General features: G+C 48.5%; 19 protein-coding genes and 1 long non-coding RNA gene across 56 annotated transcripts; 5 read left to right on the top strand and 15 right to left on the bottom strand.

Moving 5' to 3' along the window:
• The first annotated feature begins 5,609 nt into the window (after window positions 1-5,609).
• On the top strand, window positions 5,610-81,015 carry RAPGEF1 (Rap guanine nucleotide exchange factor 1). Of its 8 annotated transcripts, XM_090121189.1 has the most exons (27): window positions 5,617-5,773; window positions 7,267-7,506; window positions 33,903-34,042; window positions 37,761-37,939; window positions 41,060-41,216; window positions 44,888-44,976; window positions 45,383-45,535; window positions 47,009-47,132; window positions 48,428-48,611; window positions 49,184-49,696; window positions 55,790-55,992; window positions 57,893-58,051; window positions 66,273-66,554; window positions 67,643-67,735; window positions 69,282-69,370; window positions 70,639-70,750; window positions 72,063-72,138; window positions 74,894-74,982; window positions 76,233-76,321; window positions 76,427-76,612; window positions 76,770-76,854; window positions 77,063-77,157; window positions 77,583-77,661; window positions 77,795-77,896; window positions 78,289-78,386; window positions 79,347-79,475; window positions 80,115-81,015. In XM_090121189.1, exons 2-27 carry the CDS (start codon window positions 7,488-7,490, stop codon window positions 80,263-80,265), a joined length of 3,675 nt encoding a protein of 1,224 aa, XP_089977315.1. In that variant the 5' UTR covers window positions 5,617-5,773; window positions 7,267-7,487; the 3' UTR covers window positions 80,266-81,015. The 8 variants fall into 8 exon arrangements, with proteins under 8 accessions (XP_089977314.1, XP_089977312.1, XP_089977318.1 ...); XM_090121188.1 differs by lacking the exon at window positions 7,267-7,506 and having other exon boundaries at window positions 5,610-5,773; window positions 57,896-58,051; XM_090121186.1 differs by lacking the exon at window positions 7,267-7,506 and having other exon boundaries at window positions 5,610-5,773.
• A 1,779-nt stretch (window positions 81,016-82,794) lies between these two features.
• PRRT1B (proline rich transmembrane protein 1B) lies at window positions 82,795-84,654 on the bottom strand. Of its 3 annotated transcripts, none has more exons than XM_090121197.1 (4): window positions 84,578-84,654; window positions 83,840-84,170; window positions 83,632-83,766; window positions 82,795-83,558 (listed from the first exon to the last, which is right to left on the bottom strand). In XM_090121197.1, exons 2-4 carry the CDS (start codon window positions 84,041-84,043, stop codon window positions 83,412-83,414), a joined length of 486 nt encoding a protein of 161 aa, XP_089977323.1. In that variant the 5' UTR covers window positions 84,044-84,170; window positions 84,578-84,654; the 3' UTR covers window positions 82,795-83,411. The 3 variants fall into 3 exon arrangements, with proteins under 3 accessions (XP_089977323.1, XP_089977324.1, XP_031457619.2); XM_090121198.1 differs by having other exon boundaries at window positions 84,574-84,642; XM_031601759.2 differs by having other exon boundaries at window positions 83,840-84,652.
• A 123-nt stretch (window positions 84,655-84,777) lies between these two features.
• UCK1 (uridine-cytidine kinase 1) lies at window positions 84,778-88,317 on the top strand. The gene is made up of 7 exons (XM_031601758.2): window positions 84,778-84,931; window positions 85,023-85,182; window positions 85,292-85,388; window positions 85,477-85,619; window positions 85,720-85,814; window positions 86,340-86,388; window positions 86,791-88,317. The coding sequence occupies exons 1-7, from the start codon at window positions 84,845-84,847 to the stop codon at window positions 86,976-86,978; spliced, it is 819 nt and encodes a 272-aa protein (XP_031457618.1). The 5' UTR covers window positions 84,778-84,844; the 3' UTR covers window positions 86,979-88,317.
• Window positions 88,318-88,644: 327 nt separating this feature from the next.
• Window positions 88,645-102,056, bottom strand: POMT1 (protein O-mannosyltransferase 1). 3 transcript variants are annotated; one of them, XM_090121195.1, is made up of 22 exons: window positions 101,925-102,056; window positions 101,272-101,394; window positions 100,312-100,455; window positions 99,951-100,057; window positions 99,323-99,373; window positions 98,853-98,999; window positions 98,306-98,417; window positions 97,561-97,626; window positions 96,903-96,996; window positions 96,283-96,438; window positions 95,251-95,381; window positions 94,917-95,012; window positions 93,509-93,601; window positions 92,669-92,765; window positions 92,482-92,574; window positions 91,878-91,998; window positions 91,424-91,521; window positions 90,794-90,925; window positions 90,271-90,397; window positions 89,706-89,883; window positions 89,312-89,503; window positions 88,645-89,077 (listed from the first exon to the last, which is right to left on the bottom strand). In XM_090121195.1, the coding sequence occupies exons 3-21, from the start codon at window positions 100,431-100,433 to the stop codon at window positions 89,326-89,328; spliced, it is 2,199 nt and encodes a 732-aa protein (XP_089977321.1). In that variant the 5' UTR covers window positions 100,434-100,455; window positions 101,272-101,394; window positions 101,925-102,056; the 3' UTR covers window positions 88,645-89,077; window positions 89,312-89,325. The 3 variants fall into 3 exon arrangements, with proteins under 3 accessions (XP_089977321.1, XP_031457617.2, XP_089977322.1); XM_031601757.2 differs by having other exon boundaries at window positions 90,812-90,925; XM_090121196.1 differs by lacking the exons at window positions 88,645-89,077; window positions 89,312-89,503; window positions 89,706-89,883; window positions 90,271-90,397 and adding an exon at window positions 90,425-90,626 and having other exon boundaries at window positions 90,706-90,925.
• A 165-nt stretch (window positions 102,057-102,221) lies between these two features.
• PRRC2B (proline rich coiled-coil 2B) lies at window positions 102,222-150,360 on the bottom strand. Of its 11 annotated transcripts, none has more exons than XM_031601742.2 (32): window positions 150,142-150,359; window positions 137,477-137,644; window positions 136,337-136,514; window positions 136,019-136,121; window positions 134,959-135,031; window positions 132,188-132,331; window positions 131,254-131,495; window positions 130,710-130,831; window positions 130,170-130,312; window positions 129,501-129,591; window positions 128,946-129,138; window positions 128,264-128,582; window positions 127,443-127,618; window positions 124,768-124,969; window positions 123,660-123,879; window positions 120,961-123,024; window positions 119,752-119,951; window positions 118,717-118,862; window positions 118,105-118,246; window positions 116,902-116,984; window positions 116,006-116,197; window positions 115,672-115,866; window positions 115,146-115,232; window positions 114,121-114,225; window positions 113,352-113,544; window positions 112,214-112,311; window positions 111,189-111,316; window positions 109,915-110,155; window positions 108,768-108,944; window positions 108,042-108,133; window positions 107,356-107,476; window positions 102,222-106,960 (listed from the first exon to the last, which is right to left on the bottom strand). In XM_031601742.2, exons 2-32 carry the CDS (start codon window positions 137,589-137,591, stop codon window positions 106,820-106,822), a joined length of 6,726 nt encoding a protein of 2,241 aa, XP_031457602.1. In that variant the 5' UTR covers window positions 137,592-137,644; window positions 150,142-150,359; the 3' UTR covers window positions 102,222-106,819. The 11 variants fall into 11 exon arrangements, 9 of the variants coding, with proteins under 9 accessions (XP_031457602.1, XP_031457607.1, XP_031457606.1 ...); XM_031601747.2 differs by having other exon boundaries at window positions 107,356-107,437; XM_031601746.2 differs by having other exon boundaries at window positions 128,264-128,579.
• An 8,835-nt stretch (window positions 150,361-159,195) lies between these two features.
• LOC116234262 (uncharacterized) lies at window positions 159,196-163,502 on the bottom strand. Of its 3 annotated transcripts, none has more exons than XR_016458814.1 (3): window positions 163,229-163,502; window positions 162,009-162,107; window positions 159,196-160,392 (listed from the first exon to the last, which is right to left on the bottom strand). It is a non-coding gene; the product is annotated as an uncharacterized LOC116234262 (long non-coding RNA). The 3 variants fall into 3 exon arrangements; XR_016458813.1 differs by lacking the exons at window positions 162,009-162,107; window positions 163,229-163,502 and adding exons at window positions 160,992-161,273; window positions 161,644-161,740; XR_004168090.2 differs by lacking the exons at window positions 162,009-162,107; window positions 163,229-163,502 and adding an exon at window positions 161,644-161,740.
• Window positions 163,503-164,627: 1,125 nt separating this feature from the next.
• On the bottom strand, window positions 164,628-174,241 carry PLPP7 (phospholipid phosphatase 7 (inactive)). The gene is made up of 2 exons (XM_031601741.2): window positions 173,240-174,241; window positions 164,628-165,456 (listed from the first exon to the last, which is right to left on the bottom strand). The coding sequence occupies exons 1-2, from the start codon at window positions 173,688-173,690 to the stop codon at window positions 165,092-165,094; spliced, it is 816 nt and encodes a 271-aa protein (XP_031457601.1). The 5' UTR covers window positions 173,691-174,241; the 3' UTR covers window positions 164,628-165,091.
• A 3,916-nt stretch (window positions 174,242-178,157) lies between these two features.
• Window positions 178,158-187,746, top strand: FAM78A (family with sequence similarity 78 member A). 2 transcript variants are annotated; one of them, XM_031601739.2, is made up of 3 exons: window positions 178,158-178,351; window positions 178,470-179,302; window positions 184,039-187,746. In XM_031601739.2, the coding sequence occupies exons 2-3, from the start codon at window positions 179,040-179,042 to the stop codon at window positions 184,565-184,567; spliced, it is 792 nt and encodes a 263-aa protein (XP_031457599.1). In that variant the 5' UTR covers window positions 178,158-178,351; window positions 178,470-179,039; the 3' UTR covers window positions 184,568-187,746. The 2 variants fall into 2 exon arrangements, with proteins under 2 accessions (XP_031457599.1, XP_031457598.1); XM_031601738.2 differs by lacking the exons at window positions 178,158-178,351; window positions 178,470-179,302 and adding an exon at window positions 179,311-182,057.
• A 3,438-nt stretch (window positions 187,747-191,184) lies between these two features.
• NUP214 (nucleoporin 214) lies at window positions 191,185-231,482 on the bottom strand. 3 transcript variants are annotated; one of them, XM_090121376.1, is made up of 37 exons: window positions 230,853-231,482; window positions 229,202-229,397; window positions 228,469-228,620; window positions 227,785-227,989; window positions 227,168-227,238; window positions 226,770-226,833; window positions 225,955-226,058; window positions 225,657-225,763; window positions 225,193-225,259; window positions 224,441-224,564; window positions 222,912-223,073; window positions 221,697-221,833; window positions 221,386-221,573; window positions 219,850-220,025; window positions 219,144-219,235; window positions 218,484-218,573; window positions 217,983-218,132; window positions 217,603-217,761; window positions 215,714-215,817; window positions 214,997-215,179; window positions 214,439-214,524; window positions 214,273-214,356; window positions 213,923-214,168; window positions 213,069-213,230; window positions 212,512-212,620; window positions 209,652-209,727; window positions 208,884-208,992; window positions 208,234-208,336; window positions 206,479-206,552; window positions 203,125-204,867; window positions 201,701-201,771; window positions 201,038-201,194; window positions 198,670-198,819; window positions 196,921-197,092; window positions 193,711-193,853; window positions 192,839-192,863; window positions 191,185-192,119 (listed from the first exon to the last, which is right to left on the bottom strand). In XM_090121376.1, the coding sequence occupies exons 1-37, from the start codon at window positions 230,892-230,894 to the stop codon at window positions 192,086-192,088; spliced, it is 6,117 nt and encodes a 2,038-aa protein (XP_089977502.1). In that variant the 5' UTR covers window positions 230,895-231,482; the 3' UTR covers window positions 191,185-192,085. The 3 variants fall into 3 exon arrangements, with proteins under 3 accessions (XP_089977502.1, XP_089977501.1, XP_031457594.2); XM_090121375.1 differs by having other exon boundaries at window positions 221,386-221,833; XM_031601734.2 differs by having other exon boundaries at window positions 201,038-201,191; window positions 221,386-221,833.
• Window positions 231,483-231,581: 99 nt separating this feature from the next.
• AIF1L (allograft inflammatory factor 1 like) lies at window positions 231,582-243,646 on the bottom strand. The gene is made up of 5 exons (XM_031601740.2): window positions 243,392-243,646; window positions 239,440-239,506; window positions 236,216-236,257; window positions 234,939-235,101; window positions 231,582-233,583 (listed from the first exon to the last, which is right to left on the bottom strand). The coding sequence occupies exons 1-5, from the start codon at window positions 243,467-243,469 to the stop codon at window positions 233,496-233,498; spliced, it is 438 nt and encodes a 145-aa protein (XP_031457600.1). The 5' UTR covers window positions 243,470-243,646; the 3' UTR covers window positions 231,582-233,495.
• Window positions 243,647-243,770: 124 nt separating this feature from the next.
• LAMC3 (laminin subunit gamma 3) lies at window positions 243,771-267,298 on the bottom strand. 2 transcript variants are annotated; one of them, XM_031601737.2, is made up of 30 exons: window positions 267,146-267,298; window positions 258,519-259,295; window positions 255,812-255,945; window positions 255,422-255,592; window positions 254,915-255,045; window positions 254,235-254,401; window positions 253,900-254,088; window positions 253,523-253,640; window positions 253,347-253,445; window positions 253,081-253,217; window positions 251,803-251,916; window positions 251,479-251,677; window positions 251,231-251,343; window positions 250,874-251,092; window positions 249,760-249,948; window positions 249,446-249,691; window positions 249,098-249,251; window positions 248,873-249,015; window positions 248,619-248,797; window positions 248,401-248,539; window positions 247,833-248,038; window positions 247,668-247,744; window positions 247,371-247,505; window positions 247,018-247,162; window positions 246,747-246,905; window positions 246,477-246,579; window positions 246,197-246,396; window positions 245,965-246,111; window positions 245,701-245,800; window positions 243,771-245,246 (listed from the first exon to the last, which is right to left on the bottom strand). In XM_031601737.2, the coding sequence occupies exons 2-30, from the start codon at window positions 258,925-258,927 to the stop codon at window positions 244,996-244,998; spliced, it is 4,773 nt and encodes a 1,590-aa protein (XP_031457597.2). In that variant the 5' UTR covers window positions 258,928-259,295; window positions 267,146-267,298; the 3' UTR covers window positions 243,771-244,995. The 2 variants fall into 2 exon arrangements, with proteins under 2 accessions (XP_031457597.2, XP_031457596.2); XM_031601736.2 differs by having other exon boundaries at window positions 246,747-246,908; window positions 267,146-267,297.
• A 151-nt stretch (window positions 267,299-267,449) lies between these two features.
• FIBCD1 (fibrinogen C domain containing 1) lies at window positions 267,450-280,072 on the top strand. Its single transcript, XM_031601733.2, has 7 exons — window positions 267,450-267,650; window positions 271,644-272,120; window positions 272,898-273,057; window positions 273,696-273,832; window positions 276,913-277,009; window positions 277,524-277,703; window positions 277,908-280,072. Exons 1-7 carry the CDS (start codon window positions 267,579-267,581, stop codon window positions 278,165-278,167), a joined length of 1,383 nt encoding a protein of 460 aa, XP_031457593.1. The 5' UTR covers window positions 267,450-267,578; the 3' UTR covers window positions 278,168-280,072.
• A 655-nt stretch (window positions 280,073-280,727) lies between these two features.
• Window positions 280,728-282,690, top strand: QRFP (pyroglutamylated RFamide peptide). The gene is made up of 2 exons (XM_031601409.2): window positions 280,728-280,764; window positions 281,670-282,690. The coding sequence occupies exon 2, from the start codon at window positions 281,670-281,672 to the stop codon at window positions 282,027-282,029; it is 360 nt and encodes a 119-aa protein (XP_031457269.2). The 5' UTR covers window positions 280,728-280,764; the 3' UTR covers window positions 282,030-282,690.
• A 2,108-nt stretch (window positions 282,691-284,798) lies between these two features.
• Window positions 284,799-350,672, bottom strand: ABL1 (ABL proto-oncogene 1, non-receptor tyrosine kinase). 3 transcript variants are annotated; one of them, XM_031601730.2, is made up of 12 exons: window positions 350,149-350,672; window positions 349,652-350,006; window positions 307,384-307,557; window positions 306,382-306,677; window positions 301,155-301,427; window positions 297,325-297,409; window positions 296,785-296,962; window positions 294,303-294,487; window positions 292,112-292,264; window positions 291,429-291,518; window positions 291,027-291,191; window positions 284,799-288,483 (listed from the first exon to the last, which is right to left on the bottom strand). In XM_031601730.2, exons 2-12 carry the CDS (start codon window positions 349,785-349,787, stop codon window positions 286,784-286,786), a joined length of 3,435 nt encoding a protein of 1,144 aa, XP_031457590.1. In that variant the 5' UTR covers window positions 349,788-350,006; window positions 350,149-350,672; the 3' UTR covers window positions 284,799-286,783. The 3 variants fall into 3 exon arrangements, with proteins under 3 accessions (XP_031457590.1, XP_031457589.1, XP_031457591.1); XM_031601729.2 differs by having other exon boundaries at window positions 349,652-350,672; XM_031601731.2 differs by lacking the exons at window positions 349,652-350,006; window positions 350,149-350,672 and adding an exon at window positions 314,378-315,162.
• A 3,867-nt stretch (window positions 350,673-354,539) lies between these two features.
• EXOSC2 (exosome component 2) lies at window positions 354,540-359,037 on the bottom strand. The gene is made up of 9 exons (XM_031601728.2): window positions 358,839-359,037; window positions 358,654-358,755; window positions 358,525-358,570; window positions 357,650-357,739; window positions 357,438-357,503; window positions 357,212-357,280; window positions 356,079-356,255; window positions 355,764-355,892; window positions 354,540-355,357 (listed from the first exon to the last, which is right to left on the bottom strand). The coding sequence occupies exons 1-9, from the start codon at window positions 358,997-358,999 to the stop codon at window positions 355,277-355,279; spliced, it is 921 nt and encodes a 306-aa protein (XP_031457588.2). The 5' UTR covers window positions 359,000-359,037; the 3' UTR covers window positions 354,540-355,276.
• A 552-nt stretch (window positions 359,038-359,589) lies between these two features.
• Window positions 359,590-366,389, bottom strand: PRDM12 (PR/SET domain 12). 2 transcript variants are annotated; one of them, XM_090121265.1, is made up of 6 exons: window positions 365,939-366,389; window positions 365,062-365,252; window positions 364,141-364,296; window positions 361,332-361,443; window positions 360,649-360,849; window positions 359,590-359,838 (listed from the first exon to the last, which is right to left on the bottom strand). In XM_090121265.1, exons 1-6 carry the CDS (start codon window positions 366,150-366,152, stop codon window positions 359,657-359,659), a joined length of 1,056 nt encoding a protein of 351 aa, XP_089977391.1. In that variant the 5' UTR covers window positions 366,153-366,389; the 3' UTR covers window positions 359,590-359,656. The 2 variants fall into 2 exon arrangements, with proteins under 2 accessions (XP_089977391.1, XP_031457268.1); XM_031601408.2 differs by having other exon boundaries at window positions 359,747-360,849.
• Window positions 366,390-373,609: 7,220 nt separating this feature from the next.
• Window positions 373,610-410,271, bottom strand: FUBP3 (far upstream element binding protein 3). Of its 5 annotated transcripts, none has more exons than XM_031601723.2 (19): window positions 410,106-410,271; window positions 404,301-404,406; window positions 398,762-398,812; window positions 398,250-398,283; window positions 396,822-396,871; window positions 395,055-395,126; window positions 394,177-394,234; window positions 391,478-391,640; window positions 390,505-390,603; window positions 388,456-388,560; window positions 387,982-388,084; window positions 387,233-387,333; window positions 385,850-385,991; window positions 381,685-381,845; window positions 380,794-380,867; window positions 380,265-380,341; window positions 376,532-376,603; window positions 375,922-376,049; window positions 373,610-375,167 (listed from the first exon to the last, which is right to left on the bottom strand). In XM_031601723.2, exons 1-19 carry the CDS (start codon window positions 410,190-410,192, stop codon window positions 375,159-375,161), a joined length of 1,692 nt encoding a protein of 563 aa, XP_031457583.1. In that variant the 5' UTR covers window positions 410,193-410,271; the 3' UTR covers window positions 373,610-375,158. The 5 variants fall into 5 exon arrangements, with proteins under 5 accessions (XP_031457583.1, XP_031457584.1, XP_031457586.1 ...); XM_031601724.2 differs by having other exon boundaries at window positions 398,250-398,280; XM_031601726.2 differs by lacking the exon at window positions 376,532-376,603.
• Window positions 410,272-419,203: 8,932 nt separating this feature from the next.
• ASS1 (argininosuccinate synthase 1) lies at window positions 419,204-443,272 on the bottom strand. Of its 2 annotated transcripts, none has more exons than XM_031601719.2 (15): window positions 443,172-443,272; window positions 438,132-438,259; window positions 437,752-437,820; window positions 437,352-437,540; window positions 435,646-435,702; window positions 435,233-435,307; window positions 433,605-433,675; window positions 433,090-433,120; window positions 430,262-430,352; window positions 428,566-428,650; window positions 427,827-427,891; window positions 424,560-424,691; window positions 421,604-421,760; window positions 419,867-419,932; window positions 419,204-419,429 (listed from the first exon to the last, which is right to left on the bottom strand). In XM_031601719.2, exons 1-15 carry the CDS (start codon window positions 443,224-443,226, stop codon window positions 419,375-419,377), a joined length of 1,326 nt encoding a protein of 441 aa, XP_031457579.1. In that variant the 5' UTR covers window positions 443,227-443,272; the 3' UTR covers window positions 419,204-419,374. The 2 variants fall into 2 exon arrangements, with proteins under 2 accessions (XP_031457579.1, XP_031457580.1); XM_031601720.2 differs by lacking the exon at window positions 443,172-443,272 and adding an exon at window positions 439,988-440,144.
• Window positions 443,273-447,559: 4,287 nt separating this feature from the next.
• Window positions 447,560-458,264, bottom strand: NCS1 (neuronal calcium sensor 1). Its single transcript, XM_031601721.2, has 8 exons — window positions 457,948-458,264; window positions 450,824-450,848; window positions 449,312-449,450; window positions 449,111-449,189; window positions 448,912-449,000; window positions 448,741-448,818; window positions 448,390-448,506; window positions 447,560-447,946 (listed from the first exon to the last, which is right to left on the bottom strand). The coding sequence occupies exons 1-7, from the start codon at window positions 458,009-458,011 to the stop codon at window positions 448,408-448,410; spliced, it is 573 nt and encodes a 190-aa protein (XP_031457581.1). The 5' UTR covers window positions 458,012-458,264; the 3' UTR covers window positions 447,560-447,946; window positions 448,390-448,407.
• A 5,739-nt stretch (window positions 458,265-464,003) lies between these two features.
• GPR107 (G protein-coupled receptor 107) lies at window positions 464,004-498,126 on the bottom strand. 2 transcript variants are annotated; one of them, XM_031601717.2, is made up of 18 exons: window positions 497,958-498,126; window positions 493,296-493,421; window positions 492,762-492,812; window positions 492,452-492,540; window positions 492,140-492,306; window positions 491,566-491,600; window positions 491,312-491,368; window positions 490,705-490,815; window positions 489,385-489,518; window positions 488,441-488,516; window positions 487,388-487,461; window positions 486,718-486,835; window positions 485,621-485,751; window positions 483,768-483,811; window positions 476,948-476,997; window positions 476,057-476,140; window positions 475,144-475,268; window positions 464,004-469,125 (listed from the first exon to the last, which is right to left on the bottom strand). In XM_031601717.2, the coding sequence occupies exons 1-18, from the start codon at window positions 498,054-498,056 to the stop codon at window positions 469,029-469,031; spliced, it is 1,668 nt and encodes a 555-aa protein (XP_031457577.1). In that variant the 5' UTR covers window positions 498,057-498,126; the 3' UTR covers window positions 464,004-469,028. The 2 variants fall into 2 exon arrangements, with proteins under 2 accessions (XP_031457577.1, XP_031457578.1); XM_031601718.2 differs by having other exon boundaries at window positions 497,953-498,099.
• Between the last annotated feature and the right edge of the window lie 2,516 nt (window positions 498,127-500,642).

Here is a 500,642-nt window from a genome sequence, read left to right as displayed (position 1 = left end):
AGGTGTGGATGTGGCCCTAAGGGACACAGTCACATCCTACAGCTGCTCTGTCCCCATACAGAGACACAGTGCCACCAGCCCCAGAGCTGTCACTCGCGTGGCACTGCAGGGGTCACATTGAGCCCTATGGCAGCAGTTGAGCTGTTGGCTGCCTCTGACAACTCATCCGTCACAGAGCGGGGCCAGCGGCTGCAAGACGCCGTGGAAGGGAGAGAATTAAAAGAGGGAGAGAGAAAGAGCAATCAATACATTATTTAACAGCAGGAATGCAAATGACAAAAAATTAATGAGGCCTCTCCCCCCCCCCTCACCCCCTCCCCCAACCCTCCTTTGCAGTGAGATTGCTGACAAATTCTCTGGAAAATATCAAAACAGCCGGAGGGTGTAACCTGCCAGAGTGATGCACCATTATCTATTATTGATGGAAACCTTGACACGTTCCCTTTAAAAAAGGAGAGGGAAAGGGAGGGAGAGAGGGGGAAAAAATTGCATCTAATCTTTGTTTTAAAGCTGCAGTCGCTCCTTTTCTCTCCCCCGAGGGTGGATGAGATGCTCAGGTCTGCGCACCCAGCAGCTATGGAGGCAGCACATGTGCTTCTCCCCCGTGGTGGTCCCATAGAGTCCATTGATTTCACTTAAGGATGAAGTAGGGCTGAGCTCATGGAGGCGGAACCAGGGATGGGGTCTGGGGGCCCTGGGGTAGGAGGGGAGCAGAGCATTAAAGCAGGGTGGCATAGGACAGGGGTGGGATTCCTCCTAGGAAAATCACCCAGCGAGTCCCTGGAGCGCATTGGCTGCACTGCTGAGTGGGGAGAGGCAGGAGCCAGCATGGAGCAGCTATCAAGCACACACTGCAGGGATTAATACTTTATAAATGTCATTGGCCTCCTGACAAGCTCCTGTATAATCCTTTTCTTTGGCCTCAGAGAGCAAAACCCTCCAAACCTCTCAGCTCCCTCCTCCCACCTGTGCCACCCTCCCTGCACTGTGTTGTCCCCACGCTGTCCCCATGCAGCAGGGATGTTTCTGGAGCCACTTCTCCTGGGTTTCTAATCTGATTTCCTTTATTTGCAGCTGGAGCTCCCGCTGTCACTTCACAAGGTGTTGTCCTCCAACCACACCAGTGCCTCCCATCCTGGCACTGCAAGGGCAGTCCGTGCTCCCAGGCATCTCCACTCATTGCTTTGTATGCCTCTGCCATGCCCTCCTTATTTTCCCCTCTCTCCCATCCCCTCTCAAACTAAACAGCCCTAAGTCTTTTTAATCTCTTCTCATGGATTATTGATACTATTTTGTTGCACTCCTTTGGATCTTTTCCATTTCTGCTGCATCTTTGCTGAAGGGGAGCGAGGAGCACTGACTCCTGCTGAAGGTGAAGTTGATAAAGTCATGATGTTTTTAGCTTTGCTTCCTCTTCCTCCACCCCAAACCCCTCTGGCTTATGGGGAAGGGGCTGTTCCTGCCCATTGCTTATCCCTGGGCTTGGGGGCAGCAAGCCCAGCTGCTTCCCTAAGGGCTCATTGCAGCTTAGACCCACTCACATGCAGCAAGAACTCTGCCATCCAGCCACCACCTGCAACCAGATTTATCAGAAATGGAGCTAAATAAACCCTGAAGGATTTGGAATTGAATGATTCCCTGGGCAGGCTGGATCAACAAGGACTGAAAAGAATAAAACTGGTAGCAATGACAGGAGAGGTGAGTGCTGGGATGGGGCCACTGCACAGCTGAGATGCTCCAGCCCCAGCAGCAGGGCATGCAGACACACCTTGGGCGAGGACATCAGCTATTCACAGAGCTGAAGGTCACCCCTGGACAGCTGCAGGGGGCAGAGAGCAGCCACTGCAGTGCTGGAAATGCCACATCCAGCCCAGAGCATTCTCTTCTGCTTTTCCATTGTCTGTCTGCTAAAGAAAGCTTTGTTGGCAAACAGACTTCATGGGATGTTTCTCTCTCTGTTGCTAATATGGTGAAAAAAAAAAAAAAAAAAAAAAAAACAAGAAAAGAAAAAAAAATAGAGAGACAGAGAGAGAATAAACAATAATAAAAAGAACCCAACATAAATTCCCAGCCAGAATCAGAGGTCAAGTCTAAGAATAAAAGAAACAAGAAAAAGAAAAGGAGGAGGGAAAACGGCACTAAATAACCCCTCGGTGCTGGCTTGACAAAGAGAAGCGCTCTGGGCTGAGAAATAATGGTTTGAAGTTTGCATCATTATCAGGGCTACGTGCCCCACATTGGCAATGCCTTCTGGAAGGTGCGCAGGCTGCGATTTGTAGCCTGATGGAGACAGTGTGGGGTCAGCCAGCCCTGCTCTGGGGATGGGACAGCATGCTCCTCACCTCACAGACATCACGGGGTCCTTCTCTCCATCCTCCCAGGTCTCTGTGCTCATTGTCTGTGCACAAACTGCTGCTGTAAGGTGGGCAGGTGGCACTGTGCCTTGGGAATGAGGTCTGCCCACCTGGGATCCAGGAGCAGGGCTGTCACCTCCAATTGCGTTTTTCTCCAGGTGACCTCTGTGTCCATAATGGGATTTTTACTATTTGACTTTGGAATATTGATTTTGATTTCTTTTTTTGATTCATTTTGGTTTTGCTCTTTCCAGCGGGGGGGAGGAGGAGGGGCACAGGGCACCTTCAGCTTCAGCTTGCTCCATAGGGTGAGGCAGGCAGGGTCACCTGGAAGCCCAGCTGAGTTTCGGGGAGCACTTTGCATGGGGCAGTGATGTGACTGTGAGATGGGTGGATCTTTTCTCTTCTAATTTTGCTGCCAGATCCTCGTGGGCTGCTGCAGCACAGGGCCAGTGGCACCCACTTCCTTGGGAACAGCAGTGGTGGATGATGGAAGAAAATTCTCCAAAATTCTCCTGACCTTATTGTTTTCCTTTCTTCATTTCCAGTTTTTTCCTCTAATCCAGCTGCAGTGCCTGTCAGTGGTCTCACTGATGCAGCTGAGGCAGCAGGGATGGCCTTGGGACCATGCATGACCCCAAGAAGATGCACTCAGGATCTACAAGTGGCAACGAGTGCCCAGGACAAGCTGAGAGCCAGGAGGGTTCCCTGCACTTTCCCCATCCCTACTGACAGCCCACAGCCTCAACTTGTAGGTGAGGACCAGCTCGATGGAGCTGCCAGAAGTTGTTCCTTATCCTGGAGCACCAAGTGTTTGGCATCCCCTCTGGTTTTGATGTCTCACTCCTTTGGGAGATTTGTCAGGGGAGGAAAAAAAGCAAAGGCAGTGAGGCAGCAGGGCAGGGAGCAGGACTGGGGTTGCTCCGGCACACAGGACCGGACCCGGCCCCCCTTCCCCGTTGGTGGGCTCCCAGCCAGGGCTCGGAGGTCGCTGTGCCCATCAGCCGGCATCTGCTGCCCTCTAGAGCCCGCAACCGAGCGGAGAAGGAAAAAAACCGGTGGGAAAATCGAGTCCCGGCAATGACGGGTCAGCAATGGGACATCTGCCAGGGCTGCAGGGCAGTCCCAGGGCCCGCACGGCTGCGGGTGGCAGCGGGACAGGCATCGCTGAATGGGGAAATCCCATCTTCGTCAGCCCCAACTGCGAGGTTGCCAGGCAGGTGCTCGTGTCTTGCTCATATCTGAATGCTGGATCGTCCTACAGCCAGCACCACCAGCTAGGTGCTGTCTGAGCACACAGAGTAAAACTGCAGGATGCTGAGGTTGACACTGGGGATGTGCTCTAAATGGAAGACTTGTTGCTCGGATGGTGTTTGATGCAGCCCATCTCACACACGTGTTTTTGCAGGGAACAGATGCAGATGCTCTGACCTCACCTGCTTCAGCTCCCAGCTCTGGCCCCCTCCTGCACCACTCCTCTGCATCCCTTATTAGCCCCACCTGCACTCCTTTCCTGAGCAGTTCCTCTCCATCTCACCACTATCTATCCTGCCACTGCACACCTCGGAGGAGCTGCATCCATTAACAGGTGGTGAGAATCTTGTCATTCGTTTGCTTCCACCAAAACGTTTTCATCTCTCCCCAGTTCAAGGGGAGGGGTTGTGTTGGTAGTGGCAATATCAGGCAGTGTGTCTGTCACTTGGGTTTGGTTGTGCTTAGAATCAGAACCATGGAAGTTGGAAAAGCCCTCTCAGATCCAGTGCCCAACCCCACTGTGCCCACTGCCACATCCCTCAGTGCCACATCCCTCAGTGCCACATCCCCCCGGCTCTGGGCAGGGGGAGGAGACGACGACGGGGGGACGGTGACAGCAGCACTTATTGAATGGGGCACTGAATTACCGAACCTCGGCACTGCTGCAGGCACCGCCCGGCTCTGCAAGCGGAGGGGAGCAGAACAAGGGACGGGGATGGGAGGGAACAGAACAAGGGATGTGGATGGGAGGGAACAGAACAAGGGACGTGGATGGGAGAGAGCAGCCGGGGAGAGGGGAAGGGCGCTAGAGGGCAGGAGCGCTCTGCTGTGATGGCACGGCTCGGAAATCGCGTTGGCACTTCTTGCACAACATCCCATCTCGGTGGCTCAGCTGCAGGACGTGACCCTGGGGTTGTAGCGTGTCTCAGTGCCGCCCGGCTGCTGTTGGCACGTTTGCTGCCGACTGTTTTCCCCCAGTAAAGAAATATCGGGGGCAGGAGCTCAGCTTGCTGCCCTTCTCCTGCTGCTGGGAGGACATCAGCACGCTGAACCTCAAAGACATTAACCTGCTAAAGTTTTAAGAGTTGTCATTTTCCAATTTTTTTCATGTTTTTCCAACATTGTCTTGTAGTTATCAGTTGGTAGCTGAGCTTCCAGCCTTGGGATATTTAATACAATAGTGCTGTACCAAGAAACGAATGCCAGTTCAGCGAGTGGGAGCGACGTCGAGTGTTTTGTGTAGTATTAAACAGGCAGGTTTGTGGCCCCGCACGTGGCAGGCGGTTGGAGATTCACCATCCTTGAGGTCCCTTCCAACCCTGGCCGTTCTGTGATTCATCTGGGCGCAAAGCAGCCCTGCAACACCGGCACCGCGGCTCTGTGCTCTCCTTCTCCCCTTGCCCAGCCCTCACAGCGCTCAGGTTTCTTCCTTCCCTGCTCGCTCCCTGCTCACAGCGGCACGACCTGCAGCTCAAAGCGGGCTGAACGAGAGAAGTCGGGGCGCTGCTGTCGATACAGCGACAGAAAAGTGCTCGTATTCCTGTGAGAAGATCCACGGCTCTTCTACAGCCGCTTCCCGCTAGAGGGAACCAGCTTCTGTCCGGCCGGACGGCGAGCAAATGACAGCGGGGCGCTGCCCGCAGGAGCGGGGCGTTCCAGAGCAGCGGGGACGCGGCGCCGAGGGACGCGTCGTCGTGCGCGGCGGGGCGGGGCCGGGGGTCTGAGAGGACGCCGCCGTGGTCCTGCGGGCTGGGAAAACGCGCGCTGCGATCCGCCGCCGGGGCGGAGCCGAGCGGCCATCCCCGCGGCGCGCGCCGCCCCCCTCACGGCCGGCCCCGCCCGTGGCTGCGCTTCTTGAGGCGGCCGGCAGGCGGCGCTGCGGCCCGGCGCGCGTGTGCGTGTGTGGCGGGAGCCCCCGGGCCGCCTCTTCCCCTCGCGGCCCGGCGGAGCTGGGCGGGGGGCGGGAGCGCTGCCTGCCTGCCTGCCTGCCTGCCTGCCTGCCGAGCCCCAGGGGCCGCCGCGGCGCCTTTCCCGGATCGCGGCCGGCCGGCGGCAGCGGGAGGAGGCGGCGGTGGCGGGGCCGCGGCCGCTCGCTGGCTCCTGGCGCGGCCGGGCCTGAGCGCCGAGCCCCGGCTCCGACATGTCCGGCAAGATCGAGAAAGCAGGTGAGCGGCGGGAGGCCCGGCGGGGCGGCGGCGCTTCTCCTCCCCGCCCTGCGCGATGCGGCCCGGAGCTGCTGCCGCTGCTGCTCGGCTCGGGCCCGGCGCGGCCCTGGGGCGGGGGGAGGCGGCGGGCCGGGCGGCTTCTGGGCCGGTTGGGGCTGCTGTCAGGCCGGGCGGCGGGGAGGGCTGCCGTGGCGAGCCGAGCCGAGCCGTGCCGAGCCGAGCCGTGCCGAGCCGAGCCGAGCCCCGCTGCTGTGCTGCGCTCCCTCGCTGGTTTCCTGCTGGATTTTCCTGGTGGATTTCTCTTTTTTTCTCCTTTTTCCTTTTTCTTTTATTTCCTCAGGCTTCGTGTCTTCTGGTCCGTTTCTCCTTTTTATTTCGTTTTTCTTCCTTTCCTTGCTCCATTTATTTGCCGTTGTTTTGTTTCCGTCTCCCCCCGCCTCCCTCCCCCCCTTTTCGCACCGGCCTTTCAGTCCAGCAGAGCATCGCAGCAGAGCTGCAGCGCTTCGGGCCCTGCACGCAGCGATTAATGGCAACTTCTCCAACTTCCCCGGTGTTTGTGCACGATCAGAACAGACTGATATGTGGGCAGACAGCACAGGGAACGGCTGGGCTGCAGCTGCCCCTTTTGGGGCTCTCCATGAGCCGGGGTGCTGCTTTGGAAGCACCCAGCACAGTGCAGTGGTTCTCAGCTGTCACTGGAGGTGCCCCCGTTCCTCCCATTGCAGTACAGTGAAAGCCTCAACGAACGCCTTTGCAAATCAAGCGCTGAAGTTATTTGGTTTAATTACGTCGCATTTAATTAGCAGAGAAAAAACAGAGCTTTTTGGTGGTTTCTTATTGTAAGATGAGCAGCTCGATGCTTTCCTAGCGGGGCCTTGCAGCAGTGTGAGTCAGATGTGTGAAGTGCAGCACTTGGGCTTCCCAAGGCAGTGCTTTAGGAAGATCCCTGCTTCAGAGGAGCAGGGCCCGCAGCAGCCCTTCATGGCTTTGATCACTCGATCCTGGTTTGTTCTGTGCTGCACTGTACAAGAAGGCATTCCCCTGTGCTACGGTTCTGGAGCAGCCTCCAGGGAGGAGCACCTCCAGGCAGTGCTGCACACAGGCGTGCTTCCAGCTCTCAGCACTCAGTCACTGTCTGACAAGTGTGCCTCGCATCGTGGGACAGATGCTGTTCCAGAAATATCAGAGGTTAATCTGATGCACCATCCCTTACATAGCATCGCAGTGTAACGCTTTGCTTGGGGGGTTCTGGCTCTTTCTTTTCCGTGCTTATTGGTGCATCACTGCCACTTTTCCTCCTGGAAGCGGGTTAACAATGCAAGGAAGGGGTGAGCAGCACCCGTAGAGCTGGGGCCAGCTCTGAACCAGTGGCCACTTCTTTCCATTAGAACTGAACTTGGCTTGGGGCTTTAGTAAACGCTGACATACAGTTCTATAGCCAGTAATTGCAGATGTGAAAAATAAGTGATCACATTTTGTTTATTCGCGTGCAGTAAATAACCCTGTGAGAATAGTAAATAGAGCTCCACCCCAGCGAAGCAGCGTGAAGAGTTCAAACGCTGGAAGATGACTCTGTAGACACACACAAACGCGGTGCGGTTCCGTGTACAATAGAACAGAAAGGCCAAAAATACCACACAAAACCCAAACGCTGCGCAGCGTAGAGACCCGGCCTTGCAACACACTGAACTCCCAGTGAAGAACTCAAGACATCATGCAGGATCCGTGCCCAGGTCAGTGTACAGTTTGGAAGATGCCGTGGGTGAAGTCTTAATGCGGAGGCGTGCTGTAGTGGGTGTGGAGCGTGGTGGTGATTTGCTGAATAAGAGAAAGTGTAAATTTGGGGAACTGTGCTCTTTCAACTGCTTGTGTTTGCATTTTTTTAAGGAGGGTGTTATTAAGAAAGGAAAAAAAAACGTAGTCTATGTATAAACTGGAGGAGAAGAGATGGGGAAGGGAGGGAAGGAGGGCTGGAAGGCAGCTGCTTTGGTACGGAGTGCTCTTGGTCACAGTTTGAGTGTTGGAACTTATGATTGATACAAAGAGTTTGGTGAATAGGGTCAGTGTATAAACACAGCCTGTAATACTGCAGTAATTCTGGCATAATATTTGTCCAAATGTATACAGTGGCAGAACAAAGGATGCGGAGTCATGGAACAAATGCTGTGAGATCTGAGATCTGCTTGTTTGTGTTTGTTTGTGTGTGGTTTTTTTTCTTATGGGAAAGGAAAGACAAGCAGGACCCACTGTGTTGTAAATAAAATAGGCTGTTGCCTGATAATGTGTCTTCTTGAATAGCTTCAGAATGGTCTGGGGCTTTGGTTTGACTATCTGCATATGCATACGGAATGAGAAAGCACTCATCTAGTCAGGCTGTGGGGCTACAACAATATTATTAGAGTTAGATCCCTAGAGATCTTATGTGCCTCCCTGGGTTTTTAAATGAAGCACGTTGTCAACACTTAATAAAATACAAAAATAAATGATGATACATAATAGCTCCTGTCCACCAGGGAGGAGAGGACGGGGCTCCCTCAGGAGCCTCTCAGTTCTGCTCTGTGCTCAACAGAAGGGCCACTGTGCAGTGATTCATAGCACTGCTTTGGAGTGAAGGGGATCCATCTGGTAGTGCAGAACAAGGCGGTATGTTTCAGTTTTAGCAGTTCTAGAGTCCCCGTTTTTCAAGCTCCAGCCAGACTTCCAAATACTTTCTGAAAACAGAACCCCTTTGACCCAAGGAGGAAGAACAGCATCCGGCCTTGGTTGTTCTTTGCTCTAGAACTGATGCGTCTGTAATTTTGGTCTTCACTTACAGAAGATACTTGTTCCTTCCAAAGCAGGGCTGCCAAGAAAGCAGAGGAGGCCACAGATTCTGCTTGGTTTTCCTGTTACCATGGCAATACGTGAATTCCTGTATTTATTTACCTGATGGATTACACGCTTCAGGGAGTTGAACAATTCTGCATCGTACAGAGGGAATGAGAGAGCAGTGAGACACCGTCAGGTCTGAAATACAGGCTTTTACACAGAGAGTATCTGTTCATTAATGCCCTTTATTAAAACCAAAGAACATACGGATGCTGTATCTTGAACATTTATTCTACTTGATGCTTTCCATCATAATCTTGTGACTTCTTGCTGGCTTTTTACAGCCCTTGTAAGCTTGCCTTTTCAGTAGCCATCTGCTAAGGGCTGTGTGAGACCACAGTTCCAAGCATTCAGCTGCCTGGAGTGCAGTCAGTTATCTCTGTTCAGCTCAGGACCCAACTGCAGGTATTCCCAGCAGACCAAAATGCTGTCTTCACCTTTTTCTGATACGTGTTTGCTTGATAAGCAAATTCATCTCTGAAGTGTCATCCAGTGTTTGTAATATAAACATCAAGGGAGGAATCTGCTTCTTAAGGAAAGTGAAGGAAAGTAGTACAATCCCAGGGACAGGTCATTCCCATCTTTAGGGGACCTTTACTGTTCGTGTGCAGCCTTGCATGCTGTTTTACTCTGTTCAGAATCATGCTTGACGTGTAGTTTACTGGGATCTTATTTCTGCAAAGGGTATTTTTTGGACTGCAGCCATCTCTTGGGTCAGTCTTAGGCCAGAAACAATCCTGTATATGTGGGGCTTTTTTACACCCATGCAATTCTCTGCAATGTCTGTTTTTACATTGAGGTTCAGGTGAGTTAATGGGCACAGTTCTGACTTGGTTTGGTTGTGCCCTCTCTGCTGCGCTGTATTTTTGAGTCTAAGTGAAGGCTTTCAATTTAGAACTTTAGCAGCTGACCAACAGAAGTGGTTTCTTTAGTGATGGTTTTCAAACCAAGTAAGAACACCCTATGGAGTGTTTTATCCTGGAGTCTGAGAATGAAACACTTCTGAGGAGTCAGTGCACAATCCTGAATGCAGTGTGGTTCCAATCCTTCCTCTTGCTGCAATTCCTGCTGCAGGCTGCTCAGATAGCAGCATCCCACTGTGTTTTATTGCAGCTTGTTTCGTAAGCATCAACGGTTCCATCTAATTCAATGTAGATGTGAAATATAAGGTGATTGCTATTTAGTGCTTCTTAGGAAATGGTACAGAGAATGGAATTTTGCACTTTTGGGTAAGTCAGTGTAGGTTTGACAGGTGTTGTGCTGCACAGCATCAGCACTGATGTGTGCAGAAATGCAGGAGGAGCGGTGCGAGGCTGAGATATTCATGGCAGTTGTAAGAAGGAAGTGGGCAAGGAGTGGGGAAGAAGGACAGCTGAAGTCTGCTGGAATGCACAGCAGCTGGGTTGTGCCTTAGTCAATGAAAGAGCAGAAACTGGAAACAATTGCTAAATTTATTTTCAGTGCAAGCAATGGTTTTCCTTGAACCGCAGTGACTAAATATATCTGTTTGTGTGGCTCTGTGTGGGGGTAACTCCTACTGGCTCTTGCTAACCTTCTGGCACACAGGGATGCGTGGAAGGTCACTGTCAGTCACAGTACTGTGCTGATGTCTCTCATAGAATGGCCTGGGTTGAAAAGGACCACAATGATCATGTAGTTCCAACCCCCTGCTATGTGCAGGTCGCCAACCAGCAGACCAGGCTGCCCAGAGCCACATCCAGCCTGGCCTTGAATGCCTGCAGGGATGGGGCATCCACTCTTGGTCCACAGTTTCACTTGCAGAGAGTGTTTCCTCATTTGCTATCCACCAGCATGGCTTTCATGGCTTTAGTTATTGCACAGCATTGTGTGAGTAGAGGAAACCTTGTGTTCCTTCCTAGGAAAGGGAGTCCATCTGTAAATGCTTTTTTAGCTGCTGCCTTAACAAATCTCTTTCTCAATGATGCAAAGTAATGGGTCTTATTTAAACATAAGTTAACCCTTGATTTGTTCCAAAATAAGGTGGACTGTATTGTGTGTCAATAGAGTGAATAGGGAAAAGGCAAAGAGAGGACAAGAGAAAAGGTGGCAAGGAGGAGGCAATTTGCAGCTGTTGTGGAAGGCTGTTGGAAGGCACAGAGGCAGAAGGTGAATTTCAGCTGCAGGTTGGGACGTGCTGCCAAAGGAATGCTCTGCACTTCTGCTATTCACATTGCTGCAGAGTGACAAATTGACAGCTCTGTTAGCTGGCGTGGAGCAGCTGTTCTTAAAAATGCATTTCTGATCTCTTCTTGTGGTGGCATTGATGGTCGTGGAGGGAATGATTTTGTCTCTGTGAAGAAGAAATGATGTCCCCACATAGGCAGAGATGCTTATGTGAAGCATCCCAAGAAGGCTGATGGATGAGGTTGTTGGTGCTCTTTTATTTGTGTTGCTTATTTCACTTAGAGGTCTTCAGTTCTCTGTTTGCTATTATGTTGATACTACAACTCATCTTCCTTGGAGTTTGTGAAACAGTGCTCTTGTGCTGAGAGCGAGGAAGAAGTGGATATACACAGGAACAGGAGAAGAGATGGTTTGTATTCTAAACAAACTTCTATTTCATGTCTCACGTGGACAAACAACATGGGATAATTCTGTTTTGAAAGAGAATAAATGACATTTTTCTTCATAGGTTTCTGGAAAAACAGGAGAAAGCATCAGTAGAGCTTTAAGGTTAAGGAAGAGTTATGAAGAGCTGGCAAACTTTGAGTAAAAAGGTGCTGCTGCTTGGTTGGTTGATTAAGCCTTGGCAGAATTTTACCAGTAGAGTAAATATGTAGTTGTAGGTCTGTTAAATGGCAGTTTGCAGGTAGTCCTCAATGGCTGGTAGCAAAGGAGTGTGTTTGCAATGCCTGTTGTTTCATCCCTCACCCTTTGGTGTGTTTGTTGTGCTTCCCAGTCTGCCAGTTTGTCCTGTCCTTCCTGACACAGAGGGGACAGAGCAGCCACAGGAGTTATTTCCATATTTAGAAAGTTTCCTTTACGAACCAAACATCATTTAATAAAGGGCATGCAGGGAAATCAATATTTTCATTCTGGATGTACAGTACATTGCAACCAATGCCAGACAGCTGTGTTTGGTGAATCCTTCTGCTGGTGGGCATCACATAACAGGACAGTACTGCTCAGAACAGCTTTTGCTGGATGATATGTTACCCTTTTCTTTTGTGTTCTGGCTTTATTAACATAAATTTGTTTGTTTGTGTGTGGGAAAATAAAACACAGATGGTTTCCCATCCACTTTTTGCCTGACTTTCCAACACAGCCTGGGTTTCATCACCAGGAGTGATGAGTGCTGAAACTTTCACAAGCAAAGAAATACCCATTTTTGGATATTTTTGACATTTAACTGATTTTTCTGTGTTTGTATGTACAGATTCTGCTTTTCTGATTAGAAGATGCCTTAAACTAAATGGCATGCAAACAAGAATAGTAAGTTTGAGGAACCAGCAAGGTTTACCAACAGTGTCAGTTGTGCTCACCTAAGAATTTGTGGGGACTTAAATAAAGAGCATTGTCCTGTCTGTATAAATACTCTTGGAAAAGGCAGATGGAATCTTAGGTTAAGCCTGAAGCCAGATGCAGGAGAGGCTTAATTGGTAGCATCTTTTCCTATGGAAACATGACTGCTCATCCATCCTTTCATATAACCCTTAGGCCTATGGCCAGACCAAGTCATTTTTCAGAGGACTTGCTGATCTGAAGTTCTGTATCTTTTCTGAAGAAGACTGAGCAGAAAGTAGAGACTGCAAATCATGCCTGTATTGTGGCAGAAGGGAAGATGCTGCCATCCTATATTCCACTTGGCCATCCAGCATCATTCCAGAAGTGCTAATTGGTGCTACTGGTTCATGTGTCATCTGGGAGTGGATCAGAGAGGCAGTCAGGGACAGGGAGGGATGGGTGAATGCTGAAGTATCACAGCTAAAGTGGCAAATGATCTCATGAGAACTGTGTGAAGAGAGTTTGGGGCTCCTGACTCTGCGTTTCCAGATAGACTTTAAACAAAGATGTTTTTGCTCCCGTCTGTCTCGGGTGAAAGCAGTTATACAAATGCTTTAAATATACATTGGCAGCTCTTACTCGTAGGTTTTCTCCTGAATTACAGCCTTGTTCAGCAGACCTCAAATCTTAGGTGTACATTTCACTGTAATACGGCTAGGGCTCCTCGGAGACATCAGGTGTACCGCAAGTGAGATGCATGAAATTCTCCCTTGGCTTTTGTTTGGCTGGCAGCCTGGGGAGTGCTGTGATGTGAGGGATCATGGCCATCCCTGCCCAGTGCAGGCATAGTGCTCAGCATTGCCTGGGGCTGCCTGGGTTCTTGGGGCTGTTCAGTGAACCAGCGACGTACCTGGCAGTTGCTCAGGGTTGTCTGTGTCCAGAGTTACCACCTGGATGGTGTTTTACACTTCTTGTCCTGGTCGAAGTTCTGGTGATGCAAGAAGAATGCCAGGGACCCAGGATGAAGGCTGGCAGGTCAGTTTGTCTGCAGATCCTAAGCAGCTCTGGCAGTAAGGTGTGTAATTGCACTAGCATCAATCATAGCCACATCTGAAGGTTGGTGAGTACTGATGTCATTGTTTTGATGCTTCTCAAGTTCAGCAAGTACTCATGGCTTGTGTAAATAATAACACGTGGGATGGCAGCTATGGATCACGTGGTCTTATGGAGCCCTGCTGGCAACAGCCAAAAAATTCCCCCATCATATGAAAGCACGACTGATTCCAGAGCCATTCTGTGCATGTTGTGTTAACGTGGCTGCTGATGGGGGTCTGGCTCTGAGTCTGGGATCCAGAGCTGGTAACTTATACAAATAGCTGCAAGGTTAGCAGTGTTGTGGTTTGCCCCATGGGGAGAGCTCACAGGCTGTGGGTGTTTTATTATTATTATTGTTATTGTTATTTTTTTTTTTTATCATTTAATTCTTGAGGTACTTCACATCTAGAAGCTTTGGCAACCCAGTATTGTGTTTCAAGCATTATCATAATGTGAAAACAAAGTAATACAAGAAATGATCGTTGCTCAATAGCATAAATTTAATGGAGCTGTTACTCAACCTTCTCATATCCAGAACAGGAGCACTGTGTTGATGCTGCATATTGTGGAGTTAGCTTTTGGGATGATAACATCACAGAATGGGTTCCTCTTTCTGTCCTCCGGTGCCCTTGAAGAGGTCATTTGGTTAAATTCCTCAATATTTTTGCAGCTGTGGTTGTGGTTTATTAACTGATGCTGCTTAAAGAGGGGTTTGTCTCTGCAGCAGAGTTTTCATTACTCATCTGTCAATACTTCCAGGGTAAAACAAATTGGTCTGGGTAGAGAGGCTTTGCTCTTCTGTGTAAATGCTCTGGCTTATTTTTCTTCCTCCCCCTATTTCACCAAAGGAGAGGATATGGAATAGTTTTTGATGCATTGTGTGGTTATGTTGCACTGGGTAGGAAGGCCTGGCTCGCTTTGTCCATCAGGATTATTTTAAGCTCTGATGTTTAGATTTTATTAAATGAACCAGAAAGAATTGAAAACATCTCTCTTTCCCAAAATATTCCAACTCATACAGCTGTAAAATGCCCTTTATCCTGAATCATACCAGAAGAATTGCCAGAGTTACTCTTTTGCAATGGGTAAAATGTGATTTCTGACTCAAATTTCAGTAATTTGCTTGTCAGGAGAACTCTAGTTGAGATTACAGTTGTTATTTTTTGTTCCATATTTTCCAAAACTGAAAACGCGATAAACCATAATCATTGTGTTGCTCTGTTTACTGCTGCAAGCTGCAGGTATTGCAGTAATTGTGCTGGCTGCTGGATGAAACCTGGGAGGCAATTTATCAGACACGTCTGATTTTGAAGCTCTGCAGAAAAAAAGGTATTTGCTCTGAGAGAGGAGAGTGGTTTTTGTGCTGTGCCCAGTGTGACAGAATGCAGGGCAGTGGTGACCTGGGCTGCAGGGATGCAGTGTGGCAGGGTGACTGGAGCAGGCAGCAGGGACAGGGAGGCAATGGCACTCATGGCACCAGGAGCACTGTCTCACTTTGCCACTCACCCCACCCCTGGCTGTGACAAATGTTTAACAGAATAGCAGCCAGGCTAGTGGGCAAGTGTAGTTTAGAGCCCAAAGTGCTGCTTGCTATCTGTGCATTTTGGGATAAATACTGGAGTCCTTATCCCTGTTCTCTGTTGTGTGTCCTGGTTTTGCTTTGCTTTCATCCTGCTTTGGGAAATTACATTGGAGAAGGAACCTGCACAGTGTTTTCCTGTGCAAGAAGGTACCAGGAACTGCAGCCCAGCCCGGGTAAGGAATTCCCAGCTGTAAGCCCAGTGTGTGCCTTTGGACCTTAATGGCTCGAGGTGTTTGCAGGTAAGCTGGTGCCAAGTGCCATCATGCAGACCTGTCCTTTGCTGTGGCGTTGTGATGGGAAATGTTTTAAAGCATGGCCTGCACAAGAGTGCTTTGTAACACCTCCAGTGAGGAGGAAAATAAAGCCTCTGCCTCGCTGAGCTCTTCCTTAGCTGCAAGTGTGAGTGAGCATCTCGTTGGAGATGAGAAGTGGTCAGTGGGTGATGCCATGTGCTCCTCCTGGGATGAATAACATCAGCTTTAAGAAGGTGAGCTGCAGGTGGTTTTGAATGAGGGAGAGATCAGTTTGGACGTACCATTCATTTTGGAAGCCTGGAGCTGCTGACCTCACGTGGAATGGCAGAAATGATTTCAGTTGAGAGTGAAAGGAAGGCTGTGTCCGTGTTGGGCTGATCCACCAGCACTGTGTTCCCCTGTTAGGCTGAAGGCTCTTTGTCTCCACAAGGTCAAGCAAAGCTTCCAAAAAGCAGAGGAGAGGTGCTGTAAACTCCTCAGTGAGAAGACTTAGCTTAAAAAGCAGTGTTGGACACTGTTGTCAGATTGCATTGCATCTTTACGCATCTTTCTTGTGCACACAGGTGGCAGTGCATGGGGTTTCCTCAGTTTTGGATGTAAAGTTTGCAAAAAAAAAAAAAAAAGAAGACTGGAATGAAAAATGAAGTTCAGGGATACATGAGCAAGCTTTGTCAGTAAAGTCCACTGTTTTGTGTAGCTGTGCAGCCTGTCAGATCACTGCAGTGAGACGCTCTTTACAAATGCTTTTGTGTTTTATCTGTTGACTCATCCATCTAACACTTATAGTAGCATTTCAGTACTGAATTATAAAGCCAGCAATTGAAAGAAGGCTGTTCTTGGGCTGCTTTAATCAACAGATGCAATTAATACAATAATGTTTGTACTGACACCCTGCCTCACTGCGGCTCATTGTGGGCAGCACTGCTAGACAAGGAGATCTGTGTGGCTGTACAAGAGCTCACAAACATTTGTGTTCAGCATAAGATCAGCACTGACAGAGTTTCAGACCTCTGCATGGTTGGCAATCAGCCCCACTGCTGCTACAAGCAACGTTATTGAGAGGTTAAAACCAAATCTGCAGCACTTCTAATTCAGTTTACAGTTTTGTGTGATGCTGGGATTTCTTGTTGCAGAACATGGGGAGTGTAACAGGAAAGCTCAGATGGGTTTTATTCATGTGTGAATCTGGGACGGTGTGGAAATATGGTTTGGACTCAGATATTTATTCTTGCATTAGAACAATGCAAGTCCCAGATTGATGCTTCTCAGGAGCTCTTTACCCTGGGAACTTGTATAAAACATCTTCCCTTTCAGCTGTATCATATGGAGCTGTGTGCTGGGTGTAACCATTGTTGAAGGGAGTGTCGGTGGTTGATATGTAAACCTTATCATGAATTGTTTTAAAGAGAGTCTGGGTTTCTGTACTGAGATATATTGATGGTATTTTTTTTTCATGGCAGGAAGTAATGCTGACTCCAGCAGTTGCCAGAGCAGCTGTTCATCGTGAGTGAGCTGTAAGAAAAAGCCTTGTGAAAGCCTTAAGATCAGTGGGAAGCAGCGTGAGCTCAAATGATCTGCTGTCAAATGATCTGCACTTAAATCTGGTTAAGCCCTATCAATAACTGCTTTCGTATTTTCACTGCCTTAGTATTTTTTATTGGAAAAAAGTTTCTGGTTCTTACGGTGTCAAAGTCTGGAGGAAAGTTTACAGAGAGGTATTTAACTTCAGGCTGGTTAATGTTTGTAAGGGCTTGTCTGGACACTCCCCAGACTCTTGCTCCAGGGTACAAATTTACTTCATTTATCCCATGCTGAGTTGATGCAGCAGCTTCTGTGGCTGTGAGCAGTGCTCTCCCCTGGCTCCATGGCTTTTAGGATTTCCTAGTGCTGATGTTCCTTGGCCTGGCTTTCAGCCAGTCTCAGTTACACAGCTTTCACCTGCAGTTGATCTCCTACACACTTAGACTCAGTGTCATGCTTCCCTAGCTCAGCTTTTGAGATATTTCCAGCCCACAGTTCAGTACTTCCTTCACGCTGCCACTGAGCTCTGTGTTTGAATTGCTTTTCTTTCTGCTGTCTTTGACACGAGGATGTCATTTCTGCTTTGTCACCTCTGACCACCTTTTGCTTCTCCTAGCTTTTAGTTTTCTCGCACATACACTCTTAATGTTTGTAACACATCCTGCCCAGATGTGTCATGAGGCTTTGACTCAGCAGTGTTGTTCTGGAGATGGGTAGAGATGTGTCCCCAAATAGTGGCACATGTTTCACAGCAAAGGGACCAGCAGTGGAGCTTCTCTTGGTGCTGAACGTGGCTCATGAGGGCGGCAGCAATGGGAAATGTGAGATGTCCAGGATTATTTTGAGAAACAAAGCTCAGTTTCCTTTCATGTAATAACTGCATGAATCAGAAAGGAAAGTGAGTAATAGTTTCTTTGAGTTTATCTAGAGCTTTATATTTTCAGAGCATTGTGCAAGCATTTACTCTGTCCTTTTTGCTCTGTGATGGGTGGTGGTGAAAAGTGCTGTATGCAGTGAGGCGAGAACAGTAAGTACAGCTTCCACCTTGTTTTCATTTAATGTTAGCATTTAAGTTGTTGCTTTGATCAGATGGTGTCTACTCCATGAGCTCCTTTTGGCTGCTCAGTTTCTTGCTAGAGCTGTGTATCCTTTCAGTCAGCTCTCGCATCACTTTTTTAAGGTGTTTGAGGTCTTGCTGGCTGGTGAGAGTGTCAGACACAGCACTGCATAGCACAGCATCACTTCGTTTGTAGGAAGGTGCAGGTATGTTGTGTGCACACAGCATGCCACCTAGAGGAGCGGAGCAGGCCAGCAAGGCTGTAGCTGGGATCTGCTGGCCAGACGTGGGTGGCTGTGCTAAGTACAGCTCCAAGCTGTGTATTCTGTGACCGTGCCTCTGGTACGCTCACCTGGTCGACTCTGAGAACATCCCTGGGCAGCCACTTCTCCATCAGCTCTTCCCGACAAAAGCTGCACAACTTTTTACATGATTTAGCACTCTAGTTATGCTGATCCTAATTTTTCACTGAGTCTTGAGAATCTGAAATGAAATTGAGGATCTCACCTCAAACGTTCTCTGGGAATTAGGGTGAGGAATCTAGCACAAGGTGTGTTTTGATGGGGTGATGCTCTCCAAGCTCTGTGCTTTTTTTGGCTTGTATGTTGTAATTTCTTTTGCAGAAGACTCATAAATTTCCCAGAAGATTATCCTAATTTCCAGAGTCTCAAAGTCTGAGTTGTAATTAAGCACTTAATTTGATGAGGGTTTTTAAATGTGTTGCTGGTCTACTGGCAGCTTGGGGAAACGCTTCCATCTGCAGCCCAGCTTCCCTTGTGTGGGTTCAAGCTCACAAAGCCAATGTATATTTAGAAGTGCCAGAACTTCAGCCTACCAGACAGGCTTCAGAAAATTGCTCCAAATTTATGCCTTCTGAGTAGGTTAGAGCCAAATTTGAAAGAAGCCCACCTTTCTGATGAGGTTGGAGTGGTTGTTAGGGAGATGGCAGATTTTCATTAACACATGGGCAACGGGCTATTTTAACAATGCATCTGATCACTGACAAATTGCATTTAGTTTCCCCCATTTCCACAAATTACAGCAATCAATGCGTCCAACAGGGAAGCTATTATTTTATTTCTTTGAAATGGAAAAGCATTTCTTTCTTAGTTCGTTTTTACTGTCCTCTGTACCTCAGGAGCAAAGCCTGTATCTTGCTTCTGTTAGCAAGGTAGGTTCCATGAGAGACCTGATGGTTGTTCCTTAGCAGTCTCCTAGCCTGAGCCAGGCCACCATCCAGAGCTAGAGAGCTGTCAGATAACAGCACAGTAGGTTTGACCAGACAATCTTTCCTCTTTAGGACAGAAATCTATTTTTGATCTGTGCTGGATTAATATGTGCCACGAGAAGGTCATAACCAATGACTTACATTCAGAGGGGTCTAATCCAGAAATGATAATCACTGGGTAGAGTTTTTCTTTTGTTATGCTGTTTCAGGCTACAGCTTGTAGTTGCCTCTGATTAAGTTTGTATTTTCAGCTAGGATTTCTTCCAGGCAAGTGGAACATCTCCCCCCAGCTCCCAGCATTTCAGCTCAGAACCTGCAGAGCAGACTTGAAGACTTATTTGAGTTGACCCCCATGTATTTCCATCAGGACATTAGGATGGCCTTCCCATTTCCTTCTATTCTCAGCTTAACTTTTCCTGTTACGGGAATACAAAAACAAAAAAAAAAAAGAAAGCTATTAGTCATATGTTAAAGCAACCAGCCCAAAGCCATTCAGAAGAGCATCCTCTTGGTGTCAGTGTATGGGGCCATGTGTCAGCATCTATTCTGGCTGTGGAATCCTATATGGACTGATCCTGGGCTCGCCATGCACAGCTCTCTCCCTAACACACATCTCTTTCTGCTGATAACTTTCTGGGCTCCGGGCTACTGACAGCTGTTGTCCACTTGCTGCTAATTAAGAAAGCAGCATGAGCAATGGCAGTGTGGATTGGAGAGATTGAACCCCCTCTCAGCAACAAACTGTTTCAGCCTGATTAAAAAGTCTGACTGACAGCTGGGCGGCCTTTTCTCCTTCCCTGTCTGTTGAGCCCCTCAGAAGAGAGCCTACTTGCTATCAAACTCTTAATGATGGGCTTTCTGTTATTTTTTAGATCCTGTAACAATAAGCAATGTCAGAACAGATTAACTATTGAAATAATGGGCACGTGTGAAATTTAAGCCTCAATAAAGCCACAAATTTAACATGCAAAGCACTGTGTGCATCTGTGCTCTTACATAGAAATTCAAATGTAGGTCGTATTTTTAAGATAAAATGACACATCTTGAAAATGTAGAACTAGCTCAGAAATGAAGATCATCATAAACAAGCTGCACTTAAGTGGATGGACTGAGTGGATTTCAAAGATGGTCTTTGTTTGTTTAAGGATTTTCCTTGTTTGTTTTCTTTCCTTCTTTGGTTTCCTTGTTTTGTTTTCTCTTGTTCCTCCTCGGGTCCCAGCAGGTGCTCTTTTGTGTAATATGGCTATGCTGTGATTTTTGTGATCCAGCAATAGCATGGGCCTGAACTCTGGAATTCTCTTTCTGGGCTCTGCTTCCATGGAGGTAGAATGGTAATGCTGACATGAAGGTAATAGGAAATTGTTAACAGTCAGCCAAAAGATGTAAATTGAGGTGATGGAAATTGTCCTGAAACAGCGGTGCTCTCTGAAGCTCTTCATGCCCTGGAATATCGTGATTGTATTTCAGATCTGTACAACTCAGTTTGAATTCTTATCTGCACTACGTGGACTCTGTACAGCCCCTGGCATGCTTTGGAAGCAGTGCAGTTTGCTCTCATCTCTGGTCTGTAATTTCTTCTTTTGTGGTTTTTCTTGGGCTTGGCTGTTACCTTTTATCCTGGAGATGGCTGTCTCTTTGTACAGTAATACAACACAATCAGATGTTGTGTGTTTGTAGCTACCTGCACTAGGCAGATTATCTGGGATATGAGAATGAAAGTGCTCTGATGTCCTTGGGAAGGGTTTTGGTTTCACGTGAAGAGAGCAGATGCTGGTGTGACAGAAACAGAAGAGAAATCCCATCAGTGAGACCCCAAGCTGTAATCTGTAAATAAAGTGATTTATGGGTGTTTTAGATGAAAATAGTTCAGTTTCTTTTTTTTTTTTCCCTCTAGATATTTTTTCCAAAATAGATATCTCATTGTTAGGCTCTGGTTTGGCTGCTATTTTTATGAAGTAAGCTTGGAAGACTTAATGTTGGAAAACAAATGGGGTTATGTCTCTACTGGGAGGAGCTTTGGAGCCTCCAGATCCCAATATATTTTGTGGTGGGAGCTAACGAAGAAGATGAGGCAGTGGTTTCTTAGTTTGAAAGGTTGAAAAAAAACCTGTAAGCATTCATCCTGTTACATCTGGAGAGCTTCTTGTAGATGGTGAGATTGACTCCACAGGCTCATTTGCTGAGAGCATTGGTTGCTTCTATCCCTGATCGAACCTGATTATTGCTTGGGCAGCTTTGCCCAACTCTTTACTGCCTGCCTTCTGCTGGCTGGCACTGTGTGGTTCCAACGGGTCATAGGAATGTTCCATTGGTTCAGGATCAGGGTTATTCCTTTTGTCCTTTATTGTCAGCCACAGTGACATCAAGAGTGGAGCTGCCATCATCCAGGCAGGTCTCCCACCAGCAGTGGTGTGTTTTTACATCTGCTCTGCATTAGCTTTTCATGTGATGGGTGGCAAGTGTCAAGTTGCTCTGACTGTGTACATCTTATCCTTTTATGCCACGAATTTTTGGATGTATAAAATGAAAAACCACCACGCAGTCATTGCAGAAGCACAAAGGTGGTGGATTTGACATTAAAGGACTGACAGATTCATTGCAAATTCCTATATAAAAACGGGATGCTCACTTGGTGATAAGCTAGGTTCAGGCTAACACCTAAATTTAAGCCTAGAGCTCTCCTGCTAGGTCAGCAGCTGACTTGTCTCCCACTGAATGCTTGAATTGCCAAGTGTTTCAGTGAAGCTGGCATTTCTTGGTCGGATTGTTTTGCAAATGCAGACATGGTTCTTAACAGGAGAGCACCAGACAGGATTTTCTGCTTTACAGTAGAATATGTTGTTTTTAAGTTGCTGGAGGAGCACGTTTAGTTCTTCAGGTTTCTTTATTCCTTATGGTAACACAAGAGCATCCTTTAAAGAAACAGAAAAGGATGAAAACATTCTTAAGAACTGCGATATCTTTGATAGGGAAGGGGGGAATAAATTAATGTGAGCAGTTTTGAGAGCAGACTGCAGGATGGCAGGGGGAGTGCCTGCAAGAGAGACCTCATAGGAGGCTTGGCAGAAGTGGCTTCTGTTCAGCAGAGCTGGACGTTATCTTTTCATCTTTGAGGAACAGTTTCCCGTAAATATGAGAATTATCCCAAGTATTTCCTTTCATTTCTAGTTTGGTTTCTGATTAGCTCAATCCACTTTGCAAGTGGACAGTCTTTTTCCAAAGTAAAACCATGTATTATTATACAAAGTCAGTTGGGAATATGGTGCTTGAGTTCCCAAGCTTCCCCTTGATTTCAGTCGACTTCCTTGAATGGAAAAGCCCTTTCATTTTGAAGTCTGAACTGTAAGGTTCTTAAGGTTCTTATGGCTTTGAACGTTAATACTCTTTATCATGATAAATTACGAGTATATTAGAGTTTCAAGTGATCTCCTGTGAAGTATGGATTCCTACAGCTGCCAGAAAACCAGCTCAGCTCTTCATCCGCTCTGTTCTCTGCAGTGAATGGCAAATTAACTTGAATGTGCTTGATGTATTGAAGTCAGGGAAGCATTTTCTATAGGTTTTTAGATGGGATTCTTCTTTCAGAGTTTCCATATGAATGGGATCAGCTCCATAATTTAATGTTGTGACTGCTATGTACAGTGCTGTGGGGTGGTTCTGTTTGTTTTTTGCAAAATGGCAATCAGGCAGTTTTGTTAGGAGCTTCTTGGATCTCTGGCTTGTGTTTATTATCAGGATGGACGTGGAAATGCAGCGTTTAAAGTCATAGAGGCTGTCAGGAATCTTCTGTGGAGGAACTTGGGGCTCTTTATATATTTTTATCACACAGGTTTTCCCAAGTCACGTGCCTCTTCCAACATTTCTTTGAGACATTTTCACGTTTTGCAGTCTCTGTAATAGGTGCATAGTTGTTTTTCAGGTTAATGAAGAATGATGGCACATTTAGTATGTTCAAAGACTTTCCCGACTGCAGCGTTGCCAGAAATGGAGCAGGAAAGATCCTTTCCATCTGTCATTCTCCTACAGACATCAGCAGTTCAGAAGTGGATGGAGCTGAGAGTTATTTGCGGAGCTTCAGAGCAGAGCTCATGCGTACACAGGGGATACATCCCCACCTAACTGGGGTAGGAAGCAAGTTCATTACGCTGGGTAAATCTGTGAATGGAGTAGAAAGGAAAGGGAAGATTTCCAAGCAAAAAGTTTGCAGAGCAGTGCCCCGTCTTCTTCTCTTCTGCTCTTTTTCTTCTTCTTCACGCACACACCGTGAGTTTTCAAGTAAGAACAGAGAAAGTCTGGCTTAAGAATAGAGAAAGTCTATGGACTGCCAGTGCCACATCCCCATTATTTTCCTTACTGCAGAGTCTCAGACCATCCTAGCCATAACTATTTTTTAGCTCTTGATACTGGATAGCAATTACAACGCTATGATATTTAACTAGGCAGCCGCTAGATGCTTCTTATACTGCAAGATGGCATTAATATACATGGGTCACATGTTGGCGGGCTGCTGATTGCCTGATGGATGGCTTGCAGCAGTTCTTGTCGCCGTACTGCAGCGTCGTTTTGTTGACTCATTGGCTGGGCCCAGCTGAAAGCTCTCAATTTCTGGCAAGGGCAAAGTAAAGTTTCCCTTGGAACAAAGCTGCAGCTTGTGCAGGGTAGGCATGCATTATCAGGTGGCAGCATTAAACACAGAAGGTCTGGGAGGTATTTACCCCATAACAATGGCACCAAGGATATTTTGCTAAACACGCCTTTGTCTTTTAGAAGCCAACTGCCATGACACGCTAAATCCGCTGCAGAAATCAGTAGGTTACTGAATGGGTTTGACATGTAAAAGCATGGAGTTAATCGTGCTAAAGCTCTGACAAAGCCCCAGGTTCACCCCAAGGAACAGCAGGCACCCTCAGGCCGTGCAGGCTGGGCTTTCTCCTCGCAGGCTGCTTGCTGTTTGCCAGATGGACCCAACAAGCTCCCAAATATTGCTCAATGCATCTCTGACTGCAGTCGGTATTGATTCACCTTTCAGGTCTGGGCAGCAGGATCGCCAGACGATTGCGTGTTGTTTTGCAGAGATTTAAATAGCTTTGGTCACTGTGGTTTATGCTGTTTTGTCAAAACCAAAATTAAATAGAAGTACTGTCGAAAATTATTTCTTATTTATAAATTCCTAAGTCTCTCTGCCACAGAATCTGGGCAGTAGGTTTGGAAATAGACTTTTTTGCATGCAGAGGATCATAGTCTTGGAATGCACTCAGCCTGTGCCTCCATGCAGGTCTGTGTGTGGGGCAGGATCTCACCTCTGAACCCCAGTGGCATTCTCTGCTCAGGATGCAATGGGGAAGGGGTTGGTAAGGTCTCACTCAGAGCTGATAGTTCACCAAGATTTATTTGGTGATAGAAGAATTGTTTCAGCATGGAGCGCAAAGAGATGCTGAGATAAGGCTCAACTTTGTTTTTGGTAAAATATAGGTCTTGGTTTACTTCCCTTCAGCTATCACCCATTTGCTGCGTGTTAGCATTGAAGGTGTTTCTGCTCGAAATGCAAGCTGACTTCCTGTATCACTACACTGGAAGCTCATTAAAAATTAGAAACTGATTCTTAGTAGGGCCAGTTCTGCTAATTCTCAGTGACTGCTTAAAAATAGCTAGCCAGGCTGATAGAAGAAATAACGTTGCACCTGAGCAAAGAATTGAGCTCTAGAGAGCTAAGGCTCAGCTGTCCCTTTGTTAAGTGGGTTTTCAGCCTTATCACCCTGAAATAACTGCTTTTTCTTCAGCACTGAATTAACAAGCGAAATTCTAGTGAGTGTTTCTGTGCTAGTGAGGCTTCCAGTCTTCAGAAGGCTGGGGTGTGTTGCAGTCAGCACGTATTTCTTCAGATTCCTGCAGTGCTTCTGCTGACGCTCGTACGGATCTGCGAGGGTTTGTCCAAACTGTACAAGTTTGCTGCTCTGTATCTTTTTTTTTTTCTTTTTCTTCTTTTTTTTTGTTTTGTTTTGTTTGTTTTAAAGTTTGGATTTGCTGAGAAGAGCAGGAAGAGCTGCAGGTCTTTGTAGCTGTATCTTTGAAACCTTTGTCTGTAGGAGAGGTGTAGCTGGGGGGATTTAATTCGGGCCAGCAGAGGTCGGATGAAATAGGGTTGACACAAATAATGGTTTACTGTGAATGCAACTTATGTTTGTGTGCAGTGGAGTGAAAGCTAGACATCTCACTTGGGCTCCTTAAGGTACCTTGTGCTTCCTGCCATATTGGTTGAGGTATGTGCTAATCCTACAACTGACAAAGACAAGGGCCACTATTTCCTCTTCCTCCTGCTCTGCTCCGTTCAGTTAACATCTTGGTTCCCCTTTACTGGAGGCACTGATGTTTCAAATTGTGCTTATAGAGGACTAAAATTTCCTACTGCCTGTGGGCAGGCAATAAAAATGGTGGTTTGTTTGCAGATCCTATCAGTTATAGAATAGGGTACAGAACCAAAGATATGGCCTGCAGCTTCTTAACTCTTTGTGTAAGCAGCACAGCACCAGTGTGCTGTCAGCAGCTTCTGACCTGATTACATCAGAAATTTCACACCTGCAGTGCTGCTGTATCACTGTGTGCACATGCCTGTACGTGGAGACAGAGAGCTGGCCCTCTGGGGCAAGAGCACAGGATGCTTCAAAGTTGAGTGATTTGCATAGCCCTCCTGTACTGCCTTGTTTTATTGAGTAAGCAATATTAGGGAAGTTTACACTGCTGTGGCAGTGCTGCTGGAGGAGATGGTGCTGGCCTGCTTCCTGAAATTCACATTTTTTTTCTTTTGCAGAAATGTGAGCCCCCAGCATGGTGCTCTGGAGTTGTGCAGACATGTTTCATCTTACAGAGCTGAGCGTCTGCTTTTCAGCAGCTGAGCCCTGGGGACACAGTGCTAGGCAGAGCAGTGAGGAATGAGGCTTCCTTTCAGAGAGGTTAGCTCATCTTTTAGCATCCATGGAAAAGAGCTTACCTCACATTCTCACCTGGACTGTTGCCCTTAATCTATGGCACTCAGTAAGGAGGAAAATAAAATTGAGCATGTTCAAGCAAATATTTTCCATGTTTTGATCTTATTCCTTGAGCTCAGCTCAGAGCAGCGTGGGAAGTGCCTTTTGGGCAGTGTATGTGATTACTCCCAGGCCTTCCAGAAAACAGAGGTTAGCTGTGCAATGGACTCTGAATGTGCAAAGAGTCTGCAATCAGAGGTCAAAAATAAAATGACTATAATTAGTAATGACCAAAGCAACTGGAAATGGTGTCAGTCAGAGCCAAGCCAGCTTCTTTTTTTTTCTATCACCTAATGAATGAGAGCTGAGGTTATTCTCCAAGGGTGAAAGAGGGCTGAATTTTTTTCCCATTCAAATCTGGTGCTGTGGGAGACGAATGCAAACTCAAGACTCATTTACTGCCTTGTTTTTCAGCTATGAACCTGCAGGCAGGTTGTGAGCAATTACGCTTTTCCCTAAAGCATCTAAAATGACACGGCTCTGCTCGCTGTCCTGGAGAGCGCCGCTGACGACATTCTGTCACCTTGGAGATGGATAAACAGCTCTGGCAACACTGGGTTATAATCTTTCAGGTCTGAGCTTCTAAGCTGACAGCCGTACAATTGAGACGTAAGTCTAGCAAAGATTTTTTATCGTGGAAAGAGACTAAATGTAAGATGAGAGGAGAGGAGGGGGAGAAAGAGCTTAAGCCAGGCTCAGTGACCAGGCTTTTTGCTTGGCTGCAGCAACAGTGAATGAAATGATTTAGCTGTGGCTCACGCTCCCTGCAGCATGGGGTGACTCAGGTAGCGTGCAGGCATACTTGAGCCTGCAGGACTTTATTTTTAGATGTCTGAATCACTGTCATGCCTGTATCCTCATCGAGCTGTTAGACGAGTGGGGATGCCCACGGACCCCATATTAAGTCATGTTTGGTGAGCACAGATTCCCTTGCAACCTTTGTGATTCCTGTGTTCTGAGCCGCTTACTGAAGTGATGCAGAATCTATGCCCTGTTTCTGGATTTGTTTTTTCAGTTGAAAATGAGACGTTTAGCTAGCAGCCTCAGTGGTTTTTAAGTATGGAGCAGGGTGAGCGTGGAGCACAGCGGTCCTGTTGATGTTGGAGGCTGTTTGACTCTTGTGTTGTTTTAGTGCTGTTGGCACAGGGGAGCTACGAGTCGTGTTACCAGTGTCGTAATCCCATTAGTTCTCTCGGGCTTGCAGGGCTGTGCAAAATCAGTACTTAAATAGGAAATTACCAGAGACTCACCAGATGCTGCACAAAGGTTTGCTCACGATTTGGTAAATGGCAGCATTTCTGCTTGTGGGTTGATAGGGAACCGAAGTGCTGGAGTGGCTCTTTCAGATAAAGCAGAGCAGAAGTCCTGATTGCTGCTTATCAATATGTTATGCTGTATTTTTCAAAAGAAGTCTCAAAGCTAGCTGTGGTCTGTTGGGAGAAACCGAACTTGGGTAGCAAAGTTCTGCTCCTCTAAGTACCCTCCTGCTTTGTTTAATTGTAGCTTTGTCCCCTTTTTTTGTTTTCCTCCTATAAATCTGTTGGGTAGCATTGCAGAAACATTTTCAGCAGGGATTCCAAGTTTGTCTGTATGCAAAGGGATTCCTCTGTTCTGAAATATTTGAGGCTAAAAGAGGGCCAGGAGGTCACCCTACTATCTGCTCTGACCATGCTGGTTTATGTAGTGCATCTTTTCTTCCTCACAACCCGAAAATTTGCTTCCAAAGATGAAACTGGAAGAAAGAAGAGCTGTACTACTAATGCACCATAAAATTAATGTTGTTGACTTATCCAACCCTCTATGCCACTGTTGGGAAATGTGGCTGTATCGATAAGTTGCCCTGTGTGCCTCCCAGTTGCCTTGCAAGCACTGTGAGCTCTTTCCACATGAGGTTGCTGCAGCTGGAGATGTCTCATTCATGGTTGCTTAAAAAAAAAAAAAAAAAAAATCTAAATAAAAATGTGCTCTCTGACAAATAAAAATGTTTTGCTTCCTCTGGAGGCCCCAGAGGGCGGCATAAAAAATAATGAAGCCTGTGAGTCACTGAGCAGAGCCTGGCCAGCTGAGAGCAAACTGAGCCTCCCTTCTCCATAGAAGTTTGTGTGCTGTCATTGCACATCATTAATGCTCGCTGGTTTATGCTCATTCACTGTAATGTTGCCAAAATAGAAAAAGGGCAGTCGGTCTTTCCGCTTCCAAATGCTGGCTGCTTCCAAGGTGACGTGATGTTAAAGGAAAAGTTTCCTCAGAGCTCAGGAACCATTGTTTGATCCTCAGCTGCCCCTCCTCTGCCGTTTTCCTCCGAAATCTGGCGGCTGTCCTGGCAAACGTTCCCTGGAGGGGGCCTTGGTGCTCAGAGCCAGCCCCACCTAAGGCACAAAGGTTAGGGTGGGCGAGCTTCCTGCTCGACGTGGGACCCTCCCTTTTCTTTCTTTCTGAATCCCCAGCCCAGTTTTTTTTTTTTGTTTATTTGTTTCTGGTTGAATTCTCGTTGCTTCAGTCTCTGTGGATGATGATAAGGTTGAGAAACGCAAACTTGCTCAGGTAGAAAAGTGGTAGGTCTGAGGCTTCTGCAGCATGCCCATAACACACTCAGGAGCCTGAAAGGAATATTCTCTTTGTCTTCTGTGTGTTCAGGACAGCAGCTCATCCTTCAGAGAGCGTGCAGCATCATGCGAGCATATCAGCGTCTTTAGATGCTAAACCATCCCTAGGGCTTCTGGAGAAAGAGGGCATGAAATGCAGCAGAAAGCCATGTCAGGGAGAGCTGAGTTGGGCATGGCAGGCGTGAAAGCCGAGAACGTAGATGGAGTTCTCCTTTTCTGTTCCTTTAATCCTCTGTGGATCTCCAGTAATACTCATGTAATATCTTGACAGATCTGTGCCTTGCCGAACGTTTTCTGATTGTCATCAGACGCCCTCCTGAACCCATCTGCCCGTTCTGATGTAACTATCCTCTCATTTTTCTGACAGCAGAATTGGGTCCAGAGGACCAAGAGCAGCAGCCCCATCGCTGTTCCTTCCTTTGCAGTGCATTGCAGCACCCAATGGGCAGGCTCAGCAGAAAGGTCCTTTTGAACTATATCTCATTATTTTCCCCTTTTGCTTCTGAACCCTTAAAGTCCCTGTCAGCAAGGGTTTAGTTGAAGCCTTGCAACTTGCCTTTTGTCTTCCACAAATGATCGAGCTATGCCCCGGGGAACAAATGCCATTTTAATGGGCATTGTTGTGTAATTCATTACATAAGTCACCTCTGTGTTCAAAGGACTCGTGGCACAAATGGCAGGAGCAGTTGATTAAAAATGTGCACCATAGCTTCATTATGACATGGGGAGAAATGTCTGTTATTTTTAATCCAGTAGCTTTTAAATGTCTGCATCCAGCAGAGACCCAAATGGCCTTTAAAAGGGGGCTGCTGGGTAAGATTTTAGACTTCTTCATTCTTTGTAACAAGCCTTGAGAATCAGTTCAAGCTGCAAAATGAACTTTAGCCCCCTTTTTTTTAAGGCTTTCTCTTTCTAAAGCTGCAGGGTTGCCGCATGTGAACATGTACAGAATGGGAGAGGACGGAGGGTTTCATTTTTCAGGTGTGGGATAGAAAAGATCCTGTATTCTGAAGCTTAAGAAAAAAAAAAAAAGTACATTTTCATTTTTGATGGGTATGATGCAAACGCTGGCCAAGCTGAACGGTCAAATAGTGCATTGCTGTGGCTGGAGCCTGCCTGTCACTGAGCAGCACGCAAACATCTCCACATGCCCAGAAGCAGACTTGGGGATTTCCTTCTCTCTCCGAAGGTTCCCTCAGCTGCGGGTGGGAGATGGCCTGCTCTCTGCTCTGAGCTCTGCACAGTGCTGAGCTTTCACTTTGACTTCAGAGCGAGCAGTATGCTGCCAGGCTGGGCTGCTGGAATTCACCAGCATGTGTGTTTTGACTTTAGTTTCTAGTGGTTTTTTGAACCTGAGAGGAAAACAACCATTTCTCTATGCTAGTAGTGCTGCAGACGCAGGGCTTTGACTTGCTGGCTTTCCCCTAAGCAGTCTAGTTTCTTCACACACAGGCACACAGACCAGTTATCAGCCTTTCTTTGTGCCTCTTATTCCCGTCTGGTTTGCAATCCTCATCACACCCAGCTTTGCCAGCGCACTGCGAGCAGCAGGGCCGTGTTGTGGGGCTGGGCTGTGGGGCTGCAGTGTGGCCAGCAGCAGGGCCATCAGTGCACACCCTAAAGGAGGTTCCTGAGGTCGGTGTGTGGTCAGAGCCCAGGCACGTGCTGACCTGGGGGAGATGGGCTTCAGAGCCATGCGAGGCCGTGACTCAACAGCTGGAGCGTGTTCAAACACAACAGCACAGGAGCCTTTTTAATAGGGGAATGGAACTAGCTGTGAAGCGGGTGATGTATGAAAGCTTCCAGTCAGGAATTGAGAAACTCGAATCCATAGTAAAGTAATTTTGAAGGGATTTTTTTCTTTTTCTGGTGCTGTGCAGCAGCAAGGCATCCAGACAGATGAAATAGGAGGGGATGGGAAGTTGCTTTGTGACAGAGGTGCTTTGATACAACAGGGTCTTTTTTCCCCATTCCAGTTGAAATCACTACATCCAGCTTCTTACCCTGCCTTTTCCCATTCATCTTATTCATATTTGGACTCTGTAGAAGTGTGGATACTGGGTACCCCATTCTGCCCTCAGAGTGAAGGAGAAGCTCAGGAGGCTGGTGCTGTTATTCAGTGAAACTCTGCCAATTCCTCATCAATAGGAGGAGGGAGTAATTTGATAGAACAGTCTCTGATGGGCAGATTCCCAGGCTCAGGAACAGCCTCAATGCTGCGTTAAGGAGTCTGGTTACAGCAGACAGGCAGGAAGGTGCAGAGGGACAGGATAAGTGTTTGGAGCTCTGTCGTGGCTCTGTTTTCTTCTCTGTGTACATTATCAAATTATTTGATCAGTGAAGGCATGCTGTGCCGTTTGAACTTTTAACTGGACAGGCATAGCATGCTGCATACTTGAATGAATACTGAATGAAGAAAGTGAGCTTTTAAAAGCAGAGGTAACCGACCTAGGCAGCCTTGCACAGCTGTGCTTTTTATAGGCAGGTTTTAGCCCTCCTCTGTAAAAGCTTTGGTCACTTGCAGCTTTGATCTAAAATACTTTCCTATCTCAGTGCAACTTCTTTGAGACCACTTCATCCAAATTCATTACTATGCAAACTCTGTTTATAACGCTTGCCTGCTAACCCTAAAGCCTATCATGCTAAATGTCTATTGGCATTCAGTGAATATCATAGAATCCTTAGAGTTGGAAGGGACCTTTAAAGGTCATCTAATCCAATATAATCACAGCTCTACAGCTTGACTCATGAATATGGGGAGGGGGACCGGGGTTTGCAGTGTGATTTTTATATTTGGAAATTGAGAGATTCTGCACCTGAATCATTGAGTGACTCTATGCTCTGTTTAGACAAGTTGTTTCACCTTCACAGATGTGCCAAACAAAGTTAAGACCCAACTGTTTAAGGATGATGGGCTTGCAACATGCTTGGAAAAAGATGAGACCTATTTTAAGTGCCAAGTGCAACTGAGTCTGAGAGAATGAGCTTGTGACTCATTTGGTTAACTACAGATGCATCAGAAACTTACGAGCAGATGAGATCTGGAAAATGCTTATTGTAGTTGTAAGGACAGTAATAAAAAGCTGCACAAATGTGTGGTTGTCAAAGTAGGTCTTAACGGGGTTGCTCAAACAATAACCTTTATTTCTGCATCTGGCAGCTGTTTTACTTTAGTTAGTACTATTTTAAGGAGTTCCCATTCTGCTTCCACTTGTTCCTTTCCTGGCTCTGCAAGCCTCTGTTCCCTCAGAGTGCTGCCATGCAAATGATTCAGCATTTGGTGTGATGGAAGGGGAAGAAAGTGCAGGGCAGTGGGTGGGCTGGTGGCAGTAGTGAAGGGGATCTGCTGTTGGCAGAAGAATAGATTTCCCCGTGGGCAACACATTGCTCTGAAGCTGCTGGCCATGCACCCGCTGCTGAGCAAAGTTGGGTAGAGATGGCTGATGGGAAGAGGAAATGGAAATTGCAGTCTTCTGAAACCTTCCTGCTTTCTTGCCTCTACAGGGCTAAATTATCAGTGTAAACAAGCAAGGAGCAAGGGTTTTTTCCCCCTCAGACAAACAGTTTGATCTTGCTGCTGCACGTGGAGGAGCCAGACTTAATTTGTTGCTGCTACCGTAATTTCTCTATAGATTAATTATTTTAACCGTTTGCCACTCCTTTCCAAAATGAAGTCTGAGCCATGACTTCTCATCCTGCATATCTACAATGTATGAAAGTTCTCCCATCATGTACCAAACAATTACTTTTTTACGGCGTATGAGGGCAGCCAGGCACTGTTTTCAGTGGTGACCTTCAACACTGTGGAGCCGGAGAGGTTTTAAAGGTTTGGAGATTCCCATGTGGATGTAAAGCAATGACGTAAATTGTTGCTAAGTTGGGGTGCCAGCTGCTACCAGTGATTCCTCAGAGTCCACCTGATACCTCTGGGTTTATCTGCAGTGACCAGCGTTCGTAGTGCCTCCCTCAGTGCGTAGAACAGGACTCTGTACTGCAAAGAGAGCTTCGAGAACCCTGTAAGCAGGGAACAAGTCTGCAGCCAGACAAGATGAGAACTGAAGCTTCCATTAATAGGGTGCCTGCAAAATTTTTGATCCAGAGGACCCAACTAAGTGGAGTTTTGGCTCCAGTGAGGGTGTTAATAGCAGGGTCTTAATGCCCTGCCTGGTAAAAGTTGAAGGGGAGACAGCCATAAGGGGGGACCAGCACAGGTTCTTTCCTTCGAGTTGTGGTTGGGTGATTTCTGGGTATTAGGAGTGGTGTTCACGCTGCAGTGTGGTATTCAGCTTCAGGGTGCTAGATTTGACTCAGCGGCATTTTCTAATTGCAGTCTGCATGCTAATGAGGTGGTGCAGTGCTGCACGTGGGGACTGGGTCGTTCTGACTCCCTGCAGCCAGTGCAGCCAATTCCCAAATAATGTAAAAAAAAAAAAGAAACGTACAGCAGAACTGCTTACTTTTCGTGGTGAGGTAGTTAAAGGTAAGTTCAGTGTCTTTGGCTGAAGTATTTTGGTCACTAGAGAGGCAGTTCAAACCTTCATTTATTAAAGTACTGCTTGCTTAAAATACATTCTAAATTGCTTTCAAGGCAGCATAGTTTTATCTAGCTTGCTGGATAAACAGAAAAAGACATCTTTCACCAGTAAGTTTGCGTGTGGCATGACTGCAAACCTTTGAGACTTCTTTTAGATGATCAGAAAACTTTGAAAAGACAAGCTTTTCAGAAGGACTGAGTGGTTCCGTAATAAACCTCCTTTGAGGATGCACCAATATTGAAGCTATCCCCTCTGTCCACGTGGTTTGTGTTGGTACATTTGGCGTGTAATCTGCTGTGAATGGCTGGGACTGGTACTTTCCTTCATATAGTTCATGCAGCCCCAACCAGAGGCAGTGCTGCCAAGTGAACAGAGCTAGGGACCAGCAGCCTGTGAAGGGCAGTAGGTCAGCCTGTGTTTTTCAGTCCTGGTACCTGCTTGGTGGCTCCTTGACCCCAGCAAGGCTCAGGAACCCAGGTTCCTTCCCTGCTCTAAGAACAAGCCACTTCATCCCCATGACTTTATTTCCTCGTGTGCAAGAGAGGGATGGTGGTTACCTCCTTCATAAAGTACTTTGGGATTTGCTTGGGCTGAGTGCTTTTGAGAGATGTGTTTTTCCTTTTCTCTACAAGGCACAGAGGAATAGGATCCTGCTGTTCCTGCCTTGGCACTTCAGTATTTCTGCCTCCATGGGGAAGCAGGAAATGGTGGTCATATTGCGGTTGCAAACATAATAGAGTCACAATTTTTTTTTTTTAATCCTGTTCCACTCAACAAATTAACATGGTTGCAATGTTTTTCATAGGCTGGTTTCCCAGATAATGCTGTAGCACAACTTTCCTGTTTTCAGCCAGTTTACCCTAACCTTGTAATGCTTTTCTGTGTCTTTCTAGATTCTGAGCGTTCCCATCTCTCCTCGTTCACCATGAAGTTGAAGGGCAAGTTTCATTCACCAAAAATAAAGAGAACTCCTTCCAAGAAGGGAAAGCAAGCTGACCTGACAGTGAAAACACCAGAGAAGTCAGTGAACAAAGTAAGCAAATGAAGAGCATCTTCTATTAGTCTTGCTGGTTTCTTGCTTTCTGTTACTCAGGTTTTTAAAATCTACAGTTCTGCTTTCAGTCTGTGACTTTGTCCTATGCAGAATTCTGCAGATATGTCAGGGAACATCAGGATGCTTTATGGTTTGTTTTAAACTGTGTTATGTAGTGTACAATGAGATGTATTTTCTTTTTGAGTTGCTGATGAGGCCTCCTTCCATCATTGTTTAAATATCTCATTACAGAATGTAGTTTAATGGTTGACATAGCTTCCCAACATGCACACCCTGTGATTATGCTTACAGCTTCCAGTTCACTGCCTGGTTTTGGGGTGTGATCTTCTTAAAAATCCAAAACCCTGGCGAGCAAATCCTTGAAGCTTGTCCAAAGATGTGCTCAATCTCTAATGACGTCAGCAGGGAGAGTCAAGCAGATGCCTTCAAGGAGCAGCTGATTCCAGCACACCATTCCTCACATCCAGTGCACTTCAGTCCCTGTAAGAGCTGAGCTCACCACTCCTTCCCACCACAAACACACATCAAAGTGTTATCTCTTCTGTTGTTATGGCCTGATTATGTAGAATAGAGGCTATCTCTCTAACAGTAATGTTGCAATACATTTTCAAGTACAAATTAAGCCAAAAGTTAAGAACAGCCGAGGTTATGTGTGATAATTCAGAGTCTTTCCCAGTTGTTATTGAAAGCCTCCAATATGCAGTGCCAGACGTGCAAACTCTTTGGATTATCTGCTCTGAGGACTGCTGTGCTGTTACTATGAGCAGTCAGCAATGTACAGCTGTCTTACACTGTGTGATGTGCTTAGCATCCAGGGAAGTGGCTGCGGAACTTCATGGTTCTGCCCTATCATACAGGAAAGGATGAGGCTGTAGTTTCTTTCTGTAGGAGGCAACAGATAGCTTTCCAGGGAGCTGAGCACATTGCATTGCCCCACATGCATACCAGACTGCTGCCAGAAGTCTGAGAGCACTCTCTGAAGGCTTTTAGTTCCAGCAGTGTTTGAAGATGGTATGTTAAGATCAATTCAGAGGCATATCTTGTAGAACGTACTTTTGCTCTAAAAATGCATTGGACCATTTTACTGGGAAGTTTTCTCCCAGTGTTATTTTTACTGATTGATTTACTAAAACGCATGTAGAAAATGCAGAAGTCTTTCCTTTAAAGTGATGTGTGACCACAAATGAAAGAAATTATAAAATGAAGAGCCATCTTCAAAATGCTGTTCTGTGGCAGATACATAGTAGCATTTTTTTATCTACAGAATGGGATTTTTTTTAATTGGAAATCAAAAGACTTGCAATCATTTTATTATTGTAGACAATTATTTCAGCTGTATACATTTTGTACTGTGAAATATTGATTTCTGGTGTTGTCCTTATGTAATTTAATAGCCACAGTCCAGCTAATCAATTAGTTGGAAATAGCTCATCATCAGCTTAGTGTGGAGGGGAGTGGAGAAGAGGATGTGCCTCAACTGTCACCAGGGTCCCTCACTGGAACACAGAGATGTCTTGACAAATAAGAGATTTTGTGTCAGAAGATGCACTTGCTATACTAAATAATCCTTTCCTTCCTCTCAAGTTCTGGGTGCTATTTTTATGCTCTTGAAGTAGATAATCACTCTACAGCAGAAATAGCAATACTAAAAATTAGTGCAAGATCGTTGCACAGAACCTGAAGGTTGTGCTCAATGTGCATGCTCCTCTTCTTCCCTTTTATACCTGGATGTGGCAAAAATATTTTTCAGAGCCTGTTTCTGTGCTGGGCCATCTTTGATTCTAATCCGAGGACGTACTGTAGTGTCCTTCAACACTGCTGTTGCACAGTTAGGATGGAATTTTTACTGGTAAACTGTGGGGAAAGAAGTGACTTGTTACTGCTTCTGTCAGTGGTTGCATGGCCCTCTGTAACCCATCTGCATTTCATATGTGATGCATTTGTAATGAAAGGGAAAACCTTTTAAATTCATGCAAAAATAAATATCTGTATGTGTCAAGTAGGCAGGAAGGTGGAGAGGAGATGCTGTGATGCTTGAATGATCTCCTCTACTGTCTATCTGGGACGTTGCTGAAGCAAGTGGTAGCACTGCTCTAGGAGCTCCTGCAGCCACAGATCTGCTCCATCACAGGGGGATACAGCCATGGGGGCAAGCTCACCTCTGCTGAGGAATTCAATGAGAGATTACTTCCAACTCTTCTCTCCAGCCCAGAAAGATTGCATCCTATGTTTACTTTGGCTTTAAGGACACACTGAAAAAAACCTTCAGCCTCGTAGCAACAAGTGACACTTATGTATTTGAGCTCTGTAACAGAACCTGCCATTCTTGCAGGACACGCAGGCTTTTTTTGTGTATGTCTGTGTGTCTGTTCTCTCACATGGATACAAGGTCTTTGGACCTGAGAAAGAGATGCATGAAAGGTGCTCTCCTAGGGTTCTTTCCCAATGAGCTAGCAGGGAAGTCATGGAAAAAAGGGCTGTGTCCCAAATAGACTGGTGGCTGATGTGCAGTGCCTTGGTGTGCTCAGTGGAAAGCTTTGTGTTTCCACGTGTCATTCCCAGCCCATCCCTCCTGTGTCCAGGAGAGTGTTTAAGCTATTAAGTCACAAGCCTTTCTACAGGAAACAGTTGTTGAATGAATATATAAACATTAATCAAAGCAGGAACTGCAATCTGCATTTTTTCACTTCTGTTTGAGGGCTCTGACCACAGGCCATAGGCATGCTGCTTGTGGGACGTCCAGCCTCTCTCATCCCTGAACTCTGTAATCGTTTTGCATGAAGTGCCTCTCCATAGCCTGGAGTGGGCTGTGCAGTGGTGAGGGTGCATGCCTAAAGAATGGGAAATGTGTTTTTTGAGATCACTGAGTTGCCGGGATGCTCCTCAGCAGTGAAGCTCAGTGACTGTGGGTGGGCTGTGAAGCAGGAATGGAAAGAGCCCAGCCAGCAGCTTTGTCAGAAGGGGAGGCAGCAGCAAGGCTTGGGACTTCCCGGACGAGATGGAAATGACAGAGTGGATTTGAACTCAGGCTTCAAAAGTCAGAGCTAGGTGGGACTTGGGACTCTTTTTATGGATCTGGCCCCTGGTTACTAACCGGTGCTGCCTGTAAATTGTTCTTCCTGAAGCCTTTTGGGCTGCTGGTCTGATTTTGTAAAAAAGCAGCAGTTCAACTGCTGACAAGAGTATGGGGAGCTCACAATGCCCATAGGTCATTAATTCTTGAAGCTGAATTTACTGAAGAGATAATGGATGAAACCTGACTCTGCTAAGCTCTCTGCTCCTTTCTAGCAATGTTCAGTAGTTAATTTAAATCTCACTTAGGAACTACTTGTGGCATTAAAAGTCCTCCAGGCATACTCTGTTAAACTTTTTTTTTTTTAAATAGCCCTGTCCAGAATGCCATTAGGATGTCATATATCACTTCTGAATTTCCTTTCCTCACTTTGATGATGGCATGGAAGTTGGTGGCAACAACTCAGCTGTGTGCCAACGAGTTGTTCCCTTCTGCAACATTCATTCCCTGATGCTAAAACTTAGCTTTCATGGTCTGTCCCTATGAAAGGCGTGTGGGTTCCCTTGACCCAGCACCATCACAGAATGAATTAGGTTGCAGACTCCTCTTTGGGTAAATAAAAGTAACTTTTCCCTTTAAAATCCTGATGTTATAACATTTCTCTCACTTTTTCCTCTTCTTCAGAACGTATCATGGCTAGAGGAGAAGGAGAAGGAGGTCGTCAGTGCGCTGCGCTACTTTAAGACGATTGTGGACAAAATGGCAATTGATAAGAAAGTATTAGAGATGCTGCCAGGCTCAGCAAGTAAAGTGCTGGAAGCCATCCTGCCCCTGGTGCAAACTGACCCACGCATCCAACAAAGGTAGCTTTCCTTCTTGGGTTTTGGAGCTATGGAAGACCAGCAGGCTCCTCAGCTTCTTTCTTTTTTTGTGTATTACGTGGCATGTGAGTTGGAAAACGGTATAGTAACAAATAGGTTGACTGCCATTTTTATGAAGTGGTGTATAATTTTCAAGCACAGCTTAAAAACAGACTCCATGCTGTGAAGAAGTCCATGCTATGGAAAGATAAAACAACTTAGAATGGTTTTAGAGAGGAGGAAGGAGTGATTCTTAGCATAAACATTTGTAATTTACTGATTCTCTTCAGATTCTTTACTATTTTTGAAGTCCACAACAGGATCCTAAAAGCTAACAAATTCCAGTAGTTTCTGCCTGAAAAGGAACTTGTCTTCGGGGTAATCTCTTTCTGCATTCAATTCATCCATACTGATAAAAGTCAGCCTACACTGTTAGTTTATTATTAGTTTTTTACTTTATTTTACTGGAGTAGATACAGAACAGAAATAAACAAATGTGCTTCAGTAGATCAGCCAGTCCAAGTTCATTCCTGTGTGCTCTCCACAGACTGATTATAGGTTTGCTCTGATGCCTGCTGTATTACATTTAAGCCAGTTAGACAACGAGTTTGAAGTCAGAAAAGATGTCAGAATTGGCCAAAGCAAAGCTCGACATCCATTGAAAGAATCTGTGGTGTCATCAAGCCACAGCGATCTGTCCGCCTGCTGTTTATAGGTGATAGAGAAATTGATTTAAAAGAAAAAATATATATATATAATTGAACAATAAGGAATAAGCAATACTACTACACATGCAAAATCAGGCAGAGAAATGCATATATATATATTTATAATTGTTTTTGCTGAATCCTGCTGGTTTTTGCTTGGTTCCTGTTTTCCCAGTAAGTATCTCCAAAACTTTTGTTTTTGAGATGTTCAGTACAATTGTGCTGCAAGAAAGTTTTGTGGTACGGTCAAGACAGCTGTAGGGTGCCAATATTTTATTAACAGAGATGTTTAGTGCTGCCTGGTCCCAGTACATAGGGCATGCTTTTATCTGATAGCACAAAAGGAAGGAGACAATGGGTGAGTACCAGAGCTGTGACTGAGACAGGGGGGCTGCAATTTAGGTTGGGTTTGTGGAAGTACAAAGAGCAATAGCTGTTAGAATTGGAGCATTCATCAGGCTTCTGGATTCAGGCACAAAAGTTTCTTCCGTTGCTATCAGGTTTCCTGCAGTCATTAAATTCCTGACAAGCACCTGCTTTCACTTAGTGAAAGAGAGAACAAACTTTCCTGTTACATCAGGAGAACATGTAAAATGTCAGCAAATATTTTTAGGATAGAAAATGTCATCTTTGTAGTCGCTTGCTTTGATTTGTGTATCCGCTGGGTGATCTTTCCTTCCAAGAATATATTGGAAATAAATATCAGCTAAGTGGTCTTCAGCAGCAGCAGTATTTCAAATGGCTCTATTCTTCAAATTCCTTGTACCTTTTCCCTTAGAAGTGAGGTAATATAACCTTGACAGTTGGATATCCACATTTAGCCTGTAAGCAGAATTTTTGTAGTCAGTAGAGTCTTCCTTACTTAGTGATGAATCTCTCATTCTGGACTGCAGCACAGATCCCTTGTGTATGTTCTGCCTTGTTTGGCTTTGCAGAGAAAAAGGGGATTTGTCATTCTCTAAAAGCCATGTCCTTTCATGACTACATATGCACTTTATTTATTTTGAGTAGTGGCAGGACACAAAGGGGTGCTTTTGATGGTAAATCCCCCTCAAGAAAAGAGAGCAAGACTTGTGTCACTGTGGAAGAAAGCCCTACAATTACTGTTGGACTCCTTTTTGCTTTAGGGGGAGGGTTTGCATCGAGGAAAAAAGTAATTAAATCTAGCACAAAATAGGCTTTCAATTACTGCCTCCTTAGAAGGAAGCAGACCGAAGATTAATCACAAAGAATCAAAGCCAGAGAAAGAGATGGAGGAGGACCCTATTTAGGAAATATCTCCTACTAAGTTAATTTCATTTAAAATTAGAACAAATGGCAAGCACTGTGCTTATAAAACAAACAAACGAAGAAGACCTTGCTGCTGTCTGTATCCCTCTGGCTGTAAGCTGGCAGTGGTTGTATCCCTGGTTCTGCAAACAGCTCTCACCTAAATAATCTCACTCAAGTTTGTGGGTTTGGTGCTCTTCTCACAGATAATGAAATGACTGGAGTTAAGCCAGTGTCAAATGGGTGCCAGAGAGAAATGGGATGATTCAGAACGCTGGTATCTGTGATGATGGCAAGATTGCACCTTCTCTTATCTCTTTATGGTTTTGATGCAGTTTGAAATTGATTTAATTTTACAAAGAATTGCCATCAGCAGTACTGTTAACACACCTTGTTTAGTAATGAAGTGTTTTCAGAGCAGCCAGGAAAGTGCCTCTGAGCGCTGCTGTTACGGTTAACTTTTATTTAGGGTTGTCGTCCTTCCAAATTTCACTTCTTTTCCTTCAGAACAATGGCTTGGATTCTGGTTCTCATTAAAAGCAAAACAAAACAACACCCTTCCTCTTCCAAACCTGAAATTCATTCAGCTCAGATTTTGTGAAGAAGCGGGTTTTAATTGCTTGTTTTCAGGCATTATAAGCAGTGGGAAAATTATTTGTAAAGGAATTATGCAGTCAGCTTGCAGTTATGTAAAACGTTTTCTGAGGGGAGTTAAGAAGGAAATCATAGATAGCACTGAAATAATATCAATTAGACATAAAGGCAGGATACGGTAGTTACCTTTGAAGTTGAGGCAAAGGATGGGGGTGTGGATTAAAAGGGAAAGAGCATTCTTCTTAGCTTTGCTATGTTAGCTTGCAGCTCAGATTATTAGCTGGTTGTACTTTCATGCTGTTTTTCCATTTGGCTCTAAAGAACAGGAGAGCAACTGCAACAGAGCTGGAAGCCCAGGCTTTGTCACCTGCTGAACACAAATCATGAATGTCAGAATGGAAAGGAGAACCACAACAGTGGATAGTGTCAAAATAATTTTAACAGGGTGAAATGCACTTTAGATCGTGCTCTCTCTAGTAGCATTTGATAGTATCTCCGTAATTGATTTTTTTTTTTTCCTTTTTTCTTGACTATTTCCTTCCCTGCCATCCAGTTCTGCCATCTCATCCTGCTACAGCCGTGTGTACCAGAGCCTGGCCAATCTCATTCGCTGGTCTGATCAAGTGATGCTAGAAGGTGTGAATTCTGAAGACAAAGAGATGGTGACAACTGTTAAAGATGTCATAAAAGCTGTTCTGGATGGAGTTAAGGTACGTGAGACAAGTTATAGAAGGCATACAAGCCTGTATTCTGGAAGAGATCTAGCTGAAAGTCGGAAGCTTTTAAGTGCTGGTAAGATCCTGCTCTTTCAGTAAGCTTATCTCTTACATCAACTGCTCTGGAAGTGAAATGGTCCTGCTTGGTATACTGGTTAAAGACCAGCATTAATGGTTTGGCTATTAGTGTGCACTTCTAAATGTTCACCCTGGCATTTGGATGGATTGCCCGAAGCAGTAAATCTTAATTGAGCATTGTATTGGATTTTCAGCAGGTAATTCCCATTCTCTTCATCTCCTATGCAGATTACAGGTCTGAGTTTGCATGTTTTTTTGTCTAGACAAAAATTAATGGAAATGCTTCCTGTCAATGCCCATAGAGAATCGAAGATTCCAGCTTCATCTTTTAGCATGAATGTCAAAGTGTTTGTCAGTGATACATCACTACTTTCAGCAATCAGTGAGAGTGTGGGACAGCTGATGAGCTAAGCTCAGTTTTCTGAAGATTAATTCTTTGTAACTAATGGAAACATTGAATGGAAACCTTTGTGTCCTTTGTGAGACACGCTTATACAGTTCCCTCCCTGCACCACCCAGGAAAAGCTGTTGGCTTTCCTTCTGTGTCCCAATAAGTTTTTGGTATTCATTATTTGTGACCGTTTTCCAGACTTGCCTCTCTGCTGAAGGCCACAGAAGCCGTGCATTCAGCTTCCCAGTACTGGAGTTACAAGTTTTCTTGATCTGGACAGAGAGACTGTCATATCTCCTAGGAATCTTATTTTGAATACTGTAGAGAAGGTTGAGCATCTTTAACAAGGGCTGAACTGGCAGAGCAGTGTTTAGTTCAAGTATAGCAGGTAATTCAGATTTTTAAGAGCTGCAGCAGGTTCTTCAACTGGAAGAGTGTGTCAGGAAAGGCACACTTTGAGACTGTACTCAAAGTCCATTTAGTTTTTATTATCTGGAATTGAATGTGAAAATCCAATGAATATCCCAAGCTTTGACTATCGTGCTTTCAGGAATCCTGATATATTATTTGTGTGCTCTGAATATCTGTAATGTTGCTCAAATACAGATACTAAACCCTAGTGTGACTTATCAATCCTTTAAAACAAATATCTTTGAAAGAAAACATTTCCATCACCTAAAGTGGACAGATTTTCTAGGATTATTCTGCACAATATGCCCTTTAACTTTAAGCTCCAGATTTGAGAAGTAAAGCGGGTATTAAGTTTGCACAGCAGGATGGAGAAGAGTTCAGCATTAAGTCTCAGCTTCTGTTAGCGTTGCAACTCAGCAGCCATTTGCAGTATATGAAAATCTGTACTCTTGACAGCTGAACAGAAGTAGCCTGATAAACAGTGCGAGAGTTCACCCTGTTATCACCTAATGAATCTACGGTCCCGTGTTATCACTAGATCCAGATTACAGTTGCATGAAATTTGGGACACCCACTGTCCTTTCACTTCAAGCAAGGTTTAAGTACCTGATACCAGTTGCTTCCCAAGCAAAGCAGTGTGCATTGGATGGATGGATGGATGAATAAGTGGATGGAAGGTCACAGATGTCTGCTGAGCCAGCCTAGGCTGGAAGCAGTGCAGTGCTAAGCCTGAGCTATTAACCTCACTGAGCTGTAGCATTCTCCTCTTGCTGCTAGACTGCAAGTTATTTTGGCCTTCCAGTTGGAGCTGGTTTATGTCTGGTCAGCTTGGAACACAATGAGAGCAGATGTGAGGCTGTCTGGGTAGAAGTGAACGTCTGCCCAACCAAGACTCAGTGTTTAGAAGTGCTTTGTACTCATCTCCTACTGCATAGCAAGGAAGGTTTATTTTAGAAGGGTCAAGCCAGCCTTCAGGTCTGGAAGCAGAACTGAGAAGCTGGACACTTCTCTGCTGTGGAGAGACTTTTTTGTTTTTCTGGCAGATCACACAAGATCCACTTCCACATTTGAGTGTTTACTTCCCCCTTTATTTTCAGAATCGAGCACAAATGACTTGCTTGTTCACTTGTGCTGTTTGCTGTTTTGATCACAGGTTTTAGTGCATTGCCAGCAATATATAACAGGGGAAAAAAAATCCTTGTTTTGATTACATAACTTCTTAAAAATCCATCTCATCTTGGAATTTCCAGTTTGCTGAAGTAATATAAGTTTGTGGAGAGGCTTTAATTATCTCTAATTACTGCTGCAGGAATCTCTTTACTTGCTGATAAGGAACAGCATAATGTGCATCTGGCTCAGTTGCATGCTGATTACCTCTGTGTGTACATTGAAGATCTTGGCTTGATTCTTAAACACTAGTTCTCATTCTGGGGTTAGTGGAGAGGAGAAAAAGCCAGGATTCAAGGAATCCAGTGCTTTTGTGCTTCTGCTAATCGAGGTGCTTCTCAGCAGGTGCCATGTCTCTTGTCTGTCTGTCCCAGACAGGAACATCTTCATAGTGATAGCCCAGATGGCCATCTGTATGTGCTGTGCTTGTGCACTCTTATCCTGTGCATTTTGTTGTGCGTTTGGTGGACTCTCTGCAAATTATTTTTGTGCCCAAAGTCATACCAAGAATGTAAGTACATACATAATGATATAATGGCCAAGTCAAAATTAGTTGTGCTGTGCACTTGGACATGTTGAAATGGGTTGTGGTTTCCATCCTTTACACATCCGGGGAGCTACTTTATTCTCTTTGTGATTATTGTATTGGAAGAGGAAATGACCATTTCTGACCTCAGCAGACACAGACGTGAAGATGATACTGGAATGATGACATTGTATTTCAAGCTGCTAATAAATAAAATTGATCCCATATAATTTCCTTTGCATAACATGCTGGGAAGTCAATAGTGTCAGGAAGCACTGCCAGTTATGCAGCCTAACTGTGAGAGGGCACGTGTTTGTATCTGTGAGCAGCAGATCTATTTGTTGGCCTCAGACACCCATGAAAAGTTCTCTCCATCCTTCTGGAATGAGTGATTATTGCTTTGACTGCTGGCAGACGTGGAGTTCAGGATTATCATGCACTTATCTCTTTATCTACCACCTTATCTGCCTACAGCAGATACGCTGTAATAGTTCCCTGAATGATGAAGACTTTCTTTGCTAACAAGTTAAAAGATGGCTCCGGGGGGAGCAGGCCTTTTAATAAAGGTGTTCACTATTTAATTTCTGGTTGGACGTCTTTCAGAAACCAGTCTTTTGAAACAAATACATGACACGCACTTGTTCGTGAACTATAAAGCAGTGACATAACTCTTTTACTGGCCAACTGAAATACTTCATGCAAAAAGCATTTATGTACTTGTATTTATGTATGTAAAGTCAACTTGATATTATCTAGGGCATTATGGGGACTGGAACATATTTGTGATGAAAGAGGAAGCACAGCAAAAAGAAATGTATGTGGGTTTGTTCAGAATCCCCATAGGGCTACAGTTTGTGAGTTTAGATATGGTTAAACTGCTGCTGGGTGCATGCTGTTCCCTTACCACCTCATTTGTGTGGCTCTCCACTGAGCTTACACTCAGCTCAGTTCACTGCCCATGTCAGCATTAACCCCTGAGTGGGTACCCAAAACTTTATTCCAGTAGAATCCTGTTCTGTTGTAGCATGTTTGGGTGCAACATTATGCATCTAATGATTCTTTTCTTTTTCTTCTCTCCCTTCCATCCACCAGGAGCTGGTCAAACTGACGATTGAAAAGCAGGAGCATCCCTCTCCCACAAGCCCTGTTAAACCCAGCTTACCAGCATGTAAATCTGATAGGTGGGTCTCTTACAAACATTTCTTGTGCATGCCAGTCCAGTATAGTAGCTTGATGTGAGGTAATTTCTGGTTACTGACTGATAGTTGGATTAAAGTACTGAGTTGTTTTCCACAGCAGACAGTGTTGTGTTCTTCATGTAGTCTTATGCATTACAGTGGCATTACTCCAAGAGAACTTTATGCAGTGATAGAGAAGATACCAAAATCTGGCAGTGAAACATCACTTGGCTGTGACATGTCCACATATTATTCTGTGTATGCTTCTAATTTTACTTGCAGATGTGAATTCTTCCTTCTGCTGTAGGTTTCTCTTATTGCCTATGATTTAAAAATATATATTAATCTGTCAGCATGCTGCATTCTGACTGCATTTTGTGATCTGCAATCTGTCTTTTGCTTGTTACAGCCCATCAGAACTTCCCCTTACAGACCGAGAAATGGAGATCCTGAGCAAAACAACTAATATGACTCAATCGAATGAGCTACTGACGGACTCCATGGATGAAGAGGTTGCACCTCCTAAACCCCCTCTGCCTTGCATTCGTGTGGCAGAAAACAGGTAATGCTGGCCAGCCAGCTGGCTGAAGAGTGGCAGTGGCTCTTAGCATCTTGTTTGTTATACGTTCTTGTCAAAATGGGTACATGAGATCACAGGGGTTAGTGATGCTTCTGAATTTCCAGTCCTCCTGAGTAGTTCTTCCCAGCTCCTGGAATCTGTTTATGATTTTATGTTCTTTCTGCCTTGTTCTGAGCACTACCCTTCATTGTCTGTGTTTTCCTTTCCTGTTTTTTTCCCCCATGAGGACGGTACAGTGCCTGAGACTTTCCTATGAGAGGCACTGCATAAATGCATGAAAGCTTTTATTGAAGACTATGTAAATACACACCATATTCTGTACAACTCTGCACAGCAGTATCCTGTGCTGCTTTAGTTGTGTGTGTACTATTGTATCCAAAGGAAAATGCTTTGTTAACCTCAGTTGGCAATTGTCAACCTGTTCTGCACATCCAGGTGGCTCTACATTGGTTGTCAAACTAAGAGTGAAAGGAGCTACTACTGTGTGAAAAAGCTCTTTTATTTAGTTGTACTTACCCAGTCCTGTGAGTAACCACATGAAAGTTTCTATGTTCTATTTTGGAAGGAAGAGAAAACCTCCAGTTTACAGCTTTTTGGTGTATGTATGGTGTTTTTCTCCTTTAGTACTGGTGCTAATAGATGGTGTGAAAATGCTTATCATGAGCTCATTTGAAAATGCAGCATCAGGGGGACTGTGGCTGGCAGAAAAACACCACATTTCTGGGTATTTTATGAATTCTCATGGGCTATATATATATAAAAAAATCCTGTTACGTTCCAGGAACAGAATATGTGTGCTATTGGGAACTTCACAAACTTGATTGCCAGAATTGTCAGTAGAAGCAAAACTTAAATACACAGTGGTTAAAATCTCAGTGGTTACTACTAATGGGTGTATGATAATGTATCTGCAACTGATGAATGCCACAACTTGGGCCCATGCAGCATGTATGTGTGGTGACACTGACTTTCCTGTTGCTTCAAGGAAAAGGGCACAGAGAATTTTCCTGTGCTGTAGGTTGCTACAGCTTTGAAACCCCTCTCAAACCTAAAAAAAGTTTGAAGAGGAGGAATGAAAAATTTCTGTGAACTGAAACCTTGTTCGGGTCAACCAAAACATTTAATTTGGACTTCCACCACTTTTATGTAAAAATAATTGCTGTGCTAATTAGCTTCATTAAAAATAATTTTTAAAACAGCAATTATTTTTGTTTCTGAAATACTGAGTCTTCTCCAAGCTTAAAAAAATACATCACTGAACAGGACCTTTCTTGTGAGAGTGTTGTTAACTCGGTATTTGTTAGGGTATACTCTTTGTTGGATACCTCCAGGTCAGCTTTGGATGTGAGCTTTTTCATCCTGGCAAGGCAGAGGCTATCTGAAAAACAAGCTCCTGAAGCCTCTGAAAGTCTTTTTGGTGGTAATGGAAGCATCAATACCTGTTGTGTCTTGCAGTCCTCCTCCAGCCTTGCCCCCTAAAAAACGGCAGTCGGCGCCTTCCCCAACCAGAGTGGCAGTTGTGGCCCCCATGAGTCGAGCCACCAGTGGATCTAGTTTGCCTGTTGGAATCAACAGACAGGTAATGGCATAAACACTTTGTGAAATCCAAAGGAAATGTCCTGCAGAAAAGCTCAGGGAAATGCTGTGCAGTGCAGTTCCTGCTTGTCCCAGGCAGCCCTATATGGAACAGTGCTGGGATGGGAATTCTAGCAGCAGGAACATCAATGAAGTGAATGATGCAAAGAGCTGATTTTTGTATTTTTTTTTTCATTTTGTTGTTGGATTAGAATAATGAATGAACTGCTACCAAACTTCGTTGCCTTGAGGTGTGCAGAATGTAAAAAATCAGAATGTAAAAAGGCTGAGTGTTGCAGTGTTAAATACATCAGGGTGTACAGTGGTTTGCTGTACTTAGAAGATCTTTACTTTACAAGATATTTACTTGCAGGCCAGGGATCATGTAGCAGGTTGACATCAGAAGCCTATATTTTTCCATTTCCAGTTTAACATGTCAATTAACCTAAGCAGTAGTTTAAGCATCTGCTCTGACTGCTGCTGGTACTTTGGGGAAATTTGTAAATTTTCTGGTAGAACTACAGAAAACTTGTGACAGTGTGTATTAGTCATACTCTATCACTTGTGCTAACGTGGAGTTTACAAGATTGTAAATAGTTTGTTTTGCTTTACACCTTCAGGAACTTACTGACTCAGCAGTGAGAACTTGAATTGTGTTAAAGTGCACCAAAATCAAATCTTGTTCTCAGTCCCCAGAGCTCTGACTTAAGGAGCCTCTGCTGTCAGTTGGCTGACCCAGATAAAGCTGTGGTGGTTTTGCAGTTACTGGTGCAATCTCGTTTAGATTGATTTGCAGGGATGGGAATACCTGTGAGGTTCACTTGCAGCTTGATGAGCTTGAGGTAATTTCTGAAATTGAAACGTAGCCAATAGGCACCAAAAGCTGACGTCAGCTGTATCCCATTATCACCTGTTTACCCTTTGCGTGCACAAAACTAACCAAATATTTAATAAAGACCCAATTATTTAATGACAGTTTTTGCCTTCTAGTTACCCAGTACAAATGTCAACAGCTGGTGACATCCGCTGTGGATCACAGCATGCCCTGGCCTCCAGCAGGTGCATGCAGGGCTCCTTTTGGGGGCTTCTCTGCTGTGCCCTTTACCCAGTGGGAAGCTTTCTGGCTTCCTAATGGGCTTGTCTAACTAGGGAGGGCTAGCAGCACTGATCTGCTCCCTTCCTAGTTTTCTTACAGTAGCTGCAAGTTGTATGTTCCTTGAGCTGTATCTTATTACTAGTAAGCTGCTGAGAATGATGGTAATTTGTTGTTTTGGTTGTTTGGGTTTTTTTTTGCTTCAGGATTTTGATGTTGACTGCTATGCCCAGAGAAGGTTGTCAGGTGGCAGCCACTCTTATGGGGGAGAATCTCCTCGCCTCTCACCGTGCAGCAGCATTGGCAAACTCAGCAAGTCTGATGAGCAGCTCTCTTCTCTGGACCGTGACAGTGGTCAGTGCTCCCGCAACACAAGCTGTGAAACATTAGGTGAGCTGGGCTGGGCCAGGACTCCTTCAAGAACCCTCACCACCCTCGTTTGGGAGCTGTCATAGCTGTGTTGCAGAAGTAAATGGATTGTGCTTGAGACTGTCAACTTGTAGTTACTGCAGGCAGTTTGATGCAAAATGATATCCTGTCAGATAGGAAAAAGCCCAGGGGAATATGTTTCCCTAGCTAGAGATGATTGTGTTCAAACTCAATTCAGGTCTCAAGTGGAATGTTTTGTTGGTTTCAGCCTTTTCTGCAGACATCAGTAGGAAATAACAGCACTGTTAGACTCAAGTGATGCTCCCAGGTACTAGAAAATAAAATTAAAATATAAATGTGAAATATTGCAATTAACTACCTATTGAATTTTTGTTTGCTAGTATAAAAATATGAGATTTAAGCATGGATTTTACAGAAAGTTGAGCAAGATAGTCCCTGCTGCAAGGAATTACCACTTTGATTACATGAACTTATTAGTTAACTGGTGGAATGAGATGGGCAGAACTGAGAAGGGCTGAACAGTAAAAGAGAGAAACTAACTGCTGACTCTTCTTTTCTCTCTTTTTAACCAGATCAATCAGATCACTATGACCCAGACTATGAATTCTTGCAGCAGGACCTCTCGAATGCTGATCAGATACCTCAACAGGTGCCAGGTATCCTCAGCCCCTTGCCAGAGTCCCTGGGTGAGTCTGGCTCCCCTTTCCATGGACATGCTTTCCAGCTCCCACAGGGCAGCTCTTCTCCACTGGAATTCTGCAGCCTCTCAGGAGCTGTGCAGCCAACAGAGACCCCTCCAGCTTTACCAGAAAAGAAGAGGAGAAGCGCAGCCTCTCAGACTTCAGACTCAGGCTGCAGGGTCTCATATGAGAGACACCCTTCACAATATGATAACATCTCAGAGGATGATATGCAGAACGCAGGGTCTCTCTCATCAGTACCCTGCACGCCATTTGCTCCTATTTTGCCCTTTCAACAAGGAAACTCTTCAGCACCAGTTGAATTCATTGCTGATTTTGCTGCTCCAGATTCTAACAGTGACCCAGAGAAACCACCACCTCTGCCAGAGAAGAAAAACAAACACAGTAAGCAAGATCTTGTGTTTGGGTTTTACTTTTGCCTTTTTTTCCATTTGCCATGCTTCTGACGACCACTAAGTTATGCTTAGTAATGGTAATGCCATTATTAAGCATTAGCCCAAAGGTAACACCTTTGGGCTAAGTATTGAAATTGCTCATGGTGAGTATCAGTTGTGAAAGGAAAGTGCCAGTCCTTTGGTGGACAGGGAGCCTGGAATGGTTCAGGTCCAAGGGAGGTGGCAACATTCAGCATCTTCATTACTATAGTTTGAACATTTTATTTCTGTTTGCACAAGTGTGAAGCTTTGAGCCACTCTTCTGAGTTTTCCTGGATCTTTTTCCCTTTTCATGTCCATTCTATCTCCCCCATGTTTATGAATATTTGCCCAGAAGTGGGGGTACTCTCCAAGAGCTCAGAGAAAAGGCTACTTTTCTGTCCAAAACTGAGAGTTGCCGGTGCAGTTATTTGACAACAGGAACATAGTCCCTAGCGTAGCTGTGCAGGACAGCACTATTAAGTGTCCAATACTGTTTTGCTACAGGATCTCACTTCCTGAGTGCCTGAGAATTTCCCACATCATTAAAATGACCAGCCTCTAAATGCAAAGACTCTACATTCCCAGCCACACTCCTGGCACACCAGTGCTGACTGCAATTCAAGCTCTCATGACCTTATTTTGATTTTCTTAATGTTCATGGCTGAAAATATCTGAAACCTCTTGCAAGAGGAGCAGACATACTGATCTGTCATGGAAGGCTGTAGATTACACAGTGGGATACGTTACTTTACCAGTCACTGGCTAGCTTTGCAGTTGCATGGGGAAGTAGTATATAAAAGGTCTGGGTGAGCAGCATTAAGCTGTATCGCTTGCAGCTCAAGTGAAGAGCTGATCTGAAGGTGCTGAGTTGACCTTCTGACTCATTGCCACAATTAATAGTGCTTTCACTGGGAAGAGGTGTGAGATTGGTGTCCTGTGCGGGGGGGATCTGTGCTCTGTCCATGCCTGTGTAGTTTACTATGTTAGACAATTTTTTAAGTGCATTGACGGAAATCATCTCCTCTATGCCACAGTGATGCCTCCAGGTTTGTAACCCTCCAAGATTTTAATCAGATTGCCTGAAAGCGAAGGTCAGGTTATAGCAGTCTCATTCAGCATCCCCATTCATAGAAAATCACTTGTCCCTCTCTGGTAAGCAAACAGTAAAATATACTGAAAGCAACAAAAAAGGAGCTCAGATGCTGATTTGCAGATGGCAGAATGGAAATAAATGCTGGCGTTTGCATAGGTTTGGTTTTTATGACTCCTGCTGTTCAGAATGCTTACATTCAGTCTCAACTGCAAGGGAATGAAATACAGCAAGGAGTTTCTGTAGGGTCAGGCCCCTGTGAGCTCTGCATCTGAATAGTGAGGGCTAGATACAGGTGATGTTAAGTCCTGCAGTCTGGGGTGGGTGTGGGGAAATGAACTTCTGTACATCTGGCACTATCAGAAGGTGTCAGAGGATTGATCAGATTGCATTGTTAGGAACGGGAGAAGGTGTTACCTGATGTGTTGACAGCTCCACGGGTTTGATTAAACATCCTTGATGCAAAGCTTGCAGTAGAGTACTTGGGCTAATACCTGACTGCTGCAAATCTGTAATGGCTTTTTTTTTGACACTAAGAACTTGTTTCACATGCTTTACTCCACAGTGTACCACACCACAGATCTGTGGTTGTTAGTTTTCCTTTTGTTTTCGACACAAAAAGGGCAGTGAAACACTGTGTGATAGTGCCCAGGATTTTTTGGCCCAGGGACTGACACATGCAGACCCTCATGTGTTACCACATAGATGAGGCAGAGCTGCTTCCACAGCCCCAGCACGCTTCTGTGACCCTGAAGAGATGCATGCATGTATTAGAAAAATCCAGAGCTGTTGCAGAGATGACTTGGCTGTAGTGCCTTTGTTGTGGGTCATCTTTTGGTAGCTGTCAGGAAATGTTGCAGCTGATACTTTGGTCTTTTATAAATAATATGAGTTAACTGTGTGTTTTGCTGTGATCTGTGCTCAGAGGGACCTCCAAGAGTTGATGTCTCTATAATTTAAACAGGGGAGTGATAAACCTTTTAAATGGGCGTGAGTTACTGTTGTTCTACTGTGCTAAAGGCAAATTACTCCAGACATCTGCTTGAGCACCAGCGTCGTACTCCTGCTGTACAAGACATGGGCAGGGAACAGCTTCTGCCATGAAGAGCCTGAAATCAGAAATAGCAAGATCCTGCCCCCAGCCAGCTTGCAAACCAGTGGTGAGGCACTTGCCTTTCCTTCCCTGTCAGTGCGAACAAAATGCAGCCTGGTGCCCTGTAAGTAGCCAGTATTCAACTGCAGGAACCATGCTGAGGGTAGTCTGGGCTTAGCCAGCATATAATGGGAGCTCTTTGAAAAACAGCTCTGCTCCCAGAGGTGACAGCAAAGACTGGCTTGTTCGACCTTGACTTCCCCAGTGAGTTGACATGTGGTGCAGCTTGAGAATTTCCATTACTTGGGCTCTTGCCTATGCACATGAATCCAGTGCTGTTGTGTGGGGCTGGCTGTAACACAGGCAGTACCAGCAGTTTGGCTCAGACCTGCAGTGTCTTTTCTTCATCAGATACTGCTGTGCCTTATTGACATTGCAGATATACCTTGTTGCTGATAATGTTCCAGGAATCCCTTGCAGACCCCAGGAACCGCTGGTCTGAGGCTGCAGGGCTCCCTCAGCACTGCTGCAGCGTGAGCAGCACCTGTGATTTTCATCATGTGGGCAGAGCTGATGTCTGCTAGAAATCCCTGAGCAGCTTCAGCTCCTTCAGAAATGACAGCCAGGGCGCTGCAAGCAGATTGCAGGGAAGGTGTTCCTTGCCGCAGACAGAGATTTTCTTATTTTTTGATTTTTTTCCTCTCCCTCCTTTCACATACTTTCTGCCTTGGTTCAGAGCTGACATAAGCTGTGCATGGTGCCGTGGTGGGAGAGGTTCTGTCTCACTCCTCCCTCCTCTCCCAAGGTGCTGTTTAGACGCTGTGTCACCCCACCCTGGCTGCTCACAGTGGAGGCTGCAGCCCCCATCCCTCCCTGTTTGCAGAATCGCTGCAGGGCACGCGGCCTGAGCTGAGCTGGTGATGTAATTTCCCATCTGCTTTTTAAATTTCTGCCTCATCTGAAACCACACTAGGGAGTGGGGGGGAAGAGGAGAGCCTTCGCAAACAGCCATCTCAGGAGTGGTCCTGCTGCCTTCCTCTCCTGCTGAAGATCGGCAGCGTTTTATTGATGCCTATTTAATTTGCGCTCTGCAATCTCTGCTGCTGCTGAGCCAGGTTTGTGTTTCACCATCCCAGCTGTTTTTTGCTTCACCTAAAAACAGATGAAGACAGAGTAGAGGCAGAGACACGCTCAGCAGCCCTGGACTAGTTGTAACAAGCGAGGCACAGGAGCTGCCATGCAGCGGGATGCATTAGCCTCATAAAGAGCAGAGATAAAAGAGCTCTTCATTATTCCCTTCCAGATTGAGTTAAGGCTCTCAACAGCATTCAGGCTCACTACCTTGAGTTGCAGTAATTCAGTTTTACACTGACATCTAATGCGCTTTTCACCAACACTTCCTGAGTCTGTAGTGCCAAACAAACTTCTGAACCCAGCAACTCCCAGCTATTGATCCTGAGATGTCTTCGGATCTGAGCAGTAAGTGCAGCACAGATTTTGTAGATAACTCTGCATGAAGACTTGGTCTGAAGCTAGCAGTGTCAGCTGTGTTATAGCAGCACTGCCAAGCCAGAATTCTTGGCTTTTGTCCTAATAAGTTGATGAGCTCTAAAAATGTGATCTTTTCCCTCAAGCTCTTGTCCTCCACGCTTCTCCAAGGACCTGTATCCTTAGTTCACTTTTGCCACTAGGGAAATACATTTCCTAAGATGTGTGCAGAACTTACCCTGCGAAGCAGCTGTGTGATACTAAGACATTTTTCAGGGCACAAGTATTAATGGGAATACTGGAGTCAACTGTAGATGCTTGAAAACTCATAGTGTTTTAGTAATTTTGTATTTTCTCACCAACACACCTTCAGAAAAGAAAGAAGAGAATATTGGCAAAGCATGCATCTTTTTACTGTTAGGTCTTAGAATTCATGTGATGCTGTATGAAAGTGGAGTAAGCTTGGACTTGGCTTATATGTGAGTGCTCATACCAGCAGGTGAGCAGACATCAGCACACACTGAGATGTGTGCATGCAGTTGGAGTTCTGTCAGTCCCCCCTCAAAAAGGAAGGGGTCGAGCACCAGGGATGGTGCCTGACATCTCTGTGTGATGCTGGGGGGGAGGCTGGGGGAGGAAGAGGAGCTGGGCTGGTGTAGCTGAAGGTCAGGAGTGCAGCAGCTTTGGCAGAGCTCTGCAGGAGCTGGCAGTGCTGTGGGACATGGGCAGCTCGTCCTCTGGCAGCACGGTGTGGGGTCATGGGATGGGGACAGCAGGTGTTACCGCTCGGGATCGAAGTGTACCAGCTGGGGTTTCCTGAGCTTTTTTCCTTCTTTATTTGGTTTTCTGGAGAAGGGATGTCATTGGGTGGGAAGGGGCAGCTGCTTTAGCTCCGTTTCTAAGCAAAGTTTAAAGCACTAGAGGAAATGTGAAAAAAGGTGCACATGGCAGGTGCAGAGCGGGTCCTTCCTGCCGGCACGCTGCACGGCTGCATCCTGTTTGCAATAGGCTGGCCTGCCTGGCAGGTGAACAGAGGGTTTTGCCTTGGAGCTAGTGTGGGAACCAGCTTCACAATGCCCAAATACTGCGCTGTGATGGCTGTATTTACAGCTCTCACTGAAATCATCCATTCATGTCAGCTGCGCAACTGAAATGCTAGCAGGAGCTGAATAATTGCTGCCTAATGACCAGAGTTACAAAGCCTGACAACTGCGTGTTTATCAGGAGGAGGGGATGGATGATCAGAGAGTAATTTGTACGTGACAGCGTATTTGCAAGTCCCTGGTTAGTTCTACTTATGACATTTAAATACAATTATTGTTCCAGTTCTCAGATCCATAGATGAAAGTTACGTATTTTTCATCTAAAGATATTTCTGTCCCTTAATAATTCTGGGGTTTTGTAGTAATCTTTCCATGATGCTGGATGTCTTTCTCCTTCCACACTGAAATAGTAAGCTAATCTTTTTGTCAGATCTACATAGGCAGACTTGTATGGGACTTTTTCAAGGATTTTTGGAGGATATTGTACAGATGTTAAGGTCCATGAAATAAGGCTTCATCCCATTCAATAGTTTCACAAAACCAAATCTCAGAAATGCTTTTAAACCAGCTGCATTCATTTGCAAATGTAAAGACGCTAAGATGCCTTGGAAAGGGAGAGAGCTGAGGATGCTGGATTTGAGCTGAGGAAGAAAGAAATCATGGTCAATGACTCTTCTAAGAGATCAGTCTGTTGTGCCAGCAGTGGCATAGAAATAGCTGAGAGAGGTGTGCCCACTGTTGCAGGTAGGTGTTCTCCATTGAATTTCATCAGCTTGGTAGGATAGAGAAAGCACAATCTCTAGAATGAGAGCTTGCAGTCTGTCTATAGATAGGAGACTTATTATAGGCACAAGAATTATCTGCTGTTGAGGTTGCATCGTTGTGCAAGACAATTTGTACCTCCTGCAAAGCAGGCTGCAGCCATTCTTTCTTTTGGTGAGTTTGAGCATTAGCTGCTGAGCAGTGTTCTCTGGATTGCCATGGGTTACATGAGGGAGGGGGCTTGGGCCAAGAATGGGTGAATCAGACTCCTTGGGTCGCTGTTAGGAGACCTCACTGGTTTAAGCCAATCTGTTGCCAAATGTGTTGTGCACTGTGACAGCTTCCATTGTGCACTGGCTTGCAGGACACGATTCACATTCACAAATTCATTCCTGTGAGGTGAATGGCAGCTTGCTGTGTGAGTTACTGCAGATACCTTGCTGCTCCTGGCCTGGAGCAAAGCCCAGCTGAGAGCAGCATGGTCTTACTCTTCTTTTATTTTGAGGGCAGGCACTCTGCCTGCTCGTGGCAGGATAGCTGCAGCACGCAGGCCAGGAGCACTGAGTGTGACTTTTTGTGTTGCAGTGATGGCGTACATGCAGTTTGTAGAGGACTACTCAGAGCCACAGCCATCCATGTTCTACCAGACCCCGCAGAACGAGCACATCTACCAGCAGAAGAACAAGCACCTCATGGAGGTCTATGGCTTCAACGACTCCTTTATCAGCTTAGACCCTTCTCAAGATCTGGCACCCCCTCCTGCTCTCCCACCGAAGCAGCGGCAGCTGGTGAGTGACACCACAGTGCCCTTCCCAGCCCCTCCTGGAGCAGCTCTGCGTTTGCTGCTCCTGTTTTTGACAGTCTGTGGTTGTGGGAGGGGGTCTCACTGATGTTGTTCACGTTGTGTTCCTTGCCATCTCAGTAACGTGTTTTTAGGCATTTTGCATCGTCTACTTTGAGCTGTTCTGTTCTTTTCTAACCCTACATTCAGACTTTTCCCCTAAAAATGAGATGTTCGTCTTCCACATGGCATAGCTGAATCTGTGCCAGACTAGAGACACATGTAATGTCTGTTACTTTGAAGATTTTGACACGCTGGGCAGCACAATTCTGAAGAGGTTGCTGCACTGTTGTTCCCAATGTTGTTTTGCAACTGTTGTCAAGGATGCCACTGGTAATAACCATTTAAACATAATCACTGCTTTTATGGCTCCATCTTTGCCAGAGCCACAGAACTTTGGTACAGCTATTATTTAACTCCTGCATGTTTTTCCTACGTTAGTCCATGTGTGTGATTCAGGACTACCTGTTTTTTTCGCTGCTACCTGACTTAGATTGGCCATGGCTGTAACAAAACAGGATGAAATACAGGAGCAGAGCCATGCTCTTGTCATCATGATGGCAACTGCCACAATGCATCCTCATGTTATCTGTGCTAAAATGCCCCAGTGTTACTTTTTAATCAAGTAGCAGAAGCTACACAGAGGTCTAATTTGGGAATTCAGTAAGTACGTGCCTGTGGCACAGGTAGGTGTCCTGACAAGATAAAGTAACGTTTCTGGTGAAGTAAACTGAGTATTATGCAGTTTGTCAATGGAAGCAAAGCATTTCTTTGCTGCCCTTTAATCATTATCTGGGCAGCCAAGATGTCACCATTCTGCTTGTCAGGTATCCTTCTAGTTTTGCAAGCTGATGCTATCAAGGTGTTGCTTGCAGTTCCCCTGAAATAGAGGTTTCTTAAAATGCAGCCTTGTGCCTCTGCCTTCATCTCCAGTTGGGAAGGTGATGCAAGCAGAGAATGGCTCATTCAGCAATCACTGGAAAAGCCATCAGGTTCTATTGTTCCTCTGCTCCCACTGCCCTGAGAGATTCTGAAGCAGCAAATCATGGGGACATCAGCTGCTCCAGCAGCGGGGAGGTCTGCTGGATGGACTCCTAAAATAATAATTAGGAAGTCTGTTCTTGCAGGCTTCATAGCTTGTATGTGAAATGTTTGTATGTTATATTCAACAGGTCAGAGCTGAGAAAGCCTGGATACAACTTGGCCTCCCTCAGGCCATTAGTGTAGTGGAATTCAGGAGAAATTCCTGATAGTATTTGTTATTTACAGAGTAATATCTCCCTCTTTTGCAAACGATCTGTCATTTAGAATTGGACTGAAAATTTGCTGGGTGTCCTGTTAAGCAGTATTCCAGCAGCACCTGTGAAGGCCTGCAGGCCACACTATGCAATCCCAAGTTTCCAATCTGCAAATGGGCCAAAAAAACAAGACCACAAAAAACTGCTCATCTGCAGGAGTCAGCTGCTGCCCAGCTGAAAGGGGCAGCTCCTTGCTGGGCAGCTGCTCCTACCCATACCTGCTCCTTTGGGCATCTGCCCCTGGTGCCATGGAGAAGAAGGGCAGTGAGGAGCAGCATGCTTCCCCCTGGCACAGCTGTCTTGGGCTGTTTATTTTTAAGGGATTTGTGAAACAAAGAAGATTTGAACTGTGATTTTTGACACGCCCCTTGAGTACAAGAAAGGCACGTTGGTGTGTCTGGCTCTGATGAACTGTATGAATAGCTGTTTGCTTAACAAGCCATTATATGCGTTGTTTTACAGTTAGCGTTTCTTACCCTTTATTCATAGCCTTTTCTGTGCTTTCTTTCTTTGTTTCTCCCGTCTCTTGCTTTCTCCCCCTCTGTTCAGCAGGCCTCCTATGCTGCCTCTTCTTTCCCTTCTGTCTCCTACTGTGTCCAGCAAACTAAAGTGCCCTTCACCCCCGAGGACACCGGTGCTGCTCAGGGCCTCACTATGTCAGTCTCTAACTCCTTTCTCAACCGGCACAGCTCCTTTCCTGTGCATTCGGTGAGTTGCTCTCCGTGCTTCTGTAACCTGTGTGTGTGTTTGTGCTGGTGATGAAATGCTCATCTGCAAACCCTGTGCTAATGCTGCCTGTTCTGGGTGAGGTTCTGCGGTGGGGGAGGGAGGGTTGAACTCAATTGTTGTAAGGCAGGTGATGAAAGCGCTGTGCAAATCTTGCTAACTGAAATACAGGGCAAATGTGGCTTTTGTGCTTGTGTCTGTGTTGGGACTGGGAGGAGATCTGGCCTGGGTGCTCAGGCACTCTGCTTTGACCTGCACACCCCCAGGCTGCCAGTGGCACTGCACAGTCTTTTTGTTCTGCTGCATAACGCCAGCCATGTGAATGAGCCTATTAAGTACTGCTGTGTGAGCCTGGCCTTCGGAGGAATAACGAGATGCCATCCTCGAAATAGATGGGTTTAGCCAAATGCATGGAACAGTGGATATGGCTCCTTAATTTATTTATTTTTTTCCTAGAAAATGGCCTCTGCCACATCATTCATGTCATATTTGCTTGTCTGCATCTCTTCGCATCTCTGTGGTCCCAAACAAGCTCAGATTTCTGAGTTGCACTGATGAGCAGTCAGAACCACAGGAGGAGCTGAAAATTATGTAAACTGAAATAAGAATAATCTTACAGCACTGCCTAAATCTATAATCAGCTGCTTAAATTAAATGGTAGCAACAACAGAGTGTTAATGTAATGAAATTAAATCTAACCATGGAATTCCAGTGGCTCAACAGTGTGGGAAGTGTTTGCATGTAGAACTGTCTGGTTGTGATCTGATTGCCTGCATGATGATAGCTGAGAACAGACTTTTTTAACAGCAACGTGGATGTTTCATAAATTACACTGATTTTGGAGAAGATGTTATCAGGCAAGAGCAGGGAAAACTCAGAAGTGCTTTAGTTTAATACTGAATATTTGAAAACTATCCTCCCACTCCATCACTGCTGTCTTCACATTTCAACATTTACTCATTCTCTAAAAATGAATGACAGTGATGCTGTGTGCTGGGCCTGAAGAAGGAAGTACTCAAGGACGAGTGTGTCAATTCACATGCAATGAATGAAAGCTTCTGGCTTCCTTTGGTGTGAGAGAGAGCAGTGTGGCATAACCTTGGGAGCAGGGAAGCTGAGGTGTGGTGAGGTTGGTGCTTGCATAAATATGTGGAAAACAGTTTTAAAATCTGAACTGAGGCAAAAGTTGTTAACTGTACAGTTCTTCATTACACAGAACTGTAATCCAGATAAAAGCATGTCACTGGTTTTGTTTTAATTGAGAGGCTATAAATAAGACACCGTAATGTTCTAAAAATACCTGGGCACTTCCACTTTTAGAAGTGTCCTGATTTAAGTGGTTACTGCATACTTAACAATTCTGAACTGTTCTGATCTTGATTCAGACTACATTATTCTGAATATGTTATTTGATGAAATGCTAAAATCACATTAGAAAATCCTTACTTCTGCAAGGATTTGGTGAAGGGAAAAGAAATGGTTGCAGTATGAGTAACAGTGAGAACAGTTGGGCAGTGCTCTGTCAGGTGCACAAAGAAAGTAAACTGAATTAAAAATGGTGACTTCTCTGTTAATGCCTTCAAATAACGGTAATCTCATGGTCTCCTTTCTGACAGGCTGAAATGCTATTTTCATTTGACAGCGTCTCTTTGTCTCTGAGCTGCAAAATACCAATGTCCTTACATACTTCATAGCTGACCCATATAATACTATAACCGTGGTTTATCCCATTTTCCCCATCTCTAATGAGACAGCAATGTGAAACAGCTGTTAAGGCTTGGATCTCTCCCAGGGTGACACCCTGTGTTCAGCACTCAGCCAGACCAGAACCCTTCCTGCATTCTGCTCCTGGGCATTGCCTGTAATGACTGTTTCATACAAGGGATGCTGTGATCTGCACTGCACTCCTGTCATTCTCATGTCTTCATTTTCCCCGCTCTGTCTCGAGCAAGTGCTGATGGTGAGCAGTAAATATGGTAAGAGCTGAGCAGTAGCTATCCACTGCTCCCAGCAGGGAGGTCAGTGCCAGAGTGGCACCTTTCCCCACCAGCCATCTGAGGAGCTGCCCTCCTGCATACCCAGATCATCAGTGGAGATGGACGGCAGGGGCAGCCCCACCTAGCTCTGTGCCAGTCTGTCCACGTGAAGGCAGCAGGAAGGCTTGAGCCTACGGCAGGGCTTGCATGTTAGCCCTATGTCTGTGCACAAAGGGCTAGCTCCTTTCTGTTGCTTCACAGGGCTTAAAACCATCGCTTTCAGACAGGGTTCTTTACTTTTAATTTGTAATTTATAAATTTATTTTCCAAAATCCTGACTTGTTTTTCTTTCCCATCAGAGCTGCAGCCACTGCTGCAGTCCAGAAGCCACCACTGTTCTGTCTGCCCGCTGATCATTCTTCTCCCTTCTTTGTGGGAAATTATCTCACAGGTAATAGCTTGCATTGGAGTGAGGCAGGTCTTGAGCGACTGGATCAGACCCTGTTGGTTTGGCAGGTTGGGTCTGGCATTCATCAGCTCTGATTCACATCTGGCTTCTGTGGCATCAAGGGTCACATTCATAGCATGGGCTGGTACTGTAAGGAAGTACAGCATCGTCTTCCCCTCTGTCACACCATCAGATCTTGCATTGCTGGGACAACTGGGTTTTACTGCCAGGAGTCATTGTAGGGATTCCCACCTTCCCACATCTTCTGAAAGCAACTTTATTTTGTTGGACGGTGGGGAAAGGGGTGTAGTAGGGAAGCATCCTTCTTTGTTACTGTCTGCAGTAATTTTTCTACAGCAGATCACCTCCCTCCCTTCTCAGCTCCTTGTGCTGTTGCCTGGAGGTGGCTGGGCAGATGTCCCAGTGGCAGGAATCAATTCTCTTGGCTTCCTGGCAGCAGGGGAACTACACTGACAGAAGAAATCAGTCAGGAACTGAGATACGTTGCTATCTGTCCATGTTTTCCACCAAAGACTTTCATTCACTTACAGCAGGGAAGTTTTCTTTGCTGAAACAAGGGGTGTACTTGTTCATCTGAGGCATGAAACCACCACTGGTGGAAAACTGGCTGTATCTTCCACTGTGGAGAAATATCTTACCTTTCTCAAAATGCTGTTTTGTCTTTTGTTTTCCTCTACATTAAGAACCATTTCCAGTAAACTTCTGGGGAGCCAAATTGGCCACCCAGTTCCAACAGAAGGTGCAAGTGATTTCCTTATGAAAACTCTTAATTCAACACTTCTGCTTTCACTTGTTCCCGCATATCTTCAGCAGATTGAGAAAATGCACAGAAAATTCACAGCAACTGCTTTTCTTTCTTGTGTGTGCATTAATGCCTGTTCAGGGAGAGGAGAGTCAGATAAGTGCTTAAAGATGCTCGCCATTCAGACATGTGCTCTGCATGCTTTCCCTGCCTTGCTTCTGTTTGGAGCTCGGTTCCATTTGCTGCCCAGACTGCAGCTCCAGTCTTCACCAGGGGCTGAGTTATTTTGGCTCATGTATTGGTTTGATGGTGGGAGCCACTATGAAGTCAGGACCATGAGAACACAGTGTGTTTATTCCTTTCTGTCCCAAGCAGGATTTGGCTCCTTAGTTTGGAGAAAAGAGAAGGAGAAAACAAGTTTTGCATCCATGCAACCAGCTCTTGAGTGTTAAGCATTGTTTTGCCTTTCCTGTTTTGTTTTCCTTCTGCATTTGTTTGTTCCCACTGCAGGTTGATGTGGGATAATAGTGCTGTTGTATGCCGGCATCACCAAATCCTGCTTCTGAAAGCCACTTCCCCCTGTGGTTTGTGTTTATCTTACACTGCCTGTCCCTGTGTAGGCCTCTGGAAGCAGTTCCCCTGGGGGGACCAGGCCATATATCACAGTTTCTGTATGGCTGACTTTTTAGGAGCCTTGCCTTCATCTCCGTGCTGCTCTGCCTTTGCAAGATCTGTCTGCTAGATATGGTGGTATTGCTTACAAGGTAAACAGGAGCTGAAGCTGTAGTTGTGATCAGATTGAGTTCTGATAATTTCAGGAGCGATGCACGATAGCGTGATCAGCAAGTTTTGCAAACCTTTTCATCCCCTCCACTCATTTTCACTGCATTCCAGTTAATTAGAAGTTTGGATTTTGTATTTTCTCATACAGAAGCCAGGAGGGCCTTTCCCAAGGGAACAGAAAACCTCGTCCATCCATCTGCTGTGCTGACCATTATTTAAAAATAGCAAGATCAGCCGTGTGACCAGGTCAGAGGCTGTGCTGAGAAGCATTCAAGCAGGAGGAGTTGCTGCCTTTCCTGTGGCAACGCTTGAAGCCGTTCTTTTGGCAGCTTGTGTTTCCACCCATTCATTGTAGGAGCACTTCCTTCCTCATTAGCAAAAGTACCTGGAAGCCCAGAATTGTGTCATGAGATAGGAAGTGTTTTCCAATAGTTGTCTGTGTAATTATATTCTTAGGTTGTAGCTTTATACAATGCCCAGTATTTTGTGCACATAGTTCTCTGCTGTTAGAATTCAGGCGCGCAGTTCTGGCACGCTGCCCACGCCTCTCTCTTAATAGTATTAGCAGAGGAAACCTAAAAGGTTGATTCCTTCCTCTGATAGCTTCGTGTTTTGGGAGTCGGATGCTCTATCTGATCTGGGAGTGTCTGGCAGGATCGCAGTTAATTTGGCAGGAGTCAGTAGGGTGACAGAGAAGGCTTTGCTTAGAAGGTAAGAACTGTGGCTGCTGATGCTGCAGATGCTCTGACAGCCGTTTGAGTTCAGCTCTGAATTTAGGATGCAGATTGCTGTTACAATCAGCAGCTCTCTATAGACACCCTTTCTCCCTGTTCCTTGATCCCAGTGCCGAGTAGATGTTGAGTAAGTTTTCTGTTAGAGTATTTATCTCCTGCCATCTAACCCAAATAAACGTTCCTAACGTCATTGACCTTTGGGGCATCCTGTAACGCCCCTGTTAATGATGGAAGGCTGTTCTGAAACAAACAATCAAAGGCAGCAAATTGAAGATGTTGAAAGATGCCATCTCTAGAAGGGCTGTGTGTGCCACGCTGCTTTCTGTGAGTGTAAACTGTCAGGTCTGGACCAGCTGCCTTCCTGCTGCTCCCAGGAGATTGCTCTGAGCTCAGAGCACTCCTTGTGGAAATGCTTCCCAAGTGATGGAGCTTTATATAAATCTGCTTCAGTGGAGAGAGGGGAGGGATCTCTCCCTGCTCTCTCTTCATCTCTGTGCTAGCCATTTGCTGTTGAAGGTCAGAATCCCTCATGTCGGGAAACCCAACAGCACTTGGAAAGAGGAAAATGTCCTTTCTCAAAGGATCTGGTTGCTTTCTAGCTTCTCAAAAATTATTTGGAAGTTCTTCACTGAAAGCAAAGTCATGGAGGTGGAAGTTGTGCAGCCGTAGCTGAGGCCATGCTGACCCTGCAAAAAAAAAAACAGAAAAACCAAGCACTGATTCGCTTCTAAGATAAACTGTTGCCTCTGATTTTGTTGAGGGCAGAGGACTGGTTTCATTCCAACAGTTGTCTTGAATGGACTCTCCCCTCCCAAAATAAGCCTGGCTTTTATGGGATGATAGGGCTTCTCAGGGCGGTGCACCTCCCAAACCCCATGGCAGCAATTCCTGCTGCAGCTGCTGGCTGGGCTGGGCTGGGTGGGCACAGCAGGAATGGTGCCATATGGACCTCATCTCCACCACAGGGTGTTTTTCCACTTTCAAAGTATGCTGCATTCTTGGCTCTTGTCCCAGCATGGCTGCATAGCTGGAATTCCTGGGCTGCTTGAGCAGGAGGAAGGAGGGGTCTTCCTGGCTGCTTTCTGCGAGATGCAAAAGTACAGAGAGACTGGAAGTTGAGAGCAGCTTGGCTAATTAATGCCAGCACACCAAAGGCTTCTCTGTGCTGTTCCCTTCGTTTAGCAGCGAGCTGAGAGGATGCCTGCATCACTTAATGATTGTTTGTGGGTCACACTGGATCTCATCTCTGGGGCAGCAGATTGCTGAACAACTTCTCGAGAGCCATTGCAGTGTGTTGGTGGGAGGTGCACGTGCTCCATCCACTTTGCTCCTGTTCTTTTTCTGGGGGATGAGCCTGGGACTCCGGGCATTAGTTGGCATATTAGCGCCAGTGAGATCATGAAATACCAGGGAGACAGGGCAGGCATAATGAATCTGCTGAGCCAAGATGATGTCATGAGCCCAGAGTCTTACGAGGGATTTAGTGTTTTGTGCCATGCAAGTGAAAATGAATAAATGTAGAGCATTTATCCAGGCAGAAAGTAAATACAGAGATTAGACTTGTCATTGTTACTGAGGCAGCTCCAAAAGCAGACAGTGTCCCTGGAGCCAGGGCTACTCAGCCATGAAGAAATGGGCAGGAAGGAAGAGGAACCTGCCCTAGCACCGGTCTCCTTTTAGCCACAGGCATGCAGTAGGGATTTGCATTTTGATTATTCTTCAGTAGTCTTTTAAGCTCTCTTTCCAAAGCATCTCCCTCTGCTCCTCTGTATTATGGCCCATGAGTTGCATTGGGTGCACAGGGAGCGCTGCCAGAGCTGCAGCACGACGGAGGGGAGCTGGAGGATTGAGCTGGTAGAAGGTAAAGTCTGGCCTCTGACCTTTGTTTCCTTTCCTGCTTGTAGTGGAGAAACTTCTGTTCCCAAGCCAGGAGCCTGAGGCAATTCTCAGTTCAGATTTTTAAGCTTATATATTGTAGAGAAGGGAAAAAAATACCACCGCCAAGCTGGGTGCTGCTGCAGGGTACAGGTGATGGACTGAGCTTTGGTTTTTATCAATTGAATTCAGTTCTCCTGAATTTTCCAATTCATGCTTTTGTTTCCCTTTCTCCTTTTACTCTGTCACTTTTCAGCAAGCTGAGCTGCTTGGGAGCTCTGTAGAGCAGGAGATTTTTCACTGAGGGTGGTGACACACTGGAACGGGTTGCCCAAGGAGGCTGTGGATGCCCCATCCCTGCAGCATTCAAGGCCAGGCTGGATGTGGCTCTGGGCAGCCTGGTCTGCTGGTTGGCAACCCTGCACATAGCAGGGGGCAGGGGATTGAAACTAGATGAGCATTGTGGTCCTTTTCAACTCAGGCCATTCTGTGATTCTCGGATTCTGTGATATTGCTCCAAGCAACCACCACAGCTGTATTTCAGCCTGGTTTGGGATGACGCGGTTATTCCTTCCTTCAGTCTGCAGGGCTACAATGCAGATCTTACTAGTGGCTGAGCTCTACAAGTCGCAAGATAAACTCCCCTCCAGCAGGTTAAGCATTGTTGTCTTTTCATTATTTATTTTTCTGGTGGGTGTCAGCTGTGTTCTGTTCTTGTTTTGTAGTCACCCTGATGGTAAATCTTACTAGCACCAGATGTTAAAAGGCAGAGGATTGCTCATGTTTTTCTTGGCACAGCATACTCCCACTGCACCCTGCTTAATATTATCTGAACAGTAATCTCATGATTAGGAGAGATGGTGAAATGAAGCTTTATGTAGATGATCTCCTTTCATCTCTTCAGCTGACTCTTGGAGGCACTGCATTAAAGGATTGGTTTGATAAGGAATTCAGGGCTCCTGAGGGCAATTATCATTTTTACTCCCAGTATTTCTCAGATGGAAAGGAGTAAAAGCATCTACTGCTGTAATCTCCTTTATCCTTCAGTGTAGCTCTGAAGGCACAATCCAGTCACCCCTCACTGTGAGCTGTGTATTCTGGAACAGACTTGACACAGTAGCTGTTAAATTACAGGGCTGGAGCAAACGGCATCTTAAATTGGGATCCAGTGGAAAATCCCAGCAAAGCAGTAAGCCCTCAGAGTGCTTTTCCCTGCTGAGATGCTTCCAGCACACTCACAGCCATGGTTTCTGTATACCTTCGCATCCCTTCAGCCAGCCTGGTGCTGTTAGCTGTGCTCTGTTGCTCACTGCTGCAGCACCAGGTGTCCCTCCGTGCTGACCACCCCATTGCCACCATTCATCCTGCCCTGGGCTGCTGTTTGTGGAAGGGCTCACCTCGCCATCAAACTTGCCTGCCCAGGTAACAATTCCTGCTCTAACACGTGGAGGAGAAAATAAGGCTGCCTCTGTTCAGGACTGCCTCTGGGCATAGAGGAGCCTTTGTTAGAATTACCTTGTGCTGTCACTGCTAAGCTACCGCTGATCTAATCACGTTTTCTCTTGTCTGTCTCCTTCCTTTTCCCATCTTTGTTTTTGTGTTGTTCATCTCTGCGTCCCCGTAGTACAAGTCTGTGTTTAGGTCCTACTCGCAGGACTTTGTGCCTCACAACCAAGTCTCCGTACCTCCTTTCCTGTCTTCTACCTCCTCCTCCTGCTCCACCGCACCCTTTCCGCCCGTCCACCCGTCTCCAAGCTCTGACCTCGCAGTGCCAGCCACAGCCAGCCCGTCTCCCAGCACTGGGGATGTGCCAAACTCCTCTTCACAGGAGAGCAGCTTTAACGGGAGTGCTCCTGTCTGCCTTCCTTCTGAAACCTCTCTCACTGATTCTCTGCAGACGCCTTCGGTGAGACTATCCAAAGAGGTGATCGTGTGCACCTTAACGCAAGGCCGGGCTTGTTTTTGTTTTAAAGAAATGTCACTTGTGTTTATAGCTGTGATTTGGTTTCCAAACTTGCGTGTGAATGCAGAGAGTACAAAAAAGATGGCTGCAAATCTGAGCAACCCCACAGGTTTGAGAGGTTGGAAACATAAAATGTCAAATGCTGGTGAAGGGGAGAGGAAGAGAAGTTGCTATAGCTTCCTGCAATTGTGATATGAATCAGAGGAAGGTAAAGGAGTGCTTGGAGAGGTTGGCTCCCAGCAGTGCTTCACATCTTGCAGGAGCTGCATCTCTGCTCTCCTGTTCCCTGAGTCCCTGGTGAGCCCCAGGAGCAGTGGCTTAGCTCAGCTCTGCACTTTCCTTACATAAGCCACTACTTTCTGTGGGCTCCTGCTGTCCCCAGCTGCCAGCACTGTTGGCACTCAGTGCAAAGTGTAACGCAGTGCTGAAACCTGTTCCCTCAGTTCAAGGTCCCTGGTTGGTTTAGCAGACCAGCAGGCAGGTTACTTCTTTAAGCACCTCATTTACAAGGCAATTTCTCATCTGTGTGTTGCAAAACCTAGGGTTGATGGGATCAGAGCCTCAACTCTGCCTCTTCACAATACTTAGAACAGGGACATACACCACAGAAATGAGTTTTTCACCTTTTAGACCTGACCTCGCTGTTGCATCTTTGTTGCCTCGGGTCCCTGTCAGCACCCAGCAGCCCTCAAGTCTGGCTCAGCCTGGCTCCTCGGGGCTGGCAGCAGCAGAACGGCGCTTGTGCTCAGGCTCTGAACGCTTCACAGCTGCACGCTGGATGTCCTCGTGTGCACTGTGCACCTGCACAGCTCCCATAGCAGCTCTCGCTATGCAGTGCCTGCTGCTGTCCTGCTGCAGCTCAGCGCCTTCAGGACAGTCCTTGACAACTCCGGTGTGGTCACCTCTGGGAATGTGCAGCTGGAGGACGGGCTGCCACCTCGGTGATGGCACCGCAAGGCACAAGTGCTTGCTACCAGCCAACGCTGCCCAGGGACACCGTCATGTATCTCCTTTCATCCTGTCTCCCCTAGAGTGAAAACGCCAGTGAGGAGGCTGGTGAGGGTGAATACGTCAATCTGTATTCCTCTGGCCAGAGCAACGGGGAACTCCCTCATTCTGGAGGAGTAAGTAACCGGGAGAGGCCACGCACTGGGAAGGGGCTGCCTGGTGCATGCTGAGCTCACACTGTGGCCCGGCCCCTGCACACCCCGGGGTGCCCGGTCCCCTTGCTGGTGGTCCCTTCGCTTGCCCTCTCCTGGCTTGCAGGCTTTGGTGGCCTCCTGTTGTGGTGCTGAGAGCCCCTGCAGGACGGAGGGATGGCTTTGCCTTCCTCCCTGGCCCGTTTGTGCTTTGCTGTTTGTTTGGAGCTGCTTGCGTAAGGTTCCCTTTTAGAGAGCTGCACTCTGACCAGCACGGTCTTCTGTCTGTGTTTACTCTTGTAATCGCTTTGGCTTTCCTATTTCAATAAATAAAGCCTTGTGCTCCCCTTTTTTAATTCTTATTTTTCCTTCTCCACTTGGCTACAGAATGATCAGCAGCACCGTAACCACGCACTGCTTCTTCCTTCACGCCAGCCTCCTGTCTGAGCTGTTCCCTTGAGATGGGGCATACCCCATGGCAGGGAGGTGCCACCTTCCTGCTGTATCACCTCAGAGCTCTGTGCTGCTCCTTTTGCCAGCCCTCACCTAGAGTGGCCCATCTGCAGGATGTTTCCAAAACCTGTTGGCACTAAATATCCAAGGAGACAGTGCTCCCATCATTCCCCTTCATGAGGCAGCCCTGGGCAATCACTAACTGATTCTTAACTTGGAAGCAAAGGACTTCACAGATAGATGCAGCCTGGAGAAATTCTAGAGACACTGACAGATCTCAGCTCCCTGGTGCACCTTCCCCACCAAAGCTGGGCAGGGTAGAGGTGCTTTCAGTCCTGTCAGTTCCGTAGATGGAATGTCCAAGGTCTGCTTTGCATGATGTCAAATAATCCTAAACTCCAGCACTGTTAGATTAATATCCCCATTTGCCATTCATGGCTGTTTCTCTCTTTAATAAATGGCTAATTTAAAGTGCTGCAACTCTATTTGCTCTGAGCTGTCCACCTGCTGTTCCATGCTGTGTTCAGGTGGTTCTGCTTGTTTGCATTAGATTCATTTCCACAGCCATGAATTGTGAAGTGGAAACGTTCCATCATTGTGTGATGGAGGAGAAGGGAGTAGGAAAGGCACATTGCATCCCCCCCTCCCCAGGGCAGTCTGGTCTTTTGGGGGCTGTAACTGAGAGGGGAACTGAAACTGGAGAGCTTGGAGCTGGCTGTGTCTGTTCTGATTAAAGCAGAAGGCAAACGTATTTCAACAGTAAGGGCTGAAAAAAAAAAAAAGCAGTGAGAGGGTTAAAATTCAAGACAACAGCTGACTTGTGTTGTAACTTTCAGCATCATTTCACAATGTTAAAGGCAAACAATACTAATTACAGTAGTCTCCAGAGATGGTCCCAAATTTCCTATCTAATTAACTTCTGTGTTTTCCTGGCATTTGGCATTAACTTGCATCAATCTTTAACTGCTCTGAAGGAATTTACAGTAAAGAGACATTTAGAGGCAGTAAGACTGAAAATGCAGGCTTGGCTGTGGTGCAGGATCCAGGACAATAATGAAAAACTTCCTTCTCTTTGCAGGAATCTCCCTCTCTCAAAGACGGCCATTCCAAAGACTCCACTTCAAACAGCAGTGCTATGGGGAAGGAAGGCAAAGATGGTGCTGAGAGGTGAGCCTGGCTCCCCTGTTACAGCTGCTTCCCTGCTGGAGGTGTGCAGAGCACCAGCAGTGTTCCTCTCTCCCTTTCCTCTGCCAGGGCTCCTTGTGGCCACCTCTTCTGTCCTCAGCCCTTCAGATTTTAAGCCCACTGGGTTTAAGCTGGGTTTTTTTGCACAGTGGCAGAGCAGTGAGATCCTACTGCAGAAGGAGGATGAAGGCAAGATGGCATTACTTAACTCAGCGAGCCAGTAGGGGTTAATGCAGCCTGTGTTCGTCACTGCAAGGCCATCTCATTGGCAGTCCTGTCATAGGCACTGGCTGCTCCCTCCTGCTTCCAGGGAAACGTGAAAAAAGTCTGTGTGTCACTGCTGGGAAATAGTCTTCGAGAAGGGAATTTCTTCCTAACCCTGCTAGTTAAAGGCTGGCAGAGGCCCCAGTGCAGGAGCCTTTATATCCCTTCTAATGCTCTTAGCTATCATTTGCCTATGTAAATGAAGAGGTGCGGGCTGTAACAGATGGGCTTCAGTAGGAGTGGAGTGAGTGCTTCCCTGCTGCTTGAGATTGCTCTTCAATTGCATTTCTAAGGCAAAAATAGAGAACAGCATTGTTTTGTGTGTGACTGTCAACTTCCCTCCTCCTTTTTTCTGCAGTTGGTTTGAGGGTTTTAATCCCTGCAGTGAAGGAGACAATACAGCAGTGCTCTGCAAAGCTCAATGCAGACTGTTGCACCAAATTCTGACCTGTGCCTGGGGAAAGCAGTAAGGGATGTGCAGTTATTTCATTTTCTTATGAATGCAGGCATAGAGAACGTGCCCAGGTGCAAAAGCAAAAAAGTGATCAGGATGCCAAATTTTCCTGCAGAAATAGTATATATATGTATGTATACATACATATATTTTGGTCAGCTCACAGCTGATAGCAGCATTTAGAGCATGTTTAGTCTCTGTACATTTGAGGGAGGGTTTAGATTTGTGTGCACTAATAATCTGGTGAATTGAGGAGATGTGAAAGTGTGTATTCATGCAGGGCATAGTAAAATCCTTTCTGCCAGAAATCCAGGCGAGTCCTAAAGCTTTGTCTGTTTTTCAAGAGGTGCACAAAGTAGCAGAATTACTGCTAGACATTTAGGCTTGTTTGCAAAAGCTTTACCTCCAGGCCTTCTGTGTACTTACTGCTACTTAGTGAGGATCTGTACACTGAGAGCTCAGGTGGACTCAGCATCCCTCGGTCATCAGATGGGCGATGACACTGATGGTTGTTTGCCTGTTTTTTTTACAGGCAGCAGCAGTCACCAGATGCTTTGGAATCGTCACAGTTGGAGGAAGAAGTGGATGAGCTCTCCCTTATTGACCACAGTGAAATTATGGCTAGGTTAACACTGAAGCAAGAGGTAAGTTCCTTCAGGGTATTGTTCATGTTCTTTGGTTTATATTATATTGAAAGCTGATTTTCTGAAGGCATGGTTAGCAGGTTTCCCAAGCAGGGCATTGCATTACTGATGGAGAAGTCAAAATAAGAAATGACTGTTTCTGGCTTGAGTGCATTCCCAGACACTGTTGCTTACTATGCTCTTCAACCAAGCTGTATTTTCATGCAGCTTGAGGGAATACACAAGCTTTTGAAGCTTTCAGATTTGTCAAGGGCTATCCTGAACAATAGAAAGAATTTGTCATTTACTGACACTGGGCCACTGAGAGAGAGAATGAGAATCTATTGCTGATTCCATAAGTATATTTTATGTGTCTTGCCAGAGAGTCACTTGAATTCACATTTTAGACATAGCTGCTTAGTGGCTGTAAGTCTGTGGGTTTTTTTTCCAGTGTTTTGCATATTAAACTAACAGGCTTAGATAAGGGAAGCCAGGCACAATTCCAGTCTGACCTGCAGGAATATTTCCATCAACTTTAAAAAAAACAGCACACGAGAACAACAGTGATTGCTGATCGTTTTGGAGTAGCAGATCTGCGTCAGCCCTTAACTTTTTTCTTCCTTTTTTCTTCCTTTATGGTCTGTGTGTTATAAACAATATAGTACTGCTCCTGCACGCCATTTCCTGCAGCGTGGGAACCACTGGCTGACTGATAGATCAGTTCTGCATATTTTCAGTTGTGAATAGCAGGAGCTAAAAGAGGGGTGTTCTCAGAGCGATAAGGCAGGGGTCAAGCAGTTAGCAGGGCTGTTCTTCTGCTCCTGGTTATTGGATTGCTTCAGGTGACCTCCAGCCAAATAGGTCCAGGTTAGGGAATTAACATGCTAGTTTTTTGATGTTCCAGGGGCATGCAAGTTGAATGCACGACCTCTCACCCCAGCAGCCAGTGTGGTACATGATCCTGCACTTTGAGACAGTTCACACAGAGCTGCTGCTCTGTTAATGGTCTTTTGGGAGCATTTGGGAATCTGGGATATTTCTCTTCATTCTTCTGTGGCCAGAAGGTTCAGCTTTCACTGTGTTTCACAGCCTGGTTTTAAGGAGTCAGAGGCCCTGAGTGGTGATCGACCCAGATCCTCATCTGCGACACCAAATGTTTGACTCAAATTCCAGGATTAGCCCAGCACTTTGAGATCATGTCCCAACTTGAGCTGCAAACAGTGCCAGGAACAGCGTGTGCTCTGCCAGTTAGTGCTGAGTTTGAGCCCCAGAGATGGTAAACCAGGCCGAAGGAGCTTGGATTGTGCGTAAAGCTCTTCTGTTCTCACTGCAGGGAGATGATGGGCCAGATGTCCGTGGTGGATCTGGAGATATTTTGTTGGTGCATGCAACGGAGACCGACAGGAAAGGTACAGGGGATGCCCCAAAACAAAGCTGGGGAGTATGACCTGATGTGGGCTTTTGCTGCTGGGCTTCTGCATCTCTCTGGTGTGAGCAGTGACGATGTGACTCTTGCTGCTGGACCAGGGTGGAGAACTCTGCATTAATCATCCCCTGAGTTGCAGGGAGGGGGGATTGTGCTTATCTTTGGTGAAACAGAGGTAAGCTGGATAAGCGCCTGGTCATTCCATTTAACAGCAGGGCTGGAATTAACTCCTCATGGCCCTGGAGCCTGCTGAGGGCAGGCAGATGCTGTCTTCTGAATGTGCAGAAGTGATGGGGGCTTTTGTACCCATGGCCATCAGGCACTGCTGCCACCACCTCCTCATATTGCCTTGCTTCCTCATCCAGCTCTGTACCACTACACCTAGACCAGGGCAGGGAGGGAATTTACTGCACGTGAAATGAGATGTGGAGGAGAGAGCCAGGGGTGGCAGCTCCTAGCTCTATTTGTTACAACCCCACTCTCAATCCAGCTCCAGTCACCACCCACGTGGAGCAGCTCCCTTCCAAGAGCTGTGACACACGCAGTCATTGCAGCATTTCCAGAGAGTGATTTTGAACCTGCCAAATGCATTTGTGCTGATGGCCTTTAACCAGAATTGATCTCCTTATCTCCTGGGATGCAAGGCGAAATGTTCTAACCCTCTGAACCACTCAGCTCTCATATTTTAGAGGTTTGATAGCCAAAGGGGAGATATCTTTCATGTGCATTTTTAAATGGCAGCTCTTATACTGTAGCATAAGGTGTTTCCAATTACTTATAGCACCATTCAGCTAGCAGGAAAATCCTTCCCTTGGCAGATATATTTCCCTATTTACGTCAGGCATCAAATCCAGGCACAGAGGACCAAAGCTAGGAACGTACTAGAGAGAATTCATTGCCCTGTGGTTAGATAAGTACATTAAAAAAAAAAAAATCTAAATGGAAATGCCCCGTGTAGAAAAGCCAAAACTGGAATAGAGAAGCTCTGATTTACTCTTGCTGTTCTCCAGAACATTGGAAGAACTTCCCCACCGTGTTTAAAGACCACCAGTTGACAAAGGGATGTGTGCTCAACCACCACTTCTGAATGGGGAGCTCAGAGGAGGCTGCAGGCAGTGAGGTGAAGGCTGAGGAGAACCTCTCGAGATGAGGAAAAAGCAGAGCAGGATTCTAAATGCACAGCAGGACAGGGAGAGAGGATGGGCAGAGGGGGAGCAGTGCATTTCTCAGGGCAGTCGCACAGCTCAGCCTTGCATGCTCTGCCAAGCTGCTGATCTGAATGGAGCACGGAGGAATTTGTGCTATGCTAACCCAGTGTTTGGGTGACTGAGAGGGTTAATGAATTAAGCTTACAATGAGAAGAATTCAGGGCTTGTAAATCAATCAGCCAAACAGCACAGAGGGGTATAGTTAAGAGGCTTTCCTTTAAAGATGAATTTCTTGGCAGCTTGGAGTGCCAAAGCAGACCAGCTGTATTACCTCACGTTGCCTTTTGGGCAGATGGGAACCCAGAATAAATGTAACTCCACGCCCTGTTGCATGATGCTTCTTGTCCATTTGAGTTTTCTAAAAGAGCTAAATGGAATAAGGGATGAAAGGAGACTTGTGGTCTTTGGGATCAAAATCCATGGTCAGTTAAGTGCTCGCAGCCGCGTGCGAGTGCAGGATTACAGCTGGAGCAAGCCTAGGGCTCACCCCTGACATGACCACCCAGCCTCCAGCTTTACAGCTTACATCTGATCTCTTTAGCCAAGAGCCAGCAGCACGCTCTGCTTTCACAGCACGAGGAAGAAGCATCTCTGTGAGGCTTCTGCCAAGAGAAACACTGCAGGTAGCGACACACGGCTCTCACGCTGTTCCTTGCTTTCCCACCCTTCCCTGCACAGTGGGCTCACGTTCTAGCATGTGGGTGTGGGTGTGGGGTGCTCCCTGTCCTGGTGGAACATGCACAGCCAAGCCTGGGCAGGCACAGCAGGAGCCTTCCCCTCTGGGTGCTGCTGAGCCTCTCCAGTGGTTGCAGCGGGGCAGGCAGGGCAGTGTGCCATCGCACTGCAGATGCTGACTGCAGCACAGCTTGATTTGATATCAGGCCTAATTAACTTCTGTTTTGACCACAAGGCAGTTTTTGTGTCGTGGCAGGGTCACACACGGGGCAGAATCAGTTTTTGCTGTGCAATTTACTCTTTTGGTTGAAAATAATCAGATATTTACACTGCCCTGGGGCAGACTTCCTGGAATACAGCAAGGGCAGAGGGGGCTGCAGCACCAAGCCATCACACTGAAATATGTGTGTTCCTGTTCAGGAGGGAAGTGCCTGTCTTCTGCAGGGCTCTGTGCTGCCTGAGCAGTAAAGGCAGAACAGGCACCCACCTCTCATTGTGTAGATCTTCTCTTTAAAGCATCCCCAGGGCTTTCAGCACATTTGAATTTGACCTATTTGACAGTCCCTGTCCCATAAACAGGTGTGTTTCATCAATCCCTTTGGTGGTCGCATAAGCTTGAAAGCAAATTGGAGTGCTGCAAATGGGAGTCAGCCTAAGGGACAGGGCAGCTCCTGCTCTTGTGCCTAAGGGTCCATCTGCTGGTGAGAAACAACAGCACAGCTTTTCAGTACATCTCATCCTTGTCAAGATGTGTCTGTCTCAGTGTCCTCTTCCTGTGAGGCTGGATTCAATCTTACATGAAGCTTCATTTTCTGCAGGCAGGGTTGACTGAGGCTTCCTTGTCTTTCTCCGTAGATCTGGTGCTGTACTGTGAAGCCTTCCTGACTACATACAGGACATTTATTACCCCTGAAGAACTCATCAAGAAGCTGCAGTACAGATATCCTTTTCCATGAAAGGCAGTTCGCCCCAGGGAGCAGAGCAGAGCAGTCGTCAAGGAGTGAGCTGATGGTGAACTGGCTGGTCACAAAGCTGCTGAGAACACTGTGCTGTGATCACCCTGGAGGTGCCCTGAGCAGCACTTCCTTCATCTCTGCTGCCTGCAAATAGGAAATGCCACAGGGCAGGTCTGTAGGGAGCAGAGTGCTGGACCTGTGTGGTGTCCTGGGGGCCCTGGCAGGACAGAAGAGCAGTTCAGATTTTCTGTACAGAACTGGGGAAGTGGTCATTTGTTTGTCCGTTGTGGTCTGTAGAATGGGGATCGTGTGTCCGTCCTTCCAGAGGAGCTGAGAGAATTGCTTGGGCAGATGTAGGTTAACACCAGCGATGGCTAAACTGTCAAGTCCTGTTCTCCCTCTTATTACAAGAAATGCAACACAGAAGATAACGTCCTCTTAGCCTCCAGCTCTGAGCTTGTATCTGCTAACGAGGCCAGGGCTGGACGCACAGTGTGAGTGTCAGTGCTCCTGGCAGCACAGAGCAGGCTGCTCGCTGAGCAGCTGCACGCAGTGCCTCCCTTGGCTCTGTCCTTGTCACTCCCAGAGCCTGGTGGGCTCTGCTCCTGCTCACACCCACAACAAAAGCAGCCTGATGTCACCCTGCCCTGAGCCACAGCTCATCACTGCCATCTGCAGCAGGGACAGCCTCTGTCTCTCCTGCTGGGATCAGTGCTGCCAAGGACACAGCAAAATCTCCTTGAAGAGTAACTGTCGGTGGAAGTATTGGCTGGGGCACTCCTGCAGGCCCTCTTTGATATTTGGCTTGCAGTTTCCCTCTCCATTTGTGCACCTGGTGGAAACGTGCTCAGCCTCTGCTGTCTCCTTCACTGCCACTCCCCATTTGGGCAGAGAGGAAGGTGGAGGTCTGAGATCTGTCTGATCTGAGATGTCTCGGTCTGGTGTGGGAGATGGCAGCAGAGGAATGTGGCTCATTAAATGCCACCTTAGAGACAATAGTCTGAGGGTCCACCTGTTCTGCTAGCATCAGTTCTGCAAGGCACAGGGACTCCCTCACACCCCTGCTGCATCCCTGGTGGCAGCTCAGTGCCATGTTAATTAGAGCCATAGCAGTGTCCTCCATCTCCTAGAAACTCAAGACCAGTTTTAATCAAGATGGAACAACACCCGTTCTGATGTTCCTCAGGGCAGCTGTTAATTGTTCTAGCGGTTGATTCTTTAATTTGCAACCAACATATGAGAAGTTTTGCCACTTCCCAGATACGTTTAAGAAGCGAGTCAGTAAGAACACCTTCTTCGTGCTGGTGAGAGTGGTGGATGAGCTGTGGTGAGTTGCCTTCATAGTTTTGGGGTGGGAGCTGCACAGTCTGTAACAATACCAGCATCCTGGAGTCACAGTCCTGATGCCTGCCCTGGCTTTGCCATCTTTCAGCTTAGTGGAGCTGACAGAGGAGATTCTCAAGCTGCTGATGGACCTGGTGTTCCGGCTGGTCTGCAACGGGGAGCTGAGCCTCGCCAGAGTGCTGCGCAAAAACATCCTGGACAAAGTGGATCAGAAGAAGATGCTGAGATACGCCAATTCCATCAAACCTCTTGCAGCCCGAGGGGTGGCAGCCAGGTGAGAAAGCACACGTGTGGCTATTTCTTGGTCCTTTCTCAGTAACAGGGCATCCTTTTTATTTGTACACCAGGCTTTTCTTAGTCCAAAATAGAAGAAAGGAAAGAAAACAAGTTACATTTTCATATTCTTTCTTCTTCTTCTTTTTTTCCTGCAGACCGGGGACCTTGCATGATTTCCACAGTCATGAAATAGCTGAGCAGCTGACCCTCCTGGATGCTGAACTCTTCTATAAAATCGAGGTACAGAGACAAGGACAGGAGGAGGGCAGAGGGAGAGATCTGCACACATCCCCTCTGCAATCTCTGGTATTCCCAGCACACTGCAGAAGACAGCTGAACTTGTGTCAGCAAAAGACTGTGACCACAGGCTGTGGCTGGGAATCCTAAGGCAGAAATCCCATGATAACGTGTGGTATTCTCCCACCCCTCTGTTTTTCTTCCTGGGCAGATACCAGAAGTTTTGCTTTGGGCAAAAGAGCAAAATGAAGAGAAGAGCCCCAACCTGACGCAGTTCACAGAGCACTTTAATAACATGTCCTACTGGTAAGGAGCTCACAGCACCCATGGCACTGAGCTGTGCCTAACCTCCCCTGTCTTAGAGCTCAGGATATTCCTTGCAGAGTTGGGTTCTTGTAAGTGGGATCACATGGGTGTTTTTGGGCAGGAAGTAGATACAAGTTTGGTGAAGCTCAAGAGAAATAAAATGATGAGTTCTGGAGGGCACTGTAACATGGAGGAATTATTGTCAGTACCACTGAGCCCTTCAAACAAACGTTCCCCTTGCAAATGAATGCACTCTGTGTATGATTGTTGTTCTCACCCTTGGAATTACTCCTCGCTCAGTTTAAGTTGGAGATATCAGAAACTCAGTGTTGTTGATCCATCCTCAATAGTTGTTTCATAAATGAAACGAGAGGAAATCTGAGATCTGCTTCAGTGAGTTTATCCTTCTCTCTCTGTTCTTCCAGGGTCCGTTCCATAATAATGCTGCAAGAGAAAGCCCAAGACCGAGAGAGGCTGCTCCTTAAGTTTATAAAGATTATGAAGGTATCAGCTCAGTGCTGTGAATCACCCATGCTGTTCTTTAGCAGCAGAGTGGGACATGCCAGATGGTAAAGCTGTTTTATGTTCTAAGGCATTACAGATCTCTGTGTAACTCATATATTTTCCCTCTTCACAGCACTTACGAAAGCTGAATAATTTTAATTCCTATCTGGCCATTCTTTCTGCACTGGATTCTGCACCCATCCGAAGGCTGGAGTGGCAGAAACAAACCTCGGAGGTGAGGAACAGTACAGGCTTTCATATGTAGGGGAAAAAGGATAACTGTGGTTGTGATGTGAAGCAGCAGGGTGAGTTACAACAGCTCAGCAGCATGACAGGGTGGAGGGATGGCGGATGAATGCTCTCCAGTGGGCGTAATGGCACAGTGCTGGCAGCCTGCAGTGCTGCAGGGCTTTCTGACAGCTGTGGAAGTGCCAGCACTGCCCCGGGCTGAGGGAACAGCTGCTTCCTCCCTGTGCAGTGAAGCTTTGGTGGAGCTGAAGGCAATGTGTGAACACAGCAAGGGTCAGACTGAGCAAACACACTGGTGGTGGTTGCAGGGTGGCATTAACTCCCTGGGAGAGAGGTTACAAAGATAAAGGGGTGACTGGGGGCTTTGTGTTCTGCCAGGGCCTGGCTGAGTACTGCACACTGATTGACAGCTCCTCATCCTTCCGCGCCTACCGAGCTGCCCTGGCTGATGTGGAACCTCCTTGCATCCCATACCTGTGAGTTGGTGCTTCCTTTTCTTCTGCCTTTACTTCTGTGCATTCCAACAGTTCCTTCAGAGGTTTCTCAGCAGTTTCAGCCCAGCTGAGCACTTAGCCTCTGCCCTACATCTAAAATGACACATCGTGCCACATCAGACCCACGTGCCCCCTCTGAGCAGTCTGTCCTGCAGCAGGGAGGCAGCCCTTGGCACAGCTCCCTTTTGTGACGCTGCATTCCCAGTACAGGATGACTGGATTTCTCCATCCACTGCCACCAGTGAGGATCTCATTCCCTTTTATAACTGTGGATCAGAGCTCAGACCACCTGCTGCTGCTGTTTCAGATGCTTTTTGTCTGGACTTTTTCTTTTAGTGAGGGTGACTGGCAAAGGAAAGACTCTGGCTGAATCTTCATCTGACACCTTTTAACTATACTTTCTTTGGGGTCTGTGCACTGCAGGACAAGTTTTCCATGAGCTGCAGTGGGTCCCACAGCTTCAAGCTGCTTCTTGCTCCTCTGCAACAGCTCAGATTCTTATGGCTGAGAAGAGCAGTTAAATTAAGAATCTCCCTTAGCAAATACAAGTGCTTCATCCTGTTGACTTGAAGCCCTTCCCTTCTTCTGCAAGGACTCTCTGATCGAGATAGCACATTTGCTCTGCTTTTGCACCAGTAGAACTTCTGGTCTCGCTTTCTTCCATTGCACAATTCCTGAAGGGAGGAATGTCACCTGGTGGGGGACTGGGGAGGGCTGCAGGGAATGCAGAGGGTGGGAATGAACACAGCTATTCTTGCTCTCGGCTGCACTTAACACCTGAGCACCTCCGTATCTGCTGCCGGGGAGACATTTCCCTCCAGTTTAAAACTGGAGCTGGTCAGGCTCTGTGTGGCTGCCCTTGGCTGGCTCTCCTGCCCATGTATGGCAAACCTCTATGCTTGTTTGCCTACTCTCTGGCTCTATGCCCTTTCTCTTTTTCAGAGGCCTAATTCTGCAGGACCTGACCTTTGTTCATTTGGGAAACCCAGACTACATCGACAGCAAGGTGAACTTCTCCAAGCGCTGGCAGCAGTTTAACATCCTGGACAGCATGAGGTGCTTCCAACAGGTGTAAGTGCAGCTGTGGGGGTCCGAGCCGGGCACTGTGGGGGCACAGGAGGGACAGCATCGAGGTGGAGATGTAAGGGGACCTGGCAGTGACACGGTTACAGTGCTTGTGGTCTGCTCCCCTCCCTGGGTTAGATAAGATTACTGAGTTGTGATGGTGTTTTTCCACTATTGCTTTTAAAATCCACTGTCTTTATGTTTTCCTACTCTTTCTTTCCATGGCAGATTTTGCTGTGGCTGAGAACAGAGGTTCTCAGGAAAACAAAGGGCTTTCCTCAGTGAATATAGAATGGCCTGGGTTGAAAAGGACCACAATGCTCATCCAGTTCCAACTCCCTGCTGTGTGCAGGGTCCCCAACCAGCAGACCAGGCTGCCCAGAGCCACATCCAGCCTGGCCTTGGATGCCTGCAGGGATGGGGCATCCACAGCCTCCTTGGGCAACCTGTTCCAGTGCCTCACCACCCTCTGGGTGAAAAACTTCCTCCAAATATCCAACCTAATGATGTTTTGTCCCCTCGGTGTCACAGCCCATCACAAGTGGGCTCAGGCGACACAGAACACAGCGCAGGATCTGTGTGGGGACGTAGCAGGGGGTCCCTCAGCCCCTCGTTTAACTGCAGCCCTTCTGTGTGGTTCTGCAGACATTACGACATCAAGAGGAACGACGACATCGTGTCATTCTTCAACGACTTCAGCGACCACCTGGCAGAGGAGGCCCTGTGGGAACTGTCCCTCAAAATCAAACCTCGGAACATTACAAGGCGGAAAACAGACCGGGAAGAGAAAACTTAGGAAGAGGGTTTGTGCGAGCGAGGAGAATTGCTCGGCAGGCGCACAGAGGGCAGCTATGAGACTGGAGTTCAGTATTTGTACCTGTTACGGGGTGACACAGCCTCTCTCCGGGCTGGCAGCGACTTCGGGGCTGTGAGCGTTGGCAGAGCGGTGGCCGCCGTGCGGACGGCAGCAGGCTGAGAGCGCGCAGCGCTCGCCTCCCTCCTCCTCCCATCCCTCTGTGCCATCGAGCAGCTTTTCCACCAGGGAGAGAGCTTTGTGGAAGGAGGGTCCCAGGCAAGTGTGTTACTGATGGTGTTTGGAAACACGCGGGCTTTTGTCTTCATCCAGGACAGAGGATGAGCAGAGCTCGGCGCCCACGGGCTCATCTCCGCCGTGGTGTTCAGCAGACAGTAGCTGAGGCTTTTCCCAGGAAGATGGGGCTGAAGGAGCCCCGCTGCCTGCCGGAGGGCTGGGCTTGTTTACAAGGGGCTTCAGTTTGCCCCAGATCTCTCTCGCCTTCTCAGTGGGGTGAAGGCACCGCTAATGGATACAGAAGAGGCACTGAATGGTGGGCAGGGAGCCGCCGTCTCCAGCCATCGTACCCCCTCCTCCTCTCAGATCTCACTATTTAAGCCACAGTGATCCCTCTGACCCCTGGAAATGTTGATAGCCGTGGTACCGCGCTCACCTGCCCTGTGGGCCCGTATCTTGTAGTGATGGTACTAGCTTTTGCACAGTAAATTCTGTAGTATATGACTGTAAATATTAGTACTTAGAATCCATTGGAGATTTTTCTTTTTGATGCATGTCTGAATACCGATGGGTTTATAGGAAAAAAAAAAAGTGCAAGACATGATGTGTATAAAACTCACAAGCAGTGACAGCATCGTTCCGAGTGCTGGAAGGAAGGAGGCTGAGGGCTGCCCAGGGGCACTGGAAGAGCCAGCAGCCCCTCCCTGGGGCTGGAAGGAGCCCAGTGCTCCTGGCCCCCTCCATTCCTCTCCTTGTTGCCAAATGGTTCTCATCCCAATGACCCGTGGTGCTGTGCTCAGAAGCCCCTTTATGCCCCATCCCCAGCACTGCCCGCACCCCGCGCTCCCCTCCTGTTCCGTGTGCCTTACTCAGCCCCACCATCCCCACTTTGTGTCCCCATCCCCTCTCCCAGGCTGTCCCCCCCGCTTCCTTTCTGGCCCCATTCAGTTGTTTACATCGTGGGTCGTGGTTCTGAGCACATGCTGTAGGTTTTACCCCCTCGCAAGGCCTTCTGCAGAGCCGTGTCCCAGGGTCGCAGGTTTTTCAGAGCTCCAACACAGTCCTGCAGCTCAGGGCAGTGGCTCACAGGGGATGTTTTGCAGAGCATCCTCGCTTTACTTCTCCATCGCAGGTCAATGTTTGCCAAGCCTCTGTTTGTTCTGGGTGGATCAGAGTGGCGAGCACTTCCTTCTGCAGATTGCAAAGCCTTGCCTGGCCATGCCTGCAGCACAGTGCTTTGCTCCGCTCATGAGGTTGCACCCAACATCATCACTTTCCCACTGGCACCGGGGCTGCAGGTGCAGGACAGCCTGGGGTGTGAGGTGAGCACTGTGCTCTGTGCTGCACAGCCCACAGCAGCAGGAGGAGAGGAGCCCTGGCTGTGCTGTGGCACCTGAGTCAGAACACTTCGAAACCTTTTATTTTTTTATGGCACTGTTAACTGCCAAAGCTTTGCAATCCCCAAACCAGGAAGTGATTCTTTTCCTTTGTAAATAAGATTTAAAGAAAGCAACACGATGAGATGGAAAAGGCAAACGCAGCCCACACCCGGTGCAGAGCTCTGCTGGCCCCATCACTGCTGTGTGCTGCAGGAGTGTCAGTGCAGGGACAGCACGAGGATGGCCCCATCACTCCAGGTCCCCATGTTCTGGAGATGAAGGGAGCAGCAGTGCTTTGCTCAGGGCTCAATGCAGAGGGATGGGGGTGGGGAGCACCTGGCCCTCAGCTCACCTCTCCCCTGGGGGGAGCCCTGGGGGTCTCTGTTCTCCCAGGGCAGGCAGGAGGGAAGCGATGTGCTTTGCTATCAGCGCTGTGCTGCTCCCCAGCCTCCCCCCAGCCCCAGCTGTTTGGCTGTATTATATATTTACCACTAACCCAGTCCCAACGGTGGCATCTTCCTGCAAACATTTCAAACCTGTAACTTTTATATTAAAGACAAATAAATACCAGTAACAAACCTGCCTAACGATCCTGTTTACAGTGCATGCAGCAGTCTGTGGATTAAAGTGACAATCGAATCCGCTCCTCAAGTTGGTGTGGCCTCGTGTTTTCTCACATCCCCATCCAGCTTTTCCTCTGCCATTGGCCCTTTTTGCTGTACATCACTTGCTCCCCTACTGTGGACCCCCCCCAAGCACAGCACAGGGCCCTGCAGGGAACATCTCCTCCTGTCCCCCCTCTGAGCACTGATGGGAATGGAGGGCTCTGAACCCTTTGCTGCAGCCCAGCCCGTGGCGTGGCCATAAATAACCCCTGAGCGGCTGCTGGTGCTATTTCAGTCCTGGATGGGGTTCAAAATTCCTCTGGAAATAATGGGCAGAGGAGGATGCTCAGACACTGAGCGAGCGCGCGACGCCGGCTGTGAGTGTGGGGGCTTTGGAGGAAGTCCCAGGTTGAATGAATGGAGGAGAATTTGCCCTAACGTTTGTGGTGGATGAAAGCCATGGGGGAAGAGGGACTGTGGTGTGCACAGAACACAAAGGCTTTGGCTGTGTGTATTTTATTTAGAACTGGAAGCAGCACTGAGGAGGCGATGCAGCACAGCTGTGCATGCAGAATTGCTATAGAAGCTAAAATACGTGGGGAATCTTTGCATGTTCCTAATTACCAGGGGGACTTCTCATGTGCTTGCACACCAGAGCAGCCCATGCAGAGCTGCTCGCTGTGGCCATGCACTATGGAGCCGTTCGCTCCATTCCCAGCCCCAGCCCTGCACAGTGCCATGCATCCCGCTGTGTCCCAGCGCTGTGCTGCTGCCCACAGTGTTGTGCAGCTCCCAGTGTCAGTCCCAACAGAGTCACTGAGCACCCCGGTGCAGGGCCGATGCTGCACACGGCTGCTGGGCTCGGTGCTGGCATCGCTGCTCCTCACCGATGGCACTCAGCTCTGCGCTCCGTGTCCCTGTGGCCCCGTCACCAGTACAGAGCCACCAGGACGTAGACGACCCAACTGAAGGAGACGAACAGCCCCAGGATGAGGCTGAACAGCACCAACGACTGCGCCTTCTTGGACGCCACCTGGGCCTGGGCCACGTCCCCGCGGCCGAGCGCAGCACGGGTCTGATGTGGGGAGAAGGGGAAAGGTCAGCGGGGTCACAGCACGGGGCAGGGGCTGAGCGGGGCCCATCCTTACCTCGTGCGAATAGAGGAGGGCGGCGAGCCCGGTCAGCAGGCAGCAGAACAACGTCACCAGCACCGACTCCACCAGGTAGTCCTTGGGCGGCTGCTGGGCGGCGGTTGGAGGCCCCGTGCCAGGAGGCCCCACGGACTGCAAGGACAGAGTGTGGGTCAGCGGCCGTGTGTGCCCGCGGAGGCAGAGGGGAGCAGGCATGGTTACGTACGGCGGTGCAGGGCAGCGGCTGCGGTATGAAGGGCGGCGGGTGGGGATGGGGCTGGGGGTGGAAAACCACCGGGAACAGCAGCTCCGCGCTCTTGGGGTCGGGCGGTGAGTAGGGCGGCGGGTCCTCCTCAAAGGCCGCATTGCTGACAGCCACCACCCGTCGCTCAGCCCCCACCCCGGCCTCCATCCTGCCGGCCTCCTCCATCCCTCCAGGCCTTGGGCGGCCCCGACCCCGCGTTAATCATTGACCGACGGCATCCGGCGGCGACAGGCAGGGATGGGGTGAGCAGGGCTGCGATTTGTCACAGTAAACACGGCTGTTGGGACAGAAACTGCATTCATAGCACGTGGATTAGCTACATACTTACATTAAAGACGTGCCACGTCTATTTAGCTATGAATACACATATCCTGTAGCCCCTAACTATACAGGGGCTGTATGGGGTGCGTATATGTATGCGAATATAAGCGATCGCTGTGCCTATTAGCATGTAACTTAAATAAGTGCACATACAGCTGTGTGTGAGCCTATGTGTGCGTGTGCTGTGTGTACATCATGAACACACACAGTCATGCATCCGCCTGTATGGCATTACACAGTCCTGCATATATCTGTGGTGTCCTTACATTGCACATTGTACATTGCACAGCATTTGGCTATAGACACACCCTTGCACGCACCCATATGAGATATATACATACATGTATAGACACATACGATGTAACCATACATACGCACGCGTGTAATGACGTACAGGTGCCCCTTGCAGCCCCACACGCCCTCAGGGCTGCCCCACGCCCCGCCCGCCCCGCTGCGGCCCCACGTGTCAGCGTCGCCCCGCCCCGCCGCCGAGCCGCGCCCACCGCTGACCACGCCCCCACCTAAGCCACGCCCCTCGGCGAGCCCCGCCCCGTCACGTGCTCTCCGCCGCCCCGCCCCCACGGACTACATTTCCCAGCGCTCCCCGCGGCGGCGCCGCTCCGCCCGGCTCACCCCGCGCCCGCCATGGCCTCCGCCGGCGGCGCCGAGCCCGAGCGGCCGCACCCGAAGCCGTTCCTCATCGGCGTCAGCGGCGGCACCGCCAGCGGCAAAGTGAGCGCGGCTCCGGGCGCGCGGTGGCCGGGGGCGACGGTGGGGGGGAGGGGTTCGGTTCGGTTCGGTTCTGCTGATCCGCCGCCCTCAGTCCACAGTGTGCGAGAAGATCATGGAGCTGCTGGGGCAGAACGAGGTGGAGCGGCGGCAGCGCAAAGTGCTGATCCTCAGCCAGGACAGCTTCTACAAGGTGCTGACGGCCGAGCAGCAGGGCAAGGCGCTGAAGGGGCAGTACAACTTCGACCACCCGGGTACGGCGCGTCCCGGCCCGGCTGCGTCCCGCTGCCACCGCCGTGCGTGCGGCTGTCGGCGGTCCGAGCCGCAGCGAACCCCCTCCTCTCGCTCCCATCCCTCTTGCAGACGCTTTTGATAACGATTTGATGCGCGCAACCCTAAAAAACATCGTGGAGGGGAAGACGGTGGAGGTGCCGACCTACGACTTCGTGACCCATTCGAGGTACGGCGGGGTTCGGCTCGGTTCGGTTCCGTTTGTCCGCGCGGAGCTGCTCAGCACAGCGCAGCACAGCGCCGTGCCGCTCCCGCAGGATGCCGGACACCACCGTGGTTTACCCGGCCGACGTGGTGCTGTTCGAGGGCATCCTGGTGTTCTACAACCAGGACATCCGCGACATGTTCCACCTGCGGCTCTTTGTGGACACGGACTCCGACGTGAGGCTGTCCCGTAGAGGTACGACCCGCCGGCCGTTCTGCTGCTGCCGGTCTTTATCCGCCCATCCCCGCGATGGAACTCAGGTTTGTTTGTTTGTTTGTTTATCTTCCCGTTCCAGTTCTGCGAGATATGAAGCGCGGGAGGGACCTGGAGCAGATCCTCACGCAGTACACCACGTTTGTGAAGCCCGCGTTCGAGGAGTTCTGCTTGCCGGTACCGAGCGTTCCTCCGCATTGAGTGCTGGGGACGGAAAGAGCGGGGCGGGCGCCTGGGAGGAGCCGTAGGTGCGGCGGTGCTGGGAGCTGCCCTTGGGAGCTGGATTTTGTGAGCGAGTCCCGTGCTTCACCTCTGCCTCTCCCACTGCAAGCCCTCATGAGCCAGAGATCCCTCCTGCACTGCAGAAACCTGTAGTGGAATGCACGCTGTTCTCATTGCTGTGGCTATAGCAGCATGGGTCCCTTGGAATGAAAACACCCCTCTCTACATTTATTCTTTGAGTCTTGCAGGAGAGACCAGGTTGCAGCCCACTCTGAACAGGGAGAGAACAGAGAAACTGAGAGGCAGAGGCAAGAGTAATTTAGGTGCTTGTATGATCGAGATGTTACCAGCACAGGCAGCTTTAACTCACACCACTAGAGCATAACACGGCGTCACTCTTTGCACTCAGATTTCTGATTTCGCTAAGAACAAGACAGGCTTTTCCTATTAACAGCCTCCACCACCATTGCTGTTTTGCAGACAAAGAAGTACGCAGACGTCATCATCCCCCGAGGAGTTGACAACATGGGTAAAAGGGAGTTCAGTTCTCTGCTTGATTTCTTTAGGGGGACCACCTCTGGGGCTGGGAAGGGAGAGCACGTGGCAACCAGTGCCTTGCTGGCACGCTTCTGAGCGTGCTGTGTTCTGGTGGGGCTGCAGGGGAGGGAGATGCTCAGAGCCTGACCAGGATTAGCAGCTGCTCAGTCTGGAACAAGTGATAAGCAATTGTAGATGCAAAACAGGACACTGAGTTCAAAGCTGATGTTGCTGGTCTCTGCTGAGGTCTGACCTCACTGCAGAGGGCTGGCATAGCTTCAGTTAAAGGCTTGTTAAAACTTGAGTGAGATGGGGCTGGATGCTCCATGTGTTCCAGGTAGCTCAGCAGAGGAAGCTTACACATGTTCTGTGTTTCCCACTCCTCTCTCTGCAGTGGCTATAAACCTCATTGTCCAGCACATTCAAGACATCCTAAATGGAGACATCTGCAAGTGGCAGCGAGGGGCAGTGAATGGACATGGTCGGACCTACAAGCGCCCGTTCTCTGAGCAAGCAGAGAGCAGCAGTGTGTTGGCATCTGGCAAGAGGTCCCATCTGGAGTCCAGCAGCCGTCCACACTAAGCAGAGGCTGAAGGATTTGCCTCTGGTCCAGACCAACACTGCAGACAACTTTGGGAAAGAAAGACTGCACCAAAATGCCCGGTGAAGTGCCCTTTAAATCATCATAGCAGCAGAGGTGATAGTGGTGCGAGGAGAAGGAGGAGTTGGACTATGGCCCCTCTCCCCTCCAAACCCCTCACCCTTCCTCCCTCAGGTGGCTGAATCTATTCTATTAATCAACTCTTTAAAGGCAGTTCTACTTGCCTTCCTAATTTTCAACATGGAATCTAATGCTGAAGTTTATCCTGAAAGTAAACCAGGTGTTTAGCAAGAGATCCCATTTCCCTGATGATGCTGTTTCTTAGCAGGAAGGTTAACAGCCCGAACAGTCTCTTTTTCCAAGAGGCTCACAGTCTATTAATTTCAACAAGCAGGTACAGTCCTTACTCTTCTCCTGCCTTGCTGTGACCCTTAAGTTCTCACACTTCTCTCCTGCTGGCCAACCTTGGCAACCTGTAGCAGCTTGTGGGGACAGGAACACAACTTCATGAGCACAACCACAGAGGAATCTCTCCCCCAAGTTAGAGAGAGGTCTGGAACAAAGGGAAACTTACTCTTCATTGAGGGACAGGCCCAAGAAGCAGCGTGGTTCTCGTTCCTACAAAGTGATACCTTTCTAAACTACTGCACCTTGCTGTGCTGTATGCAGAGAAGGCTTCTATTTTTGTACCCAAACAGTGTTTCCTTTACCACGGTTACCTGAACGTGTGAGCTCCAACTGGATTGAGTTGCTCAAGAGAACAGAAACCTGACCTTGTCAGTGTTAGTGTCTTTTAGGGCATTTCTGTACTGGTGGTTGCAGATTCTGCTGGGCAGAATCCATCCACTTCCAGAGCTGGGTGGTAAAACTGACAAGGGGAAAGCTGTGAAACGTAAGACCCTCCTTGTGATGCCACAAACAGCTATCTATCTAAACGTGGTTTTACCATCAATCAGAGCACAGTGACTAAATGAATGAATGTTCTGATTTTCTAACAAAAACAACCCACAACAACAAAACCTAACAGATTAGAGGCTGGAAGTACAAACAGTGACATCCCAATTTCTGCAATTTACCCTGTATAGCTTCAGCAACATAAAGTTTCTGGTAAAGAATGTGAAATGAAGTTGGGCCTTTGAGAATGTCTGTATTACATCCATCTCAAGTCTGTAATTACAGAGTAATTTTGAGAATGGGGTGGGGGGAAATGTTACTAAGAGGGACTTTTTGATATTTTATGATTGATTTTTTTTCTAAACTTAAATCTGGCTGTGTTGGTTATGGGTGTGTAACTTTGGCTAATAAACACATGAACAAACACGAACAGAAGTGACCATTTTATATAAAAGATTTTTGTGTTACTTCTACTACACCAGTACAAAGGTCTGAACAGAAATGCTCTTACAATCAGCAGTCCTTTCTCGCTCTGTTTAAATTAGTTTTAGTTCTGTAATGGCTGAGCTTTAGAGATAAAAAAAGCAAAACAAGAAATGCAGTCTGCATGTAATACTATTGTCAGCAGTGGATGTGAGTAAAGGTTTGCTATCTGCTAATGAGCACTATCCTTCAACATTACATTTCTGCAAGTCAGACAGACAGACTTAGGGTATGAGATACTGCATTGAAGCACTAGCTGTCAGTACAGCTTTAAGGAGGAACAACACAGTGACCAAATCCTACTTTGAATGACTGTAGTGTTTGATCATACCTTCTTCGTGGGGAGAAGATGAAGACAGCCTGGAATAGCATTTGTTAAGGCAGAAAGGAATGCTACAGTAAAAAGCATCCCAGCCTGTTTAGGACTGGAGTTCTTAAGTCAGCTCCTGGCTGCTGCAGACACTAAATCAATAAAATCAACTGTGGCAGAAATACTGTGTCCCTTAGGGACTGCATGTACAGAGCTATCAGACATTCCCAGTGAAAAACCCCAGTCCTTAACTCGTACCTTCTGCTACGCTGTGAATTTCCCTGCTGGTGCAAGTCAGGCTGAGTTACCCACAATGTTTTTAACCTGAACCAGCGTGCGCAGTTCAGAGCACACTTCCTTGTTCCCATGATTCCTTCAACTTGTGGTGCAGCTCTGTAAATACAATACAGCTGTTGTTGGTAGCAGGCCATGGCACAGTGCTCGTAACACCTACATTACTACTGAGAACTTTTCTGTAACAGTATAATAAAAGAATTTTAAATTTCTTTTTCTGTTACAGCTTGATCCAAATACCATCAATTATCTGATCAGACTTTAAAAAAAATTCAGTAACACTAACAATACAATAAACTCTTGACTTTGCATAAGAGATGTGTTGTCTTTTACCTGCAACAAGACTGTCAGTGTCCCTGTTTTCTGATGAGGATGTTCCAGCTGTCCTTCCAGCGCAGGTCCTTGAGCTCAGCAACAGACAGGGGCTCCCCATAGGTCACAGGGCTGAACGTGCGATAGGCAAAGCACACTGAGGAGAACCAGGCTACAGTCAGTGCACTGAACATGCTCTTGGAAAGCAGAGATCTGGGACAAGAGAGGGAAAGAGCAGGCAGATTACATCGATGCCAGCTAACGCCACCCAGAAGGAAGATGTAAATGTGGCTTATCCTTTCTAAAGGAAAATGAAACCGTTGGGAAATAACACTGCCTTCCTGCAGCAGCTTGCCAGGGTGCCAACCCTGGAGAAAACAACTGTGTCACTTTTCTATCTGTAAAAATTACATACCTGCAGAGATGATCGCTGAGATGCTGTAATACAACGGGAATCAGGAGAATCTGGAATGTGAGGGCAGGCAAGTAGTGGTATAGGAAAAGTGTCTTCTCCATCAGAAAGAAGGGCAGGTAATTCACAACCCAACCTCCAACACAGATCTGACCAGCTGATACCCACAGCTGCCATGCATCTGCAGGAGACAGGAGAAATCTCTGACTGATATCTCAGAGCACTGACCTTGTAAATTTATGTATCTCAGAGGTCAGGGTTTGTTTGAAATAAGCCTCTCTCCACACAAGCACTATCTCTCCTTTAAGTCTATCACAAAAGGTCTCAGTACAATCCAAATCTGCTGCCTGGAGGCATCTTAACACACAGGGAGTAACTCAGACACTGTGCTAGCTCCTATACAGTCTCAAGGGGCCATGGTCACATGGCAATGACCAAAATCTTTGTGTGCCACAGGCAAAAATGTCAGGGTGAAAAAGGTGCAAAAATAATCAAGCATACAAAAAAAAAAAGGCTTTGCGTCCTTTAAAGCATAATAGACTAAGAGACACCCCCAATGGAATCAAACCTTCAGGAATATCATAAATTTTTCTTCTTCGTCGTATCAAGTACCAGAGGGACAGACACGTGTAGACCACAGCAGCAACATTGGCTGAAGCCCAGGTGCAAACATTCCCAAGGAGATGGATCTGGGCCTGCCAAACAAAATATTGTATAAGCCAGAAGTAGGAATGCACTGCAGCTCTTTTAGGTAAGTTCAAATATTATCAATATTTCACATACTTGCTAAATTAAATTTCATAGCGTGCATGGCTAGTACTGTGATCTTTCTTTCCTTATCAGAAAGCTGATGAAGTTTGCTGCTTTAAGTCTCTTTTGTAACGTATAGCACTTAAAGGATGCTACTAGAGTTCAGCTCATCTTCTGAAACAGGAAAAAATTTCTCAAGAAAAAGCTGCTTGCTTTGAAGAACTAAAAATTTTTAACACAGTAAGAGCCCAACCTGTATCAACTCCTTGGACAGAACTGCAACCCTGCTGTCACTCAGACATGTCAGAACTGAAGCCTTCCTTCACCAGGTTCACACTTACTACCACTCTGCTACTCACACCAGAGGTTGGGTGTAGCCAGTATGCAATATTTGTGTCCATTGTGATCCAATCAAGAGCAGAGGAGCTGTACTTATGTTCTGTATCTTCATTTTTCAATGTGAGTATCTTCCACTGGAAAAAAAAAAAGTAAACTGAAGGCTTTCAGAATTAGAGCAATAGCTGAGATAACAGGCATAGATTAACAGCTTCAGATGTAAGATGTTATGTTCTCAACCTGCACGTGGAAAAAGACAGTTTGTAAGTCAGGCTTGATATTTATCAATAAAATGGTTTTATTTGTCCTTAGATAATGCACTTTTCTGAGTGAAGTTCTGAAATGTCAGCAAGGGGCATTGAGACTGCTGACAAAACAACACTGCAATTCAGTTTCAGAGAACTTCTGCATGCCCAGCTGCTCTTCCTTCTCTCTCTTTTTACAGGCACTTGGGTACTCATCATTCAATAGCACAGTTGCTATCTAATGCTTAAAGAGCATTCAGATTTTTTCCTCACTAAGGAAGCCAAATTACTCTATCAGCAAGGAAGAAATAATGAATTCTCAGTCTCAGAGTCTGCAGAAATGCTTTTGTTCCTGCCCTGCATCAGAAAGGATGAAAGAAATGCATTTACCTGCAATTCTGTGAACTTTGCCATGAAGCTTAGGTTTTTACTTATATCCATCCGTGTAGGAGAGTGGAGTTCCACTTCCCTCTCTTTTTGCTCTTGGCCTGGAAGAAGAAAAACACTGTTCAGAAACAACAACATAACAGCCAGAAACCCAGAAAGGGAGGGCCCACATGATATACCCCCGGCTCCTCAGGCTCCAGGCAGCCCTTCAGCATTGTGCAGTCCAACTGTATGAGCTCTCTGAGGAGATCTGTAAGGATTCTGACACTAGTAGAACTAGCTCACTGAAAAACTGCCCAAATCTACTACTCAGACTGAGTGTGGCTGAGACCTCACCATGTCAGTGACACTGGGAACACACCCACTCCATCCCAATTCCACTAGACTAAGTACATCTACGTACACTGCAGGAAGCTCCCCATCTGATCTATGCTCAGAGAACATGGCTGAGACATACTTTTCCCATATCTGTGCTCTTCCACGTTCCACACCATGCTCTGGTGGTAGCCTTTGGACAGCTTCTCTCCAACCACCTCCAGCTGCCGGTATCCCCACTCAGGTAAAGATGCTCCACTGAGCTGAAAGTGAAAGTGCAACTTACAGTCCTGTTACTTGGAACCTCAGGCTGGAAGTTCCTTGGCCTGGCTGTGCAGCCCATCACAGCAAGGGCCTGCTACAAAGTACAGGACGAGTCACCACACAGTACATCTGAACAGATGCTACAGCCATGAAGTCAGCGATTCTGGCAACCTTTGTGAAGAGATCCTTCACTATTCCATCTGCTGTCAAATACTACACACAGCCTCAGCATCTAAGGCTCACTTGTGTACAGTGGTCATAACTTTCTGAGAATCAGGAGAGCTGTGCATGCTGAGAAAGAACGAAGCAACTACCTGAAACACATGCCTCCCTTTTACCACGTTGAGCAAGTTCACTATTTCCCTGAATTAATTTATGTTTGTTTCACGTAGTTTAGGCATTTTAGAGAGATCAGTATTTTATGAAATTATCAGAGTTGGATGGAGGAAAAACTGTAGGAAAATAAACATAAATCCACTTACCTTTAGCACTGCAGAGGTATTCACGTGAACAAGCCTCACTTCTGACAGAATGGTTTTCCACACATCCGTGTCAGACTCACGATTTACAATTTCCTGCAATGGTGAGATGTCTTTTGATTGGCTTTTTATCTCAGCTACTTTTGGCAAAAAAAAATGATGAGCTCCTTTCCTCCCTTTGATCACTCACCACTCTCCAGAGGTTCTGTGCTGGCATGGAAATGTTATAATCAATATAGCAGGAAACTTCTTGGGAGTGGGGGCTAAGAGGGGCGGCAACATCGTGCCTGTAAGACAAAGTAAGCATCCTCAGATCCTCTAAGACCATTTCCCAAATTCATATAAAAACATACCCATAAAGGAACAAGATTGGCTTAGTTTAAAAGCAAATAATCCAAGTAATCCATTTAAAAAGACTACACTGTTTACTCTGAAAGAGAACACTACTCACTACCAAGAGCTGCCAGCAGCAGCCACAGAGGAAGCCAATACAGACAACTGCTACCCTGGGCTGAAGAACAAGCACTGATTGTGACAAACAGGGATGCTGTTCACTTGCTTTTCCAAAAATGAACAAATTGGGTTCAGAAGGAACATAGCAAAGACCCACAATTCAGAATGCCTCCCCCCTTCCCAAGCAGAGCAACATTCCAATGCCGACTGACTCCCTTTTGAAAGCAGCCAGGAGGCCACTTTCAAACTGCAGTCTTTGCAGAAGAGCCAAGAATCCGTGGCAATGAGCCATGGCACACTGAAGCCTCCAACACATTCTCCTAACTTTCTGAGTGCACCCTTCACACAGGTGAAGTCAGCAGAGGCAGCAGATGGCTTTAAGTTAACTGTCACTCACAACACTGCCTGAGTATTTTGGAGAGGGGGCAGGCAAGGAGGAAGGGTGAGGACTCACCAAGGGATCTATGTATTTAAGAATCTGAATTATCATGAATTGTCACTCCTACCCCCACCATTTTGGGCATCAATCAATGATGCCCAAAGTCGTGGCAGAGCAAAGGACAAGGAAAGGACTTACGTGTTGAGGTACCGAGTTGTGATGCCGTGGACCAGCTGCACGATGTGCCCATGCCTGACAGGACGGGGTGGGTTACTCACCACCAGCTGCTGCCTGGTGGAGTAACACATGAGAGGAAGTGGTCATATTCTTTTTTCTGACTTATGCAACCTTGTCATGAGCAAACTGTTAGGTCAAAATACTGCAGTAGGGACAGATACCTAGGCATTATGATAGGAAAACCAAGTAATCTAGAGAATACACTTGAATGGAAAGAAAGCTCATCAAGGTAGAGACAAATTAAGGGCAGAATGACTCAGGGGATTGGCAATGGGATACAAACACTCCAGCCACTAAGACAGTGGTCCTAATTTAGGTCAGTCAGGAACAAGTTCAGATTATTCCCACACTACAGCTGTTGGGTGCCTTCTGCGAAATGTAAGTGCTTCAAAAGTCTGGCAGGCGTTGTTACTACAACTGATGTCACTTTTGGCAGGACCACAACAGAGATCAATAGCTATCATTTCCACCACAGAGACCAAACTCTTATCCTCTGGACAGGGCTAACACATGTTTTGGCAAGGAGGAACTTTGTTGTTCACTCAACTGCTGCCTGTACTCCGTTGTTCTACAGCAGAACTTCACATCCTCCAGGGCAATTTGAGGAAATTTAAGTAGATACTGGCTATCTGTGGTTCTCACAAAGATTCTGTTAGAATCCCTACTTGAAAGCTTTGCACTATTGACAGGCTTCCCCAGTGTAGATATGATTTATAATGGCATACAATCCTTTGGGTAGAACCATTTATGCCGTTCCCAGAGCAACATTAGAAGCCTACAAAAGCAACTTTTTGATCAGTATGCAATGATATCACACAAGGGCTTTCAGAGGCAGAACTGCAAAAACAAAGAGTCCTGCTCTCCACTGACAATTAAAATGACAAAATGCTTTAGCACAAACCAAGCCCTTTCATGCTCAGACACCCACTTGGAACCCCTCCTAATGCAGCAGATTCTGAAGCTCATCCCACATTTTCAGTGCAAAGAAATACTCATTCTGCAGAAATGATTTTTAGTGTCTTCTGAGACCCATTCAAGATTGATAGAACTCATCAAAACACTCTAAATGCCACGGCTCACATACTTCAAAAAGCAGAACTCTGCTTTCACGCAAAGCACCTGAACAGTTCCCATCAATCTCATAACTCTTTAAAGTTCCCCTTGCGCACAGCACAAACCACAAATTGGGCAGATGCAGTTCATACAGAATTTCTAAGTCCTCACTAATGCTTCTACCATGTAGGAGCAGCATACAAACAGCCACCTTTACCAGCTCTGCAGCTGAAAGTGATTGCTCATGATCACATATGGCCTCTATATCAAAGTCATGCTTGAAACAGTTTAGTATTTAGATCTCTTGCATACTCACATTCCAGGATCTTTGACAATCCACCAGTTGTTCACATCCTTAAAGGGATAACAGGTCACCTGTTGCTGATGAGAACTACCTCGGCCATTCTCATACCTTTACAGAAGTACAAAAAAAAAAAAAAAAAAAGAACAGGTGTGTAACAGCACATTTCTGTGCTTCACAGTCACTGCACACAAACCAGCACCACATCACTGGCTCCACTCCTACAGACCACAGAGAAGCCATGCATTTGCAGTGTTCTCCAAAGGCTTAATGATTACCAGGACCTAAACTGACAGAGAACCAGGGCACACTTCGACCCTAACAATATAAAACCAACCAGATTTCTCACCTGATGGGATAAGTATTCGTGTGAGAATGGAGCCAACACTGCATGGGCTTGCCCAGCACGTTCCGCAGAGTAATCTGAGAGCCATAGGCCACCTCTAAGGGCTGGCCCTGAGTGATCCGAGCCAGCCCACCCTGAGAAGCATAATAACAGGATAAGTAGGAATAAAAAGAAACAACCTGGAGGCTGTTCAAACACTATTTAGAGTCACTTGTCACTTCAACACAGCAGTATCTTAGCACAGTGCTTTCTCATCTGATGTTATCTACAAAAATCAAATCTTGTATCATTTTCAGCAGAAAGTAAATACACCAAAGCCTGTACCAGCACTGCACAATCAATAGGTGCACAAAGGCTAGGCTTAGTAAGATTATCACGATGGATAATCAAAATAAATGGAAATGCTCACCGGTGTCATAGGCTCACAGCAAACTCCACAAGGAGCAATCTCCAGAAAGAGATCCTTCCTCAGTGGCAGTCAGCACTCCAATGGGATCTAGGAGAGGTGCAGCCAGGCACCACCCCTTCTGGTAGCACAGGAGAATTGCCTTCACCTGTGCTCCCACAGCTGACTCACTACTTGCCTCAGGTGGTCAATCAGAGGTCCAGGCTGTGATCTACAGTTCCCACACAAGGTCCTTAAGGAATATCCCTTGCTGTTTCATGCTATTTCAATAGACAAACTAAGTACTTATCTATAGAAGCTCAGACTATCTTGCATTTTAAACTTACACTTAGGACATGAACTCAATTAAGAGTTCAGCACTGTATCTACAACTGCAGTTTCCTGTAGGAAAGGACAGATCTTCAGCCTAGAGTGAAGCCTTGGCTGACTGGAAGAAAAGCTTTCATCTGCTATTAGGATTTCAGTCCTCATTTTTCAACTTAAAGCCATACCACAGCAGCAAAGTAATAAAATGACATAAAGGGAACAAATATGCAGGATCAAAGGAACAAGAACGCAGACCTTTCTCCTAACAATGAACACAAGAAACATTTCCTCCCCTTCTCCCCTAATAAATCTGTTTCCCTTACCTCTAAGCTGGCTTGGAAAGCGCTTGTCATAATCTGGTCGTGAGGCCCAGAGCGATACAGCAAAGTCAAGTGGACATAGAAGAAGGACAGGTACGTGGCCACTGGGATGATGAGGAGGGTCAGTCCCCTAGCTAGGAAATGGCACACCAAGGAAACCTAGAAGAACATAGAGAACTCACTGCTTTCATGCTCCAAGTATTAAAAATCCTAAAAATATCAGTGCAGAGCCTTGCTTTGTTTGTCTATTCTTGAGTTCCCCCAATCACCCCTTACTCATCTGTAACTTCGAGGACAGCTGGATAATCTCCACTGAGGATCTGAACTGGAGCCAACAGGAGTTCTGTGAAACACTACAGATTCTGAGCCACAAATCACCAAGGCACAGATAAGAGCAGAAAAGCCAGTCAGACATGCATGCTTTTCTTAAACTTAACTCCATATTCCTCAGCAACTGAGCTGAAAAACTGTTCTACGACATGAAGGTTTGCAGACTACAACAAGGAATGCTAGTGTAAAAAACAGCTACAGCCAGCATTGTTATCTGTGGGCTTGCAAGGCTCCCAGGTGGCTCCCGCTCTGCTAAGTTACACGTGGTTTATTTTGCATGTTGCACCACCTACATTTGACAAGTTCTGGTCTCCTAACATGTGCCAGAAGTGGAGTCCTGCAATGACCAGGAGCAGCATATAGGTAAATAGGCCCATGTATTTCACTCTGAAAAGAGAATGCACAAAAACTGAACAAGGTTAAGAACTACACAGATCTATGGCTATTATTCAATGCATGACGTAAATGTTCAAGCTTTCTCTTGAACCAGATGCATTTAAGTCCTAGGGCTTAGGTTTGTGACTAGTTTGGTACAAAAACATAAATAAGCTTCAAGGCTTTATAACAGTTGATGATGTCATTTGTTTGCTCGTTACATTAAATAACTGCAGTGACAAAGACAGTGAACCCTCCTGAAAACAAAGTGGCACATCAGCACTGAGTCCCTAAATTTGGACTTACTGAAGCTTGAGGTGATGAGGAGGGAGAGGTGAAACACTGCTGATATCATGTAACATAAGGCCATCTCCACAAAACACTTAGATAATACCCCTAATGCCTGGTTTTGCCTGCTGACAGCTGACCAGCAGTCTAACTCATAAAAAATCATGAGGATGTCTGCTCAGAACAGCACCAAGAACAGGCCTTGAAAATCTGAAGCACCGCCAATACCTCAGATGGCAGGCAGGAATGTCAGCTTACTGCAACACAGCCCAATGTGCCACCACTTACCCAACAGCACAAGAACAAGCTACTCCAGACAACAGAAGCCAAAACCACCACCTTCCGGAGAAGGAACTGAAATAAAAGGACAAAGGGAACAGTGTTATGGTGACATCTGAGCACACTCTTAAGATCCTGAATTCAGGTAGTTTGACTTCAAAAACAAATCTGCTATTCCTTATTCTACGCAGAGGTATCTCGTTCTGAACCTCCCAAACCACAAACTCAGATCTACAGGATGTTCTCAAATGTACCTCCCTGTTTCCTGAAAAGCAATACCAAACACTATCTCCCTTCTGATACCAAATATAAAAGAAATGCATTAAGCCACTTGCTAGGCTCAGTTTGCAGATGATTTTACTTTACTCCAGATTACATCAGTTTATCCTCTGCAAGGATCAGAGAATGTGTGAAGTCACAATAGAAGAGATACAGATACCCAGATTCAGTGGTATCAAAGGAGCACAAATGATGAATTTAACATCTGTGTTTCTGTGTATGGAAGGAAATATTAAAATTAAAAAAACAGGTGGATAAAGAAATGCTCCAAGGGGATTTTATGTTTATTATAAAATAAAGACAATCTTAGTATCAGTTAAAATAGTCTCCAACTCTGCTCAGAACAATAAACTCCTGGGGCAGTTGTACGAGGTGAGTTACAATAAAGTGAAATAACTTAAAGAAAAAAACAATAGAATCTATAACAGAGTCACCACAAGAATATCCAAAAGGATGAGAGACAATTCAGCTTTACCTGTGTCTCTGCAAATTGTAGAACTTCAGGTAGGACAAAACTGCAAGCAGGATAAAAAAAATCAATATGGATTCCAGAAGCATGAACCTTGACTGAGTGATCAGAGAGTTCTCTGCCAGAAAAGAGACAGACACAAAATCAGAAAAACACCTCAGACAATCACATTATTACCCAGCAGAAGGACCTGCCTGCCCCTTTCAGGACAGCCAATTCATACACAGTTCTACTGGCTGCAGTACAGAGGTGCTGGGGTGCTGGGCTTAAAGGAACAAAACCTTTCCAGCATGAGCAAAGTACATGGTCAGTGTCTCCAAAGACAAAGAAACAGACAATAAGCAGAGTCTGCCAAGAGGCAGAGAAAGCTGCTGTGTTTGCCTACAAGAGGCAAGGTGCTGGCAGACCTGGACAGATGCTTCTCAAGGTAACAAAAGTCAAGGCAGTGCTCCATTTATGTGCTCTACAGTTTCAAAGGGGAAAATTGACTGTTCTCTCCCTGTATGAAGGACTCACAGTTCTTTACAGTTTATTCCCCAGGAAATAAATTTACCTAAGAGAATCAGAAGAGCAGCTCCAAGCGCAGCACAGTGGGAGAACTGCAGTTCTACCAAAATCTGGTATGCCAAGGGGATGCAGAGAGCACCAGCCAGTGCTGGCAGGAACCGCAAGGAGCACACAGGAACGTTTGTGCTATATTCTGAAATCAGAGGGAAAAGAGACACACACAAATACGGAAGATGCTAATTGCAGATAAGCCAGATCAACACAACTACAACTACATTCAGTGAGTTGCTGAATTTAATTTCTGCTTTTAGTACTTTATTGGCAGGCTTGTATTGCTAAAACTGTTTTAACTGATTTTAAAAGTTTGTGCTATAGAAACATAATATCTTAAATTTCCATTAGTGACATGAAGGTGTCAGATAAAACATTTTTTCCACTAGGCAGGCAAAAGGAATGCCAGCTGCTGAAATACGACCTTTTTCCCAAAAGAATGAGACAGTGAAAAACAGTTTTTACCAGCTCCAATCCTGTTCCATAAGAAGTTTCCATCAAATCCTCCTAAGTAACCTACAACATAAGCAACAATTCAGAACTTCCAGTGTCAAAACAAGTATAAAAACACGTGCTAAACTCCTGGAACAATTTCTCAAACACACAGTTTGCCTATGCATGAAAGCCCTCTTTCCCAAAAGGATCCTCTTTTGTACTGTTCTGCCTGCAGCAGTGCTTGATAATGTGCAGAGGTACAAAGAATATAAAGTGGGAACAACAGATTCTCAGTGACAAAGTTATCTGCATATTTAATCTCTCCTTCCCATATAGACAGCTTTATGCTGTGCATTTCCAAACTACAGAATGGAACTTAGGCCTCAAAGTCTGCTTGCTGCCTACTATTTCTAGTCAGCAGCAGCACTCATTTTGCCTAAGAATGAGGTAATGGATACCTGTCTCCATCACTTTCCCAGTCCTCCTGCAGCAGTCCTGTACCAGTACTAAATAAAGGAAATACCAATTCTCTCCACATCAGAATCTCTCAGCTGCCTCGGGCTTTTCCCAATGAGAGGATCTGACAACTTCTAATCAGTACTTCTTTCTTCCAGAGCAACAGGCAATAGACACTGCTCAATTTCAGGAGGCATCTTACCTCCCAAAGCTAGCAGCATATGGCCAAGCGGCGGGCCGCTGTCATCCACAAAGAAGATTCTCTTCATGTAGAGGGAAACAAATTGGCCATAATAAACTTCATCAAAACTGAAACACAAGAGACACAGACACGTCAAGTCTAATTACAAGGACCCTGCTGGCTACAAAAAGAGCAGGAAAAGAAACACTGACACGTTGGCTAACGATACAACACAGTGTGGCAGCTTTGGCCCCCTTATCTTCACCTCCAGGGTTCTATTAGAGAGACATTCTCTGCTCTTTCATCCCCTTATGCTAACCCACAAATGCTTAAAAAATAAAAGTCCATGTTGCTCTAGTGGGAAGTAAACTATTCTACTCACACAACAGCACGTGGATAGGAAAGCCCCCATAGACGGCTCATTAATCCCACGACAGTCAGCGCCACAAGGCTGAGGTTTATCTCTGCAGTAACCACAACTGGCTTCTTCAGAAATCCCAACATCCTGTCAAAGGTCTGTCCAGGCCTTCAAGAACAGAGAAGCACAGCAATCACCATTTCACTCAAAATCTGGTTGAAGATCATTTGACAGCAAGCACACATTGCTACTTTCCATCATTGGCAGCTCATGGTAACTATCTTCTGCTCCCTTGTTTTCAATTTGTGTGTTTTCAGTTGTAGCTAGCTGCTGCTAGTTCAGAGAATGGAGTTACTGAACTACCCTCTGCCCACACACACTTAACTTTTCACTTGCCCTAATTCTACATGCATGTAGGTCTCTGTCCTCAGTAGTAAGCTGGAACCATAAAACAGCTTGGGTTGGAAGGGACATGAAAGATCATCTATTTCCAGCACCCCTGCTGTGGGCAGGGCTGCCACCCTCTAAATCTGGCACTAGATCAGTCTGCCCAGGGCCCCATCCAACCCAACCTTGAACACCCGCAGGGATGGAGCAGCCACAACTTCTCTGGGCAACCTGTGCCAGCACCTCACCCCCCTCACAGTGATTCCCCAACACCTAATCTAAATCTCCCCTCTTTGTGCTAAGCAAAGCTCCTAGCCTGAACTGATGCTGCTGATAGGCAAGTCACACACTCAAACACACACACACACAAGAAAAGAAGGGTTACTTCCTTGCAAACTGGGTGTATTTGCTGACAGGATGACCTACAAACACTCCCTAAAAGCTGGCTACTGGAAACCCGAAGGTGATGTAGGACTGCAGCGCAGCCTATTGGGGGAGTGCTGCAGAATGCAGGACTGAACTGTTCTCTAAGCAGAACCACTAGAAGCTAGGCGTGCTGTCTGGAAATACCAGGCAATCAGTGCTGCAGCTCCTCACCTCGATATCACCAAAAGCTACTGGAATAAATTCTTTTGCATGGCTTTCATCAGGGATGAGCAAAGCAGGATGCAGGCACATCACTGCACCAAATGCGGTGCCACCGTCCTTGTTTCTTGCTCCCTACAAAACAAAAGTGCTGCTCAGCTACATGCTGCCATGCAGAACAGACTTTGGTAAGAAGCCCCTTGCAAAGATAGGCTCTCCATCAGCACTGGGGACACCCTGCCACTGCCCCTCTGCCTCTGGATGAGTGCAAGCCCTGGGACCCCAAAGAGCGCTGTGACAGGGAAGCAAGTCCCAGGCCTCACAAAGCTCAGACAGGAGCACAGCATAGCCCCTCACACATCCCAGAGCCCTGTAGAAGTGAATGGAACACCGCACCTCAGCCTTGTACCCCGGCTGGGAGCCTTAGGGGATGCAGAACGTCCCTCACCACCCCATTCTCCTCCTGAGATTTACGGGGAGCAGCAGGCCCGCCGGCCCCACGCCCATCCTCCACTCCCAACCTTCCCTCCCCCGCTCCACCTGCAAGCGGCCTTATGTCCGCCCTGAGCGCTCCGAGGTGAGGTGGGACCACCACCCCCTCACCACCAGGCCTCGTAGCCCCGCTTCGAGGGAACCAGGCCTCGCCCCACTCCCTCGAGCCTTACGGAGGTGACGGGGGGAGGAAGGGCAGCAGGAGCACAGCTCCGCGCCGCAGGGGCAGCGGGCCCAGGACGACCCCGACCTGAGGAGACCGCAGCCGGAAGCGCCTCAGCCCGCCGCGTTACGCCGGAAGTGACGTCAGACGCACAGAGCGCGGAAGTGGAGGCGAGCGGGGCGTCACGTTGCCATAGCAACGCCGCCATAGCAACGCCACGTCGCCGCAGCAACACCGCCCCTGCGCTGACGCTGCTCCTCCCCCCGCTCTGCGCGCCTTTATCACCCACCAAAGAACCAAACAGGTCTGAGAAACTTTGAGAAAAGCATAATCTGCTTTATTTTTTTTTTTTTATTTAAATAAGGAGAATTCTTTCATATGGAAAGAGCTAATACAATCACATATTTGAAAGGAGAAACAATAGGTACTGAAATGAGGAAAAAGGGCAATAAAGAGTGTGCCGCAACTGGCCTGTGATGCCGTGATTCGAGTTCCGGTCCAAGTAAAAGTTCCCAAAAAATATTATCAGGTTGCACGTTACACAATTATCCATCGTCTGCCCTTTCAAATATCTGGTCTACATGGAAAGACAAAGAAAGGAAAGGCCAAAAAAATGTACTATACAGGTGATGAGGTTAGCAGGAAACAAAAGTACTCCACAAGCGATGAGGTTAAAAGCTCGGAGGAGTGCAATATCCCCTTGAGAAACAACAAATGCGATCCACAGAGAGCCAGAGGGGGGGTTCCAGCCTTGAGACATGCCAGGGGTGAGCGCCTCGCTGCTGAGACCATCCTGAACCCCAGCAGGTGCCTGCAGCCATGAGGAACGTCCGGTGTTCTCAGGGGGAAAAGAAGAAAAAACTCCAACCCAACCACCTGCTGCTGTCTCTTCACAGCCAGCAGCCCGCTTCAGCACAACGCTCGTGTCTGCTGGGCTGCCCAGCTATCCCGACGCCTGCTGTAAAGTGATCTTTGTTTACAGGTGTATCTTTCTTATAAACAAACTGGGCTGCTGCTGGACACTGAAAATAACCCACATTGCGAGGATTAATCTATGCCTAGCTAAGACAGAAGGGAAACAAAAAGTCAGCAACCAAATGAGATCTTAGCATGCAGTGAATACAGTAGCCTGCCAGAATGTGAGACATAGCGGAAAAAAAAAAAAAGCTAACCTCATTGTTTCCATATATATCCATAAACACACAGGAACCACGGGGCAGCATGTAGCTTTGCAGCATTCTTGTCAGGAAACTGTTAAACGTGTCTGCATGAAGACAAACACGTATGGAGTTCAATGGGCTGCAACACACTGAGTGGCTGACTACTGTATAGCTGTCACGTGGCAGAACCAAGAGTGAATCAGGACAGATAACAATACCTGTCTCACTGGTGCTTCCAGCTGTTATTTGAAAATACATTGGAGCATTATTTTTTCCCCTCATCTTTATTATTATTCTTCACTGTGGGCTAAAAGCAAGCTGAGCTGGAAAGGAAAGCAGCACGACATGCAGCTGGCTAGGCTGTGAATCACTGTGTGTAGAACTGTTTACACATGATTTAGACCTTCAGCTGTACAAAAAGCAGCAAAGTCAGCCTCCAAATACTTCTGCCTCACCCATTTTTGCTGAAAATACAGATCCCACCTCTCCCTCCCACTGCACACTGCATCTTTCCAGCAGAAGGCGCCTACTGTGTAGTAGCAGAATTCCAGTCAAAATGAAAGCAACTTGCAAAGAAATAAACCATTAGGGCAGTACCCTTCAGCAGTGGAGACAGTAAACCAAAGTATCCCCTTATAAACATCAGCATTAAACACTGCCACTTCTCTATTTCCCAAGCTGAATTGTTATCTGCAAACCAGCACCCCTGGCATTTCTGCACCTTGAGAATCAGAGAACTTCCTTCTGACTCCAGAGCACTACTTACTAACATCAGTAACCTCGTACTAGCTTTAAACAAACAAACAAAAATATATGCCGGAGAAACAGGATATTGCACCTTAGAAATCTGGGCTCTTTAACTTCGTTCCATCACACAAAATTCCATTAAGAGGAAGAGTGCCTTGCCAACTGCAGCTGACAGTCACGCAAAGGAGAGGAACGGAATGAAGCTCACATGCATTTCTTGGCCTTTCCTACACAGAATAATTCAGACATAATATATAAATAGAGCAGTGAAACAATTACTTTTTCACCTAGACCTACAACATCAAATATGTATAAATAAATTCTAGTGTTTTATTCTGTTCGGGGAGGGATGGGAGAGGTTAAAAGAGAAAGAAGGGTGACCTTTTTCAACAGGAAGTGTTGTAGTTCTGATGGCATTTACACCAGAGGGTCTGTGTGTAGCAATAACCCAATTTCTCCAACACATTTGACCCTTAAAGAGTCATAAAGGTAGGAGGAAAGAGGTCGGTTCTTTGTAAAGCTTAAGTAGTGTTATTAGGATAGGAAAGATGTAAGAAGAAGGGAGCCTGGGTTGAGTATCTTTAACCATTACAGTTAGGTTCTGGGCTGACATTAGTAGGGCCAGCTGGGCAGGAGGATAAAAAAATGAAAAAGACAATTCTGTTGTTCATGATATTCCACGGAAGAAAATAAGAAGTGCAGTGGGATGACTTTCTGGTGGAAAATCTTTGGAAAACGTTGGGAGCAGGACTAGCAAATGAGGAAGCAGATCTGGGCGTTGTCTGAAGCCTGGGGAAATATTTGTCACTTAATCTCAAACCCTGTACTGTAAAGGAGGATGCTAGAGATGCTGGCACACTCTGCTCTGAAGTTAAAAAAAAACACCATAAAACATGAGAAATAAAAGAGCTCTTATTTTTCTTAGAAGTACCATCCTATCCCCTTTCCCTTCACGTTCTCTGCCACGGTCAATGGGGAAACCTATGGAAAGGGCACATTACTATGTCTACGTTAGATTAGGTTTCTATGCTCTTTTTAAAGCTACTGTATAAAATTCTTATTTATACCTAGCTTAAAATTTCAAATGCATCCCTAGAAAGTTATGAAGGATATTTCCCAGAAAGGGGGAAAAAAAAAAAAAGCACACAAACAAGAACACCTTCCAGATCCCTTCCCAAATACATTCTTTGTTCAAAATATCTTCTTTGGAACCACCAAGAAATGATTTGCTGCCATCTAACAGAGGCAGACAGCACAACCAGTTAGCAAGCTATCATCTACTGTGGAAATGAAGTTTTTCTTTCCCTCACTTCAGAGTGACCAGCCTACTTTACATTTTCAAAGAGCTAAACAACACAAACCAAGTTAGCTGGAAGTAGCTGAATTTACTTATGACTACTGTCAGCTTAAGGACTCCAAGAACTTTCAGGAACTTGCAAGTCCATTCTAAAATCTACATACACACACACACACACGCACAGAAAAAAAAAAAAAAAACAACCAAAAAAATAAAAACCCAACCCACTCCCACTGGGACCCTCCTTTCATTTACCATCAAATAAATACTGGTGAGAAAGTGTTAGGTTGCAACACAGTATACACACTATATGCTATTACATCAAAACAAAGAACCATTTGCTGTTCACCTGTGGAAGGAGATCAAAAGGATGATTCCAAACTGACTCTGAATCCATGCGCTTCCAATAAAAAAAAAGGAGGTTCTAAGTGTGCTAAAAAGGCTGCCTTGCAGAGGAGCTCCCTTACTAATGTGTCTGTAAGCAAATATTACAAGAGGCCATGAGAGGAACAGAAAGACCTAGGGGAAAGGGAGGAGAACAAAGCTTAGGAGAGCAGCCCCAACGGATAAGCACAATATAGAACAAGTCTCAGGAGACAAGGAATTAAAGCAGCCAAAGTAGGGAGCATAAGAGAGCATCACAACTACAAAAAGTAGTCCAAACAAACTCGTTGGCTCTAGCCAACTCTTCTGACCCATGAGTGGTGAGGAGATTTCTCTTAAGATTTTACATTTTGCAAGTCCATGATTTACATTTTGCTGCGTGTTTGGCAGTCACTAAAGAAATCTCAAACCTACAAAAAACAAACAAAAAACCCTAGATCCAGAGGAGCTTGCAACAGAAGTTTGGTGCGTTTTTCCTTAAAACGAAAATGCCACATTTTGTTGTGCACAAGGCACCCCAAAGCTACAATTAACATGGTGCAACTTTCAAGATTAATGCACTGATCTACTATATACTTTAGTACACATTTATTCTAATGCAAGCACTGCTTCTAGCTTAAAACAAAAATACTGAAAAATTCATGAACGCTGTAAGTATATTGTGGTTGTTTGTTTTGCTTTTACTCAATCTGAAAGGCTAACTTATCTGGGGAAAATATACCCAATCCAACTCAATTTAGAAGAGTACAGATTATAAGCATTGCACAAAACTACATATAAAAATCAGGAGGAGTTCTGTCAGAACATTATTTTAGTCAATGGGACTTCTCTTCTGGAAGGAATGAGGAAAGCAGAAAGAAGGGGAAAAAAAGTGAGAGAACATATAAAAGTTCTGCTATAAACAAGGATATAGCTTTTTTTCTCTGTAAAAACCTCAGCTGCCTTTAAAATGAAAAACCTCTAAGTTAACACCCTCTCCTTCAGTTGCCACTCTGCTGAGACAGAAGTAGGGAAGGAGAAGGATGGGATTTGCCAAGTGAGCTATCACAGCTACCTGTGGATGGGGCATAGGGTGAAAAAAAAAAAAAGGCTTAAGCCACTTAAAAGTCACATGGTTTGTTTCAAAGCAAGCAGGTCAATGTCATATCCACTGTTTCAAACTGCTTTGCTAGGAGAGGAGGACTTGGATGATGTCACTGTAGTCAGTCAGTGTGGGGCAGGTGTAGGTCTGGTGAGATTTTCAGGAGATCCAGTGGGGTTCAGTCTCAGCTGTTGGGCCTGTCAGCCAGCAGGACCAGCTAGGCATCAGCTGTGCTCCTAGGCCTTGCTTTCCTCCACTTTTACAGCCTGAGGTTTGATCGCTCCTGTGCGCACTGGTTTCATCTGGCTTGTGGAGGCTGTTTCTTGCAGCTTTACTGCTCCCAGATTGGCTTTATTTTCATCCACCCGTTGCTTTGCCTTTCGACATACAGAAAAGGAAGCATTAGAAAAAACACCGGTGACCATCATTCATGCAAGACATCAAATTTGCTCCAAAATTCAACTCTCTTCTTTGTTCTGCCACCCTTTGCTACCCTAAAACACTTTATGCAAAGGATCTCAAATACCCCCACAAAAATTCAACATAAGCATTGCATATGACATGCAATCCTCTAACTTTTCCTGACCTCTCATTACTGAGCATTACTCATGGGCTCAGTACAGCATCCGCCCAGTCCACTCTCTTGCTTTCCCTGCAAGGAAAGTAACATCCACATATAGCTTAACTACACTGTCACCCTCTCAAGTACATGAACAAGGGTGATACTATAGGAGAGCAGACACTACTAGGTGAGAGTACTGACATACACTACCTGTTGCACATAGTGTCCTTGCACAGAGCCCATACTAACTGCTGGTCCAGATGGCTTCCCATTTGGGCTGGCAGAGCTAGGCCTGGAAATCGAAGAGTCGACAACATTCATGGAGTAAATTCTACAACGGAACAAGAACCTTATTCATGTGTGAAAGAAAAAAAAAAAGAGCAGAAAGCAACAGTACACAGAGCATGAGTCTGAACCCATGAACTTCCCAGCCCAAAAGAAAACACATGGATTGCTCAGAAGAAGAAAAAGTACTGAAAAGTCTCAGGGAATCTTAGCGACCTGAAGGTTCTGAACGTTCGCATATTACTGTCTCTCATCTTGAGAAGATGAGATCATGCTGGAACTAAGACATTTACTGAATGATTCCAATTTTCTACCTAAATGAGAAACACACAAAAACAGAACTCCAAATTGCTTTTACGATGCTGAAAACAAATAACTTTGCACAATTCCCACAAGCACCGATGACCACATCAGAGACACACTGGTCCCTAACCAAGAATTAAGCCATTAACATTTTCATGTAATATTTGGACTATACTAAGTGTATTTTACACATGAAAATCCAAGTGGATCTTACACAGGGATAATGTATATGCACCATGTCACCACATATGGGGAACACTACTTCTTCCTCATTCTGACTACAGAGGCCAAATTCTGTAAGTATTTACCTGTATGCATGTGGTGATGGTACAGACCCTCCGGAGGACATATTCTGTTTACCATCAGAAAAATGAAAGCCTTTCATTTCCATTTGGGAGGACTACAGAGGAAAACGAGCAAAAGCATATCATTTCTGTTTTCAGAGGAAGTCCATTACTTTATATGAACACTTAAACTAAACTTCTGCTCTTCTACCCATGTGCCCATTAAAAGTAGAAACATTTTCAGATGAAGAATACTAGGGTTTAAAGTGCAAAGATCTGCTTGTGTTAAACTAACAAGCCAGCAGCACAAGCAAATACTAAACCTGCAAGTTAACTGCTGTACTCTCTCAACCCTAGAATAGACAAACTTATGATACAAATCCATCAAACCAGACATGACATTAATATACCTACTCAAATGGACAAGCTTCACAACAGTGTGAAATATCTGGGCAGTATTCCAACTGTGTCTGGAGCTCACCACCCCTCAAGCACTCTGGGGAAACCTGTGTAAACACGTAATAAAACTGGAGACTCCAAACTGGATCAAGGCAGGACATGGCTCCCCGGAAACAGAATGATGACCAGCAGTAAAACTCGAAAGACTGCTGGCCTGTGCTTTGGAGATAAGAAGAAAAGGGCTCCTTCATTTTAACACTAGCAATTGCCTTTGACATTTAAGGATCCCCAAGAAGCTAGTCTCTCCATTCACAAGAAAGATCAAGGAGGAAAACTTCAGTTAATCCTCACCTCCCTGCTGGCAGCAAGAACTGAAGGCTGTGATCCAGGAGGAAGAATTCTTCGGGGAGCTCCTACAGACAGGTTTTGCCCCTGAGGAAGCTGGATGGACTGTGGCAGAATCAGGGGCTGCTGGCCAGAGCCGTAGCGGGGCAGCGGAAGCTGGGAGCCAGGCACAGGCATTGTTAGCTGTGTGATAAGGACATGTAGTTACTTAAAGGCAGTAGCAGTGTTTGTGTTGGGTTGAGATGCTCTCTCCTAATACCCTGAAAGCACAGTACTGCTACAAAGAATCTCAAAAATAGTGCAGTCTGGCACAGGGTAAATGCAAATTAATGTATCAGAGGAAATTTCACACTGAAAAGCATGTGCTGGTAGCATTGCTGACACCCTGCCAGCTGGGTTTTTAGCACAGCACCAGTTTAACATAACTGCACTTTCCCCCTTGCATAGAACCTTCATGCAGTTTTTCAATCTTCCTCCTCGTCTCTGCATGTGTGATTTTTCTCTTGATCCAACAGCAGTGTCAGACAGCTCTGACAGCATCAGACACTGTTTGCAGCTTTAATACTCAAGCCACGAAGTCTGTTCTACTTTCACACCAAAGCACTGCCAGAGAAAGCAATAGTTCTCTATCTTCTGCAATGAATTTCAAACTGATTATGGCAATAATTAAAGAGTACTTAAAAGAAGCAGCTCATGACTCAACAACCTCTTGTTTGTTCTGATTTATCTGGCAGTACTCACAGCTGCTGGATTTGGGAGGTACCATGACATCACCTTGGGATAAAAATAATAAAAATCTAAGGCTGAATTTAACCTGTTGGCGCTTGACAGTAGTACTTTTTGGGTAACTGTCACATCAGAGCCTTCTACTGGGAAGCACTGCAAGGTTTGATTCTGCACAAAATGTCTGTCTGGAGGGTGAGACATCCCTCAATGTAAAAGGTCATTGCAGTAGGGACATACAAGTAATTAGTAAGAAATTTCATTAAATAAGGTGCTATATTTTTGAAGCAACAGCTCACAGAAAAGTCTCATGGAAAAATCTTTTAACTTAGCTCACACAAACATGATTTAACACAACTATCAGTTTCAAGCCAGTCTCAGAAACAAGTGATACTTCACACAAGAGTGCCTTGCAAGCCCTGCTCCTAACCTGTGTAAGCTGGGAGTCCATCATCTGGGAGGCTCCCATACCAGCTGCTTGGTTTATCTGGCCTTCATAAACCAGCGTCTGGCTTCCATTCAAGGGCTGATAGGGAGATCCAGACTGGGTTTTCACCACCTCCAAGGGCTGCATGCCTGGGAAGGCGGAATACGGAGGCTTTAGAGCAGTGCCTCCTGTCAGGACCATGGTGCTGGGCTGAGATAGGCTAGGGTGCATATACACCTGAGACCTGGAGAAGAAAAAAGAGCTTAAGTTATGTAGGAAACCTTTGAAGACTACATACACATGCCTATCAAAAGGTATCTGGCTTCCAATCAGCAAGCAGTTCTCAGCAATTCTGTCCTTGTGTTGCAGGAGTCTACAACAAAATGACACTGTGTCCCATCCAAAGTTTGTGTTAATACTCTGCACAATACCCTCTGGATTAATAGTAAAGGAAGGACTAAATCTACCAGAAGCCTGTAGCAGTTTTGCAAAGCAGAAATAATGAATTCAAGATTCAACCAGCTCCAGTGCTAGCAATTTATTTATTTATATATATATTTTTAAACTTCATGTCTAGATTTTTGAGGCCTGGAAGTACCATCCTCATCACTTGCCCTCATTTAATGCAAAAAAAAAAAAAAAAAGAGTAGAGAATATGTTAATCCCATAGCCATCCCAACTCTGAAGTTGATGTCTCATTCCTTCAATTCAAATAAGCAGTTCTTGTGGCCAAATACTCTCACTGATCCATTTACATCTGATTTTTAAGTTGAATCTTACTATTTTTTTCCAACAAAGAGCAGGCATGTATTCTGTTCTTGCCTTGTAGCTTATATCTAATGACAATGTTATTTGATTTCCCCATGCAGCTACTCAGCTCTGATCAAACCAACTCTTTAACCTTCTCCCTAGAAAGAAGCCAAATCCAGTAAGCTGTTGGCTCTGAATTTCTCATTAAGAAATTTGCTTTTTACCCCACAAACTTCCTCCTTCTGCATACTTCCCAAGATACATCATATCCTTTAAGAATGCAGGCACTGCAACTGAATTTTTCAAGGACAGACTTTGCCACTGTCGTAGAAGCAGCACACTATACAAAGCCTCATGTACCATAATATGCTTGCTCTCGACTCCAATGCTCTCCAGCATTATTATCAAAGGAAAGAAAAAGGACAGAGAGGGAAGAGGAGACGAGTACAGAATATCTCATCAGTCAGCTTCACCACAGCAACGAAAGGCTAAGGTCACAAGGAAATGAAAAATTGCAAAGTAGTTACCTGAAGGGCTGTATGGAGCTGTACATCTCCTGGGATTGAGAAACAGGCAGACCACCCCTCAGGCCAAGCTGAGCTTGGGCCTGCAAGGATGTGTGGAGGGAAATGGGAATCTGTTGAGCAGCAGCCGCCTATGGAAGAAATTGAGATGACTGAGAGGTACAAGAGCAACCAAAAGCTTTCCCAGGCTATTATAAAGCCATCAGTTTCCTCAACAAGTTAATGTGCCATGACAATGACCTACACTGCAGCTTTGCACAGCCCCTCCTACAACGGAGAAGCACACTGGCAGGGAAAGAGGCTGCATAGGCACCTCAGAGAGGAGTGTTCCAACAGGCACCTGATGGATACATAAGGGGACCAATATGTTCCACACACAGAGTAGGCCCTTTATCAACACCAATAATCCAAGTTTGCATTTACCTGCACTCCTATCCTGAGGAGGCTGGCTCTCCTCAACCCTATCAACACCCTATTTACTCAGTCTAATGAAATCTCCCATCAATACTGATTGGCTGTAGAATATACAGCAAGTCACAGACACATCCTGCAGTGGAAAGGACCCACAAGGATCACTGAGTCCAACTCCCGGCTCCACACAGGATTGCCTAGAAAACAAACATGTCTGAGCATGTTGTCCCAATGCTTTTTAAACTCTGTGCTGTGACCATGCGACTGCGGAGCCCGTTCCAGGGCCCAAACACCCTCCTAGTGAAGGATCTTTCCCTAACACCCAATCTAAACTTCCCTGATACCTGATTTATGTCATTCTGTTCTGTTACTGGTCACTTCACCTCATGCAGATTTCTCACCATACGTTTCACTTAAATCCAGTCTTTTTAAAATAAACATAAATAAATAATCTCTCCCTTTAATTTCACTAACCTCTGAAACCCTACTGGGAAGCAGCATACAAGGAACGTTAATATCTATGCTCCCTTGGACCGTCATAGAGATAAACATTGTTTCTTACACATCACCCTGAAGACCGCTTGAAAAGCCATTAGCTAATTACATGCCTCCCTTACTTGTTGGTAGCTTTGCTGCTGAGGTATTGTCTGAGGAACCAGGCGAGGCTGACTTGCAAATACGTGGCCATCCAAATACAGGGGTGGAATATGGTTACCTAAATATCAGAGAAGAGAGGCTGTAATTCAAGGTACAGGCACAGCACCCTACAGAGACCCGCCAGCCCATCAAGACTAACAGCTTAGGAATTGGCAATCTGTGCTCCAAATCATTCCTATATGCCAGAAACTTGCTCTGCAAACACCTCACATTTGCAGCTAAGAGGGATAGAAAGGGCGAACAGGATATTTGAGACCTTCACACAAGCAATCTAAAAATCATTTTTACCCCAAGTGGCACCAAGAAGAACGCAATACGCCACTCCTGTGCCTGCATATCTGAACATAGGATATTCAAGCAAAATGAGGGAAGAATTTGTCAAGGTGGAAGTGGGTGGAAATAAATGACCTAACTTGAAAATAATGTGTTTTCTAAACAAATTAGCTACAGTGGCTGACTCATTATCCATTCTTGAATTGAGAAATGAAAAGGACATTCGCTGAATGCAGGAGAGGTCTTTTGTGAATCAGACTCCAGGTACATTTCTTTTTTCCATTCCAGGCACTCTCTTGCTAACTATACACATCACTGAACTTAATAGTGTTTTCCCTCCATAATTCAAGGATAGCAACACCTTCTCACCTACCAGAGTTATGCAAACTTTTGAACATATTTTTTTGTTACATACAATGAGCAGAATGTGCTCAGAACATGTGATATACACAGAAGTTACAAACAGCAAAATGAGTAGAACGGTTGATGCTGATACTGGGATTGTTGAGTATCTCAGTCATAGGTTTTTTTCCTTCCCTTCTCTTCAACTGAGTACATAGTGAAGGGGAAGCAAGATCTATTGATGCATTACAAAGAAGAGCCCCTACTCAGTTATAGCTAAGTCCAAAAGGAAAGTCAGCCTTGTGTTAAAATTATACTGGTAACACTCAAGAAATAGTCCCTCTTTCCTGAACTCTCCTTACAGATCTCTTAAATGTCAACCAGTCTTCCAATTTACATGGATGCTCTTCTCCACCAGAATCCATAGAGGATTCAGATTATCAACTAGACAATGCAAATACTGCTGCCACAGTTTGCAGATACCTGGAATAGATGCAGAAGGTGCTACGGACGCCACAGGCATAGGAGGCATAGAAACTCCACCAAAAGAGCTGTAGCTGACACCGTTGGAAGCTCCAACACTGGAAGGAGGCTGGATGCCTGAGCCTGCACCTCCTGGAGAGTTCTGTTCTGGTAAACTAGGAGAGTTTTCCCAAGCTTTACGAGCAGACTCCATCTACGGAAATGAAGGGCGATAACTGCAGACAATTCAAACGTGGAGGATAATACTGAGGTCTAGAGCTGCTCATCTATAAACTATTAGCTGAATCTAAATCCACTCTAGTCAGAGTAGAAAGCTAACAGGTCTCTGATCAAGGGGCTTCCATATCCATTCCCAGTGGGTATGTATCCCTCACACTCATCCCTTTGGGTATCCGACAAGTTGTTCTGGGGGTGGCAAGGTGAGGTGTTTCTTTTTGGCTGGCTTTTTTTGTTGATGTTTTTAAACATCAGGTGTCTAAGATCACTGATGAGTCACCTTACCCAGTTATCGAGACAGTCACTAGTCAGAAAGCTCTGCCACACATTTATTTTATTTTTACAATTAATGAGGACTTCAGCATCCAGGACTGTTGGAATTCATTCCTCTTCATCCATGATAAATAGCAAATATACTTAACTTTTACAGGAAATAATTAAAGATTTAGCAGCGTCTAAAAGAACAAGGAGAAAGACCACTCCACCCTCACTACTCTGGTCAAGCAGACAAGGTACCCACTTTGAGGACAAGCACATATGCCAGCTTACTTACCTTAAGAGTAAGCTCTGCTGTGGGGAAGGACATTGGGTTCAGGCCAATGCACCTCTGAAGGTGATGATCTCTTCGCAGAATGGGAATGGACTGCGTTAACCCTGCCTGAGGGGAGATTGGTGAACAGTGAATATTCAAGGAGAAAATCAAGAGGTACTACAGCCTCAGCTGGTAGCTACAGTAAGTACACCTCAAAGGATTCAAGCCTCAGGAGCAGGAGTCAAGTACTGCATTGAACCGTTATCCACTCTGCTGATGGAACAAACAAAGCTTTGATAGTGTGCAACCACACTCTTTGCATAGGGTTACATCAATGTCCATTTAAATATCAACTGGAGTCAGTAACATAAATCTGCAGAAGACAAACTTGGGATCTTACTTGAATTTCACACAATATTTGTTTCTGAAAGAGTTTCTCGAAAGAAAGCCCCCCTAGGACAAGTCTCAAAAATTCTAATTGCCTACAAACTTGAAGACATTTCAAAAGCAGCCTTGTGAGTTTCTCACACTGCTGTCCACAGCTGAGTTACAAGCTAGGCTTTCGGTGTGCTCACTCCTGCACATATAACAACGAAATACACAGATGGCTGAAACAAGCTAGGAAACTTCTCAAAGGGCCTGGCTTAAAAAGGTAACAGCTTTGTTTTGTGCTGTGGCAGATGAGATCTTCTGAGGAAGCTGCCAGTCTAGACCTAAAAACACCAGTATGACCATCACATCCATTACCAGCACTCCTCTGTTTCAGGAGGAGCAGACCGGTCATCTCAGATCTGTAAAACCTCTTGGCTTTACACAAATCACTGAACGATAACAGACTTGTCTGTATCACTCCCGAGCCAGTGATGCTCATTTTACCAAGGTAACTCAAGGGCAACAGATTTCCATTATGGATCTTTGTCACGTGAGATGCCTGAACAGTAAACGTGAAGTGCATTAAATGTGAAAAGAAACATGCTCTAACTGGTAGCATCTGAGATTTAACCAAGAAAAGGGTCAGATGATCAAAACAAATACAAGATACTTACATTACTGGCCAAGGCATCCTGCAATTTGGTGACAGGGTTAGCAGCAGTGCCAGAAGCAGAACCAGGTGGCAAGCTGAAGTCGGAGTCCTGAAGAAGCGGAACATATAACATTCAAATCCAGACCCAAGGGCCACCAGTTTGCTTCTCATGGTTAATGACTGTAGCCTGAATCATGACACTAGAAACTAAAGACTGTCCTTCAGTAAGCCTCACTGGAAGACAACATGGAGATGCTTCTCAGCACTCAGCAGCAGGCAATCCCCAGAGGCACAAAGGCTTAGAAGGCCACTACTTTGTCTATCACATCTATCACCACCCCAACAGGTCCCTGGGACACTACTTACAAAAGGATATTATGCATTTGGCCAACACATCTTGAGTACCTGGTTCGTGTCAATGAAATCTAAGGCAAGTCCACAGTGTATACACTGGAAGCTTCCTCTAAACAATCCTGCTGCCTCAAACCACCTTTCACATCTCAACAAGCTCAAACCACCAAGAAGATAAAATTAAATTCAATCCTCACTTTAGGATTTACTCCAAATTCAATGGGTGGCACAGGAAGTACAGAATCCACGTGAATTTCCACCCCATTAACAGGGGGAATATTCCCTTCCAGCCGTTCCGTTCCCTCCGAACCCTTTCTGTTTTTCAGGGAGCGTTCGTTGCCGATTGGTCCAGGCTTGTGTTCCTTGTTCTGTCCTGAGCCTTGATCTGAATCCTTAACAGGAAAGCAGAGAGGCTGAGACAAAAAGACCAAATAACCCCATCTCAAGCCTTAAAAGTGCTACTAAGAACAAAAGAACCACTTCACAAGTTCTCTCACTACGTGCTCTGGCTTGGCTGCAAATCCAGATTACCTTTTTATCAGATTGCTTCTGCACTTGCTCCTTCTGGCAGTCAGGCTTTGGGTCCACCAGGCCAGCCCCATTCATCTCCTCTGGTTTGAGGGTGCCATATGGAGAACTGCGCTGAGAGGAGGTCGCGGAGGATTCCCGAGACTCCGCACTCAAGTCAATGCCACTATCCCCCTGGCTGCCTTTAAAACCCTGCTATGCAAAGCACGAAATGCATTAAAGCCCCGGACTTTGACCCAAATCCACAAAGGAGGAAAAATATCCCAGAAAACAGCAAGACCATGTCCCCTTCTGAAACCACATTCTTGGTTAACTACAAAGGAGTTGGTCTTGACCTGCAGCATTCCCTTGGCTACTGCTTTACTGCCACACAACCCTGAGACAGGATAACCAAGGTATTAATCCCACTGTGGCTTCAGAATAAGGTGAAAGCAGCACACATGGCAAGTAGGCTAAGACAGCCAAACTTTTGTTTCTTGTAAACCAAACCAGACTTGAACTCTGGACTCCAAGGTGAAACATTCTGAAACTTCCTCTGCCATCCCTGCATTAAGACTACTGTAGCCTACAGCTACACACTGCTCACAGGAATGAGGCATAAAAAAAACCATTATCTATAGTATTTCACCTTCCTGGACAACAGATTGCTTCCAGTTAGGAGCACAACCCTGGCATAAACCTACCAGACAGTTACTGCAGACTTACACCCACATCTAACTCTAAGCAACACTTGGCCCTCTAGGTTAGAGCAGCATGAAGCTCAAATCAGAACTGCAGAGTTTAGAATTGCACAAGCAGAGCTGACGGTCACTAAGCACAGATGGAGCAATGAGAAGCATAAGCCATCTATGTTAAAATTTTACACACACAATACCTGAATGGCATGAGTTGCCACTTACCTCAGTGGAACTAGATTCAGTACCATTGAAGGTATTAACAGGCTTGCTCCAGGAATCACTTCCAGGAGATTGAACTGAAAGCGCTGGAAGAAAACGCAGGAGTAGAGTTCAGTTGCTTTGAACAGAACTACGAGCACATCTTGTGCACTGTGCACGTTGCACAATAAACGTTTCATTTCTAGATTTAAGAAAGGATATTTTCACTACCTCAAAAAGTTATTGCTCCCCTGTCAGCTGAGATGGGCAGAGAAGATAGGCTGCAGAGAGTTGAGGACAGACAACAGAGGAAAGAGATTCTTCAGGAATGTGAGAACAATAGGACAGAGAGGATAACAAGGGAGGCACTAGCTATTAAGTGCTAAAGGATACGCTAAAAGCAAAATAAGAAGGCGGCTGAAATAGATCAAGGCCAACAAGCCTAGAAAATGCTAGGACCTTAATCTTACAAAAAGACCCAGGAAATAGACTGGGACACTGACATGGCCAGCAACAGGAGATGGATAGCTTAACAGTACAGTTCTGAACAGACAAGAACAGGGAGGTGATTGCCCCCTGTACTCAGTTCTGGTGAGGCTGCTCCTCAAGTACTGTGTTCAGTTTTCAGCCTCTCACTACAAGACAGACATCAAGGCCCTGGAGCACCACCACAGAAGGGCAACAAAGCTGGTGAGTGGTCTGGAGCACGTCTTAGAAGGAACAGCAGTTGAGGAAACTGGGATTGTTTAGTTTGGAGGAGTCTCACGGGAGACCTTACAGCTTTCTACAACTACCTGAAAGAAGGTGTGGTGAGGTAGGGGTCGACCTCTACTCCCATGTAACTAGCAATAGGACTAGACAAATGGTCTCAGGTTGCACCAGGAGAGGTTCAGGTTGGATATGAGGAAGAATTTATTTTCAGAAAGAGTGGTCAGGCATGCTGGAATGGGCTGCCTAGTGAGGTAGTAGCGTCACCATCCCCAGAGGTGTACAACAAATGTTTACATGTTGTACTAAGGGATATTGTTTATTGAGGAAATATTGGTTGTAGGTGGATGATTGGACGAGATGATATTGGAGGTATCACCTTAGTGATTCTATGATTCACTCTGAAGTCTGCTAGTGTCCATCCCATTTACATCATCAGAAAAAAAGAAAGTTGTCTCCTCTTAAGCATGTACACCCTGCTTCTGTGAAACACTGCAAACCAAACACTCCCAAACTTACCTGGGCTGTTGCTCTCCCAGATTTCTGTGCCCAGGCTGTTTCCAGACACAGTTACGTCACTTTGCTCCAAGCACAAGCTGTTTTGCTTCTTAGCAAATCGAGGAGGAATGCGAGATTGAAGAACACGGGCCTTAGCTGGTGCCTGAGATAGAAAAAGCATAGGCTGTTAGACATGTCACTGATCTGGATTAATAAAGCCTGTTCCTGGCAAGTTTAACCCAGGATTTCAAAGTGCCAATGTCACGCAGAATCACAGAGTTGTAGAGTTGGGATGGACTTCTACAGATCATCAAATCCAACCATGAAAAGCCCCTAACTTATGTAACAGAAATGTGTTTCACAAGTGAAAAAAATTCTATGACTTTTTCCCCCCCCAGTGTTAGGGAGAGCTGCAGCTCGAGCAAAGCAGAATTGTCAGTATATCAGACTTGCTTTGCTTAATTCCTCTTCTTCTGAAGCCAGATCAGAAGCTAGAGCCTAACACAGTATAAATCCTATTTTGGACAACTGCATATTTTTCCACTTATACAAATGCTTTCTGGGGCCTTATTCCTATGACAACAGTTTAAAAAAAACGTATAGATCAAATTTTTTCTACTTCCTACTTCTTACCTGAGCAGCCTGCTCCTTCTTTCTTCTCTCCTCTTCCAGCAAACGACGTTGTTTTTTAGTAAGAACTTCAATGAAGCCTTCACTCGCCATAGATCCCACTTCATTCTCTTCTGCTGTGTTTGACACCCGATTATCAATGATGGTACCTAAACAAAGTGCATATGGGTTAAAAAAAAAAGCGTATGCATACGAAGCTTTATAATTGCTCTCATTTAGAGGGCATTCTAAATAGGACCCACTTGCTACAAATAAATAAGCAAGTTTAGTCAGCAATACTGCAGCTAAGCTTTGAAAACTAAGCCACAGTCACCTGTGGACATCAACTAGTCATGTTAGCCTCCAAGACTTTGCTCTCCTTTGCCTCATGGGGAGCATGCTCCAGCTGGGGCTGTTTGGAAATATGTTAAATCAGGACACTTCAGGTGTATTATCAGTGGAAACAAATCTCACACCTCTCCAGGACAAAGCAGGCACAACTGCCATTAGAAAACATCTATGAACTTTGAGTGTAAAGCTTCAGTTCCACTAATGGCAAAAAAGCTGAGTCCAGCAAGAGGAGTGAGTGATCTTGTGCGGAGCCAGGAGTTAAATTCTATGGTCCTTATGGACCCCTTCCAACTCAGGACATTCTGATACTATTAATGCCAATATTTTCAGAGCTACTTATTTCTTGCCTGCTTGCTAGAAGCTCAGAATCCAGATTCCCCACTTTAGATGCTCTTTTCCTTCCTGCTGTGAAAGGATTTTGGGGCTTGAAATGTAACACTGTAGATCAAAACACAGAACAGCCTCATTTCTCTCTAGAACCAAACTTTCTATGGCAGAAACATCTAAGAGGTTGAGCCAGATCTGGCTGAAAGTCTGGGTTTTAATTCTATTTATCTTCCATGATGCCCCTACTTAGAAACTCTGGAATGTTCTTGTTCAAGCAAATCTAACTTGATATTTAAAGTTACAGAAGGTTGAACTAGCCAGGCTTGAAGTAAGCCACAGTCTGTTAACAGTTAAAACAAAACAGACAACGACACTACTCACTTCCATAATTCAGTTCAAATTGTGACAATGTCTCTCCCTTTTCGCTTGCTCTCTGCACAGTGGACTTTGGCTCCTTCTCTGACTTTTTACCCGGCCCTTCAGCACTCTCTGAGTTAGCAAGAGAGGCTCTATCCAGGCTGTAAATGGAGTGGCTGCTCCCACCACTGGTGTTGCCAAGGCCCCCTCCTTCTTCAGTAGATCTACAAGATAAGAAGAGAAAGGAATCAGGTTTGTCCCTAGAAGATAAAAAAAAGTAACAAGAAAAAAAACGCACAGGTATTTTCCTTACCAGGTTTCTAATCACACCTCATCCTTCCCCACTGTTTGCTCAACAGAAGATGACATTAATTCTGAGCACACAGTCCACTATAAGGACTACCGGGTAAGTGGGTTGGAAAGAGAACAATACCTGAACTCATGAGTCAACCAACAGGCTGCCACTGCAACAAAGACAGTACCCTAGCTTGTCCCTGCAGGGAGGGCTTTGTGCTTCCGAAACAGTGTCTCCTACCCTCCTATGATACCAGCCTACTAGCTCCCTTGTTCTTTGCAATTGGCATACATTCCCTGTCAAGTATAAATCAAGAGGAAGGGAGGCAGATGGAGAGAAGATGGCAACACTGAGCCCCCCCCCCAAAAAAAAAAATTTTGCCCCACTTTCTTTCCCTGTTTCTCAAGAGCTGGTGGAGATAGGTTAGAAGATGACAGATCACAAAGAGCAAGTTGCCTATTTATCAGCATTATAAGCTCAGTATGATGAAGCTTCACAAGAAGCTTTATCTCCTGCTCTTATTAAAGAACATTAAAAAAGCAGCCATCAAAGCAGCTCAGAAGCAAGGTACAGCTAACTCAGCATCCTCTTCCCAGTGCTGGTGAATCATGAGATTCTTCACAAGACACTTCAGAGAAAATACTTAATCCTTAGCGTCAGAGTTATCTCACAGTACTCACTGGAGGAACTCCTCCCGTCATCTTAGAAACACACAGCACTGCCTCACCACTCAACACCAGACCCTGCTAAGGTTGAAGAAAATATTTGCTCAGGCAAATATAGACACATTAAGCTTGAATAAGTAGAGCTGGAAATCACCCACATCAGACTGAAAGAGATACAGGCAACAGCCCCCCACTCAAAGGCCAGCCCTTCTCCATGAACCTGTTATCCACATACCAGCTGACAGACATTTGTACATGAGAAAGCAACTTTACCTTTTACTTTTTATGAGCGCCCCATTCTGCTGGCTCTCATATCGTGAAGCTGCTCCTACAGTCCTGACAGACTGCTCCACATATCCTGCTGGCTCAGCCTTGCGGTTCTGCCTGTCCACTAGTGGCCTCTGGCTTGAGAAGCTCCTCTTTGCTAGCTCTCTCTTCTCTCCCATGCTGCCACTCCCAAGGCCACTCTCCAGCTGGCCCTCACTCTCCGAAACTCCATCTCGCCTCTCCCGACGCTCACTGAAGTCACTGCTTTCAGATGCTGTCTCCCACTCCTCGTTTGCATGGTCTGAGGAGTTCTGGTAGGATAGCTCAGGAGACCGCCTGCCCGAGATGCTGCTCTTCTCTGTGGTGCTCAGCTTGGGCCGTCCTGCCCACTGGCTGGGCAGCAGGTTGGGGCCTCCCTCGTCAGGGTTCCACTGACCAACCGATTCTCGCTCTTGCCGGAGGCGCCTGAAGCGTGGAGGCTTGTCTTGACGGGGGGGACGCCGCCTCCTGAATGGCCTGTTCTCTATGTTCTCCTGATCTGCTAAGTAATCCTCCTGGAAGAAGTGCCTCTTGTCATCCAGATGGCTCTCATCAAAAACCCGACTAGAGAAGGAATCCACGTGTTTGTAAGAATCCTGAATGTAGTCCCTGTCAGACTGTTGCCGGCTCCCAAAAGCATCTGATGGAGAAGTGTGGCTGTACTCCTGCCACCCTGCTCCCCCACTCCTGCCTTGCCACTGGGCTGGCTCCTTGCCCATGAAACCTCTTCGCCCATAGCCAGAGTTGCTTAGCCTTGGTGGCAGTGACCTCCCAAAAGCTCTTGGGGCCCTCATCTTAGGGTCGAGACTGGTGTGATCATCTGAATAGATTTTGTTGGACCTCCAAGACTCTTTGAAGTCTCCCTTCTTCAAATCACTGTCCTCTCTGTCCAGCACAGAGCCATCATTGCTGTTCTCTGAGCCCCTCTGACGGCGACGTTTGGGGAGTTCCTCATATTCTGACCCTTCACTATGCGTCTCACTTGCAATCCTTCGCCTTGGCTTGCCCCTGGGGAAGTCCTCTGGCTGGTTGAATTCCCGGAGCCCTCGCCCTCGGCTGCTCCGCTGGTTGTTATAGACTCCCCGGCTGCTCACAACAGTGCCTCGGCCCCTGAAAGTGAATTCTCTGAAGCCTCTCCCTCGCCCACGCCCTTGACCTCTCCCACCAAAGGCTTGTTCTTCATCAATGAAGATCCAGTTATTTCTCTTTGTGGGAGGAAGATCACTGGACTCTCTGGAGAGCTTGTTCTCCCAGGTTCTTTCTGGTTTATCTTCCTCCTCCTCCTCCTCCTCCTCTTCTTGTGACTTCTCAGCCTCGCGGGCAAGGCTGGCTTGGGAAGAGCCTTTGTCATCCAGCAGGTAACGTGTGGAGTTCAGTAAGGCCGCAGAATCGTCAGATTCGTTTTCAACTTTCTGAACAGTCACCTTCTCCTTCAGGTGGCGTGAGGTGTCTTCTCCCTCCAGTTTGACCTTCTCCATCTCCTTCTCCTTCTCCTCCACCTTGAGGGCTTTCAGGACTGGCTTTTTGATTGGGCCTGATCGCCGTGTCCTCCCAATTTGCTCCTGCTGTTGAACACCTGTGCTTCGGTTTTCAGGGGCCCACTCTGCTGGCTCTTCAGCAGGCTGTTTGGTATTAGCTCCTTCTTTCTTCCACGGGTCAGCAGTGAATGACTGCTCATTTCTGGGAACTTCTTCAGTAATCTCTGCTGCAGTCTCTGAAGGTTTCTGGTGGTGGCTGATATCCCAGCCATTATATTCAGGTTTCTTCTCTGCTTGGATAAAATCAGGCTCTAGAGGTGAACATCTCAAGTTTGCATGGCGGTTGCTGGAAGGACAAGTTTCCTGTACACTCTCCTGATGTTGAAATAAGAGATCTTGGCCTAGCCTCTGAGAAGACAGACAGCTGTCAAAGTCTCCTTGGGCCTTCTTGTCAAAAGCATTCAAATATTCCTCCCCTCTTTCCTCAAAGAGATCTCGTTGGGGATTCAGATTCTCTGGCCTTCCAGGAGAGGAAGAGTAAGAACTGCCATTTCTATGAAGGAAACAACAACATAAAACAGTCAGCTAATGCAAAGCACAGCATGCACCCAAGAGCCCAAGCTGAGCACAAGAAGTACAAGAAAATAAATTAGGTTTTGTTCTACATCATGAGACAATGAGCCTTTAAGTAGCAGATATGCCCTGCATTCTGGTATGGCCCCAGGCTGTACTATCTGGTTTGTCAAATCAATGGATGATAAAGAAAGCAGTTCCTATGATGGGCAGCAAACTTAAGAAATAAAGGGAAATGCAGCCCCCAACAAGTAACTGAATTCAGGAAGTCCAAAAGAATTAGGAGACAAACTAGAAATGACAAGAATTTCTGACTCATCACTTTCAGTACTATCCATGTAAATGACAAGCAACTCCTACTGAACAGGCAAGTTCCACAAGGCTCCAAGCTGGTCAGTCTGGACTAGCGTCAGCCAGAAAAACTGAGTTAAGTCAGTCTGTAAGCATCTTCACAACGTAAACTCAACAACTTAAGGGTGCTACCAGATCAGTACCCTGGCCTGTTTGACATCTTTTAGGTCAACTCTAAGCCTGCTTTTCAGTATGAAACGGCCTTTTATGACAGCACGGCCTTCCACCATAGCATGTGTGAGGATGGGGGAGATCTGCACTCACCTGGCATGCAGCCCCTCCATGGTCATGTTGTCGGACTGCTTTTGATGCGACAGGGAGTACCCTTTGCTCTGCAGAGTTGCATAGCTCTCCTGGCCCCATACTGGCACAGGATCCATGGGAGCAGCCTTCCTTTCCACCTGACCTGCCTGACAGTTCTGATCTTCAGATCGACAGCTGTTTGCACCGATGGAGTCCTGCTGAATCATGGGCTTCATAATTCCTGGTCATGACAGAGTTTGTATTGTTAACACTAGTCTCACTCTCAGAAAGAATTAACAATCTAATACTAGCTTGATTCCCCTTCCCTCCTGGACTGCAGGTGACTGCAGCCATGGAAACCTTTCTGCAGAGAGAAGCCTGCACTTGGGAAATACACAGCTGGGAAATATACCTAGAATGACATAGCAGGTGACACAGCTTTCAGAAACCAGCTTGCTCACTACACACGGTCACAGGCTTGGCAGTAAGCAGGTGCATGAAAACAAGCCACAGACTCAAGGGAGTTAATTTATACACCCTAGTGTTTATACTCATATCTCTGAAGATCAGTAGCAAGGTAAGCTCTGTGCTTCTAGCACCTTCCCAGAAACTACAGATTTTCCCGCTATATTTGCTAATCATTCCCAAACTGATCCTCCTCTTCTTAAAGGGGAAGATCTACTTTATACCTTCTATGGCTCCACAGCTGCTAAGGAAGATATCCCAGTGCAGTATAGGAGATGGAGAGGCAATATGCTCTCCCTCCTAACCTTCTTTGTTTCACCGGTAGTCCTCCTCGCAACTGACTTTCTCATCCCTAGAGGTTTACTGCAGCCAGCCAGACAGGATAAGAAGTCTGGGGTGAGGTGAGACAGATGAAGCACAGCAAGTGAAGAGAGCCACAACTATCTCAACAGGTCATCCTCCCCCATGACCAGAAACCACCTGAAATACCAGTCCTGAGGACACAGAGCACCTGGGCACTTGCAGAAGCTTTAAGACTGTAACATGATCCTTACATTCTAAAATCTGGAAAACCTATTCCCAAAGTCTTAGGTCTGAGAGTAGCTTTCCAGATACTGGACCAAGTCAACTGCTACGATAAAGGGAAACACTGAGAATATCTCACCTGAAGGATGAAGGGCTGAAGGGTAGAAATCCACAGGAGTGCGACTCTGAGCCATGCGAGGGTCCATATAGGAGGGCATCATCATCCAGCGAGGGTCAAAGCCAAGCATCTGGGGGTGCGGTGGGTAGAACGTTCGATGGGAGTGGGATGGTGGAGGATAGACTTGCTGCTGCTGCCAGTGCTGCATCTTGTACAGCTGCTCCTGCAGGGAAGAAGAATGGGCCATTTGACATCAACTATCATGGCGCAAGAAACCACACCTGCAACCTGACCAGACCAAAGAAAATGCATTCATTGTGTAAGAGGCTCAAAAACAATTCAGAGAGGAAGGTAGAGCAGTTACAGGCAATTCACCACAAACTGAAAATGCAGCAAGTGCTGTTTTTCTTAAACTATCTAGGACACAATAAACGCAGCCAAGAGATCAGGTTATCACTACGAGCCCACTGCATAGTCAAATGGAAGAGATCAGCTTCAAGACTGAAGGAGTTCATATTTTTCTCAGCATTTCCATAAGATATAGGACAGTTTCCTGTCAAACATCATCCCTTAACTGGAACTAAATACTTCAGAAGACATTGCTCCTTGAAGGAAATGCCACTGTAAGTTATTTAGTGTGTGTGCATAATAGTCCTATTCATGTCAGCCAAACAGATTAGATAAGAACATTCTAAGTTCAATTAGGAGACTGTTAATATTTCATAGTATTTCCTGTGCACCCTCCAGAGACGGACTGACACCACTGGGTTGTTTTCCATTTCCCATGTGGCCAGTTTACCTTCCTTTAGATGAGGAGTGTTACGATGTTAATTTGACTCAACGTTTAACTACTGCCTAAGGTGCAAGAAGAACCTACATTTGAAAGGAACTCTGTGTACTGAGGAAAGTTTTCAAAACATAAACAGCTTTAATTAACAGGAAATACGCCTGTTTACTTGTCAGGCTTGTCACCACACTTTTCTTACTGAGCTTACAGTGTCCAATACAGTAACCGTTTACAACAAAGGCAATCCCTAATACAGAGCAAGAGGCAAACTTATATCTGAAGCTAAAAGTCATTATGGCTGGAGAGAAAAATAAGATAAACACAAAGATTAAGTTCCTACTCTTCCAGGGTCCTGGATAAAGTATTCATAAAAGACAGCACTGACGGCATCAACTTTTTTCTTTTCACGAAATCACTGTCACAAAAGCAGCAATACAAGCCACCCAAAATACAAACTGCTTCATACATACTAACAGCACAAAGGGTGGAAGAAAATACAATGAAAATTTAATGTTCTTCCAGTAACAATGACCTGAGGTATTAACAGTGCAACAGCAAAGACATCCAATTATTTTAGCTTCAGAGCGTCTCTTAAAAAGAGTAACACCAACATTTGCTGCTGCATATTTGATTCATGAAAATGTCACAAGGAATAGCCATGAGAGTAATTAAGCTTCCAAGCAAAAGCCAAATCTTCACCTCTTCACTAAGGTTTGCAGCAGAGTTGATAATATCATATTTCAAATGGTTATTCTATCAAGATTGACAATTAATTCTGTGTTATCACCAGCCTGAGTACTGCAGCTGCCCTAAGGAGGGAGGCTTGCTGCAGCAGGGAGAGCTGGACAGCACACATGACATATAAAGTACTGTAAAGCTGAGAAAGAGATAAGCCACATGAGGCAATTGACTGGTTTCTCAGTGCCCAGAAAGAACTGTCAATGAAACAAAACAGAAACAAACACATACTTGTGTTACAAAGAAAATAATGATCAGCAAGCACCTCACAGAAAAAAAAAGAAAAAAAGGGTCATGTAGAAAATTGGAGCAGATGTAAAAAAAAACCACCTCCCTCTGCAAAGGCAAGAGGATGTGGAACAAGAAGCACTTTATACCACTCACATTCAGTCCAGAAGTAGAGTTCAAACCACCTGTCAACTTAAGCACAGTTTGACCCGGGCAGGTGAATGGCTACCCATAGCAAACAGGGTAAGCATACAGCAAATGTAAAATCAAGTGCAAATGGCTGGTACCCAAATAAATCAGCCTCCTTTCCCTTAGCATGCATATTCAGCACCATGTCACCTGCAGCAGTGCTGAAGAGCACCAGCTTCTATCCTGTGCCAAGGAATAAGAACAGGAGTTCACCAGGTTTACCACCAGCCAAAAGTGTCAGATACTTTGCTGGATCTGTAAGAACCAACATAGCCACTGCTGCTTTTTGACCCTGAACACAGCAAGGTGAAAGTCTCTTTCTTTCAGTACATGAACACATTTGCAAACCAGAGCTCTGCTACACACCACGTAGTCCTAAGATGTCACACTGTCAGGAGATGCAGAGACAACAGTGCCAGACAAGTCGACATTTCTGACAGCAGCGTCTACTTTTCTCCCAGGCAAGTGATAAACCTGGCTTGCCCACGCCTCTCCCCAGTCACAGAAAGTTGTTAGCACAATGGCTCCAGCACAAGGCAAAAAAATCATGTAATCTACGTAGAAAGCCTTTTCACACGTTACACAGTTGACATCTGTGATCAAGAACAGGGAAAAAGGCTGGAGGAGAACCAGCAGTTGTCACCTCCCAGCCCAAGGATTTGTTGGTTACCTAACACTGACGGCACTGAAAATCAGGCAGACAACTGTTATAAGGGGATCCAAAGAAGTGGGGAAGGAGTATCACACCTATTACCTGCTGCTGTTGCCTCTGGAATCGTGGGGGAAGAGACTTCTGGTATTTGTTGAATTCCTGTGCTGGGGATGGAGCTTCTCTGAGCTCCTCCTCACTGCTGCTTTGGGGTGCTGCTGGGGCAGGAGTCTCCTCTTCCAGATAGCCAGAGACATCCTGTGTCTGAAACTCAGGGGTTGCTGGAGAGAGGAAAATAAGCCTTGATGAGTCCTGCCCACGATACAGCTTGTGTGTACATCACCAGAGCAAAATATACCAAACTGTGGGCATGTCCTGATTGTGCTATGTGGTTGAACTTTATTAGTCACATGTAGCACCTCACAATCTGTGATCTGACCTGACAGTTATTGTTTTAGTGACAGATTTTAAGATCTCCCTCTGCTATCAGCTTTCTGCTTCAGCACTGCAGGACAAAGTCCATTTGCTCTGCTACTCCTTAAATTTGTCAGCACCTCCTAATAAAACAATTTTGTGATCAGTGGCCTCATCACAAATAGCATCATCCAACCACGAGAAGTTTAGGAGGCCCATTCCAACAAGGTCTCTGATAACACAGCTAATCGAGCATGGCTAAAATAACCAAAGATGTTGTGCTTGTTGTAATAGTTAGGTTGCGCTTTTTTTTCCCTCCTCTCCCCTTAAGTGAACGCTCATCATCAATCCAAAATATTCCATAGTATACGTGAGGCAGTTCATCTCGTAGGCACCATCCCCAAATGCTCCCTCTCCCAGGAAACTCCCTCACAATTCAGGGGAAAGATCAGCACAATAGCAAAAAAAAAAAAAAACCAACAGTTTTTACAAGGCAAGTAATGCTTCTGTACCTCTACGGAAAACATGACCATTTTCTTGCACAGCACTTTTCTCTGTGTTTGGGGGTCGCAGTTCTTCATTCTCTGTGTGTTTCTGGGTCTCCCCACTCTTTTGAGCCAATTTGCATTTCTGATCAAGTTGCTTCAGCTTGGCAGCACAGGCTGCCAGACGCTCCTCCCTGGCTCGCCGCTCCTCCTCCTCCCGTCGCTTCCTGGCCCGTTCAACAGCCTCAGAGATTTCAGAGTGCACAAACTTCTGTCTCAGTGGCACTTTTTCTTCTTTATCTTCTAGGGACTGCTGTCTGAGAGCACTTCCCTGTGAGGGCTTCTGCTGAAGGAAAAACATTTCTCAGTAAGCATGACTCAAATGCATCCTCTACCTTGAGCTCTGTATCTCATGATGAGAAAAATCCCCTCTCACCAGCTGTCACCTTTCTCTATCCTGATGCACACAAATCCCCTTTCGGTGAGGAGTTACTGCTATCTACTTCAGTATCTCCATTTTCTGTCTGAAAATCCCACTGCTTGGGACCAGCTTCAATTTTCTCTTGCTAGTGGCAGTGCAGTACACGTAAGCAAAGAATTGAGAAATTCATCAACATGCCATTCTCAGTATCTGGGAGATCTTTTAAGGACAGCGATGTCGCATCCACTAGCTCAGCAGAACGAGCCCACCCACATGAGCTCAAACTACCTGGTATTCAGATGTAGAGTTCCAGCCATTGATCTTCCTTGGAGGCTGCTGTGAATCCTGCGCTTTCCGGACTGACCGGGACGAACCAACTGAGTCACTCCAGTTTTTTCCTTCCTCCAAGGTGTGTTTGACATCTGCACTGTCTGCAGAGCTCATAGACAACTGCCGCTGCCTTCTGGGATCCCAGCTGTTCCTGTCATAAAAAAAAAACCACAAAGATTTGCTATTACATCTGCAACTTGCCTCAAAAAGCACTTGCAGACTTACTCATCAAGCAGCAATGACAACTGACTAACAGAAACAAAGGACCTAAACAAAACAAACACCAGTCCAAGCAATGGGCTTTTCCTCCTAAGGTGCTTTAGGAGTAACATCACTGCTGTGCAGGTTGATAAAGGTGAGACACATGGCACTTAGCTCTATGACCCATGAACACCCTTGAGGTCCATTCAAAGACAGGCATGTGGAGTCAACAAAATCACAGTTTAAGGCAGGGGGGGAAAAAAAGAAAAAAAAAAAATCAACCTTATGGATATGGATGCAGCCAGTTCTTACCACTTCTGCCGTCCATCTTTAAGAGATTCTTCTTCTTCCTCATCTTCACTAAACTTCAGTTTCTCAGAGTAATCCACTTCATCATGAATGCCTGAGAAGGCAGAATTGGAAAAGGGGCATGTCAGAGGAAAGAAATATTACTGCCTCAAAAAGCTCACGCCTTTTCTGGCACTGAAATAGATGCTATTTTGAAAACTAAATGTCCAGCACAGATACTGGAAATTATATGATTACCAAGAACTCACACTGCTAAACAGCAGGTTGGTCCCAAAAGAGAAGCAGCAAACAGCTTGGGGAAGAAGGCTGCAAGTAAAGAGACAGCCATCAAATTGGACTGCATTACAACATACTGCTATAACTGAAAAGATGGGACCAACTCTTCATTGCTCTTGTATCCTACTGCTGCTTGGTGTTTTCAGCTTTTAGGAGTCTTCAGATCCAGTTCCTATAGTACTGTGATGGAAGGATCAGAAGGATCCATTGTGTCATCATGTACACCAAGAGCACCTTCACAACTGCACTGACCATCCCTTCCTTCCCCTCATCCATTCCACAATAGTGAAACAGAACCACTAGAACTTTCTGGCAATTCCATAATGCAGGGAGGAGCAATTACTTTGCTTTACCTGCTAAGTCATTGCTTGAAGCTAAAGGACTGAGGTACTTTACCTGCCCATCCATCATCTGCATCATTATCTAGTTCATCCAGCCCCTTCAGGTTCTCTGCATTGATAATGGTGGGTCGAGGTGCTCTCTCTACTAGCTGCCGAAGTGGACGTGCTGGGCGAGACAGGCCAAGCCTGTTCTCTTTTCTACAGAGAGATGCAAAAATATTGGTTAGATGTAAAGGAACACGTAGTTGACTTTGTAACAGTGAATCAGTCATTTTCTACTAATCATACAGAAGCAATCTGAGTATCTCTCCCTGTTCAGCAAAACTTCTTTTCACTATCTACATGGTACGCACTTCCTAGGGCTGCAAACCTTCCAGACCACAATCACACACACCTACTTTACACATCTATCTGCTCCTGAGGCACACAGTGCTCAGTGTCCTGCAACATTTCAGGTGCTGCTGTAGTTAGAGCAAAGAACTGACTACTTGGGTAAAAATCAGGCGCTTTCTCTGGCTACCTACAACTTCACCCACACAAGCATAAGTCTTGTGTCACACATCAAACCAGCCTCTCAAAGTCATAGCAACCTTACCCATCCTGATCATTCATCTGGTATTGTCTAAAAGGGACACGGGGCTCAAGCCGAAGCTGAGGAACAGGGAAAGACCCTCGCTCCAATGGTGCAGGGGTTTCAGACGGTTGTTGTGGACACATCTGGAACAAGACAAAGCAGAAGAGCCTGTATTTTCACTGCCACAAGCAGGCTTACACAGATTAGATTAAACACAGGCACAGCAGTTGCAACTACGCAAAGTTAAAACAAATGTTTAATGTCTGGCTGGCTAACAGATACGTTACCTCTCCAGCTCTGGAAAAGCAGGAACTTTTCCTTGGGCTGAGCAATGCTACGGCAGTTTCATTTCTCCCTGGAGCACATAAGTGCTACACTATTCTAACTTGAAAGGGTAAACATACAATAGGGAAAACTAAAAATAGATGAAGGATCCTTGTGCAAGTTCCAGGAACCAACTGAGAGGAGAGTCTAGAGAAATGCTATCTTAGCTGACTTTCTCAACATGCATACGTATTATGAGAAGCAAAGGATATAACAGGGCTTTGTGAGAAGTGCAACTTACAAAAGCAGGTAGCATGTCATGGTATGTAGGTGGCTGATAGACATTTCCCATGAACTGCGAAGCCCCTTTGCGGACAGGCTGAGCTGGGCGGAGAGACGGCTCCTTAGGATCGCTGGCACTCACTGAGGAGGGGGCTCCGTCTCCAGTGCTGGAGGTCTTGCTGCCCAGCTCAGCAGGGGAGGCGGTCAGAGATGTGGCAGAGGTTATGTTCCTCCCACCGCCCTCCCTCCAACTTGTGACATCTGGAAAGGAGATAAAAATTATGTTAAGACTTGTGAATGTAATCATTTCACCAGAAACACAACACTGAAATACTCTGGTCAAGCCCCAGTTACACTTGAGAATGTAGAAAAACATCAGGGACCAAGGAAAATTTCCAGACATTATTTTTCCCAAGAGACCACGAGCATCAGCTGCTACTAGGTTAATTACTGCACCAGTGGTGTCTTTATTTGTCAATAAGGTTCAATTTCAACCAGAACTCCTCCACCCCATCTCCACAGTCTTCATTCCACAAAATTAAAGGCAATTAGATCAAACACAAACACTCAAAAGACAGGACTAAACCACTCACTCACTTCACCTGCAACTCTCCCTCACCCCGAGGGAAGATACCTGTTTTGCAGCATCACTATATTAAAAGTCCCAGAACAAACTCAACCCTCCCTATTCCCATACACAGCAGTTTCAGTGAAAAACTATGGTATATTACAATCTGTATTAGCAGACCGGAAGATACAACTCAAGCACCAAATACGATGAACTTCACATACAAATCCACAGTCTTTGCTAAGCAACACGACACAAGCTTACAACAAGACAAAAGCAGGGACAGAATATTTGACAGGACTGTGAAATGGCACCCCCTGCCCAAAACAAATCTATGGGATTCAGGTTCTGAGCTGGGATAAGGCAGAAACACATATCCACTTACTCTGGGGGCGGAGGCTTGGTCCTGGCCCATACGACAGATCTAAGGCACCCTTTTCTTTGCCAACCTTGTCCTGCTCGCCAGCTGCTTTCAGCGTCGGAAATTCCTCGGGAGAGAAGGATAACAGTCGGCTTGAGGCCCTTGAACCTGTCAGACAAATAAGTGTGGGACTCAGATCTTTTCACTATTCCAACTCCCTTACGAGATCACCCTGAAAACAAGTTTCCCAAGAATCAGTGCACCCAGCAAATTTAAATCCAAATCGCTATCATACCTGCATCTCAGATCACATCCAAAACACTTTCAGAAACTGTCACCAACACTACAACAGACAGCCTCACCTAATACTTCCACACTTCTGAGATTTTTATTTAAACTCTCATGTTCAAAGTCAGAGCAAACTTTCTCAGCTTTCAATTGTTTTTGTGAATTTTGCAGCACAAAATTCAGAATGAGGCAGGGATACAAATTCTGCAAGATGACTTATAAATGATATTCTCTTATCAAGTATTTGACATTTCTATTCAGACTTCTACTCAAATCTCACTCCACTGGGGAACTCTATTGTTAAGATAGAGCAATAGAATTGGTGAAAGACACAGCTAAGGACTAAGTGCCACATGCTATTTCCCAACTCTCCTCCTTGCTGCAGCATTTTTAAGATGCAGATCACTAGCCAGAGCAGGCCAGGTTCATCTTCTGTCATTGGAAGACTGTTTTGCTGAGTCACCAGCGACCCTAAAATGAAAGCTCTCTCTCTTAGGAAGATCTGGCAGTGACTGGAAAACAAAACACAGCAGTTCTCCTAAATTTGTTAACACTGACTAAAAAGAATTTGTCCGCATTTTTGCATTACTCTTTTTCCAGAACTGTTTCTTTGTGTTACTTGGCTAATCCTCCTTCACAATTATCTCATTAGAAGTATCAGCAATGACTATTGAAGACCTAATAAAAGAATCTAATCTTGACTCTTTAGAGCAAAGATAGGAGGACTGGCTTAAGTCATTTGCACTTTCTGGAATCTGCACACTGCACATCTCCCTCCTGAAGATTTCCAGAGAAGATACTGCCAACTGCTGAGTATAACATCAGCTGACACGTGTTAAGAGTTCATCTTTTCTACTGCCTTCTACTGAACTAGAATAACAATGAGAACATTAACAACATTTAACTGTCTTTCAGGACAAACTCCTCCATCCCAATCCCTAGGGGACATTAGTTTTTCCCTGTGGGTAGGGCTGCACAATATGACTGTTAATGGGCAGGCATTAACAATTTGCACTATAATCCTAGGCAGCATCACGCTGAGAAGTTTGGTGTCTGTTTTAGTACTGGTTTGCTTCTTTCGTGGTTTTGTTGTCTTTCCCTCCCTGAAAATACCCCTTAAATTGAAGGAATAGGCACAGAGCAGTTCATCCGTAATTTACTATATCACATTAGTTTAGGATATGCCCCTCTCAGAGAGAAAGACTTAACAGCGACAACACCTAGAAGAGCCAAAATCAAAACACCTCTCTGTCAATACTACTAGAAAAGTAATTGCTCACTTCCAGAAAAGAAGTGCATGAATGGGGTGGCCTGACAAATCCTTTCAGCCAGATTTCTGCTGCTTCTGTAATTCAATCACCTTCTACTTAAGCTGCTCTTTAGTCACATATGCAACTCTTTTCTTGGGCTGAGAACACTGATAAGACTTTGATAAGAACACTGATAAGACTGACCTACAAGTTTTTTAAAAAAATCTATACGTTGTTAGAAGATCAGATTTCAAGAGGACTACACAGGAAGGAGGTCTGCAGAGCAACAGTCTAAAAAATGTACCAATTAACCAAACAGCCTTTGCATTGTCCATCAACTGCAAGCAAGCACAAGTCTCTCATCTAACATTCCGCCTTTGAGAAACACCCTCTCACTAAGCAACCCATTTAATTTAGGATAAACTTGTTCCCTCCATTACTGCAATCTGTGGTTGTCTCAATTCTTTGGAAAAAAAAAAAAAAAGAACAAAAACCTGCAGTTTCATTCAGTGTCTCATGGCTTCCAGTCTATCCACATTAAACTCTAGAACTGAGCTGTTACTCTCACCAATTTTAATGGTAGTACTGGAAATTACCTTGTGTGTGGAAATAAATGCATCTGAAGTCAACTGCACTTCCCATTTGTGTTAACATTGTTCCAGGATCCTTTGTCAACAAAAGTGGTAAGCTGCAGTTACCAAGGGAGACATCAGCTGAGGTGTAAGCAAGTGCATCCTGCAGCAGCGCAATTCCATTTCCACCATAGACCCTTCACCCCAAGAAAAAGCATACAGCCTCCCTGAACATTAACCACTACAGGCTTAATCCAACCACCTCACTAAGCCAGATTTCCCATGCTACCAGCCATGGAAACACCATAATTTCCAGCCTCTGATGCGCTGTTTTCTCCTAATCCAACCCCCTTCCTCCTCCACTCTTTTTTCTGCTTCTTTTTAAACACTGCTCTGGGCTGAGGAAGATGGCACTGGCACTCTGGTTCAGAGCAACAAAAGGACATGCTCTGCTCAAGCTGTGTCTTGTGCTTGACAGACATGAATTGACGCAGTTGCATCATTCCAGCCAACAGACTATGCAGATTCAAAACAGGACTCATGTGGCCTCACTGCACTGTAACCAACACAGCTATGTGCCATTAGGCACCAGTCTAGACAGGGAGGGCAGAAAGATATGGAGCCCACCCCAACTCGTGCCTGAGAGAAGCACGTATCCAGCTTCCTTTCTGTTCATGATACTCACCACCTTCTAGTCCTGCTGGCTTTCCATTCAGCTGTGCCCATGACTTTGGTCCACCTGGCACTGAATTTGTACTCTGAAAATACAATGAAGTCAAAACAAAACCAAAACAAACAAACAAAATGCCCAAAGATTAGTTAATTACTCCTCACTTCCTGGGTAGTACCTGCTACAGTTCAGACCTCTGTATCACCCAGGTACCACTGGCTACCACAGGTCTCCCCAGATTCTTGCTGGGGCTTAAGTCAACTGCACCCCACTCCAGTGCGTTATGATGCTACACTGAAAATACTCTTCTGCCTTGCCTTCTAACTCTATACTCTTGTCACCTCCACTAACTATCTTCTCAAATCATTCTTCTTCCTTTCCTACCTCTAATCAAGCTTTCTCTTTGTTCTGTTGCATTTTCCCAAACTGGACGTCTTAATCTTCCAGATTTGCTCCATGCTATACCTCAGCTTGAAGGCTATCCTATTTCTCACGCATTAACTACTCTTTCCCTCTTCAAATTGTAACTTGTCCTAATTTTCCTGAACCTCTAGGGTTAGAACTGGAAGTATGAAATCCACAGCACAGGGGGACAGGCCCTTGCACTCTCTGAGGAAGCTTTCTTACTTGCCAGTAGTTTTTTCAGGTCCTGACACTGGCTACTTCTCCCACATGACCAGATCTCTTCTTATCAAGTCTCATCAGGCTGGGAGCAAGAGCTGGATCTGTTGTCACCAAGCGACACTTGAATTAGACCCAAAGAAAAATAGTTTACAAGTGCTAACCAGCCATCCCGCATTCCAGCCATTCTTTCTAGATTGAAGCTAGACCTTCCCCACACACTTGAAAGGTACAGAGGTAATGCTCACAAAATTATACTATAACTGCAGCACAGCATTCCTGAGGCACAGTAACTTGGAGTCAAGAGTCGATTGTAGAAGAACTGATTACATAACAGCTGTTCTGTAAGTTACAGTCTGTCAATTCTTACTTGCACATGGCAACAGACAATTAAAGGAAACCCTGAAGCTGACTGGGCACAGGGGAAACAATGACGGAGACCGCTTGTGCCTACCTCCTGAGCGATTGACTGTGTCGGCTTCTGTAAATTGGAGACAGATTTCTGCAAACCCTGCTGCAGCAGCGACTCCTGCAGCTGTGCAGCCGTCGCACTGGAACTGGGAAAGAACAGCAGAGGTGAGATCAAACTGAAAGGAGGGCAAGACAAACAAACAACTCTGGCAATAAAACAGCTGGTAAATATCATGCTGCTTTTGGTTTTGCACTGTCCTGAAAAACAGAGCTGATCTTTCCAAGCTCAACACAGCATAGCAGTGCAGAATTGCTGCTGCCACTTGCCTGACAAAACATAGCAAAAAGCAGTTCTACCTACCTCTTTTGGTCTGATTGATCCTGCTTGTTTGCCCATCCTGTACCGTCTTTGGGTACTATAACGATGTTGGGGTCGTTTCCTTTGTTCTCAGACTTCAAGCTAGGCAAGTTTGCAGGAGGTGGCATGCGCCGAGCAGCAGCAACTTTTCCAAGACTCTGTAAGCCATGTCTAGGAATAACTAGTGAGAAGAGAACACAAGAAGATCACACGTTGGCTATATCCTGCTAGCTCAGTAATCTCAACTGGTGTTCTAAAAGAACTGTACAATAATCAGAACCACTGCTGCTATTTATAAAACTGACAGTCAACAAAAAGTAAGCTCATTTCCTTCAAGATCACCACAAAGCAGCCATCTATTGTAGCAGACAGCTAATAGGCAGCATCCTACAATGGAGGGGAAGGAGGGACAAGTAATCATCCCTTAAAAAAAAAAAAAACACCCAATCTTTTAGCTAATGGTGCAGGTAAATGCTTCTTTTCCATTTCACAACAGAGGCGGGATTCTCACTTTCACAGCATGGGGAAAATAGTCAACCAAGCCCATCTCTTCAGATGGACTGAACACCTACCCCAGGAATCCTGAGGTCTATATTCTCCCAACTTTACTCATCAAATCACATTTACTAGGCTGATGCTTCATTTTTCTACTCAAACATCAAATCCAGAGCCTTTCCAGATAACCCATTCCTGTTTTATTTTCTAATCTACCATCCCCTTTTGATCGTGCCTCTACTGCAAAACTAATACAGGCTCTTTCTGGGGGATCTTCAGTCCTCAATTCTCATCTACACACAAGTTCTGACCACCTTACGGTACTGCAGTCAGCTTAACTGCTCTATTCTAGAACAGTCACAGACTCCCAGAGAATCTTTTGGTCAGGTCTGCAACCTGACCAATTCATAGCACGGACACCGGCTAAAAGAAAAGGCCCACAGTCTCCCAGGTGCTTTGCCAGAACTCCTCCATGACTCTAAAATAATAGCAGCTCAGTAGCAAAACCAATTGTTTTCCTTCAAGTCTAGATACCAACAGTTCATAACCCTGCTGCTTCCCATTAGGCATCCTATCCAACCCAAATAGCTCTGCAACAGCACAACAGCACTTAGAGGATCGCAGAAGATTTCTGAAGGTACTCCTTACCTGTAGTTCTGATAGCTTCTATTGACTTTCCTTTATACTTATCAAACAGGCTGAGAGTCGAGTACTTGCTTTTCCCATCCTTTCCCTTGGTTATTTGCCCCAAACGATCGGACATTGCGATGAAATGTCATCTAGTAAGGAAATTTCTCTGCGCCGCTCCCAATCTGCCTTTTAATGAAAGAGAACCAGGAAAATGCCATCAGATTACCTAGCCACAGTCAAGTAAAAAGCACAACATGCACGACTGTTAGAACTGCAGACAAATTCAGTGCACTGACACTAGGTTTCACTACCATCACCATCCCTCCTCCCAGCTGCAAAAAGCTTGTGGGATTTATGATTCATAAACTACATTAAAATAACTGCAGGAACACATTTCTCATGGCTTTTTTTTTTTTTTTTTCCTTCTGCCAACTCCAGCACTTCAAGAACAAAACTTCTTTAAGTATGAAAATACAGAAGAGTGCGGTCAACTTGGTCCTTGCTTAAAAGAATAAAACTTAACAATAAGCAGCTACACACAATGACTCCTCAGTAAGAAAAAAAATGTATGGTAACATTTCCAACACTGGAATTTATCACTGGGTTTCCCACTGAAGTTCTGGTAGCTGGGTTTCTTACATTTAGGACTACATTTACCAAAGGTAACAGAATTATTTCCTCAAATTCCTCTTCCCTATCTGCTGGCTATGAGAGCTGAGGAGTCCAAAAAACAGCTCAAATGGAACAGGTTCAACAACAAACCCTGAAAATATTTTATAAAAAAATATACTGTATTTTCTCTGTTGCTGGCACCTTCAAGAGCCACTTTTAGCTATAAATGTGCTTTTCACAATAGGCATGGCTTGCTCATTTTTCACTCTGATTTCTGCCTGCACAAGGTACTGTGATTCATACCCTTCACTCAAGCAGTCTCTGCTTTCTTTTTTGGGCTCTTGGAGCCTAGGACAAAGCTGAAACAGGGAATACAGATACTGCAGACAAACATTTATCTCAGATAAAAAACCTTGCTTACTTTCAATGGATGTTTCTTTCAGATATTTTATTTATAATTCCCTGTTCTCACTTTTCTACAAACCTAGAAGCTTAATCTAACCTCTTCACATGTCATTTAGATTTCCGGATTTCTTCCTGTAAAATCTTCATTTTAAGCCTAAAACTGCTGGCAGTTGTATTATACCATCTGCCAGGTTGTATCTTACAGTTGCAACTGTGTTTTGAAGTAACAAAACGCTGTATTACATATCAGACCTACCCACCCTTCACCCTTTCTGAAACTCATCCAGCTGAAAGCATGCTCCCAATGCAGCCAGAAATCATTCAGCATTCTGAAAGAAACCATCTCTGACCAGAGGCTACAACTTCTCCCACAGTAATGCCTATCAAACACCATTTCTGGGTAAGAGGATTAGTCCATGGCATTATAAACAAAATAAGCACCTTCCACAACCATGCTAGACAGTCAGTTTCAGAACGCACTGCAAACCTGCAGAGAGCCAAGCAAAGTCTACCTAGATTGCTGCCAGGGTGCAAAGTTTCAAACCAATAAACCTGGCACCTTGCAGTGAATGCCCTGCAGTGCAGGGATTTAAACCAGGAGCAAAGTGATTTGGTGTGTCAGGCAACAAGTAGAGAGATAGAGAAGCATTTTCTGTCAATCAGGAATAGCATCCACACGATGCTCAAAAACACCACCAGGTTCCTCCAGAAGCCCCTCACAGCCAGACTGCCACTGCAGTGGCATGCAGCATGAAGCCTGCAGAGGCAGCAGTGCTGACGAGCATCCCCAAATCACCTTCTCCTGCAGAGAAGCAAATGGATCTTTGGCTCCAGTCTGGTCCCATCTTTGCTTGGATAATTACCATATGCCAAAGAAAACACACCTCCCCATTTCCACCATACTTTATCAGTAGGATAAATATAAAAGAGAAAGGGAGAACGCTGTTTTGAGTAGACTTAGCGGAAAAGTAGATGCTGCATTGAACAACGCCCTGTTTGAACCAGCAGGGTTAAAGGCAGTGTGAATAGCAGTGGGCCATGCACCATCCCACAGCCACCTCACCTGCAGGTATGCACTGAGCCCCAAGGTGAGAGCTGGCCAGGACCCTACCAACCATCCTTCAGTCTCACAAATCCCAAGCAATAACATCCCTTTTGAGGTTTAGAAAACCTCAAACCAGATCAAATTCTTAGGCATTAGGAAAAAAAAAAAACATCAGCAATCACATCAGATTCAGGAATTAGCTAGTTAACAGAAAAGCCCCAAGTTCCTGAAAGTCAGCATGCAAACAGCATACGGGTAATGTTGCCAAAGAGAAACCCTGACAACCAGTTATGTAACTGGGTCTCAGCTGCCTCCTGATTACATCTGATATCATTAGAAGGATGCAGGAGGAATAAACAACCACTTCAGTGCAGAGGAGCTGGGGTCATGCTGGGAATGTGCTGGGAAAGAACCCCCTGTCAAACTCTCTGGGACAGCCAGAACTGTTGTCAGGATAAGTAAAATTCACAACTACTTTGAACTCCTTCAACGCTTTGAAGCTGAAAATGTGAAATGCAGCTCTGTTTGTGTGTTATGTAGCAGCATGAACTGCAAAGGGGAACACAAGTCCATGGGGAGGTGAGGAATTTCTGCATGCAAAAAGGTTACAGCAATGCTGGGCCCCATGGCAGCCACCCCACCAGCAGGACCCACCTTGGTCACACACAGAGCCTCCAAAGGCCATCATGACACTGCCCTATTTTCCTAACACACAGCCCGTCACGGAATCCAGGCAGAGACTGTCAAAGCCTTCCAGACTTGCACAGCAAAGCAGTTTCTGAGAAAAATCAAGTTAATTGAGCCCTAAACTGCCAGCTCGCATGATTATTAGGGGAGTTAGAACCAGAAAGCTGATGCTGACATGTGAAAACTGACAGCCTCTGCCCTGTGGTCAGGGTCTCCACGACCGACTGCTGACCCTAAAGAAAGCATTATTCTTTGTCATGAAGAACTAAAGATCTCCCACCTACACCTCTGCAAGGTGTCCCTTTGGGTTTATAGAGGTCTTTGGGGGAAGGTTTGCTATCAGCATTAGCACCCAGCTTATCTCTTTCCATTCTCAGGATTAGGAATATCCAGAAACAGCACCAGAGTGTGAAATACTGAGCTTCTCAGAGGAATCTGAGCACACTGCAGCGTGACCGGTTACATCAGAGGCCCCAGGGTACAAATAACATGCCAAAATTACTTTCTGGGCAGAGAGCTCCTCTACGTCCATGTCTTCACGTCCTCATCATGCTACCCTGGATCTGATCTGTGGGTACTGACTCTAACTCCATTTTAAAGGGATACATTTTTATCCAGACAGCTGTAAGTCCTGGAGCTGCAGCAGGGATCCACCATGCACAGGGAGGCTGTCCTGCAAAAAGAGCCCTGTGAGAAGCTGGAGCTCTTGGCACTGGTTAACAACTGGAAACCTCTGAGCTGAAAACACAGCCAAAGGGAAAGACCCCTGACAAACAGGATTGTCTACAAAGCTCTTTGTAAATTCCTGTAGGAAGGAGGCAGGGCTGTTAGAGTTTTATTCACAAGACTTCAATGGAGCTCGAATACCTGGAAACCAGCCAGCCTTAATTGAAAAGGGCAAACAGATTGATCAAAGGTAACACACACACACAAAAAGGAGGAACCACTTCAGCTCCTTGCACACTTCCAAGCACAATCTTTTGGGCAAAGACCTGCACTGCTGCAGATTCTTTGTGGTAGACTTCCACTCCTTGCTCTTTGAACAGCAGCAGTTACAAACACAAAACAAAGCAACGGGAGGGAGATTAACACTGAAAAGGCTTTTCTTCAGATCAGGAAGACTCTTGACCATAAATTTTATATGAATTGCTAAGAAATTCACAGGTTGAAAGAGCCGAATTGTACTTCTAGAAATAAGAAGCTGCTTAGAGTTGATGTTAAACTGAAGTCTTCTGTGGTTTCTAACATTACCTGTAACATGAAGCCTTCTCAAAAACATGGTATAGTTTTACAGATCAGTAGTGTTCACTTTTCCTTAAATACATAGTCTTTTTTTTTTTTTTTTTTTTTGCTACTAACCCTATAACTAAACGTTTATCTGTCAGCAGGGAGATACCACTGCTTCTGGAACACATCCCACCAAGAACCACCTATCCATGGAACAGTCATCACCTGCCTCAGTAATGAAAGATGCCACTGGCTGCCATTTGAAGAGCTTTGGTGAAACAGCACAACCAGCTGCTTCCAGGGCTTGATGCCAGATGCACTTTTGTCCTGTAGAAGCCCTCTTTGGGCCAGGCAGGGATGATCACCCTGGTGGGAAAGGGACCAGATGAGCAAGCAATTTCCAGGAGCAAGTGCTTAGTAACAGGGGGACCATAGGAAGAATATCAGCATCCAAATGTGAAGTCAGTAGGGTCTGCACAGAAGAGCTGTGCAGCAGACAGGCTGTACCAAAAGCCCAGGCCACAAGAAGCCTGTCTCTGTCAGTCTGTCGCACTGCCCAGGAGAAGCTGCTAAGATTTGTTTAAAAATCTGAAAAAATCTGCCAGATCAGAGGAACAAGCCAGCATTCTGCAGTGCACAGAAGAGATGGAAAACCCTTAACAAACAGGGCTCATGATTCACCAGGGGGGACCCTCCTTGCAATCCTTTTAATTCTAAACAACTCCAGCTGCTCTCTGCATTGTCTCCTGTGAATCGTCTCTCCCTGTAAAAAATGAGAGACCAGGATCCCATCTTCCATGATTTATTGCAGAGGTATGCTGCTAGCTGAGTAATGCTGTCACAGGCTGTCTGCCAACAGACCTGTCTGCTGGCCAGCCTGCCCATCACACCTGGAAGCCAAGCCTGAATTTGAGACATGCAGCAGGAGCACAGAGAGGCAGACTTCTGGACAGCCCAAGATTCACCCCAGGGTACGATGCCCTGTATGCAGATGGGAGTACAAAGGGCTCTATATATGCTCTATAAAATGACCTGACCTAATTTTCTTCAGTTGTCTTCACCAGGTTCACCTGCTGCCCCACTCATCAACATACCAACAGGTCAGCAATCACAGCTCCTGTTGCTGAAGCACTGAGCAGCCCCAGGGTTTGGCCTGTGAGCTACAGATGCCTCACCTCACTACTAAACAGCTTTCCCAGCATTGGACAGGCAAGGAGCAGGGAGAGAGAGCCAGGAAGCACAGACTTGTAACTTACAGTGAAACATAATGCATACTGGAGCTTGGAGAAGAGCTCAACCTTATTTACAAAAAAACATTAATTAGCCCTGGACAGACAATGCTGCACCCTGAAGAGGGCCTCTGAACTTCAGTAACTGCGAAAACAGACAACGACAAGAAATAATTCATCCTGAGCATGCAAAACTACAGCATGCATGACAAAAAAAAAGAAAAAAAAAACCAAAAACCATGAAGAAGGCTGGTTCACAGCCCACAAAAAGTGCTTCTGAGCTTCAATGAAACTCTCTCACCTTTCCTAGCAGCACCAAAACCAAGATATTTCTGCCCAACTGCCCCACCATGCAACACTGAAGGAACCAACCCCTAAGTGCCAGTTTGTCACAAAGGAATAACTAACTGTACCTCTAACCCTCGAAGCAGCACTGGAGGGCTTTCAGACCTTTCAAAACAAGAAACTGATCTTAAGTGGAGCAACCTGGAAGCAGTGACTACTAACAGCATCACACTCTGCCCTCTCATCCAGGCCATAAAGGTGTTAAAGGAGACTGGTCTCAACACAGACCTCAGCCCAGAGCTGAAGCACACCAACCAATTATCTCTGCCTTTCACTTAACCCTGTTCCGGTTCCTCTGAGAGCTGAACGTCCATGGAGAATACAAAGATGCAATATCCTGTTCCCTCAACAGGAAAGCAAGAAGGGCTGATCACAAACCAGCAATATTAATACAAGCAGAAATCCCAAGCATAATGCTCTGTTGGTAAAAACCTGTTCAGAAGCCTCCTGGCAGGATTGAGCTGAACTGTAAGGTAAGCTGAGCATTTAGGTATCTGAACAACAGACTGTGAGCAGCTAGTCCAGATCTCCTAGGGGGGTTCCAAAGCAAACATTATCAGCTCTATTTTACAGGTAACAAAGGCAGAGAAACAGCAGTTGCTCAAGTAACGCTGCTTGCAGTGACACAGGTCCCAGAGCTCAGGTGTCTGTCCCTGCCTCCCAGCACATCCTTGACCCTGCTCTGCATGCAAGAGCCACGCAAACCCGAGCTGCTAAGACCCTTAAAGAAAGCAGTTCTTGAATAAAATCATGAAGGAGCAAAGTGTCAAAAAAAAAGTCAAAACAGGAAGAAATATATTGCAGCAGCACCTGGAAGGTCGAGGATGGTGTTTCCTTCAGTGGAAGAGACCACCTTTGGGTACCAAAAGTGGAACCAATTCTGTCCAATGCCTTGGAGAAGCCTACGGGGTAGAGAAGTCATGCACGTAAGTTCTGAGGTCACTGCACGAAGTCCTTCTGACTGACAGCTCAAGTCACCAATCTGGCTCCAAGCTGGCAAAACACACTTCCACTGCTAACAACTAAATCCAACCACTCCATTTTAAGGCTGTAAATTCCCTGCCTTGCAGATGGAGTCCTCAAATTCCTACCACACAGGATTTCAGTTGTCACATTAAGAATACCCATATATCCAAGGCGAGATACAGCAAGAGGTGAAACGTGCTGCCTGCCCCCTCAGCTCACCCTGGAAGAGCCTGACATAACCAGGGCAAGGGACAGGCCAAAGGACTGCAATCCAGGCTGCTGCCAGGGAACAGATGCCTTCTAAAGAGCAACCACACACATGCTCTTCCAGTGAAATTGCAAAGAGCATTTCACAAATCCTTCATCTGGTCCCATGCTCAGGAACTTACTTCACCTCCATGCAACACAGGTTTTATAGCTAACAAGAGACTGGAGATGTCACAGATCCAGGAGGCGAAATCAGAGCAGAGCTGCCAGTCTTCAGGATTACAATGTTTTTTTCAGAAACTAAGAAAGCTCTTTCCACATAAATGCCAACAGTTATTGAGTAAGCAGTTCTGTTTTCTCTGTCTCAGGAAGGAAGGATCACACTGCAATGGGGAGGTGGGAGCTCACCTTGTGCCAGCACGCCTCGTTCCACCTGATCTAGGCTTTGGGAACACCTCACCACACTTTCAGACCAGCTGCTGATTTCACAGCCTCATCTCCTGCTCAGGTTTAGCACAGAAGGTGATCTTCGCAAAGACTAAAGACAAAATGCAATGCTATCAAACTGCAAGCAGTAAACACCAATCCCTCAGTGCACACATGGAGAGGCTCCCACAAGCCCCAGCTGAGCCAGTCTGTCCAGCCCCATTCCTTCCCTGACTGCTGACAGAGCTCCTCTGGCAGGCAGCTCTGCAGCCAGCCCAGCACCACCACCACACCGCAGGGCACAGAGCTGCCCTGGCAAAGGCTGAATAGATCTTTCTCTATCAGATTTCACCCACTTCCCACAGCCATCAAGACTGACACAGTGGGTTCAAATCATTAATGAGATTACAAGGAGTTCAGACAAGCCTGCAGTTCACTTACATTGCAGATACTGAGGCTTCCAAGAAAGTATTCCTTGAGGTTCTCTGGTTTTAACAATACCAGGGCAATGCAGCATTTCACAGCAAACCTTCTTACAGGACTCCTATTCATACGAGCTATTTGCACTACAAATGAATGCTGAGAATGCTAAAAAGAATCTGTTGGGAAAAGGACACAGGTACAAAGTGGGGAAAAAACTGCAACGATACGTGCAGTTTTACTCAGTACTCTGAAGTGCAGCATGGCTCAGGACTCTGAAGCAGGGAGAGGCTGTAATGCTCTTCTGGAGATCAACGCCACTCAGACCATGCACAGAACATCTGGACTATGCCAAGCTGGTCAGGAAGCAAAACCATCACATAGATGCTTTAATTTACAGAGAGATTTTCAGTGCATAACTAGCAAGGTGTCATCTCTCTTGTTTTCCAGACTGAAAAACGACACCGCAGAACTATGCAGCTCTGCTGAGTGGCAGAGCAAGAAACAGACCTTCCACCTCTGACTTTGTGGGGCTTGGAAACCACTCCCAAAATCACTCTGCTCCCCTCACGTGCACAGCCAGGTGCAGCACAAAGCCCTGGGCCAGGGGAACTCTGGAAGAGCAGGCCGGCGTGCTGGGAGAAGAACGCTGCCAACTCCATACACTGCTTTTACTACAGCAGGATCACAGCCATCACTAAAAGCAACGTTTTGTTCAGATGCGGAGCACTAAAGCTGTAGTAAGGCTTCAATCTCGTGAAACCACTCCTAAATGATTGGCCATAAAGTTTCAGTTGCTAGGTGGGAGCTTGATTCTTGGGTTATTTAAGAAAAAGATAAAACCACACTTTGTACTATTTCAACCATTAAGAAACATGTCTTGAGCATGCCCCTACTCCCCTGCCGGCTTTGCAGCCCACTCCTAACTCTGAACAAGAGCACTTGAGGCTTTTGTATGGGGCTCCCAGCCCACATACAGGTAGGAACAGCTGAAGAACCTACCCCACTGCAGAACACTTCCAAAAAAATATCACTATATTCCCACACAAAAAGTGCCTGTGGGAGGTGAAGTCCCAACACGAGCTCTTCAAACCTGTTTGCTCTTTGCAGCACCATTAACAGCAAATGTGGTGTCTAAAACAATTTAAACAGCAACCCAGTAAGGACTCTTCCACCAAATCCCTTCCAACAGGATGCCACCTCTATGAATACTGCAGTCTGCTCCCCTTTGTGCCGCTCACCTGAACTTCAAAGGCTACTGAGGATGCTCCCAGCAGCTAACCCAAGCCCCCTGCACATTTCAAATACTGCACTGCAATGAAGTAGTCCTCTTGGACATATCATAGAGTGCCATTACGCAAGTCCTCAGTTGCTTGCCCTTGTGTTTTTAAGCCTCCATACTTTAAGTCTGGCCCACCAGCCCTCCTCTTTCATTTCTGCCTGTTACAAATCCTGCCATTACTTCTTCCCTTGCAACCAAAGCAAGACTGCTTTCAGTAGTGCTCCATAAATTAACATCTATAGTCCCTTAAGATGGTTGGACTCAATGATCTTGGAATGTCTTTTCCAATCTAGATTCTGTAATTCTGAAAGATGCAACAGTAAGCTCTCACCCCTTCCAGCTACATGTAGGTGCTCAATACCAGGCACTGAACACGTACAGTGACCCCTTCAGAATGGGGCACACACCTCTTAACACCCCCAAACCTTCTCCTGTCCTCACAGATCCCACAATACATCAAGCCAAGCAGCTTAAATACAGACCAAATGCCACAGCTAGACAAGGAGTAATGCAGTGCTACCATGCCAGCCTCCAGCCCACCTGAGTTACAGCTCCAATGCTTCCAAAGGAATGTAACACACAGCACACAGGATTTACAGCTACACACTTCCCAGGTTTGTTCTCTGTTATCTTTGCAGAGGAAGCACGTACACACACGGAACATCCTGAATGCTAGCACAAGTTACTAACTAAAGCAATTTCAGCAAGGCTTAATACGATGAACAAAATCTTTTTCTTCAGCCCCATCTCTCTCCTGTGGAATAGAACATTCCTTTAAACAAACCGGGCAGTTTGAGCACCCATCTGTCTCCTTCATAAGGTGCTTTCCAGGCATATGCTATCAGGACTTTCGTAACAAAACCACTTAATTTCAACAGTTAGAAAGATATGTTCTGCTGAAGGAGAGAACTGTGTGTCCCCCAGATTTTACCTGTCTGCATTGCTTTCACCTCAGTGCCTGATGATACCCAACTGCATTTCTTCTGCTCCCAGTGACAAACTAGTGATAAGGAGCTGTGAAATTATCGACCTATTAGGAGAATGAGTCAGTGCCACATGAAAAACAAAACCCACTTACAAGGTATGAATAGCAAGAAGAGCAAGAGTGATACTGAGACATCACAATCATTGCCAGCTTGCAGAACACACAGTGAAGAAAAGGGATGACCACAATTGAAGTCTTTGCAATAAACCTTCCCCCTAAATACTGTCCTATGTTTATAGCAAGTTTTCCCTGTTCATATTGCTTCTATTCCTGTAAGAAAGCATGGAATTGCAAGTGGAAACCCCACTAGAGCCAGATCTCTTTGTGCAAAGTAACATCATAAAATAAAAATCTACACTGTTATTTCCAGTGGAGCAGCACTTAGAAGTCAGCCCAGCTTGCCTTCAAATACTTCCAATTACTCAGGTGAGTATAATGAAGGCCTTGAGCAACTCACGCTTTTGAATCTTAAGCAGGTGGGGATTCTGTAATGGATAATCTAAAAGGCTCTGTTGTATGGCTCTAGCAGACTGGAGGCACTAGAAGACATGCCAAAACCACCGTCCTGATTTTCACCAGCAGCACCCCGTACTGGACAGCCTGCAGGACACTGCACAGGAGCTGGGAGCTGTGCAAAGAGCTCTCTGCGCCGAGGACTTGCCTTTATACCATCGCAGGTAGCAGGGCACGCTGCGTCAGGCCCCAACAAAACACAACGCCATTCCTCCTTTCAAGAGGAGGCTGTTGGAGTAAATGAGCCTTTGAAGTTAGGCACTACAGAAAGCTTTAATAGAGGGTTTTATTAAAATGTCACTGTAGAAGTTAAAACCTTTTATTAAGAATCTTTAGAAACATTACTCATATTTATTAAAACCAAGACATTTTTAAATCCTGCCTCTACTTTTCCAGCATTTGTATGGGCTGCTTACTTACTGTTCCCAAGCTCTCATACACATACAAAAATAGAAAAAAAAAGCCAATAGTTTATCAAAACACACACTGTGTGACCAAAGAAAAATGTCTGAATTAAAAAAAAAAAAGTGGGCTCCTCCCCTGAAAAAAAATAGTTCTTATAAACTAAAAATAAATAAAAATTCCATGCAAAGTATGTGGTGAGCACCATATAATGCCAGCTTTGGAAACCTGTATAAATGCCTATGCTTACTATTTTCCTACTCTTAAGAGGAAAGACATCCAACTCCTGCAGACAGATTTTCTTATCAGTGAACACTGGAAACATCCTAAGACCTGTGACGTGTTGTCTACCAAAGACATGCAGAAAACCAAACCAGTGAAAGTGCCTATGAATAAGAAAGGAACCAAGTTATATTCCACGTGTGTATCCAATTAAGTACAAAACCAACATAAAGCTATCAGCAGATGTATTTGGACTGAGGAATGTAATCGATTTGGAGAACCAAGTAATTAAGAACACCAATCTCAAGCAGCATTTGTGATTTTGTCAGTATGGTTTTTAATCTGAACTTTTTTAACTATAAAAAGAAAGCACCAAGCCGTTTCCAAGAGGTCATATGGGAGAGGTCTTGTTTATCGTGCCCCCAAAATAGATTCTGCTAGCTAGGAAGAACCACTTTGACCACAGCCCCGAAAGAAGCAGCATCACCCATGGACCCACAAGGATCTGAAGGGTCCTGGGTGAACTCCTGATCAAACACACGTACAGCATTTCAATTAAGGTGAAAAACACGGACAGGCATTTCAACAAGGCGATGGCTAAGACAAGCCAAAACGTTCCATATAAACCTCGATTCAGTCCCGAACCGGGCGGGATGGCCTCCCTCTGGGCCGACTTCAGTTGATGATGCAGACACTGCAACCTGCTTGCACTCCCTGCCTATTCCTAGGAACAGAATTTCTGAGGTCCTGAGCATTTCTTTATCACCTTATCACCCCAAACACCAATGACAACGACACAAGCGTTCGATAAGCTCACCCCGACCATCCAAACCCTTCTGACGTTCAGAGGACAAAAACAACAACAAAAAAAAAACCGCGGTACAAATCAAAGCAACTTCCCTAAGGAAACCCAGAACTCCCCACTCCCCCAAACCCGGTCAGGTTTGATTCCACAGACGAAGGTGCTGTTGATATTCACACAAAACGAGAAAATTGCTCTCGCTCACAGCCAGGGCTGCCGAACAAACCCCGCACGGCGCTGCACGCCCCCAGGGCCGACCTCAGAGCCACCCCACAGCCTGCAGCAGCCACGCTCCTAAGAACCCAGCGACGACCGACCCCTTCCTTCCAGCAGCCACAGCACCTTTACAAACCCACCCACAACTCCCCGAGCAGCAGCACCAACTCTCCCCTCGGTGAACCCCCAATTCCTCCCTCTCACCAGGCGGCATTTCAGCTCTCCCAGTAACCCTTCAGCACCACAACAAAACAACCCAGAGCCTTCTGGACGCCCCCCCCCCCATCCATCCCGGCCTCCCCCTCCTTGTTTTGTCGAGACGCGCACAGCAGCGCCACAAGAAGATCTTTGTGTCACCGCTCCAGACGGCGGCCAGGCAAACAAGCCGCGATCCTCACGGCCGCCCGCGGCCTACGCAGCCCAGGCGGGCAGCGCAGCTCCAGGCCTGACGGCGGGGCGGCTCGGGGACAATGAGGCGGCCCGGGGAGGGGAGCGGGCGCCAGGCTCGGGGTGCCGCAGGGCCCAGGCTCCATTTTAGGGCCGCCTCGTCCCACCTTCCCTCACCTCCCCTCCCTCCTCCTCCTCCTCCTCCTCCTCCTCCTCCTCCTCATCCTCCTTCTCTCCTCCACCCCCCCCCCGGTCCCACTCACCGCCCCGAACACCCGCGGCAGCCGCCGGCCCCCGATACCCACCTGCGGGGGTGGCTGGGAGCCGGGAGCGCCTGAGGAGCCGGGTGCCGAGCGGCGATGGGCGCGGGGCGCGGCGGATGGCGGCGGATTGCGCGGCGGGATGCGGGGCGATACGGGTTCTCGCTGCCGCTCCCTCCTCCTCCCCCGGCCCGGCCTGTCAATCCCGCGCGGGAGGAAACCGCGCCGCCGCCGCCGCCGCCCTCACAGCGCCGCCTGCAGGGCTCCGCCGAGCGGCGGCTGAGCGCCGAGCCAAGATGGCGGAGGAGGAGGAGAGAAAGGGGCCGAGCTGCTGCTCCGCGCAGCCGTGGGGGAGCTGGGCCCCCAAAGCCGGCGGGGCGGGTCGCACAGGGGGCCGTCACGAGAGCGGGGGACGGCGGGGTCACCCAGCAGGTGGCACGCAGCTCCACAGCGCTTTTACCCAGTCAGCCCTGAGCTCGGGCTGCCCGTGCTGCAGACGTGCCTCCAAGGGGACCACATTTCACAGAACCGCCGGATCACCAAGGTTGGAAAAGACATCCAAGAGCACCCAGTCCAACCGCCCACCTGTCAGCAGTAGTTCTCACTAAACCACGTCCCTCAGCACGACATCCAGGCGTTCCTTGAACATCTCCAGGGTCGGTGACTCCACCACCTCCCTGTGCAGCCCATCCCAGCGCTCTTTCAGACAATTAGTATTTCCTGACATCCAGCCTAAATCTCCCCTGGCGCAGCTTGAAGCCATTCCCTCTGGTCCTATCACCAGTTACACGAGAGAAGAGGCCGACCCCCAGCTCACTACAACCTCCCTTCAGTAGTTACAGAGAGCAATAATGTCTCCCCTGAGCCTCCTCTTCTCCACACTGAACAATCCCAGCTCCTTCAGCCGCTCCTCATCAGGTCTGTGCTCCAGACCCCTCACCAGCTTTGTTGCCCTTCTTTGAACCCGCTCCAGGGCCTCAATGTCTTTCTTGCAGTCAGGGGCCCAAAACTGGACACAGTACTGGAGGTGCAGCCTCACCAGAGCTGAGTACAGGGGGAAGTAGTATCAGTAGTATCAGTAGTTATATCAGCAGTAGTGTGGCCAGCGGGGCTGGGAGCGAATTGTCCCTCTGCACTGGTGGGGCTGCACCTCAGTGCTGTGTTCAGTTCTGGGCCCCTAGAAAGTCACTGAGGTTCCAGAGCGTGTCCAGAGATGGGCATGGAGCTGTGCGGGTCTGAGCACAGCGCTGCGGGAGCGGCCGAGGGCGCTGGGATGGTTCAGAGCGGAGAAGAGGTTGTGGGGAGACATCATCGCTCCCTGCACCCTGAAGGGAGGTTGTGGGGAGGTGGGTCAGCCTCTGCTCCTGGGGAACAGCGATAGGATGAGAGGTGATGGCCTCATATTGCTCCAGAAGAGGGGTATTGGGGAACATTTCTTCTCCAAAAGAGCAGTGATGCACTGGCACAGGCTGCCCAGAGGGCTGTGGGGACACCGTCCCTGGAGGTGCCTCCTTGGTGAGGAAGCCCCAGTTAGGACAGCAGGGTGATGGCCATTGGGATTTCTGTTCCATCAGAGCCTTTTCTGTCTGCAGACATTAGGGAAGTTGGCCCCTTGGGAAGATTTCACTCCAGAGGTACTGATTTCTTCTCTCAGTTGATAATGGAAACAAACTCAGTAGAGCAAGACAGGCACTCTTGCTCTGGAAGAGAACTCTACCCAGCCTCTAAAATACTAAAATACTAGCAGCCTCATGAGGCCAACAGTCCCTCCTCAGCCTTGAGCGGAACTTTAGGTCAACACAGTGTGAGCAGCATCCCTGGCAGGAGCTTTGCACTGAAAATGCTGTAGAAATTGCTGTGAAGTACAGTTCTCCATCCAGGGCATCTTAAATCTTGGGAGTTCTCACCTCACATGTAAGGACAAACCATTTCCCCCTTTATTTTTCCATCCCTGTCCTCTAACAGTCTCAGACTCATAGAATCACTAAGGCTGGAAATGGTCTCTCTGTTCTCCCATTCCAACCCCAATTCATCCCCCACTGACACATCCCTCAGTGCCACATCTCCACAGTTCCTGAACACCTCCAGGGATGGTGACTCCACCACTTCCCTGGGCAGCTGTACCAATGCCTGACTGCTCTTTCTGAGAAGAATTTTTCCCTAATATCCAACCTGAACCTCCCCTAGTTATATTCATTTCTCCCTATTGCATGTTATGATGCACCAGCCATGGATTTACAGGAAATATCCGTCCATTTTTGAAAATGACAAGCAAGCCCTTCCAGGGTGTTTTTGGTTGGAGAAAACTCACTATAAATCCTTAAAATCTAGCCTTATGTAACACTTTCTGGATCTCTGCATAGATTGTGATACATTCCCCTGCTTTGCCTCAAAGGTGGCACTAAAGTTTCAAAATTCTGCTCAGTTTGAACCATCTTGGTGATGTCACTGTGGTGACAACCAAGCCTGCAAAAATCATGAAGGAACACTGGATCACTCCTGTAAATACGTGTTATACACACATGTGTGTGTGGATATGTATATATATATGGAATAAACACCTAGGCTCATGCCCGGATGAAGTGACCTCTTGCAAGCTCACCCTTTGACTTACCTGTGATCCAGTGTGCTGCTCGTGAGAGATGCCTGATCTCAGACACACTGTGAGTGATACAGAGGGAAGAAATGCAGGCACCATTTTCTGGACCATATGTGTTGTTCCTACGGTTCATCTGCACAGCTACTGAAGTTGCCAGGCACTGAGCTACCCAGAGATGCACAAAACCCATTGCCTGGCTGTTGGATCCCCTCTCTCTGTCAAAATATCACACTGCTTCTTCCCCTTTGGCATCTCTTCTCACCTTCCCCATCACATTTTATCTCTCTGGGCTTAGCAATGCCCTCTACTTCTCTCCTAACAGACAGAGGAGCCCACCTTCCTTCCTGGCACTGCTGACCTCCCACCACACAGTACTGATAAGCCATAACAGCAAACACCCAACAGCATTATTAGTGTTGCCTTTCAGGAGCTGGGCACTGTGGGATCCCCTCGCTTTCAGTGACTCATGCAGCCACCTACAACCCAAGCCACTGGCAGGTGACTCACAAACTTGTCCAGGTCAGCGCAATGCACACCTGCTGCTGTAATAAGCAGTTCTCCCAAGGTCTCTGGTGTATCTCCAAGGCAACGATCCAAGGCCAAGGGAATTGATGTGCCAATTAAAGAAAACGCTAATGCAACCTGTTGTGGAGATCAAAAGGACGCAGTAAACAAATGAAAGACAATTCCACATTCATTATCATGTGTGTACACTGCAGATCCTGCGAAGTGAGGCTTCTCCAGCTCTGTCCAGCAGCATGCTGAGGCAACTCCATGGAGTTTTGCTCAGTCTCGTGGCTCAGGACTGCACTGGGACTAGGCTTCTTTGTACAGTCTAAACAGTGAAAAGCCACCACCTGTTCCCATCACAGAAAAGAGCGTCTCCAACACAGCCTGGTTTGTGGGGATGCCAAAAAACCTTGTCATGAAGTGACAAATTCCTGTGCCATTCTAGAAATGTCCTGCAGCACTTTTCACTTGCCTGTGTATAAATCAGAACTGGTTTCACTGGTGGGATTAGACCCACAACAGATGGCAGTGAGTAGGATGGGGTTGGTGAGAGGAGATCTAGACAGAAATTGATGAACAGGTTTTGCCAGGTTGAAGCTCAGTGCACAGCTCTGTGCAGGATCCATTCTGCTGCCCACTCTGATTTTTAACCTCTTCCAGAGTGCTGAGCGAATTTCCCCTGGATGTGAGAGTCAAACTCAACCTCCTGCTTCCTCTTCCCAGGATTAATTACAAGTGAATGCAGGAACCCTGCTGTGTGCTTTGTTCTTCCACTAATTAAGAATCCTGTCAAATAGAAAATAACCACTGCAGAGGGCTTACAACCCTGGTATAGGATTTGTATCTACAGAAATGACTTGCACTCTAAGGCTTCCTAGAATTAATTGAATTACTATTATATTCTGCTTTTTCTTCAAACATTTGCTCTACATCTATAAATCCTCAGCCATGTCTTGCATCACTCAGGCTGGTTTACAGCAGAGCAGACCAAAGGCTAAATGCTCTTATGCCATTCTGCTATCACTTTGCTCAGCTGTAAATGGCAGCCTGCAGCACAAAACAGGCCCTTACTCTCCTTACAGTCATTCACAAAACATCACAGTTCTTTTGGAAAAAGCAAAACAGTCCTGCTCTGCACGCCATCCAGAGGCCGTTTAGAGCACACACAGCAAGCATTTGCCTCATGGGACCAGATCGTGGTCCTTCTCATTTTTCATCCACCTCAGACAGCAGCCAACGTCAGCTGCTGCAGAAGAAACAAGGTGGGCAGTTGTGGAGTGCCCTATCCACAGAAGAATATGCTTTATAATCTCATATAAGATAGGGGCTGCTTTATGCCTTGAAGCATGAAAATCCATTTCAAATTCAGTTGTCTAAATCAAGCCATGCCTCATCCCTACACTGACTTCAACAGCTCGTCTGAGACTGCTACAGGGAAATCCAGGCCTACAACTAAGTGAGCAGGGCTTAGGATCCAAACTCTGTCAGGAAGAACATGAGTAGAGTTAAACTGTCAAATAGATGAGGCAGGAGAGAAGACACGAGTGGCTCAGGCAGGACCCTGCAATCCCACTTAGGATGCTGCGTCAAACAAAATAAGGGTGTCTTCAGTTGCAGTTATAAAAGATTTATTTTTCCCCTTTTATTTAAGACTTAATATCAATGGAGATGGTTTCTTTAAACTGTTTTTAAGAAGAAAAAAAAAAAGTGTTCAAATGAGATAGGAAGCTGGAACCTCTCACCTCTCCAAGCTCACAGTATGAACAGCAGGGAATGGGAGAAGAGTAAGAAAACAGAGGAATTTTGGTTATTCCTCCAAACTGGGTTAAATATGTTCAGGGAAAGCAATGATTGCAACACAGGGCTCATTAACACCAACTTGTGGGAGGGACTCTGTACAGCTAATTAGGTACCTGGGGTCTTGCAACACAATTCCAGTAGCACTGCTTTAAGAGCTGGTTTGTAGAGTACATTCTTTTTTTTCCCCTCCACAACATCAGTTGAGTTCATCCAATTCCTATTCTCATTCCATTCTCACTGCCAGGGCAGGATGGACCCACTGACTCCAGTCCCAGTGAGGCTGGGGATCTCAGCCCATCTGATTTGCTGGTTTATTTCCTACTTCTCCCATATAGGAGCAGATCCAAGCAGCTGTTGCTCCTCCTAGCTGCTGGATCCAATAAGGCTGTTCCTTTTCTTTATTCCTTTGTGGCCCCTGGGAATGGCAGGTTCTGTATACAAACAAGATGCCATCGAACTGTTTCCAATTGTCAGACTATTGCTTGTCCTTTTAAAGTCTGCAGACCTACACCATCCTTACTGAGCGAACACTGGCTGCCCGAAGGACAAACCCAAATGACAACTGAAGGCACTAAAAAAGAAAGTCGTTTAAAACAAGGCTGATTAAAAGGAAGAAACAATTCTTCCAAGGAGAAGTGGATTGCTTTCAGCTGCCTTTAGTGCTGAGCATTGCCTGCAATGAGAACCAAACACCAGTTGCCTGATACTGCACGTATTTTGGAGGCACTTCATCAGCCATCACTTCAGCTTCTCCCTGGATGTGACTGCAAAACAAAGCTACAGTTTCTGCTCCTCCTGGCTCCTTCAGCTGTGCTGTTCAGAGGCTAACAAGGCTGTTCTTCATCCAGACCTAAAAGCTGAAGCTCCTTTTTACTACATCCACTGGGAATCCTTCCCACAGCCATGGTTGCGTAAAAAATATCTGCCAAATCTCCCTTTATTAAAGGGTTGGGAGAAGGGAGAAAATATCAGAATCCAATTATTTGGCATAGGATCCTAAAGAGCACATCTCAAAGTGCAAGAAATATTTCTGAGAAAGGCAACATGTGACTGCATTAGACCAACTTGTCTGACTTCTACAAAAATTCATAAGCTGGCCACTGGATTAGGTAAACATATGGGCTTTATTTTGCTCTAAACTGAAGATCAGCAATTGTCCCAAGCAACACTGGAGTCAAACCTCTGGAGGACCAATGCGGATGCTTTAACAACAACCCCTCCCCCCCCCCCCCCATCCACTGTAGAAAATGCTATTTCATTCACTTCAGTCATTAAAACCACAACCAACTCTGAGGACAAACAGCCCAATATTTCAGGCTGGAGTTAGCCACCAGACCCGCATGGACAAAGAGGTTCAAACCTCCCAGAAATTGAGCAAATGGACAGATGAAAATCCAGTTGCCCCCAGTTTAACAAAAGTATTTTGAAGAGTTGGACTTGACAATCCATATGGGTCCCTTCCAACTTGGGATGTTCTGTGATTTGCAATGCCTAACACTCAGTTGAGACTTAAACTCACACATCGTTTTGTTGCCTACCTTCAAACCCTACAAATGACTACAGATGTGGTAGGAATACGAGTTCAGGGAGGCTTTTGGGTTCACAGCTCCAATTTTCCATCACAGCCATCCAAGCCCCCTGCTCCATGTGCTGCAAGACAGCTGTTCTTTCACAGCTCAAAAATATCTCACTTCCCTCTGCCAAAGGAAACTAACAGCTGCCTCTGAACGTGATGAAGCTAATGAGAATGAGTGATTTTGTTAGAAATGCTGTAAGCAAGCAGGCTCTGAAAGCACAGCTCTGATGTGAGATGGGATCAGCACAGCCTGGTCAGCGTGTGCATCCAGCACACGCAAAGGCTGAAGTGATAACTTGTGATTAACAGAGGCTGAAATGATAACCTGTGATTAAGAGAGGCTGTGGGATTCACCTCCAGGAAAAGGTCATTGTTTGGAACACCTCCAGAGCTGCAGCATTTCTTTTTTACCATGGAGGATTTATGAAATGCCACTACACTTTAGCAAACCATTTTTCTCCTGACTACATTTGCCCCTTTTGCCTCATGAGAGCTCACCAAATCCCCTGCGAGTTCAGTCTGTCCTTTAATCCTTTAATTATTAACACGATTCCTAAATATTTCAGCGGGAGCCGAGCATCTCTGCCAGGAAAGAAGCAGCTCAACCCATGAAGATCCGACCCGGAGAGACCGGGACCTCCCGACGGGGAATCCTTTGGGATTCCTGCATGGAACGTGGGGCATTACGCCGGTGGGGGCAGAACCGAGCGCTGGGTTACCCCACCCGCGGGACCCTTCCCTCGTCCCCCCAGCCCGGCGACATCCTGCCGCATCCCCACTAGGGGGAGCGACAAACCCGTCCCCTGCGAGCCCACGGCTCGTCCTTGGGCCGAGGAGACGCGAGGCGGTGGGAATGGGGCTGAGGAAGCTGGAGGGGATGGGGAAGGAGAGGGAGAGTCCCGAGAGGGTGAAAATCATAGAACGGCTTAGGTTGAATGAGATCTTAAAGATTAAATGAAATGAAGGAGGAGGGAGGGATGAAAGAGCAGCAGGGAAAGGAGGGAAAGGGTTGGTGGGGAAATTTGTGCTGTCACCTTCTCCAGTTCTGGTCCCCATCAAGGACAGGGAGTCATTTGTACACTGGGCTCAAGAGAAGAGCAAAGAAGGGTCAGGGATAGGGGGCAGGGATGAAGCCAGGAGGAGGATAAGCCATGGATGGAGCTGCTCCTCCCAGCGGGACTCTGGGAGCTCCTCTAAGGCTGCCATGAGCCACTGGGCCAGGAAGAATACAGCCTAACCAGGGGGAGATCAGAGCAGTTTGGGATGCTGTTCCTAGTGCCAGGAATAGTATTCCAAAAAATTATGGTGACGAGCAAAAACCTCAGGGATTCCATCAGAGTGTTACAGATTAAGATCCCAGCAGCTGCAATGGTCCAAGAGCTGAGTAGGAGGGAAAGAAGAGAAAAGGTAAAGGAAGTGATGCTCCAGCTGCAGCCAGGGCTGCTTCAGGCCTGAAGACAGCACTTGGCTAAGTAAAACCTGCCCAGGGAGTACTAATTAATCTGGCTAATGAGCACTAGGCATGGGAATCACTGCCTGGCTCACTTTCCAGCTGGAATAGCCCAAACCTGGGCTGTATCATCACTGGGGTATCACTGTACCATTCTTTCCCCTGGGGTCTCATACCCACCTGCAGGGCCCCTAAGGGCCCCTGTGCTTCCTCTGCTTCACAACCCTGGCAAACAGTCCAGCAGAGATGCAAAGTCCAGCACACCCAATTGGCCATAGGGACCAAGTACAGCTGGAATCTGCAGTAGTGTGGGGACCCCAGTGTATCCCAAACCTGGATAGGCAAGCAGGATGCTCTGGTCTAAGAAACCCAATTCACCTCCCTTGCAGCCTGCACTGGCCTGGTTTTAGGTAAAAGAAAACAGGGGTCCTGGGACAGAGGCGCAATGAGGCTGATTTCAGCAGCACCAGGAGCTTCTCCTGTGCTGGCAGGAGGTGTGGATGGCCTCAGGGGCTGCCCAGAGCCCTCACACACCTTCTGCCCACCCCTGTGGGTAGGGATGGGGTGGGAAGGAGCCCCTGACCTTGCCCAGGGCACACATCTTGCCTGGCCACGGAGCAGACAGGCGATGCCAGGACTGACAGGCACTGCAGCAGGAGCACGGCCAGGGGGTTATTAATAACCTGCTGAGTCAGGGGGGGCTCTTAGGTTTCAGGATCATAAGATGCAGGCACCAAGCAGCTCAGATGCATTCCCCCCCAATTCCTACTTTCTACACTGACAGGGACAACTGGGAAGCCAGGTGGGGGCTGATGTCGGGTGCCCTCAGGCGTCGTGCTGCCTGCAGGGCTGCCCAGCCCCATCCTGATGGTCCAAGGCACTCCAAGAGAGGGACACACAGCTGCTGGGACATGTTTGGATCACCAGCTCGTTGCTCAGCCCCATGAACTACAGCAGGAAGTGGCAACTGGAGTCCTACTGCCTGTCAATGTAACTGGATCACATTGTAGGGAGACCAATGAGCACCATGGTCTTTGCCTGCAGTCCTACTTCCCTGTGGGGTCCTCTCTTCAGCCCCCAAATAAGCTGTGATGGGGCTGCTGTCCTGCTGCCACCAAAAGGAATGGAGCCAGAGACATTACAAAGCACAAGGAGAACATGGAAGATCTTGCAGACGTGCACATTGCTCTGTCTAATTGTAAGAGTTTTGTGGGGGATGAAAGCTGCAGATTGGAGGTCAGATGTCCCAGAAAGTGCCTTGTCTCATCCTGGCTACCACAATGTCACCTGTGCTTCTGCTGAAGCCCTCAGCCCTGCAATGTGGGCAAGCTGAGCTCTGCTCTTGTATGGCAATTCCTTCTGCTTTGCAATGGAAAAGCGGTCAGTGATGTGGAACTGATTAACTTTCCGATGCAGCAGCCCATGGCAGCTGTGTGCATTGCCAAGGTGCGATTTCTCCAGAGGCTGCTGTGTGCCTGGAGCAGCAGGAGCAACCTGAGCCCCGAACCCTGTCCCAGCAGTGCTCCTGGCACCCAGCATCACCGTCTCTTTTTCCACCGAGGACAGGACCAAAATACCCCATCACACCCCTCTGCAGCAGCTGTTGGGGACATCACACTGACAGCACGGGCTTTCCCTGTCCCCTCTGCTGTCACAGTGCTCAGCCCCCGGTGCCTGCAATTGCTATTGCTGCCAGTTGCAGTGGCTGAAAGAAGTGAAGTGCTGAGGCTCTGCTGTGTTCTGCATCCCTGGAGCGGTCTCATTCCTTTGTGTTGGGCTGTCTGAGCAGCTAAGCCCAGCTCATTCCAATTAGCCCAATAGTTCTCCAGTCTATCTACCTTTATGGACGTGTTAGCATCTTACAGTTTCCTGCGCTGAGCCTGGATGGAAGGGAAAGCAGGAACAGTGTGGTGCTATGCAGATATGGCAATAACCCTCGCCGTGCCCCTCGCTCAGTGCTGAGCAGACAAACAGAGATAGGCCATATCAGAGAGACACAGGAACCACATGCTGCCGGGAGCAGCCAACAGTGTTAAACCGCAGGCTGGAGAGGAGCACATGCCTTTGGTTTTAAGCAAATGTTTTGCATTTTAGGAGATGTCTTTAGGTAGATAAAAGATGGAAAAGCCTTGAAATCTTGTAGTCTTGTGGGTCTCCTTCCTAAATGGGTGCTGCTTCCCAGCAGGGCCTGTTGGTAGGTCCATATACCTCACTTGGATTGTAACAATCATTTACCATTGCGACGCATTCCAGCACTTAAATAAGCTCCTTGAGAGGGAGAGATAAGGTATCAGCTTTCCTGTTCATCTTGCCAGTCTGTCTGCAGCAGATAAGCATGTTGGGCAGCAGGAAAAAGGTTATCTAGAAAGGAAACGGAACAACGGCCACTGTTATTACAGGAGGCTTTGAAAAAAGGAATGCCACCAGGAATCCCGCAGCCCAACGAGCCATTCCCAGCGGGACGTGATTGATGGTCAGAGCCCAGCTGCCTTCCTCCCAGCCACAGGCATCCTCCCATCGATCCTGTGCTCCCACAGGCAGAGTGCCCCAAACCTGCTGTTTTCCCTCCTGCCTTGCACCTGCTGCAAAGCTTGGGGTTGCTGTAGCATCCCTCATGTCCTTGGGAACCTCTCTTTCACCTATCACAGAGCAGTAGGGGTGGGAAAAGATTCTGGATAACCCCCAGCCTTTCTAAACCTATGTATCTGCTCGGGACAGGGCAGCTGAGCCACGCTGGGGGGTTTCCTTTAATTTTGCCAGCTCCCTCCTGCCTGCCTCCCAAGTCATTCCCTCCATGTGCTCCCCTATTTCACTGTTTCCCATTAATCTGTTTTCTACATAACCCCTGGCATGTGCTGGCCATGAAGGCTATGCATTGCCATGCTATTCATGCACATTAGGTTTAGGATTTAAAGCAAATAAAACCCTCTTGCAGCCCAGGGAAGCAAACCGTGACAAACCAGCACTGGCAGCTTGGAGGTGCAAATCCCAACGGGGACAGAGCATCCTCACAGGGCACCTGCACCCAGATGGCAGCAGCAGGTTCCTTTACACCACGTGTGTAACTATTGCACAGTTCTTCAGCTGGAGAAAAACACCACGGAGCACGTTGGTCTCTGGGCAAGTGTTTCACTAGCATCCATCACTGCAGCCCTGAGCTCCAACTTCATTGCTCTTATTTTAATTAATCTCTGCAGGTCTGGCTTTTCAGCTCTGCAGAAGCCTGCTGGTCCTGGAAGGAGCTGAGAAAGCAGATAGGGCCCTGAGATGATACTGGGCGGAAAGGGACTCAGCAAGGACAGGGTGGTTTTGGGGGAGAGAAAGCCAGAAATTTGGCTAAAAATAAATCCAGAAATTTAGCTGTTAGAAATCCTTAAACCAGTTGAGATCCCAGTGCAATGCCCAGGTCCCCAGATCCATCCTCATCCACCCAGAAGCTCAGAGTAACCACGGTGCAGAACATAACCACACCCCCAGCACTGAGGTGCGATCCCACTCACCCAGCGCCCACTGAGCCAATTTGTTTCAATGCTGCAATTAGCACTTCATCACGGCCAAACTCTAATTCCTCTCTGCCAGAGAGGCTTCCCCTGCTCAGCTCCAAGGCTTTACCTTGCTTTGGGGGCTGGAGGAGCATCTCCCCTCGTGGCTGCTCAGGCTGCAAGAGGTTAAGGATTTTATACAACTCCTACTTTCCCTAAATCTGCAATTCTTCCCTGCCTTCTATTTTTATAAAAAGAAAAGGGGAGGGGGGGATGGTATTTACAAGGGATTTCACTCAAATAATGAAATAAATGTGATCAGCTGAGGGACTCTTAATCCGCTTTGACTCTCGCATCCTGGGGAATGACCGTGGGGATCTTTGCTGACACCGATCCCAGCAAGGCGGGGAGCAGAGCACCCTTTGTGTCTGCCCAGCCCTGGATGGAGCACAGGGTTGGGAAACACCGAGTGTTCCCTTACCTGGAGGACATTACCTGGGGTCCTTGGGTTGATGCTGGAGAAAAAAAACCCTTTGGTCACCTGCTCACCCACAGCCACATCTGTTTCAAGTTCCCTGGCTCTGTAGTGTATACCTGTGGGAAAGGAAAGAACCCTCCTGTGCCTTTAGGCTTTGCCCGATATATTCAATTTGTAGCCTGGGAATGACACAGTTATCACTTCAATGTAAAAACTCAGCTGAGAGTCAGTCACACAGCTGATCTCCCTGACTGGGGGAGAGGTCTCTGAGCAGGAGATTCTTCAGAGCCTGCAGCTGCTGGGGCTGTGCTAGGGGAGCTGGTTAAGCCTGTGGGTCCCTTTGTCACCCCAGAGAGAATAAAAGGGATGAACTAGAACCAGAACCCCTCTATCACAGAGAGATCTTGTGTAACAGCCTTCCTAATGCTCCCAAGCTCTCAAATCCACAAACCTTCTCCCTGGGTGCCAGCCAGTGCCTGCACTTCCCTGCCCATCACAGCCTTGCTGTCACTCTGGGGCTGCAGAGATGAGCCCCCAGCAGCTCTGGGCAGCTCTGCTGTGGAAAGGACACGTCCCACCACAATCCCACTCCTCACAGAGGTCACCAGTGCACAAATAAATCACATGCTTCGGTTGGGGAGCGGGAGCTGGACACCCCAGCTGTGATTCCCACATATGCCCACAGATATAATCCAGATTTGCTACTTTCCTAGGCACCTCATACATTTTTTTTTCCTAATTATAATCCCTTTTTTGCTGCTGAATACCGTCAGCATAAGGGTGCAGGGAGGAGCTGCCCATGAATGCAATTGCTGCAGCTCTCCCAGCTGTGTGAGTGCACGCGATGCTGGCAGCAGCCCCCTGAGCCCCTGTTTCCCTTCATGAGGCTTTCTCCTAATTCATCTGTTAGGTGAACTGAAAGCAGAAGATGCCCAGATCCACCTGGCTGCAGCACCCCAGGAAGAGTCGCTCCTTCCCACATTTCTTATGACTGAATTTGGGGGCCTGAGGGCTCAGGGAAAGCTCTCATATTCCTGAAGATACTCCAACCACTGGATGCATCCCCATCCCCAAATAACTCCAAGGAGAGAGAAGCACTCCTGGGGCTGAAACCTGGCTTTAGGAACAGCTGCATTGCTCTCCTTGGGACAGCCAGGAGCCCAGGGCTGGGAGGCAGAAATGGCATCCACAAAGCTCAAAGCCCAGAGAGATTTCCCTTCTCTTCCTGCTTCCGTACCCTCTGTGCTTCCAAACGCTCAGGATCTGTCCCTGTGGGTGCAGCAGGGTGGATGAGTGGTATTCCCAGCTTGGAAGCTGGTCTGCCTGAGCTCCGGGGACACATAAGGACACGGCGGGGGGGGAGCAGCCCCATGGCAGTTCCCTGCCATCCCTCACCGTTGCCATAGTGACAGAAGCTGGATTTCACCGCAGCGATGCTGGTACCCTGGGCACAGCAAGGAGAAGCACACCAGGCAGGCTCAGCATCAGCCATGCACCCTTGCAGTGCCTCCCCAACATGCAGTGAGCATCAGGGTCTTGGGGCACTTTAAACTGGACCCTTCCTCTGGATCAGCAGGAGGCTGATCCTTAAAGGACACAGAGCCCTCTGCAATTCCCATTTGTGGGCTCCAGCCTCAGTGCAGGGCTCTGTACTGATTTCTCAGCTGGAGTCACCTGCCAGGGATAGATTTTCCCATTTATCATCTTTTTGTACTAATTATCAGAGAGCAACAAATGTTAGCAACCTACAACAGTCATTATCTGCACGCTGCCTCATTCTCACCAGCCTGACCTGGAGGAATAGGGATCCCCAGGGCGCTGGGATGGGTGGGAGCTCAGGATCTGATTGCTGCCTGGCACTGCAAATCAGGGGGGTCCTGTTCAGCTGGGACAGCCAGGAAGACAGGCACATTTGCAGAAACATCCAGCCAGGAAAATGCTGCATCCAGTAGTGCCTTCTGTCATCTACCAAACAACGAAGTCTGCTCTAAAGAGAGGGAAACTACCAAGAGTGGGAAGGTTTTGTGCAGAACGGGGGTTTTCCTAGCCATGGCTGTAACCTGGGCAGGGAACGGCTGGTTTTCAAGGAGGAAAGCAGCAGCAATAATAGAAAACAATAGCACTGTGTTGGTGCATCACATTCACATCACATTCAGCCCATCAGAACACTAAGCAGATATCAATTAGCTCTGCCTTGCAGTTGAGGAAGGTCAGGAATGCCCTCCTTGTTTCACACCAGGTGAGACACAGATGTGTTCAGGATTTTCCTCTGCCATCAGGTCTGGGCTGAGCTGGCAGCCTGGTCCTGGCCTCCTGCTGCCCTGCTGGGTGCACCAGAAAGCATCCAGGCCTGCAGGGGACTTACCTTGGGCATTGCCATCTATAGCATTATTTGACATAAGTATAAACTCATAGCTGCAAAGAGGTAGGAAAAAAAAGCTGTGCATCTCAACCTGCTTTGTGAACTGACCACGATCCAACACAATGCCCCCTGCCAGGGTGAAAATGGGCAGCAGTATTTGCCACTTAGCAGGCAAAAAAACCCCAACCCACTGATACCCCATGTGAGCACAAACCTCAGAGCCACCCCCATCTGCCCTCTGTCCCTTCCCTCAGCAGAAGAACCAAGCCGGGCAGGATTGTCACCATTATTTATTATCTGTGAAACCCCAGCAGTGTCCTGACTCTGCACAAGACACAGTCGCTTGGCTTACAAAAAGAAAAAGCACTGTGGCCAAAATCCTTTAGCCTCCAGAAAGTTAACAGCTGAGTCCTCAGGAAGGTGCTGCCCACGCTGAGGACAAACCCAGGTGAGAGGTGAACCATTCCGATGAGGCAGGTGGAGCTCATTTCTCTCACCTGTGAAGCTTAATTTGATTGCTGTCCAAATACAGTTTGAGAACATGGCCAACAACATTGGGTGCTAAAACCCAATCCATTGCAAGGCATTTTCTTTTCCAGGCAGGGAAGCAACATTAAAAAACGCCACTACTCATGGAAGTTACAAGTGTTTCCAACAAACAATAGGTAAAAAATAAAAAATAGGGGGGACTCAAAGTATCTGCTGGTTTTGGGTGGAAAGGCATCGAGTCCCCCGCATTCACCAGATGGATATCAACATCTGACACGTGTTGGAAGACATCCATATCAACTCCACCAGCCTAAACTGCAGGTAGCCGAACACAAAGCCGGAGAGCACGTCTGTGATGTGGTGCCGACCGATCATAACGCGGGAAAAACCAACGCAGAAAGCCCAAAGCACCAGCAGGATGCGGAGTGGGATGGCCAGGACCAGGTGGTTGAGTAGGAATTTGGAGAGCATGGCGGCACGGCTGGCGTGCCCGGCTGGGAACGCGTAGGTATCCATGGTCAGGTAGTCCAAGAGCCCGGGGCTGATGTCATACGGACCCTTGCGCTTGGCCAACTTCTGCAACCCGGCCACGATCATGATGTCCAACAGCAGGGCTGCAAAATGAGACAGAAGCAGAAGTCAAGGGCAGTTTGCAATGCTGAGCACACAAAGGTCAGTGCTGTCCTTAAAGCGAGGCTCAGGTTCAGTTTCAGCCCATCAGCTGCAGGTCACCCAGCTGGCAGCTGACCTCTCAGCTGAGCACCGTGATCACCGCCGCTCAGCGTAGAAACACAAACACAGAGCACCCTCAGCACCAAATGACCTTTCAAACTGCTCTGGAACAAAACCCATCTGTACTTTATCCTCTTTCCCTTCCTTCCATCCCTCTAGCACCAGCCAAAGCTCCTGGCATTTCTACTTCCCAGCCAAACTCCTGCTTTTTCTTCCCAGACAAATGTGATACCAGGGCAGCCCAGAGAGTGAGGTGTGCACATGGAGGCACTTGGAGCAGAGGTGCTTTAATAATCCTTTCATCCAGGGGATGAATAAAATGGACCTTCAGCACTGCTAGGTCAAATATTCATCAAAGTGACCAGAAAGCAGAAAGCCTCATTCACTTGCGTTTCTTGATCTGAAGGCATGCTAGCATCAGAACTAGGAGGGTTAATTTGCTGTTAAAAGTAAAAAAATAAGAACCAAACCCAAGTGTGCTCCATTGGGTGTTTTTCTGTACTTCCCCCTACGCTTTCTGTTCCCTTCATGATGAGGAAGCAGCCTCAGCAGCCTGCCCAGCCCCAGCTGGGGGTGCAACCAGCACCCATCCATCTGCAACACACACACACAGCCTTCAGGCCGAGAGGAGTGGAGGTTGGAGGAGACAAAACCACAGGAGGGAAGTTGGGGGGACTGACTGAGCAGACAGACAGACACTTGGGGCTGTTGGACGTGCAGTGAAGAGGGTAGAGAGGTGAGATTAGAGGAGCAGGCAGCGTAGTTTTAAGCCCTTTCCTCCACGCACATACAGGCAGCATTGAGTTGAAAGCAGCAAAGACACCGAAGGAAGGGTTTGATCTTGCCCATTACTTCTCCCATTTTTTTTTTTTTCTCCTTAAGATCCAGAATTTTCTCTTTAGCCTGTTTTAAGAGAAGCACTGCAAGCCCATCCGATCACAGAAAGCACTGTTAACATCCAAAACTTCCTTACAGCACAAAGCCAACAAGCGAGCCCTGCCCATCTGCGACAATTCCAGCATCAGAGATCACCTTGGTAAAGTAAATAGCCAACATCTGGCATCAGATGCACAGCAATGAGCTGAAAGCAAGCCCCCTGGGCAGACATTTTATATCTATTAATAAGAGAAGGAAAACAATTATCTGCCTCGCTCCTGCTGCCACATGTTAGGAGCCCATTAGGAGCAGAGAGGCAAAACCTGCACTGGCAGAGCACAAGGACGAACCCATAGCACTGCCTTAGCAAAACCAAACCAACTGCAGCCCTCTCCCCAAAGGGAAGCTGATGCAGCTGATGTCCTGTCCCTGCCAGGTCCCTTCTGTCCCAGCCCAAGCTGCAGTGACAGCAGGGTGAAGGGCTGTTCTTGCTGCCCACGGGCATCACCTGCCTGTGCTGGAGCCAGGCAGCATCCCCTGGGGACTGAATGGACCCAGCTGAGATGTTTACAGAGATGTTTACATAAGTATCAAAATCACAGCTGAAAACTAGCCTGGGTGCAGTGCTGGGGGGTAGAAAAACAGGAGGAAGCCAAAAAAGCCTTTGGCTTCGTCTGTTCCCACAGCCTTGATCTACTTGACGTGGTGCACATGGGGCTGATTGCTGTGCCCAGGCACGTGGCAGAGGAAAAACTGGGTTCAGTGGGAGCACTGTGCCCATCCCTTGCCCGTTTTAAGGCAGGACAAGCCAGGCAGCAGCTCAGTGCCCAATGCTCCCTAAGCCAGCAGCAATTTGACCCCTGCCCCACAATGTCAGAGGCCACATGTAGGGCCCACGTTGGCTCTGAAGGTGCTTTGTTTCCAGATGAGCCAACTTCAGGCACACAGCATCATAGAATCATAGAATTGCTCAGGTTGGAAAAGACCTTCAAGCTCATTGAGTCCAACTGCAACCTAACCGTACTCCCCTAACTCTAACAACCCACATGTCACCCTCCCTAGGAAATAGTTCCTTTTCATCCACAATTAGAATTCCCCCAACATTTGCTTTGAACTGGAGCTGTTCAGTTATTACATACAAGCCCTATCCTACTGCTTCTGCAAGGAGCTTCCCAAACCTCCTGCAGGCATGAGGCTCCCTGACCTGGAAAATGAGCCATTTGCAGCCTTGGCTAGTTGACACTAATGTAAGATGCAGGTTTCAGAGCATCATCACCCTCGCTCCAGAGAAGCCAGATGAGCTCCACTCCTCTGGAAGTGAACTCCTCTCTTGCATTTTCTTCCCCAAACGTGGCACTATTAGGTGCAGGAGCTGACAAAAGGCACAGATGGCACGACACAGTTAAGCACTGAATCAGATGCCGCGGTGTTTTGGGGAAGGTTATGCTTTGGCTGAACAAGCAGCAGAGGGTTCTGGCCATGGGGTGAAAGGCATGCCGGGCTAAGTGGCCACGGAGAAGGGAAAGAATGGCAGAAATCAGCACTGTGCAATTAATTAAAAAGTCCAGTGACTGAGTCCATCACCATTCTGCGCCGAAGTTGGCCTGGGCCCTGCTGCCCACTCAGCATCCCTCCTTCTGCTGCTCACCCGCTGCTTCTGCTCCTGCCAAGGAGCTGGGGACAAAGCTGCTCACCATCCTAAGGATGCCCCATGGGGCAGAGCCCTGCTCAGCCCTGCTCAGCCCTCCACAGCAGCCAGCAGCTCGTGTCCCTGCCCAGCGGGGCAATGGGAAGCTGCTTGGGAGTGACAGACATGAGCATGACTCATTTCCCTTGTTTATTCCTCCTCTTCCCATTCACCAACCCTCGCACTTCTTTTCTCTTTCAATCTGCATTCAGACTGGGGAATATTTTGCCTGCTCGGTTTTAAGCTTCTCACAGTTCCCTGAAGGCTTCAAACGGAGATTCAGGGCTCACATCATCTCCAGCACCAAACAGCCAGGACCTGACCTCAGTGCTGACCACGGGGGGCTGCTCAACCCTGTACCTAAAAGAGACCTTGCATAGATCCATGGAAATATCCCCCGTGTCTGCTGCAGCCACAGCAAAATGGGCTCCAGCCTGTCACCAACTGTCCTCTGCACGCAGGGACACTGCAGGCTGCACGTCTGCCCTGCAGTGAACAGAATGCTCTTGCCATAAAGCACGCAGGAGAGGAAGGGAAGGGGGCAGGGAGCTGGGCACTGTTTGCTGCTCGGAGCTGCCTGAGCTCACCCAGGGGTATGGGGTAAGGATGGCACCTACCAAAGGACCAAGGGCAGGAAACTGATGGGCAGATGAGCAGCTGAATGTGATGAAGAGGAATATTTAATGTCAGGCTGGACCTGTGACTAGATGGATGCAGGGAGTGGACGGGGGCTGGGCGCGTTCCTGAGCAGGGAACACACACAGGGTGCCAGCCCTTGGGCTGCTCTCGTCTGCTGAAATGCTATCTGCCCTGTCTAGCTCAGAAAATCCCCAGCCTCGCAGTGGGAAAATGAAAGGGAAAAAATAGACACATCTGGCCCCAAACCATCTCTGGGGCTCTCAGCTTAGCAAGCTCTGCTGCGTCCGGACTGATCCATCTGCCAGCACAGCTCCCCGTCCTCTGCTGGGTCTGAGCTGCTGAGCCCCGAGGCTCAGTGGGATGAGTTTGTCTGTACTGCCTGGGCATTTAATCTGCTCGGTGACCTTTAACAGCAGCGGGCTGTACAATCTGAATCTTCACTGCACGGATTCCAAAGGAAAGCAGCTCCACACACAGAGTCCCTCTGTATGGCTAGAGGAGGGTCAAGGGGTCTTTGAGGGACCTGGAGAAGGCATTTCTTTCTTCATTTCCTCCCTAAACTACCACTTTCCTGGCAGTTTGCTCTTGTGTGGAGGCTGCGTGACGGACTTCAGAGATCTCTCTGTATATATTTATAAATACATATATATAGGGCTCAGGATAAAGTCACCATTCTGCAGGGCGATGTGCCTCAGAGTGTTATGGCTTTGTTCCCAGTTGGACTAATGCTAGGTCTGCATCCATGGGGAGAGCATGGTCTGAATTCTTGCTGACCTCCAGGCCTGGTGAAATGGTCCTGACCTCCCCTCCTTTCCTCTTCCTGCGGCAACCAATCCATCCTCAGCCCGCTGTGCTGCTTCCCATGGCCTGCCCGCAGCACCACTTTCCCTGATGGTGATAAATGCTTGATGACAGCACCAAAGAGCTGACCCACCTGCCAGCAGCAGGATGTGGAGCCAGCTGGTGATGGATGTGGGCTATGGCCCATATCACTGTGACCAGAGCAACCACCAGGCCTGGTTCTGCCTCTTTCCAGCACGCCAAGAGCTTTGAATCCCTGTTTCACAAAGCCACGACCAGAGTAGAAACCAGGTATTTCAAATCAAGCATGATTGTGTGCAAGCATTAACCAGAAATCCTCCTGCAGCCAGGGCATGCAGCTGGACCACAGCTAACCACACTGCGTGCCAGTTCTGCTCTAAACACAAGAGGTGAACCTCACCGAAAGCCCCACTTTGGGTAGATCACCATATTCCATCCCCCTTTACTCTAAGAAGGTGCCCAGATCTGGAAAGACAATCAGTCTAATGAGATCGGTCTGTTGAGCTTAATGAATAGGAGGTGAAGAGGTGACTTGAGCACTATCCAAAATATTGAAAGGCAGAAGGGATGCTGGATAAAAGAGCTATTCAGCTGAAGAGACAATGGTGTGCAGAGGCAACGGAGGGCAGGGAACAGTCAAACTAAGAGCAGTGCACTTGTGAGAGCACCTGCCCCTGCAGTGATACGGAAATGGTTCTGACGAGTTCAGTGCCACTCAAAATCTTACATCTGATTGAGTGTTTGGGTTTTTTCCCTTAGCAAATTGAACAGGAATAAATTAAGGGATGTGCTACCGCCTGTATTTTGCCGTGGGTTAGATCAGTGATCCAAATGTTCTTTGCTGGCTTAGCAGCCAATGAATCACTGCCATTCGGGTCCACGTTCTCACCAGATGGATCAGAACCAGACACCAAGGCACTGCTTTCCCTCAAGAGTTTAACAGCTCTCCTGCTTGGTTCTAGAGAAGCTCCAGTGATTACAGTGGGAGCTTTATACCTGTTTTCCTTCTGCAAACCCAATTGCAAGGCTCAAATGGTTTTCTAAGCATTTCAGTTTCCACAAGATTCTTGTGACTGCAGAGAACAGCCTGACTGGCCCTGAAATTCCAACAGTGGCACACAAATAAAGTGAGCTTTAGCTGGGAGCTTTCCCAAGCTCTGATTTTTGCAGTGTGGCAGAGGGGGAGCAGACTTTCCTCCTGACTCTTTCACAGCCAGGGCTGGCAGTACCAAGGCACTCTTCCTGAAAGCACATTCTGGCAGAAGGATTTTTGACAGTGGGCACACATAGCCGATTTCTTCCATCTTTTCAGTAACAGGCTGAGATCGTGCTTCTCTGTTTGGCATTTGCTGGAAAAAAGATTACGATGAGGAGGAGAATCAATAAATTCCATCACAGATGACAACCGCGGAGGGAAAACATTGCTGGGGGTTGCTAATCAACATCAGCAGTCAGGATGGATGGCGCGTCCCAGGGAGAGAGGTCAGAACCCCTCACCCTAAATGCTCCCACACTTCTTGGCACAGATCCTACCAAGATCCCCCAGCGCAGTTCCCCCCCTCCATCTGCAGTGGTGCTCCTGCCAGGTTCCCGGTCCCATTTCAGCAGCCTCCTGTCTCCTTGCCTTGAAAGCCTGATTGCAAATCCTAAACAAGTACTCTATGATGGGCTGGCTCCCTGCCCAGAGACTGCATCAGAAATTCTGCTTGATGTATCAAACCCTGAGCAAGCCAGGGGGAAGGGTGGAGAGCCAGGGGAGGTAAAGAGGGGGGTGGTGCAGACAACCCCAGCTTCCCTGCTTCCAGGAGCCCAGGAAAGCACCAAGAAGCTTCCCTTCTCCCTTTGACCCGTCCCCACCGACCTGCTGGATTTCAATCCTAGGAAAACAACAGTGAGAGGGAGCCAGGATGCCAGATGCAGCAGCACCGTCACGCCCCTCCTTTCCTCCTATTCTGTGGGTGGTGTGGGTCTGAGCCCCAAGCTCCCCTGCTGAACTCCATCCATCAGCAATGCAGGTATTACAGCAGTAGCCGCTCTGATATTAGGAGCTCCTGACTGCAATCTCAGATATCAATCCAAGGCCACGCTTGCAGAGATCCTGTTGTGCAGAGCAACACGAGTCCTGCTGCGGTTGCTCTGCTGAGGCTGCAGGCACCTTGGTCAGCGCTCCGAGCCTCAGCGCAGCCTGCAGCTGGCTTTGCATTTGGCCTCCTCAATGGCAATGGAAGAGCAAGAAGGCTTTCCTTGGTTTAAAGCCCAAAGTGGCATTAACTCTTCATAAAGATCTCAAATATTTTGGACTCAAAGAGGTGGATTTTCAGGCTCCAGAACAGTCGGAGCCTCTCAGGTCAAGAGACCTCTGGAAATTGTGCTGGCTGATGTTGGCTGCCTCCTATTTCATCCTCGCGGCCCTTTCAGACGGAGCTTCTTTTCTCAGTGAGGGTTTGACCCGGAGCACTGAGCAGCCTGGGGAAGAAGTGCTGACGTTGGCGGCCCTGCATCACGCCGCTGCTATTCTGGCTTCCTCCCCGCCATGGTGTCCCTTCATTGGATGTCACAGCACGAGGACAGCCTCTTCAAAGGCAGAGGGGAGAACAGGGAATCTACAACTGTGCTTTTCAAATCGGTTCAGCACAATCCTTGCCCTCCTTGAAGGGTGAACTTTTGGAAAAAAACTTGAGCTGTGCTGCAGTACCCATACAGCACACACTGCTGAAATAAAGCCTTGCTGTGACCCCTCACGGTGCTCCTTGAGAAACAAAAGCTAAATCTAATGCCTTCAACCCTTGTGCTGATCGAAAGCGGGAGCCCTGCACGCCTGTTCTTGGAGAGGGTGAAGAGCTTGGGGTGATCACAGCCACTATCACCAGGCTGCAGGCCAAAGGCAGAAGGGAGGATAGAGGAGGGCCTTGGGGGAGACAGCCAAGGTGGGCTGGGGGTCTGGATGTGGGACCCAGATGTGGGGCCTGGTCATGGCTGGGACATTGGCTGCTCTGACATAACCAACCTCAAATAAAGGACCAGCAGGGGAGCCAGAGAGATCAGAGCTGTCCTCATGGCCGCCAGGTGAAATGAGCACACAGAAAAGGGGACAGCAGCAAGAAAGGCCCTCCTGGGATGAAGGATGTGAGATCAAATCACAGTAAGAAAGGAGACAGGACTCCATCAGGCGGCTGCTGAGCTGTGGAGCCTGAGTCCGCTCAAGGAGGAGCAGAGGGGATGGAAATGTTTGTTGTTTATTTTCCTAGGGCTCGGATCCACATATCAAATTTACAATATTCATGTTTCCCCCAACCCAACAAACCACCAGGGCTGATGGCCATAAATCAGCACCGTGACCGCTGGCGTCCACCTGCACTCACAGACACTTTCTTGGCCCTATTGGACCAACCCAAGCCTTGTGCAGGGCTGCTCTATTGCTACGGCCATCCACCAGGATCCCTGCACCCCTACTGACAACATCCATCACCCCCAGCACCCAGGACCGGCACGAAGCTGCCAAGGCAGCCGATAAGCACAGCGTTCCCCCAAAAGGTCACAGAGCGCATCGTGGTGGGAGCAGCCAGAGGAGGAGCCCCAATGCCACCGTCCCTTGTGACCGGGGCTGGGCAGTCCTGTTGGGATGGAGCTTTGCCACTCACCTAGCAGCAGGTTCATGAGGACCTCCTGGCCCGCCAGCGTGCTGCTCTTCACCAGGCAGATGAGCGTGCCCGCGATCCATGGGATGCCGTGCCCCGTTATCCCCAGCAGGTTGATCATGGAGCGGGCACCCCCCCAGGACGAGGCTCTGTTGGCACACACCCCCAGCCTCTTGGACATGCAGATATCGATGGCCAGCAGGGAGTTGAAGGCGATTCCCTTGAAGGAGGGGTTGAGCTGCATGCAATCCTCTTCGGGCAGCTGCTGCGATTGCCTCCGCTCCTTGGGGTTGCTGTTCTGGGTTCCGGCCGCCGCCGTTTGGCCGCTCTGCTTCCTGCCCGAGCTCCTGCTCTCCTGGGTCCCTTTCGGGGGCTGGTTCAAGGAGAGGAACTCAGCCCTGTTGAGGACATTGTTCCTGTCTCGCGCTCTGGACCGAGTCTGGGATGCTGGCATTGCAGTCTTTCTCTAACTGAACTGCTTTGTAAATACCGGGAAGGAGAGAAATCCCTCTTCTCCCTGCAGAAATCTTCCCCACGCCCACCCTCACGAGCCGTGAATTTGGGAAGCTACAAAGGTTCCCCTCTGTTGCAGTTGCCCCCAGCACAGTCTGCAGCTGTTAAATATAGAGTAAGGAATGCACATGGCTGTTTACTTCATGGGCCTAGCAAGCTTGGAAGGAAAATTAATGCCAGGCTTGGCAGCCACTCCAGTGCCAGGGAAAAAGGTTAAACAGCCAATAGATTGGAAGAAGAGGAGGGAAATGCTTTGTGCCAAAGGTTGGTTGCTTCTGGCCTGGTCTATTTAAATCTTCCAATAGCTTATTTCCTAGAGCTGCAAGGGAAACTGGGAAATGTAGTTTGGCTTTTTTTTTTCTTTTTTTTTTTTTTTTGTAGTAGTGTAATTCACATTTGAATATCAGAGCATCATCACCGGAAGAGAGCATCAGTGCTGGGAGTGATCACAGTGCTCCCGTGGCAGTCGGTGCAGCCTCCAAACTGGGCATCACTCACTGACTTCCCTGCAAAGGTCACAACCTGGATCCCTCCTGGCCTGCTCTGTTCTGTGTCTCCTCCCCACTGGGGCACCCTCAATAACATTTCCCTCTCCCTGATGCAAACGCCTTGCAAACACCCCCAGCCCCTCCCCTGGCTCAGCACATGCCCCTGCATGGCATCCATGGCTGCCCTGCCTCCAGCCCCAGCCGAGCAGCACCTGCCTTCTGATTAAAAGAGACACTGCACTGCTAATGAATTCCCATCCCCCTGCCCCCGGCGCTGAGCGTGCCCTAAATACAGCACGTCTTTCTGCCGTGTCATCCCGCATCGCATCGCAGACCCCGCGCTCAGAGCAGGTGACAGCAGTGCCCGTCCCTGAGCTGCACACAGCAGTGGTGGCATCAGCCCCAGCACAGCAGCACTGCAGCCCTGGGGTCCTGCAGAGGGAGGTGGGGAGGGTGAGCGTGGCACCAAGCAGCAAAACGGGTACATCTCCTGGATCCAGCACTGCTTACCCATAGGAATGAGGAGTTATAAAGGGCAATGTTAGTACAGGTAACACTATGAAATAGCACCCACGTCTCTTTAAAAGCCTTATCCAAAGCGTACAGGAGAGCTTGAGTGCTAAATTAAAGGTGGTTCTTGGCTTCGTGAGGCAGCAAGCAGAACTTTGTGCTTGTTGGCTGTGGTTCTCCAGATCCACAAACTGAGCTCCACACCTGGTCTGTGCCCATCTGACACCCACACTGCCATGCTGGGCCAGCAAATCCGTGCTGGAGCCCTCACTCCCTCTTGGGTTTTGCTTATGAATCAAAGGAAAATAACACACATCAACTTATTTCTGAATCACATCCTCCAGGAGCCTATCTCGAGCATGTGACAGTGCCTGTGGGCTGCGGGAAGAGCTCTTCCCCTCCTTCCCAACCCATCAGTGCAGCTCCTTCCAACTGAGAAATTTCTGTTGGGGCTGAGGCAGCCCATGAGCACACCTCGATGCCACCTGCTGCAGGGCTGCTGTGGTGCAAGGCTCCCTGCAAGCATCTGTGTGCAAAGAGTTAATGTGATGGTGGCCAGGAACCTGCAGAAATAGAGCAGCTTGGCTCGTCACCTCTTGTCCCCTCCCCTGCTGGGGATGCTGAGCTATTACTGAGCACGTTCCTCGGGAGATGTCACTGGGAAAAAATACCCTGCAAGCACGGGGAGCTGCTTTCATCTGGTGCCTGTCTGTCCTCTGACACGTTTGTGGACGTGGGGCTTTGCTCTGCATGGCACACACTGGGGCCAGAATGTGACATTCTGGGAAGGAAGCACACACGGCTCATGGTGAGAGCAGAGCAGCAGTGTCCCATCAGTGGGGCTGTTCTCCTTCATAGGAAAGAGGAAACTCTGCCTTTCAGCACACCTGGAAAGCACGAGGCTGATGGGACTGCAGGGCAGTGATGGATGGAGCATCGAGCACACAGTGGAAGGAAAGCAACCCCCAGCATCACCAGCTGGTTCATGGCCTCAAAAACCAATTCCACCAGCGAGGCACAGCAACCACTCTGCATGATGCTTGGTGGAGAGCACAGTGATTTAATCACACTGACTGGAGCAATGGAGGCAGACGTGGCCAACACCAAGGCAAACTCCAGCTGAAGATGAAAAGCTGATTTAATTAGAGTGAGATAATGCCATTTCCTCGTCGACCAGAACACTGGAGAATGCCAAGTTGAAGCAAAGCATGGGTGAAACTAGAGAGGAGCTGGGATCTCAGAACATGCAGCTTCACCAAATTCATAATGCTCCGAGAAACTGTGACAAGCTTGTTTGAAAGGTGTGAAAGAGTCTTGGAAAATGCCAAAGTATTTCAGCACCTTCTGGAGGTTGCTGAAGAAACTGGATTTTTCATTGGGAGATGCTCATTTCATTCTTTCCTGTACCTCCTGGACTCATTCTTAGTTTTTCCCTCTGTTTCAGGGCTGATAACAGCACCCTTCGCAGACATCCTGAGAAGTTTCAAGCAGGTAAATATTTAGCCAATGTTTGGAGAAACATAGGAAGAAAACCATAACAATACATTGCAATAATTCCACTCCCTGCCACACCATTGGCACAAAGGTCTCCGGTGCACACCCTACCCATGCCCTGCTGGGAAGGGCAGCACCCAGCTGCAAGGTGTATGGGGATGGAGCAGAGCTCCCAGGCACACGTGGGCAGGAGCCCCCCAGGACCTTGGAGCCAGCAGGGGCACTGAGAAGGAGTCTGCCCTGCCCGTGGCATTCCCTCGCCAGAAGCACCTCGTGGCTCCCATCTTTGCTGGAGGGCAGACAAGAAGTGCACGGATATTGGAAAATGCTGAGTTTGCTGTTGCAAGGTGCTGAGTTTGCAGTGAGCGTGGGGCACGAAGGAGTAACAGAAGTTTCCTCAGCTCCAAGCAGCCGTGCTGCGCTGCGAGCGGAGCTACCAAAATCATTCTTAGCTCTCAGTGCAGGGGGTTTCCCCTTTAGGAGAGCATCAAGGTGGGTATGCAATGCTCAGCACACAGCAGCTATTGCCCAACGTGTGCACACCTGGTGCTGAGCTCTGCTGGGTGGCACTGACCCCTAGAGCTATGCGCAGTACCCAGAGCACTGCAGCCTCTGGCTCTCCCCATTGCCTGATTCCAGCTGCAGCTTTGTGTTCCCATTGCTTGAACCAGGGCTGCAGGTTTGGCAAGTGAGAGCATCCCTTTAGTGAATCGAGCAACTGAGAGAAAAACCTTCACCTGCAACGCTGTGAGAAAATACACTGCATCTAAGTTAAGAAAAAAAAGGAGGGAAGGAAGGAAGGGAGGAAGGGTGGAAGGCAGGAGGGAAGGAGAGAGGGAAGGAGGGAGGGAGGAAGGAGGGGGAAAGGGAAGGAGAGAAGGAGGGAAGGAAAGAAAGGAAAGAGGGAGGGAAGGAGGGGACAAAAGAAGGGAGGAAGGAGGGAAGGAGGCAAGAAAGAAAAAAAGAAGAAAAAAAGGAAGAAGAAGCAGAAGGGAAAAGCCCCTACCCTTTATTTATAGAAAAACTACATTACCCACAATTCACGGCCACGTGGGAGGAAATGCTGTTTCTGCAAAGGAGGTTTAGCTTCAACAGCTGCAGTTTAAAAGCGAAATGCAGGGGGAGGGATGGGGCTGAGCGCTGCAGGGCGGGCGGTGCGGGGCAGGGAGAACCGCTGCGCTGCGCTGCGCTCCGGAGCGCGGTGTGGCTGCGGGGCTGCGGTCGGAGCCGCGCGGGGCCGGGGCTCGGGTCACTTTGCCGCAAAGTTTGACCCGGCCGAAACGCTGCGGTTGCTGCGGGTGCCCCCCCCCCTCCTCCCCCCCGCGCCCCCCGGAGCTGAAAGGCTGAAACCCAGCGGGGGGGGGGGGAGGGATGTAGAGGGGGGGGTGGGGGGGGGAACCGGCGTCGTTCCCGTATGCATGAATGTATTGCGAGAGAGGAAGCTTGCGACAGCCGAGAGGCGGAGGCACCGATTCTGCTTCTCTCACCTCCCCGGGCATTTAGCAGAGAAGAAGCGAAGAAATAAAATAAATAATAAAAATCTCTCACCGATCGCACGGCAGCGCGCAGGAGCCTCCACCCCAACCTCCCCCCCCTACCCCCCCCCGCCTCTTCCATCCCCCCCCCCCCCTCCGCCGCCACCGCCGCTCCGCGCCCCCGCGCAGCGCTCGGCGCACGGCCGCGGCCCGGAGCTGCTCCCCGCGGAACGCACGCGGGTGCGGGGCGGCACCATGAGCGCCGCCGGCTGAGAGCGAGGAGGAGGAGCGGGAGGAAGGTCGGACGGCTGCGGACAGCGCTCGCTCCGAGGAGGAGGAGGAGGAAGAGGAGGAAGGGGGACCGCGGGGTTCCCCCCCCCAGCCCGCCCCGCCGCCGCCGCCGCCTGGGATGTGACGGGCGGCGATTGTGCGGTGCTGAGCGGCCCCGGGGCGGGGGGGGGCAGCGCGGAGGGGGGGGGTGGGGGGTGTTGAGTTGTGTCGCTGCCCTCCGCGCAGCCCCCCGGCACGGAGCGCTCCGGCTATTTCTAACGAGGAAAAAACAGCCAACCAGACGGCGGAGGAAGCTCTAAAACGCACTTTGTCGCTTTTTCTCTACCCGTCGTGTTTGGGGTTTGGTGCGGGGTTATTTATTTATTTTATTATTATATATATATATTTCTTTTTTTTTTTTTTTTTTTTTTTTTTGCTTCTTTCTGTTATTATTGTAATTTTTTATTTTTTTCTGTGCGAAAGGAAGTTGTGAACAACTGCGAGTCAGGAAGTGGAAATCCACACCGGTTGTGACAAGCCGGGGCTCCAAACTATTTCATTATTTATATAGATGTGTCTATCAACATTCTGCTTTTCATCCAAAGAATAAAGGGAAATGCCGGCTGGCCCCACGCTTGACGGGGAATGACAGACCGCATCTGAGCAAAGGAAGGACTAAATATATCAGCTAAAGCAGCACCGGTATTTATTGAACTCGAGAGACTTTTTTTTTTTTTTTTTTTTTTCCTTCTAACCTAAAGACCGAACGAGAGATTTAAAGGGTCATTAAAAGGGGAACAATTTGCAAGGCCCTTTGGCTTGTGGAGCGCAGCAAACCTCCGGGCAGGAGCGGCGTTTGTAGGACGGGCACCACATCAAGGCACCACGTCAAGGCTCTGCGCGATGAATTTTCTATCCTATGGATACCACTTTTGAGGTTACGCACCAAGAAGATCTGTAATTGATCTCGCACCCGATCATTTCAATGCCTAATATTCCCCAGGATTGCTGGAGTACCCGAGGAGCTGCGTCGGACTGTATTCGGGGTATGCCATGGGCTGTATTCAGAGCATTAGCTGCAAATCCAAAGTTTTCCGGGAAAGTATTTCGGTGATTGAAGTCAAAGCCTCCATCGATCCCATCCCCACCAGCATCGACGAGTCCTCCAGCGTGGTCCTGCGTTACCGCACCCCGCACTTCCGCGCCTCCGCGCAGGTGTTGGTGCCCCCCATCCCCAAGAAGGAGACGTGGATCGTGGGCTGGATCCAGGCGTGCAGCCACATGGAATTCTACAATCACTACGGGGACCAGGGAATGTAAGTCGTTCCAGAGCGCGTGTGCGTGTGTGAGTGTGAGTGTGTGAGTGTGTGTGAGTGTGCGTGGGCATTTGTGAGGTGAGGGGGAAGAGCAGGGAGCCACGGCCTGGCTGGGATGAGCCAACAGCACGGTTGGGTTGATGCTTAGAAGCTGGCTACTGTGAAACTTAGCAGGACTTTCTCCTATGCTTTGAAATAGCGAGCGAGCTGGTGCCTGCACCTTTTAAAGCAGTGGGTGTCCTTGTCTTTCTGATGGGAACACGCTCAGAAAAACGTGTTGCTGGCAAACCAGGAGCAGCACCAGAGAGCCAAGCCCCAGAGCCAACCCTCCTGCAAAGGGCATCCCTCTGCATCCCCCCATCACGCACTGCGCATTGAGGCACCCCGGGGCAGCCCTGAGGCTGACACTTGTGGCTGCTCCCAGCCCCGTGCTGCTGTGCTGCAGTGTGCTACCAGTGCACCCGGGGCACGGGGGTGGCATGGGGGAACCTGCTTGGTGTGCTCCTGGCTGCAGGCAGCCCTGAGATGGGTTTAACCAGGGGGTAACACTGCATCACCTTGGGGCAGGGTTAAAAAAAGACATTGGCTTCATTTGGGGTAATTGGAAGAGTGGGAATAGGCATACATATCTATAAGAGTGGGAATAAGTGTATATATATATATATGTATACATGTGAGGTAGGAGCAATGTAGGGGCTGTTGGCACTCCAAAAGCCCCGTGTTACCGGTCAGACAGTCACAGCGAGACAAGAATGAGTCAAATGGAAATGTCACCTCCCTGCTGTGAGCAGTCAGCCCCCCCGCAGCCCTCCGCCGGCGCTCTGCTCGTTGCAGGCTTTGGCCCACAGTGCAGCCGGCAGCAGCTCTGCGTGCCTGCATGGAGCTGCAATTCTGCAACTCATGGTGCCGGCAGCGCAACCCTGCAGTGCCTGAGCTTGGAGAGCAGAGCTGGGTGCAGCGGGGGCTGCTCGGCTCTGGGAGCACGGAGGGAGGATGGAGGGGTGGGAGCTGCCGCCCCTCTGCTGATCCTGGGGGTTTGGGGGGTGATGCTGGTTTGGCCAGCGTGGGTGGATGGGGAGGGTTGAGGGAGAGGGTGGGAAGGTAGGGCTGGAGAGGAGAAATTCGGACGTAGCGCAGTGCCCTCCTGGAGGCCTGAGCATCCGCAGCCCTCCGTCCCTGCTCAGCTGCAGGCACAGGTCGGGCAGCTCAGACATGAGCAAAAACATGCAGGGAGATGCAGAGCACGGGGAAGGGCGCACCAAGGAGCAGCCCTGAGGGACAGACTCCTGTCCTCACGTCCTCTCTGCTCACTCAGAAAGCGCCTGGAGGTGCAAACTGCAGCACCTGGCCAACGCCGGCAGCAGGAAGAGAGCAGCTGAGCTTATCTTGATTGTAGAAGTACTTACAGCAGGCCTGAAAGCTGGGGGCTTTTTAGCTCCAAACCCTTCTATAGCAAGGACAATTTGTTGCTCAGACATCCCCAATTCCAGGCCGTGGGGATTCGTTTGCAGGTGTAATTCTCACATAGGAACCAGCAGCCTTTAGTGAGCAGCTGCAGGGTGACGTGGGGATGTCCCCAAGTGCAGCTCACATCCACCACAGCAGGAGGAGCAGGCAAGGAAACAACGTGCCTCTGCTGCTGTGGGCTCACCCCACACCCCCACCTGTGCTGTCTGACTGCTCTGCCCCCGAGTTCCCCCGTTTGTAAAGCAGGATGTGGTGCAGGCTCCCCATAACGCGTTGCTTTGAGAGCTGTGGGCAAAAGTTTGCTGTGAGCAGGCAGTCAGAATTAAGAGCTGCAGGTGTGTGGGAGAGCCATTATCCAGAAAGCCAGGGAAGCAGAGAGACGTTTCCCTGGGAGGCTCATCGGGCTGATACGGAGGAGCCATGCAGATGTAACCAGGATGCTGTGCCACCATCTGACAGCCCTAAATAAGGGCTGAAAGGCTGCTTCGTGTCATTAGAACACACTCTGGAAGATCTCTGTGCCCTCCCTGAGGCTGTCAGCCATCGTAATACCCTGACCTCCATGGAGCTGCATTGCTTTGTGCCATTCGTCCCAGCTTTCCATGGAGGGACACTGCTGGAACAACCATTTTTCTCTTCTTTTTCTTCCCCTTTCATCTCTGTGGTGGCAGCAAACAGAAGACTCCAAATGAGAGCCATGGGTTGGGCCAACCCCAGCAGCAGTGCTTCCAGCAGCCCCCCAGTGCTGGGACAGAGCAGTGAGGAATAGCCAAGCAGATGGAGCTGTGCATCAAGCTCAGTGCAGAGGCATCAGTTTGACACGTGCATTTAAAGTGGAACCGATGATTTTTTGGCCAGATTAGGGCATTTTTAGGCATATGGAGAGAGAAATAACTAAAGCTTCAACCACACGTAAACGCTGGGGTTATTTTGCTTGTGGCTCACACTGCCAGGAGCACAACACCCTGGGCAGGAGGAAACGGAAACACTCTGTCACCTCTCTGCATGCAGAACTGGGGAAAACCCCCTTCATCCCAGCGCTGCTGTCACCAGGCAAGGCTCACCCCAAGCACCAGGGCAGGATGCTGCTGTGCCACGTGGCACCATCAGTGCTGGGCCGTGGGGTTCTGACCTGCAGGACCCAGCTCCAGCGGAACCAGCATCACCCAGTCCTGCTTCTTCATCTCCATGGAGACGTGCAAGGAGCAGCGCAGATGGTGGTATGCAAAACAGAGCGAGAAATAATGCAGTTTGAATGGGATCAGCTGCAAATCTCAAGGAGCTGCAGGTAGATTTCCTGCCCTGAGAGTCACTGGGACAGTGCTGTGCCATCGCTGCACGTTAGTGGGCACCTCTCTCTGGTCTGATTAATTCTCCCACATCCGCAGCCGCCCCTGCAGGGCTGCAGGAAAAGCCTTTGGTGCTCTTACAGAACGCCGTGGCTGATTTATAAGGGTTATCCCCGGGCTGCTGCTGGGCAGAGTGCCTCTCCTGGTAGCATGAGGATGTTTGTTATGAGGGGTTTGGTCTCTGGCGATGCTCATTCTGATTGAAGGTTTCGGAGCAGCGGGAAGGACAGAATGACAGCCCAGAACCCGCTGGTGTTGGAGCTGATCAGCCACAGCAGGCCTGTGAAACCAGAGAGGATGGTGCCTTTCCTGCTGTTGTCAGTAAAGTGTTTACTGGGCACTTTCTGGCCTTCCCTTGGCTCGACACCGCCGCAGGAAGGTGCTGATGCAGCTGAAGATCGTTCCATTGCATTCTTTCCAGCACCACTGCCGCATTACTGAGTGCAGATACGAGGTGTGCTGGCAGCAGGGCAGCCACCAGCAGCAACCACTGCAGCCTCTGCTCTTCACAGCCCAGCGTGGCACCTTCCCAGCCACACAGCCTCCATCTCTGCACCTTCTTGTCACAGCCGTGACCCTTCAGGACATCGGGCTGCAGTCATGCTGAGAACCAGGCACGTGGACTGCAACCCTAAAACAACTGCTGAAAGGGAGGGAGAGCCTGAATTCAGCCTCCTACGTGCATCAGGGCTGCAGGGAGCAGCCCGCTGAGATGCGTCCTCCGCTGTGCGTCCCTTGGGATGGCTCTGGGTTGGAGGGGAAATGAGCGAGCATCCCTGTAGCAGGGCTGCTGGGGGTCCTTCTGGCTGCTGCAGGATCACGTTGACTTCCAGGGAAAGGACTCCCTCTGCCTGCTGGCTGCAGGGAGCAGAAGGCTGCAGCAGCCGATGCCGCATCCCATATCCGCACATCCACAGCCACGCAGCACAGCGCTGTGCTGACCCCAGGTCCTGCCCTGCACCTGCAGGTTTGTTCAGGTACCCACGAAAACCATCTATTAAGTGACCCCACGAGGAATCAGCCAGCGACTGCCAGACGTGTGCAGCACGGTGCTGAACGAGCCGGTGATTACAGACACGTTGGCGCTTTTCGGTCGTTAACTAATTAGCAATCAGCCTTGTGAGATGGTCACATCAGTCCCAGCCGGTGGAGAGGAGCAACGTGTCCCCAAGCACCCCGGGAGCTCTTCTATGCCGGCGCTGTGGGATGGCAGAGAGCTGCTCTCCCTTTTTGGCTGACCTTTCCATCAGGCTGGCACACGGCGCGGTGCCACCGGCGCTGGGATGGGGCAGCGTTACCACCCTGCTGACCTCTGTTTCTCTGATTACTGTAACATCATCCCGGCCTTTGAACCTGGTCCTTCCTGGGCTGTAGAGAGATGGGTTACGCTTCCAGCATCATGCAGTCAGAGGGGAGGGACCGCAGCTTGGCCGGAATGAAAGGGCACGTCTGCAAGCATGGGCACAGCATCAGAGCAGCGAGGGGAAATGGGAGCCTGGGGGGGGGGCAGGAGGCAGCACTGTGGGCAAACTGAGGCCTGGAGAGGGTCCTCATTGTTATGAATGGCATAGAAAAGGTCTTCTTTCAGGTTGGGTGTTAGGAAAAACTTCTCTGAAAGAGCGGTGCTGCATGGCACAGCTGCCCAGGGAACGGTGGGCTCACTGTCTCTGGAAGTGTTCCAGCCCTGTGGAGACGTGGCACTGAGGGCTGTGTTGGTGGACACGGTGTGGTGAGCTGGGTTTGGGGATCCTAGAGGTCTTCTCCAGCCTTTGTGATTCTATGATTCCTGCACGAGAGGGATAAAACCTAATAAAAGCCGAACAGGAGTGCGTTCCCACTTTGTTCCTCTCCTTCCTTGAAGTCCTGCATGTTTCTAAACGAATTAATTAACACGTTATCTGTAATTTGTTGGTTTTGCAGGTCAAGCTGGGAGCTTCCAGATCTACTGGACGGTAAAATCCAGGCCATCAGCGACTCGGATGGAGTGAATTATCCCTGGTACGGAAACACGACAGAAACCTGCACCATCGTGGGTCCCACCAAGAAGGAGTCCAAGTTCAACATCAGCATGAACGACAACTTCTACCCGAGCGTGACGTGGGCAGTGCCCGTCAGCGACAGCAACGTGGCCAAGCTGACGAGCATCCACCGGGATCAAAGCTTCACCACCTGGCTGGTCGCCACCAACACGGCCACCAACGAGATGGTGACCTTGCAGACTATCAAATGGAGGATGAGGCTGGGCATAGAGGTGAACCCCAGCAGACCCCTGGGGCAGCGTGCCAAGCTGCAGGAGCCCTCGGCTCAGGAGCAGCCCCAGGTCCTCAGCAAGAATGAGCCAATACCACCCAGTGCCCTTGTCAAACCCAATGCCAACGATGCTCAGGTACTCATGTGGAGGCCAAAGGACGGACCGCCGCTTGTGGTGATACCTCCCAAGCACCGATAGTAAAAATCCTGGCGTCCCGGCACTGAAAGGGAGAAAAACAAAACTGGAAACAACGCAAAACAATCACTTAGGTGTTAGAATAAACACGTATAATCTGAGCGAAATCAAAAATGCACTTTTTAGTCATTCAACAAATGCAACCATTCTACCTTCTCCCATTGGGACGGATTTCACTGTGCTAAAGCTAAAGAGGAGACCTCAGGGCGGGGTCTGTCTCACCACTGGATTCCTAAGGGAAGAAACGAACACTGATGTCTACCAGTATTGCTTTTTTTGTTCTCTTCCCTATTTCAGTTCCTGTTTGAACTTCAGTCTCATTAGCTTGCCCGGACTGCCCACAACAATAAGAGCATTTTATTTGGGATTTTAAGAGTCTTCTTTTTTCCTTTTTTCCTTCTCCTTTTTGGTTGAGAACAGAAGTTCCTGGGGCAACAAGTCAACTATTTAAGATAAGGATTTTTCTTTTTTAAGCTGTAAGGTTCTGAGTTGCAAATCCAAGTCATGCGGCCTTATGTAGACTTTGCTTTGCATTGCCAAACTTTTGCCTTAAAGCTACGTCTGAAAACAACAACAACAACAACAACAAAAATACCACCGGGCAGAATGTCCTTTCTACAGAGCTTGTGGGAAAAGAGCTTCGGAGCGAGGAGAAGACGATCAGCACGTCACAGGTGAACGAGAAGGGCATGAGATTGGAAGAAGCGCCATCAAAAGAAAAACCTTCCTGGTTTTAAATCGAGGAAGCTCAGAAATCATCTCAGTTTCAAAGCAATGCAAATAAACTGCTGTAGGATGGAGCTCCGTGGCCATCTCCCTGCTCAGCAGGAGGAGTCGAGCTCACCCCATTTGCACTTCTCGGCGTCGTAACACGGGATAATCTGATGGGCAGAGCCAGCAGCTGCAGCCACAGCCTCGGGGTCACCACCGTGTGCGGAGGCATTGAGACACGCGGGTGTAAGAGAGGGCAGATCCATCCACCACGTCTACCCAGCAATAGCCACAATTCAGGAACAGCCGTGTCTGAGCCCAGCAGGCACCATTCCTAGCAGACACTAGAGACAAAAGCTACAAAGAACTCTTCTTCCTACGGTAACGAATCACGTTGGGGTTCGTAGGTATTTTTCTTCCCAATGACCTCATGATCTACACAACTTCCAGGACCGGGGTGAGACCGTACCCATCTGGTTATGTAGCCAAGGATCCTGCATGGGGCGGTAAGCAGGGAAGACCCACACCTTGGGTGTAGATCCTCCAGTCAAGAAAAGCGCATTTGGAGCAGGAGCCAAAACCTGGCTTTCAGCAAGAACCTCATCCAGATGGCTTCAGAGATAGCAGATGTGTTTCTGCAGAGGAAGGAGGTGCGGGAAGGTTGCTCTAAGAGGGGAGGAGGCAGGGGGTGCCTGTGGCAGCGCTTTCTGTGAGATAACGTTTCTTCCTTCTATTCACAACACGCCTCCAGAGCTGGGGCTGAGCAGAGCCCAGCTGCAGATGCTCCCAGCCCTGCAGAGCTGGTCCGAGCAGGTCTCGGTCCCACGCTCGCTGCTCAGAAGGCTCTCCCATGGGGGAGCACCATTCGCTGCTATTGCCACCTCCTCCTCCCCCACAACAAGAATTTCTCCTCCTTTGCTTCGCCAAAGCCGCACCACCTATTATGGCAACGGGTTCAGCATCTCCCCTGCGTGGGGAAAACACGCCCCACAACCGCCTCAAACCAGCAAACGTGGATGTGGGGTCCCTGCAGCTGCCCCCCCCCAGGCAGGGTGCCCTCCTCCCTGTGCTGCAGAGCTGCTCTCCCCCTCCGACGGGAGACCCTGCAGGTAGGCAGGCTGACGTCACGAGCAGCTTGCAAACAACTGGACTGGATCAACCCCAAACCCATCAGCCAAAGGTTGCCTGCATCGAGGCTTTGGGACGATAAAGGACGAAGCTAGGGAGGCTTTGACTTGCACAGTCACTCTCTATTAAACTCCGTTTTCTTACATGGATTCAGATCCCAACTACAGCTGTACCGGCGCAGCCCTCAGGACTTGGCAGTATTTTCTCCTAGGCAATACACGCAGAAGAGGACAAAATGGGAGCTGTGGGTGATTGCTGGTAACACTTGCACACACCTCTGCTGCTGCTCCGGGCAGACCGGCGGGTGGGAGTAGAAGGGGTATTTATGTCTGGTATTCACTTTGTCTCCAGGTGCTGAGTACTTACAGTTCTCACTGATGTCAGCATGGGTCGAACAAACGGGGCCCAGTTGTCTTAATTAGCTGCACAAAGGAATTCCAAGGAAAGATTTATTCTCAGTCACCAAAAATCACATTCAGGGAACACCTATGTCCTTTTCCACTTCGCTTCGTGTTGGACTCAGTTTCTCCCAGCACATTGAGTACATCTGTTTCCTTCTCCCTGTACCTGGTGGACTGGATGCACCCATGCAATTCCATACCGACCTCCTGGCTAAGTTGTCCCGTCGCACTGAACAGACCCAGCTGAGCAGTAAATACAAAATCCAACCTTCACTTTGGGTCAGCTTTGCATGGACCTCTCCCTCCCCAAAGAATGCCTTTATCCCGTGCCTAGTTTGGACCGTGCCCCCCTCCGCCTCCATCCGCACCACCACACCCAGCATAGAAAGTGCTGCTGCCTCTGGTGAGATCTCACGCTTTGTGGTTACAAACGATGTTTTTCCAATGCTGCTTCATTGCAAAACTGACAAGGACAGATGGGCTGTATCTGAAAGGAAGGGTGGCTGGAAGGGGTGGGTGCTGCCGGCACCGCTGGGTGACAGCTGGGGAGTGGGGTGGGGATCCAGGGCATCCAGGAGAGTAAGCTGCTGCTCTGGCAGCATTCTGCAGCAAAACTGGAAAGGATGCACTGGGAAGGGGATGGAGCACGGAGCACTGCGCTGCCCCAGCACTGCCAGCAGCACCAGGGTCAGGAGCCCAGCTGAGCAAACCCAGACTCAGAGCAGTGGGGGGAGGGGGGAAAGAAGGGGAGGTGGGTTGGCCCATTCATTCTGCACGGCCCTGGGAAGGCGAGGGGTGAGGCACAGCAATAAGACTTGTCCTTGGTCTTGCAGAGATACTGTGAAAACAAACCCACGATGTACCAAGTCTGGACACTCATGGCGATGTAAAAACAAAACCCTGCTTTTATAACAGACGGAAAAATAAAATGAAGTTTTCAAACCCGCCTGCCTGAAGTCGTTTGGGTGTTGGCTGGTTTCAGTAGAGCAGTTCCCCACCTCGGCTGCAATGCACTCATGGTGAGCAGGGAGCTTTTTCTCCCCATTGCAGCTCTGACTCCGCATCAGACAGAGCGAGGAGGTTTCTGGTTAAAAATACCAGCCAGCATCCTGCATTTTTCATTAGCAGGCCGTGTGATGGGAGGACAGAGCAGCGATGGGAGCACACAGCAGCCCAACTTCTGCAGCTCTGATGCTGTTTGCTCAGTTAGCAAAAGGCTGCAGCCATAAATGCTGCACCTGGGGGGATCCCTCTGAAGGTGGTAGCCAACCTTTGCTCAGCCTTTTCTATGCTGTTGTTGGGTCCCTGCTCCCATCGCCCCAAACCGTGTGCAGGCATGCAATGCAAACAGCGTCGTGCTCTGCTCAGGGAGATGCAGCAGTGCTCAGCAGTGCTATGGGTTGGAACACTGCAGGGGAGGGTGAGCACGGAGTGCACGCGAGAAGGAATTCGCATGGATGGAGAGGACAGGTTCAGAATGGGATTCATTTCCACAGTGGAAACTCTCCAGCCTCATCTGTTGATAGGAGGCTAAATTTAGGCATCGCAGTCTGGGCGGGAGGAGGGGGAGAGGGGACGGCAGGCAGTGCTGGGTGCAGGGGGTGACAGCCTGGGAGCACCAGGTCACAGCAACAGCACAGAATGCAGCAGGGATGGGCAGTGCTGCCAGGACGGCGCCAGCACCTCGAGCCTGCTGAGCCCACAAACCACACTTTGCCCTCCCAAGGTTCTCCCACCTGGCTTCAAGATTTTCTACCCTCCCTGTGAAACAGAAGGCAGCAACGTCTCCTTGCTCTGCGGCAATATTCTGCTCACCTTGCCCCTGCTCGGGGCTTTTTGCAGGGGATTTCCCTCTCTGCTGGTACAAATCAGGTCTCCTTTCCTCTCTCTTCTATCTCACACCTCTGTAAGCTGCTCAGATGCAGCAGCTGCTAACACCAAATTTCATTCCTCTGTGTTTTCAAGCTTTAAAGCGAATTCCTTTAAGCAACACAGCAACATATTGACGTGAACTGAAGAACCTCAGAACACCAGCTGAAAACCCACACTGTGCCACACGCACACAGCTCCTCCAACAATCTGCATTGGGATTCCCTCACACATGGCCCCAGTGACCCCAGCACCATGCTGGGTGCACAGCCCTGGCAATGAGTGCCAGCAGGAGAGCCAGAGTGGGCTGTGAGGCTTCCTAGGGTTGCAGAGGGCTCTGGAACACAGCCCTTATCCTGCAGCAAAGTACAGAACTGAGCATGAGGCAACATGGAACAAACCACCGGCACCTGTGCTGAAGGAGCGCATCCCCACAGGAGCCCCAGTTTTGCTCCTGGAGGAAGGAAGGGCTCATTTCAGGCCACTGAGGGCCACTCATTGCCCACAAGCTGCCTCTACCCAGCCCCTGGGGCTCAGCGTGACATTTAAGAACAGAAACTCCTTCGGCACTACCAAGGGCTGCCATGCCTGAGCCTCTCACAGGATTTTTTTTTCCTTGTACGAAATGCTGAAAGCAATGCACAAGGACAGCACACATGAAAACTAAGACGGGGGATGAACAAAATGTCACTGCAGCCCATGGGGCTGCCCTGGTGGGGACACGTACAGGGGGTGAGAGGAGATGGGCTGTCACTCACAGGCACAGAGCAGCACCAGAAAAGCACCTGACCCAGCATCACCACGTCCTCTGTCACTGAAATGGGGGAAAAAAAATTAAAAGGACAGAATGATAATGATAAACCTTCCAACAGTTGTTATCACTTCTTTGAAGACAAACCGGCACGGACAACAGAAGTAACAAATAAGGGCTCCAGGCCCACATTTGGCCATTGGTTTCCTCACCAGCCCTGCCAGGCTGGGAGCTGATTTGTCATAGCTTTGTTCTTTAGTGGACATCTGTCCACATGTTGGACAGAGGCCACGTGCTCCCAGGGCACCCAGCACAGCTGACAGCCTGCAGCAGTTCCTGGCAGCCACCAGCCGAGCAGGGCGCACGCTCTCCAAGCCCTTGAGTCATCTGGCAAAAATGCAGACTTTGAGAAGTTGACTTTGCTACATTCTGTGCGTGTTCCTGTAGGCTCATGGTCACGATCAGCCTTCCAGTGCTGCTCAGCTCCTCCAGCAGCTGCTATGGAAACCAGGAGCAGCACCCATTCCCCGAGGGCAGGCGGTTCAGGGGTTGGCTTGTTTCAGCCATGATTTTGGAAGCGTTGCAAGAGAGCAACTCGTGTGCTCAACCAGCATCTGCAGTCATCAGCAGAGCCTCTCTCTCACAAAGGGAAGAGGAGTTAAACAGTCAGCGAGCAGCACAGCAGGGACAACCCCCAACTGCTCCCATCATTCCAAAAAGGAAACTTGAAATGGCTCACTGTGCCAACACTGCATTCTTACCCAGCCGGTCTTCTCCATGCTGGCTATCTGGGGGAGCACAGCTGATACGGCCCTGTGAGGAGGTGCTGCATGCCACAGCCATGTGAGATTAACGCCAAGAATTTAAGGTCAGTCGTTCGGGCCAGCTATTTATAAAGAGGAAGGAAAACAGAACAGCAGTATCACCTCCAGGCCTTAGGAAATGTGTGGTCAAGGAGGATGCATGGGGAGGGCACGCTTCGAGCTCTCCTGCTTTTCCTTCCATTCTCCAAACCAGAACCTTTCAGAAAATGTTCTCAGTTCTGGCACTGTGACCCCAGGGCTGCCAGGACCCACACTCCTCCATTAGCAGCAAAGGTTAAGAACAAAACCACCCCAGCAGCACTGCCTCTAATACAACACACAGCATGCCCATGTTCAGAAATCCAGGCTACACATGAAAGCCTTACAGCCCGCAGGCTTGCAAAGCCCCTCCTCATCTAAATATAAGCCCTCCCTGTGCACGATATTCACTGCATTTCAGTGGTCTTCCTTTTTAAAGGGAACCCAACTCATGTCATCCCTGGGTGCAGACGAAGGATACTTCCCACAGCTAGGACAGGAGTCAGGTTGAATGCTAATGTTTTAGGTCAACTTGAGAAAGAATGACTGCTTCAGGAGCTGCTGACAGGTGTAAGAATTTGGTTTATAATATTGGATGTGAAAACAAACAATTATCAACTATTTACAAGTCCAAAAAAGGATCGCATGCCCACTTGCCAACCAGACCCAAAAATGATACTTGCTATCATATTGTGTGCTATTCAGAAAATGAAACTTTAGAACGTTTCTGCTGAAAATAGAAAAAGCAGAAGTAACCCAAAACGTCCTATTAGGACCAACAAGATAAACCCATCCAATCTGCATGTATTCCAGTAATACATAAGCCATTCTTTCAAACGCGTTTTTCAGAGTGCAACAAAAACCCATTACATCATTTAGAGGTTTCATGGAGGTCAGATGCATCAAATAGAAAAAGCATTTGTCCAAAATGCCTTCTGGGCATTCTTTATAGTATTTGCTTGGTATGTTTGAGTACAAACATATGAGAATTTCACAAATGTTACTGACTGAATCCAAGAGCTACAGGGAAGCAGTACAATCTCATACATGTTAGAAAACAACAACAACAGAGCTGATAGTGGAAACCAGCAGCCAAAGCCACGAGCTGCAGAATGCCTCTGGATGGAGGTCACACTTCTCCTTCAAGGTCCACAAGTTTTCCCTGTAACCTGAGTTCTAATTTCTGTGTTCTGTCAAATTTAGAGGAAGGTAAAAATAAGAAAGCTTTTACTTCCCACCTCTCTGCTGAATGTTACTGCCATGGGAACGTGCTCTGCACGCTGCCAGTTTCTTCCCAGATAATTTCCTATTTCTCTGCTAAGCCTCTGGCTCACACATGACTCAGATTTAGCACTTCAGTGAGATAAGCATGCGCCCCATCCTATACTTAAAATTAGCAGGGCAAGCTTCAGCTCCTTCTTAAGAGCCAAGGATAATCAATCATTTACTTCAATGAAAAATGTGCTGGTTTGTATCCGAAACCAACTTGAGCTACTTACTCCTTTGTCTGGGCATAGGAAGGGCAACAAAAAGCAAAGCTAACAGTAAGCTATGAGCACAGGGCTGGCAATCACACCTCACACGTGTTTGTTTCTTCATGATCCAGGGAGATAAGCCCTTCCAACACAAGCAGCATAAAGACAATAAAATTGTTTAATACAGAAAAGGATAGTTGCTGCATAAAAATAAGGATATTTAAGGGGAAAAAAAAAGTCTGACATCTTGTATTTAAACGAAAAGCTGTATGGATATTGATCACACAGGTGACTCATGAACGTAGGAGCGACAGCACAGTTCTCCAGGAGAGTTCAGGATGTTCTCAGCTTCTCCATCCGCTAAATCCAGAGGAAGATCTGTGGAGCAGAATGAAAAAAAAAAAAAAGAACACAGCAGTGAGTGCTGGAATTTCCCTCAGGCAGAATTAATTTAGCAGATCTGATCTCAAAGAGACTTCCACAGTCCTGAGCATCAGAAACTTATTATGGGAATGTACTGATATTTCCAGCATCTTTTACTTGACACTGCATCAATACACACTGCTAGATATAACTGTGCTCATTCTAAAGCTTACCATCCAGAGAGAGAAATGTTCTACTTGGTAGGGAAACAAAGTTTAAGAGTCTTGCTAAAAGTAATCCATCAAGTCAGTGGCAGAGTGGATCACAGTGTTAACCTCAGTTCTCAGTTCAGTTCTTCAGCTGTAAATCACCATCTCAATTCAGCCAGAAAGGAACTGATTTATTTCACACCCTCTTTCAACCTGACAAATGGAGTAGATGCCAGATTTGCACGCACAGCTTGAGCACACACATCGTGTGCTCGAGAGGCAGAGGGACGAGGCTGGGGATGAGTGTGACCTAACTGAAAACCCTCTCCTCTATGAACAATTTACCTCACTGGAAAGCACATACTCAGAGCACGGACTATTAGCCCTGTGCAGTGACATTCAAAAGGAAATCAGAATTTGTATGTTACTACTGTTTTCAACACTTGTTCTCCTACACCACTCAACTGTTTTATTCTGGTTCTATTTGTACTCTTAATGAAGAATTAGACATGAGATGGTACTTACGTGTTAGTTGATCCAAAACCAAACCCTGAAAGAAATGTAAAAATAGAAAAATCATGGTTAGAAGTGAATGCTTAGGATGCACAGTACGTGTTCCCTCCTGCACACCAATAGAGAAATATTTCTTTCCTGCCTTAGGCCAGGGAAAGTGATGCCCAAACAATGGAAGTCAAATCTCCATCTAGAAGAAAAGTGACTTGGCTCAGCTCCTGGGAGGGCTGTGCTTTCACTGCTAATCTGCTAGCTTCATTCATTAGCACCAACTGCATACAATGAGCCTGCTTCATTCACCTCCCCACAAAAATAAGAGGGCTGCTTTCTGAGGATGGAGCCTGTGCTTAATGCAAGCCAGCAGTGGCAGGCCACCAATGAACTATGTGTTCTCCCTCAAAGGCTCTGATCTCTGCCCTGTGTAAATCACTGCAGCTTCACCAAGCTTCATCAGGTAAAAAACCTGGCTGTTGGTGCTCTAGCTCAATTTGGCAGTGTGCATTCTTTGCTTGCATACAGCTACCCATGCTCATGGCACCAAAGAGATATTCACCGCTTCTCAATATTTTCGTTTGAGAAGAGCAACTCCACAAAAAGGGGTGAAAAGCAATAATCTGGTGAAGTATAAAAAGGAGCAATTTGGGTGAAAAACAATAATCTGGTGTAGTATAAAGAGCAGCAATTTATTCACATGCAAAGCAGCAAGTGATGGAATCATGAGATTAAGTCAGATTAATCTCTGCAGACGACTTCTCCAGACCACAGTGCCTATATAGGAGGACCATGCTTAATTTTTAACAGGGAGATGAGCAATCACAGTTGAGTTCCAGGGAAACCTGGAGACATGAGACCTGTTAGACTTGTTATAGTTGAGTTTCTCCTACCTCCTCCACCTGACCCGAAAGCAGAGAATCCACTGCTCTGTGTGCCAAAACCAGTACCCTGCTGTGACAGTGATCCAAACGTTGGGGTATTCTGATTTGCTAACGTGCCAAATGATGCTGTGTTGTTACTGGTACCACCAAACCTGCAGTTTAAAAGAGAAAAATTGTGTTTGCAAGCTCATTCTCATTCATAGTGGAAGTTTGTCCCCACAATGAAATCAGCACGATCCTTAAACAGGGATACATCAGTGGAGTGATATCACAAGATACAAATGATTGTACATTCTGGAAACGGATTTCCTTGATGTAGGAAGGACTGCTGCAAGTAGGGATGTCTGCACAGCCCCCATCCCTAATGTCCACCTGGCAGATGGGCAAATATGTTCATACTTACTCAAAGAACATTTTCAAGTGCTTGGCAATGCCAACACCAGCCATCGAATAGAAGACCTTAACTCACCCTCTGAGTAACATTCACCCTTAAAGCTCAAAAAGCACTGTTGTATTTCACAATCAGGGCAGCAAACAGCGATTTACTCCAGGTTGCTCATGGCCAGGGCACAAAGCAGAGCCCAGGTGCACAACTCAGACTCCCAGCTTTCAGACAATACTTTACCTACTGCCACACAAACGGCCTGCAGACTTCCCAGATCCTTTCTCTTCCCAGCCCGTTTGGAAGCTCCACTGCTTCCCTGAGGATCTGCACCTACTTGGCCACTTCCCCACCACACCTTTGGATTATTTCCCTAACTGCTTTTGGAAACTGAAATAAGAAACACATTTTTATATATGGAAATTGATCTCCTTTCTCCACCCACTCCATCCAACCAAGCATTGTAGAGCTATCAGCATGACACGCTAATGAGACCATGATATGCATTATGGTTCTCTACCCCCCACGTACACTTCTTCCAAACCTGAATGCTAGAGGAGCACTCAAACAGAAGCTTCAGGCGTTTCTCTCTTAAACCAGGCAAAATACAGACACAAAATATTCAGATGACAAGCACTGCTAAGAATCTGCAAGCACTCAGTGCTGCTAACACCAACCCAGTAGCAGCCCTCCCCTGAGCAGGCTGCCAGCCACGTTGAATAGCGTTCCAGCTTTGCAAGGCTGTGCTTCAAATGCACTCTTGTCATTTCTGACTTAAAATACGAAGCGACAGTGCATTAACCCACCTCTCCATCCATCCAGATCTAGTAGAGAATTAAAAAAATAAAAAAAAGGAAAAAGAAAAGCAAGAAAAATATCAAAACACATCTCTCCAGATAAAGGACAGTTCTTGCAGCAGCGTGACAAGCAATTCACCTGCTAAAGGACATCACCTCTCCTAGTCTACACAGTCGACTGTGCACACTGCCCCACACTGCATTACAACAGGGCAGCTCAGTGACTTTGCAGCTTTGGCCTCATTTACCAATCCTGGGCTGGCTCCTGGCCCACGTAACTTGCAGGCAGCATCAGTTCAGAACCATGGATGTGGATTTCCCAGCAAGGGGAGAACAGGTTTTGTTGTTCTTTTAGAAAAGGAGCGAGGTGAGGATATGCACTGCAGAACAAGAGGGTTTTACAGTGCTCTGTCTCCTCAGGACTATGACATTAAACACACAAATCATGTCTGACAGGAAGCGGTGGTGAAAACAGCGACAAGGAAGCGTGGTTCAAAGTGCTTCTTCCAGCTGCAACCACAAGAGCAAGGCTGTTGAAAAAGGCTGAGCATTGTGCAAGCAGGAAAATAGCTTAAGCTGTGGAGAGATTCTGTTTATTTATTTAACATGTAGAAGACATGAGATCCAGTCATTGCCTGGGAACAACTGAAGCAAACCCATCTCACCCAGATGCTCAGGTCTTTTGTGAAGCACTGACATAAAGCAGGATTGAGAGGCACTTGAGTTAGTTTATGAAAGCAAAACCTTATTTGCTCACAAACAGTCGGAATTTCAGTCTGTTTAAAGAAGTGTAGTGGTTTCTATTTTGATACCTAAGTCATTTACCAAGTGATGCAGATTCTTCAGAATTGAAGGAACAATGAATCATGGATTTAAGTTAGAAGGAACAGGCAATTAACTGCACTGGAATTGTGATTTTTAAACTCTCTCCTACAGAGGAAGGCAGGAAGTCAGTCCTGCACAGGACTAAATCACACTCTGAACTATCACTTTATAGCAGGACTTGTAAAGTTGCCTGGGGATTTTGAGAGCATTCAGTTTCAGTAAAAAAAATCATGCAGCATAGCACTGAGAGATGGAAGTGAAGAAGGTATCACCTGATTTAAGTGCTGACATCTCTATGAGCACATCCTTCTTTGTGGGGATCTAATTAAGTCATTTTTACTCTTTCCAAAGGGAATCTCCAATCTGCTGCACCAGAGTTCAAAGTGCTGCTGAAGAACCCAGCTGAGGCCTCCCACAGCTCAAGGGTGCCCCAGCAGATGGGATCTAACCAACCTCACGGGGGAATTCACAAGTACACTGCAGGATGTTCTACGTAAGGGCAGTTCATCCTGAAACCAGAGACAAACACTTGTGAAATGTGTAAGCACTAAGATTGGGAAGATGACCAGCTTCCTTTTTTTTTCTCTAATTGGGTCAAATAAATCTGGATATAACTATAGGACATGCAGGTGAGTTGCTTGCAGGTGGCACAATGCTGAAGAGGTGGATTTGCTGCCTACTGCAGAAGTTGCTTTGTAAGGTTTGAACTTCTTTATTTGCTGAGCTAAAGAAGGAATCAAGTGCTAACTGCTCTGGTGCCAAGCACAAACTTAAGAGATAAAGAAACACACAAAAAAATGATCAGTGTGAGATAAACACAACTCACACGGGGACCACAGGCTGTTACAGGTACCTCCTCCCACCCTCCAAAGGTGAGAGGACAGACTGAATTCTCATGAGTATCTCTAGCCCAAATCTCACAGGTGGATAAGGTGGCTCGACAGCGTCACAGACAGTATTTGTTACTTTCCTTGCTGGCATAAATTGTAGGTCTCCAACTGAACACATCAAGTGTGCACACAGAAAATACCCCTGCCTTCACTTACACACACGCAGGATCACTCACATTCCCCATCAGACATTATATCCTCTGGGGCAAAGGCTTTTGCTTTATGCCAATTAAAGCCTTTACCCTGCTGGAGAGGTAACTAAGCACAGGAGGAGCTGTAATGCAAGGATATTACTTTCCCAAACCCTGGCCCCAAGTTGGCTTACCCAAATCCTCCGGCGCTGGCTGCTGCTGTGCCCTCGCCGAACACTTTGCCTCCCGTCGAGCCCAGAGGGCTTGAAAAGGTTGGGGCTGAACCGAATGCTGGCACCCCTCCAAACCCAGGGGATCCCCCAAAAGTGGGAGGGCTGCCAAACACTGGAGCAGCACCGAAGCCACCTGAGCAAAACAGAGGCAAAAAATAAAAAAGGGACAAGAATATAAAGTAAACAACAGTGAAGAAAGAAAGAAAGAAGAAAACTACATTTCCAAGTAGACAATCTCTACAATGGGTTGTTCATCTTGTTCATCATCTAAACAAACAAAACTCACTGCTACAAAGCTTCCAGACTGCAGGACAATTTGTTACAAAAGAGGTGAATGGGAAAAGTGCCTGAATACATGTAAAAAAACACTATACAAATTAAGAAACTACCCACAGAAGACCACATTCTGGGCCTCCTGAACACGCAAACATGAAATCAACTCATCCTCCAGGGCTGGTAATATAGCCAGGGTGGTAACATATCACTCATGCTTGCATAGTGAGGCAGGATCTCTACCTGCTTTATGTATAAACACCAGAATCTTAATTGAGACAGCAAGCATGCACAGTAACTAAGTTTCAGTAATCATACATACAACAGGGAACAGAGATGCTTTCATTGTAATAAATAAATTAAAAAAAAAAAGATACTGTCTTCTAGAGGTCTGAACAGACTTCTACACTGTTCTATGTTCATTTACTATTGGCCTGTTTCTAATTGAGACTGTGGAATGTGAAGGACACCTGCTCTTTTGTTTGACTAGGGCTGGGGACTGGGTAGCACCACACATTTTAATACCCTGGGTGAAATTCTAGTCCATGTCAAGGTAATGGATACTGTTTGGCTGTAAACACAAAAGGTCTGGAAAAAATAAATGCTAGGCCTGAATTATTTAAACATAGATCAGCTATCTCATTACCCCTAGCTCTAGGAAGTTAGAGTATTTATTGGAGGGGCTCAAGCTTTGCTAGGGATATGCTTTATTTTGCAATTTGTGTTAACAAATAGCAGAGAAAGAAAAGTGAAACATGCAAGTAGTGAGTGCAGAACAAAATTTGAGGGGGGAGGGGGGCAGGTGACAGTAAAAAAAAGACTCAAATTCTCTATATTTGATTAAGTTAATTCAATCAATAGAACCAACAGCTCATTTCCCAACAGAGGAAGCTGAAACATGTCTGATACCCACGTCACAGAGGAAGCTATCCCACAGTAGAAACCTATGCATTCACTCACATGAAGAAATGGGAACAAAAAGGGTTACAAAACCCAGACTGAATACAATTTTCCTAAGGAAAACAATTTTGGAATACAATTTTCCTAAGGAAGCATCCACAAGAGGAAAAATCTGTTCAATTCCATAGCCTGTATTTTAAACTGTACGCTAAATAAGACCAGCACTAATTCACACAGCTCCCTGCCTTTAAACCACAATGGGAATTTCTGGAATGAACCTCTGGAAATGCAGTTTACTTGATGGTTTTGCACAGTAGATTGTAAATCTCTGTCTTGGATCCACCAGTTAAATACACCAGGGTTGCTACTTACAGCTTAAAAAGCAATGCTAGTAACACATACTGATTGATTATCCACAGACATTTCCTGCACAAATAAAAAAAGCCCAGGCTTGGTATAAACATATAAACAGCAGAATGCTCCACCAAACAGCTCACACAAACATGAGTGCTCATAGAGAGTGGGTTAACAAAGTACCTGCTTTGGTTGGACTAGAGAACCCAAAGCCTTGAGATGCCACGCTGCCACCACCAGAGCTGAAAGTGCCTGTAGGTTTCTGGTCTCCAAAAGATGAGTTGCCAAATCCAAAGGCCTTGGCTCCACTGTTCCCAAATAAGCTAGAAGAATCTGGGGAGATGAAGGTTACTTGTGAAGCTCATAACACACAACATTCTGTGCCACACCTCATTGCTGGGTCAGGAGAAAAGGAAACCCCTTTTACTTCCCCAGTCCTCAAGCACAGGAAAGAACACTGCAGAGATAAGCTGTTTTCCCCATTTCTGTAGGGGTTTGTAGTTCTACCAAACCACACTCGATCTCATGGGCCACTAAGAGCACCTTTTTATTGCAGTCTTAGTGAATAACAGTAGGGTCACGATATTGAGATTTCTACCACATCCCAGTGACAGATGATTTGTTTTGTTGCAGCCCACACTGCAGTCAGTAGAAGTCAGTCACTCCAGTGAGAAATCAGAGCAACCCAATCAGCCTTTCTTGACAATACAAATATCCATTCACCACAACTACAGACTGTCTGTTCTTATGGCAATGGCCAGTATTCCTTAACACAATTATTTGACAGTTAGAATTACAGGGCTTTAAAGCAGGAGCTACACTTTGCCAGCCTCACAGAAGTGACCCAAGTTTTTGTCTTTCATGAGGCTACAGAGAATTTGAGCATCTAGTGGGCCAAGGGAAAACAGCTGAAACCTTTCCCTGGTGAACCATGTATTTTATTTCATCACAAAACCCAATACTGCAATATAGGAGGACTAAGTTAACAAGGATTGAGGACTGACCACAACCATTAATCTCAGTGGCTCATTAAAGAGGCAATAAAAGAAATAGATTTGCTCTCACAATGCTTTAAATGCTACTTTTAGCCACACGGCTAATTCTACAGCTTTCCTTTGTTCCTCTACTTTTATGCCTTAGCCACTGCTTCCCCACTTCATGCTTGCTAGCTGCTGGGCTCCACCCCTTCTGCTTTTTGCTTCTGTCAAATCCAATTTGCAAGTGATGAAATAAAAAAGCTGGGCAGTCTCTATGAAACAAGAGCCACAGCTAAGAAATAGTTAACAGCAGCTTCTGTGGCATACAGAGACAGATAAGGAAAGTAGATCTGCAAAAGCTGTGAACAGAAGGCACGAGTGAGCCTCAAACTAATTGCTACAGCACAGAACAACACATACGCACCTCAGCACAAATCTTAGAGTATTACCAAGACCTATTAGCTTGGTAATCTCAAGACTAATGTGTTTTTAATCCAAGCCTGGCAATAAAAATAAATCTTTACATTAGCGGGCAGTGATCGATCCTTGCATTAACAGTTAATTGTTTAGAGCTTCTAAGGATTCCTAATAGACCCTTTAAAGTCCTTCTTGCAAAGGAACCTGGGGATACCTTGCTGTACTCTTAATACTTCCCCTGCCTTCTTTTGTGAGGTTGCTTGGCTGGACAAGAAGCAACACGTGGGAGGGTTAGTTTGGCACCTCACATGCAGATCAATTTAACTACAACACCCATGTGAAGTGATGCCTGCTAGCTGCCAGCCAGGGCTAAAGAAAGGTCAAGCACTGAGTTCCTCCTCCTAAAGAAGACTTTAAGACAATTTCTCTATGAGCATCACAAAAGCTGGGCAGACACCCACATCCCCAGGAAGAACCCACCCCCCTAGGAGGAGAACCCACCCCGTTTACCAAATCTGGATAAGAACTGATAAAAGGAACTCTACAGCTCTGCTTCCTTACCAAAAGGGACTACATCCCCAAAACAATTACTGAGTGTATTTATTTTTCTTAACTATAAATATACAACTAAAGAAACAATTAGTATATCCTAAGCAATAACTGAGAGCTTATCCATGCAGCAAGTTTTGATCAAATATGTTATATGTGCTGCAAAAAGACACTCGTGTCAAGGACAGAAAGCTGAAGAAACTGCTGTCCATCACATGCATTGACTTGGTTTCACTTACATATGAGATGCAATGACTTTTTTTTAGAATGCAAGAAAAAGCTTCCTGACTTCAACTAAGTTGGAAGCAGACATTCAGTGACAAGAATTTAGAGTATTTGATTTTAAAGAACCACTTTGGTCACAGAATTCCATGAAAACAATAAATACTCTTTGTATTTCTTCCCTTTGCTTGTTTGTTGCAATTGCTGCCCTACTTATTTTCCATAAACCTAGAAGGAAAACTACAGAAGAACACATCAAACATACTGTCTGCCTCTGTTACCCCTACAAGCCTTTACTCAAAGACAAAGAACAGCAGAAAAGCAGATGGGATCACAAAGCAGATGGGAATCGGAGCACATTTTGTATTCTTGTTTTCTTCACTTACTCTGGGAAGCTGCTGATCCAAATCCTCCACTGGAGGAACCAAAGGGATTCTTATTGGCTGCATCCTGACTTGGCTTTCCTCCCAGACCACTGAAGAAGCCTCCACCTCTCCCACCACTTCCAGATCCAAACAAGCCTCCGGTGGAAGAGGACGACTGCTAGGACACAAGAATGGGAAGAATGGGGATTTAAACAAAGTCAAAGCAGCACATGCCCCCAGGGGTGACTTTCCCAACCCTCCAAGCATACCAAGCACTGAAGAACCAGTGAGCAGACTCTTCAAACACGTAACACCATGAAATATGACTTAAGTCTCACATCTCATCTACAGAACAAAGTATGCCTTTGAAAAACACTCTATATTGTCCAAGTGACTAAAGAAGAATACTCCACTTTCCACTTAGCAGGGAATAAAGACAGGTTTATACTCCATCCCTACCTTATCTCCCCCGTGATTAGATGCTTGCCTCTGCACACCCCTTGGAAAACATGCAGATGCAGTTTTGGTGCCTCCTACATTAGCAAATACCTTCAAGTAGAGCCTGGGACAACTTCTACTGACCACATCAAATTCCACCTTTTCTACTAGAAGCAGGTAGAGCACCCTGAACAAATCCACTGTACGTTACATTCCCTTATTTCTGCAAATGCAATAAATACTTGCCTGCCCAAAGACAATGCCTCCAGTATTTGCTGCTTGCCCAAACACAGAACCCGTGTTGCTAGAACCAAAACCTACCAAGGAAAGGAAGGAAAATTAATCACAAGAACTGTTTCTAGGATAGAAGACAAAGCAAGGAGGCAATACTAGTCCAGAACAGGGAAGGACAGATCTCCTATGCCAAAACACCAGGATACAAATGATGTTACTAAATGTATCTAGGTTGGTAAAATTTGAAATGTGCCAACAAATAATAAATTCAATTGACAATGTATTTGCTACTAATATGAGAGAACTGAATCTTTTTTTTTTTTTTTAACGTTGCTATAATAATGCTGCAAGTCATGGACAAGCACTGTAGCATTTTGATTTCCCCTGTGTAGAGAGGATCTGTGCTTTGTTACCTAAAGATTCCTTTTATAGATAATGAAATGTTTTGATTAAAGAAAGAACTCCCCATTCCATTTCCCAGTTCACTTAAATGTGCATTTTGTAATAAAACTTGCAGCTTCTATAATTAGGAACACCTTTCTCAAGTTCATTTCCTCCAGTTTAACTATTCTCTGTTACTGTAGTTAAAATGAACAAGAAGTTTTGCCTACAGTGCCATCATTTTTAATTAAATAAGCCTAATTAGGTTTTCTTCCTTGGAAATACGTGCTAATATTACTATGTATGCTTCACTTTTCCCTGGAAGCTCTCTGAAGATTGGACAGACAAAGCTGTGGAAAAAAATCCCAATATATTGTAGCAATGTGAACAACAACAGGAGACTGACAAAGGTTTGGTCTGGGCAAGTGTCCAATTTAATTGTATAGACAGGTAGCTGATGGTCATGTTACTGCTATATTTAATTTGGGATGCTTCCAAACACAAAAGTGGATTTAACAGATTAGTTCCTCACTAACCCATAATTTTGAGGGGTTAACACATTTTTTGCCATGACATATCATGATATAATAACAGACCCAGCTGTACAGCCAGCGTGGCATGGACACAGTGCAGAACGAAGCACTGCATCTGCATTCAATCCCCTGATTATAGCCTCAGAGCTACCTTGGTACTTCAGCATAACAATTTACAATGTAATAGTTTGAGATCTTATAAGTGTGCTGAATCCTACCCAATTCTTATGCAACAGACAGCACACCATGTAGTTCAAAATAAAGCCAAGGTAGACTTGGGAGTTGAGATGAATTGCAAAGCCTACATTCAGTGGTGTTCAATGGAGATCAAGGCTGAGCAAAAGCTTCTTTGGTCTCCAACATTAACTTCCCCTCTACATGCACTGCAGCTCCTATTCTTACTAATTGAAAAAAATAATAATAATGAAGTGCTAGAAGGAAAGAAAAGCATTCAAAGAAGCCTGACTTTTCCCAGTGATAGATACTGCTAGAATACTGTGTGTGTCTCTGTACTGCTCTTACCTGAGGCTTGGCAGAAGCTGAACCCAGCAGATGATGTAGTGGTAGTAGCAGCAGCAGCATTACCAAAGACAGATCCCCCTTGCCCAAAGCTGCTGCTTTGCCCAAACACCAGAGTGCTGCTTTGTCCAAACATCCCACCCCCAGTGCTGGCAGATGGCTGTCCGAAGGAGAAGGAGCTTGCACTGTTGGCACTAGAAGATGCTCCAAATACATTGCCACTGCTTGAAGCTGCAGTGGAAGCTGCTGGCTGGCCAAAGGCAGGCACTGTCCCAAATCCAGACTGGTTGAAGGTAAAACCACTTGAAGAACTGCTTGCTGGCTGCCCAAAGGTCGGTGCTTGGCCGAAGGCTGGCTGACCAAAGCCCCCAGTTGTGGTGGTGCCAAATGCAGAAGTACCAAACCCTGTGCTGGCAGCTGGTGTGGTCACGGTGGCAGTGGTGGGTTGTCCAAATGGAGCTGATGCTGTGGTACCTGCCGGCAGTTGGCCAAAAACAGATGGTGTGGAAGGAGTGGCAGTTGTATCACTAGCAGGCTGGCTAAATGCTGAGCCAGAAGAGCTGGAATTTGGAGGCTGAGAGAATACCGAGGAGCCTGCAGAGGTGGGGACAAACACTGAGGCAACAACAGCTGGACTCTGTACGCAAGTAGGAACATCAGCAGCAGCAGCAGCCAGTGTGCTTGTTGCTTCTGCAGGAGAGGCAATGGTTGTTGCAGAGGCTGTCACTGAGATGCTCTGATCCTGTGGGACAGAGGCTGAGGCAGCAGGAGGCACTGGTGCCTTCAGCTCACTTGTGGAAGCAGGAGTCGCAATGGCATCAGGGGGAGGTGCTACTGATGCAGTACTGGAGCTCATGGTGTCCCCAGCTGCTGTCTGAGACACAGGGGGCTCTTTCATGGGCTCTGAAAGCTGTATCTGTGGCTGTGGAGCCTGCGTTGTTGTAGGTGAAGACTCAGGTGCTTCATTTTCAGATATTTTTTCTGAAGCAGACAGCAGCTTGGCATCTCCTCCACCCTTATTAGAAGTTGCAGCCGGAGCAGCATTTTGTGACGAACTCAAGAAATTCCCAAACGAGAGAGAAGTTGAAGTGGGGACAGTAGAAGGGGCAGAAGTGGATGTGCTCATGCTGCTTGCTTGCTGAATACCAAATGAAAAGTTGAGTTTGTTTCCACTAGAGCCTCCAAGATTAAATACCCCAGGAGACCCTGTGCTGGTTATCTGAACATTGCCAAAGAGATTGCCTGTGGCACTGGTGCTGATAGAGGTGGGTGCTGTGCCAGCTGATGTGACTGATGTTGAAGTAGCTTCTCCAGCTTTTCCTAATACCAGAGGGGGTCCAAAGACAAACCCAGAAGGTGATGTAGATGCTTTAGTTGATTGTGCTCCTGCAGCACTGGTAGATGGTGTTTTAGTGGTGGTTTTGGCATTATCATCTGCTTGACCAACACGCAGTCCTGAGAAGCTCCCCAGAGTTTCTCCAGATAGACTGCCCAGAAATAAGGTGTCCCCTGACTTAGTTGGAGGGATATCTGATTTGCCAGAGGCCGTGGAGGGAGCAGAAGATGTTGCTGCAGCAGGTTTGTTTGACTGAGTGCCATCTGCTGAAGAGCTATTTGCTACTATGGCTCCTGAAGCACTTGCTGGCTTGAGGGAGCCAAAAGCAAAGGAGCTCTCAGGGACTGCTCCAAATTTGGAACCCCCAGCAAGCGAAAATGAATCAGGTTGAGTGGAATCCTTGGCAGGGGCTGTAAATGGAAGACAGAAGTTACAAATTGAGTTATAATATGCTAAGCTCTATTTTTTTTTTTAACTACAATAGCATGATTTAGTGCTACACAGATTGCAAGAGAGTGCTTTTGTCTAAAATCTATAAAGCCTCCTAACCATCAGAAAACTGGTGCTCCCATGTACATTCAAGGTATTACAACAGTGACACTTTCTGAAGCCTTTATTGACAGGTTTACAGTGGCAAACGCTGTCACATACATATACCCCAGCTTCCAACTAACCATTTTTTTCTGTGTAAACCAATGGTCAGAACAGAGCTCAAGTCATATTTTCTGGCACTTGAAAAACCTTCCCCAGAATCAAATCTTTCTTTACAGATTCAACCATTTACAGAACATTGAATGCTGTTTTTATGCAGATGTTTTCAGTTTTGAAATACTAGAGAAAAGCTCTTAAACATAATTGCAAAGCAACTCCAACAGTGTGAAACTGCTGAAGTTTTAAGGGGGGCTGAGCCAGCTTTGATGAATTGTCATTTCATTTCAGAGCACCACTGAAATTCTGACTAGATGATACTGAGTTTTGTTTGGACTTATAATCAATTTGGACAAGGTATGGTAATCTACATGAGGATCAAGTAATTAAGCAAAGGATTCCTAGCACAGCTAAGGCATTATCCTTGTTTTTTACCCTATACTAATAACTGACACTGAAAAACACATCTTTTATTTCCTCCTGGAACACTGAAACTCCTTTTGTTCTTCCATTATCATCTAACAGGCAAAAGTGCTGCCATTCCATGGAGCAATGCAAGGTAACTGCCCTTGCTAAGGCTGTGCTTTACAATTCTGTTTCCAGCACCTCCCACTCCTCCTTTAATCTGTGTTATTTACCTAAACTTTTACGTTAACTTCATCTTCAAGTTTTAAAGCAAGTTAGTTGTTTCTGGTTAAGGCCAACAGAATATTGGTAGCATTTCTGTGGCTGTGATAATTTAAGGACATAAGCTAAGAGGTGTTATCTTGTATCAGAGCAACTGAAATGTAGGAAGGGAGAGAGAGGAGGACGGAGACTTCTGAGCATGCAATCTCTTTTTCAAGGCTGAAACTAGAGTCAGTTAAGTTCAAGACAATTATAAAGCAGATGCTTCATACACCTCTTCCCAAACCAGGTGAATATGACCCACCTATGAAATGTAAAGGCAGCCTATACACTGACATTGTCAAGTTAGCTTTATAAGCAACACAAAGCTGCTCCTATTATTTCCCTCCCATTATTAAACGTTCACTCCACATAATGCCAGTTTCCTATGCCAGACTACTTTGGCAACTTAAAAATCTACAGATTAACAGCAGAGGAAATGACTGCAGATATACTACCCTTCTCATAAACTAGAGCCCCTTGAACGTTCATGGTAGCAAGTATTTTGTTTCCTCTTAATTGAAAGACAGGTGGCCTAGATTCTCCTACACTACAGGACATAATCCAGCATACGTATACAATGTTATTGCAGCTACTGCAATTTTAATAATAGAAGTGCAACATAAAACAAGAACCACATGAATTAGGAAGAGTAAGCATTCTCTTAGCAGAGGACAGATGCATTTTGCACACTCTTCCAAGCCAACCTTGTGAGGCAGCGAGGCTGGGCAGTGTCGGTGATGAAGCAGCTGACGTGACAACACCAAAATTAAACCCAGACCTAGGAGGAAAGAAGAGAAAGGGAAAGAATGACTTTGAGCTCAAAGCACTGAAATTTCCAACCCCATGATTAACACAACCTTGAGACTCAGATTTCCTGTGCAAGTCTGTATTAGGTCAGACACACAGGCATACATGCACAAGAACAGTTTCTCCAACTAGACATTTGTTTCTGCCCTGAGAAGTTTTCTAGGAGGGCTGATGAGAGTCAGAATTCAAAAGCCTTTTAACTGTCCCTCATCCTCTCATATTCTTTTGCTTCTGCTGTACGTTTCTTCCCCATTCAGCTCAGCAGACAAACACCATGCACCAAACTATTACAACTCCTGGGAGACCAGAAACAGCAGAGGCTGTAGCAGTGACCAGAGCTTATTGAAAATTAAAAGATCAGAATGGTAAGAGAGCACACGTACAGAAGGGAGTAACTGGACACTGCCATCCCTTGAAAAGGAGATCACTCACAGCAAGACAGAAATTAAAGTTTCTGTGATTGCTGAACACTAAAAAATTGTGTCTTGCAAAAATGCTGTGATCTTTCAAAATGAGCAATGGGGTGCTCCAGAGACCTTCATCCCCTGAGGCTTTTTAAGCTTTCTCACTGCCTTGTCCTCTGATTCTCAAGGACCAGCTGCTGATGTAGTAGTCAGGCTGCATAACTAAGACATCACAGACAACAGTGCTGTATTTAGCACACGGTTTATAGACTGAAGCACTGCAGCCTGGGACAAAGGCAGGGCTTGTTTGCTTTTTGAGTCTGAATTTCAGTGTTTTAAGACGACTATTTTAGCCTTTTGAAGAGTACTGCAAGGCATTTAGATAACATCCACTTGACAACTAACAAAGACATGTTTAAGACTGAATGAAAACAGTTGTTTGAAAGTATGAGTGCATTCTGAAATACTTAGTGTTACCAGCTTCAAAGAGAAACTCACTTAAATATTAGATACTTAAATACAGAGAAAATTCAAACAATTATTTGTGAGGATCCAGCTCTTCTTCCTCAAAGATAGAATATGACCAAAGAAATATTTTTTCCATCCCTGAACAACACTCCATCAAAGAGGTTTCAGAATCACTAACTGTTCATACCCTGTGCCTTGCTTTGCATTACTGTTACATGACAGAAACCACCAGATGGCATGGTGACTCTTTAATCACTATCATAAACGGAGTACTTTTCGAGTCACAATTTGTTCTGTTGCTTCAAAATAAAAAAGTAATTCAGCAAGCTTGACCATCAGCACAGATTTCAAGCTCTAACTGGAAATTCCTGCACTTCTGTATCTCAAACTTCTACTGGCATTGGAAACCTGAATAGGTATCTCCACATTAGAAAACATTGGATTACTCTCTTTGCAATCAATTTTCAGAAGGATTATTTAAATGATCACATTCAGGTTATTCCCCATTTTTCTCTGAAGTTGGAAGCTTCCAAAGTTCAACCTCTCCACTTACTGCTGTAAAGTCAAAATTCATTCTCACATGTGAAGACTTCTCCCTGTGCAACTTACTAGGGATGATTTTCCTGTGACTGCTCTTTTTTCCTCTAAATAAGAGCAGAGTTTAAAATTATCCATGCTCCCATTTTACAGTACTCTGCAGCTTGTAGGTAATGCTTGCAGTAACAGACGATATATTCATACAAACATCAAATACAAAGAAATGTTCAACTTTATACAGACCCCACAGAAGAAAATGAGAAAGTCTTGTTAGGCTGTGCAGATGTTGCTGGTACTGATGTCACTGTAGAGGTCACAGCTGTAGCAGTTTTTGCTGTCCCTTGTCCTGTAAGTTATACAAAGAAGCATTACAAAAAAGACAACAGTTCACATCACCCAACTATCAAAAAACAACAGGAGAGTTTGCGGGCACAGCCAACAGTTTTTTTCAGTTGCAGACAAAGGATTTTTTGCCAGTTAAATCAGTCTGATATTTGTGCATAGAAACATTCCTGTAGCTGTTACATCATCATAGAGTATGTGAATTATTTCAGAGATGGAAGGCAAAAACATATCTGATTAGAGGAAAGACAGGTGTCACCATCTTTAGGTGCTTTTTCAAAGCTTGCTGTTACAGGTTATACATTCTGAGTCCACTCTGAAAGAGGAATCAATAACTCCCAGATGTAGGCACACAGACAGAATACAGGGTCGTACACAACACTGCACTCCTGTTCCTCTGTACTTTATCTGTTCAAATTCCTGTCTTCAGATAGACACAGCAGCCTCTCAGTGGAGGCAGATCTCTTTTCCTCAGGGTCTTCATTCTCTAAACTGTCACCCTGACAAGTGACATCCAAGGCCTCATTTCTGTCTCCACCACCTGAGATTACCTGAGATTTTGTTGCCAGATGATGTGGGACCAGGTGTAGATGCCACAGGACAAGATGTAGATACAGAAGAAGGTGGAGCCTGTCCCTTAAGTGAGCTTGTTTGGGGTGTCTAAAAAACACAAAGATGTTTTAAGTCAACACAGTCTACACACTGACAAAGGTCCTTCTGATCTTGGTCTGATATTACAAGAGTCAAGCATAGCAAATTAGAGGCAGGTGGTCAAAGTACTTGGCAGCACCCTTAAATTTTGGGCCCTCTATATCTTGACATTTAAGCACTGCTTAATTCAACCCTTTTAACAAGTCTCTTGCAGAGGCCAGCAAACCTCCATGTGCAACAGCTCATTGACTCAAAGAGACCATTGCATGGTTTTCCAATGTGCTATCATAACACTTAGCAGCCTGCCACCAATAAGAAATGTTTTCAGTAAGATACAGGATAGGGAAACAACTCTTTGCCTTGACTAACTAGCACTTCATTTTGGTGAGATTGGAGTATATTTACCTAACACCATTTCCTTTGTTGTTAGCTGCAACCTTTACTTCTGCAAGACTCTAGCCACTGAAAAGCTGCAAGAGGCTTCAAAAGCGAGAAAAGGCAAGACATAAAAATAAAGTAGGGCACAGATAAATAAACAGTCTGCCAAGAATATGGGGCAAGCTGTGAAAGAGACTGTTAAGTGACCTGTTCACCAACAACTAAACCCTGAACTGTATTTAACACGTCTGGGCATGGTACACCACAGGGAAAGTTCTGAATCAAGATACCTGCTTAGCCTGATTTGTAGCAACAGTTGCCAGAACTTGGTGGACTGCCTGGGCTGCAGAGTGAGGAACTGACGACCTGAAAAAGAATTATTAAAACATTAAACGAATGACAAGTCTGAAAGTAGATTTGTTTGTTCCTTGGAATGCACAGCTTCCAAAAGACACTAATAACTTCCATTATTAAAGATTCCAAGCACAACTCCAAATGAACAAATCTGATTAGGGAATAAACCTATTAAATGAATCATCCACATTTAACAAAAGAGGTCTGCAAATGCGTTTAAAGCTCTAGACTTAAATGATCAAGTCTTCTTCACACACTCTTGTCTCCAAAGAGAGTCAAGCTTTTCTACTTTACAAGGAGCTGGTGAAAAAATCAGCAGGTAAGGGGATTACAATTTTATGCCTGGTGGATAACAAAAGTAAGAAGCTTCCTTTATAGTGCAGAGCCCAGACAAGTACATGTAAGTACATGCAACCCTCAGAAATGCTGAGCAAGGAGCCAAAGCTACAGAAATAATAATAATAAAAAAATGTGTTCCATGTCTTTGAAGTTTAGTATAAGAATTAAGGAAGTCATGACAAGAAGTGTGATAACCTACATTCTCCAAAATAGGTTTGGAATTTTGACCATGAAATAAACTGCACGTAGAGCCTCCATACAACTACTGCAGAATGACAGCTACTTCCAAGGTGAAGCATCCTATGTGCTGAGCCATAAATACACCTAATCCTATAGCTTGAGAACAGGCATCTAGTTTTAGCATCTCAAGTAAGTGGCTCACCAGCTTTAATGGTTAGTGCCAGAAGCCCTCAGCAGCATAACAAATTCAACACTTAATTGCATCTTCTTAAGTCTCTTACCCTAGTGGAGTCCTTCCATCTCAACATAGGAAATACCTGGCCTAACACAATAAGCAATCTCTGTAGTATAGAAAGGGCCAATGCTGCAAACTCCAGACAGCAAGAGAATCTGAGCACTAAAAGTCAAAAGCATGAGAACTCCCAAACTGCACTGATCAGCTACAGGCTGGCTCACAGAAGTTTCCTACTAGATATAGGAGAGGACACACTTATGCAACAACGTATTTCAAGTTCACACAAACCCTGGACATAGAAGGAAATGCAAAGTCTGTGATATTCAAGACATGGTGGGCCCTTTTTCCAAGAAAGGTCATAAGACAACTCGATCCTGAGCTCCTCTGACAATGAAAAGGCTGGTTTTGATTTCAGTTTGAAAACTAAATACGAATAACTGGGCTGGAACCACCATCACAGCTAGACACAGGCCACTGCACAGCTGGTAACAACTGAAAGATCATCACTGCTTAACAACCCACAGAACGTGCTGTGGTGGCAAAAGGCAGCCAGTACCTCTGAAGAAGCAAAAACTGATAATTAATTTTGCTCAGTGAATGTTCTTTATTTTAGTGCTCAATCTGACTGGCAGGCTCAGTCAGGTAGAATTGTTAGTGTTTTATGACTTCAAAATAAGACTGTAAAAAGCCTTCAAGACAACAAGCCAGCTGGTGCTCTATATATCAGAGAGAACAAATCTATCCTGCCAATCTAAAACTATTTCGAAGTAAAACATGTCTTTAACTACAGTCCAAGTGAACACCAATCTCAGATACGCATCACTAACTTGTGTCTTGGTCTATGCACTGCCAGTACTCTTTGCTGTTTTCATTACTGATTTGATGAAGATGGGAGATCTCCTTAAATCAATTTTACAGACAAGTCACTTGCAGCAGGTGAAGAACTCCTTCCAGTCAATGCCACTTTTAGCAAAATTTCCCAAGCAGAGTTGTTGGTTTTACCACATTTAGAAGAAAATACATTAGCAAAAAGCTCCCAAACTTTTCCCCACATAAAATGTAGAGAATTCCTGTGTTAGCTTTCTGTGAAGCTGAGCTCCATCAGCATAAGACTGCTCCCTTTTGAAAAGCTACACCAAAGGAATTTTACTTTCTTCTTTGACAATGAAGAGTATACACACAAGTATGAAAATCAGAAATAATGTAACAGTAATTGTCTCAAGAGCTCCATGTGTTATCCAGATAACTGTGGACAAAGAATATGCAGCTCCATGGGGACTTACAATCAGACGTACATGGTGATTTATCCTGTTTTTAATGCCTTGGCACCATGACAAATGCAGTAACCTCAACTTTGCACCTTTCAGTAATGCCCTTGCCTCCCTACCCCAGAAATGGCCATGCATTATCTTGGTCTCAAGCATTTGTAGGGGCATCAAGCAAATACAGTTTCAAGGTCGTTACCAACAGAGGGACAAGGACTAGTTCTGCGCCTGGTGACAGAGCCTGGTGATAAGACAGAAATCTCTGGAATGAGCTGAGCTGGCTGTTGTCTCTAGGCAGCACAGAGTAGGAAAACCAAGAGTTACAGCTAACTCAGAAGAAATTTTAAATTCAAGGTTAAATACCAGAAGTGAACCTTGATAGTTTCCCTATGAGAATGACAGCTTTACAGCTCTTTATTCTTCCAAAGTGATCAACACCCAGCCCTTCAGTCATTATTCAGTATTAGTGACTGGAAATCTCAGATCCAAATGTTCACAATAAACCCACTAGATTTCTGCAGGAGAGAATGAATTAAAACACATTTCACAGATAAATGGAGGATGATGATATTGGTCCTGTTCATTCATTCAAGGACTTACTAACAGCTTGTCCTGATCTGGAAAGAAAATACTTTTTCCATTCATTCCACAAACTCGAGACTCATTTCTAAACACCTACCACTTCACATTAAGTCAGACTACTGCTCTACACTGGTAGATGTGCTCTATTGCAAGCACTAGTGAAGGCTACCATAAAAAAAGGGAAATCCCACTCACCCTATTACTGTAGAGACAGCTGGAGTCAACGCACCAGTCTTGAGTTCTCGTACATTCACCACCTGGGGAACGTTCTTCAGAGTTGATTCAGTCAAGGAAGTACTCACAGCTTTAAGAAAAATAAGAAATGTGGTAAATACCCTCCCCATATTAAACACTGCAATCAATATGGTGTCTCTGAGTAACTCCAGAAGAAATCTATGTAAGTTTCTAGAAGGTATGTGGCATATCTGGCCCAGATGATTGGCCAATTCAGCCTACAGAAAGGACACCAACAAATCAATTCTTCACCTGTGCCAGGGTCTCCTAAGACACTGGCTTTTCTGCCATTGCACAGATCAGACGGGGTACAAAGAAAGGTGACGTGGGAGTTTCTCAGGCATCTTATACCAGTAGCTTACAGGAAAAAGGAAAACAAAAACTGCTGGATAGATCAGAAACACAACACACAGAGACGTGTTGCACTGCAACAGACTTTTCCTTTAAAAGTGCTGAATTCCTGTGAAATTCACATTCAGATGCTCAAGAGTGACTCAAGCAATCCGCCATCCTTTTACCTGGGGACTGGGTGGCCATCTGCCTCCGCAGAGCTGCCGCAGCAGCTGCCTGTGGTGCTGGAACAGTGACGGTGGGAGCAGGGGCCCCATGTTTCACAGTCTTTGTTGCAAGCATTGTGCTGTCTGCCCCTTGTGGGATGATTCTGTTTGAAGATGTAGGCACTGAACAGCAAACAAAAAAATATTACAGTTCACTGTATCTTTTCAAATCAGGAAAACTTGAAAGCCTTTGCAAACTACATTTCCTATGATTACACAGCTTCCATCTGATAAGACAGTTGACACTTTTCTAGCACAGCCAGTTTGAGTAACTAAATGAATTCAGCATGTAAATTGCAGTAGTTGTCATTTCAGTGCATCAGTTTGTTGCTGTAGTCACTTCTTCTGACAGCTTATTTTTCATTTTAGGGTGTTCAAGTTCTCTAACTGCAGACAAGGAAATCTGAGCATACACAAATTTAGTTCTTACTGTTTCTGGGCTCAGAAGTCCTAATCTTGTGCACACTGCCCAAGTGCAGAACTACTTCAGCCTTCTGTTTTTGAGGGGCAGCATTTTAAGAAATAAGGCAAATTACTAAAGGAAGACAGTGCCACCTATGGCCAGTATGATCTATAAGTAACAAGCTGTCAAAATGCAGACAGTGAGTCAAGGTCCTTTAGTGCATTTAGGTACTTTAGTGTGTTCACAAGATTACAATGCCACTTTGCTAGCTGCTTCTGGAAAACCTGGCAGTGTAAATCTCCCTGCTGCAGTCTTAATTCTCCAGGATTTGAAGCACTGGCAATTGATACAGTGGTTAAAGACACTGACAGGAACACATGCAGAACAGCAGAAACAGTGCAAAACAACTCACACAGAGTACCCAAGGAGGGGTGCTGTTTCCCAAAGGATGGAGGCTGAGCCACCAAACCCGGCTGGATAGATGGAGTGCGGACCACAGGGGCATGACGAGGGACTTGGATGGGAGCAGCCTCCTCTTCCTGGTCTGCTGCCTGCAAATCCTCATTCTCCAGGGATTGGGAAACTGAGGATGTTGAACTAACTTCATCCAAGTCTTCATAGTATCTTGTGGACAAGAAGGCAGATCGGGACAAACTTGCTACAACAACAGAAACAAAAGCCAAGTATAAGCATTGGTTCCCACAGGAGGTAACTCACCCTCCTACAAAGTGCTCCAGACTTTTACCACAGCTAAAGCTTTACCTGGAGCTGTAGACCTAACTGGTGGAGTCTTCCTCTTGGCTAGAAAATTCCTCAACTGTGTCAGCTTCACAGGGGATAATTTAGCTGGAAAACAGAAGAGAGTTATTAAGTCTCTACCAAAGTGTTAACATTTATACACAAATAGCAAGAAGAAAGAATATATTACCAGGTACTTTAGGTGGGGGTTTGGCACGTGATTCCAAGGTAGTTTTCATCAAGGCATTGCGCAGGCTTTCAAGGTCACTGTCAAAACTGACATAGCAGAACAATTAAACATAAATCAACCAAATTAAGAACAAAATGAGGCCAAAATGAATCACTAGAACTACTAACTTATCTGGAAGAACAGCTGGCTCCTCAAGATACCGTGCTAATTATATATACATATCTTCATTTACTTTGGGAATTTCTAAGGGTAATTCACTTCCTTCCCTGAATTCAGACAAAAACAGCAGTACCTCTGCCCAGAGGTTCAATTATCCTGATTATGCTATTATAAAAATATAACTTTCAAGGGAAATTTGTGATGAGCATCAAACAGTACATCACAAAAATACAAACAATGAGCTTCTGTATTACCTGGACATCGTTTTGTATTAATTCTAGGATGTTCTGCTCTCACACACCACATCCACAAAACATCATTCTTTGGACACACACACTTGTATACTGCTGGGAGCAAGAAAACAGGGCAACACCGCTCAGGAACTTGCATTTCACATACCTTTGAGCACTGCTAAAAGAAGATGTATCACTGGGAACACTCCACTGAGATGTTTGATTATACAGTCGGAGCTGCTGTAGGCTGTTCACCAACTGATTTAGCCTCTTCTTCTGCTGATTGATTATTTCCCGGTTATTAGCAAGGGTGTTAAACAAAGTCTCTCTTTCAGGAACAATCAGACGCCTTAAGACATCAGACCAAGAAACATGGATCAAAATGGTTCTACATACCTGTCTACAAGCAGGCATGCATATAACAAAATGGTGGTTCCTGCTAGTTCTACTCCATCAGGTCAAACACACATTGATTTAAACATAAAGGCAATTCTGTTTTCCTCAAATGCACATTTCTCCTTTGGGCATGCAGTAAATTTATTTGCTTAGCTCATTTACTAGAATATATTTTATTTACAAGGAAGGTTTCATTAGCTCCCACTAACGGATGCATTTAGTCCCTTCGTAGCTTATTTTACAGGTTTTTCTATTATAACTCTATTTTGCCAGGCAAGGGGATGTAGCAAGCATGTAACAAACTTCCACAGCCAAGTAATGTGAACTTACAGTTCTCCTCTTACATGTCTTAGTTGAACTTTATTCATAAACCCCACAAAAAAAGACTGTATTGTTAAACAGAAAAAGGGTTTTGTCTATTGATGAGGGGCAGTGACTGATTCACTGATAAGATCCTCACAGTTCTGTATTCCAGTTTGTTACTTACTTCTGCTTTCTCTCCTGTTCCAGGTGCCGATCCCATTCCAAATCCAAAACGTCATTCACATCCTGAACAGCAAACTTTACGTACTGGTGCAAGCGTCGGATTTCCTGCCATGCAAAACAAATCAGATTTTAGTTCACTTCAGAACCCTCTGTTTCAGTAAAAGAAGCTGAAGACCCTTTGGGTTCAATCAGTCCAAGCCACGTGACACCTACCCGTATTTTTGCCTGAACAATTTAGCCAGTAAGATAGAATGCAACGCAGAAAATATAGTTATTAATCTGTGGAGTATGTACAGGGTTTGGCCTGGCCATTTTATCCTAGCTCTAAACTATAAATAAGACTTTCTGTAAGGTCTGCAGAACACTGGCAGGTCTTTTCAGAAAAGGTGGTACAAACATCAGGCATCGTACAAAACAAATCTTATTTCAAACTTCATTTCCAGAAGATGAGTCATTTGCTTTCGCTTCACAAAGCTGAGATGTCTAACAGTTACAGGTGGTCAAACCCTTGCAGGCTATTCACATGGCTTTGGAATACCAGCATTCACAGACCACGATTCACAAAAGCATTCATGAACACTTGCAGCTCCCACATTAATGAAAAGAATTAACTTGATTTTTATAGGCTGGAAATGAAAAAAATAAGGCACGAAGAGAATTAAGCCATTTCTCCATAACCACACAGTTGCAAAACTAGCATAATGAAGTCAGATACCCCTCGCTACAAAACCTGCTCCTAACCAAAACCAGCTTTCTGTCTCATAGTTGTCATCCCTCCAACCTGTCACAGCATGAACACCCCTTTAATTTGCATTTCATAAAATGGAAATGAAAACCGCATTTCGTTTCAGCTCATCTCAAGAGAATGTTCACTTAAGCACAATGATGAACCAGCCAAGTAATGTTGTTTGGGAAGGATTCCACTGCAAAGGTTTTCAAGATACAGCATGAAATTCTCATGTAACAAAGCCAACCTGAAACCAAACCCAGTACTACCACAAGCTTTGTCTCACATAAGAAGGCACTGATTTCCTCTCTAGCAATTACAAGGATTATATAGTGTCAATTCTGAACAACAAATCAATATGCCTTGACATCAGAAAAGCCTCTGGGTTGCTTTTTTTTTTTTAAAGCTTCATTAAAAACTAGTATAAGCAGCTCACCAAGTGCTCCAGGTGAACAAGGGTGATGCAAATTGAACAAAAACTAACTCAGAGTAAAGCTGTCCTTCTAGCAAACTTCCAGGTCAACTTTCTGAAAGCTCTCTCCTTACATACCAATCCACTTCTCTCCCACTCTTGTGATTCTTTTCACATGATCCTTTCAGCATCAGTGAAACATGCATTTCAAGGTTATCATCTCTCCGAAGTCGCAAGTGTGAACTTTTCACGGAGAAGTACAAGACATCAAAGAAGGCATAAAATTCAGACTGAATCAATCCACAAAATCCAGGTGAAAATTAGAGATGAGATCTAAAAAAGTTACTCTGGATCAGCTGATTCCTAGTACTGCCTGCATGCATGTTCTTGATACCCACTGCAACAAAGATGACACTCAGTTATGCCTTCACCCTACCAATCAAACCTCTTGAGGGGAATTAATCAGTGCACAAAAACATATATTTGTAGGGCACATTCACCCTATTTTTCTTAGGGTTAAATAGCATTCTCATCACCAGAGCTGTAACAAAGAGTGCAGAAATTTTGACTCATCACTGCTAACTGCATGCAGTGCAAACTTGGGGAAACAAAACTAATCACACTTACACTATATTATGTGGAAACAGCAAATACTGAGGGCAGAACTACACCACTGGCAACCCTGCACGCATAAGTCCCACTTACCATATTTAAAGCTCTAGATTTTAAGCTGGTTACCCATGCTTCATACCTGAAGTTGAGCTTCACTTTTGGGATCCAAAGGTTTCTTATAAAGTAAGTGCAAATACCCCAAGCTACAATTCCGCTCATTCTGCTCTCTAGCCTCTTCTACCCCTGCAAATCCTTCCAGCAAGGTTGTTTTCAGAGTACTAATATCTCCATGCAGTGACTGCAAATAGAACAGATGGGATAAGGGTCAAAGCAATATTTTTTCACTGCCATCTCTAACACAAAGGCTTCTGCAAATGCAGAAGAGCAAATGCAAACGCTGCATACTTAAGAGGTTCAATCCACATTTGTTCAACCCTGCAGGTTAAGTGGAAGCATCAGGTGACAACAGTCATTACTGAGGAGTTAAACAGCTTGAAGATTCTCAGACACACTTCTCACCTCGGTTGTTTCTTTAATTTCCAAGAGGAAGGTGTGGAGATCATCTGACTCAGTTCGCAACATTTTCATTTCCTCTGGAGTACCCACTTGGAAACAGGCTTTGGAAGTCCTGGCCTTCAGCTCCTCCATTTCCTTTTGAAAATGTGCAATCTGCAAAGTAAAGAAGTAAATTTATAACCACTAACCTATAGTACAGTCTGGAACAAAAGTCACAGATGTTTCTACAAAACCACCAACACATGTCACTTTACAATCAAACCAAGAAATTCTTCTTGCAAAGCAATAGGAAAGAATACCCAACTATTCCAGCAAAGAGATTGAAATTAAAGATGATTGAACAGGACATACAAATAGCATTATCACCTTCTCAAAAATCTTCCATTCTGGTTCCTGAACTACTGAAAGACATCATCAAAATGCTTGCAAATGGAAAATAAATGCCTTCAGCTTCTAAAATAAAGAAAATTGCTTGAAAAAAAAAAAAAAACACAACAACTTCACCTCCTCTCTGATTCCTGCGATGACAGGGTCTGAATCCTTCCACTGGTGGGCAGGTTTGTCTAAAGCAGTGCTGGAGAGTGCTGATTTGCCCTGCAGGAATAAACAAACAAACAACCCCACACACAATATTAAGTATGCAGTACTAGCACAAGAGAGCTTTGAATATTAAGAAGTCTGCTGTTAGAACTGCAGACACTGGTCACCAGGAAGACAGTTGCCATAATCATAAACATTTGTTCCATTCTAATACAAAGGCATATGCATGTTCAAAGTAGTACTGTAGACACGTGGCTAAAGCTTTGTGAAAGCAAAGGAAATCTTTATGTGCTGCTCTGTATTACATTTTGATTTTGTTATCTAGAATTGGTGTCTCAAGATATCATCGAAGCAACTCTTGGCAGCTGATTAGCTGGGAGAGCTGTTAATTGCTCATTTCCATAACAACAGTAAGAATTCATTTCTACAACTCTGATCATGGCAATATACTGTGAAGTTTTGTTTTTCAAAAGTCATGCAAGGAACACAACTGTGGTCCCACTGACTTGCAATTTTTATTTATGTCATGTCTAAAGCGAGCCAGTTATTCAATTCATCTAAGGAACTCAAAGCAATTCAAGGGCTAGAAAGTATTCACTAAGAACCCACTCAAGTTCTCATTACCGGAGTAGAGCCTGGTTTTGCTGCAGAAGGGGTGATTTTGGCTGTCTTCTGCAGTAAAGAAGCTGCAGGCATGTTTTGAGCAGGACGCACCACTGGAATTTAAAAATAGAGGAACAGTAATTAATAAATTATACTGAGCATGAGAAAACAGGTTGTGATTAGACAACTACAATCACCAATGTCAAATCCAACAGCAATGGTGTTATGGGCACCTCTGAAAAAAAACATCTTTAAGTGCAGTTTTACTGCCTTCAATTTCTCTATTAATGGCAACAGACTTACTCTCCATTATCTGGCTTTACCATCCCTGAAGGATCCCAAGACCCCCAGTCACACAGTCGTTTCAGAGGAGGAATATTATTCTGTTAACAAATGAACATCATCTAATTTAAACTCACTTCTAAACATCTTGAACTCTGGACACTCCATTCGCAAGACAGAGTAAAGATTTGCATGACTGCCCAGAAATACTTTGTAATCATAGCAGTATCATAGAGCACTGAAAGCATCAGAACTTCTGGATAAGCTTAAAAAAAAACTGAACATATTATTTCAATACAGAGAGTTATTTCTGTGGGGAACAAACTACACAAATGGAAGAACTTCACACTTTCAGTATTAAGTCCATGACAGCATTACAGTGTGCAGATCAGAACAACTACTGCATTAGTCAAAGCAACAGTTACGCATCAGTGGTGCAACCTACTTGCAGCAGGTGCAGGGGTTGAAGTCTTCAGTGGTGTGGTAGGAGAGGTTGAGAGAGTCATGGGCTGACTCAGAGGACCTCCAGAAACAGTTTTTGAAGTGGTTGAGAAAGAAAACATTGTAGAACTGGTAGGACCACTGCTGGTAGTCGGAGATGAGGCGTCTACAGCACTGAACCTGCAGAAGAAAGCAGAGCAATTTTCAGCTCTGAACTGGTCCAAGCTGCTTCACTCCATCTAAAAGAAACCATTAAGCTCTAACAAATGAACAACCTCTGGAATCAGCAATGACTTAAGCTCCAGACCCAAAATTTCAAGTGTAGCTTTTGGAAATGCTGGAAAGGTACCATCAGGGATATTTTGGACTATCTGGAATCACAGACCCCCAGAGAGGAAAAACCAAACAACAGTCCTACCCTGTTTCAAAATGTACCTCTTCATTTTGCACAAAAGCACCAACTATAGCAAATCTGAGTCTCCCTTCAGTGCCAGCCTTACAACAAAGCTCAGAGAAAAACTGCAAGAAAATAAAAACTTCCATTCATCTTCAAACTTGGGCCCTCAAGGCAGCAAAGTTGAATATTCAGCCAATTCACAAGCGTATCATTTGCTTTATACACAAAACATGAAATTTAAAAAGCCCTAAGAGCTGCCATCAGATCTTGGTGTAGCAAAGATTATTCTAATTAAAAAATAATCATTTGAATGATCAGAAAATTCTTAAAAAACATTTACACAGAAATTGCTCTCCATGGATAGCAACTCTGATTAACACAGTTCTGTTTCAAATCTCTCTTTCCGAAAATGGGAGCAAGTCTCAGGAGTTGGAGGGAAGAAAGAGTACATGAAATCCAAGAACATGCATCATTCAAACTTATTTTGCCCAGTTTATAAACAGTATCAGCTCTCCTTCAGCTGCCATGACTGGCTCAGCATGAACAAGCTTTGAAGATTTCAGGCCCTATGCCCACTGAGCAAGCATCCAGTTAAGAACCATGTTGGATGGCATCTCCTCCATCCAACACAGTGCAAAAGAAATTTATCACCAAATTTATCATGGATACAGCTTCCTCCAGCTCTGCAAATTACTCTTCAGGTGGAGATAAGGAACCTTCACAAACAGTGAAAGAAACTTGTGCTACCACCGCTACGCTAAAACAGCTACAAAAGTTTTCAAGTCCCAGTGTTTCCCAAGAGTCTTTAACTACGACTTATCCCAAACCACAACCTGGAATTGTTTCATGTCATGCCTACAAACTAAAGAGATGAGAAATTAGGAATCTGGTTTCTTCCCCAACTAATAATCTGCCCATGAACGTCATCTCCAGCATGAGAAGCACTGAGGCTTTTCACGGCCAAGACAGATATGCCTTAGATAAAGAGGAGTTTCTTCAGAGCTTTTTTGGGAGTATGGAGAACAGCTGTCAGGGCAAAAAGCCAAAAACCATTGTGTGATGTTCAGAACCACCACACACTGTCCACACCTGGACTGATTTTACAGCTATCCAGCCACTGCACTACAGCATCTTTATACTTACTTCTCATTGAGATTCACTTTAACTGAAGAAGCCGAAGGGGCAAAAGATGACTTCTGTGCAGCAGGAGCTGTGGAGTGTGGCAGCCCAGGTGAACTTTCTGCAGATGGTTTCAAGTTCATGGATCCAAAGGAGAAGGAGGTGGCTGTGGTTGTAGTGGTGCCCACAGAAGGAGCAGGTGTTATGGATGCCTTAGGAGAAGCAGAGGAGAAAGAGAACGTTGCTGTTCCTGTCAGACTTGGAGCCAGGACTTGCTTGGAGGTATCAGTGGCAAAGGAGTAAGGCGGAAATTCACTGCCTGCAGAGCCAGGCACCTTTGCAGTTGAAGGTATAAACGAAAAAGCAGCTGCTCCATCTCCTGCAGGAGGCTGACTTTGGGCAGGAGTAACAGCTGGTACTGCATCAGGCTTTAAAGAAGCTGGTGGAGTGGTCGGAACTGAGACAGTGCTTCCTGCAGAAACATAAATAGGTAGAGTCTCATTTGGTTGCACTAATGGCAGAAAGTACTGCAAGGCAAATACTATTTAATGGGACAGTTAGGTACAACCTCATTCACTAGGCAGATAGTACAGTGAAGAAAAGTGAGGAGGGAAGAGGGCTTCCAGTCCTCACCTCCAGCAAATGAGTGCACAAAGTCCAAGCTGTGATCAATACTGCAGTTTACTTGCATCTAACCAGGTTAATATTGCCTGGAATTCCCAGTGAAAAGGTTTCACATTTCTCCACTGCTTTTGATGAGATTCCTGCCATCTCACATAAAAAAGGCTGTCAGCACACAAGTGAGCCAGCACTGCAGAGAGGCAGGTTGCCAAACAGATGCATTATGTTTGGAGAACAAGAAGCAAATGCAGATTTAGGAAAGAAAATGGTGGGTTTGCAATTATTACTGCACGCATGCAGAGGAGCAGAACAACCAACTAACCTGTCTACCCGAGAATAAGAAACTGTCAACTTCATATTGTATATGGTACCCAATATACAGTCAGATAAAACTACTGCTTTTCATCTCCTGACATTGTTTTCACAGTGCTGAAGAAAGCTATAGCTTAAGTAAGCTCTGTCTGCAGTCAAACATGCTAGTTTTGCTATGGGAGGCCATAATAAGAATACAGAGAGGAAAACCATCACCTCTGGGAAGCATATCAACCCTGCTCTAGGTCTGCACAGCGTTTGATCCTTGTCCCCAGGGCGGAGCCTGCAATCACTGCTGCAGTTCCAGTGGGCAAAAGGCCTCCTAGAATTGCTCTGGCCCTATTCCCCAAAGGTTGATTGCATAGAGGTTTAAATGCACTGTCTGTAAAGCCTGAGACCCCTTGGATGAAAAGGACTGTATTATTTCATCTGGATGTACAAGAAATGGAGAACTGACTGGTGAGCACAAAACGCCCAAGAACTGTTCCCACTATCGTTATAAATAAAAACAAACAAAGTTTCCTGTGACTGCATATCTAGCTGAGTAACAAACTCACAGATGAAGACAACAAAGATCCACAAATGCAAGTCTTTCCTTAACCCACTGCAGTACTCACCTGGTGATTTTGGTGCTCTCTCCCCTGCTGTTGGCAATGGCTCTGGGGTCACAAGAAGCGATCTGACCCCTGGATTTTGATTGATCATGTAAAATGGGCAGAGCACACCATCCGTAGAGAGCAAGATGAGAACTGGTGCTGGAGGAAGGGTCTTCTCATCACCTGCCAGAGACCACATACATAAGCCCAGCAACCAAGCTTTCTACTCCTGTTCCTAGTCTCACTGGCACCATCTTGAGCTAGAGTCTGCTTCAGTTCAAGTATTCTCAGCACAGTTAAAGGCCCTAAAGCATTTTCTATAAAGATTAAACTCTACTTACTATAAAAAAGAGCAAATATAGAATGAAAAGAAATTCATTTTAATATTAGCACTTTTTTTATTGGTTGGTGTAGTGAAGGGCCGCATGCCTCTAATACTGGCTCTGGTTGGGGAAGGGAAAACTCCACATGGAAGTGTGTGCCAGGACAATTATACTTCCTTTTTGATCCAAACTTGTTGCGAAACTGTAAAGTCAAATAACGTGTGGTCAAAAATGAACTGACTACACTCAGTGAGAACAAAGAGTTATCAAAAAGCTTCTCCAAAAACCTTTATAAGAACTCCGAGGCAGCACAATCTGGGTTTAACGAGGCTGCTCGGACAGATTCCTTAAGCCAATAAATGTATAGGTTAACAGAGAAAATGCTTCAAATTCGATTTTGCATTAAAGTTTGACCTCAATTCCCTACTGTAGGTTGTCATTCAGGTAAAGGCTGCTGCAGTTCCCAGTTAATCGGCACCCTCCTGTGCTCTTCAGGAACACAACTACACTACCTTCCACTCTGCCTGAAGGCATCTATATTTTAATGTCTCTCGGTTGCAAGAGAGAGCTTTCAGAATTCACTGAGGTACAGCACAATAGCTCAGATGTATCTTCCACTTCAGCCTCTGACAATGTGCTTTGAAGAGCCTTCAGGCAGCACAGGAGGTACACCAGAAATGTAACCGGGTAGATGCAAAGCACAGCAGGGTTCAGTTAGTACAGGCCCTGTGCTTTAATGCAGAATTAAAACCTACACATTCACCTCAACGATCCTTGGTTTTTCTGGCTTTGTAACCAATCCTTTATTTCCCCTTTATACCACTGCAAACATACTTAATAAAAAGTTCTGCAAAATGACAGAAGCTACAAGCATCACGAAAACCACATAGGCAGTGTGAAATTTCTAATAGAATATGACTCTTTTAAGTTCATTATTACCCCAGTTCTGTGAAATGCAAACCTAAATGAGATGCTTTCCCTTCCATGGCTGCTACTGCAGTATCCCAATCTGCTGCAAGCTTTCAGGAAGAACTGTATCTAATATTTGAATCCTTACAGAGATGTAGTTGTGCGTGTGCTGTGGCTTCCTATAAAAATGTAGGACTGATAATGTGTCAGTCCCTCTTTCAGAATAATCTGCCAGGTCCCTAAAGCACTGGACTGTTTCTCAAGAATATCTCATATATTGCTACTATTGGGCTATTTTAGAAGACTAACAAGACTTACTGATTGGGATAGGCATGTTATTGGTGTAGTCTACAGCAACACCAACAGGCAAAGTATCATCGCTTTTATCTGTCACAGGAAGTTCTGCTCTGCTGGAGTCCTCCAAAATCCACGATTCCCAGTTCTGCAAAAAAAAAAAAAACCCAAACCCAACAAACCAAGACCCAAATTATTATTCTGACTACTGTTTTCCTGTGTTCAGCCTTCTTCAATACATTAGTCTAGTACAACTGAAAGATGAGACTGCAAGAAGTCTGAAGAGCATCTACCTGAACTTGTCAGATAAATAAACAACAGAAGTACCAGAGTCCTTCACAGAATTGGCTGTCATTTCTTCCACAGCACCCATGTCAGATTTGAACTCAGACTCAAGACAGATACACTTCATGTTCTACTTCAATTGATGACCTTGTATGAGTCACTTTTTATTACAGTGAATTTGACCACGTTTTTAGACTACTAAGTAAATCATGAAAAACAGACTTGTGGTACTTAGTTCACAACATACAGTCTTTCTGTTTATGCTTTGTGTCATTCAGATCTCTTGTTCTTCTAAGGTTTACATTTACCTTAATCTTTTGCACAACCTGAATGCTTTGGATTTTGTTTGTTGGTTTTGGTGTTTTCTTTTTGGTTTGCTTTTTAAAAGCATACTATGCTGTTATGCTGCAGGTCTTACAAAAGTTTTACTTGCTTAGATTTTTCAAGAAAAAGGAGGTACAAATACATAAATGCAGGAAGAAAAGCCTTACCTGATCTCCCTGCCTGGCAAGAATGCTGACTTCTGTGGAAGCAGCCGAAGCTGCCAGAATTAGATCCCTGTAAGATGGATACCAGTAGATTATGACATGTGTGGCAATGCATGCAAGGTGTCTAGCCCTGCAAATCATTATCATCTATCCAAATACATAATTAACAAACAAGTTACAACAGTATGAAGCAGACTATTCCTCCCACGATGAAGGAAACACAATTGGCTCCATCTCTGTAGAATGTTTACATTTTTTTTTCCCTTAAAATTAGTCACCAGTGTGTACATTGTCATGAAAACAAAGGAGAAATTAGCCATACTTTCATAAAGCATTTTCACAGTGGCAATTTCATTTGGCTCATATTCAGATCTTACGTAGTTTACAGAAGGGAGAAATACTACAAGAAGCACAGACTACTCAGACATGCACAAGGGAAAAGCTTTGTCACGATTCTCACAACCCACCATTCCTCAACATAGTTGAGGTAGTAATGATGTTGCCTTTCAGCACAGCTTCCATAACAAGGCTCCATGAAGTTCACAAACTTCTCTGGTCGCTTCTCTTCCTTTTTCTGTAAGACCAACATTAATAATTTATTGCCCAATGCAGAATTTAATAACATAAATATGACTTCATCAAGGTACAGTAAACTCAAATTCCAAATGATGCAGATATACACAAGAAAAGCAGGCTGCCATTGTCATAAACTGATAAAGAACAAGCAAGAAACTTCTCTGTAGCTGTGACTTGTTGGTAACTCACAGGCAATATTGCTACAACCACTTCTGGAGGCGTTTCCAGTGTTCCATCAGCAGCTGCATATACAATAGCAAAGACATACGTGCCAATCCACAGCACATCCAAAACTAAAAGAGAAGGAAACAAATACCTCAGTCCAATACACTTCAAAATACTTCCTTGTAGAGCAATTTTAACTGTGCACAGAACACAAAAGTAATATGATACTGCTAGCAGATAAGGAATCACTAACTTCTAAACTACACAGATGAAGAATTGTAATGATCTGTCTGCATAGCATCAGTCATACTAGGAGGAAAACTATTCATTCCCAGAAATTCCAAATACAAACCCAAAGCATGTGTTTGATTTGTCTGATGACAATACTGGCCAAACAGCACCAAGTGTTTCTAAAAATGGATGACAGTTTGACCACAGCCAAATGGAGGGTTTCTGCTTTCTAAACAATAAAATGTCAAAGCACTAACAGAGTCATAATGAATAGATGAAGCCCACACCAAGAACTAGAGTGGATTAATATCCAGAAATTTCTGTGTTAAAGGGAGATTGCTATCATGGTATTATCACATCAATGAGCACAAAACTAATATTTAAAATATGTATTTACAACATTTTAGAAACAGATAAAGACTCTGGCCTACAGTTAGTTTTTCTACACAACCCAGGGATAAAACATGTAATTCTTCTCCCAAATGATTAAAAAAATGATACTGTTATTACGTAACCAGGATACAGGATGTAACTAACAATAACAGTGGATGAATGAGCAAAAATATTTTAAAGGAGGAAGCAAGTTAAAAATAAACAAAAAGATTTACCTTTAACAGGATTGTCTGCCTGATAAAAGGGAGGATAAGGGATTACTTTCTTCTCTTGCAGATTCTGCAAATAAAAATACTCTTAAGTACTAAGAAAAAAAGCCCCCAAACCAACTAAACTGTAAGTTTTGGAGAAACTCCAAAGAATTGTTTTGTAGTGACTCGCTCTCTTGTTAATACTCATCACGTGCCATGATGAAGTCACTACATTTAAGTGGCAGGTGCACACCTTAAACTAAACCCAGCGCTGGTCTAAGACACTGTAATATTACTGAAGTGCTTGGGCATGGCTTACACCACACTCCACCCAACTCAAATTCTGTAAACTGAGATGCAAAAAAAAAATTAAAGCATATTGCAAACTAGCAAGCAGGTGTCTTAATGGCAACAACACTTACAGGCAGATACTGTACCACTGTGCCATTTTGCCTCCCTACAGCCAGTTGTTTTCCCTTTGGGCTCCAACACACTAAACAAAAAAGAGAACTTCATCAGCATTAAGGAAATGTAGAGTTACAAGGTGCCATAAAGCAGGACTGATAAATTTAAGCCGCACTTAAATTACAAACTGAAAGAAGAGATGAAATTCTTAATCCTCACACTAAGTAAGCTGCAAACAAGTTTAAACTTCATTCCCATGTGCCTCTATACAGCTTAATATTGCTCTATAGTGGAATATATCCAGTTACATTTCAAACATATGCTTCAGTTGACACAAATATATGGGGACAAGTTGAAGGTACAGAGAGAGGCCTAAGAATTATATTAGAACTGTCACAAAGATGCACCAGTTGTGCTAAATTTGTGCAGAGGAATACAGCCAGTGGTAATTATCAGTGTGATTATATTAGCAGGTTTTTTTCATAGCCTTAGGGAGTTTAAATCCTTCTGTTCATGATCTATTTAAATTTTTTAAGAAATTTCTTCCTGAGACAGAAAGCTTGTCTTCTTACACTTGTGCTTCTCCTTTTATTCTTAATTATCCAACATTACCTTACCCAAGGCTCAAACTCACCAGATGTAACAGCTACCGAGGGAGGCAATGTGGCATACACTTTCACAGAGTCTGTGACCTGCAGGACAGAGATGCTGCCATCGGACAGACAAACAGCCACCATGGTGGGACTAGCAGGGTTCCACTTCAGGTCATTGACCATTGCTGCACTTCCTGACTCCTTGCCCAGCTTGTGATAAGCAAACATACGCTTCTGCTGTTTTGCCTTTTAGGAAAGAAAAATGTTTGAAACAGTCCAAGCTGAGCTGAAAAAACATTTCTCATAAAGTCATAATCCAAAACAGTTTTGGCCAACCTATAAATTAGCAACTGACAGAAATAAGTGGGGCTTTAAACTAAGGAGGGTAGATTTAGATCAGATATTAGGAAGAAATTATTTACCTAGAGGTTGGTAAGGCATTGGAACAGGTTGACAAGAGAAGTGTTGGATGCACCTTGAAGTGTTCAAGGCCAAGCTGGATGGGGCCCTGAGGAACCTGGTCTAGTGTAAGGTTGGAACTAGATGATTTTTAACATCCCTTCTAACCCAAACCATTCTATGATGCTAAGAAGCAGATTTTGAGTTTAATAAAAAACTTCTTTACAAGATACCTCCCACAGGGGCAGAAAGCACCACTCAAGGCATGACAATCCCCCTGATATAGTTAGGGGGAAGTAAAACAAAACACTCTGCGTACAGTTTACCTGATTAAAGAATGTGCGGACATCAAAAAAGCCAATGAAGGAACCAATGTCACTGGACATCATACAGACAGACAAGGTGAGATTATCACAGCTGAGAGCCAAGTGCTGCACTGGAAACTTCACGGGAACTGAGGTACTCTGGACATTTTCCACTTAAAACACAAAAGATGAGGAGGAGAGGATGAAGTGTATGGATTTAAACAGCAAAAATTTTTAAAACAATGAAGTTAGAAGTTTATACAAAAGTCATTAAACATTCAGTATTATAAACAGCTGTCAGAATTGATGCAGAAAAATTCACTGAGTGAAAGAAAGCCCTTCATCTCTAGCAATAGTCTTAAAAGTCTCAAATTTCTTATAAAAGAAAATGACACTTTCATTCCTCAGTAATCTGGAGGAAAAAAAGTGGACACTTTCCAGGTTTTACTCATGGTACATACAGAGGGATACTTCAAGTAGTACAGTTACCAATGACAACATGAGAATGAAAACCAAGCAGTTTTTATTGCCACCAAGTTTTCATGCCATTAAATGCACTTTGGTAGTGAGGTGGCAGAACAGCCATCACTTCCTCCCTTGTAGGATAGTCCAAGTCCAAGCTTATTTGGGATTAGAATCCCATCCCTCTCTCCTGTCACAAACATCTCTGATATACACGTAGTTTTGTGGTTAGAGACTAGTTACTAACAGCAGACCACAACAGCGAAGACCACAACATATAAAAGTGTCTTACCAATGCTATTGGGATCTTCTCCAAGCTGATTTTGCATGAGAAGATCTCTAGTGTGAAAGATCTGCAGGCTGGTTCCTCCACCAGCAAAGACCAGGCCGTATTTGTTAGACACTACAAGGAGACTGCACCGCTCTTTGGGAAGATCATCAGGAGGATCAAAGATGCGGACCTTCTTCAGAGCTCTGAACTGAAAATCCTGTTGGAACAGAGTCCAAAAGTTGCTTTATGTATGCTGGTGAACATAAATGGTTTGCTTCAGTTTCAGCTGAAAAGTCTCTCCATGAGAGCTGCAGAACACCCATACCCATGCTGGACATCCTATCACATTTTCTGTTTTGCCTACAGAAGACTGAGATCAGTTTTGCTGTTATTGGAAGCAATGGTTGAAGCTCTCTTCTATACAGCAGCCTGCTTTCATAAAACTTGTAGGAGCTGAATCTGTCTCAGACATTTAACTCCTCTCAGAAACATACCTGAAACTAGCCAGTGGATACAGGGAGAAGAAAGAAAGAAACAAAAAACTTGTTGCCTAAAAGCTACAAAGCACACAACTAGTTAGCTTATCTTTGCTAGTTACTGTAGTTTATCATACACAGAACAGATACAGTTCTTCCTTCCACCCACCACCAGCAGTTACTCAGTACAGACTTATTTTGTGCACTCACTTATCTCAAAACTTATGCTGTCCTGATGTAAAAGGAGAAAAAGAAGAGCAAGGTGAGAAATACAAATGCAAAAACACGAATTAAGAAACAGTAGCTGCACTATTACTATGCAAAACTGTGCTCACATCAGGAATGAGCATCTCTTCTCCAACCACTGAACACAGCATTGTGTTTAACATCACTACCTCAAACCAAGCACCTGATTCTTATTTCATTTTGCCAAAGCACAGAAAAAATTGCATTTCTGCAATCTCAGGAAGCTGCAGGAACTCAGAATCTTCTGCAAAATGAACAACCCAAATCTTTGGTTTTGAAAGTGTCTGAGCAGAAAGCAGCTGCACCGAGATTCAGAGGGCTGGAGGAACACATGCTGACAGTCCTGTTCTGCTCACACAGCCTCACAGCAATGCTCCGGAAAACACAGGTGGGCCAAGCTGGCAGCATGCAAAAAGACTCCAATTGACAGCAAACAACCACACCTGCTCAAGTCTCCTGTTCTCTCAAGCACGTGGTCCCCAAAACAAGGCTCACAGCCAGGAGGGCTCCAAAATGCATCACTCCTCTGCCCAGGTGAGCTCCTTCCACCCCTCCCTCCAGCTCTCCCAGTGTTTCAAGAAAACAAACAGAGCCTAAAGCCTCCCCACACACCCCAACTTTACCAGGACACCTCTCCACTGCGCCCCGAGCCGATCCATCCCTCCTCCACTCCACAGCCTTGTCCGAGAAGCTCTCAAACGCACCCCAAGCCGTGCAGAGGTTCCCCAACAACCCCCCCAACGCCACGAACCACACACACATACACCCCCCTCCCCAGCCTGTTAGGCCCCAGTGACCAACCCCCCCCAGCCTACCACCCTCACAGCCCACACCAAACGGCCAGAACGGCGCTCCCCTAAGGGCCCTCACAGCCCCACAGCGCTCTGTCATCCTCCTCACGGCCGGAGCCCGAGCCCGCCGGCCTGCCACCCCCTCAGAGCCGAACTCACCTTCATCTCCCTCTCGGGGACCAAGTCCCCATCCTCCCCCATGGTGGCGGTGCCGCAGCCACGGACCCGCCCTCACAACAGCGCACAAACGCGGAATTCCGCGCACCACCGAGGAGACCCGCGCGACGCCGCGCTCACTTCCGCTTCCGTCGCGGCCGCTCTAGACACCGCCTCTCTATGGTCGCTGGTGGCCGGAAGTGCCGGCAGTCCTCCCACGGCACAGGCTGTGCGGGTCTTAGTGCTGAGCCCGCCCTCACTGTTAAATAAAGCCTTTATTCCTTGCGTCACGCAGCTGGGGAGTGCCTCGGCTGCTTCTCCTACAGCACGGCGCCGGTTGACATCGCTGCCCCAGGAAGAACCCGTCTCCATTTTGATAACTCACACCAGATAACCTCAGGCAATTGCTTCAAGAGCAGAGAGGATGAAAAAGTAATCCCACGAGGAAAGGGCTGCACGTGTCTGCTCTCCATAAACACTCATTGGAACAAGCACTGCCACCTGTTTTCTTTATAGGAGGTCAGGCTGGCTTTCAGGAGGTGCCCTCTGTATTTCGTAACATGAACTCAAAGGCACTGGGTCAGTTCTTAGTGATAAAAATCAGTCCAAACCTATCTCCAGGATCTGCTGGAGGGGTTTGTATTAACCAGCGTGGAAAACAGCTCAGCTAATCTGCAACCAATCATTTGGACCCAACTTCAGAGAAACTGAACTAAACACACTGACACGGTGTGGCTTCAGGAGATTTATTTTCAGTCTTTAAAGTAGACTGGTGCTGCTCTTACAATTTTTCTCTCCATTACAGTTTTGGTTTTCACGCAGACAGCAGTGAGACTGGTTTTTCTTTAAAAGTGCAGCCTTTGGCAGGAACAATAAGCCTAGTCAAGTTAATCATCTGTGTTTTCCTTTAAAAACTATTAAACCGATTTTTAAAAAGTTCAAAGCTGCCAAGAACATTTAAGAAAAACGGGGAAAGGGCAAAGAGCAAACATCTGGATTCCAGAAGTTGTGCGAAGAGCAAGATTCACTGCAGTAACCAGAGTGTGGGCAGTGCAGTCCCCGCACTTAGCCCACACTTACAGCCATCATTAGTTTGTAAGCTTTGGGGTTTATACATCAGGGAAGCGTGGCTGGTAGTCCCACAGGACAAGCTGAAACACATGCAGAGAGATCTGCAAAGTCAGAGAGAGCAGATGCATGAAGAAAGATCCTCATCCACAGCTGGTTTGGAAAAGCTCACAGGGCTCACAGTTTGGGCACCTACCCTCCTTCTAATTTCCCCCAAAGCCTTCCTGAGGGGCTGCAAAAGCGTAACAGCAGGCTTGTTTCTATGCTTGGGCAGACAGACAACTTGTTCAGCAGTTATGCTCCTGGTCTGATCCAAGTAGTTTTATCAGAAAGAGGATCACAAAGTAGCTTTAATGATCCCCACTTGCTGGTGTCGGACTTCTCCCTTCCCAGGACAGAACTGCAGCTTGGCCCTTTGCAGATCAACTCTGTGACTTTCTGCTTGCCTCTTTTGCTATGGCTGATCAACAAGTCTCATCAACAAGTCTCAGAACAAACCCAAACCAGGAAGGGGCAGGGGTAAGGACCTAAAGCTAAAAACAGCAATGGGCCAGTGGCTTTTCCTCAGATGAAACAGACTTTGCAGAACTTATTCCTGTAGTCGTGGCTCAGTTGGATTTACGCATCAGGGCTGCAGAGGCACCCCTGAGTTTGTCTGCATTTTGTTCACAGCATCCCATGGAGGGTTCTTGTCTTTGCCTTGTAGCCAGCCGTTAATACAATGGACACAAGTTCTAATCTCATTTCCAGTAGGAGCTAGCAGGACACTGTCTGCATGGTTACTCACAGAGCACGTTCCTGCTGACAGGTTAGCTCTGATCCTGTCCTAAGGCAAACTACAGAGGAAGGGCTCAGAAAATTGGCTTGAGAACAGAAGGGCACCGTGGCCCTACTGCCTTTCAGGGAGGTGGGGACTTCAGGCAGTGACTTCTGAAAACGTGAACACCTGTGATAAACACTTGGTTCAAGGTGAAGCCCAATGAATAACCTTTAGCTGCTAAATTCAATGAGAAGTGTTCCCTTACAACATCCCAGCCTCAGCAGCTGACAGAGGTCTTCCAGAAGTAGAGAACCCAGGCACATCAGGGACATCCCATGCTGATTGTGTAGAACTTGCTCCTGGGGCTGATGAGAACACAGATCCAGGACTAGGATCTAGACTCCAGTCAGGAAGCATAGGACAGAACAGAAGGCACTTATTTGCACCCGTGAAGCTGCTATCTGATAGCAAGTCTCTTCAGGAACCTGTTGTGACAAGCACAGCTCTGAATCCATCAGCTGGGTGGAAAGCTCCTTCTTAGCTGAGAAATGCAAGAAGGGCAGGGGAAAGAGATAAGATCACAGGACTTTTTTTTTGGTCTCACATTATACTTGGTGCTACAGCTTCTGTCTAGAAAGTCAAGTTAGCTAAGGGATGCTGCAGAAAGATGCGAGCTGGGGTTACCAGCTTCCCTTGATGTTCCTCTAAGGCAGGTTAGTTGAAAACTAGGACTGTTCACAGTAAAGAGTAACAAAGCACAGGTAACCTCTGTTACAGACCAGCAAAGCAAACAGTGCCAATTTTCCAGCCTGTCCTCTTCAAGGGAGGCTGGCTATATCTCTCTCCGGAGGTGGACCGGAAGGTTTTGGGTTGCTTTCATTGGCTTTTCCTTCAAACATCATGACCCTGCAAAACACAATAGATAATACATATTAAAAAAAGCAGGTGCATCTCTACTCATCATTGAGAGTGGGATTATCTCACCTTCTATGCAATGGCCATCTGATAATTACAGAGGACAGAAGCCAACAGAGGGCAGTGCTGCCAGCTGAGCCGGCAGCTTTGCTTTTCCAGCAGCTTCAGGGAGCGAGTTCCCAAAGCCTCTGCTGGTTTTCCTCCCAGAGCCCAGAGGATTAGCATGTTTTATTTAGACAGCCACTTCCAACATCCCCTGGGTGCACGCTGCATGCTAAGTGCTCCTAAGCACCATCCCTGGCCCACCTTGTGCATAACCATCCAGTAGAACGTTCAAAAGTCAAGCCAAACAGCAATTACAACCAGGAAGAGGACAGATACAAGGAGCAATGCAGTAGCTAGAAGAATCCCAAGCATTTTGCAACAACCAGCGCTGTCTTCCTCCCTAAGGACTGCAGCTACGCTGGGAATGCCAGCTGCCAGGCTGGATCAAAGGAGTGCACTGCACTTGGGACGAGTTTTACATTTCTGCTCCTGCTCTAAACACTGCTCAACACACAATGGGGCATCTGTTTGTTAGCAAAAGAAGGGACCCATCTGTGAAAGCTGCTGCAGTTGGAAGAATAGACGATATGGGGCCGGCTGCAGGCTCAGCCTGTTTCAATGAAGAGGAACAGAGTTGACAGAAGAGCGTGTGCTTGGAAAAGGAGCATCCTGACATGCACTGAGGGGGAGAGAAGAGATTGCAAAAAGAATGTAGCAGCTCAGAGACATCCTTCCTCCCAACCTGCCCAGAAAGCTGGCTGCCTTTTTAAAGCTCTTTTCAGAAAGGGGCAGGGGGCATGGAGAGGAGTGGCTCCTATTCATGGTGGGCAGACAAAAGGAGGATCAGCCTCTGTGGCTGAGAAAGGAAAAGACAGGCTTCAATGGGGTGGAGACGGAGCCAACAGAACCCACCCTGATACCAGAGGGAGCCAAGTAAGCAGTGGGAAGCCATTTGTTACAGCAGGACTTTGAGAGCCCTGTTGAGAGGGCAGAGGAGGCCGTGGGAGGCGAGTGCTGGCAGCTGGTAGCACAGCAAACCTCCCCCAGCACAAGCCAGCCGTCCCAAGCTGGTGTCTTCTCTCCACCTAAGCTCAAGTTTCAAAAAAATCAGGCAGGGAGGGAGCATTCTGTGGGTTACAAGACCCTCATTTACTGCTCACATCCTCCCTCCTCTTGCACAAGGGTCCTCCTCTCTCACCGCATCCACCCAACAGGCACAGCTCCAGCTCTGCCAGGCTGGAGAAATTCCTCTTCCCAGCTCCCCCAGCACCTCCCCCCATCCCTTCCTGGATGGCACTCACAGTTTAAGTACAGCAGACCGTTTGCCAAGCATCACATTAACGAAGTCCTGGTAGGAGATGGTCTCGCTAACCCCTCCGGTCACCTCAGAGATCATCTTCTTCAGCTCTAGATGGGTCTTCGGAACACCCATCTTCTCCATCATCCTTTTGACAGACATCAAATCTGCAAGAGTGAGGCATCAGCACTATTGAAGGATAACTACACTGCACCCAGACCAATCTGGAGGCACAGGCTGGAGCTCGCAGCTCACCTCTTCACTAGGGCTGATGGCATGAAGCTGTCAGCTGAAAGCAGAGAGAAGCCCTCAGTGCAGCCCCACTGCTGCATGGGCAGCAAGGAACAGCACTTCCTATTCATGCAGCTCGAGAATAAAAGAAAAACATACTGTTGCAAAAGAACAGTGCTCAAGAGGCACGTAGGGACACCGCTATTGAGCTCAGAAAGCAGTGCCAAGAATCACAAGGATGCAGAGGGAAGAAAGCAACACTGAGGTTAAAGCTGGAGACAAAGAGGCTCTGGGAACAAGCACTCCTGCCCAGCACTGCAGGTCATTTCCTTCCATTACTCTCACCAGGCCAGAGTCCCGCAGCCCCTTCCCACCAGGGCAGCACAGCAGGGCCAAGCTCCTCCAAATCCCTGGGCTGATTTCAAGGGCTGATGGAGGAGGGGAGCCAGGCAGGAGCCTCCTGCAAAGGCTAAATGCAAGCACTTGCCCTCAGGTGCCTGCTCCAGGCATGGAAAAACCTGCATCTTTACTATACTTCTGCTTTCCAGCCCGAAGGCAGGGCCCTCTTTGCCCAGCCACACAGCCACTTCCTCTTCTTCCCTCCACCTCCACCCCAGCAAACAAGTGCTTCTCCACGCCACAAGTGCTCGTGGTTTGACACAGCTTCCTCCTCCAGCCAGCCAAAGCCCAGGAGAGCCCAAGCCCTGCAGCTTCCCTGCTCAGGAGATGCTGAGGGTTGAAAACAAAAAGGCCTGAGTGGAGAAAGAGAATAAATCATTCAGAGCAGAGACATAAGCAAAGCAGGAGATCAACACTGAGAAAACTGAGATCACAAAGCAGGCAAGAGATTGAGAGAGCCAAGAGCAGGGGCTGCAGAGCCAGGAAGCCTCCAGCTGGGGTCCAGGAGCTGAGCAAGGCTCGTCCCAAGAGCAGCCCATGATTTTTCTTCCCAGAATCCCAATTGCACAGGGGAGCAGCAGTCAGCAGCAGACACCCTCTCAACAGGCTGCTGCTTTTCCAGCCCAGTAACAACGTCCTTGTGTCACTCACCAATCTCGCCTTGGTTGTTCAGGTCAAACTCCATGTACTTCTCTGGAAGAGACACAAAAGCAAGTTAATGGGTCAGAGCTGCTCTGGCAGGGAGACCCAAAGCAGGGGACAGCAGGGCTTTGGAGCACTGCCTGCTTAGAGCAGTAAAACAGGAGGTTTGGGCATAGACTGATGCAGGTCAGAAAGGGAGATGATCTCAAGACCTGGTTTTAGCACCCTTATCTCAAGTCCAGGGCTCAAGAGTTAAGTGTTCTTTAATTATGGCCACTTTTGTTTGAGCTAGAAGAAAACACTGGCACGAGAACAAGGTATCAGCTAGCCATGGGTAGCCTTAAACGGCTTCCAGCCAGAAAAAACAAAGCTCCCAGAAGGAGTAGCAAGAAAAGCAAAACCCTGAGCACTCCCAAGACCAATCTTGATCGGATTAGGAGGGGATTAAGTGACGTCGTTTCCTGCAATAGCAAGGGACGAACTGCACGGCCCTCCCAACACCATGCTGCACTCCAGAGCAGCACCAGCCAGCAGAGATGCTCAAGGACCACATGAAGAGGGCAAAGCCAAAATCGTGCCTAGGAGCAGAGACACTGGAACTGCTGCTTGCCCTCCCAGCCTGGTGTCAAACTTCCCCACACCAGGCAGCTTCAGCGTCCTCAGAAAAATGCAGCCTGCAGACAGCAGCCTGCACAGCTCTGCAGAAAGCAAGCTGGCATGTCATGAAATAGCACTGAGCTAAGCCAGGAAAGGAGGATTTCAGTCCCCTGCTGCTTCTGATCTTTGCAGAGGCACACCTATATTTCTTACCCAACCTCTCCCTTCCTAGCTGTTTCCCATTTAGACTGTAAGCTTTTCAGGCAAGGATTTGTCCATCTTTCAGACCTTACAGCTCCTTGCGCTGCAGGGCTCCTTGCCTCCATCACCTCAATTCCGCTAAATAAAAGAGCAAGATGCCTGCTGCCATCATCCATCCACGCACAGCTGGAGAGCTCTCCACTTGCCCTGCGGTTAGCACTCAGCCCCCAGAAGAGCCTCTAAGGACTCAAATTAGTTGAAAGCTCCCAGGCTGCTCCACTCCCCAAAGGGAAGAATCCCTTTGCCGCAGTTCCAGGGACACCAGCAAGCAGATGAGCGTGAACTGAGTAGTGGCAGGCTAATTTAGGGAGCCGAAGGGAAGCAGGGATATTTCACACATTGGAGACTTGCCCCAGGACTTGTGCTGGGTGAACCAGGCTGGTGTGCAGCCCCAGGCAGGAAGCAGAGGAGCTGCTTGGCATAGTTCCACATGGTGGACTGCCGTCACGAGCTCAGCAAAATGGATCTATAGGAATACAGGAACTAAGCAAAGCAGTGTATGCTTCAGACACAAACAAATGCCTCTCTTAGAGCACTAAGCAGCTCATTCTTAGATGAAACTGGGCCATCACACACATTCAGGGGCCAAAGCAATGCTTGATGTCCCCCCCACACAGCAATGGCCTTGTGCAAATGAAGTGTCACCCACAGGCAGGGTCAGTGCTTGGGGACACAACCCCTGCTCTGCCATCTCTGTGCCCAGCACATGTTTTCCTTTCTCCTCAGCTGACGCTGAGCCAAAGGCATGGAGAACAGAGGAGCTTTACATCACCATGTGTTAAGCCTCAGCTCACACATTTGTTTTTCCCTCCCATCCCAGCTGCAGGGATTTGGTGGGGCAAAGCTGTCCTGCAGTCCTTCCTCCTTATTTACACAAACACCAAGTGCAAATGCATTTACAGAGTGCAGAGGGGCTCCCAGGTCTCCTGCTGGGGAGGGGAGCAGAAGAACTGGCAGAGAAATGCTCCCCCCTCACACAGTGAGCCATTGTTGTTGGAGATGGAGGCAGTGTTGCAGAGCAGGACAGCCACAGAAGCAAACTCCTGAGAAGGCAGCAGGAAGAGATGCCAAGGGCTCCTGTTATAGGGAATTCTGTGCTCATGACCTATGGCTGCAATGCCTGAAGAGTCCCAGTTGTGAAGGAAAAATACAGTAGGGCTGCAGCCTCGGTTGGGTTTACATGGTAAGGCTTTGGTAGCAGAGGGGCCAAATCCTCCTGAAGGTTTTGTCAGATCAGAGCCAGCTCCGTAAGGGACACACTGCTGGGCCAGAGCTGAGTCACCAAGTACTGCTGGTTGCACTCTGAGTATATTTAAGAAAGGGAAAAAAGCTGTGCAACAGCAGCTGAGAGAGCCCACGATGGAGCAGACAGTCCCCCTGCAGCCCACACAGCAGATCTCTGTGTGCAGTCCATGGAGGAGCCCACAGTGCAGCAGGTGGATGTGGTCTGAAGCCATCTCACAGCAAAGAGCCAAAGCCAGAGGGCAACAGAAAGGATGGAGAGCACAGGAGGCTCCAGCAGGGCAAGACAAAACTCCAGCCAGCTTTCTCCATGCTACAATTTCTAGCCAAAATTCACAAGGAAATAGCAGACAATGCCTGAAATGGAAGCAAGGTCAGGCTTGGTTTGGCTGGAACCAGGCTGAGGACAAACCTGGAGGGCACTGACACAGAAAGCATGTTTTCTCAGAGGCTGCGGGGGAAATGACTGCTTTCAGCCACTGCTTGAGAATAAACTGGCTGCACGCAGAACAGCCAGATTTTGTCCTTGAAGTACTCTGGGGTACAAACTCAGAGGACACCCTGCAGAACCAGGTGTTTGAGCTGTTCTTCCAGCCCCCAGCCCAGCAGATATCCAAACCTAAGCCCCACACTTGCTGAAAGCGGAGCTGGACACGCTTTGGGCAGGACTGGATTAGTGCTGCTGGCTCCAGCACTGATGCCTCGGAAAGAACTAGAGCAGAGATTGAAGAAACTTTAAGGGAGAAAAACGCTCATTCAGGATGCAGGGAAGAAGTCCTCCCACCAGCTACTGCCTCGTCTGTGACAGCAGCCAGCTTGACTCAATATTGAGACAGCAGCTTTCCTCTGGGGGCTCTCCCACGCCGCAGGTTGTGCAGCAGCAGCCGCCCGCAGGCAGGATGTCTGCATAGTAACATGGCACTGCCCTGAGAGAGCAAGTGGGGGAAGCACAAGGACTCTGGTGGGAACAGCACCTCCAGGAAGCTTCTCTGCATCCCAGTGATACGGGGGAGGTTTCCATCTCAGCTCAGTCCCTTCTGTTATTCAGCAGAAAATCTCAGGCTGGTGAGAGAGAAGCGCTGAAGAAAAGGATCTGTTCAGAGCAAATGGGAGAAAAGAAAACCAGTTCTCACCTTTGAACACTGCCAGCTTCTCTTCCAGATCTTCCTCATCACTGAACTTTGGGTCACAGAGAAATTCCTGAAACGGTTAAGAGAGTATCCCTAAGGTTAGTGAAAGGAAAATAGCCTGGAGGGCACGCATGCACACAGTGCTGCCCAGCAGACCTACACAGCTCCCAGACAGCCACATCTGAGCAACTGTGCCAGAAGGGTTAAAAAAAATGAGTCTGACCTCTCTGTACCTTGCCATTAACTGCCTCCAGTGCCTCTGACTTCCCACCTGCACGACACCCCTCATACTGCTTCATGTTCATCCAAAGTTTCAGCTCCCAGCATCTCTGCTCAAAGCATGCACAGCACAAGGATTGGGATCTTATTCTGAACCAGGACTCCTGTTCCTGGCTAAAAGCACTCATCTCAGATTTTAAACTCCTGGGTCAACACTGGGGGCTAACAGATAGAACGTGCAAAGCCTGCAGACCACCACACACCAAACAGGGCAGGAATTGAGAGGGTAGGAACAGGGCTCCATTTATCTGTCTACTCATTTCTCCCTTGTTACACTGCTCAGCGTGGATGAGAAATCCCAGGTCAGCTCTGGTTGCTCATCCCAACCCAACCTCCAAAAGCTCCAGGTGCCTGAGAGCACAGAGCCCTGCCAGCCCCACCACTGTGCCCCATCAGCATCATGGTCCTGCTCCCGCCCTCCCACACCGCCCCGCTCCAGCAACTTAATGACTCGATCTGTGTTCAGAAACAACACTGCATTCTTCAGAGCAGAAGTCATTAACATCTGCACAGCTCGTGCACTGCTCGTCCAGCACAGAACTCCTCCAGAGGCTCAAGTGGAGAGAGCTGAGGCTGTTCCCTGCTCTGTGCACGTTACTCACCAGTTACCCATGCTCACAGAGGCTGGATGGGGTGGTCCCTATGAGACAACAGGTAGCAGCCAGCACTGGTAGTACTGGCACAGCATCACACCATCACTGTGAACCCAGACAGATGTGTCTGCTACCTTGCAGAGTCCCAAAGTGACACCAGGGACCCTGGTAAGTAAACCCATGAGACACAGGCTCTCTTCCACACCATGGGCATCAGCTCAAGCTGAAAGCTCTGAGGAATAGCAGTGTTCCCAGTTCCTTCTTTCATTCTCTTCAGCCAACCTGCTTTTACTGATTTCAGCTTTTTCTACCCAGGGATATCATGTGCCTGCCCAGCACAAAGGGACAATTGGGCTTTGAGACCTGAGTTCAGCCCAATGAAGTCACCAGAGAGCAGAGTCGTGTTACCACTGAACAGCCTTTATAAGAGGGGATTGCCAAACCTCCCTGAGAACCGAAATGGAGCCAGAGCATCACCAGGTCACAGCTCCCTCCTGCCCCATAGGAGCTGCACACATGGGCAGGATAGGGGATAGGAGAGGAGAGTAGGGGAAGGCAGGACAGCTGCATCCCAATGGGGTGGCTGTGGGAAGTTGTACCTGCTGTGAGACCTCAGGCACGTGGCAGGATGGGGGACACCAGGCACACCTGGCACCCAGACTCCATTCATTTCACTCACAGGGGAACTTCAGCTGTTCAGCTCAAAGGGAGCAGTATAGTTCAAAGGCATTCCAGCCAGCATATTGTATGCAAGCTGCCCCACCACAGTGATAAGGCCAGAACTCACAATAGTGCATGGGAATTTGGTCCCCAGGGCTCAGTCACAGCCCAAGTGGCTGAAGTTCCTTTGCTAATATGCCCATTTTAGGGGGCTTGTTCTATTAATAAGAACTGCTTAAAAATAAGCCCAGCCACCCCCCAGCTCCTGCTCTTTCATGGAGAAAGAGACATATCCAGGCAAGGAAATCCAGCCACATAAATCTCAGCTACTTGCAAAACAATCTGCAATGCCAGATCCTTCCTCACTCCCCAGAAAGGCTCCAGTCAGCAAGCCAGGCTCTCCTGTGGCTGTTTCCCTGCCTGCAGAAGTTGGAAAGGGGCTGAGGGATGCTCATGCTCGTCCTGGACATGGAGCAGGAGGCACCTGCTCCCCACCAGGCTGAGCTCCCTGCAGCCCAGTGCATTAGGAGGTGAAACCAGGTTGAAACTAATCTGTGCTGGATTAGGCTTGCCACCTTGATGCACAAGGCAGAACAATGTGATCGCCATTCCCAGGAAGATGGGAACAGCCAGGAGGGGGATCCCAGAGGAGCTCTTGAGGCTGGAAGGAAGAGTCCAATGCTGGGCTCAGCTGGCTTTCAGCAGCACGTGTGCACTCCAGACATTGCCTGCCTCCAGACCCTTAACCGAGTGAAAACTCTGGGGTTGAAATCAGCCAGGAAAACAGGGCTGGGTGGGAGCTGTTTGTTGGGATGAGACAACGAGATTATGCCTGATAGGAATGTGGAAATCATTTTTATGAGGAGTAACTCTCCTGGTCTGCAGCCCTGGGACGGGGCTTTGGAAGCCCCTTCCTTGACTACAGCCACAGTCAGCCAGCTCTGCAGCTGGGTGTTCCATGCAGGAGCTGCTCCCCTGCATGGCTGCTCACAACAGCCCCCCCCACCAGCATGCAGAGCACAGTGCATCACCGTGGGGTTCACTGCAGTGACTGCTTGGGGTCTGAGGGTAGCTGCTCTGCAGCTCTAGTTGCTCCAATCCCCTCTCCCAGCACCAAGACAACCACAGCACAGCAAGGACACAAACAAGTAGCTCCCATCTCCAAGAGCAGGGAAGTTACGAAGCTTGTTTCATTTTTTGTCATCCAGACCTCGCCAAGAGGAACAGCCTGCCAGAAGCAACGGCTGCTTTGAGAGAACTAGAAGCTTATGCCCTGCATGAGAGGAAGAGGAGCTTCCAGGGCACAGCACTGGGTATTATTCTGCAGCGTGCACAGCATTGCAGCTCATCCCCACAACTACTGCCTGCAGGAGGGTCCCACACCCACCCCAAACCAGGCTGCAGGACAGCCCTGGAGCAGCAGAACTGCAGTAATGGCTGCAGCAGCCTTCCTTCCAATCCAAGTGGACAGCATCCCCTATGGGAATGCTTGAAGACCACCTGCCCCTGTGCTGGGGCACCTCATCCATTTCAAGCAGTCTGTTACAAAGGCTCTATTTTAGCCAAGTGCTCCTATTACCCTGCAGCACCTCCTGGGTTGTAATCACCTAATTCCCTCCCCAGTGACCTACATAACCTCCACCTCAGCTCTCAGCCCTGCCGGGAGGAACGCACTAGCACTTCTCCTTGCCAGTTAATACAAGGGCAAAGCAAAGCAAACCCACTGGCTCCTCCAGGCTCCCAGCTGGTGCAGCTCTGATTTCCCCACCTCTAACACAAAGAGGGCACTGCCTGCATCAGCAAGGCATCATCAACCTCACTTAAAAGTGACCCAAAAGTGACCCTAAGTGATCTTGTTTCAAGGTTAAAACCTCCTTTTCACCCTCAGAATGGCTCTCAGCAGAAGGGACACCATAACTCATGTCAAGGCAGAGGTGTGGCAAACCCCCAACTCAAGGAGGGGACTCCACCAGAGCCCACTGCCCAGGGCACAAAGCTCAGCACACTTTGCCCTTGATCCAGAAGCTGCGTTCTCCCTGCCCAAGGCCTGCGGGTCATCCAGCAACTTCACCTTGCTGTGATTAAAGAGTTAAGAACCTTGGAGCAGCTCTTCAGAAAAGCCAACAGAGGAACTAAAAGCACCTTACACAGGGAGGGGAGAATGAGGAACAACAGCTCCCATGGCTGCTGGGCTGCTTTCCCAAAGAGAACTTCACAGCACGCAGCACAGAGCACCCATGGGATGGGGGAAGAGCAGCCGTCTCGGAGGGCAACCCCATAGACAGAGGGGACGGAGAACCACCGCACGCAGCGCTCCCACCCCGCTCCGTCCATTTCCTCCGGGAGGACACCTGCCGCAAATCGGGGGCAGCTGGGGGCGGCTCCTCCCGATCCTCCCGCAGCCCGCAGCCCCCCGCCCGCACCTTATTGATCTCCTCCAGCCGCCCGTCCTGCGGGGCACGCCGCAGTCCCCCTCCGCTCGGCCGTCGCGGAGCCGCCATCGCCCAGAGCCGCCCCGTCTCCCGCCGCCGCCTTAAGTAGGGGCGGGCCGGGCCGGGCCGTAGGGCCCCCGCCCCCGCTGTTAACCCCTTCCCTGCTCCACGGGGAACGCGAGCCCGGTGTCCTCGGGATGGAAATCCGCAGGGAAGTTCAGATTTCAAGAAAGAAAAAGTGAGAAAACGGCAGAGCGGCACCCAGCCTGCTCGCGGTATTCCCCGACGGGCGGGACGTGATCGAGGACGGTCGGGAAGAAGACGGGAAAAAAACGGGATGGGGATGAGAAGGGGACGAGAAGGGGACGGTCTCCCCCTAGCGCACAGCCCGGGGGTGCCGGGGCATTGCTCCGGCCGCAGAGCTCCGAGCTGCTATCTGGGAGCAGCTGTGCAAAGCACGTCGGAGCACATTGCACCTCGCACAGGAGCGCACCGATGTGTGTCCCGGCCGGGATCTAACACGAGAGGTGGCCTTCAGCCCCTCGCATCCCCGGCAATCTCAGCGAGACATCGTTTTTCTAAGTGCTGTAGTAAAGCGTTCTTAGCAGGAGGCGGCGAGCAGTGCCCCGCGCCGCCCCGCAGCTGCGTTAAACCCCATGGGCATCCCTGCAAAAAGCAGCAGCAGCACACGTACAGTATGTGCTCGTCCTGCTGCCTTGCACCCGGGGTGGACGGGCAGCTCCGTGTTACGTGTTACTTTTAATGGATACAGCTGTAGGCAAGTGTCACCGGCTACAAAAACAGCATCAGGAAGAGCAGAAAGGAGAGTAAGCCACATCTCCAGCCACGCACACGAGGCAGGGGCTCGACGTTTCTATATCAGCAGCAAGCTGGTGTGCTGAGCTGAGGCATGTAATTGTCTTCTCTGGGAGACAGCAGTGCCTGTGACTCCTTTCCTCTCAGCAGAGCCACATCACCCTGTGCTCTCACTGCTGCATGGCTTTGCTTTTGCTGAGCGTGGAGCCCCTGCCAATATGCTCCTTGGGCAGAAGGGGAAGATGGGTTTGCTCAGGGCAGGAGAATGCTGTGCCCTTTTGGACCAACAGAAGATGGAAGTGGGGGAATCCAAGGTCTGTGTCAACAGTTTTACAAATAGCATCACATCAGACTTCAGCAAACCTGAGCTCCTGTGCTGTGAGCAAAGGAACACAGGTAAAGCAGGTTAATGAGTGAACTGGGCTCCAGCCTGTAATGGACCTCTGTGCTGCAGTGGGGAAGGAGGGATGGAGGGTTGTGTCTAGTGTGGAGGAGATTGGTGACAGTTCTTTGTTCTCTGCCTGGTGAAAGCAATGCTGTGACAGCTCTGTCCACATCGCATCCATCCCCTGTGGCTGCTTTGTCTCCTGGCCTGAAGCTATGCACAGGGCACTTGGATGCTAAGTCAGAAACTGTGTGGGTAAGGACCTGAGTGCAGTATTGTATGAGGGCAATGTAAAGAGCAGCAGGAGGGATGATGCTGTTAAAGTGGGTGTCCTTCACTCTGCTGGTCACCGTTGAGGGCAATGGGAGGTGTTGGGGCAGCAGCCAGGGACCCATCACTGCCACTTGGAGCAGCCTTCAGGGAGGCTCCGCAAAATGTCCTCCAGGTTCTGTTTGTCGGCCCGGATCTCCACCAAGTCGCTCTCAAACGCCCGGATCCTATTCTGCTGCAGCTCTGCCTCCTGCTGCAGCTGCCCGAGCCGTGTGGCCAGGGCTCCTGGAGCATTGAGCCGCAGCCGCAGCCGCTCCAGCTGCAGCCGCCCGGCACCCAGCACCGCCTCTGCCTGCATGCCTGGCTCCAGGCCGCCTGGGTGAGGTGAGAGAGTGAGGGTGAGAGACAGGAGCAGGGCAGGATGTGGCCATGCTCTGACCCTCAGCACCAGCATCGAGGGCATCAAGGCAGAGCAGTGATCACGAATAAGCAAATAGGACTGTGGCTCCAGGCATGGCCTGGGCACATCTTTCTCTTATGTATGGATGATGATTTGTAGCCCTTACCTCAGTCTGCTCCTCTTGGAGGTGACAAGGAAAAGCACTGTCCACATACCAGGCACGAGCACATGCACACCCCAATTCATTCTACACAACCCTGACACACAGCCCTGCCAGAAGCTTTGCTGGGACCCAGAGCCACCTCTGGTGCAGGGCATCCATCTGAGCCTGGAAGGTGCTAATCCCATTCCCAACCCCATAACTGGCACACCCCTGACACCACACCCCCAGCACACCCAAGGCCCCATACCCAGGGCCACAGCCCTCACCCAGGCTGTGCAGCAGATCCTTCAGGGTCTCGATGTCTGCCATCAGTGAACCCCGGGCTTCCTGCAGGCTTTTTACCATCTTGCTCACCTCTGCCCCCACCTTGCAACACAGACAGACGCCTGGATCAGGGACACTGGTGACCCTTGGCTGGATCAGACAAGGAACAGCCTCAAGGCATTCCCTATTCTGTGCTGCTCCTGATGCTCTGTGCTTCAGACAAAGCCCCGGGACAGGATACAGCCACACGAGAGGACCTGACTCACCTGCTCTGCCTCCTCCAGGCTCCCCCTGAGCTCCTCAGCCATGCGCTGCTGCTGGGACAGCTCCTGCTGGGTCTCGTTGACACGTATGGTGAGTGTCCTGGTGTGCTTGCGAGCCTGCTTGCTACCCTGCAACACAGCCTGGGCCCTCTGCCAATGACAGAGGTGGGGACAGTCACCCCAGCAGACAGCAGCGGGGGTCCTGTTCCCTGCATCCCAATCCCTCTGCTCAGACCTTACTGCTCTCCCCAGCAACACGCTCAGCCTCCCCTGCCTTCTTCCTGGCCGAGCTGGAGACAGACAAGGAGTTTCCCAGCATTTTCTCTGCCTGTTTAATCTTCTTCTGGGCCTCCACCATCGTTCTGTCCCGCACTTGTGCCATTCTCCTTCTCAAGGCAGCACGACCCTTCCGATGCCCCATCGCCTTCCTCATACCTGCAGGGACACCCAACCTTTGGGCACCCAGTGCAGGCACCCAGGCTGTGAGCAGAAATGTTCTGCCCAGAGCCTTTTACCTTCTAAACTGCCCAGGAGGGACTCTGCACCAGACATCACTGCTTTCCCCTGTAAGACTGCTGAGGTGGACAGATTATGAGCAGAGCCAACCCGGTCCTGGAGCTGGGGATGGGAGGGCAGGAGTGAGGCTGGGGAGAGGGCATAGAGCTGCTAGAGCCCCAGCCCGGTGCCTTGGGTGGGATGCAGGAGAAGGATGCACACAATATGCCCACATCTCCAGCTGGCACAGGGCTTCCCCATCATTTATTTTGTGGCTAAGCAGTGACTACCTGTACAAAGCTTTGAGTGCCCTGCAGGTCCCGGCGCAGCCCAGCTGCCATGTTGAGGGATGCTGTGATGCTCTGCCAAGCTGCTGGTTCCTGCACCTGCAGTGTCTGCTCCAGTGCTGCCACCTCCTGTGCCAGGGCCCCAGCTTGCACCAGTAGCACCTGCTGGGGGGAGAGAGCTACCAATGACTCCAGGAGGGCATCTCCCAGCACAGGAGGGAGCAACGCTGATGGGTACAATATGGGATGCAAACAGGAGCTGGATGCTTCTCACCTGCCCTGGAGCAGCCACCTGCTGAAGCTTCTCAGCCATGCCCCCATTTGCCTCCTCGATGGCTGTGAGAGCTCTCCTGGCTTCCACTGCCACCTCTTCCATGCCAGCACCCAGCTCCTTCCATGCCCGCTGGATTTCCTCATACCTATGTGGACAGGATGCCATGGTTACCCAGGGCCAAGCAGTGCTTCAAAGCACAAGTGGCAGCTTGGGACATGGGGAAAGTGTCTGAAACACTCCCAGCATGGAGCACCCTGGCTCTCCACTTTGCAATGCTGCAGTGCAATGAGTTTGTTGGGACTCGGTCATATCCCCAGCCAGGGGGAAGGGAATCCATTGCCCCACTTCCTCACCCAGCCTCCAGCTCCTTCTGTGCCTCATGTGCCACTCTCCCCTCCAGAAGTGTCCTCAGGAGCTCATGGCTGGTGTTGGAGGCACCCAGCGCTCTCCTCACTGCTGCCTCCACCTGTGCTGCAATATCCCCGTGCCTGCAGGAACAAGGGGACATGGGGAGGTGTCACTGGGACTGGTCTCTGTGTGCTGGCATCAGAGAGGGTCAGGCTCTGGGCTTCCCTTTCCACCACCACCAACCATGAGTGTGTGCCAGGAAGGTCCCAGCACAGCAGTTGTCCCTGTGGTGCCCAACATACCTCTCTGCCAGCACCCGTGCCTCCATTGCCAAGTGGCTCCAGTTGGTGGGCAGCAGGGGGATCTCCAGGGGAATATCCTTGCAATACAAACAACAGTGAGACCCCAATGCCATACCCACGTGGATCTGCTGCCCCAAGACAGCCACTACTGTTGGGAGCCCGCACCGTGGCAGCCAGAGTGTTGGTAGCGTGCAGGATTTCCCTCTGTGCTGACTGCAGCACAGCCCTGATCTCTGACAGCAGTGTGCAGGTCTTGGTGGGTCCATGGCTGGAGCAGCCACTAGCCCTGATGGCATTGCTGAGATGGCCCCGTGCAGTGCTCAGCATCCCTGACAGCCGTCCCACCTGTGCCGAGAGCATGGCATGGGCACCTGTGAGCACATAAACAGCTGCTTAGTGCAACTGCTGGCTGTGCTGGCCCCCCATGGGTGCTTGGGGTTGAAGCGCCCACAGGGTGGATGCTCAGCCCACAGTGATGCCCACCACCAGCTGCCCCACATGGCTGTGGGGTTCATCCCTGCCCACCAAAGTGCACCAATCTGCACCTGGCATTGGCCTGCAGCACCCTGCAGTGTTCTGTCATTGCCCTCCCAGGCTATCCTCCCCATCTTTGTCATCCCATTGCTGACACAGGATCCCCTTGCATCCACCCAGTCATGTCATGGCACCCAGCATCCCTGCAGGGGTGACACAAGGCTTTCTGCTCCCCAGCCCCAGTGCAGCTGCCTCTTACCTTGCAGGAGGTGGTGTGTGCTCAGCCCATCTCCCCGGCTTGCATCTCCCATCGCAAGGGGCTGCCCCAGGTGGAGCTCACAGCCTGGTTCTTGCAGCCATTCCTCCACCTCCTGCAGCTTCACCCTGAGCCGCTCCACCTGCAGATGAGACATGGGGGCATGGCAAAGCAGCATGAGGCTGGAGCTCCACACCACCTCAGCAGGGCAAGGGGCATACCCCATCCTTCACCAGCCCATAGCAGGTGGGACACGGCTGGCAGCTGGAGCTCGGTGGGTCAGGAAAGAAGTTGGCCTGGCAGCGGTCGCACTTATAGCCCACAAAACCGGGGCGGCAGAGGCAGGTGCTGTTCTCGTGGCACTGCGCACTGGCGGAGCCCAGCGGGGAGCAGTTGCATGCTACAATGGTGGCAAGAAGGTGTCACACCACAACTGCCAGCCCCGTGCTTAGGGCCGAGCTGCCCTTCCCGGTACCTCGGCAGCCCCTGGCTGAGAAGCCGAAGAAGCCGTGCTTGCATCTGTCGCAGCGCAGCCCTGTGACACCCGGCTGGCAGGAGCACTGCCCCGTCACCGCATGGCACCCGCTGTCCTGGGACCCCATTGGGTGGCACTCACAGCTGTGCACCAAGGAGCAGAGAGTGCAATGAGCAGGCACTAAGGAGCAAGGCACAGAGCACCCGCTGTGCCCCACTCACTCACCTCTTGCAGCCCACAGCAGGCTGCAGCCCGTAGTAGCCGTGCTGGCACAGCTCACAGGTTCTGCCCAACACGTGTGGGAGGCAGTGACATTGCCCCGTGCCCGGATCGCAGCCCTCCGGCCCCATGGCTGAGCCATCAGGGTTGCAGTTGCACGCTATGAAGACAAAATGCTGCTTGCATCCCAACATGGAGCAGTGCAGAGAGGGGACAGAAACCCACTGCTGAGCTTTCATGGCTAACACAGCCTGTTGCTCAGCCTCTAAACCCAGTGGGCATCCCTTCTGCCCACCCCATTGGGAGGGTCTGGGCTGGGGTGGGGGCAGCAGGGCCAGCCCCAGCCATACGTACGTGCACACTTCCCAGCAGGGCTGGGGGCCAATGCATCCCCATAGAACCCCGGCTGACACTGGTGGCACTGCTCTCCTGTTGTGTTGTGCAGGCAGCGCAGGCAGCGCCCAGACAAGGAATCACAGTTCCCCACGGCATTGAGGTCCACGTTCCCATGACACTGACAGGGGACGCAGGGACGCACGGGACCTCTCTGCCCCAAGGGGTCCCCGAAAAATCCATCATCGCACAGCTCGCAGCGCTTCCCTGCAAAGCAAAAAGTGTGCAGAGGGGTCCAGCTCAACAGCAGCCCCCTCCCCACATCCCAACCTCACCTCTCTGCCCCGGGGGGCAGTGGGTGCACACCACCTCCCCACTGCTGGGCAGCTGAGTGCAGGGTGAGCGGTCAGGGCAGGGGCACGGCTTGCAGTCATCGGGTTGCCCGGTGAAGGGGTTGCCATAAAACCCGGGGCTGCAGCGCTCGCAGGAGGGGCCCTCTGTGTTGTGCAAGCAGCGGCAGCGCCCTGTGAGATGAGAAATGGAGATGTGGCGCCAGGAGGGATTTGCAGCTCCTACCAAGGAGCCACACTGTTTGCATGCTCCCAAAGCAGCCAGTCACACTTTCCCCCCGCCCTTCCCCTTGCCCAGCTCTTGTTTGGAGGAGGAGGACGTTGTGCAGGCGTGAGGTGGGTGCAGGCAGCCACAGCATCGTGCCCTAAGTCTGCCGGCGCCTGCAGTAATGGACAACACATTTCCCAGCGCCGAGCTGCCGTGCTCTCAGCTTGGGATGGAAAACACAAGCGGGCGGCTGCGACCCAGCGGGGAGCGAGCGTCTCCTCGAGCCGAGCTGGTGATGCTTTGCTGAATGGAGGGGGTAGGAAGGGTTCAAGTGATAGCAGGCAGGTTGTGCAGGAGGGAGTGGGCATGTTTCCTTTTTCCCCACAATTAGGCAGGGACAGGCAATGACAAGCAAAGGAAAAGCAGGTGGCAGAAAGGAGGGGAAAAAACAGCGGAAGGAAACGGCGCAGGGGCCAGGACATCAAAGCTCTGTCCCAGTTCCCAGGGCTCAACCCTGTCCCAGCAAGATGCAGGCTGTCTGCAGCCCGGTGTCATGTATTGCTGGCAGAGCAGAGGCACACGCTAAACAAAATTTTTCTTCCAGCCCTTTCCATCCTGTCCATAAAGTTCTGTTGTTCCTTTCCACGTGCCTGGGCCAGGGGTCCCATCTGGGTACTACACACATCACCTCATCTCCATCTCTTCCCAGCACCGGTCTGTGCTGTTGCTTGCTGTAGGAACGCACAGGAAACCAGGCAGCATCTTTGAACCTCTGCTCTGTGTTTCCCTGACCTCCAGGATGGCTTCCAGCATTCCTCAGAATAAGCAAAGGACACAAATGTGCTCCCCATGCACACTGTGATCCAGCAAGCAGAGGGACTGGGTGCGCACCTGAGAGTGGCTCGCAGTCCCCATGCTTGTTGCAGGTGCAGGGCACACAGGTGACAAAGGGGCCACCAAAGGGGATGTCCCGCTTGAAGCCAGGTGCACAGGATTCACAGAAGGACCCAGTGTAGCCAGAGGGACACATGCACTCCTCCACCCATCCTGCCTGCGTGCCTGCACCGCGGCGAGCCGACGTGAGCTGCACCTGGCTCAGCCACAGCCTGCCTGCAAGGGGGGAGAGCAGCATGGGGATGGGGGCATGCACAATGGCCCCAGCTCTCCATCCTGCTTGGAAATGCTCCATAAAGCCACAGGTTTAACTGCTGTTCCCAGCTCTACGGGACGCTGCCCACAGCCACCCACCTGGCCCAGGGCCGCAGCTCACACGGAGGCGAAGGGCGGTGAGGTTGGAGAGCAGGCGCTGGAAGCTGAAGGCTGACAGCAAGGGCTCTGTGCCCTCCTCTGCCTCATGCAGCCTGTTGGAGGAGAAGCATGGGAGGAAGGCTTCAGTTCAGCTACCAAACAGTGACCCAGGCACACAGAGCGGTATCTCAACCCCCACCATGGAGCTTCAGTGTCCCAAAGTCACCCCAAAGAGCACCACAGCACACCTGAAGGTGACAGTCTGCTTCCCATCCTGTGCCTGGCTCTCACTGCTGGACATGGTGACCTCCAGCCCCTCACCCTCCAGCACCAGCTGCACCCTAAGCAGAAACACCCCATTCTCTGCCCTGGTTCCATTCCCCTCTGCTCTCAGCAGCAGGGACAGGGGCTGCCCGTAGCTCAGACGCTGGTTCTGCAGAAACTTCTCTGCGGGAGGAAAGGGAAAGAAAATCTGAAGGACATGGATGTACCACTCTTATGGGGCCTCTGGTCCCAGTTTAGCAGTGGGATGTCACACATAGCAGAGCAGACCCCAGGAGCCCAGCACATACCTGGTGCACGGAGGTCCAGTGGCTCCTCTTTTTCCCACTCAGTGCCAATCTCCCCATCAGCCCAATGCAGAGGCACTGCCACATCCCCCACAGCTGCAGCCCAGCCTTCCAGCCCTATGGGACAGCACAAAGGAGAGCAGAGAGCCCCCCATACCCTCAGCACCCCAGTGCTGCTTTTGGGGCTCCATCCCTGCCCACAAACCCCTCTGGTCTCTTGCCAGGAGCCAGCACTTTGCAGCACCCAGCTTCCCCCAGGCTCTGTGCTCTCACAGTGGCCCTGGCTGCCCCCATCCCCCCATCCTCATCTGTTTATTTGCTCAGAGTTGGAGGAAATTGTTATCTTTAAACTTTTGCCCCCCTGCTTGTGCTGCGGCACCGTGGGCTGGAATGTGCAGGAAGCACAGCAAGGGACGGGGTGTAATTGCATTACGGTTGGTTTCCTTTGGAAATCAGTGAAACTCTCCCCCGCTCTCAACAATTATTTATTTCTTCCAGCCCTGCGTGCCCTCCCTAAAGGAGCAGTCCCAAACTGGCGAGACCACAGGAAGGAAGGGGGGAAGACACTGCATGAAGCCTGGTTTCCTTTCCAGGCTGCGCAAGACTGGACAGCAATTGGCAAGAGGGGTTTAAATGCCAGCAGGATAAATGCTGGCTGTGTGTATTCAGCTCCGTCTGCACTTCAGGGTGCAGACAATGCAGAGCTGGACATGGGTACCCCTCATGGGTACACGGTTACCCATGGTGGATGCCCATACCGTGCCCCTGCTGCACAGCAGATGGCATGCTTTCCCCGAGCATCCCACATCCACACATATCCCTGGATGCCAATGAGGAGATCCCCCAGCCCACCTCCTGCCCTGCCCTCATCCAGCCACAGGTGGGGAGAGGAAGGGGGGGGTGAATTTCCCTGTATCATTTTTATTTGTAACATTCTGACCCATTTTTTAGTGCTCTGGCAGTCTTTGATGCCCAGCCCCGCAGTGCTCCCTAAACCATGGACAGAACACAGAGGGATGGAGGGATGCCCTGAGGGAGAGCCTGCCCCTTGTGGAGCTGGGGGCAAAAATGGGGATTTGACAGCAAAATAGAGAAAAAGTAGATAAATCCCTCTCCCGACCATCAGCACCGGCGACTCCCAGAGCAGGGTAACCAGCCTCAAAGAGGAGGGATGCTCAGTCCCAAACAGGAGGGATGCTCAGCCCCAGCCTTTCCTAACCTCCCAGGTTTCCTGGCCCAAGCCCATATCTTCCACCTCACCCAGGGCCAGGAATTCCATACCTTCCCTGAAGTCAGAGTGGATGTGTGTCACCTCGTAGCCATCTGCTGCCATGCAGACGGCGGAGTGGCCATAGCAAAAACAGCTGGTGCAACCAGTGGGGTTGTGGGGCTGTAGGTTGAACCAGCCGGGCTGGCACCTGGTATGGGCATGAAACAAGATCACATGGCACGGGGCAGATAGAGCTGCAGGGAACCATATGGCATCCCAGGGGCTGATCCCGGGCTGGAAAGGAGCCACAGCCCCATCTTCATCCCGCAGTGCTTACCTGTTGCACAGGTGCCCCTCCACCCTCTCCTTGCAGGTGCAATGCCCAGTGTTGGGGTCACAGGTGCCCACGCTCCCCGCAGGGTCACAGGCACAGGGTCTGGCCAGGCCAAGATGTGGGTGTGGGATGAGCCCTGGTCCCATCCCATGACCCACAACGGCCAGAACCCCCCTCACCTGCAGCCACCCTCGCTCAGGCTGTGGTAGCCATCCTTGCAGCGCTCGCACTTCCAGCCTGTCACATTGGCTTTGCAGGTGCAGGTCCCTGATCTGTCACACTGGGGCTGCAGGGAACCTACAAGGACACAGCCAACCTGAGCTGCCCACAGGTGAGCAGGTGACGGGGGGGACCCTGTACTCAAGGCCAGGACCAGGAACTGTGCCACGGCAAGGAGCCCACCCCAAGTAGGGTGAACCCAACCCCTTATGTGAGCCTTTTCCCAAATCCCAACAGATGAGCTTGGCAAAACGCAGTGGTGCAGCAGCCCAATGGCACAACCCAAGCTTGGGGAGCATAGGAACGAGCCCTCCCCTCCCACCCACACCCCACACACCTGCGGGATGGCAGTGGCAGGGCTGGCAGGCAGCCTGCTGCTCCCAGCGGTAGTGGTTCTGTCGGCACAGCTCGCAGCGGGGCCCGGCCGTGTTGTCGCGGCAGTTGCGACAGTGCCCCCCGTGCCCGGTGCGGCGGAACAGCTCCGCGTCGTAGAAGCATTCCTCCGAGCGGCCGCTGCAGTTGCAAGCTAGGGGGGAGCCAGGAGGGCTGGTTGGGGCCGTGGATGAGGGTCCTTTGGGTGATGCTGTGGATGTGGTGCTCCCCAACCAGGGCAGCCCCGCTGGATGTGTTCCTCACCACCACCACCACGAGCCCAACGTGGGTGCTACTCACGGAGGCACTCGTTGGCAGCCTCGGCGGTGCCCCGCGCCCACGGCCGGTCCTGGTAGAAGGGCTGGCAGTGCTGGCAGTCGGTGCCAGCCGTGTTGTGCTGGCACACGCACACCAGCCGTCCTGCCTCATCTGGCGCACACTCGCTGGCGTGACCATTGCATTTACACCTGCAGGAAACCCGAGCTGCTCTGAGTGCTGCTGAGCGGGGATGGTGCTCAAACTGTTGTGCTGGGGTGGCCGTGTCCCCGAGGCAATCCCATCTGGGAGGTCACACAACGAGGGTGGCCCATGCGGAGCGTTAAGCAGCTCCAGCTGCTGCAGCCCAGAGGGCTCAGACAGTAAACGGGGCTCCAGGAGCACACCCAGCCCTTGTGCCCAGGGGCAGGCAGCTCTCAGTGGGGTGGAGTGTGATGTCTTGTGGCTGGTCTCCTACCTCCCTGCTTGGGGAAGGGCACAGCACAACCCCAGAGCAGCACTGCTGATATCTCTGCCCCACATTGGTTCCCAACCCCACCATGGGCTGCTTCATCTACTGGGGCTGCAGCTGTGTCAACCACTTCAGCAGCATTAGGGTCCCATCTGAGTGGTTTGCTCCTCAAAATGCACTTCAAGCTCTGAATCTGCCCCAAGCCCCATGCATGGTCCCAGGACCCTCCCTGCAGCCCCATCCCAGCCCTCACCTGCCGCCAACAGAGAAGTCAGAGATGGCATAGTAGTACGACTGCAGCACCTTGGGGTCCTTGAAGATGTCATCCCCAAAGGTATTGAGGCGGTTCAGGGAGATGAGCAGGTCGGTGACGGTCACCCACTCCTGCAGGGGACATGGGGAAGGTGCCCTGCAGATGGGACTGGGCCACCAGTACCAACCCCAACCAGGGCACATCCCACTCCCTTCCTGTCTACAAGGCAGCGTGGGGCTTTTCATAGAATTATAGAGTTGTTCAGTTTGGAAAAGACCTCTCAGATCCCCAAACCCAACCCACCCCACTGTGCCCACTGACACATCCCTCAGTGCCACATCTCCATGGTTCTGGAACACCTCCAGGGACAGTGACTCCACTGCTCCCTGGACAGCCTGTGCCAATTCCTGACCACTCTTTTGGAGATGAATTTTTTCCTAATACCCCAACAATTTCACCCTGGTCCTGGGGCTCCATGTTATCACTCTTCTCCCACCCCACTGGTACCTGTAGTGTGGGACTCCCATCAAAATTGTAGGCACTGGGACGGCCCTCAAGGGTGGAGAAAGCCACGTTGCCACCACTCAGTGGGGAGATGTCACTGAACTCATCGGTGCAGAAGGCCACCTGCTCGTCCTCACCTGGCCGCAGGTACTGCCTCTGCCGCTTCCTGTAGGTCTTAGAATCATAGAACCATAGAATCACTGAGCTTGGAGAAGACCTTGGAGTTCCTCAAGCCCAAGCCCAACCCATCCCACCATGCCCACTGACACATCCCTCAGTGCCACATCTCCACCGTTCTGGAACTGCTCCATGGGCAGTGACTCCACCACTCCCTGGGCAGCCCATACCAATACCTGACCACTCCTTCAGAGAAGGAATTTCCTAATATCCAACCTTCTCACAGGACGCGCTGTAGAACTGGAATGGCACCCAGGGGCCAGCGGAATGGCTGCGCTTGTAAATGGCGAAGCTCTCAGGGCGACTGGTGTGGAACTTCAGGCGCACGTAGGTGATCTCGTAGGACTTTCCTGGGGACAAAAACCACCATGATGCCTTCCTCTCCCATCCCAGCAGCAGGGCCAAAATCATCCCAGTACTACATCGCACGTGGCTGCTGGCATTTTCCCAGGGTGGGCAGAACTTGCCATCCATCCATCTGGATGCCACTCCCCAAATCCTGCTGAGTCCCAAGTCAGCTTTTGACTCCACTGCAACCTTTGCATGAAGGCAATGGGTAGGTGGTGTGGGCCAGGAGCTGGTGCAAAGCCAGGGACTAAGGAGCAGCTGGAAACAATCAGGTCTTGGTGCTCATCATCATCCCCCATGCAACAGGGAGAGGGTCAAGGGCAGTCCATTTCCAGGGAGCTGCACGCCAGGACCCGGCCTTGCTGCTGCCTTTATTGGGCTGAAGACAAACAGAGGACATCAATCCCTGGGGTGGCCAACACAGCTCTGAAATATCTTGAAAGAATTGCTACAAAAAGGGAGGGAAACTACACCAAAGTGAACATCAGAACTGCCTAATTGCCACAGATGAAGGAGCGGCTCAAAGAGCGGATTGCTCCATCGCAGCACCGCTCCTGACTGCGCAAAACAATTAGCTGTGAGGTTTTGGCTTTATTTGAAAAGATAATGAGTTGAGAATGTTTGAGGGGTTATTCCGGGACTAGGAAAACAAGCCTTTAATTGGGCCCATATGAATACTGTCGCATATGTGCCGCGACTTTGCTGCGGGGGAGCTGAGCCCAGCCCGGCTACCGGCACTGGGGAAAGCACTGGAGTCATGGAGACTGGGCCACCTGCCCTGAGGTAAGCGTGGATGGGAAGGTGCTGTGACAGCATGGCTGGGCTGCTCCAGGATTCCCTCTCCCCAGAGCCCCCGGGACATGGCTGCAGCGATGCTGGTGGGATGCCCTTGTCCCAGCCCCACAGGCGCCCGTTCCCAGACAGCGCAGCCCCAGGGGACCCTTGGCCAAGCAGAGAGGTCAGGAGAGGGCTGGAGCTGTGAGCTGTGTCAATAAATAGCCCCTGCCCCAGGGGACCCTACTGCAAGGAGGAGGTCAGGGGGCCAAGTGAGGGCTGCAGCTCAGGCAGAGAAAGCGCACTGCGGTTATCCCAAACGATGCGTGCTTTTTTCCAGACAGTCCCTTTTGTTGGCCAAATTGTGTTCTCTTCCTCCAAAGAAACCCGGAGTGCAGCCCACGATGTCTCCTTGGCAGGGAGCAGGTCTGGCACACCGCAGGGTGGGGACATCGGGGACAGGGGTGTGGGTGGCAATGGGAGGAGATGGTGACCAGGATTCCCAGCTCCCCAAGGAGCTCCGGTGCCTTTTGCTTTTCCAAATATATGGGTGTGTTGGGCTCCTTTCTGATGCCAAAGCAAATGTAACCGTGCTCAGGGTTAGTGATCCTCTCCAAGTCCTGCAGACTGTAATGCACAGCTGAAGACTCATTGAGAAGTGAGATTCAAGGGAGGATAATCTAATTAATGCCAATCAACAGCATACAGGTAAACACAGGTCTTGTCCAGCTCATCCTACACCCCATTTAATAAGCTCCCAGGCAGCTCCCCTACACAGCCTCTTGAGTGAGCTGGTGGGGGCTCAGAGCGTGGGGTCACAGGCCTATCACTACAGGTGTGGGTGCAAGGACTCATTTGGGGCCATGTCCCAGGGGCTGCAGGGTTGGGCTCAGCACCAACATTTGGGTTTTTCCTCTGTAACCCATGCGTAAGCATTAAAACATCAAAAATTGTCTGCAGCTGGGGCTAAGAACGGGGCCCAGAGGCGATGGAAAAGGTCAGGCAGTGATGTGCCAGGCACTTTTTAGTGTAGCAAGATATATGGGGCATATAGAAACAAGGAGCCCGGGTACACGTGCAGAGGGATGCAGGGAGCTCAGTGCCATATTACAGCCTGGAATGGGACTGCTCCAGCATCGCTTCTCATGTACAGAGGGAGTTTGAGCAGACATCTGCCTGCTTGCAGGGGGCTGGGAACACAGAGATCCTGCAGGGCACACACCGACCCACTGCCTGTCTGTGCCACAGCCCCTCACTGCTCCCCTGCAGCACGCCGACGGGAGAAGACAGCAGACAACCAAGGTTTTATAGTGCTGGCCAATAGCCAAGATAGTTTAGATGGCAGCAAAACGCAGGAAAAAAAGATCCTTTTTAACATGCTAGGCATGATCCCACAGACTGTACGCACCCTGCAAGCACAGTATTTAAAACAGAGGGTTGGCTCTCAGATGGGGAACCCTGCCAGGGCTGCACGGCATTTACAGGGCTGTGAGTCCCCTAAAACATACATGGCATCCTCAGCACTGTGTGGGGATGAACGGGCACAGGGCTCTGCACCCACAGCCTGCAGGGCTCCTGCGTGCCTCCCTCTCTGTAAACCCACATCAGCTTTGCAAAGAGGAGCTGGGGAGCACACAGTGCACACGCATGGGCACCTCTGTCCTCTCCTCGCAACGGACCAGGAGATGCTCTTAGCAATGAGCTCTCAGCAAAGAGCACCCTCCCTCCTTGCACCCCACAGCCTGCACTGGGGCATGGGGCGCCCCACTTCGAACCCAGTGCCCCCCTCGCCCACACCTACCCAGGTGGAGTGTGATGTTGACGGAGTTGGGATGCTGGATGCCGAAAGCCATGGACTGGCTCTGCCACCAGGTGCTCTCCTCCTGGCTGTGGAAGTCGGTGAGGAAAGAGGCGTTGTGGTGCAGCAGCGGATCGGCGGCATCGCAGCGCTGGCACAGCTGGCTGGCATCGCGTGCGCCCATCTGCAGGCAGTAATCCTCGGGCGGTGAGCCGCACGTGTTGGTGACCAGCGGGACGCGGCCGAAAGCGGCGTTCTCGAAGACGGGCATGCAGCGGCGGGGCTGCCCCCGGGGGTCGTAGCAGGGGGACGAGCTCGCAGTGGTCAGCACCATCCCCAGCAGGGCAAGCGCCCTGAGCCGGGCCATGGCGGGGTTCGGCTCGCTGCGCGCTGAGCCTCCTTCGGCTGGCATGACGAGATGGGACGGGTTGGGATGCGATGCAATGCGATGGGATGGGACAGGCCCCCAGCCCGGCACCTCCTCTCGCTCCGAGGTCCATCTGCTGGATGCTGCTGGGAACGTCAAACGCTCCGTGCGCGGTGCAGGCAGTGGGGCTGGAGCTCCCCCCAGGGTCACGCTGAGCCCCACAGGTGGGGTTGAGCAAGCTGCAACCTCTCCAGCTGGTGCATCCCAGCCCCATCACTTCGGGAATGCAGGCTTTGTGTCTTTGGCCGCTGAGCATCTCCATTCCTCAGCCACAGAGATGAGCCCATAGCAATTCTGTCCCCACCTGTTCACTGTCCCCTCAAATTCATGGAGGCTGCCGATTTTCTCACAGCCTGAAAAGCAAGGAGAAAGTGTGAAAGGCTCTGAAGCACCACTCCAGTGCCCTTTTCTCCTCCCACCTCACTGACCCCACTGCTCTCCACTCTCACCAACCTTCTTGGGACGTGGCTCTGTGATCCTCCATGCCAGCACCCACAGGTGGGGGTCCCAACCTTGATCTGCCATGGCAACAGCCCAGTCCTCTGAGCCAAAATATGCCCCCATGGGTGGGGAAATCAGACCCCCATATGGCCCTCAAATCCCTTCAGAAGGGGATGCTCACTGCACACAGCCTGTGCCAGGATTGTGGCACCCTCCAAACTATGTGTGTTGGACCCATGCAGACAGGAGAGCAACTGCAAAGGGACCCAGGCAGGCAGGGATGGTGCCACACCTCACCCTTCCCACCACCCCCACTCTGTGGTGTTGGTTTTGCAGAATTTGGGTGCACGGAGGAGCCCCACTTCTCCCCAAGCTCCGCTAAACTGCGCTGCCCACAGAAACCCAGGAAATTTAGCCCTCATCTATAATTTAAGCTCCTTTCCTCTCCCTTCTCCTCTTATTTATTTTATTCTCCTCTGTGCACAGTGCGGGGAGAAAGCACCGGAGGGAAGCTGTGAATCAGAGGTCCTCAGCAGCAGCTCCCGCAGCAGCGCCGCTTCAAAGCCCCATTACCATATATTGACCCAGTGCTGACAGCCTGATCAGCTCTGCTGGGAACGGCCAATTTCCCACTGCCGAGAGCTGAGCTCCATCTGCCTGAGAGCCAATGGCCAGTAGCAAAGGTTTGGGGGGGAAAGAGGAGGGTTTCCAGCTCAGTATTCACCCCTAGAGTCTCTAGGGCCAGTTTCAAAGTGGGATCTGTGTCTTGAGTGGATGAGGCTTGTTGGGTGTTGTGCTGCCTTGCTCAAACAGGTTGGATACCTCCAAGGGGATCCTCAGACACTGAATGCACCCAGGAGATGATTTCCCCACCATTCATCCTCTCCTGCAGAGGGTTTTGGGATGGAGTTGTGATGCTGTGCAGTCAGGGCTGGGGGCAGCTCTGGGGATGCATGCATTCATGCAGTGTGCAGGAGCACCCAGACCCATGTGGTCTGTGAGGCCATCACCCAGATGTCACTTTCCTGTATCCGTATATGTCCAAATATACCCAAATATTTCCTGCATCCAGCACCAGATCACCCCCTTTTCTCTGAGAACAAGATGCTGGAGGCATCTTCCCTTCCACCTCTGGGCAGTGACTTCACATGAGAGCTCTCATGTCACCTTGCCATGGGCAAGCATCACCTTGTCAAGAAGAATAGCAAAAATTGGTTATGGGAATCCCTCATTCTTCAGGACATGGAAGAGCTGGAACAAGGGAATCCAAAGTAACCATCAGAGCTTGGGTTTGTCCCAGTCAACTCAGTGCAGCAGGACCCAATCTCTGCACACAGAGCTGTGGTCTGAGCACATGGGGACATGGGGACCATGCACTGCCCCACTGCCACCACCCCAACATCACTGCCCCACACCAACCTGGCACCTCGCAAGGGTTAAGAGCGGTGGAGGCGGTGAGGAGCAAGCGTTCTTCTGATTTGCTTAATGAACGTTAATTAAGAAGACAGAAGATAGCAGATTCCTTCAGGGGAGAGATGAAAGGCCCCGTTAATTAAATCCGGAGAGTGCGCACAGGGCCGAGTGATCCGGCTTCTGATGGGAGCTGACAACGCGGCACCGGGGCAGCAGAGAGGTGTGTGAGAGCCACAGTTCTGACCCTCCCACGGCCCCATACAAAGGCAGGGATACAGGGACAAGGCAGTGAGAGCACAGCATGGGGACCTGGGCATGGTTCAGTGGCCCCATCCCGCAGGGCTGGGATCCCATCCTTGGTGAAGGTGTTGCCAAGCAGCGCAGCGTAAATAACTGTGGAGCGTCTGTTCGTTGTGCTGGCTTATTTTGTAAACCTGAACTTTGCAAAATGTCACAAAAACAGAGAAATGGGAGGCCTGGGATGAGTAAATCGCTGTTAGGAGTTCCCCAGGACGGTGGCAGTCGTGTTCCTGCTCAGTGATGGCACACAGCGGCCCCAGCTCAGAGAGCGGGGTCATACGTGGCACTGATTGCAGAGAGTATTTAATTAGTATGGCCGTAAATACAGCCCAAGCAATGCCAACCAGGATGCTGCAGCATCACGGGAAGCTTTGCCAAGGCAGCAGATGAGGGAGGACAGAGGCAAAGCACAGCACTCAGTTCTGCTTTGCCCCCACCTCACCATGCATTTGGCATTGGAACAGTATGGAAATACCTTTCTGGAGGCAACCAGATGCCCACATTCTCTCCCTGTTCATCACACAGTGAGCAGGAACATCCCAGCTCCCTCACACCATGAGCTCACCGCATCCTGCACGTGTTGAGGGCCCTGCCCCAGGGACACAGGGTGACACCAAGCTGTGGCTGTCCCAGGATGTACCTCACACATCTCACGTTCCCTGGTGAGCCCAGCAGTGCAGGACCAGCCCCTTCCAGGCACAGCCAAAAAAGCCCTTTCCCTGCCTGAGATCATCAGTATCTTAATGACACCAGTAGAGAAGCTTCAGAGTCCCTAATCGCTCATCACATTACGGCTGCTCACAAGTGAGGCCAACCGCTACAAACCTCCTCTCAGCCTTTCTAATTAACAAGCAGGAGCTTAGGCTCTCCCAGCCCAAAAGCAGCATCTCAGTTAAAGTCAGCAGCCTCCCTTGATAAACCCCATTAATGGGCTTGTTAGCATCACCTGAAACCGCCTCATTTTCCAGAGAGGCTCAGCTGTCTGTCCTGCTCTGCCTCCTTTTTCTAGTCCGTCCATCCATCTGTCTGTCCATTCATCCATCTGTCCATCCATCCATTCGCTCACACAGGAGGTGGGGGAGTCCCCATCCCTGGAGGTGTTCCAGAGCCATGGAAATGTGGCATGGAGGAACTTGTCCATGGGCATGGTGGGATGGGTGGAGGTTGGGCCTGGGGACCTGAGAAGGCTTTTCCAGCCTTAATGACTCTATGATTCCACGATCCATCCATCCGTCCATCCATCCATCTGCCTATTCACCCATCCCACTGTGGCAGGAGCTGTGGATGTGCCCAGCACAGCTGCCCCTATCCCTGTGCCTTGGTGCTGTGCCCTCTGTGTCCCCTCTCTAGGAGACCAGTGACAGCTGAGCAGCAGCAGATGCCACCAGATGGTCACCCCAACCAGAGACCCTGCTAAACCGATGACCGGGACAAGGCACCGAAGCCCCCCTCATTTGCTAATTGAACCCCCCCAATCCCTGTGCTGGTCCCATGGGGGGACAGGAGTGAGCTGGGGACAGCAAAGCCCCCTGTGTGCCATTGTTGTGATGAGCTGCATGATCTCAGCGCTTGGCTGGTGATGGCCCTCCCAATCCTGCCATCAACAGGAGCTGGACCACGGTGCTCTGTGACAAATCAGGAGCTGCTGTGATACCTCTGACTTTAAAGCAGGAGAAATAACCCCCATAACGCGATTCACCGTGTCTTTATATCCCAAAGCGTGCCGCCCGGGCTGGGCTGGGGGCTCCCGTTTAATATGCTGATGGAAGACAGTGCCCTGATCCAATTACCACAGGGATTTGGGAGCACTCAGCAGCTGAGATGCTGCAGCCCCGGTGCGGGGCAGGAACAAACCCAGGGCTCAGACTGGGGCCATTCTGATGGCGATTCACCCCAACAGCAGCTGGGCTGTACTGGAAGGCACTGGTGGGAACTGGGAGCTTCGGGCAGGCAGAGCATCGCACCGAGCTGAGCTCTACGCCAACATCCCTGCAGCTTCCCCTGAGGGCAGGCATCCCGCACCAGCCCTGCTGTAATCCCACATCATCAATTCCCACCGGCAGCCACGAGAAAGCGCCCTCAGATGGCAGCATCAGCGTGGCTGGAGGGTGAGACAGTGCTTTCATTGCCCATCGCTGTGCACTGAGCAAGCAGGAGCAGCACAAACCCTCCCCCCCCCCCCACACACACATACGCTCTCCCCCTTTATAATTGCAGTTTGGTCATTTTTACCACCGTATTTTAGATGAAGCACAACAAAGCCCATTCTGGTGCCAGGAGTGATTTATCCCTTTCAGCACTCCACGAGCTGTGGACATATTTCCCAGCCTGCAAATAGTCAGGCATTCCTTAACCAACAAAACAAAGCAAAACAAAACCCTGTTGTATTATTTTCCCCACATCAAATGTTATTTTTTCAACCAACAGAATCTTGTTTTCCCACCGTTGCTTCCAGGCTGAGCTCCCAGGGGTGGGATCCCATCCCATTGCTAACAGCTGGGGTTTGCCCTCAGGTTTTCCTGCATCCCTCAAGTGCTGGCTGCCAGGAGGACAAAACGCTCCCAAACCCATCCAGGAACCAAAGCTTTGCCCTTCAAAGCCTGAACGCAGGGAATCACAGAGGCAGCAGAGGGAAGTTGCTAGGAGATGGGGGTTTGGGATGCTGGATGCCATGAGCACGCAGCCCTGAGCACCCTGAGTGGGACCTGCACCGAATCCATCCCCCCCAGGGGCTCCAGCTTCCCACAGAAAGGGCGGATTATGGAGAATCAGCTCGGATCGATCCTCTGCAGCAGCGGAGAAAAAATAAAGGAACAAAAAGAGATTTCTCACTCGTGGAGGATTTGGGGGGTTTTGTTGTGTTTGGAGGGGGAAATAAGGCTGAGGGAGGGCTGCACACAATGGGATGGCAGCAGGAGCACAGCGGGATCCAGTGATGCTGCACTCCATGGGGTTTGTGAGCACAGCACGCTGGATCCAAAGTGTGTGCAGGGCATGTGGGCATGGGGTGGGAATGGGGTATGGGGTGGGTATGGGGTGGGTATAGACTGGATATGATATGGATAGGGGTGGACACGGGATGGGCATGGGATGGGTATGGAGTGGGTATGGGTGGCTATGGGGTGATTATGGGGTGAGTATGGAGCGGGTATAGAGTGGGTATGTTATGGGTATGGGTAGCTATGGGATGGGCATGGAGTGGGTATAGGGTGAGCATGGGTTGGGGATGGGTAGAGTATGGAGTGGGTATGGGTGGTTATGGAGTGGGTATGGGATGGGTATGGGGTAGTTATGGGGTGAGTATGGAGTGGATATGGGAGGATATGGTGTGAGCATGGGGTGGGCATGGGATCGGCATGCTCTGCACCCAGCACAGGGGCTTTGGCTTCTTTCTTCTCAGGTCAGGGCTCTTGGTGCAGAGCAGAGGAGCAGAGATGCACATCCCATGGCCCAGGGCTGCCAAGACCCACACAAAGTGCCCAGCCTTGGGGGAACACACGGACATTAAAAAAGGATGTCTGAAGCCCAAACGTCTCGCAGGGTGATGAGCTATGGGGACGCACTGGGATGCTGTAGGGTCAACCCATGGCCCTGTAGGCTGTCTCAGTCCCTGCTTGCAGCTCAGCTCACCTCTCTGCCCTCTGAGAGATGCTCAGTTTGCCCATTCCTTAACGTTCTCAGATTCGGGGTGTACAGAGAGTGCCCTGCACCCTGCCAAAGAGGAAAATCACAAAATCATGTTCACCAGACAGGGGATGTGAGACAAGGACCCTGCAGCCAAACATGGGGAGCCCTCAGGAGCTCCCTGGACATTTTTGTGACCCAGATTGGCATCGCCCCATGGCTGCTTGGGATGAGGCTCACGCAGCTCCTTTGCATTCCGCACTCAGCAGCCGTGCAGCGCAGGGGCGAAGATCTTTGAAGGCTCTGCCCTTTCATTATTAATATTATGATGATGTCTGACGCCGCCTGTGTGCAGCGACGGCTCCCGATGGCACACATCCAAGCGCAGCACTTGGCTCCTGGCAGCCAACCCCGGCCCCCAGCCCTGCTCAGCAATGGGGGAATCGCTGCGAGATGGGGGTTTCTGCCCCTCCAGCTCTGATCCAATGGCTGGAAACCCGTGGGCTTTGAGCCTGCAGACACCCATCCCCTGTTCTGCAGTGTTCTGGGGGTGCAGACCCCAGCCCCAGCCCCATCTCAGGGTGTCCTGCTGCCCTCAGGTCTGTCCCCATCTCCAAAGCATGGGGCTGACAGGAGCCCAGCTGTGATGCGTGCGCATCTTCTCGCTGCCTCCAATTGCAGCACAGAAGACAGCATCCAAACACGATATTGAAATGCCATATTTCAGCACACAGCTCTAATCCCAAGTTGCTTTAGTCATTCTTTGCCCCAGGCCCAGCCCGGCACCCTCAAGCAATGAGGGCAGAGCCTGTTCAGGGCAGGCAGAGCCGCAGCTCCCAACAGGACCCACAGCCTCACATCAAACATTTCTCCAGTTTTTGCCCTCAGGCCGCAGCCTGAGACATGAATCATGCCACGCTTGCGGGATCGATTTGCGTTGGGCTGCGGGGAGGAGCCCCCTCCCCATCCCACCATGCTTCCAGCCCTGGGATGCTCCTCGGGCACCGGATCCCACGTGGCACAGCCCTGGGCTCTGGGGCCGGTGTCACCATGCCCTGCACAAACCACGCATGGGAGTGATGCTGCCAGCAGGGCTCAGCCATCTGGGGGTGCCCTCTCCTGTGTCTTCATGGTGGGTGACATGAGGCAGCACAGCATGCCGTGTCAGCAATGAGCCCAAGCAGTGTGTAGGGGGAGGGCTCGCCTTGAGCATCACTCAGTGCCCCCAAAGCATGGAGAGCCACCAATCCTGCACCCGCATCCCCAGTGGGCACCCTCTGGGGATGCACCCCGGGCACAGCAGGGCTGCATGGCATTGCTCCCCGAGTGTCTCATCCCATCCCATGGCAGCACCCATGATGATGCTGAGGGTTATGTCAAGGTATGTTGGATTGCAAATTAAACTGCGCGGTCCTGGCTCCATCTGCAGAAAATGAGTTGCTGGACTTGGAGAGTGTCCAGTTGCTCAGCTCGGCGTGCCTAACACCGAGGGCTGACAAGCCACTGAATCACTCCTCCCCGCGCTGCCAGGCTGCGTGAAGCCAAGATACATTTCTTTTTAATGATAAGTTTTTATTGTTTGGAGTTCAGCTCAAGCAGCCCCCTGGCGCCTGGGGCCTCGCGCTGCCAGAACGGCACAGACCGCCACGGATGGAACGAGTTGGACGGCCTGATCCACGGGGAAGGAGCTGGGCTGCTGGCCATCAGCATCACCCCATACATCCACACGGCATCACCAGGGCCAAAGCTGGGAGGTGCACCTGGCCAGCGGACAGCCAACGTTTGGTACCATGCGCACACCGTGCGCTGCCTACAGAGCTCCGTTCCCCTGTGCCCCTCCTGGAGGGTTCTCCAGGGGTTTCTTGGCAGAGGAGGCTCCATCCTCCCCTCACCGCTGCGCTCAGGATGCTGTCTGAACCTCTCAGCAGCTCCTGCCTGCAGGTCAGACATGCGGCGGATGAAAGATTTAAGGGAGGTGCCGCAAAGGGACGGGAAAGAAAAACCACATCCCAGCTCGGAGCAGTGGCGGTAAATCAGGCGGGCGCTGCTCCTTCGGGCTGGAAACTGTGAGATTTGGGCAAAATGCCTCACTCGGTGCCCATGATGGGCAGACCCACATGGTGGGGGTCCTGCTGGTGCCCCCCAGGACAGCACTGTGGGTTTTACTACCCAGCGCTTTGGCTAACCCTTAGCACTAAGGCCTGGGCGATGTTCCCAATGTTTTCCAGCTGGGGGACCGATCCCAGTGCCCCCCTGCCCTGCCCAGACCCCTCCTCCCACTAAGGGCAAACCCACCCGAGGGGCACAGCAGTGCTGAGCCCCATGGACGTGAAGTGCTGCCCCCAGGATTGTGGCCATAGAGAGGGGGTGAACGGCCACGACATACCCCCATAACAGCCCCGTCACACGCTGCAAACCGCCTTACCTGCTGCGGCTCCTCCAGCTATGCCGGCACATCTGGATCTGGAGTGGATCCGGAGTGAAACCGGAGTGATTCCGGAGTGATTCCGGAGCGAATCCGGAGCGAATGGAGCTGTCGGGGATGGAGTGGAGAGGGGGGGTTATGCCAACGGGGGGAGCCGACGAGGGTTTCGGGGGGTGTTTGGGGGCGACGCTCAGCTCTCCCTCTGCCCCCTGCCCGCGGTCGGAGGGGAGGGGGGAGCGGGGCGGGCGGGGCTGGCGAGGAGGGAAGGAGGGAGGGCCCAGCCCCGCGTCCGTGCCCGTGTCCTCCTCCTCCTCCTCTCCCTCCTTTCCCTCCGCCGCCACCGCCGCCCGTTCCTCCCTCCCGGCGCGGAGTGCGGGGCGCGGGGCGCGCCGGGGCGGGGGCTCGGGGACTTCGGGACGAAGTTGGCGGCGCGATGGGGAACGAGCGCTGGAAAACCATGGGAGGAGCCTCGCAACTTGAGGACGGGCAGCAGGAGAAACCGCAGGTACGGGCCGGGGGGCGAGTCGGGCCGGGGGTCCCACGCGTGTCCCCCCCCACCCCACGGTAACTTCCACCCAGGGGTGAGCGGCCCCCCCGGCACCGGGAGCATCCCTCGGGCGCCGCTCCGAGCCCCCCGCCCGCTGCCTCCCGCATCCCCCGGCTCCGTGTTGATACCCGCATCCCCCTCCGGCGCAGGAGCTGAGCGAACGCTCGCTCAGCTCGGATTGACTGCCGCACATTTTAACTGCTTAAATCACCTCTTAGAGGGGATTGCGAGTCCTGGCCGCGCGCTGCAGCCTCAGCCAGCTGCCTTCCTTATCTCCTCCGCTTCCCAACCTGCCACAGCCGAACACCGGCTGGGTTTTGGGCAGAGGCCGGCGTCGCGGTGGGGCATCGGTGCGTGTGTCAGAGGCTGTTAGCAGGGCGGCTGCACGTGTGCCATCTCCTCCAGCCGGAGCCATTGAGGTGCGGGCGGCATCCGAACGTGGATCCGCGGCGCGCAGGCGGCAGGTAGGGGAGCGTGGCTGGTGCGTGGGGCTGCCCCGCACCTGGTTGGGGGGGGACAGGCACAGAGGAGAGGTGAGAGACGTGGGAACAGTGGGAGAAGGCGAAGGTGCTGGTCCCGAGCGAGCCTGCGAGCCGAGGGATAGAATCTCCCTTCTTTCAGCTCCGTCTCCTGGCTTCCATCTGCACCCCGCTGCTGAGGACAGGGGACCCCCAGCAGGGACGCGCTCATCCCCGCGTCCATCGTTTCGTTTTCCCTCTTCCCCTTGATGAGGGAAGTGCATTCGGGGCTCGGCGTCGCAGCACGGAGCTGCTTGTTCCTGCACGTCTTTGCAGAGGGAGCAGAGTTTGCTTCCAGCTCCCGGAGGCTCCAATGGAAGCCTGTCCCCGTGTGCGCTCAGCGCCGCGCAGCGCCGCGCTGTGCTGTAGGAGCTCTGGGGAGAGCAGGCGGAGGGATGCAGCTCGGCTGTGCCGTGTCCGTGCCTGGGAACGAGCAGAGGAGCTGGGACGGGCAGGGTGCAGAGCTGGGTAGGAGAGCAGGTAGAGAGAGGCTGGAGAAGAGCTGCATCAGCCCAGTGGAGAAGGGGCAGAGCAGCTGGGTTGCACAGTGAGCTGCTTAAGCAAGCCGTAGGATGGACTGGTCCTTGCTGTCCTCCAGCTCCTCTGGAGCCAGATGAACCTGGTAGGAGGGGGGGGATGGCTGGGCTGCAGGGAGTGCAACCGGGGTCCTGCTTCATCCCTGGCTGGAACACAGCTCGTGGGGAGAGCCTTGGGGCTGCCCCATCCCGTGGCGTGGAGCTATCCCAGCGGCCCTGCCGGGTTACAAAGAGCAGTGCCTTTGGCTGGAATAAAGGACACCTCCTCCTTGAAGAGCATCCCCACCGCACGGCGCAGCCTCTCCCACCACCACTCTCCATTCTTGGCTCCAGCTCTGCTCCACCTGCCCGAGGACAAACAGCCTTCCTCCTTCTGGCTCTCCATACTGGAGTTGCTGCTTCTGCACCCACATGGCTGCTCATGTGCCTGGGGGCCAAGGAGGACAGGATGTGTGGCGGGGTGATGATGGCACCCCCAGTCCCAGGATGTACACAGCCTGTGGGCAGCTCACACCATACAGCTCAAATCCCTTGAGTGTAGGGACAGTAAGTAGGAGCAGCACCCTTGGTTCCAGTTCTGTCTCTGCTCTCTCTGCAAACAGAGAGCTGGGTTTGGCCTCGGCGATAGGCAGCAGTTCTGCTCCCCAGGCTGGCACTGCTGCCAGCAGATGTCAGATCAGAGGCCACTAGAATTCCTGGCATCCTGCACCCAGTCAGGACCTGTGCTGGGTTTTGCATTGCTGCATCCCTCCCAGCCCCAGCACCCTGAGCAGGTTTGCAGGAAAAGCTCTGCTCGCTCCTTGGGAAGAAGCAATGTGGGGACATTGACCTGCTAGCAAAGAGAACAGCAGGGCCTGTCAGCAGAGGGATGACCTATGGCTGCTCAAAAGCAAGAAAATCTGTGAGTTCAAGGCCGTGCAATGGGCAGAAAAAAGCCCCGGAGCTCCAAGGAATGCAGTGCTGGCAGGGATCCATGCTGGGCACTGGGCACGGTGTTGCTGAGCAGGGGGCACTGAGAGACCCCAACCCCAGCTCAGAGTGCTCCAGGTGCTGTCGGAGGAGTTTCCCTCCTCTCCCACTGCAGGTTGCCAGGTAACACAACCCGCCAGCACAGCGCTGGGGGACGGGGAAGGCTGTCACCACTCAGCATCTCACGGCTGCAGAGAGGTGTGTGTTGGCAGAGGGGTCGTCCCCTCACTCCTGCACCCAGCAATGGCAGGAAGGTGGGAATGTCGGGGCTGGAAGGCTGGAAACCAGCAGTGCTCCCTGCTTGGATCCCAAATAACTCGATGTTACCCTCTTCCCAGCAGCTGTCCTGTCCTCCTGCATCTGTGCTCGCGGGGTCCCAGCTGTCCCCATAGGGCTGCCAGTAACATGCATCTCTGCTTCCTTCTTCCACTGCCCCATCCTGTGGGAAGAACTGCCCTGGGGCTGAGCACCACGTGAAAAAACCCAAAGCAGCCCTTGGGCTGTGTGGGGCAGCCGTGCCCCCCCCCCCACCTCCCCGGCTGCCGCAGCCGTGGTCACCTTAATGCAAATGGTTGCGGGAGCGTGAATGAAGGGTGCTTGAAGGAAGGTGTCACTCCAGATAGATGTGCACGGGAGGGGACAGGGCTTGGGAAATCTTTGCAGATGCAGCAATTTTCTCCTCATTCCTGAAGAAAGTAGTCTTTGTCTCTCCAAATAGGCGGCTTTCTGGCAGCGCTTCGATTCCCTGTGACAGCTGCACCGGGGTCAGGGGAAAATCACCGCCCGTGTCCCGCAGGTGTAATGAGAAGGGGCCGGAGCTGATGGCTGGGTGGCAGCTCACACCCTCCGTGCTGATGGCTTTGCAAGAATGGCACTCACTGCACCCTGAGCAGCTCCTGCAGGCTGAGCCCGGGAGCAACCGCTCCTCCATTGGGTCACAATGGGACAGGATCACCCCAGAGCAGGGAGAAGCCCCACTGGGAGCAATCCCCATTGCTGCTCAGCGTGACTCCAGCTTCCCCACACCTCTGGGAACACCCCGTGCCCCCCTCTCTCCCTTTGCTTTCCCTGCTGTCCACACTGCAGGGCACAGCACAGGGCTTCTCCCTTTCCCTCCCTGCATTCCCACACCCCCAGGTCAGTGGGGAGCCCACATGCACCTCCTGAGGCTGGTGCTGCTCCCACTGAGCATTATGCCTTCAATAAAACATACAGATGGCCACGTGCTGCTCTGCTCACCCTCTTATTATTATTTCATACCTGTGGCTCCCAGGCAGCTTCAGCAGCTTTGCTGGCTGAGCTCACCCATGCCCTGCTGGAACCACAGGTTTCCGTGCTGTCCCCATGCTCCCTCCTGCAGCACTACGCCAGGGTGCAGTGTGACCTCCCTCATTGCCAGAGCTGGAGCAGAGGAGCAGATCTAACTCATGCAGAATTTTACCCCCCAAACTCCACATCCTGACCTCTCCAGAGTCCCCTGGCCACAAGGTTTGTGTTCTGGCGTAGTTTTTTGGGTCTGCCCCAAATGAGAGCATGAAGACAAAGCCACCCTCCAGGTTCCACATAGGGACTAAAGCACTTTGCTTTTGTGATGGGCATCTCTGCTTCCACCTCCTTTTGCTCCATCCTGTGGGCAGAAGTCCTTGGGGGATGAGCTTCACTTCTCCATCCCATTGCCATGGCTGATCCCAGTCTCCACGAGGGTCTGAACCCACCTCATGGTGGAAGGGCTCTGGGATGGGTCTGTCTGGATGGGTCCTAATGGCCCCTCATGGCGATGGGTCCACCTGGATGGGTCCTGGTAGCACCTCGTGGTGATGAGTCCATCTAGATGGGTCCTGGTGGCACCTTGAATGGGTTCTGATGGCCCCTCACGGTGATGTGTCCATCTGGATGGGTCCCGACATCCCCTCTCTCTGTGTCCCCAGAGGATGAGCTGTGGCTACGTGCTGTGCACCGTCCTGCTCTCGGTGGCCGTCCTCTTGGCAGTGACAGTGACAGGGGCCATCCTCTTCATGAACCACTACCACACACCCGTCACCGAGCCTCCCCCAGTCATCAGCACCAACCCCGAGGAGGCCAACGCGTTGGTGACCATCGAGAAAGCCGACAGCTCCCGCATCAACATCTTCATAGATCCCAACTGCCCCGACCCGGCGGGCAGCGTCGGGCGCCTGGAGGGGCTGCAGGGCTCCCTGCTGCGCGCCCTCGCCGAGCACGATGCTGAGGCCAAGGCCACCAAAGGCCAGCAAAAGGCCCTGCTGCTTGGTGTGGCCGACGAGGTGGCCAAGCTGGTGACGCACGCCGCGCAACTGCGAGCTGACTGCGATGGCCTCAAGAAGGGGCACAGTGCTATGGGGCAGGAGCTCAGCGCCCTGCAGAGCGAGCAGGGCAGGCTCATCCAGGTGGGTGTCCGCATGTCCCCAAGGCATGGATCCTATCCTTTATGCAGGGAAAAGCTGTGGTTGGGGGTTGGTGGGGTTTGGAGAGAGAACAAGTTCAGCTCCGTGTCCAAGGGCTGGGGGGTAGCTGCCTGGGGTCTCCGTGCCCTAGACCACACTGTGGGGGATTTCCCCTCCCTGCTCACCCTGGAACCCTGCTTACAGATAACCCCTCTGCCTCATTCACCATCCCAAACCCACCAAAACCTTACCAGGGTAAGCCGGAGGGGTTCTGTTGGGCATCACAGTGAGATCCAGAGCATGGCTGGATGCTGAGCTCCACGCTGTCCCTTCTCGACTCCACTCCCAGGACCACTGCTCTGCTCCTGCCTGCCCTCACTTCACAGAGCTTTCCCAGCCGGGTCATCTCGGGGGAAGGCAGAGCCTCAGGACACAGCTCCTCCCAAAGTCCCCATGTCCTGGCTGCTCCTTGTCCCCAGCTGCCCGCAGGCTGAGCTCAGGAGCTCTCACTCCCAATGCACTGATGCACTGGACATCATCTGGGAGCAGACCCAGGGGAAAAACATCACCCAAAATACCGTGTGGGATCTGCCACGGTTCTGTGTCCCCACCTCATATCCTGGCTGGGAATGCTGCTCCTACAGCTGTTTGAAAATTGTGGGAGCGGGCAGACTCCCCACAAATCCATGGGGATGGATTTGCCACTTCCTTGGAGGCAGAAGGGCCTGAAGTTCCATTTAACACCAACCCATCATCCCATCACATGTCCCTCTCCTGCAGCTCCTGTCAGAGAGCCAGACCAACATGGCCCGGCTGGTGAGCTCGGTCAGTGATGTGCTGGACACGCTGCAGAAGGAGCGTGGCAGCGTCCGGCCCCGGCTCAAGGCTGACCTGCAGCGAGCCCCAGCACGGGGAGCACGGCCTCGTGGCTGCTCCAATGGTGAGAGATGAAATCCCAGCCCTGGGGACAGGATGCCATGGGGAGGGATGCGCCATGGGGCATCTCCCAGCTCTCTACCTGCCAAGAGGGGAGGGAGAAGGCAGTTGGGATGGGGAAAGCAGCATGGAAAGACAATGGATACGGTAGTGGGAGAAGATGCAGGAGGGAGATGTGCCCACAAGGGGGGTCTCTCACCATGCAGCCCCCAGGTCCCCCTAACACAGCCCATGCAGCCACCGCAAAATCCACATTACTTCTGCCTGCTCCCAGCATCCATGAAGGAGGAGCAAAGCCACACAGTGCAGCACTGGGAGCAGTCACATTCATCATTGCTGCCCTGAGATGGGGCTGAGTAAGCTGCCCTAGAGCCACCAGCACTGTGCCCACGGCCACCTCCAGCATCAGCCCTCTGCTCCCTGCTGGGGTCCATCCTGCCCCAACCACCCCACAGGGACATGGGGACATGGGGATGGTCCCTGCCTCCCTCCCAGCACCACTCAACCCAATCCCTGGAGGGAAAGGGAGGGAAAGAGCAAAGCAGCGAGGTTGGGAGCCTGAAGAAATGGCAAGCCTTGAAATTAGATCATTAATTAACCAGCCTTCCCTTCTTCCCACCCCATCCCTGTGTCATGCTGCAGGCTCCCGGCCCCGGGACTGCTTTGACATCTATGTGAGCGGACAGCAAGAGGATGGGATTTACTCCATCTTCCCCACACATTACCCCTCGGGCTTCCAGGTCTACTGCGACATGACGACCGACGGGGGCGGCTGGACGGTGAGCGATGTCCCCAGGCTGGGATCTGGGGGCTGTGGGTGGGAGATGTCACTCGGATGTGTCATGGGGATGGGGCTTGGATGCAAGCAGGGACCTGGCGAGGGCTCAGCAAGCTGGAGCTTGGGGTTGGGCTGTTGGGTTGTGCCATGGTTGGAACTCGTATTTCATGGCAATGGGGACATAGGGACCCCTAGAGCACAGAGCCAGGTGCTGGTCTGAGGGCCACCGACACCCTCTGGCCTCCATCACACCCAACATTCCTCAGCCCCAACACAGAGGGCACAACTGAGTGATGACCATCTCTTTCCTCCTCTTTTTATGGAAGCACAAAGGAAAGCTCCGTGCACTCGCACACCCCCCCATAGCATCACCCACCCCAGCTCATTTGTGCACCACTAACGAAGGGGTGCCCGGGGGCACCTCTGCTGCAGTGCTGATTAACTCTCCCTGTCCGTTTCGCTTTGTGCCATGGCTGCGACAGCCCCATAATCACAGTAATGCAGCAGTGGGCGACAGGGGGACGCAGCCACCCCCCACCCCCCGGGTTCCATTGGGTGCCACCAGCCTGGGGGATGTTGAACACAAGGCAGAGACCCCAGGGTGGTGAGTAGGGGTGACAGGCGGCCTCTCCATGAGGACATGGCCCAGCACCCCTCCAGCTGGGCGCTCTAGGAAATAAATCCCTGCGATCTGCTTCCCTTAAGCAGCTTTGAGCGGTGCCAGGAGGCAGCTTAGCCCCCACCTCCATCCCCCCCATTGCCTTCCAGGGGCTGATGAGCCTTCAGCCTCGCTCCATCCAGAGCCCACCCAGGCAGACCTGTACATTGGGTTCACATTGGGGAAACTGAAGCACAGCACAGCAACCCAACATCCTGGGGGTCAGAGAGGACAAAGAGGGGACACTACAGTTCCCAGGGTGTAGTGGGTCCTTGCAAATCCCATGCACAGCCTCCCCCAGCCACACACTCAAGAGCTGCCTGAAGAGCAGCCCAAGGTGATTAGCCAGACACTCAGAGGTTTATTTAAAGCTGCTGCAGCTGGGAAGGCTCCAACGGGGCCAGAAGGGTGCAAAGGGAGCGATTGCACATCGTGAGCCCCAGCCTTGATGGGGGTCAAAGGACCAAAACCTGTGCTGCATCCCAGCACTGTGGGTCAGAGCATCCGGAGCTCTCCCATCCCCCTGCCCCATGGCACGGCCCAGCCCGGCTCCCAGACGTCCCCATGGGCTGTGGGGGGGCTCACCCATCCGTGGTGCTGGGGCACGTCGGGGCCCGCGGGCTCCAGGTAAAGATGCTGTGGTACAGAGCCTGGAAAATTTCCCTCCCCTCCTCCTCTGGAGCCGTACTTGTGACATTTGGGCTTATTTGCATGTGGGTAGGTGGGTGGAAGCAGCTGAATCCATTTGGGTTCGGGAGCTGCTGAGCTAAGCCTTCAGCTGCAAGAGCTGTGGCAGAGGAAGACGGGGTCCATCCCCAGCTGCAGGGCCACCCATCCCCAGCCGTGTGCCCAGCTCTCTGCTCCCAGCACACGGGAGCATCAACACCGCCTCTGCGCTGCCGTTAATTGCAGCTCGCCCGGGGCTGACCGCCTCGCAGCACGGGGCAGCACGCTGATATTCCCCCCCTCCTCCACCCCCCCGACCCTCCGCTCCTGGCGCTTTATTAAAGCAATAACGGTGTGACGGAGGGCGGCAGCACGGCCTTCCCATCGCCTGAGGACGCTGCTTCGTGTGCTGGGCTCTTTGCAAACGCTCTGCGCTGTTTCATCACTGCCAGGCTGCGCCTCAGCATCTCCGCCCCGCGAGCAGCGGTGCGCTCCTCGCGGTGCCCGTGGGGACGCTGACCCCAAAAGAAGGTGGCACTCCTCCTTTTTTTCTCCATTTTGTCCACTTTCCCGATTCTGTGCCTTCCCAGTGCCTCCTGCCCCGCTCTGCTGAGCAGCCAGGCAGCGAGCCGGGGCGATGAATATTTCAGCCTAAGCTTTAAAGCGGGGAAGGAAATCCTTTTTGCTTAAGAGGGGGCGATGCATATTTCATGAGGAGGGAAGGAGCAGGCAGCCCGTGCTGTGAGCACAGCCGGCCCCGCTCCCCAGTTCCCCTCACCTGCAGCCCCGGCCCCGCTTCCCCTCGTGCGTCCCTTGCAGACCCTCAAAGCCCGCTCACCAAAACCCATCGCTTCCCTTCCCCGTCCCCAATGGGACGCACAAGGAGGGACCGCACACAAACTCGGGGTGCAGCTTTCCCAGCGCAGGGTGCGGGGTGCTGTGGGACTCCTGCAGCCAAATGTGGGGACCGTGGGGCACGCGGTGTCCCTGCGGTGCCGATTCCAACCCTAAGCTGCCGACAGCTCGGTAATCACCGCGCCGCGCCAGGGCTCGGCTAATGAAGATGTGTCCCGTGCGCTTTCCCGAGCAATTGGCCTATTTACAACCTCGGGTCAAAGCCGATTAAATGAGAGAGCATCAGCATCACCGCTGCTGCCTTCCCTGCGCGGCACGGCGTGGGGAGATCAGCTCGGGGCTCCCAGCCAGCCCCGCCGCCCCCTCACCCACCGAAAGCCCCTTTAAATGGGCTTAGCAGCAGCTTCTCAAGCGCTCAGTGCAGGGATTAAAATTAAGGCTCTAATTCTAGAAGGTAAGTACAGCAGGATCGGCGCTGGACCCGCGCCCAGCCCCATCACACCCGGCCGGGCGCTGGGTGTCCCACGGGTGGGCAATGGGAAAAAAACCACATATGGGTGCTTTCAAGGGCAGGGGCAGCTCGGGGAGGTGACCCAGCACACAGCAGCCGTGGGAGCGCAGCGCTCCGGGGCCATCTCGCCGGCTCCGTTCTCCTCCAGGCAGGCTGGAACGGCCAAGTTTAATGCAATTAATCCAGGGCTGGAGGCTTAATTACGTTCGAATGGTCAGGCGGAGAGCAGCGTTTTCTGGATCGTTGTCAATAAATCAAACTCCAAACTAAAGATAAAAGAGGACAAAACATACAGGGCGTGAGATGCTGATGAACAGAGCGAGGGGAAAGGGGAGGAGAGAACAGCTGGGCTGAGTCCGGAGCTGCCCTGCCTTCCCCTGTGTCTTCCCAGGTGTTCCAGCGACGGGAGGATGGCTCTGTGAACTTCTTCCGTGGTTGGGAAGCATACCGGGATGGCTTTGGGAAGCTGACAGGAGAGCACTGGTTAGGTGCGTGGGGTGTCCTTTGCAAACAACTGAACCAATGCACTCCAATGGTCAAACCAATGCACCCAGTGACTGAGCCAGCACACTGAAATAGCCAAACCAATGCACCCTGATGGTCAAGCCAATGCACACAGCGGCCAAAAGAGTGCACCCAATGGCTGAACCAATACACCCAATGACTGAACCAGTACACCCAATGGCTGAACCAATGCACCCAGTGATTGAGCCAGCACACCCAAATAGCCAAACCAATGCACCCAATGGCCAAAACACTGCACCCAGTGACTGAACCAATGCACCCCAATGGCTGGCACCCAGTACCCGTGTCTTGCATGCCATAGCCAGGCAGCCACAGGGAGTGCAGGGCAACTGCAAGGGTCATCGGTAGGCAGGTGAGCGGTGCTGCCATTTGCCCATGGGTTGCACACATGTCCTTGGCCAGAGCAATGGGGACTGGAAGTGGGGATCAGTGCATCCCAGGGACCCCACTCTGTCCTTCTCACCCCTCTCCATGTAGGGCTGAAGCGGATCCACGTGCTGACGGTGCAGGGCAGCTACGAGCTGCGAGTTGACCTGGAGGACTTCGACAACGGCACCGCCTTCGCACATTACGGCAGTTTTGGTGTGGGGCTCTTCTCTGTTGACCCCGAGGAGGACGGGTACCCCATCTCCATCTCTGATTACTCAGGGACAGCAGGTAGGGCCCCACCGGGGACCAAATCCCATCCCCAGAGCATCTACTGAGAGCTGGAAGCTGGAGGGTGGCTGTGGTTGAGCGGTGAGCCCGAGTGCCCTATATGGCACCAAGAAGCTCCATCGGGGTGCACAGGGCTTTGGAAGCCACCCTGAGGGCAGGGATAGGGGTGGGGAGGGCCCTTCACGGCTGCTTTACCTGCTGCAGGAGATTCCTTCCTGAAGCACAACGGGATGAAGTTCACCACCAAGGACCTGGATAACGACCACTCAGAGAACAACTGTGCGGCGTTCTACCACGGCGCCTGGTGGTACCGCAACTGCCACACCTCCAACCTCAACGGGCAGTACCTCAAGGGCCACCACAGCTCCTACGCCGATGGCATCGAGTGGTCCTCCTGGACCGGCTGGCAGTACTCCCTCAAGTTCACTGAGATGAAGATCCGGCCCGTCCGGGAGGAGAATTAGCGGATGGACCGAGCCCCTCCCTGACCCCCGCCCTTCCCACTGCCCCATGGTTCCTCTCTTCCTGGTGCACCCCATGCCACCATCCTGCCCTGGGGTCCTGTGGGAGCATCTCTCCACTGGGGACGATGGCTTTGTCCTGACCCCATGCCCTCTGCTCCCCACTGGGATGGGTGTCCTCTCCCTGGGCCACACTCGATGCTCGCGGTGCAGTGGGGATTTGGGGAGCAGTGCACAAGGAGGGGAGGGGGCTGACAGGCTGGAGACCATTTCTGGGGCACAGAGCCCCCACGGTGCTACTGAGGACAGGGAGGGCTCTGCTGGGTTGGTGCTCACACGAGTGCCAGTGGTTCCTTCTCTGTCTGCAAACATTCTCCTCTCTGTCCTCGGAGAGGGGAAGGGACACCTACAGATCTCACTGCCCCTGCTCGTGGAGCTGCACAGCATGTGGGCACAGCGCTGCAGGGATGGATGCCCACAGCCAAGCATGGCACAAACCTGTGTGCTGGCATCAGCGAAGCAGAGAGCAGGAGGAAGAGGAGGAAGCAAGGAAGGCTCAACCCTCAGTACAGCTCGGCCTTCCCTGCACAGCTCCTGCCCAGGACGATGGGTTTTCACCATTCAGAAGCTGTGACCTTGCCCTCTGCTTCAGCAGCACCCCCACAGAGCCCCCCGCCCAGCAACCCGCATTCATTTCCATCCCCGATGAGCCACGCTCCAGCTCTGGCTCTGCACCTGCAGATATTCAAAGCCTTTCGTTTCTTCAAATCCCATTAAGGTTTTGCAAAAAGCAGCCCTGAGTGGGGCTTAGCATCTGCAGGGCGCTGATAACAGGGCTGCATCCTCAGCCCACCAAGCACTGTGCTGCTGAGGGGTGCAGCAGCCCCGGCCCCATAGGAATGGGAGAGGCTCCCACAAAGATTCCAATGGGGGCTTTTGTCCAAAAAAACCCCAATAAAGCTGGTGTGAGGGGAGGGGAAGCCTGGACCCCCTGCACCTCTGCATCATTTCCCGCAGCACTGAGGATACAGCCCCACAACAGACCCCAGCCCCATGGAGAACTACTGGAGCGTCCTGAGGAGGGGAGGACAGACCCAGAGCTGTGCTGCGCGGGGACCCAAAGCACAGTGAGATCAAAGGTTCATTCCTGCAGCCGCAGCTCTGCACTTCTCAACGTGCTCCTTTTTTTAAGTCTTCCCCTGCTCTCATTCCACACTGGATGAACGTTTCCTCCTGCAGGCAATTCTCCATCCCTCTGCCCTATGGGGAGCGGGGACACATGATGTGCTGGGACCACCCTGAGCCAGAGACATTGCACTGCTCACATCCAACCAAATCCACAGGGGGGGCCCCACACCCCGCAAAGGGCAGAGGCTGCAGGGCCATGCTCACCTTTGCTGCTAGCTCATTGATTTCGGTGGGTCAGACATAGCTGGTTCCTATAGCATTCGCCTTCGGGAGGAAGGACCCAGAGCCCATGTGTGGGGTCCTTGTGGTCCCGAGCTCTGAATGGACAGGAATGGGGTGTTGTAGTGTGTTGGTAGCACTTCCCTGCGTCCTGCCCGTCCCAACCAGGACTCCCAAATGAGTTTGTTTCGCATTGCACGAGAGGTATTCCATACAACCCGAGATGATGGATTTTCCAGGATGAGTGCTGGGAGTGCACATGGCACTCAGTAACCCCAGACTGGGATGAACCCACTCCCAGTGCCACCTCCCCGGGGTGGCCATGGGGACTTTAGGGGACGGCACAGCTGCAGTCTGGTGCTGGGGACAGAAGGGGAGGTGCGTGGCTCCAGGGCTGGAGCACAGCCATGTCCCTCCCCGCGGCCGTCGTGTCGTGGTGCTGTGCCGTGAGGTCTCCATTGTGTGTGAGTGGTGTCCAGCGCTGTCCATGTGGACTTTCTGAACTCCTTAATAAAAGGAACTCATCGTTACTGGCGTGCTCTCCTCTATGGTCGTGGCACAGGGACACCACCAGAAGGACAGTGGGAGCTGCAGCCCTTTGGGAACCCCACGGGGAACCCAAACCCAGGGGAAAGCCGCAGTGTGCGGATGGGCACAGCACTGAGTGGGGTCCCAGATCCTTTCACCCACTGCTCACCCCTATACAAGATGTGGGGGGGGACAGCCAAGCGCCGGGTGCTGGGGACCAGCCGGTGGCTGTGAGCTTTGGCCAAGCAGGGTGGGAACAATTGGGCTTCTCTGCGTGGGGTTGGGTTTCTGAGTGGCTCCAGGAGTGCAGGAGCATCTGTAGGGTCTGCACACCCATCTGGACCTGCAATGACAGGCACACATGGTGCTGCAGGTGGGAGTGCTCGTGTCCCCAACCAGCGTCACTGCCGCTGGCTCCAAGCCAAGAGCGCGGCTCCTGCTCAGCCTCTCCTCCAAACGAAGCCACAAATGAAGGCGGCTCATTAACCCTGTTGTAGTGGCTTGGCCAGCCCCCATCCCCTCTGTCCCCCCCACCTCCCTGCAGCAGCCCAGCCTCCGGCAGGAGGCAATTAACACCCGCAGGTATTTAATGGCCAGCTCAGCCCGGATGCACGCAGGGCAGCGCGGAGCAGGGCCAGGTGCTGGGCATCGCCCAAGGCAGAGAGGTGAGTGATGGGGACAGCAGAGACATCCCTGGGCTGCAGGAGTGGGAACACCTCAGGATGGGATGGGGCTGGAGCGGAGCAAGGCGCTCCCTGTGTTTGGCTTTGTGATGGGAGCATCCTGGTCAGGGGCAAGGTGGGATGGAGGCACGGAGTGCCCCAAAGCAAAGCCCATAGCAGGAGGGGAGCTGGCACCCACAGTGCTTTGGGCTCAGCGGGGTCTGCAGGAGAGCAGAGCACCCAGGTGGGGCAGGTACCCCATCCCCCAACACCAGAAGTGATTTTTAAGGCAGCATCTCCTGAAAATAATAATAATAATAATAAATTAAAGCTCCATTCTCCCTCTCTGAAGTTTTGCAGAGCTGCCCAAGGTCACCCAGGCACCGCTCAGCCCCATAAAGCAGAGCGATGGCTGCGAGCTCCTTCCTCTGCACGCATTAACGGGGCGCTGCGGGTGGGACCTGCACACTCAGAGCTGAGCACTGCTCAGGTGAACGCACTTAAGTCCTCCCTGCAGTGCTGCTAAGAGGAGCACGCGGCTGCGGCTCCCATCAGCTGCTCCCATCAGCCTGCCCCGTTAACAGCCCCATGCAGCCAAGCCGAACCGTGCCAGGCCTGGCAGCAGACCAGGGGAGGGACTGCAGGCTTGTAGAGAGGAAGGGAGAGGTCAGGAGGAGAAAAGATGCAGGGAGAGCAGCTCAGTGAGAGTTTGTAGGGGTGCCGGAGGGGTTTTCAAGGGTGCTGCAGCACATACATGGGTATCTGCCCCATAGCAATACTGGTACATAGAGGGGATGCTCTGTAGCAGGGGATGCTCCACAGGAGGGATGCTCCATGGAAGGAAGCCCTTGATGCTCCCAAGGATGCTGAGCACTTTGCCATCTCTCTCCCTCTCTGTGTCCCCCCAGATGAGAGCATCCTACTCACTATCCTGCCTCATCCTGCTGAGCCTGGGGGCCTGCTGCCCACCCCACGAGCACCGACACCCCGAGGATGTGCTGGAACCACGCTGGCGAGGAGCGGTGGCTGAGGCCGTGGGTCCCTGTGGGTGGGCAGCCCCGACGCGGCGGCGAAGCGAGGAGCTGGGCACACTGCTGGGCATCGCCCGGGTGCTGCGGGGCTACGGGCAGCAGCACGGCGAGGGCCCACGGGGACGGCAGGAGGGCTCGGAGAAACGCGGCAGTGGTGGCACGCTGGGGGACCTGGCTGAGGAACTCAATGGCTACAGCAGGAAGAAAGGTGGCTTCGCCTTCCGTTTTGGGAGGTGAGGGCTGCGGGGTGAGCTGCATCCCCACCATTCCTGATGCCTCGCCCTGGAGCGAAGGAATCTGCGGGGTGGCTGCTGGGGTGCCCCGGGGAGGGGAGGCATCGTGTTTGCTTTGCATTCAACCCTGCCCCACATCTCCCAGCCTCAGAGATGGAAGAAGAGGAGGGAGCCCTGCATCCCTTCCTTGGGGACATGGAGTGTTGGCCGGGTCCCGGAGCTGTGCGTGCCATGCTGGGACTGCTGTTGAAGATAGAGGGAGGTGGACTGCAGGGCTGCAGCGGGGTGATGCTGCAGTGACAGTCCCCATGGGGACAGCCCAATCACGGCCGTGGGTGTGGAGCAGCGCACTGCGCTCTCCTTCCTATTAATGAGAAGCCCCTCCGGCAGCAAATTCTGCTTAGTGTCACACTGCCACTTGCATGAGTGAGCTCCTGCGTGCCAACCCAGACACGGCAGCGGGGCTGGAGAGCGTCTTACCCCTAAGACATCCACATGTGAGCACGCAAACCTGCCCCAGACCGACCCGATGCAGCCATCCCTAGCGGGTGGCACAGCAGTGACTGACCTCCAGCATCCTTGTTCCCTCCTGCCCTCACCTACATTCTCCCATCCAGCCCAGCACTGCAGGAACACCTGGTGCAGAGGCTGGAACAGCCCCAGGTGCCACAGCACTGCGCTCCAGTGCCAGAGGCAGTTTGGGGAAGAGCCCAGCAGCCCCACAGCCATTCTGCCTTCTCCTTCAGGGAGATTTAGCACTGCCAATGCCAACACTGCCCTTTGCTCCTGCTAAGGCAGAGGTGTCAGCAATCCCAGCTCCAGCTGCCTCACTCAGGGCAAGTTCAGCACCGAACGATGCTCCTGTTTCAGTGCAGGCACAGAAGTGCAGCAGGGCAATTGTTTGCAAGCGCTAAATTGCACCCTCAAAATCAAAGGCTGCGTCAGGATTCGGGTGGGGAAAAAAAAATAAAATATATATATTAAAAAAATCTGCCTCCAAGAGGTGCATTGCAACACCCATCAAGCAGACAGAGCACCCAGTGCAGCGGGGCTGGATGGGCTGCGAGCAGCAGGGACAGGTGTCCATGGGTCAGGGGTGTGGGAGGGCGGATGGACAGACAGATAGATGGACAGACAGAGCAGGGAGTGCGGGCATGGGAGGGGTAGGATTTGGGGTTTGCTGGGATGCAGGTGGTGCTGAGATTGGCACGGGGGGGCTGAGCATGGCCCCCCAATTCTGAACTCTCCTCTGCTCCCCACAAACCCCCCAGCAGCACAGGGGTGTGGGCACACTGCTTTCCCCCAGTGTTGGGATGGGAGGCTGTATCGATGTTTCTATGGCAACATTTCTTTCTTCCTCCTTTTTTTTTGAGTGTTCGTAACATCAATAAATATGCAGTGATCAATTTTACCCTGTGCTGGAATGGGAGGGAGGAGAGGAAGGGGACTGTTTGGGAGCGGGCTCATCATCCCAAAGAGGAATAGGGTCAGAACAGTGTGACAAAGCCACGTGCCCAGCAAGGCTCTGACTGAGGCACAACCACCTTTCTCTGTGCTGTTTCAAAGCAAAAGCCTGCAGTGCTCACCTGGAGCAGAGCTGCACAAGTGCCCATAGCGGGGAAGAGGCTGCATCAAAGGACACCAGGATCCCAGCACCAAGATCCCATCACCTGGGTTTGTCCTCGTCCCTCTGCACTGCCAGCACACAACAGGCACAGCAAAGCTCCCAAACACAAGTGGGTGCTTGGCTCGGATTGAAGTACGAGCAAAGGACTCCTGCAGGGGGCTACTGCATCACTGCGGGGTCACTGAGCACAGATGGGATCTCTAGCAGAGGTGAAAGGATCAGTGCACATCCAAGGGCAAGGCAGGGAGCTGCTCCCATCGGTGTGGGCAGTGCTTCACACATCTCCAGCACCAACCCAGCTGGGGAAAAAGGAGTTATGCACAAAACACTGACCACGTTTTCCATCTTATGACAAGCAACTACTCAAAAAACAAGGCAGGATGACATTAAAGGGAAACTTAAAAGAGTGAACATTGTAATTTCAAAGACACAAAAAGCAAAACAAAAACACAAACACAGCTATTTTTCCCCTAGAGCACTCTCACTTTCAAGCTCAATAGCCTTGAAAATTGGAGCAATCAAACTGTTAAATGCATCGATCTGTTAAATCAACTCCTACTGTACTCGGCTAAATTTAGCCTTTAATCCCTCTTTCACTCCCAACACCGCAGATCCCAGGGCTTTCCCCAGCTGGGTCAACTGACCTCTGCCTTCCCACGCCAGCAGACCATCCCAGCAAAGAGGGATGGACATCCCCAGGAATGATCCTATTCAGGGCCAGGCAGAGCTTCTCCATCTCAGCCTACAAGTACTCACCGTCCTCAAGCCGTGATCCAGCCCCACACAACCACAGCCAGAGCTCCTGCTGAGCTCTCATGCCCTGTGCTGGGGCTCAGAGTGCACCAGGGATTGAGGGGGTCAGAAATGGGGTGACCTGGGACAGAACCCAAAAGCATCACCAAGCAACTGCAGAGCCTCGGGCACAGCGCTCCCACTGCCCTCTCTTCCTTCTCATCCTGCTTTGTCCTAATGGTTGGACTAGATAACCTTTGTGGTCTTTTCAGCCTTAGTGATCCTATTATCTTCATTTATTAAGGCAGAGCATCTCATTTCAGACACTGCCTGGCACTCAATACTAACCTCAGTGCCACTCCGCCTGGACGCCCCTGTCCAAACGTGCCCTTTAGCAGAGGCAGCTGGCATTGAAAACATTTGTTAACAGGCAAACACGGGCTTTCCTCAACATTGATTTATTTTTAAATATACTACGCAAGAGAGGCCGGAATAAAAAATGAATCAAAAAAAAAAAAAAAGTGGAGAAAGAGAGGAGGCAGAATTGAAAGCCGTGTACAGAAACAATCTGTACTGGACCAAATTAAAGAGGAAACAACCCCCTTAAGTATCACAGAGATGAAGGACAGAGCTATTTACACACTGTAAAAAAGACAAGTCTACAAAAGTAGTGTAATAACGAGATACAAATGTATAATATAGTGGCACAATATGTTATCAAAGTAAAAACAGTACCTCCAGGAAAGAGACAGTCCAAGGTGTTTTGTTTTCTCTTACATTTTTAAAGGCAGCCTGTGGCAGAAGTGTGTATTTTCTTTTAAACATTTGTCATGGGTTAAGTCAGGGCTGTTTGTGAGGGCGAGGAATGGCGTGAACACACAGAGTGAACTACTGGAAATCATATACAAAACGTCAGTTCCAAAGAGAACAGCATAAAATACAATTGAAGGCAATCAGTGTTTAAGATACACAAGAGGGGCCACAAAAGTTACGGGGAACAGGACATAGAAAATATGTTTTTTTCCTCTTGTTTGGAACTGTTAAGAAGTTAAATTGCACTGTTAATAGCCCTAAACCTTGCTTTTTCACTACAGTCACAGGTCACAGTTAGTCCCCAGTTGTGTTGCATCACTTGGGAAAGTTACAGGACCGTGGGCAGGAAGCCCAGCAGCCTTGCTGTCATTATTTTGGGGCAGCTTCCTTGGGAGATCCGCCCAAAGAGAGGTGGCTGCAGTCTTCACAGAACCTCATATGATGGGTGCAGCCACACAGCCATGAAGGCAATGACAGTTCCAACCCCAAAGTGCCGGCATCCGAGCTCTCCACAGGGAGCTGGCACTGGCATGGCAAGGGTAGGGCACCAGTCTCAACAGGAGCACGGGAGCCAGGCCCACAGAACGGAAAAGGCTGCAAATACAACTAGAGAAACAGCAGTTCTTGCCCATCTCGATGTGCAAGCTCAACTGAAGCAACTGCTGCAGGCACAGTGGTATCTTTGAACTCGGCCCAAGCTATCCCCTCCTGTCACCCACAGAGCAATGCTTTGCTCAGCACAGCCTGCTGCTCCCACACCTCCTCTGCCACCCCGTGCCCCGAGCACCAGCCTGAATAACACCAGCAGCGTCCTCCTTCAGCCCTCTGCCAGTTCCTTTAGTGCTACCGTGGGAGATCTGCAAATGCTGCTGCATCAGTGGGTGCTGTCCACAACAGTCTGAACCCAGGCAGCTCAGCTGGGCTCAACAGCATCAAGGAAACACTGAAAACACAGATAGGGCAGCAGGTGGAATCATAGGAAGAATGTGAGTAAACATCACTTGTAGCATTCTATCATTTTTTAAAGTTACATTAACAACTTCCCTCCCCTCCTCTCTCAGATTCCAAATCTGTTGCATTAATGCCAGGTTAAATGTCAGACTCAGGCCAGGGATGCATGCTGCAGCTCTCCCAAGAAATGCAATAGGTATATTGCTATTCAGACACTCAGCCTTGTGTACAGTGGGGCAGAACGCAGTAGGAAGTCCTCCTGAGGAGGATGGCATCTCAGTGTCCATCAGTCTGGCTTCAGTCTTAACATTTTGTCCAGAACAATAAAATATTAATAAAAAGGCATGACGTGACATCAGCACTTAGACTTGTAGTCCACAAGGCAGGAACTCCACAGATAAGACGATTACAAGTATATGAAACACAGGGAATCTGGGCTAAGAGGGTGGAAAGTGCCTCTTGAACACAGCCCTGCTCTTTGGAGCTGGGGCATCCATCAACAGTCTGCGCCTTTCGCACAGCCCAAACCCAAACGCCCCAGTCCTCGGTCAGTCCACACATGCTGTTACTCTCTCCACAGTTGACTTTGGCCCACTGTGATTTATTTATTTTTTTTTTTTCCAACCTGGCTTCTGCTACCTCTGAACAATGTCGCTGATTTCTTTCACAGAACTGAGCAGTTTGCTAAAGTCCTGCGTGGCCGCAGAGCCGCTGCCAGCCGTCGCTGGGCAGATCTGAAGCTCCCGCAGGTTGTTCTCCAGCTTATTGATGGCCTCCCGAAAGGCAAATTTGTTCCTCATCTGCTGTATGGAGTCCACGTAGCTCACGCAGAAGGTGTAGAGGTTCTTGCCAGCCTCCAAGACGGTGCTGTGGCTCGCCATTTGTTCTGAGTTCTTGCTAATGGCCAGCCGTAGAGCCTCAGTGCTTTCCAGCACCACCCCTTTGGTGATGGTGCCGCTGGCAATCCTCTCTGGGGGCTGACGGGTCTTCCGCAGAGAGACCCTGGTGGATATGAGAGGGATGAAGGCTGTAGATGATGGCTGGTCCCCCCCTGGGGCAGAGGGTACAGATGAGGAAGAGGCAGCTGAGGTTGCTGTGCTCATCAGCAGCTTTGTAGAGGACTGTGGCTTTGGTACAGAAGGGATCCCTAGCTTTTTCACACCTTCCCCCGACTGGTTTGGCTTGACAGCTTCACTGCTCACAGCATCTGCAACCTGAGTCAACTGTTTGGATTTAGGACCAGACACCACATCTGTTGCTGCTTCATGGCTGGGACTGTGAGATACTTTTCCAGGCTTGCCAACAGAGGATGAAGACAGTGGAACTGGAGGGGCTGGCTTCAGCTTCGATAACTTCCCTTTGTCCTTCCCTGCCAACTCTGAGGTCTGCTTGAGCCTCCTCAGCCGCGGCTCCTCGACAGAAGCTTTGTTGGCACCTGCAAATGCAGCAGAGTTGGGTTTGGCAGCAGAACCTTGGTCCATTGTCACAGTGGTACCTAAGGCACTGGATTTGACTCCATCGTCCTTGTGCAGCACGCTGGAGGAAGGGGGGATGGCGGGTTGCCTACGGCCAAGTTTTGGAGTCAGAGTGGGTGGGCTGGAGCCAGGACTAGACTCCACATCTTTGAACACATCATCAGTGGTCTCTTCGTTTTTCTTAAGCAGCCGTGGAGGGGGGGTCACCGTCCCCCTGACAGCAATGTCAGTCTTGGCCTCATTTGCCCGTTTTCGAGGCAGCGCTGGCTTTTCACTTTTGTGTCCCCCAAAAGTGGAGGAATCAAACTGGCGTCCTGTGGACTGCAGATCCCGAGGCAGAGTCACAGATTTCCACTCCGTGTCCTTTGCACCGTGGGGCACACAGGAGGCTGAGCAGGACCTTAAGAAACGCTTGCTGGAGTTGGAACTGCTCTCCTCCTCACCAGACACCCCCCGGCTGCTGCTCATTGTGCTGGACTTCTTCCTTAAGTGGGGAGACAAAAACCCAGAGTTCCCAGCGACAACCCCATTGGTGACACCAGCCCCATTGCTTGGGGTCTGAAACTTGGAGGGCTCAGCTGCTTCTGTGGGAGGAGCAATGGAAGCTCCATTGCCAGCATCCCTGCACTCCTCCTCCCCACCCGCCCTGCGGTCCAAGTGGCCATCCATCTCTCGGAAGGAGCTGCTCCGTTTTGGAGGGGTAGGAGCAGTCTTCTTCTTCTTCTTGATGAGGGCACTGAAGAGGTTGGGCTTTTTGTCTTTTGGAAGCAGCCTCTCATCTTCATTCAAACTGCTCTCCAGGGCCACTCTCTCCTTCCGTGGCAGCAAAGGAGAAATAGCAGGTTCATGGTCCAGAGGGTCTGCAAGGGAGAGAAAAGACAGTACTGAGCTTTTCTTCAACAGCCAAGACAAGCTGCTTTCTTCCAGGATCTAAACTATGTCAGCACCTCCAAAAGGTGCAGCTTCTGAAAAGAAAACCACCCTCAGACCAGGAGTAATGCAAGTACAACTACACTGAAGCCCAGACTGAACATGATCCCTAATCCCCCATACACTCACCTGTGAGGTGGCCAGACTTGGCTATCAAACTATGCTCCCTGTAGGCTTCTGATTTAAACAGCAACATACAAACACGTACAAACACAAACTGTTTCCGTTCAGATTCCCATCCTTGCATCTAGAGACTTATCTTTTTTTCAGTATGAAGTTTAGACAAATATAATGAGGCTTCTTCTTCAGTCCCTGTGAGGTTGCTGCCTTTAGAACAGCTGACCCTCTGAATTAATAAGAAATCTATGTAATCCACCCTTGTTCTTTTAGCTTCTGATACTCCTAACCTCCTTCCCTGATGTCATTCTTCATAGGGAATGGAAATAACTCTTTCACAAGCAGAAACCAAGACATCCCTTGGCAGCTGAATGCCTCAGGTCACATCACCACGAAGATCACCAGCTTAGTACAGTAGTGGAGGGAAGTGGGAATAACAGCCTCCTTCAGCAGGATTGCTCCAGAAGGAAACGGTGGGGTGACCCTTTCTCCACTTACAAGAGGTATTTAAAAATGAATAGTGGTTTATAATAAATTTATACTGAGTCCTGCATGTCTCTGTATTTGACTGACTGGGGGTCTCATTCCAGGCCAGGCACTCAGATGGCATGCTAATTCAAGAGAGCAATGCCTTTAGGGCAGCATATACATTTAGAGCTCAAGTAGGTAGTAAGAAAGGAGATGAAGCAGACACATAGATCAAAAGAAGGCTGCTGCTTAGGCACATACTGGTGATCATCATGCAGAGGGTAAGATTTTGGTTGAGGAGGAAGAGTTAGAAGAAAAACAGTTGTGTTCTTTGGGAAAAGAGTGTGCTTCCAAAGGACCAAGTGCAGTTGAACCATTCATATGTAAACTGAGGTAGACCTCAACAAATAGAAGAGCTCCATAGCACTTCAGGTGATCAGGGCTGTACTGTGACCAGACACAGTGGAGCTGTGGGGACCCAGGGAAAACTAGCAGCTTCCATTAAGGACTAGCTTCCAGCCACTGGACTATGAGAACACTGACAACTGAATAGGAAATTGCAATGAAACCTTTATGGGAAATGCGTTTTTCACAATAAAGACTGAAATAATAACCAGCATAATGTTAAAATCATGTTATTCCTGCTGCACTTGAATCTCTCAAAGTCCTTAAGCATTTAAATGAAGCTATTTTACTTCAAAGCTTACAAAACTAGGCAATTATGCCTCCTATATACTGCAGGCTGGATTTACCACTGGTCTTTAACACTATGTTGCATTAATTAAGTTATAATAAAAATAGAGGCATACTGTGTTCAATATTCAAATCTTTTTCCAAAAGAAACAGAAGATTCTTTGTATTTTCATTAGAAAACAAGTCAATTCATAAATCAGTACATTCCCGAGCCCTTCTGTAAATAACTTTATTTTCTCTTTAAGTCACTGACACTTTTCCAACATTTTACACTCCCTCATGTGTGGTTTTTTTTTCCTTCTTTGTTGAGATTGAGTTTGCTACTCAAACATGTAGCACTAGGTGAGTTTGTCATCATCCAAAAAAGGTCAGTCACATGTATGGTCAGACAGGGCGTGTTTATCATGCACTGTATTTTGTTTTTATCTTGCTGTTTTTCAAGCAAACTGGATACAAATCTATTGTACAAATTCAATGTCTTACCACTGCGTTCATTACCTCAAAATGGAAGAGAAATGCTTGGAGAAACTGATTGAATAGAGTTTAATTTCATGGAAGATTCTGTAAATACCTCTTTGTCCCTTGCTGCAATTATATTTGGTACCTGCCAAGAGTAATACTCTTCACTGCTGCAAGCACAGAACTGGTATGATGAAACAGTGAAGAAACCTCCCTTATGGGGCTTGCTAAACCTGAGCAATCGTGCTGCTTTAAATTATGCAGTGTGGTAGTGTAAAGAGGCTTGAACACAGCAGATTACCCAGAGCTCAGATGCAGTGGGAGATTCCACTGATAGCTCCTACCAGGGAATGGGAAGAGAATGTGACCAGAGGGCTGTGCTCAGGCTCTGGTCTATAGGGAGCTGTAGGCAATTGCCATTAAGTTAAAAGAACTCCTAGGATTTCTCTAAGCAACGGCAGGTATAGCACCAACTGCTCAGCCAGCTATGGATTCACACTCCCAGATGCTCTATGTTTGTATCCGGTCCCAAGATTAACAGCCTGCCTTTCTGTAATAAATGACAGAATTCTGAACGCAGGAAAGCAAACCTAGCAGCCTGTCACCCAGAAATACAATGCTGATAGACAAAGATGGCACCTGTTTTCAGACATGGCTTTTCCTAGGTGAAGACCTGAGCACGCCTTTTGTTTTTCTATTATTTCCTGAAGGAATAATGACTTTAATTAAAACCTACCACATTCCCCCTGGCCTCGAGCATGTGCAGTCTCCAAGCCCTCGTTCGCATCTTTGCTTTCAGCAGCTCTCCTCGATGTTCGTGTCTTGGTTGGTAACTCTGGGGCCTGAAGGAAATTGCTCACTACACTCCTCATGCCCTTCTTTCCCAATTCCTTCTCCACCTCTGCAATGCACAGAAGAAAAAAAGATCACTGTAATACACAGAATATAAAAACCAGAGCGCTGCTCCGAGTTAATTGCACAAAAGAAATGAAACAGCACAAAGAGGGAGATCCTTAGGGCTGGTCAGCCATTTGGCTCTTTATAGTTAGACACGTGCCCCTGTGAGCTACGTGCACAGTCTGGGACACAAGTGTCCCTTGTCCCTGGAACTGCCAGCCCCAGAGGGACCCAGACCTACCATCTGATATGCTGGATTCCTGAAACATCGTTTCAAACGCCTGATGGATCTCAGCAAAGGAAGGCCTGTCGGAGGGGCTCCACTGCCAGCCTGCAAAAACACCAGCACTGAGAACTTCCTACCAGCACCACACACCCATTACGGCACACTAGGAGGTGCTAGCTATCACAGTTCCCTTTTTATAAAATGCCCGAGAGAGAACACCAACATGGAAACTTGGTGTGAATGGTGCTGGGCATGTGCAACCACCACTGAGCCAAAGTAAGGGCAGGTGTAGAGCACCTCAGGAAGAAAAAATACCACATTACAAGTCACATACCAAGAGGCCACAGCGGAAAAGCAACACCCGGTGCCTTAAGCCTACCAACCTCCTCTGTCACCCTCGCAGCACAAGTTTTTCTGTAAGCAGTCAGGGAAATGGAGGAAAAAAAACCTCTGAGCTGAACAGCAAATCTCTCCCCAAGGCCTGTGAGCCCCCAGCAGGGAGGAATGGCTGGCTTCACAGTGCTTCCATCCTCTGGGGAAAGCAGCTTTAACCAAGCACCTCCACACAGTACTGCATCTTCACCAGATCCAACAGAGAGTTTCTCATTCCTGGCTGGATGTGACCAGATCCAACCACGTTCGTTGCATTTCTGAAGAGCTACAAAGCAGCATTTGCATTTGCAAAGCTGAAGACTTACATGCTCTCATGAGCTCATACACTTTCTCAGGACAGCCTTCAGGGCGCTCCATGCGGTAGTCTTTCTCCAGCAGCTCATAGACTTGAGACAGGTCGATCCCAGGGTAAGGGGACATGCCATAGGTTGCAATTTCCCAAAGCAGAACACCAAAGGCTGCAGTGGGTAGAAAAGAAAAAAGAAAAATCAACAAACCCTGTTTTCCTCTTAAATTTGAGAAGATGTTTAGTGGGAGTAGTCACTAAACAGCGCAGCACACTTAAACCAGCTCTGAGTGGCTCAGGCTCCATGCTCAGCGTTAGCTTCAATGTTAAAGCAGTGGAACAAGCCTCTTCGTCAGCATAGACAAGTCTCCTGCGATATGACAGAATAGAATTAGACTAATTTTGAATGTATCAGTTGTCTCAAACCTGAACGCCTTGAGATCCTTCAAGTCCTATTAAAGGCACAATTAAGAGACTTCACAGTGGATTAGCTGAGACTGTTTCACTGCAGCACTGCAGTCTCTCTCTCAATTTGACAGCTCCTCTCATCTGCAGTCTCTCCCTAGAGGACCGGCACGTTTTAATAGCTCAGTGTTTTTTGGGGTGCCCTTGTTTAGCTGCAGACTGGAAGAAAGAGGGGGCCGGTGGTCAGAGCAGATTTTCAGCAGTTGCTACCAACGAGACCAAGTCTGCGTGAGACATTTTGGTCACAGGGAAAGCTGAGCAGAAAAAGAGAGAGTACAAAAAGGTTCTTTAAACAGGAGAGGCATTCAAGTCCCCAGACTCAGCGGGGATGCAGGTCAGCACCGGGGTCAGGCAGCTAACCCAGGAGTCAGCCATGCAGAATAGACTCAACACCAGTTCAACAACCTGCATGTAATTGGTTCAGTCACCCTATTCTGGTCTTAAACTGAAGAGAAAGCGATTACAATTCTGCATAAGTAAGGAAATCACATCACATTACATGGTAACACCACCAAGGGCAATTTACATTAGACATTTCTGTGCACAATTTTCTTTGATTTCTGTCTCGAGGCAGCGAGGTGAAAAGCATCTAAACCCTGGCATGGCCAGCAGCAGCCGTGACCTCTGGGGACAACCAGCTTGCTCTGATCAGATCCCCAAGTCCACCGCACTGACTGTCACTCTGCAAGGTCACACCAACCCTAATTAAAGATACCCAATATTCCTTTCAGATCTTTCCTCCCGGAGTACTCCACTACTGCAGTACAACAGGGCTCCCTGCAGCCACCCGGCGCGGCCAGCAGCGTCACACAGCAGCTCGGAGCAGAAGAAACGCTTAGCTCAGCTCCCTCATCTCTAAAACATTTTGTATCAGCCATGCCCTACGAGTTCCTTCAAAATAAAGCCTCTCTCTGCACCGTTTCTTCAAAACTCCAGAGAACTTCACTGCTGCTTCACTACTGTCTGATCTTTTAAAGACACAGCAGATGCTCGGGGTAACGTTTTCAAAGCACCCCTGGGACGAAGTCCCACCAACTTCTATCGTATGTCACTGGGCACTTCTGAGAATTTGACCAATGGCTATGGAAGAGATATAAAACCCAAAGAAAGGCTGATAAAAAAAGTAGAATGAGATTTTCTGCAGTCAGATTTCATAGAATTTAGCTCCATTTAGCTAAGCCTAGTCTTATCATCAGCACCTCAGGGCTCTTCAATAACCATTTGTCATCAAATTTTCTCTCTGTTTCTGCTCATCTCATTCCAAAGATTATTCTTTTAAAATGCAGAAAGACGAGCTCGGAGCTATCACCAGACAGACAGATATACACATAATTTTTTAACATAAAATGAAACAGATCCTCACTTTTCTCCTTGAAGTCGTTTGAAAGTTCCTGGCGATAAAGCAATATATTGCTTCACAGCTCTGTGCCAGAGCTCCATCAAGTCAGCAGCACGGGTGCCCTCCAGCCCCATTTCATACAATTCTATAAACACCACGGTGTCCTTTGTTTTCATACTTGTCAATGACTCAAACATGTGAAGCCAGGTCTGCACCCTCAGTTCTCCACTCCAAGACCGACTTGGCAGAGATTAATTCCTGCACTCTGATACAACAACACAGCTCAGAGAGGGGAGCGTGCTCTCTCCTGAAATGTTTTGCAGCGTCCTCATTTCGCAGCCCAAAACAGGAAAGGAAGGCTGTACAAGCCTATAACCTGAATTAATTTGTTCATGCAAATTCTTACCCCAGACATCAGATTTAATGGAGAACTTGTTGTAGGCCAGGCTCTCTGGTGCTGTCCACTTGATCGGGAATTTGGCCCCAGCGTGGGCAGTGTACGTGTCACCTGTCATCAGCCTGCTCAGGCCAAAGTCTGCCACCTTCACCAAGTGGTTCTCTCCTACAAGGCAATTTCTGGCAGCAAGGTCCCTAAAAACAAGAACAAAAACAAAACAGGCAATGAGAAGTCTATCCTGTCACTTGTAGCAAGAGTGAGGAAACAGCAAGAGGCTGTTCCCAAAAGAAGCCTGGGCCTGCATGTGATTATTTTGATCAGGGTATTACACAGAAATTATGCAGCTCTGCACACACATGTAAGAAGGAAAGTTATTTTCCATTCCGGCTTTGTAAGACTGTCAGCCCAACTTTTCTTTTTTTTTTTTTTTTTTAAATGCAAAATGAAAGTTCCAAGAACCCCCTCACTTTCAATAAAAGCTGCCACCCTCAGGATAAAAATAATGTAAAGAAATGTCAGTGCTCAAGTTATCAATAGCTGAGGATGAGCGCTGAATTAAAGACGTCGCAGTGCCTCCCCTTCTTGCCCACCTCTCCAACGCTTCCATCGACCCAAACACCACCACTCACCCTCCAGAACTCCTGTCCCAGTCCCTGCTCAGCACCAGGTTTAACTCCCTGCTAAGTACCACATACCTTACAGCACAATATTTTGTACCATACCCCCCAAAAAGCCGCGGGTGACCATAAGGACAACTCAGTGACAGCACCCACAAAAGCAGCAACCCCAGCTGCCTAGTGAGGAGGCAGAACAAAGCCTGTGCAGGACAGCAGTTTCTTCTTACTCTTTCAGCCCTAATCTTCAAACAAGAGTGGTTCTGCCCTTTTCAAGCTACCCTGGCCTCTGCTATCAGTACTTATGTTTTCAGAAGACTGGATAATAAGCAGATCGAGCCTTTCCTCCATGTTTTTTCACCTTGGCAGGTGAGAGATGCACACATTGCATTTGCCACCCCCCTGGCTCAAACATGCTGCCAGCATGCTCAGCAATGCATAGAAATGTAAAGCACAGAAATACATTTCTCCTAATACCAGGTTTCATTAAAAACACTTTTTCAGATTATGTTACATTGAACTAAAAATTGATTCTACCAGAAAAGGTGAGATGTTCTCTAGATACGAGGCAGACTCTGCTGTTTCTTTTGCTTATTCTGCTCAATGGGAATAAATTAGGGGGGAAAAAAAGTACATCTTACTAGATGCCCATTATATTTTCACAATGTTTTTGAATATATCTTCTTATCAATCCCGATTACTACAATGTATGTCTAAATAAAAGCTCCTCTTCATAATCAAATTCCTCCCCCCTTCCTGATTCATTAAATGAGGTCACAGCCCAGCATTTGAATCCACGGATGTGAATTGTGACAACACTCTTAAAATAATTGGGTAGGTGGATATGGGGGTGGCTGATAAGGAAAAACGCTACTATTTATTTTAGATAAATTGGGTCATCAGAAATAAGATGAATTGAAATGAATGGGAGAGCAGACAAATGGGACTCATACAAAGCAGATTTTAAAGCTCACTTCCTACAGGCTATAGGGATGGAATACTTTCAACAGAGCAATTCAAAGGGTGGCAATTTTAATTGCAGCATCACCGTTTGCTTCATTGACTGACAGAAGCATTTAAACAGCTCTTTCAGGCAGCAAAAGCAACGCATGTCTGAGGAACACCTAGAACTTTACACACGATCTTCATATTTGCCTCTATAAAAAACATGTGCTAATTCCATATTCTAACTAATTGGGCAGGAAAGGTCACACTGTGGCACAGAGAACATCTTGTATTGAACTCAGCAGCTCTCATCTCTCACACAGGATGTGTCATTATATTGCTAGGAGGTCGCTCCTACAGACAAAGAATGCAAAGCTCCAGCCATAATTGCAGCACACTTAAAGGTCAGAGTCTTTGGGACTTTAAGACTGCACAGACATTATTAAAGTCAAATAATTTGGACAATGGTGGACAATAATCTCCGCAGAGGAAAAAAGTGAAATAAACAAGCATGGACACAGGGTGAGATGGCACTAAGAGGCTGGCTTTGCTGTGAGCACCTGCACACACCCAGCAGTGTTACCTGTCTGCAGCAGCCTTTAATGGCTGTTGAAATCAACGAAGGCTCATGTGAGCTCCTAAGAGCCTGTTACTTGAGGAAGCATTTATATCTAAGGCATTTGTTCAAACTGTAAAAGCACTGATATGTCTTTAACCTACATCTGCTTCAAAAAAGAAAAAAAAATGTTAAAAAAAAATTAGAAGACCATCCTATAGACAGGTCAACATACTGCATCAGAATATAGCAGATAGGGTGTTAAATACAGGCCATGGGATGCAGCTGAAGGGAAGGCTGTGACAACCTTAAAATACATCAGGAGATGTAGATTCAGATTCAGATCAGATTCAGGAGCACTCAGTGCCATTCGTACCTGTGGATGAAGTTTTTCTTCTCCAGGTACTCCATGGCTGAAGAGATCTGGGTTGCCATGTACAGCAGCACCACTGCATTGACCTCCTGCCGGTTGCACTCACGCAGATAATCCAACAGATTCCCATAAGTCATGAACTCTGTGATGATGTAGAAAGGAGGTTCCCGTGTGCACACCCCTATGGACCAAGATAAAGTTCACTATGAATATCTGAGAGTATCAATGACCCTTCAAGTTCGTCAGCTCAGGCAACTATATGTCTAATGGCTACTAATAGGGGGATTGTACAGAGAATGAGTTTTGCTTGGAACTGGTTAATAGAGGATTTTAATTTCCTGCTTCAGGCTCTGGCAACTTAAAACGTTAGGGAGACGAGATCATTAAAAATCATGTATTACCGGTACAAATTGTGAATTTTGCCAGACAATAAGTGCCTGTATTTAAAGCCTTGGTATGGTAAGCAGCTTATCTGCTCCTTAACATCCATATCACTGCACAAGGGTTTAGTTCAAATCCCCCTGCTTGGTATTTATCACTTACCTAATAATTGCACCAAGTTCGGATGCTTGATCTCCTTCATTACTGCAGCTTCTTTCAAGAACTCTTCCACCTCCATGGTATCCTCCTGCAGAACAATAACAAAGCTTTGGCAAGGACAGCATGCACAGAGGAGGACACAAAAAGAACTGCAAAGTGACAGCATCAGCCACAGTTCTTTCAAGGTAGTTTTTCCCTGTAGCCACATCACAATGCCAGGGAGTGAGGAACATTTTTTTTTGTTGGGGCTTTTTTTGTAGGATTTTTAAAAATACATTTTTATCATTCTTATTGTAAGGGAGCTTTTTGGGCAAGAAAATCCATATCCCTTTTGTGAAGGGCCTCTCACAGGACCACTCAGGAGTTGAAAAGGAAAAAGCTCAGCGCGCTTGTTCCTAACAAGAAAAAAAAACCCACACAAAATCAACAGCACGGAAAGAAATGAAACGAGAACAAAATCAAAAGGAAGGCTACACCCAAGCTAAGGTCTGAGCAACTGCTGAGATGCAAGCCCCCAATTTCAGTGGGCCTGAGCAAGGAAACCACACTGCAGAGAGAAGCACGGCCAACGGTTGGGGAATTGAGAGCCCGAGGTTTCACAGATTTCATCCTTCATCCCTGGCATTTAGAGCCTGACCCATGACGTAATGGGTCCGGGCAGATGTGTCACTGCCTATTTGTTGAGCACCATAAAGTTGCTTGGCACAACAGAAAGCTGAGGAAGATACTATCTTGCTCAGAAGATACATATTCTGAAGCAAATATACCCCCACGGCCCGAAGGTCATTTCAAAGTGGTGCAAAAAATACAGATCCATTCCTAAAGCAATGTTTCTTTCTAAATCCATATTTTTTTTCATTGGTGGATTAATGTTGACAGCCTACATGGACGAAGTGTTTTAAGGAAGGATTGGAAAGGATTTACTGCTGCTGGTGAGAATGATAACAGTGGGCTGCTGCTGTAAGATCCAGCCAGCACTCTGCTCTGCAGTTAGTGATGAGAGCCTCTTTCAAACAGCTTCAATCCATCATTCACTATTCGTTGCCAATTAGCTTGATTGGCAGCTGTGTTTTTCTGAACACGCTCTGTCAAAACGAATCGCCCAAAGGTCCTGGGGAACAGAACTGTAAACCATTTTCTTTGGCAAAGGAAACAGGGTTAATAATCCAGGTTGCAAAACGACCCTAAACACGCACTTATGTATGCTATGCAGGCTGCACAAGGCTGTTCCTCTGCATTGCTGCTCCGTGGTTTTAAATCTATTGCCTCTCACTGACCAAATTAATAGGAAGGATGCATGCAGAGAATTACAGTAACAATGATTTCCCTGAAAATCTGATGGCAGAATTTTACCAGTTTCCATCTTCCGTTATACAAAACCACAGAATAAATAAAACAGTTCCAGCAACACCATATTTTCCCAGCAAAACAGGACAATGCCTCAACCTGAACTTGCACAAAGCTCACTAAGGGACAGCTCCATGCTGCCCCATCTGCTGGGGTAAAAAATAAACATTAAATAAAGCTGGGCAGCTCCCAACAGCTCATCCACTGAACAGCCCTCCCAGGGAACTGAGTTTGGGGCACAGGCACAGCAGGCTGCAGAACGAGCACAGGCACTGAGGCAGGGCACGATGCTCCAGCCCAGTCCCTGCAGCCCTCCTGCCTCTTTCCAACAGGATCAGGAGCAAAAAAGCAAACACAGAGCATGCCATGTCATGGCCACAGACCCTCTGAAATCCTGCTGTGTCCAGTGCAGCTCGCTGGGTTTCGAATGGAACATTCCAATGGGAACCATCTACATCCCAACATGTTGCCCAGCACTTGCCAGTTACACGAGGCTGAAAAAACAGCATGTGCTGCATTTGTCTTCTCGTGTGATCTCTGTGCTGGCTGTAACACAACAGAAAACTGAACAACAAATGGGTGCTGCTGAGCACTGCTCCACAACACGAACTGTGTGGATTTTCGGTGCCTTCAACCCTGCCTCTCCTCCATCCTTCTTCTGGAGTAGACAGGGAAGGAACAAGGAGAACCGTACGAAGCTGTGAAAAACATTCTCTGGCAGAAAATGAAGCGAGTCACTTGAAGCTGCTGAGGGCTTGTTTTCCCATGTAGAACTGGAATATAAATGCCATTTTTAAATATTTCCCAAAACTTTGAAGGGAGCTGTAACCCCACCTGTCAAGCACTAGACTGATGGATTTAAAGAAGGTGGAGTATAAATTTGCTTTTAAGGACGGTTTTAGTGTGCATAATTGCAGACTGAAGTGTTTCTTAACTCTCTTTTTGGTTCTTCCTGCATTCCCCAGTGGCACACACTGTTCCATATTACATTATGAACCACTTTCAGTCATGTTTCATTAAATATTTATTTGATGTATTCGAAACAGTCATGGTCTGTATTGAGGTTTCTCCAACGCACAAACAGAGATTCGATGGCACAAGGCGTCATTTGCCTTTCTTGATGGATTTTAGGGACATGGTACAAGAACGCAACAACGGTACTCTGGTACAGATGAGGGACAGGAGACATCAGGGATCCTCGTGTCACAGCCAGAAAGCAGAAAGAAGATGCTGCAGCAAACTGAACGTTTCGAGAAGCAATTTGTCTCTCTCATCTATGGTGTTGGACTCTTTGCTCGCAGCCCGGTCCCACTGCACGGTGCTCTGAGCAGCCCCGCAGTCCCCGTGCGGTGGCCCTAACACTAGGTGTCACCCGCTGCCTGTGTAAGCTGCTGCTTCTGCTCTTCTCCACTGGGGAGCCCGAACGGGAATCTCCACCACACACAAAAGGCCAAAATGGAAATACTTTCTGCGGCCGTAGCAACCCAGAAATACTGAGGTTGCTGCTGTTCAGACGGTAAGGAAGAAATATTTTTCCCAAATCCGGGCAGTTTTCTCCCCCTGACACTATACATCTATACAGCTCTCTCCACTTCAAAAGTTCCATTGCAAAAAAAAAAAAAAAAAAAAAAAAAAAAAACAAGAAGAAACAAACAAAAAGCCTCTTCTGTTTGTTTCTGCAAGACCAAACCACATCTCCATGCGAGAAGAGAAAACATGGTGTCAAGTTAGCTTAAATCTCCTATTAAGCAATCAAATGCAATGCGTGTGGATGGTGCCAGAAGATCTCAAGACACATTTATAAACATAAATGAATTAAGCAATGACCTTCTGAACTCAGAGCATTATTTGCATTTCAAGAGGCAAGGAGACCAAGACGCAGAAATAAGGGAGCAGAGCCAGAAGCAGAACTGATTATCCAGTCCCTCATTAAGCCCTCTTACGAATTTTAATATACTTTAGCTTGGATGCACTTTTTCCTCCTCTTGTATCTTCTGATAATAAACAGCTGTGAACAATTGCTTAAGACTACTGGGTACACAAGGAGCTCCTCTTTTGGGAAAGAAGCCACATGAGACAAACAATCAAAGCATTAAGAGTTTCCCTGAAATACAGGCTTTGAATTTTATGTTGGCTGAGTCACAGTCCACAACCTTCCTTAATACATCAGCTTGTGTTAGCATGTTCACCTATGACCAGCACACCTTTGCCACCTCCTGAATGCAAGGGATGCCACAGCAGTACTTACTTCTCTAAGATCTCACCTGTTCTAAAGCAAGAATTGCACTGTTAACATCCTCCTTTGCTTAGTTTACACTGAGAATCATAAACTCATGAAGTTATCTATTATTCTAGGCCAAAGTACAGAAAGGCACAGCCATCACCAACCCCAAATTGTCACATGGGGCTGGAGGAAGTCAGCCAGCTTGAACTCACTTCCTGCTGAAAAGGAGACAAACGAGACTGCTCAGAGATGCGGGTCCTACCTTTAGGGTCTTCACAGCCACTGTGAGGCTGTACTTCTTCCAGACTCCTTCATACACCTCTCCATACTGCCCGCCGCCCAGCTTGTGCTTCATAGTGATGTCAGTTCTCTCTATCTCCCACTTGTCATAGTTTGGAGACACCCCGTAAATAGTGGGCTTGTTGCGTTTGGGCGCCGGGTAGTGCAAAGTGGTGATGAGCCCATCTGCTACCGTTGAATGATGATGGACCAACTCTGCCAAGGTGTTGAAGCGGCTCTCTGAAGAGACGTACAGCTAAGGGAGCAAGGAGAATAGAAAGCTCAGTCACGTCACTCACACTGGAGCATTCACATGCAGAAACTACGTTGTGAAGTCACGACAGAGAAGCACCGTATCACTTCTACTTGAACTGCAACACCACGAGCTCTGCAGAAGCCCAGAGCTGAGAAAGGTGAACATTTGCATGGGAAATGCACAGATTCTGAAGAAAATACACACGCTTTGCTGAAATAGCATGGAAGGAATGACTGCAAATAGCACTACACTGGCATGCTGTTGCTTGAAATGGTTTTCTGGTCTGGTCAGTGAGGGTTGTGGAATGTTTCTGAACAGCAGGGATTTCCTACCTCTGCGTCTTGATCACATTCTTATTATTTCAATTGTGACATTTTACCTTCCTAACTTTATGAAGTTTCAATAACAAACTGGTAGCTTCCCTGCTATTGCCCTAAATAAGATAGCTGGCCTGCTGCATTCTTGTGATGGGCACAGATCAGTAACAGAAATAGAATTATTACTGAGTGGGAATCTGTCGAGACACATGGTAACCCATGTCTGTTACCTTTTAACATCCAAAAATAAGCTCCATTTTGAGCCTAAAAGCTTATGGAAGGCAATGGACAAGTGATTCCCTGCTACAATTTAGTACTTCCAATTTCACACTCAAGATCAATCTTCTGCTACAGAAGGTGACAAAAGCCACAAATACAGTAAGAACAAAGTGGTGCTGGTAGCACTTGATGGAGAGGGAGAAACCTTCTGACACACTGGATATGCACTCAACAGTTCAGTCTGTGCATGTGCAGCATCCATCTGTCTCATTTTGCAAAGCAGGGAAGCTGACAGGGATGCCAATCATTCCCAAATCCCAGACCTGCAGCCAAGCACTACTTCCTCCACCCAGACAGAATGCTTGGATGGAAAAAGAAAACACATCTGTGAAGTTCCAGCAATAAGTGAACATGTCTAACAGAAAATGGAGATGCATTTGCAGAGGGGAAAAAAACGTTTGCAGGGAAGGAAGAAAAAAGGTCAAACTTGAGGAGTCTTTGAACTGGAGACTGGCAGATTCTGTATAGATGCTCCTTTGCAAGCATCTATTTACTATAAAAATGAGAATAAGAGGCACTGGAGAAGAACAAATGTTCTGAAGGTTACATGAGCACTAGGAATAAATAAAGAAAATGAAAAGGTGAGTACAAATAGCAGCTGCATCACCTACAGCAGTGAGAGTGACAGAAGAGGCCTCTCAGCACCCTGCTTCCCCAGCTCCCTACTTCTGTTTCTGAAAATCAGGCAAAGGCTTAAGGATGGATGGTGACAGAATTGGCAGCAACTGCTAAGTTATACATGTCATGGACATTACAAAAAGAACTGCAAAAGGTAAAATGCTCAGCTCAGACACATGTAATCCCAAAAAGACAAAATACAGGAGAGTACAACCCACAGATTGGTTGGTGACTACTACAAGCTGTAGGGGCAACAGAGCAATGCCATCTATAAGTTTTCTGGAACATGAGCATTATCCAACACAGGCAGCTACACTGAGAAGCCAGCCTTTCTACTGCAGAGGAATCACAACCCCCATTATAATGGCAACAGCACCCAGGCTCCAGGGAGTGGGAGAAGATGCACAGTGGCCAACATTCCTGTAAATTACTTGAACAAAACAATTACCTGCTTGAACCTGAACAATTAACTACTCCAGTGATAACATATTTACTCTCCTTTTGCTACATTTGCTGATGGCAAAGCTCCTATGGAAGCTCTGGAAAACAGAGGCACTCTCCTGGGGAGCAAGAGCTCAGTTCCTAACCAAACTGAGTCAAATATTTTTTTGGTGAAGTAACTGGAACAAACCTCAACACCTGTCGTGGCCAGGGGTAAAATCACCTTAAAAACAGATGTTCTGAGAACAGAAGGGTGCCAACTTAAGAGAGACTCTTACAGCTGCATGGCAAGAAGCAAACAGTTCTTCAGACCACCGAGTGTTTGCCAGCACAACCAGAATGTAAATCAGTGTCAATTTGGGAAGCACTTGCAGGGTGAGCAGTAGTACGAGCTGTTCCTGTGTTACACCGAGGACTAAAATGTGTAAAATCTGTCCAAAAGTGAGGATAAATGTGTAAAATCGTGCTGAACACTTGGACCACCTGGAATTATTAGGGAACCACGGAGAAGGAAGCTGTCCTTGCTTTTATGATGCCTGCATCTCACAATCTCAAAATCTCACAGAAATGAGAAATATTTCTATTTTTGTGACAGATTATGTGATCCTATGAGAAGGAAGTTAAATTGATGGCCAAAGGTTTCACAGCAAACCTGTAACAGGTTGGGGAACAGAACTCAGGATCACCATGCCCAGGCCATGGGACAGCACTTCATGCCTTCACACACACAAATTTAAAAGAAAAAAAAAACACAAAATCAAACCACCCATCCACCACACATGCTCATTTTTGAAGGAATTTTTCTGCCCCCCTCTCAGTGACCAGCTCATAGCACTGACACCTGAAATCAGTTTATCCACAGCTTCTCCCATCAGACCTTGTTCCTTCTGACTGGAGGCAGGGATGCTGATCCATGTGAGCCACATCCTTAACCCGAAGGGATTCCCACCCTGCCATCAGCCAACAACCTACACAACAAAATTGATTGAGATTCATGGTAAAGGAGCTAACCTGCATCCAGTTAAGCCACTGGAAGCTCCGAGAGAAGCAAGACACATCCTGTGCCCCTAACACTGAGGACAGCAGGATTTCACAAACTGGCTGGGCAATGCTGTTTGCTCAGTTTGGTTACTCAATAGAAGGCTTTTACTACCAAGTCAGGAAAACCAAGGGCTCTGCTCCACGGAAGTGGTTTACCAAATGACTAGCTGCACCATGCCAGCCAAATCAAAAAGGTCACTTTGAGTGTCTCCTTTAGAAAAAAAAAAAGAAAAAAAAACATTAAGAGGTGGTCTGGAAGAATATGTCCCATTAAAATGGGAAATAAAAAAAAAAAAAAGTTCCCTGAGGAACTGATGCTGAATCTCAGTGTATTCAGCACTATCAATGCTAAAGCTAAGAAGTACACATCTCCCATCTTTCCCTGTTTCTTTTTCTTACAGCAGAAAGACAGACAGCACAGGGCTCTGCGATGCATGGCACACCATGCCAAGCAGCAGTTGTTCTGCACATTTCTGTAAAAGCTCTTTGCTCTCCCAGTTGCAGGACACAATCCACCAAAGCCATTCACCCTTCCTGCAGCACTTGCTGACACTAAACTCCTCAGACAGGCTGACTAACGATACAGCAGGCTGTGGCAGCCCCAGGTGCCCAGGGAGCTGGAGGTAGCAGCTTTCCTTCTGCAGAGCCACGCAGTGCTGCAACACGGGTAATGGAGCATGACAGCAGCAGCTCTGAGATCCAACAGCCTCCATTTCACAAGGGGAAAGCAGAGATATTGGCTGTCTGTATTCCTCACCCCTAAACTCTGGCAGGTGAAAGGAAATGCAAGGTGCTCCCAGCCCAGTGCAGGCTGGAGGTGGGCCACAGAGACAGCATGCTGCTGCCCAGTTTGTTAACACAAATGGAAACAAATGAGACTTAACATGCCAGGCTGCTAATTGCAGCATGGCACAACATAATTCCCTTCCCTCGGCACACGGCCACCTCCTCCCAAAGCCCAGCACTCACTCACTGCTGCTCCTCTATTTTGCATTTCCAACCACCACCGACTGCAGGTCTGTTTTAGTGCATTGTGCTGACCTGCACATTTTATCAAAAAAACAACAATTCAAGCAACTTTGTGGGAAATGAACAGTTGACCTGGCCAATACAGAGCTGAACAAATTATTGCTTTGGGGGGATAAAAACAGCTCTGCTGGGATGAAAGCCTTCATATGCCAAAACCTCCTGCAGTTAAAATGAAGAACGTGCTATGGCATGAGGGACACATGCTTATTTACACTGACTGAGGGAGGCCGGGGTTCAAAATGCTCACATGTGCACAGTGCTCATCTGCCAGCATCAGTGTGAGTCAGAGGGAAATCAACTACAGGGACAGGAGGAGGAAGGATACTGCAGGTCACCATGCACACCCCTGAGTGTGCAGCATGCCAGCAACTCACAGTGCTGATTTTGATCACAGAGTGTCTACAAAGGAGGAAAAAGGAAGAACCAAAGCACTGTAATTTGGATATATACCACTTCCAATAATTATCAACTACTAGATTCTGGCAAGAAGAGCCTCAGCAGCCATGCTGCAGATCCATGCTGCAACTTCTGCAGAGGATCTGAAGAGATACTGCTCACAATAGATTCATTAAAAACAAGAATTTCTGAAACCCAATGCCAGCCAAAATGTTTCCATGAAATTCCAACAAAATCTGTGGAAAACCTCATATTATGTTAACATTTCTCTGCAGCATCCACGAAACACAGCACTGCTGGGGCACATAAAGATAGAAAAGAAAGAAGATGACACTGGAAAAGGGTCCATACAAATTAGAAGGTGCCTATCCATTTTCAGTGGTCACATGGAAATACTGTGGAGAAATTAAAATAGTTTAAAATGAGGCTGAATAGTTCAAAAGGTATTCTGTTCCTAAACTTACAGGGCTATTAGCAACAGGCACAGACTTCTCTGATTTGGCACTCCTAGAGGTTCTTTTGAACATATGTAATGAAAATCCATTGCTAGATAACATCTTATTGATGATATCTACTGCATTCAGCTCTGATGTAGCTCTAGGATGGCGGTTTGCTACTGAGCTGTGCTATATCTCAGCAGCTGGCTAAAGGAATAAGCGTGTTTCATCACAGCCTGGTCAGAAGCTTACAGTTCATTATAACTACGGATGCTGAACACTATGATCAGGGCTCAGAATTGCACGTTTCAATTATCACTTCTTGACCTTGACCAGTCAGTGCACAAAGCACTCCAACAAGGTTTTCGTTGGCAGCACAGACAGCTTGCAGCCTACCTTCCCATCGGACGCAGTGTTTATTCTGTAGTGGTACACCCTTCCTTCGTAGCGCAGTGAAATTGATCTCTGTCCTGGACTGCTCTCACTCTCTCGCACAAGAAAGCTGCCATTGATGCCACTGCTCAGGAGGTACTCAGCAGCATTACGTGACACTGGTCCATGGTACCAGGAATGTTTCTCCAAACTATTCACTGGGGTGATGTAGTTGCTGGGTACCCAGCCTTGTCCATTCTTCGTTTGAGCCTCACACCATTCACCATTATGATTGTAGCCCAGGACACGAAGCTTTTCACCTAAGCACAACCAGAGAACATATTCAGACACAGCAAATCTAGGAGTAGAGTAAAAAGATGGATTATTTCTAGCTTACTGATTATTAGAATGGGTATCTGACTGAGCAGGGACCATGCGCATTTCTTTAACCTTAAGTGGACCACTGAAGCCAAATAAAATGACATGCATGCTCCAAGGGTCTGTGAAATTGTCATGCAGCTCTGATGCTGTATGAGCTTAAAAAAAGATTCCAACAAATTTTATTTGAGCTGAGTTGGCTTGATGGGGCTAGACCAGGAGTGGATAAATGGCAAAAAATCTATTCTGATTAGCAAGTAAGCAGACTTGAAGTGCACATAAGGAATGAAAGGATCAAGTAAGAAAACACTGTATCTGCACAGTCATTTTTCATAGGAGGACTGCATTCTGGAGAACAATAAGAATGACAAAGACCTGCATCTGAAGTCAGCCTAGTTCAATTTCTCAGCTAAAATTCTTGTTCTTAGTGGAGACCTTCTTCTGACACAGTCTTGTCCAACGCAAAAACCTCAAATAGTTTTAACCTTTTAAAAGGTTATGACTTCAAGAAATATTTGTATTTGTTTAAGAAGAATTCCCACAGTAAAAAAATTCCATAGTGTTTAGCGTATAACTCAGTTGTTCCACTGTGGCTTTTCTTTCTGTGCTTCTCACTGATTCCTGATACATCCTGCACATTTCTCTTACCTTTAGTTATGCTGAGAGTGTTGTCCCCACTCGCCACAAAATCATACAGTGCAACAAAGAGGTGGGGGTCATTTTCACTGGGACAGGACAGGAGGTTCTCCTTGGAGTTCCAGCGAGCGGCTTCACTCAGCCCCTGGGGCTCAAAATCTGACACGACTGGCCTCTGGAGGGCTTCTGCAGGAAGAAAGAGGAGAAAAGCAGGTTCATTTTTGCTGATAAAAGCCATCTGCTTAGCCCACGTGCTACAATTTTTCTAGTTTTCTCAACATCCGCGTTCCTCACGCATGGACCATTCCTGACAGCAGACCTCCTGCCACATGCACACAATGCTGTGGCTGCAGAGCCCCTTCACAACACACGAGCTGCCTGCCCTGGCCATGGAGCAGAAGAAAACCCTCTGCTTGCAGGCAGTGCTGCTCACGTCAGCTGCTGGCTCTCCGTAAATCCTTCAGTCTTGCCTAAGTGCTGCAATGGTTAGACTTGAAAGAAGCAAAGACCTCTAAAAGGTAAATCCCTTAACTACCCTATAAATGAAATCACCAGAACTTGAAGCACTGAAAGTCAGGCAGGATGAGATTTATAAGATGTGGTGTATACAGAGTTAGACATGTATTTTTGTAGCCTATACTATTTTTAATCATCTCTCCTCTTTTTTTGAGTAAAAGCTGGGCCATTTCTGTTACCTCTCTGCCACCTGCCGCTCTCAAAAGGAGTACACAGTGAGAGCTTATGCTGCACCATGCACTTTGTAGGAGTCCTAGAGGCTTTGAGAAAAAACAGATTCCCAAAAACTGAGCTTCAAATGTGCACAGTGAGGCACATCAGTCAATATTAGGTATATCCAAGTAGGCTGGAGAATTCAGTTCCACTGCTTCCTGCCAGTTCTTCCCTCCAAACCATGGGGAAGGCTGTTGGGATGTCACCAGGAGATTGGGGCTGCTGGGGGCAGTGCCTCTCGTGCCAATGCGTCAGCCCAGGAGTGACACAACAACGCACATCCATGCTTTGGGGATGGGGCTGTCAGGAGATCCCCTTTCAGAAAACGAAGCTATCAGCACTTTACTACACAAACGTAGCTGGCAGACGGCTGTGAGCAGCAGTGCTGCCCAGCACAGCACAGAGCCCTGCGCCTCGTGGGCTGGCCGTAACCTCGGCAAGGAAGGAAAACGCCTGCCCCACGGGGCCTGATTCAACAGGAAGGCCGGAAATCCAAGGCGGGCTCCCCTCCAGCCTCCAGCACAGCCAGGCCCATGCGCGGCCCGGAGCGGGATGAGGGGGGAAAAGCCTGATGGGCTGTGACAACACGTGCTGCTAATGGTCTGGGCTCCTAGAGGAGGCTATTAGCAGATTCAGGACACAAATCCAAGATGCAAAAGAACCAGAGAGGACGGGTCTGTCTGGGTTCCCTGTGCAGCCAGCTGTCGGCAGCATTCATCTCTCTTCGGTAAATCTGCCCAGACGTGATCATGTTTTGGAGCAGCAAACAGTGCAGCTCATTCACACTGCTGCTCAGAGAGCTGGTGGTGCCCCAGCCATGCAGACACCCGAGGTCAGGGGATGGCTCCGAGCACCTATGGAGCTGTGCTGTCCCCATCCGTTGCAGGGAGTGGGACATGGTGGCCTTTAAGGGTCTCTTCTGACTCAAACAGTTCTGTGATTCTATGACGAGAGTCTTTTCCAACACACCATAGCTCCTCCACCTCTTACACTGGTCTTATCTACAGCTTCACAGCACCACTGAGCCCCTCGATAGGCCAGATGCCTCTGGATGAGTCAGCCCAGCTGCTGTGCCACAGGACAGTGTCCTCACTGGGTGATGGGGCAGGAGGCGAGTCCAGCTCCATTGGTGAGCTCCACTGGTTATCACCAAGCTGAGATTCCTCCAGGCAGCCACAAAGCTTGCTGCTGCATCTCTGCAAAACCACAGCTTCTTGATTCCATTGCACCGTGCTCAGGTGGCACCTGGATGCCTGGGAGGAGTCCCAGGGCAGCAGTGTAATTCAGCTCTGCACTCGCAACAGCTAAACACAGCTCTCCAACAGTAGACTAGGAAATGAGAGAGCTTTTATTTTGAGGCATCAGCCATATGGATGTCTTTTTTTTCCCCCCAAATTAAGTTTGTACCAGGAGATATTTATGTTTGTACACCAAAAGATTTCATAAGCATAGCTATCCCCTGCTAATTACTGTTTATGTGAAGCCATGAATCACTGCTAGGGACTGTGTAAAGAAGTTCTCTGATGTGAACAGTGCTGGTCCAGACCAACACAAGCAAATTCCCTTAAAAATGTAAGTGAAGGGTTGGAAAAGAGGCAGAAGCACAGCATGACAAACAGCTCCTCCACAGCCGTTGCAGGGCAGTCCTGGGGGGAAGGAGGAGACCTCCAGTCTCCCTGCAAAACAAACATCCTGTGCTCTTACAAACTGTGCTGGCATTTTTTCCACAAGGTTTCCAAAGCAAGGGACAACAGAATACACTCAGTAATCTCTTTGGAGTCGAAGCACATGCTGTCTAAAGCTTTTCCTCTCCTTACCTTCCTCCTTCCTTCCTTTTCCCCTAAAAGAAATTAGGATAAGGGGCAGAATCACTGCAGATTTAATGCACTCCCAAAGCTCCCAACCCTGTGCCTCTCTGTCCCACTGATTTCCTTACTGGTCACTGACAGATTCCCTATCCCTGATGGAACAATATTATCTTCAAGGAGAAAGGCCCAGCATCCACAGACAGCATCTGGTTCCTGCTTCACTGCCCATGCACAAAGAGGGCCCACAGTCAAACGCTTTGCCTTATCAAATGCTAAGTACCCTCAATGGCACGGCTTCTCCCACTCCCACTGAGAGATCATTCCATTATCTTCCATCCTTTTTTAATTTCTTTTTGGAGAGTTCGCTCTTCTGTGAGCCTGCAGGTTCCACTACAGCTCATTCATTGGGTATTTTCCATTTGTAATCCTTTAACAACACAGTAAATACCATCTTCCACCAGAGAGATGTGGATGTACAGAGAGGCATAGTGGATGTAGCAGAAATTCAGATTTTATTTCTAAGTCTGCTACTAAACTGCTGCCTAATCTTAGATTAAAATATCTGAGAGAAGGGGAAAGAGTAGCTAGATCCAACTGAATTATAAATGACACCTCCGTATTTCTGAAAACTTCAGAAGTGAAGCTTTTGGTTTGGTTTCTTTACAGAGCAGAAGTGTGAGGTTTGCCCATTTCAGAGCCCTGGGGAGGGACAGCACTGAACAAGAACCACAGAGGTTTGCAGCTGTAGTGCCCCATTTTCTTTAGCAGCTCGGGACTGAGAAAGGAAGATGAACATGGATCTGTGATGATCAGTTTTAGGTCTGAAGACAGCTCTAGTTGTATGAAATGATAATACTTTTCTCACCACAATCCATGGGAAACGGTAACGAGCATCATCAGCCAGTTTTTTTTAATAAGGATGGGACAGGCAAGAATCACTGCAGCAAGCACACAACTAGCAAGCCACTACAGAGCCAGAACACTTATTTAAAAGCAAAAACTCTACTGAGAGATGGCAGATGTGAGGCCAAGAGGTGAGGAGCAGAAAACAAAAGGAGGACACAAACAGAAGGCTCTTCCCTGGGAGGCCATGGCTGTGGGCTTCTCCTCCCCGAGCTCCTCTGCTCTGACTGTAACTGAAGAAACAAAAAAGATATATGGGCAATCTGACAACATGGCAGAAAATGCTTCAGTTTGAAAACAAAGGGCTTGAGTAGTGCCTCTACACCAGTTTTCAGCTTCAGAGGGGATGCTGACAGGTTTTAAACAAGGTTTCTGCTTTTCAGTGGTAGAGCAAGCCCAAAAAGGCAGCGAGACTATTTCAGCCCCTATTTGGGACATGGACACGTTCTGCTTTCCAGATCAGATTGGCAGCAGTACTTGCTGTGCCTCGTCCCTTCTACTCTTTACCCTTTCTTGGTGTGAAGTGAGGGTGGAATTATTCAGTTTGGCACAGGCAAAAAGGAGGAAGCAGATGACAGAAGTTCAGATATCTCACATTTAAAAATAATATTTACTAGGGGGAATAAAACTGAGAGCAAAAAATGGCCATCTTAAAACACGAGCGTGGAAGCTCAGTAATCACACAACCGGTTAAAACATATTTTTGATCACGTTAAAACAATCTTCAAGCTCTCAGTTCAGCCAAATGCTAACACACAGCATGCAGGGCGGTCTGCCCACACCCTGCCATGGCACACAGAGACACTGAGGCTGGGAAAGCCCTATTACAACCCCAGCCCAACCCACCATGCCCACTGACACATCCCTCAGTGCCACATCCCCATGGGTCTGACACACCTCCAGGGACAGTGACCCCACGGGCAGCTGTGCCAGGCCTAGCACCGAATTATTCCTCCTGACACAGCAGCGAGGGGATGACACAAAGCATCCTCCTTCCTGCAGGTTAATAGAGAGCATAAAGTTCTGAGAACCACCACAGAAAGAAACGTTTCGGATTGCTTGGCCAACACACAGGTTGGTGCACCTACACACTGAGACTGGAGCAACCTCACGGTGTTGTGAGCCTCTTCTGCAGACCCCAATCTCAAAACAACGCCCTCGAGAAGTTCATTTAATAATTCTACAAGCTTGATTTTCTGAGCCCCGTGCTAGCCATCACACACTGTCACGTTGCTTTTTTATGAAGCATAAAAAACAAAAGAAGAGACTGAATTAGGTAACATTCCATCTATCCTCCTGGCTGCAACCAGTTTGCCATATAACCAATGGTCCATTCAACCTCTAAGCAGCTCTCTCTGCAATTTCCTATTCTACTAAAGCAACTCAGCTTTCCTCTCATGCCTACAGCAGCTTCCCACACAACAAAGACAAGAGCAGAGTTAAACCCTCCAGTGATATCACCATAATCTCCATAATCCTTCCAGAAGCTCCAGTGAGACAGGCAGGGAACAGCCTGGCCATGTCACACAGCTCCCAAGGATGCGTCTGGTGGCCTCAGCACAAGCCTATCTGCTCCTGAGGATCTGCCAGATTGCCCTGCAAGCGTTAGTGTGTTTCCACCCAAATGAGCCCCACCTGTAGGAACCTGTTATCTGAAGCATATTGCAGGCAGATGGCTTTCACTTGTGCCCTCACACTGGGCAATGGCACAAGCTCCTACTGCTCTTCTACTCAGCCCTCTCAGCAAGGCTCTCAACCTCACCACAACCTGAATACAATAGCTGTGTGGGGCCCCTTCAGCTGTAGAAAGGAATAACAGAAAGCACTCCTTTGTTTTCCCTTCACCTCTTGCTTTGCTTTCCAAGAAGTCCACCATCAGAGCATCGCAGTGGGTCCTGCTCTATCTGTGCCCTAACAGCTGTCACAGCAGCAGGGAAATTGCATTAAGATCTCAGTTGTGGAGCTTTAACACCCGTGGGTGCTGCCTGCAGTTCTGCCCCACGCTGAGCTGAGAGAAGAGGCCGAGCTGCTTTGACAGAAGTGTGTTTTAAAGTTCTTCCAGTGCTCATTTCCCATCCCTAAATAAAAAATATATACACAGCCATGGTCTCAGAGAAGCTGAAGGTGAAAATACCACAGTATTTACTGTGCCTGATCGTGTTGTTAACTCGATACTGCCTACACGGAGCAACCAAACTGCGTTCTAATCCTATTATGCAACTGCATTGCAAAGTGGGGAGGGGGAGTGGCTGTAGCACATACAAAAGAGAAACGTTGGACAAACAGCCTGGGTAACACCCCATCATATCAGCTCCAGCCCTGAGCCCAGGGGACACCAGGACCAGCACCACAGCACCAAAGTGCCACAAACAGAGGTTTGGTGCACCTAAAAGCTCACTGAACCATTTGGAAAGATCAACGCTGTTCACAAATCCGCCCATCACTATGTTTGTGAAACTTTTCAAAAGGATTGTAAAAGATAAGAGAACCGACCAAAAAAAGCCCCTTGACAACCAAAAGTTATTCAGAGCCACTGCACGCATCCCACGGGCACAGCCTCCTGCTACGAGATGCCTTCGGCTCGGTCTGCCGTGAGCAGCCATTTGTAGTTTTTGAGATTCCTGAACTATGAATTTGAGGAACATTTCTCCGCTGAATATTCGAGAGTTGAGCAAGAGCCGCCGGCGATAGGCTGCGCGCGGTCAGGTGGCTGCATTTCTTCCCTCTGATTTGATGAGTTAGCAAAGTACTCCTGGCACGCAGCTTATTTTTACCAAAGTTCCATCCAGCGACACAAAAGAAGCCGAGGAATGCATGGGCCCAACACAGCACAGCGGGCTGTGGCCTCCTGAGGCCCGGCCAAAGCCCTGGCAGTGCACGGAGCAAGGCCACGGCGGAGGGGACGCAGCTCCGGGGTCGTGCTGTGCCCAATGGGACCAGGCTGGGCTCCCCTGCACATCGCCTCCACCCCAGGCACCCAGCTCCAGCCCAACCCGAGTGTTAATTCATGTTTCAATTCCTATAGTCACAGGGGTGACTCAAATTCACTTTTTCAAAGCAATCACCCAAGTAAATTCAGCTGTATGGCCGCCTGGCAAATGCCAGCAGAGAGGGACAGCCAAAATGAACCAAGAGACCGCGAGTAATGCACATGGAAAGTACTTTGCTGTATTCGGCAAGTTGATTTTCATCTAGATTCTCCTCCTTAGCCCACAGTAACTTTATTCCTTTCACTCCCAAAGGAAGGGAGATCCTTCTCCGGGCACAACCAAAGCCCAGGCCCATGGAGACGGCTTTGTTTGTTGGATCGGCCATGGGATCACTTGACATTTCACAACCATAAATGGTAGAGCCAGGCTCCCTTTGTATGCTGCGCTTAATGAAAATCACCTGGTCCCGAAGTCATGCACACACAACCCCGCGGCTCCTGGGATGGCAGTGGGCTCCCAGCTCCCCAAAAAGCCTCCCTGTATCCCTAGAAAGTGTCCCTGTGCCCCCCGAAGGGCTTCCCCACATCCCCAAAAGGGCCTCCCCACGTCCCCAAAGGGGCCTCCCATCCCGCTCACCTTCCAAGTAGCAGCTGGAGGAAGAAGAGAGCCCCTTCTTCGACTTGCAGCCCACCAATTTCAAGCAAATCTCCAACATTTTCATTTGTTAGAGTTTGGCCTCAGCTGTACGGTCTCCTTTCTTCCTTTCAGCTCCTCTCGCTCAAAGTTACCCGGTAGAAATGCTCCCCGCACTACTTAAAAGGGCAAACCCGAGAGGCGCAGAGCCCACGGGGCCCGGCTGCGCCCCGGCCCGGACAGGACTGCAGCCATCCCCCTGCAGCAGGAGGGCACAGCGCTGGGTGCTGAGTGCTGCCAACAAAGGGCCCCCTTCAGCCTCCGCGCCTCAGCTCCGCGCCGGCCTCCTGACGGCAGGCAGCAAGCTACGCCCTCGCTCCTTAACCCTGCTGCTGCCGGCTGGGGAGGCACGCACGTTCAGCATCTGGATGTTCCGTATCGGCATGTATTCCACGTAGGTAGCTGTTGATAAAGGAGACTGGAGTGGTTGTGCATACAGCTGTGGGGTTTTTTTGTTGCTGTAAGATGCCCGTTCACTTCCCAAAGCTTGTGCTGCTCAGAGCACGAGGTGCCCCCGGAGCAGAAAGGCCAAGAAGGCCCACGCGAGGTTACTGGCTGCCTCCTGCTCTTCTGCCTTCCAGCACCTGAGGACCCTGCCATTGAGATAGCCAACTTCCATCACTCCGCAGATGACACTGATTCAGTCTTCTGATCCACGGGGCATATGCTTGGCAAACAGCTTAGAAAGAAGTGGTCAGTCCTCAGCCCATGCGGAACTGCAGTAACAGCATTTGCTTAAATAACAATAGCCACACCACTTCTAGCAGAGAAGTATTTATGGAAAGGCCAGCACGGTGTTTGAAGTGCTTTCCTCCTTCTTCTCAAAGATAACATGGACATTCCCATCTGACAAAGCAGGGAAGAGAGAATCTCAGCTTCCTGGAATTCACACAACCATGGGAAGAGTCACGGTGCAGCTGGTGCTCCACCTGGCTGCATGTACACTGGGGACCATGATGCCGTCCCCAGGCCTTCTCTTCCTCTCTCCACTTCTAGAGGAGGGTTTCCATCCCATGAAAGCAAAAGAGGCTCACAGGAAACTGACGACCCCCCCATTTGCTCCCTGCCCACACAGCTTCAGAAGGCACTGAGACAAAAAGCCAGTGCAGAACTGGGAGAAATAAAAGAGGAGCTAAAAGCTGAGTTGGCCATCCTGTGCTGAGGCCCATGTCATGCTCAGGGAACCAGGGTGAAGCCACATTTGAAGAGCAGACCCGGTATCATGCACGCAATGTCTGCGTGTGACGAGCATCCTCCTCCTGCCTCCAGTTCAGCCGCAGCTGTAGGAGCGTGGAATTCCCATAAAATTCCCCTGGAAGTATACAGAGGCAGCAGCGCCCAGCCAACACAATTAGGATTCATACATCAGCGCCGGCAGGATGAAGGCGGATCACTCTCCTGGTGAACTCCTGGGGTTGGTATTCCAGAAGAAGAATGCCTCGTTTCAAATTAAATTAACCCACTTGCAAAAGAACCTCGCTATTGGAGCAACGTTTCCACTCAGAGAGCTGAGCACAAAGAGCTATCCTGGGATAATTTCCTCTGTAGATAAACCCTAAAATTAATTCCCTTTATTGTTCCACACAGACAAGCTTGTGTGGTCCCTCTGCTATAAACTTCATCCCTCTGCACTTCCTCATTTGTGTCACAGCAAGCCAGACCATAAATGCTTCAGAGCAAGCGCTCTCTGCACTTACTGCATGCCATGAAATTAGCTGGCGATACAGAAATAAAAGCCACATTGGCAGTGTCACACAAACGCTGCTACTCTTAGGGCTGACATCTATTAATCCTTCTTATGTTTGTTGCATATGCATCTTAGAGTAAAATCTGTCCTGAAAAGCATGCAGACTTTTGGACTATGGAGTGACTGATGCAATCTTCAACTCAGTCCCTCTGCTGCAGCATGGCAGGACAGTTTTGCTTTGCCATACAGAGCGTGATGCCTTCCCTCTCCTTTCCTTTCAATTCTCTTTGGCACAGGCAGCTCAGCCCCAAGCATCACCTGTCCCCAGGCAGCCTGGCAGCCCTGATCTGCACTGCTTTGACATCTCCTGGTACAAGGAGGGAACAGAACACAGCCCTACAGATGCGGCTTTGCCATCTCCAAAGAGGGAAATAATCACTCTTTTTGACCTGCTGGCTATGTTCTTGCTAATGCAACCCAGTACACCATCAGCCCTTATTGTTTATGCTCATACAAGAACGTAAGCCTCTTTAGCCAACTGCTTTAATGTCTGAGCTTCTTCTAAGAGACTATTTTATTCACCCTGTTCTTAAAGCTATGCAACATTTGAGGACAGCTTTCTCCAAGTGAGCGATCACATCCACATGCATGACAGCAGCAGTGAAAGGACTGGGCTCCATGAGCAGAAAGTGAGTTTTGGCGTGGTCCCACCCCACTAACAGCTGGAGCCAATTTTCTTGTGATACCATTAAAAACAGCTTGAGTGCTCGTCACCCGTTTCAAAGCAGAGCTTCATTTTAAAACTCCCTTCTGAAGCGCAGAAAGATGATGGAGTTGGAAGGTCCAAATGCTGGGGATTTTTTCATAGGTGCATTCAACTTGAAGTCACTTGAATTGGAGCCCAAAACAGTGAGCAAAGGAAAGGAGCAAAGGAGACAACCAGGAAAAGAGCAACATTCCTTACCATTATGGATTACCCGTGCCTTATCTAGCTCTTCTGTAACTGCAGCTGAGAATTTCCCCACAGGTGTAAAGGAACTGAACGTAGGCTGTAAAGCACTTTGCTGTCTGTGGATGCTGATCAAATAACAAATAACTGATCCACATTATTTGTAAGATGCATTATTCTTATCCAGTACGAAGGTTATTTGTAATTTTGAGCATTCATGGGTCACTCTCTATTCTGATGAAATCTTTCCCACAGCCACATGACACATTCTAATGCCATTACCTGATTATAAATATATGAGTATATGGAAACGATCAAGGAAACCTATGTTGAAATATATGAATGACACAGCGTGTGCTACAGACACAGCTGTACCAAAGCTTTTATCTGACACCAAATGCAATACTGCCAGTTTTCCCAAGGGTGCTCCATTTTGTCTGACAGATCTTGACTTCCCTTTGGGTTCTCAGATTCCCCCCACCACTACACTTCTCCATCTACCCTTAGATACAGTGGAATCCAAGGGACAACATGACTTCTTCCAAGGCACCCAGACAGCCGCCGCTTCCTCATCAGTGACGGCACTGCACAGACAGGCAGTGACGCCCATGCTTTATTAGCAATACCTGCCACATCACAGGTGAGGGTGAGAACAGCCCCTGTCAGTGGTTGCACGTGGAGTGACTAGATGAGCTCACTAAGACTTCCCGTGTTTGCTCACACACATAAGGAGGAGCGACCAGGATGGTGAAAGATCTCTGGCTGATGCTTTTTTGGGGATCAGGAGGAATCTGTCAGGCCCTGACAGCAGCAGTGGATACACCAGGACAGGCTCAGGCTGCTTTCTGCTCTGTGCCATGAACCTTTGTGCCTTCAGTGGTCTGACTCCCCCCAGCAGTGCTCTGCACGAACGCTGCTGCTGTTCTCCTCCTGCTTTTTGTGCTGACATCTCTGCCTTTCCTTCTTCAGTCCCTGTTTGGAATGCTTATGGAGGCCATTACTCTACCTCCATTTAAAGCTCTTCTCAAAGCTCAGCTGGCATGTTTACAAGAGCATACATCACTGCTAGTTACAATAGCACATTAAGACCAAAACCCTCTCACTATGATCTCTTTAGAGCAGGTATTCCCTCTCCTACCCCCCCAGCAGCCCTCCATCACAAACCTATCAAACAAAGGTCATTCAGGTCAACACCTGAATACAAAGAGTCTTCCCTCCTTCTCACTCACTCAGCCAGCTGAGAACCAAGAGCCCAGAGCTCTCTGCCCATACAGTGAGACATCACTGCCTCTGGCACCTGGGAAGAAACAAACCCAGCAGGTTGCAAGGAGCACAGTGCATGCACCAGTGAGACAACAAAGGTTTTGCAATACAGCATGTGCATTTGTTGGTTTTGCTCCTTGATTTAACAGATGTTTGTTATTTGCAATCTTCAGGACTGAGGACTCGCTGAGAAGTGGTGGGATTATAGAGACGTGCAGCTATTTGAAATTCCTTGCAAGCAGCAGGGCAGAATCCTCCTTTTTAAGGTAGCAACAAGGCAGAGGGTACTGCTGAATTCCTGCAGAGTCTTTGGAGAAACCGTGCAAGAAGAGCCATGAGCTCCCCAAAAAGCTGCCTGTGTCATTGGCATTTGAAGCCTGTGAGATTAAACCAAGTCCAAAGGGGCTCTTTATAAACCACTGAAAGTTTCTGGTCTCTTCCATTAAAACCTTTTTAAAACATCTGCAGGCAATGAAAGAGAAGGAGGTACCTTACAGCTCTCAGAGCTGAAAAAACAGAGGCTTACCTGAAGGACACCAAACCACACAAAGCACCTAATTGTGACTGCTGAACTTTCATCGCCTGGTCGGTTCATTGCAAGGGTGGGAGAGGGAGCAGGCAGGGAGACCTGCTGTGGTGGGCAGAGGACAGCAGCTTAGCAGCATGACCACATTCAGCATCTTCTGCCAGCCCAGAGCAGAGGGCTTAGAGCCAGCACAGAGCCAGAAAAGATGCATACTTGCAAAATATCAGAAAACAAATTTTTTGCAAAGTTTCTTTGCCAAATCCTGACTCAGAATTTGAGTGGGAGCATTTCCTTTTTTATTATTATTTATTTAATTTATTTAATGAAAATACATGGAAATGCAAACAAAAAGATAAAAAGCAGAGGTTAAACCGAGGTGTTCAAAGTTGCTGACTTCACGGGTACCTTGTGCAACCCCAGCACGTTGCCCTGAGTGGCCAGGAGGACCAGCACAGCCTGCTCTGCTCTGCTCTGACAGCACCTAAGCAGTTAATTCCTTCCACTCAAGAGCTGAAAAATCTGCCAAGGCAGAAGACCAGGCCTTGGAGATCAAGTTACACATGAGGAGGGGGTGGAAGGGGAGAGGAAGAAAAGAAAACAAGTTCTCTGAGCGCTGCACTGCGTTAGGCTCGGCAGGCCCAGGAGGGTGGGGAGGAGGCAATATTCCCCCATGCTGTCTTGGGGCAGTGAGAAGCACCGCGGACACGTGTGTTGTTGTGACTCCAAACCTTCCATTCAAACAGCAGGAAGCAGCCTGCACTGAACACATTAGCTCTGGCCAACATCAGGAGCCTTTTCATAGAACCAGAGAAGGTGTGGGTAGGGAGGGACAGGACTGAATGGCCATTTCTGGAGCAGATGAAGCACCTCTCCTCTCACAGCACCTCTGTGCTCATCTACACGTTTTGAGCCAGCCAAAATTACTTTCTGTTCACTCCCTCCTTCCCCTACCTGTCTGCCTCTCACAGAGCTCGGGGCACAGCTCACGTAGGGGGGTTTCCATCAGTCCCAGCATCAATCCAACTCCACTGCCCTGAATGTCGATGCGTAATGAGGTCCCACAGCAGCGAGCGACAAGCTGGCCCTGAGCAGGGCTTGCTTCTCAGCCCCATTTCAGGGCAGGACTGCAGAACCTGCAAGAAGCCCTGGGCTCCCTGCCCTGCTCTGCTGCTGGCAGCATTCAGCAAAAATGAAGAAAATGGAGAAAATCTCATGTAACACACAGAGGAACAAAGCGCCTGTCACTGTATGGAGATAACAGATTCTGAAAAGCATCAGCATCCACTGATAAAAGCCTTCATGGGATCACAACACATGCTTCCTGAGAGTACTTTTAATCGTTTGTATAAGCACTATTAAGTATTGTCAGTGTTATTTTAGTAAGACAGTGCCTTCCAATCAGGCATTCGAGTTTCAGCCAATTCATTCACAGGAGGATATATTTTTGGAGAAAACTGAAGTGCTTAAAAAAAGAAAACAACAGAAAAACCACCTCCATCTACAATGACTTCAGTTAGTGCTTATCCACTTTCAGCTACCCTCGACCTTCCTTAGGTTTATGGGTGAAATGCCCAGTGCTCCACAGCACTTATTATTCCCAGTGTAAGAAATTAAGTATACACTACCGAGGAGGAAAAGCTTCCAGTTAATTAGCAGTGCCCACTGCAGTGATCCCCAACCAGCCCAGCACTGCGCTGTCACGACACAACACAAGGAGTTGGAAGAGCCGTGCTGGGGCCGTGACGTAAAGGCAGGAGTGTTCTGTTCTCTGGTGAATGTGGGGGCCAACAGGCTCAGGCTCCAGCCAGAACTGAGCTATCTCACCATGGAGAAAAGCAAACGCAGACATGTACACACCTCCGGCTCCAAATGCAGGAAGAGAACCATCCATTTTCAGGCACTGCTGTGTGTAATGGGGTGCGGTGCAGCACGAGGCCTGCTGCTGAATCTTCACAGCTGTTTGAAATGCTGTTGTTAATTCCCAGACATTAAAAGACAACATTCAAAGAAGCGTTTCAGTTTGAGGGTTTTTTTGGGTTTTCTTCTTTTGAAGAGAGGTAACAGTCCCTCCAGGCTGCGCCATGAAAACAAAGCAAAAACCCAAAGGAGGCTTCATCAGTGCAGAAGTGTTTAATTGAAATCCTTTCTGAATGAGTTTCTTCCATATGTGTAGGATGAAATGCTTGTCGTATTTACATTCAGAGTTAGAAAATGGCATGAGATTCTAGAATGCCTCCCCATTTTCTGCTTTTTCAGGTACAAGAGTTATGCAAGAAAGCAATGAAAGATGGCATAAAAAATGAGATCTGTGCTCCTGATCAGCCATAACCCCAAATTCTGCCTCATCTGCATGTTTTGAGCCAGCCAAAATTACTTTCTGTTCACTCCTTCCTTCCCCTACCTGTCTGCCTCTCATCAGAACCATTCACAGAACAGATACATCACATGTGGGCTGAGGTTTACGGCTGCTGTCATGAAGAAAGACTGTAGACACTTTCTGCCCAAATACCAGATAGAAGATAAAGAAAAGTGCACAAGTCCAACTGAATAGCAGGTTGCCATCCTGCAACCTTCCAACCTGCTCCATGCCAAGGGAGGTTCAGGTTGGATATTAGGTAAATTTTCATCTCAGAAGGAGTGGTGCTGCACTGGCACAGCTGCCCAGAAATGCTGCCATCCCCAGAGGTGTCCCAGAGCTGTGGGGATGTGGCACTGAGGGATGTAGCAGTGGGCACGGTGGGGTGGGCTGGGGTTGGAGTTGGGGATCTGAGAGGTCTTTTCCATCCTTAATGACTCCATGATTCTGGAAGCAGGGAAGCTATGCCTGAGCCAACCAGAGATGGGAATTAGGGGAACAGGCCAGCTGGGCTCTGGTGGGCCACATGTCCCCAGTTCCTCCCTACTCAGTTCAGCTCAGCCTGTGCGAGTCCTGCTTCTGGAACACAGCCCAGGGATTTGCAGAGGGTGAAAGAGCTGCAGTGTTCTCTAATCCGCTGGCAATGTGCATGTTAGTTAGGGTGTCAGCAGAGCCTCTCTTAAACTTAATCTCAAAGCAGGAGGAGGTTTGGGGAAAGAAACTGATGAGAAATCTGCAGCAGCTCTGAAGTTGAGAGGGGACGAAGGCAACGCATCGCCCATAGCGTGTGTGCGAGACAGCGTACTGCACAGGGGATGCTCAGCTGTGCAGTGCTGCAGTTATCAGATCCAGAAACACAGAGAGGAAAAGCCCTCCAGATTATGTGAGCTCTCATCTTGTAATTACACCTGGAGCTCTGGATAAAGGATGTCACCACGTTGCTGGGAGGATTAGCAGGTTATCATTTTGCAATGAGCTGATAATAGCTTGGTTCGCTTTTGCTCGGTGTCAAACCCTCACACTTGATCTGGCTTTTAAGATGAAAAATGTTTTAGGAAAAAAAATTAAGGGAAAATTATCCATTCAGCTTAAACATACACTCAATGGAGTAGACAGACTACAGCTGTATTCCCACAGATTTCCCTGTAGCTGCAGGCAAAGCTAACACCCTGCTTATGCCTCCACTTTCTCCAAGTGTCAAAGATCCTGGTGCCACTTACCTTCAGGACAAACCACCCAACACACAGCTGGGCCCAGCCCCCAGACAGGCTTCCCCAAACTCACAAAGGAACACTTCATTGGCATCCAGGAGAAAGAGAAAGGTTTCCCATGTCAGAACACCAGGAGCCCTTCCCTGGGGAAACAGGAGGAGCAGGGATCTCACACCCATCTGCTCCACATCAAGGTGCAGGGGCTCCCCCAGGTCTCCAGCAGAGCAGAACAAGTGAAATTCAGCAAGCTCTACAACTCAACGTGTCCCAAACCTCTTCAGTGAGAAACCTGCGAGGAGTCACCACACCTGCAACGTAATAACTGGAATAGACTAAAGCTTCCAGCAGTGCCCATTAGCAGCAACTGTGTGTTCTGGAGGTGCCCCCCTCCAGCCTCTTGCAGCATCACAAGAAAAAGCAAACATGAACGGCACTGAGGAACAGCCCATCCTGAAACCACTTCCAGGAACAGGGATTGTTTGAACAAAATCCATTAAGTGAAACCATCTGTATTAAGGGTCAAACGCCATCTGAGGCTGACTGTATGAAACTAGCCATTTTACAGCATTTGGGCTATTATCCCTTTGCATTTTTTCTTGAATGCAATCAATCAGTGGCAGAGGTGTTACCAATGAATTAACCCTGCAGCTCCAGAGCCCTGGGTGCTAAGGGAAGGCTGCAGTCAGAGCTGTGCTCCAAGGAAGCTCCATGGCACAGGGCTGCAGGCAGCTCCTCCCCAGCTGCGTCACTTGGAGCCAGCCGGGCGGATGCACTGGATCCCAAGGGATGCTTCTTCCACGCGGCTTGCTGGCAGGAAGGAGGTGATAGAAGAGGTTTGAAGAAGGGAGAAGGGTGACTGGGAGTTGTAACAGTGATAAAAGTGTGTTTTAACCTGTTTCAACAGGGGGTTTTAGTGGTGGAATACAGGAGGATTCAAAGATGGTTGGCCATTGCTAGCGATAACAAACAAGAACACGGGGACAACCAGCTCATGGCAAGAGGCTGAAACTGGATGATCTTCCGGGTCCCTTCCAACCAGAGCCATTCTGTGACTCCGTGGTGCAAAGCTCAAACGTTCAACATTTACACGAAGTCTGCAAACAGACACCTGGCGCTGTTTCAAACACATGCTGATCCCCTCCCACCCCAAAGGATTCGCACAGCCCTCATCCAGCTTATCTCAAGTCTGCTGTAATTGGAGCAAAAGGAATGGCAGGAGATCCTGGGTACTGAGCTGCTCCAGCACTTGGTCAGATGGTGACCCACTGTGGGTCTGATAAACTCCAATAAGCTGCAGAAACATTTCCAAATGCATCACTAGTGAAGTCAGACTGTAATCAAATATTGCAGCTGCAAAGGCAAAACAAAACAATAAAACAAAACAAAAAAAAAACAACCGTGAATCTTTTTTTTTTTTTTTTCTAGAAACCAGGCAGATGGTGACGATGGAAGGGAAAACTACAATTCTTTTGTTTTCAACAGAACTGCCAGCAAAAAGGCCCAAAAAAATAGCTTTTTCATTTTAAATATTTTTTTTCAAGCATTTACATGCCAACATGTTTCATGCCTGGCAGCTTTTTAAGCAGACAAATATTTAATGGATTCAACATAAATGCAAATACCAGCTATCAAAAGTCAAATTGCCCAGCTATGATGTAATGAAATAGCTGTGCTTTATGGGAATGAGGTCACAGTTCTGAAATATGCCTTAGGAGTAAAAAAAAAAATCTTTCACAAGTTGCAAAATGGTAATGCAATTACTCGCCTAACTCTAAAATTTTATAGATATTTAAATTCAACACTGAAGATATGAGTCATTAATTTGCATAAGCATTGCTGAGAAGCAGACTGTTCTTCAATCACAATGAACTAATGGAGCTCTCACGGCCTGAATATTAGCTACAGCAAGAGAGCTAAAGCTAAACCACAACACTGAAGCATGTGTACATCACAGTCACAAAACGTTTTTATATTCCTGATGATGAAGTGTCAAAACAGCCCACAGACACAGAGGAATGCACTGATCAATAATAGCACCCAGTAGAAGCAAACTCGAGGAATGGGCATTCCCAGGGAGAGGCAGCAGGTGGAGGGGATGCGACTGCTGGCTGAGGAACCCCCTTACAGACATTGCCAGGGGAAGTACTGAGAGCAGGATGAGTTTTCATTTAGTTATGCAGAGCAGAACGAGGGGCAGCTGCTGTAAGTGGTGTGCCTGGTCCATTGGGGGCATTTCTTCAAGGTTTTCTTTGTATTTCCTACCAACTCTAACCAGGAAAAATGGTCTCTGTTTTGTAAATGAGCAAAAAAAAAAAAAAAGAAACATATGTATTAGGGATCCAACAGAGAGTTTATGAAACCCCAAACCTTAACTTCACTGTTCTGTCCCTCTGCGGATATTTTTTTCCCCTCCAGAAATACAAAGATAAACTCATCTGTGGTTTGGATGCCCCCAAATACCACAGTGGTTAGCATCACAAAGTTTTCAAATCAAACCACCAACAGCATCACAACAGATTTGTGTTATTTCACCTGCAAGAAGAACAGAAAACATTTCAAGAACAGAATCATAGGATCATTGAGGTTGGAAATGACCTCTAAGATCACCAACTCCAACCCCAACCCACCCCACTGTGCCCACTGACACAGCTCTCAGTGCCACATCCCCATGGCTCTGGGACACCTCCGGGGATGGGATTTGTGACCCCACCATTCCCTGTGCAACCTGTGCCAGTGCATCACTGCTCTTTTGGAGAAGAAATGTTCCCTAATAACCAACACTTGGATAGCACAATGTGAGTCCATCACCTCTCGTCCTGTCGCTGTTACTGAGGAGCAGAGGCCAACCACACCTCACCACAAGCTCCTGCCAGAGACTGTAGGGAGCAGTGACGTCTCCCCTGGGCCTCTTCTCCATGCTGAACTATCCCAGTTCACTTCCATCAGACTTATGCTCCAGACCCTTCACAGCTCTGTTGCCCTTCTTAGTGCTCCAGGGCCTCAACGTCCTTCTTGCAGTGAGGGGCCCAAGCAGCAGAACCTCCAGTGCTGATGGCACCAGGAGCAGTGAGTGCTCCTACCTGCACCCACAGCCCCCACACAGCAGGGTTTCTTCCAAGGATGGGCTGCTCTCGGGCACACAGCATGGCTGCAGCTCCTACTTGCAGGATCCCCCACATGAGGACGCTGGGAGCAGTGGCAGGGAGCAGTGGCTGGGCCAGGGGCTGCCCCCTGCATTCCCTCCTGCCCCTCCCAATAAGTCATTCGTTAACGTACCAAAACACGCACAGAAATGAGGAATTCATGGAGATTCCCTGAATACCAAAATTCTGAGTATAATGGCAAGCAGAGCTAGCTGAACGCCCTCCTCCAGCTCCACACCCTGCCCCGGGTGGATCACTGCTATAAAGCTTCACTTGTATTTACAGCAGCAAAGCCCTCCACGAACCCCTTCACCACCAGCGCCTTCCATGCACACAAAGCATCCCTGAACCAGGCAGCAATCTCCAATGCTGCAACTTTAAATCCGTCCCCATTTCCTCTTCCAAGTTTCTGTTTGAGCCGTTACAGCTCCCTCAGGACCCCACTGACTCACTGCATTTTCAGGATGACGCAAGCATGCTCTTCTGCACAGCTTCAAAACAGGCTCCAAGCGTTTCCAGTCACAAACTGACCACTAAAGATCCCTATAAATCAGGTGTTCTCACTGCACAGCCATCATCCCTGTGAAGCAGGGAGCAAGCTTCAGTTTCTTTTCTAATTGGAAATGTATTAATCACCACTACTGTCATTCCTAGGCAATACTTCTAGGAATGCTCAAGTTTCCACCCTGAGGTCCAGTGGAAAATAGTTCCCTGCTGACTGCACACCCAGCAGGGCTGGCCCGCCTCTCCTGCAGCCCAGCCAGCTCAGCACTGCCTGTGTCACCTTGCTGTCCCCTCGTGCCACTGGGTATCCATCTCCACCCTCGGGCTGCAACCTCTCGAAGCACCCTGAAAACACAGCATCTGCCCCAGCTTCTCCACACTGGTTCCAGGTTCCTTGGTTTTACCTGCAGCAAATCTGGGAAGTTAAAGAGGAAAAATGTTCTGGGAGTGCTCATGCCAAGGGATGGATACTACACAAAGACCTGAGCAGTCACTGAGTGGAAAGGTGCATGTGAAAACATGAGACTGGGAAGGTTTCCTCCATGTCTAGGGATTAAATTCCCTATTCCTTATGAATCCCTTCACTCAGCTTTTCTTGCTCCTCCAATGGCTGCACACAAGACAGGCCTTGTACTGTACTAGCTCTGTATCTAATACTGTATACTGTATCATCAGTATACTGTGCTGTATCTATGCTCCTTACAAGGATGGTAACAACAGCAAAACAAATGCTGGGCTCCTGACTTGGCTTTGCTGTCTGATTGCAAAGGCAGCTGAAACATTTTTTCTGCTTGCAGCTTCCCACGTCTGTCTGCTCTGTGAGATATCACTGCGACAGGAGAGCTGGGAGTGACAAGAAAATGTAAAACTGAACAATGAAGTGGAAAATAAAAAAATCAGAGAAAGGTGAGAGTGCCTCATTTTGTCAGCAGCACCAGCACCACTAATCAAAACTTCCAGAAGGTGTCCTTCCTACACAGCCTTCTTACCCTCCTCGAGCCAGGTTAAGTAAGATGAATGTCTGGCACAAACCTGCTTGTATTTCACTCCTTACAGAAAGCAACAGAGGAAGGCATCACTGGTTTGTGAACCAAGAGGTCACAATGATGACTGAGGAGTTATCTGCAAAACAAGCTTTAATCCTTATCATCAGTCATACCAAAAAAATAAAAAGCATATGCAGCACATCCTTAGCATTCTCTGTATGGACACTGGGAGTTTTATACCGAACCAAACATTAAAAAATGCATCTAGAGGGTAAGAATACTCTGTGTGGATTATGCATGGCTATTATTATTTTATATATACGATTACATATAACTATTAGGATTTAATTTTTATGGGCATTTGCAGGATCTTGGAATGACAGAATTGAGAACCCTTTTTCTAAATTTCTCAGTCTTGTTGTTCACTTCTGAAGCTGCAGAAAAAATAAGCAAGGGGACACAAAGACACAACCTTGTGACAGGCTGAACGCATTGCTGTAGGAAAGCAGCCAGCTTTGTGACTGCTCACAAGCATGCTCCTTCCCATTGGAGTGGATTTGCAGCCCAGGAAGCAAGGAGGCAGGGAGGACAGCGATTAGCAAAGTGTCAGGAATTATGAGTCACGGAGGTGAGTCACCACCACATCCCCCCGGGGGTGGGATTTGGGATGAGTGCACCCTACTGCACACATTACACAACTCCAATGGAAAAGAGGCCCAACCCCAGCCCACCCCACTGACACGTCCCCTGGTGCCACATCCCTGTGGTTCCAGAACTCCTCTGGGGATGAGGACTCCAGCATCTCTCTGGGCAGAAGTGCTGGTTGTTTTACAGCCATACAGCACCAATCTCTACATTCACATCTGCAGCGTGGCAGTGGCCTTCTCCATTCTACTCTTCCCATGTCAGACACGACCTTGACACTTGCCCAACAGTTTTATCTTAAGCAGAAGTTTGTCCCACATTCAGCCTTCTCACCTAGCCAAAAAACTGTGATGCTTGCAGAAAGTACATTTGAGCCATAAGAAACCCAAGTATGATGTGCTTTTATTACTATTGTTTTACCTATGGTGAATCAGAGGGCAGTGAGGCCCTGGTTCTGCTGCCCAGAGAAGCTGTGGGTGCCCCACCCCTGGAGATGCCCAAGGCCAGGCTGGATGGGCCCTGGGCAGCCTGGTCTGCCAGAGGTGGTTGGAACTGAGTGATTTCTAAGGTCCCTTTAAAGCCATGATTCCATGCAAAAAAGGAGAGGAATTCTACAATCCAGATCAGAAGACAGTCAATGGCTTTTTTGCTCCAGTAGAAGCTGTGGAATTTGGCCTGCAGTGCTTTACCCCAGTAAGCCATCGGATCTCATGACTCAGTGCATGCACAGCGATGGGGGCGGTGGGAGAAAGACGCAGGAGGACGGAGCTCTCATAGTAAACATCTGAGCTGTCTGCAATAAGGGCTGTGCCATTAAAACAAAGCTGCCGGTTTTCCAGTATCTTTTCCTCTGTTTATCTCAGTTGCCATGGCTCTCACTTGAATCATCTGAACAAATTACATACACATGTCTCAGGCCACATTATTTCCACTCCCTCCACAACTGCAGCTCAACATCCACTCACCTGGCAGCTGCTCGTGCCAGGCAACGTCAGCAGCACAGCCACAGCAAGCAGCTTCCCTGCCCCAGCCAGCTGAGAACTGCCCATTGCTGCACAAGGAGCCCATCAGTGTCTCAGGAAATGCAACAAAAAGGAAGAAAGCAAAAAAATGGCATCCTGCTATCCTTCCCCATGAAAGACTTCCCTCCGAAGACCAGCCAGTGTAAAATCTGTACTTTAAGTCTTGCATGAGCAGGTGCTAAATCAGCATCTGTTGTCTCCAACAAACCTGTTCAACTGGATGATTCCAGAAGAAGCTCTTGTCTTTACTTGGTATTCTTCTCGTCCTCCCTACAACCCTGGGATACTGCTGCATATTCTAAAAACAAAAAGCAGCAGTGTTTTGACTTCATCATGCGCTGTGCAGCTCTGCAATGAATTGAACATAACACAAATTATCACGCTGTTTGTAGCTCGCAAGACTTCAGAACACCAGCAAATTGATCCCGAATTCTTGAGATTGCCGATTTGCTCCAGGACTGTATCTACCAGAAAGGGTCTCCTGGCACCAGCAGCACGAAATCCACTAAAATAACTCAATACTAGACGGGCTCATAAATGTTTCAAAAGCCAGTGTGTTGCTGTGCAGGAGCACAAAAAAGAGCGAGCTGCTCGTTTTTGTTTCTTCTGCTCTGACATTCTGGGAGAATTTTACTGGAGTTGAGTGAAAATGGAAGATAAAATACAGTAGAATTAAAGGATTAAACGTGCAATAAACAGAAGCCACGTTGAAGATAAATGCATACAATTTTGATGGCCAAAATAAATCCCACCACAAACATGGCAGTGATCACCCTCTTCTCAAAATGCAAGTTCCCCAAGGTGAAGGATGCATTGCGAGATGCAGCTTTTGTGAGCTCGGAGCAATTCATTCAAACATTAGCATCAGCTTCCCTTGATCACAGTGGGCAAATGGAAAAGAAGAACTACAAAGTAAACTGCAGCACCTCCACAACACAGAGTGAAATCGGTCTTTGATAGAGTAATTGTACTTGCTGTACTTCATTAGAAAACACGTTTGAAACCCAGATAATGGCCCAACATAGCGTTTCACAAAGATACAGAGTTCTCATCCTTTTTTTATTCTTTAACTTTAGATAGAGAATGCAGAGAATATCAGCTCTGCACTGTGCTAGGACGCTGAAATCAGGCTGTGAACAGAAGGCTCTGAAGTCCCAGCGAGAGCTGTATGAATGGCTGGGGAGGGCAGGGAAGATGTGGGGTGGGAATAGGAGAGCCACAGAGCCTGGCAGCACGCAGGCACGGCCCAAGCCCAGCTGCTGTGCCAGCATGAGAAACTGGGGTGCTACTGCTGCTGCCCTTCACAAGTCATTGGGTACAGAGCAACTGCCTGATGGACGGAGAGGTGGCCCACAGGAAACCTGCTTAAAATGAATTTTCTTCATTAGGAAAACAGTCAGCTCATGAGCTCGCTGCCAAAACCAGATCAGTGGAAGCCTCCCTGACACCTGGAGTGCCTTTGTGCATCTCCGCAGGGAGCAGGGAACGGAACAGGAGCAGCCTGTGGGAGCTTGAGAATCTGTGGGTAGGTGTCCCCCCGGGTGACAGCCCCTCTGAGCAACGCTCCAGCAGCAGGAAACTGTCAGCAGGCTCCTTTTGTTACTCCACAAAGCAGTTCCACCAGCACCTGATGTTCCAGGCAGTGACACTCAGACGATGTGACACTCAGAGCAAGCTGGCAAAAGAATTACCTATTTACAGCTGTAAGGCAGAAAGGCAGTGCTTAGGAACAACTCCCTGCCTACACAGAGGTGTGCCGAGGGGAGCACAGTGCAGGCAGAGAGCCTAAGCCCTCCTGCCAGCAGTGGTTTACTTGGTAAGGCTGTCACCATGCGGCAGTGCTATGAACGGCCGGAATGCAACAAAACAGAGCGAAGGCAAACCTTCTTTAAGGAGGAAACTTCAGCTCCTGGGAGGGCTGTTCTTTCAGCATATTAACAAATAAATTCGATTTCTGATCCTTTCTTTAGAAGCAGGAGAATTGTTGACAACAAAATCTGAAGCAGCGTTTCCTATGAAACAGCAGCCAGAGGCATGCAGGAGGGCCAAAGGGAGGATGCAGCTTATTTCAAGGAATCACAGCCTCCTGCTTTAACATACAGCATGAGTCAAAACGCAATGTTTGACATCCAAAACTATCTGCTGTGTTTGTTTTTTTAAAACTCTTAAACTTAACGTTTTCCCAAAGCACTTAAAAACGCCATCTTTTGGAACACATATCTACAGAAAACATCTTTTGATGCTTTACCTATTCAGCAGGCTCTTGCAGATTGTCAGCACATGGAGCTGTCAGCAGAGGCACCAGCATCCCCCCCAGGGCTGAGGTTCCCCAGCTGCCTTAGGGAGCACAGATCTGTGGGTTACATCCCATACCTGGAAATGGCCATCTGCAATGCAACAACAGAGCTGTTGCTGCAGTTTCTCTCTTCAGCTGCTTAGAGTCTGAACGTATTTGACACTGTTGATTTCTCTATGTATAACTGAAGGGGAGGGATGTTTCAAGGAGTCAATAAGATCGATGCCAGCCACAGCCAACCTGTATGGGTCAGGGCTGCTGCTGACCAGCTGAAACTTTGAGGAGTCAGTTGGAAACAGTGACTTTCTTGCCTGCCTCCCAGTCCTGAGCCAGTGTTTATTTAGCTCTATAGGGTTCTCTCCTCCATCAGCAAAGTTGCCAGCCTTTGAGAAGCTGCACGCCACGATGGGAGGAGCTCCATCAGTGCCCCCAAAGGACATCATCTATGGCAATTCCCACAGTGCCTCCCAAGGACATGGTAGTGACCTCAAAGGACATCCACCACCCATGGGGATGCCCACAGTGCCCCCAACGGGCATCCCTTGCAGCAGTGCCCACATAGAAGCAGGATCCCTGTGCGTATTTGCCCCAAGCCAAGCACACAGGGCACATCCCCCACCATCACATCCCAGGCTGCAGGCAGCTGTGTGTGCTGGGAACCTCCTCTTGTTCTGCACAGACCATGCAACATGGGAATAATTTCACTTACTAATTGCTCTGCTCTAGATTACAATAGCGATGCGAAGGAAACAGCTGCCAGCCACTCCTGAAATAACCAATCATTTCCACCAGCCTCCTCGTCTCTCTCTCTCCCCAAAAAAATCCCTTTGCCATAGCAAACGGAGCTGGAAGCTTTACAGCTCCTGGAGGAAATCTTGCGTCGTGCCCAGGGACCTTTAGAAAAGCTCTGGCAGCAAAATAAATTATTTACGGCACTATTTCTGACAATACAATCTCCATAAATGATACAAGATTGAAGGGTTTAAAAATGAGTGCTTGTGGCATGGGGCCGAGCGCGTGTCTAATAGAAATATTGATTAACTCAATTTCCACAGGCTCTGTAAGCAGTCTGACAAAAAGGAAAACTGCAAGTACGTATATTTTTTTTTTTCTTTGCTGTAGGGTAGGATGGCACAAATCACTTCACTCATTCAAACTCAGCCCCATTAACGCAGTTTGGGATATTTAAGGAGAAAATAATTCCACAAAACAATCCGCGCGCTCTCTCCCCAATGCTAATTCAGGACTGATTTCGTTTCCCCATTCCCCAGAATCACTCAGTGGCTGCAGGCTCCTGGCTCCCAGCAAGGCTTCTGCTGCTGCCTCAGGTTTCCCACTTGGGCTGAGGGATGTGCAGAGGTCTGAGGACCCACTGGGGTCACCCAGAGAGGAAACTCATTGCCAGCACACAGCCCCACGTGTCTGCAGCCCCCAGGACTCTGCTCCAAGCACCATCCATGGATACCAAACCTGTCCTTCAGACATTCCCGTGTTCTTGGCAAAAGACACTTCCCCCCATTCAGAGTTTGAAGCAACTCTGCTAATGAGCCCAAATGCACAAACTGATGCTCACCATTAGAAAATTCAGTGGAAACCCTTAATGTGCAATTTTCCACTTTTCAGCAGCAGAATTTTCAAACATATTTCAGCGTGCAATTCAAAAGAAAGGAAGCTCCAGGGGTTGTTTAAATAGAGCCTGCCTACATATTTTGTTTCAGGAAGTATTTTCCTTTTGGCTGGAATCTGAAGGGTAAAACATGGCAGGCAATCCACAATGACTTTCCACCCTTAATGACTCTATGACTGCCAGCCTTAGTTGGCCCCAGTACGGACTGACTTCCCACGCAGCCAAGGACAGGGCACTGCACTTCTCAGTGCCTCAGCTCCAGCAAAGCCAGAGGGAAGATAAGGGATGGGGCACTGAGCATTCCCCAGCCTTCAGTTCCAGCAGGAAAAACAGAGCTCAGGAGCGCCTTTGGACTGGTTGGAGGGGGCTTTGATCTGTGGGGTTTTGCTGTTTTGCTCTCACCAAGCAGAACACAGCTACTCAAAGAGCAATTTACCTCCCCTGAGCCACCACAAACATGCTCGACATAAAGCCCTATGAAACTCTGACATGACAAAAGCAAAGGCTGCAAACACAGCACTGACACTTAGAAATGAACAACGATACTCTGGAGAAAAGGCATTTTGCTGTAATCCAGCACTCACTGACACTTGTTGGAAGCACAAGTGCTAACACTCATCCTCCAAGCACTGCTCCTCGGCACACCGCTGCTCCCCTCACCCCAGCACATCTCCTGCCATCTGCACTTACACCTCAACCCAAAACCTCTCCCTTTTGCTTCCTGGCTCCTCAAATTCACGCCCTGATGTTCCTCAGCTCCTCTCCTTTTCTGTCCTAAATTCAGACTGTTGTACTCCCGAGATCCGACCCCTAAGCCCACCTCTCCTAATGCCCTTTGGCTCCAGAGCACATCCTCAGCTATCCTGCTCCTGCCTCACACCCACATTATCTCAGCTACCATTTCTTCTTCTTTAAATTCTCCTATTGAAAACTTCATGTTTATTTTCATTTTTATTTTCTCCCGGTGTCCTAACCTCCTAATGGACATCCCCAATTAAACTTTAATTAGCCTCGCACAAACAGCTGTTTTCAGACTGATCATCACCCTGGAAGACAACCCACGGCAAGAGTCTGACCTGTTCAACATTTCACTGCAACCCCAAGATCACACGGAGACGCAGAACCCATTATCTGACACTTACTCCAGCATTATTGATTTCTTTTTCACTTTAGCTTCAATTACTTTGGAAGAGGTTGCTGTACCCTCACAAGGAGAAACGCCTTCACACAGTGAGGTTCCACCAGCCCAAAGCCTGCATGCAGCAGCAGCAGCCAGGGGCAGCCAGGCCAGGGGCGGCGGACAGCTGAGCTATGCCAGGAATGAGCCCAGGAACGCGCCGGGGTCACGGTGCAGCTCCAGCACCACCACGTGCAGCTCATTGCAGCCTGCAGTGCCTGCACCAGGGCTCTCTCCGGGCCTGGGAACCGTGCAGTGGGCGATGACCCCCACCCACTTCGTCTCCATCCTGCTTAGCATACGCCAAGCACAATGAGATGCATTAAGGAGAGTCTCTGCTTTGCCCAGTGCGTGATGTGATTGGCACAACTACTTTTCCTCTAATTCTGCTGATAGCATGCGATTCTGTTCATCCTTTTAGCCTTAGCCAAATATTTATGTCAAGCTGGGAAAAAATGCCAGGCGCAGACCAGTGGGCAGAGGGAAGGGAATCTAGAAGAGGCTGTGAACCAATGTCAGTGCACAACTCACTTCTGCCCAGTCACATTCAGATTAGCAACGAGGTCACGGCGTCATCCATTCCTGTTTTTAATTAATCCCCACCAGGTACAACAGCAGAGGACCAAGCTATTAACTAATCAATAAAGCCAGGCACTAATTCCATGCCCACAACGCAAACGTTGATGGGGTTATATAGAATCCCAACTACCTGCTAGCAGGGGGCAGATGGGCCCTCCAGCATTAATGAGGCCACGGCCTGAGCACCACATTTGATTTTCAGTCACATCGCTGCTCCCAAGCAAGGATCTAGCACGTACATCACTGTACTGCTTACCTAGCTCTGCTTGAATGGGGAAATTCATTATTCACTTAATTTTAAGTAACAGCCACAGGGCCCAGTGAGCAGCAGAGTGCCCCAGCACTGAAGACAGCACTGACGCAGATGAGGAACAGCTTCTGCCTTATGCTGACGTCTGAAATCCATAACTCTTGGGTTAAGAATATACCGTCATTTTCTGAAGGGATTTGAAAGCAGAAACAAAGACATAAATCATTTTCTAATTGCTGAGCGGTGAACAAAGGCAGAAACCGACCTGCTGCGCCTCCACTTCTCCAAAGGCACACGTGGATAAACGGAGTGCTGGAGGCCTAATGCTGACAGCCCAGCCCAGGGAGCACGGAGGGATGTGTGCCTGAACGCTGCCTTTCTGCAGGGCTGTAACCAATGAAAAGAACACGTGTGATAAGAAAGACTCCTGGTGGTTCTGGCACAGCGATTATTTTCTCTTTAAGATGCCGTGGGGGAAGTTTGGAAACATTTGAATACGCCATATTGCTGGCACCTATTCAAATAAAGGCAAATATCAAATGGCTCTAATTCAAACAGTAGACGAGGCTCACAAGCAGTTACTAAACCACATGTTATGGACGTACAGGAAAAAGAATGACATTTCTTCACATTTTTCAAACTATACATGAAGATATAATGGAAGCCCATAGAGACATCTAGAATTACCCTGTTCTCAGGCCAGGGGTATAACTGTTACAGCTGAAAAACTCAACTGGCTGTTGTCAGGAGTCAAACAAAAGAGCACAGAGGACCCCAGCTGGGACAGCTGGGCACTGTCACACTGTCACATGTCACCTCCCAACCCAGCTATCTTGTGATGAGCACACAGAGTTCCACATTGGAGGCCTCTGGAAGCGATCTGCTGGCCGTGCTGGATTTGGGGAAGTTGTGCTTGCATTTTCTGAAGTGACCAGAGACAGAAAGATTGTGATAATAGGAAAACTGAGCACAAGAATCCCAGTCAGAGCAAGTGATGAGCAGCAAGAGAAGATAAATGGACTTTCTCCTTTCTAGAATGAGATGAAGAGCTTGCCTAAAAGCTTCTTACAACGACAGGAACATGCCTTCCAATCCCACCAAAAGGCAGCATCTGCTGAGTAAACACTGCTCTTCTCATGAGAAGATGAGCCCCATAAATACTGCTGCCGAAAAGCTACTGAGCACAGCCGGATCCTCCATTGTGCATTGGCACTCCCTACAGGCAACTGCCTGCATGGAGATGACTCAACCTCATTTATCTGTGCAACAGAAAGACAGCACGGTTTATGCATGCAGGCTTTGGGTTTATTGCAAGTTAATACTGTTTATCTGAACAATGCCAACAGAGGTAGCTGTGGAATATAATGAGACTGTGATGGAAAGAAAGGCACAGCTTGAACTTTTCAGCCACAAAAACTAGGGCTGCGTGCATGGACAATGTGTCTCTACTCCTCCCAGGTTCCTTGCCCACCTTGTACACCTGCTTTTTGTGGCCAAGAGCTCCTTTTCCATCCACTCGCTGCATTTTGCTTGACTTCTTTGCAGGAATGGCCCACTCCTGAGCTTGGTGAAGGTGCTTCCTGAGCGTTAACCAGCTCTCAGGAGCTCCCCCTCCCTCTGGAGCATTATGCCACAAGACTCTTCCATACACATCCTTAGAGACAGCAGATCTGCAAGCTTGCCTTTCACTCTTCTCCCTGCCCTAAGGATCCTGAACTCCACCATCCCATCGTTAATTACTGCAGCCAGCTCCAACTTTCCCATTCCCAGCAAGCCCCTCAGTACAGGTACAAGGTCCAGCAGAACACCTCTGTCTGTTGGCTCCTCTATCACAGGGAGAAGGAAGTTATCACCAGTGCAACCCAGGAACCTCCTGGATCCGTATGCCCTGCTGTGCTGTCCCTCCAACAGCTATCAGGCTGCTTGAAGTCTTCCCCCTGAAATGCCTTCACTTTCAGAAGTGCAGCTATGGAGAGAGCTGCAATGCAGCCCCTGTCATTAGTCATGTTGAGAGATCAGAAACAACTCAAGATACCTTAATTGCAAAGCCTGAAATACACTTTCACAGCTCACAGCATCCTGGGGATGAGGTTAATTCATCAAGGGAATGAAAGAGCTGGATAAAGTTGTTAGGGATGGTGATCAGGGTGCAAATGCCATTATTAAGTTGAGAAAAAACATTTTAACCAACTGTTCTTATGATTAAGTTTTTTCCTACGCTTCATTTTACTGTCAAGATGTTTGTTAACCCACAACAACTACAACAAAAAGATGATCCTGGATTTTGCCATTAGCACCCCAAGCCCATAAAGAACGATTTCCTAAACTAACAGATGTGGTACATTAACAGATCCTTGCATAACAGCTCCACATTACCCTGACACACAGAGGTGGGGCACAAAAAGGGTTTTTGAATGGAAGGCAGCCACCCTGCTCCCACACTCATGCTCTGTGCCCCATCAGAAGCCCTACACCAGCAGCCATAAAACATCAGCAGCATTCAGACGGAAGCAGTGTTAGCAAGCTGAGCAAGCAGGGATTCCACACCAGCCACCTAAGACAGACCTAATATAAGCCGTAAAACCAATTTCAGCCTTAAATAGGAAGGCTGCTTCTTTATACCTCTCTCTAATTGAGCAGGATAGCAAGCCATCGGGACAGCGAAGGAAATCTGCTTTTCTACTCTCCTGGAGAAACGTAATAACATGAGGGCAAAGTGTTTTTTATCAGTTCCCCAGACTGCAAGAGCCGACTGCACCATTCATCAAGATGGGAATGGACCAGGAGAACAATCAGAAATCCATTAGCAAGCTGCTGCTCGCCTCCACGCTGCCTCGGCTCCAGATCAAATGTCAGCGTGCTGAATGGCTTACATTACTGGGGAGGAGGAAAGGGCCAGGGAATTGTTTCAAACCAATAAAGATATTATTACAATTTTTAGCTTTTATTAGCATGAGGGCAAGCATTTGCAATTTACGTTGTCCCTTTAACCAAGTTTCTCAAACGTGGGACAAAAGCTTCCAGCATAAGTGAAGTGGAGCAAAACCAACTCTAGTACTTCCAGCTCAAGCCACAGTGAAAATTATGGGGAAAATAAAAAAGGAAATACCGAAGCAAGGCTGTTCTTTATTTGGTTTTAATATCCCTTTTATTAAAAATGCAGCTTTTATTGCCTGCATTCGGAAGCTCGGGCCCACCCACAAAATACTGCAGGCGGGCAAGAAAACAGCACGAACTGCCAACACTGCTACTTACTAGCAGGGGAGAGACCCCAAATAATACCTTAGCTCACCACCAGCAGCTCAGCCCCACTCTGCTATGCTGCAGGCTGCTGCTCTAATAACACTTCATTGCCCACAACATCTGACAGATCCCAAACCCATCAGCTCAAGCAACATCCTCCCCCTCCCAGTCCTTCCTCCCTCAGTGCAAGGGGATTTAGGCCATTTAAAAAGCAATGCAAACATCCACGTTTGTATACACATTCGTTCATTAAAAACAAACATCCGCACCGTCGCTCTTTTGTTATTTGCAACGCACCTGAAAGCTATTAATTGAGTTCTTACCTGGCACAGAGGCTAGAATAAGACATTCAGGGTGTATTAGCAGCGCATCACATTTGTGCAGATTAGTTCTTTTCATATACTGTTGATTCTTTAAATATAATGAATAATTTAAAATAGGAAGCCTATGTAGGCAGTGAACAAAATTAGGAATTCTCCAACGCAAGCTGATTCTTATTATCTCTCACCTGCCAGAAACAAATTAAAATATCAATCAAATGTAGTGATCCAGGTAAAATTCTTAAACCGCATCTTCGGTTCAATACCAGCAATTACTGTCATTGTCCTCAACTCATTGAGCTCCTCCAGTGTGAGCAGGAATGAGTGCAGCAAAAATGAAATGAAAACAACCACAAGATCTCAACCAAAACTTGTCACCTGCAGCACTTGGGTGACTTCTTAACAGAGACATTTTTATCTCTGAAACAGGGGATGGTGGAATGACATGCAGGCTGGCTGCATTTCCTTTACTAAACACCTGCCATAAACACTGCTATGTAAAGTTACTGTATAGTAAACTTGCTGTTTACTATAATCTATTTTTCAACCGCCCATCAATCTGAGGTTGAGAATCAAGCAGCACGCTCAGACCCTGCAGCACTACCAGGTCCTCGAGCCCTAAAGGTTACTGAGCAAGGCTGACCGCACTTACCCTCATGTGGGAAATCCCACCTGTGCACACTGTGTGTTCTTTGAAGCTCACCTGCCCAGCTGCCCCAGCTCACCTTCACAAGAGGAATGGTGAGACAGCAGCTGGTATCACCTTAAGCCCTGGTTGCTCTCCATCAGGACACGAGGAAGGGCACGGCCTGCCACCAGGAGCCACCAGCAGCTCAGGAAGAGGGCAGGACATGCCAAAATGCTCTTTCTCACCCTAAAAAAGCCTCCCAGAAACCCCACAGCCAAGGCACTGCCTGCAGAGCTCAGCGCTGGGGACCATCTCCAAGTGGCACTTGTAAAAATGCTCCGTTCGTGTAAATAAGACTTTTTTTTTCTTCCTTAAGAACAAATTAGTTGAGCGCTTTCTGTACAGTTATTTCATTTGTTTTCACTCCCGTTCATTTATTCCGATCTGCTGCACCTTCCCTTGGAGAGGTTATTAAATGCTCTGCTAATGGCCGCCAGCACTCATTTAATTCTTCTTAATGAACGTATGAGCGAGTAGCGGAAGCCATTATGCTGGGCTTAATAAAGGGCGGGAAGGAATTTCCTAAAATTTATTGCCACAGGCTGCTGCTTGAAGATAAAATAAATGGTAATTGCTCGGAACGGGAAAGAGGAAGATGATAAAATGTCCCCAGACACGAGGGGGAAAAAAAATACCAAAATCTCAAAGCCTGACGGATGGCAGAAGCAAAGATGGCCTCCGTGCAGCTCTCAGCTCATCGCCATCCTGCAGCCGCTTCCTCTGAGCGCCGGCAGCGAGCGATGGGTCAGCTCACCACACCAGAAAGGTATCTGTTCATAACAAAATCGTACGTGGAGGTGATTCACGGAGCAGCTCGTGACGGTGCTGTGTGCAGGATACAGGCAGCGTGGGAAAAAAATGGCTGCTGGGGTCAGCGTTCAGGAATTACTCAAACCTGTGTGCTGAACTGCAGCAGCAATGAGAGGCAGCAGCAGCGCTGCCTGGTGCTGGCACAGCTCAGGACCCAGTGGGAACATCCCTGTGCCCATGGGCTGAGCGTCCTGCTGGGCACAGCTGTCCCCAGTTGTCACCTTCCCAAAGCACAGGAGGAGGGACAGCCGCGTGCAACCACCGTAAGAAGTTGTCAAAGCAGCAAATCGAGTGGGCAAGACATCTCCTTCCTTGTACTTTAAGAGGCAGAAAGAAAGAAATACTATTTTCAAGAGCAAGCTCATGTAGCCCAGAGCTTAAAAGGTGACCTGAGAAGAAAAACAGGATTAGGCTTGCTCTTTTTTGCTACTTAGGGCAGACAAAACCCCTCTCAGAAAACTACCATTCTTCATGCCAGCTTTGACCATCTTAAAAACAGAAAAAAGAGGATAAAATCCAATTTTTCTTTTTTTAAATCTTTGGCAGCTCGCCTGCAAGCACAGACCAACAGCTTTTCTAACAGGCAGCTCCAAAAGACAATTTGCTTTTCTAAACATCGATTTCAGTTCCTTCAGTTCAACAGCAGGATTTCCATAGTCTGATAGAACACAAAGCAACCAGCCAAGCTGCAGAGAGCATCCAATGTGAAGATGGGAGCTGCTTCTCTGAGAGAAATAGCAACAACTTGGTAGGGACACAAAAAAAAAAAGTCAGCTTTAACACACTGGAAGACAGAAGGCAAGGAGCTACAAGATGTGTGCAAAATGTCATGGTGTACACTGCACCAATTTACGAAGGACAGAAGAATAGTGGATAGGCATCTACCAGAAGGTGATGTCAGAGGAGAGCTTGTGCTTTATTTCCCACCCCTTAACGAAAAAGCAAAATGAATGCTCATATCATTCTGTGTATTGGCAGATGATCACAAAATCATGAAGGTTGGAAAAGGTCCCCAAGATCCCCAAGCCCAACCCATCCCACTGCACCCACTGACACGTCCCTCAGTGCCACATCTCTGGAACACCGCTGGGATGGTGACCCCACCACCCCCTGGGCAGCTGTGCCAATGCATCACCACTCTGTTTTCTTTCTTCACATGGGCTAAAAGAGCAAGAAGATGCAACTTCATTGAATCACAGAATCGTTTGAGTTGGAAAAGACCTTTAAAGGCCATCTGGTCCAACTCGTGCAAGGAGTTGGACACCGGCAGCTCCTTCAGCTGCTCAGAACACAGTCCAGCCTGACCACAAATGTCTCCATTTATTTATGACAATCAAGAGCACTGCTCTGTTTCATGTTGCAAAGAAGCAGGTGCTGTGCACTGCTGCTCCCTGGTGCAAGGAACAACAATTTGCCTCAGCAATGATGCATCACTGGTCATACATACACAAATCCCAATGACCCAGCAGGAAAGTGGGTGTTTTGTTCATCCAAGGACAACCCCTAAACTGACAGGAAGGGAAAAAAATCTCAGTCATCCTTTCAGTCATAGCACGAGTTGGTGCCAGGCATAAAGAAAAGGTTGCACACGATGGGCTTTATTCTGGGGGGGAATTATTTAGTTTGCTTTTGGTAGCACCAGTTTTCAGTCCTCCTGTGTGCAAGAGCCAGTGCTGGGAGGAGAAGTGCAGGTGGCAGACGGGAAAGTGGGAGTGAAGGCTCTTGCTGCAGTCTGCCCGTGGCACACAGGCGGTGTTTCAGCATCCCAGGGGCTGCGGTGCAGGCTGGTGCAAACCACCCACACAGCAGGAAGCAGCACAAGGAAACACTCACCTCCTCTCCTGCCTTATCTGCTTTTATTGCCTTGCAACCCCAGCAAGCTCCTGGCTTAATGGAGCCTGCTCACAAGCACTTCAGGTCTGACTCCAGGCTAGAAGTCACCTTCACACGAAAGCAGCAGGCCTGGATGTTGGGCTGCTGGCTCACCTCTGCACAATCAGAACAGGACCTGCGGTGTGCAGGGACTGGTGCAGGCAGGGCTTTGCTGTGCAAAGGAAGCGTCCAGGCCCAGGTGCACCCACTGCTTGCACACAGCCTCCCTGAGGCCTTCTTATTCCCAGCAGCACTTTGCTTGAAGTAACACGCTGAAAGATTTCATTGTATTTTTTCTGCCTCATCAGTAAAGTGTTTGAGAAAAAGAAGGGGATAGCATCTAACCGACTCTTTGTAATCTTTCAGTACTTTAAAGAAATCCACTTGTTCAGCTTTGTATCCACCATTAATAATTACTGCAGCGTTGCTGCGTATCTGTATTCACTTTAAATAAATCAGAATCTCCTTACAAGCCAGAAATCACTCAACAGCACTTCATAACACACCTTGCTGAGGTCAGTCCTGTCCAAAGGACACTGCAGGGACCCAACAACACAGCTGGGAACTGGACACAGCACACAGCAGGGCAGGGAGGAGGAGCTCATCTTAAGTGTGATTGTGTGAGGCTGTGCCCAGCGTCTCAAGGCAGCAGAGAGCACTGTTACTTGTGCTGGGTCACTTTTACTCCTAAATTTTTTAGTGGTAGTGCATTTTTAAAATTCAGCTGCTAGCAATTCCAATTTGAGAACCATAAAACATACTGTATTAATAATGGAAACATAAAATGCCTGTCTGATTCGCTCCAGCCCTCAGCCTCCTTCCCCAAAGGGCCCGATTTGCCTTAGGGGAGCATTTCGCAAGCAGCACATCAGCTTCCAGAAGCACGGCTTCAGCAGATGGAGCCTCAGCCGCAGCTGAGCTGCTGCCCTTCCAAATCTAGAACTTAAAAACAGAGACATCCATGATGCTACTTAAGCTAACAGTAAAACGACCAAGATATTACTATGAAATCAAGCACTCCATCCCTCCAACCACACCTCCCTTATCAGCTGACTCAGCAGCAGGGGGTGACAGCAGCCTCGGCCCTGCATGACTCAGCCCAGGACAGTGCATCATACCAGGGGCTGCAAACCACTGCATGCTGAAGCCCACTGCTTCCTAATTTGGAAAAATCGTGGGTGGCAGCGATGTCTGAGCTGGAAGAATTTGCTCTGCTGGTGTCTCTGTCTTTCACCTTGACCTGGGTGTTATTCATGTCCCTGTAGCACTGACTTTGAACAGAGGAAGGGTAACACGACTTATGGAATTGGACCAAAAGCACCCTGTGTACCTCACTGGATTCATGTTGCTTATTTTAATAAGTAGAATGTAAATCTCTCATGTTAGTATTTTACAGTTCATAGAATCTTTAGGCTGGAAAAGACCTCAGAGGTCCCCAGCCCACACCCACTGACCACATCCCTCAGTGCCACATCTCCACGGGTCTGGAACACCTCCAGAATCTCAGTTCTGTCAACCCTGACCTTATCACCACTGCAGCACTGACCACTCTTTCCATCTAACATTACTGAAATCCCACATTCTTACACGCAGCTGCAATGCCACAGCACTGCACGTTCTGCTTGGCTCTTATTAGCACTGCACGTTTTGCTAATCTAAGGACAGCAGCAGAACCCATCACAGCAGCAGGTCAAAACAAGCTCCTGCAAGAAGTCCACAATGCTATGCTCAGCAAGCAACCTGCGCTGTCCTTGTCCTCACACTGCTCCTCAGCACACACCCCATCTCTAGCCAGCACTGCCAACGATGGGAAAGGCATCAGTAATCCTTTCAGTGACATTAAGTAGACTGAAGTTTCCCCAACAGTTTTTTGCTCCCAATGACATCAGACACAAAGGGTTGAGAAACACGCAGTCTTACGTGACAACCTTGCAATAATCACTGATACCTGAAAGGTGGCAGCCCCTTGACACCCAAGCCTCTGCATGGGGTCACTGCTCAGACGTGACAGACCACAGAACCCAATGGAAGTGCAGCTTTGGCACTGAATGACAGACACGGCTTTGCTTTCCCTCTGGTTGGCTTCCAGTAAAGGACATTTATTTGTCATTCAGTAAGTTTGGAGAAAATATATACAGCAAACATATTTGGTGGAATCAATACAAGAAGTAAAGGTTAGACGGCAAGTAATTTTAAATGCATTTCTAATCCATCAAATTGAACGTATTTAAGAAGGAATAACAACTCAGCATTAATTCAATACCTCTCATTCAAGCTTTCCAAAGCTATTTGCAAACAGGAGGTGCAACCGGACAACAGCAGCTCTAAGAGCTACTGCAATAATTCTGCCTAAATGAGGATGCACCTTTTAAACCAACATTATCTGTTGTCAGATTCACAGAGGATATGAAGACAGCTTAGAGCTAATAAAAATAATAAACTATTTGAGTCCAGATATTTATAGCTGAAACTATTCTGCTTGACGCACTAAATCTTCTGAATTATAATAAAATTCTCCCATCCAAAAGTGATTTGAGTAAAACAGAGCATTGCTAGATTACAGCTCCTCTTTGGTTAGCACTGTTGTGACTTCATGAAAGTTTAACTCCACAATTAGTTTTGTGATAGCAGTTCTGGCACTGGGACACAACTGTAAATAGCTGCAGCTACAACACTGCTCTCTGCCATTCCCCACAGCCACTGCCAAGGGAAGCTCTCCTGTTCAGAAATGCTGGATACAATGCAGCAAAAGGATTTATGGCATTAATTCCTATACTGAGAGGACCACAGCCTTTCATGTAACAGAATTAAAATACACGTGCAATTAGAAGGAGTCTGTGCAGCGTAGCTATAGGGGGGAAATCAGATCTGTGCAGAAAGCAACAATAAGCAAAAGGGAAGACAGCACTGAAAACTATTCTCTGTTGTTTTAGAAGATGAAGAATGAGCTGGAATGGAGCTCGAGATTATGAGGAAGCAGGATTTTCATAGTAAGTGCAAAAGCAAACATCAGCTGCTGGCCCTGGTCCATCAGAAAGTGAGCTCAGGGAGATTACAGCTCCCCGACAAAAGAGATCTGACAGGCACCATTTCCCAAACTCACAGCTGTCCCTTCTGCCCCCAGTGCTCACTTCCCAGACACTCCTTACTGCAGGGGATGCTCTAACTGGAGCACGTTATGAAAAAGATTCAGAACAGACACCTAGCGGCCAGCACACCCAATGGCACCTCAGCTATCCCAAAAATCCAAGTGGAAAGACTTGAGGTCACTGCACAGGAACCCACTGTGGTCACATCAGGAACTGAGACCAGATCATTGGGTCACCACCACAAGCTGATGGTGCAGAGAGAACTCAACGTAAAGCAGGCAGCCCCATTGCCCATGGAAGGATGATGACCTGGCTCCAAGACGTGACCCACTGCATCTCCACACATAGCTGCTGGATGGGAGGCTTCCCAGGGCTGCCACACAGTCTGCCCATGGTGCAGTGCAGGTCCCACACAGCATCAGGAATACAGCTCCCCCTGGGGACTCTGCCAACCCCTCACTTTCAAGTTTAAATCTGAAATTCTTCCATTTAAAACACCACAATTTTGTTGGCAAAAGTGCACGGAATGAGATGATCGCTCACAGCCCCCATCTCTGTTCTAATACCCTGCAGCTTCCTCCTGCCTTCCTGTCCTCATCTCCTCACACCGCCTTTCTGCTAACATTTGCTAACAACAAAACGCAGAACCAGCACAATCTCTAAATGGAGCTCTGGCATACGAGCAACAGTGCTTATTCATCACAAAGGAGACGAGCTTCTTCCACACAGCAAGGTCTCAGAGATCAGCACACAGAGCAGGGCTGCTCTGCTCATGTGAAGGATTAGCCTTTCCCTGGCCTCATCTTCCACCTCGGTGCGTGGAAAGCAGTTTAGCAAGTCTTAGGCCTCTCTCCTAACACATCCCAAGCCCAGATCAAGTTCTGCACAGGGGTTCTTAGTGAAACTTGCTGGTGTTTGGTAATTGAACAGGAATTACATTGAGAGCTTTGTATGATGGGAATGGATGCAGGCAGAAGCAGTACACAAATCTGCATTCCACTTGGAGCAGATGTCAGCATTAACCAGATTAATACTGAATCACATCAAAGTATGGATACACAGCAATGATCTCAAAAGCCGGGGATAATTCCCTCCTAATAGAGATGGAAATTAAAGTTTGGGAGCTGCCAAACCTCTAAGCTAACAATGAAAAAAGTTTGGTCAGTTTGGAACACCGACTCAGATACTTTAGGAAAGGTTTCCAAAGGGGCTTCCATTAGGCTGATGTTAGTGATGCAGCTTCAGGGGAAAAGTCCAAAGCAGAAACAGTAGAGCAGTTCTCTTCCTGTCCCAGGGTTTGCAGCAGAGGTCATTCACCCACAGGAACAGTGCAAGGGCATGAGGCAAGGCCTGGAACTACCTGCATGCTAAAGAATGGAGATTAGCACGGAAAGAATCCCATTTAAATGACTTCCATATACAGGCAATTGGCCATCTAATAAATATATACTGTGTACAAAGTAAATGTATTGTGCTCACTCGTAAGATAAAGGGTAATAAAAACAAAGTCAGATTACTGCTTGATCACAGCAGGTCCTCCTGGAGCAGCTGGCTGGCAAAACTATGTTCCAAAGTCTTCAAGCTCCAGTAATGTTTTGTTCACAACCAAACAACAACCAGCTCCTCTTGGAATTATGTATTTTGCCACATGGTGTGAAAAATATCGACATTTCATAAAAATAATAAATATCAATATGATTATAACAGCTCATATACGCGGGTCACTGAGTCCCCAGGAAGGAACCAAAGCTCTTCATTTGTTCTAATCATCAAAACAGTTGAAACGTAAAATTTAACAACGTAAAAGAAATTAACTTAAATCTAAAGTCTCTTCAAAGAGACTTCTTAAATCAACAACGTGGGCAAAGATAGATATAAATTATATTTCCCCTGAATATCATAGGGCTGATCTCCAACTGACAACTCTGGCAAGCTTATGCTATCAATCTATTTTGTATAATTAACTTTGTGGTCGCAGTGCTTACAAGAAGAGAACTCCAGGTTTGGCATGAGGAGTTCACAGCAGCACTCAGCACTACAGGTACAGAGACAACGTACCAGTTCCTTTGCTCCTTTCAGCAAGACAAACACTTTGTTTAGGCCTCCTTATCACTTTCTCAATCTTTGTCTTCTAGAAGAGAAAATACAGCTCAGAGCTGAACAGCCAGCAGTGCCTGGCAGCACAAAGGCACCATACAGATTCAAAAGGAAGTTCCTGCTCTTTGTGCATCTGGATATGAAGTTTGTACAAACTCTGACATGTTCTGTGTTAAAAATCATAGCCATGTTCTTATTGCATTGCAGAACAAGGAGAAGGTTATGTGATCAGATTTGGACCTATCAACGATCCATTACATGTAATAGGAAGCAGCATGTAAGACAGCCTTGTACCCAAATTCTCTTCTGAAGGCTTCCTCTCTCATCCCCAAATCAGCAAGTTCTGACTGCCACCGCAGAACTGACACAAAGGTCAGCAAAGACAAAGATGTACATCACAGCTTTAGCACCACCTGAATGACCCGTGCTTCAAACCACCATAAGCTCTCATTGTTAAATCCAAACCTCTCACTCAAACCCCACTGCCCACGGACTGATGGCTCTCATTCTCAGCTGCTGTCACAGAGTTTTGTTGAATCTGATGTCCCAGAAAGCCACAAGATGCTACTGGGCAAAATTTGATCCACATTTAGAAAGTCTTTCCACTAATCAGATATTGGCCAAGCTTCTGCTCTCAGCTAAACATTGTCCAAAAGCAGTGACTACAAGTTCAGTGCTCAGCCAAGGAAAGCACAGGTTAACAGCAAAACTGTCTTTATACTTTCTCATAACTTCAAGCTTGCAAATAATCCAAGAGCTGAAATAATTGCACCAAACAGCCTTAGAAGGACATAGCAGGGAAGATTCACATTGAAACCACCAAACCAAGGTTCTGAGCTGCTCTACCAAAAGACATTTCCATAACAGGAAAGCTACACTATGAAATGCTGTTCTGTCCATTAACTATAAATACTTGGAAGGTCAGTGTGTCAGACTGTATGTGCATTCCAAAAAATGAAAAATTAGCTATTAAACAACAACAACAACAATCAGGGAAGAATAACCTTCTAAAATGAATTTTCTTTCCTCTTTGTTTTTGCTAGGTATTTTAAGTACCATTTCCCAGGCTAGAAGGAGGCCCAGGCAGAGACAGACAACACAGAACCCGTGGTGCAGCCTTCTCCTGCCTGTATGATGAAGAACCATTTCACATACTCAAAGGAAGAAACTCTTCCTCGTGTGGATAAGTGAGACTGATCTTCTGCAGTTCTCCTAACAGATGTACTGACCTCGATGTCCCCTTTCAAGTTTATTTTTTTCTAAATCAAGGCAGCGAGGTCTCTCGTGGACATATGGTACATGGACACTGTAGATGTTATCTTTCTTCACAAATGTGCTGGGATTTACTGACCTCAGGTCATACTAGCAAAAAGTTACCATCTGCCTAGTCCTGTCAGATGATCAAAAAGGAGCATTTCAACTCTTCTGCTACATCAAAACACCAAAGACTGTTAGAATATCATACCACTTGCACTTTGTGCTCACTGTATCTCCCCTGACCTTGAAACTCTGTCCAAAGCAGTACAAGCAGTGACCAAACTGGGGCCAGAGGAGGGGTTTATTACAGTGCTGAGAGCCTGGTTTGGAAAGACCCAGCAGCAACTTATCACCAAAGGGTTAAATAAGCCCTTGTATACCTTAACCTCACAGTAATTAATTTGAATTTCCAAATAACCTCAGCTCACAAACATTGTGCAAAAGTCAGAAGTAACACAGATGTAACTCAAGACAATATTTCAAAACAGCAGTCCATACACAGCATCTCTGACAACGTCTTTGCTGAACACTGCACAAGACTGCTTGGTTCCCTCCAGAAACAGAGAATGAGTTCAAAAGGAAAGCCCAGCTAAAACGAAACTGAATCAAAGCTTCTCCGGTGTACGTTCTCACACACAGCAAATACTTCCAGTTTTAATTACATGAAGATTACAGCTCCAGTTTTGTCTTGTTCACAAATTTCTTGTGAGGTCAAAACTATTGAAGAAACCTTATAAAGATCCCATTTCTCCAGCCTGAAGTAGCAGCCCGGTGCGTGTCCTCTCAAGGAACACCAGAACGGTCACACAGTACCAAGAATTACTCCAAAAAGGATCATTGATACAATGTATTTCTGCCGGTGTCTTTTGAAAGAGATGCCTCCAGTTTGAAATCTCATTAAAAAAAAAAAAAGGCATTTGAATTCATTTGAAGTTCCACTGCACTTTTGAATTGCTGTATTTCCTGAGGTTCTCTGCCCCATCTTAATATGGGTGAGAGGGTTGCTGTACCCCTAACCTGGCCACTTGTGGCCTCCCACACTGAACTCCATTCCTGCACAAGTTACACGTTTAACTGGCTATGAGAAACCACAAACCAACAGTGCTGTAAGCACACGAAGCAAATTAACAAGAAACTATTTCATTCCAACCAGTTGTCACAACAGCAGCATCCGCAAACTTCCCAAAAGCAGTCCAGATTTGTTTCCAAGCCCCTTTTGTAGGGATAATTAAGAACACTCATCACTCACAACAGCATCACCCTCAGCTGGCTTTGGTCTACACCTATGAAACAAACAACTCAAAGAGGATGAAACACTTCTCCAGGCCTTAACCCAGAACGCATCCAGGGCAGAAATGAGAAGTTTATATGATGTTAAAGAGTTATTTCCTTGTATTTCATATTTAGCTGTGCCATAACCTCTTCCCAGGTTTCGAGCAATCTGCCATAAGTGAGGTATTAACAAAAACGGGAGTTTTACCTTAAGAAGCAAGGGAGAGAAAACAACCCCAAGAAGCCCAGTATGTTTGCATCTACGCTCTGCGCTTTGTGAAATCCACATCACATCCAACTCAGCAAATCAAAATCGAACCAAAAGCGAAACCAACTGAAATCTCTCACCGTGTTCCACAAAGACATTGCAGTGCGGGCCCCCATGCCTCGATGACTCCTTCTTCCCTGCTCCTTTGATGAAGTGCAGGGCAGGCAGACTCGGCCTCCTTTGGTCCCCAAGAACTTTTCCAGGCTGCTGCCCCATAAAGCAATTCTGGGCAGCCTCTCCCAGGACAAGAAGCTTCTGCAGAAGTCTGCGATCCCCGATCTCGCAGGCTGGGAAGGAGCTGCGGAGGAGCACGTTTGGGTGGGATGATCTCCAGGTCTCCTTCCAGCCCTACAGTTCGGTGCTCCCGTGAAGTCGCCGGGGAGGAGCAGCAGACGAGCACGGATCCTGCAGACAGCAGCACGGCTCCCGAGGCGGCTTTATGAAAAAACAAAACAAAATAAAACGGATTAAAAGTTCCAACCAGGCGTTAATGAGCGACGCTGAGGTTTCACCTCCTGCAAGGCGGCGCGTCCTCCACCACGTCTGCCTCACGGCCACGAAGCCACCTCAGGCTCACCCCGGGCGGGACACGCTCATTCCCAGCCACAAGCTTTCCTTTTTTTTCTTTTTTTTTTTCCTCTTTCTCCTTTTCTTTTGCATAGCATTGGGTTAACGAAGGCCAAAGCAACGCACGTCCGGCTTCACGTCCTCCCGGTGCCGCCCGGCACCAGCATCGCGGCTCCGGCTCCCGGTGCCGACCCGAGGCCCCGCGGCTCGCCGCTACCTCTCCCGCGGCCGGGCCGGGCCCGAGCAGGCGGCTGGGCCGCGGGGGACCACGGCCATGGCGGCGTCGAACAGCGCTGGGCCGGAGCGGGAGGCGGCCGCCTCAGCAGGGCCCGGGAGCCGCCGGGCGGGAGGCGCGAGGCCGGCCGCGGAGAGCGAGCCCGCACCGCGTCCGCCGGGGGTGGGGCTGGGACGGGCGGGGCGGCATCACCGCGGGCTGGGCACGGCTGGGCACGGCGCGGCGGGACGAACGGGGACAAAGGGCCGCGGGGGGCGGCGGGGCGCTGAGGGAGATCCCGGAACCCGCGGCGCAGCGCCGTCCCCGGCCGGCGGGGCGGGCAGGAAAACCGCTTCCGGCCACTCCTCCTCCCGGCCCCGCCGAGCCGCGGCCCCGCGCCGCGGATCCGCGCAGCCGTGGGCTGGAGGGCGGCACCGAATCGGACGGGGTGTCGTTCGCACGTAACGAAACGCAGCCGAACCCCGCATTGCTCAGCCGGCCGCGCCCTGCCCGTAGGTGCGCGCTGCCTGCGCGGCGCACGCTGACACGGGGTGTCGGCTTTTGTGCTCTGGTTCAACAAGGCCAGGTTGGATGGGGGCCTGGGCAGCCTGGTCTAGTATTAAATGTGGAGGCTGGTGGCCCTGCCTGTGGCAGGGGGGGTGGAGATTCATGCGGCAAAGTGCAGAGTTTTGCGCTTTGGCTGGAGGAATCCCAGGCATCCCTACAGACTGGAAGGAGCGGGCCTTGAGAGCAGCCCTGTGGAGCAGGACCTGGGGGTCTTGATGGATGAAAAGCTTAACATGAGCCAGCAGTGTGCCCTTGCGGCTCGGAAGGCAAATGGGATCCTGGGCTCCATCAGCAGAGGGGTGGCCAGCAGGGACAGAGAGGTGATTGTTCCCCTCTACTCTGCTCTTGTGAGGCCCCATCTGCAGCACTGCGTCCAGGTGTGGAGCCCCCAGTACAAAAAAGACAGGGAACTGTTGGAGAGGGTCCAGAGGAGGGCCACAAAGATGATCAGGGGGCTGGAGCACCTCCCCTATGAGGACAGGCTGAGGGAGCTGGGCTTGTTCAGCCTGGAGAAAAGAAGGCTGCGGGGTGAATCATTGCAGCCTTTCAGTACCTAAAGGGAGCCTACAGAGGGGAAGGGAGTCAACTCTTTGAAAGGGCAGATAACTGCAGGATGAGGGGAAATGGTTTTAAGTTGAGGGAGGGGAGATTTAGGTTGGACATCAGGGGAAATTCTTTACAGAGAGAGTGGTGAGGTGCTGGAACAGCTGCCCAGAGAGGCTGTGGATGCCCCGTCCCTGGAAGTGTTCAAGGCCAGGTTGGATGGGGCCCTGGGCAGCCTGGTGTGGTATTAAATGAGGAGGTTGGTGGCCCTGCCTGTGGCAGGAGGTTGGAGCTTCATGATCCTTGAGGTCCCTTCCAACCCTGGCCATTCTGTGATTCTGGCCTACCAGATCCTCCACTCTGCCATAGCAGCCAGTTCTCAGCAAGGATCCCTAACCATCTTTAGTGCATTTCCCCATCAGTGACTCAGACTGCAGGTAACTGAGATTGTTTACATGCAATAAAAGAAGTTCTAGTACACTGTGCTGGGACAAATCCAAGGCCGCATCTCTTCAGCTCCACAGAATTTCTCCACGTTTATCTCAGTAAATAGAGAGCAGCTCCTCACTGTGATGATGCAACCTCCTCCTCTGCTCCAGCACAGACCCTGTATGATCCCACAGGCTGAAGGAAACTGAGGAAACAGAGCTGTCAACACAAGCTGAGCAACTTGAGAGAGAACTGTTAACAGGTTAGTCAAAAACACCATCCTTTACTGTAAAAGTTATTCCTTTCTGGATACGACTGGAGCGTTTTGGAGTCTCTATCTGTTGTAGATAGACACTATAGTCTAGATAGACACTGAAGCAGAGTGAACTCCATAAGGTATTTCAGTGTGTTCTCTGTTTGCCTTCCATTGTGTGTGGGTTGTTACACCTAACAGCTGCTATGACATTCTCTCCATTTCCTCCATAACAATATATTAAACTTCTTTACAAATGCCAAACTTCAGCACATTAATTGCTGGTCCTCAGGAACCCGAGACGACCATTTGAAGGCTGCCTTTTGTCTCAGTGGAATTTCAGTATCTCCTCAGGCTTTGCATTTACACCATTCATGTGAACAGCAAAACTGCACGCAGATGATACAGAAGTAACATAATAGCAGCAGTAACTGGATTAACAATCCATTAGCACAAATCTGAAATCCCAGTGGTTATTAACTGGGAGTGAAAGCAGGGGTTGCTGTTCTCCACATTAGCACATGAATAAAACACTGGCACCAAGAAACAGGACATTTATTTCTACAGATTTTGTGCTATAATTTCTGCATTCACCAATGCTTACACTCTTACATGAACCTGCAATGGACAGAGGGGTCCTGGCTTCCCCATCCCACTTGCCAGATCTCCTCACTCATCTCTGGTGAGCAATGTGGAAAAGCCATTTGCTATACTGTAGACTTAAAGCCTCTATGGAAACTGTGAGCCTCAGCTTGTGAAGTGGATGAGCACTAGCAGCTCTCACTGTTTATCTGAGAGAAAAACCCACAGGGCTTCAATTAAATTAACAGTAAATGACCGGTGGGCAGGTACTTCTCTTAGATACCTTTGAAACCGCTCGGGAAGTTTCTCCCTCCCATCTCTCGTTACCCGCTGGTTTGCAAAGCTGCGCTAGATGGAGCTGCAGGAACTATCAGCAATGCCCGCACTGAAGCCTTGTTGGGGAATTTAGCTCCGGGCTTTGCACAGCTCCGGCTGCATTTGCAGAGAACAGCAATGACCCCTCGTGGCCGTGGAGAAAAGCACCGGGACCGTCACCCCCATAGAGCAGAAATGATGAATAAGCAAACCTTTCCTGCTGGTGCTCCAGTTCTTAGGTCAAAGAACAAAAGTGCCAGGAACTGGATGAGTCACGTACTCACATCCCCAAGGCACTGAGCAGCTGAAGCAGTCTAGACCTTGAGCTCATTGTTTCTCAAGTTGAATATTCATTTATGGAGCATAAGCAACCAAAGTTGTTCACGCTGGGAAGAGAGGGTTGGCACGAGAAGCTTACAGTCTGCTAAAGCTTTTTGCCTCTTTGTGCTGTTCCTGCCCACACAAATGTGGGTAAGGTTGATACCAGCCTCATACACAGACCTGACAGTGTCACCATCAGGCTTCAGTCCTCAGCCTTTCCAGATCATCTTGAGGATGTGACTGTTTTCACACTTCCTAGGGAATCTTTAATTTTAATTTAAGTGCTGTTTTATAGAGGCAGCATGGAGTGAAGTTTGAGTTTTGCAGCAGCAGAATGGATTACCTGCGTCCTTGCTTGTCCTTAGCCACTGAGCTCCATAATGCTTTAGTAGTTAGGCAGCAGCATTGGTGGCAGACACCCAGCCCTTGTTTTTTGGAAGGAAATGAAGCAGAGCTGCTGGAGATTACTACAAACATGATCCAAAGGTGCCACCTAGTGCTTACTCTTAACCACAGGCAGAGCAGTCTAAACCAGATGAGAAGCAAGGAAGGATATTTCTATTTCTAGTTTCCAGGAAAAGATTGAGCAGTTTTCTTCCTTTAGCCTGAGGCAAGATGATAATTTGAAATGCTGTAACCAGACTCAGGGATAATTAGGGCAGACTTTTTGCTTTTTCAGTTTTTAACAACTACAGCACAGAAGTGTGTGCAGCTCTAATAAAAAAAATATACATACACCACATACAAACAGCTCTAATGCAGCTAATACCAGAGATCTGAAAGGATGTGAAACAAAAACATCACATCCCTTCTTAGGCAGGGAAGGCAAGTGATGGAGTGCAACCATCTAGCCACTGCCCTGAGGATGTGGCCACTTGGCCAGCATCTGCTGGGCTCCCCTTTTTCCCCCTAACAAAGCTGCATGATGCACCTTTCCTGCAAAGAAATCTTGAGAGAAAGCCACTACAAACAATGCCACGTAATCTACTTACTTACCCCACATGGAAAACTTGGTGAAGAAGAAGGTGAACTGCTTGAAAAGGCTGAAGAACTAAAGAGGAGGCAAGAGGACACTTCAACCATTGAAGTCTCCTGCAGAAGAAAACTTTAAGCCAGCTGTAGTTCTCTACCTAGACCAAATTAATTTGAGAGCAAGAAAAGCCAAGGCACGCACCAATAACTGACTATTTAAATTACAAGAACTTTATTGAAATGTAAAGCATTTCATAGAAAACAACGCCAGAGCCTCCTCAGATAAAGAGCTCACCACATCACAAATATAAAAGGGACCAGCAGGATACACACAGACTGAGAAGGCACTGCTCACCTATGGCCACCTGGCCCATGTGGACAGCCACATTTAAACTCCAACCCTTAGAACACAGAAGCCATGAACAACGAACAACAAACACACAAAACATGGCTCAAAACAATCTAAGGACTCATACTTGTGAAGTCTCAAAAAAAAAAAAAAAAAAAAAAGCACCCAAATCTGACTCAAAGGACAGATTGGCAGATCTGTATCATAATAAAGGAAAATCAAAACCATTTTAAAAGCCTCTGGGGAGAAAGAAACCAATCACAAAACACATCCCCTCCTCCCTAACTTCCTAGAAGTTCAGGAGCACTATACACAGCAACAAGTGTCATGAGATATGTCCCAATTGCATCTGTGTCTTCATAAAGGTCAGGTATCTATTTCCCAGGCTGCTGCACTAAAAGGCTATTGTACTTAAGTACTATTTAGTACTATTGTACTAAAAGGGCTCAGGAGATATTCGAGGAGTTTAAATGACCAATTGTAGTAGTTTCTGAAGTGTGGAATGGACACTGGTGACTGGAACACTGATTAAAAAAAAGCACTGAGAACCAAAAGCTGCCATGGTGGGGATTTTAAAATTATCTCTTCTGGCACTATCCCTCTAGATCCAGCAATTTCTGTCGGGTTTCCAGAACAATCTCCTCCATCACCTCTGGTTTGAGAATGTCCTTGATCTGGAACGGAAAGAAAAGTCACATTGGCACCAAAGAGAAGTTACTAGCATTGCACTTGAAGATAACTTTGGGCTAATATCTCTTATAAAGACCATAAGAACTCAAAGGAAAGGCTAAAAACCTTAACTGAAGGCCATTCTGCACTGACTGGAAGGCTCCCCCAGTTGGAGCTCTTGCTGCACACCTTTTCCCTGTGAAAAGTTTAAGTTCTGCCAGGATATCATACATGTCCAAGGCAATTTATGTCATGCACGAGAGCAGTTGTTCATATTGTCACTACAAATCTTTTGGAAGGACTAAAGGAAGCCCCACCTCCTCATAACTTATTGACTCCAGCAGCAGCAGATTCAACCTTCCCAATCCCTTCCCACGCTGTGGAATACAGTAAACAACACTGGTTTCATACCTGATGAGGAAGGGACGCTTCATAGCAATACAGGATGCTAGTGTCAAACAGCATCAACTTCTGAGTAACCAGAGCTACAATGCAGTTTCGGAGCCGTGAGATCACCTCCCGGTCAGACAGGGGAACTGGCTGAGGAAGGACAGAGGAAGAGAGATGAATACACAGGGAAATAATGCAAGCCACTGGGAAATAAACGTTTTGCCACAAATTCAATACCACTTCTTGAATGTCTTAAGAGATTCACACGCCTTTAGGATCACAACTAGCAAAACATCACTGGTAGAACACGGCTCATCATTTTCCCTGTCCCCTCACCTCTAAGTTGGTTGTGAAGCCCCCCGCTTCTTCATCCTTCTGTTCTGGAGTTGGGTAGATCCAGATGAAACCGTTGTTGCCAAGGATCACAGAAGCACCACAGGGCAGGTCATGGAAGTGAGTCTTCTGGCGTTTCACAAGGGAGGGCGAGACCTGAACAAGCACACCCTGGCCAAGCTGAAGAGGAGACCATGAGACTCAGCATGAGAGACGATGTGCTGCCACAGGTAATAACCAGTCACCGACATGCACTCCACTCCTGTGCTTCCTCTAGGAACCAATTTAACATTTTTTCCTGTGAAACAGTGAATATAAAACCTGCCTGCCTCTGGGAGTGCTGGGAGGATTAAGTAATGCCTGTGCAGCCCTTTGAAGATGAAGAATATTATTAACACTTGTGCTAAGCACTGAGAATATCTTGATTGTAACTAGACATCAACCATCCTGCAGAAAAATGAGGAGTGAGAGGCCCAATTTAGCAGAACACTTTCCCTCTTAATCCAGTCGCTGTCCTTCACCCTTTGTGCAAAAAGCACATTTTGCTTTCATCTTTTAAGTGCTAATACCCTCGGTCTAGTAATCCCAACTGCAGCCTACGCTCCAGTGGCCCCTTGGCTTATTTCAATGCGCAAAAACAGAGATAAATGCCAACTGCATAAAGCCTAAAATAGAGCCCTGGAGTGAGAAGCAAGCCATGGGGACAATGACCTGCAGAAGAAGAGTGATAAAGTTTGAGCCAGAAGATTTTTCTCCTCAGATCTCAAGTCCCAAGCAACTGGTGGGTGAAACAGATTCATGCAATAACTGTGGAGGGGGATAGCAGCAGTTCAGAGGGCATTCTGTCTGCATTGGGGAACTCTGCTTTGAGCTCCTACATAGGAGCTAAAATTCCTCCTAACTACTGACGTAGGTTATAACATCGTGCTCTACTCCAGAGCTTTTTTTTCTCCTTAGAGATCTCCCCCAAAGCCCTATCCTGCTGCTGTCTCGATATACGTTCAAAGAAATTCTACTGACATGGATAGAATTGCACTGTATTTAACAAAGGTCTGACCTTCTAGCAGACTACCAAGCACCAGGGTTAGACACTCACGCAATCTACCTGGCAAAAATTAGGCTTTTGAGCGACCTACCTTCCCATATTTCAGACTCCTGGTGTGCAGTGATACAGCCCCATCAGAAAATACAGACTGGACCTCTGCCTGTCAGTGCCTCTTAAGGAAACAAACTTCCTCCTGCTAACCTGACCCAACAGCTGCCCAGCTGCCCAAGCAGTGACCTCCCCCTGCCTGGCTGAGGTCTGGCTGTCCCTCCATGCCCCCCAACTCTTCTGTCCAAGAACAAGCAGTGGAAGGATACACTGATGAGGTCCCCTTCCTGCAGATAGTCCCTCATTGCAAGCTCATCTTCTGCTGATCTCCTTCTCTGAAAAGGACAACGCAAGAAAAGTTACACGTCATGTAGAATGAAAAAACATTAATTAACAGCTAGACAAAGAAGGATCATCCAAGGCATCCTGTCGTGCAGCAGAAGGCAGCAATTTGGAACTTCTCTGCACAAATTGCACTCACCAGTTCCCCACCAGGTAAATTCATAGATGACAACAACAGGACTGAATCAAGCCTGGAATTGGTTTCCACTTTCCATCGTTTCTGCTGAACCTGGAGAAGAAAAAATGATGATAATGTACACTCAGAATATGAACAAAAAATCTCGTCAGCAGAGTGGGAAGTCACACAGCTAACTGACTCCACAGCAAAGCACCATGACAGCTGCAGGAAATTATGGCCAGCGCAGCAGGAGCTGTCAGAGAATCATAGCATCGTTTCAGTTGGAAGGGATCCTTAAAAGCCATCTGGCACAACTCCCTGCAATGAACAGGGACACCTGCAGGTCCCTCAGGTGCACAGAGCCGTGTCCAGCACTGACCCTGGGTGTCTGCAAGGATGGGGCAACCACCACAGCCCTGAGTGACTTGTGCCTCACCGCCCTTATTGTAAAAGACACCTTCCTTATACTGAATGCAAATCTCCCCTGTTTAGATTGAAACCATTTCTCTGACAGACCCCAGTAAAAAATCCATCCCCTCCCTTCTTACAGCCCTTTAGATACTGACAGGCCGCTCTCAGCTCTCCCCAGAGCCATCTTTTCTCCATGCTGCACAGCCCCAGCTCTCAGCCTATCCTGGCAGGGAGGTGTTCCATCCCTTGGATCATTTTTGCAGCCCTCCTCTGGACGCTCTTCCACAGATCCGTGTCTCTCCAGCACTGAGGACGCCCCCTCAGGACGCAGCGCTCCGGCTGAGGTCTCACCAGACGGCAGGACCACCTCCCTGCCCCGCCGGTCGCACTGCACTGCATGCAGCCCACGACACGGTTTGCTCTCTGGATTGCACGATCTCGCTCTCGGCTTTGCTGGACCTCAAGACGTTCTCCTGGATCCTCACCTCCGTGATCCTTCCGACCACGATGTCTCCGACCTCGCCGTTGTACCTGGCGGTGGGACAGAGCACAGCATTACACAGCATTACACAGCCCTTTCCTCAACCCCACGGGCAGCCCGGCCCTCAGCTCACCTGGTCTTCAGCGGCGTGACGCACACCAGCTTGTTCACCCTCTCCACGGCACCGGCCACCGAGGCCACGAGCTTCTCCTCGTCCACGTAGGTGCCGTGGCCCCTGCAGACGGAACGGACGCCTAAGGAGAGCCCAAGAGAGGCCGCCCCGTCCCCCCACTGCATCCCCGCTGCCGCCGCCCGCACCTCATGTATCCCGTGTCCGTAGTGATGGTGTCTCCGGGCACCACCAGGTGCTTCTCGCCTCTCCGCCGCCCGCTCGGCCCCACCGCTTTGCGGATCACCGGCAGCCGCATGGCCACCGCTGCCATCTTGGGTGCGGGCAGCACGGCGCCGGCGCCCCCCATTTACGCGTGCCTTCCGGCCGCCATCTTGACTGCGGGCAGCATGGTGCCCCCCCCCCCCATTTACACGTGTCTTCCGGCCGCCATCTTAACTGCGGGCAAAAGCGCACTTGAGGCGTGGGCGCCGCCATCTTGAGTGAGGGCCGCAGCGAGAGCTGTATTGGCTGAGTGCGAGGCGGCCATTTTGGATTCTGGCAGGAAGATGCGGGGGGGGGGGGTCACGCTTAGTGCGGGCGGAGCGCCTCCATGCCTCTCTCGAGGGAAACTGAGGCACTTCGTACCGACGTGAGGGGAAGAAGACAGCGATTCGGGCAGCCGGGAGCAGAGTCCAGCCCTGATTTCTGGGGTCGGCGCTCTGTGATTTTCCGCCCTCCCCCCTCACAGCCGCCCGTCAGACGATAAACGTCCCGAGTCGGTTTTATTTAGAGTACAAGAGAGAGGTACAAATGTATTTACACCGTGTGCATATACAATCAAATAATATATAATATCAAAGTTTTGTAAATAATGTTTTACATAAATATTTACAAAGTTAAAGTGACGGGTTTTTTTTTTTTTCCCTTTTTTTTTTTTTTTTTTTTTTTCCTGGAAGTAAAACACTGTTTGTGAGAACTTTATACACCTCAGACTTAGAACGAATAGCAGGACACCTTCCTAGCCTTATGGTACACAGCTGCTCCGGGCTGTGCGGGACTGCAGAGGGCAGCAGAAGTCCCAGCTGAGCGCTCCATCGGGGCTGCAGGGAGCGATGCGGAGCAATGCAGGATGCCCCACCGGCTGCTGGGCCGTCATTGCACCGTTTGGGTTGGAAGAGACCCCTAAAAGCCGTCTGGTCCAATTCCCTGCAGTGAACAGGGACACCCGCAGCTCCGGCGGTGCTCGGAGCCCAGCTCAGCCCGACCTTGGCTGCCCCACAGCCTCTCCCAGCCCCCCCACAGGGAGGTGTTCCATCCCTTGGTGGCTCTCAGCTCCCCCCCCTCCACCTTGGCACCTGCAGACAAACGAACCCCAGGGCACAGCTGGGGGTACAGGGATAGGAACTGGGAGGAAAAGCCGACTTGGCTGAAGTGGGACTGCCAGGGAGGGAAATCTGTCTCTTGGGAAGAGACAACGCTGATGGCAGCAGCGGGGCTGTGCCACGTCTCCCTGCTGGGCACGCACTGGCACAGAGGAGAAGGGACAAGAGCAACTTTTCCTCCTATCAGATGATCTGTAAAACCCAACCGTAACTCATCCAGGTGCAGCCCCAGCACCCAATGCACCAGCAAACCCACACGGGACGTCCCGCCGTGCCCTCCCACCTTCCTTCCCACTTAACCCCATGGAAATGATGATACTCCCAAGGCAAACTCAGCACGCGGAGCAGCCCTGCCTCTGCCCCCCGCTCTGCCACAGGCTTCCAGTTCCTCAGTGCCAGTCTTTGCCTGCAAGCAGCGACCATCCAGAAGCGTGCTGCCGCCGTTCCAGGGCTCACAGCACCATGGTGGGGATGTGATGGGCCAAGGAGGCGGGATGGGGAACGGGCAGGGCGGGCGAGTGAGCCTGCAGGGAGGCGTTGGGGGGCCGATGACGGGCGCTTTTCTGGTGCGCCCGCAGCCCGGCAAGCTGGGAGTAGGCACTTTGGCAAACCTGGCACTTGTAGGGCCGCTCACCGGTGTGCAAGCGGACGTGGTTGCGGAGGGTGGAGGACTGGCTGAAGCGACGGTTGCAGAATCGGCACACGAAGGGTTTGTCCAGGGTGTGGATGCGCATGTGGGAGCGCAGGTTGCTGCGGGAGTTGAAGCCGCGGTGGCAGATGACGCAGCGCATGCGGCCCGTGGTGCTGGCTCCTGTCTCCACCGCATGGAAATCCTCTGAGAGCAACACGGGGGGGGGACGGTCAGGTAGCGCCCTTTGGGTTCACCCCATTCCCAAGCCATAAATAACCGCCCTGTGCCCCAGCTGCACGCCGCACCCGCAGCAGAGCGTGAGACAGGAAGGTGACGAGGAGCTCGCAGCGGGGATCTGCAGCTCCACGCTGGGTCAGGCTGCTGGCACAACCCCAGCCGTGGGAACACTGACACCGAGGGATCCCAAATCACTGGGGATCTGCCCAAACTGCAGGCTCTGTTTTGGGGGAGATGGGCTCTGTCTTACGGCTGAGGCCAATCAACTCCTTTCTGTAGGATCGTGGGGATATGGAGAGCTGTGTGCCCAGCATGGGACATGGTGTGCTGCTCGGACATCCGTATGCTTGCCCTCAGAGAGCTATGAATCCCTGCCCCAAACCCACCCTGCCACAAAGCTGGAGACGGGATGAGCAGGGAATGACATGGCTGTTTCTGCTGTCACCTACCATGTTTGTTCTTCTTCTGCTCCTCTTCCAGCCCCGGGACACCTGGGATGCCCAGGAAGGTGTTGTGCGAGTTCCCATACCAGACCAGCAGCTCTTGATCAGGAGGAATCATCTAAAGAAGGACACACAGATGAGGGTGTTGGGATGGCACACCAAGCAGCTCTACCCACATCCTCAGCCGGTAGTTTCAGACTCCTGCAAGGTCCCACTGCCATCAGCACTGCTGAATGCTTCCAGCACTCTCCAGGACATGGGCCAGGCACGGCGCTGATCGCACTGACAGCGATGCCATCACTCAGCACTGCGTACAGCTGGCACTGAGCTGCACTTTGGTTTTCCCTAAGTCCAGGTGCAGGAAAAGCAGCGGTGGGGCACAGACCCTGCACATCCCCATAGCTCAAGGAGATGGAGGTTGTGGCAGCACACAGACATGGAGAAATAAGCTATCGTGTGCCCACAGACCGCAGCAAGGTGCAGGGAGCAACGATGCAGAGATCGGACTTGGTACCATACATAGCATGGAGCCCTTGGCACTCCCTGCTGCAGGACACAGCAGCATCTCCCACCCCAGCAGGGTTATTCCCCAGCAGCAGAAATTCAGGTGGAAATGCAGATGCAGCCATGGGCTCGGCCAGTGTAGGGAACCAGCCGAGATCCCAGCGGCTGCTGCAGGAGAGCGTGGTCCAGGCATGAGATGCTGCCTCTTCCAAACCCCCATTGCCTGCGCCAGCCCAAGCAGAGAGCAGGAGGGGCTTTTCTACCAGCACTGCTCCTGTTCCTATGGGATGACAGCGCTCCTCCCACCCTTGATGTTTGGGTTTTGGTTCCGCACTGCAGTGAGAGCTGCCAGGAACAGCTCCTGAGCAGCCCCTGCAGCACAGCCACGGCCAGAGGATGGATGTGCTCACACCACAGCAACCGCATCAGGCAACACTCATAGCAACACCACCCTACAAAAATACATCTCTTTTCCCCTTGCAGGTCGCTGGCATTATGGATCTAATTTAGAGAATACTGAGTTTCAGAGGTTGGCTTTCCATACACAGAGTTCACAAAAGTATTTTTCCCCATGAAGCAGAATTGTGAGTCAGGTCGCCGTAGCACTGTTAAAGCGCCTGAATTTATGCACCTGAAAGCAGTGGTGATTTGGCTCCGTATGTTTACATTTCAGCATGTGAACATCACTGTCGTTACAGAATCTGAGAGATGGGACCATCGCTTCCCATCCCAAACCAGTGCTGTGCCTCGCCGTCATTTTCTTTAACAGAAAATGAATTCTTTTTAATAGAAATAAATATTGCTAGAAAGATTTTTAAAAAGCACACACACACGTGGATCAGGTGTGTGCATGTCTGTGTGTTTGTGTATGCTCTGCTGGGGCTGGCACACAGATACAGCAGTGCACCCCCCTGCACACACCCCAGAGCTGTGTCATTTACCCTGTGTGCATCACGGCTTTCCAACCTGAGGCCAAACTCACCACCCTCACTGCATTTTCCAACAGCGACAATTTAGAATTGGAGAGGAACGGAATGGGAGAAGCAAACTGGGAAGGATGAGCGGGAACTGGCAAAAAATGCATGAAAATAGGAATGCCAAATAGCACCAGAAAAAAGTGATTTGTCACCTTAGAGCTGCAGCAACACCTCTCGCTCTGCCCCATAATATTTCATTTGTGTGGCTCTGAGTTAAGGGATTAGTGAGCAGCGTGAGCTACAGAAGGAAAACCAAAACCCCCTCCTGTTTTCTCTTCTCTTTTTGATGCAAACCTCACGCAGTTGGAGCCAGCAGCCGCTATCAGTGGCTACCATGCCCTGATGGCAGCAGCACAGCAGCACCTCCTGTCCCCACGTCCCCTCTGCACAGAGCTCAGAGCTCTCAGCACTTCAACTTCCCTGTCTGTGTATAGGGAATTAAACACACCAGCCCCTGCGCTCAGATCATTATTGCCATGCAAAGCCTCTCTCATACCCTGCAGATAACCATCCCACCCCCCATCGGCTGGGCAGGGTGAGGTCTGTGCAGGATGACACCAGGCACAGCTGCCCACAGGAGCAACAGGACCTAAAGCTGGGCACAGCAAAAGCCTGCAAAGGGATGTGCAGAACAGGGAGAGCAGCTCAGAGCTCCTCCCCACCCCACTGCTCCTATCCCTGTCCCCACTGGGGTGCTGCCTCAGTGCTGTGCTGCTGCCCATGGAGCAGCTGATTCTCAGGAGCCCCTGCTCATGGGGCAGGTGGCTGCCCGTGCTCCTGCCCAGCCAAGACAGCCTCCCAGCAACAGTAGGGCGAGATGAAGCTGTCCCCTTTCCCACCTCTCTAACCCACACAGTTGCTTGGTGACATCCCTGTGATGCCATCACCCTTCACTGCAGTAGCAGTGATTCATGGGGATGCGTTTACTGCCAGAGCTGCGGTGACCTCCAGGTAAAAGCTGCAGAGAGGAGCGCAGCCTTCAACTGGATTTCACAGAAGCCCCCACCTTTGGGTTGGTGTTTTACACTAAATCCCGTTTCTCGATACAGCATGGGAATTCTGCTCCTGCCCAAAGGAGGAGAAACAGTGCCAGGATTGCAGTGCAGATGTTGTGCTCCAAAGTGAGCCTGCTTGGCATTTGCTCTCCCTCTGCACAGCACGCATCGGTGCACCCACCAAGAGGGAACAGAGGGAGCAGAGCTTTGTTGCCTCCCCAAAGCCCACGCATGGCATTACCCGTATGTCTGGGTACCAGGGTGCTCCCACAAACGGTCCAGCAGCGGCCCCAAAAACAAGGGAAGGTCAGCAGGGTGGGGTCTCTGCACCCCACGTACCTCAATGGCTTTATAGAAGATGCTGTTCCCGATCTGCACCACCTCCAGGTTCTGCTCCTGCTCGTTGCGGGCACATTTGATGTAGGTCATCCAGCTGCGGTGGTCCTCCTGGCTGGCATCGATGAAGTACCGCACCGTGCCGTCCTCGTTGAAGACCTGGGAGGGGAGCACAGCGCTGTAGCGATGCTGCCTGCAGCGAGCCAAGCCCTTCCCACAGCCCCAGTGCCAGGGGATGCTCGGAGATAATGTCCCCAAAGCCAGCACGGCCTCGGGGCTGAGACCTCGGGGAGATGCTGCCGCTGGGCTGCGGATGCCGGAGCCTCACGACACAGAATGTGCATCACAGCGGGGCTGGGTGGGCACAGCCTGGCAGCCCAGCTCCCCACATCTGTTCTGTGGCCCCAAAAGGGCTGCTCGGTGTGAGGGCTCCTCACCTAGGGGAGATCTGTCCCTGCGTGAAGGAGGAAGGCACCTGCCAGAACCAGTCCTTGTGGGCTATGCTTTGTGGGGCAGCAGAAGAAGTGAGGCAAGCTTTGCCGTGCACGAAGCAATCATAATAAGAAGTGTGAGTCTGGCGCTGAGTGAAACTGGAAATCTGAGCAAAACGCTCCCTACAGCCTCAGCACCCCGGCTGCTCACATCACCCCAAAAGCCACAGCACCACTGCAGGGCTGGGACAAAGCAGGGATGGGGCAGAGCCATTGTGTCGCTGGGATCGCGGCGGGGAGCGGCCGGCCGGGAGCATCGGCTCTGCGGAAGGGCAGGGCGGGAGGTGACAAAGCAGTGGGGTTTTGGGGACACCCCGAGGGCTGCGCTCCGGAGCTCCTGCCCTGGGGGAGGCTGGGGAAAAGTGAGGCACGGGGAAGGGCTCACGAAGCACAGGTCAGAGCGCCGTCCCCCCGCGTCCTGCGGGACCATTACCTCCCACATCAGGTTGTTGTTCTTGCACAGGTCCACGTGTTCCGGCGAGATCACCCTGCCCGTGAACGGCCCCATCTCGGTGCCGGCCTTGATCCACGTCTTGGAGAAGATGCCGAGCCCTTCCCCGGGGATGGAGCTCTGCGCGATGATCACTTCCGACGGCAGCACCAGGCTGGAGAGCTTCTGCACCTCTGCGGCGACGGGAGCGGGGTCAGAACGGGGCCCCCCAGCCCTCCCCGGCCCCCGGAGCACCCACAAAGCGCTGCTTTGTGCCCCCAGCCCCGGGCTGAGCCCTGTCAACGCCCGGCCGCGCCCCTCCAAAGCGCTACCCGGATCGCTCCGGGCATTGAGCGGTACCTGGGAACAGCGGCCCGGGCTGGGCAGGGAGCGGGGCTGGGAAAGGGGGTTAAATGGTGTCTATTTCGGCCCATCCAGCAATTTGTCACGCTGTTAAAGTGATCTGCATTCATTAAACTCAACTCGAAAGAAATTGCTAATTCTAAATTCATTAGTCCTTTAGGAATGCTGTAGCGGTACATTGCGGCTGAATGGCGCGAGGGCTTGTTTAAAAGGGCCCAGGAATTCCTCTTACAAAATGGGGAGATGAGATGGTTGACATATCGTGAATGGAAATGGAATTAGCCTTCATGGTAAATTAAGAGAGGAACAGAAATCCGAGAGGGGGAAAAGGGAGCGGGGCCGCGAGAAGGGACATTGTGCGGGGCTGAATGCGGCGGGGACGGAGCCCCGGCCCCCACCCCCGCGGTTTAAGTGGGAACTTTCTCAGGTCAAGCCCAAGTTAACCACATGAATTTAAAGCCCTTCTTTCGCCGTCAGCCGCTGTGACACACCCGGGGGGAGCGGGGCCGCGACTCACCTCCGGAGAAGGACTGCGCCAGCACTTCGGCCGTGAAGGCGGTCTTGGGGCTGCTCTTCTCCTCGAAGAGCTGCTCGCCCAGCACGTTCCTCCAGCGGCCGTAGAGGAAGCTGTGCAGGATGTCGGACGTGATCACCTCGGCCAGGGAGAGCCCCTGCGGCTTCAGGCCGGGCTTCAGCACCAGGGCTTCGGCGGGCAGCACCGAGCCCATCATGGGGGCGAGGCGGGCGGCCGGGCTCCGTGCGGCTCGGCGGCTCCCGCCCGCCTATATATGAGCTTCATTGACCCTCCTAATTGGTTATTAATGACCTCCCTGACGTTGGAGGAGCGACTGGGGCTGCCGGAGCGAGGCGAGCCGTCGGAGCCCCCCTCCCCTCCATCCCTCCCCTCCCCGGGGGTGGGGTGGCTGGAGGGAGGGACACGGCACACACAGCCGCACACACACACACACACACACACATACATAACACGCACCGGCTCAGCACCCCCCCGCACCCCCTCCCGCCCGCCCGCCCCGTCGGGCACCGCTCGCTCCGACCGCTCCGCTTCGCCCCCGGCATCTCCCACCCGGCCCCGGAGCTCGTTCCGGGGACAAAACGCTGCGCTTTGGGGCCGCGGAGCTCCACAACGAAATCCGCCTCCCCGACGCCGCCACACACCGCTTCTCCGAGCCGTTCGGCCCCCGACGCCGCGGGGTAACGGGCAGAGCTCCGGCGGACCGGATCCACGCGGTCCCGGCCGCCTCCGACGCGTTTCGCTCTCGGTACCGGGGAGCGGACTCGGGGAGACGCACGGAGCTCAGTGCCAGCCCGCAACCCCGAGCACCGGGGGCCGTTTCCTAAACGCTGGCGGCCGGCAGCCCCGTATCGGGGTCGGCTCCCCCGGCTGCGACGAGCGGGTCCCAAACCCCGCGTCCCTGCTGCGCGTTGCGGGGCGGTGCGGGCAGAGAGCGGGCAGGTGCCGCGGAACACAACCGGGTCCCCATCTCCGGGACTCTGTGCCCGCAGCACCGCTACATCTGAACCCAAAATTATTCCCGTCCCCTACAGCGACCCCCGCTCCCTCCGAGCCCCGGACACTCCGCAGCCACCGCTGGCCCCGGGGTGACACATTTGTCCCCACGGAGTGACAGAGCGGTCCCCACAGAAGCAACGCTCCCCTCCCTCCCCCGGGGCTGCGTGCCGGCTCAGCAAAGGGTTAACCTTCCCCGGATTTAAACCCGATCCCGCTGTGTCGGAGCTTAGAGCCCTCTCCGCAGCCCCGTTCTTTTGATTTTCATGGGGACGAGGGGCTGCAAAGGGCCGGGAGGCGGGGGGAGAAGAGGACGGGCCCCCAAATTCACCCAGCAGAGCCGGCTCCGATATTCCGAGCCCCGCAAAGAGCCGGGGCCGCCCCCAGACTCACCGGGACCCCGCAGCCCCCGGCGGCTTTAGCGGGGTGAACCCGACGGGCTGCTCTCTCCGCGCAGGGCGGCACGGGGAGCGCCGCTACAGCCCAGGTGCGACCGCTTCTTCCCATTAACCTCATCAAGAAGATGCGCGAATGTCAGAAACCCACCCAAAATGTTGATTACAGAATGCGTTTCCTCGGAAAAAAGGCAACGCTCCCTTAGGGCAGGAAGGTTCGCAACCTGCCAGGGCTCGGGGTTGGTTTTAATGCACGCACAAACGGGTTGATTTTCGGGTTTCTGGGCCCCGAAGAGAGCGGCAGCTCCGCGCACAGCGCATCAGGTGGAGCCGCTCCGCCGCCGCGGGCGCGCAGTCCCCGCGCTCCATCCCCGCACCGCACCGCACCGCATCGCCTCTCTCCTCGTCCCGCGACAAAACGACGTCCCGTCCCCCCCGCGGCCCCTTCCTCGAGTTGGGGGTTCGGGGGGTCGGGGGGGGGAGGGAGGGGGAAGGAAAAAGGTGGGAGGAAAAAAAAAATCCTCCCGTTTTGTGCTGGGTTTTAAATATCCCCAGCTGTTTCCCAAACCTCTTTCCCCACCGTAGGTGCTTTCCCCCCCCCCCGCCGCCGCCCTCCCCTTCTCGTTTCTCTTTTTTAATATCGCAGCTATCCCTCCTTTTTAACATTTAAGAGGAAACAAGTTTAATATTCATGGCTGTTAATAGAGAAGGGCCATTATCGCCGCCCCATTGTTCCGAGCCCCGCACAATGCCGCTTGTATTTTCATGTGTATATTCCCAAAGTTCCTTCTGAGCGTTTAGTGAGCACTTTAATATTCATGGGTGTTAATAGAGAAGCCCTCAGTATATTGGCATATTGTTGGGAGGTGTACATATTGGTCTGACTTTGAATAGCCACAGTCCTCTTTTCTTTTGCTCTGTTTTGCAGGGTTGATGGGCCAGGAGTAAATGGGCATTTTTCCCCCCCGTCTCCCCCTTACAGAGAGAACATCTTTATTCCAGTCCCAGACTTTCTGGTTTCCCATTCAGGACCCTCAGAAATAATGTCAGGCAGAAGAAAAGTGGAGCAAATCAATCTTTCATGGTCTTTTTGAGACCAATTTGACATCCATGGACTCTTCTTTTCTTTCACAGCCTACAAGGGGATGGTCAGGATCTGGACAAGGTTGGGGTCTGATGAGGGGAGACATGGGATCATAATGCAGCAAAGAGAGAAAAGAAAAGCAAAACAAGAAAAGATTGCAGGGATGGGGTGATGGAGGAAAAATGAGGGTGAATGACAGTGCAAGAAAGGAGATTAGAGCCCAGCAGCTGCTTTTTGGGGGGTGGGGGGGAGGGGGGAGCTCTCTCCCCTCTTCCAGCCCTCCGCATGAATAGGATTTGAACAGAGCTGAGATTGATTTATAGTTATTGCAGTTGAACATTTATTGCTCTTAAAGAGTGGCGGGGAGAAAAGAGAGAAAAGGGGTTTGAAAAGCTCCTTTCTGTATTAAAGAGGTATCAAATGAAGACTGCTGAGATAATATACAGTGGCCAATGGGAATTTGATTTGCTTTAAAATTTAACTCTTGTGGGGCCGCGGCTGCCGACCGCTCCGTGGCTGCGGGATAAGCGGGGGATCGCGGCCGCTGCCGGCGTCGGATCCGCGCAGCGCTGCGCGGCTGCGGGCGGCAGAAGCGGGCGGATCGCTGCCGCTTCTTCATCACCGCTGCTGTTGTATCTGTGTATACGGGCGTGTGTGCGTTTGTTTTCATTTTTATTTTTAAAGGATAGAGCGAATGCAAGCGGGATGCGGAGCTACGAAATGAGCGGCGCGGCGAGGAGACCTTTCGGAGCGGAGTTTTCCTGCCCTGAAACCTCCGGTTTCTCTCCTCTCCCGCACCAGAAACGCGAGCGCAGCGCAGTCCCCCCGGGCGCAGAAAGGAGCCCATTGTTCAACGGGGAGAAATACATTTTTAGCGGTGATTGAAAGCTCCCCTCTCGTTTGAACTCTAAGAAGAAAGTCCCTGGCAGCGAAGAGCATCCCCCTCCCTCTGCCCCAACATCTGTTTGGAGCAATCCAGGCTCTAGGGCACAGCTCTGCCCCCTCCCAAAGTCATTAAAAAGATATTAGTTGAGCTGAGAAAAGTCCAGCGCGGCCCCCCAGCCGGTGCAGCGGGGGTGAAAAATCATTAAAGACGATTTTGGATTTACCACCGCTAACACCGGTAGAAGGGACACTCGGGGTCCGAGCTGAAAAGCTCTGCAACGACGAGAGCCGGGCGGTGCCCTCCCCGCTGCCCGCCGTCCTGGTGCCCCAACCCGGCGTGGTGCAGCGCTTCCGACCCCATCAAAGGCTCCGAGCTGCGGGCAGAGGGCGGCGGGAACGGGGCTGCGAGCGGCTCAGGTGCAGCGACCGCATCCCCTGCACCACCCCGCGCTGCAAATAGCCCGGAGCCGGGGGAAAAAAGGGGGGCAGGAGGGATCATCGCACCCTGCGGGAGCCGGGGCAAGAGGGATCACCGCACCCCTGCGGCTGCCGCAGGAGCCAGGCGCCTCCGAAGTTGCTAAATGTGTCATTTATTAAAGCATTCAGGGGGCTTTTCTTTGGCGTTTGCTTGCAAACTCACAAAGGCCGAGCTGCTGTTTGGGGGTCTTTTCTGATGGAAAAAGGGCTCGGAGACCCCCGGCACAAAAGAAATCCTGGCAGTGCTTTCAATGGCCGGGACTCAATGAGGGGGACCCTGCGCGCAGCGGGCGGGGGCGAGGGGCCGCCCGGTGCTGCCTGAAAGGCAGGCCTGAATGTAATGGGGAGATCGGCGTTTATTTGTTGGGATCACATTTAATTAGCTTAGTACAACCCTTGAAAGACAAAGGGACCTCAATCTGGATCCAATCTGAAGCTCGTTTGGAGAGCGAGGGCTCCTGGAAAAGTCAAAAGAGAGAAAGGAGAAAGAAAAGGGAGGCTGGGAGAGAAAGGGGCCGGGGGCCCAGCCAGGTGACTGGCACGCGTGAAACAAGGGGGCCTTTTGGGCACAAGGCAGGGCTCAAAAGGGAGGGAGGAAAATAGCCTCTTCCTCAGGTTTTACCTACTTCAACCCTCTGAAGGGGCCGGGGCTGAAAAGCCTCAATAGGGGCTAAGGGGGCTGCAAAGCAAATAGCGGCGCTGGAGAGGGGCTGCGGCGCTGCGAGGCAGCAGTTGGCAGCACTCGGTTATGGGAATGCACCCAAATGTTCCCCGTGTCCCCAGCGCCCGGGGATGGGGACGGGGACAGGAGGGGGATGGGGACACGCAGCCCTCCGTGCTGCCCCGTGGCCGTGCGATGGGGCCATCCGGGGGGTGTCCCTGGGGGTGCCCGCCTTGTGCTGGGCAGCCACGTGTGTCCCCCACCTCTCTTCCCCCATAGGGATCTCCAAAGTGGCCGTCCCCAAAGCGCTGCGTCTGTGGGATGGAGCTGAGCAGCCTCACCGTGCCATCACTCAGCCTTTCCTCTGGGTGGGTTCGGGGTGTCCCCGAGCAGTGCCAGCTCTGGTTGGGTCCTGAGGGGCTCAGAGAGCAGAGACCCTCCAGCACAACGCTCGAAGCTGGGCTGATTGCACTGCTTGAAGGAGCTTCAGGGCATCCTTCGCCTCCATTTCTCTCTGTGGGAGGCAGCGGAGCTGTGGAGGGAGGTGCTGAGTGCTCTCCCTGCTGCTTTCGCTTCATTTCTTGTCTCTTTTTTTTTCCTTTTTTTTTTTTTTTTTTTTTTTAAAGTAGTAACTCCTGGATTATTTTGATGAGGTCACGGTACACAAAAGCAAACAGGGAAGGAAAGAGCCCATCTGTGAGCTCCCGGCTCCGTCCCAGCGCTCAGCACAGCTCAGGTGGCTGCAGATGAAGGATGATTGTGGCACATCATGAGGCTGCTGGGGAGTGGGACCCTGCAGCCAACCCCACCAGAGCTGCCCCAGAACAAGGAGCGTGTATGAACCCCATCCCAGGTCTGGGTGCTGAGGGTGCTCCCCATGGATCAAGGTTACAGGAAGGAGAAAAGAGGGTTTGGGACTGGAGAAGAGGGAAAATCACTGCCTGTGTTCTCCCCTCTGGCTGTGAGTTGAGGACAGGGCAGTCGTGTCCCACTGCTGTCTCTCCTGCTGGTTTCACCAGCACCGCAACATCACGCCATGCATCCCACCACCACCTCTCCATCCCACCACCACATCCTTCACCCCATCAACATCTCCTGCACCCCACCTGTACCCCCTCACCCCTCCTTCATCCCATCACGACGTTCTGCATCTCACCACCCTCTCACCCACGTTCTACCTCCACGTGCCATGGTTGGCCGTGAGCAGGGTTGGACTGTGGGACCACGCGGTGCAGGCAGGGATGGGTGCCAACAGCAGTGAGACCTCATCAGCCCCAAAGCCTTTGTCGTCCCCATTCTCTGCAAAACAAACAAGAGTGACGGCCTCTGCTCCCCGCAGGACCAACTTCACGTTCCCTGTCCAGTGGCCCCAGCACTGGGAGCAGCTCTGGGCACGGAGTGCTGAGTGATGGCTCGCACAAAGGGACGGCACTGCTAATCCCCACCCTGCAGCACCTGCACCCGGCCGGCCGGGATTAGAGGGAGCGCGGAGATCAGAGGCTGCTTTAGAGCGGCCTTGAAATGGGATTTCCTCAAGTGATAAGGGGAAGGGTGGGAAGATGTGCCGAGGTCACAGTACCTGCCCCCTGCACCTCACTGTGCACCTTTGGGTCACTGAGCCACCGAGCTGCAGTGGGAAAACGGCTCTGGGTGCAGGAAAGCAAGGCTGGAGCAGCCACCCCTCCCACCCACCTTCCTGCAGGCACAGCGCCGCTCCGATCGATGCCCCGTTTGGTGCTCAAGCAAAAAATGAAGTTCTGTGCCTGCTGTCTGCTTCAATCATCATTCCAGTGCAACTCGTGATGGCCACGGTGCAGTTCGTTCTGGAATCATGCAAAATTAAAGCAGGTGTTTTAGTAGCCTGCCTTCTGCTCTCAAAATAGCCCCACGCCCATCGAAGTGCCCAATATAGAGCAGCATCTGCGTGACTGCGAACCCAGGGATGCCTCAGCAGCAGCCAAAGCTCTGAGCTCTGCCCAGCACCTCCCGCTCCCAAACCTTCTGCCCACAGCACGGTGCAGAACCCCCTTCCTTCACGAGAATCCCCTCAGAGCTTAAATCCACTTCATTTTGGGGATTACAGCTGTGCAAAGCCAAGCAGGAGGCTGCTCCTCTCCTGGAGGAGCCATGGAGGCACCACAGCAGCTCCCAGGCTGCAGGGCTCATCTCAGCCACAGACCTCAGAGCAACAGGCGCTGCCATGGGAGGGACCTCCAGCACACAAGGGTGTCCCAGCACATCAGGGACCTACGGTCACATTGAGGATCTCCCATCGCATCCGGGTTCTCACACCAATTGCTGTTCTCCCATCGCAACCAAGCTCTCCTATCACACTGGGATTCTCCCATTGCATTGAGGTTCTCCTGTCCCATCACAGCCAGTATCAGCATTCACAGCCCTGGGCCCCACGGAGGTGATGGGGCACCCAGCAGCTCCAGCCCCAGTTCTTTGCAGAGCAGAGGTTCAACGGCTGCAGTCCCTCCGCCCCAAGCGGGCAGCGGTAATGGAAAACAAATTGCTGAAGTTGGGAACATTTTGAGCACTTTAGCCTGCCAGGACACCAGACTGCTGATGAAAACCCAGCTTTGCAGGCACCATCTTAATGACAGGCCAAATTTCAAAGCCTTGCAAACTATTTCTTTCGCCGCCCCACCCCCTCAATAAAAGGTTGCATCAGAAAGAGATATTTCCATAATTTATAGTATGGGTATTTCACTGGGGAGACTCTCTAATCTGTACTTACAGATACATTTAAGAAAATGCATCCTCCCACAATCCTGCGCCATTTACGACTATTGGCACAATCTGTAATACTCAGTCTTCAATTAAGGGACACCTTAGGGTTCATTATCACACAATTGCTCCCTGTGAACCATGCCAAATGCTGTTTTGGCACAGAGCTTGGAAGATGAATTAGAAGGAAGTCTTCTCGGTAATGCCCGCTCCCAATTCCCATCAGCAGCCCCGCGCCCTCCTCCAGCCCTTTTTTCCCCCCTCTCCCCTCTTTCCGAGTGGCTTTTACCATCCCATCGCTCACTGTCTCCCTCGATTCTCTGGAGGTACATTGAGAGACTCCTCAGCTCTCTTTTCTTCCGGCTCTCAGCCCTGCAGATGGGATCGGCGCTCCCTCCCCGCCCCACGCAGCACAGCACACGCAGTCCTTCGCCCACAAGCCGCCTTGTGGAGATTTTATTATATAGAGTGTAAAATGCAACTGTCAGTCAAATAAAAAGAACATTTTGTGTCGTTTTTTTTTTTTTCTTTTTTTTTGTTTTGACTCCATTTTAAACCCCGCGCTCAGCATCGCCCGGCGCTGGTTTCTTTATAGTTAGACATCTCAAGCATAAGGGAAAACAAGGATAGAACCCGAGAACGGTAACTTGGGTACAATGCAGAAGGGAACGTCCTGCAGGGAACTCCAAAGGCAAAAAATAGCTTCGATTCTGCTCTTCCTTTAAAAATACAGTTATCTGTACAAGGAACTACAGCCGACATTGCAAATCATAGCATCTCTTTTATTAAATCAACATCATTTAGCGCGTACTGAGGTTAATACTAGATTCATTTCTCTCTCTAGGCAATCTGACAATATTAGATAGGAAAATATTTAAAAGGAACAACAACAACAACAACAAAAAAAAAGCCAAAATAAAAACAAAACTGAAACAAAACCACCTTGGAATTAAAAAATAGTTTTACTACCTCTGATAGGGCTTTACGCTTCCACAGTGTTTGTTAAAAGGTACTCATAATAGCAGATCCATTTTAATATTAAAAATAACAGTATTTATATTTCTGAGAGCATAGAGGAAGGTTTTTTTTTTCTTTTCTTTTTTTTTTTTTTCTTTTTTTCTTTTTCAAACGAGCTTGGAGGTCTCAGATCCACCAATGCAGCTGTGGCAATGGGATGGGGAGGAGGAGGCTTCCAAAAAGCCACCCGTTTTCCTGTTCCCCCTCCTCAGAGCCCAGCAGTGACCCGAGGGCACAGCACAGAACTCACATCATTATTACAATACACAGCACTGCTCTTCCTTACAAAAAAAAAAAAAAAAAAAGCAATAAAAATCAAAGATGCAAGAAAACGAGAAGTAAAACATTTAATGAATTTACATATTTAAGAATATTTAAATACTGTTTAAAATCCTTTTTTTTTTTTTTTTTTGGTTTTTCCTCTTTTTTCAATTAGGATTCGTTACACACCTCCTAAGACTTCCAAGCCACTCTTTCTGCTGCGACAGAAAAGGTTCCAAAATGAAAAGGAGAGGAGAGGGGGGGGAAGAAAAAAGAAAGAAAGAAAGAAAAAAAAAAACACCCAACCAACCCCAGCTGGAGAACAGCGGCCGCACGCGTTGAAATGTCACAGCTCCAATGTGCACTGCTGGAGCTGCAGCTCCCCCGGCTCCGTCCAAAGGGGATCCCGGAGGGTTTTGTGTGTGTTTATGGTTTTTTTTTTTTTTTTTTTTTGCTGTTTTGTATAAATTTAGAAACAAAATTACCAGCATGTCCGTAAGTTTAGTACGTTACTAATTGCTCCTGATTCTTAGAAAAGTTCAGTATGGATTATCCTACAGCTAGTGTTTCACAAACAAACAGAAAAGTCTTCATCAAAACGTTGCAAATCTAGAAACCTCTGTTACAAAAAGGTTTTCTTCCACAATGATTCCGAGGGAGAAACCAAATAGCGACGATGGCCACGAGGACGTTGTTCTACTGCTCCTGTGGGCAGAGGGACAGCAGGACGTCACCGGGCAGCACCCAACACCCCCAGTGCCAATCATCCCCCGTGCTCTGTGCTGTGCTGCATCCCATCCCGTGGGCTCTCCCTTCTGCAGTGCCACGTTCAGTGACAGCAGCACACAGAGCTCCTTTTCATCGCTGTTCCAGGGCTGTGCTCCTCCAGCACCCGCAGCCCCAGCAGCTCAGCTCGCTGCAGAGATGTGTCCCACCCCCCACATCCCTGCTCGTGCTCTTTGCTGAATGCTAACACGTTCCCTTTGCAAACCCAGAGCTCAGGATAAACCACCCAGACCCCCACAGCCAGAGGCAAGGTTCTGCTTTTCCCCTCTCTATCAGGGCAGGTGCTCCCCAGGCATGCCCCTACCCTAGCACAAAGCTTGCAAGAGAAAAGGCAAACTCTGCACAACAGATCAGTGCTGCTCTATCCTGCCAGCCTAAAGCCATCTTCACTTTGCTGAAATCCCACCAACAGCCACAGAACACGTTGGGGACCGTGAGCAAAGCCCTTAGGAAAATAAACCAACAACCTCCCAGTTCTCCCCACAAATCCACCCTGCACAGGGAAGTCAGTCTGATGCTGAGATAATGCAATGGCAGCACCGAGCAACTTCGGACTTCTTCAGCCACAAAACATCTCTGTGCTTCACTGCATGACTCCAAAGCTTTCCCCACACCCAGGCAAAGCCCAGCACACCCAGCTCCCCCAGGGGAACAGCAGAGGGTGAATACACACCTGGCTGTGGGCCTGCGCCTGCCCTAGTGTCTGCCCATAGTAGGCAGCCTGCTGTCTGTAATACTCTGCCCAGGCCATTGTGTAGTCCGGCTGGGAGCTTGCCTGAGAAGCAGCGCTGGCAGCATGACCTGCAGGAAAGAGAAGGGGAAAGGGAGAGATGAGCAGTTGGGTAAGATGAAACCCAGGCTGCCAAATGCAAATCCAGAAGCTGGCACCACACGCCTCTTAATGGAGCGGAGGAAGGCAGGGCCACGACTGTCCACACACCTGCGTGCAGAGCATTCCTACCTTTTTGACAACCCAGCTTCAACTTTCTGGGTTTTGTTTTGTCAGCATCGATTCTCGGTGTGTGCAATGCTTCCCCAGCACGGACACGGGCACTGCTGTGCACTGAAGCTCAGCAGGAACAGCCCTCCTGAGGCCCAGCAGCAGGCACCTTGACAGCTTCCAGTGGAAGAACTACCATGCACCATCACCAACTGCAGGGACCAGAGGGAATTGCAGAGGACTGGAAGCTAATGATGGCAGGGGATGGAGACGCAAGTCATCGGATTAGAGTGAACTCTGTAACAAGAGTTTCCTTAATCTCCAACAACCCTGTTTCACTCACTCTGTTTTTTGTAATATTCCTCCCATGCTTTGCTGTAATCGGGATGGCTGTTCTGCTGCTGGCTCTGTTGGCCTGTGCAAAGATGACAATAAGGGGCATGTCAATATGGAACAGGTGACAGTTTCCAGCTAGTGACATCTACCTCTCCACTAGACAGGCCCTGGCTCTACCTCAGTTGCCTGGACTCTATGCTTCAGCTTCCACATTTCTACTGTGTTGGGCATTCTCAATTTGGGGAACGCCAAGGAAAGACTCAAGTTGCTGATTCTGTCTCACCTGAGTGCTGCTGAAGGGCATGAAGTCAAATTCCATCCCTCCCCCTCTACTTTGTCAGGACTTGCTCGAGGCCAAGCACGCTGTTTGGGAGCTGCTAGCTCTGCACATCAACCCCCCAAAGCTGTCAGCCTGTTCACCCCAAGTACAGGGACCCAGGGCTCAAACCCTAATAGCAGAGCCCTGTCACCTCAACCTCCAGCCACAGAGCTGCCATGGATACAACCGCATCTGCAGTCACCTGCATCTGCACCCCCTGCTCTTGCAGCAGGACACATCCCAAGGAGTCCTGGTGGCAATATCCACCCATACAACGTGGTCAGCACTCAGCAAGCCACCAGTCCCAACACCACCCCATGCAGCAGCATCTGTGAAGCCCTCTGAGCAGCCATGGCTGGCTCTGGGATCCTGCACTGCACTAAGAACCATAGGGACAGACCACAGAGCCCGAAGCCTGCCTGCACCTAGCACTAATCTCCCTCCTTCAAACACTAAGATGTGGTGAAGCCAGTGCGTCTAAGTGTTGTTGCAAGGGAGAGTCCAACATGCTGGCTGCAGAGGCCGCAGTTAGAGCAAAGAGCCCTCAGCCAGACATGCAGCAAACAAACCAACCAACCCTGAACAGAAAATACAGCAATCAGAAAACTGCAGAGGAAGGCAGGCATGGTGAAAGCACAAGCTGCTGCACGCACAGCAGGCAAGGACAGCACACACACACACACACACACACACACACACACACACACACACACACACGGGAGCTTTCACAGCCCATCCAAGGCCCTCGGCTTCATCTCAGAGGGCTCTGAAGTGGGGGGAGAGGGGGAACGTAATGCAGTGTGAGTGTGAAGTGGGTGGAGGGAACAGGGCAGCAGTGTCCTGTCCAGGGGCATAAAAGCAGGTTAAAAGACTTGACCAACGCTACAAGTCAGGACCTTTTCTGGCAGAGGTCAAGGCTGCCTCAACTGTCCACCTGCTAATGCCAACAAAGGACCTCCTTCAATGCCTTTTCTTCTCGGAGAATTACAGTCCGCAGCGGGCTGAAAGGACACGCAGCTAAATGCATTTCACGGCAAAATGTTTCTCTGGCCAGTTAATTTATTTAAGATGGGGGAAGTAATTAAAATCTGAATACATGTGTAGGGGTGGGGGCTGCCCCTCCTCCCACAAGGAGGGCACTCTGGGATCTGTCCCTGGGAGTCAGGGGACGGCTCTGCTGGGGAAAGCAGAGCCACAGGGCAGGGCCCCATCACCAGCCTGTTCTCCAATTAAAACTCACAGTGTAAAAACAGGTATTTACCTAGTTTCTTATAATAATCCTCCCGTGCCTTGGTAAACTACACCTGGCCTGACTGGGTACCATTGTGATCTGCAGCAGGAAAAGAAAGCAGTGAGGTCTGCTTAAAGCACAGCGTTATCTCGTCTGTCCTCTCTTTTTACAAAGACTGCCTTCAGTGTGCCTGCCTACAAACAGGAATATGGAGGACCCTAAGTAAAAATGAAACTAGTGAGCTGACGTTTTCCATCATGTTCAACAGCAGAAATTTAATTATTTAATTTAATTATTAAATTTAATTATTTAAACAAATATTTGTCCCCAGAACACATCTTAGTGGTACTAATCCCACACAGGGGAATGACCACTACAAGGCAGGATGCTTCACGGGTTCTGGAAACCACCAGAAATCTTACAAATGCACTGCAAAGCAGCTGCCAGTGGGACAAGCCACACTGCTGGTACTGGGGAATTCAAGGGATCTGGACTTCTGACTCCACTAAGCTCCAAGGCCAAGGACTGTGAACACAAGACACAGCTCACAGACATTACAAAAAGGGAGATTATTTCTCCCAGTGTCTGATGGGGTGGGAGAGAGGACACCTGAGGGAGGCAAGGAAGATGATAAATTTGTGAATTTCTAAAGGCATCTCTGAAGGCAATTAGAAAAGCATGTCTCATAAGCATTTATTCAAAGGCTTTATGTGAAGCTGAAAGTTTTTTTTTTTTGTAGAGCTTTCCCTGCTACACTTCTTCCTGCTCTGCTTCTCAGGAAGGTTCAGTGCTCTTGGGAGAGCACAAGGAAGGATGTGAACAGTAATTTGTTCTCTTAAACAAGCTAGTGGGAAAATTCTCCTTTTCAGCATCATACTATTCCACTCCTGTGGGAACAAAAATTCTTTCTAAGCCCACCTATCCTGAAAGCACAATAGCTGCTGATTTTCTGCCTGTCTCCAGAGCTCTACAGAAGAGCTACAATTTTTAAACTGCAATTTCTGAGGAGCAGAAGCCCTCTCCCAAATAAACTTTCTCAAAGTTTAACACAAAGCCCCCAGTCCCACGCAGGGTTTCTAGAAATGCATGATGTCAAAAACAGTGTTGAGGATTTCCAGATTTCAGATATGCACAATTTCATTTACATTAAATGTGATCTGTGTCACAGGGAATCACAAATGCAGTTGGCTGGCATTGTTATACCAGTTATTCTTCCATCTCAGGCACCTGAAGGAATTTAAACTGAACTTAACCACCTACTTCATTGCTGAACCAGTCAGAGCACTGAAAGGCATCTCAGTGCATCACACGAGCTTTGAGATTAACAAGTAGACTAGGAATCTGCTCAAAGCATCATTCAGATTGTTGAAGACAGGATACTGCTATTACTGACAGACATCATCACTACTGCACTACTTTAGTTATTCTGAAATGGGGAACCTGAAATGGGGAACCTCTCATCCCAACCTGATGAATTTTTAACAGTTTTGTGAGAAAGTGGACACTTTGAGCCCAGAAGAACAGTAGCCAGTTTGATTCACTGTGTCAGTCACCCAAAGCATTAAGACCAGTAGCAGAAGTGATCTGGGTTCAGCTTTTGAACTCATTACTGCAGATATTTGTGCACTGTCACTTTCATCTTAATGTTAATATCTGGCTGGTTGCATTCCATGCTTTTAGTGCTGCAGAAGCTGAGCAGTTATCAACTCCCAAAAGGAAGTAAGAGGACACTACTACAGCCACTGTGAATGAAGCAGGATAGGAGCCACGCTTATCTTCTCCATTTCTGCATCTATTTCCCAGCCTTTCTGTCAGTGTGGGAATTAGAAAAGAGCTCATAAAGAATATGTACCAAAAAAAAAATCAGGAACTGATGAGTTAAAAAGCAGAGAGATGGAAGGGCTCACCACCAGACATGGTGTGCCTGTCAGGGAGAAGTGGGGATGGCAAGTGCTTGCCTGGAGAATCCTCACAAGAGAAAGCTTAAAGGCAGAAATGTTACGAAGTAAGTTTCTCCCTAAAGGGAGCAGAAACAAGCAGTTAAGTGCACAAAAAGCATTACTGATTTTGGTGTTCTTATGCTTATTCCAAGCTCTAACACCACCGCACACAAATGGTCTTATGGATCAATCTGTGCCTAGTGGCAAAGGGAACACCAGCCTTTCTCAAACCCAGGCCCTAAACACTTACTTGGGACTTGCTGTCCAGGCTGCTGCCACGTCTGGTAGGTACTGCCCCAACCCTGCGTCATGAACGCCTGAGGACCACTGCAGAGGATAAAAAGGCATGCTGAAGCAGACAATAAAATACTTAACAGGAGATAAGCATGAAGTCAGCCAAAGAAATAAATTATTACTTCTAGTCAGCAACTGCTGAGCAAACAGGTGAACACAGAACAGAAGGAAATGTGTAGGTGCAGCTGCTAACTGCATGGAAATTGTCTGTTTGTGAAGTCAAGGACACATGGCACTGAATAGCACCCCAGCAAATGAGAGTCCAGCTTCTTTCCACACTCACTGCACTGGAGACAGAAACACCTACCTTGTTTGTAATTTCATAGCTGAAATCCCTCCTGTAGTCAATCTTAAAGTTTTCAGCTCCCTCTTTAAAAGGCTGAACTTGCACACCGCCCTTCTGAGGCCCACCATACCTCTCTCAACACTTTTACAGCTCCCAGCCATTCCCCAGAACTCATCTGTGACAAGATGCAGAAGCTTACTTTTGATGAGGTGTAGTGGGTGCTTGGTTGAACGGACTCTGACCAAATCCTCCAGGTCCACCCATGCTGGTACCCTGCCATGGAATCCAGAAATATTTAATGTCAGCTCTACACAGAGGGTGGAGATAGCTAGTAGAGAGAAGACAGCCTGGGCTATGTTCCATTAAACCCCAGCACTTGAAAGTAAGGACTGATCTTCCAAGAATGAAGTTCTCAGGACTGTCAGCACACTTCAGGAGCTCAGTTTCAAAAGCAACCCTGGCCAGCTACAAAGGGGCTACTAACAGGACTACAGCACAGCTGGAAGTTGTCCTTTGAATAGCTTGGAACCTGAGGCTGGTATCAAGCCTTCTCCTCTCAGGTAATTCAACACAAAGGTTGCTTTTCAGTTTTACCATTCCCCAGTTCAGTATTTTCCTTACTTCCTTTTACCCAAGTTTCCCCATTCAGTAGTATTCTAGCCTGACATTATTAAGCTTCAATACCACAGCACTGCATTAAGTAGAAGATAAACATCATCCTGGATTTGCTGGAGCAAGGAGTTCAGTGTTACTTTTTAGGCTTATGATGCCAAGATTATGTCATTTTCACACAGTAACGTTATAGTCTTCCTTTCAAAATCCCACTTGGCAGCCTTCTCATGCCTTATTATAGTTGCACATTACACTTGATTATGTCAGCAGTCAGATCCTCCTGGGACCACAGCAAAAAATAGCCCAATGGATGCTCAAGGGCCAAAGCTCAAGATTGTTGCTAACAGGCAAATGGTTTTGAAGCTAAATAATGTTAAGAGTACACATTGTGCCACCCCTTAAGTCCAGGCCTAAACGCTCCTATGGGTAAAAACAATTCTGAAAGAGACAGATCAAAACCAACAGAGATGAAACTTACACCAACTTTCTCATCTATGAGATGTCTAGCGAGTTCAATTTGCTGGGGAACTCCTCTGATTGTGAATATTCGTACGCCAGGGTCTGTGTTTGGAGGTGGGTTTCTCTGGAGCTCTACGTGAGCTCCTGACTGCTGATTTATGCTCTTGATGTTCTCACCACCTGAAGAGAAGAAAATCAAGACAGTGGATATTCAGCACCTCTTTCCATAAAAGCATAACAAAGTTTATGGCACACAGTTTGCCATTTAGATACAGCAGAGCACCGGAGTGCTTCGAGCAGGATGGGACAGCCTCAGCCAACACAGAGCTGATTTCCTGAAGACCTGCTAGGTCCCAGTCTCTTAATGAAATTTGCTTAACAAAAGCTTCAGCCAACACTACAATGGTTCGATTCTTCTTTTAGAAGCTGACACAACTTACAGACCAGCTCCACTCAACTGGAGAAAGTAAAGGGTAAAGGGAAGGAAAGGGCTTTACAATTTTCAAATCACAAACCAAAACTGCCAGCCTGAAGTACAGCACTAAGCAGGAAGGAAAGAAAAGTAAAGTAACCAGAGCTTTTTGTTCGCTTTTAATTAAAAGGAGTCTCTAAAAATCTCCTCAATTTTGCTCACATTTCCATCTCTATACATCCAGCACAACTTCAAAAACAAACTGTGGATGTTGCAGACACTTGTTCGTTTCATTGTAATGGACTCGTGACCTTTTTAACATTTTAAAGCCTTTCTGGGGAAGGGAGGAGGAAAAGTTGCCAAAGGGCAATTAACTCTTTCTAAATGAATTTTAGAAGATGCATTTAACAAAAGGTAGTCATGTCACATCCCTGGGCAGACAACAGGGATTGTACTGTGTAGCCAAAGCAAAGCCACTTGCTTTCAGACAAGAATGGGAAAGCCACAAAATCGAGCCTCAAATCCAGAACGTTTTATTTTGTGCTTTTGTCAGATGCAGATTCACATAGAGCCCTCATGCCCGTGTTTTTATACATTAAGGCAAAACTGGAGTCAGCGATTACTTCATCTTTAATAAAAATACAGGAGAATGGCACCCAAACACTTTAGATCACAAAGGAGTGGGACAACTTTCTTACTTAGGACAGAAGGACAAGCACAGCTTGCTGCTCACACACACACTACATCTCTCCTTCCAAAAGTGAACTGAAATCCAAATCAGACTGGAAGTGAGGAGAATGTAGATTTCAAGTTATTTCTCTGCTCAACATTCAGCACCAAGCTGGTTGCTGCTGGGGCTGTTGCATCAGCTCCCTCCTAGGCCATACAGAAGGATCCTGCAAGTTTCTTCTCCAGATTTGGTGGCAGGCTGCAAGCTCCCATCTCCTGTGTGGGCTTCGGTGCCCCTTTTTCTCCTCACCCACCATTCTGCTACATGCCCAAGTGCCCCCTCCCATCCCAAACTTTCCTAATTTTCAGCAGAGCATGCAAAGTGATGCAGCCAAGATGATGCTGCAAGGAGTTCATCTGCCCCCATAAAGCAGCGACTGCTCGGCACATGGTGGCTGTCTGCAGCTGCATTCAGCAGCCCCACTCCATTCTTCTACCTGATGGGGGGCAGAAGTGATCCAAGAGTGGCCCCCCAGCTGGACGTGAAATTGTAAAGCAATTAATCAAACCTGCTAAAAGGCAGAGCTGACAAGAGCCAGGCCAGCCACGTTATCTGTCAATATTGCTGTATTTATCATGGAAATCCAGCGGGGGCCCAGAGAGGCTGCGGTTTGTTTCCATGCACCACCAAACAGAGAAAGCACTTGACATGTGTATGGTGCTTGTCTCCACCCTTCCTCGAGTCTTTCACAGAAGAAAAGCTGCACCTACCCACCCTCTAGAGGAAAAAGCTACATACAGGATTTCCAGGGAGCCAGGAACTTCTTATCAGCTCATAAAGGCTCAAACTCCAAAGCAAAGAAGCAATCCTCATGGGAAAGGGGCCCTGGATCTTCTGTCACACACACTGTTCAGATCAAGCTATGGCAAACTTCCCTTCTCCCTCTTCTCCCTGCTTCTGGAGTGCTGACACGAAGCTGGAAGCATAACAGCAGTTATCTGGCTACATCTGATACCCTGCATCCAGGGGTCCAAGGTAACGACTGCTCAGATGCTGACCTCGGAGGCAGAGCTGTGTGTGCCCACAGAACCTGGCTGGATTGTACAGAGGGCTAACAGCCAAGCTCTGTGCCACAGCAAAAACAAACACAAACACTACCAGCTAGAAACTGCTGAGAAACTAAAACAGGGGTCAGCAAAGATTTTGCTATTGGTGACTGTTTAAACCCCCACATTAACATCCCCTCTGCCCTACAATGCCCCATAGGCAGTGGAAGAAGAAACAAGAAGAGTCAGACAACAATATCTTGCTTCAGCAAATGGAGACTGCAGTGCCTCCATCCCCATCCACACTCCAAAAGGCAGTGCTACAGCCATCACTCACTTGACAAAAAAAATGAATGCTGCAACAGTATTTAAGAGCACAGGCACTGTAAGAGCACCGACTGCAAAGCTACAAGCATTCAAATCACCATACAACTAGTAATTAGTCACTCCGGAAAGCATCTGATCTGGCTGGGTAAGAATCTTTGTTTTGCTGTTGTGGAAACAAAGGTAAAAAGCCACCCTTCACCCTCACAGCAAGCCCCGTGCCAGGCCTTGCACTTGAATGCTAGGACATTTAACTCCTCTACCTGCATTTATCTTTGCTCTCTGTAGTCACAAATGCTCCACTTCAGTGCACTGCTGAACAACAAGTAACCTTTTCTGTTCCTTTATTAAGGATGACTAATGGATACAGCAATAAAGTTTCATTATAGATATATATATATAATTTGTTTTTTATATATATATCTCACTTGTGGGCTTAAAATTTGCTTTGCTTGATCTTTGCCCAGCTGGACTATTCACTGAGATAACGTGCAATCACTCTGCAATATCTCCATAATGGGGAGAGTCATACTGAGGAAGTTTTCTGGCTTGCGAACAGGTTTATAGCAAAGAAAAACATCTGAAATATACCTGATGTGCCTGCATACTTGTGCCCCTAGTCATCCAATTATGCAGCATTCAGGATGCCATGGGGGCCAGAAAGGGAACAAGTGAGGTGCAGCAGGGCTGTGTGGCAAGGGAAAAGGCCACAACACGTTTCATTGCAAGCTCACTCCTGCCCATCAGGATGGAAGGGAACTAAGTGCCACTGAAACATGGCACAATGCCCTCATGCCTTTGCCTCCTTTACTGTGGCAGCTAATCTGCTCCTATTCTATGCATCTCACCTCTGCTGACACTAAAAGCCAACTGTGACTACTTAAATGCTGGTTTAGGCATATGTCATTCTTACTGAAATAAGCAGACAGAAAAAATTAAATACAATTCTATTGATATGTCAGTGTCTTAACTCAAAAGAACTGCAACAATTCAGAGCAATAGAGCTATTCCTGCCTCTAATTTCCTTACTGGCATTACCTGATGCTCTACAACAACTGCTGCAGATGCTCTGGTTTTATGAGCGACTTGGCAGCATGCAGGTTCTTCAGAGGAAGGCCAGGTGTCTTGCCTGTGTGCTTTGCATGGAGCGATTCAATGGCTTAGGAAGCAAAATACACTGATCTGAGCAAGATGAGGAGCACATCAGGCAGGGCACCAGGCTGCTCTGTGCCAGTCCCAGATGTCAGCTGTGGCACAGACAAACCGTCTCTTTTGCTTTACTCATCACACAACTCAGGTTCATGGCTGGAAGCAGCTACAGTCATTACCACATTCATATATCTTTCATTTTACCACACAGCACTCACAGAAATTCAGCATGCCAAAATGACTGTTCTGCTTGTCCCTGACAAACTGCCTTTTAAATGAGTTCTTTAAAAAGGGATCTGCAAATGAAACTGCCTTTTCTCAGCCAGCTGCTTGTTATAACAGGTTTGCCTGTCAGCTCCACATGAAGAGCCTTTCTCACATATTGTGAACAAGGGCCTGGAGAGTACAGTGATGATTGAGAACACCACAAGGTAAACAACAAAGAGTGCTTCCAGCTTACTCCTGCCCTGCACTCACTGGCCACTAAATAACTGCACTCATAAAAAACTGCCAGGCAGCAAGAACATGACCACCCCAAGACTGAAAAATGGGAAGCTTGAGTATTCAGTGTCACCAGACCTACCTTTGCCTATAACGAGACCACACTTGTCAGCTGGCACCGTGTAGGTTATTTCCTGCATGCCCCCAGGTGTTCCAACACTCCAGTCCCCACGGCCACGACCTCTTCCCCGGGCTACAGCCAAACTTCCAAAGCCATCTCGTTCCTTGGAAGGCAAAGAATTTCTGTCAGTGGGTTTTTTATTTTTATTTTTGCTTGCCTCAATACACATTAGAAACAAAATAAAGCAAGGGAAGTTAAACTGCATTGTAATCAATGGCACTGAATTGAGATATTCTTGGACTTCCACATTCAAAACTTAGGAGCAATTTAAAGAAATGCCAGTGACGTGGGCAACGGCTGCCTTCCTGACTCAGGAAGATAAAAATATTTTTTAAAATGCGTGCCTTTGTATCTGCTGAAATAAGCCTATAAACAAGCATCAGCTGCTTTTATTTAGTGATGGGAGGTTTGCTTAGAACAACCAATAATAGATCTTGGCACCAACATATGCACAAGTTAGCATCCAAACTCTTTCAAGTGAAGTTCTTTAAAGAACTTCTGGAACTACTCAGCTGAAATGCACAATTTCCAGAAATTCCAAAGCAAGCTTTTAAGTTCAAAGACACTTAAAGGACATACCTAGTTTGGATAACTAATTTCTCCAGAAGTAAAGGCCATAGGCAGCCTACCTGGACAAATCTCAAAAATCTTACATAAGCAAGTATTCAAACCAAATCTCAAGGTAAAAAGAGAAAGCAAGATCTAACCTTAATTGAGAAATTAGACCGTTCCAAACCTGATAATTAGTCACAATCTATTTACCTCCTAATAAAAAGGTAATATGCAACCTTCTCCACATGACCTTGCCCTACTGCCTTGCTCATCTCCACTCTTCTTGCTCCAGGACAATGCAGTATGTTTGTGTCTAAGAAAACACAGTAACTGCATATGTCAAAGTTTTTCACCTTCTGTTGCCTCCCACAGCCACCAGACTTGATTACCAGAGACTGGAGAGGTGGCAAAGGAGGTGCTGTGAGCACTGAGAATGCTCTGCCACCCAGAGTGCTACTCAGTCCTTCTGAGCAGAGCCTCCAGCCTCTGTCTCACTGTAACGCTGGACTATGGTCCATTAGGTCACCATTTTCAAGTAGCTTTGAAAAACAGCTCAACACAGAATTACAACAAAGCCTATTGATACTGCCTCAGAACAGGATACCCTCTCATAGCTCAATCAGCCCTGGTCACATTTTAAAAACAAAACAAAATCAAACCCAGCAGCTCTCTCCTTGGCAGCAGCATGCTTGGCCTACAAGAAGAAAAACTTAACACTAATGCTCTTCATCCAGCTGCATGCATGGACATTCTCCTATAAGCACTTTCCTCCCAGGAGCTTCCAGAACCCACCTGTGCTGTAAGAATAAGCTCGCTGATGATGTGTGCTGCATGTTGACACCTATCGGGAAGCCCCATGACCTGTGCGACTCTTTCAGGACTAATCCCATCATCTGTGAAGAGAAGAGGCAAAGACTAAATTAAAAGAAGAAAATACCCACCCACCAACAAAAGCTTCCTTCTAGCACCACCACTGCCAGCAGCACTTGCATATAACACGTCTAGCCCAAACTCTCTCTCCCCTCCACCTTCAGTCACACTTCACATACTGAAAGGAGACAAAAATCGCATTGCAGAGGGGACAGCATTTAAAAGACAACACTTTCACATGTCAAAAAGTCATGAGAGAGATTGATATAATTTTAAGAGGACAAAGGCAGCTTTGATAGGTGATCAGACAGCCAAGGACCCAGAGAAAGTTACTTAGAATCAATCAACTCCTGATCTCCAAAGGCTTTCATGTCCTGAAGGAGAACTCCGTAACAGGAAACAGAAGTGTTATTTTGTTTGTCCATACAGTTACCATTCAAGACATTACTGTTGTGACATCTAATGTTTGTAAGTAAGATGTATATAATCTTACTTTCTGAAAAACAGAAAGTGCGTGAGGAAGAAGTGTGTCATTAAACAGCTTACAGAAAGAGACAATGCACCTTTAAATGAGGAAAGCCTAGCTGCTGTAACCTCAGAGCAGAATCACTGCAGCGATCCCAAATTGGAACACTGGTCAGAAAGTAATGGCTCTCCATCCTCACACAAACCTGGTTTAAATTGAATCCTAACTCCAGCATCATTCTGAATCTTTTTGATCATTTCTCCATTTCTTCCTATTACAATTCCAACAGCAAACCTGGGCACAGAGACCTGATGGGAAAGGCAAAGCAGTATGAAAGCTCAGAACTAGACTGAGTTACTCTGATTTAACAAGGAGATGGGCCACATTAAGCAGCTCCAGGCTACACAAAGATATTCTGTAAGAAAAACAAACATGTGACCACAAATTCCTTCCCCACTAAATGAACTCTGCGCTACAAGAATGCAACTTCAAAAGACAATTAGAAAAGTGCCATCTGGGAGTCCATGAGAACTCCCTTTTGCAGCCAGACTCACTTTTCTGGCAACAGAAAACAATGCATTAAAAAAAAAAACTTACAGGTTACACATGAAACTTGAGGACTTCCACCCACTGCCCGTCCCACAGGGAGGTTAGCAGAGTACTTGTGAAGAAAACATACCTCTATGCTGCCTCCTCCCATTCTAGAACTGAAATCATTGCGTACGCCTCGGAAGTCTGCCTGATCTTTCTCTCGGATGATCTCCAGTACCATTTCCCTTGCTTGCTACATGGGGAAAGAAGTTACAGTTAGCTTAAAAATATTCTGCTCGCCATCTCGGCGTTAGGGCCTCGATAGTGGCTGATTTACCACTGTCAGAGGAGATCTGCTTTCATCAGATGCGGAAGATGTCAAAGTCTGCCAGGTGTGCGAGGCTGCAGTTTCTTTGTGTGCAATTGCATACCTGTCTTTCAAAAGGGAGCTTTTCATTTTAAAACAATCACTTTCTCCCCACTTTTTTTTTTATTTAATTGAAGGAAGATCCTCTCCTACTGGACAGAGCTGAAACCAACAGTATAGCAGATGCTCTGGCAGCACAGTAGTCAGCGTATCCGCTAAGAGGCAGAGAGCACGTACAAGAAGGCAGGTGAGCAGTGGCGAGCTTACTGACACTCAGACAAAGTTACACTCAAGTCTGCAGCAATCCAGCAAGGCTTTTTTTTTTTTTGAGACAAGTGAATGTTCTTCCTACCTACTTGTAGCGCTCCAGGCCTTTCACAAACTTGCATATATGCCCAGCTAGTAAAAGCATACCTTGGAAATAAGCCAGCAGTAAGTCACCATTAAAAAAAAAAATACTGCCTGTCAAAGCCTATACCACTGTTTCTACATATTTCCTGTCAAGATTTAGATGTTTGGGTTCTATCTCAAAGTTTGAGGGACGCTGGCAAATCTGCCTCCTTTCCTATTCTTATGTATTTTCCATGTCCCCGTGGCATTTATTACAGAAGGGGACAACTCAAGACATTTCAGAGATGCTAAGACAGAAATAAGGGCAATGGAGATATTTCCTAGAGATATGAGATAGTTAAGAACTCTGCACTTTGCAACATGCAGATTTCCACCAAAACCAAGGACTCAATGAGCTTTTACAGTGCATTCTAAGTGTGCTGAACTTTAAGTGCCTCAAAGATCTTCCAGTTTATGAAGCCTTCACAATTGCTTGCCATGATTTATGGCACAGAAGATGCGACAACAGCAAATGTTGCAAGGCAGAAGGAACCATCTGGAAAGCATCAGCACTCACAGTATGACTTGGTTAAAAGCAGCAAGAATCTCATTAAACTTTCTACACGTTTATACCTTTGCAATAAGTATAAGAATTGTGGAAATTAATACAACTGGGCTTTTAGATTTAACTAATAAGTGGCTTGAAAAATTCTACCCAAACATACCTGACCAGCATCAATTGTCATAGCAGTTTATGACTAGGAAGATCCAACGAAACAGAACTACTTTCATTAGAGACAGGAATACTAAGCTAGATTTAACTATCTAGCAAGGTATGAAAGGCACTTGCTGGGAAGTGGAACGTGCCACACCTCAACTTTAAATCAAGAGCTCCTATCATGCTGCAGTCTTCCAACCTCTGCATGATCATGGGTTTTTGCTTTGAAACCACAGCATGACTGTATCTGCAGAACCCTGACACAAGGAGAATGACATACCAGCATTAGGTAAACCCCTTGGTTTCAGGAGTTGTAGTTTTTACTTTTTTTTTTTTCTACTTTTAATTACCTGCGTCAGTTGGCTGTCTGAGATATTGAGCCTTCCACAAAACTTTCTCAAATGTGTGCTTAAGTTGGTCACTGTGAACTCAAATGCTTAAGTAACATGTAGCTATGATCTGCGTTTCAGGACTGGAATGTTTTTCAGCTCTACCACCTCCAAACCTTCCCGCTTAGCTCTTCTATCCAGGTCTAATATCTACATGGAGTGAGAGCCCCCAGGTCATATTGTAAACTGGCCAATACTTGCTAGTCCTAGGAATGAGTCCTAGAATGTTCTGACTCATTCTACTCAAACTTTAACTTCACAGAACAAACAAAACCAGCAGGGATCAGAGTATTTATGATAGATTTATAAAGGATTCAACTCCATTAGATGTCCACAAATATGTTTCAACTTCCCCCCAACATTCTGGGGCAACTGCTTGCTTTTATTACATACCTGTACTTTAAATGCATCTCCAGTAATACGGAGAGGTTTATCTGCTCCAGTAGGCATTGGACCATCTTGGATCATAATCATTTTCACACCTGTTCGCTCCTGAAGAAAAAGCACAGAGCACTTTGCTAAGCAGAGTCCCTGAAACAAGGGACTACTTTTGGTTACTAGACATTAGCTAGGTCATGTTAGCAGCTTTGCAGAACGCTACCGTAGCTCTTCACAAGTACTTAGAGCACAAGTTCAGTAACAGTCCTAGAGTGTAAAGGACTGACAGAAAGTGTGCTACTCCTGATGATCTTAAATAGCTGAATCTCTTGCAAAAATAGAACTCTACCTTGGCAACTGATTTTTCAAATCCTTTCCAAAATCTGCAGTTGTCCACACATAGCAGTTACGTGACCAGCCTTAAAACTACTGGATGACAGAGGGCAACCAAAAAACCTGCATTTTTGACCTAGGTTCCTTTCTGGAACCCTCTATCCTTTAAAAACTTGTACAGGATGTCAGCATAAAGAATGTCTAGGAACACGGAGTTATACATAACAAAACACTTAATTAGAAAGGGTGGGATGAGGAAAAAAAGGAAGACAAATGCCAGCTTTTTCACAGATCAACAACAAAGGAGAAGCAGAGCACTCTACAACAGCATGGCTGGCATTAAAAACTTGCAGCAGCAGACTAGAGATAGACTTTTCTTGTCTACAGGGGTCCCATCCTGAACAGCACGCACCAAATGTTATCTAAAGCACATGAGTTTTTTTCACAGTTCTGTGAAAATTCCACTGCATGTGTAGCTGGGGCTAAACTGATTTTGTCTGCAACACAAGGCTGGGTCCAGCTTTCCGAAGGCAGAAGAGTAGTCCCTGCTGTAGAAGGTTAGAGCATTTATAGGCTCTCCGTTTCAGCACGCTCTTGTTGATCTAGAGAAGCTGCAGTAGGGAAGAGAGCCCTAAAGTAAATGCATCTTGCGCACCTGCAACTGTTTTATTGTTTCACCTCCTTTGCCGATGACTAGACCCACTTTGGATGCCGGGATCAAAATCTCCTGAATCGTACTGTTGCCATCAACATCGTTGTGAAAACCAGGTCCGTTCCGACAGCGATCTACAATCTGCCCCAGTAGCCGTTTTGCTTGTCTTGGAAAAGAATCGAGGGAAACAACCATTAGACAACATTGTTCCGTGTGACCAAGAGACTTGGAACCATTGGAATGTGAAGCAATTGGGGAGAGAAGTGAAAAGATGAAGGAAACCAGTTAGCACAACTTTATTTTTGGGGGAGAGGGTGGTATCCAATTTCCCCTATTATGATTACTTATAAGCAGCTTCATTTTTTTTTTTGTAAGGGGAAGAGAGAAGGAAGAACAGCAGCATGCTCCAACATCTTTGGAAGTTAAGGAGCTGTTACATTTGGGGTGCACAATTTGAACAAAGATGCTCTACACCTTGAACACCTCTAAACTTATTTCCCCCATGTATATGTAGTATCTGATAAAAAAAACAAAAGCCCTCAAGCTCTGTTCTCCTTCTTGATCAAGACAAAAACAGATGGTGCTTCAATACTAACACAGCACACTGGTGAACCACTCTGATCCCTCACAAACAATGCCTTGCTCTTCTCTGCCTGCCCTCACTAGCAGCACCAGAACACTGCTCTAATACAGCCTCTGCCCCAAGCAGCAGGTGCTAAAGCTACACCAGGAAGCAAGGCAAGGACATTGTAGCAGCAACCAGTGGAAGACTGGGTTCTTCTACTCATGAAGAGACAGACACAAAAAGCAAAGATACCTTCTCTAAGCATTTTCAGCACGTCAGAAGTAGCAGATACATCTTCCCTTCATCACAAGGACTGCTATTATCAACACATCCCTTTCCTTCCCTTTTCTAACAACACTTCTCAATAGGTAGAAGAAAGCCACAGTTCCCTGCTCAGTCTAAAGCAGAGTCTTCCCCACTTCATACTCAGACACCACACACAGATGGTCTTCTCTCTAAAAACTTGAAGAAATGGTATGAAACCATCCATTGCAAGCAGGCATTCACTCAAGACAATTCAAGGGATGGTGATCTGAGGCGGCACAAAGATCAGAGTGCTGCCCTCTCTCAACTTTCTCACAAAACAAAGCAAAAGGTGGAATTTCTGGAAGCCTGATTCAAATACTCTGAACGGTTTTATTCATTTACCTTGACATTTTGCATAAAGTGTGACAACAGAGATTACAACATTCAATACACCACACATACTAGATGAGAAGGGGTCACTGGGAAATTAGCTCTATTAGTTTGCCTCCAGATATAACTAACAGAAGTACTCCTCACACAAAACCAATCTAAATATCTGCTGTTTTTGAAGTGTTGTCTCACTTCAGATAATTTTTCCTATGAATAACCTGAAAAAGTAGTTCAAAAAACTAACTTGACAACAATTTCAGCACAGAAGCAAACAAAATTTCACCTAGTTCCACATCTTTAACTTTGTTCTGCTCCAAAAATTGCATATTCTCACCTTTCCTTTTATTTTATTTTGATTTAAAGACATTTAACTGCATATTTCTGAATAATGAGGTCTTCACTGTACCTCTCCCCCAATCTGCCCCAACTGCATTTTATTGGGCATCCCAGTTTTTCTTTTTTTAATATTTTGCTCTTGTTCTGAAATATCCTTTAGCAAAGAGAGAAAAAACACTTCAGTATCAGCAAGAATACATCACCTGTCCTGTAATGTGAGCTTACCAGCTACATTTATTCTGGCTCATTGCTTGAATCACTATGGTGGAGTAAGAAGATTTAAGTACCCTTAGATCTCTTAGGAATGGAAGAATGATGATTGTCTTCTCTTTAGAGAGACATCTTTGCGCCCATGTATTTTCACTATCAAATGCAACTCAAAGATTTCCAGATGGATTTTAAAAAACCCACCTACCCAAAGGCTGGGGAGAGAAAGAGCAGCTCCATATGTTAAGTGTGTTCCTGTAAGCCTGAGGATCCTGGATCCAGTTCCAGCAGAAGGTCCTCAACTGGTTTGTGAGAGTCTCAAACTCAGCTCCTGGGAAGGGGGAGGGAGGAAACACTGTCCCTAAAGTTTCTATAGGCCTAAAGAGTAGAAATCCCTGCTGGCTAGCCATGTGTCTGTACCATGCAGGGATCAGAATTCAAGAATTTCTGGTTCAGTCCTTTGCTTCTTGTTGGCAGCAGTGCAGAGGCAAGCACACCCATGGGCCTCATGCTGCTCTGCAGCAACACCAACACCTCCAGGTAACTCTGGAGTGGCACTGACAGGCTTTGGAGGCCTCATGCAGACCTTCTTCAGCTGCAAGGATGTCAGCTCAATAGGAGGGAAGCGAAGGGGAGAAGAGAAGTGCCCTTCAACAGCTTAGCTAAGTATTCTGGAAAGCTGCAGCTCAAAAACTGCATTCTAGGTGCCCTAGGAGCAACCTTGCCCTGCGGAGGGGAGTTCCATGGACAATTCTGCAGAGGGTTCAAACTGAAACTGGAAAAAAGCCTTTGAGGTGCACAGTTCAAAGCATCAGACCAAGAGGCTCTGTGTTCCAGGACCCTCAAGTTTCTCTAGGCCAACATTTGCTGGTGTGGCTAACCAAGTAGCACCACTGACAGAGCACAGTATTAGGAAAAAGAGAGAAGGAGAAAGGAGAAGAATAAAATCAGAACTCACTCAATGCTCTCTGGCGTCCCGGTGAGCACACAGGGCCTCTCAGGCATCCCACCACTGTCTACAAAGGAAAGAAGACAACAGAGATCAGATGCTTCCCAACTCTTAGTGCCTAAACTGCCTTTAGTAGCCAGGCAGGCAGACAAATACTGACTCCTCGCACAGGCTAGAAGCTAAAAAAGTATCCTACATTAGTGCTCAGAACTAAGAAATGGCAGCAGTTTCAGTAACTATCAAGTACTAATGAAAATGCTCCCCTCTGCACACAGAGCAGGAGACAGCCAGGGTCAATATATTCTAAATGATTTGCTGGATATCTGTATTATTTTAAAGCCTTCCCCATCAATCAAAGGGAGACTTAAAACCTAGATTACATTCATCTACAGTGTCCTGCACAGCACTTGTAGTACAGCCTTCCCCAAAGCAAACAGGCTGCAGCACTAGCAGAGCAAATGGCATGTTCCCATTTTTTTCAATGCAAGGCAAATTGTATGAAGAAGTGCTGCCACCCTCCTGAAATGTTTTCTGCCAGGTGCTGGAGCAGAGTGGACTGATCAGAGATAAATTGCATGAGCTGAGTTAAATGGTACTGCCAGGAGAAAACTAAGAAGTAATTTCTGCTTAAAAAACATGGATTGTCTATTTGTACTGTACCCATCTGTTGGTTAGAGACAGTTCCTTAACTATTCAATTCCCTAAACCACCTGACAAACCTGTTTTCTCAGGAAGCCCAGTCCTACACAGCTCTCCCAACACGTCAGCCTAGTATATAATGCATTACCACCATTCACAAATGATGACCAAGGCAAGGCACCTGATACAACGGACACGACATTCTCCAACACTAAAACCTGTTCACCCACCACAAACGAGGCTCTTACCTGGAGCAATTTGAATTTTGCAGCCAGACTCGATCTGAATCCGTGAGATCTGCTCCCCTCCCCTGCCGATTACTGAAATGAGTTCAACAAGCATCAGCACACGCTGCTTATCCCGAAAAACTGCAGAGCAACTTCCCCCCTTCCACTCCGTTGCAGCTCTCTATAAAGGTACAATTTGACTACAGGATTGTAGAAGAGGCATCCACAGTATGATAACATTTAAAAAACTAAAACAAAACAAGCAAAAAGGAAACCAACAACAAAAAAACACAACTTTGTCTTGCACTGGAATGGAGATACATAGCATGTAAGATAGAAGGTGCAAGTCTGAGCGCTGCTGGGAGTCATTTCGGTGTATTTCAGCCCAAACAAATAAACCAGTTATTTAAGAAGCTAAAAAAGCTAAAGACTTTTGCTTTTCTATCTTTAAAATTCATGTTTTACTACCTCTTTTCAAAAGACATGCTATTTCTCCAGTCTGCATTCAAAACTACTACCCACCAAAATGCTCTATCAAACCTTAAGGAAAACAAATACCCATCTCCCTTAACATTTAGGGTCAGCAAACAGTTGTTTCACAAACAGACACACTGAGGAGAGACAGTGTGTGCCTATCACCACTCATATCCCTTGCTGACTGCAAAAGAGCAGAACTGTCAAGTCAAACAGGTATGCCTGGCTCAAGGTGCTCCTGCAGAAGAACCTCCCAGCCCTCCGTGGAGGTGTTCAAGGCCAGGTTGGATGGGGCCCTGGGCAGCCTGGTCTAGTATTAAACGTGGAAGTTGCTGGCCCTGCCTGTGGTCCTTGAGGTCCCCTCCAATCTAAGCCTAAGCCATTTTATGATTCTATGAATCAGATCCCCTCTCCCACACCTGGCTGCTGCTGAACCAGGATTGTACTTAATACACGGCTGATGCACCAATATGCAGGGTCCCACCTCATCCAGCTATAGAACCCCTCTGACTTCCCTTCCTCCACACATGTGGTACCAGGATGGATAAATAAAAAACATTGGTGGGAGGACAGATTTCCTTTTCGTGAATTCCAGAGTTACAGTTTTACAGTGTACAGTTACTGCCCTAAGGGGTAATTATCTTGGGCTGTTATTTTCTTTATTACTCTCTGTATATCAAATTGGGAGAGATGCACAGATACCTAACAGTGGAAGAGTAAATGCAATCTCTGCAGTCACAACAGCAGGAGGGTGCCATTGAAAGAAAGAGTAACGATCATCAAAAGGAAGAGAGGAATTAAAAGCTTAGAAGAGAACAGCACCAAGAACACAAGTCCAGGGAAAAAGCCTCAGCTGAGCAACACATACTGGCTGCGTTCCCCTGCAGCAAAGGTATGAAAGATCTGAAGATTCTGCTCATCTTGCCTTGAGTCAAGTCTTGTTTTTACATTTAAATATTGTTTTTCTCCCTCACCTCCCACACTTCTGCATACTCAAAAGCAAAATGATTCAGTGAGGGGAAATTAATTCACTTTTGATATATTTATGTAGCATGTTATTTGACATTTAATAAACAGAACCACCAGAGTTCTCAGTAGCCTGTACCATGCAGACTTGTTCTCATTATTGGGTCACCAAGCTTTTCCATGCCATTTGCACATGGATTTTAAATGCAGATAACGTGGTCCCCACAAAGCATCAGACAAGACTCACCCAAGGCTAGCAAGCACAAAAACTTGTGATCATGTCTTATCCTAGGAATATGCAGCATTCCTGCACAGAAGAACCATACCAAAAGCATGCAAGGTACTTACTAAATCCAACCATTTTATCAGGCACTTTGAAATCTTCTGTTATTACAGCCCTGAAAGGAAAGAAAGAAAAAAATATTGAATGGTCATTACAGTGAACAATTTAGAAGATGACAGAAGACGTTGTGCTGCGGAAACAAGACACAGCATAAGGCTTCTGCACACAGAGAAGTAAATACTGCATCACAATTAAAATTGTTTGTTTTGGAAGAGACCTTTAGGCCCTGCTCCATGGCCTGGCTGCAAAGACAACACACCTCATTTCTCCTACACTGGATGTGTTTCTACTCTACTGTCTGTTATCATCAATGGAAGAACCCTTTTGTCATTCGTGCTCCAGACAGATTTAAGAGAAAAACAGCAAAGTTCCTTCAATGTTTAGACTTACACCTTCTAAGCTGTAGCTTCTGCCTGCTACTTTCCGATATGCTCTTGCCAGGAGACACTAACCAATGCCAATACTGGTTTGAATGCTCCTTCTGATACTCAGATTTTCTTTCTTGCCTGCCTGTACTTACGGTTCTTTTCTTTGGAATTTATAACAGCTGTCTCTGATCATCCTTACCATCTCAAGATTTCCCTATCTGTTGCTCTTTGGACTTTTTCAGCGTATCTGTGCCTCAACACATAAGCACCCAAAGCAATTTCCTAAGACCTGACTACAGTGAAACACAGAAGAAATTCCTTGTGGGACTTTTGTTTGCCGTTTCTATTTCACATAAAATAACAACAAACACAGAACTTGCAAACTCTGTATGCTGCCATATGCATTTCACACAATTTGTTCAGCAGTCTCAAAAGCAGTGCATAATTCCCTGCACAAACATCACTGCTGGTAGAACAGAGGTGGCAGATAGCAGCAGAGCTGACAATGCTGCCCACGGATTCCATGCAGCCCTACTGAGAAATCTCTTGTATTAGATGCTAAGAGATGCTGTGCAACAACTCTCATTTGCTTTGGTCTCCCCAAACCATTTTTGACAATCAAAGGAATCATCCCATGTCATATTACATTAACAAACCCAGGAAACATTACATATATACATATGTATATACATATATATACACACACACATATAAAAATGCACCTGCTTGTTTAACATTTTCAAACTCCGTCAAAGTGCCAGTTTGCCTTCGTTGTTTTTTTTTCATCCTTTTCCTCCCCACTGGGCAGGAGAAGGAAAAGGAGATAATATATTCTGCTTGGTCCTGCAGAGCTACAGGAATCAAATCCAAGTTTTACTTCAACTCTTCTTTTCTCCTAACAACAAATAGCTTTTAAAGGGTTAGCAGAAGCCTCAGCCTGGAGAAAACCCAAGCTGACAGTTTCTCCACATTCCCAACCTCTGACTTCCTAACACTACTACAGATGGTGGATCAATAAACAATTAGAATTGATCAATAAATAATAAAACATAACCCACTGCTTACCTTTGATGTACCAGGGCCCCTAACTGGTTACCTACTGTGGCAGAGAGAGAAAAAAGGAAAAAAAATCAAAGCATTAGCACGGATAAACTAACTTCATCCCTATAGAAAAAGAGTTCTTACCATTTCATCAAAAAAGAAAGAAAAGCAAAACAGTAATTTAGGTTCAGCAGCTGAAATGAATGCGTTATGGGGTACAAAACAGGAGGGGATTTCTTGATCAGCACACACCATAACCCAGTGTCCAGCTGAACACAGGATAGGGAATTGATCTGCGTCTCCCCATGCTGAGAGTCATGGGAGAAAATCCTGCCTGCCCAAATCCAAATCCCCACAGCTAACCTCCCTCCTTCCCGATTTAAACCCAAAGGGAAAAAAGAGAAAGGGGGAGAGGTGGGACTGCAAGGGGAGAAAAGACATGTCAAGTGATCAGTATGTACTACAAACAACATAAAAGCTGAGCAGATTTGGAGATTTAGTCTAGGCAAAAAGCATTGAAGATTGCTCGCACATACTTCTCTCTGTATCTCTTATCTGTGCTCCATGGAGCCCACTTACACGGAGACCTGTTAAAGGAAGAAGTCTGTTCAGAACCCTCGTGGCACCCAAACTGTACTTCTTTCCCCATCACATCTGACTGAACACACACATTCCAGGCATATCTGTGATGTCAGCTGGCAGCCCGTTACCATTAGCAGTTATCTCCCAGCTGACAGCCCTCAGACAGACTTTTTCCCCCCAGCCCCCACAGATTAGATCTTTCTTCCAAACGTTAATGGGGAAAATATCATTAGACCAACTCATGCAAAGTGGGAACACATGCCCTGCTGGGCTTCCTACAGGACTTTGCCTGCAGCAAACTGGCTAAAAACCAGACCATTTGGTCCTAACAACCAGTTGAAGATTATATTGCATGCCTGGAGGGCACAAGTAGCGAAACAAATGGAACTGGCCAACAACACGTGAGCCGTGATAATAAAGATGCTGTTTCAAACTACCTTACAGCAACCTGCACATTCTTTGACCTGAAATCAATTGGCAATCAGCTGTCAGGGTTAGACAGCGGATGCATCCCATGCACACAGAATCCGGTAGGAAAAAAAAAAAAACACACAAAGTTTGTGGCCAAACACTCCAATAAAGCAGACAAAGAGAGTCAATATCATATTTCTGCAGCGTGTCAATATCTTGATAATAGTTCAGGACCAAAATATCGACCATATATATTTTATTACTCTCTCCAGCTCAGCGATAAGACAACTGTTGCGTTATTGACGCTGTTAGATTTGCCTTTGCATATTCTCACCCTGAATATAAAAAGCTCTAATTTGATAACTATCAATGCTGCAGCTGAAAAAGGTGGATGATGTAATGGGGGATGTTTGCTCTTGCTGATAAGCTGCTGCAGCAGAGTTGAGCAAATATGACCAAACAAATCCAGAATCTCACCACCCTGCCCTAAACAGCACTGAGGTGTATTTCTGCCAAAAGCAATAGGTCTGCAGGACAGGACCAGGCCACTCAGCATCCCCACGTGTGGGAAGAAGTGCTGCTAGCACTCAGCAGTATTTAAACAGCCATTTTGCATTTGGATTCACCTCAGCAGATCTCTTTGCAGTCTCTTACACTGCAGTTGCTGCCCACAAATTATGAGACAGATATGCATCCTATAATCACATCCCGAAGTTCATGCAAGGAACAGAAGAGCCATCATTTCATAACACCAAAGACAGCTTCCTAGAAGAAAACTGTATGAGCACAAGAATCAGGCAGACAGATATCATGCCTACTTTATATATATTTATTGTGCCAATTAGATGAAAGCAAACAAAGCCCCAGTAATTAAAGCAGGACACCATTCCCTCTGCACACAGACAGCCTCCAGGAGCTGTGAAGCAGAGCTGGCAGAGAAAGCTGGGGTGACTTGCTTTAAGTCAGATACGATTTCTCTCCATTTGCAGGGAAAACAGATTGTCTCGGCTCCTCGTCCCAACGATCTGAAGGTTTAATTTCTTCCCTAAAATGCCCATTTTGCTATGAAAGATGAAGCTAATAGAGAGGCAAGGCCGGGGCAGCACATGCCTGCTGCAGCACCAAAGCTGCCATCCCGCTCCCCCACCTCCCTCCTCCTACTGGGGAGGGGGCTGAACTCTGACAAGCCACATCCACGTTTCCCCCTTTTTACATCTATTGAGTACAATTTAACTGTAACTGCAGTCATTTTACTGCAAATAAGGAAAAATACTGAATAAAATAAGCACAATTTCCCGTTAATGGCACCCGCTGGTTGATAACTCTTCACTCTTCTTTAGGCTTCACCTTTAACTGAATTCTACCTAACAGACACTCTAAACAAATGCAGATTTTTTTTCCACCCCGTAGAACAGATCGGTGCCTCCCACTAAATTAACGTGCATGATAGGAATATACAATGTCACTGAGGATATCCTCACGGCTAGAACAAAACCAGAACGCTCCTGGAAAGTGGTGGAAAGGGGCTGCATTTCACACTTCTGAACCAAAATAGGATCATCATAAATTTCAGAAAGATGCGATAAAGGTAATAATTGCCAGAGTTGTTGTTCAGCCTTAAATATTACTAAGTATTTAATTTAAAGGTCCAAACCAATTTTCCTGCCTGCCTTTGTGGTGAATCTTCACAGAGAATGCTTGTACCCTTACGTTGCCTTATTAAAGACGTGTGCAGTTTTGAAGAAAGCTGCCATTTCGTGCAGCACACTAAGCCTCTGCCAAGAGGATTTCTGTTACTTGGTCATGCTGCTGATGTTGGTATGTCACGGAGCATCCCTGCTAACTTTTCTTAGAATAAGATTTCCTTGTGCCCACAAAAACACATTGGAGCTATGCAAGTTCTGCATACAACAGGATGTGTTTGAGTCCCCAGGCTTTAACACAATCAGGTTCTATTTGAACAAAACCTATCTGGATGTACCAGAGGCTTGGGGAAGGCAGGGGGGAGGTGACATGGGGCTTCTCCAAGGCCACGTCTTTGTTTCCCCAGACTCAAAGGGTGCTTCAACCTTCAGCTACATCACTGGAAGCGCCTTCAAAGCACTCCAGAACAGAGCACACAAAGGCTAATGCTGAGGTTCTGGCAATCACTGTTTTTCTGGCAGATAAGACCCCCACGTCCTTTGAAGCTGCTTCTTCGAGGTTGGTTTAGCATTAAATAAACTTATTAAATTGTGCTGGTAACTAGATGGACACATTAATTTGGATGGAGGCCAGGAGCTGCTGCTGGCCATGAAGAGGAGTGCTGGGATCTATTCTCAGCAGCAAGCCACAGGCAAGATGCCACTGCATCTTGGAGGAACCCCATCTCAGTGGTCCTCTTTTCCCTTTCTGGAAACATCCTTCAAGAAGCAAGGAAAAAAAAATAGTAGTTCTCAAACTTTATCTAATACCAATAGGCCAGGGCAGCAGGGTCAGCCCTAGCAGCTATTTGTTTTTGATGAATGTTACATTAAGGGAAACGCAGAAGGAACTCACGCTGTCTGGCCTCCAATACTATGACAAGTCTATTTTTCCTGGAAATGCTCTAAAAGCAGCTGAATTTGTTTTGACCAGCGCACTGTCATCCTGTCTTAAGACCACTTCCTAAGCTGACATCAATCAGCCGTGCCGGCAGCTGTTTACAAAAACGGACAGGCAGAATTAGATATCCCTGAAAGCCAGACAGTTCTCTTGTCACCTTAAATACTCTCATATTCTCTCAATCCATTTTTCCAGCGGTCTTAGGAACAGAAGTAATTTTTTTTTTAACAGCTACACAGGGCTAAGGGAGCAGTGAGAGCTGTACACAGCCATGAGCACACAGCGTACAAGAGGTAAACAAACAAGATTTACCACCACATTTGCTTTCAAGCAATCTGGAGTAGCAGAACGTATCCAATCCCCCACATCATAACATTTCCAAAGCATGCATAAAGACAGAAACCCTCTCCTCTTGACGACCCCAAACCATAGCTCAGAGCAGGAGATGCAGCAAAGTGTGAGCATGCGGTCCCGATTCCCCTTGTTGGGGCTAAAAGATCATCCAAATGGGAATTGCTTTCCTAATCTGGAAGTTATGAAACCTACAGATGTATGTGAGGAAGCCAAGAGGGCAATCAGAAGTCCAGTCACTTGGGGAAGCTTTCCTAAAGCCAGTCTCTGCTACGTGGGGCTGCCTGTCACAGCACAAAGAACCAGAGGTAACGTGCCTTTACAGCGCAGCCTGCGGCGGTATTGACCTGGTTTGTGTCAACACAAACAAGGGTCAGCAAGTAATAGTGCTAACTGGTAAAAGTTTAAGTACAAAGTCTAACCTGGGCTGTTATCAGGCATTAAAGCTATTTCATATATTAAAAAATGCATTTAAGGACACCTTAAAAGGTTGGATTTCTCACGTTCAGTCTGCTGAATCAATGAAAACAAACAGTAGGACTAATGCTCTGAGTAAATGGCTCCTTGAGGACCACATGTATTTTTTCCTCATATACAGCCACTTATCCAAGCCATTCAGACAGCTTAGCACAGTTCAGCAATCCTCAAATTTACACTAAATATTATTGAAGTCAACGGAAAAATAGAATCTATTCACATCTCCCGCTCCAACGATGTTTCAGGAATGGAAGAAATATCTTAAGATGACATCCTTTGAAATAATGTCCATGATCAGACATGAGAGGCATGAGAACAGCCTTAAGCAGAGCTGAAGCTGAAAACTGCTGGAAAGGAAGAGGCCAGTAAAGGTTTGCAAACCATTTCTTTGCAGTTGGTCTAACCTAGCAATTAGTCCCACACCGAACACATCTGTTTGATCACAAAAACCCCAGCAGGTTTCACTGCTCACTGCTGGACAACCCAGCACCTTTGTATGCAGAAACCAGCACATAACAACACAGTGAAGCTCCAGCTCACACCTACCAACCCACTCTTTCCCCAAACACCAAACTGAACAAGCAGCAACCTCCTGCTCAAACAGAGCCAACGCCAGAGAAAAAAGTGGGTTGTGGCATATGTTCAGACAACAGCCGTGTCTGCAAGCCAGAGGCTCCACATGAAAGCAGCTCCTCCTGTGCTCCAGCATGCTTTTCGGCACAAGAAGCAGGCAGTATTTTTAGCCCTTTTCTTACGTAGCTTTGTATCAAGCAGAAAAGAAATGTTTTCAAAATGAAGTGCTGAGCTGAAGCTCTGCATATCTCCTCAGTACTCAAGCGTATCTATAGAAGAAAGAATCAACCTGCAGGGCTATCTGTCTCAACAGAAATACTAGGAGAGAAAGAGATGGCAAACAGTGAGCTCTTTGCATCTAAGCAGCAGCAGGTACCACAGTGCAGACATATTTCTTGTCACAGTGTACATTAGATTTGTAATAGCAGAAAACATCCGTTCTAACATTTCTTCGTCCCAAAGACCAAAACAAATTATTTTACAACCGTAACAACTCAAACAACTCATTACATTTACCAGAATTACCCAGTAAATTATTCATTGGCTGCAGTCAACATTAAATGCTTCAGAGATTTAAGAAGAATAGTCTTAGTATACGAAGTTTCCTTCAAGCTTGGATCAACTTGCATCCACACTGTTTTTCCTTAAAATCCACGTGCAAGGCAAAGCAAATGGAACGTGACAGCCACTCAGCTGCTGTGCTGGACTCATGGAAAGAAGCAGAGGGAATACTGCCCCTATACACTGCCTGAACTCAGAAAGCAAGGGACATCTTGCCCACGTGTTCCTGGTACGCTGCACACAGGCCCCAGCACAATTCCATGAAGTACCCTCCCCAAACTAGCATGGAACAAGACTAACTACAGAATTAGATTGCTAATCCCCAGAGTTCAAGAACTAAGAAAAGAATTGCTCCATGTTACTATTATTAATGCCCAGGAGCCCAGTGCTATGCAAGACTCAACAGCACAGGAAATCTTGCAAAGAAATTCTATACACACCAAGTTGCATCAATTTCTGCCCTTAAAAAAGACAAGTGCCAAAATAGATGGATTTGAGAAGTGAATTCACAAGACTGAATAATCATACCCAGCTTACCTCCATCATCAAGGGGCCGTTTCTGCACTCCATAACCGTAAACTGACGGGTCCACGAGTGTTGTAGAGTTATTCAAATGAGGAATATCTCCAATCTTAGCAGCAATCTATAAAAACAGATGATAAAAACTTGGTTAGCATATTTACAGTTTCAGCCACCGCAGCTAAACATTCCTTCTTCAAACAAAGCATTTATCCCCGTCCAACAATCTCTTGGCTGCTATTTTTTCTACATAGATGACTTTATAAAAGTCCTAGGAAAGCAGTGCTTTATTTGTAAAGTAAACAGGCTTCCACCTGCTTTTGATATTTGTGTAATTAAGATCGCATTCACCCAGCTCCTCTTCCTGGTCATGAGTATGCATTTACTCCCTGTAATATTACATTCAGATTTGTTCATTCACTCAGCAGACAGCCGACGAGTTAAATCTAGTCCCCCAGCTTCATCCTGGAGAAGCTGCCACCATCATAGCAGTGTAGGAAGACATACATTTCTGCTGCATTCATGCATATCCAGATACACAGAAATGCATAGTTGCACATCAGTGGGGGGTGAGAGGAGTGGAGGGAGAAGAATGTGCAAATACACAGCACAAGGACAGGTTTGGGGACTCGTTGTCAAAGGGACTGGATCAGTATGTGTTTACTGTATGGAGAATAAGCCAGTGGGCAAACTATCAGTCCAGAGTAAGTTTCTATTTCCTGCAGTATGAGCACAGCTAAGGTTGCCTGTGCTTCTGCTTCCAGCCCTTGGAGGAGTAACAGCCATTCTGGGGTGAGCTGGGAGGCAAGGAGGATACTTTGAGGGAGAAGGAGACATTCAGGTATCACAGGAAGCAAATAAAATAGGCGAAAGACACTCTGAGGCATCACTTAATACAAGTGAATTGTTAAGCATTTGGGAGACAATCATATGGACTGATGTGACAGAGGTGAGCTCTTTGACCTGTTCTCCAGGTTAACCAATGTAAGCCAAGTCTGAGAGCCAACCACCTTTAGTAGTTTGACTACTAAATACACTCTTCAGGGACGGGCAAACCACGGCCCCACAGCACACCTTGCCCACATGAAGTACTCTGTTATTGTGCAGAATACAGCTGCAGAACAAACGCGCTGTGTGTTGTACAGTACTCTCTTCCTTTTCCAGCAAAAAGAAAGGATCTTTGCTAGAAGTATAATCTTGCTATATTACGCCTAGCGTATCACCAGAGAAGCAGCAAAAGGAAAGAATGAAAAAAGAGCACTTTACAAAGATAGGCTTTAAACGAAGGCAAGGGCAAACGACAAGTATAACTAAAGGTGTCTCTAAAATTAAGTTTTACTGCAACAAAAAGACATCCACAGTAATTCTGGCTGTTGACACTATCAACTGCTGCAGCGGAATAAACAACCGCACAAGATGCAGAACCACAGGGTAGTGAAAAATGCTACATGAAATAACCTTGGAAGATTGAGGGCACTGCTTTTAGAAAGAACAGAAAATATTCTTGATGCCTTGTGTGGAAAGGGCTCCAAGTTTTGACCATTTTCTTGCATTCTGACCACTCCTTCCCAATCTCCTTTAGAAAGGCAACAACTTGGTTTTAATCAAGTGCCAGGAGCTAGAGAATAAATCCTTCCTACTTTAACAGGATTTTAACTCGTTTTGGATGAGCAACTGGAAACGTAACACTAGACCATTATACCCACAGTGTGGTTGATCTAGACCCCAAAGAGGAAGTGCTGCTCAGCCATAACCTAGCACAGGGACCAGCAGCACAGGGCACATTGCACATCAACATCTCCAAGAACCAGTAAGCTCAGAGAAATATACTTCTGAAGGCATGAACACAGACAAGTCCTTATCCATTCTGCACAAGGAAGCATGAAGAGATGCCCTGCTCTTCTGTAGGATGCTGTACTGCATTCATGCTTCCAGCCCCCGACTCACTTGCTTCCCCCTTGGTTGGGATGCAGAAGACTTTAATGAAGGTACAAAGAACATAAATACTTCCTGACTACTTCAGTACTGAAAAGGAGATAAAAAAATGTTTTACAATAATCCATTGACAGCTTTAACATCATAGCTTACAATCAAAACTTATGCCACTGAGCTGTAGTCAAGTATAACGTACCCCGGCAGAACATTTGATTTTAAAGTGCCCTTTGTGAAATCTTTGTGGAAAATAAAAATGTAATACAGAAACTGCTAGCTGATAGTTTGGAACTGAAATCACACACCACACCTGCACAGGGAAGAAGACACTGGCCTATAAAAGGAAGATAGCATAAAGCACAGAGGTGTGAAGGAGCAGATCCCCATACCAGAACTGCCAACTCCTAGAGCAGGAGAGCATTGCAAATCCCTCCTTGTGCTTCACACACAGCCATTGCCCCAGCACATGAGCCACAAACCTAGGGCCAAACAGAGAGTCAAAGCAATTCTCACACTATCAGCTTTTGGGATATTCTTTTTTTTTTTCTCTCCTTTCCTCCTTTACTGAAACTCACACCCTTATCTCCAAAGCCTCCCAGCTGCCTGGGATTACATGCAGACAACACGCCATCTCACCACAGTAGGGAAAACACCCTGCAAAATTAAGAGTTAAGCTTTTAAAGTAGATATAACAGTTAAAATACATTTTAACTTCTCGTGTTCAACTTACAATGGGAACCTCAGTTTTTACTACAGGTTCAGCAGCAAGATAAGCACTAAAGTTAGAACACAGCAAAAGTAAGCAGACCTAGCCCTTATCTGCCTACATGACCTTGAGTAATGTACTGCTAGCTGCTGCTCCACTGCTTTTGCCCCTCTGCATGTCAGTGGCTTTTTTTTTTTTTTTTTAAACCCAGCACATCCATTTTGCTGAGACTAGAAAGGGATACACACATACAGCCCACTGACTCACAGTAAGCTTCAGGCCACTTCATCCATGTTACCATGTTATCCAAGGTACCCAAGACTGGCCACTGCAGGCTGCTAAGCCACAGTTCTTTCTTCATCATTCCTGAAGACTCAGATTCAGGGTATATATGGCAGGTTACAAGAATTCTACATGTATCTAAATTGAGGGAATCACTAATGTATACCTTGTACAGAAAATGAGACTGCCAAGAAGGAGAGAAGATAAGAATTAAACAAGATGCTGTTCTGTCAATGAGAGCTAAACCCAAGGACAGTCCAACAGAAACCAATTTTTATCCAAAGTACTGGCAACTGTGCTTTTTTTGTGTGGTCCCATTACTGGAGAAGGGAACAAACATCCTTTCCCACTCTCCCAACCCCAGAACGTCTCAGAATAAAAGCTACCACGCTTGGGAGCAGCTGCCCTCAGGTACAGATCAATCACTACCTACAACCCATAAACTAACCCACTCACTCAAGATGTGATGTGGAAAATGCAGAATAGCCTGTCTCAAAGCTCTAGCATTCACTTGAGAAAGTATTCTACGGTACATCTCAAATATTTAGAAGTTTGCACAAAAAAAATCCAATCAAGTCCAGCACAAGCACAGGAAGCAACACAGCAGTCATTTCTTCCAGAAATACTACAGCTGTCTCACTGTCATATCAGCTCACACCCCAGTGTCACTGAAGATCGCAGTTACTGTGATTGATCAGGAAAGTCTTCTCTGTCCTGAATTATTTAGTTATTACTAACTAAGCACAGTGTACTGCAGCTCAAGTTTACTGTAATGGCTCTCTTGAATTTAGTAGATTTGATTACTAGTCTTAAGTGCAAGCTTAAGCTGAAATAGTTCAAATATCAGATCAGAGATGCCAGTCCAACCCAGGAAGCAAGAGCTACAACCAAAATGTTTTCCCTCTGCTCCCTCCCTTCTTAGAGCAAAAGTAATATTCTGAAAAGCTACGACACTGGCCAGAAGCAATACACAAGCTGACATCCACAAAATGGACCATCAGGCAACCTGCTGCACTGAACACAGTGAAAGCTCTGCCATCACCTCCAGAGAAATGTCAGTTGCAACTGCCTCTGCATCACACCTGATTCCCAGCCAGGAAGCGTCACTGCAGATTGCTAGGGCAGTAAGGGAAACAGCTGTCTGCAGAGCGCTTGCCAACAATGTTTTTCATCCTACAAATGCTAACAAAACAAAACAGCATTCACCAGGTAGCATACAACACACTGCTCAAGAACACAGGCCACTGCATTCCCAAGAACACATGCAGGGAGCATTTTTCTCAACAGGCTTGTGTCCAGCATGAAAGGTAGCTGCTGCTCTGCAGTGCCTGATCTGAAGTTGACAGCTTTGAGGATTTTTAAGCATTTCAGATCAGATTAGGCTAATTTTGGTTGGATGCTACTGGAAATCTAAAATATTCTTTCAAGTATAATAAACTTAAGAACAGCAAAATCAGAGTAAACAAAATATCAAAGAATTCTTTATCTTCTCCATGCATCAACACAAGGCACCCAAACCTACAAACATGACAACAGCAGCCACACAACACAGATGTGACTCAGTTTTCAGTTAGCCTTGCTTTAGCCTAACACAGCCCAAGACATCCCACTTTCACACTTCACCTTTACTGATTATACAGGTGCTACATACCATGGTACTTCCAACACAGATCAGCAACTAACTTATGATTTTCTTGTGCACAGACAAGTTACTGACAGATTATCCAACTGCTAGCAAGCAATTATATTATCAAAATTCAATGACGTTTATGCAACAAGAGGCCTTCAGTTACGGATGACCAGGTCAAGACAAGCACACCTCTCAAATTAACTGCACCAAGCTAAGGCAATAGAAAAGCTTTCAGACACCACACTCTGTCAAGGCCATGACGCTGTGTTAGCCACTGAAAGAAGGAACACGCTTGGCATCACCCGGGAGGCAGCTACCACAACTCGCCTACTGCAATACTTCTTTTAAGAAGCAAATGAACAGATGAAGGGCAAACTGGCTTGGGAGTTCTTCTGGGAAGGTGCAGGGTGTTCCTCTGGAACAGCAAGCGCCTCTGTATGCTTTGCTGCAGACTGTGCAGAACAGGATTTGCAGCCACACTGATTCACAAGTGAGCCACGAGTGATGGTAAGCCACTCAAGTCCCTCCAGAGCAACTGCCTGAAAGATCCTAAGGTCCACATTAGTTTCTTCAAAGTTTCTCATTTAAGTGAAAAAAGCAGGTCTGTGAAACAGGAGATAATTGCCACCTGGCCTGCAACATCAGAAAAAGTCAAGTCAGTCTTCCAGCACCAGGCCCAGCATTTGGCTGCATCACACTTTGCTACAGTGTGCTTACTGAGCGCAGGTGGAGCGTCAGAGCTGGGACATTCCCTGTGAGGGAAACGGAGCACAAACCACAGCAAATCCTCAGGACAGCCATGCAGCAGAGCTACAGCTACTCATCCCCACAGCTCCTTTCCATGAAGCAAGGCACAGACGGGCAGCAGGCATCCCACCTTGGGCACAGAGGTGGCAATGGCCGCAGGTCCACAGTTGCCATCTGCACGCTGCGTGAGCCCAGCGATCGCCGGGGGAGCAGCTCACACCCCGCCCCCTCCATTCCAAGAGGGAAAGCACGGTTCCCCCACACCGGGGCTGCTGCCGAGCCTAGAGCCTAACGAAGGCCTCACTTACAGACGGACCGCACGTTCCAGGCAGCTCCCAGGGCCGCGACCCCCCGCCGCAGCGCCCCGAGTCCCCAGCGCCGAGGGGGGCCGCCGGGCGCGGCTCCAGAGCAGCGCTGTGAGGAGCGCTCGGCGGGGCGGCGGCCCGGCCCCTCAGGGCGGCCCCGCGGCCTAGCGGCGCCCCGCGGCCTCCTCCCGCCCCCCGGCCCTGCCCTGCCCGGCGCTCACCTGCCGGACCCGGTGCAGAGCATCGACGAAGCCCTCGGGCTTGATCCCCACAGGCGCCGCGCTCTGCCCCTGCGCCAGCTCCGCCATGACACGCGCCCCGCGCCCGCCCGTTGACGCCGCCGCCGCGCCGTCCCGCCGCTCCGCCCGGGGACCCGCACCCGGAAAGGGAAAGAGCCCCCCACTTCCGCCGGAAGTGGGCCGGGGGGGCGGGGCGCAGGGCGGGCCTGTTGGGGGGGGCGGTGGGAGAGGGGGTGCGGCCGGGCCTGGTGCCGGGCCTGGGGGCGGCGGGGGCTGAGGTGCGCGTTCGGGCGGCTGCACGCCTGCACCTGGGGAGCGGGTCGGGCCGGGCCCAGCGCTGTGCGTGCAGCCCCTCCCGGCTCGGGCTGCTCAGAGCCCAGCCTGCAGCCATGGGCACCTCCTGGTTTGGGGCGCCCACAGAAGCACAGGGCCTCGCTGCCCTCTGAGCAAACAATTCTTTCTTTATGTCTATCTAACCTAAAACTACTTTTTAATTTAAAACCGTTTTCCCTTGTCACATTCCCTGCTGACGGGTCCCTCCCTGCTTTCCTGTGGGCACTGCAGTGAGGTCTCACAGAGCCTTCTCCAGGCTGCACGCCCCCAGCACTCCGCTGTCTCCATGCAGAGGTGCTGCAGCCTCTGTGCATTCTCTTGCCCTGCCCTGGACCCGCTCCAGGAGACCCAAAGCCAGGCTGGATGTGGCTCTGGGCAGCCTGGTCTGCTGGTTAGTGACCCTGCACATAGCAGGGGGTTGAAACTGGAAGATCATTGTGCTCCTTTTCAACCTAGGCTATTCTATGATTCTATGACTCTTATGATCCATGTCTGTGGCCCCCAGAGGTGAACCCGGCTCTTACAGCACCCATCTCAACCCAGAGCCGGTTTTCCAAAGCTGCTGGATCAGAGTGTTAAATTCAACAGTGAAATCGTGATCCAAATGTTGAAAGTTCTCATTGCTCTCCCCGGCTGTGTGCTGTGTGAATACCAACATTTCCTTTTCTCACATCATTGCAGATCTCAACCCTAAGCAAAAAAAACCTGTTTATATGGGGATTAGGAACGTGGCTTGACAACGGAAGGATTTATAAAAACCATGTGCTTGCATCTGCATCAGCAACATCTTTTACCTGTGTTCTAGTGCTTAGCGACCCTACCCTGCAAGTTGGAGTCTGATGACCTTTAAAGTCCCAACCTACACCACTCTGTGATTCTATGAAATGATTCTATGATCAAGGCAATTTCTGCAGCCATGGTAGAGAGCATTGAGATCTTCATTTCTCACTTTCTCGTCTCGCTGTTTTCCTGTGGTAGGGATGCTTCAGGTGCCAGCTGCTTGGCAAAAGGTGTTTTGGTTGACCCTGGGGAACACGAGAAAGATGTAAATCTCTGCAGGCGGAGGGAGGAAGATTGAGCCTGGCAAAGCAGTAACAAGACATCAGGCAGCAATTGAAAAGGAGGAAATTACAGGCCTTAAACACTTCCAGAAACAAATTTCTGATGTAAATCTTCCTTTTGAAGGAAAAAAAAAAAAAGCAAAAGAAAGGAGTGATTCTATGCCTCCATCACCCTTCTCCCCCCACTGTCCCCACTCCAGAGACACACACACCTTCACACACACACGCACTGAAATTAGTTGTGACAGCTGAAATTCTCTTCTCGTTGGACGATGTTTGACAGAGTACTTAAAAAAAGAGAGGAAAAAAAAAAAAAGGAAGAAAAGGGAAAGTGGTTTGGTGTCGCGTGGGGGAGGCAGAGGGGGGTGATGGGGTGGGGGATTTCAAGTGATACAAGGCGCATAATTCAGGCTTCTTGGATTGCAAAAGCCCCTCTTACCTAAAGGGCCTGCTGCCTTTATTTTTATCCAAATGGCTCAATTACTGCAAAGCCCCACAGAGAAAATTATGGATGTTTGCCTCTATTTTTCTCCCCTTGTCTCGACAACTGTAGATATTTTGTTTTGCTTCTTTCCATCTCTTTTTTTTTTTTTTTTTTTTCCTTTTGGTGCTGATGGGTGCGGGGGCTGGAGGGGGCCGGGGACAGGGATGGGAATGGATGTAAGACACAGGGGATGGGGCATGGCATGTGGTGGCCCTGCCACTGTTGCACCACCTGTTCCTGTCTCCATTTCCCATCTTGCACACTGCACCTTTTGCTCCTTGCATCCCCCTCGTCCTCTCCCTCACTCTCACCTTTCCCTGAGTCCTCTCCCCCTTCCCTCTCCCTTCCTTCCTTCCCCCGAGTGCCCCCTCCCTGTGCCTCTCAAAGCCACCATAATAGCAGCTTGTTTGGCACTTCACTTGGTCTCAATGAGAAAATTCCCCCCTCTCCCTCTTTTTGCCTTCGTTATTTCCAAACCCTGCAATAGCTCCTTTGCTCGGGGCTGCAGGAAGTGCCCATTTTTCAACATTTTTCTTTGGCTTATGTTTGTCATCCTCTGAATTACCGCACCGGGGAGTCCAGTCAGCCCGACACTGGGCCCTGCTATTCACGCCTCTCCTGCTCCTTGAGATCATAGAGGGAGAAATTAGTGATTTATTTCCAGCACCGCCGCGGTGCCCTTTCCAGCAGAAGTGTTTGTTTTGATTGCTGGCTGCAGAGCCAGGGAGGAGCCAGGATGGAAGAGGGTCCCCAGCACAGTGAGGCTCTGCACGTCCAGGCCACTTTGTCCCATGGGGATACCTTGTTGTCCCCAGGACAGTTGGACTGTAGTATGACAGATCCAACATGGTGCTGGGGACGCTGTGCTGTCCATGTTTCAGATGTGTCATGGATCCCACGTGGGGAGCATCTCACCCCAAGCTCATCCTGACCACAACAACCTGGGAGAGCAGGGAGAGGCTGTGCAGCTTGGGAGGGAAAATCCTGCTCCAGCACAGCCCGTGGTCAAGGAGGTCCCATCCCCCCTTGCTGGGTGCTGCTGCTTGGGTTTCGTGCACCAAGGGTAGGGCAGCAGCAGTGGTCCGTATCAACGTCATGTTGTCCCAACCCAGTATAAGGAACCCAACAAAGCAAGGATGTTCCCTGCTGTAGGAAGGCTGAGATGCAGTGGGTTGCACTGCTGGCACCAGTGGAGGTCCATGGTCAGCTGGACAGGGTGCCACCAGCCTTGATGTGAAAGACATGACACATAGTGGCATCAGGACAAGGGCCTGGCTGGGCAGGGAGCTGCAGCTTTAAAGCAAGAAGAGGAGCAGCAGGAAGAAGAAAAATTGGCCCAGTAGGTAGACCTGCTATTTAAGTGCAGTGAAGAAGCAAGCACACAGAATTACAGGAGAAATGATAGTGCCCTGACAGCTGCCATTTCCCACCACAAGTCTCCCCTAATGGAGTCCTAATGTAGTGGTGGGCTCCTCGCTGACAGCCCAGCCCCAGACAGGGCTTGTCTTTGTGCTGGTGACAGATGGGACAGTCCGGCAACAAACCTGTAATCCTCTGATTTTTGCCGCCTCTGTTTAACCCCTTCTTCCCCTGGCACGGCTCACTGCCCAGGTGTGCATGGAAACCTCCTGCCCCACTGCAGGGCGCTGGGTCCTTGTGCTCCAAAGCATGGATATGGGGAGCGGATGGCAACCTGTGGGTCCCTCCCCCATCGCTTGGTGGCTGTGGGCAGGTGGCAGAGCTCAGCATTGGGACTAAACCAACACTGCAGCGTGGCTCCCTGTGAGGAAAGTAAAAAGGCAGAGCCTCTGCTGGCTGCATTCCCTGTGCTGCACTGCCTGTGTGACATTTATGTGTGATTCACGCAGGTGAATCAGTGCAGGTGTGCTCATCAGCGGGGCTCTGGGCTGCCTGCCCAGCGCGGTGGCTGTGGGCTGTGCCACCAGCCACAGGGGATGGCAGTGTGAAAATCTGCCAAAGTTTTCTGGCAGGAAAAGAAATACTGCTCTGGGAGCATATTGAGATGTGCTGAGGGTTAGCAGGATGAATGGATGGATGGAGGATGCTGCGGCACAGGGGATGCAGGCAGAGGCATACTCTCTCCCATGGGGATGCAAGGGGAGAGATGAAACACCTGCCGATGTGTTCTCCACATATTTCACAATGATAGACCCAAAGCATCCCTGGGGAGGGGTTTTTGGATGCTCCATTAGGCAAAGGGTCAATCCCCTCCACCTCAACCCCATCACAGAGCATCTCCAGCAAGCAGCATCATTGCCCCAGGGCAAAAGCTCCCCATCCTGACTCCCCCAATGAGCCCCCATCCCACACCCCTCCCCATAGGGCTGGTCCCATGGACGATAGGGTTCCGAACACCCCTTGCCCAGTGCTGTGGCAGCATCCCACCCTCCCAGCAGGAGAGCAGCAGCAGTGTGCGCAGGTACTCAGCACAATTAGCCAACAAGTGGCTGTTTTGTGAGGGATTGTTGCTGATGTGTTTTAAGTGGCTTTCTGAGTGGAAAATGTTAGGCGTTGGAGAGGATGGCAGACAAAGGGGGGGATGCATTAGGTTTTATTGGTCTGGTTTGCACACATCTGACATCACTCTATTAAGCAAGTTCTGCCCAGCTTTAGGGGAAAATGAAAGATAAAGCAAGAAAAAAGGGGCTGAGGACATGGGGCGGGGGGAGCGCCAAGGATTCAAACAGGCAAGTGGGGGCTTAATAGCAGGAGACACTGCAGCAAACTGTGTCAACCAGATGGGACCCGGGTGCTGCAGGAGGAGAGGGGAATTAGCCAACCCGTGCTTTGTTCCAGCAGAAAGCACGGCCCTCTCCCCCCAGGAGCTGCCTACGTGTGATATAATACAGCCCCTTTCAGCTGCTAAGCTGGCCAAGGACAAAAGTCACCGATAAATAGTGAGAGGGAGATGCTGAAAGCAAAAGGCAGAGCTGCTGAGGGCCATGCATGCTTGTTGGGCTGCCCAGCATGTGAGCATCATGGGGACCTGTGCCAGGCACATGGTGGCGGGGATGGGGGTGACACCACGGATGGTGCTGGCAGGGCAGCAGGGCATGGGGGCACACTGCTAGCCCTGTTTTCTCAGCCCTGATCCCCATAATGCTAACAGGGATGGAAGAGTCCCCTTGGGAATAGGCTGGAGGGTGAAGTCCCAGCCTTCTCCCAACCTACTGCTTGGGGATGTTCAGCCAGTGTGATCATCCACGAGGCACCATGCACCATATCATGATTAAAACACCAAATCCTCCCCCAGCCTCAAAAGACACAGGCCCCTGCCCCTGCTTTTCCTGCAGCCTCAGCTCCAGCATCTCATTTCTCCCTTTGCTCCCCTACCTGGCAGCTGGACACAGCTCCCTGGGAGCCACTGACATGTGCTGCAATAAGGAAAGCCCAAAGCTCTTGCTCTCAGCTGAAACCCAACTCAGAGTGGAGGGAGTAAGCACTAAACCAGGCATGGTGTCATGCAAACAAGCAGAACTCCATCCCTGCGCCCTCGGGGTCTCATGGAAACACCAACTGCACCTGACCTGGGGGAAGTGCTGGGAGCCGGGGTCAGGGAGCTCAGCTGGGACACTGAGATGGGCCAGGGGAGCACTGGGGACCTTGGGATGCCCCATGCAATGCTGAAGGGCTGGGGCCAAAGTGCTTTTGCCAAGGGGAGGTAAAACCAATCGATGAGCTGTGACATGCTGACCCTGGTGCTGAGGCATAAAGTTTTAATGCATGACAGTAAATCTGAGAGTGGGATATAGGGCAGATGGTTGGAGAGTGGGGGAGGATGTGAGGGGATGAGGAAAGAGTGGGAACTCCCAGACATAGGACCCAAAGGCTGACATGGGATGGGCAATGCCTCTGCTAGGACAGGAGTTTCCCACTGGCTGAGTATAACTCCCCAGCAGCCCCTGTTCCAATGCACGTGCAGTGCTCTGCCAGTGGGGTCACTGGCCCGGTGGCATCCCATGGTTTCCCCAACCCCACTGTGCCATTCAGAGCACAGGGATGGGCCAGGTCTTGGTTCTCAGCCCTCATCCACTGCAGATCCAGTTACCACCAGCTAACATAAAATACCTGTCCCTTCCCAACCCCTTTCCCACTGCTCCACTCTGGTGGGGGGATGCACCAGGGAGGACACCCTGGCCATTGTGATGGAGTGACCAGATGGGCTCTGGGCAGCAGATCTGTGGGTTCCTTGTCTCCCTGGAGCTGGCCGCGCTTTGACGCCCTGTCCCCCTGGGGCAGCCTTTTGTCACGGGTGTGCAGAAGGGCCCCTGTGTCCCTCTGATCCCTGCCGCCCCCAGCATAAAGCTGGCTTTCAGGGACCTCCACACCGCTGTTGGGAACCTCCCGGGGAAGGAGCAAGGGAGCTTCTTGTTAAACGGGGACACACAAAGCCACCTTGTTAAGGAGTTTACAAAGGCAACCATCTCCCCCTCGCCTGGGAAGCCAGCATCTGGCAGCTCCCAACCTCACCAGAGGATGGCTTTCCTTTGGAGAGACACAAACACTGCAGAGCTGTGCTGTGAGCTGTGGATGGGCCCCTTTAACCATTTGAAGCTGAGTCTCCAGAGGGAAATGGGGAGCAAACACCCATCACATGCAGTGCTCTGATTTGCCCTGTGGCACAGCATCCTCAGTGCAACCTGCCCCAAACTACATGGGTAGTTTTATCCCCTCCATTATGAAAGGTGGAGGTTCCCTCCTATCCACCCTGCAGGTAGGGACATGGAGTCCCAGCAGGTGACAGCAAACCACAGGTGTCCCCACTGCCCTCCCATTTCCCTGCATGGAACAAGGGATATCATTTTCCACCCAAAGAAATTGAAGTTAAGCACAACCCCAACAGCCTCCTTGTCCCCAGCAGTTCTCTCCTAACACCCATCTGTTCTTATTCTGCAACAAAATCAATGGGATCTTTGGCACAACCAGCATGGGTTCTGACCATGTTCCTTGCCGTGGTGCCCCCCAAGCTGTGCACATCATGGTGGCCCCATCCAACCCCCCAGGACATGCTGCCCAACCCTGTGTGTTATTCAGAGCTGTTTTTAGCAATGCTCTCTCTAAAAATCCACGTGCATATTAAACCTTAAACCCAGTAATTACCTCTACCTCCAGAGAAACGGGAAAATTGATTTTGCCATAGTGATGCAGCAGGCTGCAATAGCTGGCGCTGGCTGGGCGGCTTTTAAAACTCAGGTCCAGGCAGGCATGTACAGAGTGCTGGGAGCTGAGCTGCCCTGGGCTGCCCCTGCCTTCTTCTGCTCCCCCGAGCCCCAGGAGTCTCCAATGGAGTGAACTGCCCTTGAGCACACCTGTGAGAAGCCCCTTGGGCTGAGCAATTCCCATGGGGTGATCCCTGCCAGGCAGCGAGCACAGTGCCAACAAAGCTAACTCAGCACTAGGAGCTCATTTGCCTCTGCTTTTCCCTGCAGCACATGCTTGCCTCTCACCTACACTTGCAGGTGGTACTATAGGGGAGCACATCCCTCCCGGCATTGTCCTCACACCCTCCTCCTCATCCTTCTCCTTGCAGAGATGACATCCCTGGGGAGCAGGACCGGAGGAGATGCCACCTTCTCTGCACTGAGAAAGCAAACATGCACTGCCATGCCCACCTATGCTGCATGGTCCTTTGGATAGTGGTGCCACACCAGGTGCAGGTTCTGCACTTGGGGAGCCCCTGGGCCACCTCTCTCACAGGGCTGGGGGTGGTGGCTGTCCCTTGCCGTAAATTGGACTGCTGCAGCTTTAAAGAGCCACGTGTGCTCCTTGGTTTGCTGCAGGGCCGGTGGCAGCAGGGAGAGCCGAGGACACCTGCGGAGATCCTGTACAGCTGGGGAAGATTAGCCTTTTCCACTAGACAAGACCCATTACCATGTTCCAATATACCATCACTTCCGCTAGGAGAGCCTGCAGATGAGATATCGATTGCGGTGACCCTGGACCAGCCCTTCCCTGGAGCCTGGCAGGGTTGCAGAGCAGCCCCACGGCACGTGGGCACATGGTGGCTGATGCCCAGCAGAAAAGAAGGGTGCAGATGGGGTGTCCAAAATGTCATCCCATGATAGCTCTGCTGGGGAGCTCCTGGGTGGTTTGGGTGAGCTGCACTGCTCACCCTGCCATTGGGCAGAGCAGCGTGATGCTCAGCACCACCAGGGATGAGGGGATGCTGGGAGGCCACCAAGAGAAACTGTATAAGCATAGGGACGGAAGGGCTGATGGTAACTAAAGTGGTACAGCAATCAAACGTGGACTTGGACTCACAGCATCCCATCACATCAGCCCTACATGGCTGTGCTCAGTGCACAGGGCAAATGGTTGGTAGTGTGTCCTCTACCCTGCAATCCCATGACTTCCAAAAGCCCATTCCTCCGCAGAGCTTGCACCAGGTCTGAGTTGGCTTTTCAGTCCTGCCACGCTCTGCTTTCCCATCACGCTGCCTTTCCCTCCCTGCTCTTACACCAGAAGCACCCAGGACAGGTCACAGCCCCATGTCCTTACCCTACAGCAGAGAGCAATGGGGCACAGCATCTCCAACACCCCATGAGGGTCAGATAGGCTCCGCCAGCCCAGAAACCCATTCATCCCCCTCTCCTGTCAGCCCTCTGCTGCTTTCTCCTCCCAAGATGGTAGCTGCCAGTAATAGCAGGGAAAGTAACATCCAAGCTGGGAAAATAACATGTTATTTTCCCAGCGGTGATGTCAGAACTTGTCATGCTCGCCAGCTCGGCAGCAGGGCACGCCTGGACGTCCCCATGCGGCCATCGAGGCTGGGGCTGCACAATGTCATCCCTTCGGATGGCACAGGGCAGGGGACACCGACTTTTGGGTTCATCCCAAACCAGGTCCATCCCCATCCTTGTAGCACTGCAGGTGGGACGGGAGAGTTTTACTTTCCATCCCTACAGTGCAGCCTTGGCACCATCGGTGCCCGGCTCCCAGTGCTGTCCCCAACCCCTTGCTGAAACCCTCGAGAGGTTTCCCCCTTTAACCAAACTTTAGAAGGTTCTCCCCATTTCCCCTTCCCTGAACCTCATCTCCATGTGCCAAAATGAAGACAAAGGAGAAATAACCAAACCTTCCCGACCACGCGGGGTCGGGGCTGTCCCATCACACTGCCTATGGGACACCACCACTCCCCATTCCCAATGGTGACGTAACCCAAGCAAGCATCCTTCAGCAGCTTTTAATCTATCACAAGTTTATTTTTCTCCCTCTGTCCCACCACTTTCTTCCCCTGTAACAAAGGCATCACCTCCACGGGTTGAAGTTCCAGTTACAAATTACCGCTGCAATTAGCGGCAGTGCTTTGAGAAATTAGAAAGGGGAAAGGGATGCCTGCGTGCCATTGATTGCTATTCATCCTGCTTTGTGCTGACCTTGCTCTGGAGACGATGATATTCCTTCAGCCTGGAAACCAGATTAAAAAAAAAAAAAAAAGAATAAATTAATTGTAAATTAACAGTAATAACACACATTTCCTTTCAATTAATTTAAGCAGAATGAGGGGGCGTGAGGAGCAGGCGTTTGTTAAGGCCTGTACAGTTTAATTATGTTTTTTTGTTTTTTTTTTTTCCATGAGATAATGTAATTAATTTATCTCAGAGGGGTGGGGGGACACTGCGTGTTGGGGAGAACAAAGCAGTTAACAGGCAAGGGAAAAATTAAGAGCCCATTATGTAAATGCAGCATGTTTTACAGCATTTAAGTTGGGGGGGGGGGAGCATGAGAAACAAGTAAAATAAGGAGGAGGGATGCGCGGGAAGGCTGTAATTAGGGGAAGCTGTCAGTGGGCGGCGGGGGCTCAGGGCAGGGGATGGGGGGCACCAGGACCCCCCTGCACCGACCTCAGCGCGTTGATGTTGATGAAGCCGGTGGCATCGGCGGGCTCGTAGTCCCCCTGCACGTCCATGCTATGGGGAGAGAGGGTGTCACCACCTTGGGGACGCAGGGGACACTTTGTCCCGGTGCCCAACACGTCCCTCCAGGTGATGCCTGTCCCTCCAGGTGACGTTTCCCACACGTCACCCTTGCACCTGGTAGGGATGCTCCATCCCAGCCCTGTCCCTGTCCCGTTGGTGCTGCAGTACCAGGCACACCCCCATCCCACTGACCCCATCTCTGCTGCTTTCATCCCCCAAACTCATTTCCCAGAATCTGCAAACCTTTTTAAAAAAAGAAAAAAAAAAAAAAAAAAAAAGAGAGGAAAAAAAAAAAAGAGTTTACAATGATTTTACCTCCCCTGACGGGCTACAGAAAAACCTCTGTGCTTTTATTTTTGCTCATTCGAGTGGTTCTGACCTGCTCTATAATTACGTTACTTTCTACCTACTGTGCAGAGGCATTTCCACACAGCTCTGCCTCTCACAGCTTTCTCTCGGGTTCCTGTGACGCCGTCACTCAAAGGCTTTCAAACCAGCGATGTAGAAATCAAAAAGAAAAGGAAAATGGTTGGAGACGCAGGGAGAATAAGTGCCCCTGCTTTTCTCTCCTCTCTCTTTTCCCTCTGTCCCACCCCCCTCCATCCTCCCTTTTTTTTTTCCCTCTTTTTTTCCTTTCTTTTTTTTTTTTTTACTTTATTCATTTAATCTCTCCAAGTGAGAGAGTGGAGCATAATGAAGGGTTGGGACGGATTATTAGGAGCTGTTGATTTTGAGGGGGAGGGAAGGGGGAAAAAAAAGCCAGAGAAGAGAAAGAGAGAAGATAATTTGACATTTACTCCGACTGATCTAAACTCATTCGGGTGTATTTATGGCTTATAAAGTGTTTAGAGAGATTGAAAGGGGTTGAGGGAGGGCTGGGGGGAGTGAGAAAGCGAGAGAGAAAACAACACGAAGGAAAGGGAAGAGCCGGAGGAAAAATAATATTGACTTCAAAACGCAGCTTGTGCTTGGCTGGGAGGAAACTGTGCTCTACATGGTGGGTGGGTGGGGTGGTGGGTTGGGATGGGATGAGGCAGGATGGGATGGAATGGGATGGGGCAGGATGGGATGGAGTGAGGAGGGGTGGGACAAGATGGGATAGGCCAAGCTGGGATGGAATTAGATGGGATGGGGTGAAATGAGATGGGATTATACAGGATGAGCTGAGATGGGATGGTGTAGGATGAGCTGGGATGGGATGAGCTGGGATGGGAAGGAATGATACAGGATGAGCTGGGATGGGATGGAATGGTACAGGCTGAGCTGGGATGAGATGGGATGGTACAGGATGACTTGGGATGGGATGGAATGGTACAGGATGATCTGGGATGGGATGAGATGGGATGGGATGGAATGGTACAGGATGACTTGGGATGGGATGGAATGGTACAGGATGAGCTGGGATGGGATGAGATGGGATGGCACAGGATGACTTGGGATGGGATGGAATGGTACAGGCTGAGCTGGGATGAGATGAGATGGGATGGCACAGGATGACTTGGGATGGGATGGAATGGTACAGGATGAGCTGGGATGGGATGAGACAAGGCAGGATGAGGCAAGACAAGATTGAATGTGATGAAAGATGAGATTAAATGGAATGGAATGAGATTGGATAGAATGAGACAGGATGGGACCCTCATTGCCCCCAAGCCCACTCACCTCACCAGCTCCTCATTGTACAGTGAGTGTGGGGACTCCCTGCCCAGGACGTAGACCTGGCCCTTGAAGACGGAGACACGCACAGTGCCTGCCACTGCCTGCTGCGAGCGTGCGATGCAGTGCTGCAGGAACTCACACTCAGGGCTGTACCAGAATCCTGTGGGCAGAGACACCATCAGAGTGGGGTGGGGAGGTTGGGGAGCCAGGGGGAGATGAAGGGTGAGCCCATTGAAGGCTGTTCTGCAAAGGAAGCCATCAGGTAATTTTCAAGGGAAGGGATGCAGTCTTAGGGCTGGGAGAGGGAAACAAGGCGCAGTATGGGTTGGTTCAGTTCTGAGCAATGGGGATTTGTGCACATCCTGTCCCCACTCAAGAGGAGATGGGAATCCTCTGCTCAATGAAAGGCACTGTGGGCATTTTCCTCCTGGCTTCTCTGGATTCAGAACTTCCGCACATGGAAATGAAAAGCTTTATTAAGTTATCACAAAACCTTCACTCAAAGCCCGGTATCCTGAGAGGGTTGGTTGGAGACAGACAGGTGGATGGATGGACAAGCAGACAGATGGACAGGTGGATGGATGGAACCCATTCTACAGGAGCAATGTGGGCTTGGGGGGACCTGTTTGCAGCCCCCAGCACAGACATGAGATGCTGTCCCCTGGGTTGGACAGGGATGTGGTGTTTCAGGGGCAGCCCCAGCCCTGCTCCCACGCTCCCTCCAGCTATTGCTGCCCAGGGCTGACCCCAGGGCTTTATCGTGCTGCCCATCAGAGCACGTACCTCCCTACATCCCAGTAGGCTCAGCTTCCTCGACCCTGTCTAGAGTAACAAGGCTCTGATTTCCCTTTTGGGTCCCAGCCCCCAGCACTGCATCACATCCCCCAAAACGCAGCCTTGGGGAGCAGCCACCGGTGTGGTTGGTGGCATTGCCATTGGTGAGGCCACGACAAGCACTGAGAGGCCATGCCCTGTGCACATCTCCTGTTGCTGAGTGGGATAATTACCTGGGGAGGCCTCCAAGACCCAGAATAAAGCCTGGGAGATGGAGAGGGAGATAGAGTGGGGAAGAGAAAGAGCCCATTCATGGCCCTCAGGTCATCCCTGGGCTTTATCTCCCCATCTCCCTGCTGCTCTGCTCACACCGGTGCCCTCTCACCTTTCCTTTCCCAGCTGGGATTCAGCCATTAAAGAAACAAACCTGAGCTTTTGTTGGCTGCCTCCGTGCAAGACAGCATTGGGGCATTGTGCATCCTTTACTCTGGGATCTCCTTTTTGGGATATAACTGACGCTACGTGGACCTGAATGCAACAGACACTTTGATGGTTCAGTGCTCAGTCCTCATCCCTGCATTCAGCATCCAGCATCACACCAAGGCATCAGCCTGAGCCCCACAGACCCATGGGGCAAACCCAGCCTATGGCACAGCCAAGGGGCTCAGGGATCTCTTTCTTCCCCTCCAGCTGGGCAAATAAATCCCTCTTTTTAACAAACACGCTACAGGTACAACTCTTCAAATGTCAAGGCTGACTTCAGGCTGTTGCGTCCCCGTGGCAGGGAAAAAAAAAAAACAACAAATAAATCTGAGACACATTAAAATAATAACCAGCCACTTAAATGCTGCTCTGACAACTCCAGGTGCGAGGAAGCACCCCCTCCCTCCTCGCCCCCCACTGCAAACTAATTCCCCCCTTGCAGCCATCCATCCCAGCAGCCCTCCCTGCCCTAATCCCCCCGACACCAACAATGGCATTTCCGCACCTGGCCCTACCTGCGGGACCCAGGGCTTCAAAGCCAGTGCTGCACAAAGGGATCAATGGGATCAATGGGGACGGGGGAAGATAACCTCTAATTGTCCTGAAACCAGGGGCTGGTGACAATAATGAGGCGTTGCAGGAAGGCCAGCTCTGAGGGCTGATGGGGCTGAGGCACCTGATTCTATCCTGACATAGCCCTAAGGAGCCACCCGACACCCTCAGTGCGTGGGTGAGGGTCTGCTCTTCACTTTGGGTGGGGATGCACCCTGCAGGTCTGCGAGAGGTGGGAGTAGGGGAAACGAACCCACTGACACCTGAGCAGCCCTGTAGTCCTGTGGTTTCCCAACAGTGAGTGTTTATAAATAAATAAATAGCTGTAGGCTTCGACTGAAAATAAATAACCAACGTAGAGGCAAACACAGCACTAAGTCTGCTATAAACAGCTACGGGCTGATGCAGCATCAGAGAGCAAATGGAAGCGGGCGCTGTGATTTGAGGGGAAGGTAATGGAGACTCCCACTGCTGCTCCTGGCTGTGCACAGCCGTGTCCTGCTGCAGCCCCAGAATGCAGGGGAAGCAGTAAATGGGCTCCAGAAGGGAGAAGTGGGGATGGTGGTGGTGAAGGGATGGAGAATCAGTATTGTGACTGTGCAGGGTGGGACAAATCCCAACCCTGCAGGTGTTCCAGAACCACCTAGATTTGGCACTGAAGGATGTGGTCAGTGGACATGGTGGGAATAGGTTGGGCCTGGGGATCCTAAAGGTCTTTTCCAACCTTAATGATTCTAATTCAGTGAAATCAACAGCATTGGGCTAGGATGTTTGCCAGGAGCGATCACTCACGGAAGGTGGCATCACCTCCCAGCACCCCCCATGGAGCCTACTTACCCTCAAAACAAGTAGGGTGGGGGGGCAGAATGCTCTCAAGATGATAGCACCTCAGCTTTGGGTCGAAAGGAAACTCAAACACCATCCAAGATCACAGAACCACAGAATGGCTTGAGTTGGAAGGAAACACCATCCAGTTCCAACCCCTTCCACAGCCACATCCATCCCTTGAACACTTCCAGGGATGGGGCACCTCAACTTCCTTGGGCACAAGCATCCCCCCAGGGCATGAGCACACCCACCTTTTTCCCCACCATCCACACCTGCACCTTGGCACCCCATGGGCAGCAGTAGCAGCAGGGTCCATACGTACCATTGTACACCAGTTCAGAGAATTTCAAGCTGAGCCCCTGCTTGATTTTCCTTACTTCCCGGTCCATGGTGAAGGCCTCGATATCTAAATGCGCATGGTATAGGATCGTCCCCGCTGGGGTCTCATAGATACCTAGCCATTTTTCCAGGCAGGGGGAAAAGCAGAAAAAGAGAGAGAAACGAATGAGACCAAAACTGTCAGTAAATGACAAAAAATAATGACTTGGCTGACAGAAGGAGCTGTGGTCGAGCGCATTCAGTCCCAGCTTGCTGCAAAATGCATCTGTCATTATATTCATGCTGGGGCCGAGACAGTCCACTCCGCACCTTGCGGAGAAAATTTCTAGATTCCCCTCTTTGAAGAGGCACTCTGACGAGGCTAAATGACAGGGTTTGGGAACCGATCCCCCCACAGATACGTGCCCAACGGTCTGCGGCTGAAAACCTGTAATTAAGTGAACGATGCAGGGCACAGGAACAGGGCTGAAATCCCCTCCTCTCGTCGGCTGGCAGGCGAGCCCTGCACCAAAATGGGGCTACCTGGGGGACCAAGAGCACAACCCCACTTGGGGCTGGAGAAACCCCCCCGGCTCCTTCCCCTCCACCCCTGGTTGTGTGAGGACTGGAGATGGGATGGGACTGCTCCCTTTGTTCCATGGCTTTAAAGTGTGTTTAAAGACAATGTGGATTTTGCTCCAGGTGCATGGAAAGCGATGGGAAAGGATGGGGTTGTCCAGCAGTGGTGTCACAGCATTGTCCCCTCCCCTCTGGGCACCCACACTATGGCACAGCCCTGGGCAAGTGGCACCTATGCACTGGGTTTTGCTGGCACATCAAATAAAGAGGCTGTTTTCCTAAAAGAATAGAAATTCTGGATTTGGTCACATTAAAAGTTATAGGAGCGCTGTCTCCCTATCCCTGTGCTGCAGAGAGCTGCAGTGGGGTTGAGTCAGTGGGCATTTTGGAGCCTGCTCCTTGTCCCTGCACCAAGCTCAGACTCCCCATTACCTGGGATCTTCAATGAAAGGACTGGAGGGGAAGAAACCCCACACTTCATTCACCACCCCCCATCCTTACCAGGCTCTTGTGAGCTCAGTGTCCTCCAAGATGAGAAGCCCAACGGGACCCCATCCCCAGATGCTCACTGAAGCCATCCCCATGAGCACAGCCCCACACCGGGGCTCCAAACCCCAACCACAAAGCCAAGCACACCGCTGGCACCACAAACATCCCCTCTCCTTCCCCTTCCATCCCACTTGGGCCGACCCAAGGTTCAGTTTTACACCTCACCCCCCCACCTCCATGTCCTTGCCCATCGCCCACCTCCCCGCTCGCCCCATCCGTGCAATGACAGCAGCACGGAGTCTGCTGTGCCAGGCAGGGAGGTGACAGCTGAGCTCCCAGAGACACCTTCAGAGTGACACTCACAGCCTCTCCAAGTGTCTATTTTCATCTCCCCGTGTTTACAGGAAAAGACAGAGGTGTCAGCGATGCGGGCTGCCGGAGCTGCAATCACCCCGCAATTACAGCTGGGGAAGGGGGGGCAGCCACGCAGACAGCTGCTGCTGCTTAAAATTTTCTAATTTGTAAGCTCGGCTGTCAGTCCTCCTCTGTGCTGTTGGCTTTGCTGTGCTGAGCGTGGTTGGCACACGGTGCTGGTGGGGTGGGACAGGATGCAATGTTAGGGCCGTGCGCCTGCAGGATGGTATGCCCAAATTTCTGGGCAAACCCTTGCAAATGAGAGCAGGTTTGAGCAATGCAGGCATGGAAATGTGGAGAGAGAAAAGAGAAGCCCCCAAGGAATGGAGCTCAGCTCTTTGGGCAGTGGTCATGCCTTCCTTCCTGCTTTCTCACCCCTGATTTCATTTACTCCACTTAATTAGGCCTTCTCCAGAGACAGAAAGGTAATTTGGTAATAAGGATGGGAATAGGCACACAGGGCCCCATTCCAGCCAGTCCTGCTGGCCATTTGCATCCCAAATCCCAGCTCACGTGGTCCCAAGACCAGCACAGCACACAGTGCACCCTCACTGCTTTGGCCTTAGCAGATCTCAGTGAGGAGATTGGCAAAAATCAGTGCCAATGCACTTTTCCCTTCCACACCACTTGGGCTCAGGAGGCGAAGGAAAGGATAGAAGGCAGCATCAAGATGGGAAAAACTTATTTGCAGCCCCAACTCTGTGTCTGTGCCTCGGTTTCCCTTAGTGAGCAGGGTGAGGGGGTCACCAAGGGCTACTGTATCCTACTGGGTACTGAGGGTTCCCAGGAATTGTCCCTGTCCCTCTGTGCAGAGCTCTCATCCACCAGCGCGCCAACGCGACAGCGACTGCTTGACAATGTCACTTGGCAGACAAACATGACAGATAAATGGGATTTAGTGAAATTATTAAATGCTGCAAGGGTCACTAGAGCATGTCAGTGACTCTTTAAAAAAAGAAAAAAAAAAAGAGAAAAAACAACAACAATGATTTTGACAAATTACTCAGCATCCAGCATGCTAATGCACAGACGTGTGCGTGCGGTTTTGGTTTCTGGTTTGTTTGCCCTACTTTTGGTTTTAATTCAGTTCTACAGGTTGGCACCCCTTGGTTTGGGGTCTGTCTCGTGCTGGTGCTGCACAGGCAGCAGAGCCTTATCAAAATATTTGCTCGTGCCCTGCCACAGAGGGCAAGCATGAAGAAAGGGAGCCTCTAATTAGGCATTAATGAGATTTAAGACAAAAGAGCCTGGATGAGGAGAGTGAAATGATTATGAATGGGAAATGATGACAGGCAGTCTCTGGCTCCTCAGTTCTGCACGGGGCAGCTCGCTGCCTCCAGAGGTTTCTGATGGAGCTGATCCTAATGGGGAATCAATGTGAACCACAGCCTCAGAAAGGTATACATAAATCAAGGATTGGCTTTAACCAGAACTGGTGGCTTGTGGTTGCATCCTCCCAGGGAGCCAGTCCATGGTGAGGAAAGGTTGGGGGTGGACTTGATGATCTTAGTGGTCTTTTCCAACCTTAATGATTCAATGATTCTATCATTTAATGACTTTTTCTCACTGGGGACAGTGGGGACCTGGGCTTCTGGTGGCACTGGGGCTGGCACAAACCACGGCATAGGCAGCTGTGAACCCAACGAGACATCATCACAATGGCCAAATCCTGGTTAAAGGGAAGGGAACGGCACAAAGTCCGAACACCTGACACCTGAGCCCCCACCCAGTCCCACCAGCACCTTCCCCTTTTGTGGCTGCTTTTAGGGCCGGGCTGGCACCTGCTCACCTCTGGACTTCATCCCAACAAAGCGGTTCTCCACGATGTCAATGCGCCCCACGCCATGCTTGCCCCTGAAGAGGAGATAGGTGAATGGGTGATGAGGAGAGAAACCCCAAATGATGGCGTGGGCACCTCTGTGCAGTGCTGGCATCACCCAGGGGCATCAGCAGTGACCCCCAGATTGGATGGGTAAAAGGCAGATGGTTATTCTCCTCTATCCCTTCTCTTGGCTCTGCTTTCATGCTTCACTCACCAACGGCAAAGCTCCATGGTGCTGGGCAAGGGGAGCAGCATGAGGGACAGCAGAGCGGGCAGCTGCTGTGTGATGGCTGAAGTCATCTTAAAACCACTTAATTAACATTTAAAAGGAGAACTACATGGAAAAGTTCATTCCTATTCAGCTCTGGAGGAATAAAAGGCGGATGCATAGAGGAGGGTGCCAGGATCTGGGTGGCTCTGGGTAGCATTGGGTGGCAGAAGCGGGCACACAAAGGGTGCTACTCTGGTTGCAGGGCGGCCCTTGACCCTTTGGGACACACAGTAAATGCAGAAGGTGTAAATAGGAGAGCGTAGGAAGCGAAAGCATAAATACTCCCTGCTTGGTGCCAGCACTGGTGGCATGAGTGGCACAAACCTGGCCCAACAGGGACTGTCCTACTGCTGCTTTGCCATCAGTGACGCCAACCCAACTCTACCCCAGCTGGGGAACACTGGGGGACATGGAAGGGGACTGCATGGCACTCACGCAATGTCATTCAGGTACATGAAGAGCTCCAGGGCTGAGCGGTGGGTGACTCCATTCCTGGTGTTGGTGACCTTCACAGGGACACCTGCAGAGGAGGGTGGTGGGCAGGATGGGGTGGCAATGGGATCCCCTCCCAGCATCACCCGGCGCGCGTTAAATAGATGTGACAGATATGAACTCTAAATAACTTCTTAAAAAGGCATATCCAAGCTGCTGCCGGGGGGAACGAGGGGAGGGGGAATCTCCTTGGGAGAAAAGCGAAATAAATAAATAAAAAGGCCATAAAAATGCCCCCCTCCCCTTTTTTTCCCCTGCTCTCTTTTTTTTTTAGGGCCTGTGAAATTGCAACCAGGCCCTTAACTAATTGAATTTCACGCTCAGCAATTGTCTTAGGGCGCAGCACCTTCTGTCCCACCAGCCCCGGCCGGGGGGGTGACAAATGAGCCACCCGCCAGCAGGGGGGGGAGACACGTCTGGGGCACGGTGATGTGCACACGTGTGTGCACACACATGCACACGCACCCCATGGTGGGGTGCTCCATAGGAATTCAGGTTTGCATTTTTACAGAAAATTTTGAAAATAGGTGAAATATTTTATTTTTAGGTGCCGGGTGGGAGGGAGGCAAGAGGGGTTTGGGGGGCGGGGGTGTGTGTGAGGCTGAATAGCAAAAGAGGCATTTTCTTTAGCAGTGTGAAATGAGCAATAAATGTATTAGGAAGCTGACAAGGGGGCTGCGGGGCCCACAAAGAAAAGCTGCGCGGAGTTGGAGGCTAATCTCCCCTCCATCTGCCCTCCTCATTACCATTGAACGCGCTATCAGTTGCCAATCAGCGCTCAATGACTCCCTTTCTAGTCTTTATTACGAGGCGCCCGCGAGAGCCGTGTCTACTGACGGGCTCTGTCAGCTTCCCCCAACCTAAACCCCCTATTTTCCAGGGGTTTATAAACTCAGTTGTAAATTGCTATTAAATGTAAGTTGCGGCAATAATGAACCTTAAGCTGCTTCTCGCCGGGGCCCCCCCTCGGCGCCCTCCCCTCGCCCCAGCTCTTTCTATTCTCGTCCTTCACTGGGGCATTGGCCGGGGTCCGCGTGGCAGAGAGCCGATATTGTCGGGGCTGTTGTTGGTGAAAGCTGCTTAGCTTTTAAAATAGTTAATAATTAGATTAAAACTTCAAATAAATTAACTAGGGGTTGAATGGGGGCTCCGCCTCGCAGGGAGAGGATCAGGGGAATGGAGCCGGGCTCCCAGTGCTGGGGACTCTGGGGAGGAGGTGGACCCTCTTAACCGTGGGGTGGCATGGGGACACCCATGGATGGCAGGAGTGGGAGCACTGTATCCCCTCGTTAGAGTGCGATGAGCATCAGCATCACCTGTGTGTCCCCAGGGGCCACCTGAGTACCATGGACAGCGACACCAGCACCCACAGCACCTCAGTGCCTGGGGTCCACCCTTCGGTGTCAGTGGGGTCCCACTGCCATAGGACTGAGCACTATGGGACAAGAAGCCACAGAGGACGTACCCAGACCACCCACGCTAATGGAAGAAGCCCAGCATGCACCAAGGCGTGATGCTCCAAGCTGGGGTGTAGCCCATCTCCACCTTAGCGATGCTCCAAGCTACATTTTTCACAAAGGAGCAAGATTTAGTCCTAACATAGACTCAGTGCCAAGGGGAACCTCTGGGGATGTCTTACCTTTCTCAAATTCTATCTCCAGCTCATCTGGGACGTCCGGAGAGGTGGCTGGGTCACAGGTCTTTGTGTAGAGGTCAAGGGGGGCCCGATTCTGCAAAGGAGAAAGACAAGGGACAGTCGGTGTCATGGGCACACCCAGCATCACCAGCACCCCCCCCAAAGCTCAGCAGGTTGGCACCCATCTCCATCCGAAAGCAATGGGACACGGCGATCACAGCACAAAGCAGCGCTGGAGCTCAGGGGGCCCTGGGAACAAAGGGGACGGAAAAATCAGACAATTTTTCCCCTCAACTTGATCTCATCTTTTTCTTCGACGCCCCCACAGCTGGAGGTGGAATAGCTGCAGAGAAGCAAGTCAGGCAGGGAAAAGTGCGACTTTTTGCGGTCAGTGCAGAATAAGCTGGGCTGCGGCGGGGCCAGAACCCAGCTTATTCCGTGCGGACCGAGAAAACGAATGAGGAGGGCTGACCCCAGCAGGTGCTCTAGTCGCATGGGCTCTTTCATGGTGTCCTCGAGGTTAATACACACAGGGGGAAAATAGAGGAACAAAGCAAAAACCCATTTCAGAGCGCATCAACCTTTATGTATATTTTCCCCCAAGATTTATAGTAAAGAAGCATCTTATCTCCTTTAGAGCTGGGCCACTGGAGGCTGGGGTGATGGCGGTGAATTGAAGCACGTACCAGACGAGGGAGGAAGAAATAATAATAATAACAAAAAAGCTTTCTGTCCTAGCAAGCAAAATGCATTGCAATTTAGCAAAGCTGAAACATCTCGCTCGTGACTGCTGCCCATCCAGGTTGGGACAGCATTGTCACTCATGTTGGTGATACTAAACTTGTGTTCCCTGTGTGACCACAGAGAGAACCCAGCAGTACCCATGTGCAGCCCCTGAGCTGGGAAGGGGGGAGGGAAACTGAGGCACAGAACAACCCAGCCACCTGCCCTCATCCCCAGCTGTGGCCTCTTCTGTGTCCATCTCCTGCCTCCTCACCACTGAGCAAAGAGGGCAAAGCAGAACCACAGAATGTCCCGAGTTGGAAGGGACCCACGAGGATCATTGAGCCCAACTTCACAGACATGTGTCTCATTTTTGGGTGGTCCTGTGTAGAGAAAGGAGTTGGACTCAATGATCCTTATGGGCCCCTTCCAACTCAGGATATTCTATGAATATTTTTTGCCCTTTTCCCTTGTTTTACGCAGTGCACGCACATTTCCCCCATGCCCCCCAAGCACACAGATTACACGGGCTGCAGATTTCAATTTTACATCATCTGCCCTCTCCTAGCCCTGATCACACTTATTAACCAGACAGACCCACTGGAGATGATGGAAAACTTGGAGTTCAAAAGGAAAGATGGGAACCGCGAGGGGGGGAAGAAATGGAAAGTATTAAAAACTCTTTACTAAACATTGGAAGTCAAAGTCAGGTAGTTTCCAATTTTCTAAGCCAACTATGAAAACCCCTATTAGATAAAATAACTAAATAGAAATAAAAGTGACATTTGGCTTGCATTCCATCATTACGGTGCGAGTCTGTCCTCTTTTTATTCTCTCTCCTAAAAGCACAGTTCAAATGACAAATAGTTTGTTGCAGTGTATCAATGCCTTCTATTTATCCCTCCCTGCAGGGGGGCTAGTCCTGCAATGTCATCTTTAAAGGGGAGAGAGGAAAAAAAAAAGAAAAAGAAAAAAAAAAGGAAGAGTGCGTGGAAAGAAGGGGGGAGAAAGAAGCAAGAAAAACGGGGCAAGAAGAGAAGAAATTGGAAGCAAATGGTCCATGAAGTAAACCATGATGCAGAGCTATCGATGCCGCAAATGGTTTATTCATCCGGCTGATATTGTTGTGCCCGGGACTGAATGAACTCTTTCAGAGTGCCATATGAAGTTAAAGCAAGTAAATTTCTATCTTTCTCCGCATTAGCTGCCTCATTGCCCTTCAATCGGGCCTCACAGAGGCAGAAAATAGCTCAACCATCTGCTTTCAAATCCCTCGTTGGCAGTCTCTGGGCTTTGGGAGGGGATCCACCGTGCCTGGCACCCCAGCCACCCTCATCCTGGGCTGGGGACAGGGACAGTGGTGACACCACACGGCCACCTCCCAGTACCAATGGATGGCAACGTGTCCATCACCAAAGGATGCTCAGGGAAGGGAACGTTCTCTAGCCAGCATTCCAGACTGGGAAGGACATGGACTGGGCAGAACTATGGGGTCTTGTTCAAAGATGCAGAGAGGTACTGATGCAGTAATGGGGAAGAAATGGTGGGGGTCCAGAATGCCCTCTCCACAGTCTCCATCCTTGCATCTCTATGCTATAGGCATGTGCCCAACCTACCAGGGTCTGCTAAGCAGCAAATGGCTCCTGTCCAACAGCAATTGGTGCTGATGCAGGACTGAATGGCTGCTGAACAGCCCAGCAGCTGGAGCATGAGTGGTGCAGCACCAAGAGTCCACAGCCCATGGGAATGTGGTGGTCCCATGGAGGAGGTCACTTTGAAGCCGTTGCTTCCTCCCAGAGAGAGAAGAAGAGGAAGCAAAAGGGGCCACGGGGAGCAGCCAGAACTCCTCTATCCAGCTGGGGAAGCCACCAGCACCTCATCAGTGTAATTGCTCCTTTACTGCTGCCCCATGACATTCTCCCTTCCAGCGTCACCCTGAAACAGGCTCGTCCCCTACTGACACCAATGGCAATTAGCGTGCTGCAGGAGGCGGAGGGGCTGGGCAGGGCTTCCCCTCCACACACGGCCCGCCGTGAAATTTCCAATTAGGCTGCAAACACACGAGACGCCCTCAGCCCTGTAGCTGCCACCCGGCCGTGATCGATTACCTTGGGGTTCTCCAGGATCCCGGCTTCGTAGCTGCAGCAGGCAGGGAAGGAAGGAGAGAGAGAGACAGAGAGATGTCACTGCACTTGTGGGTCCACGGAGCTTTGGGTCCAGTTCAGACCATTGCCACCACCCACAGCATGGCCATCCCATAGCAATGGGGGTAAAGGTGCGTTATGGTTCTCCAGGAGACTCAGCAGTAACCTTGCTAAGGAACCCAGGGCTTGCAAGGACCCAAGAGACAAATGGCGCCACGTGGGATGTGGGCAACTACATAGCTTTAGAAAGGTGGAGATTTTGGGGCCAGTCTCGTTCAGCTCATCATGGGACAGTCCAGAAGGATGGAACCAGACGATCTTTGGGGTCTCTTCCAACCCAAGCCATTCTATGATGGGGAGCAGGCTCTTTGCTTCAGAGGTGTGAAGGATTGTGCTGGCCGTGTGTCATGCCCCACCATGCAGTGGGGCATCATGACACCATGCTCTGGGTCACTGCCCCACCAGAGCTGTCTGCTCACCTGATGTGCATGAGATTCTCATCCATGCTCCAGGGCGCCTTGGGTGTCACAGGCACTGGGATGCCATGTTTCTGCAGAGAGAAGGGGAGCTGTGCTGAGCAACATAGCCAGCCTCCAGCACAGTGTCCGTGGGACTCAGCCCCATAAACACAAAGGCACAACCCCATGGGTACCAGCAGCACAGACAGCCGTGCCTCCAACCCTGCACTCTGTCAGCTCCCCCTTGGGGCCACCAGGGCATCCTTTAACCCAGGTGATAGAGATGTTAGAATGGATGTTGAACATCTTTTTCCAGGCCAGGTTGGCTCGTTCCCCAGCTGGGATCCTCTGAAATGGGAAATAACATGGAGACACGTGGCCCATAGTTCTTAACCCATCACCTGAACTCACTGGGCAGCTCTACTGCCCCAACCCGCTCCTACCTACAGAGCAGGCAGCTCATTTGCACTTCAAATGGATCTCAGCCACAAGCTCTGACTTGCAGAGAAGGCAAAGCACAGCTCACTGGGTGCAAGGGTGGGATGACACCTCTCCTGCCCAGCACATCTCCCAGCCTCTACCCTCTGCCATACACAGAGCACAAGGGCTGGGCTGCAGACCTCAGCCCCACCAGGGCCCTTGTTCCCATCACAGAGCCCTCCTGGATCCTGACAAGACATTTCATCTTCATTAATTCACACTGAGCAATTACTGTGTTGCCCTGAGCACATCCAGGCATGGAGGACCTGCCCACATCTCCTTCTCCTGAGCATGAAGAAGGGAAACTCCCTTTTCTTTTGAGTGCTGAGCACAGCCATAGGCCAAGAAGTACTGCAAACCCTCAACCCCAACCTCTTCTCTCCAAGCAGGGCCCCAACCCATTTCACTTTCCTTCCCCCCCCCTTCCAAACAAAGAAAAAAAAACACCAAACACAAAGATTAAAAAGAAAACCACAACAAAACCCAAACCCAAAACACATGTTCCATTTTCCCTATAATAAAAACGCCACGCTCTTAATAACTCCCCTATTTGACAATTTGTTTGGCAACATATGGAAAGCTCTCGTAAACTCGCCCCTTCATAATACACCAACAGATGGCAAACACAATCCTCAACGCGCAGCCCCGATGTGCTGCTCTGAGCTCCTGTGGCCCCACACCTCACCATCCCCGTGCTGCCAGCCAGCCTGGATGGCAGCTATTTAAAAACTGAAGCAATTTTCTGGTGTATGCACAGAGCTGCCTTTTCCCTTTTGATTGATTGAGCCGAGTTGTCAAGCATTTCCGTGCAGTCGCTAAAAAAGAAAGGTACCCTGGTGGGCACGTAAAAACCTGATGCAAAACTTCTAATGTGTTTTATTGCAACTTGTACTTCAAAAAGGAAGGGACAACAAAGAGGAGTGCGTTTGCTTTGTCTGTTACACAAGTCGTTGAGCTGGGACCCATTTACTTGGGAAAATGGGTTACAAACAGCAGCCAGGTAATTATGGGGAAAAAAAAGGTACATATATATAGGAGGGAAAAAAAAAAAACAACACCCCAGGAGAACTCAGTGGGGTGCTGCAGCAATGCTGTGTGGGTCTCACTGCCATTGCCCACATGGTGTGGTGAGCATCCCACATCCCATGTGAGCACCCCATCGCTCCTACCTGGGCGTATTCCATCAGCTCACGGCGCCCAGGGAAGCGCTGGTAGAACTCAGGCATCCTCCACGGCGCGATGACCTGGAGGCAAGCAGAAGCATGAGGCTCACTGCCCTCTGCCCCCTGAACCCCTCCCCAGTTGAAATTCAATCTCTCTGTGCGATGGTGGAGTAACCCAAAACCCTGACCCTCGCAAGGTGCTGGATGCCAGGGGGAAGCAGGCAGCATCGATCATCCAGCAGCTGCCACTGCGCTGTTTGCTCAGCGGCCTCGTGGTGTTTGGGGGAAAAAAACAGATCAATTAAGGATCATTACGGCCCCCCTTAAATACCAAAACGTAGCTCGGTGCAGCTGGCAGCTTGTTAAGGAGAGCTGTGTCTGTGTTAAAGCAGAATTCCCCAGGTGGGCTGGGTCCTTACCTTGATGCTGGGGCACAGCGCATAGCAGCTGAGCTCAAAGCGCACCTGGTCGTTACCCTGAAACACACAGGGAGACACTGAGGGGCTGCCTTGGGGCAGGTGCCCCCACCCCAGCAACCCATAGGAGCCATATCCTTCAGTCCCTTCGAGGTGGGGGACGGGGGGCTGCTTTGGAGCTTTGTCCCTGGGATGGCACATGTGCAGTGGTGCAGAGACACAGCCACACACACGTATGTGCATGCAGCCCTCAAAATGATGCCACGTGCAACACCGGGGAGCCCAGACACATCCCTGCTCCAGGAACAGAAGTAAAATGCAGCAGAGAGCAAGGGGGGGGGATGTGTTTTGGGGTGCAAACTGTCCCAACAGTAGGCACTGAGGTCACCAAGAGCAGCACTCCCCTGGCTGAGAGCCCTGAAAACCCAACCTGTGGATGGACCTGGTGATCCTTACAGGCATTTCCCAGCCTACGTGATCCTATGAAGCCCTGATCTGAGTATTTATTTCTCCATGAAGGGAGAAGGGAGAGGAAGACTTCACCACCCAGGAGGATGCTCTGAACCTCTATCTTAATTGGCCCATGCTGGTGGGGCACAGCTAACGAGGGCAGGTAGCTGGAAGAGGTGTCCTCCAAGGGAACAGGGCTCACCAAACCCATTTTACCCCCAGCACCAAGGGGCGTGAGTACCCCCTCCTTTCTCTTGTCCCCAGCCTGAAGGATACATTTACAACCGGGCTGTGAGATCCCCCAGGACTATTACACGCGGGCGAGCAGAGCTGACAGAGCACTCATTTCCCTTACAGGCCCAAAACACCTCCATCTGCTCCTGCAGTGGGGACACCGCAGATGGCGCACATTGCGGACGCTGCGGGGCCGTGCAGGGTCAGGTTACCCACAGTGCTGCCTGTGCCTTAATGGCTCGAGGAGGTTGGGGGGTCTGGGGAGCAGCCGAGGATCCCCAGGGTGGCACTGATGCCAGTGATGCCCAGGGAATGAAGGGAACCACGCAATGCTCAGGACACACACAGTGGGTGCTTTCAAGGGGGTGCTGCTGGGTGAATCAGGAGAAGGATGTGGGGAAAGCAGCGTGGCAGGAACAGGAGGCACTGTGGCAATGAAGCTATCCTGGCAGGCGTGCCCTCCTGTTCTCAATCTCTGAGAACTCTCTCATCTCATCAAATGTCCTCAATCCAGCAGGACTCTTCCACCAGGGACCCCAAACCCAGCCTGCCTCACAGCGGGATCATGGCCAGTGCTGTGGGTTGCATGGGGGGGGGGTCCCTGAAAGATGGGAGCAGGAGGCCTGGGTGCACACACAGCACCCTGCAGAGCTGCACTGCTGGCTTGTTCCTCAGCTGGTGATGAGGTCACCCTGAGCACCCCCAGAGGGGATCACAGAAGATCCCAAGATGGAGGGGACCCATAAGGATCATCGAGTTCAACTCCTGCCTCCACAGAGGACCTCCCAGAAATCAGGCTGTACGATAGCCGTGCCCCATGGCTTTGTCCTTTTCTGGGACATCGCGGCACAAGTCCTGCGTCCTCCTCCCAGGTTGGCTGGGAGCAGGAGGGCAGAGCGGCCGCAGAGCATCTTCCCCGAGCATCCTTCCCACGGTCTCTGGCTGCCTCTAGCGGCAAAACCAGAGCTCTGCAATCCCACCAGCACTCACCAAACGCCTCACCAAGGACCCACCCAGCTCCTCACCTTGCCCGTGGCCCCGTGGGCGATGTATCGGGCCCCCTGCTCCTTGGCGACCAGCACCAGACGGCGGGCGATGCAGGGCCGGGCTAACGCAGTGCCCAGCAGGTAGCGGTCCTCGTACAGTGCGTTAGCCTGCACTGCTGGCCAGATGAACTCCTCCACAAACTCCCTGCAGACATCCTGGATGTACACCTGAGGGGATGGAAGGAGCACTGGGATGGAGGGCAGCTGAGGATGCAGCCAGCTCCTATGGGAGCTGTGCCATAGACTGTGCCTATGCCATCCTATAGGGACGACAAGGTGAGGGGATTCTTATTTTCCCCTTTCCTAAATGCTGCCAGAAGATTTAAGTGCCAGACCCCTGGGAAAGGAACTGGGGGATTCTCACAGCTCCCCATGGTACCTTTTCAGCCCCCAGTGCCAGCGCTTTCTTTCGAGCTGCATCAAAGTCTTCCTTCTGCCCAATGTTGGCCTAGAAAAGTGAGAAAAGCTCAGTTGGATGCTTGCACAAAACCAAGGGCACGTCCAGCCTGCATGGAGTGGGCTGGACTTGGAGTCATTCAGGATGAGCAGGAGGAATTCCCTCCATCTGAGCTGGCATTCTGGGGTCACACTGCCCTCTGCCAGCCCCTTGGCTCTGCCCCATTAACAGAGTCATTAGCAGCAATGACAAGCAAGTGCTGCACACAGATAGGGTGATGTTCACCAGCACTCCATGCACCCTGCACATCCCCATTGTGCCCCTACATCCCCAGACCCACCCCCAGCAGCCCCTGGGCTCACCAGGAAGGCGATGACAGTGTAGCCCTGCTCCTTCAGCCACACCAGAATGCAGGAGGTGTCCAGGCCCCCACTGTAGGCGAGGACCACGGTGTCCCTGGGTTCAGCCATCTGTGCGCTCCCTGAGCACCCTGCAAAGTGTGGGGCTGAGCTCAGCATAATGCAGGCACTGTGCTTGGGCACAACCCGGCACATCTCGGCCCCACTGGGCACATGAGCAGCACCCCCAGCCACAGCCCAAAGTCTAATTAATAGTTAGTGGGCGTTTGTCCTAATTACGCAGGAAACTTCTGCATGGGGATTCAGTGCTCCTCAGCCTTTGGCTGAGAGCATGGAGGACTTCAGCCAGCAATGGGGGGACAAAGCTCTGAGCTCGTGGGCTCTGCAGGGGGCATTTGGGAACCCCAGGGCCGTGCTGGCTGTGGGAAGGGGCTCAGGGCTGTCCCCAAGCCAGGCCATGGATCCAGAGCCCCACAGAGGTGATGCCAGCCAACCTTTGGCCAGAGACAGCAGACACAGAACCAGCCAAATCCCACCCTGAACAACCTCCTTGCTCTCGCCAAGTCAGCACAATCCTGCTCCTGCTATTGCAAGCAGAGAACTCTCCGTGCCTGGCTCCCCAAGTGTCCTATACGTTTTGCAGCAGGATGCACTTCCCCACATTACACCCCATGGAGCATCACTCACACCCAACATCTCTCCCTGCTGCAGGGTCTGGCTCTGCTGAAGCACAGAGGGGTCTGACAGCCCCATATCTACCACTCAGTTCCCTGCTATGCAGGCAGCAGCCAGTCTTGTGCAAGCATTTCCGTAACTCCCAGCGTCTGGGTGTGCACAGAGCTGGGTGTGTGCCCAGCCTTTCCTTTCCTCTCACTGGAGCATTTACAAGAAAGGCAACTCATACTTCCCAAAAGGGACCAGCCCCAACACGATCCTGCATCTGCACAGTCCCTGTACCCCAAACCACTTCCCTCTGCAGCATCCAGCATTGCTGCTGCCGCCCCGACTGAGTGCTGCTGAGAATGGGCACACTTGGTTCGTGAGCAGCAGTGGATGGAGCAAACACCTCTGCGTTTTCCTACTCAGAGGCTTTGCTTTGCTGGGGGGGGGGGGGGTATGGGAATCCGGCTTTTGTTTGCCCTGAGAACACACCCCAAAGCCCAGGGCCACCAGCTCCACACACAGCGCTCGTGCTCAGCCTCTCTGTCCAGGAAGGGAGAGCTTCAAAGTTTCAGCCTTATGTGACAGTAAATCAAAGCAAACAAAGCTCAGCGAAGGGGAACATCTCGGGACTTTCTCAACCCTTCTGATTACACTGCAGCAATTTCCTTGTGACTTCGGTTACACTTTGTACCGGAGAGACTCTGTTTTCTCTGCCCTGCAGGAACACCAAGATTTTGTTTTTAAACCAAGATGGGTGGAGTGACAGTGCCTGAATAGAAAGCTGAACCCTTTGGCAAGGAGGGGAGCTGCCCTCCCCAGGCAGTCTGGCAGAGCACCCTGGGACAGCAGGGTAAGCCTTGGCGTGGGAGCATAGGGGCCCCATCCTGCCCCCAGCATCCCCAAACAGAGCAGGGAGGGCAATGGGATGGTGCCAGCTGAGGTCCCAGCTCCAGTCCCTGTGGGCAGCCAAGCTGGGACACCGTCAGGTAGGTGGGAAGTGCCCAAAAACTGAGTGAGAAGTGGTTTGGTGCAGCACAAGTGATGGGAAGGGGTTGGAACCCCCCGTTCCACACCTCTGAGCCCATCGCACACAGTGGGAAAGAGCTGGGTGTGGATGGAGAGGGGTCAGCCAGGAGCAGGGACAGTCCCCTACAGAAAAGGGCCCCTTTCCCCCCCCTCACTCTGCCCGCACTCACCTGCTCTTTAGGACCACAGAAACCAGCTGCCCTCAGTGCTCCAGCCCAGCGTCCAGCATCCTCCTCCTCTTCCTCCTCCCTTATAGCCGGGCGGGGGCAGGCGGAGCTGCCAAAGGACTGTCCCCTCCGTGGGCACTGTCCCCAGTGGAGCCCTGCCCTCTAGGTGCCTGGGGGTGCACGGAGGTGCAGCTCACACTCCAGTTAGGACGAGGGCTTTGCCCAGTGCTGCCACCTCTGCCCCCACTTTGCAGCCATACAGCTGCAGGCTTTCACCCCCCCCCCCCCCCCCCGAGCCCATCAGGTGGGAAAATGAGGGGCAGAGGGCAGCTGCCCCATAGCTGCCTGACTTCCTGCCCAGCCCTGCAGGGGAAGGAAGAATTTCTTTGAAAGCCCTAGAAATGGAGAGCTGCAGCTCTGAGGGAGGCTGGAGCATGGGGGGGGCAGGGTGCAGAAATGTGCATGGGGTAACACCATGCTCCCCTTGTGCATGCACTCAGATCAGCAGCAGGCCTTCCAGCATGGGAAACCAATCATCCAAAGGGAGTGCTCCTTTAGGGGCACCTCACTGAGAGCACAGCACAAGCAATTGGCTTTGACAGCAGCAACCTCACCCCAGCACTGTGCCATCGCCAAACATGGGGACAAATGGATTGGGATCCCTCCAGCCAGTGCGTTGCGGTGGGACAGAAATGACTTTTGGGCTACAGCCCCTGCCTGCACCATGTGTGCAAAGGTCTGATCCCAGCTCCACCAACTGAGGGACCCAGCACAAGGGCTGGGCTGGACATTGCCCTGCACCACTGCCACATGCAGGTGTTGCCCCTTGGGCAGCCCAAGGCCATGGAGGGAGGATGGCTGGAGGAGCTGCTTTTTTCCACAAGGAAACCTTTACTTGGAATCAAACTGCACAGGAACATAATGGATTTTGAGACACTTAATGCTGGGGAACCCTTTGCCCTCCCTTCTTGCTCCCCAGCCCAGTGGGTTCCTGCTCCCCCTACCCCTCCAGACCCACTGTCCATGGGCTGATCACAGCCAAGGCTGCCCTGAGCTGCTTGGAGTGTTGCAACAGACCCAGTGTTTGCAAGAGGCTGGTGGGACATCGTGTACCCCAGCAAGATTTGTCACCCTCAGCCCTGCTGAGTCAGGAACTGACCCCAGGTGAAGGCACAGGGATAGGGGCAGCGAGTCACACACACTGAGGGGGATGGATTCCCCGCTGGGAATAGGGTGGTGCAAGCACAATTCTCCCCAAACAACACATCCCCACTGCAACAAGAGATGGGAGGTCTCACAATTCCATGGAGCTGGTGCCAACTTCACTCCCTGCAGCCCCATCAGGAGAGAAAGAACAAGATGGAAGTGGTGATGATGCCCTGCATACACTCACCCACACCTGCAGGCAGAGCAAATTGGAGCAACCATGTGCCTGCAGCGAGGTGGGGATGCAAAGTTCCCTGTACCCCCAAGGACAGAGACACCCACTGACCGTGGCAGGTAGCTGGAGGGCACACGCAGCAGTACAGCAGCACCTGCCCACACTGTTCATGCAGTCATGCTGGCACCACCTCAGCGCCTGGCACTCATTGCTGTCTGCAGGCAAGAGGGGTGAAGCCAAGCAGGAAGAACTGAAGTGCCCCTCCCTTGTGCCATAATTCCCACTGTACTCCTGGAAGCAAGCAGGTGTGGCTGAGAAGGGACATGGCACCGTGGAGAAGGGCACCCTGTGCTCTTACACCTCCCTGGATTCACTACAGGATCCCAGCACCTTTGTTTCCATTATTACCTGTGCTTAACCAGGCACCGAGTTGGGAGCAGAGCTCCTCCAACACTGGGTCAAAGGAAGCCCAGACCTCCCAGCCTTGGATTTGCTGCACCCACAGTAGTTGTGTGCCAGGAGAGGGCTCACACTCAATTGCGAGTTTGCAACAGATGCAGACAAGGAGCCCGAACTGCAGGAAGCCCTGCACAGAGTGCCAGTGAGCCATCCTGCTCCTGTCTGCATGTGGCACTCACTGAAGTCCTGAGAACAGAACGGGAGGAGCAGGGAGTCAGGCTCTGGGCACCCCACGCTCCCAGCACAGAAGCCATGGCCTGGCAGTGAGGACACACGGTGCAGGCACCTGCAATGTGGTCTCACTGATGCTTCAACAGCATGATGGAATGGGCCTGCACAGCACAGTGCTGCGTATCAGCAGGGGATGCTGCAAGCGTGAAACCAAAACTGGCATCCGCCAACACCCAAAGCCCCTGCTCTGCATCAACACACGCATCCCTGGCCCCAGTCCCAAGTTTTTGTTTGTTTCCCTGCTGTGCCTGGCAGCAGAGTGCCAGCAGCCAAATGCCAGCACTGTGCTGAGGGCACCCGGTGCTTCCGCTCAGCCCGGCAGAGCACTCCCAGAGAGGCAGCGCCTGTGCATTTCACAGAGCCCCTGGGAGAGAGGAATTGAATCATTGGCAGCAAATGCAGGAAGCCCTGGGAGAGATGAAGAGGTGCAGGAGCCTGGGGGGTTGCATGCGGCATCTGCTTTGGGAGGGTTCTGCTGGGCTCAGCCAAGGGAAATGAGAAACAGGAGAGATGGGAGGGAGGAAAAGTGGGTACGAACGAAAGGATTTAAAGCAAATGAGGAAAGGCAACATCTTTCCCAGCAGACACCCACCTCACACTATGAGCATTGCATGGGGAACAGCAGAGCTCAGGGCACTGCACATGGCACAGGTGTAGGTGCCAGCATCCCAGGGATCCAGGCAGTGCCACCTGTCCCTGGGCACCATCTATGGGGCAGCTGTTAGGAACCCTTCAGCCAAATGGGGAAGAGCAGGCAGGGGCCCCAACTGCTATTTTTCCCCAAAAAGGAGCATGCAAAAGACTCACTCGCCAGGACCAGGGTGATCATCTTCACTCCTGTGCCCACCTCATTCTCCACCACACAGCAGTAAAGCCTCACATCAGCACTGATGTCAAAACACCATTATCACAAATCCACCATGCGGTGGCAAAGGCACCTTGGAGATGCTTAGCTTTGTTATTAGTGCTACCAAAACGTACAGCTCAGGGGCTGCTTTCAGTCAGGAGAGAACTGAGTGCCTGTGCAGGACCCTGGCAGCCACATTTCTGCTCTGTGTCAGGAAGGAGCAGGCTGAGACAGGAGGTGTGCACAGGGAGCAAGAACTGCAGCCTCACCTTGGATGATCAGCTGGTCCTCCCCATGGCAGTAAGAGCCATGCACAGCCAGCATCCTCCATGGAGACCCAGAAGAGGTGCAGTTACCCACCGGGGAGCACACTGAGCCCAGGCCCTTCAGGGATGAGCAGAAACAAAAGAGAGAAGAGGACAGAGCAGCTGTGCTGGGGCACAGGGACTGCTCTGCCTGCACAGTTGCCCCTTCCTGGAGAATCTCATGCACACAGCACAGAGCCTGGAGCACCTGCACTCTTGCAGGTGCCTTTGGTGCAGCCTCACACAGAATAGTGCCAGGCTGCTCAGCCACCCAGCCCACCTGCAGACCTCAGGCTCCTGCTCTCCTCTTCTGATGCCCACATCGTCCTCCTGCCAGGTGATCAGGAGTGGAGGCACCCAGCAGCCCCACAGGACAGCATTGCTCTGCTGCTGACCATCATCACCACCACAGCAGGCAGTGTTTCAAGGTGCAGGGGCTACACATCAGCAGGGAAATGCAGCAAGCAGCACCCAGAAGAGCTCAGCCTCCTGCAGGTCTCTGCACAGCTCTGGGAATGGTTCTGGAACAGTCCCTCCTTGCTCTATCATTACCTAACCCACCCAAGGGCCAACTCAGCTTGGAAGCGCAAAGTGGGACATGTGCAAGCAAAACTGGTGCCTGAGTGCCTGCTCAGGTTGGAAATAGGGATGCAAAACACAACACACTCTAGGAAGACTGGCAAGTATGTGATCTGCACTGTTCTCCCACCAGATCTCTGTCTCCTCCGTTCCCAGGATCTGCAGGGCCAAGCTGCAGTCTGCCAGCCCCGTGTAACATGATGGAAAGTGCAGCAATGACAGCAGAGCTGCAAGGTTCCAGACTACAGCAAGGGAAGATTTGCTCAAATTCAACAGCCATAAGCACAGAAATAAAGGAAAGAAGCTGCTTACCATCAGAAGCCTACAGGAACGCAGCAATTTCCAATAAGATCCCCTTGCTTCTACTGCCAACCCTTAAATGAGGTCTGGGCAGGGGTGGATCCTGGCTCCAACCCTTCTGGTCACTCAGTGCATTGAACACACCTGAGCTGCACTGGGTTGGCCCTGCCTTCCCACCAGGTGCTCAATCAACTGCCTCAAGCCCTGACTTAGCATTTCTAGAAGCTACACCCTTCCTGGCTGGAGACAATGCAGGTGCAGAGCCTGGCAACAGGGAGCTGCACCTGGGAGATCCCACCCCAGCGAGCAGGACATGAGGAGGATGTAAGCTGGCATCATCCCTTCCAAAACATCCAGGGCTGAGAACTTTGGTGCCAGCTGGGCCTTGTGTCCATGAGACTGTGGCTTGCTCAGACTCAGAGGCAGCTTCAGCTGCCTTGCAGTGCTCACTGTGCTCCTGCAGTTGATGCTGCTCACACCTCCTGCAGCTCCACCAGATACTGTGCTGGCTCCATGTGAAACCAATAGCATGGACTTCCCAGTCATTCCTGCACGTGGCATAGAGCAGAGCTGGCTGAGCATCCCATGCCAGGGGCACGGTCAGCCAGGTTGGCCAGACACAGCCTTATTAGGTAGCACTGTTTGCTGCGAAGGTGACCTAAATGTTTCCATTATGGGATGCTGTTCTCATAATTACAGCTGGCTGGAAAATGGTAACTCCTTCCCATGAGGGATATCAGTTTTTGGAAGAAAAAAAAAAAAACTGAACACCCAGAGACCTCTGAAAAACAAAAACAGCAGAACCCAAAAACCATCTGCCCCAGCCAGAATGCTGGGCCAAGCATACAGTGCCTCCCTGGGAAGGGATCTCAGGAACGAGCAGGATGGGGAGGGTGCAGAGGTGAGGATGTGCTCCAGGTGAGGCTGTGACCCACAGCACCCAGCCAGGGGACCAGTTCTACCCACAGCTTCTCCCCATCTCCCCCCAGAGCTCCCAGTCCCTGCAGCACTTGTGTGAAACTGGGCTTAACCCCTTCCTCACTGGGGTGCTCCCATCCAGCAGCACCTCTGGGTGCCCACCCCAATCGTTTGAAACCTGTGCCCATCCTCACCCTCTCCTGGTGCAGCTGTAAATCCATTACATATGTACAAACCTACACGTTATCTGAGCACTGCTCCCAGCCCCAGAAGCCAGCAGCAGGGTGTCCCCACGTCCCCATTTGCTGTCCTTACAGCCCCTGCCCAGGGCACACAGCACTGGACGGTGACACCCCCAACCCCACGGCGCATCACAGACGACTTCGGTACCATCATGAAGCTTTTATTTCCACCGCCACAAAGTTCCTGGGTTTGTTTCTATTTGTTTGTTTGTTCCGTTCTTAAACGGGTCGGTTTGCTTGGTTTGCTCTTGGATTCATCTCAAGACAAGGCAGCGGGGCATGCAAGCTGAGACACCGGCACAGGAGCACAGACAGCTTCACCTCCATGAATGCAGCTCTGCTGCTCCTCAGCCCGGGGTTCCTGCAGCACTGCCTCCCCTGGGGGAACCCTGACCCCAAAAGGAACCGAGGGACCCAGGGAACGGCAGCTGCAGGGCAGCAACAGCACGTGAACAGAGAATGGAAAGGAAATACAGACACTGCTTATAACCAGGCAACACTGACAGACAAATGGTGGGAGAACACTGCGGTCACCGATGGGGAAACTGAGGCACAAGGAGGTGAAGGCTGACATTCCCAAGCGTGAGAAGCTTCAAGCCATACTTCCATTGGCACCAGGAGCTGTGGGTCTCAGCGATGCTGACGGAGGACACGCGGCCCCTCGGTGCGCCCAAGGCAGGAGCCCCATGGGAAGAAATACACAAGGAAAAAAGAAACCCAAAGCCTTCCAGGGGAAAGTGCCAGAGCAAACATCTGTATCTGTCTGGTGTTATTTCTAATGGGGCATCCATCGTGTCCCAGTGCAGCTCCAGTGGTGCCATCGGAGCAATGCCTGGCACCAGGAGGGCACCCATCCAGCAGATGGGAGGTGGTGGAGTTTGAGTCACTGCAAAGATCTACCCAGCAGAGACTTGTTTTGGCCACAAAGCATCAAGAAAGGAGGTTCTGGGGTGAAGGAGAGTGATGCCTTCTGGGACACCCAGCACTGAGACACTGGGGCAGAATCATCCCTCTGGGCTCCTGGTGGCAGCAGACATGATGGCTCTTAGGGGACGGGGAGAAGTGTCTCAATCAGGGCATGTGAAAGCATCAGGAAGTGTTGGCTTCCCAAAGGTGCAGGATCCCAAATGTCAGCAGGGCAGAGAAAGCATCCACAGCCCCACAGCTCCAGGCCATCGTGACATGTGAAGGTAAGATTCAGCTCCATAGGGTCACTGCTGCCATCTTGTGAGTGGTGGGAGCAGCCCTCAGAACATCCTCTGTCCAGCCGTCACCTCCTGGGGACATCTCTGTGGCTGAGAGCTGTCTGATGAACACCAACTGCTGCCATCATCAGTGGTGCCTGGGATGGACGAAGGGGGTGGGGATACTGCTGAGCCAGGAGCAAAATGCAGCAGGACAGGAGCACGTTGCACACTGCTCCCAGATCTCTCCTTCTTCAGCAGTGGATGGAAGCAGCAGGGATGGCATCTGATGCTGTGGGGTGTCCCATGCAGGTGGGTGCCCTCTTCCAGCCCTTCACCTTCCTGCAGGGAGGAGTGTGGGTGCACACCAGCTCCGTTCTTGGCTTCCAGCACAACCTCCCACGTCCTCAATGGGAAGCAATGGAGCGGCCCCAACCCACTGCCCTGCACGGCTGCCTCTGCTCTGCCAATGGAGGAAATGCACCTTCCCACCTTTCCCAAAAACACCAACAAAGGGAATTGGCTTGAAAGCAAAACCCAACGCTCAGCTCCATGAATACTTTTCATGCAGTAAGAAAATGAAAAGACAAAAAGGAGAGTGCTCCAGCACCAGCTGCCTCCTCGCCTTGCCTGATGGGGAGAGAGGCTGGGGAAAGGAATGGGAACAGAGCGGAGGGATGGGGCTGAGCAACCCTGGTTGGGCAGGAGAGGGGAAAGAGAGAGAGAAAAGTGCAGGAACGGGGCTACAGGGAGAGGGAAAGAAGTAAAAGAAGTACAGAATCCCTTCCAGTGCACGGCAAACAGCGGGTGGAGGGGATTTTTTGGCTTGGTTATTGCAGGCTCCTGGTGCCCCGCAGTCGTGTGTGGGGATGTAAACGTGACAGACGCCATCAGCGAGGTGTGGGACACACAGATGGGAGACAAAACGGCAGCAATGGTTACAACAAATAAATAAAGGTATCCGTCGTCGGCAGATGTGTAAAAAAAAGCCTCGCTTCTTTCCACCGAATGGACCAAAAAAAAAAAAAAAAAAAAAAAAAGCACAATACTGACTCACCAAAATAATAATAATAATAATAATAATAATAATAATAATAATAATAATAATAATAATAATAATATATATATATATATATATATCCCTATAGCCCCTGTGGGCTCCATCCCCAACTGCATCCCGGAGAGGCGCATCCGCAGTCCGACCCCCAGACTGTAGGAATGAGGAGCAGAGGGGCTCAGGGCCAGGGGGGGCTCTGCCTTCGGTGCCATTCCCTCAGCCCCCAAGTTTTGGGTGTTTGCTGCCGCTCAAACCGTGGTCTTTTTTGGGTGGTTTTTGTTTTTTGTTGGAAAAAAGCAGAAGTTGGCAAATGGCACCGGCGTTGGTTCGGAGCGCAGAGAGGGGCGTGAGCTGGCGCTGCGCTGCATCCTTGGCTCGTGGGACATGGAGGAGGGCCAGAGAGGGGCAGGCAAGCATCGCTGCGTGGTCGGATGGCACGGAGAGCATCTTCCCCATAAGCTGTGGGAGAGGAAAGGAGAAAGGAAATCCATGTGAGGACTCGCATAAGGGTGGGCCACAGCCCCCCCGTGCTGCCGGCTGCAGGGTGCATGACAACGAGCTAGAACATAAAGGGAACATTTAACATCGTGTCACCCTGGAGCATCCCCATGCCCCGTATCGCCAGCTGCCTCCATGCCTGCTCTGCAGTTCCTGCAGCACGGTGCCGCAGGCCCTGCTGCCACCTGGCAGCTTTTATTGTTTTATGGCACTGCAGAGCCTGGGGATGTGCTGTGGGATGGGGACGCACCGGGAAAAACCCATGGGGATGGGGGGACTCATCCCCTCCCCGCTCCCCTGGGGGACTGCCCATGCTCTGATGCTCAGCACAGAGGGAAAACCAAGGTGGGGATAGCACTGGGTGAGTGGGATGGGCACACCAGACCCCCCCCTACAGGACTCACCGCCGCTCGGCCCTGGGACTATACGAGCCCATCGTAGAGGGAGAGGGCTTGCACGATGGAGGGGTCGGCCTTGGAGCCCTCCTGAAACTCCTGCAGCGTCAGCTTCCCATCTGCATTCTGCAAAACATGGCAGTGGTGTTGAGACACAGACCCAATGCCCTACGCAGCCCCACGCAGCCCCCCACGCACACAACAGCAGGGCACTGAGTGCCTGGGGCATCCCTGGGGCTGTAGTGTGGAACTGAGATCCCCGATGGGTGGTGGAGGGGAAGGAGCAGAGATGCAGTGAGGAGCCAGAACTGCCCCCCAACCCCTAGGAAAACAACTCCCATATGACCACACCGCCCTCACCTTGTCCATCATGGCAAAAATCCGATCCACCCTCTTCTCTGGTGTGTTTTCCTCCTCGGGAAGCTCCACAGTGTTTCCCTACGGCAGCAGGATGGCACACAGTCACGGGTGGACATGGGGACGATGTCCCCAAGTGGGGGATTTGCACTCCGTCCCACCCCCAGAGCTTACCACCATCTGATAGATGGCATCCACAATGTCCAGCATCTCGTTCCTCGTGATGTAGCCGTCGTTGTCCAAATCGTACAGCTTAAACGCCCCTGCCAAGAGCCACGTGGAGACGTTGGGGCTCCGACCCCATGGCCACAACCAGATGGTCACCGTGCCCCACACACCCCACAGCCACCCCAAAGCAGAGTGCAACACTTACACCTCAGCTTCTCATCCAGCGTCCCTCGGGAGGTGACAGACAGCGCCTGGATGAACTCTGAGAACTCAATCCTCCCATCCTGGGGGGAACAGAGGAGTGAGAGAAACCGGGAGTGAATGGGACACACGGGGCATCAGTGCACCCACCGTGCCCCACCACAGCCCTATGGCCATGCACCCAGCCTGCAGCGTGCTGACTTGCCTTGTTCTCATCAAAGACGTTGAACACGAAGGTGGCGAATTTGGTTGGGTCACCAAAGGGGAAGAACTGCTTGTAGATCTTCTGGAAGCCGGCAGCATCGAGCTGCCCACTGGGGCAGTCCTTGATAAAGCCCTTGTACCTGGGGAAGGAACATTAGGGTTAGGGTTCCATCAATATTAGGACCTGGTGGGCACTAAGTGGCACCAGTGACACCAAGTGGTGGCCAACCCCAGCACCATGCCATGGCCACGTCCATGTTGAGCATTGGCCAGGGGAATGGGGACAGGGGTGGGATGGGGATGGGCATGAGGATGGGAAAAGGGATGGGAATGGTGATGGGGATGAGGATGACAATGAGGTTAAGGATGGGGATGAGGATGGGAACAGAGATGGGAGTGGGATGGAAATGGGAATGAGGATGGGGATGGGATAGAGATGGGCAGAAGGATGGGAAAGGGGATGGGGATGGTATTGGGGATGAGGATGAGGATGGGGATGGGTATGATGATGGCATAAGGGGATGGGGATGATATTGAGGGTGAGGATAAGGTTGAGAATGCAGATGAGGATGAGATGGGGACGGAGACAGGGATGAGGATGAGGATTTTGATGGGGACAGGAATGAGAGCCCAGCACAGCAACTCCCAGCCAGCACAGCCTGATGTTCCATGCTCATGTGCTTCAGCAAAGTAATCACAGTGCCCTGGGATGTCAGCTTTGCAGCCAGGTAAGCTGAGGCAGCACAGGGGCTTTTGTGCATGAGCACATCTGAAAACTCCTCGTAGGGATGTAGCAGGGCTTCTACACCTCCTGGGACAGCACGGCCAAAGACAGAAGCACAAAGCATTGCCACAAGGAGGTGCAACACCTCCAACGCTGACAGAGTGCAGGGAAGGGGTCAGGCAGCTCGGCGAGTCTGAGGACAGCGCGTGGACCTTGCTGGGACCCCGCTGTGTGCAGCAGCATTACACAACCCCTCACCCAGATCTGTCAGCGGGCCGAGGGCTGGGGGAGGAGGGGAAGGGGGTGGCGAGGTGGGAAAGTGAAGTGCCGGTGACATCTTCGTGCTGCTGCAGCTATGACTCATCAGGAGGGGGGAGAAGGATGAGAGAAAGCGATAAAGAAAGAAAACCTTGACTGGATTGATAGGGAGATGAAAGGGAAATGGTGGCTTTTTTAGGGTGGCACGTTTGGCAGCTGGAGGGGATGGGGTGAGAGCACGCTGCCGCGAGGCGTCCCTGCCTCCGTGCCCCTGGTGTCTCTGCCCATGAGACTCTGTCCCCACTCAGAGCTGCACTGGGGTACACACCAGAGAGCCCCAGCATCCCCATGGGGAGCTAAGCAGGAGGAAAGGCAGAGAGCCACCACTGCACAGAGCCACAGCAGTGTGAGGAGACAAAATCCTTATGTGCTGCTGTCCTCCCCTATGAACTGCATGCGCCCCAAGGTCTGCCTGCCCCTGCACTGGGTCCCCCAGCACCCCCAGCATCTCACCGCCACGCTGCTACTCACCACTGCTGCACCTCCTTCTCTGTAACTGCAAGGAAAGAAAAGAAACAAGAAAAAAAAAAAAAGAAAAAAAGAGGTCAAAATAAATAAAAATAGGAATTGAGTGCTTTCGCAATGCTGAGCGATGCTCTGCTCACCCCAGAAGTGAGCTCCAGGCCTGCAAGCACCTTCCTGGGCTTCTCCCCCTGCCTGCTGGGATGCCGTGGGCGAAGGGGCCGTTGTCCTGCCACTGCCCAAACCGTGCTGAGCACGTGGGATGGAGTGAGATGTGGGCCTGGCTGCGGCACAGCGTGGGCACGGAGCATCCCATCATAACCCCCGTGGGAGCACGTGAGCAGGGAACCTGCTGCCAGCACCCCGACTGTCATTCCCTCGCCTCGTGCATCCAAATAGTAATAATAGAAAAGCAAGAGGGCTGAAACGCGCCGGGATAACGAGGCGGAGCGGGGATGTGTCAATGTGCAAACAGCTGATAAAAATAGAGAGCCCAGCACACCAAGAGATGCCAATTACCTCGGAAGGCAAATAAAAGAAAGCGGGTTTCCATCAGAGAGATTTGCAGCGCGCCTGGCAAAAGGCACAGAGCGGCTGGGGGGCTGCAGGGGGTCTGGAGAAGGGAGGGGGGGGGGCTGCAGTGTCACAGCAGTGGGTCGGATGGGGGCTGTGTGGGCAGCACAAGAAGGGTGTGGGGATGCTCAGCAGCAGGTTGGGGACATGGGGGGCTGTGGCTGTGCCACGAGATGGATTATGGGGACATTTTGGGGGTCACGGAGGGGATCACAGGTACCGGCCTGCCAGGTGCTGTTGCAGGCAGCAGGGGGAGGAGGAGGAGGACCCGGTGCAGCTCTCGGCTGTGCTTCCCCCTCTGCGCTATTTCAGTGCTGGGAGCTGCCTTTCAACTCCAGCAGGAAACAATTAAATCTGTGCTTTTTTTAGTACAGGAGAAACGCTGCTAACGACACGCACGGAGTCGGCTCCCTGGCACACACAGGGCACAACCAGCCCAGGGCACTGCCTGCAGGCACCAACGGGGAGCCTTCAGCATCCTGCAGGGTGGGACCCCCTCGCTCTGAGCTTTACACCTGCAGCGACAGAGCCGGGCACCCCGCTGGGTGTAATGCTCTGCATGGCCCTGATGGAGAACGCAACCAGCATCCTTGCTGTGGGATCTACGGCTGTGCAGTGTGGGGACACGCCGTGCTCCCAGTCTGGGCACTCCATCCTCAGCACGTCGGGGTGCTGAGCAGCTCCCTGCATGCAGCCCAGCACACGCAGTGTCTGCATGCCGACTGCTGCATTCATTCCCTCCCGCCGGCATCGATCTCGGCGCGATGCTGAGCTGATGCAAATCAATTTGCAGCCATCCAGCACGGGCAGGCTTGACCCCGAGCGCTCAAGGACGAGGGATTACCCGCAGCGCATCCCAGTGGAGCAGCAACCCGCTGTGCAGCACCCAGAGCACAGCCCCAGGGTGGTGCTCCCCATGGAGCACCGAAAAACAGCACATGAAGCAGAGTCTTAATGGATGCAGTGTGCCCCGGGATGCTGTGGGATGAAAGGCACCAAGTAAAGGCTCACTGCTGGTATTTGTGATGAGCCGTAATGCTGGGAGAGGCACTGCCCCAGTGCTGCAGCCACGCTCCTGGAGGCACAGTGCTGTATGGCAGCTTCAGTGCTGCTGCCCCTTCGTGGTGCTCACAACTCCATCCCATCTCCACATCCATCATCCCATCCCACCTCCATACCCAATGGCTCCGACCCATCTCAGCTCCCATTGATGGCTCCATCCCATCTCAGCACCCACTGCAGCCCCCAGCCCTGCCTCCCACCCTGCAGAACCCTCCTCCCCTCTGCCCGCTCCTCCCCATGGCACACAGGGGCTGACAGCACTGTCACCACCCACCCTCTGTGTGCCCCCTCTCTTCCCACCACCCAGCTGCTGCTGCAGCAAGAACAGCTCTGGTTAATCATTGCTCCAGCCATTAATTGGTGATGGCAGGGCTGCGAGGGGACACTCCATATCCATGCAGTGGGACCATGGGAGGAATGGGGATGGAGCACTGCAGGGATGCAAGAGAAGTGCAGCGATCCAAACCCCAACACCTTACAGACCCCTTCTCTCCCCTACTGTGGAGAGTCACTGCTGCCAGAGCAGGAAAGCAGAGTTAATTATTTCCAGCCACAGGCAGCACTCAGCTTCCAGATGACCAACAAGCTGCCTTCACCTCCGCTGGATGCTCAGCGCAGCACCCAGCTTTGCACGCTGAGCATGCATGCAGCACACGTGCACGTGTGAGCAAAGTGGCAGCTGCACACACATGATGGGGCTCTCACACCGGCAGTAACTGTGCTGGATGGGCACCTGTGCAAAAGCCAACTGGGGGACGGGCTGCACGTGGGGCATGGGGCACTTGTGCACAAAGCTGCTGAGGCCGCACCGACTCCATGGGTGCTCCTGCGTGATGCTATCGGTGCTCGTGCATTTATTGGGCGCTCATGCACGGCCTTATTGATCCTCAAGGAGTAAATGAGTGTAATTAGCAGATCACACTCTTGCAAACACACCAATCGGGCGCTCAGGTGAGCGGCTCAGGTGCTCATGTGGAAACGAATGGGAACCAGAGGCAGCAGTAACCATAAATGAGCCCAGTGGGCAGAACACAACCGGGCGCTCGGACGTGCATTAATTGCGCACTGCCGTGTGTGCTAATTGGGCTCTCATGCGTGAACCCATCGGGTGCTGATGCGGATCTCCGCGGGGCGCTCATGCATGAACGCATTGGGCTCTGATGCGCACAGCAATCCGGAGCTGCAGCACACCCTGCAATTTGTGCCCAACGCTCCACCCCTCGCCGTGGTGAAACACGTCGTTAGGAATTGTTTGAGGATAAATCTGTTATGAGCTCCACTCCCAACATCATTGCCGTGTTCGTGCACATCGGTGACGGAGCAGGCAGTGGCACCAGTGGGGATCTCTCCCCGTGCCCAGATCTGCATTTCCTGCCGGGCATGGAACCAGGGGGGTCACAGCAGAGCCCCCCCCCCAGCCCAAGCACAGCCCCAAGCCCTACAGATGGGGCTATGGGATCATCACCAGGCCTGTAGGCTCGTGCCTGGGGACTTTGCAGAGCTCCATTTGGTGACGGCAGTCCTTCCATCTGCCCCACGTCAGCGCTTTGAAATGTGGGTTGCTCGGCCCTGATGGCTCGTGTTCATTACAATTCTGGATTAAATATGTAACCAATGGCCTGGTTACACATTGCAGAGCTCGCTGTCTTGCTGCCCCCTGGGCTCAGGCTCGGCCCAAGGATCAGGCTGCTCTGGAAACTTTCTCCACTGTGGTGCAGGGAAAGTGGCTGCGGGTCCCCATGGAGCAGCTACCCCCATGAACACATCCATGGCTGTCCCAGAAGGAGGGGCTTCTGCCAATCCAAATCCTGTGTACCCCTATTTCCACCCCACTCACCCCAGCAGCACCAGTCCCAGTGGGTGCCCATCCCACAGCACCCCAGAGCCAAAGGGTTGACACATATCAGAAGGTGCACCACCACATCCCACAGCCAAAGGCCACCCAGAGACATCCCCATCCCAAGCCCTGGCAGCTCTGGGGCCAGGCTGCTCCTCTCCCCTTGGATGCACACTGCAGGCACTGGGATGCTAGGGGACATTGGGGGCACAGTGCTGTCATCAGCACCATTTGCTACTGCCGAGGTGGGAAGTGCAGAGGGAACTGTGTGTGCCTGGCACTGCTCACAGCAGCTGCCATTGGGCTCTGCTGGCTGCAGGCTGAGCAGGGCCATGGCGAGGATGGGAAAACCAACACGCAGTTCAAATCCTTTTTAGACCCTATGAAATATTTAAGGGGCTGATGTAAAGCTTTGGAAATTGGGTTCGGGGCAAAAGCAGCAGAGGAAGGGCTGAGGATGGTCGTCGTGTATGGGGATGAATGAATGGTGCTCCTGTCAGCTCCATCCCCAGCGCAGGGAGCCCACAGCACCACGCACTGAGGAGCCACGGGGGGCTGCCTGGGGGGCTGTGTGGGATACGGGCTGCACCTCTGGCTCTGAGGAAGGCAGGGAGGCACAACATGAGCACACGAGCATCGCCCTGAGAACAGAAGGAGCGCAAAGCATCCCTCCCCGGAGCAGCCGCTTCCTTTGATGCTGTCGCAGCCTCTTGTTTCACAGCCTTAATTATAACAGCAGCAGCAAAGGTCAGCGCAGTGGTTAAGTAAATCCATTAACGTGTCGGGGGATCTGTGAAATGTGATGCTCCCAACGCCACTGCAGAGGGGATGAGGTGCCACCAGCCACGGTCCCCCCATGGACACGGGGCTGAGGATGGGGCTGACACCCCAACACTTGGCAGGGCAGAGCCAGGACACGGGCAGTGAGGAGCTATGCCTGAAAATTGGAGGATTTTTCACTCTTTTCCCACAGAATTCAGCCAGCCGCTGCACACCTCGTAACTCCAAATCGATCTGTTTGTAGGTTGCTCTGAATCTAATGCCCATTAATTCAAGGCATTACTGGCACGCAGCAGAGCCAATTCTGTGGCTCGTTGTAGAAGAGCAGAAAGTGACGATGCAGGAGTGAGTTGAAAGTCCACTGAAGAGAGAGCAGTGAGTGGACACGACTGGGGTGAGGGTCCCTGGGACACAAGTGCTGCTGCAACCCCATGGCAGCATCCACAATTGCACACAAGTGCTTTGCACCAGAGAAACATTAAGGTTGGGGAAGACCTCTAAGATCACTCAGTCCAACCCCAACCCATCCCACCATCCCTCAGTGCCACATCTCCATGGGTATGGAACACCTCCAGGATGGTGACCCCATCACTCCCTGGCAGCTGTGCCAGTGCAGCACTGCTCTCTCTCAGAGAAGAAATGTTTCCCAACATCCAGCCTGAACCTTCACTGCCACAACTTAAGGCTATCATCTCTCATCCACTTGCATTCAAGACTTGGACATGACTTACCCTGCATCCCAAGACCTTCACAGCAGAACCTTTTGACCTCGGCCCCACAATTTCAATTCCCTGCATTTCCAAATCCCGCTCCTAACCCCCCTGCTGTGAGCAGACCAACCACACCCCCACATCCCTGGATGCCCCATCCCTGGAGGCATTCAAGGCCAGGCTGGATGTGGCTCTGGGCAGCCTGGTCTGATGGTTGGTGACCCTGCACATAGCAGGGGGGTTGAAACCAGATGATCATTGTGGTTCTTTTCAACCCAGGCCATTCTATGATTCCATGATTCTATGATCCCTGCCAGGACAGTGGCTCCTGGAGCCCCACCAACACCTCCTGGGACACAGTGCAGCACTGAGAGCCACCGCCATGACGACAAAGCACTTCAATATCTTTTGGATGAAAGGCTCTGTGAATGCACAAAGAATTACATAATTTATTATTCATTATTATTCGACGCTGGCTCCTCCCATGGATGGGACTTGGGCTGCCAGGAGGGCTGAGCCCTCTCTGGTTCCCCCCATAGCACTGGGATATGGGCACCTGGAGATGGCTCAGCACAGCTCAGGTAAACAGAAAATGATGCAACAGAAGGAAATCCCACTAGGGGAGAAATCCTGACCGTACTGCAGCCACAGCTCTCAACATCATGGGCACATCCCTGGGACAAAAGCATTTCCCCACCATCAGCTCCCTGCCAACACCTGTCCAGGCGAAGAAGCACTCGGCAAAAGTGATTCTGTTCAGACACGAGCAGCGGAATGAGCTCAACAAACTGAGCCTGGCATTAGGGATGGCTGCAGCCTATGGGCACCATGCACTGCTGGGGGGTGTTGGGATGCTGTGTGAAGCACAGCCATGTGCTGTCCTGCTCGGGGACACGTGCAGTGCACCTCAGAGGAGGCTTCACAGGCTACTTCTGGGCAGCCTGGTCTGGTGGTTGGCAAACCTATGCACAGCAGGGGGGTTGAAACCAGATAATCATTGTGGTTCTTTTCAACCCAGGCCATTCTATGAGGACAGGTGGCTTCTGGGGAGGTGTGTGGGAAGGGGGAGGACATCCAGGAGGTGCAGAAAGTTGGGAATGGAGCCACAAGGCCACAACCCTGTGCCGACCTCATCCAGCATTCACCACAACGGGTTCCAGCAGGACCTGCAGCCCTTGTGCTGCCCTACGGGGCAGCACCTTCCCAGCACGGAACCGAGCACGGAGCGCTGCAAAATGCCCGGTGCAGCACCGCTGCTCTCAGAGCCGAGCTGTGCCCCCACCCTGCCCCCCTCCCTCGGCACACTGACAGGAGCAGCCCCGCGCGGGGGTGTGCAATGCACCAGCGATGCCTCCTCTCCGTATGGGAGAACTCGCTGCATCCTCATCTATTGCCTTTTTGGGTAAGCGCTGCCGTGGGACTGCAGCAATGACAGCGGGAACGCTCGCAGGTCTGGCGGGGCACGGAGCCGGTTTTCCGCTTAAAGCTAAAGGGGGGTGAGCGGGGAGGGGAATTCGGAGCACCGGAGCCTTTGTTTCGTCGGTACGTCCTTCAGAACGGAACAAAATAAAGGCGGTTTTGCTCAAAGCGGATGGCTCGGGCATCGGCCGCGAGTGAGGTTATAAAGGGGATCCGAGGGGACAGGCGCGGGCTCGGGAGCAGGACGTTAAAGCTGACACCCGTAGCGCGGGGCTCGGAGCGAAACGACAAAGGAACCGCCGAGAAACGCACCGAAGTTCGGGAGCCGCGGGGGCAGCGCCGCCCGGGGGGGGTCGGAGCGTGCGGGGCTGCGGAGCGGGGCCGGGAGGTTCGGGGCAACGCGGCAGCCGGCGGGGAGCAGGATGCGGTCCCGGTGGCGGATGCTGAGCAATAGGCCGCGGAGCGCAGCGTTTGCGGGAGAGCCCCGCGCTGCCCTGCCCGCCCGCCTGTCCCTCTCCATGTTTTCTCCCTCCTCCTTCCCGGCTCAGCGAGGAATTCTCGCAACAAAGCCGGGGCTGAGCCTGCGCGCTGCGGGAGGGGCCGGCCCCGCCGCGGTACCCGCAACCCCGCGAGCATCCGCGGGTCGCAACCGCCGCTCCCCCCCTACCCACCCCTCCAACCCCACATCCAGAGCCGCGCTGCCCTCCCCCCCTTCCCCTTCACACCGCGGTCAGGCCCCGCTATGCACTCACAGTACGTTTTCCTGGTCAGCTCCTCCACAACTTCAGGCTTCAACTTGCTGTTGGATTTCCCCATGGCGATGCGGAACGGGCTCAGCGCGGGGGCATGGAGGGCTGCGGGGCCGGGAGCGGGGCACGGAGGGCCCTACATCCCGGGGAGGAGCGGAGCGCTGCGCTCTTTGTTGCCGGGCTTCGGGGCTGCGGAGCTGCGGGGCCGCTCTGCGCCTCCGCGCGGCCGCTCCCGCCCCTCTCCGCGCTCCCTCCGCGCTCCCTCCCCGCCCTCCGCGGGTTGGGGTGCGGGGGGGGGGGCCCGTAACGCTCGGCCCGACGCCGCCGGAGCTCAATGGGAGGGAGGGGGGAGGGAGCGGGCTCTTGTAGGGCGGCGGTGGGAGGGGGGATGCTCGCCCAGGGCCGGAGGATGCGGAGGGAGAGAGGCGGCGGTGTGAGCGCGGAGGGGGGTGCGGGGTGGGAGTGACCTCGGGGGGACGCACCCGGATGCAGAAGGGCCCCCCCGGTGCCGGCTGCCCGCTCTCACGCCGGGATCCCCGCTACGATCCTGCCTTCATTCATCGCGCAACGCGGGATGCAGCCCGAGCCCCATCCCTCCCGTGCGCCCAGCCGGCGGCGGGGCCGCGGCACAAAAAGCCGAGCCGTTTTCCCCACCTCAAAACCAGGCAGGGTTGGATGCCCCCGCCGCAGCTCCCCGTGCGCGCACGCACTGCCGTGAGCCGCGCTGATGCACGCGATAAACGCGGCTCCCTTCCCGCCCGTGTTGCAACGCAGGCCCCGCAGGAGCTGCCCGGGCACGCTGGGCTCCTGTAGCAACAGCCAGGAGGAACGAACCACAGATCTGTGCTTGGATACGGCAAAACCTGTCTGCAGGGCTGCAGGCAGCGCGGCGCCCGGGTGGCTTTTTGGGACAAAGACCCTCCTGCCACCCACCCGCAGGCCACAGCGTCGTTTGCTCGGTGGCCAAAGCTGCAGCAAAAGGCCCCGTGCATCCCCTTCCTTCCAGCAAAACGCCCATCTTTGCAATGCTCTCCTTTCGGCTGCGTGCGCCGAGCTGTGACCGTGTTGCAGCAGGGCTGTGCTGAGTGCGTGCAGAGCGTGGCACGGCCCGGAGCAACAGAACAACCCACGGTCCCAACCCGCCCCGCACAGATCGGGCATTTCAGCACGAGCTCTGCAGCCGCAAAAGTGATGTGAAAGGGATTGAATTCTATTTAAAACTCTCCCCTGCCTCCACCACGGAGAGAACTGAATAGAGAGCTCAGATCTCACCGAGGAGAGGAGAAAAGTAATCGGAAACTGTGCAAGCCATCCACTTTCTCTAATTATTAGCTTGAACCTTGCCATTGCTTAAATAACAGCACCGGTGGCAGTTGCTGGGAGGCAGCAGAACGCAGCCCCAAAACCAACACAGCAGGAGCTGCGGGTGGGCAGAGCTGTGCAGGGCTGAGACAGAGCACTCTGTTCTCTTTGGGCTTTGCTGAGAGCTTCCTTGTGCCCCAGGAACAGGGCAGCAGCAGGGAGAGCTGAAAGCAAGGGGGAGGAACGCACACACACGAGATTAATGATATCAACCGCAAAAAGAGTGGCTATTTTAAGGTTAATGCTTAACGATCCTGAGTCAGGCAGAAGAAAAGCCAAAGGAAAGCAGAGGCAGCAGCGTGGCCGTGGTTGAACTGGCACAGCCAACCCCCAAACAGCTGCTGCTTTGAGAGGGAGGGTGAAAAAAATTCCAGCAGAATGAGTTCAATTTCCTGGTGTAACAGCCACAGCAGGCACCAAACAGTGCTCATCCTATCCTGGGCTGCCGGGTGCAAAACGCCCTCAGTGCAGCAGTGCCTCGGCCAGGTCTGAGCCCAGAGATATGGGGCTGGGGGCAGCACCGATGGGACCCCACAGCCCTCAGGAATCAGCCTTCATAACCCCGAGCACGGCAGCAGGAAGGCCAGCAGCTCCCCACGCCAGCTACCGCTGTTATAAATTCATTTTAGACAAAACACAGCAGAAATAAAACAAATCAGGTCATGGGGTAAACGGGCGCAGCAGCGGAGCCTGCAGGCTCTGCTCCCAAAGAAGTGAAACGCAGGCGTGGAAAGCACGGCCGAGCTCTGGAAATAGGCACAGCCCTACAAAGGCTGGAGGAGTGACAGCAACCCATGTGCTGAGCGGTACAGTTTGCTACGCTGGTAATTTCTCTGCTCAATTCTAGTGCTTTTTTTTTGTTTTTTTTTCTCTTGAAGACTGTTCTCTTTGGAGCCTGCGGGGCTGTCATTGTGATGCCGACGTGGGAACACCGAAGGGTGGCTGCAGGAGGCAGCAGCTGGGCTCGGTGTCCCCGTGCAGCGAGCAGCTGGATGAGACAAAGCCGAGCAGGAGGCGGTGCGGCGATCCTCGGTGGAACGCTGCAAATCACAGCTGGCACCTGGGAGAACACCGGCCCTCCTGCAGCGCAGCAGCCGCCTCCTCCAGCCTTCAAATGCTGCTTGAGAGCAGGCAGCACGCGTTTGTTCGGGATGGAAAGCGAAAGGCTCCGTGCAACGGCAACCAAGAGCACAGCTGCAGCAGCTTTGTGCAGCGCAGAGCCTGCAGCACCCACCGGCAGCATCACAGGGGTCAGAGAGGCTCCAAAATCTCTCAAGCGCATCAAATCCGCTCTCACCTATTTCTCTCATTTTACTGCCCTGAGAGGTTGGTGCTGCGCCCTCCCCTAACGCCGCTCTGATTCACGGCACTGCACAGGCACTGTGGGACCGGTAAATGCCAGCAGGTTTTACGCCAGCAGGTCTTTCTGCTGAGTTTGTGCAGCAGCAGTTAAAAACCTGACTTACCCAGAATACAGATGAGGGAGCACAGGTAGCAGCTTCGTCGTAACGCAGCACGTTCCTGCTCTTCCCAGCCAGCAGCCACGCTCACCCAATATATGTGCAAGGTTTAACAGTCAAACAAAAACGAACCCCTAAAGCAGAAATTACGCATGCAATATGCTTCACACAGAGATAAGCAAATGGAAGGAGAGCGAGCCGGCATTCAGTCCAGCTCACAGCTGATAAGGGACTGCTCCCTACAGTACATTTAGCAGTGATTTGTCCAGTCCACTGTTCATTATCTGAAAGAACACAGAACTTCCTCCGTTTCTCGGGGGAAGATTGTCTGCAGCCAAACCAGTCTCGTTGGCAGAAGGTTTCTCCTGACATCTTGTTCTCCTCTGCTTTCGTTTCATCTCATCTCTCTGCATCACAGCCCTTGAGCCACGCTAATGAATTCCCAGTTCGTTTCTGCAGTTTCTCCCCATGCAGCCATTTTGTACTGCGCCACATCATCTCGGCTCTCTAATCACCATTTAGACAGGCTTAGAGCTTTAATTCTTGTCATCTTCTGTCACTGCCCGCGTCTCTCATCTCACCACAGCCATTCATTGCAGTCCCACCAGTTTGACCAACACCTCCCAACACAACATGAATCCCTAAACACAAAAGTTGGGCTTCTTCCAGGAGATGCAGATCAGTATCTTCATTAATAGCTGGGCCAGGTGTAGGATTCCTTTTGCAGCGTAGCTCTATGGGAGAGGCATTTTCAGGCATGCTGAGGCACTGACAAATGCTCTTCCACACCCCCTGTAAGAGCAGAGGATGCATTTGTAGGGTGATAGATTGCCACTGAGCTGTGCCACCCTACAACAATGGCTCAAAATTGCAGATGGTGAAGCAGCTCAGTCTGCTGGGACAGAAACCTTACATTCATCCTTCGTGCAGGAGACCCCCATTGCAAACAATTCCTGCCACTGAGGATGCTGGAAATCTCTGGCCAAGCTCAGTACAACCATCCCAAGAGAGAGCAGCAGTGAGGTCTAAGCCACCCACTCCATTCCAATCCTGACCTACACCATTTAGCACCACTGCAGCAGTCCCACCCTGCAAACCTGTTTATTTTGTTCAGCTCTTCTTGATGACAGGAGTGATCTTATGCACTTTCGACCATCCCAGCAGAAATATTCCACATGGGAGAACAATTACAAGAAAGCAGTGTCACCCAAAGTGCACTTAGTTCCATGGATGGGAATGGAGAGAAGGAATGGATGATGTGCATTTCTTAAGACACATGAAAGTCTTCAGCTCCTACCTGAGGACCCCAGTATCGGGGATCAGCTGTGCCAAACACAAGCTGCTTTATTACCTCTCTGTTCAAAGCAATTTGTTTTTATTGACCACTCACCATACAGGGCACTACAGCACAGTCCTGCTCATTAGAGTCTGTCAGTCAGAAGGCAAAAGAAGGCAAAAATGGGATTTAAAGAGAAGGCAGATTTTTTGCAGTCATGAAGACAACCTTGCTAGAGCTTGAGCACTGACAGCAGGCAGCCTGGAGTGCAGCAAGGAGCAGCAAATGATCAAGGCAGCTCAGAATTTCAAATGCTAACAGAAAATCCTTAAAGCAGGTGGAACCGTTTACCTCCTCTGGTCAGAGGAATACCTAGAAACCTGGGTATAAACACAACATAATCAGGAAAGCTTCACTGGGGCTCCAGCATTAGTAATTTTTGCCCCTGTACAAGTCTACCAGATGGGCCCTGCATGCAACTGACTACAACTACCAGGAGCTGTCTCAAAGCTCACTTTGAGTGAACAGCCAAATCAGGATTCTTTTTGTATATACCACACTTAGTTTCAAGCTCAAGTGAGCCTTTCCACCATACAGCTCTACATTACACACCTCTTCGCTAGCATTCTGCCTATCATTACAGCTGAGCTATGTTGGGTCCAGTACAACCAGCAGAGATGAGTTTGGATGGCCAAACGTACAACAAACTGATAAAGCAGATGTGCAGTTTGGAGAAAGCAAGCATCCAAGAACTATCTGCATGAGATAGACTGTCCCAGTGGAATAATCAGCCATCCCCATCATATAAGGTTTCTTTTACTCTACAGCAGGCTATTTAGTCCAAAAACCACGTCCTTTTTACAGTTCACTCCCATGGTAAAACACCACCCACCCAAAGGCTTGAGGCAATGCAGAACTGCCTGTTTGGGCTTTGCAGTGCAGAGAATACTGGCATCTATTTCTGGCATTACCCCTGCATGGTAGCTTGAGAACTATAGGATAAACTGTAAGAAACATTTTGAAGACGTACATTCTGCGATGAGGGGCGTATGCTTTGAGGCAGGTGGTGGATTGTTAGGAGGAGCACTTCATTGAAACACTGCAGACCTCACCCCTGCCAGCACAGCCAGTTTGTAGAACTAAAAATGTAGAACTGACATCTCATACAGGGAACACTGGAAAAGTCCCCAGGTACCCTGATTCTAGCCTAAATCAAACAGCTCCCTCTTCCACAAAGGTAATGGTAATGCAGGTCCTTCTGCTTGAGGAGAGCAGCAGCCCAGGAACAAAAAGCTTCTCCCATCCATTACAGGTACACAGCTGTTTTGAGATTTGGCCCTGTACCCACAGCAAGGTAACAGCTGCAATTGAAGGTCAGGCATGGGGAAAAAAAGGCTCTGAAATCAAAAGGTCATCTTGGTTACTAGCAATTCAGAAGCAGAAAACAAGATGCATTCAACTTTCTAGTCATTCAATCTTTATTTTATACATTTGCATCACAGCAGGGAAGCCAAGTTGCACAGACCATCCTGATTTCTACCTACTTTGCTTCTCTCCAAACACTGCTTGCTGTTCTTTTAATAAAGCTTAAAAAAATACTGAAAAAAGTTATTTGTGCATCTGAGCAAGAACAGAAGAAAAGGCTATTTATAGGTCACCAAAAACCCTGGAAGAGGACCTTACTGTACAGTAAAGTCTCTGAGCTCTTTTGGAGATCATTTACTAAATGAATTCAGAGCTACATTGTACAAGGTGCCCTAAAGCTGCTTAATGACACAAGAGGATCTGGAATTAATTATTAATAGGTACTGAAGGGAAAGGAAAGCCATTTAGACCCATCCTCTGTTTTGACAGAGCAGGTCCCAGCCCCACACTCAGGTATCCTAGCTACAGGAGGAAGTGCTGCTGATAACATGGAGGTCAGGCTCTACTTCATTACACAGAGAGCAGAACACCAGGTGAAATCCCACAGGGAGATATTTATTTAGAATTGTCCTTTCTACAGGATTGCAGCAGTCAGAACATAAGTGGGTTCTTAAGCCAGTCAACCTACAAGGAGCGCCTTTCTTCCTCAGCCACTTTCTTCTGGTTCCATCAATTTACACAAGTGTAACATCTCAGTATTTTTTCTTACCCTGTTTCCACCCACTTGCAAGTACACATCACATGGAGTTCTTACAGGATCACTGCAATTTCCAAGCATAAAACTACACAGGGGGGAAAAAAAATGCACAGCTTTCTACATCTCTCTAAGTAAAAGTGATTAATAAGCCAAAACAGCATCATACCCAGTGGCTACAAGAAAAACCAAATTAAACTGATGAAGCAGTCAGCCCCAGGGAACACACAGAAACACTGGTCAAGTGCCCCTGGGGGCACCACCTCAGCTCTCATGAAACATCCAGGTACTGAAGTTACAAGGGCACAGGTTTGGGACAGTTTAAGCCCAGTTACGTTTCACACATCACTGTACCTCCCACCCTCTGCAGACCACATCTCCATGCTTTTTACAGAAGTGAAAAATGGGGAAGTGTTTTATGATTGAAATGGAGATCAGAAGGTAGAATCAATAAAACACATTTGCTTTAAAGTAACAGTAGTCTGTTAGCTATTGTTACAGGTCAAACTGAAGGAGACAAAGCAGGCAGACTGAAGGAGCAAGTGCTTCCTTCAATACCTGCACATTTACCTGATTTTGTAACAGCTATGCAACTTCAGTTCTCATAGAGCTCAACAGAACCTACAAATACCCAGTATTTGCTTCTAATGCAGCTGGGCAATTTTCAAACAGACACACACCTTGTCCATTTGTTTGCCGCTGTTCAGCCTGCATTTCTCCTCTTTAAGAGAAGTGTACCATAAGGAATAAGAAGTGTTAACACATTTTGAGTCTTCCATTGGACTCCAGTGCATGCTGGAGTGATTAGGACACGTCCCCTTTATGTCCAGAAGGAATGTTACAGTACTTAGCAACACAAGGTGGATGCACACTCATGCTACAGAGAGTCCACCACCTAGCTTAGAAAAATACATCTTCCACACTACAAGCTCCAAGACAAAATACTGCAATGCAGCAAATTTTTACAACGTGCTCCCAGGGTATGGCAGCGTGGAAATCCAGGAACAGGGCACTCAGCTGGAGAGAAACGCTGAACAATGTGCTGTACAGATCATGACACGCTGAGTTAGATGACAACATTAAAGAGCAGCTTAATAGGACAGCATGTGGCTTCTTCAACCAGAACTGCTATGTTTTGAGGAAACAGTAGCAACGTTCCAGATGACCCCATTATGTCTTCCTTTCTTTTAATACTTCTCTTGATGAACATCAAGGAAAATATTTTCAAGCCTGAAGAATGCAAGAGCCTGGCAGCTGCGCTGCAAGGAGGTTTCCTATGGAAGACAGCTTGCTTAAAAGTCAGAGCAGGAAGGAGGAATGCATAGAGGCATCTGCATGTCACCATCAATAGGGATTTACTGGGGCATAAGCTGCATTACAACTCAAGAGTGAACCAGTCTTGTTCCTCTCTGTGGAGGATGCTGAGTATTCCATAGCAGCAATGCGTGTGAATGCATTCACAACCATTTATTCAGAATTGCAGCAGGGGTCCCTGCCCAGGGCCCCTGTCAGCTACACTGCTGTATACTCAGCAACTGCTTTGGCTGTTCACTTCAGTAAGAGGCAGATAGGAAAGTAAGGCTCTATCCCAGGATGATCTATACAGCCATGAGCAGCTCTTCTATTTCCCCAGCCTGTAAAGGGCAGAGCTTCCCAGCAGACAGGCTCACTTGGCATCTGAGAGGTGAGCACTGTGATTATCCTGCCTAGTGAGCTCCTAAGCTGCTGCTTTTCACCAGCAATGGGAAGTCATGCAGATGTGGGCTTGCTCTGGGAGGAAAGGGGAGGGAGCAGCCCTCCTTGTGATGCTTTGTGGCACAGCACACTCCATGCTGTGCACAAAGCACAGCTGCAGATGCTCTCTCTATCCTCCAACATCCCAGCCACTGTCTAATCATGCAACACTACAGGGACAGATTTTTTCAACCTGCTTTGAGGACTTCCACACTGAAAAGTGGAAATTCACTTTGGAAATGGCTACACTAAGATGATGTATCACTGTTTTTTGACTTGCTCACCCATGTTTTGTTTCCTTGTTAACGAATAGGACTGACTAGTCACTGCTGTAGTGCTGGCCAGAATCCCAGCTGAAGCTGATTGTACAGCTAACTGCTAAGGCTTGGGTCTGAACTTGGAACCAGCTCTTCTAAGAACACTTTCAGAGGGCTATCATCAGCTTTTGTGCCAAGACAAAAAGTCATCACTGATTTTTTGGCCTCTGACTAGGAAAGCAGGGTGTTGATGGATATAACTACACTTGATGCAACTCGAGCAAAAAAGCAAACAAAAAAAAAGAAACCAGAGATGAAGGTAAAAGCATTTGTTCTATCAGTGATTCACTGATGATGAAGTACAAAGAGCCAGCTGTCTGAACCAGCTCAGCACACACCAGGACCCCAGCACAGCCACCAACATTTTGGAAGTGAAATGCCACACCCATTAGAATTTCCAATTTCATTCAGAAATTTCCAGTTTAATTCAGAAATTACATTAACCCAGGTTCCAAGACATCATCATGTCCACATCAACAATGCATTATTGCACTCCTGATAGTAAATGCTCATCTCTTACATCCCTCTGTGCCAACTGACCCTATCACTCCAGCAGACAACTCTGAACAAGGCTCACAGTCTGTCTCAGCAGCCCTCTGGATATAGAGTGATCCTTCCCCAGGGACAGAGCAACTGTGCAAAGAATGAGAGGATCCAATTTTCAGGTATTTAACCATATGATGTGCTAGGGCTGCCTCTGTTTGTTTCTAGTTCAGTTTCTCAAGTCTCAGCTACGAAATATGCAAAAGAACTTTTCATACAGAAGGTCTAGAAGGCTCACTGATCATGTAACAGCCTTTCTTGTGGCACAGGCTCTGTTTTCACTTGAACTGTATCTTTGCAAAACAGTGACAGCAAAAGCCAAACCATCACTGCTGTAATTATTGTGTAGTTACAAGCCAAGGAGGAAAATAGAGGACTCTGCACAAGATAAGAGGGTTATTCTTATGCTTTATCTGAAGAGAAAACAGTTCCAGGTATCAAAGCAGGTAGATTAATTTCTACTACTTCCACAATGAATAAAATGAAGACCAGGAAAAAGAAGTTGCAGTCAGGAAAAAGAGTCTTGGTACAGACTTCTGGCTAAAAGCTCTACAACTCACACTGAAGACTAAGGAAGAAGTGGTTCACCATTTCAACAAACAAAACAGCAACTCCACAAAATAAAAATCCCGCTCTCTTCTTAAGTTAAAGAATGAGAAAAAGCAGTCATGGAAGTCCTTCCATCAGTTATGCCCCCAGAAATGCAGTCCCTTCAAGTCAAAAGAGAAAAAGAAAAAAGCAAATTCCCAAATGAGTTTAAGAGATATTGGCACACCTGAAGCTCTGTGAAGATGCCTATCCCTGTTACTGACAGGAGCACTTTGCTCAACAGGTACATCTTAGCAGCTCTACATGAAGATTAAGGCTTCATTGGGTCAATGAGTTATACTCGATTTATTTTTCTTAGAACTCATCCTTGTTACACCAGTGAACCACTTCTATCCTCCTACAAACTAACAATGCCTCACTACTACAGCTACAAGCACCAATGTGCCTTTCTAGCAATACCAGAACTCTAGAGATGAAACACACATAGCATTTGTAATATGACTCTAAAGATCACACTGCAGACTTGCAGTTGATAGTTAAGACTTGTGTATTCCAGCCATAATTTACTCCTTTTCTGAAAACAAAAATAAAAACCACTTATGACTGGCAGTTACAATTGCCTGGTTTTGACAGCAATACCATTCCGACCAGTTCAGCTCATCTCAAAGAGCAGTGCCACTGTTCTACACAGACTGGGAGGTATATGTAGCCATCCAGAGAGGCAGAACAACTCAGGACAATGGAGAATCAGAGATTTACGCTGCAGTACATTTGCTGGTTTGATTTCCATTGGAGATTCTGGTACTCTTACACTGTACCAGGGAGTATCTTCTGAAAAACCTTGGAAGTATATTAGAATGTAGAACAAAGTACTCTGGGTCATGGCTTGAAATTCCATGTTTAAGATAGCACGGCAGATCCCTAAAAAGTAGGCAACAGTCCTACACCTTGTGTATTTCTTGTCAGGTGGGTGCGAATCAAGGGAATCCTATTAGCAGTGGAGAATCTACATTAACACTTATTGTGCTACAAGTTAGTGCTTTTAATGGAAAACAGTCGCTTGCTTCCTACGTAGCAATACATTTGAAAACCTGACATATTCAAGTAAAAGCCTGCACAAATTAGACAAGACACTTATCAACGTTCCAACTGATGTGAAGGCTGGAGGAAGTCACCTGATCCAATAGCCCACTTAAATAACTGCAGTTGTTTCAACTCATTTGCTTCGCAATATTTTGTCCAAGCCAAAAGGAGAGTTTATATAAAAAGAATACTTACATCTCATCTTCTTTTCCCCACCTCCTGTGACACATTGCATTTCCCAGCATACGTGTTACTTAGCATGTGTGTATATATATGCGCATTATATAAAATATATACTTTTTACATACACACTGAAGGTCTCTCTTCACATTAGACTTGCACATTCTGAAGAATGCAACTGCGAATAATTCAGAATACCAAACTGATCCAGAAAGGGGAAAAAAGAATAAGCTGCCCAAAACCCCTAAGAAAGCTTCACACTCCTTGCAGGTACCAAGAGATGTCTTTTTTTTTCTTTTATGATCAGAGGAATAGTTAGATTTCTGCACTGCTTTGCTCCCCCTTGACACACCCCACTCTGCAGTTTCAGTGTTGGGAAGTGCTAAATGCTCCCTTTCCACTGAAAGTAATATTAATAAATTAAAAAAGTTTCTGTGAAAGTGCTGCCTTAGTCCAGTTCATCATGCTGTGCTTTCCCACTCTCCCCGTGGCTCTGCTGAACCATTCACCACTTTCTTGACCTTCTTCATGCCCTCCATTACTCCAGAAGTTGTCACCCTGGAAGAGAAGGAAGAAATGTCAGCAGAGAACTTGAGCTGTAACATCAATTTCACCAACAGCCCATGCTTTTCCTGCACATATCAAATAACACTTCTCCTAAATATCTCTACCCAGATCTACCAGTCTGGATGTTCTCTATTTCTTAGTGCTACCATTTTGCAGACCAGGTATCATCCTGGACACACCACTGATGGGTGGTGAGTCTCATGACTCCCCATCTGCCATTAAAATAGAACAGATAAATGTAGGCTGGCTCACAGCTTCCCATTCAGACTAGGTGTCTAGATGTAGCATCAGAAACAAACATTTAGCACACTTGTACCAGCAGAATGAGTGCAGCTCCATAGTTAAAAAGCTTCTTCTTATGGTGGAGCAGATGAAATGATGATGGGCTAGTAATAGAAAAGATCTATACAGCACTCAGCTTGGAAGCTTCCTTATATGAAACCACAGGATCATCCAATTATTTCTCTCATGCTAGGGAATACCCTATTGAGAAAGTATTAGAGACACTGCAATGGAATAAGCATTACAGTATTTGCTCGTATTTGAAGATGTATGGGGTTGTTACCCTGACACCAGCTGTTTATATGCTAAAGCTTGAGCAGCTTGCCTGGAAACTTCTAGTATATAGCTGAACACCCTTAACTCTGTGCACTAGACTTGCTTGTGCATTTGACATGTTTTTTAAACAGGAACAATGTATTCTACAAGTTCACACATCACAGATGCTGACACAAGTAATCATTACTAGCTTAATGCACACCAACTCCTTTAATAGCAAAACCACTTAATGAACAGCAACAAAACATGAGAGGTCATTCTAGTTATACCAATCCAAGTGAAGGACAGCAATAGGACAAGGGGGAATGGTTTTAAACTGAGACAGGGGAGGTTTAGGTTAGATATTAGGAGGAAGTTTTTCACCCAGAGGGTGGTGAGGCTCTGGAACAGGTTGCCCAAGGAGGCTGTGGATGCCCCATCCCTGCAGGCATTCAAGGCCAGGCTGGATGTGGCTCTGGGCAGCCTGGTCTGCTGGTTGGTGACCTGCACACAGCAGGGGGTTGAAACTGGATGAGCATTGTGGTCCTTCTCAACCCAGGCCATTTTAAGTCTGTATTTGTCATGGCAATCTGACCAGTGAACTACAAAGCCATGTAATACTGTTCTAATACCAAGCAAACTCATTTGTTTATCCAGCTAGAACAGCACCACTACTCTCAGAACTACCCTGGCTATCCAACAAAAGCTCTTCAACTCCATATATTCTCTCTGAGCACACAAAACAGGCTATTCACACACACCAGACGTTTGCTCCATTATTTTGCACAGTATGATTCTCATTCTGCACGTATTTTTTCCTACAGATGTTCTGCAAAGGTTGTTGTGGATGCTGGAAGTAACAGTGCCAATAGCACAGTGCATTCACAAGGGATGCCTGGAAGCATACATAAAACCACCCTGTTTGACTCTGCTGCTGTCAGTACTTACGTGCTTTCACCTGCTGTTTACCATGTAAGAATATCTGATCAAAACAGCTAACAGCATCTTTGCAGCATTACCCTGGAGGAGAAGTAATCTTCAAAACCACTCTTCTGATATCACCCTTAGTCCCACATTAGGTATCAGCTTTTGTTTATGTACTCTAAGAATAATTTACCCAAACAAAAATCAGTACATCCTGTGATTCTTAGTGGTGACACAACTGGGACCATCAGTGGTTAAGACACTTCAGAGTGGGTCTAGATAAGTCTGCGTTTGAGGGAATAGGAAGGGCCAGAAGAACGTAGATCGAATAGCAATTTTATTCCCTACCAAAATAAAAAAAGGGAGAAAAACAGGATGCTTAAAGAAGATGGAATTAGTAAACATTTGCCTGGAAGAGATCACATCATGCTTTTTAGAACAGATAGGTCTCATAAGTTCTCCTCAATTACAATAGCTTTCCCACAGTCACATAGGAAAAGTCTTGGGAAACATGAGCTAGACAAAACTATCAACATGGAGGCATAACTAATTGGAAAAACATGCATTGAGATGTACTTAATGGTTTCCTGTCAAAAATGAAAGAACACTGAATGTGGTTCCAGAGAGGTCTGTCCTGGGTTCACTTCTACTCAATATTTTCAGTAATTGCCTGGGTAATGGAATAGAGAACTTGCTTATTAAATCTGCAGAAGACACTAAGAGCCACATATTTGAGAACAGGACTAGAACACTGAAGGCTCTGGCAAATTGAAGTAAGTAATGGTCTGAAAATTACAGGACAATGCAGAAAAACAACTATGAAGTTTACTCTTCAGAAATAACTGACTTCATAAATACAGAATAAGGAACTAAGTGTTGATACTTCAGGGGCGAGCTTAAGATTACAATGAACTACAAACCAAGAAATGAGCCACTGCCAAAACAATTCAACAGCATCATACTGGGACACATAAATAGATGTTTTGCTCATGCATGACACCAAAGCAGTGCTAACACTTGACTCACAAGTAAGATTCCACCAGGCACACTGTCTAGATTTTAGCAGTATACTTTAACACACTTACAAAGTTATGTATCAAGAAGATGACAAAACATCAGAGGTTACAGTCAAAGGGGAATGACCCATTTCCTATGCTCATGGAGGGATGACACAAACAGATACATAATGAAAGTGAGATTTTGGGAGGGTGGATCCCTCAGCAGTTAAAGGCTGCTCAGCTGCTAAGTGCTGTTCCTGTCTTATGACAAGTGAGCAGTGCAGATTTTAAGGCCTGATTTTGTCTGACTGCTCACATGCAATGGGAAATTCTCTTCCCTCTCAAAATTAGTCCAGACAACGTGTTCCAAAGCCCATGAAGTAAAGGTAACAGCACTATGGTCAAGATCACTGCAATTCTCATTCTAATGCTCTGAGCAGTCTCAGAACTTCTGCTCTGACCTGCAATACTGCAAGGAAGCATTCCCCAACTGAACACTTTGCTGAATTGCATTTCTGCATTTCAGTCATTGCTAAAATGCAACAAACCCTTCCCACTAACCCATCTCTTCAGAGAGAACTTCTGTGGCTGTCAGAGGGAAGGAGAATCACTTCCAACAAAGAACATCATGTATCAGTCTGCCATAAAGCACAAACAGAGACAAGGCAGAGCAAAGCAACCCATCAGGACTTCAAGTCTCCGCACAGAACAGGCTGTCTCATGACACAGGGAGAAACTCCAGATCCCAGGGCATAAGCAAAGGTAGGTCAGCATTACCACAATGGTTCACTATGTTGAGGCTGTTTGGGGTGTTAAGAAAATGCCAAGTCTCCATGCGCTCAGAAAAATGAATTTACTCAGTTGAGCATCAGCAGTTACCCCTGCAATCCCTCATTCAGTGGAAATATCTTAACCCCACACACATTTACAAACATGATCTCAACTCAGATTGCAGAAGAGCTCTTTGGTGCCTAAAATCTAAAGCAGTGATTATTCCGCTAATGAAATACCTTACTGCAAGAGTATAAAAAGAAGCACAGAACTGCTTCCTCTCCCCTTCCTCACCCCACTTCATCTACTGTACAGTTAATTTTTTTTGTGTGTCCATGTCCCAGAAATGGCATTAGGACTGGAAGCCTGACAACTGTTTCTGCCAAGTGTGGCTGCACCTTTTCAGACAGAGTACTTTAGTCTAACAAACTGTCAGCAACAAGCCCACATACTGACAGAACAGGCTCGAGAGGCTGCCCAACACAGAATACACAGAAAGGCACTTTGTTGATGATGAATGGCTATTGACCCTACTTGAAAAAGAACAGACCGCTCCTTAGTTGAGGTTTAGTCATCCTCTCTTCTCCACCAGGGCAGCTTCTATTGAGCCTGGTATAATTGAAAGGAAAGTCCTGTAACATTTGTGGATGCTTTCTCCCAAAATACAGAACGTTAGTTGGAGGGGAAAAAAAAAAAAATCAACTTTGAAATCCTTTGTAAGTCACCTTCACTGCTCTTTATTTATAAAATATTTTCAAATGCTACTATAGAGGGAAGATTTGTGCCCCACATTATATCCGTCACAGGCACTTAGTCCTCAGATTTTATTTTTTTTAAACCCTGCAGATTGCAACACTGTCCTTTGCAATATTTACATTTCCTGCCAGACAGAGCTTTGTATAGTTTGCATTGCACGAAAACTGGCATTAAACTAGAGAGCTGCACTTAAAAGGATCTTTCTTCTTGCTGGAAGAAGAGCAAGTCTGGAAATCAGGCACGGTGACCTTTGAGCTCTCCCCTCTGTTGCCTATCTTGAGTCTCAAGTAGCTAAATGTTTTTGCAGCAAGTGTTTAAAAAAAAAAAGATTAAAAAATTAAGTAAGAAAAAACCCACCACCATAATGTCTGGAAAGAAGACATGGCAGAACACCATGAAGACAAGTCAGTATTTATCACATGAAAGACAAAACACTCATACAGTGGTTACTCAGGATGCAGTCAGGCACTTAGTCACTTGCTCAAATAAAGCCTTGATGTTTTTTCCCTACAGAAACAACATTTAATATTTATAAAAGCAAAAATAAGACCAGCAAGATCAAATCAACAAGAAATTTAATACACTTGCACTGCAGTGCTTCATTTATTAGAGCAGGTGTGTAAACCATGCTTTTCAAACACATGTAAGCTTAACCTCCCTGATGCAGCCAGGGGAGAGAGCACAAGACACTTAGAGATCATGCTCTGCCAAGTGCCCACATGGAATAAAACTCACAGTGAATCAGATGAGAACAATTGCAGCAAGGCTAAGGGAACAACCCACAAGGCACAACAGTGGAAACTCCAAATGTAAAAGCACAAAACGCCTTACTAGGAAGAGGCTCACAGAGAATTCTATCCTCAAGTAACATCTGCACCCCCCTACTGCAAGAAATAAATCACTCCATTCGTTCACTAAACTTCTTTAGGCTTGCTCCTGGCAGTCCCTCTGAAATTGGATAATGTCTCCAATCCAGTGAAACCACTGCATGTGCAAGGTTGCTTATTATTAGGACTAAAAAAAAATACCCAAACAAGTAAAAACCCATTAAATACACAATGTAAAGTTTGATTTCAGTTTAACAGGCAATCTTGGGGGAGCTCGTTTCTGGACAATAAGAAATCCTGCACATCTTTCAGTTTAGACTGAGACTTCCTAATGCGGACATTTGCTTACCAGCACCTAAACTGAAACCATTTTAACACCTTCAAGCATTAAATAATTTTACAGTCACTGCCTACTACTTGGATTCAGCTTTTAACAAAGACAGATTTTTATGGACCGAATACAAAAATAACTAAGCATTTGGCAATAAGATCTGTTACTAGAGACATTTCAGAGAATTAAAGGTCCCTGCATGACACTGCAAGCAGATCCCACCTCACAAACCTATCCCTGTAGCAATTCCCCAGTAAGCTCCACTTCTTGCTGAACTAACTATGAGGGCAGCAAACACATTCTGACTCTTTTGCCCCTGCAATAAAAACAAGAGGAGTGTTGAGATATTCTACTCAAAATCAGGTAAAGGATACTTGCAAAGCTGAAATGAAACTCTCAAGAACAGACTTCTGAGTCTGAATGCGAATTGCAATTATGCATGAAATGCATAACTACTATGAGATTAGGCTGGTTCTGTTCTTATTGAGGTAATGGTGTGGTAATTATAACTATACTCAACACTTCCAGTACGCTGCATTTCTCAGGGCAGTTTCTATTAAATAAAAAAAAAGTTTTTGAGTAAGTCCTCAGAAAATGAGTGCAATAGAAATGACAGGGATTATGTTGAGTCCCACTTTGTAGTTTATTCCTCACTAACTCGGTCCTACTGCATTTGTGGTGCCTCATGGTTTGTAGCATTAAATGGAACACTGAGGAGCATTGCTAAAAATCCCCATCTCCTCAGCAGTGTTACTTAAATAAGTTTGTGCAGATCTTTAGATTGAACTCAAAGCCAAAGTGGCCTTACATCATGCTCATTTACATTCAGCAGTAAAAGGAGGAGGTAGTAAAAGGAGGTTCTTACACAGCTTCCATCTCCAAATCATCCTCATCATCTTGAGAAAGCTGCAGGTAAGGGTTATCTGATGCTGGACGGAACTTGTACCCAGTGAGGACAAAGAACACCAGCGTGGCCATTTCATTCAGCAGCTGCAAGTAAGACACAAGATTGAAATTCAGTCCTGTAATTCTTCATGGTCATAAAACATTTCTCCTCGCTCATAAGGTTCAAGATTGAATGGCCAAGAAGCCTGTGTCATAGCAGAAATAAAAAAGCAATTTTTATTCTGTTATCATTAATCCCAGGCTAAGGGCTGTCAAGCTCTTTCTTCTTTTAAACTTCCCCATCTCTTTAAATCCAGTTACAACCCTAGACATCACTCCAGTGATGTTCAGCAAGACTTAAAAGCCAAGAAAAAAAAAATCCTGAAGTTGTTTGGTATTTTCAACAGTTAATATATTCCAAAGACAACCTGCACAGTTACTTGGATTATATGTTAAGAAACCAAGTATTTAAAAGTCACTAGGCAAATAAAGCCTGTAAATGGAAAAGCGAAAGTCTATTTCACTGGCTCCCCAGGGCCTCAATTACACAGGGCAAACCTGAGTATTTTTTTTTTCTCTTCTATGTTCTTGATTAATTTCCTTCAGACATTTTTAAATTGAAAGACTAAAATCAATAAAGCAATTACTTTCAGACATCTCATGTATAATCCAGCAGTCTTGCTGGTCAAACAGAACTAAAAAAAATCCACTCCTGCCACCAGGAATGATCGGTGATATCAATGAGGAGAAGCAGAATGCATCATTGAGCTTTGACATGTTCTACCACGACATGAAAAACAATTTAAGGATTTGGTTTGGTGTGCTTATTTTTACAGATTAATAAGAAAAAATAAAATAAAGGGATGGATGTATTTTCCATTATTGACAAATACCTGGTACAGCCATTTCCACTGGAATGGAACAGCAATCTTTATGAGAATTGCAATGATTTGTGTGAAGTAAATGTAACACACAATCTGTGGGAAGGAAACACACAATCTGTGAGTGAGAACAATAGCATCATCCTGACTGAACCTTTTTTCCAGAGAAATAGCTTAAGCAGTTCCCAGACACCTCATTATGTCAGATTAGCCCTATTATGCTCCTTCGATAAACAAGGAAGATATAAGCTGAGGGCTCTGCAGTTTGTTGAACATCCAAATGACTCAAGCTGCTACTAACATATTTAAGTTACAGCAGGAAAATGCTTTAAGCATTTGGATTTTGTAGAATTCAAGAATCAGTACTGTAATGTATTACTCTTAATGTTTCCTAGAGTCTGAAATGAGACCACTGGAAATCATTAAGGAGGATATACTCTCTTGGGAGGTATGCTCAAGGCTCCCACTGACTTAATAAGAAGCTGTATGCATGCATCTCAAGGCACCATTTGCTCCCAAGTTTGGTTTTTACCAAGTTTATTGTACTTTATTCAAGCCCATCAATTCAACTGGCAGCTCGAGCTGTCTCCAGAGGAAATTAGTAAGCATTACAGATAGCTGGAACCAATTTAAAAGATAGAAGGATGCAACTACTTGGAAAAGAAGGGAAGTTGCTTTGAGGTCTGTAACCCAGTTGGCTACGATGCCAAAGCACAGCACTGCCACAGAACTGTCAACATTTCCACCCCATTCATGAGTTATAGCAGCTTCAAACAAGTAATCTAGCAAAAAGCTGGAATGGCTTCCAAGTGCTCTGTATGCATAGCTACACAGCTGCTGGATTTGTTTGGTTGGGTTTTGCTTGTATGTTTTTTTCTTTTGTTTGTTTTGTTTTAAACTTACCATTACATAGTAATGCCTGAAAAGCTTCAGCTTTGCTAGGTTAATGGCAGCTGTCAAGAAAACACAAAAATCCATCAAAAAGTTAATTCAGAGTGTTTTTCTTGGTGCTTGTCTACAAGATAGGCAAGCAATCAAAATTAGGACTTGGGTACTTCCAGATTTAAAGCTTTCTCCCCACAGCTTGCTGGTTGCTCTAAGGAGTGCTATTCTGGGTTGACAACATATTGGATAATCCCTAGGCTGGGGCAGTCAACCTCTTACAAAGGCAATTCATGGATCACTAAGTGTCACACGTACGCACACACTAGAGTATAGAGCCTTCCTCCAATGCTCATCTGTCTGTAGCCAACTACATACTGTTGTTTTAGTCCTGCCACAAGGGCCGTGCCACCTGACACTACCTCAGAGTCGCTCAGATCAGCTGAAGGCATGGATCATGTCAGGAAATACTCCACAGAGGATGAATTTTCTAGGAGGCAGTCCTGGATCTGAGAATCACTGCATCTTGTTAAAATGCTTCCGCTGCTGCTCAACACCTAAGCTGTACTCTCTGTCACTCATGGCTCAGTCATAATTTATAAGTGAAATGGGAAGTCACACTAATCACATTGCAAATGCATGTGTTTCAATCACAAACCACGTAAGCGAAGGCCCCAGGCTAACCTGCATTTACTGGACAGATTACATCAGCTCTTGAGGAACACGGCACGTATTCACGTGAATGAGCAGAGGTCAACAACAGATGGAACAGCTGTCAGCTCCAGTTTGAGAGTCAGGTTTTATAGGTGCAGCAGGATAACAGATGCAGACTTCTGGTGCTTTTGTGACAACAGGAGAGGCAAAGAGCCCAAGATAGGCTGACAGCATACAGAGATGCAATTTAGAGCCAATGAAGATATGTTGCTAACTGGAAAATATTGCTATGCACTTCTTTGTGAACTGCATATGAAACACCATAGAATAGCATCAACTCTGCAATACAGAACTCTGGACTGCAGAAAGCAGTGCTCAAGCTCCAGCCTTACATCTGTAAAGTACAAAGAGCACTTCGCTGTGCAATAGATGCACAGACCTGCAACTGCCCCAGAACATGATCTCCTCACAAAAGCACATTTAAATACCAAAAAAGCATGGGTTTTCATGGGTATAGTTGTTGACTAGATAGCTCAATATTAAAAGCTTTCCATAACACACTTGGAGAAAGATTAAAACATGAAAATTTGCAGGACAAACTCATTAAATCATGAAGCAATGCTGTCCTATTTAAAGAACTACATTAAGTGTGATCATGAAGATCTTGTGATTCACCACGTATTGCTTTGTGCAGAAAGATCTATTTTCAACTCAACATATCCATCTTCAAGAACTGCTACCAACTGGTGCAGTGACAGGCCACAAGAATTCCCAGGCTTTGTAGTTACAGGAACACCAACTCAACAGCTGTGATTCAAACTGCCAGTCCATCAGTGCTTTACAGTCAACAACTGAGTGAGCTGGGGAGTCATTTCTGTTCAGGCAGTGCATAGGAGGAAAGGATAGTGATGCCAAAGATCTGGCTGCCAGCTGAAGTACTGGAAGCACCTCTCTCTCAACAGATAAAACACAGCTCAAGATCTCACCTATGCATCATGATAATCAATATCATAATAATCAGCATTACAACTAGATAACTGGAAGAGTTGAGCATGGGGAAAAAAAGGGACAAGAGAAAAAAAATAGATTAAAAAACCCAGTAAAAATACTGAAAAGCCACCTGTGGAAGCCAGCTTGCTTGGTTACCACAGCTAGGTGCTCTCCAGAAGTCATCTCAACTTCAGAAATACTCCTCTCCACTGTCAGACACTGGAGTCAGTATTAATGCACAGCTATGCCAGTTTATCTGAACAGCTCAAAGTCACAGCACATACTGTTCTGGAAGAAGTCTAAAATCATCACTGCTTGGCATCAGCAGCCTGCAAATAGCTTTTTCACAGGCTGAAGGTGTTCCAAGCAGTAACACTCGAGTCTTGCTATGCTGGACACTTTGAGACTTAGGCTCACCTAGCCTGGCAGTACAGACATCAACAGCAACACACAGGAGAGAGGTTAGGCCAGCAGCTGTCACTTACAACTTTAATCACTTGCAGTCCCAACCTGTGAAGCTGTGATAAAGCAGCAGCAATCACAGCATGCAGTAAAGGCTGGGTAAATTTATGTTTCGAGTATGATAACCATTCTTCAAGGAACAGTACTTAACTGCAGAGTAGAAAAAGAATAAAAGAGACTCTCTACCAAAGGTTTTACAAATAAATTCATACTTGTGTTCCACTGCTTTCACAGACTAATTAAGATAAAAGCAATCTTCCAAGAAAGGTTTATAACACCTATGCCCTGCTTTTCTCTCACTTTCCCCTCTTCATCACCATTTACTTTAACAGCTTGTGCCTGCAATAGCCTGATCTGCATTTAAAAAAAAACAACAAAAAAACACACTGTCGAGTTTTGGAAATCAGTCACTGTTTCAGATTACTCTCTATGCTAATTTCAAATGCTGAAGCAGCCTGTAAGATGGGGGGAAGATGAAAGTCAGACCACTATAGCCCTGCACAGTACACAATAGCTTTTTGAAGAGTAATAAGCAACTTTTCAGAATATGTATGTCATAACAGTAAGAGGACTGCAGATGGGAGAATAGGAAGCTCAAATTCAGACAATACAGAATGCAAGGACAAAATACAAAGCATCTAGAGCAAACACAAAGTACAGATAAGAATGTTTCCATAGTGCACTGCACGGTATAGTAACTCATGTATTTCAGATGCTATGTCGTTGCCAAATACTAAATGGAAGTTTTCTGTCCCCTCCTGCTCCCCATGAATGAAGTCACACAGGCAGATTTAGACCTGAAAAAGCTACTCCAGGAGTAACTCTAAGATGTATGGCCTTATAATCTCTATGGCACTCTGCTTAAAAGCATTCCTACATCAGAAAGAAGAGGTTAAGCATACAGATACAGTAACTCTCAGTGTCATACCAGTGAAGGTGGCACAGACTAGTTAATCTTGAATATTCTGAAACACATTAGCCATTTGGCACAGAAGTTCCCCATCACACTCAGAAGAGATTCCACACTACAGGATAAGCAATGTCTGCAACACGTAACTGCTATTTCAACCCAGGAACACAACAAGCCCATTTCATTTCTAAGCATTTTTCAGCTCTTCTGTGCTATCCACTGAGGTCTCGAGACTGAAATCACTACACTTTATCTCAGGGTTTTGATATGTCTGTGTACTGCCTGGAGCATGTTTACCCAGCCACTAGGCCCTCCTTCTCTCTAGAGAACTGCAGAGGTGTTATTAAGCTCAGGTCTCTGGAGTCATTGCTTCCAACACCTGCTGAGCTCAGCTAAGCCAGGATGTTCTGCACCACTCAGGACAGAGCGCTTTGTTCACAGCTTTTTCATGGTACAGAAGCAGAATGATGCTGAATATGGCAAAAGGTTCTTCCTGACATGGGAACAAGCATGGAAGCATTAATCATTTGCCCACTGCACAGCACACAGGGAATGTTGCCTGGGAGCTATACACTGCAATGTATTTCCCCTAGTACTGCTGCCAACTGTGACATGCTGCAGTGCTTCTGGAAAATAGCTAACTGTTCGTGATCAGACTGCACCAAGCTTCACATCTCTTAACACACAGAGGTACTGGCAGAACAAAAGCTGCAGTGGTGTTTCCAGCCCTCTGTCCATTCTCAAACAACAGATGTCAGGTAAGAGTGGGTTATGAGACTTGAGAGGCCCAGTAAGATCTTTGAGTTCTGAACAAAAATAAGGAATCTTCCAACAACAGTCCTTTCTCCTCCTCTTCTAACAATGCCTCTGAACAAGGTAGTGATAGTTAAGCAGACTTCCAGCCCAAACAACCTTAACTCAGTCAGCAAGGCTCACCTCCTTCCATCTGCAAGAAGGCATCCACAAGGTAGATGCAGAAGTGGACAGACAGCAAGCTCCTTCTGAAAAATGCAGTGACAGACCAGAAGGGCTGTAGCTAGGCAATTGCTTAAGATGGTGATTTTAAACAAGGAAGAAAAAACCCCTAAAAAAAGGGGTTGTATTTTTTTTTTTTAATACCCACCACCATACAGGATAAGAAGCCTGTGTACATCAAGTATTTTGCTTCAGAGTTAAAGATCACCTTCAAAGGAAAAAAAAAAACAAAACACCAAGGCAGCTCAGAGCCAGCTGTATGACTGTGCCATGCCTACTCCTCACCAGCAATCCATAACATCTTGTGCTTATCTTCTTGGATAAGTCATACCTTTAGACATATTTCTCTAGCTTTCCCACTTCAAAAAATAATTTAAAAAAAACAAGTTTAAGTGAACATTAGCCAGTGACTTCAAATCACCAGCAGTTTAACAAGCCTTTTATATAACTGCAGATTGTTAAAATAAAACCCTACAGCAGGCACAGCTCTAACAGATTGAAGACTCGTAGTCAGGCCGGCTTTCTACTTTATTTCTATTCTAGTCAGACTGCAGTCACGACTGCACTCGACCCAAGGGAGCACTATCTAATAACAGGTTGTGAAGTCGCTGGAAGAGGACAACAAGACAGACAAACAGTCAGGAACATTAGCAGGAGCCTGAGCCACAAAGTCCTGGAGTAGTTAGTTCTAAAGGACACAGGAAGTGAAAATAGTTTTCCTTTGGACCTTCTCATCAGCAAAAAGGTCACCAGAAGACCCAGAGACAGGAAAAACAGCTATTGAATTTATAGGATATAATTCCCCAAGACACGCTCTGAGATAATGAAGTCTGTGCAAGAGAAACAGGGAAAACAGCCTCTGAGGTAACACCAGACAATAAATCTCAGCTAGCAATAGGCAGCCTGACCAGAACTCTGCACAAGATTCAGATAGCTCTCAGCATGGATAGACAGAGCAGCAGCTAGACTGCATATGAAAGGATTCAGTAGCTTTCACCACTTAAGGAGAAAACTGCCTTCATTTGGTAAATTCAGAGTTAGTGCTGGCGATGTTTCTTGAGAAGGCAAGAGACTGAGCAGCACCCCTGCAGAATACTGCCTCCAAGGGAAGCCTGCAGAGTAAAGAGCATGTGGTTCCAGTCAGGATGGTTCATTTATAAGCCTGTGAATGATTCTGCCTTACTTACAGCACAACCAAATCATCTTTAATTTCCTCACCAGGCACATTAGCAGCATGACACCATCAGGTAACACTCCCCATGGACTTCTGTCAACCACCTCTAAATATCTTAACATCTGATGAGAGCCTCATCCCCGTGGGGGTGCTAGATACAATCTGGTGCAAGCCTATGCAATGTTTTCCCTGAAATTTTTTTCTTAACTCTTCCCTTATTATTAGACTCACCACTTCCTTATGCCGTGCAGTCTCAACACACAATCACTGAATTTGCAGAATCCCTACAATGAAATGTGGTTACAGCAGCGGGTGGCTCACACAACACTCATTGTGAAGAACACTGCTGCATGTGTGTACCAGTGATACAAGACAGAGGTCTAAGGGACAGTTGGAGGAGCTACTGTGTACATCACTGACTAGCTATAAGGATGTAAGCACTTCTCAGATCACTACACTCTTGTTGTAGTGCATAATGGAAGTAAATCTTTCAGAATAAAAAGCCAACAACAATGTTACTACTCAGATCAGGACTCCACCTGTCACTATGATGGACAGACAGGTCAGAAGTCCTTATGTTGAACATCTTTGATGTTCACCACCTTACTTTTATCCTTCATTCAGTGTTTTAAGGTTAATCAATCCAACTCCATAGCACCATCTTGTGATACAAACCAACAAGTGCAAGGTAAGCACAGGCTAATCACCTTTGAGTAGATCTAATAGTCTTCCATCTCAGTTCTATGCACAAGCCCCAGAGCTCTCAGCACTGGAGCAGCTGCTGACTCCACTGAGAGCAGGAACTCTGCCTTCTTCACAGGAACACTGATACACACCAGCTAAGAACCTGGCACTATTTACAAAAAGTCCTCAACTGACTAAGTCATTGCTTCAAAGACGGTCTAAACTGAAGCAGACTTGTAAATGCAGAAAGATTCCAGAAGACATATATACTCAGTGAGCATCAAATGACAGAATACTGAAGTGGCTGCCTGCTTCCAAGGAAGCCAATGCTATGTTCCATGGCTTGAATATACAGCCAACTGAGGAACTTATTTGGAAAAAGTGAGAGGACAAAGCAGGAAAAGCAAACATTACAAAAGCCATATTTAGGTTGACTTTCCATCCATCATCTCACTTTCAATGCTACAATAAACATAACTTGACTTTACACAAGCAGCCCTTGGAACTGCTGTACAAACACAGACGAGATGAAAACTGTTCCATCCAATGCCAATTTATGTTTTGGTTCCTGCTAAGGTTATTTCCCTCTATCCAGGTAGGAACAGACTTCTGACAATATTTAAGTTAGGCTACCAGTCAAAATATACACCAATTCTAGAGCACACTTCTAGATTGCTCCTGAACTCAAGTCTAAGCATAAGGTAAAAGCTATCAGATGATTTCCTCTAGATACAGTGTCTAACCTGAGCATTTGGGGCTGTGCAGATACCTGCAAATGAATTTCAGATATGAATTGTTGAACAATGCATGAAAAAGAGCATTTCCCAAAAGGAATAACCTAGAAGACCACAAAGGAAACGTAGCAATGTAACAACAACAGAATAGGCTTACAGCTCTAGTTTATATATTTTAAAAATCAGCATCATGTTTGAAATTTTGGCACGATCTTCTGGTATGTAGCACAGAACAGTAAGAAAATTATTGCTACTTGCCTTTTCCATCTGTTGCTGAAGCCTCCTGTAAATGTCTTATTGACCTGAAAAATTAAGAAGTAGAATAAGCTCTTTTCACTGCAGCCCTCCAGAACTCTAACAGTTCTATTAGCTCTTTATGTCTGGGCTATGCTCATGATTAACTGTGCCTCAGCATGCGTGGCACTGCATATATTTCATCCCCATCCCAAGCAGTTAGTTCAAATATCTGCATCTCCTCATGATTAAGAAATCTAAACTGCTAGAGCCTACTTCAGCCTACAGAAAGCTGGGACAGAGCAGAATGAGAAACTGGGGCATTTCCCAGCATAATGCTTACCACTTGTACAAGTAAGCTGAGCAGTACTATTCAGAGTACTGCCAAGCATTTGGCACCTCACTGCTCTTTTAAGCTCTTTTCATTTAAATAGTTGATTACAGCTTACAGGGCTACACAGGCTACTTATGTAACAGAAGCTACCCTGCAGAAATGGAAATTCAATGGCCAAGGCTTAGTCACCTTACTCGCATGATTCATTCCACCAGAGGCAGTGAGACTACACAGATGAAAAAGGGGCAGAATTATGCCCTAGGTTTCACTGCCAACTTATGTTGGTACCATGACAATGGAGGAACACAGGCTGTACTCTATATAAACAGTTACAGGACAGTTCATTCGAACACTTTCCATTACAAAACCACATCTGAACAACAAATGCAAGTTTTGTACTAGCATGTCACTATGCAGAACTACTGATTCTGGCATTATATAGCAAGAGCTGTGACTGAAAAAGTTTCCTTAACCATAGGTAATCAGAATCTCTGTAATGAAAGTTAGTATTCCTGTAGTTTTATTTACCACACCCAAATGCTGTCATCCTCAGAAGAGCTGCAGCATTTTGACTGGAGTGGGGGAGTGTCAAGTGGGCTGTGCAAATTTCTTGGAAGACATTCACTTGCATTGGCACAAGGCCACTAAGGCTGTTGGGTTTGGTCCTTACACAGATCTGGGAAGATAAGTGCAGCTGAAACACACCCTAGCAAGCCACAGTGGAGCTTACTTGCATCCACAAAGTAACACACATTATGAAATACTTTTCCAAAACACTCAAGAGCTGCACACTATGGAGTGAAGACATGTTTACTAGACAGACATACTTCTGCATTTCAGGAAAAATGCTGGAGATACTTGAAAAAAATTAGAATATTCTGTGTTTAAAACTGAGAAGCCAGAAGCTCCTTCAAATCCTCCTTTAGATGCAGCTGTTTTTTCAATTAAGACTAAAATGAATTTAGAATATAAATGTTCTGCCTAACTGGCAAGCAGCAACAATAGCATTTATCTGAATTATCTGTGTCTTGGTTGAGTTTTACATAACCAACATTTTTCAATGCCAAGTAGAGTGGAAGGAAGGGCAGGGAAATGCTCCCTGTGGGATTATTTCTTCTAAACAGCCAAGTAAATATGCAGTGCTACTCTGGCTGAAAGAAGCTTTGACCTCAGACAACACCATTGGTTTTGAATTTAGCAGCCTGCTTTCCATCCCCAGTCACTAACAAAACCCCATTTTTCAGCATAAGAGAATCAGCACTTCAGAAATATTTTAAGTTTCAAAGACATCTACAGTCTGTTTGCACTGTCCTGGCCATGCTTTTAAAATGCCCCCCACTTGAACATTTCTAAAGCAAGCATCTTCCACAATACTGAAGTGCTAAGACTGATACAGTTTAAGAAACTAAAAGACGACTTGACTTAAAGGACAGACATTTACTTCTCTGCTTCAGCAGCCTCTTAACCTGTAACATCAATACACATTAGTTGAGAAACAGCTCAGGGCATCAGTACTCAGAAATGATCACACACAACAACTCACCATACCACTGGAAATAAGATGGCACCACAACACAGCAAGTCTACCAGGAAAAGGATTTCTTTCCATAGTCCATATTCAGTTGTTCCCTCTTCTGTTGACTCTATAATAATGTATGCCACATTTGCTAGCACCTACAGGACGAAAGGTGGGTAATGGTTTCAGAAGCTTTCCAAGATTAGATTAGATGTGGGCTGCAAATTCAGCAAAAGCTATCCTACAGTTGCAGAAAGAACCCATTCAATAACTTCAATTTTTCTCCTGCAGATCTATGTCAAAAATCACACATTCAAAAGACCTGCACAGGATCTACAGAAATATAATTGATTGGAATGCATTTCTGCTGACATTCAGAAGGTGACCTTTTTGTTGCATACTATGCTGAACCTATGGTTTCAGTAAAGACAACAGAATAAAAATTGATTGCAAATACAAAACAGCACTCTGCACACAGATAGCAAATAGCCTAACCATGTTATTCTAAATCTAGCCAGTAATTCAAACTGGTCATTCACAACATTTTGTACTCCATACCCAAGTTCTAAAAGAACCTCAGAAAGTACATTTTGCAGCTGGGCAACAGATCACATCCCCAAAAGCTGAAAGGCCGTTTTCTATCTACAACAGCAAATAGAAATGCTGCCATCCTATTTACTTCAGGAGACAAACACCAATTGCTTTGAACATACTGGAGAGAGAGAGATCAGACCCAAGGGACCACATAAATTTCAGTGCTCCCCTTTCCTTAAGCCCACTCCAGCAAACTTCTGAGAAGTGATAACTTTCATCTAATTTCTGTGTTTGGTAATTTAATATTGCTTTGCAGCCCAAGTTTGTCCCAGCATGACTAAACCTACATTACAGTTACTTGTTTGCTTGCTGATATTATTTGATAACCATTATCTAATACTTGATATAAAGAGAAAAGTTGGGAAAATTACATAACTTCTGTCCCTTTAACAGCTTCAAAGAAATCATAACTCAGCTCACAGGCGTATACAAGCAGTAATTTATATTCTGTGTAGGATTCACAGCCTGTTACAGTTTCCACAAGCTGCTCTCCCAAAATACAGTAAGTATTGACACAGCTCAGTCCTCACCTGAAGCGGGATGACAATCATGAAAATTTTTTTGTCTTTATCTGAAAGGATGTGTTTAATGAAAGCCCAGCCTGTTCCAATGAGGGCAATAGTGATGAATAGAAGAGCACCCTTAAATCTGAAAGAGAAGCAGATAATGCAAGAAGATATTTTATACTTCCTCTTCAGCCCAGGTCATCTCTTCTACAGTCAGTAAAGCCACAAACCCAAATAAATAGCCTTGCTATTCATAACTCTAGCAAATGCTTATCCTACATCAGCAAACAGATGCCTTGCTTACAACCATGCATTACACAGCAACATTACCCTTCATTCACAGCCACCAATATATGCAATCTTTTCCTGGGGGAATCATCCATTTACCACCATGAACAGGAGAAAACACTGGCAGCTGCATCCTCTTACTATTCACACCAAAAGCAAATTAGATACTTGAATATTAACATGAACAAAGAAGAGCAAAGCATTTCTTTTCCTTCTACTCCTCCGCCCACATAAGTACCAATTCTCTGCAGCTGTCCTCTGCAAGCAGTTTTCCCCTTTATACTGGGCTCACTGCTGTCTTGTCACTCAGAGCTCAGCATCAAGAATTAGCAATTCCCAGGTTTCCTGGGAGAGAAGGGGAATTCATTTTCACCACTTAATTTACCAAATCTTCCGATATACTTACAGGTGAGTGATGTAATAGACAACAGCCCAGCCTTCAATAGGAAATCCCTGAGAAGAGATGTAGTGGTAGTCGATCTGAAAGCAGAAAACAATGATACTTTATAAGACTTTCATCACCCCACCCATGGCCATAAAACAGGTCTGCTTTAAAAGGCATCTCAAGTTTCATTTTCAGTGTATACAAACTCATAATTTAGATAAAGCTTGCTCCCAACATTTTAGTATTATTTATTGTCATCAAGGTCATCCCCATTCACTGTTCCCTAAGCATTAGTGAATATACTTTACACAACCTACAGTCTTCCTACACAGCCTTCACGTCTAACTACAGTCAAACAACTGCATTTCTATCGCCATTGTTCAAGTTCAGTTGTATTAGGGAACTAGACACTTTTTAGTTTTACTTTCATTGGAAATCACATTCAAACCTGCTGATTCCAGGTTTTTGTAGGTGTTATCCTAGCATGAACTTGATGGAGAAGATCAAAACTGGCACAAACAGGAGGATTAAATGCTTGTCATTACCTTCATTAATGATATCTTACAGTGGAAAGGCAAAGTCAAGACAATACAATAGAGACTTCATGTAATGAATGCGTTAAAGCTTATAATATTATGTTTGCTATGGTACAGCACACTGTGCCAGCTAAAGCAGCACCTCTCAATTCTACAAACATCAAGGTTCCCATTCATTAACATTTATTGTAAGCCATATTGCTGGAGCAGTACCATTGCTCAAGCTTCCAGGCCAGCCTCAGATGGCTGAGACATCAGAATTCATGGAACTCATTCAAGCCTCACATACATGCTTGCTGCTTCCCCACATCAGGCCATGTTCCCAATTGTATTTAAAGTCACAATTTGCTGATGAAAATTGAATCTCCTCCACCACACAGCTGCAGTTCAGTACCAACATTTCAATTTGAAAGACACTTCTCTCCCCCTTCCCTCCTACTCTTCTCCCCCCTCAACACAAATTCCTCTAACAGCATACCCTGGATCTCATATTTCTAATTCCCAGCTGAACAGCTTAAGGCAGAGAATCTATACGTACTGCATGGAAGACTAAGGACAGCGATTTTGTGAAAGGGAGGGCTGCCATTAGCCAGTGAATCTTAAAGACATCATTTCTGGGAAGAAAAAAGTATCAGTTAAAAGCCAGCAGTTAAGTTTTTGTTTCTGCAAGGATATTTCTTCATCTATAAATGTCAAACGTTATCTCCCAGATAGAGCTGACTATTAACATAAAGTCATTCTCTTAATGCTGCAGTCCAAACTTTTACAGCATGCTGAACAATATTTTAACTGCATTCTACTACTTTTTTAATCCTTGGGTTGGAAGACAGCAATTCACAGGGACATCTTGCATGTACAGATCATAACAGTCAGATAATTACTAACCACTACTCAAACAGATATCACCCAGCCCAACCCCAAGTCACTATATCACATCACCAGATGAACTTCACTAAATAATGAGACCACCAAAAGAACTTCAGATTACCAAACAATCAGATCACCACGTGAACTTCAAACTAAGTACAAGGGTTTAAGCTGCTCCTGGCTTCTGATGCCACGTTAACTGACTACCAAGAAGCATGGCTTTTAATTAGTAATTCCTATTGCTTTTGACTATAATCAAAATTATTGTCTGCCATTCCCCACACAAAGAAAATTGAACCTTTTTTTCTTTTAATTTACTTTCAAACAGCATTCTCCTTTTTCCAACTACAGGAACCTCTTGTTTAAATTTCTGCCACAACGTATCTATAAGACATACACTACATACAATCTCTTAACAACTTTACAACAATGGTCTGCAACAGTGGCACTGATGAAAGTACTTGGTTTTAAACTAGAAGATACATTAAGCATAGAATATTTTGCCAGAGTTAGAGTTTTAAGTGATTAAATCTGAACTGGGCATAATAAGTGGAAAAAAACACATCAAACAAGCTAAGTCCATACTTGTCACTGAAACAAAACTTGTTTGCTTACCGGCGTTTACGAAGTATGTGGATCCACACAGTGCCAGACAGGAAAAAGAAGAGTGCCATGGAAATGTAAAGTTTTGGCAGCGGGATCTCACCTGCTGAGAGGTAACTTTCAGGGTTCTTCTCCGTAATTTCTATCTGAATATTAATGGTATGTTATGAGGACAGTTGAAAAAACATGTGGCTAAAGCACTCATGCAAAGACTCTCCCAATTACAATTAGTCTTTCAGGAGAGGTAATATTACAAGACTCAAAGAAAAAAATACAAGGGCTACTCCAAAAGTGATGCCTCCTATTTTAGTACGTTGGTCCATGACATGAGGTGAATGCTGGTCATATGCAGAGGATGAACCTTCCCACCAGTATCCCATTGCATTTTGCTGCTGTATGACAGACAACAGCAGAAGGGGCAGTCTGACAAATGGTGTCTGACACAGAAGTGCACATGAAGCAAACGCATGCCACTGAATTCCTTGATATGGAAAAAATTGCAACTACTGATGTTCATCAACACCTGCTGAACATTTATGGATACCAAACAGTGGATATCAGCACAGTAAGGCGGTGGGTGCTGGCAAAAATGCATAGCTAATGGTAGTGACTATGTTGAAAAACAGTGTTTTGTAGCTAAGAAATTGCTTTATCAAGCAGTGTTATTGTGCTCCTTGTACCTGTTGTCATTTCCATGGAAACAAATAGGAGGCATCACTTTCAGAGTGACCTCTACAGAATCAGCTCTTCATCCTCAAGAGTTTCAAAACATTTTCAGAACTACATCCACAGCCTGAGCTGTTCTATTATACCCCTGGCTCAACAGCACAGAACTGAACCCCTGGATGTTAAAAGAGATAGGAAACGTGCTATAAAATATTACCCTTAGGAATATTCACTCAGCACTGTAAAAATGCATCGTGATTCTGGCCAGAAAAAAAAAAGCCCTGAAAATTCATAAATACCAACAATTTAAATTGCAACAAGTCTTAATATCTGAAATTGTGTAAAGAAAAGATTTTTGACAGCAGCCAGACATGAGCTGTTTAAGCTCTCACTTCGTTACAGTACCAGTCACAACTGAGTACACTGAAGCCCACATGTAGCCTTCATGTTTCCAAACATTTCCCTAGAAGTTGTATTTTAATTCTTCTTACTGTAGTTGCTGCCTTCAGAAATGGCACTACGGAGATTAAATGCACAGCTCTGAATCACTTCCCACCCCATACATACACTTGTATACCAAGCACATGTGGTATATAAGCTATAACTGAAAGTTGTATATTTTAGATAAAGCAAATGAGTTAATTGCACTTAAGGAGCTATACTCACATCAAGACTAAATAGCTGCTGATCACGAGGTTTCCCATCACTGCCAATACATTTATGGAAATACAGGCTGTAGAGACCTTCTTGGTTATCAGAACTGATGTTAAAGAAAAACTGAAAACAAGGAATAGGTAAGTCAACATCATTTTCATTCAACAACCAGGCTGCACTGTAAAGAAGCTATCCCCACTGGAGCTAGAAAAAATCAGGTCAGCTGTTTCCTCTCAGCAAATACACTGTTTTGAAGATACCTGCACACAGGGAAATCTCAACGACATACAAGATAGAGACACACTATGACTGTGCACTCTAAAAACCCAAGACCTTCAGGCATCAGTGCTAAAATTATTTCACAGCAGAGAAAAGATAGCAACAACTGTCCTCTATCTAATGTGACGAACCACAGAATTTTGATCATGCTTGCCCAAATAAAAAGTAGCTGCTCTGCTCCTATCCCAACCACACACATTTTCATAGCTATATAAATCTGTACTGTATCACATGACAATTTCAAACATTTTATAGGAACCAACAACCACAAGAGAATCGGTGTGCTGAAACAAAGGAATTGTCTGAACATATTAGGACTAGACAATGGCAGAAGCCCTACCTGGAATGAGATAGTTCCTTTGTCATTGTGAACAGGATGCTCTTGTTCTACTATGTTCTGGAAAGAAGAAAATAAACACAGATTTCAAAGCAGGTACCTACATCTGGTTACATCATCCAAACAATCAGAACTAATTTTATAAGTTTATGGGGAGGCTAAGAGCAATGAAACACTTCTCTCAACTTTCTTGGCATACCTGTATTGGAATGCTCCCCCACATTCTTTCTGAATGAGATCAGCAGATAGTTTCTTACCTGAGAGGATGTTGTACTTCGTTTGGACTTCGTATCTAGAAATAGAAATAAATATTAATGGGATATTCAGAGTGTTTGCATACAGACATCCTCATAGACTACCACCTTTTACACATTGCCTGTTCCTTACTCAAATGTTCTTATGCTAATCCACGTGGCAGTTTCCAAGATAATCAATAACAGATTTCTCCCCAACCTCTGCCCTGCTATCCCAGGACTCTTCTCTCTATATCCATTTATTCTGAATGCATCATCAAATGTTAAGATAGTAAAAGTTCAAAACTTAAATTTTATTTTTAGCTTTTGCATGTCAGCACACTGTCAATGTTCATGCTATGCTACTGCAAGAAACAACAAAACTGAAGACCATTCATCAACAGGTCTAGTGTTATCCAGCCTCATACCCTGACTTGTTCAAACAACTGAGCAAAATAAAGATGCATGCTCTATTTTTACAAGGCTGTGTAAATTCTAGCCCAAGGGGATGCCTGGAATGCAAGCACAACACAATTGGATGCACACTGACCAGAAATCAGCAATGAAAGCACATGCAGTCAGGTTTAGCAAGGCTCACCTTTGCCATCTGTATTTTTGTTAGTCTCTGTCGGACTTTTATTGGAATCGCTTTTATCTTCAGAAGAATTTGGTGGCTTGGTAATCAAGGCAGTGGCATTTTCTTCAGACACAAATGAAATTCTAGGCAGCAGGTGAGAAGCTTCTGCAGAGAACCGTACCTTCACACTGAGGAAACAATTTTTTTTTTAGTACAAAATTAAGCCAATCAATATTCCTAAAGAGGCTGTCATGACTTACATATGATCAGAAAGGAAAAATTAACTTATCAAAATATGCCAATAGCCATTTCAAAAGAATTCTATTTACTCACACATCGTTTTTGAAGTCCAGAAGTAAGATTACAACAGAAACACCTTGCTCAGGTTTCTTATTCAAAATACAGTAATCCACTTCTTCATCCTGGCAATGAAAGCAAAACATCCTCAAAGTACCTTTCTGTTAATAAGAAATGGACATGTTCTCCCCCAGGTGCAGGTAACTAATTTTAGTCCAGTAAGATGCAAAACTGGATTATCCATAACAACCTGCCCATATCTAATGGCTCTTCCTTCCTTCCAGCTCCTCCTGGAAGTACACAATGATGTGTCCCTAGCATAGAAAAGAAATTCCGCATCTCTTACCAGATAAGTGGAGAACCCATCATTCCTTGTTCGATCCAGACTGAACCCCACCTATGAGACAGTTAACAAGAATCTGTCAAATTAAAACATCTCAGCCACCCCTGGATGAGAAGCCAAGTCATGATGAAAATCAGTCAAAAATGGTATTTCTTAAATAAACTGTGCTATATTTAAGGCTGAATCCAGATTTTCTTTTGCTATTATCTAGTTATACAGCAAATCATTCCGATATATTATATGTAGGATCTTTGTAGGTCTCTTCCAACACAATTATTCTATTTCACACACAAAATAGATATATGCAAACACACAAGTTCAGCAGAGAATCTGATAATTTAAAATTAGTTCTTAAAGCAGAATGAATAACACTTGAGGACGAGTCTTGTAGGCCATGTATCCCCACAAGTTGCTCACAAGGGGAAGGATGCAATCAGCACTACTCATTATACGACACTTCAAACAGGTTTAAAAAACCCACTGCAAGGGTAATTTCCCAGGAAGCTTAATGCAGTGACTGGATGTGAAGTAACTTACTGATGAGCTGCTCTTGTCATCAGCATCCACAGGTGGCTTCAGTGAAAGGCTGCTCACATTGACTTTCATGAAACCATTCTTGAAGAAGCCAAATGTATTCAGGTGCACTTTCTGCCTCACATCATCCTATGAGAAAGAAAAGAGTTTACAAATCTCATACAGTGTCACTGTTTTGGCTGAGTTAAACACACAGCCACCTGCAGGAGCAACAAAAGAGGAAATAGGGTGACCGAGGTTGGCACTCCAGTGTTCACGCAGAACATTTATCTGATCATACCAAGGCAAATTTCTTTAGGACACCTTCAGTTATAGCCAATTATTTCACTGGAATCAATCAGCTCTTCCAACAACCTTAACATGAGCTTCAAACAAATGTGTCAATGCTTATCACTTGACTATACTCCTGAGAAAGATGCAAGAAAAAAGCCTGGAGGAAATTCAATTTCTGGGACTGCTGATTAAATGAAGTATCGCTACTAAAAAAAAAAATTAAGAAAAATATGAGTCCTAGCCCCTACACTGCAAGAGACTGAAGAGGAAATAGCTAGTTATGGTGCTCTTACCTAAGATGCAAGGCCTCAAGACTTAAGAATCATTAATGTCCGGTAGGAATAATGAGATCAAACAGAATCACTTGGGTTTCCTACCAGGAATTCCACTCCTGTCTTCTGCCCCTCATCTTAGTTGCAGAATAACTCATCTCCTCTCAGACTGGCAAAGAAACTGCATGAATGGATAGTTTCTCATAACCAGCTCAGTTGAAAACAATTCAAGTACACTTGGCTTTTTTATTGTCCTCCCCATAAGGAGATCATGAAGGACCACACACGAAAAACAGTAAAAGTTACACACCAACATATCAGACAAGGAAAGGTCATATCCCTAAAACTTTGTATTCAAAAATCATAGAATAGGTATGGAATCAAACCCTCAAATCCTACAGAATCTTTAACTGGGAGGAAAATAAGAACAGAACAACTAAAATTAAGAAGCAAATTTAAAGTGTAATTATCTCTCCCCCTTGAAACCAAATATTAATTTGATATCTCTACATAAGACTTTCCTTACACAAATACCACTCAGCTTAACAGCAGGACATAAATCCTGACACAGCCAACCTGCAATCTAGCAGGGAAAAGAGATCACCCTAATAGAATCAGGTTAACCTGGCAAATAACCAGATGGTTCCCCTACTGCTCAGAAGAGGGAAAGAATGTCAGCAACACATGGCTTGCAGCAGATGCCTTGTTTAACAGAGTGCTATAGCTGTGCTATCTCCATGCTGTAGGTCACTTACATTCTTGAGGCAATTAGTCCATCTGGTTAATTTCACAGAGCTTTCAATGTAATTTCTCAGCCAGCAGGTTAAGAGTAGCTTTTTTAGCTGTACACCTGGTATGGTATTAAGCACTTCTGGAGGGATAATCATTTGTGTGGGTGGCAGGGGCAGGGCAAAGAGGGAAAAAGAGCATCACCCAACCACAAGGCTTTCTGCATGCTGTAAATACAATGAGAAACAGCTGCTTAATTCAAACTTCTTGCAAGCAGTTCAATTTAAGTTCATTTGTTCCAGCAGTTCACCAATATGCTGCCCATCAACAAATGATAATTAACACACAACATGCACTTTCCTCCCTGGTTTTACATCAGCTTTGAGTGCTTAGAGTTTACAGATTTAGTTCACAAATCCTTCAGCTTTACACGATCTGAAGAAGCAACAGCACATCCCCCGAGAGCATCCCCTGCTCCACATATTGACAGCTTAAAGTTGCAGGCTTATCAATAGCTGTCTCACCTTCCACCCTAGTTTTAACAGGTCGGAAAAATAAGGCTTTTGTTTATAATCTCTCGATTTCTGACTACAGAAACCTAAGATTGTGTCTTTATAACAAAGGTGTGAATCAGTACAAAGGAATCCTACACTAAACAAACACCCTGCACCGTCCGAACATGACTAAAATAAGTGTCATCCAAGATCCTGTAGCTCAGAATCCACAAATTATTATTTAACAATTTACTCAAAATGTAATTGGGATGATGCTATTAGCACAGAGAAAATGTCAACTGAGGGCACTGACCCTTACATGGCATGACTTGTATTATTTGTGTAAGCCCAGTAATTTGTACAAGACTAAGTTGTTTTGAAAGGTCTTCTCAACTTATGCAACTGAAATCCAAGTCTTAACAAGATAAAAAGGATTCATGGACAGAAACAACCACTGGAAATTAACATCTCCCACATACAAGTTTAACACGAAGTTGAAATTCAGACAACGTCGTTACATAGGAGGGGGTTTTGCTTCCCTTTTGGAAACCACTGCATGGCAAAGATAACTCTAATCAGAAAGCACCACCACGACTGGCTACGTAGCACCGTTGGCTGGATGGCTCCTCTTGTTAAATCTCTAGATGCTTCTTAATTTCAGCAGCTCACCAGCATTAAGCTTAACTGTGTGCATGACAAAGGCCGCAGCTACACAAACTTCCCCATTCTCTGAAGCAGTTTGCCACTGCACTGTGCAAAGCACAAGGCTGCAGTAACACAGCTTTCATTTGCTGAGACTGGGGAAAACAAAACACACTTCCAAAAACAACCTTAACCATAGTTTTGGTAACCAGAAACGTTCCCACCTCATTGTGGAAATCTCGAAGAATTGTTTCCATACATTTTCTAAAACTTTTCCAAGTGTTTTCTGGTTTTATTTAGAAGTTACCATATTCATTTAACAAAGCTAATAACGAGTGTTGCCAAGAAAGAAACTCATCTTTGGTGATGTTATCCTAGCAGAAAGATTCAAACAAATTCATCTTCAGAAACAAGAGAAATAGTTCACTTTGTACATTTCCATAAAGATAAAAAGCTATTTTTACTCAAGACACAGAAAAACAGAAAAGCTTCACTTCAGCACATTAGTTACCAAGCCAGAAGAAAGCTTTTCTAACTTAGGCAACAGCAGCTTGTTTGAGGAAGCCCATACCTAATATGCCCATACTTCTAAGTCAGCACAGCCTCAGAGCACACATTGCCAACATCACCAACACCAGAAGGGCCGTTCATTGTGAAGGGCCATCGTTAGAGAACCGGATGTTTACTTGAAGTGCTGTAAAACCACAAACGAAGAGACTGCACTCCAACAATGAAGCTCACGTTTACACAGGTGCACAAAGGCACGAAAGCACTTCTGTTTCCCTTGGTGTTTGACTGGTCAGTGTTGCAACTTACATGAAAGTCATACTACTCAGCTATGATCGTACTTCACTTTGATTGCAATAATAAAATATATTTTAAAATCAAGCATTTTATATCCTTGCAGTTTAAAAATGCCTGAATAAGAATCATAGAATGGCCAGGGTTGGAAGGGACCTCAAGGATCATGAATCTCCAACCCCCCACCACACGCAGGGCCACCAACCTCCACATTTCATACCAGCCCAGGCTGCTCAGTGCCCCATCCAACCTGGCCCTGAACACCTCCAGGGATGGATGGGGCATCCACAGCCGCTCTGGGCAGCTGTTCCAGCACCTCACCACTCTCTCTGTAAAGAACTTCCCCCTGACACCCAGCCTAAATCTTCCCTCCCTCAACTTAAAACCATTTCCCCTTGTCCTGCTGTTATCTACCCTTTCAAAGAATTGATTCCCCTCCTGTTTGGAGGCTCCCTTTAGGTACTGAAGGCTGCAATGATTCACCCCACAGCCTTCTTTTCTCCAGGCTGAACAAGCCCAGCTCCCTCAGCCTGAAAGAGGAACTATAAACAGCAATGTTTGCTCCTGAGAAGGTATGCTTGAAACCAGCTCAAAAGTTTACTATGTAACAGAAATAGCAGCTCAGTATAAACTTCCAGCATCCAACTATCAGACAGGAAGTCTTCCAAACAGCAAACCAATAGAAGTTTCCTAATTAGTTATTTGAAGAGAACGTTAACTTTTCCTGAGGCAGAACAACGTTCATTCCATTGCATTTTAGACTACTACAAAGACAGGAAAACTCCCTGTGAATGAGGAAGGAATGAAGGGCCTCTTAATTAAGGACATAAAGGATGTTACTGTAATATTCTGGTATGCTCCCCACACTGCTGTTCTCCTGCAGCAAAACCCCAGGACAGCCTTCTCACGAGCCCAGCAGCACTGCTGAGGCTGCAGCTCCCACCACAGCCTGCCAGTAACGAGCTGTTCTCAAACATGGCTACAAAACCACAACGGTATCGTTCAAAATGTGCAACCTTAAGTCCATTAAGCTGAAGTAGAGAGCGGTCAGCACCCCTTCCTTCTTCTGCCTCTACCAATCACTTGATAAACGCGAAGAACGCGCATCGGTAAGAGGAATAAAGCAGCACCACAGTCTTCAGAGTAGAACGACAGGAGATAGGAAGGGAAGAACAAACAGAACGCGGATTAACAGCGAGTCAGAGGGAGCTCCCAGCGCACACCGGGCCCGCATCCACAGCCCGACCCACAGCCCGGACGGACGGGGAACAAAAGCAAAGCCAACCCGGGCCCCAGCAGGCCAAAACACAGCGGGAGAGCCGGGCCAGGCAGCGGGACAGGGCCGGGGTGAGGAGAAGACTCCCGGCCTGAGGAGAACGGGATCAGACCGGGCCCACCGCTCCCCTCACCCCACTCGGAACCGAGCCGAAAGGACGCCACGGCGCAGACCTTACTTTGAGGGTGAGGTGATGGACGCGGGCTCCGGCCGGACCCGCGCACAGCAACGCCAGCACCGCCACAGGAAGAGCGGCGGGAAGGCCGCGGGCCGCCATGTTTACTCCAACATCAGCATCCTGTTCCCGCGGCACTTCCGGGAGCGGGGTGCGCTGGGAAGGTCACGTGACTCGGGGTGGGCGTAGCTTCACGGACACACCCCGAGATGCCCGCACGTGTCCCCAGCCGCGCCTGCTGCCCACGTGACGTCCCCCGGCCCGCCCTGCACTTAGCTTGGTTCGGGCTTCGTGCCTGCGGCGCGATGGCAGCGTTTTGAAGTTGTTTTTCTTGTTTGGTTTTTGTTTAAAGAAATTATTTGGGCTTGGGATCTGGTGTGAGGAATGCTCTGAATCACAGTAACAGATATAAGCACAGAATTTACGGGAATATGCCTGTATCCAGATAACAGATCTGAATGGTTTTGTTCTTAGTGCAGCCAGGGGAAAACTCCTACTGGTTTCTGTATTGCTCTGCCTTGCATTGTGTAAATTAGGTAATAATGGAGCAGCGCGCAGTCCGACCTGCTGGGTGCTTCTGCTGAGCTCTGGGCTCGGTAGTTCGTTTTAAACATCTCTCTATATGTAACAGAAGGCTTTCTGCTTCCTTAGTGGAGTAGCTTAGGAACTACTGAGCTATTTGATCGCCCTGGTCCCAATTGAAGCTACACGCAGCCCAGACTTGGCTTCAGTCTGGTCTGCGTTGCTCAGAGTTACACGAGGAGCAGACAGCCTGCCAAGGGACAATGAAGGCAGCCTTCAGACTTACCCACGGCTAAAACCATGTCTGAAAGATGTGATCTGCCTTAGCAACGTGATAAAACGCAGCTCCTGCGTTCTGTCAGCTCTCATCGCTCCATGTTTTTCCTTCCAGAGCACGTGGTGCCAGCCGTGCAGCTTTCCTGAGCCAGGCATGCAATGGAACAGCCGAGCAGAGAAAAAATCCTGACCCTTGTTATAACACTTATGTGGAACGTCCCATCTTTGTTCAGCAGTGATTCGGGTGTTACTCTACACATTACATCCTATTTCATCTCCCCTTCTTTCTCTCATTCTCTTAGGCAATAAAATAAACACAGGTCTTTCAACGCCACCAAAGATACCAGAAAATACCTGGAAGGCTGATAAACAAGCTTCGATTGTTCTTTTTCTAGGTGGTAATCGGTTGAGCCGCTAGATGTCCCTTCAGCATCAGGCTTCGTGGTGCTACAGCCTGCCAGCTATGGGAAAGCTATGGGACAACATCAGAGAACCAAAGCATAGTTCTGGTCCACCTTCTTTTCTCCAAATCCATATTTTTAGTGTTGTAACTACCATCATCCTGTGCTCAGACCTCCCTAGGAAACCTAGAGGCTGATGAGAAGTGGTTGTTTGCAGCCACAGCTGCAGCACAGGCTTTGTGCCTTGCTCTGCTCTCTGTGACTACTTCAGTGGCCAAAAAGCATGAAGCTTTCCTGTATAATTCCAGGCCCTGGTTCAGCCCATCAGCCTCTCCTATCAGAAGGTATTTCCTAATAGCACTCAGGGAATTTTATGTCACAAACTGAAATTGACTGAATATTTCTCCTCGATGTAACTCTCTGCCAGCTCTCAGGATATCGTGGTGACTAAATCACAACTGACCCAGACTAAGTGATCCGTGAAAGTTAGAATTTGTAACATGTTTACTTTCTGTGGTTATACATTTTTTCAAAGGATGTATGCATTGAAAGATTCTAGACCTAAATTTACATTCCTAACAATACACAAATTGTCTTTTCTCTGTAATAAAAATATTGTAGGAACAAATCTCATCTTTACATTGATGTTTTACTGTAGTCATCAGACGAGATAAACCTTGCTGTTTACCTTGTCTGACTGTTCTAGCAGTTATTCTTGTGTTCACATAAGCTTAGTTTCTTTATGTTCCTTTTCATTGCTTTCCCCCACACGTACCTGAACATAATTAGGATTCCTCGCAGACTTTTTTGAAAGTGTACAATGAGCAACTGTTGAGATTGGATGATAAACCAGCAGCAGCATCAAGAAACTCTTGGCATATGGATAGCATGTAGGTACACCTTTAGTACAAAGTAAAAGTGGGCTAAGTATTCAGTTATTGATGAATTCAGTTACTATGAATGTATTATGGGCATGCTGCAGAATAGCAAAGCCTATTTTTTCTCTAAAAAAAGAAACAGAGCACAAAAGCAGAGTCAGAAGGGCAGTGACCTCACCTTTTAGGTTGTGGTTCTACAGTTACTAAGCAAAATAAACCTGGGGATAGAAGCTGCAAGCATCAAGCAAGCTCATAACAGTAAAACAGGGATGATCTAAGAAATCATTTTACAGCTTAGATGCTGAAATTAGAAGTTATTTTATAGCTGAAGGATAAAATAACGCCTCAAACCAACGCTTAAATAAGGCTCCTGTGGCCGTGGGCAGAGGGTGTGTGCAGGGTGGGGGGGTGGAGGCTCCAGGTGAGGATGGCCAGGGCTATTCAGGTTTATCAGCTCCTCATCAGGTGTTAATCAGACCCCTCTAGGCCCTGATAGGGAACAGAGGTCCCCTGCTGTGTGTCTGACTGAGCTGGGTAGGTTGTGAGTGCAGAAAGGAAGCAGCTGTAATGGTGATGGCCTCAGGGAAAGGTGTGTCCTCTTCCTTTCCTGG

The sequence above is a fragment of the Phasianus colchicus genome, chromosome 19 (genome assembly GCF_987193195.1).
Source record: "Phasianus colchicus chromosome 19, bPhaCol1.hap1.1, whole genome shotgun sequence".
Lineage (NCBI taxonomy): Eukaryota > Metazoa > Chordata > Aves > Galliformes > Phasianidae > Phasianus > Phasianus colchicus.
Note: the sequence above shows the minus strand (reverse complement) of the source record. Positions and strands in the feature narration are given on the sequence as shown.

What these genes read in the sequence shown, in the direction of transcription:
- EXOSC2 (XM_031601728.2), bottom strand. Translation starts at nt 358,999, where the DNA reads ATGGGGGGCGCCGGCGCCGTGCTGCCCGCACCCAAGATGGCAGCGGTG. An exon ending in TGGTCGGAAGGATCACGGAG is followed by an intron (nt 357,740 to 358,524) that starts GTGAGGATCCAG and finishes TTTCTTCTCCAG; the next exon opens with GTTCAGCAGAAACGATGGAA. An exon ending in AAGCGTCCCTTCCTCATCAG is followed by an intron (nt 355,358 to 355,763) that starts GTATGAAACCAG and finishes TTTCCGTTCCAG; the next exon opens with ATCAAGGACATTCTCAAACC.
- PLPP7 (XM_031601741.2), bottom strand. Translation starts at nt 173,690, where the DNA reads ATGCCAGCATCCCAGACTCGGTCCAGAGCGCGAGACAGGAACAATGTC. An exon ending in CCTCATGAACCTGCTGCTAG is followed by an intron (nt 165,457 to 173,239) that starts GTGAGTGGCAAA and finishes CTCATTTTGCAG; the next exon opens with CCCTGCTGTTGGACATCATG.
- RAPGEF1 (XM_090121186.1), top strand. Translation starts at nt 5,749, where the DNA reads ATGTCCGGCAAGATCGAGAAAGCAG. An exon ending in ATTCTCTGCAGACGCCTTCG is followed by an intron (nt 66,555 to 67,642) that starts GTGAGACTATCC and finishes TGTCTCCCCTAG; the next exon opens with AGTGAAAACGCCAGTGAGGA. An exon ending in AACTCCCTCATTCTGGAGGA is followed by an intron (nt 67,736 to 69,281) that starts GTAAGTAACCGG and finishes TTCTCTTTGCAG; the next exon opens with GAATCTCCCTCTCTCAAAGA.
- NUP214 (XM_090121375.1), bottom strand. Translation starts at nt 230,894, where the DNA reads ATGGGGGAGGATGGGGACTTGGTCCCCGAGAGGGAGATGAAG. An exon ending in CTCGGTAGCTGTTACATCTG is followed by an intron (nt 227,239 to 227,784) that starts GTGAGTTTGAGC and finishes TTTTTTGTTTAG; the next exon opens with TGTGTTGGAGCCCAAAGGGA. An exon ending in AAAGTGAATCTCAATGAGAA is followed by an intron (nt 220,026 to 221,385) that starts GTAAGTATAAAG and finishes TTTCTTCTGCAG; the next exon opens with GTTCAGTGCTGTAGACGCCT.
- ABL1 (XM_031601729.2), bottom strand. Translation starts at nt 349,787, where the DNA reads ATGGGGCAGCAGCCTGGAAAAGTTCTTGGGGACCAAAGGAGGCCGAGT. An exon ending in CAATGTCTTTGTGGAACACG is followed by an intron (nt 307,558 to 349,651) that starts GTGAGAGATTTC and finishes TTCTTCCTGCAG; the next exon opens with AAGCCCTCCAGAGGCCAGTC. An exon ending in AAGAAAAACTTCATCCACAG is followed by an intron (nt 294,488 to 296,784) that starts GTACGAATGGCA and finishes TCTTGTTTTTAG; the next exon opens with GGACCTTGCTGCCAGAAATT.
- PRDM12 (XM_090121265.1), bottom strand. Translation starts at nt 366,152, where the DNA reads ATGATGGGCTCGGTGCTGCCCGCCGAAGCCCTGGTGCTGAAGCCCGGC. An exon ending in GGCGCAGTCCTTCTCCGGAG is followed by an intron (nt 365,253 to 365,938) that starts GTGAGTCGCGGC and finishes CCGTCGCCGCAG; the next exon opens with AGGTGCAGAAGCTCTCCAGC. An exon ending in CCACGTCCGCTTGCACACCG is followed by an intron (nt 359,839 to 360,648) that starts GTGAGCGGCCCT and finishes TGTTCACTGCAG; the next exon opens with GGAATTGGACCAGACGGCTT.
- FIBCD1 (XM_031601733.2), top strand. Translation starts at nt 267,579, where the DNA reads ATGGGGAACGAGCGCTGGAAAACCATGGGAGGAGCCTCGCAACTTGAG. An exon ending in AGCAGGGCAGGCTCATCCAG is followed by an intron (nt 272,121 to 272,897) that starts GTGGGTGTCCGC and finishes CCTCTCCTGCAG; the next exon opens with CTCCTGTCAGAGAGCCAGAC. An exon ending in CCGACGGGGGCGGCTGGACG is followed by an intron (nt 273,833 to 276,912) that starts GTGAGCGATGTC and finishes GTGTCTTCCCAG; the next exon opens with GTGTTCCAGCGACGGGAGGA.
- FUBP3 (XM_031601723.2), bottom strand. Translation starts at nt 410,192, where the DNA reads ATGGCGGAGCTGGCGCAGGGGCAGAGCGCGGCGCCTGTGGGGATCAAG. An exon ending in CAAAATTCAAATTGCTCCAG is followed by an intron (nt 394,235 to 395,054) that starts GTAAGAGCCTCG and finishes TTTCCTTTGTAG; the next exon opens with ACAGTGGTGGGATGCCTGAG. An exon ending in GGAATATTACAAAAAACAGA is followed by an intron (nt 376,050 to 376,531) that starts GTGAGTGAAACA and finishes TCTTTCCTGCAG; the next exon opens with GTCATGCTGCCAGCGCTGCT.
- NCS1 (XM_031601721.2), bottom strand. Translation starts at nt 458,011, where the DNA reads ATGGGGAAATCCAACAGCAAGTTGAAGCCTGAAGTTGTGGAGGAGCTG. An exon ending in GCTGACCAGGAAAACGTACT is followed by an intron (nt 450,849 to 457,947) that starts GTGAGTGCATAG and finishes CTTTCCTTGCAG; the next exon opens with TTACAGAGAAGGAGGTGCAG. An exon ending in ATGCCATCTATCAGATGGTG is followed by an intron (nt 448,819 to 448,911) that starts GTAAGCTCTGGG and finishes CTGCTGCCGTAG; the next exon opens with GGAAACACTGTGGAGCTTCC.
- LAMC3 (XM_031601736.2), bottom strand. Translation starts at nt 258,927, where the DNA reads ATGCCAGCCGAAGGAGGCTCAGCGCGCAGCGAGCCGAACCCCGCCATG. An exon ending in CCAACACTCTGGCTGCCACG is followed by an intron (nt 247,745 to 247,832) that starts GTGCGGGCTCCC and finishes TTGTATTGCAAG; the next exon opens with GATATTCCCCTGGAGATCCC. An exon ending in CCTCCTGGGCAGTTTAGAAG is followed by an intron (nt 246,397 to 246,476) that starts GTAAAAGGCTCT and finishes GTGTCCCTGCAG; the next exon opens with GTATGAGGAAGGCGATGGGG.
- ASS1 (XM_031601719.2), bottom strand. Translation starts at nt 443,226, where the DNA reads ATGCTGGCTGTGCATGGCTCTTACTGCCATGGGGAGGACCAGCTGATC. An exon ending in ACACTGTCATCGCCTTCCTG is followed by an intron (nt 437,821 to 438,131) that starts GTGAGCCCAGGG and finishes TCACTTTTCTAG; the next exon opens with GCCAACATTGGGCAGAAGGA. An exon ending in ATCAACATCAACGCGCTGAG is followed by an intron (nt 419,430 to 419,866) that starts GTCGGTGCAGGG and finishes TCTGGTTTCCAG; the next exon opens with GCTGAAGGAATATCATCGTC.
- GPR107 (XM_031601717.2), bottom strand. Translation starts at nt 498,056, where the DNA reads ATGGCGGCCCGCGGCCTTCCCGCCGCTCTTCCTGTGGCGGTGCTGGCG. An exon ending in TCAGGCATTACTATGTAATG is followed by an intron (nt 476,141 to 476,947) that starts GTAAGTTTAAAA and finishes TCCTTCCCACAG; the next exon opens with ATTGTGTGTTACATTTACTT. An exon ending in GATTTGGAGATGGAAGCTGT is followed by an intron (nt 469,126 to 475,143) that starts GTAAGAACCTCC and finishes CTTCTCTTCCAG; the next exon opens with GGTGACAACTTCTGGAGTAA.
- PRRC2B (XM_031601742.2), bottom strand. Translation starts at nt 137,591, where the DNA reads ATGTCCGATCGTTTGGGGCAAATAACCAAGGGAAAGGATGGGAAAAGC. An exon ending in AAAGATGGACGGCAGAAGTG is followed by an intron (nt 129,139 to 129,500) that starts GTAAGAACTGGC and finishes TTTTTATGACAG; the next exon opens with GAACAGCTGGGATCCCAGAA. An exon ending in TGGTCATGTTTTCCGTAGAG is followed by an intron (nt 127,619 to 128,263) that starts GTACAGAAGCAT and finishes TCCTCTCTCCAG; the next exon opens with CAACCCCTGAGTTTCAGACA.
- PRRT1B (XM_090121197.1), bottom strand. Translation starts at nt 84,043, where the DNA reads ATGGAGGAGGCCGGCAGGATGGAGGCCGGGGTGGGGGCTGAGCGACGG. An exon ending in AGCCGCTGCCCTGCACCGCC is followed by an intron (nt 83,767 to 83,839) that starts GTACGTAACCAT and finishes CTGTCCTTGCAG; the next exon opens with TCCGTGGGGCCTCCTGGCAC. An exon ending in CCCTCCTCTATTCGCACGAG is followed by an intron (nt 83,559 to 83,631) that starts GTAAGGATGGGC and finishes TCCCCACATCAG; the next exon opens with ACCCGTGCTGCGCTCGGCCG.
- POMT1 (XM_090121195.1), bottom strand. Translation starts at nt 100,433, where the DNA reads ATGTTGGGATTTCTGAAGAAGCCAGTTGTGGTTACTGCAGAGATAAAC. An exon ending in GCTTGTTCTTGTGCTGTTGG is followed by an intron (nt 96,997 to 97,560) that starts GTAAGTGGTGGC and finishes TTCTCTTTTCAG; the next exon opens with AGTGAAATACATGGGCCTAT. An exon ending in ACAACTCGGTACCTCAACAC is followed by an intron (nt 92,766 to 93,508) that starts GTAAGTCCTTTC and finishes TTTGTCTTACAG; the next exon opens with GCACGATGTTGCCGCCCCTC.
- UCK1 (XM_031601758.2), top strand. Translation starts at nt 84,845, where the DNA reads ATGGCCTCCGCCGGCGGCGCCGAGCCCGAGCGGCCGCACCCGAAGCCG. An exon ending in GACTTCGTGACCCATTCGAG is followed by an intron (nt 85,389 to 85,476) that starts GTACGGCGGGGT and finishes CCGCTCCCGCAG; the next exon opens with GATGCCGGACACCACCGTGG. An exon ending in CCGAGGAGTTGACAACATGG is followed by an intron (nt 86,389 to 86,790) that starts GTAAAAGGGAGT and finishes CTCTCTCTGCAG; the next exon opens with TGGCTATAAACCTCATTGTC.
- AIF1L (XM_031601740.2), bottom strand. Translation starts at nt 243,469, where the DNA reads ATGGCGGCTCCGCGACGGCCGAGCGGAGGGGGACTGCGGCGTGCCCCG. An exon ending in GAACAACCAAGGCGAGATTG is followed by an intron (nt 235,102 to 236,215) that starts GTGAGTGACACA and finishes TCACTCTTGCAG; the next exon opens with ATTTGATGTCTGTCAAAAGG. An exon ending in CGGTCTGCTGTACTTAAACT is followed by an intron (nt 233,584 to 234,938) that starts GTGAGTGCCATC and finishes TGTGTTTTGCAG; the next exon opens with GGTCATGATGTTTGAAGGAA.
- FAM78A (XM_031601738.2), top strand. Translation starts at nt 181,648, where the DNA reads ATGGAGAGAGAAATAACTAAAGCTTCAACCACACGTAAACGCTGGGGT. An exon ending in CAAATCTCAAGGAGCTGCAG is followed by an intron (nt 182,058 to 184,038) that starts GTAGATTTCCTG and finishes TTGGTTTTGCAG; the next exon opens with GTCAAGCTGGGAGCTTCCAG.
- QRFP (XM_031601409.2), top strand. Translation starts at nt 281,670, where the DNA reads ATGAGAGCATCCTACTCACTATCCTGCCTCATCCTGCTGAGCCTGGGG.